Consider the following 437,390-nt stretch of genomic DNA (forward strand, 5'->3'; position numbering starts at 1 on the left):
ATATTACAAAGCAGTCTAAATGAATTAACTGCAACTACACGTGGATGGGTCTTAGCAACATACATACTTTCAAATGTTGCAATATTAAGAGCCATTTTGAAGGGGCTCCCACTGGTTAAATTTGGGCGTCAAAATAAACAATGATAATAATGATTACAGTCCATTGAGTAAAATAGGGATACACAAGTTCACATGAATATAAATAAATGGAGAGAAAGGAAAAGAAAGCTCCTAACAGAATGCCAACCCAATAAGAAAGAGGAAATGATGGAAACAGAGAATTACCATTTGGCACACACTATATAAGTGGATGCTAAAGTTGGTGAGAGGAGGTTTGATGAGAAGAGAATATTGGCATGATTTTGGAATACCAATCAATTACAAAGGGGAAATTGTGAAATGAAACCAACAATACCATGTGGTTGAGGTTAACATCACCAGGATTGGGAGGAGTCTACATTGCATGCCTCCTGATGAGACTCACTGGGAAAAAGAAAGCATCATTTTGTGCTATTCCTGCCATCAGAGAGACTCAGGTTTTAGGCCACCCCCTTGAAAGTAAGTGCTGTACTCTTTAAAACTGTCAAAGACATGAAAGACTGGGAACTGTTCCAAAGGAGTCTGAAGATATATGCCAGCTACATGCAATATGTATTCCTGTATAGTATTTTGGACCAGAAAAGAGACACTGTTGTGACAGTGGGCAAAATTTGAATGGGCTTAATGGATTGGATGGTAGTGTACCAAAACTGATTCCCTGATATGGAAGTTTGTTTGCTTTTATATAGGACACTATTTAGAGGAAAATACACAACAGGGTGTTTAGGAGTGTTGGAACATCAAGTCTGTAGTTTGCTTTGTCCACCCTCAAAATGTCCAGAAAAGGACTCATAGTAAGGAATATATGCATATGCACATATACATGTAAATAAAGTGATCAATGAAGCAATAAGGTGTTAACTATATGAGAATCTGGGTGAAAGAGATGTGGAAATTCTTTGCTCTGTTTTGGCAACTTTTCTGTACATTTAAAATTATTTCAAAAATTATTAAACTATACACACACACACACATACTACTCCCATTGGAAATGTCTTAGGATACAAAACTACCACAGCCAAATTTTAAAAATAAATTTTATTTCTGTTATAAACATATTAAAATTATAAAAATTAAGAAAAAAAATCTTTTAAATGTTGCAGTATTATTAGTAATTAAAACAAATAGACCTATGGAACTACTGAGTAATTTCTCTCTGGATTTTTTCCCAGGTGAGGGCTCTGAGTGAATTAGTACTGAGAGAGCCATCCTACCTTGCCCACGAAATACTTTTTTTACATAATAAGCAAGGGTTACGGCCAAGTCTTTGTTAGGGAACTGTTCTAGATCACTCATGATGCCAAGGCAAGAAAGGATAAGTAACAGGTGTCACTTCCTTAAACATAATTAACCCTTTATCATTAGATTGTGGAATGCCTGAGGGTAAAACCTTGTGTTATATAGTTCTTTTATTCTCCTGGAATGCATAGCAGTGACCACTCTGAATTTCTTATAATCCTTACAAGGAAAGGCATTCAAATGTTTTTTGACAGATTTAAAACATCAACTTTGCAAGAAAACAAGGAAAAGGCCCTTTTTAGTGCCACAGAAAATACAACAGTACCAAAAATCAGAATTAAGTCATCTACATATACAAACCAATTTGGGGGACAAAAAAAGTTCTATCATCTAATAAAATTCAAACTCTTTAGTTTGGGTTTCAGAAACCTCCACTAAATGACTCACTATCCCAACAAACTCCTTTCACATTACTCCAAAAAAATTGTTTCTAATTAGCTAATCTGTTATTTCCAATTTATTTCTGACAACATTCATTAATACAATCAAATGTATTGCTCATCCTCAAATTGATTTAGAAAGTCAAAGTAATCACTATCAACATCCCTGATGGATATTTTGCAGAAATGGACAAGCTGATTGGGTGCCTGGGTGGCTCAGTTGGTTGAGCGTCCGACTTCAGCTCAGGTCATGATCTCACAATTCATGGGTTCGAGCCCTGCGTCGGGCTATTTGCTGACAGCTCAGAGCCTGAAGCCTGCTTCAGATTGTGTCTCCCTCTCTGTCTGCCCCTCCCCTGCTTACACCGTCTCTGTCTCTCAAAAATAAACAAACATTAAAAAAAATTAAAAAATAAAATTCGTATGGAAATGCAAGAGACAGAATAGCAAATGCGATGTTGAAAAAGAACATAGTTGGAAGACTCACACTTCCCAATTTATAACTTATTACAAAACTACATTTATCAAGTATTAAGTGTAGCTTAATCAAGGCATAAGGATAAACATATAGACAAATGGAATACAGTTGAGAGTTCAGAAATAAAGTAAGAGTGCCATGACAATTCAGTGGGAAAAGAATAGTCTTTCCAACAAATGATGGTGGGACAACCATATATCAAAATGCGAAACAAATAAGTTGAACACCTTCACGCCATTTATAAAAATGAACTAAGACCTAAATGTAAAAGCTAAACACATTAGAATATTAGAAGAGAACATAGGGGTAAATCATGTTAACCTTGCATTAGACGATTGTTTCTTAGACATGACACTGAAAGTACAAGCAACCAAAGAATAGAAAAACTGGAATCAGAATTTTAAAGTTTTGTGCTTTAAAATCAAAGAACACCAGCAGAAAAGTAAAAAAGGGGCACCTGGCTGGTTCAGTCCATAGAGCATGCAACTCTTGATGTGGGGTCATGAATTTGAACCCCATGTTGGGTATAGAGATTACTTTAAAAAAAAAAAAAAAACTTAAAAAAAAAGGAAAAAGGCAGTCCACAGGAGAAAATCTTTGTAAATATATATTGTGTGGGTATATAATTTTTTGTGTATTATATTTTCTATCTTAAAAAACTTTTCTGACTGGGGAGTGACTGCCTTCTCCCTGGTTAGCCCATTCAGAGACAGCAAAGGCCCCCAACTAGGAGCATGCCTTTGATATGCAAACTAACCAATCCAGAGCCTTACCTCTTACGTTTGGTCCTGCACCCGAGGAGGCAATATTTCTCTACTTTAATTATCCTAGAGCCAGGTAAGAGGACACTAGAGACCACCCATATAGCTCAAAAATTACCAAAATTATTCAAACTAGCCAATACTGAATTATTTATCCTATTCAACTTTGCTTCTCCCTCAGAAACCCCAATAAAGGTCATGGCCTAAGCATTCCCCCCTGGCCCTCCTCCTGACCACCCTGGTGTCTTTCCCATATGGCCCTGTGTGTGCAGTGCCTCTGTTCTCTAGAAAGTTTGAATATAATAATGTTCTTGAGCCTCTCTTGTGTCTCCTCTTATGGCTGAACCTAAACTGACTTCATAAAAACACACAGAAGCATACAAAATAAAATAATATCTGATAAGGGTCTACTACACAGAATATATAAATAACCCTTACAACAATAAAGAGACAAATAACCCAATTTTAAAATGGAAAAAGTATTAGAAAACATTTTTCCAAAGAAGATATGCAAATGGCCAATAAGCACAAGAAAGGGAAATTTACAAATCAAAGCCACAATGAGAGGTCATTTCACATCCACTTGGCTATAATCAAAGAGACAGATAATGATAGTGTTGGTGAGGATGAAGAGAAATTTAGTAAAAAAAAAATTTTTTTTGGAAACTGGGATCACTGCTGGTAGGATTGTAAAATGGTGCAGCTGTTGGAAAACAGTCTGGCAGATCCTCAGAAAGCTAAATATAAAGATAGTATATCATTCAGCAATTCCACTCCTAGTTCCATGGCCAAGAGAACCGAAAACATGTGTCCACATAAAAACTTGTATATAAATGTTCACAGCAACATTATTCATAATAGTTAAAGGTAAAAACAACCCAAATGTCCATCTGTTGATGAATGGACAAAAAAAAAATGTGTGTCCTTGTTACAGTGGATTATTTAGCCTTAAAACAGAATGAAGACTGATTCATACCACAACACAGATGGACCTGAAAAAACAGTATGCTAATTGAAAGAACCCAGACACAAAGGGCCACATATTTAATGATTCCATTCATATGAAAAGTCCAAAATTGGCAAGTCCATAGAAACACAAAGTAGATTAGTGATTGCCACGGGCTGGACAGGAGGAGGGGGAATGAGGAGTGACTACTGATAGGTATAAAGTTTCTTTTTGGGTGATAAGAATGTTCAAAATTAATTATGGTGATGATGGCACAGATTTGTGAATATGCTAAAAACCACCGAGTTGTACACTTTAAAAAGGTGAATGGTATATGAATTATATCTAATTTTCAAAAGGTTTAAAAAATATATTTTATTGATCATATCTTTTCTTTCCTTAATACTTTACCCCCATTTCTCATCTTTACCAAATCCCATCACTGTTACTTTTGTAAAACCTACATCCAAACTGAACTTTTTCAGTGATACTTTTATTTTTTTTATTTTTATTATTTTTTTTTATTTTGGGACAGAGAGAGACAGAGCATGAACGGGGGAGGGGGAGAGAGAGAGGGAGACACAGAATCGGAAACAGGCTCCAGGCTCCGAGCCATCAGCCCAGAGCCTGACGCGGGGCTCGAACTCACGGACCGCGAGATCATGACCTGGCTGAAGTCGGACGCTTAACCGACTGCGCCACCCAGGCGCCCCTCAGTGATATTTTTTTTTTTTTTTTCAACGTTTATTTTATTTTTGGGACAGAGAGAGACAGAGCATGAACGGGGGAGGGGCAGAGAGAGAGGGAGACACAGAATCGGAAACAGGCTCCAGGCTCCGAGCCATCAGCCCAGAGCCCGACGCGGGGCTCGAACTCACGGACCGTGAGATCATGACCTGGCTGAAGTCGGACGCTTAACCGACTGCGCCACCCAGGCGCCCCTAAGTGATACTTTTAAAATATATGTTTATATATTTTTGAGAGGGAGATAGTGCAAGTAGGGGAGAGATGGTGAGAGAGAATCCCAAGCAGGCTCCTCACTATCAGCGCAGAGCTCCATGTGGGGCTCGATCCCACAAACCATGAGATCATGGCCTGAGTCGAAATCAAGAGTCGGACGTTTAACCAACTGAGCCACCCAGGCAACCCTCAATGATACTTTTTTTTAAAAAAGTAATTAACATCCATCTTAACCCATTATCCTTCTACCCATGTATCTTACCTTATGCCACAATTGTACATAGGTCTATCTAAGAGTAAGGTTGTATCTTATGCCAACTTATATGCCCCTTGGTATTTACACAAAACTGTTCATTGAATTATAATTCATATTTACTATTCTTCTCCTCAGTTCTTAGTACAATCATTCATAAAATCTATTAAATTTCTGCTTTGTGCCAGGGAGCTTCACACAAAGAACTACGGTTCTCATCTCAGCAGAATTTATAATCTAACATTTACCACTTTTTTTTTGGTGTCTTTTTATTTAGAACCCCCAATATATTATAAATTTCCTTCCTTCATATTTCTCCTGGCTACCCACTATAATGATCAATATACTCAATAAGTAATTGCTCAGTACTGGGGGTAAACCAATGGGTGTTGCAGTCATCCTCCTATACCACTAACTGAGCTCCTGAACACTTCTCCAAAGAGCTAGCACTCAATTTTCCCAGTGATGCTTTAAGCTTCGTTCACTCATTAACTGAACACCTCCTACATGTGAAGCTTCACTTTCTTGAATCATGATTAAATTACAACTAATTCTTAAAGTCATAATTTTTTTTTTTACACTTGATCTTAGCCAAAAGGCCGAGAAGCTATTTCATAATTTTTTTTTTAAAGCCAAGGGTCAATAAAGATCTTTAGAGAATTTTAGTAGACAAAAAGTAGGCTATATATTTTATGCACATAAACATATAATCCCTTTTTAAAAAGTTGTTACAGGCAATACTCATCTATTCACTATGTGGAAAGTTTAGTGTTTATAAATATAAAATACCAATTTGTGTAAAATAAGATGCAAATTACTCTTCTATGTCAAAAGAGCTGAATTTTTTAAAAATATAGTTTTGATATACTACCAACTATAACTGTCCAATGGACCTATGGGGCTTTGGAAGGCAGAGTTTCAGCAACTTTTTTTTTATTCATCATTATTACAGAGAATTAGAGATTGCTGTGATTTTTATTCAATTTGGGACCCTGATTAGAGTAAGAACAGTGAGAATTATGCCTTACAAATATCGCGTTAATACTACATCATCGTGATATGGCTTCACGTTGATTGTATATAGAGAAAAAAATAACATTGGAATTAAGGCAATAACCACATGTGCAAACCAAGCACAATACCCTGACACAATCCTTAGTAAAAAGCTCTTTTGGTTTGGTGATGGTTGATATTGCTGCATGCAGGTCAGCCACTGCTTTGAAGGATATGCTGTGAAGAGCTTCATTTATTTAAAAATCCCTCCTACTGGCCCACAATGGCCAGCAGAAGCCTTCGGTAATCTCCACTTGTGTCACTTACAATCATTGTGCTCAGGGTCTTCTGATACATCTGTTTGAACATCTGTTTTATTTGTACAAGATCAATCTGCATGCAAGAGATGATATTTTTGATGTTAGAAAAAAGCTGTTAAGAGAAAACTGGGATTATTAGAATTATTCTTTAATAGTGAAAAGAATATAATTATAATCAAAGCAGAGAGGGAAAAAAAACACACCAAGTGACTGACATTTAATAGCTAGCATTTATACCACTGCTAGCATCATCCAGTGAAAGGCTAACTTACTGTTCTGTAAAAATATTGAATAAGGGTGGTACTAGTCTCATCTATTATTCCAAAAAATACTGGTGATTTAAAAACCATTTAAAAAATAATAAAACCATTTGATAGAATGGTTATTATCAAAAACAGAAAATAACAAGTGTTAGCAGGATGTAGAGAAATTGGAACCCTTGTGCACTGCTGGTAGGAATGTAAAACAGTATAGCTGCTGTAGAAGAAGATATGGTGATTCCTCAAAAAAAATAAAATAGAACTACCATACGATACAGCAGTTCCACTTTCAGGTATGTACACAAAAGTGAAAGCAAAGACTCAAGCAAATATTTGTACACCAGTGTTCATACTAGCCAAAGGTGAAAGCAACCTGTCAATTGACAGATGAAAAAAAAGAAGGTATTGTATACATACAATGGAATACTAGTCAGCCTTAAAAAGGAAAGAAATTCTGACACATGCTACAACATGGATGAACCTTGAAAATGTTATGCTAAGAAAGAAGCCAGTCACAAATGGATAAATACTGTATGATTCCACTTATACAAGGTACCTAGGGTAGTCAAATTCATAGGAAGAGAAAATAGAATGGTGGCTGGGGAGAAAGGAGAATGGTAAATTATTGTTTAATAGGCATATAGATTTTTAGTTTTGCAAGGTGAAAAAGTTGTGGTGGTATGGTTGTACAACGTGAATGTACGTAATGCCACTGGAATGCATACTTTAAAATGATTAAAATGTTAAGTTTTATGTTGTATATATTTTATTACAATTTAAAGGAAAGATCGTGCTTAGAAAATTTAGGTCTAAGTACAAATACACAACTTTTTAAAAAACATCATATGATGGTTGTCTTTTTAAAAATGATTTACCTTCTCTAGTATAATTTAGTGGCATAGGTTTTCTTTCAATTAAGAAAGAACTCTAATAAATATACAAAGTCAAAGAAAGGAAAATATTTGAGGTATATTTAGATAAAGAGATAAAGATAAATTTTTAAAAATTATTTTATAATTAAAAGCTATGCTAAATGTCGAGAATTTTATTATCCAATAGGATTAATCTTTCACAAAATTTTTTACATTAGCAAAATGAAAATGAAAAGATAAATATTTTCCAACTTGATATAACCCAGTATTCTCTGCAGACCTCCTCAAGTAGGAAAAATTCTTGGCACTGGCTACACTGAGACACAGTCGTCTGTTGCACTAACTTAAGCCTCTCTCACAGCATGAGGAGAATGAACACTGTACTTCACACAGCCTCCACCAGTAGTGACAAAGGAACTCTTACTTACTTATTTATTTAGTACATGAAATTTATTGTCAAACTGGTTTCCATACAACACCCAGTGCACATCCCAACAGGTGCCCTCCCCAATGCCCTTTCTTAACATCATTCCGAGGGACTGACAACCTGCTCAGGAACTTTCAGGAAATTAACATTCAAAATCAAGTAAGATCAGACAAAAAAAGAAAGCCTCACCTCACTTCGAGTGACCACAATCCTGACCAGGGTGGAGTCATCTGTGCCGGCACCTTTCATAGAATAGTAGAGCCTCTCAGCAAAGAAGGCAGGGCGGTTCAGGGCACACTGCACTGCAAGTTAGAGATACTTCACACATGATGCCTTGACAAAGGTATCCATGCTCCAGCTTCATTTATCACTTCTAGCCTGCCTTTGATCATTTTCTATAGAATTATCTGAGAAATTTGAGGTGATGTTCTCCCTCTTGATTTTTTTTCTCAGAATCCATCTTTCTAGCCACATTAGATAGGCTACCCTCAATTCTAGAGGATTCCCTCTAGCTAATAAATCCCATTTTCTTTCCATAGATGCAATAGCTTACACTCTACATTTTTTCCCTTCAAGTGAGAAAATCTATAGCAACTGTGGCCAATAATATCTTACTTAAAAAGGAATAATGACTGAAATCTGAATTCTACAAGTCTGAGAGAAGGACAGGAGATATATTCCAGTATGAAAACGAAAACAGATTTGAGCCAAGATTTGAGAATGATAATAAATCTGACACATTTTCTCTTAGGAAAATTAACAGCAAAGTCTTTTCCTGCAAATGGTAGAGGTATACTAACTGTACATTATTACTTTAGTTATAATTACTATAGTAATATTTGTAAGACACTCAATTGCTAATACCACATGTGTTCCTAATACTCTCTTTAGTCATATATTCTCCAGGAGAATTAAATTTCCATTTCATCGGACATCTCAAAGAACACCAGAAACTGGGTTTTTGATTTCAAAAGGGAAAAGGGTCTCTTGGATTGAGTATTTGAAAGATGTTTTTGGGAGCTCAAAATGACACTTTGTGTGATGTCACTTATAGTTCCTTAGGGCTTTCCCATTCACTTTAATGGAACTGCTACATCTACTGTATATTCTTGTTTAATCCTCATGAAGGGCATACAGAATAAAGACCAACTAATTCCAAAACAACACTATTCGATCACACCACCACCATTCATAAGGAATTGTATATAAAACATGGGATTAGCTCAGCCTCTAAGCAGATTCCCAGAAGGCTATATTAAGCATCATCACTTAATGGGAACAACTAGTCAAAGCCTCATTCATTTACAAACAAAACAAAGCAAAACATAAAAGTATCTTACAGATGGTCTTCAAACCACTTTCAACATTTCCGGAAAATTCACGGGCAACACTACTTAGTAAATCTCGATTAGCCACCTTCAAACAAAAAACACAAGGGTTAAAATATTTTCACAACTTAAAACAGAAGCCAGATCTTCAAAAGAAAAGTTCATACCCTGGAATAAGCCTCCATGGTAGCTTTCAGCTGAGGAAAGCTTCTTGTGGCAAGAATCATGTTAAAGCAAGATTCATCTGTCCCTAGTCTCCCCTCACCAGCTTGATAGAGACGTTGAGCATCTTCCTGAGCCAGCTGGTGGTTAACATTCTGATTCTCATCACGATTTCCCTGCAAAAGAGGAAGGCAAGACTTGGAAGATGTGACACAAGTTCTATTAAAATCCTCCCCCACCAAAAAAAAAAAAAAAAGCCAAAAAGAAAAACATCTTTTCTAGGATATATAAACTACCACTCAAATGAAGAAATTATAATTCTCCTTAGCTGGGATTTAAGATCAATATGCATTATACTGAGTTCCACTTTGTATTCATTTATGCAGCTAAAATGTATGGAGCACTTGTTTTGTGTGAGGCTGTATTAGGTTCTCCAGAGAAAGAGTACCTATAGGATGTGCAAGGTGGTAGGGACACAAGAAAGACAAGGTCCCTGCCCTCAAAGAATTTAAGTCAAGGAAGGGAGTCTATAATATGGACTTGTAGGAAGAAGCTACAAATAACTCAAGTTCTGCCAGACTGTGCCAATTTGTATACCAAATTTTCACTGGGATGGGAGGGAAAGAAGGAGAGAGCGAGAGAGAAAGCCGTGGGCCTGAACAAGAGCAAAGCCTAGATGGGCATTTGGTTTCTCTCAAAAACACAAACCCAAATGAAGGAAAAGCTGCCCTCTAAAGTCTTGGTGTCAGTCTGAGGAACACAATAGACAAGTGTTCCTTAAAGGTGAGAAACTGGGGGCGCCTGGGTGGCGCAGTCGGTTGGGCATCCGACTTCAGCCAGGTCACGATCTCGCGGTCCGTGAGTTCGAGCCCCGCGTCAGGCTCTGGGCTGATGGCTCAGAGCCTGGAGCCTGTTTCCGATTCTGTGTCTCCCTCTCTCTCTGCCCCTCCCCCGTTCATGCTGTGTCTCTCTCTGTCCCAAAAATAAAAATTAAAAAAAAAAAAAAAAAAAAAAAAGGTGAGAAACTGTATTCTGAACACAATGGAGAGGTGTTCCTTACAGGTGAGAAACTATTTTGAAGAGCAGTGGGCACAAGAAATAAGCAGAAGCATATTCTAAATGAGAAACTAAAGATAGCACACAGGAAAAGATGCTCAGGAAAAACTTCCCAGATGATTGCCTTTGGATTCAAACACACAAAAACCAGTCTCATTTTCCTGAGAAGCCATTCTTCTGCTCACTCCCTTTAAGAGGTCTCTTTACTTTGTAAAATAGCTGGGCCTTGAACTCTGCATAAAGAGACTTGGCACCTCATGTAGTCTTTTTTTTTTTTTTTTAAAGTAGGCTCCATGCCCAACGTGGGGCTTAAACTCACAACCCTGAGATCAAGAATCACATGCTCTACCAACTAAGCCAGCCAGGCACCCTTCATGTAAAAAATAATCATTTTTTAGCATTAAATCCCTGTTCCTGTTTTGTCTTCTTGCTGTTGTTTTTCTTCTTGTTGTTTTTCAATGCTAATCTATTCCCCTACTCTGTTATTCCATTGTAGGTAAATTCAATTTCTTCTCACCCATTTGCTTTCTCATTTCCACATTCACTCACTTTGGCACACTGTGTTTTCTGCAACTATCTTCCTTTTGCTCTGAAGAGCCTGACCTCTGCTTTCCTATCCCTCAAGACTGCCCAGCTTTGTATACTAGCAGGATAGCCAATAACTCCTGACACTGAATCAGTGTGCTTGCCTTTTCAAGTAGACCCTCATCATCTCATTCTAAGTATGCTTATAATATCATTCCAAATATCCTATCTGGATAATTTTCCATCACTTCTCCAGCACATCTGGGGAATCAGAATAAGGAAGGTGCTAATCACATTACTGTGAACTCTGAGAAAAGTTTCTGCATCTCTGGCTCTCCTCACAGTTTTCACCTCTTACAGCACTTCCATGGAAGTCCTGCATATCGTCAGTTGATGGCCCAATTTAACTGGCAGTACAATGCTAAACTTGCAAGTATGAGATTCAGGGACACCTGGGTGGTTCAGTCAGTTAAGTGTCTGACTTTGGCTCAGGTCATGATCTCACAGCTCATGAGTTCAAGCCCTACATCAGGCTCTCTGCTCTCAGTGCAGAGCCTGCTTCGGATCCTCTGTTCCCACCGCCCCCCCCCCCCCCCCCCCGCCCCGCTGCCATCTCTCTCTGCCTCTCTTTCTCTCAAAAATAAACTTAAAAAAAAAAAAAAAAAGAAGTATGAGATTCATCCTAAGACAAAGAGCCAAGCTGATTTCTGATTCCATATAACGTTAAAGAGGTTAATTTCTAATCTCTTACAAACCTAGATCTGTGGAAATAAACTCAATAGTGACTACAAAGAAATTTGAACATTGGATTCTGTGCTACCCCTCTTAAAGATGTCAAGATTCCAAGGGGCTAAATATTAAAAGGAATAAAGAATGCTCCCTGATAATACAAAGTGAAGAATGTTCCCTCCATCAATATATATTCATACTATACTCACTTGGCACATGGATACAAGTAAACGTTCAAAATGTCCTGATGTATCTGATCTAACGTCCTTTTCAAGGTCTCGTCCAAATTCTGATTGATAACATCTGACAATTTCTCGGATTTCCTGATTTGTTCTTGTGCACAAAATTTCAATCAATACACGTTCCTGAGTTCCTGCTCCCTATGTGAAATGAAGAAAGTGAGACTTATACAAAAGAAAAACAAAATAACAGAAAATAATTAAATCTTACTAGTTCATCAAATACTTCTTTGGCCTCCAGACCTAAAAAGCTCTATTTATTCAGATGATATGATACAACATACTGATTTAGCTGTCACTGTAAACTGCCATAATTGGTGGGGTTTTACATTTAAAATAGGATAAAATATACAAAGTAAATGACACAGTACCTTCATTGCATTCCGTAAACTCCAGGCATCATAATATGTAGGTGGCATGAATAGGGCAAGGATCAGTTCTTCCATATTTCCACTTAACTCTGATTTGAGGTCTTTGATTAAATCCTATTTAATTACAAATACAAACTAATTATGTGTGCTCTCCAAATTTTGCTGCTTAAATTTTTTAAATATGGAAAAGTGGAATTGAACTGCTTTATGAAAACCTAAATTTCAAATTTGAGTAGCATATACTAAGAAACAAGTAAATATATACATTTCAAGCTTGTATTTTAAAGCAGATGTATTTTATTCACTCTACCAATAAACAGTAACAAATTCCTACTATAGTTCCACCACTATACCAGGTACAAAGACAGAGATATGAAATAAAAAAATCATTCAAATGAACAAAATGATAAGCAGGTATTTACTTAGTATAAGAAACTGTTCTTGTTCTGTGTGGAAGCAGGAATCATCATTGTGTTCTTCTGTGGAAAGATAAGGTAAACCCCTAAAAAGAGATAGTATAAGGCAGCCTGTACTTAAGTAGCACATAAATAAACAGCAGAAAAAGCTCAAACAAGAGAAGTTAAAGTGGGCTAGAAAGCCCAAAGAAAGCTTCTAGTCCAGATCTTGAAGAGTATGTAAAATTAGCAAGCAAAGAGGAAGGAGAAAGACATTTCAGGCAAGAAGGAAGAACACAAATGAGAAACACCAACATGGTTCCCAGGCTTGACCATGCACTCAAATCATCCGTGGAATTATTTGAAAAGAAAAGAAAAGAAAAGGGAAAAAAGAAAAAAGAGGAAAAAAAAAGAAAAAGGAAAAGAAAGGAAAAGAAAAGAAAAGAAAAGAAAAGAAAAACACACTGATGTTGACAAATACTCAGAGGTTCTGCAAGTGTTTTTAAGTCTGAAAGGAAATTATGATGCTCAGCTAAGGTTGGGAGTCACTAGTATGAAACAAGAACAAGCAAAGCCTTTTTAATGAACCGGTAAGACAACCAATTTTGTTAGAGGGGAATGTTCTCACAGATTAGTGAGACAGAGTTGTAACGATATGCTTGGGTCATCACCTTGAACACAAGCTAAAGAATGTGCATTGGATTCTTCATGCTGGGAGAAGCCACAGGAAATTTTTATGCAAGAAAATGGCATTGAAATGGCAACCATAGGCAGTATGGACTACGATGACAAAGAGGTTTATAGATAAGAACATTTAGGCTACTAGAACATTTAGGTAAGAATTCATTCAGGCTTGGACTTGAGTAGTGGATTTGAGATAGAAGCACATTTTTAAAAAGACCTTTTACATATTAGATCAACAAGATAGAGTTAATAACCAGATGCTAGGACAAAGCAGTGCCTGGCATATAGTAGGCACTGAATAGGTATCCAAAGACTGATAAAGAAGAATGTGGAATCAAGGACAACTCCACAGCAGGCTCAAAGAATGACTTAAAAATTTTTTTTTAATATTTATTTATTTAAAAAAAAAATTTTTTTTTTTAATCTTCATTTTTGAGAGAGTGAGAGACAGAGTGAGAGCAGGGGACGCACAGAGAGACAGGGAGACACAGAATCCAAAGCAGGCTCCAGGCTCTGAGCCGTCAGCACAGAGCCCGATGTGGGGCTCGAACCCACGAACTGTGAGATCATGACCTGAGCTGAAGTCGGACACTTAACCGACTGAGCCACCCAGGCACCCCTAATATTTATTTTTGAGGGAGAGAGAGAGAGAGAGCGCGCGAGCATGCACGCATGTGCGCATGAGCAAGTGGGGGAGGGGCAGAGAGGGAGGGAGACACAGAATCAGATGCAGGCTCTAAGCTCTTAGCCATCAGCACAGACCCCAACGCAGGGCTCGAACCCACAAACTGCAAGATCACGACCTGAGCCAAAGGTGGATGCTTAACCAACTGAGCCACTCAGGGGCCCCTAGAAGAATGATATTTTTATTAATTAATAGGAAGCCAAAGAAAAGATGGCTGGGAATAAAAAAACATATGTTGTGAGTTTAAATTCTAAACTGATATATAAGAAAATTCAGGACAGCTTGGCACAGGCTATATACAAACTAAAGAAATTCATAATATGGAAAATACTTTTGTTAGAGAAGCAAGTATGAGGTTGAACCCTAAGGAAATGTAGAGTTTGTGTTGCTTAATCAGCTTTAAAATTGAAGAAGTGGAGGGGTTCCTAGATGGTTTAGTCACTTAACTGTCTGACTTCGGCTCAGGTCATGATCTCACACTTTGTGAGTTCAAGCCCCGCATCGGGTTCTGGGCTGACAGCTTGGAGCCTGGAGTGTGCTTTGGATTCTGTATCTCCCTCTCTCTCTGCCCCTTCCCCACTCACACTCTGTCTCTCTCAAAAAATAAATAAACGTTAAAAAAAAAAAAAAAGACTAAAGAAGTGGACCTAGGCCAAGGAGGGAGGGTAAGGCAGAGTAAAATAGGTCAAGTGGGACCAACTGATGAACCTCTGCCCCCATTCTAAGAAAAGTAAACTAGATCCAGAGAATGTTAGAAAGTTTTAGGATTCCTATCTAAATGGCAAACCAATGGTACCCAGTTTTCCCCTTTATATCTAAGAAGCAGTAGCACTTTTTAGCCATAGAATCTTGCTATATTTTGTTACTGATCATCCATTCAGCAAATATTTATCAAGTGGCTATTTATTATCATTCCTGTACTTGGTGCTAAAAATGCACAAATGAGTAGGACATGGTTAGCCTGAGGGGAGCTCACTGTTTTGGGGAGTGGGCAGTGAGATCAGTTAGAGCAGAAGTTTTACAAAATGCTATCAGACCACAGTGAGAGAAGGAGCTAAATTCTGCCTAGAGCAATGAGAGAAATTTCACAGAGAAGCTGATTTAACCCAAATCCTGAAGTTGTTTGCCATGAAGAAAAAGAGGAAAAGGTCTTCTAGGCCAAGAGTACAACATATACCAAGCATAGAGTTATAAAAGATCATGATGTACACAGGGAATGGCAAGAAGTTCCACATGGGCATAATACAGGATACAATTAGAGGGAGAGAATGGAGTGGAAGATGATGCCAAACACCAAGAACAAGCAGGGGCTATGTGATAAGTCATTGAATCCCACTGTAAAGAGAAGACTGAGAACCAAACTATTATACTGTTTATCTATTTTATATATAAAGTTATCTACTATCAGTTACACTATTGTAGCCATAATCTGTTTTCTACTGAGCATCTATCAGACATAGTATGAGGTATGATTATGAGATGAAGGATTACTCCAAAATTAGACTTTTAAGAGAAATACATAGCAAACACACCACTCTGGGGTCTCTGGAGTCTATCTCTACTTTGTACCACCAGTACTAATAAAAACATAGTATCCAACCTCGCATAAAGGCAGAGTCTACAGGCCATTGTTTGTGGCCAGAAAAGAAAAAAATATAAATACCTTGCCATACATGGTCTTAAAAGCTGCTTTAATTTTTTGCCTCTGATCATTGGAACGGTTGGCCACAATATTCACAATTGCCTGCTCGTCTGTCCCTGGAAGAACCATACATGTTTAAGTAAGGATGAAGTCGGTGCTGGCTACTCCTTGAGGACATCTCTTGGTTGCTTTACAAGGTGACTGGTGCCAGATTAAATTGAGGTATGTGCACAGGTGGACACATAAACTTGATTTATTTTTACTTTAGATTTAGTTTATTTTTACTTTAGATTCAATTATAAATAAGATAAAAACCTGTTTTCTTTTTTCTATTTAAAAAAGAATTTTTTTTTTAACGTTTATTTATTTTTGAGACAGAGAGAGAGAGAGAGAGAGCATGAATGGGGGAGGGTCAGAGAGAGAGACACAGAATCTGAAACAGGCTCCAGGCTCTGAGCAGTCAGCACAGAACCCGACGCGGGGCTCGAACTCACGGACCGCGAGATCATGACCTGAGCCAAAGTCAGACGCTTAACCGACTGAGCCACCCAGGCGCCCCAAAAACCTATTTTCTTACCAAAACCCTTCATCGCTTTCCGAAGAACTTCTGCATCTCTCATGGCATCAAAGTTGGCAGCTGGTCGGATTGTTCCTTGAACTCCCTGAGTCATTGCGGCAGGCTGAAATGAGAAGCAAAAATTCCAAGTCAGTTACTGTGGTAATCCTTCCATAACATAAAAACACATCAAATTATCATGTTGTACACATAAAACTAATACAATGTTATATGTCACTTATATCTCAATAAAACTGGGAGGCAGGGGATGTAAAAATGTTCAACTTCTTTAGTGGAAGAAACAAATTTTTTTAAAAGCCCGGATTCTCTGCTGACAAGAAGACAACTTAAGACTTCCCCAGTTATCACTCTTAGGCAAGGAGGCCATGTTTAACTTTTAGGACAAAGCATATGAGCATTTTATTTTCAGGGCTCATTCTGGAACAGGCAAGAAAGACCTATCCCCTTCCTGCCAAAAGACAGCTAACCTCCAAACTTTCAGGAGACAAAAAAGTCAAGCTTGTGAAATCAGTCACAATCTTCCTATGCCTCGATTTCCTTCTTGGTAGAATACAAGGGAAAAAAAGAGACTTATTCCTGGATAGTGTTGAGCAGCAGTGTCTAATTTAAAGACAATAATATAGGGGTGCCTGGGTGGCTCAGTCAGTTGGGCATCTGACTTCGGCTCAGGTCATGATCTCACAGTTTGTGAGTTCAAGCCCCGCATCAGGCTCTATGCTGACAGCTTGGAGCCTGAAGCCTGTTTCAGATTCTGTGTCTCCTTCCCTCTCTCTAACCCTCCCCTGCTTGCACTCTGTCTCTCTCTCTCTCTCTCTCAAATAAGTAATAAGCATTAAAAAAAATTTTTTTAAAGAGCTTCTGCACAATAACTATAGCTAACATCACACTTCACAGAGAAAGACTGGATGGTTTCTCTCTGAGATTGGTAACAAGGGAAAAATTCTGTTCTCACCACTCATTCAAAATAAATAGATAGATAGATAGATAGATAGATAGATAGATAGATAGATAGATAGATAGATACAATAAGATAATGAGGGCTTTAGTTAGGCAGACCTTGAATTGCTCAATGAGGTTTCAAATAAGCAATAAAATTTTGGCAATATCTTTCCATTTCCTCTATAGGCCCTCATTATCAAACATGAAATAGAGGCACCTGGATGGCTCAGTCAATTAAGCATCCAACTTCAGCTCAGGTCATGATCTCACAGTTCATGAGTTCAAGCCCCACATAGGGCTCTCTACAGTCAGCACAGAGCCCTCTTTGGATCCTCTGTCCACCCTCGTCTCTGCCCCTCTCCTGCTCATGGTCTCTCAAAAATAAATATTAAAAAACATGAAATAAAACATTTTGTAGTAAGAAAAGCACAAAATGAAAGCAAGCAATGATTAGAGATTCTGGGAGGTAGAATATTCTTCATAGATTATATAGGAAATAAACCAGAAGGCAAAACAGGGACTATACTTTAAAAATACAAATTGGGGCACCTGGGTGGCCTAGTCAGTTGAGTGTCTGACTCTTGATTTTGGCTCAGGTCACGATCTAATGGTTTCGTGGGTTTGAGCCCTGTGTCAAGCTCTGTACTGATGGCACGGAGACTGCTTAGGATTCTCTCTCTCCCTCTCTCTCTGCCCCTCCCCTGCTCATGTTCTCTCTCTAAATAAATAAATAAACTTAAAAAAAATTAAATAAAACATAAAAATACAAATCTATGGGGAAACTTAAAAATCACTATGACATATCCCACAGTAATAACTGTTTCCAGAGAGAATCATCAATGGATGCTAAAATTAGTGAGTAAAAGTGAGATGAGAACCAAGATATTTACATAGTTTGCACCTGGCAAACACAAGTGATCAAAATTAATCATTGCCAATAACAGAATAAGTCAACAATAAGTGCCTCCTGATACAATAATGCACTGGAGATCCAAGACCATTTCTGTGGTACTCCTGTCAAAATGGCCAACCTGAATTTAATCATGAGGAAGTATCAGACAAACCCAAACTAAGGAATTTTCTCAAAATAACTGGTAGTACTCTTCAAAAGTGTCAAGGTCATAAACAAAAAAGACTGAAGAATTGTGTCAAGTTAAAGGAAACTTAAGAGAGGTGCCTGACTGGCTCAGTCGGTAGAGCATGTGATTCTTGATCTCAGGGTTGTGAGTTCGAGCACCACACTGGGCATAGAGATTACTAAAACAAATGAAATGAAATCAAAATTAATATTAAAAAAACAAGTAAACTTAAGAGACATGACAACAAATGCAATGTTTCATCCTGGATTTGATCCTGAACCAGAAAAGGACATTAATGGGATAATTGGTAACACCTGAATAAGATCTATAGTTTGGGTAATAGTATTACATCAATGTTATTTCTTGATTTTGATCATTTTATTGTGTTTATATAAGAAGTTAACACTGGAGGATCTGGGTAAAGGATATTCAGGAATTCTATAATTTTTATAACTTTTTTGTAAGTCCAAAATTATTTCAAAATTTAAAAAAATTTTTAAATATACAGCTAGGAAACAATAGTTTTCTTTTTTCTTTTAATGTTTATTTGAGAGAGAGAGAGAGAGAAGCAGTGTGTGTGTGAGTGTGAGGGAGACACAGAGAGAGAGAGAGAGAGAGAGAGAGAGAGAGAGAGGGAGAGAGAGAGAATCCCAAGCAGGTTCTGTGCTGTCAACGCAGAGCCTGATGGGAGACTCAGTATCACAAATCATGACATCATGACCTGAGCCGCAATCAAGAGTCAGACACTTAACCGAATGAGCCACCCAGGTACCCCTTCAATAGTTTTCTTAAACTATTCAAATCAGGGCTTAAGAGAGATGGGATGAAGTGAGATGATATCCCACTACATTCTTTTAACTGAATTTTAATATTTATTTAACCCATTATCTCTAAAATATCATTTAAAGATGCATTCAACACCACTCCAAAATGTAAAATGATTCAATTGCTTTTTAGGCAACTGAAACTGCATTTAATGTTATTTATACCCATTGAATATAGCAATATGCCAGCAACTGCAGGGCAAAGTAAATGGGGAGAAGAGAACCAGACCATCTTTTAGGCCTAAACATTTTTAGGGTCAATAATTTCTCCCACTTACCAATACTCTTACACCAATGTTTTCTTCTAACAACCATCCTGCACTATGAAGCTTCCTTCTAAGCCAAGAATGTAAGCAGAGAACTAACAAATGACAAATATTTGTATAGTGGTTTAAAAAAAAAAATTCTACTTGTAGCTTTACATGAGCTTTATGGTACCAAGAAACTAAGGTTTCCTTCATTAAAATCCTAAGTAGGGCAAAAGCCTTTGTTTACAATACACTGGACTAGACAGTAAGAGAAACTAATCCTCAAAATCTATGATTTGATGATCCTCATCTTCTGTCATCCTCTTCTTTTTTGATTTTTTAAATGTTTATTCATTTTTGAGAGACAGAGAGAACAGAGAATGAGTTGGGGAAAGGCAGAGAGAGAGAGAGAGAGAGAGAGAGAGAGAGAGAGAGAGAAAATCCAAAGCAGGCTCCAGGCTCTGAGCTGTCAGCACAGAGCCCGATGCCAGGCTCGAACTCACTGACGGTGAGATCATGACCTGAGCTGAAGTTGGACACTCAACCAACTGAGCCACCCAGGCGTCCCATCTCTTCTTTCTTAAAAAACAAACAAAAACTACTCATTTTTCATCTTTAGGAAAAAATGGATTTGTTTCATTCTTTGTTGAAAGTCTAAGTTTGCAATGAATCTTTATCAAAAATACTATCATCTTCCAGGCACTATATTGAATTAAAAGATATCAGGGTCCATGTTCCAGAGGTCAAAACTCAAACTAGGGAAGATTTCTCAGCACAACAAAGCCCACACTGCAATCAAAAGTTCTACCCTTTGACACCCATTTGATACCAACCTTCCTACTGAAAAACAAAATTGAGTCAATCAGGGAAGTCACTTGTCCCAAATGCCCAACTAAGACAAAAATTTTCATCTTCCTACACACATTATATACTCACACACCACCATCCACCAGAGGACTTTCAGTGATAGGAAGCTTACTCCTCTCAAGGGAGCAAGTTCCATTTCCATCTAAAAGATCTTCCAAAATTTACCACTCTGTTAAGTTCCACTTATTGGTTTTAGTTCTATCTTAAGGTAGTAATTGTTACACATGAGTTGCATGTGTATGTATATTTCATTTTTAGTGTTTTAGGTTTGAAAAATTTTTAATTTTTTTTTTTTTTTTTTTTTTTTTTTTTTTTAACTTTACAGCCAAGTTAGTTAGCATACAGTGCAACCATATCTCAGGAGTAGATTCCTTAATGCCCTCTACCCATTTAGCCCATTCCCCTCCCACAACTCCTCCAGCAATCCTCTGTTTGTTCCCTATATTTAAGTCTCTTGTTTTTGTCCCTCTCCCTATTATATTATTTTTGCTTCCCTTCCTTATGTTCATCTGTTTTGCATCTTAAAGTCCTAATATGAGTGAAGTCATATGATATTTGTCTTTCTCTGACTAATTTCACTTAGCACAATACCCTCTAGTTCCATCCACGTAGTTGCAAATGACATGAAAATCTTTTTTTTATACTTAGTCATAAAATCCATGTCTCTCAAACTATGTGCATGCTTAAGCTAAAATAAAATCAAAAATTCTCATACATGATTAAAATAACTATAGATATATAATATGATTAACAATCAACTTCAACAATAAAAAAAAAAAGATTGAAGGCAATTCCCTATGTGCTTTGGAAGAATATCATTTATAGTACCAGCAAAGCAGCATTATGTAACAGGGAGACCATTGGTCTGGGAGTCAGAAGAACTAGAGCTAGTCTCAGCTTAGTCTTTTACTAGGTGTGTGGTCTTGGACAAATTTCTTAATCTGGAACTCAAATTCCTCAAATCAAGAAAGTAAGCCAGAAAATAGCTAAAGTGTTTCTCTTTCAATACTTTAATCCCTCTCCCAGCTCAGCTTTAAAAAAGCTTGGTAATGCTAGATCTTTATGATTAAAGAGGATGGAAATAAATAAGAAAATCAAGCTAAAGATAAGCATAAAAGCATACTGCTTGTGTTCCTTGTAACTTGCATAAGATATAAAATTAAACTTAATATTAAAATAAGGGGCTATACAGAGATGAGACAAACATTTGATACATAGGAGACCTAGGGCTATTGAGAAATCAATTCAACAAATATTAATTGACTACTATGGTTAAAGCCCTACCAAGCACTACAGAGACATAATGGTAAGACAGATACAGTGGAATCCTTGAGGAAGGTGTGAGAGACCAATACACGAGAAATCAGAAAGTAAAGAAGGTACATACAGGCACATACAGTAATTAGTAAACACTACAAAACCTTACTCACTTCAGTGTTATAATCCAAAGAAACAGGAGAGAAAACAGGATAGGAAGGAAAAGATTCTGTATTGATCTGAAAAAAGAGTGGAAAGTTATAAACGTAAAAATAGAAAACAAAACCACACTTTATCAAAAACTGCCCAAAACAGCCATTACTTAGTCACTCAAGTTCATATTTGTTAACTACAAGTGAGGGAAGAACTAAAACCAATGCCAAGAACCCAAGTGAATCTCTGTGAAAAAGTTAGGAGTATCATCACCTGTGAGAAGAGACCTATGCTTGTCTTATTAAAGTCATCAGGACACCACTTAAAGCAGATGGACCAAAGACAGCATCAAGTCTACCAGACACAAAGAGCAGAATCTTAAGTGACTATAACGGACCATATCCTCTGCTTCAGGGAAATGTCAGCAAAGCAGTGGTGCCCTTCTTTGGTGTTATCCAATTAAATTGGACTAAGTTTAAAAACAGGAGTAGAAATACCTGACTTGGGTAAGGACCTTGTCCTCCAGGATATTGAGAAGGCACCTGTCCTCCAGGAAAGCCACCTACATGTTAAAAAAAAAAAAAAAAAAGTACAGTAAACAGATCTCATAGGATTTAACTTTTCAAAACAGCATTGACTATTATGAATATAGAAACATGAGAACATTCACACCATGTTATTCAGTAGGGTAATTTTTTAAGATTATAATTCACTAAACCTAAAACCAACTTTGGTCACAGGAACCTTTTAAAATATTCCACGTCCTACACAGTTTCCTAACAAATAATACCTTTTTTTTTTTTTTTAAATACTTGAACCAAACTAAATTTTGATTCCATCTAGAAAGGATGCCAGGGCATAGTTCTGAGGGTTTAGGAGTGGTATAGGTGTGAGCTGGGAAGCTCCTGAAGGTTTTGGTTTTTTGCCTTTGGAACAGATTTTTTGTAACTCAAAAAGTGGGTCCTTATTTCCATCTTACTGATTAAACTTTTCCACCAAATTAATGCATTTCATGAAATCATGCATTTAATTTTATTTATTTTTTACCATTTTATTTAATTTAGTTTTTAAATTTACATCCAAGTTAGTTAGCATATAGTGCACAATTTCAGGAGTAAATTCCTTAATTCCCCTTACTCATTTAGCCCAACCCCCCCTCCCACAACCCCTCCAGCAACCCTCTGTTTGTTCTCCATATTTAAGAGTCTCTCATGTTTTGTCTCCCTCCCTGTTTTTATAATATTTTTGCTTCCCTTCCCTTATGTTCATCTGTTTTGTATCTTAAAGTCTTCATATGAGTGAAGTCATATATTTGTCTTTCTCTAATTTGGCTTAGCATAATACCCTCTAGTTTCAGCCACGTAGTTGCAAATGAAACCATGTATTTTAAATTATTTCTCTCTTTCTCTCTCTGCCCCATTCCCCCACTCATGAACGCTAAAATTAAAAAAAAAAAATTATAAAAGTACTTAGTATAAAGTTTACTAAAGACTATCCCAAACATAACTAAGTTCTCTCAGTGGCAACTGAAAATTTTAAGTAACACACTATTGTTTTTCTCTGGTACCTACCAGGTAGTGGGACCTGTGGTAGACCACTACCGTAAGACTGTGAGGGTGGCTGTGGATAGCTGGAAAAGCCTGCTCCACCTGGTGGGGGGGCTCCAAACCCTTGGCCTGGAGGAACTAGAATAAAAGAATAAATACAGTGACAGTTCTCATGATTGAAGAGTAAACTTTAGGAAAATATCTACTAATATCCACTAAGAAAAGTGGAAAAAATATGCAATTAATGTTATAACAGCAGTCTCTTTTGGTCTAAATTCAACTTATCAACTCTTTTCCGTTATGAAACAAATTAAAAAATTTTTACTTCATTCACCTGCCTAACTAACTTATAGTAACAAAAATGCTAAGCTTTTTGGCCTTCACACAAAGCTGTCCTAAAGGTCACAATTATGCTAAGTGAAATATCATAATCAATTCTTAAGATTACAAATAATCAAGTAAACTGCTATATATTGGTCCTTTATTACCATGAGATTTATTCTAATTCTTTTCACAACAGAATTTTTGAGAATGTTTCCAGCTTTCATGCCCCCAAGAACCTTTATCTTGCCAGCTAGGTTTATGGTCTTTGGTAGAGAGTAGGCTAAGAGCATCTCTGACCTCATATAAAACAAGCAAGAATGAAATGGATGAGAGAGAGAGAGAGAGAGAGAGAGATAGAGAGAGGTAGAGAGAGAGAGGTAGAGAGAGAGAGGTAGAGAGAGAGAGGTAGAGAGAGAGAGGTAGAGAGAGAGAGGTAGAGAGAGAGAGGTAGAGAGAGAGAGGTAGAGAGAGAGAGAGAAGGAAAAATGATACAGCAATCCCAAATCATCACTAATGCCACAACCCACTACTCACCTCCAGGATAGGATGGAGCTCCCCCTGGTGGTGGGGCACCAGGATAGCCTCCAGGGGTTGGATAGCCTGCAGTGGCAGGGTAGCCTCCAGCTCCTGGGTAGCCACTACTTGGGGCTGGTGGGTAGGCACCTCCTCCCACTGGAGGAAAGCCAGTAGGATAAGGATACTGACCCGGAGGGGGAAAAGTTGACTCCTGACCTGCAGGCTGACAAACCAGAAAACTTTTCATATGAATGTGACCAAAACAAACAAACAAACAAACAAACAAACAAACAAACTGAAATAACTGTTAAGGTCTAAATTTTCTTTTACATAGTAAAAGTCACATTAAAAGTCTTGGTATCTTGTACTAGTTTACCTGTATGCTAGTTTGTCAAAACATTTGCTTTTCAGAACTCAGTTACATTCAATTCTACCTGTGTCGGGCAAGACGGATCTGTTTCTCTATTTGGGAGTAAGAACGACACTCTTCAGAAACCTCAAGGCTTCAGGAAAAACTATCAAAGCTCATTAGTTCCTTCATTTTCCTAATACCTGGAAATATTAGAAAGACGTATAGCTCTCTGCCCTAAAGAGAATTCCTGGCTCTTTTGCGACACACCTGGACCTGTTACATAGTAGGAACAAAAAAGTGACCTGAGTTACCATGGGGTGTGACATTTGGAGCCCAGTTCAGACTAGAAAATGTCTAAGAGTGGCAGAGATTGTTACACGTTCACTAAACTTTCTCGCCTGGCCACAAAGCTAGACTACCTTTCCCAGACCCCTTTGCAGTTAAAGTAGGACCATATGACTGAACACTGGTGAATGAACAGAGACAGAAGTGATGTACACCACTTCCAATCTGGCCCCTAAAAACCTCCTGCCCAATCCTACACACTCTCTCTTCCTCTTTCCCTTTATCTGCCAGCTGGAAGCAGAGAATCCAGTGGAGGAATCCAAGACACTAGAGGATGATAAAGCCAACATGTGGAAGGAGCCTAGTAACCTGAAAGACTACATGGAATAAAGCCTCCTTGATACCCCACCCCACCACCCACCTGCCACTGACTTCTAGGAGACTAAAGAAAACAAGTTTTTATTGTGTTAAGTCACTTGGATGTTGGGGTTGTCTGTTTCAGAAATTAGTCTATAATAACTGAAATGGTAACCAGAGTCCAGTTGAGTATATAGGGACCTAGGAACATATTCATAATTCTCTTCTCTCCTATGATAAATTCAGGAGAGCTATATATTCATTTTACGTAAGGATACTTACATTAACATTAATCTGCATAGACCTCTCTTTCTATTCTCCCATTGTTAGAAAGAAGCCCTATACACTTATGAATATAAAACTGAAATGCATAATTCTTACTTAAATGCCTCAGCTAGGAGTTTAGTCCTCATAGTATAGACATCAACAAGGCAGAACTTAGTAGCACATTTAAAAAATGTACTCCAAATACTAAAAGTGTCAGAACTGCAAATACAGGGACCTCTAATCCACTGCAATTTGTTATCTCTGAGTCAAGCCCTTAATTATTTTAAACCTTCTAATACAAAGGTTAAAAACCAGTGATTCACGGGATGGATTTAGCTTACATACATATTTTATTGGCCATACAACATTTAACATTAAAAAAAATTAATTTCCCATTTTAAAAAATTGGGACAATTTCACATCAAATCCATATTTCTGGCTTTACTTGAAGAAATGGAATATCTAGCAACATTGAGTCTGCATTGCAGCATGACGACATTGGGCTGAAGCTGAGTAGCTGCTGGCTTTCCATAAATGAGGCAAGTACACTCTCGTTCCCTCCCACCTCCTGCCTTCACACACTTATTCTACTCAGTAGCTCTGGGCAACTGAGTTTATGACCCCTGTTCTAGCATATGTGTAAGATCTGTCATGGGCTAGTCCTATACAACACCTGTTCCAAGTACATGAGCTATTTTACTATTATAAGTGGCAATACTTACAGGATATCCAGGGAAAGGTGGGTAGCCTGTTGGGGGATAGCCTGGGTAGGACATTCTGTAACAATAAAAAATGTCCTCTGTAATTTTTTATAAGGGTTAAGTCCTTAGAAGATACATATCATCAAGGGTTTTATACAAAATCTATCTTCTTTCAAGAGTCTGTCAGGCATTCAACATGTGAATATTAGAGGTATAAGCAAAGTTTATAAAATACTTTTTCATCTCCCCATTCATACCAATGGAGTCAGCATAGCATAGTAAATGTTCCAACTTCATCCTCCCCATACAATTTTTGTCATATCTTAATACTACCAGCACTATTATTTATGGAATATTTATGGAATATCTATAAGCCAATTAATTTTTCACTTAAATCTATTTTATATCACTTCCATATGTGGAAAACTTGCAATAGTTTCTGGCCACAAAGAGAAGGTAACATTAAAATGTAAAGATTAAAATAAATGCTTTCCAAATGCCATAGAAATCCCTTTATTTGGTGATATAACATTATGGGATACAATGGTTAAGAGTTAACATTCATATCCACACACACCTTTTTTATAAACTTTTGATTAAGTTTCAAACTTAAAAGTAAAGAGTATAAGAAACCCCAAAGACTCAACACTCAGCTCTAGTAATTACAAATTCACGGCCAATTTTGTTTTTTCAATACACTCATTCATCCCCCATCACTCCACTGGATTATTTTGAAGCAAATCCCAGACATTCTACCATTTTAGCCTATACATACTTCAGTATATATCTCTAAAAACATTTTTTCTTAACAGGACTATTTTAAAAATGTAACCATAATATCAATGTGTCAGTGTTCAAATTTCCAATTATCTTTTAAATATTTATTGCTTTTTATTTTGTACTTGTTTATTATAGAAAACCTGAAAGATTTTAGAGAGAACAGTGTTAGATTGAACTACGTGGCATTAATGAAATTCAACTGTTTTAACATACAAATTTCTTGTGGCTCAACCTGATATAATGTTCACATAACTTCATGTTCAGCTTCAACAACTGTCAAGTCACAGGTAATCCTAGTTCATTTGTACCCCAACCACTATCCTTCCTAGATCATTTAAAGCAAATCCCCAAACATATTCCTTTACTCACAAGTATGTCAATATACTACCTGTAAAAAGAGAAGGACTCTTTTAAACCATAGTCATTTACCAATATTGTATCTTAAAAATTTAATAATTTTCTAATATCATCAAGTATCCAGTGTTCAAATTTGCCCAAATATCTCAAAATATTTTTTACAATTTGACTGTTCAAATCAGTATACAACTATGGTCCATATATTCTAGTGACTTGGTGTGTCTCTTAAATGTCTCTAGTCTATAAGCCTCCTCTCTCATTTTTTTCAGTGCAGTTTATTTGTTGAAGGAACCAGAGAATTTGTCCTGAAATATCCCTCTATCTGGATTTACCAACTGATTCTCCATAATAATCTTTAAAAGTTATTTCCTAAAAATTTAGTCAGATCTAGAAGCTTGATCAGATTCAGATTCCTTTTTTGGCACAAATACTCAAAAATACTGTTTTGTTTCTGTCAGGAAACACCTAACGATCAGATGTCCCTCTTTTATGTGGCTGATAATCAATGTGTGGATCTAATTCTATCATTTTTTCTTCATTAATTATCTGGAATCCTTAAGAAATTTCCCTTCAGCAACTGTATAGTTTTCCTGAAATAGTTATATAGACTGTACTTTTTCTCTTCATTTACCAGTTTTCAAAATGAATTGGTTCCATAGCATAACAAGATGACTAATAAATTTTGAAGTATCAATATGAATTCAAGAACATAAACATATCTGATATATTTCAATCCACTGCAGTTATTATTCTTATTAATATTCAATTTCTCCCATCTTTGGCCAAGAAGAGCTTTTTTTTTTTTTTCAAGTAGGCACCACACCCAGCACAGATCCCAACATGGGACTTGAACTCACGACCCTGAGATCAAAACCTGAGCTGAGATCAAGAGTCAGATGCTTAACTGACTGAGGCACCCAAGCCCCTAAGGGAAGCCTTTAATATTGCCCGACACATTGTTTTGACACAATCTCCCAGACATTTTGGGTAACTTCCTTGCCATTTTATATCACATGATATTCCAGGCTCATTTTGTATTTTTCTTGCCTCAGACCTAGTCTACTCTCCAAGGAGCCCTGATCAGTTTTCATGGTAAATGACTGATGTTTAAAAATTACAACCGGAGTACTAGCAATGTTTACTGCTAGTAGTTGATCATTGTTTCTCTATGCCTTTTCAGTATGGGACAGGGTAATATTTAAAAAAAACAAAACATTCATATTGATATTTCCAGTTCAATTTTAGAATTATAGGATTTTTAATTTAACATTTTATATTTATATATATTTTCCCTTACACTGAACTTCTTAGTTCCTAATGACATTAACATACTACCTACTTTATCCTACTGTATAAATTCTATATAAACTCATAAGAGTTTCAGAATAATAATAACTATAGTATGCTGAATAACTGCTTTCCAATAGATATTCCTGGATTTTGAGTATCACCTTATCTTGCAAAAATGAGGTGATTAAATTACAGACCTTGGGGGACATTATCTAGAGTATCTAGGTGGGCCCTAAATGTAATAATATGTATCCTTGTAAAAAGGAGGCAGAGGGAATTGAGCAGAAGGGAAGGCAATGTGACTATGGAGGCAGATACTGGAAAACACTGGCAGCCATCAGAAACTGGAAGAGGCAAGGAATAGATTCTTCCCTAGAGCCTCCTGGAGAGTGCAACCTTACTAACACCTCGACTTCAGCCCAGAGACACTGATTTAGGACTTTTGGCTTTCAGCAGCCACAGGAAATTAACACAAATACCCATATTGCTACAACATGATTGCTAAAAACAATTAAAAAGTCTTTTTTGCAGGGCACCTGGGTGGTACAGTCGGTTAAGTGTCTGACTCCTGATCTCAGCTCAGGTCATGATCTCACAGTTCACTGAGTTCGAGCCCTGCATAGGGCTCTGCACTGATGGCATGGAGCCTGCTTGCGATTCTGTTTCTGCTTCTCTCTGCCCCCCACCTCCCCGCTTGTGCACACGTCTTTCTCCCTCTCTCAAAATAAACTTAAAATTTTTTTTTTTTTGCAATTTGGGGTGGGGGTGTCTTAGTCCATATGGGCTGCTATAACAAAACACCTGAAATTTTATTGCTTACGTTCCAGGGGCTGGAAGTCAAAGATCAAACCGCCAACATGGTCAAATTCTCTGGTGAGGGCCCTCTTCCTGGTTCATAGCTGGTGCTTTCTCCCTATGTCCTGACGTGGCAGAAGGGGAAGGGATCCTTCTGGAGCCTCATTTATAAGGCATTAATCCCATTCATAAGGGCTCTGCCTTCATTACATTAACACTTCCCAAAGGCCTCACCTCCAAATACTGTCATCTTTAAGGGAAACACATTCAGAGCATTACACTGGGATACAACCCACTATGAATGCACGGTCAAATTACTGTGTTTTAAAGATAGTTAAAATGATTCCTATAGAGTTAGGCTACCAATGTGATACCTATTTGGTCCACCTGTTTCACTGTGCTTTTAATTTTTAAAGATTACTTTGGGGGCACCTGGCTGGCTCAGTCAGTAGAGCATGCCTCTCTTGACCTCAGGGCCGATCATTCAAGCCCCACAGTGGGTATGGAGCCTATCCAAAAAAAAAAAAAAAATTTTTTTAAGTTTCATTTTATAATTGCATAAAATATTTTCTTGGTCCCAAGTCAAATCAATAAAACAAGATATATTCAGAAAGATATTAGCTTCTATCCCTGCTCATTCCCTCTTCCTATATGTAACCATTATTTTTATGGCTTATACATCTATTGTGTTTTTTTAAATACATAAGCTGATATGTATATATTTATATCCCCACTCCTTTCTTAGATAAAATTTAGCCAATACATACACTGTTTCTTCACTTGGCTTTTTTCTTTTATTAGAGACCACTCATAGCAGTATATAGATAGTCTTCATTCCTCTTTACAACTACATAGTATTCCACTTTGTGGACTTTCCATAGTTTACTTAATAGCAAACATCTGAGTTGTTTCTAGTCTTTTACAAACAGTGCTACAACAAATAGCCTTAAGTATCTCTCTACATATTTTGCCAATATTTGCCAATATATTTATCCAATTTTATTAGACTAATTTTATCTTTTAACGGTTTATTTATTTTTGAGAGAGAGAAAGAGACAAGAGTGGGAGAGGGGCAGAGACAGAGGGGGACAGAGAATCTGAAGCTGGCTCTGAGCTGATAGCGGACAGCCCAATGTGAGGCTCAAACTAATAAACCATGAGATCATGACCTGAGTCAAAGTCGGATGCTTAACCAACTGAGCCACCCGGGCACCCAAGACTTAGACTAATTTTAAAATTAGTATACATTCTCTAATTGGGGGAAAAGAAAATAAGGTGGGGTGGCAGAATGCAGCCAATCTGGGATTAAAGAGGCAATCATACATTATCTATTCTCTGATAATATATGGTGATCAAGATTTGATAGTATTCTGATCAGCAAACATGACAGGGGAAATACCTTTTGCAAACTACAGTCTGCACCAGAGAGGTTGAAAGTTATTTTCTTCAAAAGGAACTCATTTCTATTTGGAAATGCAAACAATAACTTGAACATCTGATGATGTTAAGAAATTATTACATCTTTAGGTCTGATAATGGTGTTATGATTTTTGTAAAGCATCTGCTTTTTTAGAGATATACACTGAATATTTATAGACAAAATATGTCTGGGAATCACTTCAAAATCATATAAAAGGGTTATGCAGGAGTATAGATGAAACTAGATGAGTTGATTATTTATACAAGTATGTGGGTATTCAATACACTCTTCTGTCCAGTTGTGCATTCAAAATTTTTCCATAATAAAGTTTTTGGTTTTTTTTAGAAGACCGTTCATGTAGGGGTACCTGGGTGGCTCAGTCAGTTAAGCCTCCAACTTCGGCTCAGGTCATGATCTCACGGTTCGTGAGTTCAAGCCCCACGTCAGGCTGTGCTGACAGCTCAGAGCCTGGAGCCTGCTTCAGATTCTGTGTCTCCCTCTCTCTCTGTCCCTCCCCCACTAGCGCGCTCTCTCTCTCTCTCTCTCTCTCTCTCTCTCTCTCTCTCTCTCTCAAAAATAAATATTTAAAAAAATTTTTAAAGACCACTCATGTAAAACAAATGCAGCCAACGTGAACCCAAAAACCACAAATATATATGTATATATGTATAGTGTAAGTACCTTTTGCAATTGAAGAAAACACTACCAACCTAAAAGAAATGCAAATAAATAGAGGGGAAAACAAATATTCAAAACAATACCATTTCATAGCCTGATCATATCTAAAAAACTGGGGCACATGGGTGACTTAACCATAAGCATCTGACTCTTGCTTTCAGCTCAGGTCATGATCCCACAGTGTGTGGGATTAAACCCCATGTCGGGCTCTGCACTGACAGTGAGGAAGGTGCTTGGGATTCTCTGTCTCCCTCTCCCTCTGCCACTCCCCCACTCATGTGCATGCACAAGCTTTCTTTCTCTAAATAAATAAATAAATAAGCTTAAAAAAAAAGATTCATTCATGTTGTCACAAATTGCAAGATTTCCTTCTTAAAAAAATATCTAGGGGTGCCTGGATGGCTCAGTCAGTTAAGCATCTGACTCTTGGTTTCGGTTCAGGTCATGATCTCAGAGTTCTTGAGCTCGAGCCCCACACCGGGCTCTGTGGTGACAGCTCAAAGCCTGCTTGGGATTTTGTCTCTCTCTCTCTCTCTCTGCCCCTCCCCCACTTGTGCTCCCCCCAAAAAATAAATAAATATTTATTTATATCTGAAAAACTATTGGTCAAATATAATAATATACCTGGCAAATATATCTATATAAAATCATTTATTTAGCATCTACCATAAAACACTGTACTAAGATTGGAGACTAACAGAATTACCAAAGGTTTAAACTAAGTTTTAAACGGTGATGGATAGGGGCACCTGGGTGGCACAGTCGGTTAAGCATCCAACTCTTGCTTTGGGCTAAGGTCATGATCTTATAGTTTGTGAGTTCGAGCCTTGCATCAGGCTCTGCTCTGACAGCATGGAGCCTGCCTGGGATTCTCTCTCTTCCCCTATCTCTGCCCCTGCTTGTTCTCTAAATAAATAAACTTTAAATAAATAAATAAATAAATAAATAAATAAATAAATAAGTAAAATGGTGATGATACATTGGTAGGGAAGCTGAACAGCAATGTCATATGCAAGGCAAAAGATAGTATATAATTTAAGATAGACAATCATCAAAACACAATGAAACATAGACTAAGAGGCCAGTTAAGAGGCCTTCGGTATTGGTCTGGAATTAAATATTCATCATTCTCCACCAGATCAATCCTAATATCCCATACCTAACCAAGAAAATATCTTAACTATAGAGAACAAACTGATAGTTACTGGAGGCGAGTTGAGTGGATGGATGGGTTAAATAGATGATGGGTATTGCAGAGGGCACTTGTGATGAGCACCAGGTACTGTGATGAATCTCTAAATTCTACACCTGAAACTAATATTGCACTATACGTTGATTAGCTGGAATTTAAATAAAAACTTGGAAAAAGAAAAATAAATAAATAAATAAAAACTTGGGGAAAAAATCCTGTATCTGTCACTAGTACCACTACTTAAATTACCTATTACTAAGTACAGTAAGTAACCCAACACTTTTCTTTTTTTCCTTTGCAATGCTTCTCCTATTCTACCCATCATTTCTATTCTCATGGCCATATCCTTAGACCAGGTTTTCATCATTGATGCCTATTTTAGTAAAATTACTTTTCTATTTATCTTGCATATACTCTCACAATTATAATTTCCTGGGCACCATCACTAGATGAATTTTCCTAAAATGCTCCTCTTTCAGCATATCACTCTTCAGGTCAAACCTCCTCAAAGACTACTGCTAGAGTATCACACGAAAATGTATAGGCCTGAAATTCAGTTCTCCTTAGTACTGGCTCTAATTTATCTATTCATTTTATCTCTTAATACCTAACCTCCAATGAGACATCTCTACCACTTAAACCATTCCCAATGTGCCTTTGGTTAAGCCACTGTTATTAAATGACTTGGCCCTCATGCCTGGGTTCACTCACCTTTCCTAACTTATCCAGCTCAAATCTTCTGTCCCTTTTTTTAATGTGTATTTATTTTTGAGACAGAGTGCAAGTAAGGGAGGGGCAGAGAGGGAGACACAGAATCTGAAGAAGGCTCCAGGCGCTGAGCTGCCAGCACACAGCCTGATGTGGGGCTCAAACTCAAGAGCCATGAGATCATGACCTGAGCCAAAGTCAGACACTCAACCAACTGAGCCACCCAGGTGCCTCTAATCTCTCCCTTCTTTGAACAATGTACAAGATAATGTACAAGATAAAGTAGTACTTCTTAAACTTCATTATGTATGTAAATGACCTGAGGATCTTGTTAAAATGCAGACTCTGTTTCAGTAGTTCTGAGATGGGGCATGAGATTCTGCATTTTTTTTTTTTAATTTTTTTTTTAACGTTTTTATTTATTTTTGAGACAGAGAGAGACAGAGCATGAACGGGGGAGGGTCAGAGAGAGAGAGGGAGACACAGAATCTGAAACAGGCTCCAGGCTCTGAGCTGTCAGCACAGAGCCCGATGCGGGGCTTGAACTCACGAACCGCGAGATCATGACCTGAGCCGAAGTCGGACGCTTAACTGACTGAGCCACCCAGGCGCCCCAAGATTCTGCATTTCTAACTAGGCTTTTCAGGTGATACTGATGCTGCTGGTCTCTGAATCATATTTTGGTACCAGAATATTTTGGTATTTCTGGATCTACCAAATAATTTGCACACTTTTCAATGTGTTTTGGCTCTTCTCCCAATTATGGCTGTAAACGATTATCCATTTCTTTTACATCAAGACCCTAAACAAATCCAATTCAACATAATGAAATCCCATTATGTAATAAGTACTGTCCTAGGTGCTGATAGAAAGACGAGGGAGAAAAGTATCCTGCCTTTTGAGTACACAGTATATTGGGGCACCTGAGTGGCTCAGCTGGCTGAGCAGCCGACTTTGGGTCAGGTTATGATCTCACAGTTCGTGAGTTCAAGCCCCGAATTGGGCTCACTGCTCTCAGCTCAGAGCCTGCTTCAGATCCTCTTCACTTCCCCCCCCCCCCCCCGCCCCTCCCCTGCTCGTGTGCTCTAAAATGAACATTAAAAATAAATAAAGTGAATACACAGTACAGGAAAATGAGATAATAAATTTAAGTTATTGTAGTGTTCTTTATAACATAAGCACAAGAAGCTAAAAACACCAAATTGAGAATGAATAGGCATATATTGAGTCAAAGTTACAATAATAAAGATAATAAGACTGATCCAGTCAGTTCTAAAATAATCATTTGGAATCCAAAGACCCAGTTGTAAAAATAGGAACAGGAGTATGGTTGGTATAAGGAGTAAAAGAGGGACAACAGCATCTTAGAAATAATCAGGTGGACCAAGGGCAAAAGAGGTCAGTGTCAAAAGAAAGGGGGAAAAATCTGATAACAGTTTATGAGAAAATTAATAATTTTAACGGCAACAAGTAGTTACAGTAACAAAGACTACATAAGTAACTTAAATTTCTAAATCTCAAGAACTGTCCCAGTGACAAAATCCCAGTTCTACATTATTTTTCTTTTTTAGAACTTATTTTGCAAGAGCATGCACGAAAGCAGGGGAAGGGCAGAGAGAGAGAATCCCAAGAGAACCTGACTCGGAGCTCGAACTCACAAACCTTCAGATGATGGCCTAAGCCAAAATCAAGAGTCAGACAGGATCACCTGGATGGCTCAGTTGGTTGGGTGTCTGACTTTAGCTCAGGCCATGATCTCATGGTTTATGAGTCTGAGCCCTGTGTCAGGCTCTGTGCTGACAGCTCAGAGCCTGGAGCCTGCTTCAGATTCTGTCTCCTTCTCTCTCTCTCTCTCTCTCTCTCTCTCTCTCTCTCTGCCCCTCCCCCACTCGCACTCTGGGTCTCTCTCTCAAAATAAATACACATTTAAAAAAAAAAAAAAAAAGTCAGGCACTTAACTGACTGAGCCACCTAGGCGCCCCATGGAAACTTAATTTTCAATGTACCTTTACCCCTTTTGGAGTCGTGCATGTATCATCTATTCAAAAGCTAGATTTAAAAAGCTTTTGTAAAAACTTAAACCCTATGGTGACTCAACAAATTACTCATTTTGCCCAAGGAATGGTAAACAAGAGTTCTTACTTCCTTTTTATCATTCTCCATCAGCAACTACTTTTAAAAGACTAGAAATCATTCTTGGTTCTCCAGACCATCTCCACCCAGTGAGTCAGCTACTAAAAGGGGTGGGTCTCACTACAGGAGTCTCAAGATGGCATCAAGCCCAGGAACACAAGAGGCAGCTGTTGCAGATTTGTGAAACAAATACAGAACAGGAAGGGCAAATGAAGATGGCCAACAGGAGATACTACAATTTTCCAAAACCTGCCTTTTGGTCGGGAAGGACTAATTAAATCAGTCAGCAAGGGCCACTGGATATAGAACTAGGGTCATGGCCAACCATGACTTCCTGGACAAGGTAGGCAGCCATCACCAGTGAGGAATAAAAAGCAGCTTAAGTTTGAAGTGGCTAAAATTCTCTCTTCTACCGATCTAGTGCTTGAGACTCCTTACCTGCCTGAAAGGTGACTCATTAAGCTCTAATTAGGACAGATTACTTTATCAGATCAGCTCCCCACCTGATAGAAGATACTAGCGAGTTTAAAGGTTGGACGACTTTTCGTTTGTTACTTTATGGTGGACATCAGCCATCTCCCTATGTATAGGAAGTGTTGGCTCAGGACGGGCTATTAATCAGCATACTTGATGCTGTTCAGGGAACAGAAATCAAATCTGGAAAGCTATTTCCTAGAATAGTTTCCAAGAATTATAAACCCGAGCCAATGTACAATTTTAGGCGTAGGCCCTGTCCTACGGTTCACTAAGCACAGTACAAATTTCCCAAGTTTCCCTAAATTTGCTGTGTCACCGCAAAGTCTAGTCACTAGCCAGACAGCTTTCGGTATTTCTCGCTGGCTTTCCTACTCAGCCTTCCTTGAGGTGGCTTCAGCAGGGTCATCCTCTGGCTTCCCTCCCTCCACCTGTAGTCACCTGCCTGCGTGCAGGGTGTCACTAGTCCCTCTAATCTCGGGACAGCCGAGGACGTCCCCAGAGGACGGTGAAAGGTCCTCCCGTCTTCCCGCCAGGCTGGCTGGCTGGCCGCCTAGCCTATCCCACCCCAAAGCGCCTCCGCCCGAACACCCCACCGGGCAGCCCAGGTCCGGAGACACAGACGCCGAGACGCCCGCCACCCGGGAGGCCCACAGGCACCCCCACCGAGCCCTACCGCGGGGATACACGCGGGACCCCGCCACCTCCCGCACGGCAAGCCCCAGAGCGGGCCTGACCGACGTGACCCGGGGGACAGGGGCAGGAAGGGTAGGGGGCGCCATCGCTCACCTGACCCGGGGGAGCAGCGTTACAGCCCAACACTGGTCGCCAGCAAGATGGAGCCGGGGGCGGGGCCAGGAAGGCGGAGCGCAGCGGCCACCGCCCCAGCCCGTTACGGGAGCTGCGGCGGCCGGGAACGCCCCCGGAGCAGGAGGGGCGGTGCCTCGGCTCAGCCTGGCTCGCGCTATCGCTTAGTCCGCACCTCCCAGCTCCACCTGCGGGAAGAGACGCTCCCTTAAGGTGGACCAGCCGGTTTTATCACTTTACTCGGTCCCAAGGACCATCCCCAATCCCATTGGCGCTTTCTCAAATCACAGCACTTTTGAGGAATCCCGGAGCCTTTTCAGTGACGGGCGGCTGAGAAGGGCCGCGAATGGGAGGCCAGGTGCAGCCTCTCCGCTTCTGATATACCGTCCTCCCTGGGACCTTCTAAGGATAAAGACCGTGTCTTTTATTAGATCCCTATGAAATCAATTAATATTTATTGGGGATTCTGTCTAGATAGAACTCGAGATATATTAATCAAAACAACTCCAGATGGGTTGTTAGGTGATTCTAGACTACCCTCACACTAGAGCCCTAACATCTAACACAAATAACTCGCATTAAACATTTGAGGTGATTTCAAGGGCTCAGACCAATATCTTAAACTCATTAAGAAAGTTTATTCCCGATGCAAAACCAGTCAGTTACCTTTCACAGTGGTTCGCAAAGTATGGTCCCTACACCAGTAGCAGTAAACTTCTTAGAAATGCAGATTTGGGGCTCCACCTTAGATCTACTGAGTCAGACTCTTAAGAGCAGAGCCCAGCAATTTGTTTAACAAGCCCTCCAGGTGGGCACCCTTAAGTTTGAGCACCATCAACTTACTACTCTTCAGGCTTTTCTACCCAAAAGCTTCCTCATAAGGGTGGGATAGGGTGAATTAAATTTTAAGTGGGAACAGCAAAATATACTTAGCCCCAAAACATCAGTGAAGTGAGGTCCTTGAGGAAGGTCACTGCCAAATTTAAACAAAACTGCACAACACTCTGGGTATCCAGCATTCATTCCCCAGTTCCTATCAGTCTCCCTACTTGACAAATAATGGGCCTCTCTGTCCAATCTGCCCACATAGACATCCGGATTTTAAGTGTTCCCTAAGAAGACGGTCCTTGCTTTTTTTTTTCTTAATATTTATTTTGAGAGCGAGAGAGAGCACACAAACAGGGAAGGAGCAGAGAGAGAATCCCAAAGAGACTCTATGTTACCAGTGCAGAGCCTGATACAGGGCTCCAACCCATGAAGTGTGAGATCATGACCTGAGCCAAAACTAAGAGTTGGGCACTTATACTGACTGAGCCACCCAGGTGCCCCAGACTGTCTGTACTCTTCTTTGTCCCACACTATTCCCATGATGATTTCATCCCCACCTCTCCTTCTGCCTTAACTATCACCCTAAGAGGATATTTTTCAAATCTACTTCCAGCCCATTTTCCTGAGCTATAAGCCCAAATATCCAATAGCCTGTTCAGACCCTACCACATTTCCCACTTCATCCTTTCAACTTGTCCTTCCTTCCTGACACACAGTACCTCTAGGATCAAGGAGCTCTTCCTCATACTTCCTCTGCCTAGAAAGTACTACCTGCCTTTTAACAATTATTAATCTATTAAGATTCAATTCAAAGATCGCATGCCTCCTTCCTGCTTCAAAAAACTTCCTGACCTCATCCTTTTCCTTACTTTCCCTTAGGTAAGCAATTACTCCCTTTTTTGTGCCCAAATAGACCTTATCTAGATGTCCGCTGTGGTATATTGAACAGCGGAGTCACAGCATGAGCATGTAATTTACTTGTATTCAACCGCGTAAACTTAACAAAAACAAGTGCCCCTATCTGGCTCAGTTGGAAGAGCAAGTGACTCTTGATCTTGGGGTTTAAGTTCAAAACCTGTTGGGTGTAGAGATTACCTAAAAATATAATCTTAAAAAAAAAAATTAGCAGCAACGAAACAACTCTGAAGGTCATTATAGGGACCAGAGTTCATGTGAAATAGCGGCCAGTATGTTTCCCCTAATGTGAATATTCCACTGTGTAGAGTCTAATATTTAAATAAATTTTTTGTACAGTTAAAGCAGTAATTTTTGTCTCCCAGGAGACATTTGGCAATGTCTGGATACGTTTTTGATTGTCACAACCAGAGGAGGCAAGGTGTTACCAATATCTAATGGGTAGAGATCAGGGATACTACTAAACATTCTACAATGCACTAGGCAGCCCCCTTCAACAAAGGATTATTCCATCCCAAAAGTCAATAGTGCTGAGATTAAGAAACTCTTGAACTAAAATGTTTTTTCTAAAGAATAAATTGGGTCATGTCATTCCCTTGATTATAAAACCCAAACTCTTGGCCATGGTCCGAAACGCCCTATATAGTCTGGCTCCTGCCTACCTCTCTGATCTCATCCGTCTTCAACTTCTTTCTCAATCATTAAACTCTGGTCAAAGTGGCCTTATGTCCAGGAAAACATACCAGGTTTGTGCACAAACACATCAGAGATTCTTACGATCTTCACATTTATTGCTTCTACTAGGAATGTTCTCCACTGCATCATCTCAACTGTCATCCATCTCCTCAGAGAGGTGGGTATTGCCTGAACGTTGTGGCATTAGTAGTCACCATTGCCACCAACACCACCATCAGTTACACACTATTATATTTTCTTTGTATCACTTAAAAGAATCTGAAATTTTGTATGTCTATCGTTTGCCCTCCCTACTACTAGAATGTAAGCTCATTGAGAATAGGAATATCTCTAGAGTCTAGTAATAAATGTTCAATAAATATTTGACTACAACAGGGCTCTCCAAACCCAAGCCAACATTTGATCTGGTGATCAAATAAGCAGAGATTAATGTCCAATACTAGAGGCAAAAATGGCTCTGATAGACCTGCTGAGATGAGGATGTGGCAGAATCCAATGTAGTGCTATTCTAAGGGATTTTCAATACAATTTTAAAAATGCAAATTTGGGAGGCTCCTGGGAGGCTCAGTTGGTTGAACGTCCAACTCTTGATTTCAGCTCAGGTCATGATCTCACCCTTCATGCAATCAAGCACCGTGCCAGGCTCACTCTGACCAGCATGGAGTCTGCTGAATTCTCTCTCTCTCTAGAATTCTCTCTCTCTCTCCCTTGCTCTCTGTCCCTCCCCTGCTAGCATGCACACTTGCTTGCTCACTTTCTCAAAGTAAATAAACTTTTAAAAATGCAATTTTTTTTCATTTCATTTGCTGAGTTAGAAAATACAACTCTATTATATTGCTCTTGTTTATGTCAGTCTTCTATTAAACTGTAAACACTCTAAGGGCAGAAGCCATTTTAGATTTCTCAGCATTTAGCATGAAGCTAGGCATTTAGACTTTTATGCACTATCACCCCAGCTAGTAAGTTGGAAATTTTTGTCTCATTTATTACTATGTGGTTTCTGTCTCCTGAGGTGATTCTGATAGATATAACACACTTCATCCATCACCATCAGTAACCAAACCCTATAGATTTTACTTTCATGCTTTATCTATAAAATGTCACTATTTACTTGTTAGAAATTACCTCTTCCTTTCCATGCCTACTATCACCTCAGTGGCACCTGCATTATCTCCTCTCATGATGTATCCAACTGGTTTTTCCTTGTCAAATCAGTACTCATACAGTATTGCTAACTCAATCTGTTTGTTACTGTGTAAAATTAAAGTGGTATGGATTCAACAATGGCTACCATTTATTAAGTATGAACCATGTGCTAGGGCATTGTGTTAAGCACTTAGCAAATTTTTTATATTCTCTAAGATTAAAAAAATGCTTTTGGTAACAGCTTTATGGAGATATAATTCGCTCATGTAAAGTGTCCAATTCAATGGTTTCTAATATATTCGCAGAGCTGTACCATCACCACAATCAATTTTAGAACATTTATATCACCCGCAAAATAAAATCCATACCTTTTAGCCATTACCCCGATACCCTCATCCTGCTCATCTGTATGCTGCCAGTAATCTACTTTGTCTTCATAGATTTGACTACTCTAGACATTTCTTATAAATGCACTCATATACCATATGGTCTTTGTGACTTTCACTTAACATGAACATCAATGAACATGTTTTCAAGGTTCATCTACATTGTAGCATGAATAAGTACTTCATTCCTTTCTAAGCCCAAACATTTCATTACATGGACACACATTTTATTTACCCATTCATAAATTGATGGACATTTGGATTTTTATCTTTTGGCTATTATGAATAATGCTGCTATGGCAGTTTGTATACATGGTTTCATTTCTCATGGGTACATACCAAGGAGCAGAATTACAGGATCAAATGGTAACTCAAAATTTAACTTCTTGGGAAGTTACTGCCAGACTGTTTTCCAAAATAGCTGCACCATTTTGTATCCCCACCATAAGTGTATAAGGGTTACAATTTCTCTACATCACAATACTTGTTATTTTTCTTTTTTATTACTGCCATTCTAGTGGATAAAGTGCCATTTCATTATGGTTTTGACTTGTATTTCCTGATAACTAAAGATGTTAAGCATATTTTCATGTGTTTACAGATCATTTGTATATATTCTTTGGAGAAATATTTATTTGGATCATTTGTCCATTTTTTTTTTTTTAATTTTTGAGGGAGGGGGAGAGAGAGAGAGAGAAAGAGAGAGAGGCAGGGGAGGGGCAGAAAGAGAGGGAGACTGAGGACCCAAAGCAGGCTCCACGCTGATAGCAGAGAGCCCAAAGCAGGGCTCAAACTCATGAACCGTGAGATCATGACCTGAGCCAAAGTCAGACATTTAACCCACTGAGCCACCTAGGTGCCCCTGCCCATTTTTTAATTGGGTTATTTGTTCTTTTATTGAGTTGTAACCTTTATATATATTCTGGATATTAGTCCATTATCAGATATATGATTTATGAATATTTTCTCCCATTCTTTACACTTTTTTTGATGGTGCCTTTTTCACTAGTTTTTAGTTTTAATAAAGTCCAATTTATCTATTTTTATTTTGGTCGGTTATACGTTTGGTGTCATATTTAAGAAACCATTGCCCAATCCAACTTCATTAAGATTTACCCCTATGTTTTTTTCTAAGAATTGTACAGTTTTAGTGATTTATATCTTTGATACAATTTGAGTTAATTTTTTTATGTTGTGTGTGTGTGGAGGGGGGCGTCCAACTTCATTCTTCTGCATGTGGAATCCAGTTGTTCCAGCACTGTCTGTTAAAAAGTCTGTTCTTTTCCCATTGGATTGTTTTGTCACTCTTGTCAAAAATCAACTGATCATAAATGTTAAGAATTTCTTGCTTCTCAATTCTATTTCATTGATCCATATATCTATCCTAGGCCAGTACTACACTGTCTTGATTACTATTGCTTTGTAGAATTTTGCAATTGGAATGTGTGAGTCTTCCAATTTTGTAAACATTTTCATTTAACTCTTAATGTAACTTAATACTAGGCATCATCCCAATTTTACAGATGAGGAAATTAAGGAAACTTAGAGAAGTTTAGCTTTCCCACAGACACAAACATATTTGGTAGTTGCTCCAGGATTCATACTCAGATCTATGTAAATCTAAAACTGACCAGTAAGCTATGCTCCTTCTATAATCTGGTCTCAATATACCTTCCAGACTAAATTTATACTAATCCCCCAATGTACCCTAAAATATCTCCTATTCTTTTCTGCTTAACTCTTATTCCTGTTGTTCCTTCCATCTGAAATGACCTGCCCTCCATTTGTTTAATAAAATTCTACTTCACAAGAGCTTCACTATTCACTTAGTGATCTCTCTTTTCACTCTATTACCTTAGGAGTACAGGCCTCTCTCATGGTTCTTATTCCATATCACATCTTATAATAGAGATTATCTATGTATATGTATTACTTCCCTTCCTAGGTTAAAAATAAGGTCCATCTCTCATTCACCTTTGTAACTCTCCAAAGCTGTAATGCAGTACCTTTCACACGGTAGGTACTAACTTCATACTGTGAATGAATATGTGAATTCTAATATTACCCCTCGCAGAGTGGGCAATAAGAATGTATATGCATGTGTTAGGGCTGGGGGTGGGAGGCTGAGGTCATGGCAAGGTCGTAGGAATGAATATTTAAGGAAAATCCTCATCTTGAGAATGATAAGAGAAGGATGGCATGAGATGGGAAGTGGCAGAGTAGCAGGCCCAGAGAGCTGGTGTTAACAACTCTTTTGGCAAAAGAGAAACCTCAAGTCTTGAGGTATTGTGAGTAGACAAGTAATACTTGCCAGTGAATAGGAAAAAGGATACAACAAGAAGCCCCAAACTGAGTTTATTATGGTATAGACTAGGTAATAACAAATAACTCCAGTACATTCAACTAAAGCCTGAGATACCCTGGGATATTTAAATATAACACCAAGCAAAAAGCTACTCTAGGGTGAGAAGAGCCCAATAGAAAAGAAGAAAATAAGATATTTATCTAGAAAAAGCCAGGAAATAGAACAACATACCAATCCTCACAACTTCTCCCACGTTCCCAACCGCTTCTCTGACTTGCCCATTCGTGTACCCCTTCAAGTCGTTAACACCTCTCCATTTTTTAGCCAAGATTTCTGGATAACAAGAAAGTCTTTTCCAAAAGAATAAGGTGCCATTCTTCTCCTTTACACCATCTGATTCAAGGTAAAACTTTCTCACAAAGGAAACTATTAGGAATTCTAGGCTGGAAAGACATACCAGGGCCTCTTGCCATGTATTAAATCTAGAATCCTGTCTCTAGAAGCTATTTATGGCTAACCTCTTAGAAATGAGTCACATCACACAGAACTCCCATTCAGCTGAGAATCTTTACCTGGACAAGTGAATGAGGTTTAGGACATAGTGGATTTCAAAGTCAGCAACAACCTGACATCAGCAGAGTAATTTCATTACAACCTCCCCATTTTCTAGAAATCCAGTCAGGATCTGGGTCAGCTATTTAAACTCCACCATCTACTTTTTCTTCCAGTTGCCTCCTATCCAACTGGCAGGAACTTCCAAGAAAGATGATATAATAGGCATTGCAGTATACTGGCTGCTTGTTGGGGTTGGAATAGGCCTGTTCAGGTTTGAGGGATGCAAAAGGGTTAGCTCCATAGGCGGTGATGTTTGTATCCAAGTCCACCAGAATCTGTAATGAGGCTGCCAATTCCTGATGGCTATGGGAGACAGATAAAAAAATAATAATAATAATAAAATGCTGTGCTAATTATGAGAAACATAGGAGAGAAATTTCTCAGAACTTGATGCTTCTGTACTCATTAATCCCCAAAATTACCTAAGGCTGGTTTAGGCGAGGGGATATCCCTTCCTACCAAATGTCTCACTAATCACCTGATTAACTAGCATAGGACTTGGTTCTAAGGGGATTAGAAAGCCAAGTGTGGAAAGGAAGAAAATCCTCACCAGAAGATAGAAGATGAGCAAAGGGGAGAGAAATGAGCTCATCTATATAAAGAGAGGTGTTGAGGGGCGCCTGGGTGGCTCAGTCAGTTAAGCATCTGACTTTCGCTCAGGTCATGATCTCACGGTTCGTGAATTCAAGCCCCACATCGGACTCTGTGCTGACAGCTCAGAGCTCAGAGCCTGGAGCCTGCTTCGGACTCTGTGTCTCCCTCTCTCTCTGCCCCCCCCCCCCCCACGCTCTGTCTCTCTCTCTGTGTCAAAAATGAATAATAAACATTAACAAAAATTTAAAGAGAGGTGTTGTGTGAGTCAGGGATATATCAAAAATAGGAGGAAGTTGAAACCTGTAAACAGTGATCAATGTAGGGATCTCATAATCACGAAGTAGCAAGAGGGTGGGCAGCCAGGCCTCCATTAAGTCTGGGGAAGCATGGAAACCTATGGAAAAAACAACAAAAATAGAAATGGATATAGAGAGGGGAAAGGCTGAAGTAGGGCCTAAGCAAGATACTTTTTTTTTTTTTTTTTTAAATTGTGTTCACCCTTCTCCTCACCTTGCTCACCTCCAATGCTCATTTACCATCATCATCTACCCCAGGTTCTTCAGTGGAAAATTCTGAACCCGGGCATAGCACAAATGGCTAATGATCAACCAAAGTTGTCATCATATTGTGTTTAACCTGACCAAATGAATGGGATTCCAAATATAGAAAATACAAGAGTCAGGATAAAAAATTCCCAGAAAAGCCACCCAGTATTCCCCTAAATGATTCTTACCTGGATGGAATGTCACCACCAAATCTGGATGGGCTATCCGCCCAGTCTCTACCTCCTCCTCCCAGAAGTCATGATAGAGGCCTCTATGGCCACTGAGCTGAACTGTGCCAGGTTCCAGGATGGGAGGTGAGGGGTTCTGTGTAAAGCCAGCAGATACGTCTATACCCACCATGATCACACGGAGGCCAAGGTGTCCAGGAAACATGTAGCCAAGCTCATCATAGTCCTCAGGGCGAGTGAGGAATGTCTCCACGTGGGAAGCACCAACCACATGCACTGTGCTTCCCCCAATCTTCCCAACATTTATCCCCAAGGCCCGAAGCCCAAGGCCCAGTGTCAAGGGTCGTGAGAGGGCATCTGTCAGCAGCCGCTTCAAAGAGCCCTGCAAGACATCTGGGTCTGGCCTTGGCCGTCCTACGCTGGCCCACAGGGTGGTCATGGCATGACTACCTAGCACAGCATCCAGTGTAGCATCTAGCTGTAAATGCCGCATAGAAAACCAGGTATCCCAGCTCTGTACAGTTTCAGCCAGGCATGGCCAAGGCCCTGAAGGTAGGACAAAAGCACCTGTAGGAAAGAAGAAATAAGAATGACATAATCCTTTCCTGGCTTCAATATTCTTTCCAAGTGTACTCTCCCAACTTGTGACCAGGAGTGCCCCACTCAGTTTCTCATTTTTTCCTTCTAACAACATGCTTTCATCTCTCTCTCCAAATACAACCAATTATGACCACTATGTCAGAGTTCTCCAACACTATCACTTCACCTGTGACTAGGAGCCATTCCATGAGACGGTCCACAGCTACAAGACGCAGCTCTTGACAAACCTTCCTGTGTGCTGGCCAGTCTGACCTCTGGCACTCTGGACCACAGTAATAGACATTTCTGCACCTGAAAGAATGAGCCCCAGAAACAGATGTTCCTATACCTCAAAGGTATGTCAGGGGAAGGGAACTGATATTCCTGCACCTAGGAAGAAAGATCACTGGATAAGGAAGGTAAGGAGAGGAGTGACAACTGATGCACTAAATTTGGAGATTATATTTGGGAGGGGAGGCATGAGAGGCTAGGAATGTAATTATTCTCTTGGGTTAGAGTGACACCTCAGTCTATATCTGGTACAACTCACTTTTTACATCACTTACAGAAAAAATAAATAACAGGAGTTTGCAGCTGCCCTATTATCACAGGTATGGCTCAACTCCCCAGAAGAGATAATGATCTTATACCTTGAGTACTGAAGAGGAGGGAGGTAAAGAAGATTATACAGTCGTCCCCCCTTATCCAAAGGGAATATGTTCCAAGATCCCCAATGGATACTGAACTCACGGATGACCTAAACCCTGTATATACTGTTTCCTCCTATACATACATACATACATACATACATATGTATCTGTGATAAAATTTATAAATTAGGCACAGTAAGAGATTAACAATAAGACAATTATAATATACTATAATGTTATATGAAAGTGGTCTCTCTCTCAAAAGATCTTACTGTATTGTACTCACCCTTCTTCTTGTGATAATGTGAGATGATAAAATGCCTACATGATGAGATGAAGTGAGATGAATGACATAAGCACTGCAACACAGCATTACACTACTATAGACTTTTTGACAATAGTCAGAGGAGGATCATCTGCTCCCAGACCATGGTTGACCATGGATAAGTGAAACCACAGAAAGCAAACTGCAGGTGGGGGGGAGGGGACTATTGTACCATAATCTGTCTGACCTCCCCATAATACCCAAAATAAGAAGGAGCCCAATCCTTTTCTAATCTTTCTGTGGCTTGGATCACACAAAATGAGTGGGCCTTAAGTTATTTTGAAAACTCTTAGACCTTTCCTCCTGCAAGGAAGTCTTAGAATAGGATCATTTCTGGATGACTCCCCATTTAGCCCCCAACGAGTCACCTTTTGCACTGCCGCAAGACCTTGGAGTCTGAAAGACCACTAGGGAGAGCTCTACAGTGAGCACAGAATCGGAATGTGTCCTCCATCTTCTGGAACATTTCTTGAGGGCATCGAAATCCAAAGCCTGATACAGAAGCACCCCCATCTAGCACCAACCTGCAGAAATGGCACGGTGAATAAGTGGCAATAGGAAAAAGAGTTATCTCCAAAATCTTTCATGACCTATACCTTGCCTCCAATATATTTCCATCTACTCCCACTATTTCTCACATAAGCAAATTATATTTCTTCTATACTAATAAAACTTACAAAAGTCAGGATGAGAGTCTCCCTCATTGTAAATGCCCCATATTCTCCAAGCTATACTCCCTCTTTGCCTTCTAAAATCACTTCTACTAGAGATATTATTCTTCCATAGAGCGAGTCACTCACTTGTATTCTTCATAGCTTTTCATGCTTAGCTTTTGAAGGATTAGCTGAGATAGGCCAGGAACATTATTTTCCAAGGAGAAGAAGCCAAGCGCATCAATGCTAGGGTCAGGTTTTGAGAGGGTCAGAGGCACAGGGGTCACAACTGTGGATGGGGTCACAACCATGGGAGCCACTGATGAAGGGGGTTTCTTGTGCCTTCGCTGCCGAGATCTTGGAGCCATGGCTGTCCACTGATACCTGGGGACTATACACAGAACAGATATGGAATGAAACTTTGCAAGTTGGTCACATATGATGTGTTTTCATATGTTTGACCTTTCACTTCTCATTCTAGTCTCTCAGACCTAGGTATCTGTAAGACTTATTTGGTATCTACTGATTATTGATCACCATAGGCGATTATAAAAAAACAGCAGGGAAATAATTATATATGAACATAATTATACATATATGTGTTACATATTAAGTTTTACATAAAATTTAAATACATATGTAAGGAAATGCACAGGAAAAGGTCTGGCAGGTCTCATGTGAAACCAATAACAGTGATTAACACTGAGGACAGAAAGAAGTAATGGGACAGGAACTGGGTTAATCAAAAGGAACTTTAGACCTATCTGTGATATTTGACTCTTGAATAGTTAGAATATATTTATATATTATTCATATAATCCTTTTAAAAAATCAAAAATCCTTTTAAAGTGAGCAATTATATGGCATGTCCTACATTCACATGGTTGTGCAACCACCACCTCTATCTAGTTCCAAAACATTTTCATCATCCCAAAAGAAAACCTCATAACCAGAGGTGCCTGGTGGCTCAGTTGGGTAAGTGTCTGACTCTTGATTTCAAAAAGAGAGAAAAAAAAATCAAAAGAGGGAAAAAAGCAAACAAAAGTTTTGGTTGTCCAAAACTACCAGCTAATTGGAGGATTAGTCAATTTCACTTAGTTGGGGAAATAAAACATTCATTTTAGAAAACCTACCATCACAGTTGTAAGCAATAGACCCAGAGGAAGAAATTAAACGCAACACAAAATCAGCATCACAATGCTAAGAGTTATATAGTCAAAGCAAGTTATAAAAAATTATGAAGAAAATTTCCTAAAGAGGCGAGTTTTCAAGTAGAACTGATCCCGCACCCACCCACTACCTAGCAGGAACTCTGTGATATTCTCCTTTCTTGGCTTGTCTTCTCCCATTCCTTCTACAACTGTTGAGTAAACAAAAGGAACTATATTGGGAAAAATAAAAACATGCATTCACTCAACAAATATTTATTGCTAAACATATATAATCACTCATAAAATAATGGAAACAAATATGAAAAATATACTCAACATCTAGATGTCCTGTAGAGGGATCAAATGTAAATCATAACATAAGGCAGTATATAAATACTGTAAGTGAAACTAAAGCACTAGTGGGAAATCAGAAGAGTCTCTTTAGTTGGTTAGCTGTAGGAAGACTTTGTAAAGCAGGTAGCAGTCAAAATAGACCATGAACGATGGTAATTCTTTGAATACATGAGATAAAAAAAGGAATTCTTAGCACAGAGAAGAGCATGAGCATAGAAATGTAGATGGGGGGGGGGGGGCGCCTGGGTGGCTCAGTCGGTTAAGCGTCCGACTTCGGCTCAGGTCACGATCTCGCGGTCCGTGAGTTTGAGCCCCACGTCGGGCTCTGGGCAGATGGCTCAGAGCCTGGAGCCTGTTTCCGATTCTGTGTCTCCCTCTCTCTCTGCCCCTCCCCCGTTCATGCTCTGTCTCTCTCTGTCTCAAAAATAAATAAGCGTTAAAAAAAAAAAAAAAAAAAGAAATGTAGATGGGAACACTCTAGAAATTAATGAAATAGAATGATTTGACTATAACAACATAAACATTAAGAACTAAAACTATAAAGTCTTAGAAGAACACAAAGGGAAAAGGTCATAATATGGATTTGGCAATTTCTTAGATATGACACCATAAAAAGAAATGAAGTACTGATAATATGCTACAATGTGGATGAACCTCAAAAGCATTATGCTAACTGAAAGAAGTCAAAAGGTCACGTTATATGATTTCATTTATATGAAATATCGAGGAAAGTTAAACCCACAGACAGAAATCAACTCCTGGTTGCCAGGGACTGGGTGGAAGAGGAATGGGGAATAACTGCTAAATGGTTATGGGGTTTCCTTTTTTTTTTTTTTTAAGTTTATTTATTTTGAAAAAGAGAGAGAGCATAAGAGAGCATAAGAGAGCATGCACTCAAGTAGGGGAGGGACAGAGAGAGGGAGAGAGAGAATCCCAAGCAGGCTCTGTCAGTGCAGAGCCCAACTTGGGGTTCGAACCCATGGAACTGTAAGGTCATGACCTGAGCCAAAATCAAGAGTCAGACACGTACCCAACTGAGCCACCAGGCACCCCTGGTTATGAGGTTTTCTTTTGGGATGATGAAAATGTTTTGGAACCAGATAGAGGTGGTGGTTGCACAACCATGTGAATGTAGGACATGCCATTTAATTGCTCACTTTAAAAGGATTAATTTATGTTGTGAATTTCATCTCAATTAAAAAATAAAAAAGAAAGGTACCTGTAGAGATTGAGAATCTAAATATTAACTTTCCAATTAACTGCCTCCAGGGACAGGGAAATGGCAGAGGATAAAAAGGCTGACAGTGGTTGGTTTTACTATGAATAAGGTAACTTTTAAAGTTCAAATCAGGGATCATGTTTTGTTACAAAAATAGTCTGACATTTAATCCTTCTGGACCAGATCTGTTAGGAAAAAAACTCTAGAATCATCATTCAGATGAAGTGTAGGTGGCAGAACAAACAAAAACCTCCCAGAATCATCCACTAAAATCTATTATCTGTACACCTGAAACTAACATAACATTGTAACTAACTGGAATTAAAATTGAAACTTAAAAAAAAGAAAAGCTATTACCTTATGACACGGCTTTTTGCAAACTGCTGTCCTCAGTTAATGAGGGAACTAATTTGTATTTTCTTTTGTACTTTCTTTCCCCTCCTTTCATTCCACCTGTGTAATCTCTCCCCTCATACCACAGATAAATGGATGTTTTCAGAGTCCAAAGAACAGATAGCTAAGCTCATCTGCATTCTACATTCTCACTAATACAGAAGAAATTAGACCTGAAGGTGGTAGATTATTTTAAGATTTAAGGGTCCCTTTACTAAAGGATGCCTTCACACCTGAGTACCCCATTTCCAACAAGTGACCTGAATCTTCCCTCCACTTTTAATCACCACACATTCTCATCACATTTCCAGAATCATTGCAACTTTAGAAGCATTCATCTGCTCTACCTACCCAGCCTCCTCAGGCAAGAAAACACCTTCTTGAACCTTGAAAGAACGGATTCATCTTTTCTTTACAGGTATGGAGAAAAATTATCTTTGTTCTGATATAAGTCAAGGGTCTTAAATCCCAGGATTAATAAATATATATTCCTGATGTTCAACTAAAAGTCTTCTGCAATGGAAGCCAATTAAGACAAGAAATGTATTGCCTCACTTATCTGCCTTTCCAAAGAGGTCCTTCTTGAAAGGAAGACTAACTCTTGGCTCTCTAGAAGTTGGCTGAACTCACTGGGAAGTGAAGGAATCACAGTTTGAGGAGGAGTGGGGCGATGAAATCCCTGAGAGTTTCCTCTATGTCTAGAATGGGCTCATGATACAAACTAACTAAATTTCTGGCAGGAAGGTAAGAAGGTGGGAATGAGAAGCCAGGTCCTTGCATTTGCATCTACATGAAGCTCATGTCTGAGTTTGTGTACCCCAGGCCCAGACACAGCTTCCTTGGTTCTAACTTTTCTGCACAGAGTCCCAGGATCCTCCAAGTTTGAGGGGAGGGACGGGACTGAGAGAAACAAAGGCAAAAAAACATAGAGGACAAGGGAGAAGTTGGAAAGAATTACATACAATGAGCTTTCAGAATTTTCTAGAGATCAGAGTCTATGTCACCTAGCAAGGAATCACCTTTTTTCTAGCTGCCCCCAGTGGCTTGGGCTCTAATTTATTCTCCATATATAAAAGAGAAAACACCAACACCAAGGACTAAAAAGGAGACATGAACTGGACGGTCTAGAAAAACTATTATCCTTCATCTCCAAATTCCCTAAATATTAGCCTATTCCCAGACCAGGTCTCCCATCCTTCTCCCTCACCACCAAAAGCCTCAAGTTTCACCTACCACAGTATCTTCTCGCTATCTCCAGACCAGGAAGACCTATGTAATTTTCTGTAATTCACCAGCAAACACAAAACATCTTTGGGGAGGCAGGGAAAGGGGAGAGTGATGCTAGTCATTGGGGATCCTCAAAAGGAGTTAGGAAAGAGAAAGCGAAAAGGAGGAATCCATTAGGAACACAATTATTAAGCACATTCAGATGCTTAATCAGTGCTAACACTCCTTGGGGTGATAAATGTTTTACTCAACTATAAACTAAGCAAGCAGATGATTTGAAGGGAAAGGAACTTACCCTGCTAAGCCCTAGGCTTCCTTCCTTCTCTCTTTCTTCCAAGTGAAGTGAATGCTTGATCTCCTCAGATCTAAGCTGTGGCTGACTTGCAGCTGTCCCTTCGTATCACTTTCCTTTGCAAACTGCTGAAATGCTGCGTCTCTGTGATTAGGTATACCCTGCCAACCAGACAGACAACACTGAATTCTCCCTAACGAGGCAAGGAGGGACCTGGCCCCCTGCCCATGGACTTCTCTCTTTCTGATCTTCCTTGTCTGCCAAGATGGTTCAGTATTTATTCTGTCAACACACCCAAACTCACCAAAGGCCAGTCAGGCTAAGGAAAGATGAAACCTACTGCTTCTTTAACCTCTCTTACTAAGGCAGCATTTATGCTCTTAGTCCACAGTGGCAGAAAAACAAACAAACAATAACAAACAAAAAACACCTAGGATTAGTTCAGAAGTCATTAGTTGGTTGGAAAGGGAGGCACTAGCTCAGAGCAGTGGGAACTCCTAGAGTTCTGGATGTTAATCCAGACCCAGGAAGAGTTACCCCAAGCCCAAAGTCCCTTTTAGCCTAACACTGCTCAAACACAATGATTAATATACTTAATTTGTATATTAAGTACAAATGTAATACCCAAGAAAGAAGAACAGAAATGGTCATTTAATGGTATAGAAGAAAATCAATTGTAGGGGAAACAAAATTAATTTGTAAAATTCACTTTCTCTGAAAGGAAAGCAAGGTACTTTCTGAGTGAATGTCATATCAGGCACACTCCATTTATTTCAAAAGAGTGAATAAGAAGAGGAATAAAATAAGCAAAATCAAAATATTACTAAAAATGCATTCTACTTCTAGGAACAGAAAATATAAAAGAATCAATTCAAACATCTTCTCATTCCTTCCTATAATGAATACTGATCCAAGGGATTTAATTATGCATTCCTAGCTCCTTTTCACTTACCAAGCTCCAGAGTCTATCGTAAGTTATTAGGACAATGGTCCTATATGACTGCAAGACCTAACTTTCTGCTTATATCTGGCCCCAGCTATATGTCACTTACCTGCCTCTGTGATCATCAAACTGGGGAACAGAACAACTTGCAGGAAGGTCCTGGAATGTGGTAAATCAAAAATCTATACATGAACAGATGCAGAGAATGGATTCCTTAAAAAAATTTTTTTTTAACTTTATTTTTGAGAAACAGACAGCACAAGTAGGGGAAGGGCAGAGACAGACCAGGGAGACAGAATCTGAAGCAGGCTCCAGGCTCTGAACTGTTAGCACAGAGCCCGATGTGGGGCTTGAACCCACGAACCATGAGATCATGACCAGAGCCAAGCTGGACGCTCAACCGACTGAGCCACCCAGACACCCTGAAAATGGATTCTTAAGGAACTCCAGACTATAGGAAGCAAACTAAAAGCAGGTAAGGTGGAAGAAAAGTGTTAAGGATGCAATTACATGACATTATTCAGAACAGCCGTGGACAAAAGAAAATCAGTTGCAATAGGCAAAAATCCTGAGTAAAATGGGAGTAATTCATTTTAAGCAAATGTTTCAGGTCTATTTCAAATCAACTGGCAGAACATTTAAAGGTTATGAGTTCTGTTAATATTAGCTGAACAACAGAAGGCACGAGAAGTGAGAGGTGGTCTTTTCTTTTAATTTTTTTAATATTTATTTTTGAGAGAGAGAGAGAGAGAGACAGAGAGAGACAGAGACAGAGTGTGAGCAGAGAGAGAGGGAGATACAGAATCCGAGGCAGGTTCCAGGCTCTGAGCTGTCAGCAACAGAGTCCCACGTGGGGCTCGAACTCACAAAACATGAGATCATGACCTGAGCCAAAGTTGGACGCTTAACCAAGCCACCCAGGCACCCTGAGAGATGGTCTTTTCTAACTCAGGAGTGTCATCTTTGACTATAAAGGAATATAAAATAAAGAAAAAACTGATATTGAATATTAATTTATATTTTACCATCATAGCTACTAGCTCTGGCAGACATTTAAATTTACAATTTAGAAAGATCTGAACTTTTCAGTTTGCTTTCATCATGAATTACATTTATTTTTTTATTTATTTTTATTTTATGATAGAAAGTGGAGGGAAAGGCAGAGACAGAGGAAAGGAGAGAGAATCACAAGCAGGCTCCACACTGTCAGCACAGAGCCCACTGCGTAGCTCAAACTCACAAACCATGACATCGTGATCTGAGCCAAAGTTGGAGGCTTAACTGACTGAGATACCCAGTGCCCCATGAGTTACATTTTTTAAAAAGCCTTAAAAATGCTTTCATGGTTCACTGTGAAACCTTAAAAAATACTTCTATGGTTCATAGTTCTGAAGAAAGACTAGAAAGAGGTTCCTATTCAACAGGTACAAAGTGGTAGGTGAGGCACTGGGTGATTTTTCTACCACTCTTAACATATACCACTTTTTCTGAATTTTGTTCCTTTCTCTTACTTTCTTCCTCTTTTTAATTTTTACTATCAACCCATAATTCTAGTTTGCTAATGATGTTTTACGTTTACCCATGATTCCCCCCAGTGATGAATCTAAGGGCGGAGTTCCTGGTACCTGATATTCTAGTTAAGCTCTTAATTTAGAGATGCACAGTTTTCATAAAAACAGTAACATCAAGAAGAACCTTTAAGGTATGCAGTGCATAGCAACTTTAAGGGTAGCTCATGGACTGGTATGTGTGTTAAGTTGATAATACAGCAACTAGAAGCTGTAATAATCATCAATTTCAGTTCTGTTTGTTACCTGAAATTAGGCAAGTATACACACTTCAATTTAAATTAATGCTTTCTAATGTGTATCATATTTATTGTTGAAAACTGTAATAAGGTTACCATATGATTACATTATAAAATGTTGAGCAATATCCTAATTTCCCTCAATTTGCAAAATTCCATACTATTTTGATTATGGCAAAGAAGGAATATGATGGCAAGAAAATGCAGTATCATGAATATCCTTTTTCTTACTGTTAAAATACCCAATAAGTTCCCAATACAACTGTAACAAAATTCTAGATAATAACATTTTCTTTCAATGAAAAGTCAAGTGAAATAGTGATTTTAAATATTAGATTTAGAAGGCCTATAATAGGCACCCAAAGTCCTCTAGTGCTCAATTACTAATGCTCATGTAAGACAAATGTAACCAAAGTTAAAAAAAAAAAAAAGCAAAATTTATGAAGATAAGAATTTAATTCATCAAATTATCATGAACTATCCACGAGATAATCTTCTCTGAAGGCTATATACCAGTTCTGTTAACAGAATTTTCTGATTTGCACGAGGTCAAATCAGACTACATCTTCCAAATAAAACCCAACACAGAGATAGGAGCAGCGGCCCATGCATGGAATTTATTGTGTGCTACTGTTTATAAAATACTCGAATAGTCCTGCACATGCATAATATTTCCAACTTAGACAGGAGACCATACAGGGTGCACTTTCTGGCAAACAAAACAATAGATGGTTCCGCTGCCTGGAGCTCTGAGTTGTATTCCAGGGCATGAGGGAAGCAGGCCACCAAAGTAAAGGGAAATATCAAACTACAGTGGCAATCAATACAGGTCAATAATTGTGAAAAATTAGCACATGGTTCCATTTAGTTTAACCAAGCAGTTCTGTAACTATCAAAGGAAAATGTTCAACATGCAATCTTGACTTTTATGCTTCCACTAACATCTGAATGATTGAACAGAACCATTGCTTCTATGCTGCATTGCTTAATCAAAAACACTTCCAGAACATTTTTAAAATTTCCTTTGCATCAAAACATAAAAATGATAGAAAGCCAGCAGCAAATCACCCTGGTGGCTATTTAAGCAACTTGAGTACTCACAATAAACTAAAATTTCTCATAACATCTAGGTAACCTATACATGTCGTACCTGTACATCATAGGTCTATATATTAAATATTTGCAAAATGAAAACATGCATACACAAAATACGTCAAGTTTTACAGACATGATTTGAAGTAAAATTTACGTTGACAATGTACAAACTTCTTTTAAAGTACCTTAAATGAGTAATTCTGTAATTCTTCATAATTTTGAAATTTAGAGGTTTTCTTAAATCTCTGGGGTGTAAATTTCAAAAGATCTGGGCAAAAAAGATTCTAAATTAGTTTTTGGATTTGTGTTCAAGTAAGAGAGTCTGCCTAGAAATAGGTTATGCATTCATAATTGAAAAATACCAAGACTATATTACAGAATTAGCCACATTTAAGAACTATAGACCTGAGGTCAGCATTTTGTTTAAATGCCAACTGGGTTTCTCAGCATTTTGCCCATAATTCAAAATACAGCTTAGCAACCTCAGAAATGTATTTTAAGACCATGCTAATTCATCCTTTAAAGACATTTCATGAGAAAAAAAAGTCCACATTAGCTCTTAGGATTGCATTTGAAGTCATGGTTAAAAAACAAAATCTAATTCTACTGAGGGGAAAAGAAATCTCATTTGTAAACTTAAATGTGTGAACCACAAGCATAAATGGAGGTGTAGTTGCCCTCCACTGGAAATTGCCCCAAGCCCCTTGCTCACTGCTCTCCACCTTGGCAGCGATGACCCAATCTTATCAGATAGTACAGCATGTCCCAGGGCCCTCAAGCCTCCATCCAGGAAGGGGGCTGGGGTCTCAAAAGCACAATGGTTTCTCCAGAGGGACTGTGACATTTACAGTCAGCTTGGCCGACCCCTCCAGATCCTGGGGGTGATCTGTCCATTTGGGGCCCGAGATGTGAGAGTCCCTGGGAAGCCGTGGGTCACTGGGCACTATGGTTGCCAGTCCCGTGGTTCTCAGTGGCATGTGCGGTGTTCAGAGAATTGAAACCATCTTGCTGTACAGCATCTTTCCGGGGTGGCATTCTCTCATTGATCCTATCCAAACCCTTTGCCTCTTCAAAACTGCAGATTCTATGTGGTGGAGAGAATCCTCGTATTGCTTAACAAAATGCAAATTTGATAAGTCAGTAATTGAAAAACATTTCTGAGATTTCAAAAACATAATTAATGATTTTTAAGAAGAAAGAAATTAGCTGTATGTAGCAACATTTAAGTCTTACTTTAACTGAATCTTATCCCCATTCCAGACTTCCCCTTAAAATGTGAAATGTTTAAACCTGAATATAAACATGATCGCTTCATAGTGTTAGCATAGCCTTTATAAAAGAACGCACAAAAGTAACTCTCCTCTGACCCCAAAATTAACAAACAGGCAATGGTCTCAGGGTCTCAGTCTGACTTCTATTATACCAATTATCTCCTACCTCAGACCCTAAAATCACCAGTGACTATCACAGTAAGGCAGCAACAAGAGTAGGGGCAAGTGAGGAGGCTAAACAAGGTTATCCTTGACATACAAATCTGTACCAAGAGCTTGGGAGGAGAAAGAGGTAAGTAAAGTTAAGTTAAAATTTAGCAGATCAGAACTATCTTGGAGGTCAAGGTATCATCACCCCATCACCACCAGAATGAAATGAAAAAGGTGGGAAATGCCTCCAGGAGTTAGGTCTGTGTTTGGCTGATAGCAAAAAGTATTCATAGTTTCAGATTTCAGGAAATGTTTTCCTTAATTCAATGCATGTTCAATGCATTATTTCCATAATTCACTGCATGTTCTTTGGAAACCCAAATCAAAGTAAATAGCAATCCTCCTCCAATTGTTGTAATTTCTCATTTACTTCATCTGGAATGATGCATTTTCCACTATTAAAATGTGCATACAAAAGATTTCCATACCACTGGTTATAATCTGGTTGTTTTAACATGTGCAATCTTTGGAATTCTGAGTCTGTGCAAGTGAACCAAATAAATGGTTGGGCAGTAAAGCATTAAATAATGTGTAACATCAAACCAACATATGATGTACATGAGTATAATATTATCAGCAAACACTAGGCCAAACAGCAAAAAAAAAAATAAATAAATAAATAAATAAATAAATAAATAAATATAAATAAAAATCATAGTGACAGCTCCTGCAGTCTCAGGTAAATTACTGAAAATGAGTAAAAACTAACTCAAACCTATACCTAGAGGGGGTTTCACTTAGGAAAAAAATGATCTGAATAGCACAGAATCATGCAAAATGTGGAACAGAGCTTTCTTTGCAACCTCAAATGCTACAATATTATAGCATAACATGCTGCACTCTAAAGAATTCAGGAACAAGTCAATGCTGGTTGCACAATATACTAGAAAAGGGAAAAACCAGATTGTCACTGTGGAAATTGGTCCTTGTGATTTAAAAAAAAAAAAAAAACAAAAAAAACCCACACACACAAAGAAAAGAAAAAAAAAAAAAGAGGAATGTGACTATCAAACTCAATGAGTCAGTGAGTCTGATTCACCTTGGGCTGTGTAAACTAGGAGTAAAACACACCCACAGGACATTCTCTGATGCCCACCCACACACCACAGATCTCTGCCCAGCGCAAGGACTCTGATCGTACCTTTTTCAGCCTCAATAGCCTCAACTGTGGCTGTACAGAAGTGAGCAGAGGCATGCAAAATGAATGAGAGAGATGAGAAGGGTCATATTGTACAGCAGAAAAGGCAATGATCACTTAAAATATCACAGTATCCCATACTACATCATCATTTACAATTTAACATAAATAGTATCCACATTAGAGAGCCCATCCAATCCCCCAATTCCTGACACAGCACAGTTTACACACAGCACTATGACAACATCGCTCAGAGCACAGAACACATAGACCTAATGCAAACACAGACACCTCAGCACCCATGCAGATGCACTCCAGTATTAATTACCTATCATGAATTCAGTATTTTGATAGCCTTAGAATTTTTCAACATGTTTATTATATCACATCCATCACAATCACAAGGAAATTCTCTAAGGTGAAATTATGATGGTTGAATTGTAGCAGAAGAGCAAAGAGAAGATTCCTTTTTTTCATCTAACTGAAATAATACTCATTATCTGTTATTCCATAAGATATAAACTAGAAGGGGTCAGTAATGCTTTTCCTGTTGCTTCTAATTCATAAGGCATTGCAAAAGTCAGTATGGATACAATGAAACTTAAGGAAAGTAAACTTGGTGAATTGCTCTTGGTAGACTAGTTCTGTAGCTCTGTTGTTTGTGGGTAACCTAAAAGGACCCCTCTTATCTACTAGGAACTTCCTTTCTATTCTAACATTGATTAGTGTCCCAAACATCCACAGATACTAACGTCTACAGCCTTTACAAAAAAAAAAAAAAAAAAAAAAAAAAAAAAAAAAGCTTATGTTCAGTTTGTCATGAACTCAAATTTGCCTCTGGTACTAACAGCACGCATTTGCAAATGAAGATGGAAAGGCCAACAAACATCTTTTCAAGCCCATCTACCAACTAGAGATGACTCAAGATAGAACTGAGGTCTTTCAGGCAGTAAGTCCTGTATGATATGGACATACACATAGGTCATATAAATGAGAAATGCATTCTTAGTATAGCTGGTCTCTAGCCCATTTAGAGAATTTCAATATTATTTAGTCACACATTTTGTAGTCAAACATTCTTTTGGCTCATCTCTGGGTTCAAAGTGTATAGAACATTCACATTGAGGACCAGGATCAAAGACTGCAGAGGACAATACTGACTGACAACATTGCAAATTCTCCACTTCACTCAAAGTGCACACACTCAGAATATTTATAACAATAATACCCCATCCTTTCTATTTTGCTTCTTCTACAACAAGGCCAATTTGATTTAGAAATACTAAACGTTGTCCAAAGCAGTTATTAATGTGAAAGAAAACTGATGAATCTAAGGAATTAAAGTAGACTAAATTAGGAAAGTTTGTTGATCTTAACAAGATACTAAAGTGAACTGGGGGGGGGGGGGGACCCAAAAGAAGTAGGTTGCACACTGAATTAAAAAAAAATTTAATTTTCCTTAACTGTTAAACTATATTACAAATCCAAGCAGACAAACTTATTGTATACCAACTATACAAATAACCACTTAAAAAATCTAGCTCTGTACATATGGAGTATACTCTTGGAATTTTCCCAGACAGAAAACTGGGATAAATGACCCACCTCTATTTGATCAGCCCTGCAACTTCTATTCTTCAAAATATGGACTATTTTCTTTATAATTTAGGCATTGAATGAGAAAAAAATAAAATGCCTATCAGAATATGTGTTATATATGGTAACAAATTAAAAATAAAACCTGATATCACTGTAAGAATTAGTATCTAATTGAGCGTATCAGTAGTCCAAAAGTCGATTAATAAATTTTTCAAATTATGAAATGTAACAACATACTTCTGAAATCATTCTATAGGCTTTAATTTTATATATAAAAGCATGTTCTAGGTCAAATTATATTTTCTGCTCTTTCCAGAAGCTCCTAAATGCTCCTAATCCTTTTGAAGATACAAAACATATATCACACTCAAAACTGCTTGAATGTTTACAACTGAAAAAAAGCCACTTGAAGCTTAATAATTAAGCTGGAAAGAAAGAGATCTGATAATTGCAAAATTCTATCTGAATGGCACAATTTTTCCTCTATTTGTTTTCAGTTTTATAAGGCCTCTTGACATGACCTTAGTAGGTTTGAGGATAGTGCTGTCACAAACTGTGTTCCTCAATACTACACAGGATAAATAATTAAGAGGACTTTGGCATTACTAAAATAGAGATGGTTACATATTTTCCCATATAGGTCGTGGTGAAGACAGCATTATAGGGCTAGCTTCCAATCAAATTTCCATGAAGAAAACAGACATAAAATATACCAATTCCTACTCCAAAAGAGTTGTGTAGTTTGTAAAAACACTCAAATATCATAAAGTTACTGAGAAGGCAATAGGACTTATTCCCTGACAACAGGACTGAGGTATTAGAATTTTAAAACTTTTTTTGCAATACTTAACTTTCAGTTATTCATATCAGGGAACATGTCTACTAAAATATCAGGAAAAAATTTTAAAACACACAGATGCAGCTTCTGTATGAGTTTTATTATGTACTTAAAAATGGGTTAATATTATTATAGTAGGGAAATCACCCCACACTATCAAGAGCCATCACTGGTACAGCTGGGGAGCTATCTAGTTTCCCAAATTAGACCCCTTAAACTCAGCATTGTCTTGTAACTCACTCTCCACTGGGAATACAGTCCCTTCGGTAAAGCTGTCTTTCAAACCTTCCCTGAAGTTGGGGTGAGTTCAAAGTTGGAAGACTGAGCTTCAGGCTGCATGCAAATTAAAAATGCATAGAAATGCTGAGCTGCCAACAAAGCAAGTACTAATTGTGAAATCGGAAAGGTTTGCTATAAATACAATGCAAAAGTAATAATATATCCAAGGATAATGGAGAGATGACTGTAGTGTATATTTATTAAAGTATGAAGCCTTTCAGTTTTCCTTTTATGAACAAAAAGGAGAAAAGGTATACCATTTTTCAAGCCATTAAAGTTTATCCTCTTCTATTAACACTTTTCCTAGTTTTATTGAATGTTTAAGATCTTAGTTTTAGTGAAATTCTTTTTAGCTCATGTTGCTAATGTCTACAATATAGTAAGAGTGGAGTAAGGAATATAAAGAAAATCAAAGCAGTTTTTCTTTTAATAAAAAAGGAAACCTCATTCAGAATGTAAATTTGAAACTATAATTTTAAAACCTAGCTGTACTTCTCACATATACCAGTGGTGGTAGCAGACAACACAATAACATATAAAATAGAACATGTAATAGGCTACAAGTAGGAATTATTTGTCTATAGGAAAATTTATTTATTTGGCACTTATTATGAGACTGAGTGAAATGAAACTGTGAAAAGTCAACCTAACTTAAATTTATTCAAAAATTTGAATTATTTTATTTATTTTGTTTGTTTGTTTAAAAAAACTCACTAATTACGACACCAGAAAGAAAGTTATCCGTGACTAAGGAAAACATCAGATCTGTTGCTGCCTGTTTGAATAGAGCAATGTCCCTTGGAGGGCTGTCAAAAGTGGCTACAATAAAACATAAATTAAGACTTTCCATATCACATTTTTTGCCTTCCAACCACAAGGGAAAGAAATCTAGACTTTGAGTTATTGTGTATACGCTAAAACATTCACATCACTCTCTTCTATTTAATATGTAACGGGCTTTCAAAAAGTTAACCCAGTATTTACACAAATATTTACGCCAAAAAAAGTAAGTTTTTTTTAAATATAAAATATTCAATGAGCCAGATTACAGGAATGCTTTACGTATAATTCTTTTTATTTTCATGCAAAATAAAGGCACACTTAATAACACCCTTTCAATTTTGACTTACAGGATTTAAATTCAACCCCTTATAACAATGACTTAATATCTAATGTTACATTCATGTTCAGAATGCACAAAGTACAGCAACAAATGCAGCAAACCTCAAAACAAGGTGCTACAGAGTTGCTTCTACATCAAAAGACAGACAAGCGTCTGATAGAGTAATTTAATTTAACATACTTTTACAGACATACAGCTAACCTAAAGAAAGACAGACAGATTTAGGAAAGCAGCTACATCTGCAGAGGAAGAAAACAGCATGTTACAGACAGTCAATTATACATAGAACATTTGACAAACACCACAGAAAACAAACTTTGGCATTATTCACCAGGGTACAAAACCTTGCACAAATCTTTTGGCAAGTGAAGTGCATAAGTAATGTTCTGGGGCCCAAGCAGACTGTTAATTCTAAAATTAAGTATCTGAAAATATAAGCATAGTCTAATACAATTACATAAATTAAAAAAATAAAAAATAAGAAACTTGGAATTACATTTCCATTTTAGTAATATGGATATCCTTGATTCACATTCAGAAACTGGGGCTCTTAAAAGAAAAGAGTGCATTAGACAAACAAAAATAAAGATTTTAACCATTATGATATGAGCTGCTCCCATATCATTTCATTAAAAGCTGAGAGACTGACCATTATTTTCAATTGAAAGGAATACCCATTCTATCAATGTTCTGCCTTGGTCAGGTTATTAACCAGACACTGCCTATCATATAGTATTCTGCCTGTGTCAGCTGCTGAGACAGGAACTAAAAAGCAGAAGGAATTCCCTGCATGCATTATGTGTATTGTTAGCAAAAGAGTGAGGTGTGCCCCAGTCCATCTGAGGCACAGCAAGTTGCATAACATCATTACCACTTTGCAGGGTCTGTCGTCCTCCAGCCAACACTCCACTAGGCAACATCCCTGTGGGAGTCAGGCCCTTGAGTGTCAGCACGCTTTCACTCTCCTCCCTATTGCAAAGAGATATAACAAACATCAGAGACTTCCAACAAGTACTTAGTTCAGAAGATGAGATGGGGCCCAGAGGTAGGCCATGTATGTAATTTATGACATTCATTGTTGTTACCATATTTTCCTCAATTCCAAGATAAGACATTTTTCTATATTTTAAATGTATGCCTTACAACTAACACATATATTGTTTTTCCTGAAAAGCCTTATTAAATATATAATGAGATTAATCATCAATGAGAATCAAGCAATTGAGAAAATATGGTATTTCATATGCTGTAAAGTCCAAATGTCAGATATAACGAGTTTTGCAAACAAATTTTTAAGGACTGACCCATTATGTGTACCCTTAAACCTGAATTAACCCTAGGAAAACAGCTTGTGGCTCCAGCAAAGGGGACTTCCTGTATGGATAAGCAAGTTCATCAGGAATACTCTAAAAAGTACCCCCTCCTGGGGCACCTGGGTGGCTCAGTTGATTAAGCGTCCAACTTCAGTTCAGGTCATGATCTCACTGCTCGTGGGTTCGAGCCCCGCGTCAAGCTCTGTGCTGACATATCAGAGCCTGGAGCCTGCTTCAGATTCTGTGCCTCTGTCTCTCTCTCTGCCCCTCCTCCGCTTGTGCTGTCTCTCTCTCTCTCTCTCTCAAAATAAATAAACATTAAAAAAAAATTTTTTTTAAATAAAAAGTACCCCCTCCTTCTTATCCTGCTCTAATTTTTAAGGTGTAGAACCAGTACTTTCATCACAGAAGGGCAACACATACCATAAGTGAGCAAAAATAATCACAAGGGTCAAAACCCCTAGTTTCAAAAGGACTTGTGTTCCCTTCTTCACCATGTAAATGTACAACTAACTTCTTTATAGGAAGAATGCTACTATGTTGCTTTTAGGTGTCAAACAGGACACTGCTTACAGCAAAGTACAATAAAAGGAATTTCTGTAAAACAAATAATCAGGAAAATGTATCATTACCTGAGAACAGAGAAGACCCTTGCCATCTTGCCAATTGCTCGAATTTTGTTTCTTATGATTTCTTTCCGGGCTGCAGCTGAACCTACTTTCAATGGAATAAATAGAAAAAAGGACTCAAGTTTAGGGCAACCACACTTGCACCATTCTATCACTACCCTATACCAGGCTCATCTTAACCAACACCAAACCCTCTGCCCACCAGCTCACATGAAGGAGACTTAATGAACTCATGCCAAAAAGCTTCTTACTCCTTCACTGTTTAGCTCAGCACTGGTCTAAGACTGGGGTTTGATACAGATACAAATGAAAAGTAATCCACAAACATTATGACTCTCACGCTACTGCTAATCAGTAAAACAGCAATGGGAAAGAAACTAGAACCCAACCTGTATCACAAACCAGAGAACAAAAATAATGCTAACAATCCTATCGTCTTTAATTCTCATGAGAGCCTATGGCATGCAGACTAACAGACAAGAGTTGGTAATAACTCTGTATAGTCTTCTATTTAACTATTATAAAAGCCTCTGACATGCAGGCAGGAAATATCCCATCTTACTATGATAAAGTAAGTTCCTTGCTCTAAGTGGTTTAAAAACAATGGTATACAATAACTACTGTGCAGATGGCACTGAACTAAGGTTCATACTAATATTTCAACAATAATGCACATCTTAACCTCATGGACTAGACGTCCTCAAAGTCATGCAAATATATACAAGCTCTTATATCCCTAGGTGAGTATGACACAAGGAGAGTGAACAAGAAAAGATTCCCTAAAAAACATGGCTAAAGGATCACTAATGTTACCTCTATAAAGGGTTGGCTGTACTGCCTATCACTGGTACAGAAGAGAATATACCAAAATAACTTGATCTTTGGCTGAAGAAAAACTCAAAATTGTATCTTCCTTCCCTTGGCCTCCAGAAAGAACAACAATCTCAGTCCTGTTATCTCATATATAGCAACTAGAATCACTCTGGACCCAAGAGTGTGGTTCCTTAGAGCTGTGCTTCAACATGATGAAAACACACATATGGAAGCACCATGGTTGAGGAGAAAGTTAAGGAAAGGCTAAAGAGACTAGACTAAAAGGGGCCATAGGTACACAGAGGTCTGAACAACCATAAGTCTTCTGGGCTAGAGCATCTCATTTAAAATTCAAGCAGCCCACAAATACCATATAATTAAAAACTAAGATGATGACTGGACCCTACCACAAGGAAACAGAAAAGAAATCTAATTTCAAAGACGAAAACAAAAGACATATTTTAAAGAAAACAGGCTCCATGACCATGTTTATGATGCTCTAAAGGGTAATATTATGAGCAATGAAGCTACAGTTTTTACAAATACAAAACTGTGTAGGTACCATGGTATTACACAGTGTTTTTAAGATGCCAAAATACTACTAAAAATCTCAGAATCATAGAACATTAGAATTTCAAGAGACATTAGGGATATATTGCAAAGTTTAATCTCATTTTCTAGACAAAGAAACTAAATTTATTAAATGTCTTGTCCAAGGACATAAGGGAAGTCTGATCTCTTTGAATGAATTAACACAAACATTTTGTTTTAAAATGGACAGAATTTTAAAAACAGCTAGACTGGGGGAGAGGAGTATGAGGATGGGAGAGGATGGCTGCAATGAGGCACATTCATATTTTCAGCCTTAATTTATATACATATAAAACTGAATGATATGTAAACTATACTGATTTCAAATTTTAAAAAGTCACTGGAATATAAAAACACTATACAAGTCAGGATTTAAAATCAGTCTACAAACACATCATGCATAATATTAAAGTAAATGTCCACAGTAAAATTACTCTGGGGAATAAGACAGACAATCAAACACCCCTAATCATGCAGGGAAAAGTACAAAACATTACAAATAAGCAAAAGAATGAAATTTTAAAACAAGAGGAATGAAAAAGAGGGAAAAATATTTCCATGCACAGAAAGACAGATATCTTGGAATATGACTTCTAAAAACATCAAATTCTAACTCATATAAAACTTAAACTAAATTTGCAAAAGGCCCAAGAGGACTCTGCATCAATAGTATTCAATGAATGTGCTAACTTACATGGATATGAGGATAACTTATGAAGTCATATTTCAAAACAATGTTACTCTGTCTGGTCTGTACCTTTTTTATTGCCATATATGAGCCGTTCTTCAGATGGAGAGTCCAGAAAAAAGGAAGTGAATGATGGAGAAAAGGTGGTTGAGACAAATAAAAAGATAGAGATTTAACTTGGCAGTGGTACTGAAGAATGAATGTAGAAAGAAAGGGAGAAAAATGAAGGCCCTCATATTCAAAATTTGAAAAATGTAGTATTGTAGGATCTAGTGAATAAAAGAGGGATGCCACTGGCTAGAACTCTAAAGGAAAGATTTCTTAAAAGATATGTGTTCAGAAGAAATTATGGACAGAATGACTATAATATTTGATGAAAGTAGACAAATTAGGGACAGAAAAAAAACACGTGAAAACACATAAGACTGATAAGAGACTGTGCAAACAACAATCGCCCATTTATATTGATACCCCTAAGGAAATGTGTCACCCATGGGAATATGTTAAGTGAAAGGTAATGACACAAATGATATACAAACTCATGTGGTTCTTCAAGGACACCAACATCTGCAAAATCTATAGCATACACAGAGAAATGTGGGTAACTTCATAAACTACCTCAGTGGAAAATCTTACCCACTCCCAATAATGAAAAGGCTAAGCCTCCCACACTCCATAATAACAAGAGCACACAATTTCTTGAATCTGAATTGTAGAACTTTTGCACATACTCAACATCAATAGTATGTGCTTTCTGTTCCCAATCCAATCTGGGAGCTTGCGGGACATCTTTTTGCAGAAATAGCAACAGACTGTTTCAAGCAAGTAATATCTCTAAGAGAAGACAGTAGAGATGTTTCATTTGAGCTTTCCATATCTTCCATTCTAATGCAGAGATATATGATTCCATTACAGGAAATGCAAAGTTTTAGTTTAGTAAAACTACTACAACACATGTGGGTTACGTATTTCCTTTACCAAACTCAAGACAAAAGATAAATATATGAAAGAAATAGTATGCATTCTAAAAATCACAGACATCAGTGTTCAGAAATTCTTTTTAATGATTAAATAACACCTCTAAAAAGAATGTGCATTTATACATGCAATATGTTTATGCAAATTTTTGCCTTTAAAAATAAATCCACATATACATTAAACAATACAGAATACCAAAGATCATCACTTAAGAGGCTTATTCCTTTACCCAATCTCAGGCTTACATATGCAAAAACTATTCTTCCTTTCCTGCCACTGGGAAATCTCCATTCCTGCTCTCTCCCTTTCCCCACAGAAAAGCTAAACCTTCCTCAGCAATCTGCCCCCGCCCGCCCCACCAAGTTTTCTTTCTAAGTCAGATTTCTCCCCATGCCCAGCTCATAGGATGGTTCCACTGCTGAGTAGGAAAAGGGAAAGGAGAGGACAAAAGACATGCTATTATGGTGAAAGGAAAGGAGAACAATGTACAGAATTAAGGGGAAGAAATACAGGAATATGACTAAGAAAAGGAAATAAACCTAGTTCCAGTAGCTCTTTTCGCTATCCCACCCTAGTACCTATCCTAATGTCCTCCCCTTTCCTCCATTCCTCAAGGGTCTCCCCCAAACCATTCTTAGTCCTCCATACAAACTCCTAGATTCATACTCTTAAATTTTTCTTGGAGTTTCTACTCCCAATACTTAGTATGGAAGGGTGAAGAAATGAGTAATTACACCTGCTATGTTGGCAGTGAAGGGAGATCTATTTCTATATTCAAAGCTGGAACTCAACGTATTTTCCCACAGAAACACTGTCATAAATGACAGCTTAGCAATTTAAAATTATTTCCTTTCTATTCCTTCAATCTATGGATGAGAAGATCCTGGGAAGTGAGGTGACTTCTCCAAGATTACACAGCTAGCATAATGGTAGCACCAAGATACCTAAACCATCGATCCTTTTCACTAAACTACACCACCTCTTTAATGATCCAACTTAACTCATCCCTGAAGTGCAAGAATAATATAACAAGTGGATAAATAAGCATAATTTATCTTTGATAGGAAAATGTTGATTAGATACATTAAATCTCATTAGAAGGAATATAATAAAATTTTGTATGTATTCCTGGTTGAATCCCAAAAATGATTCAGTGTCTATCTTCATATAAATCATAAATATCTAAGCCAAGTACTGTAGTAGACTTAACAAAGAATTTTTTTTTCCTTTTTTTTATAGGAAGAGGACTAAAGCATTACCTATCACTACTCCTATTTAAAATATTTTTAAAAACCACTATTAATAATATTGATACAAATTTGTTAAAAATAAAAATAAAGGCAAAATGTAGAACATAAGTGCCTTATGTAAATAACAGATTTTTAAAAGGTAAGGAAAACAAAATAAAAATTACCACACGAAATAATATTGCTGATCCAGGTTCTCAAACATAAGATAAACCCACAAATACATAATGTACACCTTATACACAGAAAATACATTAAGAGATACCAGTTGTAATAGTATGAGAATATAAAATGCTAAAATATTAATTTAACTTGATGATAACAGATTTTTTCAAAGAAAAATTATATAATTTTAAATGGAATAACTGTACGTTAAATACATTAAATGAAATAGTTAAATGAACTATTATATAAAGCAAGAGATCTTGATCTTAGTTTATTTAGAAAACTAAATTATTTTTAAAAAAAACCTTCCTAGATGAAGATACAGATTTAATGATATACTGATTAAAACTACTACTAGAAATTTCACAGAATTTAACAAATAATAGAAAACTTTACCTGAAAAAACTAGTGAGCTATGAACCAAAAATTATTGCAGTCATTATATCAATACCTGTAAGATTATGAAGTAGGTACTATTACTTTCATTTTGAAGATAAAATAACTGAGGCTCAGAAAGGCTAAGTAATTTGCCTGAGGTCATATAGTCATTATGAGAAACGAGAATCTAAACCCAGACCTAGTCTAACAAGAGAAAAGGGTTAAGGTGACAGAACATGGAGAAAAAATATTTAATTAAAACTATTTAGGGGGCGCCTGGGTGGCTCAGTCTGTAAACCATCCGACTTTAGCTCAGGGCATGATCTGACAATTCATGAGTACGAGGCCCATATTAGGCTCTCTGCTGTCAGCGCAAAGCCTACTTCAGATCCTCTGTTCTCCTTCTCTGTCCCTCTCTCAATCATGTGCTCTCTCTCAAAAATAAACATTAAAAAAAAAAAAGGAAGAAAAACTACTTAAAATTTTATGGAAAAGACAGATACAAGAAAGTATGTTAGAGCTAAAAACTACACAAACATCAAAAGGAGAATTAAAATAAGAAAAAATATTACTCATTAAAGTTTATTATCCAAACTAAAAAAATGGATATAAATAATTTATTTCAATTAATGAAACTACAAACCAGAGTAAAAGCACATCTCTGTTTGCCACCAACAGATGGCAATAGCAGACACTTGTATACAGTTACTTTGTACTTTTAACAAATGGGCTTACAACAGTGTGTAAGAATTAAACCTGTTCATAAGCAGAGAAATTTCTAAATAGTTTTTACTCAGGTTGTACTTTAATAAGTGGTCAATTAAAATGTACAGTTTATACAGTTGAAAAAGTAGGCAGTTTTTTTAATTAACAATCATTAGAAAATCAAAGAAATATAAATAAATTAAACCAACTATAATTCACTACTAGGTAGCCACCAAGCAAAATAAATAAAAATGACAAAAACCAATGAGGTGGGCCTGTGGAGAAAACCATGGCAAAAAGCACTTCATATTGCTCCAATTCTTCTGCAAAGTAATCTGGCAGTTTATAGCTAAAATAATGAAGCTAAAACACATATTTAATTCTCTAATTCTCTTCAAGAAATTCACTCCAAGAGAAAAAAAATATTGTATAAGCATATTTATTGCATGCTATTCATAATAAGGATAACTGAAAGCAACCCAAATGCCAAACAATATGAGATTAACTGAAAATTATGGTATATTAATAACCTAGAAATATGTAGCTATTAAGTTTTAACAATACATAGACCATGTTTAATACATGGAAACAATTATATACTGATTGAATTATGAAAAGAATGCTACAACAAAGATGTGAGGGGCATATGGAAGGAAATAAAGAGTTTCAGCTTTAAGTTGTTTACATTTTTGTTTCTCAGTGACTTTAAATTTTAAAAAATATTTATACTTAAAAAGTTTCAAGTAAAAATTTCAAGGGGTGCCTGGGTGGCTCAGTCGGTTGAGCGTCCGACTTTGGCTTAGGTCATGATCTCACGGCTTGTGAGTTTGAGCCCCGCATCGGGCTCTGTGCTGACAGCTCAGAGCCTGGATTCTGCTTCAGATTCTGTGTCTCCCTCTCTCTCTACCCCTCCCCAGCTCATGCTCTGTCTCTGTCTCTGTCTCTGTCTCTCTCTCTCAAGAATAAATCAAACATTTGAAAAAAATTTTAAATAAAAAAATTTTTTTCAAGACATAAAAATAAAAGGAATTTTGTTTCTATAGTATTAATTTACACTATAAATGCACATCAGTACACATCCTGGTGGGCTTGCTTAAGAACAAACAGCCATGTCTAACCTTCAGAAACCATTTCTGAAAATCAAACTAAACCTAACAAATGGTCTCTTAGAACACAACCACTCATCAGTTGGGAATAGTCTACTTTAGTTTCGGGGGAAAAAAAATGACAACAACATTGGGGGTTCAGGTATGTTTCTGATGCACTAAGAATACTGTACCCATGAAACAAAAAGCATTTTTATATCATCCCTGTAAGTGGTGCCCATATTCATGAAGAACCACATTCTTTAGTACCTTTCAATTTTCCTTTCCTTCTGTTCTTCCAAATTTCCCCTTTCCCAAAATTCATCTTTTTCCCCATACCAACATAAAAAAAGTGGTATTACTAAAATGATTTTAACATCTTAATATCTGAAAAATTGTCTTGATACTTATCAAATGACATAGCCATTTGAGAGCAATGACTACATTTTGCAAGACTATGTAGTGAAGCTGGGCAGTTCAAAAATACCATTTCATAATAAAAAATAGTAAAATGAATAATCATACCATCAAATTGGTCTTCACCTTCAGTCATCAGTTCATCATCAGAGCAAATACTCAGAACATTTACCAACATTTCTGTCACTATTCAAAAAAACAAAAAAAAAAACAAAAAAAGTTATATGTTAGCTGACCAAATGCAAATGTCTATATGCACACACAGCAATTATTCACATAATAGTCAAATGATTTTTAACCCAATTGAAGAATGAAGAAACTAAAAGAAAATACCAAGTAGGTTTTCAAAATGAAAGAAGTTCAATGGATAACAAGTCTAAGAGCGATTCTGCACAGAGTAAATTTTCAGGGGTCTCAGAAAAAAAATGAAGCCCCATAGAGATAAATAACATCTAAATGTATACATTTAAATTCTCCATTTATGGATATAGCATGTCCTTACAGAGTAAGAAAAAACTTACAGCACAGTTTCACTGTTTCAAAAAAGTCCCAGGATTAAATTTTTTTAGAAAACGGACTCTAACAAATCCCTTGAAACTTAATTCTTTTTTTTTTTATGTTTATTTATTTATTTAGACAGAGAAGAGCATGAGCAGGGGAAGGGAAGAGAGAAAATCACAAACAAGTTCCATGCCATCAGCACAGAGCCTGCACGACATGGGGCTCAATCCCACAAACCATGAGATCATAACCTGAGCCAAAATCAAGAGTCAGATGCTCAACCAACTGAGCCATCCAGGTGCCCCAAAACTTAATTCTTAAGATTACAAATGACTAACAACCTGAACCTATGGTTCTTTCTTAGTCTTACTCCTCCTTTACCATTCTACATATTTTTCTCTTCTCTTTTCCCTTAGTTTCCAGGATTCTACTCCTTTGGTTTTCCTACATTTCAGACTATTTCCCCCCTAAATCTGGATATTTTCAAGACTCTCTCAGCACAATCTCTTGGTGATTTTATATGCTCAATCTCTTGGCAATTCCATCTATAACTACAGAGTTTCAAGTATCACCTTTCTGAAGATTATTCCACAGTCTGTATCACCAGTCTTGACCTCACCTTCAGTCTCGGGATTTCCTTGCTGGTATTATTGTCAACTATCTTAAACAATTTTATATTGTCTGTTTCTCCTACTAGAATGAAAGCTTCATGAGTGCAGGGTGATGTTTTGTTTACCACTGTACCTCAGAGTCCAGTACAATGCCTGGTAGAAGACAGGCATCCAATATTTGACAAATGAGTAATTTAAAAAAGAAAAGTGTAAGCAAGTTTCAATTAATAAATAAAAATGCCTATTGACTATAACCCTCTCGATGTCCTAATGGCACTTAGAAATGAACACATCCAAAACAAAATTCAATACTGCTCCTATTATTCCTCCTATAAATATATTAATAGCACACCACATGCCAGGGACTGTGCTAAAGCTCTGGGAATCAAATATAAAAAGTCCAGTCTCTACTCACCAGAAGCTTCCTAAATACTAAAGAATACATAGATAGATAGATATAGATGTATAGACATAGATATATAGATACACACACACACCCCCCACAGAAGAGTGATGAGCCCCATGCTTTAAGTATGCAGAGGTATACAAAAGACCTGCAGGGAAAAGGAAGGCTTCTGGTAGAGGAATCATGCAGTAGGAGTTTGTCATGTAGAGAGGGCACATAAGGCATTCTAATCATAAGTTAGAAAAAGTATGAAGTAGTCATATAGATGAATGGAATAGAACAAAGAGTCCAGAAATAAAACCTCACTTTAAAATTAATTAATTTTTTTAAAATTTACATTCAAGTTAGCTAACATATAGTGTAATAATGATTCAGGAGTAGAATTTAGTGATTTATCACTTACATGTAACATCTAGTACTCAACCCGACAAGTGTTCCCCTTAATGCCCCTTGCCCATTTATCCCATCCTCCCACCCCAAGCCCCTCCAGCAACCCTCAGTTTGTTCTCTGTATTTAAGACTCTCTTATGGATTGTCCCCCTCCCTGTTTTTATATTATTTTTGCTTCCCTTCCCTTATGTTTATCTGTTTTGTATCTTAAATTCTCCATATGAGTGAAGTCATATGATATTCGTCTTTCTCTAACGTCGCTTAGCATAATAACGTCTAGTTCCATCTATGTTGTTGCAAATAAAACCTCACATTTAAGGTCAATTGATTTTCAACGAGGGTGTCAAAACAATTCAGTGGGGAAAAGAACAGTCTTTTCAACAAATGGTGCTGGGACAACTGAATGTCCCCATGCAAAAGAATTAAATTGGACCCCCACTACACATCATATATAAAACTTAACTCAAAATGGATCAAAGATTTAAATGTAAGAGCTAAAACTATAACACTTCTAGAAGATATCATAGAGGTAAATCTTCATTAGTTTAGATCAGGTGATAGTTTCTTAAACATGACACCAAAAACAAAAGCAACAAAAGAAAAAATAGAGGACTTCACCAAAATTTAAAACTCTTTGCTTCAAAGGACACCGTCAAGAAAGTGGAAAGACAACCCACAGTACAGGCAAAAATACTTCCAAATGATGTATCTCACAAGGAACTTGCAACTAGAATATATAAGGAACTCTTACAACTCAGTAATAAAAAGAAAACCCATTTAAAAATGAACACAATATTTAAATAAATGTTTCTTCAAAGAAGACAAGCAAATGGCCAATATACTACAAGGCTATAGTAATCAAAACAGTATGGTACTGGCACAAAAAAAGACACACACCAATGAAAGAGAATAGAAAGTCCAGAAATAAACTCATGCTTATACTGCCAACGGATCTATAACAAAGGAAACAAGAATATATAACAAAGAAGACTATCTCTTCAATAAATAATGTCTGAAAAACTGGACAGCTACATGCAAAAAAATGAAACTAGACCTCTTTCTTACACCATACACAAAAATAAATCCAAAATGGATTAAGACCTAAAAGTAAAACCTGAAACCATAAAACTCAAAGAAAACAGGCAGCAAACTCTTAGACATTGGCCTTAGCAATATCTTTCTGGATCTCTCCTCAGGCAAGGGAAACAAAAGCAAAAATAAATAATTGGGATGTATCAAACTAAAAAGCTTTTGCACAGTGAAGGAAACCATCAACAAAATGAAAAGGCACTCTACTGAATGGGAGAAAATATTTACAAATGACATATCCAACAAGGGGTTTTTACCCAAATATATAAAGAACTCATAGAACTCAACACCAAAATAACAACAACAACAACAACAACAACAACAACAACAAAACACCAAACAATTCCATTAAGAAATGGGCTGAGGACTTTAATAAACATTTTTCCAAAGAAGACATACAGGTGGGCCGACACATGAAAAATGTTCAACATCACTTATCATCAGGGAAATGCAAATCAAAACCACAATGAGATACTACCTTACACTAGTCAGAACGGCTTGTATCAAAAAGATAACAAGTATTGGCAAAAATGTGGAGAAAAGGGAACTCTCAGGCACTGTTGGTAGGAATGCAAACTGGTGCAGCCACTACAGAAAACTGTATGGAGGTTCCTCAAAAAATTAACAACAGAAATACTATATGATCCAGTAATTTTACTTCGAAGCACCTACCTGAAGAAAACAAAAACACTAATTCAAAAAGATATGTACTCCTATGTTTATTGCAGCATTACTTAAAATAGCCAAGATATGGAAGCAACTAAGTATCCACTGATAGATGAATGGATAAAGAAGATGTGGTATATATACACAGTGAAATATTACTCAGCCATAAAAAAAAAGTATGAAATCTTGCCCTGTGCAACAACATGGATACACCTAGGGGGTATTATGCTAAGTGAAGTAAGTCAGACAGAAAAAGACAAATACCATGTTATTTCACTTATATGTAGAATCTAAAAAAACAAAAAACAGAAATAGACTCATAAATACAGAGAACAAACTGGTGGTTGTCAGAGAGAGGGCAGGGGGATGGACAAAATAGGCAAAAGGGATTAGGAGGTACAAAGTGCCAGTTATAAAAGAAAATAAGTCACAAGATTGAAAAGTACGGCATAGGGAATATAATCAATAATATTGTAATAACTTTGTATAGTGAAAGATGGTTAACTATACTTAAGGTAAGCATTTAGTAATGTATATAACTGTCATATCACTATGTTGTACACCTGAAACTAGTATAATATTGTATGTCAATTACAATTCAATTAAAAAATTTTTTTCGGCTTCGGGGAAGATGATGGCGTAGGAGGATGCTGGGCTCACCGTGTCCTGCGGCATACTTAAATTCCACCCACACCTGCCTAAATAACCCAGAAAACCGCCAGAAGACTAGCAGAACGGATTCTCCAGAGCCAAGCGTAGACGAGAGGCCCATGAAAGAGGGTAGGAAGGGCGGAGTGGCGGTGCGCGCTACATGGACTGGCGGGAGGGAGCCAGGGCGGAGGGGCAGCCTGCCGGGGCAGCCTGCCGGCAAAGCAGAGCCCCCGAGTCTGGCTTGCAAACGCAGAGGGGCCGGACAGAATGTGTTCGGACAGCAAGCGGGACTTAATATCCGGAAGGTTATAAGTTAACAGATCTGCTCGGAGAGCAGGAGGGCTAGAGGACAACAGGAGGGAGAGTTGTTGAGCCCCGGACAACAGAGCGCAGCTTGGCGGGGAACAAAGGTGCTCACCAGCACCATCTCCCTCGCCCATCCCCTAGCCAAAATCCCAAAGGGAACCAGTTCCTGTGAGGGAACTTGCTTGTACCACGCAAACATCCAACGCTGTGCTTCTGCGGATCCATCCCTCCGGCGGGTCTGACTCCCTCCCCGAGCTGCAGGGCCCCTCCCGAAGCGGATCACCGAAGGATAAGTGAGCTGAGCCTGCCCCTCCCACCCCCGTGCACCTTGCCAAGCCACCCCAGCTAATACCCAAATCCCCAGCACCACAAGCCTGGCAGTGTGCAAGTAGCCCAGACGGGCCATGCCACTAGGAGAGGGGAAGAGAAGGTACACACCAGTCTGACTGTGGCCCCAGAGGTAGGCTGGGGGCAGACATCAGGTTTGACTGCGGCCCCGCCCACCAACGCAAGTTAATTAAGACAGCACAGGGAAGTGCCCTGCAGTTCCCCACCACTCCAGGGACTATCCAAAATGATGAAACGGAAGCATTCCTCTCAAAAAAACCTCCAGGAAATAACGAAATAACAGCTAACGAACTGATCAAAAACGATTTAAACAATATAACAGAAAGTGAATTTAGAATAATAGTCATAGAATTAATCGCTGGGCTTGAAAACAGTATAAAGGACAGCAGAGAATCCATTGCTACAGAGATCAAGGGACTAAGGAACAGCCAGGAGGAGCTAAAAAATGCTATTAATGAGCTGCAAAATAAAATGGAGATGACCACAGCTCGGATTGAAGAGGCAGAGGAGAGAATAGGTGAACTAGAAGATAAAATTATGGAAAAAGAAGAAGCTGAGAAAAAGAGAGATAAAAAAATCCAGGAATATGAGGGGAAAATTAGAGAACTAAGTGATGCACTAAAGAGAAATAATCTACACATAATTGGTATTCCAGAGGAGGAAGAGAGAGGGAAAGGTGCTGAAGGTGTACTTGAAGAAATAATAGCTGAGAACTTCCCTGATCTGGGGAAGGAAAAGGCATTGAAATCCAAGAGGCACAGAGAACTCCCTTCAGACAACGTGAATTGATGTTCTGCACGACATATCATAGTGAAACTGGCAAAATACAAGGATAAAGAGAAAATTCTGAAAGCAGCTAGGGATAAACATGCTCTAACATATAAAGGGAGACTGATAAGACTAGTGACAGATCTCTCTACTGAAACTTGGCAGGCCAGAAAGGAATGGCAGGAGATCTTCAATGTGATGAACAGAAAAAATATGCAGCCCAGAATCCTCTATCCAGCAAATCTGTCATTTAGAATAGAAGGAGAGATAAAGGTCTTTCCAAACAAACAAAAACTGAAGGAATTCATTACCACTAAACCAGCCCTACAAGAGATCCTAAGGGGGATCCTGTGAGACAAAGTACCAGAGACATCGCTACAAGCATGAAACCTACAGACATCACAATGACTCTAAACCCATATCTTTCTATAATAACACTGAATGTAAATGGACTAAATGCGCCAACCAAAAGACACAGGGTATCAGAATGGATAACAAAACAAGACCCATCTATTTGCTGTCTATAGGAGACTCATTTTAGACCTGAGGACACTTTCAGATTGAAAGTGAGGGGATGGAGAACTATTTATCATGCTACTGGAAGTCAAAAGAAAGCTGGAGTAGCCATACTTATATCAGATAAACTAGACTTTAAATTAAAGGCTGTAACAAGAGATAAAAAAGGGCATTATATAATAATTAGGGTCTATCCATCAAGAAGAATTAACAATTATAAATGTCTATGCGCCGAATACGGGAGCCCCCAAATATATAAAACAATTACTCACAAACATAAGCAACCTTATTGACAAGAATGTGGTAATTGCAGGGGACTTTAATACCCCACTTACAACAATGGATAGATCATCTAGACACACGGTCAATAAAGAAACAAGGGCCCTGAATGATACATTGGATCAGATGGACCTGACAGATATATTTAGAACTCTGCATCCCAAAGCAACAGAATATACTTTTTCTCGACTGCACATGGAACATTCTCCAAGATAGATCACATACTGGGTCACAAAACAGCCCTTCATAAGAATACAAGAATTGAGATCATACCATGCATACTTTCAGACCACAATGCTATAAAACTTGAAATCAACCACAGGAAAAAGTTTGGAAAACCTCCAAAAGCATGGAGGTTAAAGAACGCCCTACTAAAGAATGAATTGGTCAACCAGGCAATTGGAGAAGAAATTTAAAAATATATGGAAACAAATGAAAATGAAAATACAACAATCCAAACACTTTGGGATGCAGCAAAGGCAGTCCTGAGAGGAAAATACATTGCAATCCAGGCCTATCTCAAGAAACAAGAAAAATTCCAAATACAAAATCTAACAGCACACCTAAAAGAAATAGAAGCAGAGCAGCAAAGACACCCCAAACCCAGCAGAAGAAGAGAAATAATAAAGATCAGAGCAGAAATAAACAATATAGAATCTAAAAAACCTGTAGAGCACATCAATGAAACCAAGAGTTGGTTTTCTGAAAAAATAAACAAAATTGATAAACCTCTAGCCAGGCTTCTCAAAAAGAAAAGGGAGATGACCCAAATAGATAAAATCATGAATGAAAATGGAATTATTACAACCAATCCCTCAGAAATACAAGCAATTATCAGGGAATACTATGAAAAATTATATGCCAACAAACTGGACAACCTGGGACAAATGGATAAATTCCTAAGCACCCACACTTTTCCAAAACTCAAACAGCAGGAACTGGAAAGCTTGAACAGACCCATAACCAGTGAAGAAATTGAATCAGTTATCAAAAATCTCCCAACAAATAAGAGTCCAGGACCAGATGGCTTCCATGGGAAATTCTACCAGACATTTAAAGCAGAGATAATACCTATCCTTCTCAAGCTATTCCAAGAAATACAAAGGGAAGGAAAACTTCCAGACTCATTCTATGAAGCCAGTATTACTTTGATTCCTAAACCAGTAACAAAAGAGAACTACAGGCCAATATCCCTGATGAATATGGATGCAAAAATTTTCAATAAGATACTAGCAAATTGAATTCAACAGCTTATAAAAAGAATCATTCACCATGATCAAGTGGCATTCATTCCTGGGATGCAGGGCTGGTTCAACATTCGCAAATCAATCAACGTGATACATCACATTAATAAAAGAAAAGATAGGAACCATATGATCCTGTCAATCGATGCAGAAAAAGCATTTGACAAAATTCAGCATCCTTTCTGAATAAAAACCCTCAAGAAAGTCGGGATAGAAGGAACATACTTAAACATCATAAAAGCCATTTATGAAGAGCCCACAGCTAATATCACCCTCAATGGGGAAAAACTGAGAGCTTTCCCCCTGAGATCAGGAACACGACAGGGATGTCCACTCTCACTGCTGTTGTTTACCATAGTGTTGGAAGTGCTAGCATCAGCAATCAGACAACAAAAGGAAATCAAAGGCATCAAAACTGGCAAAGATGAAGTCAAGCTTTCACTTTTTGCAGATGACATGATACTATACATGGAAAATCCGATAGACTCCACCAAAAGTCTGCTAGAACGGATACATGAATTCAGCAAAGTTGCAGGATACAAAATCAATGTACAGAAATCAGTTGCATTCTTATACACTAATAATGAAGCAACAGAAAGACAAATAAAGAAACTGATCCCATTCACAATTGCACCAAGAAGCATAAAATACCTAGGAATAAATCTAACCAAAGATGTACAAGAGCTGTATGCTGAAAACTATAGAAAGCTTATGAAGGAAATGGAGGAAGATATAAAGAAATGGAAAAACATTCCGTGCTCATGGGTTGGAAGAATAAATATTGTTAAAATGTCAATACTACCCAAAGCTATCTACACATTCAATGCAATCCCAATCAAAATTGCACCAGCATTCTTCTCGAAGCTAGAACAAGCAATCCTAAAATTCATATGGAACCACAAAAGGCCTCGAATAGCCAAAGTAATTTTGAAGAAGAAGACCAAAGCAGGAGGCATCACAATCCCAGACTTTAGCCTCTACTACAAAGCTGTCATCATCAAGACAGCATGGTATTGGCACAAAAACAGACACACAGACCAATGGAATAGAATAGGAACCCCAGAACTAGACCCACAAAAGTATGCCCAACTAATCTTTGACAAAGCAGGAAAGAATATCCAATGGAAAAAAGACAGTCTCTTTAACAAATGGTGCTGGGAGAACTGGACAGCAACATGCAGAAGAATGAAACTAGACCACTTTCTTACACCATTCACAAAAATAAACTCAAAATGGATAAAGGACCTGAATGTGAGACAGGAGACCATCAAAACCCTAGAGGAGAAAGCAGGAAAAGACCTCTCTGACCTCAGCCGCAGCAATTTCTTACTTGACACATCTCCAAAGGCAAGGGAATTAAAAGCAAAAATGAACTATTGGGACCTCATGAAGATAAAAAGCTTCTGCACAGCAAAGGAAACAATCAACAAAACTAAAAGGCAACCAACGGAATGGGAAAAGATATTTGCAAATGACATATTGGACAAAGGGCCAGTATCCAAAATCTATAAAGAGCTCACCAAACGCCACACCCAAAAAACAAATAATCCAGTGAAGAAATGGGCAGAAAACATGAATAGACACTTCTCTAAAGAAGACATCCGGATGGCCAACAGGCACATGAAAAGATGTTCAATGTCGCTCCTCATCAGGGAAATACAAATCAAAACCACACTCAGATACCACCTCACGCCAGTCACAGTGGCCAAAATGAACAAATCAGGAGACTATAGATGCTGGAGAGGATGTGGAGAAACAGGAACCCTCTTGCACTGTTGGTGGGAATGCAAACGGGTGCTGCCACTCTGGAAAACAGTGTGGAGGTTCCTCAAAAAATTAAAAACAGACTTACCCTATGACCCAGCAGTAGCACTGCTAGGAATTTACCCAAGGGATACAGGAGTACTGATGCATAGGGGCACTTGTACCCCAATGTTTATAGCAGCACTCTCAACAATTGCCAAATTATGGAAAGAGCCTAAATGTCCATCAACTGATGAATGGATAAAGAAATTGTGGTTTATATACACAATGGAATACTACGTGGCAATGAGAAAGAATGAAATATGGCCCTTTGTAGCAACGTGGATGGAACTGGAGAGTGTGATGCTAAGTGAAATAAGCCATACAGAGAAAGACAGATACCATATGTTTCCACTCTTATGTGGATCCTGAGAAACTGAACAGAAACCCATGGAGGAGGGGAAGGAAAAAAAAAAAGGAGGTTAGAGTGGGAGAGAGCCAAAGCATAAGAGACTGTTAAAAACTGAGAACAAACTGAGGGTTGATGGGGGGTGGGAGAGAGGGGAGGGTGGGTGATGGGCATTGAGGAGGGCATCTTTTGGGATGAGCACTGGGTGTTGTATGAAACCAATTTGACAATAAATTTCATATATTAAAAATAAATAAATAAAAATAAAAGACATGAAAGGAAAAAAAACTAAAAATAAATAAATAAATAAATAAATAAATAAATAGACAAACAAAAATCCAGGAAAACTGTATTGGTTATACTAATGGAAAGTGTACAAACACCTCGTTCTCTGGAAAACTTAGCTTTCCAGGATGATGAGAGATACAACAGAGGAGCACTATATAATCAAGATCCTTATAGTTTTCCCAACCTGATATTAACATTAGCGCAATATTATGATTTTCATGTCTGTATGTCTTATAGATGATCTTTTATGGTTATCTCAGTGGACAATTTGAAGAAAATCCAATTCAGGAAGGATTTTGTCATAGTAATCATGAGAACTATACACTTTTCAGCTGGGGCATGTGTTGTCCTGCCTTTGTGGCAATGAATGTATTGAACCACCATTTGGTAGAGTTTGTACAAACACATAAATATAATTTATGAATTATTGTTAATAAAAGCACATTTTTGTGAGTGATAAAAAAAATTTTTTTTCAGGGTGCCTGGGTGGGTCAGTTGGTTAAGCATCCAACTCTTGGTTTCAGCTCAGGTCATGATCTCATGGTTCATGAGTTCAAGCCACACATCAGGCTCTCTCCTGTCAGTGTAGAGCCGACTTCAGATCCTCTGTTCCCTCTCTCTCTCTGTCCCTCCCCCCACCCACACAGGCTCTCTGTCTCTCTCTCTCTCTCTCAAAAATAAGTAACAACAAAAAAGATCTCTCTCTTTTTCCCTCTGCCCGTCTCCCCCACTTGTGTGTGCTCTCTCTCTAAAAAAAAAAACAAAAAAAAAAAAAAACAAAAAAAAAACAAACAAACAAAAAAAATTCTAATGAACACAGGATTTAAATAAACATTTCTCAGGGCACCTGGGTGGCTCAGTCAGTTAAGCGCCTGACTTTGGCTCAGGTCATGATCTCAGGGTTCATGAGTTCAAGCACTGTGTCAGGTTTTGTGCTTAACAGCTCAGAGCCTGGAGCCTGTTTTGGATTCTGTGTCTCCCTCTCTCTCTGCCCCTCCTCCGCTGCACTTTCTGTGTGTGCGTGTGTGCATGTGTGTGTATGTGTGAGTGTCTCTCTCTCTCTCTCAAAAATAAATAAACATTTAAAAAATTTTTTAAATAAGTATTTCTTCAAGGAAGATAAACAAATGGTCAATAAGTACATGAAAATATACTCAACACCATTATTCACTAGGGAAATGCAAATCAAAACCATAATGAGACACAACTTCATATGATGATGGCTATAATAAGAAATACATAGGGGCACCTGGGTGGCTCAGTCAGTTAAGCCTCTGACTTTGCCTCAGATCATGATCTCACGGTTCATGGGTTCGAGCCCCACGTCAGGCTCTGTGCTGACAGCTCAGAGCCTGGAGCCTGCTGTCTGTCTCCCTCTCTCTCTGCCCCTCTCCCATTCATGTGCGCTCTCTCTCTCTCAAAAATAAACATTAAAAAAAAAAGAAATACATAATATAAAGTGTTGGCAAGCATATGGAAAAAATGGAACCATTCACTGTCGATGGGACTATACAGCTGCTTTGGAAAGAAGTTTGGCAGATTCTCAAAAGGTTAAACATAAGAGTTACGATATGACCCACTAATTCTACTCCCAGTTCTATACCTAATAAATACATATGTCCATACAAAAACCTGTACATGAATGTTCACTGCAGCAGCATTATTAATAGTTAAAAAGTGAAAACAATCAAATGTCTTGCAACTAATGAAGGCATAAACAAAATTTGGTATTCCACATCACTCATCCTCAGGGAAATGTAAATCAAAACTACAATGAGCTATTACCTCACAACTGTCAGAACAGCTAAAACCAAAAATACAAGAAACAGGCGCCTGGGTGGCTCAGTCAGTTGAGAGTTCTATTCTTGATTTCAGCTCAGGTCATGATCTCAGGGTTATGGGATCAAGCCCCGCATTGGGCTCCATACTGTGTGTGGAGCCTGCTTAAGATTCTGTCTCTCCCTCTGTCCCTCTCCCCAGTTTGCGTGTTCTATCTCTCTAAAGTAAATAAAAAATTTAAAAAAACAAAAACAAAAAAACAAGAAACAACATGTGTCTGTGAGGCTGTGGAGAAAAAAGAACCCTCTTGCACTGTTGCATTGTTGGTAGGAATGCCAACTGGTGTAGAAACTATGGAAGACAGTATGGAGGTTTCTCAAAAAGTTAAAAATAGAACTACCCTATGATCCAGTAATCATACTACTGAATATTTACCAAAAAAGACAAAAACAACTAATTCAAAGAGATACATGCACCTCTAGGTTCATAGCAACATTATTTACAACAGCTAAATTATGGAAGCAGCCCAAGTGTCCATCAACAGATGAATGGATAAAGAAAAAGTCATATATATATGTAGAGATATATATACACATGCATACACATACAACGGAATATTATTTAGCCATAAAAAAGAATGACATCTTGCCATTGCAACAACATGGATGAATCTATAAACTATAATGGTAAGCAAAATATGCCAATCATAGAAAAACAAATACTATATGATCTCACCCATACATGGAGTTTAAGCAAATGAACAAAGGAACAAAAAAAGAAAAAAAAAAACCAAAAAACAGATTCTTCAACAAACTAATGATTATCAGATAGGAGATGGCTGGGAGATGGGTAAAACAGATGAAGGGAATTAAGAGTTCACTTATCCTGATGAGCACCGAGTTGGAATTGTTGAATCACTATATTGTACAACTGAAACTAATGTAGCATTACATTATGTTAACTACACTGCAATTAAAATAAACTTCTTTACCCACCCTCCCCAAATAAAATTGTTTTTAATGTTTATTTTTGAGAGAGAGAGAGAGAGAGAGAGAGAGAGCGCGCACAAGCAGAGAGAAAGGAGGACAGAGGATCTGAAGTGGGCTCCTTGCTGACAGCAGAAAGCCTGAGGTGGGGCTTGAACTTGCAAACTACAGGATCATGACCTGAGCCAAAGTCTGACACTTAATTTCCTGAGCCACCCAGGAGACCCCAAAATATTTTTTTTTTTTAAAGTGGTGTATCCATATAATAGAAGATTACTTGGTCACAAAAAGGAATGAAGTACTGATTCATGCCACAACATGGATAAACCTGAAAACATTAGAGAAAGATACTAGTCACAAAAGATCACAAATTGTATGATTCTATTTATGTGAAATATCCAGAACAGGCAAACCTATGGAGTTAGAAAGTAGCTTAATGCTTGCTGAGAGCCAGCAATGAGAGGCAGGAGGAAATAGGGTGTGACTACTAATGGATACAGGGTTTCTTTGGGAAGATGATTAAAACGTTTCAAAAATGTGGTGATTACTGTACAACTCCACAAATATACTAAAAACCACTGGACTGTAGGATTTAAATAGGTTAATTGTATGGGATGTGAATTATATCTCATTAAAACTGTTATGAAAAAATAAACCAAAATATGAAAACATGAAACCTAATGAGCATCATATGCAGGTAATTGGCAATGCTGTGTTATGGCTAGAACATAGAGAATAAGATGAGAAGGAAAGAAATGAGGCTGAAAACGTAAAGAGGTCCAAAGACCTTGTGTGACAGATTAAGATTTACCTTGAAAGCTACGAGATATCATTTATGACTAACAAATAGTAGCTTTTAAGTATATAGTACTTTTCATCCAGAAGCTTAACTGTGAAAGAAAGGCATGGTAGTTGCCAAAGAAAGATACCAAATAGGGGAAATGTTATTTAATCTTTAAAATAAAGATCAGATAGATTTCAGCAATTTATAAAAGAACTTAATACAGAGTCTGAAAATACAGAAGATCTAACAGATCTAAGAGATGAAGCAAGTTTCCTGAAAAAATAGAAACATAATGGAATCCTAGAGTCAGGTTAGAAGGGCTAACCCTAGATGGAAAGGGTCACCTCTTCAACAAGGTAAGACTTCAACAAGGTTAAGACGTCAAGGTTTATAAGAAGGGAAACAATAAGTAGAGAAAGCTCCCACTAGTGATATATGTTTTCTCTGAGAGTGAGGGAAGTGGCTACCAAAAAAAAGTGTTTAAGAGAAAAAAAAAAAAATTAAATTGATAATATTTCCTAACGGAAAAGGGAAAGGAAGCAGATTAGTGACACAAAAAATATTTAGGTACTATCGAGAACCCAACCAATGCCTAGCAATCAAAGAGTGGTACCACTTCATAAGGCTGTGTAAATATCTCCAGCAGTGTTCTATACCCTGGCTATAAGAATGGAGAAAATGGATGGTTGGATTTACTGGGGCTAAGATTTGCAAGATAAATGAATAGCAAAAAGAGAGAGAAAGGAGTATGAAGGTGCATTAAGAAGGAAGAGAGGCAAGGAGTGATCTGACTTATAAGAAAATGACACAGTCAAAGGCCTAGCAATCCCAATGAAGATCAAGAGTAGCTATAACTAGAGTGAGGGGTTGCTAAAATAACAGGTTTTCATCACAGAGTGTTAATGGTAATATCATTACCAGATCAAACATCTAAGTCATCTTCAACCATTCCCTCGCCTGCAACATGCAATCTTGTTAAGTCTTAACTCATCGTACTTCTATAATTCTTGCAGTTCTCCCCTGCTCTCTACTCCTAATGCTACCAGGGCTTTATTATAGTTCCACTTGACTCTTGATGGAGCTTCACAAAACAGGTCTCCCAACTTCTAGTCTTCCAGGCCATGTCACCAATTTTTCTAAATGACTATCATGGTCAATACTCTGTTTCAGCTGCTGCCCACCATTCATCAAAGTTCCAAATTCTCTGTGTGGTGATCAAAATCCTCATCATCTAGCCCTAACTTAACTTCTCATTCTTTTTCTACTACTACTGACCTTCATACATCTTAACTGCAAATCAGCCTGAACCCCTCAACATTTGTCAGTGGCCTTATGCTCTCTTGCTTTCTGACTCAGGGAAATTCTGTTACCTAGAATTCTTCTGCCCATATCTACAATTCCAATTCCACCATTCTACAAGCCCTGGTTCAAATGCTACTTTAACCCCTCTAACAAATATAATCTACCCCCTCCTCTTAATTCCTATAAAACTAGACTTCTCTAGGAACACTTACATTTTGTTATCATTATTCATGTATCTTAAATTCTCTGTTAATCTGCAAAGGCCTATGTCTTACTTGTATTTTTGTATCCTTAGTAACGGGAATAAAACAGACTTTCCAAAAAAATCTAGTAAATGAATAAATATTACATGTATGACCTTCTATGGGAGATTGCACTTTATTGGACCCTCTAGAACAGAGGTTCTTAAATTGGGGGCAGTAAACCTGAAAGGAGTTACCAATTTACTTCAGATATAGAAGCATCCTGAAAATGTTATGTTTATGTACAAACGTACATATATTTTTCTGAGGCAAAGTCCATAAATTTCATCAGATTCTCAAAAGGGTTTAAGAAATTAATAAATGTGTTTGTGTAGTTACTTTAATAATAAGCAAGAGTCCTTATCTTTTACAGATTCATTCTAAAATATTTATAGCTATAAAAAAATGGCTGATATATGATCCAAAATAATTAATGTATTGGGTGGGGAGTAGTGGATGGGTATATAAATGATACAACATTGGCCATGGTTTGATAACTGGATCAAATTATTGAAGCTGAGCAATTGGTACATAGCAACTCATCATATTATTCATTATACCTTTGTATATGTTGGAAACTTTCCAACATAGGATTTTTCTTTTTAAGAAATAAAAAGCCCCAAAAGGTTAAAAACACAGATTTCATCTAACTTTAGGATTCAATCAGCCTCCAAGGAAGCCTCTGGCTTAGGTTAGTTGCTTCTCAGAGATTACATCAGAGTCAAATTGGCTTTTTCAAAGTGGAACAAGTGAGCCACCATTTGCTGTTATTTACAACAAAAGAAAATTTTCATTAGAATCAAATAGGCTATCTAAATAGCTAACATGTATTAAATGGAAAAATAGGGGCGCCTGGGTGGCTCAGTCGGTTAAGCGTCCGACTTCAGCTCAGGTCATGATCTTGCGGTCCGTGAGTTCGAGCCCCACGTTGGGCTCTGGGCTGATGCTCAGAGCCTGGAGCCTGCTTCCGATTCTGTGTCTCCCTCTCTCTCTGCCCCTCCCCCGTTCATGCTCTGTCTCTCTCTGTCTCAAAAATAAATAAACGTTAAAAAAAAAAAATTAAAAAAAAAAAAAGGAAAAATATGCAAAGAGTTTGAAAAAATCTTACTGTGCTCAACATTAGCTAGGATTCTATTTGCATATAATGTTCAAATCTAAGCTTCACATTTTTAGAAAGATATGAATAATTTGGAGAAGATTCACGGGGGCGGGGGGAGGAATGGTCAAAAGGTTTGAATACTTCCTTATCTTTATAAGATGATTTAAAGTGGCAAAAAAAGAACAAAAGATTACTTCGTAGCAAACTTCAAATGTAGTAACACTGATAGAAACCTGATTCTCCATTTTTACTTATGACAGATCCCCAGAAACTAGATTAAATTTTCTCATCTCTCAAAAGGAATTAGACTACATGATTATGAAGTTAACTATTAGTTTTAAAATTCTCTGATGCCCTGGTTTTTGATAGGTGCATTAGTTGAGAAAAGCTATTATCCCTATTTCTTTTCTCAAAACACAAATATTTAGACTAGATATAATGAAGTACCGTATTTCCTTATTGCAGAGGCATTAGAGAATCAAATCAGAATCCATGAAATGTCTATTTTCCTCCTACCTTATCCTTCCCTTTCTTTCCAGCCCCCCAACCCCACTCATATTACATTAAAACAGTTGAGTTGAAGTCTAGCCTAAGGGCAGGAGAATGAGCAATATGAATTCTTAAATTCCCTTCAGCCTGATGATGCTATGATTGAACTATTTCTCATCCACCAAAGATAGAAGGTTATAAGTGTAATGCATCCCTTGCACCTAAGCCTTTTACTGGCCCCCTTCTCAAATGCTAAAGTGGGTAATTCTATCTCCATATTAACTTGTTGACCTACTGAGTAACTGATGAAGACTGAAGGCAATCTTCAAAAAGTCTGTTTAACGTACACAGTTTAAGTATTAACTCTGTATTTTAGAACCCAAAATTGCGTTGGCAGAAATATCATATGTCAAACAGAAAGGAACATTTTGTAACATGGAAGAGGTGAGAAAAAATAGAGAGGGATATAGAACAAAATGTTTTACAATCATATCTGTACTCTCATACTCTTATTTTCCACTTATGGTAACTGAGGCATTGCCTTGTGGAAAAATTAACACTAAATAGAAAAGAATGTGATAAAGTAAGGAAATCCTAAGAATTCTATACAACTAGGAAAAAAAAAACAGAAAAAAAAATCTTAAATAGCATTATGTTCTCTTAAAAAGCCTAATAAGCATAAACTAATATATTATTAATGGAAATTATCAGAAAGCATCACAACTATATTTGTATACATATTTTTATACAGGAAAACAAATATTAGGTTTGAACCTGAATTTCTCTTTATCATTCTTCTCAGGGTATACAGAACTGCTAACATATAACTAACATTGCCCAAAACTAGGGCTCTTAAATTCTCCCATAAAATACTCTGACATCCCCCCAAAGTGGTGTTAAAATATGCAAAAGTGTCCATTCCAAAGCAAAGCTATCCCTCCATTCCTTATAAAAGATTTAAGCTAAAGAAAAGCAGAAAGTAAAACCCAACAGCTGAAGACAACATCAGGCTATTTATAAGTCTTCTCCTAGTCCCCCAGACACCCTCACACGGGGGCTATAAACAGCTAACCAAAATATCTTTGAGGCTCTCATATCCACACCCACTGACACAAGTAGAGCTGAACCCACAGTGAAACTAGACTTCAGTTTCCTTTAGTAAGTATGTGCCTGCAATAGTAAACTGGAGTAAATGTAACAGTAATAAAACATTAAAAAAAAAAAAAAAGAATCATACCTTTTTCTCCAACAAATGGTAAAGACCATGTGAAGACATCCATAAAATTGGGCAACCAGTAAGGATGTGGAGAACAGTTAAATTGTCGAATATTCATCACATTATTTTCATACTTTAATACAGCAGCTGAAAGAGAAGTTTGAATGTGAATGTAACAATTTGTCTTTAGCTCCAAAAGTCTAAAACACATAAAAGCAAAAAAATATTGTTTTAAGGGGGTAGGGAATCAAGGGGTGAGTTGAATAAGGACTAGTAGAGGGAGATAGGAACTAATTTTTTAGTAATAACACACTTTTGTTTTTAACACACTTTTATATAAAGCATAGTCAGATCTACAGTTATTTTTAATGAAATTCCCAGATTTCTAGAATGTTTGTTTCACTTTATAATTTAATGAAGAACATGCACTTTAAATCCAAAATTGTGAAAACTCAATTTTTAGAGGAAACACAGAACGGCAATGAGCAATTTTCTAGGTTTAAAAGTTCGTATAAGTTGAAGGAATTTTAAGAGGATCTTTTTAGTTGCAGGCAACCTGAAAAAGATAGCTAAATGGTAATAAAGCAAAAAACAAAACAAAACAAAAGCCAGAAAAAAAGCAGTTTTTATGATTATATAAATGTATTTATTTCATTTATATGGGAAATCAAGTGAAACTACCACAAAGAAATATTTTACTTCATTTAGAAAAAATTCCATTAAAAATATTATAACCAAATAACCCAAAAGTAACATACTCATCTCAATTTAAGGTATCTAATGTTTCAATATGTTAAAAGAAATAATATCTTAAATTAACTACATAGATTTCAGACACTGGTTATATTATTTTATGGAACACTGGGTTATATGGGCTAGATTCTAATCTAAGCTATAGCACATACTATCTTCGTAATGCTTGGTAAATTATTTAACTACCCTATTTCTCATTCATAAAATAGGACTATTATGTCCACCCTGCCTATCTCAGAAGTTGATTTTACGATCAGAGAATGTATTTCACATGAAAGTATATAAAAGTATAAAATGTGTTGTAGATATAATAATTATGTGATTACTTTTTTTCCATTTTAATGAAAAGCATGAAAATGCAAATGTTAAATTCCAAGATGTGGGATTCTGGCTAATACAAAGTCACAAGTAATGTGTTTGTTTCCCTTAGGAAATAAAAGTATTTAAAATTTAGCCTCAGAAATTAGGGGCCGATACCAAGTTTTCAGCTTTAAAACAAAACAAGAGAGTGAGAGAGAAAGAGAGAGCAAGAATCTAGAAAATTGCCTTATAGATGGAATGAAACATTACAAACATACCCATACCATGTAAGCACTCAAATCATTAACACTATGTACAGACTAATCACTACTAAGAGACATCTGATTTTGACAAGACAGATTCGATGGTTTGAGTTTCTTTTCTGAATACTCAGAAAAGTAATCCCTTTACCCCCTAAGTCAAACTGACAGAGGACAACCAATAAGAGAGTAATCAACTGAGCACTGAACACTAGGTCTTATAATGCTGATAAGGGGAGGTCACAGTTGAGGTAGCAGAGTGCCGGTACAAAGTTAAACGTAGCACTCTATTCTGTTCTTGAGAACTGAGTCAAAACTTAGATACCATTTTCTTCAAAAGTGAAGCCACACATCATTAGATAACTTCTTCAGAAATTCTGAAGTTTGTAAACTAAACTACAATTTAAAAGGCCATTTTAGCACTGGCATACTCCTTAGAGACTACACAGATACCAACTTCTGAAAATTAGCAACTCAGTCCATGGCATGGTTGTTTTGGTAATTAATATAGTATTAAGTTTTTGTAGCATATTCTGTATCAAACTTATAGCATGCTACCATTTGATCTCAGGCAAATGTTTTAATCTTTTAACCATCATCTCCAATAACAACAACAACAACAAAAAAATCCTCTTATTCTAGTCCTCTATGACCCATATTTAGCAATGACCTCATTACGTCTCTAATACTTTCAAAAAAGTCTTTATCCTTCTGTTCTTTCCTCCTGGCACATCTGTTCCAGTGACCCTAGAAACTATGGCATAGTCAACTGAATTCCAGACATATCAAGACAGAATAGAAGCTGGCTTCTTAACTTCCTCTTCTGAAAATGTGAACTACGTAAACATACCCAAGCTCATCTTTAACGTCTTTGGCACACACTTAACTAGATTAAGATCCTAAGTATTATCTGTCAATAAGCTATGTTCAAAGTTAAATGAAACCCAATTATTATAGACAGATCAAATATGGACAGAAGGAGAAGGAATGAAAACTAGTGGAACAGAAGATAAAGAAAAAAGACAAAAAAAAGGAAAAAAGAATAGTTAAAAGAAAGGAAGAATATGTCTCTGAAATGGAGGTCAGAATGAATTAATCAAAGAAGGTTCAACTACAAATCTTCATGGGGCAATGATAAGACTGTAGATAGAGGTAAAAGCAGGGAGGAAGAAAGACAAACAGAACCTAGATCAGTGAAATAAAACAAGAAACATGATAAACTAAATTAACTATATAGTGCAAATACATGAAATGGTCAAAGCAGCAGAAGGAGCTTTATGCAAACAAGAAAACATTCTCTTGATTATAAGGGGAAAGATTTAAGAAAGGGGAGTTTGAGAAAATCATGTTTGATTTTTTGACTTAATTCAGAGCATTCTTTGATAAGATAGCTTTTATGACTGACAAGTTGTGGAATGATTACAGATGGTAAGTTTCACATTTTGGATTTTTATTTCTTATTCTCTCCCCTCCCTTATATCTTATACTTTTTTATGATGAGATTTGGATAGTTACAGTTTCAAACAATGCCTCTTTTCCATTATTTTCAAAAAATAAGTCAATAAAAAAGCTAAGTTGCTTAACAATTTTTTTATCAACAACATCTTACCTTTATTATTGTAGACATCTAAGTAATTAGGTGCCGAAAAAATTGTTATTAATGAAGGGAACCCTGTAGTTTGACTTTTTCTGTACATTCTATAGCTGTAAAACAAATAGCTTAATATGCATCGTAAAGCATCAATTATGAGTTACTAAGTTTGATTTGTACATAAGGTGTTAATTTGGGTCAGGGAAACAGAATTCTTACCCTGCATCTTGAGCTTCATGAGCTCTAATAATCGATAACAAATTATTGTTTTGCAAAAATTCACACACTGCTGGATAGCTGTGGGGGAAAAAAGTAAATTAAGTAAAATAATGGTTTTCTATATGAAATATATGCTATTTTAACAACTCAAATGTGTTTAATCTTGGATATTTTTCCTTACTTATAAAAATAAGAACATCCTCGAACTGTATTGTGACTAAAATGTTCCTGTGATTTTTCATTTCCAAAATCTTCAGAAGGATCGGACCATAGCAAGTCACACATTGGTCCAAATGCAGGTGGCTCTTTGAATCTATCTAACTGTGAAAGAAAGAAAAGAAAGAAACAAAGAAAAGAATAACTTGTCAAAAGTGAGAATAGAATGGACACAGTAAAGTGGTACCAACTTTGAATACTGTCCATACTACATCGTTCTGAAATGGTTAGAGAATATTTCCTTAAAATATCAGTATGATAATTTTTACCATTACCTAATCTTGGCAGTGAAGAGAAGTTTAAAATTTCTACTCTCTACCCAACAAAGTACTATCAATAGGAACCAACCTTGGAACTACAATATGTACTCACTCTCCTAATATCATCCAGTGTGTGTATTTCTGGTGAAAGTCCACCATGAACACAAAGAAATTGTTGATTTAAAAGTGCAGCAAGAGGCAGGCTATCAAAAGCTTCCATACAAGCTTCATAGACTCTTTCTGAATATTTAATTTTACCTAGAAGAAAAAATAATTGAAAATTACAATACTAGTTGATCATTTTGAAGATTAATCTATCGATCAATCGACCGACCTACCTACCTATCTATAATTGACTATTGAAACCAAGGAAAGAAAATTATAGACACAGATAACAGCTAAGTGGCCACCAGTGAGTAAAGAGGTAACTATAAAAAGACAGCAAAAAGGAATTTATGGGATGATGAAATTTTTCTTTATCATGACTATGGTGGTAGGCAGTTCTATGCACTTGTCAAAACTCAGAACTAAACACTACAAAGAGTGAATTTTACTGTATACAATTTTTTTCTAAAAAGGAAAGCATCTTGCTGTATGAGGATCAATAAAATAAGCAGTGGTATTGGTCTTATGAAGACAAAATATTTGCAGTCTCTAAATTTACTTTGGGTATGCAGTAGATCACCATAAAATATTACTTAAAATAAATAAGTCAAATTTCTAAAAACAGCCCAACCTTTTACCTATTTTATAGGCCAGGTAAAGCTAAATTAGACTTATACTTAAAGCTAAAATAGTTTTAATACTTTATTTTATTGTAAGAGTCAGTGACTACTTTGTTGTTACAGGGAAGATGACTACATCATCACAACAAAACTCAAGGTCCATCCAATTCAAAAAAAAAAAAAAAAAGAAAGAAAAGATAACTTATTCATATATTGGAGAAACAGAGGGGCTCCTCTAGTCTACAATGGTTAAAATGGGCAGTGAAGCGTGAAGCCAAAATAACACAAGAGAAAAAAACTCCACCAAATCCAACTGTTAATTTAGTTTTACAGAGATCCCTTTGCTCCTTTATATATTTAAATTCTTGGATATTTTACATTTTTGCTGGAGTTTTGGTGGGTGGTTTGTTGATTATCTAAAGGAAAAAAAGAACTTAATTCTTTTTTCCATTTTTAACACTGTAACATTCAAATATGAGAAAATCTATATCCAGCAACCATCTAAACTGGTAGGTTGCTAACAGATCTGTTTTCCAGCACTGTGGTTCAATAAAATTTTTAAACTGATTGCTTTTGGTCAATGCACTTTCCAGGTCTCATCTTTATTCATTTATTTATTATTATTTCATTATTTATTTGCATTATTTTATTATTTTTATTATGTTATTATTCATAACCTATTCATTTAGGTTACCTACCTGATCTTTGAAGTTATCTGACTTTGCCCCCTCTGCCATTACTTACCACTATATTTTTCTTCTTTTACTGAAAGTCTCTAGTAATATGATCTTTACTGGATCATGAGTCTCCATAATTCTGAAATTACTTCTACTCTTAGAACTTAACTCTAAGACTTACTATAGTCATGAATATTAACTTAATAAGCACCCAGTTAAGAGATGTGAAAAAAGGTCAAATACTGCCCTATATCATATTGTTGCTTCTGGCTATTATAGACTGCCATTGCCACAATAATTTAAGAGAGAAATGGGGTAAACATTGTAGGTTAAGAATTTCAATTCATTAACAGTGTGTTTGAAACAATCTGCAATGATGACAGCATGAATAATTTAAGAAGCTTCATGAGAGAGCTTCAATATTGGGGGACAAAAGTCTCTAATGCAAAAACAATTTTTTTCCTTTTAGTTTTAGTCTTCCTGTTAAAAAAAATCACTTAAACATTAAAACTATGTACAAAACTCAAAACTGTTTCATATATCTATAAAGGCAAACTTAACAGGAAATACTGAAATGAAAATGTCTGAATGAAACACCATTAACCACTAGAGAGCTCCTGACAATCATCCTTAAAGCTTTATGTGTTGGGACACAAAATCTGTTCTTAATGTTGCACTGTAAATTTTCCAAACTCCTACTACCTCACTCCAAAAGATTACTGAGGAAGTGAAAGTATTTCTCATGGCAATACTCACATTCCTGCTTAAAGGTAAAATATTCAGTAAGGTGTCTGCATTCATGATTGCCTCTCAGAAGAAATAATGTGCTTGGGTAAAGAATCTTCAGGACCCATAAATATAAGACACACTGCAAAAGAAAATGTTTTAAGTGAATTTAACTTATCTTTTTGTTTAAGTTGTTTGATCTTTGTTCCTTTTCCTCTAACCCTATTGTCCTTACAATCTCTGTTATTCTTTACTATCTTTTTCTCTTTGTCCTTTACTAAAATATAAGCTCTATGAAATCAGGAACTTTGTCATCTTATTCACACTCATCCTCCACTCCTAGAAAAGTACCTACCAAAGAGCAAAAGAATAATAAATATCTGTTGAATGAATGAGTCAATCTATTTAATTACTTTAGATTTATAGACTATTTGTTGTAAAAACAATCAGCAGATTGGTTTCCTTCTTAGGTATATCAATAAATAAAATAATAACAGTGTCAAAAATAACAGCATCTACCATTTATTGAGTACTTACAATGTATCAAGCACAATATATTTAATACCCCTCATTTGTTCCTCAAACAACTCTATGAAGTAAATAATATTATCTCTATTTTATAAATGAGGAGACTGAAGCAAAGAGCTCAAGTAACTTGTCTGAAATTACAAAAACTTTTAAGAGATAGGAATCTGATCTTCTGATCTTAATCATTATGCCATGCTGTCTTACGAAGGCAATACCCATTTTTTATGTTTATTTTGTTGGTTATACTTGTTGCCTTACATAAGGTAGGGGCTTATTATCTAAACTGATTCAAAGAAAGTATAATTTAAAAAAGAAGAATATTAAAATAAGCAGTAAAGCAGATGCTTTTCTCTAAGTAGATTTATTTATTTATTTAGGTTTTATTTTTAAGCAATATCTATACCCAACGTGAGGTCTCTTATCACAACCCTGTGATCAAGAGTCACATGCTCTACTGACTGAACCAGCCAGGCACCCCTCTAAATATATTTAACACAAGAGACTCACATTTTATTTATTTGGTTAAAAAAAAAAAAAAAAAGGAAAGACATTTCATATGGAAATATAATTATACACAAGAAGAAAAACAAACTTTATTTTTAACAAGTTAAGGTATAAAATCTATAACTATTCACACCTTCATTTTATTCACAAGGAAAAAACAAATTAAGCCAGGGAAATACTTATTAAACTCTGTCTTTTTTGCTTTCTTTATTATTTTCCTTTTGTAACAGTAAAATATGTTAAAAGAGTCAGCTACAAAACATTCTAATACAAGGACATACACACCAATATGCTTAGTTCCCAATAAGCTTCCTAAAATTGTTCATTTTGTTTTTCCAAAGCCCCCAGTCTTTTTGTTAAGAAGGGCCATTTTCTGATTTCCTTGCAACTGTGGGGGAAGTTTAAGGTGACTGATGAAGAAACTATGAATAAAGGAAGAACAACTCAGGGGGGGAGTAACAAAATTCCTTAGGGAATTTGGGTGGCCAGGGCCCTGAACTCCTTCCTCACTATGAATCCTAGCATACCTCAGAAAGGAGGTTAAAAATACTGGAGAAGGGGATATAAACAACAGGAACCAGCATGGAAATGCACCAGGTAAAGCTTTAATTGTCTACTGGGAGAGGTGGTTAAGAAAGAGTACAGGCTTGGAATAAGGCTGGCTGTACTGCTTACTAACAATGTGTCCTTGGGCACGGCCTCAGGTTCCTCATCCATAAAATGGATAAAGTAACACTACTTATTTCATATTGTTGTTGTGAGGATTCAATTAATCAGTGTGTGTTATGTGCTTACAATATGCTTGGAACATAGTAAATGCTCAACATAAGTATATATTAGTAGAGCTTTTATCCAACAATTTTACCTCCAAGAATCTGCCCCACAGAAATAATTTAGCAAGTGTGCAAAGATATATATATATACATATATATAAAACCTGGTTCACTGAGGTATCATTTGTAGTGACAAAAAACTGAGAACACCGTAAGTGTCTAACAATAAGAAATCGATGAAATTAATTGTGGTTTGTTTATTCAACAGAATATAATGCAGCTATTAAAAATATTATAAATTTATATATACTGACCTGGAAAGACATCACAGTATAGAGATATATGAAAAAAGCAAGTTACAGAACAACATTATAATATGGCCACATTTTCAATTAAAAAAGAAGAGAGATGCATATATTAGAAACGGCAGATTGTTCTATATTTACCTTATTTTATTTATATAATTAGAGAAATAAAAGGAGCAAAAAGAACCATGTACTGTTAAGTAATGATCAATAGGTCATTTTAATGCCTCTTAAGTTTTTTAAAAGAAATGAATACTTTCAGAATACACAAAAGACTCGGGTCTTAATAGCTATAGAAGGTGGGATAGAAGCACTACGGTTTAAGCAATAAAAGCATTATAGTATGTTTTATTTAATCAGAGAAAATTCAATTAATCTTTTTTCACATGGGGTAATTAATGCCTTTAGGGGCAAAAGAGATAAATAGCACTAGCTCCTTAGGGCCACTAGATAACAGAACAATAAAGAACCCTCAGTTTGCACATAATTTCCACTGGGAAAAACGGCAATTATAATTTCATAAACATAGTAATACAAAGAAAACAGAATAGTTTGAAAGGTGGAAGAGAATAAATAGTAGTTTCACCTAAAAACTTCAGAATATGCAGAGGTATTAAAAAGAACCCAATATAGGTACTTTAAGGAACTTATTTTACTAGGAATTAATGGAAATCATCTATGGTAACACTTAAAAGCAAATCAAATGACAGTATTATGATTATTACCTCTATACTAAAATAACCTCTGTCCACATAATCACCAAGAAAAAGGTATCGTGTATTAGCAGGTGATCCTCCTACTTCAAAAAGTTTCATCAGATCAAAAAATTGGCCATGGATGTCACCACACACTGAAACAAGAAGATTATTAGATATGAAAAAAAACTCTGAAATAACAAATTTTACTTAAATTCTAATTTCTTTCACATAAGAGATAATGTAAATTCTATCAAGAAATGTCTCAGAAGGAAGTCAGAGTCTATGAAGAGTCCTAATAGGGATGATGTACCCAAGTGTTCATGTGCTCAAGATCTAGAACAAGAGTTAACAAAAATAATGAAATTTGTAGTTAGTGACAAAATTTTCACCTAAATTTATAAAGTTCCTCTTCAGGAAGCCAAGCTTATGTTTTAAGATTACAAAATTATAATGGTGGCAGTTAAAATCTCCATTCTAACGCAACACTTTCTATTGACTGCTATGTTGACACTGAGGTATTTTCCCCTAATAATTGAAAGCAAAGTAAATAAGAATTTGTTGAATCAAATTGGATTATGGCCAACACAACTGATGAAACCTTCACAAAAAACATATTAGACCAACTTCTGCACTCAGGTTACTTAGGATCATGCTTATTCACTAAAAACAGGCAAAAATAAAAAAAAAATTACAAAAAATAATTTGGAAATTCAAGATAATGTCCATGTAATATTAATTTAGTATACCATACGCTGAAGAATAAGCAGCCCTATATCCAAGCAACCAAATAATGGTATAATCAAAAAAACAATATCCAAAACATAAATAAGTATACCTGTAATTGGAGCCTCTACTTCTATCATGGTTTTCTCTCTCCGAAGGATGGCAGCACCCTCATTGATAATTCTAAGTGCAATTTCTTCATCTACCCGACCTTCTTTTACTAAGTGATTCTTCAGAACATCAACCCTGGGTATCCCATCCATATCAAATACTTCTTCAGATGTCAAGCGATGTGTTGGGGGAAAAGGTACAGCTGCAATTTTTTTTAATTAATAAAAAATAAATCACCATTAATATATTAACATAAATACTAATTAATGGATCTAGATAAACAAAAGTAAAACTTGAAAAGCTAGAGTGTTTATTGGATAGAGGTATTAATTTTTTAAAAGGTTTTTTAAAAAAGTAATCAAATTATACTTTTTATTAATCTATATATAATAGCATGTTCTTTGTTGAGACTTATTAGAGAAATGAATTGCCTCAAAATTAAAAGTTCTTTCAGGATAACTAAAGTTTTCTTTAAGCCGTAACAATTTTTGGCAGAATTCTCAAAACATACACTCTTCACCTTAAGGAAGCACAATAAATGTAACTTAAACCTGAATAGAAAGAAATCCCAAATATAAAGTGACATACCATGTTTATAATAAGGAAGTTAAAAACAATGTTTTCTGCCCAACTTGAAAAGAAACTCTCCAGGGACACCTGGGTGCTCAGTTGGTTGAGCATTCAACTCTTAATTCTGGCTCAGGTCATGATCTCACAGTTCACCCACGTCGAGCTCTGTGCTGGCTGCATGGAGCCTGTCTGGGATTCTCTCTCTTCCCCGCTCTCTCTGCCTGTCTCTCTCTCTCAAAAATAAATAAACATTAAAAAAAAAAAAAAGAGCTAGGGTCACCTGGGTAGCTCAGTCAGTTAAACATCCAACTCTTGATTTCAGCTCAGGTCTTGATCTCACAGTCGTAAGATTGAACCCCACGACAGGCTCTGCACTGACAGCGAGGAACGTACTTGGGATTCTCTCTCTCCCTCCCTCTGCCCTTCCTCCACTTGCTCTCTTTCTCTCTCTCTCAAACATTTAAAAAAAACAGCTAGTTCCTCTTAAAAAACAAACAAATAAACAAAAACAAAAAACAAAAAACCTTAGGGGCGCCTGGGTGGCTTTAGTTGGTTGGGCATCCAACTTCAGCTCAGGTCATGTTCATGAGTTAGAGCCCCACGTCAGGTTCTGTGGTGACAGCTCAGAGCCTGGAGCCTGCTTCAGATTCTGTGGTTCCCTCTTTCTCTGCCCCTCCCCCGCCCTTGCACACTCTCTCTCTCTCTCTCTCTCTCTGTCTCTCAAAAATAAATAAACATTAAAAAAAATTTTCTGAAACTTTTAGATATACAGATAAAACAAATATTTATAAAATTTAAATTCATTTAGATGCAAATATAGATTTTTTTTCCCTAGTGTTTATTTATTTTTGAGAGGGGGGAGAGGGGCAGAGGAAGAAGGAGAAAAAGAAATCCAAGCAGGTTCTGTGCTGACAGCACCGATGATGCAGGGCTCAATCTCACGAACCATGAGATCATGACCTGAGCCCAAATCAAGAGTTGGACGTTTAACCGACTCAGCCAACCAGGCACGCTGCACACATAGATTTAAAACAGTATTAATAAATGGTAATTTTGAAATACTGCTTTTTCTCCTACCTATGTTTTACAAAACATCTTCATTCAAAATCTTTATGCGCATCTTTGACATCAAATGTATGTAATGCATTCCTTATCACTGGAGGCATTTTTAAGTCATCTAACACTTTTTTCAAAGGCTAATCTTCACTTTCATTTAAGTTGTTTGATATATCACTTATTGAATACACATAAAATGTTATCACTGCAAATTAATCCTAAGCCACAGTTCCCATATATATTACCAACTGTACTCTAAAACTGCTATTGGGAAACAGAATGGGAAACTAAAAGGTCTATTTTCAACAGTATCTAGCACAATTTTGAGGTTCTATACTTTGGAAAAATTACTACATATCTGCTAAATTTATTTGATTCCTTTTCACTGACTCCAACAAGTGGCCTCATTAAACATTCAAAATCAGCTTGAAGTAGTTTTACACTCTTTACCAAATAGTACTTTGTTTCTCAAAACAAAGCAAGAGAATTTATAGTAAGAGTCTGTATATAGTCTCAAATGTAAGGCAGCTCCCTCTTTTCTGAAATAAAAATTGTTTTAGAAAAAACTCACTTTATATTTGGGCATACACCATATATTTTCTTGATGTTTCAGAGTCATCACTGTAATTATCAATTATTATACAGAAGCCTGGAAATGTATAGGACCAATTGCTTCTTTACATTTCAACTTAAACAAAAAAAACTAAAAACAGGAGCCTGGGTTAGAATTATATCAATTACCTGAGAAAGAATAATTAGTAACCATGTTCTATCTTACTGGGGAAAAACAAAACAAAACAAAACAGGACTAACTCAATACTCTGGAAGTGGGATAAGAACTAGGCAGAGGGATGTCAACCAATTCTAAAAGACTTTGAAATCACCAATCCCTCTTGCTTTCTTTGATACTTAATAAAACAAAATTGGAACTTCTTTACTTGCTCTTCATTAGAACACATTTATTCCCATTACTTTTTACCACATTTAGAACAAAGCATTAAAACACATTTTGTTCCCTCAAATATAGTATGTCCAGAGTCTAATAAAATAAAAATCTCTGTTAAAGTATGTTTTTCTCTAGCCATAGACTAAACAGACCAAACTTGCCCCTAATCAGTAAACTGATTAAAATTACTGATTAAAATCAGTAAAGGTGCTCTGGGACATTACAAAAAGGAAAAGCTTAAATATCTCAAACACAAATTTCTGAGATCAAGATGGGATCACATTTTTCTCATCAGGCCAAGAAAAATTCTTTATCACTCTATTCAGGAAAACAGTCTTTAAGATGTTGCATTCTAGATTATATATGCTTTCTAATAATCAACAACGAAGTTCCACTCCTGGCTGAATTCTATTCAAACTGCAGAACTTCCTAAAAACCCAACTGGGAGACCAGCCCCATCCCCCCAATTCAACCAGTCACCAGTGTTACTACGTATTTTCATGCACACTGTGAACGCTCCACTGCAATTCACACTGAAGTATTACCCCCAAGAGCCAAAGTGCCTTTATTTATCTAAAAAACTGCTCATGGGTAAGTCATCTACAGACCTATGCTCTTCAACTTTTTCAACTCAAGGCATACTTTTACATGTCAAGACGAGCTGGGATACATTCTAAGGAATGTACAGGTTCAAAGATAAAGAAATGCCATCACAGATGAAAGCAGATGAAAACTTTAGATCAGTGTTGTTCTAACAACACAATGCTGAAATTAGAAAATGAAGTTTCAAAAGAATATATTTTAATATATCAGTAAATAAGGAAAGGCATGTAGAAAGGCATAAGAGGAAAAAGGCATGTGCTCTTTGTAGAAGGAGAGAGGAGTTGTAGCAGGTGATCTGACCAGGCAAAAGAAAGCCAACCAAATAGAATTTGGCCTAACAGGGGGTTAATTATTGACCCTACTGGTCAAAGAGTTAAAAAAATTTTTTGTCATCAAAAATTAATATTCTTGGGGCTCCTGGGTGGCTCAGTCCGTTGAATACCTGACTCTTGATTTCGTTGCAGGTCAAGATCCCAGGGTTATGGGATAAAGCCCCACATCAGGTTCTGCCCTGAGCATGGAGCCTGTTTAAGATTTTCTGTCTCTCTGCCCTTCTCCACTTGCACACACCCTCTAATAAAAAATATATATATTTTTTTTTCTCAACTACTTTAATTCCTAAGTCATTTTACAGCATTCCCATCTATTTTCAGGCTTTTAAATTTTTTTCTTTTGGGGAGCCCGGATGGCTCAATTAAGCATCTGACCTGATCTCATCTCAGGTCATGATCTCACCATTCTGTTTGGGAGATTGAGCGCAAGCAAAGTCTGCTCACTTGCTCTCTGCCCCTCCCCCACTCATGCATGTGTACTTCTCTCAAAATAAATAAACAAAAAAAAGTTTTTCTTTTTATTTCTAATTCATCTTTAGCCAATTATTCCTGCTTTTCTAGGATATTCTTCTAATATATTTTTCCTCCTTATTTTCAGACTATTTTTCCTACTCTCCTATATTTATGATAGGAAAAAAGCAGAATATAAATATATGCAAATGTAATGTGAATGGTCAATAACTGAGATGGCTAAAAATGAGGATTAGCTAGAATAAAGAGCTACAAAATAATCTCAAATCACCAAGTTTCCAACACTAGGAAACTTGAATTGGTAATATTCATTTGACCAACTATTCTGTTGAAACATTTCCTTTAACCCAAATTTTGGCATGAAGCACACACATCTATATAGTAATCAATAACATTCACAAGTTATTTTCATTCAGATTTAATGTATGGCAACTAAAAAAATGTATAAAGCAAGTTTTAATTTAGGAAGTTGGAAAAACAAACCAGGAATAGTATTGACCAGGGATAGGGGAAGAACAGATACACTTTTTCTACTACTGGGTAAGGAATCCTAGAAATCAACTAACTCCTATTCCCCAACTCTAAGCAAAGGCTACAAAAGTATTAGCTAGCCCTACAAGGCCGCCAACACCAACTGGGGTACATGCAGCCTATGCCAACTGAACAACTTTACTACAAAGAATCATTCAGAGGCCTGTGCTTCTGATCATTGCCATTATTGGCAACTATCCAAATAAAGTCTCTCCTGTCATCTACATTTCTGACTTTTTCTCAGTATTTCTCTTACACCATGCCATCTCTGGCTGTTCTCCTCCTTCTCAATCCTTTTCATTTAAGCCTCCAGAAATCCCATCATTTTAAAAAAATATTTATTTTTGAGAGAGAGAGAGAGAATGGGGGAGGGGCAAAAGGAGAGGGGGACAGAAGATCCAAAGCAGGCTCTGGACTGACAGCAGAGACCCTGATGTGGGGCTCAAACCCACAAACCACCAGATCATGAACTGGGCCGAAGTTGGTCACTTAAATGACTGAGCCACCCAGGTGCCTCATTATTTTTTTAACTCATCCCTCTTCCCCCAACACACACACACACACACACACACACACACACACACACACACACACACACATACTTTAGATCTTCACAGTAATGCTGTCTTCATCTCTTTATCTTAATTAAATCTTAGTTATCCTGAAGGATAATACTTTTCAAACCCTTTTTTCAAAATAGATGCTGTGCATTTTTCCACACACCACTACTCTTAGCAGAGAAGGCTTTAGTCTTAAGTGTTGCTTTGCATTACCATTTCCAATTTCATCACTCCAATGAAGAAAAAAATACCTTCTCCTTTGAGGCTCATGCCTTCTAGATAGTTTATCCTTGTCCCTGCCATCTTCTAAACTTCTAGTCGTTTCTCACATGCAACTCCAGCTCCTGGCTTGCAGGCCTTCTCCATGCTAAATCTCACCATCAATGTCCATGCAGAATGATCTACCTAAAACATAAGAACTGAGAAGTTTGAGTTCCACTCCACTTCAACTCCTCAGCCTTGACCATAATTACTGCTCCACCTCTGAAATCCTGAACTCCAATCTCTCACTCAATGATTAAAACCTCCTAACCTTTCAGTTCCACTCCCATTACTCCATCTATTCTTCAACTGTATTAAAAACCTAGACAACCCCTCCTTATCAACTCCCTTCCGGATACCTTTGCTTCTTATACTTTTAAAGTATTCCATCATTCACCTACTTTCTAAACAACATTCTAAATTGTTTTGCCCTTTTGTTTTATTCTACCTATAAGGGAAAACTGCAATTCTTGGATGAATTAGCTTCTAAACTTGGGTGCTAAGTATAAAATCATCAAAATGGCTCTGTGCTACTACAAATTCATGGTCCCCAATGTAGTTGGTCATTGGCACTTCTCAGCAATCCTATTAAACATTCTGTCTCCCATGCTTCTCAGTAGAAATTTCAAATGGTCCCCTTTCTTGAACCGTCACTCACTTTATCTCTTACTCAGTAAATCAACTTTGTGTCCAATTACAGAGAAAATGGAGGCCTTCAGACCAAACTTCACTTCCCTGCTCCTCTCCATCCACACGTCTACACCAGTATGCATCTTTAAATTTCTCCCCATCTGAGGAAGATACTCCTATCCTTTACTAAACACTATTTGTATCCTGAATCCCACTCCCCCAACCTCTTAACTGCAGTCATCCCCTCCACCCCTCCTATGATTCTATTGTTTCCTCTGCCTCTGCTTCTCCACTGGGTCTTTCCTTTGAGCAATTAAACATGCTTAAATCTTTATGATCTTAAAAATTCAGGGGGAACCTGGGTGGCTCAGTCAGTTAAGCATCCAACTTTGGCTCAGGTCATGATCTTGCAGTTCGCGGGTTTGACCCCTGCGTCAGGCTCTGTGCTGAGAGCTCAGAGCCTGGAGCCTGCTTCAGATTCTATGTCTCCCTCCCTCTCTGGCTCTCCCCTGCTTGTGCTCTGTCCCTCAACAATAAATGTTAAAAAAATTTTTTTAAATTCAAACAAGTAACTCTCTTTTACTCCTCATCCCTGTTTCTGCCATATATCCTTTATTTTGAGAACTGAGCTTTTTGAAAGGGTATTAAGATCTGCAATGGGTATCTTCCTTTTCTGACTTTTTGTCTATTTTCCTTAATCCATATTTATCTGGTTTCTGCTCTATTCCTCCACCTTATAACTCTCTCCTCTCTTGGTTTCTTGAAAGCATTCACCTGGTTTTTCTTCTACTTCTCTGGTCACAACTGATTGCTCTATTTCATGGACTTCTAGTCTTTCTCCTGATCCTTAAATGTCAGTGTGTGTCCTATGATTCTGTCCTTGGCTCTCCTATCATACCGCTCTGAATTAGTGATCTCATTCATAACTACAGTTTCAACTAAAATCTACATTTTGAGGACCCTCAAATAATAGAGTGCTCAGTCGAAAGCCCTCCCCTAAACTCCAGATTCCCAGTAAACTATCAAATATCTCCACTGGGATTTTCCATACATATCTCAAATTGAGTATGTCCAAAATTCAGTGTGTGATTTTCCCCCCTAAGCCATTATCCATAGTTCCCATCAAGGAATTGTCCTAGAATTCTCTTTATTTCTCACCCTCCATGGCCAATAGGTCCTAAATAATTACCTGAACTGTTTCTGCTCATTTGGTTCTGAAACACTGAATAAGGGCTTCTATTCTAGAATTACTACAATCTTTCCAATTTTGTCTACTCTACAACACTCAGAATATGCTTTCTAAAATTCAAATCTCAACCTTCTCTTGATTCAAGACTGGCTTTATTATACAAAATCCAAGTTCTTTATCTTCACGTGGCATGCGAGATCCCTTGTGATCTGAACCTTGCCTACATTTCCAACCGTCATCTTTTGTCACTACCTCACATTCCAGATACATTCTACACTCCAGATACTTATTTTCATTTTTAAAATTACATCACTTATTTTTAATCTCCATACTTTCAAACACCCTATTGTTTGGGGGTACACTATTCCCATCTTTTACCTAACCTCTCCTTGTCTTTAAATGTCACTTCAGTGTTCCAATTCTTGAAAATTCTTCATGTTCCCAGACTAGGTTAATGGTGTCCCTTCCTTTGTGGTCCTATAGCATAGCATATAATGAAGACCTATATCATGGCACTTAACAATTACACTGTAAATATGTCTCCCCTACATGCTTATAAACTCTTTGGAAGGGAGGGGGCTATGTCTTTCATAACTCCACAGTGATTAGAACACTATTACCATTGAATGTCTACTAAATTAATGATATAGTTTCTAAAATACTTGTATATCTTGACACTATATAGCAATGACAGTATATTTATACTGCTTTGTTTACAAAGTACTTTCACATACATAATCCTACATGATTTTCAGAGGCATCTTGGGGGTTTAGTAGGGCAGGTTTTATCCCTATTTCACAAAAGGGAAAACAGGTTCAGAGAAGTTAAATGGCTCTCTCAAGTGTTTCAACTAGTAAGGGGCAGAATCATGGCTGAAACTGAGGTCAGAATGCTACTCCAGTACAATCTGTCCTATACCAACAAAATGACAATGCTCTTCTGACAAAAAGTCTTCTCATCATGAAAAAGGGCATAACCCACCCAGGTGCTAGAGACAGAAGCATGCACTGGCCACATCCTCTAAGAACAGATTCAATAAAACCTATAGCACAGTCTTCAAAATTTCAAGGTATTCCTTGGATTCCTTTTAGTCTGTGGTGGTGATTTGAATATAGTACCTTTCCCTCAAAATTGGTTATCCTTCCTATCCTACTTTTGTCATGGTTATCATCATTCTCTGTCACTGGGACTTAAAATTTTGGTGTCATTGTTCTCTTTCAGGACTCCAAGTCCTATTGATTCTTCAAATTCTCTTCATTTTCTTGTATCTCCATTGCTGCAATACTAGTTCAATTTTTATCATTTTGTGTACTAAAAAAATCTAATTCAGCTCTACTTTCCCTTCCCCTTGATTAACTTACTGCTAGATTAACTTACTCAAAAATTTTGTGTAGTTTCTTAAGAACTAAAGAATAAAGGGGGGGGGGGAATAAGGAGGAATAAAAAGCCTGAAACTTATTTCTAAGATCCTTCTCTACTTGACCTTCCCAGTCTTTTACATGCCATTCCAATCTTTGCCTCCAACTACAATTGTTCAATTTAATCAATCCCTAAAGCAAAATTAGTCTGATCATTGTCTACTTAAAAAGTTTTGCTCTTTTGTTCCCATACCCAATCACTGATCCAATAGGAACTACCTTCTAATATTATTCAGAATTTGTATCATATCTGGTATCTCATTCCCTTAATTCATGCTTTGGTCATTTTGTCCTTGGACTACTTTGCTCCTGAGATGCTGAAGAAAGAGTTTTTATTCCCCTAGAATTGCTACAATCTTCTTTTTTTAAGTTTTTTTTTTTTTTTTTTTTTTTAATGTTTATTTGTTTTTGAGAGAGAGAGAAAGCAGAGGAGGGGCAGAGAAAGGGGAACAGAGGATTCAAAGCAGCCTCTGCACTGAGAGCAGCAAGCCCAATGCAGGGCTGAAACTCACAAACCATGAGATCATGACCTGAGCCAAAGTTGGATGTTTAACCAACTGAGCCACTCAAGTGCACCCTACAATCTTTTCAATTTTGTCCACTCTACAAACTTGGAATACTCTACCTAAAATTCAATAATTAGGAGCACCCAGGTGGCTCAGTTGATTGGGCATCCGACTTCAGGTCAGGTCATGATCTCATGGTTCGTGAGTTTGAGCTCCACGTTGGGGTCTGAGCTGACAGCTCAGAGCCTGGAGACTGCTTCAGATTCTCTCTCTCCCTCTGCCCCTCCCTTGGTTTCTCTCGCTCTCTCTTGAAAATAAAAACATTAAAATTAAAGAAAATTAAAATTCAATAATTAATCTTCTGATACTCTAAAAAAATTTTTTTAACACTTATTCATTTTTTGAGAGAGAGAGACAGAGCATGAGCAGGGAAGGGACAGAGAAAGAGGGAGACACAGAATCCAAAGCAGGCTCCAGGCTCTGAGCTGTCAGCACAGAGCCTGATGCCAGGCTCGAACTCACAAACTGTGTTATCAGGATTTTAGCCAAAGTCAGATGCTTTATCAACTGGGCCACCCAGATGCCCCAATCTTCTGATACTCCAAGCATCTTCCCTGCTATTATTTTGTTCTACACAATACTATATTACCTTTCAAAAACCAAGATACTGGATCACTCTTCTATTTTAAAACGTTCAATAATAATAATGGCTACCGTTCGTTGAATATTTATCATGTGCCAGCCCATGTACTTTATTTGGCCCATCTCCATTAATCCTTCAAAAACCCCATAATAATACTTTGTTAACTCTGTTTTACAGATGAGAACATTGAAGGTTGGTGACATTAAGTATCTTGTGTACAGTGGAGAGGTTATTAAGGCTGAACTAGGATTCAAACCCAGGCAATTGGATTCCAGAGCCTGTGTTCTTAATCATCCAGAGACTATACTGATTATTAGCTTAAGTTTCAGCTCCTCAACTTAGTGTACAAAAGACTGTTTCCAACTTCATCTCCTGCCACTCCCAGCCAGGTACTTTACATACTACTGTCACAAATTTTCAAGCTTCCCACCCCCCGCCCCTCTCCCAACTCCATGCCTTTCTGCTATTTTCCCTACTCCAGTCCTACCTCCTTTCTGGAAAAATTCTTCTCATCCTTCAAGGCTCACCTCAAAATATAATCCTCTCACTGATGCTTTTTCTCCAAATAAGGGAGTCAACTCCTTCTTTATAGCTCCAATAGCACTTTGTACAAAATTTGTTATATTATTTATTTGCAATGATATCTCCCTCACTAGAGTGCCAGCACTCCAAGAGAATCTATCTTACTTAAATTGTATCTAATCCAAGCCTGTATCCTCAATACCTAATAATTATGCTTTGGTACTCAATAAATGTTGCACAAATAAGTGGTTCCAATCCTCTGCCTATTTATATCCTACCCTTCCTTCAAGGTCTCTTTCTTCCTATACAAACCCTTGTTAGACCATTCCAGTCCAGAGTCATCACTATCTATCTCTGTTGAACCCAAACGAGTCACTGGCTCTGTCACTTATCTAGCAATTAATGACCCATCCTTATGACATATATAAATAACTTCTCATGAATACTTATTTCTTCAAGGACCAAGTTTGTTTTTCATTTTTTATACTTTTGTTGTCTCCCTACAGTTCTTAGCATACAGCAGGCATTTAATAAATATTATGCTATTTGATTATTCTGGTGTTCCAAAATAAATTTTACATAACATACAAGGATGCCCAATTATCTTCAGCTAATTTTATCTGTGTGTAAATAAACACTTTTATGATAAAATGAAATGAAGTCATATGACTGGTATTAAGATAAACCTCATTTAATAAATTAAGATTCTTTTCACCAAACTTTTCCTCAATTCTTGCTAATTCATCGAATAGTTCTGGAACCTGAGCTTTTGCCTTACTACTGAGCAGCTGTATTTCCTCCTTGGCATTTTCCTTCTAAGATGACAATTACCACAATGTTCTCTCCTTTCCTCTCTTTCTCCCTCCCTCTATCTCTGTCTCTCTCTCATACACACACACACACACACACACACACACACACACACACAATTTTCTCTGTTCCCTCACTTTCTTTAGGACACATGGTACTGAAGATTTATTTTAGTATGCTTAACAGTTTAATGGGGGTGGAAGGAAGAAGAAAAATCATTTTCAAGAGTTATCTTTTTAGGGGCGCCTGGGTGGCTCAATCAGTTAAACATCTGACTTCAGCTCAGGTCATGATCTCAAGGTTTGTGAGTTAGAGCTCCGCACTGGGCTCTCTGCTGTCAGCACAGAGCCTACTTTGGATCCTCTGTCCCCCTCCCTTTCTGCCCCTCCCCTGCTGGTTCTCTCTTTCACACAAAATAAATAAACGAACTTAAAAAAAAAAAAGTTATCTTTTTGGATAGGTAAGTCTGCAAAATAAATTTTGTAAACAAAAATTAAAATTCAAGTTGCTTTAAAATATGATGAAATAGAACTAGCAAGAAACACTGAAGTAGCCATGTGACCCAACATATGTGGGTCATCTAAAAATCTGTAATGAAAATAAGCAATCCTAATAAAACTAAGGTACTAGACAATTCTTGAGCCAAGTGACCTAAGATTTATAAGCAGGACAGCTGGCAATAGAACCTAAATGAATGGTAAGTCTGCCCAACAGAAATGTATCAGCTTAAAAAACAACACACACACATACTTCAGCATTTTGGTTCAATCTGAAAGTGTGATCACCTAAGACATAAGATTAATATAACCTAGGAAATAAGGAAAAAATATTGAATGCAAAAGAAAGTGAGTCACATTGTACATACTAAATGAACATATACACAATATAGACAATGCACTCTAAGTGATAACGGTGAATTTTTTATATCAAGACTAACAGATCTAATAATCTCAAGAGACAATCAAGTTTTACAAATCTGGGACCTCATTTATATGGCAAAAAGCACTTAAAAGAAGTATTTAAAAATATCTGGAAATAAAAGGTAGCATCTGGACAATTCAGGTCAAGTAAATTGGCGGGGGAGGGAGAGGGGGGAGAGCAATATACATAAATTCAGGGTTTTATGCTTCAATTACAATACCAATTTTGCTGATGTGGCAGTAAGGCACTTAGGCAGATACAATTAGCCATTTTTGCTAGTTTGTTTCTATTTTATTTCCAACTTCTTATTTTAGCTGAAGAACAGAAAAATGCTTAACAGAAAATAGCTAAGAGGGCATATTATCTCACCTAAACCATTGGGCTACTGCAACTTTCAAACAGAATTTGACCTGAGCCAGCAGCAGCTGGAGTAGGCTCAGAAATGAATTTGCCTGAACCAACCAGGAAACCTAATCATCCATAATCAGCGATATAATAATTTCACTAAAAGGCTAATTACGTTAATACATGAATCACCTACAGTATTTCCAGATCTCAAACTTCACATGAAAGTGAACTTCAGGCACATGATCTTTAACACAGAAAGATCTATATCCCCTTCAAAACCGGCCTCCTAACTAGAAGTGTAAGAGCATAAAATTTAGAGACAAGAAGGAAAAGTTTCAGAAAGTAAAAGACTACCTGTATTCAATGCCAATGATGGTGTCCATAATATTATTACTATGAGATGGTATAGATCCAAAACTAGCACATACTAGACTTATAAGAAATCTGGATTTTAACAAGTTGAACCAGCACCGTGGTCATGTATTTTCTGGCAAGGGTGTTCTCTCTCATCAAGTAAAACATTATGGTACAATTACTGAAAGAAGGCAAGCAAGAAAGAAGCCTGAAGATGAAATCTAAAAATGGTTTCTGTATGAAAGGTGAATTTCCCAGTATTTCTGAGGAAGCCAGAGCTGAGATGAGCAGGGCAAACTAGTCTGTTTCCACCATTTCTAAACATGTGATCCTTATCAGCCTTTCCAATTGCTAATGAATTCCATAAAGAAATCAAAATTGTCCTGGTGAAGAATATACTACCAAGCACATGAGATCTTATATCCATGAGCTCTGTTTATAATTCTATAAATGTATAATTTTCCACACCAACAAGTTCTTTTCCTATTTACCTAAATCAAATGACTTTTATTCCACACCAATAACCTACAAATATGACTGTTGTGGATTCACAACTTACCCCTAAGGAATATACCTTATGTTTGCAATCTTATTTTTACCGTATTAAAGCAGTACAGGGAAAACATTACCATATATATGACAAAAACCAAGAAGACTCACAAGCATAAGGATAGCAAAAACTCATTGTTCGGGAATGTGACTAGTCCTAATAGTAGGGTGAAAAGTGCCCAGAGAAATGAACATACAACTCATATACCTACTCAGAAAAAGAAGAGTCAGCCCATGTCTCTGTTCCCAACCCCCGCAAAACTTAGGATAAATGCCTGAACTACCAATCTTTTTTTCTCTTCTTCTCTTTTTATACAGATTTCTCATGATTCCATAAACTCTTTAATCAGCTCATTCCAATGACTGGCCCAACTGGATATACCACTAACTTTTAAAAATTGTCTACATAAGCCTGGATACAAATCAGTGTCATCATTAAAGGAGGCTCAAATTGAAAAATTAAAATTAAAAAAACACAAAGGAAAAAGGTTTTCTTGTTCTTAAATATTTTAATGGAAACATTTCTGGTCAAATTGCAAAAGGTGGACTAACAGTGTTTAAACATTGTACCAGTATATTTGAGAAGCTGAATGAAAATGAACAAACGAAAGAAGTATCTACCTTTCCAAAATAAATGTAATACGGTAAAGAAAACTTTATTCTAAAATGATGTCAATGTATTGACCAAGCTGCATGGTAAATAAAAATCATTTCAAATTCTGTTTTTCACCTCCACAGCAGTGTATGAAGTTGATGGGCTCTCCTAGAGAGCATGGAAATCTGAAGCAACAGTCAATTTGCCCTCAATTTCTCTATTTAAATTTTTTCTGCTGACCTGTTGTCGGTAAACATACATATATTCTGCCCACCTGGAAATATTTAATTTTTTTCTATGGGTATGTGTTCACAAGGTGAGGGGTAACCTTTTTTGGCCTTTGACCAGTGTCGACGGTTTTCTAAGTAAATGCTTTTTCCTATCGATCAGGTTTTTTGTTTTTTGTTTTTTTCTTTATGCTGCCTTTTCTCCATCTTCTCTGCACTTAAAGCCAGGACCCCAAATCCTGCCTCGTCTCTTCACCCTTGTCCAATCCCACATGGTTCCCCCAGTTTCCGCGTAGAGTGACACCTGAGGGCCAAGCGCGAACCCCTGCGGCTGGCGCTAACTAGGCGCGAATCGGGCGGACGGCTGTCACTGGGGAGCAGGCGTGGGCCAAAGCCGAGGTGATTTCTGACTGCTCATCGCCCGGCCCCGCGTGGCTGAAGGTCTCCGAGCCCCTCGGTCCGCCCAGGCAAGCCAGGCGTGCAGCTGTCGCGGAGCAGGAAGCTAATCGCGGCCTCTGGGCCGCTTTGACAGGCCCAGGAGGAAAAGAAAGGGGCTCACTGCAGATCGGAGACTCACCCCCACAACTAGAAGACCTCGAGAGCGAAACCCCCGCCTCGGGCCTGAAGGCATGCGGGAGACCGCGGAGCCGCCGCTACCGACTCAGCCCAGCCCAGCAGGGGCCCGCCCAGGGGCCACTCCCCAAGGGAGGCAGCCAGTCACTCGCCCGCCCTTCCGGGCCCGCTCCGGAGGGGACGGTCTCCCGCCCGCCCTTACACACAGCTCCTCAGGCCAGGCCCCCAGGGCTTCGTCCACCTCTCACCTTTGACGACGCGGTCAGCCCCGGGAGGGGGCGGCGGGGGCGGGGGTGGGGGCGGTGCAGCCCGGGCCGGCTCCGGGGCGGCCATGCTGGGCCCGGGGCTCGGCTAGGCGCTGGGCCGGGCGGGGTTGGGGGCGGGGGCGGCGGCTACCAGAGCCAAGCGGCGGCGCCGCCGGGGAACATGGCGGACCCTCTTTCCCTACAGAGGGGCTAAGACCGGCATGCACCGCGCTTGCGGGGGCGGGGGCGGGGCAGACTCTAGGGACCTGGGCAAAATTACTGAGGCTGGAAGAGAAACAGGACGAGGCCAAGGGATCAGGTTAAAATTCTGGGCAGGCAGAAACAATAGACCGTGAAGAGGGAGGGCTATCTATTGCTAGTAGCTGCAGTGAATGAGCGCTAGGAAACATGACATTGGCTCTCATGGAGCTCCTAGTAAGATGGCGAGACTTATTCAAACCTCAGAATCTCCTACTAATAGAGAAACAAATGTATAACAATTTGACTACCAAATCCGAGTACTTTGGTTGGTAAGGGACAGGAAAATAGAGGAGGCACTGTAGGTTCTGGAGGGAAGTGACCGTTCAAAATGGAGTTTGAGAATCTATCTGACCCTTATGTTTAGAGCCTGGAATTGTCAAGAGTCTGAAGGCACAGGGTGAGAATATAGATAGAGCAGAATAGGCTCCAAGGGTTAAGAATCAAAATAGGTAAGGGGAAAGGGATGACAACCAAGGGTTGTCAAGTGACAAAGTATACACCTGAAAATGACACAGCCTCCCTCTTGATCCATTCAGAAAATAGAGATTTGGAAGGCAGAGGGATACATAGAGAAATTAGTTCCTCATAAAAAATATTTCATATGGTACTTCTGTGCACATACAGAATCTGAGCCCTGATGACTTACGGAAACTTTATAGGGATGGACCTTCATGGGGAAGGGAGTAGTGGGACAAGAACTGATTGTTCAATCAATAGTTACTAGAAGGTATGTGTATGACAGTAGGAGATGTACTGAATCACAGGGCAGAGATCAGCATAGCCACTAAGATCTATATATGTTGATGGCATACAATCCAAGTGGCATGAGAAATTCCTGCTATCCTCCTGAACATTAAATTCTCATAATCTGTTCATAATGGATGGTGTTAATTAGGTAAGCAGTGGCCCAAAGGTCTCAAAGAACACCTTTCTACCTCTTCTTTCTGTCAATTTCAGTGATCTTGAGACGTGGGATAAAAGAGGCAGGGAAGTGTCCAAAGGGTATTCTTTGCAAAGGGAGCCCACAAAATATCCTTTAGAGGGAGAATTTGGGAGTGAGGCAGAGGAGAAAATGGCTGTTTCTGTGCAATAATTGTTCCTCTTCACCATCAGTAGCTCTACCTGCTTCAATGATTTGAGGACAACCAGAGGAAGTACAGAAATTCCACAGGGAAGGCAAGGGTAGCGGCAGCCACGGGAAGAGAGCAAGGAAGGGATAGGAGGCACAAACTTGTAGAAGGAGGGCACCAAGAATACATAGATGAGCAGTGGGTTTCTAAGAGGTGTCTGAATCCCCAAAAAATCTCCCTAAGGAGGGAAGGATAAAGCATGTAACGTTGTGTTTTTTAGCAGGAAAGGAATAGGAAATACACTAACAACAGTAATAACAAGGAAAGCCATTCTACTTTAGGGGCCCATTAATTCCTACCTTTAGTATATATCCAACTATTTGGCTCCTCACCTTCACTCAGTCAAAAGACATACACACATACACACACACACACACACACACACACACACACACACACACACACGTTTGTGCCATGATCCTCTCTTTGGGAGCCCCAGGCCCCTGGGAATTGATATTTCTTGCTTATTCAGGCCTTCCCCTCCATCCCCGACATAAAAGAGCAAGAGCATACAAAAGGCATTAAATAGACAATTAAATCACAAGGAATTAAATACAACTATCTTAAAGATTTATTAATGAAAAATACTTTACAAAAACAGTATGTTTGGCCCTAAAATAGTTTAGCTGACTCTGAGGGTTTACAATGGTGACTGTGCAAGTGGCAGTAATGGCTCTGCTGCTGAGGACAGGAAGGTGTGTTAGTGTGCCTGACTCCATCTGTTCAGAAGGGCAAATGTTACGTTGGCAGCTCTGCATTCTAGGCCTAAGGTGTCGGGGCACAGGGAAGGCTGACCGTTCATAATTACGGGGCAAACAGGCTGCCCTGAATGATGTGGTCAGGACCATGACCACACAGCTACATGTCCCTCTGAGGATGAGATATGGGGAGACAGAAGGTCAGGTAATAAGGATAGGTAAGTAAAACAAAGAATAGAAGTTGGCAGTATACTAGGGAACACAGGATAAAGGCTCAGGTGCAGGTGGGGGCATAAAGGATCCAGGAATAAAATGGTGACCCTAAGATCCTAAGAAATGACTAGTGTCTGGGGTAATATGGATTCATCTGTAAAGTGGCTCAAATAGAGCCCAAACCGCAGTTGCTTCCTTTTGCCAGGTGAAAGAAAATTGGAATTTCAAATATTCCCTCTCAAAGAGCCAGGTCTTGTTAGGGGTTCCTGGTACCCCTAGGACACTGCCAACTCTTACATCGAGATGAGACTAGCACAACCCTAGCAGGGATGCAGGGTGCCAGCTCCTCCACAGTACAGTTTAACAGAGAAGGCTGTGGTTCCAGGAAAGGGAAGGGGTGACCCTTACCACCTATTGTGCTGCAGGGCCCTTGCCCTTATCTGCTCTCTTCCAGGAGCATCTGCTAGAACAAATAGAAACTCCTCTCCCCCTGTTCTCCTGTGCCGAGATTGTGGGGCATAACTGCTTTGCCTCCAGTCATCATCGGGGGGCATATCTACTCTTCGAGGACCAGGGGCTCGAGACCCAGGAGTAGGACCCAAATTCCAAGCTGACCTCAGGGGTTCATGAAGATTGCTTGATGGTGGAGACACAGGGTGAACAATGGGAGGGTGGGAGGATGAATGGAAAAGATCCCCCCAGGACTGAGCATGAGGAACCTGAAGGCCCTGGCGCCTTTCTGGTAGTGTGGCAGTGTGTGTCAGTTGAGGCGTGCACCCTGGAGTACTCAGGAATCTGGCCCCAATATGCTGGTTGGTCTCTGACCATGGTCCCCAAGAGGCATCTATTCTGGAACGATGGGGGAGACTCTGGTAGTTCAGAGTCCTTCCTGTGTGCTTGACCCCCTGGCAAGTTTCACCCCTGTCACACATAGCCAGAAACTGCTGGACACTCCTCGAAGTTCCTGAAAAGAGAAAAAGAAACCCAAATATTAAGCATCTTCAGTAAACCATTCTCCTTCCCAGAGGATCATTCCTGGCTGTACCTCTCAACTCCCCACACCTCCAAGAGCATACACCTCAGGGGAAGAAGACTAGCTTTGCTTTTAATTTCATTTTTAAGAATTCTTAATATACATCAAAATCAAGTCTCTTCCCTCCTACCTGGGTAAATGTTGCCATACTTCCACTTTACTCCACTATAATTCTTCCTCCACTCCCTCCCCAGGAATGGCTCCCTAATATTGCAAATGTATACTCAGTGTAACAACTCTACTCTTAGAGCCACCACTCCAAAACATCACTCTGCTTTTTTAATTTGGTACCTTCACTCTAGTTAATCTGTTTCTGCTTGCATTCTTGCTTAGTCTCTGAGATCTCTGTTTTTGTTCACACACTCCTACCACATATATAGTGTGGAATGTCTTTTCTACACATTAATTCCCCTTTACTTAAAAAACAAAACAAAACAAAATACATAATTTTTAAAAATCACTTCTAAAAAATACTTTCCATTCTTTATTTTTATAGCCCATCAACATCTGCAATATATTCTTATATGCATGCACATTCTGATTATTTCAGCTTTGAGCTCTTTAAGAACAGAGAGCTACCTTCTTTCTCCCCTATATTCACTATAACATTTAGTGCAGAACAGGCTGCACTAAAATACTGGCTGATGGATCAGATGCCCCTAACAACTGTCAAAGGGGCTGGCTACCTGGCTGTTCCACTGAGTGATAGAAAGTTCATCTACCCAGAAGGTCTGCTTATCCAAACCTCCCTAAAATTTGGACACATATCAGCAATACTACTCTTCTGTTCTAGAACCACAACCACTCCCTGCCCCAAGGCATTTATATCTGTAAGCCAGGGTTTCTCAATCTCAACACTACTGATATTTTGAGCTGATACTATCTGTTGGGGGTTGGGGGTGGGTGTAGGTAAACTGCCCTGTGCTTTGTAGGATGTTTAGCAGCATCCTGGCTTCCACTTAATTGATGCCAGTAGTACCTCCCATTTCCCATTGAGAATCATTGCCTTAAGCTATAGATTCAGCCTCTTCATGTGGAAGAAAAGTAGCAAATCTTACTATAGAGGGTCAAAGAAAGCCAAAAGGATGCTACCCACCTTCCCTAGGATTGTCTGGGTCTGTATATATGGCACAGGTATTCCATACATAGGGTCTGTCCAGGTTTCCCATTCATTCCTTGTCCTCCTGACTATACCTCAGCTGAGATTCAGGGGATAGTAGGAGAGAAACTAGCTATAGATGACACTTTTTGTTTTGGGAGGATCCTAAAGACTGAATATTAACTCCCCTTGGTCACTTATAAGCTTATCATGATAGAGCCAGTTCAGTTTCTAAAGATCTAGACCAGAGCCCCCAAAATCAAAGAACCATGTTGCCCAAGTAATAATTCAATCACAATTCACCTAAACCAATGATTGATCTTAAAGTGGTAATTCATATCCCTTTACCACCCACCTTGGGACTCCCCCACCCCCAGTAGGTATACTGATTTGATCTTTCTAGGTCATCCCTGAAAAGTACCACATTCTGGCACATAATATTAGATTTGGGGAGAGTTACCTGGGGGTCTATGGGGCTCCCCTGTCATGCTGGGCATCAAGACATCTGGGGACAGGAACTGTGGTTGGGGTGGGTAGAGTTGGGGACCAAGGAGAAACACAGGAGGGTCATGGATGACAGGGAGGGAAGAGGAGCTGGAACAACGGTGCCCGGTTTCCAAAGGCTTTTTCCTCGCATTTGATGAATCCTTATAGTGAGACAAGACAAAAAAACATAAAGATGAGGATTAACACACAGCAGGATATGGTTGGGTAAACACAGTGAGGCAAGCAGGGGGAGATGGAGGGGATTAGAGTACCAATATGCCTAGCTCTGGAGAGGGACCCAATTGACTCACTCTTCCCATGAGCTCCTCTAGGGACATCCAGACCACTATGAAATGGAGACACAGAACTGCAGATCCTCTTCCTTTAACCTTTCTCATAGCCCTCACTTTCCCATTCTTTAATGCTAACAGTAGAGTCAGACTGAGATAGAAATTTAAAAAGAAAAAATAGGAAAGAGAAAAAAAATCAGAAAGACTGCGAGACTGAAAAAGAAAATTCTATACTCTAAATATTGGGAACTAAAAATGTATCTCCTTAAATATACAATCAAGAATTCTGCTACTCCACCTTCTCCCCCGTCACTGCTATAGTGCAGTCTCCTCTTTTGCCAGTCAAGTTTGTAACCACTGATGCTTGTGTCAACGACTATACTCCACTAGTCATTCACTTTTGTGGCAAAGTCTCAGAAATAGCCCCTTTAACATTTGAAACACTAATATGTCCAAAATCAAACCAACATCATTCCAAACTCCACCTCCTGGTACCACATTTTCCTAAGTCACCTAGATTCATTCAAATGCTGACATTGCCCTTGATTTCGCACTTCTCATTCACGATTCCTTTAGTTGCCTTTGTCAAGAACACTCATTTCTACCTATAGGTTTTATATTTAAACTCAACTGGACCACTCCAACAGCCTCCAATCTGATCTTCCTATCCCAGCCTGCTACTTCCTCACTGTGGCCTGTTAAGTTCCTATGTGTAGCAATGGTGATGATCTTTCTCACTTTATCTCTACCATTCCTGTGCCTTTTTCACTGTGACTTTCTTAACTTTCCCCAACACACCAACCTCATTCCAACTCAGAGCCTTTTCACTTTCTGTTTCTGTTACCTGGAATAGTCTTCCCATGGCTCACACTATCATATCACTGACGTCACTGATCAAATGTTACTTCCTTAGAGCTGATTTGCCTCACTACTGTATCAAAAGTAGCCCTGAAAATAACCACTATTACCTCTCTATTCCTTATCCCCTTGCTTTGTTCTATTCTTCTTGATCATACATTGTCTGGGGTTTACTTGTTTATTGTCTTTCTCTCCTGGTAGAATACATTTCTTTTTACTCCAGTATTCCCAGCACCCTGAATAGCACCTGGAACAGGCACCTAATAAATAATATATTAAATAAAACAATCTATATACCAGTGTATCTTATTTCCTAACCAAGTTGTAAGCTATTCAAGGGCAAAATTTGTGTTATTTCATCAGTGTACGCTCATAGCAACTACCACAGCATGGAACATAGGAAGCATTTACCATATGGCCTAAGGACCAAGTGCCAGTCCTCTCAGCATGTGACATAGCCAACTATTCCTTTATTCTGCACAGAAGAAGTGATGCCACGCTGGTTTCCCTTTTACCTCTCTGGTCCTCACTCCTTTTAGGGTTCTTCAGATAAACCATTTAAATATGATATTCATCAGAGATATATCCTTCTTATAATATTCTTTCCTTCTCCTCACAATATTCTTTCCCTCTTTTCAAAGGTTATGATTCTTGAATCTTGGTTTCAAGCTTTTATGTGTCACATCCAAAGGCCTACCAGATATCTCCACTCAAATACAGTATATCCAAAATTATACATATCTCTTCCCTCAAGTACATCGTCAACCAATAATTCCAGGTTATCATCCTTGATTCTCCTCTCCCCATATGAATCAGACACCAAGTCCCAATGATTTTTACTTCCTCTTTGGCTCTCCAGCATGTCCACTTCTCTCTATGCTCCCAAACTTCGTACTGTGGTTCATGATATGACTCTTAGTTATATTCTTTCCAGTCTCATTTGTTAATTCTGTCCAACAGAGTCCTCGCCAGACTCTAATCCTGCCATACCAAATAAACTTTTAATTCAATGAATATCTGCTTGAAGTCCCTTTACAGACTATATTCATTTTATTCCTTCAGGAAGCTTTCCCTGATCCCTCAAGTCTGGTTTAGATGTCCCTTCTATTATGCTTCCATAGCATTAAATCCTATCATATTATAATTCTTTTATTTATCTGTCTCCCCAGGTAGACTGTAAGGGCCATGACAGCAGGGACTACATCTAGCTCACTCACCACTATATCCCCAGCACCAGGCACAATACCTGGAACATATGCTCAATAAGCATTTGTTTAAAAGAATGAGTCAGTGAATAAATAAATGGTATAGGAATCAGGAGAAAGAAAGCCAGCTCCCTAGAAGAGTAACAATTTGCTATTAAATTCACTAACAGTACATGAGAACAAATGTGAGGCAGAAAAGACCACCTTCCCCAACAAGAATGACAAGATGTTCACAGTTGTTTAGGAACTTATGAACAATAACTTGGAAAAAATGACTGCTGTTTGGGAGGGAAAGTGGATCTGAAGGACTAGTGGAACAGAGACTTGGTTTTCTCTCTGTACCCTTTTGTACCTTTTTATTTTTATATCATGTATCTAAAAAAAATTTTTTTTAAATCTTTATCAAACTGACCTGGTGAACAAGCTTTAGTGCACTAGAGCTTTGCATCCTAACCTCCATTGTAATGAAAACTCAATTTGCTTGGGCAAGTATGTGAAATTCTCAAAAGCATAATTTATAAACCCAGCCACTGAAACTATCTGACTTTGTTGATCTCTGTTGACTTGGTTGTCCCTTTCACCTACAGATCACTGCATTAATTCCATATGAAAAGCCTCAAGGAGGAAGATTTTAAATCACTTTCCTTTTCTTGCCAAGCACATGCTTTATTTTAGCATGAAAGCATACTAGATCCCATTCAATCATATACTGGAGTGGGGAGGAAAAGGCAAAAAAAAATATCTCATCCCATCTCTTCCCTTCCTTTGATTAGTACAATGGGTTTTGATCCAATCAGCAGCCATTGATTCTCAGACTTCTCTCAAGGCTAGTAGGACTCTTCTCACCCTAGGGAACCCTTTAATATGCCTTCCAGAACTGCTCTAGGGAAGGGACATCCCTCTGGGCTCTAACAAAATGTATGTCAATAAAGTAATGACTATGTGTCATCATTTTTGCTGAGTGCACATGGCCTTCCCCCAAATTACAGCTTTTAATTTCCCCTGCCCCTTCACATATAGTGTATTTTTACCTAGCAAAAGAAATACAGTGCTCTGAATAGAGACCCTGATTCTACTTACAAAACTGTGGGAAGAGACTGGAGCCTCGTCCCTCTCTGAGACAACTGTGCCACTGAGACTGCGTGAGATGCGGTGAAAGTTCTCTGCACCGTACTGATCATCCTCCCCATACTCCCTGCTGGGGCCTCGGCAAGGTGCAGCCTTCAAACACACAGACATACAGAGGCAGACACAAAACACCAGACCTATGGTTTTCCCACAGACCCTGTCCCCAGGGATATGGGAGAAAATAGGGTAAGACTCACTACTAAAGACCTGAATTAATGTATTTGAAAGGTAGTGGCCATATGACAATCTTTTCTCATTCAAAAGAAGCCCCATCATTAACCTTGTTCTCTTCTAACAGCCCCACATTACCATATTCCTGCTTTACCACCAACCCTACCAGTTATATCTTTCCACACTTCCTGTCCCAATGCACCACCCCATGCCAGCACTTTAGGACCTGAGGCTGCTACCTGAGAAGCAGGCACTGTGCTGGCTTCATGGAGACTGTGCTCCATTTCTGCTGTTGGGGTCCTTGAGAGACCAAGGCCAGGGGCTGAGTGCAACCTCCTCCCCACACCATCTGCAGAGCCTGAGGAGGAAAACATAAATACAGGTTGAAGCCATCTCTTCTCCCGAAGCCTAACTTCAGCATGAGAGCAAGAAACTCAGTTCTTTTTTCATGGAATAACAAATAAGCATCCTTAAATCCAGTGAAGGATGTACTCCTGAGATATAGAAACAGGAGTTTCAGAATACGGATAGTTTCCTATAGGCCACAAGAGTCTCAGAACACAGGCTTTAAAGAACATTGTTATAGAAGGGGCTCTGTGGACAGACAACTGAATGTCCCCATCTTGCCTCGTTTCATTTATGTAAGCACAATCAGCTTTACTTCTCTCAGACTTACGCCCAAGACTTAAAATATATACAGAGGAAATTGTCCGACAAAGTTGTTCTCTAGAGCATCTGTGATGACAAAGGGAACATTATCTTCTGTCCAGTTAGAAATTGAAATGAACATAGTAATCATCTATCAAACCTCCTCATATTATATAACAGGAAAATGAGTTCCAGGGTCTGAAAGGTAGTAAGTAGATTAACCAGAATTAAAATTCAAGTCTCTTGATTTTCACTTCCTATTACTATGAGTAGGAGCTCTTCAACAATATTTTATATGTGTAATGCTCTTTTATTTCCCCATTGGCTTCTCTCAATCACTAAATGCTTAAATTCTGAACCATTACTAAATGCTTATCTCTTCCTCAACATCTTGCTAGATTATTAAGAGCTGCTCCAAACTGGATATGTGACTCCCAAGGGGCTCGCCCCAATACAACTAATTAAGTCTTCCATTCTGAAAATGCACATGCCCTTGACCTACATTTGATGTATATGTCTATCACCAATTCATGTCTTGATTTGATATTTTGATTCTAATATACGTATCTGGCTAAAGGAGGATATTCCTGATACTAATCTAAAAGATCAAGCTAAATATTACTTTTAGTATTTCCTGGTACTTAAATGCAGAGGTTCCAATACCACCTGAGATTCATCCAGGAGCTTTTAAAAATACAGATTCCTGTATCTCTCCACAGCCCTGCTGAATCAGAATCTTTGTGGTGTGGAGTCTGGGAATATTTCTTTTTAAAAGGTTCCCCAAGGGGCACCTGGCTGGCTCAGTCAGTGGAGCATATGACTCTGGATCTCAACATTGTGAGTTGGGAGTAGAGATTACTTAAAAGTAAAATCTTTAAAAATCAATAAATAAAATAAAATAAAACAAAACAAAAGGATTTCCTGAAAAGCATAGGAGAATATCCTCAAACATTGTTGAAGAAAATTTGAAATGTTATAGTCTTCTTAAAAAGCTGTTTAGAAATATCCATTAAAAATGAAAATATATTTACCCTTTTATCCAACAATCCTACTCCTGGGAATAAGAAGCAAAAATACCAGTTTACTGAGGCATTATTTAAAGTGGCCAAAAAACTAGAAATAAAGTAACACCCATTTATAGCAGGATGGCTAAATACACTATGGTATCTTCAATAACAAATATTGCCCAGGGGCACCTGGGTGGCTCAGGTGATTAAGCTTCTGACTTCGCCTCAGGCCATGATCTCACAGTTCCAGAGTTTGGCCCCACACATGTTGGGCTCTGTGCTGACAGCTTAGAGCCTGCTTCAGATTCTGTGTCTCCCTCTCTCTCTGCCCCTCCCCCTCTTGCGCTCTGTCTCTGTCTCTCTCTCAAAAATAAATAAACATTAAAAAAAATTAAAAATATTGCCCAGCCACTAAAAATAATGAATTGAGTTAAACTAGATGACTTAGAGGGATTTTCATAAAGTATTGTTAAGTTAAAAGGGAAAAAATTGGGGCGTATGGGTGGCTCAGTTGGCTAAGCACCTGACTCTTGATTTTGGCTCAGGGCATGATCTTCTGCTCATGAGATCGAACCCTCTGTTGGGCTCTGCACTGTGCACAGCCTCCTTGAGATTCTCTCTCTATCCCTCTCCTGCTCATGTGTGTGCTCTCTCTCTCAAAATAAATAAATAAACTTAAAAAAGGGGGGGGGGGAGGAATCTGTAATACTAACCTTAGGCCAAAAAAACAAACAAACAAACAAAAAACCGTATATTTAGGTCTACATAGGATTATATCAACAGAAAAATACAGAAATATGCACATTAGATTACTACCTGGGAAGGTGGAGGATAAAAGGCAGGGACTCATGCAAGGGGATCAGAGATAAACAGGAAAATGTCTGTAATAAAAACAACATGTGTGCTGTCATCCCATTTATATAAAATTATTTCTGTGTTTTTTAAAAAAACACTCCTCAGCTGACTCTGATGGGCAGCCAGATCTAAAAATTGTAGCTGTAATGGTTAGAATTTGGTGCTCTTCAAGTAAAGTCAAGTGTGATTCCTAGACAAGGTGGTAGCCACTGGAACCTTCTGAAGGGAATAGACTTTTTTTTTTTTCATTTTTTAAAGTTTATTTACTTATTTTGAGAGACAGAGACAGCAGAGTTGGGGAGGCGCAGAAAGAGAGGGAGAGAGAATCTCAAGCAGGCTCTGCACTGCCAGCACAGAGCCCAACGTGGGGCTTGAACTCATGAAACCGCGAGATCATGACCTGAGCTGAAACCAAGAGTTGGACATTTAACTGACTGAGGCACCCATGTGCCCCTGGGAATAGACTAATTCTTTTAAAGATATTTCAGCAGAGATGAAGGTGGCCACCTATAAGGAGCTGAGGGGATTTATGGATTTGACAGAAGGTAGGGTTAAGATGTACTGCTCAATAGTAACAAGAAGAAAGCCTACCAGACATCATGCACTTCCTGATATAGAAATACAAAGTACCATCTCTGAAATCTTATTTAAAAATATTGGTGGGGCGCCTGGGTGGCTCAGTCGGTTGAGTGACCGACTTCGGCTTAGGTCGTGATCTCGCAGTCTGTGAGTTCGAGCCCCGCATCAGGCTCTGTGCTGACAGCTCAGAGACTGGAGCCTGCTTCAGATTCTGTGTCTCCCTCTCTCTCTGCCCCTCCCCCACTCATTCTCTCTCTCTCTCTCTCTCTCTCTCTCTCTCTCTGTCAAAAATAAACAAACATTAAAATAAATAAATAAATAAATAAATATTTTGGGGGTGACTGGCTGGCTCAGCCAGTAGAGCACATGACTCTTGATCTTGGGGTCATGAGTTCAAGCCCCACTTTGGGTGTAAAAATTACTTAAAAAAATAAAATCTTTTTTTTTTTAATTTTTTTTTAACATTTATTTATTTTTGAGACAGAGAGAGACAGAGCATGAACGGAGGAGGGTCAGAGAGAGGGAGACACAGAATCTGAAACAGGCTCCAGGCTCTGAGCTGTCAGCACAGATCCCGACGCAGGGCTCGAACTCACGAACTGTGAGATCGTGACCTGAGCCGAAGTCGGACGCTTAACCGAATGAGCCACCCAGGCACCCCCAAAAAAATAAAATCTTAAAAAAAATTGAACCTGATTTTAATTAAGCCTCTATCCCTAATTACCAGATCACAGAAAAACAGGGGCTAGAAGAACATGTTTAAAAAAAAAAAAAAAAACTACCAGAATATAATCAGTAAAATCTAGAATGTGGATTTGACAAATGACCAAATCTTCCATAAATAAATTACCAGACAAAAATTTTATAGGCTAAAAAAAGCCTTGAGACATATCAACCGAATGCAATGTGTAGATCTTGTTTGAATACTAATTTGAAATAAACCAACTGTGAAAAGACATATATGGCACAATTGAGAAAATGTGAATACTGGCTAGTTACTATATTACATTAAGAAATTATTGTTAATTTTTTAGATATAATAAAATTATAGTTTTGCATTTAAAAAGAGTCACTATTTCTTAGAGATACATTCCATATTATGTATGGATGAAATGATATAATGTCTGGAATTTGCTTTAAAATAATCCAGTAGAGGAGTGCCTGGCTGGCTTAGTCAGTACAGCATGCAATTCTTAATCTCAGGGTCATGAATTCAGGCCCCACACTGGGTGTAGAGATTACTCAAGGAAATAAAAATAAAATAAAATAAAATAAAATAAAATGTGTAAATAAGTAAATAGATAGATATTAAAATAATCCAGTAGGTAGAAGCTATAGGTAAACCAGAATTGGCCATATGTTGATAACTGGCCAAGATAATCACTATGGAAGCTAGTCATAAGTAGCTAGTCATAAGTACTAGCTTATTGGACAGCTATTGTAACATTTACTCTTACTCATTACTTTTGAATATATTTGAAATTTTCCCTAACAAAAAGTTATTTTTTATTTTTAAGATAATGTCTGCCTAACTTCAAAATTCTATGAAATTTAGGGGCGCCTGGGTGGCTCAGTCGGTTAAGCATCCGACTTCAGCTCAGGTCACGATCTCACGGTCCGTGAGTTCGAGCCCCGCGTCGGGCTCTGGGCTGATGGCTCAGAGCCTGGAGCCTGCTTCCCATTCTGTGTCTCCCTCTCTCTCTGCCCCTCCCCCGTTCATGCTCTGTCTCTCTCTGTCTCAAAAATAAATAAACGTTAAAAAAAAATTAAAAAAAAAAATTCTATGAAATTTAGAATAGAGGTCAAGGACAATGTTTATACACAACTCTTTAGGAACTATAATCATGTCAAAATTAATCTGGTCACAAAACACCATATACTATACGATTCCATTATATCATATGTCCAAAATAAGCAAATATATAGCCAAAAACTAGATTAGAGGTTGCCTGAGGCTGGAGGAGAGAGGGGTAGGGGGGATAGGGAGTGACTACTAAGGGGTATAGGGCTTCTTTTTGGGGTGATTAAAACACTTTAAAACTGATTGTGGTGGGGCACTTTTGTGGCTCAGTTGGTTAAGCATCTGGCTCTTGATTTTGGTTCAGGTCATGATCTCATGGTTTGTGAAATTGAGCCCTGTGTCGGGCTCTGCATTGACATCGTGGAGCCTGCTTTGGATTCTCTATCTCCCTTTCCCTCTGCCCCTCCCCTGCTCACATTCTCTCTCTCAAAATAAATAAACTTAAAAAAAAAACAAAAAACTGATTGTGGTGATAGATGGACATATATATATGTGAATATACTTAAAAAACACTGAATTATACATATTAAGTAGGTGATTTGTATGATATGTAAATTATATATCAATAAGGCTTTTATATTTTTTTAAGTCATAAGTCAGATAGAGAAAAACAAATACTATATGACCTCACTTTGTGGAGTCTAAAAAAAGCTAAATTCATTGAAATATAGAATGGTAGTTAAGGGGCACCTAGGTGGTTTAGTCAGTTGAGCATCCAACTCTTGATCTCAGCTTGGGTCTTGATCTCAGGGTTGTGAGTTTAAGCCCCGTCTGGGGCTCCATGCTGGACTTGAAGCCTACTTAAAAAAACAAAACAAAACAAAAGAATGGTAGTTGACATGGAGTGTGGGGGAAATGGGGAGATGTTGGTCAAAGGATATAATCTAATTAGAAGATGAATAAATTCTGGAGATCTAATGTACAGGATCATGACTATAGTTAACAATATTGTATTATTTACCTGAAAGGTGCTAACAGAATAGATCTTAAATGTTCTTACAAAGAAATTGCAATTATGCGTGGTGACGGTTGGGTTAACCAACCTTACTGTCGTTATCCATTTCACATTATATATGTCAAACCATCACATTGTACACCTTAACCTTACATGTTATTTGTAAATTATATGAATAAAGTGGGGGCGGGGGGAGAGATGCTTTGTAATTTGCTTTAGTAATTTGATGCTTAAAAAATGCTTTACAATAGGGGAGCCTGGGTCACTCAGTCAGTTGAGCATACGACTCTTGGTTTGGCTCAGATCATGATCTCACCATTTGTGAGATCAAGCCCCAAGTGGGGCTCTATGCTGGCAGCCCAGAGCCTGCTTGGGATTTTCTCCGTACTCTTTCTCTGCCCCTCCCCCGCCCTGAATAAATAAATATATTTTTAAAAATCTAAAAAAGAAAAAAATGCTTCACAGTAAGATAAAGAAGTACTCCCCTAAAGATATAGTCTATCATATACAGATCCTAATTGGCACTTTACTTCATTACCTACTTCCTGATTTATTCCACCTGATCCCTTCTTTATGTTAATAAAGGCTAGTCTGGTTTGACAAGGATTTTAAGAACTGACTCATCAGATGGATATTTTAAATTAGTTTTTGTTCACTATTAAGCAAAAAAGTACTGTTTGGTACGTACTCTTTGAAATTGTTTACAGAAGTATAATCTTCCTGAAGGCTAATTTACCAATCCATATCAAGAGATTTTTAAAAGTATTTAACCTTCAACTAGCTATTATCCTTGTAAAAATTTATTTGGAAGAGCTCATCAGAAATGTGCCCAAATATAAAGATATTCATCATCAGTTTATCTAAAAATTGGAAGAATTCTAAGCAAAGTATATAAAGTATCATAAAATTGTTGAATATATGATACATTCATATGCAGCATATTGTAGTCCTTAAAAGTGTTTCAAAAGAAAAATACTAATGGATATAATGTAAGAATATCATGGGAATAAACTATATACATATATTGTAATAATTTGCTTTTTATAAAAACAAAACAATATAAATATAAATACTAAATATAAATATATAGTATATATGCATAAAAAACAAAGCCAGAAGTAAACTCATGAAATTAATAGTGGGATTATCAATGATTTTTGTTAGTTTATATATTTTCAAAACTATCCACAATGAAAAATGTTCCTATTTTGGGTAACATAAGAATTTTTTTTATTTGCGTTTTTTTGGTAATATAATACTTGACAGTTTAATTTTAATTGCAATATATTCTTTTATATGTGTTTATTATTAAAACACTTGACATTTGTATTTTCTTTCTCCCTTAGACAGGAAGCTAATTGAGGAAGACACCAGCTTTTCCTCATTCTTTAGAATCTTCCCATCCTGCCCTGTCCCGTGTACCTAAGGAGAATATTAATAAACATTATTGCAAAGTCTACACTGTGATGCATATCCTAAAAAACATATCTTAATATCAAATCTTATATTTATGTGACACCCTCCCTCCCCAATAGCTTCTGGGAATAGCTTCTAGGTACTCAGTAAATACCTGTATGGCTGTATTTAAACATCAACTGGCAGTATAACCTGTACTGTTATGGAAACTGAGCTAAAGATAAAGTTCTCTGAGTTCAATTTCACAGAATCATACATATCATTTTAAGAGTTGGAGGGCATCTTGGGACACCTGGGCGGCTCAGTCAGTTGAGTGTTGGACTTCAGCTCAGGTCATAATCTTGAGGTTTGTGGGTTCAAGCCTTGCATCAGGCTCTGTGCTGACAGCTCAGAGCCTGGAGCCTGATTTGGATTCTGTGTCTCTCTCTCTCTCTCTCTCTCTCTCTCTCTCTCTGCCCCTCCCCCACTCATGCTCGCTCTCTCTCTCTCTCTCTCTCAAAAATAAATAAACATTTATTAAAAAAAAAAAAAAAAAAAAGAGGGGTGCCTGGGTGGCTCAGTCAGTTAAGCGGCCGACTTCGGCTCAGGTCATGATCTCACAGTCTGTGAGTTCGAGCCCCGCGTCGGGCTCTGTGCTGACAGCTCAGAGCCTGGAGCCTGTTTCAGATTCTGTGTCTCCCTCTCTCTGACCCTCCCCCGTTCATGCTCTGTCTCTCTCTGTCTCAAAAATAAATAAACGTTAAAAAAAAAAAAAAGAGTTGGAGGGCATCTTTAAAAAGAAAATCATTGAACCAATTCTCTAATTTTGCAGGTAAAAACTCAGTCATGGAATATCAAGTGACTTGTCCAAATTTATACTGACAGTTAATGATGGAACCAGAATAGTTCAGGCTTTGGAGTTCTTAAGTATATCAATCTAAGTTATAAATATTCTTCATGTCTACAATTTCCAGAACAAGTCTGTGAAGTACATTTAAGGTACAGACTTCATTCTTCACACAATATAATCTAATGGATAGCCAATGAATGGGTACCCTACAAGCATACAACCTTGAATATTTTAAAGCTGGTAGTTGCTGAAGGGATCAGGGAAGCTCTTGATATTTCTGATTCAGTATGATCTAGAAATACCACTTTACAGATCTGGCTCAATGTGGACATCCTCATTGCAAGTCGGATCTGGAAGCTAGATCATGGATTAGTTCAGTTCCCTCCTGAGCCATAAAAGGATGACTTTTCTTTTCAGCCTCCCCTACTTCAGGCTGAGTCTCTCTCAAAGACCTATGAACCATTCCTTAGCACAGAATGCCCAGAAAGCACAACAGCCCCGGCATATACTCATTGGTTTCTTCCTTTAGAAGGAGGGAATTGGACCATTAATGATTATTCTCTCCACATTCTCCACTATAGCTAGAAAACGGTCTAGCTCTTGTCCTAAAGTCTTCATAAATAAAGTCAGAAGATCTACCACCTCTTACCTAGGATGTTATTTGGACAGAACACCACCCCTCTTCTGTTCTGCTTTCGGCTTTTATATGTCTCCCACTCCCCCTGCCCATGGTTACATTCTTACCCATTTGGTTAAATGAATGCCAGGCCACATCTTGCTGCCCCCATCCAGAACAGCCAGCTTGAGAAGCCTGAAGACTGGCTTGGTAGAGAGACTCCAATTCTGAGGTCTCCTGCTCTGTGTCTTGGTTCCAATGTGGATGCAAAAGGATGTGGTTTCTTTCTGGATAGGCTACACAGGTATGGGAATCGTGGGGGGGGGACTTCATTCCTGGCCCAGGGACCCCATGTTTAAGCTGAGAATCACAGAGCCTTGTGACATTCACCCAGGAGTCCAAAGGCAAGGAAGTCCCCAAGTCGACACTGCTGCCCAGTTCCTTAGGCCTAGCGTCTCTAACTTGAGATGGCTTTCCTTGATACATGCTTGGATCTGCCAACCTGGGCTGTCTTCCCCTAGAAGTTTCACTATTAAGCAGCCCAGAGTTCATGGCAAGACAAGGATAATCAGCAGGTTCTTCCCAGGAAGGTAGTCTGTCCCTCCCATCCAAAGAAGGCTGTTGTTTTGCCCAAGGCCAATGGCCTTTCCCTCGACCCTGTGGGAAAGGAAGCTTAGAGTCAGAAGGGGAAGAGTTCTTTCTTAGACTGGTTGGCAAACTTCTATCCTGGGAACCTGTGCCATCCCTTGTGGAGGCACCTTGCATCCTCTGGAATTGCTCTGCTAGAGAACGGACAAGCCCCTTTGTGCTTGGAAACTCTGGCCTATAGGGATCCTCGCTGCCAGCATCCACTTTTGAAGTCAACAAAGTTTTGAGGCTTTTGGCTTGGAGGCATTCGTTAGTCTTCTGCACAGTATCAGGAGAGTGAAGCATAGGTGAGGAAGCAGCAGGCATTACAGTGTGGCAGGCCCTGTACAGGGGAAGGCTGGACTGAGCTGATGAACTTGAAGGACTACAGCCTAGTCTGTGTGCATCTCCTCTCTCAGAGGTGTCTGTTCCAGTTGAGTGTGACCAAGGCATCACCTGGGATGAGACAACAGGGTCCCTCTTTTCTTGGAATGGCTGTTCTTGATCAATACCTCTTCCTTCTTGTGGGAGGAACCTGGTACAGCTGCTGTTGTCACCCTTGTAGCCTTGCAGCTTACTCTCTGGTACATCCAATGGTTCCCAACCATAATGAGCATTCTTCTCAGTCCTCCCTGGTGTTTTAGGTAAGGCCTCCCTGTGGAGCGTAGAGGGGTCAATGCTATCCTCAACTGAAGTCAGAAGGTTCGAGGCAGACCTACTGGGGGAATTGTGCTGTGGGGCAGACAGGGCAGATGACTCTGGGAAGAGTGATGAGTGTGACTCATGGCAGGAAGCAGGTGAGTGGATGAAAGAACTGGCCCCAAACTCTGTATTCGTGCAGGGTTCTAGTTGAGCCTCCCGGCTTAACAATACTTGGAGCGGGACAGGCTGTTCACTGAAATAAATGGAGAGAGCCAGTCATAAGCTGCCTTAAATGACAAGATCACTTACAAAAAGACCTGTTCATCTGATTCCCATTTCTAGCCATTCACAGAGGGAATGGTAAAAATAAATAGAAAGACAAGCATAAGTACAGTCAATGGTTCAGAGGTTCAAAAGAGAAGGCAGGCACATGGTCAGCTCACACCCAAGCAATAGGTAATATTAATTCTCTTTATTAAATACCCTCACCAAAGCTGCACACAGTAATATTAAATGAAGTCCTTGTCAATATTCTTCACCTGTAAAATCCCATTCCAATCATATTCTTCTTGCAAATTAAAAAAACAAAAATTGCTAGTCCCACATGCAGATGACATGAAGGTGAGCAAAGCCTAGAAGTTACTCATACCTAGGGTCCTGAGAGGCAGACCAGCCCAAAGAACCAAAAGCCACATTTACAGAGTACAGGGTGATTTTGGTTCTTGGGATTACACAGAATTCAACTACTTTAAGTGTGTTTTCATAATCTGGATTTGGTTGTATTATTCACTGAGATATTTTCCCAAAGTAATACACTGTGACTCTCCAAAGATTTGGGAGTGAGACTAGGAATTAACTGCATTTACTCAGTTTCTTACTAATAGTTTTATATTTCTGACCTAAAAAACTCAGTGTTAGAAGCACTTAAATAAAACCTCAATTACTTACATCAAGTGGCATAAGTTTTCTAGAGAGAGTTTAGTTGCCTAAATTGCTTATATTCAAAACATATCTCTGATCAGATTTGCAGATCATCATTCAACTACTAGAGTACACAGTAGGAGAAAAGAAGAAGGAAGATCTCAGCTTTTAGCATTAAATTTGAAAGAATACACTCTCAACTTCTGTGGGTAGAACCACCCAGTCACCCTTACAACATTATGAAGACTACGTCCTTCTACTTCCATAGGGGACCTAATGGAGTGAAACCGACCTGGATTTGAAGTCCACCCCTCTACCACTTACTAGCTGAGTAACCATGGGTACCTTATGTATTTTATCCTCCCTGAGCTTGAGTTTCCTTATCTATAAAATATCACTAAATAATAGACTAATAGTCCCTATCTCCTAAGGTTATTGTGAGAATTAAAGTGTTTAGCTTAGTACCTGGACATAGGCAAATGTTCAGAAAATGTTAGCTGCTTTTATAATATTTATATTCTGAAAACTACTCAGGCTTATTAAAAGCCAAAATTAATTTTAACTTAAACCTACATATTGTAAGTAAGAGCCAAATTCAAAGCTAAAGTGTGAAAGCTATACCAGTGGCCCTGGGGAAGTGCTGCCCATAGGAAAGCAAAACAAGGGGAATCTTTGTGTCTCTTCTCTATGGTTCAATTAGAGCAAAGAACACTGCTTTCTCTGCTTCCATGAGGGACAGAAAGCACTGAAATCTCAAAACAAATCACATGGTTTTTACTGCAACATGGAACAGTTCAGATTGCCATGTCTGAGAACATAATATGTACATATTTAATAATCACGTTATTACACCAGTCCAAGGACAAAGTCACCCACAGGAAATATGGACAAATGGTCTATTTATTATGCTATACTTTCTGTATCTTTCTAGGAGCTATTAAGAAAACGACTGGCAGTGGGATGAGTTTTCTGTGTGTCTAATCTGAGAAGAAAATATTTTCAGAGGACTCTTCTCTCTCCTCCGTAGTCACCAAGACTAGGAGAGTTCTGACTATGGAGCACCCATGGTCATGTCCTCCCTTGGTGTCCATAAACTACAGTGGATCCCAGGCACTACCTTGTTGGCTGAGGGAGGGCCGCCCCCTGTGAAGGGGGGCAGGCTGAGAGCTGCGACGGCTGCGGCGATGATGATTGCTGCTGCTGCATGCGATCCTGCAGGCTCCGTGCTTTTCGAATACTGATTTGCAACTTCTTATCGACTAGGGCTCTGCTGTGCGTGCTAGAGCTGGCACCATGCAGGGCAAGTCTTAGTTTAGCTAAAATGCAAAAGAAAATATAGCAGAAACAGAACACAAAATACAAACAAAAATAAAAATAAAATTGAACCAAAAATGAGCAAAGATATGCAGTAAAACTCAAAATGTGCAGCAGGAATGCAAGGCATGGACCATGCACATACTGTCCAGGGTACAGAGCTGGCTCTGGCTATAAGGAACATTCATGGAAGCCATGGAGGCTAAACAGATTAATCCAAATTTAAAAAAAACAAACAAATAAAAAGCTAAACTAAAATGAGTTAAGAAGATAAACTGGTGCTTCCATCTTAGAGACTGCCACTCTCATCCTTTGCAACTGACCTGTCCGACTCTGGTCTCCACACTTTGCTCCCAACTTCCCCTTCCCGACAGTCAACAGCAGAAATAAGATCCAAATCTGCATCTGTCTTTACAGAACACAGCTTCTTGTGGGTCACATTTAAGAACCAGATATAAATGCTAAGCCTTAGTCCTTCACTGTAACCTTATGGTGCAGCATACCAGGAAAGCAAGGGAAGAACATGAATCATATATGCAGTGCAAAGTCACAGGCCTGGGAAATCACAGCCAATATATTCATTTCTTCTTGCCATAAGCTCCACCTAACTAGTCAGTGACTAGAGAAAGAACAGACTGACCTCAAATCTGACGTCTAACTTGGGATAAGAAGGTAGGCATGGCTGGATAGTTCATCTACAGACTCCTGATGAGGTCATTCCAGTAAATATTCATAGGCCACATGACAGCACAGGGCACACTTAAAAATCTGAAGGGCAACGATAGCTAAAGGGTCTCAGTTTGGGAGACTGACAGTGAGGAGACATAAAAGCTGTTTTCATCCCAACTGAGCGATGACACTAATAATACCTATCTCAAAGTTAGTCAAAATTGCCATAGCTGTAGCAGTTAGAGTTACTTACAGATAGCTTCGTTACAGAGAGCCAAAGCTGCAGCACAGTCTCCCTTCTGTTCCAGATGCAGCGACTCTTCAAACACTGAATCTGCCTCTCGCAAGGACCTCTCAAAGCCGTCACTCCTCCCTGAAAGGGCCAGTACTTTTCATTTTCATTACAATTTGTTCCACCTTTTTCTATGTAGTATTGTTTCCCTTAAGGGCACATAGATCCTTGCGGCTGAGCCTTTGATCTACCCTTATTCTAACTCTCCATTGCTATGAAGAAGTCTCTGAAACACGTAGGACATCCATTTTTGCCTTAACCAACACATTGCCAAGGCCATGAAAAAGGAGTATGTCATTGTCCACCACATATTCCAACTCCAAGAGCTCTTAAGGGGGTCCCTCCAGAAAAGAACACAGTATTGTCTACAGCAGAAGGGTGGATTCTTATGCCTGGAACTGACCTGTTTCCACAGTGCAACAAGATACATCTTGCCAACCAGTGTCAGAATGCCCCAGATCTCTACAGAGACCTCTACTGCTGTGTTAAGGCAAAAGTGGCTTCACTACTCTGTGGAAAGCCATCTGTAAAATTTCCTTCCTGCATCAATTCACAGTCCTCTCTGTACCACCCTCAACTGGAAAATTAGTACACCTCTTGGGCACAGGTGCTTTACAGTTCCTAACCTCAATATATCCACCAGGGCAGTTGAACAGCCTTTGTTGTTGGTTTGCAACCACATTCCTTTCATCAGCACTCCTAAGTATTTTCTTTTATCATGCTCTTGCTTGCCAAACCTACTGCAAAAGTCACTTTCCCATAGAGGGAGCATGAAATATTCCTTCCTCCCCTGAAAGCAAATGTGTACCAAAGCGGGTGCAAAAGAGTTCAAGTACAGTGCCAGATGAAAAAGCAAGTACTGCAAGGTCAACTTTTGTAAAAGAACGCTCAAGTTTATGTGTCCCCTTGGCTCTTACTCACTCATAAACTGGTAGTAAGCTGTATTGTAAATTCACTCACAATGGTGAATTTTGGTGAGTTTTCACATGCTCACAAGAAAAAAAATATCAAAATGTCAGTCATTTCTCCCATAATCTCCCCATCTTCCACTTACCTCCAGCTTGACATGGTAAGAAAGGCTCTTCCATACCCCTAACATTAATTTCCTAATTCAATGTGGCCTTTGGAGAGCAATGGGAGGGCAGTGAAGTAGTAAGTTGGTTCTGAAGAACTTGGCATTCAGGTTCTATCCCACATCAAGAGATCTGATACCTACCCTCCAGGCCTAAGGTCTTCTCATATTTGACAATTGGATCTATATAATCTTTATAATGAGAGATGGTAGTGAGAGCCATCAAAACAAAAAAGTTTCTCTATAGATATACAGGCACACTACAATTGATCACTGTACTAGATTTTAATTCTAATCCTCTAGAATCTTAGCACTCCATTCCTTGCTCTTCCAGGAGATTCTGAATCAAAGTGTATGAAGAATTAACAATGAAATGTGGCCAGGATTCCCTCTCAACTTTCATGTACTGCCCAACTAACAAAGGAAGGAAAAAAGGTAAGGGAAGGAGATGAGTATAGAAGCATAATAACCCCAAGACCCCAGTGTAATATAGCTTGAGGACAAAAAGGGAGAGAAGACTATCCAAATGTAGGGACAGCTAAGGAACTAGGAATTTAAAACTAATTTGGAAACAGATACAATGCCTTGGGAAATATAAGGCAACAATTACCTCAAATCAAAAGACAATAGGATTAGAGGAGAAGAATGGCCCCAAATAGACCCCCAAATTAGCCCAGTGGGAAGTGGTCAACAAGAAAGCAGCCACCCAAAATAGCACAGACTCCTATTCTTTGCACTATTTTAGCATAATGTTACATCTGGGGATTCTGAATAATAAGAATAATAAATTCATTTTATAGAAAGATACAAGTTCCAGGAGCCTATTTAAGGTATAAGTCCTACTTTTCCTATTTTAAACTCTTATTTTGAAGACTAATCTCTTTTGGTACAAAAGGACATCCTAAAGCAGTGAAAGGAAAAAAAAGTAACTAGTGTGGGGCAGTTGGAGAAGCATCATAAAGTCCACAAAAACTGCATGAGATTGGGAAATGAATCATCAGAGGATCAAAAGGCAATCAAGCTCTGTGTTATTAGAACCTTTTTGGTAGACCCACTTGAAGCTCCAGGTGGGAAATTTCAAGAGTGTATTTCCGCTGAGCAAGTAGAATTTCCCTTATCAGTGTGGCTTACTCACTGCCCTGTTCTGCTATTCCTGAATTGTGATTAGCTTTATTTACACCTTCTACAGTAGAGATGTTCATGGGAAATATTTTTATGAATAATACTATCTCTCATCTATAGACTTTTAATAGATGAGCCCCAAATCAGTGCCTGTCTTCCAATCAACAGGCTTGTCACCTCCTACTTCAGCTAGTTCTCACTAAAATGAGTGAATTATGATAAAATACAACTTAGCTAAACAGAAGACAGGAATTATAAGCCTGAATATTTTTTTCTTTCCTCTCTTCTCTGTCCCCATCACCCATAACCTAAAGTTCAGAACAATTACCCTGATTCTGCAGTTCATCCAAGTCCATGAAGCGACTGGGATGAGGGTTAAATCCTTTAGCTGCCTCTAATTCCTTTTCCCGTTTCCTGCGAAGTTCCTGTTCCTGGGCCCTCCTGGCCACTTCCTCCTGCAATTCATCCAGCTCGCTTTTGGAAGAGAGCTCCCCACCTGGAATACAAGCAAGGGAGAAGAGAAATTGCCACATTTCCATAATTAATATGAAGCACCTGCTGCATTTATGGCCACTGCATTGCCTTTCCTTTAGAAGTCTTTATTCATTTTGGAATTCATGTTTTGGATAGTGATTTCCATATCAGATTCAGGGTGAGACCTGGGCTATGAATTATAATGATAATGATGATAATGATAAAATATTTATTGAGTGGCTTTATAACAACAATAACAATATAACATTTGTTGAGCATTTACTATATGATGAGCACAGTTTTAAGCAGTTTTACATTCATTATTTAATTATCATGACAACCTATGAAGTAGATACTATTATTGCCTACATTTTAGGAAAGAAGAAACAGACACACAAAGAATAAATAATTTGCCATGACAACGATAATAAATGATGGAGCTGAATAAAGTCAAATAGGTTGGGGCACCTGGGTGGCTCAGTCGGTTAAGCGTCCGACTTCAGCTCAGGTCATGATCTCGCAGTTTGTGGGTTCGAGCCCCGCATCAGGCTCTGTGCTGACAGCTCAGAGCCTGGAGCCTGTTTCATATTCTGTGTCTCCCTCTCTCTCTCTGACCCACCCCTGTTCATGCTCTGTCTCTGTCTGTCTCAAAAATCAATTAAAAAAATAAAAAAAATAAATAAATAAATAAAGTCAAATAGGTTAAATTCATAATCCATGCTCTTAACTATTAGAGAGCATTCTCAACCATGTGCTGCCACTGATTCATTGGGAAACTTCAAGCAAGTCAACTTCTCACCCTTAACTTCTACTATCTCTTTTAAAGAGTTTATAAAATATCCAGTATAAATTCAATTTTATAAATGTTCATAGATGGAACCAAATAGATCCCAAAGGACATCCACGATATATTAAGTGAAAATTCAAGTGACAGAATAATATATATGACTTCATTTTATTTTTTTTAACGGTAGTAATAAACTTATCCATATACTTACATAGGCATACAAAAAATGTAGAAAAACATATACCATGATGGAAACACCGGTTCCTTCAATTTGAAGAGGGAGAGGGCAGGTTACTAAATTGTTGGACTTATTTTTACTTCCGTAACTTTTTAAAAGAGTGATCAAAGTTACCAGGCAAAAATTTTTTTTCTGTGCCAAAATAAAATGATAGGATCATTGTGAGCCACAAGTATTCATGCCTTTGTATACTAAGGGTCTCCTATACAAAGAGGACAGTATGGTATGTGAGGAATTTGTTGTAACTCCTTGCAAAATATCTTTTACCAGTGGAGGAATAATATTGGTGGATTCTATCCGAAGTAGTCCAGAATTAGGGCTATTAGAGATGTCATGAGACTCGGTCTTTAGTGACCTGAAAAGGTACTGGCTATCTAAAGAAAAGAGAAGGGGGAATAGGCTCATGCATGACCGCAAGCTTCTCAAAGCAATGTTAGTCAACGTGAAATAAATTAAAATGTAGTAAGTAAAGCAAATGTATAATTTCATTAAGAAGCATGAATTTCTTCCATGGGTTTCAAATTACAACCTACTCCAGCCCAGGATTTCAGAGATACCTGCTTCTATTGGCATTGTTCTGCTCTGCCAGATGTTAGCAACCTACTGGCACTCACACCTAAAAGAATTCATGCCTTGTCATTACTGCTGCATACTTCCCTTCCAGCCACCTCTAAGAACTTTTGGTGGCTATCAAGAGAATTGGCAGTCATACCATTAAGACTGGTCTTACCTCTACAGGCTGGTACACAGTATTCTACCCACTTCTTCCTAGTAAGCTGACCACAGAACTACATCCAGAAGCTCATTAAATCAGACCATAGTTAAGGTTTCTGCCCACATACTCTACTCCCAATTGATCTAACAAACCAAAAAAAGGAGGGGGGGGGAGGGGATGAAGGTTGATCTATAAGTTAGACAAGTAGCTCCCAGAACTCCCTAGTTAGACACTCACCACCTTCCCTTAGCCATTGCAAAAAGTCTCTATCTGGGGAGATTGCCTATGTATCACCTCAAATTTCAGCTTTAAGTAAGTAAAGGATTTATTTTAAACCATTTAGACTGGGTCTCTACTTAAGTGGAATATGTACTGTAAGTATATATGTGTATTGTGAGAGGAATGTAAAAGGGAACTAAAACCTCTAACTACCTCAAATCTCTACCCTCAGTGTCTCACACCTGAAATTCCAGTATTCTTTTACTTTAGGCTTTGACTTTAATTTTAAAATGCTAGTTTCTCTTAGAAAAAGCATGCTTTAAACTATTTCCAGTCATTTACATTTAGTATGAAGGAGTCAGATCATTCCTTGAGAGCTCATTTTAAGAAGGAGTATGAGGACGCAAGACACACTCAAGAAGGGAAAATAGGGATACTGGACAGGATACAGAGGCAGGGATAAGGATAGGTTTAGGTTTACTTATTCCCCAGTTTTGCCTATAGCCTTCACATCCCCCTTTGTCATCTCAATTCATAGAACTAAACACTAAGAAATCCATTCCCATGAGGCTTCCTCTACACCAAAGGCAAAAACTGGCGAACTTATTCCTGTGAGGAATGCAGGTGCTACTGACACAGTTCACCATATTTCTGTTCCTTCTTGTTCCAACAAGGGCTCTTGCCAAGGTCGAAAGAACAATCAGGAAAGCCATGATGGAGAACAAAAAGTAGATAAATCCAAAGATGGGACAGCTCAAATGCCTCCGTATTTACATAGTGATGGAAAACTTAAAGTACAACCATCCTCCAATTTCAAATGTGCTCAGGTAAGGATATTTCCCAAACAGATTTGGCAGTCAAATCCAGTCCTCCAAGTCCAGTGTCTTTCTGCTTACCCGAGAGGTGCTGATTTTTTGCCCAGCTACTCCTGGATGCCGTGGAGTCCGCCTCCAGTATGCTACTGCTGTGAGACTTTGGGATGTGACGCCAGGAAGGTGCCAACCCAGCTGATCTCTTAGCACTTGGATCCCTTCAAAAGACAAACCAGAGTCTAGTGAAAACATCAGAAGGGTGTTAACTTGCAACATTCCTAGGACTAAATTCCCTCAAAAACCAAGAAAACATCAAACTAATATAAAATTGAAGTATCTGCTAAACTACCTCTGAAAGTAGTTCCCCCATCTTATCTCATCTCATTCACATTTTGTGCATCTAGCACAGTGTCTGGCAAAAAAAACCATATTCAATGAATCAATAAATATAAGCTCTCACATGGGTTGCCTTCCTCTTTCTTACACCTTTGTGGCCATCTTCTCATGTGTAAAACTCAACAGGGTCCTATGTCAAGGGATGAGCAATGGGAAAATATGAGGGTGTGATTATCACCTTTGTAGAAGACAAAATCACTCTTTTCAAAGCAGCAACACTGTTAGGAAACTTGCCTCTGTGGCAACTTAGTAGAAACAATGTATGAAGATCTAAAATTTATGGGGCTCCTGGGTGTCTCATTCTGTTGAGCATCCAACTCTTGATTTCTGCTCCGGTCACAATCCCAGGGTCATGGGATTGAGTACGCTATCAGGCTTCGTGCTGAGCGTGGAGCCTGCTTAAGATACTCTCTCTTTATCTCTTTCTCTCTCTCTCTCCCTCCCTCCTTCCTCTCTCCCTTTGCCTCTCTCCCCTCCTCGTACTCTGTCTCAAAACATAAAATAAAATAAAATTTACAAAGCAAACTGGGCCCTATGGACAAGGCACAATGAGCACTATTAAACCATCAATGTTATCTTAGAGAATTATGAATATCATTGGCTTCATAAAACACAGAATCCCTGTGACCCTCAAAAAAAATAACCTACCCTAAATGAAAGGCAAGAATAGATAACAATTGTATTTACTCTCTGATGATAGGACTACATGTTTTGATTCACTAATTCTTCCATTTTAAGTTATTTACTAAACTATTTTACATGTAATAAAGTTCTCTTTCTCAAATGCCTTTGCTCCTTCTCCCAGCAGAGGGTGCTGTTGCTATAGAAAGTTGACAGAGCACCCCTATGTTTATTGCAGCATTATTTACAACAGACAAGACAGGAAAGCAATGAATGAATAAAGAAGATGATATATATACATATATATATATATATATATATATATATATATATATATATATATATATATATATAATGGAATATTACTCAGCCATAAAAAAGAATAAAATTTTGCCATTTGTGACAACATGGATGGATCCAGAGGGTATTATTATGCTAAATGAAATAAGTTAGATAAAAACAAATATAATTTCACTTACATGTGGAATCTAAAATATAAAACAAATGAACAAATAAACAAAAACAGAAACAAAAATCACAAATACAAAGAACAAACTGGTAGTTGCCAGAGGAAAGGGGGCTGGGGGAAGGGTGAAATAACAGAGGGGGGTTAAGAAGTATAAATTCCCAGGGGCGCCTGGGTGGCTCAGTCGGTTAAGCGTCTGACTTCAGCTCAGGTCACGATCTCGCGGTCCGTGAGTTCGAGCCCCGCGTCGGGCTCTGGGCTGATGGCTCAGAGCCTGGAGCCTGCTTCCGATTCTGTGTCTCCCTCTCTCTCTGCCCCTCCCCCGTTCATGCTCTGTCTCTCTCTGTCTCAAAAATAAATAAACGTTAAAAAAAAATTAAAAAAAAAAAAAAGAAGTATAAATTCCCAGTTTAAAATAAATAAGTCACAGAGATAAAAAGTAAAGCATAGAGAATACAGTCAATAATATTGTAATAATATTCTATGGTGACAGATGGTAACTACATTTATTGTGGTGAGCATAGTGTAATATACAGAACTGTCCAATCACTATGTTGTATACCTGAAACTAATATAACATGGTACACCAACTTTATTTCAATTTTGTTTTATTTTTTTTAGGTTTTTAGTGTGGTTTTTTTTTTAAATTGTGTTTAAATCCAAATTAGTTAATATATAGTGTGATTATGGTTTCAGGAGTAGAATTTAGTGATTCATCACTTACATATAACACCCAGTGCTCATCCCAACAAGTGCCCTTCCTTAATTAATGCCCTTCACCCATTTAACCCATCCCCCCCATTTCAATTTAAAAAAAAAGAAAGAAAGAAAGCTGATAAAGCACAATACTTTGCCTGCAAGATGGTAATAAAGTCCTTTTCTCCATTTATCTGACTTGAAAAGCCTCTTGGTGACTCACATTGCTGCAAGGGACAATGAGGCAATTCAAAGGCCAAACAATACCTGCAGACACTGGAGCTTTCAGGCAGGGCTGCATCCAGGCTGATGGGGCTGCTGCTGTTCCTCTCACTGCTCTCATAGCCAGATTCCATTCGCTGTATTAGGCGAGGGTGCTGTTCTAAAAGGTGAGAGCCTGGCCGTGCTGGGCCCCAGGGCTTGTACTGGGGGCTTGGTCCACCAGTTTTAATGTCGTAAGCAGGTGGCTTGCTTAGTTCATCTGGCATAAATTCTTTAGCTATCCCGATCAAAGGACAAGTATGGAAAAGGAGGTAGATTTAGCATCTGCCTCAAATTAAACATAACCAACCCTCCCTCCAGCTACTCATTCACTGAACTCCTATCTCCAAAAGGCTCAACATCAGCATATAAAAATGCACATTACTGACTCTACCAGAAAATCCAGGTTTTTTAAATACATAAGTCAACTTTATTCAAAAGCCCAATTCTTCTCTATCTCCTCACCTGAATCCTCAGAAAAGGGGCTAAGCTGGGTATAGCCACAGTGCTTCCTTTTGTCCTTACTAAAGATACTGTCAATATTCAGAGACTCCCGTTTGGGTCTCCACGTTGGACGATACTTGCTAGAAGAACTGGATTTTGACTCACTGCTGGTACTCTCTACTTCCCAGTCACGAGAATGTAAAGGCAGATTTCTAGGAGGCTTTTTGTCAGTCTGGTCTCCTCCCTTCCCCACGCAGGGAGATCCTAGGTTGGTCTGAGAAGCTAGTGATGGTCTGTTGTGAATCATATTGCTGACTGTCTCTTTAAAATCCCTTAGTCTATTGGTGCTGCTAGATGGTTTAGAGGCATTCCTAGGAGCCTGCTTCTCTTTCAGTGTTTCTCCTAAAAACACAAAGAATGAAACAAATATAAATGTTTAAAGTGATCACAGATACCTAGACCACAAAGTGTAAAAGCAAGGAAAGCCCTTTGAGCAGAATAGAAAAGCCAGTATGGACTATGACAAAGGCTGCCAGAGTGAATGAAAAAAGACAAAGAGTGCAGAGCGGCTTGCCTTCACTGTGGTACCCTGAGGCCTGTGGCTCATCGCCTTTCCTCCTAACCCGGCCAGAGTTCCTCTTGCGTTCTATCAGTGACCCTTTCTTAGATGTGAGTTTCTGATTACATTCACTATCAGTCAGGTGTCCTGAAAGAACAAGGAAATGGGGGTAAGCTGGTATCTGAAACTTACCTCCATCCTCTTGAGAACCTAGCTTCCCTTTGGGATTCACAGCAGTGCCACAAATTTGGTATACCCATGAATCAGAAGCTGTAGGGGCTAAGGCTATCTGATTTAAGTGTAGCAGGAATCTCTCAATAGATAAATGCGGAGAAGCTCAAGTACTTAATGGGAGCTTCCAAATTTATAATGTCTCCTGAACAATTACCAGTCTTGATCCTGCCCGTAGTCTCTCCCAGTGACCCAGAAGGACACATTACTTGCTAATTTTCAAAACGTGACAGTTTTAAAGATTGTATAAAAATGTCATGTACCAATATGTTTTCATTCTCATAAATAGAAGATAGAGCTTTCCTTTTATTTAGCAACACATCAAGTAAAGCCTAATTTTTATTATACCTAGTATTATCCAAGTTGCCCCAGCCTTTGCCCACAAGAGGTCTGATTGTGGGTGGCTCCCTCTCCCCACCTCCCACTCAGTTCTAAACCTTCCTTAAATGTTAATCATTTAAAATTAGGACATTTGAACTCTGCATAATTCTCATTCCCATCCACAATGAGTGCTTTACCAAACTTGGCTTCACCCAACGTGGCTTCACCCAGATATTACACTTCAAAATTCCTCAGTATTGATTTCTGGGAAGCCCAGAAAATACATAACTTGCCCTGCTTCACGCCCATAGGATGTAAATGTAGGAGTCTGATTTGATAACAGCAAAGGTCAGATTCTAAAGGATATAATCACCTGAACTGCTGGAAGCCAAAAGTGAATTAAGCAATTGAATTAAATTGGAAGGCAGGTTTAGAGACAATCCTCTAGGTTTTCAAATGAACCATGAACTGTTTTCATACATTAGTATATGAAAATTCTTGTACATATTCAGGTATCAGCACTGTAGTGACATGCCCATCTCTTTTCAATCAATCACCAATGTAATCTTTTATTGCTTTATATCTGATCCTTTGCTACCTCTGGGCCCAAAAAAAAAAAAGATTTAAGAAAGGAGAAAATCACTTGGAGCAACTAAATCTGCAAATGTTAAACCAATGAGAGTATGCTCCCCTACCCCAGCCATTCACAAACCTTTAACATAAACCTGACTCTGCTGGAAAATATGCCTTGTTTATCGCGTTATTTGGCTTCTCCCTGACTCACAGTTTCAGAAATATGGTCTTAAAAAAATCATACTTTGCAGTAGTCATCTACACAATAGTCATCAAAAGAAACCCAACATGAGTCTGACCAAAGCTCTAGGTCCAACTGCCAATTTATAAGAAATACAGAGAACAGAGAAACATGCTAAAGTTTAACATAGGAATACAATCAGCAAATTTTAGAACGTGGGGAATCTATAGGACAAAGTACCTAGTTGTTCAACAATAAACTGCAAGGAAAAAATGGAGGAGAAACCTATACTTTAAAAGAAACATAGGGGCGCCTGGGTGGCTCAGTCGGTTAAGCGTCCGACTTCAGCTCACGTCACGATCTCGCGGTCCCTGAGTTCGAGCCCCGCGTCGGGCTCTGGGCTGATGGCTCAGAGCCTGGAGCCTGCTTCCGATTCTGTGTCTCCCTCTCTCTCTGCCCCTCCCCCGTTCATGCTCTGTCTCTCTCTGTCTCAAAAATAAATAAACGTTAAAAAAAAAAATTTTTTTTTAATTAAAAAAATTAAAAAAAGAAACATAAAAAACTTATCAATTCATCTCACTGCATAGACCTCACTTGGATCCTGAATTAAGCACACAAACCATTAAAAAATAACAACATTTATATTTGGATATTTGAACACTCAGTGGTTTTTAGGAATTATTGTTAATATTTTTTAAGTGTGATATTGATATGTTTAAAAATGATTTCTCATGTTTCAGATATACTAAATATTTAGACACATTAAAATATTTATGGAAAAAGTGATAATATCTGGAATTTTCTTCAAAATAATCCAGGAGTAGTGAGAGTAGATAGAAATACAGACAAAACTAGACTGGCCATGAGTTACAATTTTTAATTTTTTTTAATTTTACTTTACAGAGACAGTGTGTGTGAGCAGAGAAGAGGGGCAGAGAAGGAGAGAATCTTAAGCAGGCTCCACACTCAGCACTGAGTCCAATGTGGGGCTTGATCCCACAACCCTGGGATCGTACCTGAGCCAAAATCAAGAGTCGGATGCTCAACCGACTGAGCCACCCAGGCACTCCAAGCATGAGTTATAATTACTGATACTAGTCAATGAGTCCATGGAAGGGTAGTATACTATTCTGATACTTTTGAAAATGTTTAAAATTCTCTATTTAAAAAAAAAAAAGGTATTTACCCAAAGAATACAAAAGTACTAATTCAAAGGGATACATGTACTCCTGCTGTTTATAGCAGCATTATCTACAATAGCCAAATTATGGAAATGGCCCAAGTGTCCATCAGCTGATGAATGGATAAAGAAGACACAGTATATATATATAATGGAATATTAGTAAGCCATAAAAAATTGAAATCTGGCCATTTGCAATGACATGGATAGAGTTAGAGAATATTACACTAAGAGAAGTAAGTCAGAGAAAGACAAATACCATATGATTTCACTCATATGTGGAATTTAAGAAACAAAACAAATGAACAAAGGGAAAAAAGAGAGAGAGAGAGAGGCAAACTATGAAACAGACTCTTAACTATAGAGAACAAACTGATGGTTACCAGAGGGGAGGTGGACGGAGGGATGGTTAAACAGGTTAATGGGGATTAAGAAGTGCACTTGTGATGGGCACCAGGTATTGTACAACAAGTGCTGAATCACTATATTGTACACCTGGAACTAATAATACACCGTATGTTAACAACTGGAATTTAAATAAAAACTTAAAAAGGACCACCAATCTGAAGCCATGAACTCACTAATTCCCAAGTCTCTAGAGTATGGGCACTGTTCTGTGTATTAGGTGATAAATTTTTCATCTCATCAATCAGTCACTCACTGTTCTTTGTATGCCCTGTATTGATTTCTTCCACCAACAACAGGTACACTCTTCAATAGAAGAACAGAAAAATTCAAGAATGCTCTCCACATAGAACTCACAATAACAAACAAGCTAGCTTTCTTTCTTTGGCCTTTCTACCCTTCAGGAAGCAAGGTGATGAGCACACATCCATGCCCATAAATATGCCACTGCTCTCAAAGCCCTTCACTTAAGATAAAGCCTGGCATGAGAACATGATGAGGTGCAAAACCATAAGGGTTTATTGGGACACTATGAGAAGCACAGGGATCAAGAATACAGCAAGAAAAAAAAAAAAGGCAGATTTTGGAATAAACAATCACATTAATAATCACATTACAATCATCCTTGTTGATATGCTACTGTTGATAGGAAAATGTGCAATGGCACATCATCATTCGGTCAGAGTTGTATTGCTTCTTTTCATCCCACCCAATTACCCAAGTTCTCCCTTTGCATGACAAACGTTTCTGACTTGCCCCAGTTTCTTTTTCTTGGGAGAATCTCTGTGCAGGAACTGAATCAGGCAAGCAGGGTCCACTGTAAAACTCCCTACCTGTGTCCCGACTGCTCTGAGACGTGGAATCATTCTCCACATTATAGATGACTGTCCCCTGAGATTCAGAAGAGAAGTGACTGACCACAGACTCATGGTGGGAGTGTTTGTAGGGATAGCTCTCCGTTGAAGAATCTGTTCGAGTATCACTTGAGATGGAGGGCTCCCTCCCTGAGGGAAGGAGGAGACACATATGCCAAAGTAAGGAAAGAGAGAAGGACAGTGACAGAGAGAAGGCAAACAGCTGGATGGAAACAAAGGTCCATAAGGCAAGAACTTCCTAGAAGGAAGGGTGAGAAGGATATACCAGAGCCATTCTTCCCAACACCCAACTTCCATATTGCCCAGACACACAAAGAATTCCTCCCACTCCTGTCCCTACCTTGCTGAAGCCCTCACTTTGCCTGCCACTGTGAAAAACTGTGGGGCTTTTAGAAAACCTATGGGAAAAGTGGAAGAAAGGAAAAAGTTGTGAAAAGTAAGATCTATTTAGATGGAGAGTCCCAGGCCGACCTGACAATAACTAGTTGTTCCCCATCCCGTAATTTTTTTCCTATACTGCCAGAAATGTCACTTTGATTTTAATTGATATTGTAAACATTTTAATATATCTGAGAAATTATGTGGCTGTTACTTATACTTTAGAGTAAATGAGTTCAATCAGACTACTTTCCTCTGAACAACTCACTGAGATGAGCACAACAGTGGAAATGGGTGTTTGACTAAAGGGAGAAAAAGTAGAGCAGGCCTGAGTTGGGTACGAGGCTGGGAAGAACACCAGGTACCAAGCAGGAAGGAGGTACAAAAGGGAGGGGAAAAATTCCAAAGACAAATGTGTTCTCTTTCAAAATTATACTCAAGGACAATCCTAGATCTAGAAGACAAAAAGAATATTTCTTTTTTCTCCTTTTCAGAAATCAAGCCAAAACCATTAGGGCTATATTTCTAATATATTATAAGCCTCTATGGGCTAGGCTGAGACTTTAGCCATCAAGCTGCAAATTGTTGCTACAGGGGAACAATTTAGGCTGCAACCAACTGAATTAGAAGCAAACTGATTCACAGGCTGAGGAATACTGCTACTACACTTGACATCTTAAAACAAAAATCTCTTATCCCAAATAAAATGATTAGCTTTGTAGTAACTCATAATTTTTTCTTGGTCTTCACAACTCAGTGAAGTCACTGTTAAGTTGCTAGTGAGAATCAGTCATCTTTACTAATACTGGAAGGTTAAACACTGAGTTTCCCTCACAAACTTATTTCAGTCTAAATCAACCTAATTTCCTTCTCACTTTTGAATCAGGGCCAGGTGACTTAGGCAACACATTCTTGAAGGCTGAAAGAAACAAAACCTGGCACACTTTGGGCTTCAGCACGAGTTGGCACTTCTTTCTATCTCTAATGGATCCCCTTTCTATAAGCTAGTTATGTGCTAGGCTCATGATTAAGTATGAGTTCTAACTGTCCAGTGATCACATTGGAAGGGAGAAGGAAGAGGTAAAGAGCTAGGCTGCTCACCTGAATCTTCACTATCGTAGCAGGTCTTGCTGTATGACTGGAACTCAACTTGGGGAGGCAGGTCCTGAGTAGACACTGGGGTACCCTGCGGGTCTGCATAAAGCAGTAGCAAAGGCTGATAATGCCCCTTGATGCATTTGGTCACCACATCCTTCCATTTCGGCCCAATCTGAACCAGAAACAATCAGAAAAATATGAGTTATACTTCATAACCACAATTCAAAACATATCTTCCTATTCTGTTTTTCTAAAGAAAATAAAAGAAATAAAAAGACAAGAATTGGGTAAAGAGACCACAAAAGAGACCTTAGACCTAAATTTCATGAGTTTTTTGTTAAGTCTGTTTTTGTTAAATCTTTTTAGAAAGCAATCAAACCTTACAAGAGATAGGAATGATGAATAAAATTACTTTCATTCCTGTGAAACAACAATTCAGTTGTGAAATATAAATAAAAGTTCTCCAAGGTGAACATGCTATGTGAGGGGACTTCAGCTGCCTTGGTGACCAATTTCTTTTCACATATTAAAGCCCTGGCTTGAAATTTACAATTCTATAAATTATATAATTTTCTCCTAAATATTAAAATCACTTTTATGAATCTAAAGAGCAGGCAGAAACTCTCTCACAGACTGCTTTAGAATGAATGACATTCCATTTCAGAGTTCACACGTGACAAGACATAAATGTCAAACTGCTTAGAATAGACAGATGAACCTCAGTCTTAGCTTTGAACTGGATTCAGCACTGCCAAAGCAGTGGAAAAGAGTGACAGAAGACCATGGAAACAACAATCCAATCAAATCTCTAAACTCACCCTCTCTTAAACTTGAACCAGTCACATTCTGAGATGGTGTGCTCTGAAGAGTTGAAATAAGCATAGTGCTTATTTCATAATAGATGTTCATTAAATTTTTAACTTAGTTATTATTTTAACTAAAAAAAATATGCTTTTTTAAAAGTTTATTTATTTATTTTAGGAGAGAGAGAGCACAAATAGGGGAGGGCCAGAGAGAGAAGGAGAAAGAGAATCCCAAGCAGACTCCATGCTCAGCACAGAGCCTGACATGAATCTTGATCCCACAAACCATAAGATCATGACCTAGGCCGAAATCAAGAGTTGGATGCTTAACTGACCGAGCCACCCAGGCACCCCAACAAACATGCTTTTTATATACAAATCTTATTTAATTTCTTATAAGGCATGTATTATTTTTCAAATAAAAAGGCTAAAGCTCAAGGAATTCATATAAATCAGCCAAAATTACAACAGCAAAAAGAGATAGAGAATCAGGAAATTTGACAGAGTTTACCATTTGTGAAAGACAGGGCTAAAGGTCCACAGATTGGTGTAAATTATAGTTAGGAGTCTCCTAGCCACCAGCCTTTATCAAGAAGCTTCCTAACTCATGCAGATCCTTTAACGACTTCAGTCACAGATTCTGTGATTTAGATAGTACCAAGTTTCCAGCTTTAAATATCCTCATAGCCCTATTTTTTTCTACATGATCCCCAAAACATGTTAATCTATGATAAGGTACTTCAGGTAAGTACCAATCAGAAAACAATTTATAGCAGCCCTAACACAAAGTATTACAAGGTATTACCTAAGACACAGTATTACCATTGATAATTCAAAGTTTGAAATTCTGAAGTTCATGCTAACCTTCTAACCTAATTTGAAGCATTAAACTGTTCTCACTCAAATCAACCACTTAATACAAAAAAAAAAAAAAAAAAAAAAAAACCTGTCAACTATAAACATAACTGTGCTGACTGCATGGAGAGAGGATTCAGAGAAAATAACAGGAAATATATCGATCTCTGAGGAACTTGTCATCTACTGGAGAAGACTGATACTCTCATAAATTCAATAGATAGGTAAGTAAACAGACATCAAAATTATGAAAATAAACACCAAATACAAGTAATTATCCTTAGTTTTTTGTTGCTGTTATCAAACACTTCAAGAAGGGCTTGAATATTCCTACCTCCTTGACATGAGCATCATCAAAATACATCCATTTGCGGATCTTTGTTTGGAAAAAGAATGTAGAATAATGTTTGCCATAGTAACAGATCATTCCTACTAAGTACAGTTCAGACTGCTTGGCCCGATCATCCGTCACTCTGAAAAACAGCTGTGGGGAAAGAAGAGAATGAAAAAAACAGTCAAATACTCAGCCCTCTCACATCAATCAATCTCTTAGCACACTCCATCATTTCTTATTAACGTACTGACTTGTTTCTCCATGCTTCATTCTAAGATTTTTCCTAGTCCATATTAATCATCAGAAATGAACCTAAAAAGACAAAATGTAGGGAAAAGCAAGACGGATAGTGGCCAGTAAACCGGTAAGGTGGTGATGTTTCTTCATAACTTACAATATTTTATTGCTGGTGCCTATTGTAAGAGGATCCAAGGAAGTAGAAAAACACAAAATAAAACAAAAACAAACACTGACGTTTCAAAAGTTACTTACCAGCTGGCACCACAAATATAAATTTCCTGCTGAGACCCTAACTAAGGGGTAAAGAGTCCCTTAGGAAGAGCAATACCACCATGCTGATTACCAGCATTTCACTGCTGTATGTTCTAACAGATATACAAAAAATTTTTGAAGAAAAGAATGCTGCCTTGAGAAACTTATTTGAATGAGAAAATCATCATAGAAATAAAACAAAACTAGAACAGCACAGAATATGTAGACTACAGGAATTTAGAAAAAAGAGATTTAATTGTGTATAACCTACTCATGTCAGAGATTCCTTGGGCAGGAGACCTAAAATAAGATTCCAGACAGTGCATTCATTCTCAGTTGTAACTTAGTGATATTAAAGAATGACAAGGAATCTCCTTAGTCACAGGACTATAAGAGAAAGAAACCAGTGAAAGGAAACCACAGAGTTTCTGGCTCTTCTCTTGAACTGAAGGAAAACCCTGCCTATACTAGGGCACGGAGCTGATAAGGTAAAAGATCCCAGGTCTGAAGTCGTTTTCCCTATTTTCTTGAATAGATGCACAGAAAACTGCTAACCTATTCTTTTCCAAGCTACTCCATTACCTTTGCAACAGACATTGGTTCCTCACTGTGAATTTTGTATTCTAAAACTCAGGTCACCAACTTTTACCCCTTCACCTCCCATAGCAGCTCTAGTCAAGACTGCTCACTTCTTTGACCTTATTACCACCTGTGGTAGACTACACCTCCCAAATCTACTTTGTATACACAAGCAATGAGTAGAGTACACAATAACTCTATAAATTGCTTGATTTTTATCAGTAGCTAAGCTCTGTCCATCCTGTCTTTCAAGACCAATTTTATCCCATTTTTTCTAAAAAGTCTACACCACCTACACCTATAAGTACATACTTATACTAGGATATAAGTATTCACTGCCCTTAAGCAATACTAAGACACAAGAACTAAGTCAGAGATAAAGGTAATTAATACTCACATCACCCAGCTTCAGGCAGGTACCCAGGCTGTGAATGACATCCTCTGCCAAGTCTGAGTGGTCCGAGTCCCATACCAGCCCAATTGTAATAATCTGTGGAGCATTCATCAACACACGGCGAATCCGAATCCTTTCTCCACAGTTACTCTGAAATACATATATAAGGCTGGTTTGAGATGTTTCCCACTGGCTCTGCCTCAGTTCCCTAATCCAAGGGCTCCCCTCTCCACTCTGAACCCCACCTCTGACTTAACTCACCGGACAGTTCCGCAGATCCCCCATGGTGCTGGCATTTTGCAGCAGCTCACCAAACATGCTTGGTGAGGGTTTTTCACGTCTTTCCAGCATACAAATAGCCTGATTGCTTCAAGATGGGGGAATGGAAGGGTATGATGGTAGGAATTACACAGAGTTATAACTAAATCAAATAGATTACTCATGCAAACTCCTAACTCACATGTTTGATTTTCTTCCTCTGCCCACTATACCAAAGCCCCTTGTCCTGACCAGTCTCAGTGTCCCAAACACAATGAGCACCTTTGCCCATCCCCAGATCCAAAGCTCATAGAATCCCCATTTCTCCTCCCACCTTGCTGACCAGAACTGAACCTAAGAAAGGGGGGTGGGGTGGGAGGACTGGGAAGGAAGGAAGAAGAACAAAAATTATTTTAAAATTATTGTTCTGAGTTCCTACAATATAACACCATCTTAACAATAAGGATATAAGCTATTTGGATGCTGTCAGTTGAAACTTATCACTTGAAGGAATACCTAAGGGTACAAATAGAGAACCTTTAAGACTCACCAAAGGGAAGTGGTGGAGATGTAATGTACCATCTGGATGAAAGGCAGCGGATCAGAAGTGGCACCACAGCTGGTACATACACACTGGGACCGGGGTAAAAAAGCAAAACCAAGTAACCACAGTCATTAATTGTTTTGAGACCCATCTGATAACCCACATCCCTGGATGCAGTGTTCTTGAAGAAGAAAAGAAGTGATGAAGATAGAAATAATGTTCACCTGTTCAAACAACGTCATTGCAAATTTCTGGTGGGAGATGCAGTGTTGGGCAGTACATATATCTTCTTTGGTTTCATCAGCAATGTGGAAGTGAATTCTCATCAAGAGATTTTCCTAATAAGGAAAGAATAAAAGCAGCATATCAATGATATTTAATAGAAAAATGCACAAATTGGTAGGCAGTTTACTCAGAGAAACAGTAATCCTCTTGGAAGGTAGGAATACCTCTGATTTTTTTTAAAAAAAACTGTTTAATTTGAAATAATTATAAATTCATAGGAAGTTTCAAAAAAATTATATAAGAGGTCCATGTACCCTTCACCCAGTTTCCTCCAATGGTAACATCTTGCATAACTATAGTACACTATCTAAACCAAGAAATGGACATCAACACAGTCTACAGAGTTTATTTAGATTTCACCAGTTTTACATATACTTATTTGTGTGTGTAACTCTATGCAATTTTATCAGATGTATAGTCATATAACAACCACCACAATCAAGAAAGAAAATTGTTCCATCACAAGGTTCCCTTATATTATTCCTTCATAGCCTTTTCCACCCAATTCCAACCCGAACACCTAGCAACCACTAATCTGTTTTTCTATCTCTATAATTTTATTATTTTAAGAATGTTATATAAATGGGAGCATATGGTTTATAACCTTTTGATACTGTGTTTTTTTTTCTCAGCATAGTTCCCTTTAGATCCATTGAAGTTGATGTGTAAATCAGTAATTCCTTTTTATTACTGAATAGTATTCCATGGTATGGAAGTACCAAATCTTGTTTCACTATTTACCATCAAAGACATTTGGGTTGTTTCCAGTTTGGGGCTATTATAAATAAAGATTCTATGAACATTCATGTACAGGTTTTTTATAAACATAAGTTTTAGTTTCTCTGGGATACATGTCCAAGAACACAACTACTGAACCTTATGATAATTTGCAAGTACAGTTTTTTAAAAAACTGCCAAACTGTTTTCCAGGGTGGCTATATCATTTTACATTTCCACCAGCAATATATAAGTAATCCAGTTTGTCAGGAGTACCTCTGACTTTGGTGACATTTTGCCCTGTAACAGAATATATATCACTCTCGAACTTTTTTTAACAACAGGCAGAGTCTAAAGACAGAGAGTCTTGGGGCGCCTGGGTGGCGCAGTCGGTTAAGCGTCCGACTTCAGCCAGGTCACAATCTCGCGGTCCGTGAGTTCGAGCCCCGCGTCAGGCTCTGGGCTGATGGCTCGGAGCCTGGAGCCTGTTTCCGATTCTGTGTCTCCCTCTCTCTCTGCCCCTCCCCCATTCATGCTCTGTCTCTCTCTGTCCCAAAAATAAATAAAAAACGTTGAAAAAAAAAATTAAAAAAAAAAAAAAATAAATAAAGACAGAGAGTCTTTTGAAGGTTGACTGAGAGAACCCAGAGTTCAGAAGAGTCCTCTACTAAAAGTCACTGCGAGCAATCTAGCTATCTAAATAGCACATCACGCCTGTGCTAGGGACTCAGTTATTCTGTTTAATTATCTTTAGTAATGTAGGAGTTCACAAAGTGTGATGGTCTCCAGACCAGCAGCATCTGTATTAGCATCACCTGGAAACTTGTTAGAGCTAGATATTCTTGGGCTCTAATCTAGACCTACTGAATCAGAAATTCAATGGAGTGTGACACAGCAATTTGTATTTTAATGAGTCCTGTCTCCTTTGAAGGTGAGACCAATGTTTTATGCCATGGCAAGCACAAAACTACTGTTAAGCCCAAAGGAGAAAGAATAAACCTATTCTACAATTCCTACTGTATTAGCAGAGTCACCCTAGAGCTTTGAGAAACTAGGGAAATTCCTAGCTCTAATTGAGAGACCAGGGACAGAGTAAATACTACAGTAAAGTATCTAGTCCCTGATGGAGACCATCAACAGTCTCACCCCATATCAGAGAGGGCCAGAGGCCAACACTTACAAAGCACTCTGCAGCATCATCCATAATTCCCAGCTGGAAACGCTGTTCATCCTGGAAGGTCTTTGCCAGAGCACTGCGGAGAGTGTCAGATGGAAGCACTTTTTCACTACTACACTGAAACTGGTTAAAGATTCCCTGTAGGAAAGAGGTTAGACAAGGGAAAAAGCACAATGATGTTATTAAGCTTCTATACATCCCAATCTGTCAAGCTAGCATCTCCATGCTTATAACATTGGAACCAAACGTATTTTCCATGAGTTGATCTGCTTGCAGCTAGTACTAAAAAAGTAAAAAATCAAGTGTCAGAATAAAGGATATAATCTGTGCTAGTAAGGATCCTTGCTCTTCCATCTGCCATAGACCACTGTCATGAGTTAATGTAATTGGGTACCTCATTTCCTCTGACACAGATAGAGGTAGATGATTCACAGTAAATAAGGGCAAATTATATATAAATGGTTTGGTAAATTATTCTCTGGGGGCTCATCCTATTAAACTTAGCCCCTTCTTTTAATTTAAAATCACTCAAGGGGTGCCTGGGTGGCTCAGTCGGTTAATCATCCGACTTTGGCTCAGGTCATGATCTCATGATTTGTGAGTTCAAGCCTCACATTGGGTTCTGTGCTGACAGCTCAGAGCCTGGAGCTTGCTTCAGATTCTGTGTCTCCCTCTCCTCTGTCTCTGCCCCTCCCCCGCTAGCACTCTATCTCTCTCTCAAAAATAAACATTAAAAAAAAATTTTAATTACTCAAATAAAAATAAAAAAATAAAATTATTGAAAGTACAAAGAATAATATAACAAATATCTACTTGTCCAATATCCAGAAATAAACATTCCATTATGTTTAATCCCAATCTACATATAAAGCTAATGTCCTGGGCACCTGGGTGGCTCAGTCGTTAAGCATTTGACTTAGTCTCAGGTCATGATCTCACGATTCGTGAGTTTGAGTCCCACATCAGGTAAGCTTGAGCCCTGCTTTGGGTGAGCCCCGCTTCTCTCTTTCTATCTCTCTCTCTCTCTCCTTCTGCCCTCCTGTGATTCTCTCTCTCTCTCTCTCTGCCCCTCCCTTACTTGTGTCCCCCGCCCCAAGCTCTCTCTCTTTCAAAAAAAAAAAAAAAGATGAAGTCCCTTTTAAGACCACCCACTCTCTACCAGCCACTCACTATCATGAGTTTGTTGCACAATTTTCTGTTTTTAATACTTCTGTATACATATGTGTAAGTATATGTGTAAGTGTGTTTATATGTGTGTGTATGTGTCTATATATGTGTGTGTGTATGTACGTATTCTTATATAATACATAGTGCACTTTTAGGTGCATTTTTTGTTTGTATACAAAGTATCACACTGACTTACTTTTTTAAATTCAGCATTATTTTTGAGATCTATCCATAATTTACACACACACACACACGCGGTTCATCCCTTTTTGCTGCTGTATTGTGTTTTACCAGGTCTATACAACGTATATTTATCCATTTCTTTATTGAAATTTTGGCAGTCTCAAATTTTTGCTATTATAAAGAGGCTATGTCAACTTATACTTCCAGTAACAGATGAATACAAATAAATTTCCCCTTATCCTTGTCAGCAATTAATAAATACAGTTGAACTAGTTAATTTTAGTCTTTCAAACTACATCTAGTTTTTCTGGGTCTTTTGCAAATATGATTTGTGGCAAATATCTTCTTCCCAGTCTTCTAGTGTCTTTTATGTGGAGCAGTTTTTAAATTTTAATGTGATCAAATTACCCATCTTCAGCATCTTTACCTGATCTGAACCAATGATGAATGTGATGTTCAGAGAATAGAAACACAGAGTGGCAACAAGTGGCACCTGGTTTGATGAGTACTTCTCAAGTGGTATTGGACCTTCCCAACATAAATTAGAATATGCTCCTTTGACATCACATGGCCCAGATCCTCACTAAACCACCCAGATAAGCAACAAATTCAATGGTGAGTTACATATCAACATACCAAAGAATGTCACTCACTTGAAATTCTTACCAGTAATTTCTTCAAAAAAAAAAAAAAAAAAAAAAGCCATGGTTATTTTTCAGACTTACTAATGAGACCAGAAATGAGACCATTTTATAAACCTACCTATGTGATCTAAGAATAGGAGGCCCCACCAATTTAGAATGGTCAAATCTTGTTCCTCATCTTACTTGAACTATCAGCAGCTCAGTCATTCACTCTCTCCAAATTTTTATTCAATTACCCTCTCAATATAGTATTTCCTGATCACTGTTTTTAAAATTGCAAGCTCCACCCCCACTTCCCCAAACCTCCTACCCTTACCTGTTTTATTTTTCTCTGTAGCACTTATTATCATCTATAACACCACGTATTTTACTTATTTATTGTCTGACTACACTCTCTAAGTCTGAGTACAAAAAAGTTTTGCCCTTTAATTCTCTACTCTACTACTCACTCTCAACACCTTAGAAGGGTACTGGCATATAGAGGGCAACCAATAACTAGTTTTGAATGGATGGATGAATGGATGAATGAATGATGTAATATGGGTAGATCTTACTAAGGAAAAATATTATCAAGTCCCCTCTTTTTTAAAGCAGATAAAGAACCACCTAGAAAAGTTGAAAAATTTTCCTAAGGAAATATAATTTTCCTAAGGTAATATAACTGGTTAAAACAAAATGGGATTGAACTTCATTCTGCTAAGTAAAAGTTGGAACTGTTTTTCCCTCATTCTACTTTCTTTTTTTTTATTTTTAATGTTTATTTATTTTTGAGAGAGGGAGAGAGACAGAGCCTGAACAGGGGAGGGGCAGAGAGAGAGGGAGACACAGAATCTGAAGCAGGCTTCAGGCTCCAAGCTGTCAGCACAGGACCCAGTGCAGGGCTAGAACTCACAAAACCACAAGATCATGACATGAGCCAAAGTCGAATGTTCAACCGACTGAGCCATCCAGGTGCCCCTCCTCATTCTACTTTCTTACTAGCATTGTTCCTCCTCTTACACATTGAGCATCTATCCCAACAGCAGCTCAAGAACAATTTGCTACGTAACCTGCTATTATTTCCCTACAAATGATTCCATATGATATGGAGATGACAGTATTAGTAATACATATTTAGTATTATTTAATAAGCTAGGAGCTGGGGGAAAATCTATTATAATTGCTTCAAATTACTTTGGATTAACCTAGACATTTTTCACAAATCTATTTTAAAATCAAGTAAAGGCAAGACAGGACCTTCCATAATTTGTTACTAGAAATAGAAGAATGTCTATTAGTGACCATTAAACTACACCAAAAGGAAAGGTCTAGGTCCACAGTTAAACATTCTCAGAGGACAACTGATATATCTATACCAAGTGATTTTGAAACCGAGGAAGAGAGAAACAAAGGAAAAGGTAGGAAAAGAAGCAGTGGCCACTATCATATCCCAACCTGCTGCTCTTCTCAATTGTTAATACTAAGATATTACTAAGATATTAGTGCTGACAAAGGCTCTATCTCTAGAGCAAGAGATGGATGAGGTTTGGTCCTTTGTCCAGAGTCCAAAACTGCTTCCAAAACAAACCAGTGGGAAATGACTTCCAGGATAGTTCTGTACAAATGTGATATTTGCAAACTACAGCCCCTTTAGTCTTTCTCAACTGAGTTCCCTCAAGAATTAAGCCCTAATACTCTAAGGCATCAACAATTATTAATGAACTAACTTCTCTCCTATGTATAACAGTTGTTATGTTATCATCCAGAGAGAATTAAAAGAACAGTCACTCAAGGCACTTACTGTGTTCTGTGGTTCAGATGACCCTGCTTGAGAAAGGACAGGGCTCCACTGAGAGATGGCATAGAGTAATAATTAAGAGCATGGACTACGGAACCAAACTATCTGGATCCCAAACCCCAGTCCAAAATTTACCATTTCTATGACCTTAGAAAAGTTACTTAACTTCCCTAGTCTTCAGTTTCCTTTTTTTTTTTTTTTTTTTAAGATTTTATTTTTAAGTAATCTCTATGCCTAACATGGGGCTCAAACTCATGACCCATAGATCAAGAGTCACATACTCTACTGACAGCTAGCCAGGCACCCCCAGTTTCTTTCTTTCTTTTCTTTCTTTCTTTCTTTCTTTCTTTCTTTCTTTCTTTCTTTCTTTCAATTTATTTTGACAGATAGAGAGTGAGAGTGGGAGGGGCAAAGAGAGAGGGAGAGAGAGAATCCCAAGCAGGCTCCACGCTGTCAGTGCAGAGCCATATGTGAGGCTCAATCCCATGAACCATGAGATCATGACCTAAGCCAAGATCAAGAGCTGGACACTTAACTGACTGAGCCACCCAGGTACCTCTAAAAGAGGATTACTGAGTGGGGTTGCCTGGGTGGCTCGGTTAACCATCCTACTTTGGCTTAGGTCATGATCTCGCGGTTCATGAGTTTGAGCCCCGTGTCGGGCTCTGTGTGACAGCTCAGAGCCTGGAGCCTACTTAAGATTCTGTGTCACCCTCTCTCTGCCCTCCTCTGCTTGTGCTCGTTCTCTCTCTCTCTCTCTCTCAAAGAATAAACAAACAAAACAAAACAAAATTTTAAAAGAGGATTAGTGGGTGGGGGTGCCTGGGTGGCTCAGTTGGTTAAGCGTCTGACTCTTGTTTTTGGCTCAGGTCATGATCATGGTTTCATTAGTTCCAGTCACGTGTCGGGCTGTGCACTGACAGTGCAGAGCCTGCTTGGAATTCTCTCTCTCTCTTCCTCTCTCTCTACCCCCTTCCCTGCTCACGCTATCTCTCTCTCAAAATAAATAGAATTTGAACATTTTAAATAAAAAATAAATAAATAAATAAATAACGATCAGTAATAGTAGTTATCTCCTAGGGTTATTTACAGATTAAATAAATTATCTTTTTCTCTATCTACCTGTCTATCTATATCTTAGACTAATGCCTGGCTATATAAGTGCTTATCTAAGTATTAGCTGTCATCATCATTATCATTATCATCAACATCATTATCATTATTATTATATTTTAGGTTACTAAGGAGCCTGTCTGCTACTGACCGTGCGTCAGAAATGCCATCTACCTTGAACGACCTCCCTAGTCTCTGAAATCTGGGTAAGAAAGACAAACCACTTCTCCTTCTGTTGCTCTTACTCAAGAGAGGCAGATTTCCCATGATTAGATAAGAAGGGTTTCAACACAGAAAGGAAAAGACATAGTCAGAGCTCTGCTTATATCCACACTCGATATGCAACAACAGATCTGACTCTTGTGTTCAGTGGCATCAACATCTCCAAACTATATTCTTTTCTCATCTCTTAATTACAGGCAACTTTCTCCATACACACTGAGTATCTGAATGTACTCAGAATGCCTGCATCTTCTTTATTTTATTGTAATTATTGTTATCAGTCTTGCTCTGCTATTGTTAGGAAAAAGCAAGTGTATCAGGAATAAAGCAGCCTGAGCGCTCCCAGCATGCATCTGTGGAGCTGTAGCTCTGGAAGAAGCTGTAGTACAAAGCCCCTCTGTTAGGGCAGCACACTAACCCCTGTGTGTCCCTCTCACATGAGCACAGGGCTGGAACGGGCCTCCTCCTGCTCCCTTTTTCACCCTCCTGCCACCTTTCCCAGAGGGAGATCCTGTTCACACCAAAGAAAGCCAAGAACATTTAGTTCAGAAGTAAGAACAGGTGGTAGGACCAATAAGGAACAAAAACTGGTATTCTTCCAATTGCTGAGTTCTGCGGCAGGGAGTGAGAAAGGGCAGGAAGAACCAAAACCCAGGAATCATTTTTCCCTATGGGGTCCTGATGGTTTCATTTCAATTAACAGAGAAAACCCACCTTTGACGTTTCTCTCTGCTCTTCTTCACAAAGTGAAACCAAAGAGGTCTTCCTTTTCATTCTCGAAAAGGCAAATTACTTTTTGTCTGTTAACTATTTTTTTGGATGCAGTGCAAAAACAACAAGACTTTAATGACTAAAAGCAGGTGCTTCCCCACCCATTTCTCTTGGATCATGTAGCAAACAATTCTACCCACAGGAGCTCATAATTATCTGGACTAGTAAAAACCATGTAAATAAGATAAAAGTGCCATAGAGACAGAAACTCTTTGTGCTTTGGCATCTACAAATGCAGCTGTTGCTTCAGTTTTTTTCCCCCCTAAAACACAGACTTTTGTCTTTAGGCAGGAACAGCTGTTTATTTCTCTCTCAGGATTTCTTAGCCTAGCCTTAGCCTTCTAAAAAAAAGTCATGAGTAGAGAAGATGGGAGTCAAGAAGAAGGGCTACAGCTAAATGTGATGCGTTCTGGGCCCTAGGTCTTTGGAAAGTTAGCAGTCCAACTCATTCCTGGAGGGTGTCCAACAATAACTTCTGCAAAGACACAATACATTTTATGCACTGCTACTAACTCAGTTCTTAGGGTTTCTCTTCTTGACCCGGGCTTTCCAAACCTCTCATCATTTTGGCTCTCATAATCACTCCTTTTCTCCACACCTCCTAGAAATCATAGACTTAAATAAATTGTAAGCCTCAACGTGACCAATCAAGCCTGTTTGTAAAAACAACCCTCTGAAAAAAAGATAAAGGAGGTACTACTCCTTGAGTACTACTAGAAAAGAGAATTTTCACTAGTTTTATGTGTTCAAAAGAATCTCAAACATTCTCTTTCAAGAGGGGAAAAGAACATGTAAATGTTTACCATTTTGGCATCCAAACCAGTAACATTGGATTTTTAATGTTTTATTGCAGAAAATCTCAAACATACAAGGGTAGACAAAATAGCACAACCAACTCCTATGTACCTATTATCTATCTTTAACAACTGTGGCCAATCTCATTTCATATATACAACGCACCCACTCATCCCATTCCCAGATCATTCTCAATCAAATACTAGACATTATTCATCTATAAATATTTTGGATATGCCTCTAAAACATAAGAAATCTTTGTTTAAAATTTAATCATACTATAATTACCACACTAAAAAAAGGTAATAATAATTCCTTAATATCATCAAATATCCAGTCAGTTTAATAGAAATTCTTGCTGCAACATTGGGGAAGACAGAGAACAGCTGGCTAGTTTCTCCCTTGGGATTCTTTAACCTTATGTCTAAAAATACCTACCTTCTGGATTTCCGGATTATAAAATTATCTGCATATCCTGTATCAGTCCCTTTAAGTAAATCCAATTGTCAATACCATATCTCCCCATGAGTTCTGGATTTTTTTACACTCAATTCATAACCCAATACTTTGGACTTGCAGTGGTGAAGTTAAAGATGATCATAAACTACCTATCACACTCATTTGTGCTACCTCTGCAAAAGAGACACACCCACATACACACAAAGACAGACACAGAAAGAAACACCAAGACTTCAAGACACTAGACAGAGAGCCAAAGAGCAGAGACAGGCCAAATTCACCAGAGGATGGTATTGCTTTTAGTAGGAAATCATAAACTAATGTTGAAATTTTACAAAATATAATAGTCAATTTGCTAATTTTTGTCAAGATCAAAAATGCAGGACCTTAGAGATTACCAACAGTATTTACATCAAATTTTGACAATCAATACCATAACCACTTACCCCACAGGGGAAATGAAAAGGGGGACCCTTCTGGACATGCACAAAGATTTTGAGATTGTATAAGTTTCAGGCTCTGCCATAAATTCTGGAAAGGAAAGAATCATGATGATCTACTATGTTTTTCCTTGCAGTCATAACCCTCTATTTGAATATCATGTAAAATTCTAAACTCCAAATTTTAAAAAGGATGAAAGACTCAACTTTATACTTTCCAAGTTATATCAATGGTTAAATTAGTTGAGAATATTTAGGTACAAACTAATAGGCCTTTAAGACTAAGAAAGATTAACCAAAAGACCACACAAATATACTCATACCCCAGAGATAAGCAAAACAAAGAAGTTCAACTCAAGTAAATGATATTTGCATTAGACAGGGATATACCTTCCTCATGAGAGGTCTGTTGATTACTAGCTAAAATCTCCAGATAACCTATTAGAAATCTAATTTTCTGGTTTAAATAGTCTAACATAATGGATTTACTCTTCTCTGATATTGGCCATGACCACAGGACAATGAAGAACCTTCTGTTCCAATAATCTACCAAAAAAAGGACTGGACTGATAATGCACAATGAGTAATTTCTTATACCACTTTACTCCCTGTGCTTATGCTTTCCAGTAGAGGAACAGCTACATGGTACACACAAAATATATTGAGGTATTTATTCTCTGAACTCTCAAATTTCCCTCCAATTAACTGATGGGCTATCAGCAGAACACAGACTTTCCTGCCCCTTTTGAACAGTCTTACTGCTGTACAGATACAAACTTACATTACAGGACACCTTATACACAAAAACCTATTTCCTCCTCACCTACCCCTCACCATCACCACCATTCTCTGGCTTTGATGCCTTGTACTAACATTCTTAAAAGAAAAATCACTAATTGAGGAGATTTGTTGAATTTAATCAATCAATGAAGTATTCTTCTTTGCCTATAACAAAAAACACTCTGTCCTACATCTTGGCACACTGCAAAGCCTCTAGTACAATCCCTGGAAGGAGAACAAAATCATTGTGGCATACTAAGTACAGAGGACGGATTTCCTTCCCTGGACAGAGATAAATAAATAAGCCAACACCAAAGTCATACCCTGGGGGCTGGGGACACAAGGGCAGATTCAATATGAATAATAAATAAGAGTTCTGGGCTATAGGCATGACAACAGTTCAGGTCAGGAAATACCTTTTAGTAACACTAGATGGGAATAAATTTGGAGATTCAGAAGGGACAGAGTAATTAGCCCACAAATCTTTTTGTTAAGTCAGAGTTGAAACGCATTGTGGCTCAAAATAAGAAGAAAGACACACTGACAAATTATTTTTAATGAAAGCGATCATTAATAATTTGCATGCAAAATTTTGAGGCTGAAATTAGGTTAGGAACTTAGTATCAAGTAATGCAGAAAAATAACCCAATATATTTTTACAGGACCAAATGGATTATCCTAAATATTACGTATAAACCTCCAAAAAGCAATTATAAGCTCTAGATACAACATACACTATGGTACCTGGTGAAGGTCACAAGGCACAAGAACATTGACAAACATTCAGAGAGCAGAAGAGAAAGTAAAAACATTAAACAAAAGGTGTTCACATAAGACCAACAGTAAAAGCATTTTAAAGATTGGTGCAAGGTAAAGTAAAAAGTGGAGAAAAAAAAAAAAACAGGGATACACATCTTCCAGCCAGACTTAGAAGGGCAAATCCTTCATCCAAAACATTAGATTAAGGGAAAGTTGGCTAGCTTTTGATTCATCTAGGAACATGTGTGTGTCTCTTTTTTGTTCTTAACATTGAGTTCTAGAGCTAAACAATTATGTTCCAACATAAAAGAATTCTGACTTTATAGAATGAGCAAGTGCTGATAGAGTACCTCAAATGCAGGAATTTTGGAGTTTTGTGTTTTGAAAAATATCTATGAAATAAGAATTTTACATTTGAAACTTAGCATTAAAGAATGCAAACAGGTCACCAAGTACCAGCAAAAAGGAATTCTTACTTGCTTCACCAAACATTCATCTAATTTTTAAACAGGAGGCAGAGAAAAAATGGGATTTAAATATACTGAATTACACCCACGCTGGGACACCACAAAGTTAACATGTAACTTAATTGTAGGATACCAGATAACTGCTCTGCTTGACAGAACTCCAGGCTTTGACTCTTCAGCAGATCTTCCCATCATCAACTCTTCCCGACCCCCACCACACACATACACCTCACCCTTCCTTAACTAAATTTGGCATAAAGCAGCCTATATTAAGTAGACCTACTAAAAAAAGTGTAAACCCAAAAGTCATGATGAAAATCTCAAGTAGAACAAGAGTGAGAGCACAAAAGACAAAAAGAAAAAAGTGAAGAAAAAGGCAAGTACACAAAACTCTATAACTAAAATCCAAGGACTACTAAAAGAATATATGAACCCAGAAAAGTTACGTATTTATATTATGGTGCAAGCACTATAAGGAATACCAACGGGGAAGAAAAGCTGAGCCACCTTTCCAAAAACTCATTCAGCCATGCTAAATACTGTTAAGTAAAACAATCATGGTTCTAGATAGAGGTAACATTTTTAAAACTTCATTAAGAAGATATGTTTCTGAAATGGAATTCTGAAAGGACTAGATGTGGTTTTATTTTAAAGGGATGTGTTGTTTTGTTTATTGTTATGTTATTGTTTTGGGTGCTAAGGGATCCAGGCAAAGTGAATAACATCTGCAATGTAGTCATAGGAAGTACACCATCTGCTGTCATAGCTGAAATGGAGAGTGCCTCAGGAAGGAAAGGAAGGGGAAAAAAAGTATGAAACTAGTTTTTTAAATGCCTATAAGCATACATTTTTAAGTGATTTAAGAAATAATTGGGAGCCACTTCAAGGTTATAAGAAAGGAGTAACTTCAAGATAGCACTCCAGCACATTCTTAGGTTAAAACAAATGAAATAGGATGATACTAGAGATAGAGAGGCAACTTAGGGGTCTGGAAAAAAAATATTCTTTTTACTATATGTGAACAGAAAGACTTATTACTAGAAATATCATTGACCAAAGAGGAGGCATAAAGAGAAATGACAACCTCTGTGATGCAATTTCCAATTTTTCTCTTTACAATTCAATGTGCTTTTCTAAAATGACTGTAGTACTTTCCTATACTTATAATAAAAATCCTCCTTTAGGGGCACCTGGGTGGCTCAGTCGGTTGAGTGCCAACTTCACTCAGGTCATGATCTCACAGTTCGTGGGTTGGAGCCCCACGTTGGGCTCTGGGCTGACGACAGCTCAGAACCTGGAGCCTGCTTCCGATTCTGTGTCTCCCTCTCTCTGCCCCTCCCCCGCTCATGCTCTGTGTGTGTCTCTCTGTCTCAAAACTAAATACACATTAAAAAAAAAAAAAATCATCTTTAAATAAAAAACAAGTCGGGATGTCTGGGTGGCTCAATCGGTTCAGCATTGACTTCGGCTCAGGTCATGATCTCATGATTTGTGGGTTCAAGCCCCACGTCAGGTCTGTGCTGAGAGCTCAGAGCCTGGAGCCTGTTTCAGATTCTGTGTCTCATTCTCTCTCCACCCCTCCTCCACTTGTGTTCTCTCTCTGTCTCTCAAAAATAAATAAATGTAAAAAAAAAATTTTTTTAATAAAAAACAAGCATGATGTATATATTTAGCCAAAGAATAAAAAGAAATGCCCATGTGTCCAACAACCAATTTAAGAAATGAAAAACTTAATGAGTGCGGAACTTCCCAGTTGATTATAATCTCCTTCCCTCCAGGGATAACCACTGTCCTGAATTTTATGAAAATCATTCCCTCTTTCTCACATATATGTATCCCTGAACAACATGTTGTTTAGTGCTGCCCATTTTTACTTTGTATATAAATGGAATCATAGTTTATATAATCTTCTGTGACTTGCTTCACTGTAATGTTTTTGTGATTAATCCAAGCTGATATATGTAGCTACAGGTTATTCATGTTCACTACTACAGTGTTTTACTTTAGGAATAAACCATAATTTTTAAACCTATTCTATTATATTCTATTATAGTTGGAATGGGTTGTTTCCATCTTTCTATAATCAGAAAAATACTACTTTGGACATTCTCAAATATATCTTCTGATATGTATATACAAGGAAGTTTTCTACAATATGTATCTAGGAGTAGAATTACTGAATGGTAGGGTATATGCTACTTCAATTTTACCTGAAAAATGTAATGACAAAATATTTCCCTAAGTAGTGGTATCAATTTATATTCCAACCAGCAAGTGTATATAAGTTATTATTCCACCTTTCGGGTAACAATTTTATCCAATTTTAAATTTTCTTATAATCTAAAGGGTATTGATTTACTTTAATTCCTTTTTTTCTCTTTTTTTAAAAAGTCATCTATTTATTCTGAGAGAAAGAGAGAGAGAGAGAGAGAGAGAGAACGCATGCACACGTGTGCACACAAGTGGGGGAGGAGCACAGAGAGAGAGAGAGAGAGAGAGAGAATCTCAAACAGGCTCACACTGTCAGCACTGAGCCCAACAAGGGGCTTGAACCCACAAGCCGTGAGACCATGGCCTGAGCCGAAAATCAAGAGACAGATGCTTAACCGACTGAGCCACCAGGCATCCCTGGTTGACATTTCTTAGATTACTTGGGAGGATAAGAATCTTTCATATTCTTAAAGATCTTTTGGGTTTCTTGTACTGAGAAATGCCTGTTGATGTGTTTTTCCCATTTTCCCACTGACTCCATTATCTTTTACTTATTCTTTATAGGAGTTCTCTGGGGAGTTCTATGCTGCATACCAATCCTTTGTGGGATATATAATTTATTGCCGATATTTCCTCCTGGCATGTAGCCTTGGGTCTTACCCTCTACTAGAGTCTTCTGATGAACAGAAGTTCTTGAATTTTCTGTAGTAAAATGTTATCAATTATTTTTAGTATTTTTTATGTCTTATTTAATAAATCCTGTCTATCCCTGAGGCCATGATATTCTTTCATATTTTCTTCTAAAACTTAAAGTTTTCCTTCCAGGTGCCTAGGTGGCTTAATTGGTTAAGTGTCCAACTCTTGATTTTGGCTCAGGTCATGATAACGGTTAGTGAGTTCAAGCCCCTCATTGGGCTCTGTGCTGACAGTATGGAGCCTGCTTGGGATTTCTCTCTCTCTCTCTCTCTCTCTCTCTCTCTCTGCACCCCCCCCCCCCACAATCTCTCTCTCTCTCTCTAAAAATAAACAAATAAACTTTTAAAAAAGTTTTCTTTCACATTTTAGTTCTTAGCTCAGTTGAAATTCATACTTTTGGTAATAATATGACATAGGGATCTAATTTACTTTTCTTTTTTCTATTCAGATAACCAATTACCTAATCATCATTTGTTGAAAAGTCCACTTTCTCCTTTGATTCACAGGGCAAGTAGCTAGTTTCCAAATATGTATTTCTGAACTTTTGATTTTGTTCCACTGATTTATTAGTCATACTGTGTTGACAGCACATTGTCTTAATTAATATAGTTTTATAAGCCTTGATATCTGATAAAGTAGGGTAGTCATTAGTACTTTTGCCAAATATTTCTGGTTCTTCCCTCTCCCCAGGATTCTGATAGGATCACACTTCCTGGCCCTTTTAGGATTCACTGGAGCCATATGATTAGTTCGAGTCTGTGATCTCTGAGCAGAAGAGATCTGCTGAACATTCAACTGCCTGTGCAAAAACCTCCAGAGCTCTTTTTCCCTCTGCCTTGGCCAATAGTCAACTTGGTACCTGCATTCCTGAGTGACTATAATCAGTAGGGTTTCCTACTAAACTGCAGTGGACAAGTAATGGGAATGGAAAATAAATCTTTTGTATATTTATCACTGAGATTTTAGTTTGCTACCAAAACATAACTTAGTCTACTCTGATACACAAGGCAAGTCATTCATTTTGTTATTATCCTTCAAGAATGTTCTGTCTTGGGGGCACCTGGATGGCTCAGCTGGTTCAGCATCCGACTCGGTTTCAGCTCAGGTCATGATCTCAGGATCGTGAGATCAAGCCCCATGTGGGGCTCTGCACTGAGCATGGAGACTGCTTAAGATTCTCTCTCTCTCTCTCTCTCTCTCTGTCTCTCAAATTAAAAACAGAATGTCATATCTATTCTTCCCTGTTTGTCATAAGAATTTCAGAATCAAATTTTCTCAACTTCCAGGACAAACTTGCTGGTCAGAATATACATTAGTATCACCACATTGGAAAACATACGGAAATACTGGAAAACAGTTGGTATTATAAAATTTAAAAAAAATTGAAGATATACATATCCTATGATTCTAGTAATTTCATTCCTGGGCAAATATGCAAGAGAAATATGTATGCATATGTAAATATAAATAAGAATGTTCTTGGCAATATTGTTCATTAAAAATTAAAAACTGTAAATAATCCAAATGACTACCAGCTATAGAATAGATAAACAAACTGGCTTATTTACACAATGAAATACCATATGATAATGAAGATGAACAAAGTCAACCTGCACATAACAATATGATGATCTTATTAACATATTGCTGCACTAAAGAAGACATACACGCACACACACCCACACCCACACAGATTCATTTAGAATGATTCCAATTACAATAAATTTCAAAAACAGGTAATTTTTAAATTCAATTGTTTAAGAATAGATACATAGGCAGTAAACTATCAGGTAAAACAAGAAAGTGATTATCACAAACATTAGAAAACTGGCTACCCCTGGGAGAAAGGAGGAGACGTGATTGAGAAAGAAGGGAGGATTCAAATGTCTATAGTACAGGCAGTATTCTATTTTCACCTAAAGAGTTGTTAAAGGATGTTCACTTTGTGATTATTCATTATACTGGGTCTTTGTGAGGATTTTATATAAATGTCATATATTTTTTGTTAGATTTATTCATATCACTTTATATACTGTATTACTATTTAAAAGTTTCTTTTAAATTGCATTTTCTATTAGTTGCTCGTATATTAAAATGCAATTGAAGGTCATACCTTGATCTTACAGGCAACAACCTGCTAAATTCTTATTGGTTCTATTGATATCTCAGTAGATGCTTTGGGATTTTTTTTTAACAGCCAATCATATCATCTGCAAATAATGATAACTTTGTTTCTTCCTTCCTAATCTTTATCTTTCCTTTTGTCTTATTATGCTGACTAGAACTAGTTCAAAGATGAATCAAATTATTTCATATTCTATACAAATATTTTTAAAGTAGCGAACAAAAAAGAGACATTCCAGGTGCTGATGATCCATCCCAGATTTACTCTTCCACTCAGCATCCCTTCTCTTCTCTTGGAAAATAAAGCCCTCTGGCACAAAAACAGACACACAGACCAATGGAATAGAATAGAAACCCCAGAACTAGACCCACAAACGTATGGCCAACTAATCTTTGACAAAGCAGGAAAGAACATCCAATGGAAAAAAGACAGTCTCTTTAACAAATGGTGCTGGGAGAACTGGACAGCAACATGCAGAAGGTTGAAACTAGACCACTTTCTCACACCATTCACAAAAATAAACTCAACATGGATAAAGGACCTGAATCTGAGACAGGAAACCATCCAAACCCTAGAGGAGAAAGCAGGAAAAGACCTCTCTGACCTCAGCCGTAGCAATCTCTTACTCGACACATCCCCAAAGGCAAGGGAATTAAAAGCAAAAGTGAATTACTGGGACCTTATGAAGATAAAAAGCTTCTGCACGGCAAAGGAAACAACCAACAAAACTAAAAGGCAACCAACAGAATGGGAAAAGATATTTGCAAATGACATATCGGACAAAGGGCTAGTATCCAAAATCTATAAAGAGCTCACCAAACTCCACACCCAAAAAACAAATAACCCAGTGAAGAAATGGGCAGAAAACATGAATAGACACTTCTCTAAAGAAGACATCCAGATGGCCAACAGGCACACGAAAAGATGCTCAACGTCGCTCCTTATCAGGGAAACACAAATCAAAACCACACTCAGATATCACCTCACGCCAGTCAGAGTGGCCAAAATGAACAAATCAGGAGACTATAGATGCTGGAGAGGATGTGGAGAAACGGGAACCCTCTTGCACTGTTGGTGGGAATGCAAACTGGTGCAGCCACTCTGGAAAACAGTGTGGAGGTTCTTCAGAAAATTAAAAATAGACCTACCCTATGACCCAGCAATAGCACTGCTAGGAATTTACCCAAGGGATACAGGAGTACTGATGCATAGGGGCACTTGTACCCCAATGTTTATAGCAGCACTCTCAACAATAGCCAAATTATGGAAAGAGCCTAAATGTCCATCAACTGATGAATGGATAAAGAAATTGTGGTTTATATACACAATGGAATACTACGTGGCAATGAGAAAGAATGAAATATGGCCCTTTGTAGCAACGTGGATGGAACTGGAGAGTGTGATGCTAAGTGAAATAAGCCATACAGAGAAAGGCAGATACCATATGTTTTCACTCTTATGTGGATCCTGAGAAACTGAACAGAAACCCATGGGGGAGGGGAAGGAAAAAAAAAAAAAAAAAAGAGGTTAGAGTGGGAGAGAGCCAAAGCATAAGAGGCTGTTAAAAACTGAGAACAAACTGAGGGTTGATGGGGGGTGGGACGGAGGGGAGGGTGGGTGATGGGTATTGAGGAGGGCACCTTTTGGGATGAGCACTGGGTGTTGTATGGAAACCAATTTGACAATAAATTTCATATATTGGAAAAAAAAAAACTGAGAACAAACTGAGGGTTGATGTGGGGTAGGAGGGAGGGGAGGGTGGGTGATGGGTATTGAGAAGGACACCTTTTGGGATGAGCACTGGGTGTTGTATGGAAACCAATTTGACAATAAATTTCATATATTGAAAAAAAAAAAAGAAAAGAAAGCCCTCCAGGCTGGACGAAGAAATATGGTTATTCTAACAATTTAAATTTCTCAGCTATTAGAATGAAGTTCAGCTCATCCATATTGTCAAATTAATCCATCTCACTATAAGTCTATTTATAATAAGTTTCAAATGAAGTGTACAATAATTAAAAGAATGCAAACTAGAGCTTCATTATTTAATACTTATATAGCACTGAGGGAATGAAAAGCACTTTGAGGAAAAACATCAAATTTTTAATATACTCCCAAATATAACAAAAGAAGCAGTGAAGAAAAATAAACCTAATGGATAGATGAGACAATGATGTGACGAGGAAAGTAGTAGAACTCCTTGGAGTTACGAAGATCCAAAATAGAGCCTTTGATTCCCTAAGCCCATTTACCTATCTGCCATAAGCAATTGCTTCTCTGAAAGAGTCCCAAGGTACATTCTCAGCCCTCATAAGTTAAAAAATATCTTCCTTTCTGTACTTGGGTATCCAGAAGGTGTCCCATAAAGTCTCTGGTTTTCTCCATCTTTTTTGGCTTATATAGTGATTCTAATTTATATTATAGTACCAATTTGTGCTTCTGGAAACTGAAACACAAGACTGTGACAATCAGTTCATTAGAGTCCCCTCTGGGTCAATGAAGAAGATGGTACAGTTCTAAACAAAGGCATGTGAGGGGGTCTATCATCCCTTCCTGGTACAGATGAGTGTTTCCAGTTTCAGGAGATTCTTCTACCAGGGATTTCTCCAGGATTCAAATTTCTCTAGCAAGTATCTTACTTTGGCTTTTTAGTTTTTAAATGTTATGAACCAGACTTCTCTTCGATTTGCTAGCCAAAGGGCTATATATTTCTGGTTTATTTAAAAGTAGAGACTGGGGGGGCGCCTGGGTGGCTCAGTCAGTTAAGCGTCCAACTTCGGCCCAGGTCATGATCTTGCAGTCTGTGAGTTCGAGCCCTGCGTCGGGCTCTGTGCTGACAGCTCAGAGCCTGGAGCCTGTTTCAGATTCTGTGTCTCCCTCTCTCTCTGACCCTCCCCCGTTCATGCTCTGTCTCTCTCTGTCTCAAAAATAAATAAACGTTAAAAAAAAAAATTTTTTTTTTAATAAAATAAAATAAAATTAGAGACTGGGGCACCTGGGTGGCTCAGTCGGTTAAGCATCCGACTTTTGATGTCGGCTTAGGTCATGATCTCATGGTTGTGAGATCAAGCCCCACGTCAGGCTCTGCACCAGGTGTGGAACCTACTTAAGATTCTCTCTCTCCCTCTGCCCCTCCTCCACCCCTGCTCACACTCTGTCTCAAAAATAAATAAATAAAAATAATAAAAATTTTAAAAATAAAATTAGATACTTAATGTCAGTGTACCCTTCAGAAAATCAAGCCAAATTCCCTTGTGGATGGACTTCTGTCTGAATGGGCATAGTCAGAAATGTTACAACTTGTAAAAGATTTGCTTTTATTAAAATTCATATTTAAACTCCCCAATTAATCAATAATACATATTTTGCTAAAAGTTCCAATGCTTCCAAGGGGAAGAGAAAAAAGATGTTTGTGACCCAAGTGGTAAAACGTTCAGAAGACTCAGTCATCTCTTTCTAAAGATATGTGCCCATCATGGACTTAAAATTCCAAAGTGATGCTGCTCAAAAAACGTCTTAAATCAGTTGTTGCAAATAACCAATACAACTGGGAAATTCTCCTGGATATTTTGTTACAGTTCTTACTCCAAGATGTAAAAGCAACTAAAACATATGACCACATCCAAGCATCCCTGTGACAAACCAAGAACTCAGACTTCTTGAAACTGAAAAATGACTCTGGATGTTTATCAGAACTCACACAGACTTACCTAGCCATAAATAATCCATTGTACATACAAACCAAGAAAACACAGAGAAGCTACATATTGGAAAAGCAGATAAAGTATAGAAAATGGACCTTTTATACAACCTAGTTCTTCCTCTATAGTAGCATACCTAAAATCTCTGAGTCAGAAATCTCTCACTTTCTGCTATTTTCTTTGTCTCTAAATGAATCCTCAGGTTTCATTTTATTCAGAAATGAAAAACTTGGGAATCAGATCATGGGGTCAAGAACAGGTATAAGGAATCTATTAAATGTGGTAATGGGAAACATTTAGGGAACGGGAAAATTTTAGTACTGGCTTTTCTCAATAGGAAGAGTTTGTTGTTAAATTTAGCTTTAACAAACAATAGCTAATTCCACTAAAAACACTTGGTTGTTTATTCCTTCAAAATAAAAATTTAGAATTAGCTCTTCAGGTAAATACTCCAAGTCTAAGCACATCTCAATAGTATCCTATCACATTAAATAGAGCTGTATGGGCAAGAAAGTTCAGAAAAACAGACTACCTAAGCCAAGTAACAATTCTCTGAAGCAAGCAAAACTGATCACATCATCTTTCGCACTAAGCCACAAGCAAATAATTCAGTAAGAAATTCTTTAGCATCCCCTGATTAAACTACCTCAATATTGATCATCTGGCAGCCTAATGGTAGTGAGAAGAAACAGATTTGAAGAACTTACCTTCAGAGCACAAAAGATGCAGGAATCTCCCATGCACTTGTGAGTTGTAAGCTGCCTAAAGCTACGTCGAAAGATGTCCAAGTGCCATAAAACCTGGCAATAAAAAAGGGGAAATACTTCAGTACTTTATAAGAAGACTCCATTTGATCTTAAATTCAAGAATTCAAGCAAACATAGGTAATGACTTCTGAATATATCTTTATTCCCAAGAGAAAACTCATTCTAGTATATTAAAACAAATGCCAAAAAGGGTGAGTTAGCTAACACAAGGGACAGAAGACTATATTCTGAAAAATACATTACTTTGAAAATGAAGGTCACACAGACAAAATAATGTATAACATACATCAAATGTGATCTTGAAGGGGAAATTTATGGGCTAAAAGCTGCAGAATAAGGGTTTACTTTAATTGTCCACACAAGAAACAATTTTTTTTTTTTTTTTTTTGGAACAAACTTGTTTTTTGAAGTATAGTTGATACATGTACATTAGTTTCAGGGATACAACATAGTAATTCCACAAGTTTATACGTTATGCTGTGCTCACCAACACAAGTGTAGCTGACATCTGTCATTATACAACACTATCACAATACCACTGACTATATTCTCTATGCTGTGCCTTTTATTCCCAAGATCTTTTTTTTTTTTTTTTTTTTTTTTTAAGATTTTTTAAAAAGGAATCTCCACACCCAAGGTGGGGCTGAAACTTACAATCCCAAGATCAAGAGTCACATGATCTACAGCCAGCCAGCCAGGTGTCCCTCCCCATGACTTTTTCATTCCATAACTAGAAGCCTGTATCTCCCACTCCCCTTCACCCATTTGCCCATCCCCCTCATCACCCTCCCCTCTGACAACCACCAGTTTGTTCTCTATATTTATAGGTCTGATTCTGCTTTTTGTTTGTTTATTCATTTGTTTTGTTTTTTAGATCCCACATATAAGTGAAATCATATGGTATTTGAAACCTTATTTAGAAGCTTGAATTATAGTGTGGAATTTTGTCTTTGTTGGATTTCTCAATTTTTGGACCTTTCTGAGAGATGTGTGTTCCTCATGTCAACAGATTAAAAAAATGGTAATATCAACAGTGATAAATCATGTTCATAGTATGTAACCTAAATATGATATGATGAGAATGGCACTTTATTTTTATGGTCTTCTTCTCAAAAACCTATAACCCCAGTCTCACAATGAGAAAAATATCAAACAAATCCCAATAGTGGGACATCCAACAAAATACTTGATTAGTACTACTCCTCAAAACTATCAAGATCATCAAAAACAAGGAAATTTTGTGAAAGAGAGCCAAGAAAAGCCTAAGGAGACATGACAAGCAAATGTAACTGTGGTACCCTGGATGGGATCCTGGAACAGAAGAAGATGCTAAGCAAAAACTAAGGAAAATTTGAATAAACTATGGACTTTAATTAAAAGATAAATGATGTAATATATAGCCTAATGCCTTAGGATGTTCCTCTTGCTTGGGTAACATTTTTTAATTAAGTTTATTTATTTATTTTGAGAGAGGGAGAGAGCATGCACACAAACAGGTGAGGAACAGAGAGGAGAGACAGAATCCCAAGCAGGCTCTGCACCATCAGTGCACAGCCCAATGTGGGGCTCGAATACACGAACCATGAGATAATGGATCAGAGCCGAGATCAAGAGTCTGACACTTAACCGACTGCGCCACCCAGGCACCTCTTGCTTGGGAAACATTTAAATGGCATCATATATGAAAAGGCACTATGCCTCCGGAGCCCCATACAAAGCACAGCTCTGGAGCTTCTTCTTACTTATGTGTCTTCAAGGTACATATTCCAAAAGTTCTTGGAAATGCACTATACTCCCAAATAAGTAACACCTTTTTATAATAAACACAGTGGGTTCAACACATCTGTGGCCAACATAGCATTCATATCAAAAGTCAGAATATTAGTTCATAGAAACAATTATTTTCAACTTGTAACGTGATTATAACAGGCACTCCAAAACCATCAATGACACAATCTTTAAGTACATAGAAGTGTGTGTGAGTGTGTGTGTGTGTGTGTGTGCCAGTATGTGTCCATATGGCGCTGGGAATTAGAACAGAAAGCCATAAATATTATTGTTTTAATACAGATAGAACATACAGAAAGAAACAGAATTATAAAAACAGGACTATGGCCAGAAAGGAGGTAAACACACACACACACCTATATCAATACCTTTTTTTGCCTGCTTCTAAATTTAAAAAGTATTATTAGTTTATGCACTGTCACTCAAAAACCCATATGCATCATCTGGGGGAAAAAAAACCGAACCAACCCTACCCAACTGCATGAAATTTACAGTAGTAATTAGGGAATATAGTTAAACTCTTTCTCTAGGCTTGACAGCATAGAATTTTTTAATGTTTTCAAATAAAAATTTGAAAACAGAGAGAGAGAATATGAAACTTTATTACATAAATAAGCTTAGCAAAATTCTTATATTATAAATGAGTAAACTGAAATACTATTACCTGTACAAGGTCACAGAGCTAGTCTACAGACAAACTAAAACTAGAATCTAAGTTTCCTAATTCATAAGTCTAGTACTTTTTATTTTTGTTTTTTTAAGTATTTACTTTTGAGAGAGAGTGTGTGAGTGGAGGGTTGGGGGGGACAGAGGATCCTAACCAGGCTCTGCACTGACAGCAGCAGGCCCAATGTGTGGCTCGAACTCATGAACTGTGAGATCATGACCTGAGCCAAAGTCAGATGCTCAACTGATTGAGCCACCCAGGCACCCCAGTCCAGTACTTTTCATACCAAATACATTGCCTTGGTTTTTCTTCTATCATAGCAAGATATTTTCTCATTATGTCTGAAGCATAAAACTAATATTTTACCAAGTTAATTACCTTGGATGGCAAATTCAATTTACTTTTACTCTGAGAAGCAGAAAAGAAGGGAAAGTAATTACTTGAAAGTTAGGCCAAAAGGAATGAACTTAACATTCTATGGGCCTGACAAGGCAAAGCAGACAGACAGGAAGCTCTGGGATTCTGAGATCACTAGTATGGTAAGCAACACCAAAAGGGAAACTCTGCAGTAGATAATCACACCTTAGGGGAATTTACTTTCCACTAGTTCTGTTTAAGCATATCTGTCCATACACCAATCATGAGCTACTACAAAAGAGCTCAGAGGAAGGGGATGAAGAAATGGACAAAGACTGGACTCCATTCAGTGTATGCTAAGAGCCTATATATTATAAGACAAAAGTAATGTACCTGAAAGGTCTTTGACTTGTGGAAAGAACTTTGCTTTCTTTTCTAGAGAAAAGCAAGTACGGTGATAAGACATCTTTGTCTCAAAAGAAAAAAAAAAAAAACAAGAACAAATCAATAATCACGTATTAAGATCATTTAGTTCACGTACTTTCTTTCTCCTTCAGGCAGGTAAGTAGTAGTAGTTACACTCATTATTTCTATTATCATTATTAATCTCTTTTTCATATAAATGAGGTAATTGAGGTTCAGAGATAAGTGACTTGCCTAAAATCACACAGATAAACTTAGAAATGATCTCAGGCTGTTGACCTCAAACAAAGACCATCAAGGATTATATTTAGAAGAGCTATTGGAAGCACAGCATTTGCAACTAAAAAGTCAAAGTTCACCAAAAAGAAAGAAATTACCCTTACCTGCAGGGCACTGTTGAGGAAGCAGCTGTTTTGTCCTGGCTCATTGCTGAGACCTTTGCTGGGGGCTATGGAGGTTGAGCTTCGAGGTGTAAACATGCCTTGGACACTACCACGGCCCCCTGAAAAATAATTTCTTTTCCAAGACATTATTGTTCACAATTAGCTTGAAAACTTAGAGAAGATTTTGTATTTTTGGGGAAAGAGTTTCTGTCTGCTGAAGTCCTGATTTGTGAAAGATAATCCAGAATTCAATGAATCTGTGTTGAAATATTTGGAGTTTACAACCTTCCAAACATCATCTATGTAGCTCAAGGAACTCAGGTATCCTCTTAGATCCACATGACAGAGCCGTCCCCCATTTGCTCCAAACAATGCCCAAAATTTAACATGGCACAGTACAAACACAAACAGAGAAATCCTTAGGTATTGCGTCCTTCTATTTCTCTTGAATTGCCTCCATAAAATCGTGGTGAAGTGCCTGCAGTCCTCAACTCCAACAGGATCCAGGATCAGGGTAGGATGTATTCTTAGGCTTGTTGATGATGCTTCTTGTGGACCGAAGATTCTTTCCAACTGGAAGGAGAAGCAGACAGATAAGCAAGAATCCAATGCAACCCTCCTCGCCTTCTATTGCCTTTTCCCATCATCGTCTGAAGTAAAAACTCAAGTTCTAAACAACTGACATAGATTCCACAAAGGTAAGAAATTTTGCTTGAATTATATGGAGTTTTTGTTCTTATTGCTGCTGCTCTTTTTTTAATATGCCCCAAACAGCTTCCATCGTTCCATTCAGAACTTCAGAAAGTCTCTTCTCTTCCTCTGTGACTAGAATAGCCAGCTGTGCCAGAGAGCTTTAACAAAAAGAAAAAAAAAAAAAAAAACTAAAAGCTTGCGTCACTTAATGACTCTCCTGGCTTTGTGCTATTCTGCCAAGATCAACGTTGCCTCACCTCTCACTATAAACTTGAAACCTTGGCAAACAATGACAAAAACAAACCAAAAATGCAAAAAAAAAAAAAAAAAAAACCTTAACAACAATAAAAGGGAGAAACGCTCAAACCAAAGAGGAAAAAAAAAAAAGGTGTGAGTAGTTTTTCTTTCAGAGGAAATTTCTCTGAAATTTTCTAGAAGACAGTTGATCAGGACAAAACGAACACCAAATACAGTTTCCAAAATCAAGCTAACAAAAATATTACCAAGTAAACATACACCAAATTAAGAATTGGAACAGTTTCTGTTAGATATTGTGAGTAAAGAAATTTTTAGAGGTGTTTTACATGTTCATGGCTATGAAAGCCTATTTAAAGATGGGAAGGCCAAGTTATCACTCTGGGCTCTGTTCTGAGGAAATGTCCCATCTCAGAGAAATATTCATGGCAAGTAAACCAAATGCCCTTAATATCATGTCCAGGAGAACTAAATCTTCTCCTGCCCTGTTTGTTTGTATGTTTCATTTTTGCCAGAGGATCAGAGAGATAATTTGGGTTACAAATAACTTAATCCTCAGATTATATCTGAGGCACTCACAATCACAGGCAATCCACTGACCAACATTACTTTTCAACTAATTAAAATTCCAGTGAGGCAACAGGGGAGAAATACCAAAGCAAACACCTTTACTAGAAGGAAATCTTCTAATCTCCAGCTTTAAGCTTTCATATAAGGCTGCCATGTCCACATAAGTAAAAAATTAAGAATGTTGAGTGTTAAATTTGGTTTCTAACAGTTCCCCAAGCTTCTCCCTTCCTTACTTCCTATCATCATATGGATCACCTAAAAAAGCAAAAATGCTAAAACATCTTAATCATTCTCTAAGAAATCATCTACCATTATCCACAGTGTGTCCAGTGGAAAAACTGAGGCACAGGAACATTAAATGGTTGCATAAGACTGTTCTTTCCCTTCTCTAAATTCCCAGACTATTTATAATCTACATGTCACAATTAAAGTATTTGACTATACACTGTAGAGTCATATTATCCTCTATTTGTTTTTATTACTCTCTATTTGTTTTATATGGTATCAGTCATATATCCTGAATGACTGTATGAAATGAAATACTAACTAGTGTCAGACAACTGCTAAACACTATACTTACATTCTTTATTTATTCTTTACCTATTATGTAGGTGTTAATACTTCCCTCTTTACAGAAGAGTAGAGTGAGACTTAAAGACATTAACTTGCTCAAATCAAACTGGTAAGTGGCAGAACTAGAATTTTTTGACTATTAAACTGTGACTTAATTATGTATTTTATCATACTATTCCAAAAGTTCCTATCACAGTGCTGGTCATAAGGAGGAACTCAATAAATACTCCCTGATGACTAGCATGGCACCAAGAAGGATTCCATGTCTCCCACACAGACTAAAAGACCCTCAACTCTCTATACACACCCTCATACACACCCCATTCGAAGCTACTAAGCAACTTCCAACAAGACATGCAGCATTCCTTCAGCTCAACTGCTGCAAAGGAATGACATACCAAGCCTCCACTTTGCTCACAGCCAAAAGGACTTGGCAGACAGGTGGGGTTTCCACTATCCGCATTAGACACTTACTGAAACTCAGCCTGCCCTATGATACACACCCTTGAGTTCAGGCAGCAAAGAGGAAAAAAAAAGCAGTCACAGAAAAAAAGATTCTCAGGCTCTGAATGGCAGCATTATGTAGGGTAAGGCAATAAGCCCTCACACTTGCGTTAGGTGTGTCAGAAACTAGAGGTGAGAGCCAGAAAGAATAAGGTCAAAGGAGGCAGTAACAAATGATCCAAAGAAATACTGATGACAAAATATTTCACTTCAATTGTAGGTCCAGCACCAAACCACACACACTTTCTACTATACCATCTACTATAGATATATAAGAAAGTCAATTAAGAATTATACCCACATCTAACAACCTATTTTTATTTTTTTAATGTTTGTTTATTTATTTTGAGAGACACAGAGACAGCTCACATGCACGAGCGAGGAAAGGACAAAGAAAGAGGGAGAGAGAATCCCAAGCAGGCTCTGCCCTGTCAGTGCAGAGCCCTACGCTGGGCTTGATCTCAGGAACCACAAGGTAATGATCTGAGCCAACCAAAAGCAAGAGCTGGAGGCTTAATGATTGTGACACCCAGGTACCCCAAACAACCTATTTTTAAAAAGAACAGAACTTTAAGGCACCTGGTGGTTCAGTCAGTTAAGCACCCGACTTCAGCTCAGGTCACAATCTTGCAGTTCGTGAGTTTGAGCCCCGCATCAGGCTCTCTGGTATCAGCATGGATCCCACTTCAGATCCTCTGTTCCCCTCTCTCTCTGCCTCTCCTGCACTTACTCTCTCACTCTCTCTCAAAAAATAAAATAAACCTTTAAAAATAAATAAATAAATAAATAAATAAATAAATAAATAAATAAAACATCTTAGGTAATAAATATTCAAGTATTTAGAGGTAAAAGATCATAATATCTGCAACGTACTCTGAAATGGTTCAGAAGGGAAAAATATACGTGTGTGTGTGTGTATTTTATATATATATACGTGTGTGTGTATATGTGTATACAAAGAGAAAGGGAAAATGGTACAATAAATATAGCAATAATGTTAACAACCGGTAAATGTGACTGAAAGGGATATGGGGATTCTTTGTACCATTTCTTATAACTCCTCTATAAGTTTCAAATCATTTTTTTAAAGTTTTTATTTATTTTTGAGACAGAGAGAGACAGAGCATGAATGGGGGAGGGGCAGAGAGAGAGGAAGACACAGAATCAGAAGCAGGCTCCAGGTTCTGAGCCATCAGCCCAGAGCCCGACGTGGGGCTCGAACTCATGGACCGCGAAATCGTGACCTGAGCTGAAGTCGGACGCTTAACCAACTGAGCCACCCAAGCACCCCTCAAATCATTTTTTTTTAAGTTGAAAGAGAATTAATATCAGCAAAAAAAAAAAAAAAAGAATTTAAAATTACGTAGAAATTACCTTGTAATGTATGCAGTATTCATGATTCAATGAAAAAATGACTAAAATCATTAAGCTAGTAGATAATAACCATGCCAGGTGATATTAAGCAATCCCAAACTAAAATTTAAAAAAAGAAAAAGGAGAAGAGAAAGATAAATGCAAAAAAGCCTGATATGATGATAAAATAAAAGTATTAGATATGAGGATAAAATAGAATAAAGTTTCAATACTACATCTATGAAAAGGAAAACTCAACATACAGTACAATGCCTAGTTGTTATAAGAGCAAGCGATGTAATTATGATATACAAACAGGAGCAGAACCAGACTTGGAGTTAGAGGACATGGGTTCGACTTCTATATTTTTACTATTTTGGGTAATCCTGAACTATTTAAGTGTCCTGAACTTTGTTTTCTGGGTCTGTTAAAATGATGGCAGAATACCTATTTTACACAGTGGTTGAGATTTAATGTAATAGGCATGCCAAAGTACTAGCAAGTTTTCAAAACAAAGAATGAATAATGAGTTCCACTAAAATGAGTGAACTGCGATGTCTGAAAGTGTAAGTGTAAATTTTGGTTTGGGGACTTCAGGATACTAGAAAGCTGTAAGCCACCAGGAATAAGTCTTCTAATTGTATAAAAAGAACAATAACCCTCATACAGGACAAATGATATGTTAGCACAATTTAACTATGTGCTTGGAGAAACAGTTGAATTTTACAATTACTTTTAAAATACAAAGTTTAACTTTCTATTTGTAAAAAGCCAAACAGTTGAGCCTATTACAAGGAACAGAGTAACATTTTAGAAGGTCTACAAAGAATGACCATGTCCAACTGATCAATGATTCAAAATGGAAAAACCATGAAGAGTATCTCAGTTTCTAATGAAGGAAGAGTAACCCCATTACAAGTGATTAGTACCAAAAATAACCCAAATATTAGGAAGTCAAACTGCACTACAATGAGATATCCAAAGAGTTAACCAGGAAAGTTGCTCCCATTTCTAGTTTCTATTACTCTATACAGCAGTTTACTTATTTACTTAAGAAAACTATATTTGCACTGATAAATCAACAAGAAATTACCTCAATCCCTCGGTATGCTCCATATGTCTATAATTCTCAACTATATAGTACCTTGCTAGTTATTATAAGAATTAAAACTAGTTAATTCAGGGGCGCCTGCATGACTCAGCCGGTTAAGCATCCAACTTTGGCTCAGGTCATGATCTCATGGTTCATGGGTTTGAGCCCCACACCAGGCTTGCTGCTGTCAGCACTGAGTCTACTTCAGATCCTCTGTCCACCCCCCTCCACCCTTCCTCCCCTGAAAAAATAAATAAACATTTTTAAAAAATTAGTTAATTCATGCAAACTGCTAATTCAATGTCCGGCATATAGTAATTACTGTATAAATGATTGTTATTATTACTATTACCTTTCAAACATTTCCTCCTTGTAAGTTCTTTTCCCTCTAAAGATAACCTCATACAGATATCCTATATTCTTTAAAAAGAAAAATAAAAACAGCAACAACAAAGACCACCTCAAAATTATTAACTCCTATGCCTACTGTCCTAAATTTTTTTGTACCTTCCACTACTAAATGTCTCCACAATTAATAACTTACAACTGCTACCTCTTCATGCTCACTATCAACTTCTTCAGGACACGGTGCTAATCTTGACTCCACCACCACAACTTTCCTTCATGGAACATCGCTATCTAAAGAAGTCTCCTAACTGCAAAACCTACTGGCTTTTTCCACAGGCCTCATTCTTCTTTTTTGCAGCACCTAACACTGGCTGCCTTGAGGCTACATAATCCTGGATTCATTGGGTGAATTAATAAGAAAATGAGAGAATGAATAAAATGGAATAACAAACCAGAACACTGGTTCCTCCTCCTGACAGTTCACTTTTCCTCTCCTTTGTTACATTCTTAAAAGAATACATTCCTTAAAGTTTAAATCAGAAGTTCTTGCTCATCTCTACAATTCCACCCATGGTATTCTCATCCTCCTCTGTCAGAACTTCAACCATCACTTCTGGTCTGACAAATCACAAATCGGATGAACTCTAAAACCAAATCACCAAATACTTGCACATTGTCACACTTTTGTAAGTTCAATATGTCCAAATCAGAAACCACCTCCTGAGGTGCCTGGGTGGTTCAGTTGGCTAAGTGTTCACCTTCGGATCAGGTCATGATATTGTGGTCAGTGGGTTTGAGCCCCGCATCGGGCTCTGTGCTGACAGCTCAGAGTCTGGAGCCTGCTTTGGATTCTGTGTCTTCCTCTCTCTGCTCCTCCCCCACTTGTGCTCTGTCTCTCTTGCTCTCAAAAATAAACATAAAAAAATTTAAAAAAGAAAAAGAAACCACCTCCTTTGCCCCCAAATATAGTGCCTCCTCTCTGATTATCTTTTTTTTTTTTTTTTTAACTAATGGTATTTCCAATTACCCAGGCTGAAAACCTCTGTAGTTTTGGACTCCTTCCTATCCATCCCCTCCTTCCTTATCCATGTCACAAAGTCTTATCAATTCTCCCCTCAAAAATCTCTTTATTGATTCTTCTTTTTCACTTCCACTGTCATCACCCTAGTTTATACCACAATTACTTCCCATTTAGATTATTATAATAGATTACCTCTTGCTGGCCTCCTATCTCTTGCCATTCCAATTCACTTATATAATTACTTTTTTGAAAAATTAATATTTCTCTTTAATATGCCTCATTACTTCTTTTTGTGCATTTTACACAAAAAGGTAAAAAGCTTGAATTATGCCTTAGCAGAAGAGCGAGGTAGGATCACTCTCACCTTTTTCAAGTCCCAAGCAAGGCAAAGATGTCTACTCTTACCACTCCTATTCAACATCATACTGGAGGTCACAGCCTATGCAACAAGGCAAGAAAAAGAAATAAAAAATAGAGAGATTGGGATGGAAGAAATAAAACTGTCCTTATTCACAAACAACATGATGTTCTTTAACATTTAAAAGTCCCAAGGAGGGGCGCCTGGGTGGCGCAGTCGGTTAGGCGTCCGACTTCAACCAGGTCACGATCTCGCGGTCCGTGAGTTCGAGCCCCGCGTCGGGCTCTGGGCTGATGGCTCGGAGCCTGGAGCCTGTTTCCGATTCTGTGTCTCCCTCTCTCTCTGCCCCTCCCCCGTTCATGCTCTGTCTCTCTCTGTCCCAAAAATAAATAAAAAACGTTGAAAAAAAAAAAAAAAAAAAAGTCCCAAGGAATCTAAAAAAAAAACAACAAAATTCTGAGAACTAATATGTGGGGTAAGTCATAGAACACAAAGTCAGTACAAAAAAACCACTGATTAACTATACTTCTATATACTAGCAGTAAACAACTAAAATTGAAAATTTTTACAGTGCCATTTATAATAACACCACAAAATATAAAATAATTAGGCAAAAATATAACAAAACATATGTAAGACCTATGTAGTGAAAACTATGAAACACTGGTGAAAGAAATCAAAGATGATCTAAACGTAGAAAGGTATGCCATGTTCATAAATTGAACAATTTTAAGATGTCAGTTCACTCCAAATTGATCCATAGATTCAATGTAATGTCAAATAAAAATCTTAGCAGGATTTCTTTTTGTAGAAATTGACTAGCTGATTGTAAAAGTTATATGAAAAGGCAAAGGAATTAGAATAGCCAAATTAATTTTGAAACAGAAGAACAAAGTTGTAGAGCTCAATAGTCAACACCATACAATACTGGTGAAAGAATAGACAGATCAATGGAACAGAACAGTGGCCAAAACAGGCCTACATATACGTGGTCAACTAATTTTTAATAAAAGTGGAAAGGCAACTCAATGAAGAAAGGATAGTCTTTTCAACAAATGATACTGGAATAACTGAACAACATGCAAAAAAGTGAACCTTAACCCACACTTTATATCCTACACAAAAATAACTCAAATTGGATCATAGTTCTAAATGGAAAACTTAAAACTATAAAAATTCTAGAAGACAAAATTTTGTGACCTTTGGTTAAGCAAAGATTCCTTAGATATAACAAAAAAGCACAGTCCATTAGAAAAAAAAATTAAAGAATTGAACTTTATCATAATTAAGAACTTTTATTCTTTAAAAGACACTGTTAAGAGAATAAAAAGGCAAGGCAAAGATTGGAAGAAAATATTTTCAAATCACATAATGGATAAGTGACTTGTATCTAAAATATATACAGAATCCTCTAAACTCATTGATAAGAAAAATTACCCAATTTTCTTAAATGGGCAAAAGATTTTAACAGATCCTTCACTAAAGGAGATACACAGATAGCAAACATATAAAAAGATATTAAATATAATTAGTAATTAGGAAATGGAAATTAAAACCACACTATGTGCTTATTAAAATAGCTAAAAACAAAATCATAAATATTTAAACCGTGCTAAAAAATATTTAAAACTGGATGATAACAAGTGCTCATGAGGGAACGCCTGGGTGACCCAGTCGGTTAAGCACTCAACTCTTGGCTTCAGCTCAGGTCATGATCTCACAGTTTCGCGAGTTTGAGCCCTGTGTCGGGTTCTGCACTGGCAGCGTGGAGCCCTCTTGGGATTTTCTCTCTCCCTCTCTCTCTGCCCCTGCCACTTGTGCTGTCTCTGTCTCTCTCAAAATAAATAAATAAACTTAAAAAAAAAAAAAGTACTAATGAGGAAGAATAGAGCAACTGGAACTCTCCAAAATTTCTGATGAAAATGAAACATGACACAGTTAGCAATTATAAGTAAAGTTAAATATACTTTTACCATATGACCTAGCAATCCCATTCCTAGGTATTTTACCCAAAAGAAATGAAAGCTTATGCTCACATAAAAACCTGCATACAAGTATTTATAGTGTCTTTACACATAATCATGAAAAATTGGAAACAACCCAAAACTTCTTCAACTGGTAAATGGTACATCCATACAATAGACTCAAAAATAAAATGTAAAGAACACTGTCATACACAAAAGCACTGATGAATTTCAAATGTACTATGCTAAGTGAAAGAAGTCAGACTCAAAAGCTATATACTACATGATTTCACTTATATGACATTCTAGAAATGTCAAAATTAAAAGTCAGAATAGATCAGTGGTTGCTAGGAGTTGGGAGTAAGGGTAGAGGTTGATTACAAAGAAGCAGTACCAGGGTGATGAAACTGTTCTGTACCTTGATTGTGGTGGCATCTCTATAATGCATTTAGCAAAATTCAGAACTCTATACCAAAAAGATTTTGGTATTTTTATGTAAATTTTGGTAATTTAATGTAAATTACCAAAGATTTTTAAATTGCTTTTAAAAAGCATATTCTGAAGTGTAAATTAAAAAAAGTTTCCCAAAAAAATCCCTCTTGCAAAATAATACGCAAATTTTTTAGCTTGTTTCCTAATAATACAATCTGACTTTAATTTACCTTTTATATTTATCTCCTTTTATTTCCCTATATGAAACCTTCTTCCCAAAGTGTTCTTCCATTTCTGTGACCTTAACTCTGTTTTACCTACTTGGGATATTAAATATCCTTCTTCCCCTCTTTACGTAGTCCAGCCTCTTTGTAAAAACCGTAGAAAACCTTCCTTGGCCACCTCAAGCCTGAAGAGATCACCCCCATTTCTTAATTCCTAAATAAGTTTTCTATAATTTTAAGAACAATTAATGTTTCTATTATACCAATGTTTCTAGGGTCCCCTGTTACCCTCCATCTCTAAAGGATGAGCTTTATCCCACCCCATTTGAGAATGGGGAATGGATGGAGGTCAGAAGCCAACTGTGTTATATCTATATATCTGTTATTGTGGGTTACATTATCACAAAATTTTACCAAAGCTTCTTTTACTTGTCATATAATCCATCTTTCTGTTTATAAATTGTGACTCTACCTATACATACAGAAAAAGTATGAACTACATATATATATAAACTTGCCATATAATTCTTTCATCTTATCAAGCAAGATATTTTTTTAGTGTTTACTTATTTGTTTTGAGAGAGAGAGAGGGAGGGGTGAGAGAGAGAGAGAGAGAGAGAGAGAATCCCAAGCAGATTCCAAAAAGAAAAAAACTTGGTGAGCATGTAATATACATTACAAGTGAGCATGACACTTAAGTGTCAGTCTATTCCAAAGAAGGTGTCCACATACAGTTTCAATAGAGAATCTTGTTTAGTTTTTATGCCATTATATGATGATTAAAAATAGCCACCACCTAGAGTCGATGGGGAGGGCAGGGGCGGGTGGGAAATGGGTGATGGGTATTGAGGAGGGCACTTGTTGGGATGAGCACTGGGTGTTGTATGTAAGTGATGTATCATGGGAATCTACTCCCAAAGCTAAGAGCATACTGTATACTCTGTATGTTAGCTAACTTGACAATAAATTATATTTTAAAAATAAATAAATAAAATAACCACCACCTGGATAATGGCAACTAAGCTGTATGTACAAATTTATTCAAATTTAAATTAAAAATGCTCCCATAGCCTATTACCAAGTACTCCTCTCTGATTTTGCCCCTCACAGTAGCAACCAATGGACTCTCAGCATTCTGCAGAGAACAGTCCTAGACTACAACAAACTGAGAGATAGCAGGCTACCTGGCAGCTATTTATTCCCAAACTCTACAGAAAATATATCATCATCTTTACCCACATTTACTAGTTTCCAGCCAAGTCTTAAAACTATGAAGTAATCAATCAAAGGTGGAAAGAGGAGAAAGAGCATCTAAGAAATTACTGTATTGCTCTCAACTCTGAATAAATTATAGTGACCTGTATTATACTATTGCTGAATAGACTCTGAAGAGCCCTAAATAAGTTCTGTTCATAATATTTTTCCACTTAAGGTATAATTGACAAATAAAATTATAATGTAGTATATAATAGAGTATAAAATGTGATGATGTGATATATGTATACACTGTGAAAGGACTCCCATAATCAAGTTAATTTAACACATACTAGAAAGAGAATAGAAAAGATAAAATGAAGAGCTGGATTTTTGAAAAGATAAATAAAACTGACAAATCTTTAGCTACACTAAGAGCGAAGACTCATAAATATACTCAGAAATGAAAGAGGGGCACTTGGGTGGCTCACTAAGCATATGACTCTTGATTTCAGCTCAGGTCATGATCTCAGGGTTCATGGGATTGAGCTCCACCTAGACCTCTGTGCTGACAGGCTGACAGCATGATCCTTCTTGGAATTTTCTCTCTCCCTTTCTGCCCCTCCCCCACTGGCATACATGCACATACTCTCTCTCTCTCAAATACATAAACTACCAACAAAAAAAAAAGAAGAAGAAGTGAAAGAGGAGCCATTTACAATAACTGAAATCATGAGAATCATAAGAAACTACTGTAAAGACTCTTAACTATAGAGAACTGAGGGTAGGAGGAAAGGTGGGTGGGAATGGGTTAAACAGGTGAGGGGTATTAAGAAGGGCACTTGTGATGAGCACTGGATGTCCCAGGAAACCAATATTACACTGCATGTTAACTAACTGCAATTTAAATAAAACTTCAGAGAAAAAAAACAAAAAAGTTTTTTGTTTTTGTTTTTGTTCTTTTTTGAGAGAGAGAAAAAGGGCAAAAGTGAGTGAGGGGCAGAGGCAGGCAGAGAGAGAGAGAGAGAGAGAGAGAGAGAGAATCCCAGGAGGGACAAGAGCGAGAAAGAGAGCAGGGCTCACCTGAAGTGAAGCTCATGTATTTTAGTATCCAAAAACTATCAAGAACTGATCGAACTCAACACCCAAAACACAAATAATCCAGTGAAGAAATGGGCAAAAGACATGAATAGATAGATACTTCTCCAAAGAAAACATCCAGAGGGCCAACCAACACATGAAAAAATGCTCAACTTCGCTCATCATCAGGGAAACACAAATCAAAACCACAATGAGATACCACCTCACACCTGTCAGAATGGCTAAAATTAAGAACTCAGGCAACAACAGATGTTGGTGAGGATGCAGAGAAAGAAGATCTCTGATGGGGTGCCTGGGTGGCTCAGTTGGTTAAGCATCTGACTTCAGCTCACATCATGATCTCATAGTTCGTGAGTTCCAGCCCGCATCAGGCTCTGTGCTGACAGCTCAGAGCCTGGAGACTACTTTGGATTCGGTGTCTCCCTCTCTCTCTGCCCTTCCCCTGCTCACACTCTGTCTCTCTCTCTCTCTCAAAAATAATAAACAAACATTAAAAAGAAAGATCTCCTTTGCACTGCTGGTGGGAATGCGAACTGGTACAGCCACTCTGGAAAACTGTAGGGAAGTTCCTCAAAAAATTAAAAATAGAACTACCCTATGACACAGCAATTATACTACTAGGTATTTATCCAAGGGATACAGGTGTGCTGTTTTGAAGGGGCATGCACCCCAATGCTTATAGCAGCACTATCAACAACAGTCAAATTATGGAAAGAGCCCAAATGTCCATTGACAGACAAATGGATAAAGAAGATGTGGTATATATATACAATGGAGTATTACTCGGCAATCAAAAAGAATGAAATCTTGCCATTTGCAACTACATGGATGGAACTAGAGGGTATTATGCTAAGCGAAATTAGTTAGAGAAAGACAAATATATGACTTCACTCATATGAGGACTTTAAGATACAAAACAGACGAACATAAGGGAAGGGAAGCAAAAATAACATAAAAACAGGGAAGGGGAGAAAACATAAGAGACTCTTAAATACAGAGAACAAACAAGGGTTGCTGGAGAGTTTGTGGCGGGGTGGGGGGGGGGGTGCTAAATGGGTAAGGGGCATTAAGGAATCTACTCCTGAAATCATTATTCCACTATATGCTAACTTAGATGTAAATTTAAAAATAATTAATTTTTAAAAAGAAAAAAGTAGACCTTACCAAAATTAAAATATTTTGTTAATTGTTGATTTGCTAATAAAACAAAAGTATTTTACTTTAATATTTATTAGAACATTACAACTCAAAAAAATAAAATTAAAAAAAAAAAAGCAGGACCCCTGTATTATATGAGCTTCAGGGTCCATAGAATCTGAATCCTATTACAGAAAATGGGCCCCTATAGTATATGTTACTTGAGAAAAAACATAATTCAAAAGCTACTTTAAATTCAGTAATACTGGGGTACCTGGGTGGCTCAGTCAGTTAAGCATCCAACTCTTGATATTGGCTCAGGTCGTGATCTCCCAGTCATGAGATCAAGCTCCATGCTGGGCTCCTTGCTGGTGTGGAGACTGCTTGGGATTCTCTGTCTCTCTCTCTGCCCCTCCCCAAGTTCATGCACACATGCATGTGCTCTTTCTCAAAATAAACATTTAAAAAATAATAAATTCAGTAATACCAATAAATTTGTATTTTACTAATCAAAGCAACATCTAGTATGTTAGTCATTGTATTTAGTTTATTAGCACTAAATAGGTAAATTATACTGTTGATGTACATTTGGATTTTGGATTCTTGAACCTATTGTGATAATTCCACCGAGGATCGGTGGACAAAATAAAAATGACAGGGCTTGGGGCACCTGGGTGATTCAGTCAGTCAAGCCTCCAATTTCAGCTCAGGTCATGATCTTGCAGTTTGCGAGTTCGAGCCTTGCATCGGGCTCTGTGCTGACAGCTCAGAGCCTGAAGCCTGCTTCAGATTCTGTGTCTCCCTCTTTCTCTCTTCCCCTGCTCGCTCACACACTCTCTCACTCACTCTCTCTCCCTCTCTCTCTCTCTCTCAAAAATAAACAAACATTAAAAAAAATTTTTTTAGTGACAGGGCTTATTACATTTTATTTTATCTTTAACTTTTTAAAATGTTTGTTTATTTTTGAGAGACAGAGTGCACACGAGCGGGGGAGAGACAGATAGAGAGGGAGACACACAATCTGAAGCAGGCTCCAGGCTCTGAGCTGTCAGCACAGAGCCGAACGCCAGGCTTGAACTCACCAACCGTGAGATCATGACCTCAGCTGAAGTTGGATATTAACCAACTAAGCCACCCAGGCACCCCAACAGGGCTAATTTAAAAGATCATAGCTCAGGGCACCTGGGTGGCTTAGTTGGTTGAGTGTCAGACTCTTGATTTCAGCTCAGGTCATGAACTTGCAGTTTGTGGGATCAAGCCCAGTGTTGGGTTCTGCGCTGACAGTGCAGAGACTACTTGGAATTCTCTCTCTCCCTCTCTGCCCCTCCCCTGCTCTCTCTCTCTCTCTCTCAAAAACAAAACAAAAAAAAAAACCAAAAAACTTAAAAGATCATAGCTCAAGACTGCCAGCCTTAAAAGTAATGTTCTAGAAGCTAATTTAGGGAAAAAAATTTTATTTCTCTGTATTAATGAAATACAAAGAATAATTACTTCACAAGTATATCCAGCACCTCAAATGTACTGCCATTTTTCTGAGGCCAAAGTAATAAACCAGACTATAGCAGAAGCTACTCTAATTATCCCCTACTGTATTCCTCATCAACAAAGTCAGCCTCTCTTAGCCAATGTTTCTAAAAAACACAAAAATAGTCATTCAAATGTTTGCTGAAATGAAACTGGCTTGTGCGTAAGAGAGATGAGGCCTAGAGGAGCACTTGGCCAGGAAGAAAGAGCCGGTCACCCTAAGAGATAGTGGGGTAAATGAGGTTCATACATCTACAGGTTATTAGCATTGGAGACTTCATTATAAATGGGACATGAAATTGGCTAAGATCAATGAAGTGTAGAAATTATTTGTTGCTACAAATCCTGGGGACCCTTTGATGAGACCAGGTAAAAGGTGTAGAAAGCTTAGAAGGGATTAGGTCTTTTAAGGAAATTTATTTCATAATAAAAAAAGCTCGTTGAAGTCTCTAAGTAAACATTACTAATCTCATGTGTGGAGAATATGACATTTATATAAATGACAGCATCAAAGTATCTCCATGAAAATATTTATTAACTGCAAGGTAAAAGATACTATTAACTTTACTGTGGAGCAACCTGGCAGAAACCACCTTAATCAACAATCAAGGTCAACCTCACCTGCAATAATACATACTAACATCATGAATCCTATTGTAATAACACACTGAGAAGGACACAACATTTGCAGTATTCTTGCCTAAATCATATGACCTCAGTCCAATCATGAGAAAACATCAGAAAAGTCCAAATCAAAATTTGATAAAATAACTGATCAATATTCTCCAAAAATGTCAAAGTTACAAAAGACAAAGACTGAGGAATTTTTACAGAATGCAGGAGACTAAAGAAGAAAAGCACCTAAAATGCAATGTGAGAACCTAGATAGGCTCCTGGAACAAAAAGAACACTGGCAGACAAACTTGTGAAATTTGAAAAATGTCTTTAGTTATTAGTAGTATTGTACCAATACTAATTTCCTGGTTCTGATCATTGTACTATGGTTATATAAGATGATAACACTAGAGGAAGCCGGCTGAACTATTTTTGCAACTTTTCTGTAAGTCCAAAATTGGTTCAAAATTTAAAAAAAACTTTAAACTGTATAAATAATTCATTGAAGGAGATGGAACCTTGAACCCAACAGGGAACAGAGAGGTATTTGGAAGAATAAGATCTATATGCATAAAGGTAAGTGGACTAAGATTTACAGGAAAAGAGGAGACATTGACATAGTTTGTGATCCTGGTAAACTGGAGTCCAGTGAAGCCTTCATGTGAAATCTCTGGGTTTATTATGTTTAACATCACCGTATAGCAGTTAATGGGTTCTTCTATCAGTTCAGGAACCTGTTTCTCAGAACTTGATTTACCCAGAATGAACTATTAGAAAACGTTTTAAATCCACAAGAATAAGTAAATGTAAAAAAAAAGGGGGGGGGGGGGGTATTATGGTGATGGAATTATGGATTTTTTATACCCTTTTCTCTATTTTCTAAATTATCCATAATTCATGGATATATTATCTATAATTCATTATTTTCTTAAGTAAAACTAAAATTGGGATTTAAACTCATTTTCCCTAAAAATACAATGAAAGGATGCTGGACCAGAGGTAACCAATCACTGAAGACACCTAATATACTAAGAATATGAAAGCTGTTTAATAACTAGTAACTATTTCTTTTTAGAAACAGGGGGCTAGATTTGGATGTCTATTTCCTTTCATTCTATTCTCATTGTAACTGCTGCTAAGGTTCAGACCCTCACCACCTCTGGATCAAAGCACCACCTTACTGACTCATTGCCAAGCTTCCAATCCTACATGTAACTACAAGAGGACTCCTAAAATACCACATTACTCTCTTTCTCAAAAATCTTTAATGGCTCCCAGAAGGGACATTCTTTTGGCTAGAGAAAAATGGTACTTTTCTAATTCATAAAAGGGAAAATTAATGGATGGATTTTTTTACAAGTTTCTGTCCCATAATTTTTTGTCTTCCTATTCTAGTACTAATAGGGCAAAAACATGAACAAATAGCAAACTTAAAGAAAAAAAAAAAGCAGTTAACCAGACCTATTTTGACAGCTTTTTTTTCTTTTTTCTTTTAATATTTTTTTTTAAACGTTTATTTATTTTTGAGACAGAGAGAGACAGAGCATGAACAGGGGAGGTGCAGAGAGAGAGGGAGACACAGAATCCGAAACAGGCTCCAGGCTCTGAGCTGTCAGCACAGAGCCCGACGCGGGGCTCGAACTCACGAACCGTGAGATCATGACCTGAGCTGAAGTTGGATGCTTAACCGACCAAGCCACCCAGGCGCCCCTGACAGCTTTTTTTTCTTATTGACTCATTTTCATGATTGTGATTTTTATACTACATATTTTTATATACACATATTCTTCCAGTAAAATTAACTATTAATTTATAAAATGAATTCAATATGCCTGGCGCCTGCACAAAGTTTGAAAATTATTAGATCTTACCACTATTTCCAGCTACAACTTCTATTCTCTCATTCATTGATCAAAAATTTCACTGAGCACCTATTATGTGCCCCTCACTCATCCTCCACTCTAGGTAAGCTAGACTCTTTCTGTATAATGAATATGCTCTGTACTCTACTCCCTCAGCACCTTGGCTCTAATATTACCTCCACCAGGAGTGCCTTTCCTTTCTATTTCTTCTTGTTAAAAATCGTAAGTATCCTGCAATCAAAAGCTGCATCAAAAGCGTTCCCAGGGGCGCCAGAGTGGCTCAGTGAGTTAGATGATCTTAGATGACTCTTGATTTGGGCTCAGGTCATGACATCACCATTTGGGAAACTGAGCTCTCCCACCCTTCCCAGGACAGCACAGACCCTGGTTGGGATTTTCAATCTCTCTCTCTCTCTCTCTCTCTCTCTGCCCCTCCCCTGCTCATGCTATCTCTCTCTCCCTCCCTCTCTCTCTCTCTCAAAATGAATAAACTTTAAAATTTTTCTGGGGGAGCTGGATGTCTCAGTTGGTTAAGCGTGGGACTTTGGCTCAGGTCGTGATTCTCACGGCTTGTGTTCAAGCCCCGCCTTGGGCACTGTGTGGAAAGCTCGGAGACTGGAGCCTGGTCGGATTCTGAGTCTCAGTCTCTCTCTGTCCCTCCCCCGCTAGCTCGCACTCACTCTCTCTCTCAAAAATAAACATCAAAAAAATTTTAATTTCTTAAAAAATAAATAAATAAAAAGCATTCCCAGATTCCTTCTCTCTTTCACCTTTCCATTTTCACTTATTTCATCCTCTTCTGTGGTCTCAGAACATGTGGAACATTCCCTCATGTTACAGTTATTTGTGTACATGGACTATAGCATATATTCCTTAAGGGCATCTTTTTATTCCACACAAAGGTTGAATATATAGGCAGTGAATCGCTGAAAGTTTAATTGAAAGAGAACACTTTTTGTTTGAAGGGATAAGTACCTAGAACAACCAATTCCAACACCCTGATAAATTCTGACTTTCCTTAAATAAAAGAGCCCCCCAAATGCCCATATCTAGCTTGCGATACCGTAGGTTTTTTCTAATGGAGACTCTAACAATTGAATCAATATTTGCTTCTGATTCAAGCTTGAAAATAAAGAGATAAGCATCTACAACCATAAAAAAAGGCTAACCTATTTGTTGATTTATGGGCTAGTTATCTCAAACTCCCCAGTGAATACAGTTACTCAACTCAAACAATTTCCTGAGGGTTGGACTTTGGCAGCTTCAAATTATTACATCATGTACAACAACAAGAACTGTATGCTGATAAAAAATAGAAAGCCTTATTTTTCCTTTTATAAGAACTTAGAAAACTGTCATGTAAACAAATTTTCCAAAACCAATTAGAAAGAAAATACAAAGCCAAGAAGACATGTTTCACTTTGTTGTAACTGACAAACTCAGAAATGGCAGTTGCAGGCTACTTAGCCCATCCTTATAAGGATCCAGAGTTGTAAAGATGATTTACTGACTTCTGAGGGAAGGAGCATGATAGTACAGAGAACACAGTGGTTAAAAGTGCAGGCTCTGCAGGGCCAACTATATTGCATAACCTCAGGAAACACCATACTCACAGTGGAGATCCAAGGGGTACCATTCCCAGAGAACACAATGTGAATTATACAACTTAGGGTTCAGAGTTAGCAAAGTAGAACAGATCTGGACTCCACCACCTAACAACTAACAATTGTATCATCTTAACCAAGTTACTGAAGTCTCAGGCGCCTCATCAGTAAAATGGGATTAATAAATAACATCTAAATCATGGGATTGTTGTGGAGATTAAATGCAATAATGTATACATGTTTAATTAGCCTAGTACCTGGTATTAGTAAGTGAGGCATAAATGCTTTGATGATGATGATAAAGAATAAGATGAATCTACATTCCAATCCTGCTCTATGACTTTCAGGTCATTTACTACCTATAATATATATGATCTGCTGAGAGTATTCAACAAAATTATATATGCAAAATATTTAGGGCCAGGTACAAAATAGGAGCTCTGATTATGATTCCTAGGGAATTTGGGGGGACACCTGGCTGGCTCAGTTAGTAGAGCATGCAAACTCTCTAAAAAAATTTTTTTTAATGTTCTATTTATTTTTGAGAGAGAGAGAGAGAGAGAGAGAATGAACAGGGGAGGGGCAGAGAGAGAGAGAGAGAGAGAGAGACACAGAATCTGAAGCAGGCTCCAGGCTCTGAGCTGACAGCACAGAGCCTGACACGGGGCTTGAACTCATGAACTGCGAGATCATGACCCAAGCATAAATCAGAAGCTTAACCAACTGAGCCACACAGGCACCCCTAGAGCATTCAACTCTTGATCTCAGGGGTGAGTTTGAGTCCCACATTGGGCATAGAGTTTCCTTTAAAAAAAAAAAAGTGATCATGATGATTGGCCATCCCCTATATGTCTCTTCTTCCCTCTCCCTTTCTCTCTTACATGTACAAATACACATACATAAACTTAATGTAAAGTTGTATGACATTAAACTATAATTGTTAGCATAAACCCAAAGTCATATCAAAATGAAGGCAAATGTATTCTAAAAATAATGCATTCTGAATACAATTCACCTAGACTACTATAGTAACTTCCAAACCATTTTTCCCTTTCTAATCCCATCTATAAAATATTGCCAAAAGCAAACTCTAATCAATCACTATTTATGTAGCTTAGAAAACTTCAGTGACAAAATACAGTCAAAACTCCTTGGCCTTAAATGACCTTCTATAATCTTAACCCATGCATGTTTCCAACCTCATTTACCACTAATCCCCTTAAAACATACACACACACACAAAGTTTTCTGTGTATACTCAATAAGGAATACTACTTCCTTTCCCACTCCCATCTTCTCAGTCCTAATACAAGTAATCCTCTCCACTCAGCAAACCTGTTTGAAGAAGCCATTCTGCTGGCAATTTATAGCAATAGAGATTAATGATAGTCACACCCTATCAGGAAGGAGTAGTCATTTATATTAACTCATTTTCCAAAGGATTGTCTAAATATGGCTCCTTACCAATTGGGACATATTCCCTCCCTCCCTCCCAGGAACTTCATTCATCAGTACTTAACCAATATACCTGTACTTTATTAGAATACAATATAGGAAGTTACACTTCCTTACACCCAACAGATGCTCAATACTTACTAAGTTAAAGAATGAATGAAGAGCTAAGCTTTGTAAAACACATTTTTCAGTTTAGGGATTAATTCACTTGTAAGTATACCAAGTCATCTCTCTGTCTCTTCCCTGAATGTACTGCCTACATCATATCATACCTAAATCACACCTTCTGTTTCCAAAAGGTCTATGGAAGAAAGATACTCTGTGGCCAGAAGGACTAACACAATATTCTTTCTCAAACACACTGCTAATAGCACCAAACTAGTTAACAGCAGGGGTTAAAGGGAAGAGAATCCATAGCAATTGTATTAGGCTCCAACATGGCAAAATGATAACTATGAGTTGCATGAAGTTGCCCTATATTATCCTCTGGCTCGACAACTTAGAACTAGAGATTTTTTTCCCCTAATTTTTTAAACCCCTAAAGCTTCTTAATTTAAATGCTTGATTGCAATGATGCTCTATTTATGAATCATTATAAACACACCACTACCCCAATTCTTTCAGCACAAACAATAATAAAAGCATGATGGCTCTATCAACAAGAGGAAAATAGGGATGCCACTGACTATACTGGCTTGACTCATTTCTGCTGGGAGAACACTGGTACTGAATGGCACAAGCAACTCCAGTGACAGAGGCCAAGCACATGACTGGGAAAGTGACAGAGGATAGCAAGAAAAGAAGGGCATCTATAAAGAACCCCTCCTCAGGGTGCCTGGGTGGCTCAGTTGGTTAAGCATTTGACTCTTGATTTTGACTCGGGTCATGATCTCATAGTTCATGAGTTAGAGCCCCACATCAGGCTCTGTGCTGACAGTGCAGAGCCCACTTGGGATTCTCTGTCACCCTCTCTCTCAAAACCAAATAAATAAACTTAAAAAAAAAAAAAAAGCACCCTCCTCTATGGGAGCAGGAGGTGGAGGAATGGGCAGGGATCCACTGAAATCTACTCCAAAAACCTTCACAATACTCAAAAACATGCTACCAGACTCCAGGTTTTGAGCCAGTTAAAATCCTAGGTCTAACACAACTAAGAGACTTGCAGCAAAATATAGCTATAAAATTAGAATAGCAGTCAACACTTAATGAGCACCAACTCTGAGTTAGGCACCAGACGTCTGATATGCCCTTTAATTCCCGCAACGAATCTGCCAAATAGGGATTATTCTCATTTTGCAGGAAAAAAAAAAACAACAACAAAACCATGTTCCTTCTACCCATGTATGACTGCTGCTGACCAGAGGGATATTACTACTTACATGGCAGAATTATACTGGTAATAAGAAGGAAACGCAAAGTACTTAGCATAGGAACTAGCACCTGCCACATTGTAAAAACTCAGGAAATCATTACTGTACAAGTGCAACTATCACTTGAATAAATGACTCAATTGAACAGCAATAACATCCCATGAACAAGTTTTCCCTCACACTGTCTACCATAAATATTACTTTAATTAGCAATACTTTTGGAGAACTAAAGGTGTGCACATGTACAGCTTCTTAGCTGAGGATCAATACAATCCAAAGAAATAAAAAGCCCTTTATGAAAGTGATATCTGACTCAATGTGAACACTAAATATTAAATATTTTACTTTCAAAAGGATTATAGATCTCACACTTCAAGTGAGCAGCAGCTAATGAACAAATCTAACTTTCCAAAAAAATAATTCCCAGAAGCATCTGTTATCCTGAAGTACTCAGCAAACCATTTCCCAGAATTAACAACATATTACTATAATCTATAGTGAATTTTGCCAAAAACATTCTGCTGAGAGGAAAAAAGAATTACTCTGCTTCTGGAAGCAAATACTACTTTCCAGCTTATCCACAAAACAGATCTTTTCTTTGTTATTACTTTTATCAATATATTAATACTGAAAATATTTTAAAAATCACAAATAACCTTCTATTTGAAGGGAATTTAAAATACTAAACCTGTAACACTTACTTTAATCTTAATGAGCTCAAGAAAATCTATGAGAATTTTTTTTAACCAGTAATAAACATCAAATTTCCAAAGCTTTAATTGAAACAGAGAGAAGAGTAAAAAAACAAAACAAAACAAAACAAACAAACAAACAATCCAGAAGCCCTTCTAAAAGTAAAGAGAGTTCAACACCCTCAATTTCAAAGTTTAAACTTTTGCTATTCAGAGCAACACTTCACAAAGACCGACCAGACACAAAGACTGTATCCCTCCATCCACTCAGTTTTGCCACAAGCACAATACTCACCAGACAGCACGCTCAACCTCCAGCAATTCCAAGGGCGTCTGTGGGGTAAAGGATGGAGAAATGAGGAGGGTCAAGGAAAGAGCTAGAGGTGTGGGGAGGGAAGGGTATGGGAGGGAGGAGACAACTGCAGCTAGCAACAATGGGAAACTGTGAATCTAAACCACAAAGGCTTCCTGCAGAACAGGATAACAGGGGAAGGGCAATTCTTTCTACCACCTACCAGGAGCTCAGAACTGACAATTCATGATAAAGCTAAAAAGATGGAGCCTCCAATTAAATGTAAACAAGGTAAACTTAAGAAAGTAACCACAAATAACTTGAAAGGACATATCTCAAACTTCATAGAGGCTTAAGAAAAACAATTAGGAGACTGTTTTCTCTAGGGGCATTCCTGACGACAAAGGTCAGCAGTGTAACAATAAGGTTTGCAGGATAGCAGCTGCTTCCAAACGGAGGGCCAGCCCTAAAAAACATTCCTTTGCAGTACAGTCAAAAGGAGCACTAGAAGAAGACACATTTGTATTACCAAAACAATGTTACTGTTTAAATCCTTAATTCAGAATTCCAAGACCTGCAAAACTCCTCCTTAAACAAGACACTCTTAAAGAAAGTTATTGTGTGAACTGACCAGTTAGTTGAATTCCAGAATCAATTTTAAAATCCTTGGGATCTCAAAGGTTCCCAAAACCAAAGGCAAAGACAGTGAAAGATCTCCACCCCTCTCAGGGAAGAGGCCAAGTTATGTCACCAAGAACAAACAGCAGGCAGAGTCCTGCCCCTAAGCATGTGATCAGTCAGCCCAGAACTTACATTTGCAGGCAGGGCACAAAGGCCCCAGAGGACCAACACACACCCTTCTATGTATTACTCCCAGTTATAAAACAGCTTTATTGAAAGTTGTTGTTTTATAAGCATACTGATTAAAAAAAAATTCATCAGCAGAATCCCTGCCATATATGAAGGTCTGCTGTATTTCTTCTATAATTTGCAAGAAAATATATGAGTTGACTTATAAAAAGATTTAAGATTTATTAGTAAAATTAAACATATTCAGGCACTGCCCAAAACTAATTAAGCTCTTACATTTTAACAATACACTAAAGCATTCCTTTCACAGCAGGAAGCGTACCCAAATTAAAAAAAAAAAAAAAAGATACTGCTGTTCTTTTGCTAACCATTAGTATTCTAACAGGTCTCCTAGTGGTAGGTGGGGGTGGAGATGTCATTTCAAAGTGTGAAACATAGGCTTTCTACTAATCAGTGCTAACTGCAAAGAAAGAATGTACAAATAACAATGTCAAGCTCTCTAATCAAGTCATTCAGTGATGGTTATACATTTGTTGTGGGACTAATCAAATAAACTAGAGTACTGGGGCAGAGTTAACAAATCTTCAACCCTGGTTACAATTTAACCAGATAAATAACTTTACATATATTAGCCAGGCAAGGGAGGTGATCCACAGGAAAATCTCACCCTAACAGATTACAATCTCTTTTGAAACCACTCAGAAAATAATTCACATAAAACTCTCCTGTATAATTATACTCCACCTTGTCTAAGTTATTTTTTGACATTTCTTAATTCCTTTTCAAGACAGCACAAGAGGTTCTGTCTCACATAACAGAGACAACTCTCCGCCAACCACTGGGCCTCTCCACCTAAAATAAATTGAGTAACTACAGGTTTCTGCTATTTAAGTGCCAGACTGCCTGTAGGAAAGTTTTTGTGAGCATGATTGCTAGGTCAAGAGGGAGAGTGATATATATGGTTTCAGATGTCATGTTTAAATGTCCAGGGATCCTAAAGCTGGATGATTTTTGCTACAATAGTACTTTGTAAAACTGTACCTCAACAAAACTTGTCATATTGTTCAAGTACTATGTAAGGAGTGTTACACATAATACCCTACCTTTGACCATAATAAGCAAACACCTCAGGAAAAAAACATAAATATCATGAGCAGGGAGGAACTACCTCTAAGATGTGGACAAAGCAATCAAGAGAAATGGGGGGCAGGAGTCAATGGAAGAACACAGGCTAAAAAGTCCCTCTTGGTCTGATCTCACAACTTTTCATAATCGGTCTCCACTAGCAGGCAGGATAGGGTACAGCAGAATGTTCAATTTAATGAAAGAACATTTTGCTTCTCTTAAAGTCATAAAAGAAACAATTGCTCTAAGAAAAACCAAGGTGACTGCTCCTGAAGTAACCCCAAAGCAAAACCATTTTTGTTGGTTTTTATTCCTGAGATGCTAATGATAATGCTGATGTTGGCAGTAAAGGCAAGAGCTGAGTGGCTTCAGAGAAGCCAAACTGGAAAATAAAAGCCTCTTGATTCTAGCACTCCAGAGGGTAGTGAGGAAGTCTGTGAACTTTTAAATAAACTATGGAGGATTGACATGGGAAGCAGCAGGGTAGAGACTGCTTTATATCAAGTGGAAGCCCATAAAAACAGTAGCATTTGATCCCTGGGCTATATGCTGACAGGAAAAGAAAAAAAAAAACAGCTTAATACAAAGCTGTTAAACTGGAGTTATGGAAAATGAAACTAAGAAATGGACTTGATCTTAGTTAACAAGGAACACAAGAAAAAATATTCTAGCTTTTTGACTCTATGTTGTATGGAAGAATATACTGGAAAATCAATGGAAAACAAGAGAATCTATACATTTGATTTGTATCTAGTGGTTTTTTTTTTTTAGTTTATTTACTTATTTTTTTATTTATTTTGAGAGAGAGAGCGCGTGCATGGGTGCACGAGTGGGGGAGAGGCAGAGACAGAGAGAGAGAGAGAGAGAGAGAGAGAGTGAGAGAGAGAGAGAGAGAGAGAGAGAGAGAATTCCAAGCAGGCTTGGCACTGTCAGCCCAGTGCCCAACAAAGGGCTCAAACCCATAAACAGTGAAATCATGCCCTGAGCCAAAGTGAAGAGTCGGACACACAACTGACTGAGCCACCCATGTGTCCCTCTAGTTTTATTCTGAGATTTATTCACATCGTTGGTAAGTAGTGTGTATACCTTCAATATCTGGTTATTTCACTCAGGTACACATTATTGAGAAGAGGTATTACTGCAGACAAGAAAGAGATAAAAAAAAAAAAACTAATCCTAAGGACACATTTGAGAGAAACTTTGGCTGTTAAGCATAGTCCTAAGCAGTAAAACCATCCAAGAAAACTTCTGTGTATTTTTAACACAAATGGACTCTAAAAAAAGAGGAAAGTCAGTCAGGGACCCATTATTTGGGTCTCTGTTGTTATAATATCATCATTATTTAAATTCATATATTAGGGCAGGGCGGAAAAAAAATAAATAAATTCATATATTAAATTATATCTTGCATCTTTCTAAAAATTACCTCAAATAGCATTGTCATTATGAATATTAGCCAATATATCTCTAGAACAAGGACTTAAATTTTCTCAAAATAGACTGAAAGCTCCTAGAGAGCAGGAAGAATGTGAAATATCTTTCAAGTGCACTATAGGCATCACCTAATTCTAGTCTCACAGCAAACAGTAAAAAATATGAATCTGTCATTCTCTTTTAAACCTTAAACCTGCAAGTTTAAGGTATAATCAAAAAAGAAGAAAATGATGATGGGGAAGAAAGTTGACTAAATATTGAATGCCAGTAAAAGTTATGTTGGTAGCCTATTCCTGTTCCAGAGAAGATAAATTCAGATGATCTTATCAGACCACACAGATTTTGAACTTACTACTTCTGCAAATAGAGGAAGCCACTCAGGTCTAGTTATGATGCTTTTATACTAAGACTCTCCCTCCAATTTTCTCAAACCATATCTGATCCCTAATCCTGTATTTTTCTCATGTTCACCTGCTGTATTCTTATTCTAAACCTCTTCAAATCCTTAGACAACACAATCACTTCTAGAGCTCTTTCTTCTAGTGTTCTTACTCCAAATCTGTGAAGATTTGGGGCAGACACACAAGAGGAGTAAGGGACAAGTGGTGACAGTGTCAAAAGTCCAGGATGTCACAAACTAAAATGGGGAACTGGGGTGCCTGGGTGGCTCAGTCGGTTGAGTGTCCAATTTTGCCTCAGGTCATGATCTCGTGGTTTGTGGGTTCAAGCCCCGCATTGGGCTCTGTGCTGACAGCTCAGAGCCTGGAGTCTGCTTCAGGCTCTGTGTGTGTATGTGTCTCTCTCTGTCCCTCCTTTGCTCACACTGTCTTCTCTCAAAATAGATAAACAATTAAAAAAAACTAAAATGGGGAATAAACTGAAGAGCAATTTGCTCCTGGTTCTGATAACACCTCCCTTTGTCTCTGAAATGACTGTGTGCTGAAATAGAAGGTATCTCCTTAAAAGCCTTTAAGAAACAAATTGAACCATTATTTTCCAATAATTTCACTATTGGGCATTTACCCAAAGAAAACAAAAAGACTAACTTGAAAAGATACATGCAACCCCATGTTTACTGCAGCATTATTTACAATAGCCAAGATATAGAAGCAACCTGTGTCCATCAACAGGTGAATGGATAAAGAAAATGTGGTGTATACACACACACACACACACACACACACACACACACACACACGCTGGAATATTACATGACCATAAAAAAGATGAGGTTGTGCCATCTGAGACAAAATGGATGGACCTAGAGGGTATTATGCTAAATGAAATACAACTGAGAAAGACAAATACCATATGATTCCACTAATAAGTGGAATCTTTAAAAAAATGAATTAACAAAAAGCAGAACCAGACCTATAAATACAGAGAACAAACTAATGGTTGCTGGGAAGGGAAGCAAAATGTGTGAAGGGAAGAGGGAGACTTTCAGTAATGGAATGAATAAGTCATGGCAATAAAAGGCACAGCATAAGGAATATAGTCAATGATACTGTAATAGCAATGTAATGGGACAAACGGTAGCTACACTTGTGGTGAAAACTTGTTAAATCACTAAGTTATACACCTGAAACTAATGTAACATTATATATCAACTATACTCAAATAAAAGGAAAAGAGAGGCACCTGAGTGGCTCAGTTGGTTGAGCCTCCGACTTGGGCCCAGGTCATGATCTCACAGTTCACTAGTTTGAGCAGCCTGGAACCTGCTTCAGATTCTGTGTCTCCCACTCCCTCTCTCTGCCCCTCCCTGCCCACACTCTGGCTGTGTTTAATAAACGTTAAAAATATTGTTTAAAGGAAACAACAACAAAAGAACCAAATTGAGTTTACAGTTATGGTAAAATGTCAGCAGCATAATTTCTATTTTTTGCAATATTGTTTCCTGAATGGTTTTTTGTCTTCCCTAACAGTAGTGAAAGCCTCTGAGATTTCCACCATACTTCAGCAAACTTAAACTGATTTGGGGTGGAGTTACAAAAAATGTGTTAGGATGTACATGGTAAAATTTTCCCTATGTCCAACTGAACCTTAAATATCACAAAATTGTGCCAGGACAATTCAATGAGGAAAGAATAGTCTCATTAAAAAATGGCATTGAGGGATGCTTGAGTGGCTGAGTCAGTTGAGCATCCAACTCTCAATTTTGTCTCAAGTCATGATCCCAGGGTCGTGGGATGGAGCCCCACATTAGGCTCCATGTTGAGCACAGAGCCTACTTAAGATTCTTTCTTTCTCTCCCTCTGACCGCCTCTGCTGCTCACTCTCTCTATATATATAAATTTTTAAATTTTTTTTAAATTTTAAATGTTTATTTATTTTTGAGAGAGAGAACACAGCGGGAGAGGGGCAGAGAGAGGGAAACACAGAATCTGAAGCAGGCTCCAAGCTCTGAGCTGTAAGCATAACACAGCCCAAAGTGAGGCTCAAACCCATGAACCATGAGATCATGACCTAAGCCAAAGTCAGATGCTTAACCAACTGAGCCACCCAGGCACCCCAATAAAAAAAATATTTGATGGCCCTGAGGGGCACCTGGGTGGCTTAGTCGGTTAAGCATCTGACTCAATGTCAGCTCAGGTCTTGATCTCAGTCAGGGTCATGAGTTCAAGCCTTGTATTGGGCTCTAAGCTGGCTGTGAAGCCTACTTAAAAAAAAAAAAAGGCATTGGGGCACCTGGGTGGCTCAGTCGATTAAGCGTCCGACTTAGGCTCAGGTCATGATCTTACAGTTCGTGGGTTCGAGCCCTGCATCAGGCTCTGTGCTGACAGCTCAGAGCCTGGAGCCTTCTTTGGATTCTATGTCTCCCTCTCTCTGCCCCTTCCCCATTCACACTCTCTCTCTCAAAAATAAATAAACATTAAAAAAAAAAAAAAAGGCATTGAGGCAACTGGATATCCATATGCAAGAGAATGAACTTGGACTCCTATCACACACCACATGTAAAAATTAACTTAAAATGGGATCAGAGCACCTGGGTGGCTCAGTCAGTTGAGCATTTGACTCCTGATTTTGGCTCAGGTCATGATCCCAGGGTGGTGGGATCAAGTCCAGCACCAGGCTCTGTGCTGACAGAGCAGAGCCTGCTTGGGATTCTCTTTCTCCGATTCTCTCTCTGCCCTTTCCCTGCTTGCGTGTGTGTTCTCTCGCTCTCTTTAAAATATTAAAAAAGCAGGGGCACCTGGGTGGCTCAGTCAGTTAAGCGTCTGACTCTTGATCTCAGCTTGGGTCATGATCTCATGTTTCATGAGATTGGGCCCCATGTCAGGCTTTGTGCTGACAGCACAGAGCCTACCTGGGATTCTCTTTCTTTCTCTTTCTCTCTCTCTCTCTCTCTCAAGATAAAATAAAGTTAAAAAAATAAAATACTAAAAAAACAAACATGGCACATTCAAAATGGGGTCAAGTATCTGGGGCACCTGGGTGGTTCAGTCCATTGAGCGTCTGACTCTTGATTTCATTCAGTTCAGGTCATGATCTCACAGTTCATGAGACTGAGCCCACAATGGACTCTGTGCTGACAGCATGGAGCCTGCTTAGGATTCTCTCTCCCTCTCTTTCTCTCTGCCCCTCCCTCTCTCAAAATAAATAAACTTTTTATAAAATGGGGTCGGGGTACCTGGGTGGTTCAGTCAGTTGAGCATCCAACTCTTGATTTCAGTTCAGGTTATGGCCTCACAGTTGGTGAGTTCAAACCCCACATCAGCCCTACTGACAGTGCAGAACCTGCTTGGGATTCTTCCTCTGTCCCTCTCTCTCTGCCCCTCACATGCTCTCTCTCAAAATATATAAAAAAAAGGAAATTCAAAATTCAAAAATGTGGTCAAATATCTAAATGAATGAGCTAAAACTGTAAAACTTTTAGAAGGGGAGCCTGGGTGGCTCAGTCAGTTACATGTCAACTCTTGATTTTGGCTCAGGTCTCACAGTGGTAGGATTAAGCCCAAGTCAGGCTCCGCACTGGGCATGGTGTCTGCTTGAGATTCTCTCTCTCCCCCTCCCTCTGCCCCTACCCTGCTCATGCAGGCATGCACTCGCATACACACATGCACATGTTCTCTCTCTCTCTCAAAAAATAAAAAACCCGTACACGAATGTTCATAGTAGCGTTATTCATAATAGCCAAAAAGTAGAAACAATCCAAATATACACCATCTAATGAATGGATAAATTGTGGTATATTCATACAATGGTACAGTATTCAACCAACCATTATTAGAATGAAGTACTGGACACCTGGGTGGCTCAGTTGGTTAAGCGTCCGATTTCGGCTCAGGTCATGGTCTCACAGTTCTTGAGTTCAAGCCCCACGTCAGGCTCTGTGCTGACAGCTCAGAGCCTGGAGCCTGCTTCAGATTCTGTGTCTTCCTCTTTCTCTGCCCCTCCCCTGCTTGTGCTCTGTCTCTCTCTCTCTCAAGAATAAATAAAACACTAGAAAAAAAATTTTTTAAAGAATGAAGTACTAATATATGCTACAATCATATATGAACATTGAAAGCATGCTAAGTGAAAGAAGCCAATCACAAAAGACCACTTATCTCATGATTCTAATTATATGAAATGTTCAGAATAGGCAAATTATAGAGACAGAAAGCAGCTGCATAGGGCTGAGAGGAGGTGTGAAGGAAATGGAAAGTGACTATAATAAGTATAGCATTTCTTCTAGGGGTGATAAAAATGTTCTAAAATTGATGTGGTGATGGTTGTTCCATGCTGCAAATATATTAAAAACCATTGGGGGTGCCTGGGTGGCTCCATGAGTTAAGTGTCCAACTCGGTTTCAGCTCAAGTCATGATCTCGCAGTTCCTGGGATTGAGCTCTACCTCAGGCTCTGCGCTGAGAGTGCAGAATTTGCTTGGGATCCTCTGTCTCTCCTCTCTCTCTGCCCTACTTCCCCCCAAAATAAATAAATAGACTTAAAAAAAAACCACTGAATTGTACACTTTAAATGGGTGACTTGTCTCGTATGTGAATTGTATCTCCGTAAAGATGTTTTTCAAGAAATCATGCTTTCTCTTTTTAAAAACAAGGACACTATTTCATGTCTGTGGTTTAAATTAGGTCCCAACAAACAGCAGCAGCTGCCACCTGGTAAAACAAGATGGCTTCAAATGCTTGGCAAACAATTTCTATGTGTATGAGATTTTGAACAGCTGTTTTTAAAGAATACATAAGCAAAGAAAATCAGTCTGTCGTACATTCTTACATTCTGACATTGTCATTTAATTCAGGACAGAATGCAATCACTATTTTCCCTACATCAAGAAACCAACAGTAATACTATTGATTACACATATGTCCAAAATGGATGGAGACAGATAATTCACTTTGACAAAAATAAGGCTGAAAATGCCATCAAAATGGCAAGCAGCAAAAGTCAGAGTACATATCTTCTGTTCATGTGGAAAGACTGAACAGATGAACAAAGCAGACTGAAGTGATACTTGGTGGGCATACTTATTGCTAAACAATTACAAACATTCCCCCATCTGTCTATAGAAATCCTTCCTGATGCTTCTTGGGCATATTTCCCTAGAGTACTCCCTCAGAAGCTGATTTAAAACCATCTGTTTGATAAACAATTTGACTATTTCTAGGATGCACAGAAAACAGAGAGCTACCTTTGGTGGGTGAAAAAAGGGCAGAAGGAAAAAAAAGAAGGGCAGATATTTACCTTCATTAAAGAGACATAAGTACTACTGGGAATGCCACTCTGGAAAACAGCATGGAGGTTCCTCAAAAAACTAAAAATAGAACTACCCTATGACCCAGCAATTGCACTACTAGGCATTTATCCACGGGATACAGATGTGCTGTTTCAAAGGGACACATGCACCCCCATGTTTATAGCAGCACTATCAACAATAGCCAAAGTATGGAAAGAGCCCAAATGTCCATTGATAGATGACTAGATAAAGAAGATGTGGTATATATACACAATGGAGTATTACTCAGCAATCAAAAAAAAAAAATGAAATCTTGCCATTTGCAACTACGTAGATGGAACTGGAGGGTATTATGCTAATTGAAATTAGTCAGAGAAAGACAAAAATCGTATGACTTCACTCATAGGAGGACTTTAAGAGACAAAATAGATGAACATAAGGAAAGGGAGACAAAAATAATATAAAAACAGGGAAGGAGACAAAACAGAAGAGACCCATAAATATGGAGAATAAACTGAGGGTTACTGGAGGGGTTGTGGGAGGAGGGGATGGGATAAATGGATAAGAGGCACTAAGGAATCTACTCCTGAAATCATTGTTGCACTATATGCTAACTAATTTGGATGTAAATTTAAAAAAATAATAAAATAATAAAATTTAAAAAAATAAAAGAGAGACATAAGTACTACTCCTGAGTTGGTGATACAAACTGGAAACAGGGAAAAAGGGAGACATGGCAGCACATGATGGTTTGGGAAAGGAAATCACACCTTTGTGACAATTTATTTCCTTTCCTTTTTTTTTTTTTTTTTAAGTAGGCTCTATGCCCAACGTGGGGCTCATACTCATGAACCCAAGACCAAGAGCCAGATGCTCCACTGACTGAGCCAGCCAGGCTTCCCAATTTATTTCCTTTTCTTAAACAAGCAAAGACTTTAAATGTGCAGTTCACAGAAGGAAAAAAAAAGATGACAATAAAGACAGGAAAAATGTCCTATCCAATTTTTAAAATGCAAAACAAAAATGGGCACCTTGGTGGCTCGGTCAGTTAAGCAACTGACTCTTGATTTCAGCTTAGGTCATGATCTCACAGCTCATGGGATTGAGCCCCGTGTCAGGCTCTGCGCTAACAATATGAGGCCTACTCAGGATTCTCTTTCTCTCTTTCTCTGCCCCTCCCCTGCTCATACTGTCTCTGTCTCTTTCTCTCTCTCACTCTCAAAATAAATTTTAAGAAAACATTTTTTAAAAAAGAAAGATACATATCATTTTTCAGATCTCATATTGCCAAATGTTTAAAAGTTGGATAAAATCAGTGTAGGTGAGGATGCAGAGAAGGATACATTTTCATTTAGTCTTGACAGGAATAAAAAAATTTTGGCAGTATTTCTCAATTTTAAATGCTTATATATTTGTTTCAGCAATTCAACTTCTAGAAATTTACCCTGCAGTCAATGGATAACGTAAATGGATAAATGTAAGTGGATATTTATAGTTCTACTGTTTGTAATAAAAACTAAGTATCTTTCAATAGGGACTGGTTAAATTATGGTAAGTCTTATTTGGGAATATTTACAGAGGAAATAATATGTATAGGATTTACTTCAAAATAATCACATGTTGACTAGTAAAGAGGGAGTATAGATAAAATACAATTGACCATGAAGTCAGTAATTTTCACTTCAGAAATTCAATAATTTTCATGAAGTTGGTGATGGGTACATGGAGGCTCACTATACTCTCCTTATTTTTGTATATGTTCAAAATTTTCCATAATAAATCTTATTTTATTTATTTGAGAGAGAGCATGTGCACGAATGAGCATGGGAGGGGCAGAGAGAGAAGGTGAGAGAGAATCCCAAGCAGGTGCTGTGCTGTCAGTGGAGAGCCCCATGTGGGGCCTGATCCTACAAACCATGAGATCATGACCTAGCCAAGATCAAGAGTCAGTCGCTTAGCCAACTGAGCCACCCAGGTACCCCAAAATTTTCCATAATAAAAATATACAAACCAGGGCACCTGGGTGGCTCAGTTGGCTAGGCATATGGTTCTTGGTTTCAGCTTGGGTCATGATCTCATGGTTGGTGGGTTCAAACCCTGCATTGGGCTCTGTGCTGGCACCTCGGAGCCTGCTTGGGATCTTCTCTCTCTCCCTCTTTCTGCCCCTCCCCTGCTCACTTGCACATGCTCTCTTTTTCTTTCTCAAAATAAATAAATAAACTTTAAAAAATATATACATAAACCTATGAAACAACCTCACCGAAGATACTGAATAAAGGTACTGACGTAAAAAACTTTGGAAATTACTGGAGTCCGTAAAACTAAAAGCCCATGGAACTGCACATTAGCATCGTACCCTTGCTAATGAAGCTGTTTCCCTCAGGTGTACAGGTTAACAATTCTGAAACCATTACACATGTTTACTGGACCTGAACAATTAGGTAAATGAATGACGGATAGTAGAAGGTTTCTCACTTTTGGAATGGGAAATTACAGATAAGCAGGAAGAAAAGGATAAAATGTTCCATTCGGTAATGAATTAGAGTTAGAATATTAACTTGTGTTTAACTTAATAAAAATACAGATGGTTACACCTACAAATATTTTTATGTATGCATATACACATACATTTACTTACTTTGTCAGCTGAGAGTGCTTAGAATCAGTGACACCCCAGTTGTAAAAACCACACCTGAAGCCAAGAATCTTAGTTTTTAATACCACTCTCCAATAAAACAAACCAAGGTTCTGTGAAGAAATGGCTAATTCCAGGACTGGGACAGGAAATATACAAGATGAGCCTGAGCATCTTATAATGTCAGAAGGTAAGGAAATGTTAAAAACAAAACAAGAATCCTAAAGTGACAGAAGTATATTAAAGGGACACAGGAGACAAACCAAATGAACTACCAAAAGCCAAATCTGATTTTAGCCTAAAGTACAAAATAAATATCTATGAGTCCACACTGATATAAGGAAATGATTAAATAAACAAATGGAGAACAAATCTCCCTTGCATAAGAATTCCAAATAATTTATATAAATATTCCAACTGCAAGCATGGGGACCATAAATCCCACTCCTTAAGTGTATGGAGATCTCCCTCCAAAAAGTACAGCATGAAAGAAGGGAAGACAGTACCTTTAGTGGAGAAACCTGACAACCTCAGCCAGGTGATTAAGGTCATTATCAACAATGATACATCATGTCAATAATGTATACCCTTGAAATGATGTGATGAGAATATCTCTGTATCTCTGGGATCCTCCACCCATGAAAATTAATAAAGGGACACCTCAATAAGTGCACTCTGGATGCTAGAAGAGTAGGCTGTAAGGGAGAGTTGCACCACTCAATGTCAATTACAGTAAGAATTGTCCATTACAGACCCAACAAGAGAATCATCATAAGGAAAAAATCCTTAATTATAGTTCCCAACAGAGAAAGATGTACATTGTATCTCCTACAAAAAATCTACTAACTCTGCAATTCAGCCAATGGAAAATCCTCCTAAACTCTAGTTTTCCAATGGACTTTCATTCCAAACAACCTCTCACAACTTCCTCTTTTTCCATAAAATAATGTTCCTCTCCTTTGTTTGTGGGATTTGCCTATGGCTTTACCATAGCTTGCATGGCCTGAATTGCAATTCTCTGTTATTCCAAAATAAATCCATTTTTGCTGGTAAAATAAACTCTTTCATTTTTAAGGTTAACACACTTAAAAACCCATAACCTCAATCTAATTATAAGAACAGCATCAGCCAAATTCCAACAGAGAAGCACCCTAATACTCCTCAAAACTGTCAAGGTCAAGGGGGACCTTGGTGACTCAGTCAGTTAAGTGTCCACTTCTTGCTTTTGGCTCAGGTCATGATCTCACAGTTTCTGGGATGAGCCCCACATCGGGCTCAATGCTGACAGTGCAGAGCCTGCTTGGGATTCTTTCTCCCTCTCTTTCTGTCCCTCCCTGACGTGTATGCAATCACACTCTCAAAATAAACATTAAAAAAAAAATGTTATGGTCATCAAAAATAAGGAAAGTGTGAGAAGCTGTGACAGCCAAAAAGAGCCTAAGGAGACATGACTGGTAAATGTAATGTGGTATCCTGGATGGGCCCCTGGGACAAAGAAAAGACATTAGATAAAAGGTGAGGAAATTTTAAATGGTTAGTAATAATGTATCAATATTGTTTCGTTAACTGTAATAAATCTACTCTAAGCTGTTAATAATAATGAATACTGGATGAAGAAGTATATGGAACCCTCTACCATCATTTCAATTTTCTGTAAATCTAAAACTGTTCTAAAAACAGAACCTGTTTTAAAGTTTATGAAAAAGGATAGGAAGTTATTAAAAATCAGTAGTATATTTTTTAAAAATCTCATGCAAATGAAAAATTACATAACAGAAAAAAAATAAATCTCACGCAAATAATTTCTACTGTATACACTACTCCAAAAAGGATATATCCCAGTGAAATACTATCTCATGGGAACTAGCCCAGATAAAGATTATAAAGATATTAAGAGTATGTTTTTGGGGGGTGCCTGGGTGGCATCTGACTTCAGTTCAGGTCATGATCTTGCAGTTCATGAGTTCAAGCCCCATGTCAGGCTCTGTGCTGTCAGCTCAGAGCCTGGAGCCTGCTTCAGATTCTGTGTCTCCCTCTCTCTCTGCCCCTCCTCTGCTTGCGCTCTGTCTCTGTCTCTCAAAAATAAATAAATTTTAAAAAAAGGGAATATGTTTTTTGGCTTTCTGGAGGTAATGACCTTCCCATGAGAACATGCCCTTCATGAAGTACATCTTCCACCAGTCCCCAGAAGAGGAGAAGAGGAAACACAAGAAGTGCCTACTGCAGAGCCTCAACTCCCGCTTCATGGATGTGAGGTGCCCACAGTGCTACAACATTACCACCATCTTTAGCCATGCACCAACAGTAGTTTGTGTGTTGGCTGCTCCACTGTCTTCTGCCAGCCTACAGGAGGAAAAGCAAGGCTTACAGAAGGATGGTCCTTCAGACAGAAGCAGCACAAAAAGCACCCTGAATCAAGATGAGTGGGAAACTATCTCAAATAACACATTTTAGATTTTTTAAAAAGAATATTTTGGGGGCGCCTGGGTGGCTCAGTCAGTTAAGCAGCCGACTTCGGCTCAGGTCATGATCTCGCGGTCCGTGAGTTCGAGCCCCGCGTCGGGCTCTGTGCTGACAGCTCAGAGCCTGGAGCCTGTTTCAGATTCTGTGTCTCCCTCTCTCTGACCCTCCCCGGTTCATGCTCTGTCTCTCTCTGTCTCAAAAATAAATAAACGTTAAAAAAAATTTTTTTTAAAAGAATATTTTTTAATTATAAAACAGAGTCTGGTTTAGGGAATATTATTACATTTTTACTAAGTGCTCTATGCACAGACAGGACAAATTAGAGGACATTAGAATTTATTCCCCCTTATGATTAGAAGGAAACAAAGATTCTCTGATGTTCAGCATGATTATACTTACATTATATGATAATGTAGTCCCCACAAATAATGTAAATGAAAATTTGGTATATTTTAAATGCAATAAAAAAGGTTGCTCTTTAAAGACCGTTGATGAATTATTTTAATGTTTATTTATTTTTGAGAGAGAAACAGAGAGAGAGAAAGCATGCACCTGAGAAAGCAGGGAGGGGCAGAGACAGAGCTGGGAAAGAGGATCTGAAAGCGGGCTCTGTGCTGACAGCAGACAATCCAATGCAGGGCTTGAACTCACAAACCACGAGATCATGACCTCAGCCGAAGTCTGATGCTTAACCAACTGAGCCACCCAGGTGCCCTGATGAATTATTTTAAAAAGCAAAATCTCCTTTTTATTTCTTTTGTAAATTTGATATCCACATAAAAAAGGTATATAAATATTTAAAGAAGAGCAAATGATGATGAATAGAATAAGAAGAATGAAGTAAGGCTATTCATTTCATTTGATCTTTAACAATTCTATACTGAACTTCTCATCTCCTCATAAGCTATATCTTAAATACTTCAGCTCATTACTTACTGAGCCTACTTACTACTGTAAGCCAGATATAGTGCTAATATTAGAGAGGCAAAGATGACGAAAATCAGGGGAACTTCAAAGTGTTCACTGTCTAAATAAGGGAAAAAGAAAAACTATAACAGTGAACATGTCCCTTGGAAAGTCTGTAAAGGCTTTCTAGAGGAAGTTATTAATAGTAGAATTGGGTTTTAACATTATTGTATAATAAAGAATTTGGCTGGTCTTTGTGCCTGGTTCCTGGGAGGTAAGCCTCTAAACCTTTGGGGCCGCCTGGGTGGCTCAGTCCATTAAGCATCTGACTCTTAGTTTCGGCTCAGGTCATGATCTGGTGATTTGGTGAGTTCAAGCCACAGAGCCCCACATTGGGCTTCTGCACTGGCAGCGCAGAGCCTGCTTGGGATTCTCTACCTCTCTCTGCCCCTTCCCCATTCGCACACTCTCTGTCTCTCTCAACTAAAATAAAACTTAAAAAATAACATCTATTTATTTTTGAGAGACAGAGCGTGAGCAGGGAAGAGAGAGAGACACACACAGAATCTGAAGCAGGCTCCAGGCTCTGAACTGTCAGCACAGAGCCCAAGATGGGGCTCGAAACCATGGACCACGAGATCATGACCTGAGCCAAAACCAAGAGTCAGATGCTTAACCAACTGAGCCACCCAGATGCCCCCCTAATTCTTATTTTAAAATGTTAGAAGTGACTCAATTTTTTCTTCTAACAAAAAATATTTTTATTGTAAAAAAAAATGGAATATACAAATAAGGAAAAATGAAGAAGTAAATACCCTAGAATATTCCTTCCCAAAGATTATGTTAACTAGATTCACATCATGGTATAATGCCATATAATCTCTCTGACCTTTTAAATCTTTTTAAGTTTTGGGGCACCTGGGTGGCTCAGTTGGTTAAGCATCTGACTTCACCTCAGGTCATGATCTCATGGTTCATGAGTTCAATCCGCACATCAGGCTCTGTGCTGACAGCTCAGAGCCTGGAGCGCACTTCAGATTCTGTATCTCCCTCTCTCTCTGCCCGCCCCCCCCCCCCATAAACATTAAAGAAAAATTTCTTTAATTTTTTAAAGGTTATTTATTTTTGAGACAGATTTTACTTTTTTATTTTTTAATTTTCAAGTTAGTTAACATACAGTGTAGTCTTGGCTTCAGACTAGAACCCAGTGATTCATCATTTACATATAACACCCAGTGAGATTTTACTGTTTTTAAGTAATGTCTACGCCCAACGTGGGGCTTGAATTCACAACCCTGAGAGCAAGAGTCACATGTTCTACCAACTGAGCCAGCCAGGCACCCCCATATAGGTAAATTTTTTTTTATTCATGCATTCATTCATTTACTCATTCACTTATTTTTTTTTTTTTTTATTTATTTACTTTTGAGAGACAGAGAGAGAACAAATAGGGGAGGGGCAGGGAGAGAGAATCCCAAGCAGGCTACGCACTGCCAGGGCAGAGTCTGATTCACAGCTGAAACCTAGGAACCATGAGATCATGACCTAAGCTGAAATCAAGAGTTGATGTTTGGGGTGCCTGGGTGGCTTAGTCGGTTGAGCGTCCCACTTCAGCTCTTGGTCATGATTTCACGGTTCCCGAGTTTGAGCCCTGCGTTAGGCTCTGTGCTGACAGATTAGAGCCTGGAGCCTGTTTCGAATTCTGTGGCTCCCTCTCTGTCTCTGCCCCTCCCCCACTCATGTTCTGTCTATCTCCTTCTCTCTCTCTCAAAAATAAACATTAAAAAAAAAAAGAGCTGACGTTTAACCAATTGAGCCACCCAGGCACCCTTTTAATTATTTATTTAAGATTTTATTTCTACTTTTTATTATATTTATTACTTAAAAATAAATCATCTCTATACCCAACATGGGGCTTGACCCAAGATCAAGAGTTACATGCTGCATGCTCTCCTGACTGAGCCAGCCAGGTGCCCCTATATGTAAAATTTTCAAACACACAGAGCACTACTATATATTAGTTGTGGATACATTTTATATGTATACAAAATTATAAAAAATGGAAATATGTGAATTAAACCCATTTACCTCTACTCCCTCCTAAATTAAGTCTTCACTATAAATAAGAGTAAAGTAATACAAAAGGTAAAAATCCACAAGGACAAAGAAACTGGGAACGTAAATGACTGAAGGAGTAGAATTTAAACAAAATATTAGAAGCTGGAAAGCAGATAAATGTGTGGTAATTGATTAACATACCAGTGTAAGAACCAGAGGGTAAATGTTGGCAAACAGAAGTATACATACTCCTACTACATAACCCAGGAAATGCTCAGGAATTGGATCTTTGCAGAAGGGAATGTGGGGTGGAACTTAAAAATGGAAAAGCAATTTAAAAATGTGTTTAAGAAGCAGTTAGATGCTTCAAATTCTGTCTTTCAACCCAATACAGCCAGGCAAATGCTCTGAAGACTTTAGGTTTACTTTCTGAAGTATAAACCAGAGAGGGTGTGATTGTGGGACATTAGACACAGCTAACCTGCGTGAGATGCCTTATTAAAACTAGGGAAATTTTTAATTTAATAAAAAGCTAAATCTTTAAAAACACTGAGAAGATTAAGTGAAGTCTATATACTAAATGGAGAGATCCCCAGCCCCCTTCTGCCTCTCAGCACCAAAGCACTGGTAGTCAGACTTCAAACTCCTCAGGCAGGAAACTGGAGGACTTCCATCTGGGAAAACTGACCAGCCCCGAAGAATGCCTATAAATACAAACATCTGATGGTACCTCAAAGCGGGAGGGGGGGGGAGGGGCATGGGGTAGCTTAAAGGAAGTAGATAATCTAGGGAATACAAGAAAATTTAAAAACCTAAAATGTATTTCTCAGAGAGTTATGATTTTGCATCTCTAAAACAAGAAATATAAAGTTCAATGAAAGATTTGAAAGACAAATTTAAGGAAATCTCCCAAAAAATAAAATACAAATACAGAGAAATAGAAAAGATAATAGAATAAAAATCAGAGAATCAATTCAGGCTTTCTAGAAAAAGAGAAAAATATCCAAGAAAAAGTACAAAAAATAGCCAGATTTTAAGATAAGTTAAAGCCCCTAGCACAATGAAGTTAAAAATCCACACTAAAGGCACTAAATTGTAAAACACTAAGAATAAAGAGAAAATTCTGTAAGTTTCTCGAGAGTAAGAAAAAAAAAGGTAACATACAAAGGAATGAAATCAGAATGGCATCAGGTTGCACAGCAATGTAAATGTACTTAATGCCACAGAACTATACACTTAAAAATTATTAAAATGAGGGGTGCCTGGGTGGCTCAGTCAGTTAAGTATCTGACTTCTGCTCAGGTCATGATCTCACGGCTTGTGGGTTCCAGCCCTGAGTCTCAGAACCTGGAGCCTGTTCAGATTCTGTGTCTCCCTCTTGCTCTGCCCCTCCCCCTCTCACACTCTGTCTCTCTTTCAAAAAAAAAAAATTTTTTTTTAAACATGGTTAAAATGATAAGCTTTATGCTATGTATATTTAGCAACAACAACAACAAAAAGGTGTGTTTTTTTTTAGGTTTATTTATTTTTGAGAGAGAAAGCATGAGGGGGAGAGGGGCAGACAGAGAGGGAGACAGAGAATCCCAATCAGGCTCTGCACTGTCAGCACAGAGCTGGACGTGGGGTCTGAACACATGAACCGTGAGATCATGACCTGAGCCAAAGCCAAACCTTTAACCAACTGAGCCATACAGGCACCCCCCAAAAAGGTTTTCTTTAAAAAGAATGATAGAACACTTCAGTGGTCAGATCCCAATTCCTTGATAAGAATTAGGGCATATAAAAACACTACATTTTGGGGGGCACCTGGGTGGCTCAGTCGGTTGGTTAAGCATCTGACTTCAGCTCAGGTCATGATCTCACTGCTCACGGGTTTGAGTGTCGTGTCAGGCTCTGTGCTGACAGCTCAGAGCTTTGGATTCTGTGTCTCCCTCTCTGTCTCTCCCCTCCCCTACTCACTCTTTCTCTCTCAAAAATAGATATCAAAAAAATTTTTTTAACACATTTTCTATTCTGAAGTAAATGTATTATGTGTTGCAAATGCCCAATCTGTTTTACTAGAAATCATACACTTTTATTTATTTGCTAATAAACTACCATTTATATAAAAATAAAATAAAAAGAATATTAGACTGTTCACAGGCAACAAAGGAATAGCAATACCTTTAAAATAATGAGAAAATGGGGGAGCCTGGATGGCTCAGTCAGTTAAGCGTCCAACTTCGGCTCAGGTCATGATCTCGCATTTCGTGATTTTTAGCCCCCTGTCGGGCTCTGGACTGACAGCTCAGAAGCTAGAGCCTGCTTTGGATTCTGTGTCTCCTTCTGTCTGCCCCTCTCCTGCTCACACTCTCTCTCTCTCTCAAAAATAAATAAACATTAAAAAAAATTTTAATAATACAATAAAATAATGAGAAAATAATTTCCAACAGAAAATTCTATTCCCAAATAGAGTATTATTTAATACTGAGGGTAAAATAAAAATATTCTCATATATGCAAGTTTTCAAACAATTTAATTCCTGTGAATGTTAACTCTCAGAAAGCTTCTAGAGGATGTGTTACACCAAAATGAGGGAGTAAACCAAGAAAGAAAATGACATGTAATTCAGGAAACAGAATTCCCAGGATGACTGTGAAAGGAAATCTCAGGGTGAGAATTGTAAAGCAGGCCTACCTAACAACTAACCCATGCTGGAGTGGAATATAGAATATACAGAATATACAAAGTAGGCCTCTAAGAGTTAAAAAAAAAATTGATAAATTATCTATTGGATTTTAATCAATGGGGCAGAGTTTTATGGTCCTGGCTGACAATCTGGGAATGATATAGTAATCTGAATTTTAAAAACTGAGCAATTAAAACAAGACAATTATTATGCCTATGGAAAGTCAAAAGTTGTATAAGATGATTATAATCATTGTACATTATATAGCTCAAGTTCAATATTTGTGTAAGATAAAAAATAATTACTTAACCCCCCCCAAATTACATAGCCATATTGAGAATATAAGGGAAAAGACATATATGCATTTAAAACAATCAAAAGCTCATCTTCTATAGCACTTCACTTCATATATATTAAATATTTTAAAAAATTTTTTTAATGTTTTTATTGATTTTTGAGACAGAGAAAGACAGAGCATGAGCAGGGGAGGAGCAGAGAGAGAGGGAGACACAGAATCTGAAGTAGGATCCAGGCTCTGCACTGTCAGCACAGAGCCTGATGTGGGGCTCGAACTCACAGACTGTGAGATCATGACCTAAGCTGAAGTCGGACACTTAACCAACTGAGCCACCCAGGCGCCCTATTAAATATTTTTTAAAAGCAAGTGATATAACTTTACTATTAGAAATATTTAAGACAGGGGTGCCTGAGTGGCTCATTTGGTTAAGCTCAGGTCTTGATCTCAGGGTCATGAGTTGAAGCACCGCATTGGGCTCCATGCTGTGTGTGGAGCCTACTTAAAAATATATAGATATATGTTAAGACATAAAAGTATAGTTTCCTCTAGGGGTGGGATAACTGCTTTATTTCCTTCTAAGCATATAATACTATCTGAACTTTTGAAACTATGCACATGTATTACCTTGATAAAAATAAGATAGAGTTCCTTGTAGGGAGGAGAAGGAAAGGAGCTTTGGCTTTATCTGAAATGTTTTATTTCTTTTTTTTTTTTTTAATTTTTTTTTTTTAACATTTATTTATTTGTGAGACAGAGAGAGACAGAGCATGAACAGGGGAGGGTCAGAGAGGGAGACACAGAATCGGAAATAGGCTCCAGGCTCTGAGCTGTCAGCACAGAGCCCGACGTAGGGCTCGAACTCACGGACTGTGAGATCATGACCTGAGTCGAAGTCAGACGCTTAACCAACTGAGCCACCCAGGCGCCCCTGAAATGTTTTATTTCTAAGAGAGAGGGTTAATAGTGGTTAATTCTGAGTGGTAAGATTATGGGTGTTTTATTATTTTTTGCAGTTTTAAAACTTATCAACACTTCCATCCCCAAGTCCCAACAGTTTCCTATACCATTTATGGTTCTGTCTGCCTTCCTTGGAATACTTTTTGTCAGTGTCTACTTAAATAAATATACAAATAGCAGAAAAATATATTAGAACCAATACTTTTGTGTCCTGGATAAGCTTCTGGTAAAACAGTTGGAGGTGTTTTTAGCAGTGACATTGCATAGTCAGTTCCTGTTATATTATTGATTAACCAAAATTCCCAGATATCTTCCATATTAACTACTACAATCAGCTCTTCCTTATCCTGTTCTTGTGCATTTGAGGTTTTGAATTTAAACATAGGGATTATCTCTGTTAAATTTAACTTCAGTTTGGGCCCATGATTTCATCCTATAGATATAATTTTTAAGGTTTTATTCATCATCTGTCATATTAACCGTAGCTTTGCAATACTTACATATCTGATTAACATGTTTGTTTTTTGTTTGTTTTAATTTTTACTCTATCCAAGGCCCAAAGATAATCCACCAGAGACTTTCCTGGTGAAGCCAAGAATCTAAATGGGTACAGTTATTCAATCTTCTACACATTTAATTAATCAACCAAACCATATTTTACCACATATCAGTATCAAATATATCATGAAAAACTGTGAAACTGTGTGTCAAATGCTTAAGTGACTGAGGTACCCAGGCACTCCCCTTTTTTTTTAATAATTTTATTTGAGGGGCACCTGAGTGGCTTAGTCAGTTAAGCGTCCGACTTCAGCTCAGGTCATGATTTCATAGTTCATGAGTTCAAGCCCTGCATCAGGCTCAGAGCCTGGAGCTTGCCTTGGATTCTATGTCTCCTTCTCTCTCTCTGCCCCTCCCCAGCTCGTGCTCTGTCTCTCTCTCTCAAAAATAAATAAACATTGAAAAAAAATTTTAATAAAAATAAAGTTTATTTTATTTTTGAGAGATCTTTTTGTTTAATACCCCATATCATCTGTTTAATCATTTATAATTGAATTTTTCCAGGATTTCACATCCATTTTACAGCTTTCCAACTACCTTCCTCTTTTTGGATATCAGAACATAGGTCTCTCTTTGGTTTTTATGATTTCTTAAAATTAACAACAGTGGCTCTGACATCATCAGTCAATTTCAGCACTCTGAAATTCGATTGAGCCAGAAGATTTAAATTCATTTTAAAATGTTCACTCTTGGGGCACCTGGGTGGCCCAGTCTGTTAAGTGCAGTACTTCTTGATTTCAGCTCAGGTCATGATCTCACAGTTCGTGAGTTTGAGCCCACATGGGGCTCCGTACTAGCCTGTTTGGGATTTTCTCTCTCCCTCCCTCTCTCTGCCCCTCCCCCTGCTCTCTCTCTTTCTCTCTCAAAATAATTTTTTTAATTAAAAAAATAAATAAAATGTTCACTCTCAATATCCTGGGCTTCAGTTTCTAGTTGACAACTTGCTTCATACTTTCTAGTTTGAAAACTATCATCCTCATTACCTATATTAATCTATATAGAACTTATTTTTTGAAAGAACTTTACAATATCTCAAAATCCTATAAATAGGTTAGATAGAAATTAATATGCTATTCTCCTGTTTTATGCATAAGGAAACTGAAGCACAGAGAAATTATTTGCCCAAGGTCAAAGAGCTACTACAATGAACCAAAACCTCCTATCACAGTACAGGGCTCTTTTCATTAAGGCTATGTGGATTTCTAATAAACTACTTAAGATTCACATAAAATTTCTTGCTTAAAAATTGATTTTTTGATTAGGGTTTGACAGGGGTTAAAGAAGGGGTGGTGCAAAAGAAGTGGATGCAGCTATGAAAAGGGCAACATGCTGGATACTGTGCTGATTGTATCAATGTCAATATCCTGGTTGTGATTATTGCACTATAATTTTGCGAGATGTTGCCATTCCAGGAAACTGGCTAAAGAGTATATCAGATCTCTCAATTCCACATGACCTAGAATTATCTCAAAATTAAAATTTTAATAAAAAGTAATAAAAAATGGATCTTTCTTTTTAAAACCAATTTCATTTTAAAGAGACTTGAAGTGAATAGTTTTGATAAATTAAAACAGAATAGAATCATGCATAGGTCTCTGAAAGCCAGCACAATAGATTTCAAAAGTAGGATAAATTCCATCAACTAACGCTTAAAAAAATCTGTAAAGATTCCTGGAAATTAAAAAGGGAGCCCCCAGAAGTCTTAAGTCCCAGAGCAACAAAATCAAACAAGACAGATAAAAAACAAATTATTAAGTCACTTCAAAAAGAATCCTTAAAGTTAGCACCACCAAATCTTTCAGCAACCCACCACACACTTTACTGCAATCCTCAACTTAGAGAAAGACTGAGTGTCCATGTGTGTCACCTTCAACCTGATATTCACAGCCACATGTTTCAGAAGACTCCCAAATCACTTCTATTTTTTTGCTACTCACAAAGTGCCTGAAGCTTCAACCATTTCCTGCTTCTGGCAGCTGCAGGACTTGCAATTAGGAAAACATTCACTCAGCGTCTAGAGCAGGTCTGGTTAGAAGGATGAGCTCATCCCTTGATGCGCACCTGATCCTCAGGAAGCCGCTCCTCCTCCAGCAAACAGGTCTTTGTATGTTTAAAGTGACACCCACAACCTGTGCAACCACTGGGCCAGAGTCAGAACAAGTCCTTCCTTATACACGCCTGGTGCCATGGAAGCATTTCCTGCTCTAGCCACTTCACACAGCCACAAAGTTCAGGCAGCAGTGGCAGCAGCAGCAGCTACTACTTGCTGTTCCTATTATGGCCTCACCAGAGAAGTATTTCATTTTCAGCTACAGTGGAGGTCAGGTCCTTCACTGTTACCCTGTGAGTATTGAGCTGTTTGTTTCAACAGGTCCTTGCCCAGAATCAGACCTTAACAGAATTACCTGGGGGTTGGTTGGTTGGTTGGTTGGTTTTTCAGAATTTACAACTCATTTTCCAGAACCAGGAATTGTAATGCTTCTACACCTCTCTTATTGTTTGTCCTGTCTACAAGTCTCAATTAACCAAAGCAGCTAAATGCACTATATGCAATTAGAGTTAAATGCTGGAAGTCTGCTAGTTTCACTACTTTTAAGAAAACATTTACTCTGCCATAGCTGTCTATTTATTGGTAAAGTGCATAACAATCCTAACCCAAAAGATATGTAGACATCATTTCAAAATAATATGTTGGTACTAAATGTCTTTAGTCAGAAGTGCCTGGGTACCATACAGTCACTCAACAAATTATTTCTGTGCACTTTTATGTACAACTATCTCTAATGGGCGCTGAACTGGGCTTTCAACTTAAAAAAAAAAAAATCTAAAACATATCCTTTCCCACCTTAGCCTTCCACAGGACTTCTACAGTATTTTTACTTCTTCCATGATAAGCTTCTAATACTAATAGGCTGACCAAGGGGTTTAAACTACTTAGAGAAATATCAAATTAATTAGTGGTTACCTTTGAGAGATGGCAAGGGACTTGCAATCAAGAAGGGGAAAGCCAACGGGCTTAAAATAATTTAGCAATGTTTAATTTGCTGGATGGTGGATACAACGATACTTATTGTATTATTCTTCTAAAATATCTTTTTTTTTTTTTTTTTTTTTTATTTATTTTTGGGACAGAGACAGAGCATGAACGGGGGAGGGGCAGAGAGAGAGGGAGACACAGAATCGGAAACAGGCTCCAGGCTCCGAGCCATCAGCCCAGAGCCTGACGCGGGGCTCGAACTCACAGACCGCGAGATCGTGACCTGGCTGAAGTCGGACGCTTAACCGACTGCGCCACCCAGGCGCCCCTAAAATATCTTAAATAGGGGCAGCTGGGTGACTCAGTCAGTTAAGTGTCAGACTCTTGATTTCAGCTCAGGTCATGATCTCACAGGTCATGGGTTCAAGCCCCACGTCAGGCTCTGGAGCCTGCTTGGGATTCTTTCTCCCTCTCTCTCTCTGAACCTCCCCACTGCTATAAATGAATGAATGAATGAATGAATGAATGAATGAATGAATATTTTAAAATAATAAAGAAATAAAAATAAATATATTAAATAAAATTTTAAAACAAAAAGAGGACTTCTATTCATCAAATGACACAATGAACAAAGTGAAAAGGCAAACCACAAATGGGAGAAAGTATTTGCAAATAATTCATCTGATAAGGCATTAATATCCAGAATTAACAAAGAACTCCTACAACTTTACAAAAACGGATTTAAAAGTGAACAAAGGACAGGAACAGAATTTCTCCAAGAAGATATACAAAAGGTCAATAAGCCCTTGAAAAGATGCTCAATGTCAGGGGTCATTAAGGAAATGCAAATCAAAACCACAATGAGATTCTATCTCTCACCCATTAGGATGGCAACTATCAAAATACAGAAAGAAAAACAATGATGGTGTGGAGAAATTGGAACTCTTGTGCCCTGCTGGTGGGAATATAAAATGGTGCAATCACTATAGAAAATGGTATGGCAATTCCTCAAAAAAATTAAAAACAGAATTATATGATCCAGCAATTCCATTTCTGGATATATATCCAAAAGAACTGAAAACGGAGTCTCAAAGAGATCATTATACACCCATGTTCATAGCAGCATTATTCATAATAGCCAAAAGATGGAAACAACCCAAGAGAATGGATAAGCAAAATGTAGTATATGCACATACAATGTAATTTATTTACCTTTAAAAAGGAAGGAAACTCTGACACATAGATGAACCTTGAGGACATTATGCTAAGTGAAATAAGGCATGCACAAAAGGACAAATACTTCATGATTCCATTTCTAGGAGGTAGCTAGAATAGTAAAATTCAGAGACAGAAAGTAGAATGGTGATTGCCAAGGACTGAAGGGAGGGAGAAGTGGGGGGATGGGGAGTTGTTTAATAGGTACAGAGTTTTAATTTTGCAAGATGAAGAGTTCTAGAAATTGGTTGCACAAAAATGAATGTATTTAAAAATAACAAATTGTATAATTAAAAATGGTTAAGGTGGTAGGGGCGCCTGGGTGGTTCAAGTGGATTAAGCATTCAACTCTTGATTGCAGCTCAGGTCATGATTCCAGGGTCGGAGGATCAAGCAAGCCTTTATAGGGATTGGGATTCTGCTTGGGATTCTCTCTCCTGATCACTCTGCCCCTCCCCCACTTGTGCTTGCTCTTTCTCAAAATAAATAAACATTGAAAAAAAAAAAGATCTTATCCTGAACAATATAAAGTACTGAGTGAGAAAAAATCTAAATACAAATTCAAACAGTCTGCTGCTTTTCTCCTCTTTGAAAAATTGATTCAAGCTTTTTTAGTGATATTTGTTGAAAAAACTAATGTGCCATAGGCAATAGACAAATTAATTACTCTGGTTTTATATAACTGAAAAACCTAATATATTTGGGGCACTAATATATTCCTAGAGATGGAAGTAGAAAGTAAATATCACTAAGTTTGCTGAAAAAAAGAACACATGGCCTAAAGAACAGTCTCCAAACACTAAGGATGGTAGCTTAGAAATAAAATAGTTATTATTTGTCATATTCTAGATGTAGTTTGAAATCTGCATTAAATTGTATTAGCTCCATTCCTGGGGCTTATTTACAATGGATGGAGAGAAGAAAACTATAGTTAAAAAACTAAGATGTAATTCTTCATAGGAAGAAATGTGCCTTATGGGGTTGTTATCAGGATTAAATGGGTTATAGCATGTAAAGTGTTGAGCATAGTGGTTGGCACATGGTATTGCTCAACCAAAGTTATTCAAACTTTCTCTATTTTCTCATGTCCCTATTTTTTCCCCTTAAACCAACATAATCAAAATTAGTTTGACTGTCTTTAACGCAAACATGAACAATATCTGTAATAACTTTTTACAGTTCACAAAGTATTTTTATAATCAGTATCATTAAATACGTAAAACAGTTCAAGGAAGAAAGAAATGAAAATCTGAGTGCCTACAACATGATAGGTACTGTGCTAAGAATGGACATCTATTATCTCAATTTGTTCAGGTAGGTTATTGTTATCCTAATTTCACAGATAAGGAAACTGAAATTTAGAAAAATTTAGCAATTTGCCTCAAATTCCTAGAGTAGTATTAAATAGAAGGGCTGAGATTTGAAATCTTTCTGGCTCCAAAGCTCATACTCCTACCAACTAAAAAGATCTTAAGCCCCCCCAAAAAAATAAATAAATAAATAAAATAAAAATAAATAAATAAATAAATAAAAAGATCTTAAGCCCAATGAGAGGTAATTTATTCTTCTCTCGTTCAATTATTCATTCATTTATTCATTATTCACTCATTATTCCTTTCTTCAATAAAAACAATTCAGTGGTGCCACGCACACTGTACTAAGCTCGGGATATAAAAATGAATAAAACAGCCTATGCCCTCATAGCCTAGAGGGTGTATGTGTCTGAGGACAGGGAAGGATAAATGAAAACAAATCAACCACAATACAAATGACTAAAGATCAATTACAGTAGTATAAGCTGAATGCAATTGAAACATGGAGGGTAAATGCCAGCTTTGGGAATGTGGAAAAGCAATGCAAAAGAAATACCATTTCAATTGAAATTTTTAAAATATGTAGCTACAACCTGATACAACATCTACACAAAAACCTTACAGCTAAGTGGGGCACCTGGGTGGCTCAGTCAGTTGAGTGTCCAACTCTTGATTTCAGCTCAGGTCATGATCGTAGTGTCCTTGGATCAAGCCCCATTGTTGGGTTCTGCACTGAGCATGAAGCCTGTTTGGGATTATCCCTCTCTCTCCTTCTGCCCCTCTCCCCTGCCTGTGCTCTCTCTCTCTCTAAAATAAAACAAAATTAAAAAAAAAAACAAACCCACCTTATAGCTAACATCACACTTAAAAGTGAAATACTAAATACTTTACCCCTAAGATTGGGAACTAATAAGTAAGGGTGTTTGCTCTCATTACACTTATTTAACACCATATTGGAAATTCTAGGCACTACAATAAGGCAAGAGAAATAAAATACATACAGATTGGAAAGGGAGAAATAAAACTATCTCTATTTGCAAATGACATGACTGTCTATGTGAAAAATCCCAAGGAATCTACAAAAAAATTCCTAAAAGTAATAACAAGGTTGCAGGATATAAGATCAACACACAAAACTCAATCACATTTCTATATATTAACAATAAACACCCAGAAACCAAAATTAAAAACACACTACCAGGGTGCCTGGGTGGCTAAGTCGGTTAAGCATCCAACTTCAGCTCAGGTCATGATCTCATGGTTTGTTAATTCAAGCCCGGCATCCAGCTCTGTGCTGACAGCTCAGAGCCTGGAGCCTGCTTAGGATTCTGTGTCTCCTTCTGTCTCTGCCCCTCCCCCACTTGTGCTCTGTCTCTGTCTCTCAGAAATAAATAAATGTAAAAAAAACAAAAACAAAAACAAAAAAAACCTCACTACCATTTATAATCATGCCAAAGAAAACTAAATACCTAAGTGTACATTTATCAAAACATGTACAGAGTCTATATGCCGAAAATTATAAAATGCTGATGAAAACTATCAAAGAAGACCTAAAACAGAGAGGATTGTTTATGGATTGGAAAACTCAATATCATAAAAATGTCAATTCTCCCCCAATTAATCTGTAAGGTTTTTTTTTTTTTTCCAACGTTTTTTATTTATTTTTGGGACAGAGAGAGACAGAGCATGAACGGGGGAGGGGCAGAGAGAGAGGGAGACACAGAATCGGAAACAGGCTCCAGGCTCCGAGCCATCAGCCCAGAGCCTGACGCAGGGCCCGAACTCACAGACCGCGAGATCGTGACCTGGCTGAAGTCGGACGCTTAACCGACTGCGCCACCCAGGCGCCCCTTAAATTTTTTTTTTTTCAACGTTTTTTATTTATTTTTGGGACAGTATAAGTTTAATGCAGTTCCTATCAAACTCCCAGCAAAGCTTTTTGTAGACATAGACAAGCTTATTCTAAACTTTACATGAAAAGGTGCAGACTCTAGAACTGCTAAAATAATCTTGACAAAGAGTAAGTAGAAGGAATTACTCTACCCAAATATTAAGGCTTACTACATAGCTACAATAATAAAAGCAGTATGATATTGGCATAAGGATAAACACATACATTAATGGAACATATAGAAAACCCAAATCAGATCTACATAAATATTCTTAACTGATTTTTGACAAAACTGCACAAAGCAATGTAATGGAGAAAGGAAACCCTTTTCAACAGTGCTAGAGCAACTGGGTATCCACAGGCAAAGAAATGGGCTCAACCTAAACTTCACACATTATATTAAAAAAAAATTTTTTTACTGTTTTTTAAAGTAGGCTCCATGCCCAGTGTGGGGCTTGAACCCATGACTCTGAGATCAAGAGTCACATCAAGAGTCTACCAACTGTGCCAGCCAGGCGCCCCTTTTCTTTTCTTTTTTTTTCTTTTTTTTACCTTGTATAAAAATTAAGCCAAATGATCATGGACTTAAATATAAAATACAAAACTGTAAAACTTTTAAGAAAAAAGTACAAAAAAATCTTTGTTATCTAGAGTTAGGCCAAGTTCTTAGGCTTGACACCAAAAGCACGAGTCACAAGGAAAAAAACTGATAAATTAGATCTCACCAAAATTAAAAACTTTTGTTCTATAAAAGCCTAGGTGAAAGGATGAAAAAACAAGCTACAAACTAGAAGAAAACATTTGCAAACCACGTATTCAACAAACGACTAGTATCTAAGCTATACAAAGGTCTTTCAGAACTCAACAGTAAAATATCAAACAAGCCAGTTAGAAAATGGGCACAAGATACGAAGAGACATTTCGACAAAAAGGATATACAAATAGCAAATAAGCACATGAGAAGATGTTCAATATTATAAGCCATTAGGGAAATGCAAATCAAAACCACAATGCAGTATTATGGCACATTTCTCAGAATGGCTAATATAAAAAGTAGTGACAACACCAAATGCTGGTGAGGGTGCATAGAAAATGGATTACTGATACATCGCTGATGGGAATGTAAAATTTACTTTAGTGCTAGTCTGGAAAACAGTTTGACGGGTTCTTTAAAAACTACATATGCAACTACCATACAATCCAGCAATTATATTCCTGAACATTCCTGAGAAATGAAAATGTATATTCATATAAAATTTGTACACAAACGTTCATAGCAGCTTTATTTGTTTTTGTTGTTGATGATGTTGTTTTCATAGCAGTTTTATTTGTAATAGCCCAAAACTAGAATCAGCCCAGATGTCCTTCAACAGGTGAAAGTTTAAACAAATGATGGTATAAATATCCATATCATGGAATAGTACTCAGCAATAAAAAGGAACAAACTACTGATACATGCAACAACTTGAGTGAATCTCCAGGAAATCATGCTTAGTGAAAAAAAGGAAAAAAAGAAAAAGAAAATCCCAAAAGGTTACATATCGTATGATTCCATTTACATAACATTTTTGAAGTAAGAGAATTTTAGAAAGGAAGAACAGATTAGTGGTTGCCAGGGATGGGGTGGGGTTGCCTATAGAGCAACACTAGAGATCCTTGTGGTTTTGAAACTGTTGAGTATGTTGACTACAGTAATGGATACATGAAACTGCACATCTAAAAAAATTACACAGAATACACACACAAACACACACACACACACACACACAATGAGTAAAACTGTAAAACTACAGAAATCTGAATTAGATCAGTGGTGCTTATCAATACCAATACCCTGGTTGCAACTTTATACTGTACTTCTGCTAAATTTATGTTCCTATTTGGGGAAACTGAGAAAAATATACAGAGATCTCTCTGTATTATTTCTTGCAACTGCAAGTGAATCTACAATTATCTCAATAAAAAATCAATTAAACAATATGTGGGTGGGGCACTTGGTTGGTTCAGTCAGTAGAGCATGTGGCTCTTGATCTCGGGGTTACGAATTCGAGCCCTAGTTGGGTGTAAAGATTATAAATAAAATAAAGTAAAATAAAAAAAATAAAAAATAAAATAAAATAAAATAAAATAAAATAAAATAAAATAAAATAAAATAAAATAAAATAAAATGTGAGTATAAGTAACTTACCTAGGATCATACAGAAAGTGAGCTGACATTCAAACCTAGTCTTGGGGTGCCTGGGTGGCTCAGTTGGTTAAGCATATGACATGTGATTTGGGCTCAGGTCATGATCTCAGGGTGGTGAAATCAGCTCAGAGCTGCACATGGAGGCTGTTTACGATTCTTTCTCCCTCTTCCTCTGCCCTTCCCCTGCTTGCACGAGCTCACTTAGGTGAGCTCGCGCTCTCTCTCTCTCTCTCTCTCTCTCTCAAAAAACAACAAACAATAAAAACCTAGTTTTGACACTTAGCTTTATATCTTCACTCAGGAAAATAGTAACAAATAACTTTAGGTAAATTACTCCCCCCCCCAAAAAAAAATAAACAAAAAAGCAATTACTGGGGCACCTTGATGGCTCAGCTGAGTGTCCAACTCTTGATTTTGGCTCAGGTCATGAACTCATGGTTGTGAGATCAAGCCTCAGGTCAGTACAACCTGCTTGGGATTCTCTCTCCTCCTCCCCCACTCATGCATGCTCGCTCACTCTCAAAATAAATAAACTTAAAAAAAAAAGAGCAATTACTATTGCTTAAAATATTCTTACTTTATGTAACAAAGGAACTGTATTATTATATGGCTTAGCTGTGAACAATATTTATAAAGCCATAATGTAAACAATGAATATTGACGTATTAGTTTTCTATTCTGTGGTAAAAACAACACAAACATTTTATCTTAGACTTCTGTAGATTAAGTCTCATATACTTTCACTGGACTAAAATCACAGTGGTGCTAAGGCTGGGCTCCCTTCTAGAGGTTCTAGGGGAGAATCTTTTTCCTTGTCTTTTCTAGCTTCTAAAGGATGCCTGCATGCCTCTGCTCAAGGTTTTCTTTCCTCCATCTGCAAACCAGCAAGAGAGACTGAGTCCTTCTCATATAGCACCTATTCTGTCTTTCTCATCCACTTTTAACAATCCTATTAATTACACTGACCCCAACTCGATAATCCAGGGTAACCTCCCTACTTTAAAACCAGCTGATTAGCAACCTTAATTCCAAATGCAACCTTAACTCTCTTTTGCCATGTAAGGGAACATACTTACAGGTCCTGATGATTAGGATGAGACATTTGTGGTGGGTGTGGGGGTATTAGTTTGCTTACCACAACTGATTTAACCAAAAACTATATTATACCTGCATTGTGAGAAAAAGTGTATGTGTATACATGCAGAGCAGGAGAAGGTGTAATAGAAAATAGCAGTTTAGCAATTTAAGCATATCATTCAGAAATATATATGAAGGTAAAAAATGAAAAAAAAAAAAAAAGGCCAACATTTAAAGCACTAAAAAACAAGAATCAGGGGTAGGTAAGGAACAAGAATCAGGGGGTAGGCTGGGGTGGCTGGGTTGGTTAAGTGTCTGACCCTTGATTTTGGCTCAGGTCATGATCTCACAGTTCTTGAGTTTGAGCCCCATGTTGGGCTCTATGCTAACAGTGTGGAGCCTGCTTGAGATTCTCTCCCCCCATCTCTCTCTCTCTGCCCCTCCCCCACCTCCATTCCCTCTCAAAATAAATAAATAAATAAGCAAACAAACAAAATGACAACAAAAAAAAAGAATCAGGGTTAGGTAAGGAACACTAGGGCAGAAGAAAGATATTTTTCCTTATAAGCCTTAAAGTAGTATTTCACTCTAAAATGTACATGGATTACTATGACTTGATTTTATTTTTTAATGGCTTCCAATTTGCATGGCTTTATCTCAGCCAAATCAGTCGCATAATATTAGTAATGTCCTTGGGCACTGCTCAGCAATAGCTGAGCAAAGCACTTTGAGCAAACTGTAGGAAAAAGAACAACTTGAACCAAAAACTATGGAATTTATCCTGACTTATGTCTTTCAGCACTCTGAGCAAAAAAACCTAGAAAATTCCTAATTTCCTGGAAAGTACCTGTGACCTAGAGAGGAAGGAGACTGCTTCTAATACTTAGGAACTAGAGTCTGAACAAGGTAAGTGTCACAGGTTCAAATAGTTGGTCTACCTTGATCAATGCTACCACAAATAAATTTTGTTCAGTGTATTAGTTCCGGGTGAAAAGTGACATGGGCAAAGTCAGGATGACAAGAAAGATTTTGACTTGTTTAGGGAATAGAAAGTAGCTTAGATTGGCTGAAAGGATAAGATAGAGGGAATCTAACTGGAAATAAAGTAAGAATCACAGGTCAGTATTTGATAATTAATGGAAGACCACTGAACACTGTTGAACAGCAAAGTGACAAAGAGCAAAGTATACTTTTTCACTGAGTTTTCAAAAGTGGTTGGTATTCAGTGAAGTTCAAGGAAAGTATTATCAGAACAGTGAAGCTCAAGGAAAGTATTATCAGAACCAATCCATATCTAGGACTGTGGTAGGACACTTGAGGCTCTCAGGTAGAAAATGCAAGGAGGCACTCATTCTCAGGGTCAATCAAGTGACCATACACTTGCAAAAATTTGAATGCGTCCTTAAATTTTCCACTTGCACAACCCTTAGTATCCTTATTTTGTGGGCAAAGTACCACATTCGCCTCAACTATAATAGCCAAAAAGTGGAAACAACCCCAAATGTCTATCAGCTGGTGAACAGATAAATAAAATGTGTTATACTCATACAGTAGAATAAGGAATATTTTTCAGCCACAAAAAGGAATGAAATACTGATACATGCCACAACATGGATAAACCTTGAAAATATGCTGAGTGAAAAAAGCTAGTCACAGAAGATCACATAATGATAACTTATGATTCCATTTGTATGTAATGTTCAGAATGGGTAAATCTATAGGGACAGAAGTAAATTAGTAAGAGTTGCCAAGGGCTGGGGTTGTAGGTAGAAATGAGGAGTGATTGCTAATGGATATAGTTTCTTTTGGGGATGATAAAAATGTAATAAAACTGATTACACTGACAGTTGTACAACTATAAATATACTAAAAACTTTTAAATTACACGTTAAATGGGTGAATTATATACTTTGTGAATTATATCTCAATAAAACTGTTATTTTATTTTATTTTTTAAAGTTAATTTATTTATTTTGAGAGAGAGAGAGCAAGCGCAAGCAGGGGAGGGGCAAAGAGAGAGGGAGGGAGAGCAAATCCCAAGCAGGCTCTACACTGTCAGCACAGAGCTCAATTCGGGGCTCGAACTCACAAATGATGAGATCATGACCTGAGCCGAAATCAAGAGTCAGACACAACCAACTGAGCCACCCAGGTGCCCCTAAAACTGTTATTTTAAAAACAGGCATTTAGGTAACTATTGAAAGAAGAAATAAAAAAGATGAGAGTCACCATGAAGTAAGAACTTCAAATTGAATTTTAAAAACAAGTTATGTCTTTTCATGAATTTGTAGAATAGGCATAGGAAAGGCAACTGTAAATCAGACTTCTATAGATTGCCCAGTTAAAATAATGGCCAGAATTTCATTGAGATTTCCTACTCAAAATAACTTGTGATGTGGCAATTTGTGGTTTAAACATTGGTTAAAACATGAATAATATAAATGTGTATTTTCAATATCAGTAAATACTCTAAAAGTCAGAGGTGTCTAGAACTTACTTTTGTAATTACAAAGTTTCTTATTTCAATTCTGTGAAATAACTAGAGGTTTCCTTAGACCTGGTAGGCCCCAACTAAAATAACACTTCTTTGGGGTGCCTGAGTGGCTTAGTCGGTTGAGCATCCAACTTCGGCTCCGGTCATGATCTCACAGTCCGTGGGTTCAAGCCCCGCGTCAGGCTCTGTGCTGTCAGTTAGGAGCCTGGAGCCTGCTTCGAATTCTGTGTGTCTCTCTCTCTGCCCCTCCCCCACTCATGCTCTGTTTCTATCAAAAAATTAATAAACGTTGAAAAATGTTTAAATAAATAAACAAACAGACAGACAGACAGACAGACAGACAGACAGACACTGCTTTGGGGCACCTGGGTGGCTCAGTTGGTTAAGTATCCCACTCTTAATTTTGGCTCAGGTCACAATCTCATGGTAGTGAGATCGAACCCCATGTAGGTTCCACACTGAACATGGGACCTGCTTGGAATTCTCTCTCTCCCTCTGTTCTGTCCCTCCTCAGCTTGTTCTCTTTCTCTCTCTCTCTCTCTCTCTCTCTCTCTCTCTCTCTCTCTCAAAATAATGAAAGAAGGAAAGAAAGAAAGAAAGATAGATTCTGCCTCTCTCTGGGGTTTCCCAACACTGAAAGAACACATGGGAATTTCCAATTGTCTACAAACTCTTTTCTTGTCTTCACTGACCACGAGTAAAGATAAATAAAAGCTGAAAGAAACAGCAAAAAAAGATCAAGAAACTTATTTTCTTCTGGCACCATACAGCTTTGACTAGGGTCAACATTCAGGACAGGATGCACCACCAAAGGAAGTGGATCTGCACAGAAACAACAGCTGAGCCCAGGTCAGAAATGAGACAATGGCACACAAACAAAGAGAAAGTTCTGTTTCTATAGATAATGGATTTTTCTACAAGCCTGACTATGAAACTACTGTACTGTCTAAAAGATATCTATTTAGAAATTTCTTCTCACGAGAAAAAACTTTTTCTTCTGGGAATTTCAAATAAGTCATTGAATTCCTGCTGGCTTTATATTAAAAACCTACCTTTCATGTCACAAGAAAAAATGAACCTACATACCAGGTCAAAATACGACCAACAAAAATATTCCACAAGAGTCCAATATAGTCTTATCCTCAGGTTCTGTTTTCATTTCAAAACCCAAATGCTATTTGAAAAATATGCTTTGTAGAAAATGCTTCTTGCTTTCAACATGGTACAGGAAGGTACTTTGCTAAGAGAAAGTGCTTAAATACTGAAATATGGATTTCAGAAAAGTTCATTCATTGCACACCAACAACAGGGTTATATTTCCTATTTGCAAAAAGCTAAGTAATGAATATAATACCTTTTTTCTCAAAAGCCACTTGCCTATAGAGCACATTTTTATAGCCAAACAGAAAGAAATAAGAAAAACTCTAAAACAGTAACAGAAGATTAAAAACATTGTTGTATATCCTACAATCATATAAATATTGATGTTTGTGTCTGATATACATGAGAGAGAGAGAGAGAAAAAGTTCACAAATTTAGTATATGGCACTGTCCCCAAAACAAAAATAAAGAATTTGGATAGCCTTTTCTACAGATGTACTCCGTAGAAGAAAAAGGACTAAAAAGTGAACCTCAGAGGTGCTAGGTGCCTCAGTCAGTTAAACATCTGACTCTTGATTTCCACTCAGGTCACGATCTCACAGTTCGTGAGATTGAGCTCTACATGGTGCTCTGTGAGGACAGTGTGGGGCTTGCTTGGGATTCTCTCCCCCTTGCCCCGCCCCTCCCCTGCTCACTCTGTCTCTCTCAAAAAAAAAAAACATTTTAAAAAAAGTAAACCTCAAGGTGAATTCTACTTTCCCACTAATTCTCATTAAACATAAAAAATGTGTCCATATTTTTAATATCAATAGACAAACCTATAATTTTAGTGAAGATGTGATCAAGCTGGTGATTGGCTCAACATTAACCTGAACATTAGAATTTATCTTCAATATTATTTCTTCTGGGAACAATATTGTTTTTCTACAAGCTAAATGTTCCTTTTAGCACTTCACGTTATTTTCCCAGCTCCATACCCATACCATTCCTACTCATCCCAATGCTCAGCAATCTCTTCTATGTCTGGAAAATCCCTTAATACTCACAGCTCCCAGAATGTTATCCTTGTCAGCCTCTGCCTTCCCTTGCCTTTTCAATGATGCCTTTCACTTATAGGCACATCCAAACCTCAATAGGACAGTGAATTTATCAGCAGCTATCAACAATGGAAAGGGTCTGGAATGGGGTGGGGAGTTTCATGCGTGACCAGCAGTTCATGGATTCCCTACCTGCTATACTTAGCCATTTTGACATAACCTTTAAGGCAGACACCCTATCTTGGTATTCTTTTCAGTGCTATCCATTGGCATTTTATACACCGATGGAAATGTTCCATATCTGCACTGTCCAATATAATAGCCACATGTGACTATATGGCTCGTACAACTGAAGAGACGAATTTTTACCCTTATTTAATTTTTTAAATATTTTTTAGTGGCACCTGGGTGGCTCAGTCAGTTGAACGTCTGACTTCGGCTCAGGTCATGATTTCACAGCTCATGAGTTGGAGCCCTGCATCGGGCTCTGTGCTGACAGCTCAGAGCCTGGAGCCTGCTTCAGATTCTGTGTCTCCCTCTCTCTCTCTACCCCTCCCCCACTCATGCTCTGTCTCTCTCTCTCTCTCTCTCTCTCTCTCTCTCTTAAAAATAAATAAACATTCCAAAAAAAATTTTTTTAATATTTTTTAAATGTTTATTTAAAAACACTCAATAATCACTCTGAAAGTAAACGGACAAAATGCTCCAAACAAAAGACATAGGGTAAGGCACCTGGGTGGCTCAGTCATTAAGCATCTGACTATGGCTCAGGTCATGATCTCACAGTTCATGAGTTCAAGTCCCACATCAGGTGAGCTCGAGCTCCACTTCGGGTGAGCACAAGCCCCACTTTGGCTGAGCTCGAGACTTGCTTCTGGTGAGCTGAAGCCCTGCTTCAGGTGAACAAAAACCCTGTTTCAGGTGAACAGGAGCCCCACTTTGGGTGAGCCCCCCTTTCTCTTTCTCTCTCTCTACACCTCCTGGGATTCTCCTTTCTCTCTGCCCCTTGCTCACTTGTGCCCTTTCTCTCTCAAAAAAAAAAACAAAAAAAAACAAACAAAAAAAAAAAACCACACACACACATAGGGTATGTCAGAATGGATGGAAAAACAAGATCCATCTATACGCTGCCTACCAGAGACTAATTTTAGACCTAAAGACACCTATAGATTAAAAGTGAAAGGATGGAGAACCATCTATCACACTATGCTAACAGAGGTCAAAAGAAAGCCAAAGTAGCCATACTTGTATCAGACAAACTAGATTTTAAAACAAAGACTGTAAATGAGATGAAGAAGGGCATTATATCATAATTAAGGGATCTACCCATCAAGAAGATCTAACAATTATAGGGGTGCCTGGGTGGCTCAGTTGGCTAAGCATCCAACTTCGCCTCAGGTCATGATCTCACAGTGAAAGACTCACCCTCAATGGGGAAAAACTGAGAGCTTTCCCTCTAAGGTCAGGAACATGACAGGGATGTCCACTCTCACCATTGCTGTTCAACATAGTACTGGAAGTCCCAGCCTCAGCAATCAGACAACAAAACAAAATAAAAGGCATCCAAATTGCCAAAGGAGAAGACAAACTTAAACTCTTTGCAGATGACATAATACTCTACGTCAATAACCTGAAAGACTCCACCAAAAAACTGAACTATCAGCTAGAACTGATACGAGAATTCAGCAGTCACAAAATATAAAACTTAAACTCTTTGCAGATGACATAATACTCTACGTCAATAACCTGAAAGACTCCACCAAAAAACTGAACTATCAGCTAGAACTGATACGAGAATTCAGCAGTCACAAAATATAAAATCAATGTACAGAAATCAGTTGCATTTTTAAACACCAATATTGAGGGGCGCCTGGGTGGCGCAGTCGGTTAAGCGTCCGACTTCAGCCAGGTCACGATCTCGCGGTCCGTGAGTTCGAGCCCCGCGTCAGGCTCTGGGCTGATGGCTCGGAGCCTGGAGCCTGTTTCCGATTCTGTGTCTCCCTCTCTCTCTGCCCCTCCCCCGTTCATGCTCTGTCTCTCTCTGTCCCAAAAATAAATAAAAAACGTTGAAAAAAAAAAAATTTAAACAGCAATATTGAAGCAGCAGAAAGAGAAATCAAGGAATTTATCCCATTTACAATTGCACCAAAAACCATAAGATACCTAGGAATAAACCTAACTAAAGAGGCAAAAGATCTGTACACTGAAAATTATAGAAAGCTTATGAAAGAAATTGAAGAAGACAGAAAGATATGGAAAAACATTCCATGCTCTTGGATTGGAAGAACAAATACTGTTAAAATTTTGATACTACCCAAAAGCAATCTCTACATTCAATGCAATCCCTATCAAAATACCAGCATCCTTCACAGAGCTAGAACAAACAATCCTAAAATTTGTATGGAACCAGAAAAAGACCCCAGATAGCCAAAGTCATGTTCAAAAAGAAAATCAAAGCTGGAGGCATCACAAATCAGGACTTCAAGCTGTATTACAAAGCTGTAATCACCAAGACAGTATGGCACTAGGCACTAAAACAGAAACATAGATCAATGGAACAGAATAGAGAAGCCAGAAACGGACCCACAAATGTATGGCCAACTAATCTTTGAAAAAGCAAGAAAGAGTATCTAAGGGAAAAAAGACAATCTCTTCAGCAAATGGTGCTGGGAAAACTGGACCGCAACATGCAGAAGAATGACCCTAGACCACTTTCTTACACCATACACAAAAATAAATTCAAAATGGATGAAAGACCTAAATGTAAGACAGGAACCATCAAAATCCTACAGGAGAAAACAGGCAGCAACCTTTTGACCTTGGCTACAGCAACTTCTTCCTAGTTATGTCTCCAGAGGCAAGGGAAATAAAAACAAAAATAAACAATTGGGACCTCATGAAGATAAAAAGCTTCTGCACAAAAAGGAAATAATCAACAAAACTAAAGGCAACCAATGGAGTAGGAGAAGATATTTGCAAATGACATATTGGATAAAGGTTAGTATCCAAAATCTATAAAGAACTTCTCAAATTCAACATCCAAAAAACAAATAATCCAGTGAAGAAATGGGCAGAAGACATAAATAGACACTTTTCCAAAGAAGACATCCACATGGCTGACAGACACATGAAAAGATGCTCCCTATCACTCATCATCAGAAAAACACAAATCAAAACTATGATGAAATACCACCTCACACTGTCAGAATGGCTAAAATTAACAACTCAGCGAACAACAGATGTTGGTGAGGATGTAGAGAAACAGGAACCCTTTTGCACTGTTGGTGGGAATGCAAACTGGTGCAGCCACTCTGGAAAATAGTATGGAGGTTGCTCAAAAAATGAAAAATAGAATTACCCTACAACCCACCAATAGCACTACTAGGTATTTATCCAAAGAATACAAAAATGCTGATTCAAAGGGGCACATGTACCCCAATGTTTACAGCAGCACTATCAACAATAGCCAAATTATGGAAATAGCACAAAGGTCCATTGACTAATAAGTGGATACAGAAGATATGTAGTATGGGGCGCCTGAGTGGCTCAGTCAGGGGCGCCTGGGTGGCTCGGTCATCTGAGCATCTGATTCTCGATTTTGGCTCAGGTCACCATCTCACAATTCAAGTCCCGCGTCAGCCTCTACACTGGCAGCACAGAGCCTGGTTGGAATTCTTTCTCTCTCTCCCTCTCTCTCTCTGTCTCTCTCTCTCTCTCTGTCTGCCTCTCCCCTGCTTGCACTCTCTATAAACAAACACACATTTAAAAAAAAGATGAGATACACACACACACACACACACACACACACACACACACACATACAATGGAATACTACTTGACTTGGCAATCAAAAAGAATGAAATCTTGCCATTTGCAACAATGTGGATGGAACCAGAGTATATTACGCTAAGAGAAATAAGTCAAAGAAAGACAAATATCGTATGATTTCATTCATATGTAGAATTTAAGAAAACACAAAAGATGAACATAAGGGAAGAGAAGGAAAAATAAGATAAAAAGAGGGAGGGAGGCAAACCATAAGAGACTTTTAAAGACAGAACAAATTGAGGATTGCTGGAAGGGAGGTGAGTGAGAGGATGAGCTAATGATTGATGGGCATTAAGGAGGGCACTTGTTGGGATGAGCACTGGGTAAGTGATGAATCACTGGGTTTTACTCCTGAAACCAATAGTACACAGTATGTTAACTAACTTGAATTTAAATAAAGAAATATTTTTAAAATTTAAAAAAAAAATCTTTTTTAAAAAAGAAAAAGACAGATAGCCACCCAAACACCCTGTGAGCATAAAGATTTTAGTATATCAGGGAGCCTGGGTGGCTCAGTCAGTTAAGTATCCAACTCTTGATCTCTGTTGGGGTAATGATCTCACAGTTCATGAGATCAAGTCCTGTGTCAGGCTCTGCGCTGACAGCATGAAGCCTGCTTGGGATTTTCTCTCTATCTCTACCCTTACCCGCCTTTGCACACATGCACACTGTCTCCCTCTCAAAAATAAATAAATAGGGGCACCTGGGTGGCTCAGTCAGTTAAGCCTCCAACTTTAGCTCAGGTTGTGATCTTGCAGTTTGTGAGTTCGAGCCCTGCACTGGGTTCTGTGCTGACAGCTCAGAGCCTGGAGCCTGCTTCAGATTCTGTGTCTCCCTCTCTCTCTGCCCCTCTCCTGCTCACAATTTGTGTGTGTGTGTCTTTCTCTCTCAAAAATAAATAAATGGTAAATAAATAAACAAACATTAAAAAACATTTTATTATATCAATAGATACCATAGACAACGCAACACATTAGAGAAAATATGTGCTCTCTCTATATATAAATGTAAATATAAATGACTTTTTTAAAAAAGTGTATGCTTCCACATACATATAAAGAGTTCTTGTTAATCAAAAGGTAAAAGAAAAAGTTTTAAAAAAAAGTCAGGGGTGCCTGTGTGGTTCCAGTGGGTTAAGCCTCAGTCAATTTTGGCTCTGTTCATGATCTCACAGTTCATGGGATCATGGCCTGCATCAGGCTCTGCACGGACAGCATGGAGCCTGCTTAGGATTCTCTCTCTCCCTCTCTCTATGCCCCCACCCCACTCACACTCTCTCAAAATAAATAAATAAACTTAAAAAAAAAATAACAAAATTTAAAAAGTCACAGGATAGAATAAACAGTTTCACAGAAAGAAATAGTCAATAAAGAAATTAAAATATGCTCAAACTCACAAGTAACCTGAAAACTGCAAATTTTCTACCCATCATATTAGTAAAAATGTACAAGATTGATAATACCAAGTGTTGGCAAGTATGTAAGGATATAGGCACTTTCATAGAATCTGCTAGTGGAATGCATAATAGTACACAGACTCTATGAAAAGCAGATTGGCAGTATCTTTGAAAATATACATACCTTTCAAGCAATAATTATAGCCACTACTCTACAGGTATTCTAGAACATCAATCCAAGAGAAAGAATAAGGGATGTCATTTTGGTTGGTAAATGCAAAAATCTTGGACAACTTAAATGTCCATCAATAAAAAAAAAAAAAAAAGGTTAATTACAAAAAATCAAAAGGAAATACAATCAGCTGTTAAAAAGTGTATATTGACAGAATGAGATCTTATAGGCACATAGCTAAGTTTTAAAAAAGAGAAAGAGCTGCAAGGGTACCTGGGTGGCTCAGTCAGTTAACCATCTGACTTTTGGTTTCAGCTCAAGTCATAATCTCAGAGTTCAGGAAAGTGAGCCTTGTGTCAGGCTCTGTACTGACAGCAAGGACCCTGCTTGGGATTCTCCTCACCCTCTCTGCCCCTCCCTTACTCCCACTCACTCTCTCTCATAATAAATAAACTTTTAAAAAAGTGTTTTTAATTTAAAAATAAATAGGGGCACCTGGGTGGTTCAATCGCTTAAGCGTCCAACTTCGGCTCAGGTCATGCTCTCATAGTTTGTGAGTTGGACAAAGTCAGCTATGTGCTGATAGCTCACAGTCTGAAGCCTGCTTCAGATTCTGTGTCTCTGTCTCTTTCTGCCCCCCCCCCACTCTGTCTTTCTCTCTCAAAAATAAACATTTAAAAAAAATTGGGGGTGGGGGAATGCAAGCTGGTGCAGCCACTCTAGAAAACAGTATGGAGGTTCCTCAAAAAACTAAAAATAGAACTACCCTATGACCCAGCAATTACACTACTAGGTATTTATCCAAGGGATACAGGTGTGCTGTTTCGAAGGGACATTTGCATCCCAATGTTTATAGCAGCACTATCAACAATAGCCAAAGTATGGAAAGAGCCCAAATGTCCATCGATGGATGAATGGATAAAGAAGATGTGGTGTGTATATATATATATATATATATATATATATATATATATATATATATATATATATACAATCAAAAAGAATGAAATCTTGCCATTTGCAACTATGTGGATGGAACTGGAGGCTATTATGCTAAGTGAAATTAGTCAAAGAAAGACGAATATCATATGACTTCACTCATATGAGAACTTTAAGAGACAAAAAAGATGAACATAAGGGAAGGGAAACAAAAATCATATAAAAACAGGGAGAGGGACAAAACATAAGAGACTCTTAAATATGGAAAACAAACAGAGGGTTACTGGAGGGATTGTGGGAGGGGGGATGGGCTAAATGGGTAAAGGGCATTAAGGAATCTACTCCTGAAATCATTGTTGCACTATATGCTAATTTGGATGTAAATTAAAAAAATAAAATAAATAAAATTAAAATTACAAAAATTTTAATAAACAAATAAATAAAATCTTGGAGCATCTGGCTAGCTCAGTCATAAGAGCATGCTATTCTTGATCTTGGGGTTGTGAGTTTGAGCCCCACGCTGGGTGTAGTGATTACTTAAAAAATAAAATCTTTAAAAATTTTTTTTCAAGTCTTTTGAAGAAGAATAAACACTGAAGAGAAGAAAGAAAAATAAATATGGAAAAATGTTCAATTTCACAGGCAAAGAAATGGAAATTTAAAGTGAGATAGCACTTTTCACCTATCATGTAAACTGTTTTTAGTTTGTTCAATGTCTATTTACTATTGCTGATATAAGTGCTGGGAAATTAATACTTTTTCCCACACATCCCTGGAGGAGTATAAATGGACAGAACCTTTCCAAGAGGTATGTGTATAAAAGTAGAAGAAAAGATCTTCAGGCTCTCCTGTGGAGATTCAGAGTTAAAGAACACTTTTCGACCATTATCCTCTATACACATCGGTGGTTACTCTTTCAGTTTTCAACCCTCTGGGGCAGAAGTTCCATGCTCTGCCCTCAAGGCTCTTCCTCTCATTACACTCTTACTCTAAACCTTTCTTAGAAAAATGTCTCAATGCCTAAAAATAATTCACATAAAAAACATGGGCACCCAGCCCACTTAGTTAAAAGGTGTTAGAAAACAGAATCTTATTCACACCCACATGTTTGTGGAGCCTACAGATGAGGGACTGCTGCAGAAAGTCAACTCAATGAAAAATCTGACCTGACTCACCTTCAAATGTGTATGTATTTCTTAATAATATTAGGTATTACAACATAGTTGTATCCCTCCACATTTTTCTTAATGTTTATTTATTTTTGAGAGAGAGGGAACATGCAAGCACTAGTTGGGGAGGGGCAGAGAGAGGGAGCCAGAGGATCCAAAGCAGGCTCACTGACAGAGAGCCCAATGCGGTGCTCATCCTCACAAGCCCTGAGATCATGATGTGAGCCAAACTCAGATGCTTAACCAGCTGAGCCACCGAGGCTCCCCCCTCCACTTTTTTTTAAGGCATATAAACATTTATTAAAATGGGTCAATAATGCAGCTAGACACAGAAAAATGAAACAGTAATATAATAAACCAAATGTAAGAAGCCTCTGAATGAACTATGCATTTATCCTAAGTATCAGTAAGAAGTATAAGTACAGTAGAAGGGAAACAAGTCATCAGTTTGTACTCTCATCTATCAATAGCCTCCTGACAACTCTGGTTTCCTGAAATTAGCTGAGAGCATCTATAACTCAATGCATAGTGATTATTAAATATAATTTGGCAATGTGGTACAGTAGAAGAAACACTTAATTAGAAATCAGGACACCTGGGACATTGCAGCCGTGTGACTTTGGCAAGTCACTTAAAAGTTCCTGTTGCCTTGGGGCATCTGGGTGGCTCCATGGGTTGAGCATTTGACTCTTGATTTCAGACTTCAGCTCAGGTCATAATATCACAATTTGTAAGATCGAGCCCTATGTCAGGCTTTGCACTGACAGTGTGGATCCTGCTTGGAAATCTCTCTCTCTCCCCCTCTCTCTCTGCCCCTTCCCCACTCTGTCATGTGTGCATGCATGCACTCTCTCAAAATAAATATACTTAAAAAAAAGTCTGAATGCAAATATATAAATACATGTGACATGTATATATTTTTCTTAATACAAAAAAAAAGCAGCATAAAATGTTTAAATCTCTTAAAGTCTGTTGTAATAACATTTGCTCTATACTGCATATGAATATAATCATTTCCATTATTAAAATGATCACTTTCTAGAAGATTGCAAATGTTAACAATTGCTTGTTATGACTATTTTCCCAAGCATAGCTCCCTATACAATTATATACAACATGAATATGGCAATTTACTCAATTCTCTGTTCAACAACATAAACTCATACTTAGCATCATGTTAATATTCAAATTAGTTCCCATATGTAGTGTAAACATTTGAGGGAGAAAAAATATATGAACAAAGACACAGAGGTTGAATTCTGATCTTCTGGCCAATTCTACCTTCAATCTCTGCCCCACCCCAATCTCAAGGTACTCTCTCTGCAAAAGAAAGGAATCTTGCTTAGGTTTTTCCAATCACATATATTTCCAATTCCAATCCCTAATCTGACATTTACTAGCTCTATGATCTTTAGCAACTTCCTTAATTTTTTGTTTAAAATTGAAGCACTAGGACCAGCTGAAGAGCAGAATGTTATGAAGATAAAATGAGATAATGTGCCTGGCACATTAATAATCAGTCAAAAATTTTAGTTATTATGCTTATTATTGACTTAAGAACATACAGTGATATTTAAGAGTACCAAAAAAAGACTTAAATCACAAGCTGACTTGTGAATTTTGTCATTATAACTTTTATCTCTTCTGAGAAACATAATATGTATTCTATTAATGCAGCATAGTTTAGAATTTGTTTAGTATTTTGTAATTTTTAAAATTATTTCTTCCTTTATAATCTTGTCAACCAGGAAAACTCCTGAGGGCCAGAATCTTGTTTCATGAGCTTGTGTGCACATACTGTGCTTTTTTTTTTTTTTTTTTTTTTTTTTTGAGAGAGAGAGAGAGCGCACATATAATTGGGGGGGGGGGGGGCGCGCAGGGCAGAGAAAGAGAATGAATCTCATGAATCTCAAGCAGGCTCCAAGCTCAGAGCCTGCCATGGGGTCCATCCCATGATCCTGGGATCATGACTTGAGCCAAATCAAGAGTCAGACACTCAACGACTAAACCACCCACCTGCCCCTATATTGTGCTTATTACATTGTAATTATTTGTTTCTCTGTCACTCTACCTAGGTTCTGAGCATTGCAAGGCAGAGAGCAAAGCTTACTCCTATTTGTATCCTAAAAACTTAGTAATGATACAAAATAGGTCTCAGTAAATGTTTGTTGAATGGATAAATGAATGAATTACTCTCACCCCTCCCCTCAATGCCTTACACAGTACTCCACACATAATAGGAACTCAGTAAAGCTCTTTAATGGATCCATGCAGAAATCATTTGGACCCAACCACATAAAGCTGTATCTTGCCTCAGAAAGGCTTTAAAGTGTAGCTACTAATATTACAAATTAAAACTTTTAGTCTAACACATATCAAATAAATAGGTTCAATGACTAACCACATCAAGGGTAGTGCCAGAAGGATTTAAAAGCCATTATTCTAATTAATGAATTTGTGAACCTCAAATGGAAAAATCCAGTTACATAATCAAAAGAGGTTATCCCCTAAAAATTTATACCTACAAAAGACAGTAAGAAAAATTATCAGATAGTTTGTAATTGTTTTTATGCCTGAATTGAAGCCATTGTTTTCAGTAGAAATAAGAGTTCAGGAGCAAAGTGGTCCAACCTCATCTCCACAAAACAGTTCTGAAACTGAGAAACTAAATATTTTGCCCTCTCCTTGATTTTAACTCCTGGGAGACTCACTTTATTCCCAGATTAGCAGATATTCAAAACTTGTTCTATCTCCTAAAATAAAACTTCATCCATTTCTTAAAAGGCAAATAACCTGAATATGCGCACTTTGGGAACACTAGGTTTTATATTCAAGTTAACTAAAACTATCCCTAGTGTTCAGCCTTCTGCTGCAGCAGTAGAAACACTTTCCTTACTTTTTAAATTACATTCGTGGAAGGCTTAAGTGTCGTGCTGCACATTCTTTCACTGTATCAGCTAAACTGGTTTTACACTGCATATATAATTTCAAAAGTACACCGTAAAGGAATTCTATACTTGAATGAATCTGGGAAGAAACGTGATCTCAGCACACACACACCCCTTCTTTCAACTCAATACGCTCCAGAGGAAGTACATCTTAGGGGTTTTTTTCCTAAAGAATTTCTCTCCCGTCCCCACCCCACACTTTATTTTACAGCAGCAATCATTCATTATCCCACTCAACAGTCTCTCCGCAAAGAACCTTTCCAACTAATCCTAGTTCACCAGGACCCTACTTCTACATCTTACAGTCCGTGGGGGATTTCTTTGGAAGGGACAAGTGGTGGTGGAGGTCCGGGACGCCACCATTCCCGCCACGCCATTTAGGACCCAGGTCCTGGCGCGCAGTCCTATTCCAGCTTTCGGCGGACCCCGTGAGCCGCGAAGGGTCCGACACAGTCCCCCAGTCCTCACCAGCGCAAAGCAAACCGGGCCCAACCTCTGTGCTCCCATTCAATATACCCTCCACCTCGCGGTACCCCATTTCTTCCCACTTACTCCTCGATGTGGTCCGGTCCCTTTATCCAGTTCTGAGTCCGCGTAACCCTCTTCCTCCGAACGCACACCCTTCCACACTCCGGCCCCTGCCCCTTGAACCCTACTACACCGCCGTCCCTCCCACTGGACCTCACGGCAGCTCTAGCCCTCCGAGTGCCCTAGTGCAGACCTGCGCCAGGTCCCTTTTACCCACCGGACCTGGGTCCTCTCCAACACGTCACACTTGGGCCCGTTATTCCCGACCTACCCCCACCACCAGGGCTACCCCCTGCACCCCCGTTACCTCCGACCCCGCCCCCCTGAGGGTGTCGCACTCACAGTTCCTGCCGCCGCATCCTTAACCGCCGCGGCTGCTATAGCTACGGGGAGCCAAGGCAACCAGCTCTCGCGACACTTTCCTCAGCTAACGGCGAGAACAGCCGAGAAGAACCTCTAGCAAGAAAGTAAACGAGTCGGGCTTGAGAAGGCTAAGTATATCTCGCGATAGTAGTGTGTAAAATGGCGGCCGCCAGGCGTTAGGGGCGGCCTGGAAAAGTCTGGTAGTGGGTGAGGGCAAAGAAGAACGTGTATCGAAGGAGTCGGAAAACTATTGCAGGGGGGAACGGGTTGACCTGGGGGAAGTTAGTATGGCGAACCCTACACTGGAATAGCTTTAGGGATGTGGCCTTGTTTGCTCCAAGTGCCTCAAAGTTAGAGCAGTGACGCCTTTAGTTCCGTTTTCCTGGCATTTTCCTTATGCATGAGGAGTTAGAGATGGAGCAAGACAGATGTTGATCTTACCGTCTCCTCGTAACCTTCCTTCAGGAAATTTTCATCCGTTCTTCTCACACTGCTTTGCACACGGTATTTGGTTTCACAGAAATAATTTGTTTATTCACGAGTTCCCCACCCCTATCAGTTCGCCAGACCAAAATAGGAAATGAAAGGTTTTTTTGTGTGTTTTGTTTTGTATTTTTAATTGAACATAAGCACAGGTGTTTGGCCTTGGATGCGGAAGGGGACCGCATTGGTGTATGACTTGAACTTTGCACTTGTTGCTTGCAGCTCTGTGGACACATCCTTAATTCCTGATTCACAAAACTTAGTTGTAGGGCTTTCTCAAGCTCTCAGACAACTGTAAATGCAGACTGAGAAGCATCTGGAACAGAAGATGGATTTAAAGAACGTAGTGGAGGTTGGTTGGAAAGTAGTGAGTTATTTTAATTGGTTATTCACAGTCAGTTACAGATCGAACTTACTCTCTTTTTCTCCTTCTCACTACTGCACTGGACTTAAAAACAGAACAACAACAACAAAAGTTGGTGAACAAGGAAGAGTAAAACAGGAAGTAATTTTTTGGAATTGTTTCCCCCAACTTTAAGGGTAGGCGCTTAATAATTATTTTATGGTTAACTGAAATCTCTATGTCTCATGAAGGTTGTTATGTGTCTTTGTACAGCTGATGTCTCACACAATACCTGGTATACAGTAGGCACTCAATAAACATTTGTTAAAGGAATATAGTCCTTAACTTTGGTGAAGGACTCACAGAGTTTTAAGCATGAAAATCTGATGGAAATTGTGAACCCATATCCAGATCCTGTCTGTGCTCTACCCATATTCCTTCAGCCCACCCCAGAGCTTACTACAGCCTTGATAGATAGTGCAGGTCCATACCTTCCTACCTCAAACACCTGTGTATTTCTTTGCCTGGAAGTGCCAGCAGAGTTAAAATTCCCAGTAGCAATCTGCAACCAAAGAAAGATGGCATTTGGTGGCTAAATACTACAGTTCCTCATCCCCTCAGTGGGGCAATTCTGAGTTCACTGTAGTGTTTCCCAAAACTTCCTAACGTACAAATCACCTGAAGAGATGAGTAAGACACAGATTCTTGAGTTTGCATTTTTAACCAATCTCCCAGGAAACAGTGATGCTGCCAGTCCAAGGACCACACTTTGAATAGCATTTTTCTCAGTAACAAATGGGACTCAACTCCAGTTGCCCAAAACACCTTTATTGGCTTTCTTCTCACTCCCTTACACTGTTTGGATTTCTGGAATCACCTTCCAACCTTCTGGGTCCACATCTTTGTCTCAGGATGTACCTGCATCCACATCTTTGTCTGAGGATCTATTTGGGGGGGGGGGGGGGGCGGGAATCCAACTTATGGCAACACTGTCCTTAGAAGAATACACACAGGGGATGCCTTAGTGGCTCAGTCGGTTAAGCGTCTGACTCTTAATTTTGGCTCAGGTCGTGGTCTCACGATTTGTGAAATCGAGCCCGCATCAGGCTGCACACTGACAGCATGGAGCCTACTTGGGATTCTCTCCCTCTCTCTCTCTCTCTGCCCCTCCCCTGCTCACTTTCTCTCTCTCTCTCAAAAATAAATAAAAACATTAATAATAATGATAATAAGTATTTGAAAAAAAATACAAACAGAAAAATCTTTGGAAAATAAAAGGGGGTACCTGGCAGGCTCAGTTGGTGGAGCATACGACTCTTGATCTCAGGGTTGCAAGTTCGAGCCCCACATTGGGTGTAAATATGACTTAAAAATAAAATCTTTGGGGCGCCTGGTGGCTCAGTCGGTTAAGCGGCCGACTTCGGCTCAGGTCATGATCTCGCGGTCCGTGAGTTCAAGCCCCGCGTCGGGCTCTGTGCTGACAGCTCAGAGCCTGGAGCCTGTTTCGGATTCTGTGTCTCCCTCTCTCTGACCCTTCCCCATTCATGCTCTGTCTCTCTCTGTCTCAAAAATAAATAAACATTAAAAAAAAAAATTAAAAAAAAATAAATAAATAAAAATAAAATCTTTAAAAAAAGAAAAAGTAGAATACAGAAATAGAGTTTTGTGTACGAGTTTAAAGGAAGTATGAGTCCTCTGAAATTTGTTTAGGTTGTAAAGGGAAATGATCAAGGTAAATGTTATGTGACCCAAGGTCCATGAAAATTAGATTAGTCTATGCAAAGTTTAGCAACTTAATAAAATCATTAATGGCTCATGGAGTTGGCTGAATTCAGCCAGCTCTCCTCAGAAGTTATTTTCCCAGATCCTATTAAGCCATCTTCTTATTCTTCCTGGTCCTCATCTCTTATTTTGTGGAACACAGAGGTAACTAAGTCTGGGAATCTAAAGAAACCACATGCTTGAAATAAAAATTAAAAATTTTTAAAAATAGGGGCACCTGGGTGGCTCAGTCGGTTAAGCACCAACTTCAGCTCAGGTCATGATCTCACAGCTCATGAGTTCAAGCCCCGCATTGGGCTCTCACAGCTGAGAGCCTGGAGCCTGCTTTGGATTCTGTGTCTCCCTCTTCCTCTCTGCACCTCCCCCACTCACACTCTGTCTTAAGAGAGTCTCTCAAAAATAAACATTTAAAAAATTTAGGGGGGTGGGGGAGAGGGAAAATGGGCGATGGGCACTGAGGAGGGCACTTGTTGGGATGAACACTGGGTGTTCTATGTAAGGCAATTTGACAATAAATTATATTCATAAAAAATGAAAATTTAAAAAAATGTTTTAAATAAAATATTGTTGTTCATTCCTATTGGGCTGTCACAGTTTTTTCCCCTAGTTACAGTGCTTTCTGAATACCACTGAAGTGCCCTCGTGAACCTTAGATCTTTTCTGACTATGTTCACACAGAACCAGCCATACTATAACTGCACCTTGTTTCTCCCACTTTCTTCTGGATTCTAACTTGGTATGCCATCCTTTCAGGAATCTGTAACCTTTGATTTATATATTCCTCAGCCCATTCTGGTGTCATCTGGAAACCTTTTGGCATGTTCTACTTTTGTGATAATTGGATAATCCTGATCATCCCAATCTCTAATCAGCTACACAAAGAGAACTAAGGACACCAACACCTACTTCCTAACCACTGCACACAATAGCTTCTTAGTTTTGCCCACATATGGACCAACACATGTGTTTGTGCATGATTGTCTTATGTACCATTGAATAAGTATGTCTTTGTATACACCTATGAATATGGTATTGTGGGTGTGGACATGGGTGTGGTATGTAAGCAACCAGAGCTCAGGTCTGGTCTTGAAGTCTGAATAATGAACGTTTAGTACTTGACTTTAATTAGTCTCTGTGCATTGTTAGCCTTAGTTTTTATCTGCCCTCAAGTATCAGAGGAAGAATGAGTTCATTTCTTCAAAGTTTATTGACTGTTACCAGTGGCAGAGCAAATTCCATAAAAGAGAAGGTTCCATACAGAGCAAGTTGGAGAGAAAGGATGCTTGGAGTGGGGACTTGGAGTGAAGACTGGAAAGGCAGATCTCTCCCTCCTTTTCCCCCTCCATTCTCACAAGGATACTGGATTTACAGTGAGGGCATCCTGCTTAACATTCTCTCTCCAAATTAGAACCTGAGAAGAGAAATTTAATTCAAAGTAGAGGAGGAAACACCTCACAGCTCCTCTGTTTCTCCATCCAAGGGGATGCCAATATCCACATTGTAGTCTACTGGCTCCCCAGAGCTCAGCCAGGGAATAGGGGTTCGATTAAAAGAAGGCCTGTTGGAGAGATTCTGGTTGTAAAGGACCAGGGGTTCACTCAGTAGGGGCCCCAGGTCAAACTTGGGCATCTGGAAGGTCATGCGTTTGGAGGCCTTCTCATATCCACCATAAGGCATTGCCGTCCTGAAAAGAGAAGATATTATTTGATTAAAAACCAGAACAAAAGGAACAGCTTTATCAGTGAGATGTTACCCTTTTTTGAGGATGGGGAAGTCTGTGAATTTTAATTTAGGTTGCTTCTGCACTCCTTTTTCTCCCTTAGTGCTCCATTCCCCATTCCTGGTTTGCTTTTTCTCCAGAGCTAATGAAGAGAAAAGGAGTCTAGTGGGGTACTAGATAAAGAGGTTCATGGATGTTGTGACTTAGACACTATAGACCCAAGGGTCTGAGACTACCTTAAAATACAATGTAGACCCCCCCCACACACACACACACAACTCCTACCCCACCTCCAGTGGATAGCACATGGCTTGGTGAGAGGAATTAACATTGCCTGGAGAATTCAGGCTTCTTAGGACCAAATGCAAAAGAATGGTGCTTCCCCATTCTGCTTTCACACAGATCTCCTGTTCACAGTCTAGAGAAGCCCAATTCCAAAAGAATAGATACTTAAGCCTTACTAGAGAATAAGGAAATAGAATCCTCCTACAGGGACAGTAATGAAATCCTAACCTTGAATGAAGGGAACTTCAAGAGTCCTTTAAACATGTAATATATTATTCCCATTTTAGAGCAAGGCAACCAAGGCTCAGAAGTAGGGTGACTGTCCCATGCCCACTCTGCTAATAAGTGGTGAAGTGAACTAAAATTCAAATCTTGCCTCACAGCAAATGTTTCCTCCATCATACTCCACTATTTCTCTGAGTTAGAGTGAAAAAAGCAAAGGCTTTCAATTTGGGTCCCCATATTCCTTCCTTCCCTCCTCAGCCTCCTTCTGAAACATTTGAACCAAAGTCTCCATTCCAACTAAGCACATTGTGCCACACACTGGAATGCATCTGGTTGCTTCCTCATACCCCTTACCTGTTGAAGGACTTATATTTGGGAAGCTCAGCTTTGGCCCCATAGGCCAGCAGGTCGATGCCAAGTTCCACTTTTTGCTGAGGGTCAACCCCCATAGCTCGCTCCCATGGGGAAATATAGGTCTTGAACACAGTGATATGTTTTCCTTCTCCACCTGTCTGGTCTCCTGGCAGCCATGGGAGAGAAAATTGAGTCAATAATAGCAGTTAGCAGCCAGTGGAAGTTAGTCTTACACCTCTGTACTAGGGAAGTTTCTGGGGCCAATCTTGGTAATTGTGCTAGTTTTGTGGAATCCTGACAGCCCAAGGGCAGATCTGTGACTGAAACTGAAAAGCCAGAAAGGTGACAGAAAGATCAAGCTCCTGGGTGAAATAGACACATTTTGGCATTCTCCTGGGGTAAGAGAGTCCATCTAGGTACCTCAGCAGGCCTCCCTTGCTCCCTAAACCCAGTCTAGGCCTCATTCCTGGGGATATCTCTACTCTAAGAACCAGATAACATTACTCTTGCATAAGGATACTTGCCTGTTCCTGTCTCGCCAACCCCTGCTGTTCCAGCAGTTCTTCCTTTGCCATTCTGGCCCCCAGGACCACTTGTACCCCCAGATCCAGACCCAGAGCCCTGATGGTGCTGCTGGTCAGAGCCATACTGTCTGGCAGAGCCACTTCCCCCTGCCTGGCCTCCACTGCTGCCTTTGCTGTAGGAGAATCCCTGACCAGCTGTGCCCAGCTGTCCCCCAACTGTGGGAAGGAACTTTTGGAAGTGATCCTGGAAAGAAAGAACAAAGTAAGGGGAAGGTTATGCAATGGGTATGGGAAATATACAAAGACAAAGGTGGTGTGCATAGCAAGGAGGAGATGATCAGAGAAAATGGCCAACCAGAAGACACTGAACCCTCTGAGATCTCCCCTCCAATAGGTGGATAGTGATAGTGGATAGCCTGACAGAGAAGAACCGAACTCTCCTAATGGATAGGACCCCCCCCCCCCCTTGGCTCAGTTCCTCCAGTTACACCTTAAGGTAGGGACAATTCATTCTCCACACTTTCCTTTCCCATCCTTACCAAGGCAAAGAGGACCAAGACTTGCACCCCACTATAATTTGAAAGGATGGGGTTGGGACAGAGAACCCAGGCTTAATTTGAAAAGCTAGAGAGATGTCTGCCTCTTCTTTTTCTTTATCTTGTCTAACAGACAGAACTCTCTTCTTTGTCTTTCTCTTCCTCTCCCTCTCTGCTCTTGGTGCCTGTTGAACCAGGACTTCCTGACTGTGAAACTGTAGCAGGTAGGGGGAAGGGTGACCAAAAGGGCAACCCTGGATTCAGCCCCAAAGCCTAAAAATAACCCCACCAACTCCTTCAGGAGGCTCTCCTAGCCACCCCACCATACACACCCCTATGCTCCAACCAGTGTAACCAGACCCAGCCAGGGAGGAGGGCTTTTGGCCTCCTAAAGTTAGATATGACCGGCTCAGCATTTTTGCTCTGCTCCTACATAAGGGCCAATGACAGAAAGTCCTGCCTCTGGCCCCATGTAGGCATCTATTTCCACTTTCCCCTGGCTGCCCAGTGAAGGTAGAGGGGGAGGAAAGGTAATGGAGAAGATCCCCTCCTTCTCGGCTATAACATCTTGTGCCTGGCACCCTTCCAATCCCTCCTTCTCTTTGGAGAATGATTCTCACTAGAGAATTCTCACTATCTTAGAAGACAGTTTCAATTCCCACATCCAGAGTCCTTAGATCCTATAGATAAAAGAATGGCTCAAGAAGGAGATGTTTATAAAAATTCACTTAACTCATTGTAGGGTTACCAGATTCATCAAATAAAATAGGGCATCAGTTAAATTTGAATCTTAGAGACACAACGAATACTTTTCTACTATAAATACACTTCAAATATTGCATAGGACATATTTACATACAAGAGAGTATTCGTCACATATCTGAAATTAAAATTTAACTGTTATCTTGTATTTTTTAAATTGAACTAAATTAAATTTTTATGTCCCAAATACTTCATGGGACATACTTTACTAAAAAATTATTCATGCATATCTCAACTTTAAAATACAGGACTGGGTGTCCTGTCTTATCTGGCAGCCCTATCTTTAACACTTAGCCATACTGGGAAGGAATTTTCCCCCTGAGGGTGTGTACTCTTCACCCCCACCTCCCCTTCACTGGCTCTAAGATAGAGACTGAGTTTCAGAAGTGGGCTGTAACTCACCCTGGACGTTTAATATATCTGGGGACTTAATAAGCTTATAAATTTGCAGAGAGGGGAGGTTGGTGGTATTTTGGAGATTCAGGGCCCACCAAAAAACTGTCAGAAGAGGCACTAGGCTGTGAGAGTTATAAAGTTCCGAACTCACCATTGAGCTGTCAGAGAAGACATCAGGGTGGTTCTCATAAATAAATTTCTCTACCCTCATCTGCCGCAGTTTGAACATCTTGGAGCCCCTATTAGTGAGCAGCGACAGCTCTTCCAACATCACATCCCTTGGGACACTGATCTTCTTGCCCAGGTTCAGGCCTGAGCTCTCCTGTCGACCTTCCAGGGAGGTGGGGAGGAAGAGACAAGGAGAAAAGTAAGGTTTTCTAGGTTCAGAATACAGATGCCAACCACAACTAAGTGTGTGTGTCTCCTGCAGAGATCCCAGAGGTAAGCAGATACTGTCTGATGAAGTTCTATGTAGTTTGTGAGAAATTTTTATTTCCTGGGTTTGGAGTTGGAGACAATGCACAGGAACTGGGGTGCAAAGTGGAATCAGTATACCAGAGTGGAGAGAGTAAATAAGGCAGAAGGGGCAGAGGCATGAGGTGCAGGGCAAAAAGACTAAAGGAACATCATAGATGGAGACCATTGGGGAGACTGTAGCCTGGGGGAAAGCCCAAAGGCCAACACTGTGTGGAGTTGACCACATCTAAATACAGATTTCTGTCTTAACTACTTTCCTTTCTCTTCCCCTCAGTGAACCCTGGCTGCAGACAGACTTTGGGCATTGGGAGAGCTCTTCATATGCATATACTCCTACCACCCCCCAGGAAAAAAAAAAAGTCTAAGTATTTTTCCATTTTATGTGTTTCCACAGGTTCCCTAGCACTGGAGGGGTGGAGGGAGGGGAAGTAAGGAAATTAACCATTTACTGAGACTTTACTCTGTGCCAGTCTCCATCATATATATTTTTTTCCTCAAACATACCTCACTGACCTGTGAGTCCTGTTGTCCTGGACCTGCATTGGGTGATATGGCAAGGATATTATTGTCTCAGATTACAAGGTGAAAAGGGTGGAAGGGTGTGTGATCAGTGTTGAATCCTTTCTCCACCTTTCTCCCTGCCCCCCCCCCCCCCGAATTTCTCTTGTCTCTTCATATCTCTTCACGTTATTTAACTTTATGATTTTTCTGGGACTTCTGAGGCTGAGATGCTCTTAACAAGAAGTCCCTACACTAGGTAGGTGCAAATATGCCATACCTCCAGTTAGTTCCATGATCAGCTTACTGGATTTCCTCTTCTTGTTTGGGGCTGGGGTTCCTGAGAGTGGCATTGTGGAGGCAGATTCAGCCTGAATAGGGTGAGAAGGGGGAGTTGGAGCATGGACAGGGACTGGAAGGTATCTGCAGTAAGGTAGTACTTCTTAACTTGGGGTTAAGGGCTTCAGGTTAAGGGTGTGTGTGTGTATATATATATATATATATATATATATATATATATATATATTTATATATGTGTGTGTGTGTATATATATATATATATAATATATACATATATAATAAACGTATATTTTTCCCTAAAAAGGGGGAAAAAACAATGGGTGAAAACCCATTGTTCTAGGGCTTCTCCTTTCTTGGAGGTGAGGAAGAAAGTATAGATGCACCCTCTGCCCCTACCTTCTATAAACCTCCTTTCTACTGTTAAAATAGAGCTGGTGCAGGGATTAGGAACACGGTATGTGTTGGGGGCAGTGAGTAAAACAAACAAATAACACACAGGCTGGGCACTGCACCCAGGTTTCATTGGCTTGGCATGACTTCAAGTTTTTATTTTCATGGAGATCTCAGATTGGGGCTGTCATTCCCAACTCTGGGTCTTTCCTCAGTCTTCCTCAAGCCCTGGCAGGGGCGCAGAGGGCAGTGGCACAGAAAAATATTCTGCCAGGTTCAAGGAGATTCGGCCCAAAACATTCTCCATAGGAAGGAGAGGTTGTTGCTCCTCTATTGGGCCAGCTGGAGTGTGGCCTGGGAGGTCACAGCAGTGATCCTTGCTCCCTTTCAGTAGCTCCCGCCCCAGACCCCAGAGCTGGGGTGGAGAGGAAGGCCGGGGGCATTTGAACCTTGATGCACATCAATTCAGCAATATCATAGCGGTAGGGAATTGAGGGGGGATAGGAACATAATAATAGAATCTGGCAGTGGAGGGGGACAAGCTGGGAAAAGATGCAGACTCCAGCCCTTCCTTAACAGAAGTTGGCACTCAGCAAAACACTGTCTTTCTGCTGAGTCCTATTTCACAACACATCTGCATTTCTACTAACTTAATGGGGTATGCTGAGACAAGACCCCCGGAACTGATAAATGGGCATTTACTATACTTTTTTCAGCCCTAACTAGGTTCTTTTTCCCACCCAGCCTCTCAGATCCCCTTCTTATTACTCCAGTGCCTCCTTCAACATCTCCATTTCCCCCACCCTCCTAAGCCCCTCTTCTTCCAACTCTGTGGCTCCCCTGAACTGGACAGCTGAGAGCAGAGCATAGACAGGGGAGGGAGACAAGTCTCCCAGGATCAAGGGTCACTCTTGCAGACACAGACACAGCAGTCAACAGAGTGGGCTCCAGCCCCTCTGGCGATAGAGCTGGAACTTACCGGCTGCAGAGGTGGTGGTCAGCTCTCCTGGGGGTCCAGCAGCTTTGGAGGACTGAGCTGCTGTGACTGGAGAACCCGAGCTGGGCAGGCGTGGGGGCAGCACTGGCAGTGGGGGAGGGAGGGTAGTTATTAATAGAGATGATGAGTACAAGCAGCTCAAATGGCACTGGGGGTACTGAGACCCTGGAACCAAGATCCCGCCCTCCTTGCCCAGAGGCTCAGGAAGGAGAGGAAAAGCCTTTGGGATTCTCCCACTAAGCTGTCTGAGCCAGGGATCAGTCTGCCCAGAGACTCCCCTTTCTTGGCATCTAGAGTCTGAGATCCAAAGAAGCATTCAGGGAAAAATTGAAAACTGTGAGGGAAAGAGGAAGCAAACAGAAAACCGTGGACAAGAATTTGGAGAGCAAGAATTTGGAGAACATGTCTGGAGAGTCACTCAGAACCAATCCAGGCTGGAGCTGGAGGGACTATATGGGTACATTTTGGGAGTGGGAGGGCTTAAGGGGCTATGTTTGGGGAAAGGAAATCTGTTCAGAATGTTTTAAAAGTTCCTCGATGAGTTGATCTTTTCTCTGGGAAAGCTAGATCTTGGCAGGACAAGGGACCAAATTAACCAAATCCAGTGCTTCCTATGCTGTCAGAGATGAGGTGGGGAAGACTTGACCAATTTCTCCCTTTTCGTCCCCATTTGCTGTTGGGGTGCTCAGTTCAGCCTGTTTTGCAGGATAAATGTTGGTGTCTGAGATGTACAGGTAGGCTTCTAACCTGCCAGGTCCTTACTCTCTAGGGTTTCCACTTGGGATTTTCCTCAAAAGGAGCACACACCCAATAGGATCTAGATTGTCCCATTCATACTATTCCAGAGGAGCCCTTGGGCAAGGGTATAAGTTTGAGAGCTTCCTTAAAAGAATCCTGTCGGGGCGCCTGGGTGGCTCAGTCGGTTGAGCGTCCGACTTTGGCTCAGGTCACGATCTTGCGGTCCGTGAGTTCGAGCCCCGCGTCAGGCTCTGGGCTGATGGCTCAGAGCCTGGAGCCTGCTTCCGATTCTGTGTCTCCCTCTCTCTCTGCCCCTCCCCCGTTCATGCTCTGTCTCTCTCTGTCTCAAAAATAAATAAATGTTAAAAAAAAAATTTTTTTTTAAATAAATAAAATAAAAAAAAAGAATCCTGTCATTTGCCCAGTCCCTTCCTCAGTAGCTGCATGAACATCCTACATCCTCTTCCACCTCCTGCTCAGATTCTGGAACCAGCTGCTGCTGCACGCTGCACCTCTGTTGCAGCCACCACCATCCTATTGTGGCTGCTTTAGTAAGTGACTTTCCAGCTTCTGGAATGCCCTTCTGTCACTCTGTGAGTTCTCCACTCTTCCTGATCTTGTCTTTTCCCATCCTGAACTTTTCAGGCTCAGCCTAGGGGCTGAAAGATCATCCTACTCCCCTCTAGTTGGCCTCTGCCCAGACCAGTTTAACATCCAGATCTCTCTCATCTTTTGTCCTCCTTCTCCATGCCCTCCCAACCCAAAGAAGCAATTAGAAGAAAAAACATGAACGGCAAACTTGTGATTTTGTCATCACCACCATCCTACTCTCAAAAACAAACAACAACAACAACAACAAAAAAAACCCAAAATTTTTGTCTGCTATGATTGAGTACCTAGAACTACCAGGTGGATGAAGACAAAATTCAACCTATGCTCACTGGGCCCTTCCTTTGGAATTCTAAGACTGTACTTGGGAGCATCAGGGTCCTGGGCCTGGTTATTTGCACAAATATGCCCCCTGCTGGAGTAATGGCACTTACCTTCTCAGAAGTCCTTAATTTCTAGCCTACCTCTAGTGCCTTCTGCTATATATGAAACTCAATCCACACTGATCCACCCTCTCTTCTTCCTTTTCCCATCCCATCTTCACCTCCAGGCATTGCTTTCCCATGGAAATATCATCGTTTCCTCCAGAGAGGTAGGACATGATGGCAAAAGCTCGGAGGGACTTTCCACTCCTCTTGGTTCTGAAATTGTGGCCTTGATTGGGAAGTATGGAGCAGGAGATGGAAAAGGGGAGTATCTGGATGGAGAATGCAGGCAGTGAGAACCAAGGGGAATGGTGGAGGTGGCTAAATTGGAGTGGGACAGAACTGGTTAAAGAAGAGCAAAAGACTAGGGGGTGAAGGGTAAAGGATGAAAAATAGGGCAGGAATGGAGAAAGAGATCAGGAATCAGGAGATCAGGGTTAGAAAAGATGGAAGAGAATTAGGATTTAGGAATAAAACCAGAAGAGATGACAGCAACAGAAGATTTGGAGCTTAAGTTTATTCTTGTGCACAAACCAAAGTACTGTGACTCACACCCAATATGCAAAGGAAGCGATCAATCCAGATCAAGCAGCAAACGTGATTGACTGGTGGTGGTCATGGTGAAAAGGGAGTCCATACCCATCTAGGATCAGAGATCAGGACCAGAAGCTGGAAAGGAACAAAAGCTAGGGTTCGGGGGATGGGGTAGGACTGAAAAGAGGTTTTGGCTCTGGGTATTTCCTTGTCCTTTCCCAGGTCATCATGACAAGTTGCAGAAGGCAGAAGGCCAGACTCAAAGGAAGTAGCACAGACACCACGTATTCCTCCAACACTCAGTACACACTCTCACATCCCCCTACCATCATCCATCTTCACTCTGACAAATGCATTCTTCTCTCTCAAATTTTTCCCCAATCCCCCTCTTGTACACAGTGAGTTTCTTGAAACCCACCTCTACTGTCTCTCTTTCCCTCCCCATGCTCCTCTCTGTGGCTCAATTAATTTCATTCATTCTGCTCTGCTCCTGGTTTCTGCGTCACTTCTCACACCATGGCACTTTTCTCCCTCCTTTCTGTCTTAGGTGCATGAGGCAATGAAGCCAATGATTTTTTTTCATTCTCAGAAGAAATTCTTTGTCTTTCTTTTCCACTTCCTGGATCCTTATAGCTTAGTATGGGTCTCTTAAGTTGCTCTTAAATCCTGATGAATAGAATTCGGTTTTTTTTTCAAGTTTTTTATTTATTTAAGTAATCTCTACACCCAATGTGGGGCTCAAACTCATGACTCTGAGATCAAGAGTTGCTTGCTACTCCAACTGAGCCAGCCAGGCACCCCCTGATGAATAGAATTCTTAATTCTATTCCTGGTCTAGCTGGTATAACTCAGCCCTTACAAACTGCTCTGGCCCTTCAAGTCTTCTCATAATCTGTGAGTTTCACAAGATGCTGTACCCCTGCTACAGACACTGATCTTTGAGTCCAGTCCATCTTTCTCCCCACTATCTGGCTATCTGACCATTCTTTCATCAATACAGGGGGAAGACCCAGATTTGGTCTTTATTTAGACCTCTCCTCTTACTCTTGCCTCAGACATAAGAACACATCTGTGCTCACACACATTTGCACATACACAAATGTACACATACATGCCTAGATATATGCCAGCCAAGCTTAGAAAATGAGAGGGAGGAGTAGAGAGCGATTTAGTGCAGGGATCAATTTAGTCCTTTTGAAGCCTGCCTGATGGTAAGCTTGCTTGAGGTCTCACTGGTAACTTCTCTGTGTGCTTCTCATTGAATGTTAAAATGAGGCTCACAGAGAAAAGCACAAATGTAGAGAAAGAGACCAGTGGAGGAGTGTGGGTTGAGAGACTGAGATAAAGACAAAGACCCACAAAAGGAGCTACAGAGACAAAGGGAAGCACAGATAACAAAGCAGAGATAGTAGGTTGGAAAGCAGCAGGGAGGTTGGGAGCCAGGAGGATGGGATACCAACTCCAAAACTATCTCTGGCAGGAGGGAATTTAGCCTCCGGATGCCTGAGAGAGGCCATGGGATAGGTTGGAGAAGCAACTTTATGAACAGGATGTTCCACCTCTCCTTGGTCCTGGGAGCTGTACCCCACTCAGTGGTGGCCTGCCCCTGGCCTCCACACATGAGCCTGCAATCCAGTTCTGGTGGCTGAGAACCGAGGCCTGGCTACCTGGAAGCCACAGGAGCTAGGGGAAGTTCCAAGACCCCTGGGAGACTCTGGAGGAGGGCCTGGGCTAAGAACAGGGGCTGAGGCCAGCTCTGACCTCCAGATGGGCTCATCCAATGTAGTGGCTGCTCGTGGGGCAAGAACAGTGGGGGCCAGGGGTTCTGCAGTGGGCTGGGGTGCTGGAGTGGAAAATCGGCGGATCTCCTGGACTCGGGCAGTTTTGGGGGGCCCTGAAGAGGCGGGGCCAGGAGTCTGGGGAACCTCATCAAAACAGAACATGGCAGTTTTAAGTTGGTAGGGCTGGTGCCGCATGAAATCCAGAGCCTTGATACCCTGCTTAGGGGTTGCCCGAGGACCCTGGGATTGGGCCTTATTAGGGAGAGTTCGAGCACCCTGGGGGAAAAAGGGTGATAGCAGTGGGTTGTAAGCAATAGGAGGTGGGGCACGGATGTTGGGTGAATATTTCCAGGAAGAGGGCAGTGATGGTGTAGGGGAAGGGCTTCTGGGCCTAGGGCCAGGGCTAAAGCCAGGACTAGGTGTAGCTTCTACCACATACCTGTCTGCTCGGCTCTGCCGCTTGGCAAACAGCTCCCCACCCCTGCCCTGAAGCCTTGCGGGTTCAGGGATTCCAGCCGAATGGGCTGACCCATTCACTAGCCCATCAAGGAACCCACGAGAAGGGGGCTTAGGAGCCACTGGAGGTGGAGTCTTAGGAGTCATTGGGGGCGGCGTCTTGGCAGCCATTGGAGGAGCGGTTTTAGGCGTCACGTGAGACAGAGCCTTGTAACTCCTGCCCCCTGGTGGCTGCATGAAATTGCAGGCTTCAGCTCCAAGGCTCAGAGCATCTTCCTCTGGACCAGATTCCGCTCCCCCGGCTCGGGGTTTTTCATCCAGGTTCTGCACCAACGACAAGAGCTCGGGGTTGGGCGAGTTCTTCGTCTCCTCGTTTCCCGACCGGAACATCTGCTTCCGGGTCCCCCGTCGCCGGGCCTCCTGGAGGATGCCAGTGCGGGCAGCTGGCACGGAAATGCGCTGCTCCCGAGCGCTGGGTGGCTCAGGCGCCCCGGGGCCTGGGGCGGGAGCCTCTGGACGCGCAGCTGGTCTCAGAGGTCCCGATAGGAAGATAGAAGCGGTGGAGGTCATGGCAGCGGCACTAGGGGGAGCGGGGGGCTCCGAGGCTCCGCTTGGCGTTACGGGACGGTTGGGGGCTGGGATGTACAGGGAACTTGTAGCTGTCACGGGGCCTGAGGTGCGTGGAGTGCTGGGGGAACCGGAGGCCGGCACGTGGCTGGGCAGAGGGGTGGGCCCCTGAGAGGACAGGAAGGGCGGTGCGACGGGGCTGAGACCTCCCAGGCTTTCATTCACCCTCTTGGGGGCTAGGGGTCGAAAAATAACCGAGGTGGTACCTGGCCGCTGCCCTTGTAAGCCTGGAGTAAAGGGCCTAGCTGACCGGTTAAAGATGTTTGGAGCCGGGGTTGGAGCTCCACTGCCTGGGAAGAAGGGGGTGGGGCTGGCTACAGGGGCTGGGGAAGGACTGGATGCGAGTATAGCTGCTTCCGGAGGAGCACTCTGGGCCCGAGGTGGTGATTGCAGGCCCTGCCCATTGAGCACGGCTGCTGGACCATCCCGTGCCAGCTCCTGGGTGCTGGAGGCTGTGCGCTGGCGCTGCTGTTCAAAGAGCTGGACCCCTCTGCCGGAGGCCTCACTCAGCTGCCCTCCCAGCCCCCGGCCCTGGCCCTCTCCTGCAGCTGAGCCTGGCCTGGCCAGCTCCATGTCCAGATAGGGGCTGTCCCAGTCGCACTGGTTGGTGAGGCTGCGGGCGTCGGAGAAGGCCTCTTCGTCCAGCTCCGACTCGCTGGTTGGAGGAACCCCGTCTTCTTCCTCAGCACCTGTCCCAGCCGCAGCCCCAAAGCTCACTAGGGTGTACTTCTTGGCTCTCTGCCGTCGTTTCTTAAACATAAGCACCCCCTTGGAGTGGGGGTTGGGGGCTGCAGTTAGAAGGGATGCGATCGTGCGGCATTTGGTCTTAGCCTCCTTCACACTCTTCTCTTGGAGGCTCTCTGCCCGTTGGAGTTCTGAGGAAGCCAGGAGGGAAAATGGTCAGTGAAAGTCTTCTAGTCCTATTCCCCACACCCCAGCCAGTTTCCTCAGCCCTCCCACCTACTCTCTTTTCACTGGCCTGATCTACAATGTCTTTTGTCTGTGGCAAAGTCCTCTGACTTGGGGGCAGAGTGGTAGGTGAAAGGTGAAACCAAGGACAGTTGAAGGGAAGGCAGATTCTGGTTGGCTGTCCTCACACCGCTCTGACCACATCTCTCCTATCCTCTCTCCCCTCTACTCTGCTTCTATTTTCCTGGAGATGAGCTCTTACCCACCCCCCACCCCCACATTCTTCCCCTGCCTCCCACCATTCCTGGCTGGCAATGGAGGTGAGGGACAGTCACTTCCCATGGCAGCCAGGGAGATGAGGCAGGTCCCAGGAAGAGACAAAATGAGAAGGGACACTTCCTTCTACTACAGAGACCATGTTAGGGGGCTTCTCAGAAACTTAGGGACTTATCTCCTCTTCTTACCCCTACCCCTATGGTAGGGACACAAAGGACCCTTAGGAACAAGGATCTTCATTCACATTTCCACCTCCATTATGTAGTCCACATCATACACATTCATAGAAATAACCACCACACATTTCAGCAAGAATGTGGGTCTAGTGAAGGCCAGCTATGGGCATATTTTCTCATATGTACTCTTCTCTCTCATTCGTATATACCCCAGCTTATGTATACCCTAGTTCACATAAACATATGTAAATACACATGAACCCACACAAAAGCACAGTCACTCAAATACATTCACACACATGCATATTCCTTCTTCACAGAGCTCCCCCTGCAGAGACCCTGTTACTAGTAGTTTGGACAAAATTTTAGAGCTGATATTGGCCTTCCAACCACCAGGGCACTATTCTGTGCCTCACACCCCTGATACTCACAGCCAGGGATAGCCTCACATCTGAGATGCAGGAAAAGCCAGAGTGCTGCTCACCAAGGCAACCCTCCAAATCTTTAGGATACCTCGAGGTCATCCGCTAAATATATCCTCCCCCCACCACCACCACCCAACTGTGGTGGGAGTGGGGTGGGCTTCTTTGGGGGTCAGCCTTGTAGGTAGAGAGCTCAGGCAGTCACTAAGAGGCAGGCACACAAGGACTATGTACTAAGGGCAACCTGGGCAGGGCTTCCTATGCCATGTGGGGCCCAGGAGGTGGGGCCAGGAAATGGGAGAGGATGCCCTGCTGCTACGACCCTGCCTTGGACACAGATACACTCTGATCCATGATCCCCAGTTCCTCCTGAAAAATTCTTGAAATTCCATCCGCTTTCCACTCAAGATACCAAGCTTCTTTCTAATTAGGGCTTTCATTCCACCCATCCCAACGTTTATACCACAGAATAGCACTGTGCATGAGAGATAGGCACTGGAACCAGAGTTCAGTTCAGGTTTTTGGTTCTTGGGAGAGTTACTTCATTTCACTGAAGTTCAGTTTCCTCATCTGTAAATGAGCATGATAATGGCTATCTCATAGGATTGCTATGAGGATTAAGTGAGATAGTGTAGGTAAATTTAGCATTTAATGGCAGCCCTAAGGCCCACTGTGAGTAACCATTACTATTAAAGCCTTCTTGACACCAGCTACACATGTATACAGACACTTTTGTGTTCACACATATATCCTCCCATGGACTCCCATATACATGCCTTCATGTATTTATAGATTACTCATACTTCTTTCTTTCACACACATTCCCTCCCCATGAGTTTTCTAAAACTCATGTGGTCACAAACCCCTTTGACATGTAGCCATAGCATCAGCCCATTCTGAGAAAGGGGCAGTGAAACTCTCCTGAGAAGAGAAGAAAGAAGTCAAAAAGGAGGAAGGAATAAGGAATAAGACCTTTCCCAAAGACACCCCTTCCTAAGCTGTTGATGTATTCCCTTCCAGTCTAGATCCCAGAACTCTCTTGGCTATGGGAGGGTAGTACCTGCGTAGAATGGGTCCTGGAGCTCAGGAGTTGGGTCTGGGGCTTTGTTGTAGCTGGCTTGGCTGAAGGGCTCTTGGCTGATGGGCTCAAAGTTCTCCATGCTGAGAAATGCAGTGTTGGCTGGAGCAGGACCAGCTTGAGCCACCCCCCACGCCTTTTAAAGCCCCTTTGTCTTGTCCCTAGAGCTGGCAGCTGAATGAGCTCACTGTGCTATTTTTTGAGCCTGGCCCCCTCCCTCCCTTCTCTCTGCTGCCCCACAAGCCCCGGTGTGATGGACATGGACACCTGCCTACCCTTCCCCCAACCCCACCCCACTGGACAATGAGGTCTGCTTGGCTAAAAATATCTTGAGCCACTAACTGCAGTCTAACCCAGCATGATAGGAAGGGAGGGGTGCTAAAATGAGAATTGGGGATAAGCATGGGATCCTGGGCATGCATCTGGAATTTCTTTGTGGGATATTGGACATTCTCAGGGATGTCAGTCTCTATTTTATCAATGTCCTTAGCCTCTGTCCCAGACTGAGGCACACAAAGTTCTATGGACCAGGAATCAGAACGGTAGAGGGAAGAAATGAGAGATGAGAACTAGAGGGGTAATCCTAGATTTTCAAGGTGACAACAAAGGTCTCTGGGGTAGAGGCACGGGACAGGGAAAAAGCTCACCCTTAGACCTTGTTCTGTAGCTCACATCAAAAATAGCAAAGAGCTTGAGATAAGTGGAACAGGCTTTTTCTGCCCAGGCCCACATTCTTGCCTGAGATAAGGAGTCGAAGATCCCTCCCTCTGCCACTTCCTAGGGATCTCATGACTATCCCATAGTCTCCCAGTCCCAGGAATCCTAACTGAATTTACAAATGTCAAAGGTGGCTCTGATGTTATGCCTGGAGTTAACACTGAAAAGCTCCTGCCCTGCTTCCAGATACTCCCCTGCATCATGTCTTCACTCTGCCCTCACCCTGTCTGCCTGACACTTAGCAAAATCATAGCAACAACAACAACAACAACAACAACAACAACAACAAGCAAACCCTTTGTTGATTTCATGTCCCTTTCCAGCTTCCCTACTTTGTTCCTGGGTTGGGTTGAACCACCTGCACATTTTGCCACACTGGTTCGAACAGTAAAAATAATGGGGACTATGAGAATAATTATTTTTCCCTCCTACTCATCACTCTTCTCCACTTGTCCCCAAGCCTATATCCAAAAGAAGCATAAAGCATGGTTACGGAGGGGTAGATTTAGGGTTCAGATTGAAGGATTCTGGCTAGGGAAAAAGGGTTCAGGCACTCACTGGCTTGCTTGGCCTTCTGGGTGTAGGTGGTAGTGAGGTCTTCTGCCACTGGGTGGGGAACAGGCCCCACCATAGGGATAAGATGAGGGCCAGGCCTGAGGGGGCCGTGGGGCAACAGCAGGGCCTCAGCTGGGGGTGGCTGAAGGGCTGCCCCATCCTCCCAAGATGGGGAGCTCACACGGCTGTCACCATGACTGGGAGGGCCAGCTACGGCAGGCGCTGGCTCTGCAGGGCTGTCAGATAGGTAGACCTCATCAGGTAGGGCTCCTGGAGGGGAGGGCCTTGTGGGGCCTCTGCGGCGGGGTCGGCGGGGTTTCTCCTGGGTGGCAGGTCCATCAGCATCACTGTCTGTCTCTCCGTAGTAAGCCTCACTGTCAGGGGGTGAGAGGAGGCTCCCAGGTTGAAGAGGCTGGGGAACTGGAGCGCCAGGAGGCTCAGGACTCAGTGGAGATAAGGGTGACAACACTTGAAGCTCACCTGGGGATGGAGACCGCACAGGCCCCTCATCCTCTACCCTGGATGGAAAGAGGACAGTACTTAAGAACTGGGCTGGATAACTGACAGCTAGAGAGATCTAGAGGGGATGGGAGAAGGAAGGAAAGGAGGAGAGAGGTGACTGGCCTATAGGTTGAACGAGTGGGCTGGGAAGAGTGGGGATATGAAGACAAACTGGGAGGCATATGTGCTTGAAGGGCTGTAAGTGGACAGGGGCTTAGAGGGAGATGTGATGACGAGGAGACAGGCAAGGGGTTGAAGTAGGCCTACACACTCAAATACCTGCTCGACACCCCCATCCCTTAATTGCAGATACACTGGAGCCCTCTGGGAGGCATATACAAACATTTATACTCCAGCCCAGACTTACAAGAAGTGGGTACTTAATAGTAGCTGAAGCCAGGGCAGTGAGACACAAAGCTGGGATAGACATTGGAAACCCTGGACTAGGGGGATGAGGGTGGGCTGAGGTGAGAGGGTTCCATACCGCCGCACAGTGAGAACAAGCTGATTCCCTGAGGCATCAATGAGGCTCATGGCACTGGCATGAGAGAGGCTGGTACAGGAGACCCCATTGATGGCCAAAAGCTGGTCCCTCTCTCGGAGTCCTGCTCTGCCAGCCTGGCTCCGTCTTCGGATCTGAGAAGGTGTTGGGAGGAGAGATAGCAGATGAGGGAGGGCTCCAAGTGGGAATAGAATGAAAGGAATCAGGATAGGAAGGACCTATGTGTGGAGGGGATGTATTTTGCAGGGTAAGAAATGGGAGGGGTATGGAGCTATAGTTGAGGAAGCCTATCAAGAGGGAAGAAGGTGCAGACTGGAGGGAGTAATACATCATATTACTCCATCAAAGAGGCTGGGGGCAAACTACAGAGGGGAGGTACTGGGAATGGCAGTTGTATCACCTAAAGATTTCCCTCCAAGGGCAATATCTTTACTAGCCAGTAGTTCTCTTCTAGGCCTTGGAATCTCAGGGGCCATTACCTACACGGTCAAGATTTTAGAACAGTGTTCCAGATTGGAGGGAGTCCAGCAGATTCTGGGAGAATGTGGTTGTGTATATGTGTGCCATGCGTGCACACACATGTACATATGTGAAAATAATAATACTAGTAATAATGGCTATCATTTATTGAGTGCTTGCTAAATGTTAGGTATGGTGCCAAGCACTCCACATGTGTTATTGCATTTAATCCTTAGAATGAAGTAGGTACGTTATTACCCACATTTTATGGTTGAGAAAACTAAGCCTGTGAGGTGAAACCAAACAGATAACAGCTTCATCTGACAGGCCAGATCATGCCATAATCCTCCTAGCACCTAAAAAGTCTTGCATAGGAAGAGAAAGGGTCTGGTGAAGGGAAAGAGGGGCAGTGAGGGCCTGGGCAGGGCAGGGTAGGGCAGGGCAGGGCAGGGCAGGGTAGGGTAGGGCTGGGTAAGACAGCCTCAGCTCGTCACATATCAATTTAAAGAAAAATTAGAACCTTCCCTATATTCCTGGAATTTGGAGTAGAGGCACAGACTCAGGAGAGCAAAGACTGGATGGTCAGAACAGGACCTCTGCTACTATGGTGCCTCAGGAACTTTCTTTTTTTCTGCTCCCAGAAACCAGGAATTCTTTTCTAGTAGCCCCCTACAAGAAACTTGTGCTCAGACACTACTCCTCCCACCAGATGAGCATGCTTCCCTGCCCACCTGCCCACCTGCCCACCCCCACTCCTCTTCTTCACAGCCTCCCACTTCTCCCCTAAAGGCCACCACACGACTCTTCCCACATTCCCCTGGGTTCCCCTTTCCCTGAAACCTCAATAATAGGGGCTCTCCCTTACCTTGGACACCTGTAAAGGTTTCCTCTGCTCGGCCCCCCCCTGAAGTCGGAAGCCCCAGGGGGCTCCCCCTGACAATGTGACCAGCACCTCCTCCTCAGCACCCATCGCTCAGCTTGGCCTATGGCCCTCGGAGTTTGGACAGTGTCCCAGGGAGAGAAGTCGAGGCGCTGGTACCCCGTCCGGCCTGTCTGTATGGCTGTCCTGCTCCTGCTGCCCCAGGCCTTCCCCCCCACACCACACACCACAGGCAGGCAACTTGGCCCTGGGATCAGTACAGTCCAGCACACGTGTCCTGTCAATCGGAGCTGTGCTCAAAATAGTTGCCGGCTGTACTCCCATCCCTCCCCCAGCTGTATTACTCCCAAAGCTAATTATAGTCAAAACTTATGCCTTCACCTTTCCCCAGTTCTCCTGCATGAGCCTTTTACTCAGGACTCAGAGTACTAGCTCTAACTAATATATACACTTTCGGGGACTGTGCCTTCCCTAATAGGATCACGGACTAATCCCAACTGCTTTCCTCCAAAGCTCATTTTCAAGTGGCAGCAGCAGCGTGGGCTTCAGTTCCATGGCGAGAAATGGCTGGGCTTGTTCCACAATTTCACAAGATCCCCAGAAGAGCGCCTCCTTCATCTTGCTGTATGAATTTACCTGTTAATCAAAATGGAGATCCATATCCCGTTGCAGTGCTGAGGGCAATGTAGCTTTTTAAAAGTAAAACTACTGGTTTCCTAAAATAACAGGCAGCATATAGGATTAGATGATTGTATAATGAAATAATCTATTAACGTATATATATATAATGATTCCCAGGCCTCAGCTTTAGGAATTCAGATTTTATTGGTCTGGTACCTAGTATTGTCATTTTATTTTTTTCCCCACTTTCAGCAACGGTTGCAATTGTCCATTTTGTGATTCCCTGTTCATTTAGCCCCTGAATTTTTGGGACTTGCCAAAACTTGGAAATAACTGTCTTGTCTAGTGTAAGCCAAAATATACTTAAAAAAATTTTTTTAATGTTTATTTTTGACAGAGAGAGAGAGAAAGAGAGACAGAGCATGAGTGGGGGAGGGGCAGAGAGAGGGAGACACAGAATCCGAAGCAGGCTCCAGGATCTGAGCTGTCAGCAGAGTCTGATGCGGCGCTCGAACCTACCGACCATGAGATCATGACCTGAGCCGAAGTCAGACGCTCAACCGACGGAGCCACCCAGGCGCCCCTAAATATACTGTTTAAATAAACAATCAGGCAAGAATGTTTAGACAGCAAGAGTTTTACAGAACAAAATACAATGCTTATGCCATACCTTTATTTTATGTAAACCAGTACTACAAAACACTAAGATGGTCTAATAATGGGTTCTGAATGCTCTATGTCTATGCTTTTCCATTTCTTTTCTTTTCTTTTCTTTTTTTCTTTTCTTTTCTTTTCTTTTCTTTTCTTTTCTTTTCTTTTCTTTTCTTTTCTTCCCTCTCTCCTTCCCTCTCTTTCTTCTTTTTTTCCTTTGGTGTAGCCAAGCAGATCCAGACTCTGACTAATGTCTGGGAGGCAGACACAGAGGCTTTGCCAACCTTCCTACTCCAGGCTCATGCTTCCGGGGTATCTGGTTCTTTTTATAATCCCTCTTGGGGAGGAACGATTGGTAGTGTAATACTGAGTCATAACTCCAATGCCTCACTCAGGGCAGGCTCTCTATTCTTTAATAGCAATGTTAAACAGGTATACTTTGGGAACACAATTAAAAAAATTTTTTTAATGTTTATTTATTTTTGAGAGAGAGAGACAGAGTGTGAGCGGGGGAGGGTCAGAGAGAGACGGAGATACAGAATCCAAAGCAGGCTCCAGGCTCCGAGCTGTCAGCACAGAACCTGACACGGGACGTAAGTCACAAAGCACAATATCACGACCTAACCCGAAGTCGGCTGCCCAACTGACTGAGCCACTCAGGTACCCCTGGGGACACATTTTTTTTTTTTTTTACAGCATCTTTGCAAGGATAAATGTTCCATTTTTGCAATATTATTAAATATATCTTGGGCCTGAAAGAATCTTACTGGCATTTTTATTGGTATTGTGAACTTTACAGATTAACATAGGGAGAATTGACATATTTTTGATGCTAGGTTTTGCTACCCACTGGAATATTAGTTCCTAACTGGCAAGGATTTCTCTGTTGTGTTCAATTTTGTATCTCCAAAACCTGGAACAATGCCTGGCATATAGTAAGTGCTTGGTTTTTATTGAATGAATGAATGGAATGCCTTTAGACTTGTTTTGATCTTATATTCCTCAGAAGTGTTTTAAAGTTTCTTTGTATAAATTCTATACATTTTACTCTTTTTTAAAAAATGTTTAATTTATTTTTTTGGTTTATTTTTATTCTAGTATAGTTAACATACAGTTTTATAATAATTTCAGGTGTACAATATAGTGATTCAGCAATTCTATACATTACTCAGTGCTCATCATTTCATCTATTTCACCTATTCCTCCACCCACCTCCCTTCTGACAACAATTATTTTGTTCTCTATATTTATTTTTGAGAGAGGGAGAGACAGAGCACGAGCAGGGGAGGGGGCAGAGAGCGAGGGGGAGACACAGAATCCGAAGCAGGCTCCAGGCTCTGAGCTGTCAGCACAGAGCCCAACGCGGGGCTGAACTCACGAACCATGAGATCATGACCTGAGCCAAAGTCCGACGACGCTCAACCGACTGAGCCATCCAGGTGCCCCCAGTTTGTTCTCTATATTTAAGAGTCTGTGTTCTTGTTTGACTTTTTGTTCTGTTCATTTATTTTGCTTCTTTTTTTAAAAAAGTTTTTATTTATTTATTTTGAAAAGAGCAGGGGAAGAGCAGAGAGAGTGAGGAAGACAATCCCAAGCAGGCTCTGTGCTATTAGTGCTGAGCCCATTGTGTGGCTCAGTCTCACAAACTGTGAGAGCATGACCTGAGCTGAAATCAAGAGTCAGACTCTGAACCCACTGAGCCACCCAGACGCCCCTGTTTCGCTTCTTAAATTCCACATATGAGTAAGATCATATGGTATTTGTCCTTCCCTGATTGACTTACTTCATTTAGCATTATACCCTCTAGATCCATCCATGTTGTTGCATCTAGTATTGCCATTTTATTTTTTATTTTACTTTTAATGTTTATTTATTTTTGAGAGAGAGAGCGTGCGAGTAGAGGGGCAGAGAGAGAGGTGGACAGAGGATCCGAAATGGGCTCTGCACTGAGATTAGAGAGCCCAGTGTGGGACCCCAACTCACAAACTGTTGAGATCATGACCTGAGCTGAAGTTGGATGCTCAACCAACTGAGCCACCCGAGTGCCCCTAGTATTGCCATTTTAAAAAGCACCACAGATGATTCTTAATGTGCAGTGCTGGGCAACATAGAGGAATTCTAATTTCTGCCCATCTCTCCACTTCCTTCATATAGAATTAATCCTTCCTTCCTTTGGCAACATATGTACCTTGTTCATATATTTTTTTAACTGCATTCCTCAGCCAATATTGTAGTTTGTTTATATGCCTGTCTTCCTCATAGACTGTGAGAAATTTGAAAGGACTGTGTGCAACAGTCCGTCAACAGTCCAGAGAGCAATGCCTGATGTGAAGGGTGCTCAATGAATGTTGGCTAAATTAAATAACGTCTTACAGTGCACAGGTGGTCATGGAAAGATGGACAGATAGTGTGCATAAACATGCCAACACATGTTAATAATAAAATCTCTACTTATTTTTAGGTTTCCATCGTATGAATGTACTCTAAGAGATCTTTTTGTTATAAATCATAACATTACGGTGGTGTAAGAATAGTTATCAAAGGCTACAGAGTTTCCTGGAATAGCTGTTCTACTCACGTGCTAAATGCGGTTTGCCCTGGTGTATGATGTAGTCATAGAAAACACTGGGATTTAGTGTCTAAAATGGACTTGGAATCTTGTTTCACCATTTATTAGTTGTGTGATCTCAGGCAGATACTTGACCTCATCAGTAAAAAGAGTATCTAAAATATCCTTTCACTCACTATTCAAATACACTTATTGAGTGCTAGCTACAAATCAGCCATTGTGCTATACCAGTGGCTTTCAATTAACCTTGAGTGCACATTAGAATCATCTGGAAAAAAATTTTTTTAAAGATTTTATGTTTAAGTAATCTCTACACCCAATGTGGGGCTTGAATTTACAATCCCAAGATGAAGACTTGCATGCTTTACCGACTGAGCTAGCCAGGTGCCCCTCACCTGGAAAAAATTTAAAGCTACTGGTTCCCTAAAATAAGACAGTAGGATTAATGATTGTATATGAAATGACCTACATTTATTTACTTATTTATTTATGATCTATATATAGTAATTCCCAGGCCTCAGCCTTAGGGATTATGATTTTATTGCTTTGACACCTAGTATTGACATTTTATTTATTTAAAAAAAATTTTTTTTAACGTTTATTTATTTTTGAGACAGAGAGAGACAGAGCACGAACGGGGGAGGGTCAGAGAGAGAGAGGGAGACACAGAATCTGAAACAGGCTCCAGGCTCTGAGCAGTCAGCACAGAGCCCGACGCGGGGCTTGAACTCACATACCGCGAGATCATGACCTGAGCCGAAGTCGGACGCTTAACCGACTGAGCCACCCAGGCGCCCCAGTATTGACATTTTAAAAAGCACCAGATGATTCTAATGTGCAGCCAATTGAGAAACAAGAGTGGGGACACAGAAACCAGTATAATGCAACACATCAGCCTCTATCCTCAAGAAACTATGGATTTAGACTTTACCACATACTAGGAGTGCAACCTTTTTTTTTTAAGTTTAATTATTTTGAGAGAAAGAGAGAGAGAGAGCGTGAACAGGGGAGGTGCAGAGAGAAAGAGAATGCCAAGTAGGCTCTGCACTGTCAGCACAGAGCCCCATGTGGGGCTTAAACTCACGAATCATGAGATCATGACCTGAGCCAAAATCAAGAGTCAGATGCTTAGCCAACTGAGACACCCTGGTGCCCCTGGGAGTGCAACTTTAAGCAAGACAGAAGATACCTCCTTTCCTATGTTGGTATGAGAGTTGGTGTCAGAGGATAAATTTTGTGAAAACACTTAGTAGAGGGCACAGCCTAAGACAAGGTGCTCAACACATGTTAACAGAATTTGGCAAATGACTAATCTAGATTAGTAAGTCTCAATCTTCAGTGTGCTATGGAGTCATTTGGAGGGCCTATTAAGCCATGGCTCACTGGGTCTCACCTCCAAAATTTGATTCTGTATGTCTAAGGCAAGTCTGATATTTGTGTTTCTAACAGGTTTCCAAGTGATACTGATACTGTTGATCTCAGGATCACACTTGGAGAACCACTGACCTCAACTTCTGAGGACAAAAACAACCTTCCTGTTTATTAAAGCATGCTCAATGCCTAATATAGCTTCCAGCACAGACTATAAGTGCATTTTTTTTCAATGAATGAACCACTCCCTGCTTCAGAATAGCTGTTATTTACTGTCAACAAGAGAGCAAGAACTTTTGTTCACTATGTAGTCCCAGAACCAAGAACATGGCTTAGTACACAGCAGTGCTAAAAAAAAAAAAAAAAAAAAAAAAAAAAAAAAAAAATTAAACGAACTATTATTGAAAGGATTAAGTGAGGCCACATATATTTTTTAAAACCCTACAAGTAGGGATGCCTGGGTGACTCTTGATATAGGCTCAGGTCATGATCTCGCCTTCATGAGTTTGAGCCCCGCTTCCGGCTCTGTGCTGACAGTGTGGAGTCTGCTTGTGATTCTCTCTCCCTCTGCCCCTCTCCCACTCTCTCTCAAAATAAATAAACGTAAAAAAAAAAAAAAAAAAAAAAAAAAAAAAGTTAACTGGGGCACCCGGGTAGCTCAGTCAATTGGGTGTGGGACTCAAAAAAATTTTTTTTAATTTTATTTATTTTTGAGAGAGAGAGCGCGAGCAGGGGAGGAACAGAAAGAGAAGGAGACACAGCATCCAAACCAGCCTCCAGGCTCTGAGCTGTCAGCACAGAGCCCGACGCAGGGACGCAAGGCTTGAAGCCACGAACTGCGAGATCATGACCTGAGCCAAAGTCGGACGCTTAACCCACTAAGCCACCCAGGCGCCCCAGATGTGGGACTCTTGATTTCAGCTCAGGTCATGGTCTCACCATTGGTTAAGTTTGAGCCCTACACGGGGCTTTCTGCTGTCAGCACGGAGCCTGCTTCAGATCTCTGTTCTCCCACCCTGCCACTCCCCCCTCATGCTCTCTCAAAATAAATAAACATAAAAAAAGTTAACTAGTAATATCTGACATTTACTGAGTGATTGCTATGGTGCCAAGCAACCTGTGTGACGTGTCTAATTACATTCTCTCAAGAAGCTATTAATATAAGGGCATTCAGTATTCTCTCATTTAAAAAATGAAAGAAACTAAGGCAGAAATAGTTGCCTAAGCTGGTCAGCAGCTAAGCCAGAACACGAACACATGAAGCCTGAAAGCCGAGTTAGAACTCTTTACCATAATAGTTCCGCACATCTTATGACCAGCGAAAGTCATACGAGCAACTTCATAGACGGAAATCAATAGGGCCAGGGGTCAGCAGGAAGTGACTGCAGGATCTAGATTAGAGGTCACTAATGCGTCACTCTCAATCGCATCTCAGCTAGTGGGACCATAACGTGATCAGAACGGGGAGCGGGGTAAAAAGGCAGAAATGCACTAGAACCTGCGGAGGCTCTCAGGCTGCAGCCACGACGGGAGAGGCCGTGGCGCATGCGCGGCATCCGGGTTCTTGCGCGCGCATCTACTGCAGACGTGGCAGAAGGAGTGTCCGGCCCTGGAGCGTGGGGGAGGAGCTTCCGGGGGCGACGCTCAGGCCCCCTCGGAACCGGAAGTTGGGCCTGGGATCCTTGACGTTAGGAACGAAGTCGAACCTGGATCTGGAGCCGGGTGAGGAGTGGCATCGGGAGGTTGGTGGGTAGGACAGCAGGGGAGAAGCCGGGGTATCACTGGCCTCATCGGGGTCCCGTCCGAGAAGGAAGGGAGGAGCCTGGGGGCGGGGCACGGAGAGAGACCCTCACCTCACGCATCCACAATCCTGAATCAGTCCTAGACCCTCCCTTCTCTCCTCCTGGCCCAGATTCCGGCTCCCGCTTCCTGCCCCAAGCCTGTTGAAGGGCGCGAGACGCTCGATCTCCATGCTTAATGGACCAGCCCTCTCGTCGTGGCCCGAGAAGCTAGCTTGACTTCTTGGTCTTGATTCCCGGCGCTCCCAGCCTCCACAGCTCGACTACCTTCAGAGTTCTAGGAAGCTTGCCCCGCCCCCTGGGTTGTCACCCTCGGCTGTCTACCCAGAATGAAGTCCAGACTTGAGCCTTACTCCAAACTCTTGGGTGTGAGATTATTTCCTGGCGAAGAAGCTCCTTTCCTCCGCTCCCCGCCCCCACACTGATTTAGGAAGATACAGGGGCAGGGGACATCTGTCAAGCTTAGTGTTTGTGACCTGTGCAAGGTTTAGGATTTGGAAGAACAGCTCCTGAGATGGGTTTAAGATTAAAGAATTCTAGCCCAGGAGCAGCTCAGCTTTTCTATTATCAAGATGACCCTCTTTAGCAAATGGGAGAGGCCCATTGTTCCACTACAGCATCTGTGAACTCTCCTGCTTCCTGTGCCCCATCTGTGTATAGGGTAGTTGAATGATAAGGCGTTCAGATGTGATCAGATAGTCTTGTTCTTGGAAGGACCCCGGAAAGGCTCTCACATTCATTCCTCTGTTGCTGGGTGAGATTGTCATAATTTTAGTGGTGGCCTATATTCATGACAAACACAAGGAGAGCAGAAACGGGATAGTTGGGAGAAGTGATGGGATTTGGAATACTCCAAATCTGCTTGAACTCCCTCTGCTTGAAGGATAGGTGAATGATCTTTTTACATGAAATCTTTGTCATTGATCCTTGAACTGTTTTCCTAGGTTATTGTGAGAAGTTTTTGTTCCTGGCCTGCACTTACTGGTGTCTGTTACCTTGCTAGAGTTTTGGGTGTCCTTTGCATTTAATGATTTTAATGCTTTAGTTTTCAAATCCATACATTCTTTTGGTGGAAAGACGGGATGGAGTAGCATTTGAATTATTGCAGTTCAGCCAAAGAATTTATTTCTCTGATCAGTTACTCTAGAATTTGTCTTTTGAGAAGGAGGGAATTTAACTGATCTGTTTTGTATGTGTAGCCTGAGTGATGGAAAATGACTAGCACTTTAGAGGGTATTCAGTGTTTGTTGAATGAATGGATGCTAGGGTGAATGAATGGAAAGTGGGAACACTGTTTCATTTACTTATAATATCACAGTAGTTCATCAGTGGCAGGACTCCTTGTGTGACTAGACACTAGAAATCATACCACTGGGGAATGGAGGCTATTCCCCATTCCAATGGGGCCTATCTGAAGTTGAAATTTATACCCTCCTGGCAGTGACAAAGCATGGGGTTCACAGTAACAAATCCTTACTTTGAGGAGGTAATGTGGCTACTGGCTGGGGCAGAAAATTACAAAGATCTTGTAGTAGTATGGGAACAATTAGGCTGATAACTGCCTGATAAGGTCAGTCCTTTTTTTATCTATACTTTCTACCCTGAATAGTTGTTCTCTCTTTAGGAAGTTGATTTTGACTAATATCTCTCTTCTCTCTCATCTATTAGGTGAGACCAAGTTGGGGATGCACTCATAATGAACGTCAACCAGTCAGCTCCACCTGTGCCGCCATTTGGGCAGCCCCAGCCTGTCTACCCAGGGTATCATCAGTCTAGCTATGGTGGGCAACCAGGGTCCACAGCACCCCCAACTTCCTATGGAGCCTACAATGGCCCAGTACCAGGCTATCAGCAAACACCTCCCCCAGGTATGTTTCCAAGTTTCCTTTGAGCTTAGGAGGGGAATCAGTAGTGTTCAAGCTGGGTGGTATTGCCTTATGGAAGCTGCCTAGAGAGTTGGGATGACTGGGATTGAGGAACATGCCTCTGGCTCTCAGTTACAAGAACTCTGTGGGCAGTCTTCCCTTCCCTGTTTTTACATAAGTTCTGCCTTAAGACATCTAATGGAAGCACATCTTCCAGATTCAGTGGCAGTTCATTTCATGTGAGTGTCATCCTGTATGTATAGCCTCAACTGGCTGCTTTGTTCACAGCTGGATGGAAAGGTTGTGGTCACAGCTCTTTCAGAGCCTGTGACCAGGATTGAATATTTCCTGTTGACCTAAAGTCTCCCTGAAATCACTTGTTCTTCATGTATATTGGTAATACCTGTCATTGGATTAATGGTTCTATTTATAAATGACTCTGGGACATGGGAAACTAATTCGTGGATAAAAAGTGTGGTGTTTGTGTGTCTAAATTTTGGTGCTTCTCATATCTTTCTGTTGATACCATTTTTTGCCTTTGCTTGAGTTTCCTCTGCTTCTTAGATGCTCTGTAATATCAGGACAATAAGAGAAGACTAATCTGCTGCCTTAGGATCAGTGTTTGCCTTTTACATTGCTTTTTCAAGAAGAGCAGCTGGTACTCTACAGACTGTCCATAAGGCTTTTTGGAAAATGGTTAACAGCAGATCTTTGGTTAGGCTAGCTGAAGAGTTAATGCCAAATGCTTTATGCATAACTTTTTAAGATAGTAAATTCCATACAAGGATATGGGAAAAAGAAGGCACCGAGAAAGCATAGGTAAGATTTGGGAAATGAATGAAGTATTACCGTTTTAATTATGATTTTGAGAAAAAAAAATTGTCAAGTGGTGAGATTAGGTCTCAGGTCTTTGGAAGAGCCTTATTCTGGGTTGAGACTTTGGCTGGACAGAGTCCACCTCTGATCTGTCATTTCCTGGCTTATCAGGATGGAGTTTGGCATTGCCTCAATGGGAAGTTTTATTATTGAAAGGAAAACCTATCTGGTTCTGGGATGGCTAGTGAACGGGTTCAGATTAATTAACCTGTAGGCAGGTTCTAAATTGTCTAATTGTCTAATCTCTATTGAGTAACAAAGCAAAAGAAAAACAATTGTTTGAACAGGGGTCAGCAACATTTCCAAAGTGATGTGCCGAGTAACTAATTCCCTGCATTTCATGTGGGAAGGATGGTTGGGGATAGTATTCAGAAAGGATGGTCGGGAGTAGTAGAAATAGCTTTGATAGGAGCTCTGAGGAGCAAAAGGGCTGGGGTACAGCTTTTGTGAAGACAAAGGTGGCAGCACTAGTGAGATGGCAAGTCAGCTGTCCTGACTGAACCACTGGGCAGAATCTCCAACCTGAGATTGCTTTCCTGAGCCATGTAATATTGGGAATGTCAACACTTAGAAGTGGATGGTTAGGATAAGTAGAATATATGAAAAAGAGGTTGGCAGAATAGTCTCTCCAACAGGAGCCTGTCTTTACAAATTAGTTCAGTTTATTACTTGATCACCTTCTGTACTACCTTTCTCATATGTTCAAAGTTTCTGAGTTCTGGAGTAGGATCTTTTCCTTAAAAGAGTTGACTTTTTGGGGCACCTGGCTGACTCAGTCAGTGGAGCATGCGACTCTTGATCTTGAGGTTGTGACTTTGAGCCCCATGTTGGGTATAGAGATTACTTAAAAATAAAATCTTTTTTTTTTTTTTTTTAAAGAGTTGACTTTTTGTCTAGGGTAAGAACATTAGACTGTCCTGGATTGTATGAAAGTGTATGGTGATTGCAGGAAGCCCTTATGTTCTTGTGGCTCTAGTTACAGCTTCACGTATAGTATATCTGTCTAGAAGAATGGAGACTCTCTGACTGGGCGTCCATGTTCAGAATCTGCTGTAGCTGGAGTTGCATGTTCATGGTATCCTTTTGATATCAAAGCTGTGGCACTGGGCCAGTGAAGCTCTGAGCTTATTAATTCTTGCTTTATATTCCTTGCTCAGGGTGGAGAAGAAAGTTATTTCCCAATTGCTTAGTTTCTGTCCTTTACCCTCAGGTGTGTCAAGAGCCCCACCTTCTTCAGAGGCACCTCCAGCCTCAACAGCACAGGCCCCTTGTGGCCAGGCTGCTTATGGCCAGTTTGGCCAAGGAGATGTACAGAATGGGCCGAGCTCCACTGTTCAGATGCAGAGGTATGTATTTGGGTCAACCTAAAATCGGTCTGATGAAATTAGAAGGATTAGGAATGGATGAGGGCCTGTTTCTTTTTTCTTGACTTTCTCTTAGATCCTTTTTTCTCTTCCCTCTACTTTTTTGTATTTTGTTTTCATTTTTCCAGATTATGGGTGCTGCTGTTGTCTCCTCCATAGATCATTAACCCATCTTCGTACCTGAGTTCTTTTGTATATTCTTTCTGTGAACTTGAGTTTTTTTCTTGACTAGACATATATCTTCAATAATTGTTGCAATCATACTGAGCCTGCCCTCAGGGAGAAACAGGAAGAAAGGATCTCAGAATTATTTATGTCTCTTCTGACTTCTCCCTTTCCTCTAGATCAGGCAATTAGTAGGACTTACTGGATAAGTTTGGGTGTGACCAGTTTTGAAAAGAAAGATACTCAAAGAAAAACCACATAAATGATAAAAACTTTGGTGGTACATGATCCAATAAACACCTGTCTTTGTATGGAAGTCCATTAAGGGAAGGCAAGTCATCTCTGTTGGACTATTGTTTGTTTCTTGGTAAACAAAGGATAAAGTATAACTGCAAGTAGGGTGTGTGGTAATGGAAGTCACTTTCTGACATTTTTATTGGGTGTCCAGAATATACATTTTTAGCATCAGATGTTAGCATCAGAAAGACCCTGGGAAGTGCTCCCTAATCTTGTGTGTTAGAAAACACTGAGAAGCAGTATAAGAAATTCATTCATTCATTCAGCCACTCAAAAATATTTATTTTGTATTATTATGTGTTGGGTGTTGTTCTACAGGTTGGAGATAAAGCAGCAAACAAAACAGACCGAATCTCTGCCCTGGTGGAATTTATAGTCTAGTGGAGTACACAGAAGATAACAAGTAGACAAATATAAATAAATAAAACAGAGTAAGGATATACAGAATGTCTGGTGAGGAGGTAGGGAGCTGTTTTAAATACATTGGTCAAGGAAAGCCTCTCTGAAGTGATGTTTGAAACTTCTGTGAAATGACTCAGGGAGCTATCCAAAGATCTGGGAGAAGAATGTCTTGGATAGAGGAAACAAATGTAAAGGCTCTGATGGAGAAATTAATTTAGTGGGTGTGAGAAAGAGCAAGAATGCCACCGTGACTAGAGCAGAATGGAGTGTGGAGGAGATAAGGTAGAAATATAGTCAAGAGCCGTATCATGTAGTGCTTTGTAAGTCATAGTAGGAAGTATAAATTCGATTTTAGTTGGAGTGAGAAGCCATTGGAGAGTTTTAAGCTGGGGAGTAATACATTTACATTTATTTGTTTGTTTATGCAATAGGTCTTTTCATTATAATATAAAACACATACAGAAAAATCCATACAAACAAATGTATGGCTTAGGAAATTACTGTAAAGTGAATACCCTTGTAACTACAACCCAGATGAAGAAATAGAAAGAACTCTGCCACACGCCCCAAAAGCCCCTTCCACGTGCCTCAATTCAGTCATAACTCTCTCCTTATCCTCATGAGTAGTGATTATCCTCTTATAGTAACCACTTTGTTGTGTTTTTAAAAATAGTTTACACCCAAATGTACATCCCTAGATACCACAGTTTAGTTTTGCCTGTTTAAAAAACCAAAAAAACAATTTGATGTGTCTTTAAGTTGATAGGTTCCCTTTCTTTCTTTCTTTCTTTCTTTCTTTCTTTCTTTCTTTCTTTCTTTCTTTCTTTCTTATTTAGAGAAAGAGCAAGCGAGGGAGGGGCAGAGAGAGAGGGAGATAGAGAATCCCAAGACTTGGGGCTCAATCTCACAAACCATGAGATCATGATCAAAGCCGAGATCAAGAGTCAGATGCTTAACTGACTGAGCCACCCAGGCACCCGCCATCCTCCATCTCTTTCTTTTCTTTCTATTTATCTGTTGAAGAACTGAAGCCAGTTGACCTGAAGAGTTTCCCACAGTCTTGATTCTTCTGGTTCCAAATTCATATTACAGTTCAACATGTTCCTCTTTTCTCTGTATTCTCTGCAAATTGGCAGCTGGATCCAGAGACTTGCTTTCTTAATATCTTGTCTTTTTTTTGTAATGTTAGCAATTGTTGGAGCTTAATACATATGTATATTAATTCATTGGGTTTTCAAAATGGTGATACTTTTGAATTCTTTTGTTTTTCATTTAATTGTTTGAATACTGTTACAGTTTTCCTCTTGTGTTGTTTGGTTACTTGTGCAGCTCATATAGGTTAAATGCTTGCTTCTTTACCTTTATTTCCAAGTTTATAAGGGAATGAATTGGTCCTTTGTTACCTACTGAAGGTGACCTCTTCTTTTTTAATGTTATTTCGAATTTACAAATTTAAACATACATATTTTTATTTATTTAAAATGTTTATTCATTTTTGAGAGAGAGAGAGAGTAGGGGAGGGGCAGAGAGAGGGGGGGACCAAGGATCTGAAGCAGGCTCTGTGCTTACAGCAGCCCTGTGCGAGCTCTATGCTGGGCTCGAACTCGTGAACCATGAGATCGTGACCTGAGCCGAAGTTGGACGCTTAACCAACTGAGCCACCTAGATGCTCCTAAACATATATATTTTTTAAAGTTTTTATTTATTTATTTTGAGGGAGAGAGTGAGGAAGAGAAAGAATCCCAAGCAGGCTCCATGCTGTCAGCCAGAGCTGAACACGGGGCTCTATCACACAAAACATGATATCATACCTGAGCCGAAATCAAGAGTGAGGTGTTTAACCAACCGAGCCACCCAGGCACCCTGAATTTAAACAAATTTGATGGGTTTTGGGGCACTTGGGTGGTTGAGTCGGTTAAGCATCCCGACTTCAGCTCAGGTCATGATCTTGCATTCATGAGTTCTGCACTGGTGGCACAGAGCCTGCTTGGGATTCTCTCTCTCTCTCTCTCTCTCTCTGCCACTCCCCACTCAGGTTCTTTCTCTCTCTGTTTTTCTCAAAATAAACTTTAAAAAAAACATATTTGATGGGTTTCAACCCACTGCAATTATCATCATTATTGAAGTTTAGAGTGTTCCATCTTTGACCAATGGGAGCTTCTTCAAGTTGACTCCTGAGTACTTCTGACATGGCCCTAGTAGTCTTTGGGAATGATAAGATGTCTTAGGATTGTCTTACACATTTTAAGCCCCAGACCAGGAATTAGGCATTTTTCCAAGAAATCCTTTATTTTGGTGGTGATAAATGACATTTTGTGCCCGTAATCTGGGCACTAGGCATGTTCACTGATTGGTCACTCCTGGGCCTTTACAGTAAGCATAGCTAGGAAACACATATCTACATATCTATAGATATCTACATATACATGTTTAAATTTGTACTTCCAATTCAAGACTACAGAGCCTTTACTTAACCTATTATACCTGTATCTCTTCTTTTTCTTAAGGCTATGGGGATGATGGAATTAGAATACTGAAATATGCCATAATTTCTCATTTACTTTATCCCTTATTGTACACAGCAGTCTCAGTACAACAATACTAACACTATCACAAATGTGATTACTAAAAACAGTATCTTTTTAAAATTTTGCATATACTCTCCTCATTCTGTAATAATTTAAAAACATATACTATATATATTTATACTAGATATATATATATGTCTTTCTTTCAAAAATAAAAATAAACATCAAAAAAAATTTTTTTAATTGGATTCTGGTGATGGTTGCACAGCTCTAAATTTACTAAAAATCGTTGAATTGTACACTTAAAAGGAATGAATTTAATGGTATACAAATTGTGTTTCAAAGCTTTTTTATTTTTATTATCGTTATTTTTTTAATGTTTATTTATTTTTGAGAGAGAGAGAGAGAGAGAGCATGAGAGGGGGAGGGGCAGAGAGAGAGGGAGACACAGAATCTGAAGCGGGCTCCAGGCTCTGAGCTGTCAGCACAGAGCCCGATGTGGGGCTCACACTCACGAATCATGAGATCATGACCTGAGGTGAAGTTGGATGCTCAACCTACTGAGCCACCCAGGTGCCCCAGGTCAAAGTTTTTTTATTTTATTTTATTAAAAAAATTTTTTTTTAATGTTGATTTATTTTTGAGAGAGACAGAGACAGAATGCAAGTGGGTTGGGGCAGAGAGAGAGGGGGGCACAGAATCTGAAGCAGGCTCCAGGCTCCGTGCTGTCAGCACAGAGCCTGACGCAGGGCTCTAACTCACAAGCTGTGAGATCATGACCTGAGCTGAAGTCGGACGCTCAACCGACTGAGCCACCCAGGTACCCCTTTCAAAGCTTTTTTTTTTTAATTTTTTTTTTAATGTTTATTTATTTTTGAGACAGAGACAGAGCATGAACGAGGGAGGGTCAGAGAGAGAGGGAGTCACAGAATCTGAAGCAGGCTCCAGGCTCTGAGCCGTCAGCACAGAGCCTGACGCGGGGCTCGAACTCACGGACTGTGAGATCATGACCTGAGCCGGAGTTGGTCGCTTAACCGACTGAGCCACTCAGGTGCCCCTCAAAGCTTTTTTAAAAAATGTCATCTTGGGTGGTGATATCATTGGAGTATCTTCCAGAAGCAAATGTGAAACAACCACACTCCCTCAACCCAGGCTGTAAAGGATTCTCAGAGAGAAAAAAAAAAAAAAATTGATTAGACTAAATAGAGAATATTAAAAGAGAGCAGATAGTAGACTAGTGCCTTGAAAGGACTAAGGGAATGTAATTGTCAATGTAGAATTATGTACCTGGCTAAGAGAGAGTACAAATACAGACATTTACAAACTGAGAGTTTACCATGTATCGACCTTGGATGAGAAAATTATCAAGGGATAGACTAAGAAAAGAAAGGAAAATTAACCCAGAAAGAAGAATCTTTAAAGAGAAAGGGAATAGGAACTAAAGACATGGAGATAGAATATAGACCAATTCTTTTGTAATGCTTGGCTAAAGAAGGAGCAAAAGCTTGAGGGAGGTCTGAGGTTTTAGTGCAATTTTATTTGATTGCATTTTTGAAAACAATTGAGATATAATTCACATATCATGTAGTTCATCCATTTAAAGTGTACAATTCAGAGGCATCTGGGTGGCTCAGTTGAGTGTCTGACTCTTGATTTCAGCTGAGGTCATGATCTCACAGTTTGTGAGTTTGAATCCCCACATCAGGCTATGCTCACAGCGTGGAGCCTGCTTGGGATTCTTTGACTCCCTCTCTCTCTGCCCCTCCCCGCTTGTGCTCTCTCTCTCTCAAAAATAAATAAACTTAAAAAAAAAATAAAGCGTACAGTTGAATGGCTTTTAATATATTCGCAGATAATGTGCAACCATTACAATTTAGAATATTTTCATCACCTCAAGAAAAAACACCATATCCTTTAGCTCAGTAGCTACCATTATTTAGCTATTTCTTCAGTCCCCCACTGTCTCAACCTTAAGCAACCATTACAGTAGTCTCCCTTTCTGCAGTCCAGAAGCAGATGATCCTCTTTCTGACATACTGTCAGAGGGTCAATAGTAGATCATTCACTTCACTTCATCTCATCGCGTAGGGACTTTATCATCTCACATCATCACAAGTAGCGTGACTACAATATAAGATATTTTGAAAAAGAGAGGAAACATATTAAAAAGCTATCCAACCTCATAAATAATGAGAAAAGTACAAATCAAAAGCCGTAACAAGATTCTATTCTATTATGTATCCATCAAAGTGGCAAAATTAAAAAGTCTGAGAGTCCCAAATATTGCTGGACTATCAGAATAACAGGAACTCTTTTTTTTTTTTTTTAATTTTTTTTTTTAACATTTATTTATTTTTGAGACAGAGAGAGACAGAGCATGAACAGGGGAGGGGCAGAGAGAGAGGGAGACACAGAATCTGAAACAGGCTCCAGGCTCTGAGCTGTCAGCACAGAGCCCGACGCCGGGCTCGAACTCACGGACCGCGAGATCGTGACCTGAGCCGAAGTCGGACGCTCAACCGACTGAGCCACCCAGGCGCCCCAGAATAACAGGAACTCTTTATCCACCGGTGATCAGATGCAAATTAGAACAACTACTTTGGGAAAATAGCTTGGAATTATTTGTTAAAATTAAAGATAACAGGGGTACCTGGGTGGCTAAGTTGGTTGAGTGACTTCAGCCCAGGTCATGATCTCACAGTGTGTGAGTTTGAGCCCTGCACTGGGCTTTCTGCTGTCAGAATGGAGCCCACTTGGGATCCTCTGTCCCCCTTTCTGTACCTCCCCCACTTGTGCTCGCTTGCTCTCTCTCTGTCTCTCAAAAATAAACATTAAAAAAAAAATAAAGATATACATACCTTATGACCCAGCAACTCATTCATAGATACATGCCTTAGAAAAATTCATGAATATATATATATATATATATATATATATATATGAAAAATTCATGTATATAAACAGGTATATGAGTGTTCATAGCAACATTGTTTGTAATATTAAAAAATTAGAAAAACCTAGATATCTACATTAAAATACTTAAGTAAATCATGGCATATTTATTTAGTGGACTAACATTTAGTGATGAAAGGAAATGCTACATGCAACAGCATAGATGAATTTCATAATCATGGTTGAACAAAAGGAGCAAAACTCAAGGAGTATATGTGAAGTGATTCCGTTTACAAAAGTGTAAAAAAGTGACAGAACTGGTACCTGGGTGGCTCAGTTGGTTGAGCGTCCAACTCTTGATTTTGGCTCAGGTCATGATCTTGCTGTTTGTGAGATTGAGCCCCATATTGGGCTCTGTGCTGACAGTGTGGAGCCTACTTGGGATTCTCTCTCTCTCCCTCTCTCCCCACCACCCCCACCCCCCACTTGTGCTCCATCTCAAAATAAATAAAATAAATATTTTTTTAAAAAGTGACAGAACTGAACTATGTTGTTTTAAAGACAAGGGAATGATTATTAGGAAGTTAGGAAAGTGGTTACCTCTAGGAGAAGAGAGAGGGAGGGCTGTGATGGAGGGGAGGAGCACTGGGCCTTTGGGTGCTAATGTATTCTATTTCTTGACCTGGTTTTTAGTTACATTGGTATTTGTATTATAATTATTTAACAGTAAATACTTGTTTTATGTTTTTTTTTTTTTTCCTATTTATGTTACACTTCATAATTAAACAGTAAAGTACATTGAACTAAGATCAGGTCTGGGCTCTAGTTCTAGCCTAGTTTGCCACTTATACTCTTCATGTCTTACTTTTCTATCTGCTGTGTCCTCATTTTGCTGTGAGGATTACATTAAATAAAGCACTTAGAGATGCTTTATAAGTTGTAACGCTACTTAGAGATAAGGTGGTATTTTATTATTACTCAGGCATGTGATGGAATAACATTGGGTAGTTGATAGTATTATCCATATTAATGGAGTAGTAACCATGAAATATAATTATTCTGACAAGGATTTATGGGCTTAGGCTATGGAGCTAACAGTATGTTTGGTGCTATAGAAGACAAAAAGTGCAGAGCCCAACAAAGGACAACAAATGCAGAGCTCCTCTCTCAGGGAGATAAGGTTCACTAGCATAACACTCAGAAAATAGTAGTTGAATGAATGAATGAATGAAAGAAAAGTGTTAAACTACAAGACTAATATAATAAATATGTTATATTTATTATACAAAATATAATAAAGTACAAGTTGTTTAGTAGAGACAAAATAAGCAGGAAGAATAAATCAGAATTTAAGTGTAACTGATTATTGTTGTGAAGAGTTTGATTCACTCTTGAAATCTCATATGGGGCTTTTATGTATAATCTGTGTTGTAGATTTCTGCAGTAATATCAACATAAAACACCACTTTAGTTACTAGTTGATATGCAATGCTACGGGAATGATTTTGTATTTATATTTTAATGTGCCATCTGATACCATGGGAATGTCCAGTGTCGCTATCCAAGTAATGAGGCTTTGCTAGATAAACCTGGCTAGAAGGCTCTCTGGTTTGTGTCCTGTTTTCCTAGTCCCTTTCTGGTAGAGCAGGCATCATCTTTCTGATTAGTACAGAATGTCAAACTCAGATGACTTACTCTGCTCTTAACACCTTTAGCCAGGATAAAGTAATAAGTACTTTGATTGTTTAACTCTGTTGAGTCAGAGGAGGTGATAATCTAACTAGTAGAATAAATAATACCTGATCTGAGGGTGCTTGGCATATGTTTGTGGAGTGAACCTAATGGAAAACAAGATTTTCCATGAATAATCATAGTGTGGATCATCAGGAATGTAATACATCTACAAATATACAAAACCATGAAGCCATAAAAGAGCCCAGGATGACAGGAAGATGCTGTAGAACAGTATAGTTTCCTGTATGATGTGGAGCTCCTGCCAACTTTGAAGGGTCTCCCGGCCTACTTGTTACCTCTGCCTTCCTTGTATTTACAGGTTCCCTGGGTCTCAGCCATTTGGGTCAGTCCCATTGGCCCCTGTGGTCAGCCAGCCAGCTGTGCTTCAGCCCTTTGGCCCTCCCCCGACAAGTGCACAGGTGACTGGTCAGCTGGCAGGAATGCAGATCAGTGGTGCTGTGGCTCCAGCCCTTCCCCCTGTGGGGCTGGGCTATGGTGAGTACTGATGACCCCAGGATTGTTATTTTCCCCTTCTTTTTAAATATATATATATTTTTAATGTTTATTTATTTTTGAGAGAGAGAGACAGACAGAGTGTGAGTGGGGAGGGGCAGACAGAGAGGGAGACACAGAGTCCAAAGCAGGCTCCAGGCCCCGAGCTGTCAGCACAGCCTGATTTGGGGCTTGAACTCACAAACCGTGAGATCATGACCTGAGCCGAAGTTGGACACTTAACCGACAGCCACTCAGGTACCCCTACCTTCCCCTTCTTTTTAAAAGCATCAGACTCTGGTGTATACCCGAATCCCTTTTATTTCTTGTGCTTCTGAGGGCCAGCTGATAGGAGTGGTCATTCCTGCCCCTCTCACGTGGAAAGGGGAAGGCAAAATGACTAGGGTTCTGACTGTATCTCTTCTACTTCTCAGGCCCACCAACATCGCTGGCCTCAGCCTCAGGAAGTTTCCCCAACTCTGGTCTGTATGGCTCCTATCCTCAGGGCCAGGCTCCTCCCCTTAGCCAGGGCCAGGGTCATCTTGGGGCCCAGCCTCCCCAGCGATCTGCCCCACCACAGGCCTCCAGCTTCACATCCCCAGCTTCAGGGGGTCCTCGGATGCCTTCGATGACTGGTCCACTCCTGCCTGGACAGGGTTTTGGGGGGCCCTCTGTGAGCCAGCCCAACCATGTGTCCTCACCTCCTCCTCAAGCTCTGCCTCCTGGCAGCCAGATGACTGGGCCCCCAGGACCACCACCACCTATGCACTCCTCCCAGCAGCCAGGCTATCAGCTGCAACAAAATGGTAAGTTTTTCCCAAGGTCTGTCTAGAAGCCAAAGGCTTCAACTATTCAGGTGTTTTTGTTTGTTTAATATTGCTTGCTAAGCGGTGAACTAGATGGGTAGCTTCAGGGTATTATTACTAGGATGCAGGATTTATAAGACATTCTTTTTTCTTTTAGTTCAGATAGTGTGGTCTTTCTCTGAATGGTCATTACCTCTATACTTATAGGAGTCTAGTCATTTCCCTGAGGCCTTAAGAAGAGATCGGGGATTTTGAATTTATCAACCTGTGCCCTTGTCTTTCAGGTTCCTTTGGACCAGCCAGGGGCCCTCAGCCCAATTATGGAAGTCCCTACCCAGGAGCATCCACTTTTGGCAGTCAGCCTGGGCCTCCTCAACCACTGCCTCCTAAGCGCCTGGATCCTGATGCCATCCCAAGCCCTGTAAGTAGATACTTATGTGGTCCTAGGCAAGGAGTTTGTGGCTGCCAGATAAGTGAGTCAACCTAGATGAGATGTTTGCCTAGCGTTTTCTGATTATTTTCCCTTTTCATTTATCTTCTGTTAGGTATAGAACCTAGATGTAATTTTTGATTCTTTGAACTGGAACTTGAGGCCCCAGAAATCTTTTGGGGGCACTTTTACTCTATAGCTGGGCAGGGAAGAAAGCAAAGCTAAGAGTGATCAGTAGTGTCAGACAGCTGGGTTGAGTACTGCCTTCTGTCACTATTGGACATAGCATGGTAACCTCTACCCTTCTGTGGAGTAGTAGCTGGGTCCAGGTCTTGTCCTTTTAGATTTAGTAGGATAGCAGTCTTCTTAATGGGTAGATCTGGTAGGAATTCTCTGATGGTAGGTGTTAAGAGAAGGAAAGCCTCATTGGTTTCTCTGTGCCCCTAGTTGGACAGTGTTTTAGGAAGAAACCTCCAGTACTTTTGTTGGCTAGAATCCTGCTGTGTGGATGGGGGAAAAGGGATCTACAGTTTATAAGGGCAGTGTGGGGAAGCTGCTTCTCCCAGGAGGGGGGTGAATTTCACTCTTAGAGCCATCATCAGAATCCTTAGGGCTTCCTTATCCTACTTGGAATAGAGGCTGGGACTGTACTCCCAAGTGGGGGCTATTTTATAGTTCTGTCTGCAACATTTGCTATGTCAGTTACCTCACCATGCTTAGCCATTGTCATATTCCATTCTGTTCTCTTTCCTCTTCCTTTGGGGAATTACCATGGTGAAGGACCCTTTTGGCTAAGAGCGACCCTAGAGGATTAAGCAGCCCCTCCTTTTCGTCTCCTTCAGGGAGAAGTAGAATCTGGGTTGGATGTGAGGAAAGGCTTCTTTAAGCATAAGCACGGTCCTTAGATGGGAGTTTGGCCTTTTGGGGGGAACATCCCTCTTCTTCCTTCTTAAGATTTCTCCCATTCAGCCCCTCTCTCTAAAACTTGCTTCCTATTTGCCACTTTATCTTTCTACATCATAGTCTGAGCCATTAAAGCCTCTGTGTTGGGCCAGAGAGCCCTGGAATTTCTGACCTAGAGGGGGCCTGATTTCAGCAGTATGAGCTGGGCTCCAGCTATTCATGTCTAATTCATCTGGGTCAAGAGAAGTAACATCTGCTTCTTGTTCTTTTGTCTCCCTCCCTGTATTCCCCTGCTGCCTTTATTATTAAAACACTAAAAGCAACTCAATGAGCTGCCTCCTCAGCAGAAAACCAGGCACAGAATAGACCCTGATGCCATTCCTAGTCCAGTAAGTGCAGGGGGTGGTGTGTGTGTGCGTGTCATCCCTGTGTTAATGCCACCCATGCATGCCTGTGACCTCATCTTCACCTCATCCACCATGTCCATCCCTCTCCACCCTCTTCCCTTAGTCCTTCTAGACCCTCGCTTTTACAAACCAGAAGGATGTGCATGTCTCAAGTCACCATGTAATGAAATAACAAGCTGTTTGGCAGTGCCTTGAGTATGGGGTGGTAGAAGACCAGGCTGTAAGGTGGCATGTTAAGCTTTGATTTTAGTTCTGCTGGGTCCTCCAGGAGCCTGCATGTGACATTTGAAGGAACAGGACAAAGTTGAGTAGTAGGTCCTTCCCCTTTGGGACTGATATGTCTACAGCTTGTGGAAAAACTTTGGGTAGGTGACTACTAATGTACAAGTTTGGGATACTGGTATTTCTCACAGGGGAAGAGACTACTGGTTTGGGAAAGTGTGGGCCACTTTCTCATCTGGAGAATCTATTTGATTCTGATATATTTCTAAGCTTCAACTCTTTCTCCTATGTAATATGGAGTCTTATTCTCCCTTTACTTTTTCTGGTTTTACAAACCATCTTGAAGTACTGACCAAAGGTCATCAGCCTACACAAAGATCTGATTACCAGCTTTGCAAAATCTTTTTTTTTTTCCTTTCCTTTGCTGGATCTGTCAAAATGTGGGGGACTGAGGATTGGGCTTGTAAGGATTGGGTACTTAATCCTCTTCTCCCATATTTACACACGGATGCTTACCTGAAAATAAGGCAGCATCTGCTTCCTCACCTTACCTGTTCATTTCTGTTTAATCCTCTCCTCACCCTGTCCCTTCTACTTTCATTGAGTGTAGAGTCATTCCAGGTAGATTTCATTTTTACATGGTTATTGTTGTCTGTTTTCCTGCTCTGACTCAGAATGTGTCTTGGTGAGAGGAGTGGGGGGGGGGGGGCATGTAATGTGGGAGGGAAGTGAAATCTGATATATTTGAAGGTTTGTGATGAGAGCTGGAACTTTCCTGGAGTGGGGGGAATAATGGGGTGGTCACCACTGATTGGGGGTCAGGGCAATTTATATAGAAGCCCTTTCTCAGTGTTGACTGTACAGCATCTTGCTACTGATTATAGAGCGGAAGATTGGCATTGTAGCATTTTATGTGATCTCCAGAACGAGAGCAGGCCTGGTGCATGAGGTGTTCTTAGCAAATTACTAGTTTCTGTGCAGTAGCTCTAGCCTTTCTTTCTCCTGGTTTTCTAGGACCTGGTACTTCCCTTTCTTGTGTCACCCTCACTCATTTCATTTCTTCCCTACAGATTCAGGTTATTGAGGATGACAGGAACAACCGGGGTTCAGAGCCATTTGTTACTGGAGTACGGGGCCAGGTGCCACCCTTAGTCACCACCAACTTCCTGGTGAAAGACCAAGGTAAGAAGGGTATTAATTCCTTCCTGTGAGGGCCTTTTCTCCAAGATTATCAGCTTATGGATAGGGCTTCTGTTAGTCTTTAATCAGAGACCAGTCCCTCTAGGGGAAAAGCCGCCATCAGCTCTAGCATATGTCGGGGTGATGAGGTGGATCAGCAATGGAGAGCTGGTGTCTAGAGGGATTCTGTGATCTGACTTAGGTTTTCTACCTCCTACTTCAGGGAATGCAAGTCCCCGATACATCCGATGCACATCCTATAATATCCCTTGCACATCTGACATGGCTAAACAGGCCCAGGTGCCTCTAGCAGCTGTCATCAAGCCACTGGCAAGGCTGCCACCAGAGGAGGTGAGTCAGGGAAGGGACTGGAGTATAATGAAAGGGAGGAAGAGAGGGGGGAGGAAAAGAGGGGGCATAAGACTTCTTCCTGAAGGTGATTCTAGCAGTCACAATGAAAGAAGTCCTGGTTGGGCAGGAAGGGAGAGTATCTCAATAGCTTTCTACCCAAGGGCCCATGCCTGATGGGTGTGGTTGTGATGAGAGTAAAAGCCCAAGAAGTTGTTGGGTGGGAGCATGGTCCATATGGGAAACAAACTGAAAAGAGGCAGGGCCAACTTGTAGGGGAGGAGACAGCTGAATGCAGAAGCCTTACGGTCATCTCCAGATGATTACAGGTACATTATTCTATTTTTATTCTATACTGTCCTAACATCCCTGGTGAGTTAGGGAATGTTAGGAAATCATATAAGGGAAAAAGGTAGATCAGGGTCCAATAGTCCTTCTCTTATCTGGCTTGGGCCCTGATTTTTCACCTCAATACCTGAAATCAGCAAGAAAAGAGAGAGAGAGAACTTGTCAGCTGCTCTGCCAGGCTTTGGCAGGAAAGTCTGTTTATGCCTGGCTTAATGAATTTAGAGTGGATTTCTCTATAACTGGCTCACTTTACATCTTGCTTCTCTGTCTTGCTCTGTGTTCTCTCTCTCTGGATCTCAGTGGGGATGGTTAGACATTTAGCTGCTGGTCTCTTATCTGTAGCATGGCATCTAGTTGAGACACTGGTAGATGTCACAGATATCCAGGGATGGGGAGGATCAGTGTCATAAATACCTGGTTGGGGAAGGAAGCAGAGTTAAGATCCCTAGGGCAAGAGTGAAGAGAATTGAAGATAGGGCCTGAAACGAGAATCCTAGGGAATCTTTGGCTTTCTCCTTATATGCTTATAGCAGCCCCTGATTTGTTAGGGCCACTTTCACAGTTCTCTTTCAAGAAGGGGAGTTGTGGAGATGAGGAGTAAGAAGAGGGGACTATAGAATTTGAACTCTTAGGGACATTCCTCTGCCTGGTACCCTCATCGTTTGTCTTCATTCCCTTTCACTGTATTCCCTCCTCAGGCAAGGTATCTCAACCATGCCCTTCTCCCCTCCAGTTGTTCTTCTTCATCTACTGCCACATGTCTCAACCCGCTGTAGCTTTCCTTTGTCTGAGCCCCTTCCCTTTGCTCCTTAGGCTTCACCGTATGTCGTGGACCATGGGGAATCTGGCCCTTTGCGCTGCAATCGCTGCAAAGCATATATGTGCCCCTTCATGCAATTCATTGAGGGAGGGAGGCGCTTCCAGTGCTGCTTTTGCAGTTGTATCAATGATGGTATGTTCATAGAGGCTGGGATTGGGGGGGGGGGGGGTGTTATGAATTGCATCTTCATTATTCTCTTTCTAGTTAGATAGGTAAGGTTCCCTTATTCAGGAACTGTGGAAGTAGGGCACATATGGGGATGTGGGGTGGTAGAGTGAGCTTAGCCAGTGCAAGACTACTAAGATTGAGAGTGGATATTTGAGTAATATTCTGACGTACTCCCCACAGTTCCCCCCCAGTATTTTCAACATTTGGATCATACCGGCAAACGTGTGGATGCTTATGACCGTCCTGAGCTATCGTTGGGCTCTTATGAATTCTTGGCCACTGTAGATTACTGCAAGGTAAGAGAAAGTAGCATGGGGAGGAGAAGTGGGTGGAAGACAGTGAGACAGCTGAGAATTGCTGTGTTCATTTTCCTCACCCTTTCATTGTCCCCTCTGATATTGACTTCTCTGTAGTCAACTAGCCTGCTTACCAATGCCCTTCCCTCCCCAACATTTCCTTCCTTTGCAGAACAATAAGTTTCCCAGCCCTCCTGCCTTTATCTTCATGATTGATGTCTCCTACAATGCCATCAGAAGTGGTCTTGTTAGGCTCCTCTGTGAGGAGCTCAAGTCACTGTTAGATTTTCTACCTAGGTGAGACTTATGGAGCCAGGGTTCTTTTTTTGGATAATCACTGGGGTGGGGGTGGGTTCTGGTTGACTCAGTAGGTGGAGAAGGTGGCCAAGTGTGTGTGGGTAACAATGTTACCTTCTACAGGGAGGGTGGAGCAGAAGAGTCAGCAATCCGTGTTGGCTTTGTCACCTATAATAAGGTGCTCCACTTCTACAATGTGAAAAGCTCACTGGCCCAGCCACAGATGATGGTTGTATCGGATGTGGCTGACATGTTTGTGCCACTGCTGGATGGCTTCCTGGTCAATGTCAGTGAGTCTCGGGCAGTCATCACCAGGTAAGAGCCAGATTGTGGGGATAAAGTGGGAATGGGGTAGAGACAATCAGAGAAAGTCAGTCGAGCAGAGGGCTCCGCAGATGGACAGGGACTGTGCCTCAGGAGTTTTCAGTCTGGGGTAGGGGGAACATGATTCTTCAGTGAATTGAGGGCTAAGGCATTGAATCTGGATAGCAATTTTGATTGCCTCCCATCATCTATCTTTTCAGCTTATTGGACCAGATTCCTGAAATGTTTGCAGACACAAGAGAGACAGAGACAGTATTTGCTCCAGTTATCCAGGCTGGGATGGAGGCTCTAAAGGTAAGGCTAGAACCCTGGCAACTTCTCTGCCTCACTTTCTTCTGACCATCTTACTCCCTGGGATATAACTTTCTTTAGTGATTGATGACTGCCCAATGAGTCAGCGTATCTGACATAATTGGCACCAAATAAATGATGAGGGAAGGGATGAATGAATAGCTGAATAAAGGAAAGAATGAACAAGTAGTCCTCTCTTTCCTAGGCTGCTGAGTGTGCAGGGAAGCTGTTTCTGTTCCACACCTCCCTGCCCATTGCAGAGGCCCCAGGGAAACTGAAGAACAGAGACGACAGGAAGTTGATCAACACAGACAAGGAGAAGGTGTGGGATTGGGAGATGGGGGGAGAACTTTCTATTACAGAGGAAGGTGGTGACTCTTCATAATGTAGTACTTTTTTTTTTTTTTTTATGTGTATTTATTTATTTATTTATTTATTTTTTTTTTTTTTTTATTTATTTTTGGGACAGAGAGAGACAGAGCATGAACGGGGGAGGGGCAGAGAGAGAGGGAGACACAGAACCGGAAACAGGCTCCAGGCTCCGAGCCATCAGCCCAGAGCCTGACGCGGGGCTCGAACTCACGGACCGCGAGATCGTGACCTGGCTGAAGTCGGACGCTTAACCGACTGCGCCACCCAGGCGCCCCTATGTGTATTTATTTTTGAGAGAGAGAGTGTGAGCATGAGAGGGGGAGGGGCAGAGAGAGGGAGACAGAGGATCCGAAGATGGCTCTGCGATGACAGCAGAGAGCTCTACATGGGGCTGATGCTCACAAACCATGAGACCATGACCTGAGCTGAAGTCGGACACTCAGGGGCCCCCACAATGCAATACTCTCAACTTTCTTGAGGGGGACTGGGATGAGACACTCTCCCCTTTCACATGTCAGGTCCATGACTGCCAACCTTCTCCAGTGCTCCACACCTCTCTACCCCATCTCATCCCAAAGCGCTCGATAGATTCTTCTTCTTTTTTTAATGTTTATTTATTTTTGAGAGAAAGAGGGAGACAGAGTGTGAGTGGGGGAGGGGCAGAGAGAGAGACACAGAATTTGAAGCAGGCTCCAGCTCTGAGCTGTAAGCACAGAGCCTGATGTGGGGTGCAAACTCATGAACCATGAGATCATGACCTGAGCCAAAGTCGGATGCTCAACTGATTGAGCCACCCAGGTGCCCCTTGATAGATTGTTCTTTTTAAGAGAATGTTCTACTACTACTGCAAATGCTTATGAGGTAGATCTGAAGTCTTACATATATTTGAATATCCCATATTAAATATACAGTTTTCAAATAGGGTAGAGCTGAGATATTCGAATGTTTTCTCCTGTTCCTCCCCAGACTCTGTTCCAGCCTCAGACAGGTGCCTATCAGACCCTGGCCAAAGAGTGTGTGGCCCAAGGCTGCTGTGTAGACCTCTTCCTCTTCCCTAACCAGTATGTGGATGTGGCCACGCTCTCTGTTGTACCCCAGCTCACTGGTGGCTCTGTCTACAAATATGCTTGCTTTCAGGTAGGGCATGGGACTCTGGGTGGCAGGTGGAAGCCGGACAGATAATGTCTGCCTACGTGTGGAGCAGCTCTTTAGCTGCTGACTCATTAATAGGAATACTGTTGGAGGAGAAGACCCCATAATGTAAAGAAAAGAGTAACAAGGGTAGTGGTTAGGAGCATGGGGTTGGAATCAGTCTTCAGTTGTTATTCTGGCCCTCCCAGAATACTCACTATATAACCTAGGAGAAATTACTTATTTTTTGTTTGTTTCTTCATCTGTGAAATGGGATTTCTATCCAACCTCCCATTTTTCTGAGCGATAGAGAGGCAAATGGAGAGGGAGAGAGAGAATCCCAAGCAGGTTCCATGTCCAGCATGGAGCCTGATGCAGGGCTCAATCCCATGACCGTGAGGTCACACCCAAGCCAAAATCAAGAGTCGAGCCCTCAACTGACTGAGCCACCCAGGTGCCCCTATAAAATGGGATTTTAATACTTAAGATTTATTATCAGGAATAAGTAGTTATATGTAAAATACTTAATGTAGTACTGGGCTTGTAGCAAATGCTTAAAAGCTATCATTATCATCGTCACTGTTACTATGATTCAGCAGCTTGTAGAGTGGAGGGGATGCAGGGAGATAATCTGCAGGGTGTTATGTAGTCAGTGATGTGACTCTGGGCCTGGGGGGGCTGCAGGTGGAGAATGACCAGGAACGGTTCCTGAGTGACCTGCGTCGGGACGTACAGAAGGTTGTTGGCTTTGATGCTGTGATGCGTGTTCGGACAAGCACTGGTCAGTCCTGGTTGGAGAAGAGCAGATTGGGGGCTAAATCTGGAAGGGAGGCAAGTGGCACCTGTCGTATTTGTAGCCCTGACTCTATCCATGTGGCTTCAGGTATCCGTGCTGTAGATTTCTTTGGGGCTTTCTACATGAGCAACACAACAGATGTGGAGCTGGCTGGGCTGGACGGGGACAAGACGGTGACTGTGGAGTTCAAGCATGATGATCGGCTCAATGAAGAGAGTGGAGCCCTCCTGCAGGTAGCAGGCAGGCAGGGGTTGGGGAGGAACTGTCAAGTTCATTGTACTGGATATAAATAGGCTGCAGGGAAGAGGATAAGAGGTGGGTGGAGAGGACTAGAAGAGGCTGGGGAAGGGATGGCTCATGTCTTTCCTCTATCTTACTAATATAGCAAAGGAGCAGTTTTTCAGAGGGCTTTGGTGAGGGAGGGGTATGAATTCTCCTTTTCTCCCTTCTCCTAGTGTGCTCTGCTCTACACCAGCTGTGCAGGGCAGCGACGGCTCCGCATCCACAACCTGGCCCTGAACTGCTGCACCCAGCTGGCTGATCTGTATCGAAACTGTGAGACTGACACACTCATCAACTACATGGCCAAGTTTGGTGAGGGTAGAGGCAGGGCGAGGGGGGATTGGGGCTGAGAGAAAGGTGGTTGTCGGTGATTCAGCATTCCCGGGTAGGTGTGATGGTGGGAAAGCACATGTGATGGGGTGGCTAGCCAGTGACTGTGCTGTCTCCCTTTCACATCCAGCATACCGGGGGGTCCTAAATAGCCCTGTGAAGACTGTTCGTGACACTCTCATCACTCAGTGTGCCCAGATCCTGGCCTGTTACAGAAAGAATTGTGCCAGCCCCTCCTCTGCAGGACAGGTGGGACAAGCATGTTGCAGGAATTGTTAGGACAAATTTTTGCATTTGGGAGAGATTTCTCATGATTAACTTTACTTTGATAACCCCTGCAGTTGATCCTTCCTGAGTGCATGAAGCTACTCCCAGTTTACCTGAACTGTGTGTTGAAGAGTGATGTCCTGCAGCCTGGAGCTGAAGTCACTACTGATGACCGTGCCTACGTCCGACAGCTGGTTACCTCCATGGATGTGGCTGAGACCAATGTCTTCTTTTATCCTCGGCTCCTACCATTGGTGCGACTAAGGGCTGGGGTGTGAGACGTTGCACTGAGAAAGGGGCATCATAGAAGGAGGAAGGGAAAGGTTAATATTATCTGTGGTTGACTCTAGTGAATTTGTTTCTAACCTACATTATCTGATGTAATTTTCACACTGAAAGAGTTACTGATTTAGCTTTCTGAAATTTCATGTGTGTGTGGTGAGGGGCAAACTTGTCTTATGGCCCTTGGTAAATAACCTCTTGCCCCTTCCTTTTGTCTAGACAAAGTCTCCCATTGAGAGTGCCACTGAACCACCAGCAGTTCGAGCATCTGAAGAGCGTCTGAGCAATGGGGATATATACTTGTTGGAGAATGGGCTCAACCTCTTCCTGTGGGTGGGAGCAAGTGTCCAACAGGGTGTTGTCCAGAGCCTCTTCAGTGTCTCCTCCTTCAGTCAGATCACCAGTGGCTTGGTGAGGGCAGGAAGTCAAGGGGAATATGGGTGTGGAAAAGCATTTTGTGATATAAGTGGGAGTCAGTAAAGTTTGTATGCTAGTCCCCTTTAATAGCAGGGAATCCTTGGAGGGGATGGGGGATGCTGTCATTATTCCGAGGCTTGTTTCAGATAATGCATAAATCTTTGCTGCCCCATTTTGCCTTGACTCAGAGAATTTTACCATAAGGATAAATGAATTTTGTATTGCAGAGTGTTCTGCCAGTTCTGGATAATCCACTGTCCAAGAAGGTGCGAGGCCTCATTGATAGCTTAAGGGCACAGAGGTCACGGTACATGAAGGTAACACTGATCTAAACTCTGCATTTCTTACCTTGTTCAGTCCTCCCCTGGAATGGGGGGTGGGAGTAAGTGATGGGATAATGGGATTTTAGGGCATGTTTAATTCCTTTTGGCCCTGCCTCATGACCCTGTCTTCTGGCTATAGCTTATCGTGGTGAAACAGGAGGACAAGCTGGAGATGCTGTTCAAGCACTTCCTGGTGGAAGACAAGAGCTTGAGCGGGGGAGCATCCTATGTGGACTTTCTCTGTCATATGCACAAGGAAATTCGGCAGCTACTGAGCTAGAGCAAGTGGGTAAATGGCATAGGGTCCCAGGCCAGCTTCCAGAAAGTACACCAGGATGGCAGAGAAATTGGAACAGTTCCATTATCTTATAAGTCATGTAAGCTGACCTCAATCTCTCTGGGGGGAGGGGGAGGTATAAGGAGACACCTTTCTGGAATCAAGTATCCTACCACTCTGTCATGTCCTGCTGATGGAAGGTGCCCCTATCCCCTCACTTTACCCTCCTTTTCCTGCTAATCCTGTCGTAATGAATGTAGTTTCTCAGTTCACTGTATATGATTCGGTATTGGGGGATTTGGAGGCACCCAGACTCTGGCAATATTATGTGTCCCCTTAGACCAGCCTCCAAGAAGAGAGGGGCAGGCAGGAAGGAGTGGGAATCCCAGGGGTACTATGCGGGGGTGGGTAGGGGCTAATTCAGCTCAGTGTCATCAAAAACTTCCTATATTAGGGACGAAACATTCAGGTGCACAAGAGCTGGGGTATAGACCATAGATGGTGGAGAGAAAAGTGGTTGGTCAGTCCTTTTTGGGCCTGGAAGTCAGCAGCCAAGTCAAAGTTGGAGAGTGGTTGATTAGCTCTTCTGTCTCCTGCAATGATTGGTGATCAGTAAGTGGATAGAGGCACATTGTCAGGGATGAATGAGCCTGGGAAGTGAGTTGCAAAGAATATTAAGACCTGGGAGAGGTAACAGCCTCTTTCCCAGCTGGAAAGGCTCCAACACTGGATGGTTCTGTTGGGAGCCTGGTCATCAATTTGCAATACCTCACAGAGCCAGCCCCATCCCACTCTGAGCTCCCACTGGAAACACTGCTTCTCCAAGCTGGGAGTTGTTGAGAGGGGAGAGGCAGAGGTGGCTGGAGCTCTGTTCTCTCCTGCCGGGACACCACTCAAGCTCTGGTATTGACAGAGTGGCCGACCGTTATCTTCCAACCTGAACTGGCTGGGGCAGGACAAGGGCTAGGCTTGATGGCCAGGCTTGCCTGCTCCCAGCCTGGGATGCCCCTGCTCCGGACCTCTCATTTCTCTTCATTGGTTTATTTTTCAATGCATCTTTAATTTGTAAAGAAATAAAATAAATTAAGATGTAACAATTAGCCTCATTTTTACTTGTGACTTACCATTTTCCGTCCCATTTGTTGCTGCTAGGCCTAGCACTTCCCAGGAAGTGGTGGGCTGAGCAGAACTACGCATGCGCCACACGCACCATGGGCGTAGGACTTCGTCAGGTCGCTACTCCCTGCGGGGCGGAGGCCTGATGCTGCCGGGAGGGGAGCGGGGCAACTGCCAGTGGACATGGCGGCGTGCAGCAGCGGGGCTGTGCTCGCTGCCCTGGGAGTGCTTAGCATTTGTGCGGTCAGCGGCTCTGGGCCCATGGCTGAGGGGGAGACCGGCGGAGAGGCGGGCTGGGCAGAGCCGTGGGATGGTGCAGTTTTCCGGCCGCCCTCGGCGCTGGGCGCGGTGGGGGTGGCGCGCAGTCCCGGGCCCTCGCAGCCAGGGAGGGAGGAGGCCGTGGACTTGCCGGTGCTGCTGTGGTGGAGCCCAGGGCTATTTCCCCACTTCCCGGGCGACTCAGAGCGCATCGAGTGCGCGCGCGGCGCGTGCGTGGCGTCCCGGGACCGACGGGTGCGAGGGCACTCGCGGACGCGCGCGCTGCTCTTCTACGGCACTGACTTTCGAGCCTCCGAGGCGCCGCTGCCGCGCCTGGCGCATCAGAATTGGGCGCTCCTGCACGAGGAGTCGCCCCTCAACAACTTCCTGCTGAGCCACGGGCCGGGCATCCGCCTCTTCAATCTTACTGCCACGTTCAGCCGCCATTCGGACTACCCGTTGCCGCTTCAGTGGCTGCCCGGGACCGCTTATCTGCGCCGCGCGGCGCCTCCGCTACAGGAGCGCGCTGAGTGGCGCCGACGCGGCTACGCGCCGCTGCTCTATCTGCAGTCCCACTGCGACGTGCCTGCGGACCGGGACCGCTACGTGCGCGAGCTGATGCGTTACATCCCGGTGGGTGGGGCCGGGGCGGGCCTGGGGGTTGAGGGGGGCGCGCGGGGCGGAGGCCAGGACCCCGGGTGTCCAGGTCGGCTCGCCGCACCCACTTCACGGCGGTATTCTACCCCGAACAGGTGGACTCCTACGGGAAATGCCTACAAAATCGGGAGCTGCCCACTCCGCGGTTACAGGACACAGCCACAGCCACCACCGAGGATCCAGAGCTCTTGGCCTTCTTGTCTCGCTATAAGTTCCACTTGGCCCTTGAAAATGCCATCTGTGACGACTACATGACAGAGAAGCTGTGGCGCCCCATGCATCTTGGTGCTGTGCCTGTGTATCGCGGCTCTCCCTCTGTGAGGGACTGGATGCCCAACAATCACTCCATCATCCTCATTGATGACTTTGAGTCACCTCAAAAGCTGGCAGAATTTATTGATTTTCTGGACAGGAACGATGAGGAATATATGAAATATCTGGCGTACAAACAACCTGGGGGCATCACCAACCAGTTCCTTCTGGATAGTCTGAAGTATCGGGAGTGGGGAGTGAATGATCCTTTGCTGCCTAACTACCTCAATGGCTTTGAGTGTTTTGTCTGTGACCATGAACTGGCTCGGCTGGAGGCCGAGAAAGCACACGCAGCCTCTCCTGGGGACATCCCTGTCCCTGAGCCTCACATTGCCCAGCCCTCACACATGGACTGCCCAGTGCCCACACCTGGATTTGGCAGTGTGGAAGAGATTCCTGAGAATGACAGGTAAGGATAGCTGGGTCCCTGTGGCCATCAAATCAAGCGATTTACTTACTTGCTCACTGTGGGCAGTGAAGTAGCAGTAGGTGCTGAGGGGATTGTTGTATAGGGAAATTATGACATGGGCTTACTCTGCCTTTAAAGTGTCAAGAGTCTAATTGGGAGAGTCTAATTCCTGAAAAAGCTCAGGAAAAGATGCAAAGTGGAATTCAGGGCAACAACCTATGAAAATCAGCTTATGTGAGCAATGTTTGCAATAGTGATTCAAAAAAGGCTTCAACCAGAGCAGAGGGGGCCTGTTTAGGGAAGTGATGAGGGAGAGACAAAGTTGGGCAGATAAACTCGGGCCAGGCTATACATAGCCTGAATATCAGGCTTAGGAGTTGGACTGTCTCGAAAACCAACTCAGCTGTTTATTTAGCACCTTTGAAATGTTGGGGTTGGGGATGAGCAATACATGGATGGGTATTTTGAGAGAGGTTTGTCTGCAGTAGGGTTTGTATCTATTAACCTGGCACAATTATTAATAGTACCTCCTTTCACTCTTTAATTTTTTTTTAATGTTTATTTATTCTTGAGGGAGAGAGACACAGAGTGTGAGTGAGGGAGGTCCAGAGAAAGGATCCAAAGCAGGCTCCAGGCTCTGAGCTGTCAGCACAAGAGTCCGACGCAGGGCTTGAACTCATGAGCCATGAGCCATGAGATCATGACCTGAGCTGAAGTCAGACACTTAACTGACTGAGTCATCCAGGCGCCCCATATAGTACCTCCTTTCACTCCTAGAAGTACCCTGATTTGGGTGATAAATTATATGTTCACCCCAAACAGAATGGAAGGAATGTTTTCAATAGATAGAATAAACACTGCTGGGCAGTGTGGATTGGAAGAGAAGTGAGGAAGCTACTGCAGTAGGTGGCAGAAAGTGGTGCATTGGGAAACAAGGTCAGCACGGGAGGTGGGGTGGGAAAATGCTGAAGCCACTTGCAGCAAACCACACCTGTTTGGGGAGAGGTGATAAAAGATTATTAAGCTTCATAAAGCAAGACTGCTAGAATGGCCTGCAGAGACTAACTTGCACAGTGGATGGCAGCAGAGGGCTGTTTATATGTACTGCTGGCACAGTTTGATTCTGGGAATGGAGTCTTCCATCAAATAATTTGTTTCTAGTTTATGCTGAACATATTATGATTTACTAGGAAAAAAAGTGTAAAACGTTAAAAAAAAGAAAATGTGTTTTATCTAGACTTTGGATAGCACTGCACCTTCATTTTGATTATTGAAATTGCAGCTTATAAGGTAACCATCTAAATATTAGACTACTTGGTTCCATAGTCTGCCCCACTGCCCTGCCTTCTTCTAAACTCCCACCACATTTGGGAACCAGGAGCGGGCAAGTCAGGAAGTTTAACTCATTGGGGGTGGGATGTGTGATAGATTTGTGTTTGCAGCTGTCACCTGTACTATTACTAGACTACTAGATTTACTTCACATTCCCTTTCCTTCAAAGCAGAGCCCTGTCTTAGCCAGAGACTGCTATATCTGCTTAAAATTTCAGAAGGCAGGACTTGTAGCTGTGCAGAGGTTCCATAATCCAACTCCCATTTTGATGTTTCAGCTGGAAGGAGATGTGGCTGCAAGATTATTGGCAAGGTCTGGACCAGGGGGAAGCTCTCACTGCCATGATCCACAACAATGAGACAAAGCAGAGGAAATTTTGGGACTACCTACATGAGATCTTCATGAAAAGGAACCAAAATCTCTAATTATCCTTGCAAGAGCCTTTAAATTGGTAGAGTTAAGGAGATGGAAGTCCTTATTCTACCATGGGACATGAGGGGCATCTACTGCATATCCCTTAACGAACACTGTCTTATTATGAGTTCAAGGAATTCCAGTTATATCCACTGATATTTTACCCTAATGATGTGTATCCAGTGTCTCAGTTTGTGGTATTAGGGCCTCTCCTCAATGAGAGATGGAGGCCTCTAGTTCTTGGATTAATGGAAAACAGAAGCCTGAAACACCCACTTGTTTTAAAGTGCTGATCCAACAGAATCTTTAAAGAATTGCATCTTTCTCTAGCCATTTCATCCTCTTAACTGTGATTGGAACAACACCTTGGTACTTGGCTTAAGAATGAGGTAAAATGGACCACGTTTAGTAGGGTCTTAAAATTTCCGTGCTCTTCTTTAAACTCTTTATTATTCAGTACCTTTCCTTTATTTATTTTTTTTACATTAAAAAAAAATTTACTTTGAGAGAGAAAGCACAAGTCAGGGAGGGGCAGAGAGAGAGGAGAGAGAGAGAGAGAGAGAGAGAGAGAGAGAGAGAGAGAGAGAGAGAATCCTAAGCAGGCTCTGCATCGTCAGTGCAGAGCCCAAAGTAGAGCTCAAAGCCATGAACTGCAAGATCACCACCAGAGCCGAAGTCAGACACTCAACTGACTGAGCCACCCAGGCGCACCTATTCAATACCTTTCCTAATCTCTTTTCATCTCCTGCTTTATAAATGGTTACATTGGTGGTGAAGCAAAACTCCTGGTGGGTTGTGTTATGGTTCTTTGGAATTGCATTTTTTATATCATTTACTTGCTCTTGATGTCAAACTTTTTAACTTTTTTTGGTTCAGGTCATGATCTTGTAGTTCATGAGTTTGAGCCCCATGTCAGGCTTTGTGCTGACAGCTTGGAGCCTGAAGCCTGTATCCGTTTCTGTGTCTTCCTTTCTCTCTGCCCCTCCCTGCTAACGCTCTGTCTCTCTCTTTCTCAAAAGTAAACATTAAAAAAAATTGTTTTAATGGTTTTTTCTTTCCTGGTTTTCCGTAATCTGACGAAGATGCCACCATCCCCACATTCATTCTCCTCTACATTAAACTGGCTGTAGATTTTTGACAGCTTTGCTTACTGCTGGTTTGCTTCTTTTTTAGGGAATAACTGTAATTCTTTCTCATCTCATGAACAGAAAGATCCGATGGTTAATATATACCATGTCAATTTAATGAATTGTCCTGCTCTATTTTAGGTTAGAGATAGAGACTATGGCTGGAAATGATGGCAGAAAAACAAATTTAATATTTAAATGATTTTTTAAATGTTTTTATTTATTTTTGAGACAGAGCATGAGCAGGGGAGGGGCAGAGAGAGAGAGGGAGACACAGAATCTGAACCGGGCTCTAGGCTCTGAGCTGTCAGCACAGAGCCTGATGTAGGGCTTGAACTCATCAACTATGAGATCGTGACTTGAGCTGAAGTCCGTCGCTTAACCAACTGAGCCACCCAGGCGCCCCTAAATGATTTTTAAATGTTAAAATAGACCAGGGTGAATCAAACTGCAGGTTTTTATAGGTCTTTGGTCTTTTCTGTCTGCCTAATGAACTCTTCTCTATATTTTATTATTTAAAAAAAAATTTTTTTAACGTTTATTCATTTTTGAGAGACAGAGACAGAGTGCAAGTGGGGGAGGGGCAGAGAGAGGGAGACACAGAATCCGAAGCGGGCTCCAGGATCTGAGCTGTCAGCACAGAGCCCGATATGGGGCTTGAACCCACAGACCAAGAGATCATGACCTGAGCTGGAGTCGGCTGCTTAACCGACTGAGCCACCCAGGTGCCCCTATATTTTATTATTTTTAAATGCTACAAAAGTCCTATTTCCTCCATAGAGTCATGAAAATTACGTTGGAAAAAACAGCCCAGCAATAGTTGTAATAATTACTTCATACTGTGGAACACTTTTCAGTTCCTGTGGGATGAATATTCCAACTTGACTCATTCTATTACTGATATCCTTCTGTTCAACTTTATAGTACTTAGTGAGACTACATTTTGATGGAACATACCTAAACTCAAGGGGCTGAGAGGTGAGGCAAGACTTATGTTGGTGGTGAAGCAAAACTCCTGGTGGGTTGTATTATGGTTCTTTGGAATTGTATTTTTTATAACATTTACTTGCCCTTGATGTCAAGGGGCTGAGAGGTGAGGCAAGAGTTAGCCACCACAAGTGGCTGGTTCAGTAAAAAGCTGTTAGGCAGATTTGGGGATATAGCCAAACCTTTATATTGCTGTGGCTTGAAAATAAAGCTTAAAGGGCAGGGAGACCATTAGGTTTTTCAGGGCCAGTGGAACAAGAAATACCTTGGACCTTAGAGCTACTCTGGTTGTAATGTGTAGTATTAATGAATTATCACTAAAGAAGTTCTATAGCTTATCAGTGTATCTATAAATTAATATGTATATGTACTTATATATATACACATACATACACTAATTTACAACCAGATGTGTGTGTGTGTGTTTATGTATGTAAGGTGCTTCAACAACTAGGGTCCCACACTTAATATTGTGACATCTAAGGATGTGGCCAAGGAGAGCTCTAATTTAGACTGGATTTCACGGTCATAATGGTTCTATTTTCATTTTATTTTTTAGTAAAAAATACCCTCACAACAGCATGGAAAGTTTGCTTAACCTGTTTGGGCTTTTGCAGAAAAGCACAAGAAGGGAAGATAGACCTTCAAATATACTATTAAAATTGGGTATAATGTAGACCAACAAAAAGAAGTCAAATTCAGGACTCTGATTTCTAAACTTGAAATCTATTTTTTTTTGGAGTAGTTTTTGTTTTTGTTTTTAACGTTTATTCATTTTTAAGAGACAGACAGAGTGGGAGTTGGGGAAGGGCAGAGAGAGAGAGGAAGACAGTCTATGAAGCAGGCTCCAGGCTCTGAGGTATCAGCACAGAGTCTGATGTGGGGCTCAAACCAATGAGTCGTGAGATCATGACCTGCACTGAAGTCGGGCACTCAACCGACTGAGCCACCCAGGTGCCCCTAAACTTCCAATCTACTTAAATGCAGGTGCTGATTTATAGTGCAAAATACACATTACTCAAATGCAAACTAAGGTTAGGACTCAAGTTTATGTGCAATAAAAAGGGTAAGTGATGGTTATGCAAAATGTAGAATCATCCTTACTTCTCCTAATTACACCAGTTCAGGTTGGCATTCCTTTAGCACTTTTATGTACAAAATGGGCCAATTGTTTGTGAATGGTTGTGGCTGGAGACTCAGGCCTGCTTTGTGGACAGGGCTTTTTAGACGTTCTCCTTTAATCCTATTACCATAAAAGTATTCGTAAAAGAGCAAGATAAGCCAGGTGCTACATTTCCACAAGAGCAAGCAGAACCAATATGAAGAGAAAGCAAACAATGTGAATTTTCTCTGGTTTGGGGCTCAGTTTGCTCTGTCAACCGCAGCAGGCTTGGGGTTATTGGTGGTAGAAGTGCTTGATTAGGAATCTGTTTTATTGGACTGGGGGTGGAGCATGGGGCTGATGCCTTTATTACTCCATGTGTTGCAATATCCTATAATCTCAGGTTTCATTTTGTATAATAAATGGCTTCTTTTTAAACAGTGTCTGCTGCTTGATTATATTTCTGGGCTGAGTATGATACACTTGGAGACTTGGAAAAATATGTGAAACACTTGTTCACTTAACAAGTATTTATTATCACTATTCTAGGTACTAGGAATTCAGTAAGACAAGGTCCTGTCTCTCATGGCACTTACATTTTAAATGGGTGTCGGTGGTAAGTGAGGCCATAAACACACATTAAATGAACAAGTTAATTCAGACTGTGATATGTGCTATGAGGAAAATAAAACAGCTTGATAATGGAGAGATATGGGAAGTCAGGGAAGGCCTCTCTGACAGGAACTGAGAACAGAAGAAGAACCAGTCATGCAGAGATCAATGGGAAGATTAAACGTCTGTGATAAATGATTTTAGCACACTAAATTTTACACAACCAAATACATATTGCTCCTCCAAAGTAGTCATCTTATGAACTAAAAGCTTGCTCAAGTTATGCTTCCGTTACCAGAAACATTTCTTGAAGTTGTTATAAATGCCTTGAGAATCCTTGGCACATCTTTGAACTGAGTTGTTTGTTTCTTTTTGAATGTTTCATTTATTTTTGAGAGAGGGAGACAGAATTTGAAGCAGGCTCCAGCCCAATACGGGGCTGGAACCCACCAGCCATGAGATCATGACCTGAGATCATGAAGTCAGAGGGTTAACCAACTGGGCCACCCAGGTGCCCCTAAAGTGCCTTTTGTAAACACCTAAAAGTCACTTAGAGCCAAGTCTGATGAACCTAGGCATCACAACTGAAGAGCCAAGTCTAATAATAGGAATGATACCACCAAGTATCTTCACAGGATTGGAAAGAGTCTTAAATTAGACAATGAACGCCAAAGCGCTTAAACTTCACCCTACCCAGTGAGATCATTACAAAGAAGAAACGATATGTAAGTGGTCGCTACTGTTTATATGAGCATAATTTTTCTTTATGGCTTCGGGGTGGTTTTAAAGGTAGTAAAATCCAACAGTTCTTGAAGACTTATTAAAAACATAATAATAGTCTGTCCCAGCCTAACATCTTAAGGTCTCATATTTTGATTCGGTCCCATCCTCTGCCCTTGCTTTTGTCAATCACCCTCGAGTTCGGCCAGCTACCACGATAATTGAGTGTCCATTTATCGGGCCCTTTCTTGGATGTTTCCGGCCTAAGACCGCCCTCAGACTTCAGGGCCTGGAGCGGCCTAGGTCAGCACACGAGCCCCAAAGACTCTCCTCCCAACCTGCACACAGGTCTTGAACGACCGGTGCCCGAACCCAGCAGCCGGGTTACGAGGCGAAGAAAAGCAAGCACGCAGGCAGCCGAGCTTTCGGCAGGCTGCGCGCCAAGCCTCGTCGAGCTCTTAGGGGTCACGCAGGGTCACGCACGGTGACGCAGAGCCTGCCGGGAGCTCGGTGCGTAATGGCGACGCCCAGCCTGCGGGGTCGGCTAGCGCGGCTGGGAAACCCACGGAAACCTATACTGAAGCCCAACAAGCCGCTCATCCTAGCTAATCGTGTCGGAGAACGACGCCGGGAGAGAGGCGGTGAGCAGTTGGAGCCAAGGAGGCTCCCAGAGCAGAAGTCCGAGGGATGAACGGGGCGGCTGGGTGGGAGGGCTACAAGATAAGGTAAGGGTGACTGAGGGTCTTCCCGTTCTGCTCCTCCAGAGGCGACTTGTATCACAGAAATGTCGGTGATGATGGCATGTTGGAAGCAGAATGAATTCCGCGACGAAGCGTGCAGAAAAGAGATCAAGGAATTCTTCGATTGTGCTTCGAGGGCCGAGGTGACAGAAGGCTCTTAGGGTGTCATCTTGGGAGAGAATGGGGGTGAGGGGATACAAGCAATTATACAAGGCAAGGAAAGTTGTGGGAGCGATTTCACTAACGCCCAAGTGGGAAAGGTTATGGTTTTGAAGGCATTGTGATCTTGAGCGATTTGTTTCACTGCTCTAAGCTTTAGCTATACCAGTTGTAAAATAAGGTTAATATTAATACCTTACAGAATTTTGTATTACATAAAGGGAAATTACATGGGAAAAAATCACTTGGTAAAATTTAACGTGCTGCTCAAATAGGTATTATTGTCTGAAATAGAACTAAAGATAGATAGTGAAAGGCAGGTTGTTTGGATTTTAACCTAGAATTAATTGCTAGCTGGCATGGTAGCTTCAGGTCATACAGTCATCTGTAGATCTCAAGTCCCTTTGTTGAAAGGGGACTGGGAAGATGACACAGCTATTTCCAGGCTGGTTAATGTATTAGTGTGCTTTGTGGTATTGTGAGAACTGTTGGCCTAGGTCAGGACAAACTTAAGAGCTGTCATTTTTGTTTTTGTTCTGTCTTTTCAGGCAGCGCGAAAGATGAGATCAATCCATGACACGTTGGGAGAATCTGGGGGTTTATCCCCCAAGAAACTGAATAAATTGTTACAGAGGTTTCCTAACAAATCTCATGTCAGTTGAAAATGAAGAAGCATTTTCTATGACTGGACTGTTAGCTACTGAGAACTATGTGTAGATGTTTTGGAAACGTTTGCACTGCCATGCACTATTTGCAGGGTGAAAGGAGGCAAGACACTTTTTCATCCTTTGGAATCATTGTCATGGTGGAAGTTATGCTTTATTTTGAAATAAAATCCTCTGAAGATAAATTGGCCTTTGTTGTAGATTAGGTTCTCCCTCCATACTTGAACTCTGTATCCTTCCCTAGATTCTGGAAGTTCTTTGCTTCTTGATTTGCCCGAGGAGCAGGATAAAAACTTTCATCTTGTTCTGCCTTTGAAGTCCTTACACCATTTAGTGCCCTTGCCTTTGGATGCAATAAGGATGTTCAAGTCTGCCTATATGCAGAGTTTTTCGGTATCATCTGTATTTAGTGACTACCCATTTTGTGCAAAATAGTCCCTGCAAAATGCTCACAGAATAATCAGAAGTTCACAAACTGATGAACTGCAGATGTATTTTATTTAGCCAACACAATTGGAAATTCGTTTTTAAATTAAATGATCACCTTCAAAAATATGAAAAATGTCATTTAAAAAAATCCACTTTTTAGCTTTCAATTACAAAAATAAAAGGATCTGTAAACCCCAGTTTCTTATCCCTGCATGGCAATAACCAAGTAGAGCTGATTATCTTTTGTCTCCATTCTCTAGGGACCTGGCCATTGGCCTCTTCCACATGGTGAAACTGAAACTTATTTGGCAGTTATCTTCTTTGTGTATCACCTGTTCACTTCTCTCATTAAGTTATCCACCTAGTTGCTGAAGGCATTAACTTTTGTGACCCTTTGATATTAGAAACAGTTGTATGGCATTTTATATATACTCTGCCCTTCCAGGTTTAACTCACTTAACCTTTTCTATATACCTTGCAGCATTAGATAGACAAAGATCAGTGGGGTTTCTAAGGCTCCAGTGGGATAATTATTAAGATAAAGAAGTGGTCTTGCCTCCCTGACCCACACAGCTACTTCTTCCAATAGTCCTCAGACCTCATGGGTAGAGCACTGGGCAGTTGCCTTGTTCTGAAAGCTGAGGCTTTTAGTCACAGGAAGAAGCTCAATACCTAGGCACTTTGGACTGGACTTAGGAGTTCTTAACCTAGGGTCAATAGATTCTCAGTAGGAGGTCTGTGGACGTGGATGGGAAAAATTTTTTATCTTTAACCACAACTGAAATTTAGCATTTCAGTTAGGACCATGGAAAACAAACCACAGTATCAATTAGCAATACCTATATGAGATTATAATATTATCATATAGTAGGTTGCAGGTACCTCAATATCCTTTATACCCATCACTAGCTTCAAAATTATGGTAGTTACCCTTGCTGCTGGACTTTACTTAATGTGTAAATAAAGCAGTATTACTACGTTACAAATTTGTTAATATTTTGATAATCGTATTTCAATATAATTCATTTCCTTTGTAAGTTATATATTTTGTGCATTTATAAACAATCTGAGAAGGAGGTCCAGGGACTTCACCAGGCTGCCAAGGTGCCCGTACCACAAAAAAAGGCTAAGAACTCCTGGATTCAAAGGACCCACTGACAAAACAGTACAACCATTTCCCGAAATCAAATGCATTCTTTTCAGGGTGCTTTCCTGATCAGATCTTAGAAAAAAATCTAATGGAATGCAGGCTTCTGGACTACAACTCCCAGAAGGTGATGCGGCCCCAGGGCCTATCCGGAGTTGAGACAATGACTCCACCCAGTTGTCCTGTGTACCGCTTGACAGCCTACGATTCCCGGCATTCATGGCGGCTGTTTATTCCTTGGGGACATTATGGACGCCGAGTTATTGCTGGGATTTGTAGTCATTTCATGTATCGCTGGTAGTCGGTTCCCTCTTACAGTATCTGGGGTGGCTTCGAGAAAAAAGAGGCAGGAAATGTAGCAATTAAACAAACGGGTCCTCTACATCTGCCGGTACCGGGTCTGGTTCCCAAGCGCGTGAGGCGGAAGTGGTGGTGGCCGGCGCGGCCGGAAGTTCAGATCAGCTGATGGGGGAGGCGGCGCCGCAGCCGCGGAGAGGCCCCGGCTGCCGAGCGCTTCGTCCGGGCCCAGAGTCTCGGATACTGGCCACGACCCCCGTTCGCACCTCGCAGTTGGGCGAGGCCCGGTCCCATATCCCTTCCAGGCTTGAGATCCTCGTCCGGCACGGCCGCCCTGAGCGCCCCGGCCACCCCCAGCCCCGGCTCGCCCCTCAGGCCCCGGGCCTCCCCTCAGCCCCCGGCCGGCGGCCCAGGCCCCGGATCCGCGGGGGGGGACCCGGCCCCGGGGGGTGCAGGCCCCATGGAGCTGATGTTCGCGGAGTGGGAGGACGGAGAGCGCTTTTCATTCGAAGATTCGGACCGCTTTGAGGAGGATTCGCTCTGTTCCTTCATCTCCGAGGCCGAGAGTCTCTGCCAGAACTGGCGGGGATGGCGCAAACAGTCAGCGGGGCCCAATTCCCCCACTGGCGGCGGTGGCGGAGGTGGCAGTGGCGGTACCAGAATGCGAGGTAAGGGTGAGCTGGGGGGAAGGGAACGGGCTGGCTCTGCTCAGGCCTTGCTGGGGAGCTGTCCCCGCTCGGGAGCTGTCCCGGACCGCGAGCTGTCCCGAGCAGCTTGGAACGGACTTCTGGACTCGCTTTTCCAGTCTTCCTGGGGTTGGCTTCTCCACATCAGCGTGTGTGTGTGTGTGTGTGTGTGTGTGTGTGTTGGAGTGATGGCTGGGAAATTCTGGGTTGGATACGATTAGCGACAGAAAGTAGATTTTTTTTGTGGTTCATTTGCCTTAGTAATGGAATAGAAGAAAAAACTCCTCTGACTTGGGAATACTTACCTAGTTAAGCCCGCGGCAAGCCAGAAAATAGAAGAGAAGGAGGGTAGGGAGTGGATTGTGAAGAAGGGACCACTTGAGGCGTGTCACCCCCATTGCAAAGTGCATTGGGAGCTTCTTGTTAGGGGTGATGATGATCTCTGATTCTGGCTACACCAAGAAGGGATTCCACTCATAGGAAAGTGGAGGTGAACTGGAGATTCCATAGTCACATAGGTTCAAATCAGAGGCTTGTTTCTTGTCCATATTGAACAGCTGTCAGAAGCTGGGACCACTGGATTAGAGCCTTAGATTTCTATCATCTGGGGCCTGGGGAAGAGTGTAGGAAACTGTCTCTAGAGTCTCCTTATGAAATGCTCTTCCTGCTTTGTGCTGTGAGTTTCTTTCATCCTGGGGTCTTTCAGTGAATTAACTGATTAGTGCTGTGAATAATTTTGCTTTTATTAAAGGGGATTGAGGGAAGAGTGATGATAAGTGAAGCTCCACAGGCTCAAGACTTACCACATCCTTTCCCTGCCTTCCTCATGGCACAGTTTTTGTTCTGGGCCTCAATGCAAGCTGACCTTTTTCAGCAGTTGGGATTGTGATTGTACTCCGGCCATTCCAAACTCCCGTTTTCCAAACTTCCCTGCAGAGATTTCTAGCACCCTTTTGGGACAAAGAAAAGTGTACATATGTCACTTGTTAGGAGTGGTAGTGTTCAACTTCAGTTGGAGAGGTAGCATATGTTCTGTGCACATACACCCACACATGCACAAAGATCATAGGCAGTTTCACTGTGGGTCTTCTGTGGTCTCTTTGCTTTTTCACATTTGCATGTGTGGGTAGCCTTGGGGCTTAGAGCTCCTTCACTTTGAGGGAAGTAACTGAAGTAATGTCGGTGAAAATTTTCAACATACTGGTATCTTCCTGAATAGGTTAAAATCTAGAAAAGCATGTCATTCCCCAAACCCGCTGCCATCCCGGGGTACTCTCAGTCTCTCACTTGTGAAATAAGGAGATTAACTTTTTTTTTAAAAAAAGAGGTTTCTTTCAGCTCCATGATTTTCTGATCTGTCTTCTAATTTGACTAGCAATTTGGTGAGATATGTATGCAGTCTGTCGCGTTTCACCTTTTAAAAAATTTATTTATTTTTGAGAGAGAGAGAGAGAGCAAGCAGGGAAGGGGTGGAGAGAGGAGAGAAAGAATCCCAAGCAGGCATCATGCTGTCAGTGCAGAGCCTATGTGGGGCTCGAACTCACGAACCACGAAAATCTTGACCTGAGCTGAAACTAAGAGACGTGTAACCGACTAAGCCACCTGGGCGCCCCTCACCATTTATTGATTAAAACAGTGTGGGAAACCTTGAGTGGTAACTCCATCCTACTCCAGGTGTTTTCAGGAGCAGCAGCTAGGTTCCCTTGGGATAACCCATCTTCCTCCCCATCCCCCTTCCCAGGCTTCCAATTGTAGGAAGCCAAGGATCAGGTGTGCCAAGGGACATGCAGCCTCTCTTGCTACTGGAGGTCCCTCTCTTAACTCCTTTGGGCTCTGGCCTGTCTCCTCTCCTTAGTTAGAGGCCTAGAATAATCTAGAGAAAAAGGGATAGTAAAAAGCAGTTGGAGAAGAGAATGTCAGGGGAGAGACATTAACAATGTAATATAAATCTAAAGTGCTAGGTGTAAGGGAAATTAGATGCCAAGCCATGTGAGAGGGTTGCTTGCTAGGATCCTGGAACACACCTGTTTGGCCAGGAGTTTCTGGGATATCTGTGGTATCTTCTGTTCTAGACCTTAGGTAGCAAGTTATGGGCTGCAGTTGGTTAGCTCCCCTCCCCCAGATGAAATCTTAAGAGTTAATGTATCCTAACAGGAGGGTCCCTTGGTTTTTCATCCAGATCTCCCTTTTCTTTCATAGTGAAGGTGGGGCCCAAGATGTTAGGCGCTGGCATTGGTGCCAGGTAATCATGACCCTTTTCATTTCCCCTTCTCTTTACCCTCACCTAAACCTTTGTTTCCAAAGATGGACTTGTGATCCCATTGGTGGAGCTCTCAGCAAAGCAGGTGGCATTTCATATCCCATTTGAAGTGGTGGAGAAAGTTTATCCCCCAGTGCCTGAGCAGCTACAGCTCCGAATTGCTTTTTGGAGCTTCCCTGAGAATGAAGAGGATATCCGGTGAGGCTAAAGGACTGATGGTGGGGAGTGGGTCCTGATATTCCACACTGTGTGCTGGGTTTCCTCCAGAACAAAGGAGCTACTGTGTTTGGGGTTGTGGTAAGAAGAAGACAAGGGGAGGAGTGCCTGGGATTTTCCCCAAGAGGGAGCGACACTGGGGAGAGCGTGTCCAGGGCATTATGGTCTCTGACAGGTTATTTGCTGAGTTGTGGCTGTGTCCTCTTCTTCACTCCCAGGCTGTATTCGTGCCTGGCCAATGGCAGTGCCGATGAATTCCAGCGAGGGGACCAGCTGTTCCGCATGAGGGCTGTGAAAGACCCACTGCAGATAGGTAAGGGTCCCATCATGCCCTGTGGCACCCCCTGCTCTGCCCATCCCCTGTGTTATGAATTAAGGACCTACTGCAAGAAGCTGGAGCAGGTTGTCGGAATAACTGCAGGGCCAGGGTTGAGGGCAGAGAATTATGTCTTGATGGCTCTCCCTGACCATACCCATGTTTCTCCCCAGGGTTCCACCTGAGTGCTACAGTGGTGCCACCTCAGATGGTCCCCCCCAAAGGGGCCTACAACGTGGCTGTGATGTTTGACCGCTGCCGGGTCACTTCCTGCAGCTGCACCTGTGGGGCTGGGGCCAAATGGTGCACTCACGTCGTGGCACTCTGTCTCTTCCGCATCCACAACGTGAGGCCCTCCCAATTTATCCTGGCCCTATCCTACGCTCCATCCCCCCCTTCTCTGCTGCATGCCTGGCCACAATGTGAGCCTCCTCGCCTCCCTTAATCTGCCTGTCTTTCCCTTGCTCCAGTGTCAGCAAACCTTTTCCAGCTTGTTCTGTTTCTCTCTGTTTCTCCTTCAGGCTTCTGCAGTCTGCTTGCGTGCCCCAGTCTCAGAGTCCCTGTCTCGGCTGCAGAGGGACCAGCTGCAGAAGTTTGCTCAGTACCTCATCAGTGAGCTCCCTCAGCAGGTGAGTGAGGTTGGGACACCCTTCTCCAACTCTAAGCTCCAGGACTGCATATTAGTCTTCATGTTAGTCCAAGGCCAACTTGGGTCACTTATGCCTTTGTCCCTTTCCCCCTCAGATCCTCCCCACGGCCCAGCGTCTTCTGGATGAACTCCTCTCTTCCCAGTCAACAGCCATCAATACAGTGTGTGGAGCCCCGGGTGAGTGTGGAGAGAAGGAAGGGCAGTCGGAAGGAAGAAAGCTGGTGGTACAGAGCACCACTTACTAAAAGCTTGCTGTTGTCAGGTGAATCCAGGCCCCTATCTCTATGTAACTGACTACCTATCATCCCCAGACCCCACAGCAGGGCCCTCTGCCTCTGACCAGAGTACATGGTATTTGGATGAGTCAACACTCACTGATAACATCAAGAAGACACTACACAAGTTCTGTGGACCCTCGCCTGTGGTCTTCAGGTAAATTGGATCTCTCTATGTCTGTGTCTGTGGTGGAAGGGAACAACCCTCAGGCTGTTAATCGATCCTTTGCTCTGTTAATACCTGTGCCTCAAAAATTTTTGTCTCAGACATCTTTTGTCTCCTACACTCTGTATTTTGGGTCAGGGTCTCTTTTGTGTCAAAGCCCTGGTGCACTTTCACCTGTCGTATGCAGCCCCATCTCAGAGTAATCATTTTCCACTCCATTACCTTCACAGTGATGTGAACTCCATGTATCTGTCTTCCACGGAGCCTCCAGCTGCTGCTGAATGGGCATGTCTGCTGCGCCCTCTGAGGGGCCGCGAGCCAGAGGGTGTCTGGAACCTACTTAGCATTGTGCGGGAGATGTTCAAACGGAGAGACAGCAATGCTGCCCCTTTGTTGGAAATCCTCACTGACCAGTGCCTCACCTATGAACAGGTAACCCTCCAGAGTTGGGTAGCCCCACTGTGGTTCATTTTCTCCTTCCCTTAACTTCATTTACCTCTTGCTGACAGGGACACTGGGGAGGGCTGCTCTTCCTTTCTCCAAACTATTAGGTGCATCTCAGAGCTCTCTGTTTCCAGATAACAGGTTGGTGGTACAGCGTGCGCACCTCAGCCTCACACAGCAGCGCCAGCGGACACACGGGCCGTAGCAATGGGCAGTCAGAGGTAGCGGCCCATGCATGTGCCAGCATGTGTGATGAGATGGTCACACTGTGGAGGCTAGCTGTTTTGGACCCTGCACTCAGCCCCCAGCGGTGAGTCTGCCCCTAGGCTCATCACAGCACGGATATTGGGCCAGCCCAGGACAGTCCAAGGCCTCATATCATGTGCACATAGAAACGTACTATTCTTCTAGTCCTAGGGAAATGGGAGGTACTGAGCGTTAAGGTTACCAGTGATTTAGGCGTCCTTTTTCTGAGAAGCTCTCTTCCTTTCCTCCCTTAAATAGCTCCCACTTTCCCAAATACCTGAGTATTGGAGTGATGTGTATGAGCTGGCTCAAGAAGTTCTTCCCTGGGTCCCTTCCTGTACCCTCCTTCTGGGGGTTATGCCTGCTCTATCTCCTTCCATCCCTTCTCAGAGAGCAGAATGTAGCCCCCCAGCAACCTCCCCCAACTTTGTTCCCACAGCCGCCGGGAATTGTGTGCCCAGCTACGCCAGTGGCAACTGAAGGTGATTGAGAATGTGAAGCGGGGACAGCACAAAAAGACCCTGGAGCGGCTCTTCCCTGGCTTCCGGCCAGCGGTGGAGGCCTGCTACTTCAACTGGGAAGAGGCCTATCCACTCCCTGGTGTCACCTACAGTGGCACCGACCGGAAGTTGGCACTGTGCTGGGCCCGAGCCCTGCCCCCTCGGCCAGGTGCCTCCCGATCTGGGGGCCTGGAGGAATCCTGGGAGCGGCCCCGATCTCTTCCTTCTGAGCCAGCTGTGCGGCCCAAGGAGCCTGGGGCCAAGCGCAAGGGATTGGGTGAGGGGGTCCCCTCATCGCAGCGGGGTCCCCGCCGCCTCTCTGCTGAGGGGGGAGATAAGTCTCTGCATAAGATGGGTCCAGGTGGGGGCAAAGCCAAGGCACTGGGTGGGGCTGGCATTGGGGGCAAGGGATCAGCAGGCGGTGGGAGCAAGCGACGGCTGAGCAGCGAAGACAGCTCCCTGGAGCCGGATCTGGCTGAGATGAGCCTGGATGACAGCAGCCTGGCCCTCGGTGCAGAGGCCAGCACCTTTGGTGGATTCCCTGAGAGCCCGCCACCCTGCCCTCCTCCTGGTGGCTCCCGTGGTCCTTCCACCTTCCTTCCTGAACCCCCAGATACTTATGAAGAAGATGGTGGTGTGTACTTCTCAGAAGGGCCTGAGCCTCCCACAGCCTCTGCTGGCCCCCATGGCCTACTGCCTGGGGAGGTCTGTACCCGGGATGACCTCCCTTCCACAGATGAGAGTGGCAATGGGCTCCCCAAAACCAAAGAGGCAGCCGCTGCAGTTGGAGAGGAGGATGATGACTACCAGGCATATTATCTGAATGCCCAGGATGGGGCTGGAGGCGAGGAAGAGAAGGCTGAGGGCGGGGCTGGGGAGGAGCACGACCTGTTTGCTGGGCTGAAGCCACTGGAACAGGAGAGCCGCATGGAGGTGAGGGGACACTGAGGGTGCTCTTTCGCTGCAGCTGGGAGAGGGGCCATCTAGCTCTAATTGGGAATGTCAGGACTGTAGTGAGGCTGTTAGAAGCCTTTAGCGGCTCCTGTCTGGACTCCCTGCCTACAGTCCATTCTTTTCACTGCTTCCATATTGATATTCCTGAAATGTCTGATTGTGTCCCTCTGCTGCTTAAAAGTCTTCAGTGGTTTCCCACTGCTCTTGGCATGACCTGTGAGGCCTCACTTGGTCTGATCTTTGTATGCTTTTTCAGCCTCATCTAGGCATTCTGCCCTTTCTACTACAGTCAGTCGAACCATTCCTCTAGCTTGCCATGCTCTCTCTCGCATCCTTACATTTGCACAGATTGGCCTGTCTGCCTAGAATCTTCTTCCCTCACCTTTCCTGGCTAGCTTCTGTTCTTTCTGCAGGTCTCAGGTATCTTAGAGATCACTTCCTCTAGGAAGTCTTCCCTGAGCTTGCCCCTTTGCCCTAGGTCCCAGTGAAGTATCTTACTCACTTATGCCCCTCTTGGTCTTTCCCAGTGGTAGCTGGCTTCATGCTGGTTTGTGTGTTTGTGTGTCTGTTTCTCTAATCAGACTATGAGTTCCTGTGGTATACCCAGGACCAGCATAGGGCCTAGCATATAGCAGGTACTCATGGGATGTTTGCTGCTTGAGTATGAATATGGTGTCCTGCCCCTGGAAGTTGGGGCTTCAACCTGTGTGGTGCCCGTCCTCTCCAGATATTGTTTGCCTGTGCTGAGGCCCTGCATGCGCACGGCTACAGCAGTGAGGCCTCCCGCCTCACTGTGGAGCTTGCCCAGGACCTGCTAGCCAACCCACCTGACCTCAAGGTAGAGCCGCCCCCTGCCAAGGTGAGAGACCCCCCATTCCCCTCTCCCCCCATTTATTGCTAACCCTCTTCTATGCCCCACCCCAAGTGAGAGCCTCCTCACTCCACCAAGATGAGTCAGACTCATATGTCTGCTTCCTTGTACTTCCCCTCTTTAGGGCAAGAAGAACAAGGTATCTACGAGCCGTCAGACCTGGGTGGCTACCAACACCCTGACGAAGGCAGCTTTCCTGTTGACAGTGCTAAGTGAACGCCCAGAGCACCACAACCTGGCCTTCCGAGTTGGCATGTTTGCCTTGGAGCTACAGCGGCCCCCAGCTTCTACCAAGGCCTTGGAGGTCGGAGGTTCCATCAGCCTTGTACTGCAGTCTCCTCAGAGACTCCTCAGAGACTTACAGCTTGATCTCTACTGAAGTGTTAGGGGTCTGAGCTTCTTCCTGTATTCTTAGGTGAAGCTGGCATACCAGGAGTCTGAGGTGGCTGCCCTGCTCAAGAAGATTCCTCTGGGTCCAAGTGAGATGAGTACCATGCGGTGCCGGGCAGAGGAGCTTCGGGAGGGGACACTCTGTGACTATCGGCCCGTTTTGCCTCTCATGCTGGCCAGTTTCATCTTTGACGTTCTCTGTGCTCCAGGTATGGTGCATGACTCTACTCGAGTGGGGATCTTGGGTAGGAGTAGTTTTCTCTAAGGAGAAACCAAGAGGCCCAAGGCTCTGAATTATCCTTAGGACCCATCAGGCAACTTCATGAGTGGTCTGGAATGATGAGGGTCTTGGGTTGCCTACATTTCATTCTTTCCAGTGACACTTCTTTCTGCCTGACTTATTCCACCTTTCATCCAGTGGTTTCTCCCACGGGTTCCCGGCCACCAAGTCGTAACTGGAACAACGAGATGCCTGGGGATGAGGAGCTGGGATTTGAAGCAGCAGTTGCTGCCTTAGGTGAGTCTGGAGTATCTTGAGCACTTCTGTGAGCTAGTTGGCCCAGGCCTTGAAGGGCATGAGACATGGTCCCTGTTTGAAGGGGTGGTATGGTAGTGGGACAGCCAGAATGTGACATGTTTGAACCAGGTAGTACAGTCAAGAATTTAGGGACAAAAGGTGTGCTATGGCACACAAAATGTAAGAAAAGGATTCAGGAAGGGTATAGAATACGGAATGTAGGTCAAAAGATCAGTTAAGTTTTTGGTAAGGGGACAAAACACCATGAATAAAGACAGGGACCATCAAGTCTTAATGAGGGCAAGGAGTCAAACTTCCTTGAAGTGATGGGTATGCCATGAAGGTAGAGTGGGCCAATTATGAAGGTCTTAAAAAGCAGATCAGAGCTAAGGCTGGATGTAATAGGCAATTGGGACCTTCCACGGGGGATGTGGGTTGGACCAGGAGAACTCCTTATCTCACATATGCTGGTGGCTGGGCAGCCCTGGCCTGTTCACTTTTGCTGTCTTGGGAGTTATGGCCATTCTCAGTCCCTATGAGACCCTTCTTCTCACAGGTATGAAGACAACAGTGAGCGAGGCAGAGCATCCCCTCCTGTGTGAAGGCACACGTCGGGAGAAGGGTGACCTGGCACTGGCACTAATGATCACTTACAAGGATGATCAAGCCAAGCTCAAAAAGGTAGGGACTGAAGTACTAGGATTTTGACAGGCAGAGAGCAAAATTTTACCCTTTCTCAGAGGATTGCAGTCCAATGAGGAAAGGGCTATACTGCCCATAGGGGATAAGTGGAAAATCTTGGGGACACCTGATAAAGAATAAGACCAATGGTTCTCGTAGGAGTGCTTGGGCAGGGGATGAAAGAAAAGAAGCAGTTACTCATTTATTTCAATATTTACTGAATATCAATTTAGTCAGTCCTGTGTTAAGTGTTAGGATATCAAGATATGTAAGCCGGTGCCTATCATCCAGGAGGTTCTCCTATGGTTGTCACTGGGGAAGGCTTCCCGAAGAGGTAGTATTAAGCTGTTTCAAAGAGAAAGTAAGGTAATAGAAATAGAAGTGAGGATATAAAGGGCATCCTGTCCCTGCTTCTCTCTTCTTCAGATCTTAGACAAACTCTTGGACCGAGAGAGCCAGACGCATAAGCCCCAGACACTGAGTTCATTCTACTCATCCAGCCGCCCAGCCACAGCCAGCCAGAGGTCTCCTTCAAAGCATGGGGGCCCATCTGCCCCAGGGGCCCTGCAACCCCTGACCTCGGGCTCTGCAGGGCCTCCTCAGCCAGGGAATGTGGCAGGGGCTGGGCCAGGCCCCACTGAGGGCTTCACAGAGAAGAATGTGCCTGGTGAGGTGGGGGCACTGGGCAGGGGGGGATGAATGGTATGGATTCATGTTGGGGTCCCCTTTCCTTGGCTTATCCCAATGTCCTATTTTCCCCACCTAGAAAGTTCCCCACATTCTCCCTGTGAGGGCCTCCCATCTGAGGCAGCTTTGACCCCAAGGGCGGAAGGGAAGGTTCCCAGCCGCCTGGCACTTGGCAGTCGTGGAGGCTACAATGGACGGGGTTGGGGCTCCCCAGGGCGGCCTAAGAAGAAACACACAGGTATGACAGCCTGTGGGATGACATGGAGGGAGGGATTTCCTGAAGTGTGAATTCTGTAACTTCTAGCTTCTGAGACTGATTTGTCTTGGGGAGTTAGGCATGGCCAGCATTGACAGCAGTGCCCCTGAAACAACATCGGATAGTTCTCCCACCTTAAGCCGGAGGCCACTTCGAGGGGGCTGGGCCCCCACCTCCTGGGGCCGAGGACAGGACAGTGACAGCATTAGCAGCTCTTCCTCGGACTCTCTGGGCTCCTCATCCTCCAGTGGAAGTCGCCGGGCCAGTGCCAGTGGAGGGGCCCGGGCAAAGACCGTTGAAGTTGGCAGGTCAGTGGAAGAAATACTCCTCTCATCTGGCCCACCCTCAGAGTCACATCCCTGGTGTAATCCAACTATTGTCCCCCCAGCGACACCACTTATCCTGCTCTTTTCTGCCTACCTGGACACCCATTTCAGAGAAACCCCAATCCCCGTCCCTACCCCATTGCCCCCTCAGGTACAAGGGCCGCCGTCCCGAGAGTCATGCCCCTCATGTACCCAATCAGCCATCAGAGGCAGCTGCACACTTCTACTTCGAACTGGCGAAGACGGTGCTGATCAAGGCAGGGGGCAACAGCAGCACTTCCATTTTCACACATCCATCTTCCTCAGGGGGCCATCAGGGTCCTCACCGCAACCTGCACCTTTGCGCCTTCGAGATTGGGCTTTATGCCCTTGGCCTGCACAACTTTGTTTCTCCCAACTGGCTCTCACGTACTTATTCTTCGCACGTTTCCTGGATTACAGGTAAACCCAGTATCTTGATTTGGGAATGGGTTGGGATTAATTGATAGAAATGAGAGTCTTATCCTTGTGGAGTTACTGATCTGACAGAAGACACCATACTAACCACCACCCCCCCCCCCTTTTTTTTTTTTTGCTCCTTTCCTTGAAGGTCAGGCAATGGAGATTGGTAGTGCAGCCCTGACTATACTGGTAGAATGCTGGGATGGACACCTGACGCCCCCTGAGGTTGCATCCCTGGCTGACAGGGCATCACGGGCACGAGACTCCAATATGGTGAGGGCAGCAGCGGAGTTAGCCCTAAGCTGCCTGCCTCATGCCCATGCATTGAACCCCAATGAGATCCAGCGGGCCCTGGTGCAGTGCAAGGAGCAGGTATTTCTAGGGGCAATCTGGGGACTTGCTTTCAGGTATCTAGGAAGGGACATGGGGAAAACTAACAGCCCAGCTCGATTTCCAAATCTTAAAGTTCACAAATTTTCTAGTTTGTGCTATTATGGTGACACTTGACATATTAATGCACTTTCACATCCATTACTTCTTTTGCCTTACGACTCTGAGGTTAGGATTATTCCTGTTTTATAGATAAGGAAATGGAGATCTATAGGTTAGGGACCAAGGTGGTCACCAGGTTGGAATACTTGGGGAAGGCCTTGTGGAGATAGTGGGAACTGGATGGGAGGGAGTGGCTAGGTTAGTTTGGAACTGGGACTGTAAGTAGTTTGGAACTGGTCACCAAGTGTTTGTTCAGTGTGTGAGGCATTCATTGCTCTGACTCTGACCTCTGATGCCTCCCTGGGAACCAGCCAACTCAGAGGGAGATGTTGGAATGTCATTTACAACCATGCTTGAGTAAAGCCCCTCCCCTTAACTTCTGTGCCCCTTCCTTCCAGGATAACCTGATGTTGGAGAAGGCCTGCATGGCAGTGGAAGAAGCGGCTAAGGGTGGGGGTGTATACCCTGAAGTGTTGTTTGAGGTTGCTCACCAGTGGTTCTGGCTATATGAGCAAACAGCAGGTGGCTCATCCACAGCCCGTGAAGGGGCTACAAGCTGTAGTGCCAGTGGGATCAGGGCAGCTGGGGAGGCTGGGCGGGGGCTGCCTGAGGGCAGGGGGGGCCCAGGCACTGAGCCGGTTACAGTGGCAGCAGCAGCAGTGACAGCAGCAGCCACAGTGGTGCCAGTCATCTCAGTGGGGTCCAGTTTATATCCAGGTCCAGGACTGGGGCATGGTCATTCCCCTGGCCTGCACCCCTACACTGCTCTACAGCCCCACCTGCCCTGCAGCCCTCAATACCTCACCCACCCAGCTCACCCTGCCCACCCAATGCCTCATATGCCCCGGCCTGCCGTCTTCCCTGTGCCCAGCTCTGCATACCCACAGGTGAGACCAGTGTTTTGTTGGGGAGTTGGGCACGTGGGAGAACATTAGGAGTTCATGTGGGGTTGGAGTGTGGGGTACTCTGGGAGAATAATAGGACTGTCTTGGTGAGGTGGTGGGGGTCTGGGGGGACTCAGGCCAACCAAGATAAGAAATGTAGGGATACCCACTTGTGGGATGAAGGGGGAGAACCACATCTTAATATAATTTCCTACTCTTTTCCCTGTCTCTAGGGTGTGCATCCTGCCTTCTTGGGGGCTCAGTACCCTTACTCAGTGACTCCCCCCTCACTTGCTGCCACTGCTGTGTCTTTCCCCGTCCCTTCCATGGCACCCATCACAGTACATCCCTACCACACAGAGCCAGGGCTCCCACTGCCCACCAGTGTGGCCTGTGAGTTGTGGGGACAGGGAACAGGTGAATGGAGGGGAGGTACACTGGGCAGGGGAGATGGGGGGAGGAACCCTCTCCATCCCTCTTTGGGCTGTGAATTCCTCATATAGCTTTCATCCCACCCTCAGTGAGCAGTGTCCATCCAGCATCCACGTTTCCAGCCATCCAGGGTGCCTCGTTGCCTGCTCTGACTACACAGCCCAGTCCTCTGGTGAGCGGAGGGTTTCCACCACCCGAGGAGGAGACCCACAGTCAGCCTGTCAACCCACACAGCCTACACCACCTGCACGCTGCCTACCGTGTTGGTGAGAAGTCTTTTTTTTGTGCCCCCACCTGCAGTTGTGCCAGAGGCTCTTTAGTGATGCCTCCCTCCCCACGGCTCTTACTTTGTTTGTTGTGGGGTCTGATGTACCAGATTGAGGTGCAGGGTGAAAAGGATGTACCTTCACTATGTGCCCACCCTTTTCTCCCAGGAATGCTGGCACTGGAGATGCTGGGTCGCCGGGCACACAATGATCACCCCAACAACTTCTCCCGCTCCCCCCCCTACACTGATGATGTCAAATGGTTGCTGGGGCTGGCAGCAAAGCTGGGTAACACCTCCCCTCCCCAGGACCATTGTCCGCCCCCACCCACTTTCCCCACCTTCCTGTCCCAGACCTCCTTCCTAGCTCTTGCTCAGAGTTGAGGCCTTGGTCGGGTATGTGTGCGTGCGCGGGGGGTGGGGGGTTACCTCAGCTCCTGGGGTGGAGGGAGGCTCTCTGCCAGGCCAGAGCTGAGAGATAAAAGTTGGGTCCCTAGGGCAGAGGTGGCCACCCCCGTCTCATGCCCCTCCCCCTGCCCCCCAGGAGTGAACTACGTGCACCAGTTCTGTGTGGGGGCAGCCAAGGGGGTGCTGAGCCCGTTTGTGCTGCAGGAGATCGTCATGGAGACGCTGCAGCGGCTGAGCCCTGCTCATGCCCACAACCACCTGCGTGCCCCGGCCTTCCACCAACTGGTGCAGCGCTGCCAGCAGGCATACATGCAGGTGACAACCCTGGAAGTATGGAGTAGGGTGGAGCACCTCCTGGGCAGGCATGGAACCGATTACCCCGCATGCTAGGGAGGACGGGCCTGGTTCTGTGCTTAGTGGCTCATCCTCTTCCAGTACATTCACCACCGTTTGATTCACCTGACCCCTGCCGACTACGACGACTTTGTGAATGCGATCCGCAGTGCCCGCAGCGCCTTCTGTCTGACACCCATGGGCATGATGCAGTTCAACGACATCCTGCAGAACCTCAAGCGCAGCAAACAGACCAAGGAGCTGTGGCAGCGGGTCTCACTCGAGATGACCACCTTCTCCCCATGAGTCTGGCCCCTCTAGGGTCCTATACAGGGATACAGGCCTGTGGCTATGGGGGCCCCTCACACAGAGGGAGTGAATCTTGGCTGGACAGATCATCCCCACTCAGTTCTCTGGTAGCCCAGACTGGCAGCTGCTCTTGGGCTGTAGCTTGGGGCCAAGATGTCTCAAACCCTAGAAGCCTAGGGTTGGGGGAGACAGCCCTATCTGGGAGGGGGCATTGGGTGGCCTCTGGTATTTATTTGGCATTTATAAATATATAAACTCCTTTTTTACTCTAGTCTGCCTGGGCCTTTGCCTTCTTTCCCTCCATGTGCAGATGAACTTTGAACCGGGGTGGGGGAAAAGACTGATACTTCCTTTATTCTAAGTTTCTCCCACTCCAGTGAGGCAGACAAAACAGAAAAATAAGGATGTTTATTAAGGACATTTCTAGCCCACAGCTAGGGCTCATACTCAGCTCTATGAGCCACTGTCCGGCCTCATCCCCATTCAATGTGAATGACATTAGGGAGGCCGGGCCACAGGTAGATCCCATTGATCCCACAGTAGGGGGGGGTCCCTCCCATAGCCAGGTATAGATAGATATACTGCTGAGAATGAAGAGGGAAATCACTGGATTAATAAGTTCCTCTACACCTTGCCTGGACCCTTTCATTCTCACCCACCTTCAAAGACCATGGGTTGAAGGTGCCTAGTACCATGATGTGGGGTATCAAGGGAAGCCCCTTTATAAGACCCTAGAGGTATGGGAAAGGACTGCCCTTTCCTTCTCAGCCATCCCAGGCCTGGGGGCCACTGAGGTAGAAGGGGCTGGGCCACTCTAATACCCCTTGTGGGCCCTGCTCTGGGCTTGCCCTTTAGGGTAGTGGGGCGCTTTTGCTGGTACAGGAGGCCTGGACATCAGCCCAGACTGGAATGTTGCAGTTCTTCCCGAAGCCATGAGGGCACTGGCTGTCCAAGCCGGTTTAGCAGCTTCGACAGATCCAAATTGTGGTTCCGGAAAAAATCCATAAGAAAAAGGCGGGACTGAGAGGAGAAAAATGGAGGCAGAAATGGTAAGGAGTGGGACATAGGATGAGACCTCAGAGGTAGAGAGGGATACCTTGTCTGAGGCTTTACTCACCTCAGTGTCCATATCCGGATACCTCCGGCCTTTGCTTTTGCCCAGACAACGAGTCTTCCCACCTTCAAGTCCCTGGCACCAGAATCCCTTATCTTCATCAAACCTGCTCAATAGCAAAAGGGCATTAATTGGTAGGGAGAAAAGAAAATTCAAGCCCCATAAATGTATATTACCTCTCCCAGCTCACAGGGACACATGTCTCTTCCAAACAGACATGGTCAACCTGTTTCCCCATTTCCCCGATTCCTCCTCCCCTGGGTCATGCTCTCCCACCTGAGGGTCCGTGTGTAGTTCAGAAAGGGTGTGATACCCAGGAACTTCTGGATGCTCTCCATTGAGGCAGCTGGGTTGGTACGCAGCTCTTGCCCATCCACAATCAGCAACTAAAGGGACAGAGATGTAGTTCCCTCTGTATTCCTTAGAAGCCTCTAGGCTGAAGGGACAAAGAAGGGAAGGGGGACCCCAACAAAGGCTACTGGGGGGCATGTACCTGTCCAGAGGGGTAGTAAGTCAGCCAGCGCTGCAGATGGGTGGAATAGTAGCCAGGGACAAGACAGCGGTTCTGCAGGGAGCGAAGTGCCAGAGGGGCCTGAGAGGAGGCTGAAATCACCTGGTAGAAAGTATAATTCAGAGCAGCTGGGTCTCCATGTGCTCGCTGGTGCTGAAGGACAAGGAATAGGAAAGGATGGGTGATTTGATAGAATTATTCTGCCCTACTCTTGATCTGATGAATACACAGCATAGGAATCCCACACCAAAGCAATCTAGTTTCCCTACCCTCTTCCTTTCTGTCTCTAGCAGTCACCACCTCCCTCACTTAAGCCCTAATGTATCCCTAGCTTCAGGCTCACCTGATACCAGGAGTAGGCCCTGTCAGCAGGGTTGGTGAGCACAGTGATGATCTTGGCTCGTGGCAGAAGGGCAGCCCCCCGACGTGGTACAACCTCTGAGTCAAAGTAGGTGGCACTTTTTTCAAAGAGAAAGTCAGTGCTGGCATTGGAAGGGACAGGGAAGAAGTCCATGTACCTAGGAAGTAGCACAGAGGAGAGGCAGAGAATTTGCAGCATGAAGGGGCCAGATACCTGCACTGGTGGAAGCTGGAATGAGGATTTGGAGGGAAGGGAATGTTCCTCTGAGAAGCATTACAAAGGGTCCCAGTCTCACCAATCAATACCCTTGTGGTAATTAGGGCCGTTGAAGAACTGAATCTCCTCAAAGGTGCTGGGGCTAGGGAAGCTGCTAGTCACAGCTGGGTGCAGGCTCAGGAAGAAGTGAATAGCTGTGGTCCCTAAATGGGAGAGAAGGTCGAGGCTATTTTGGGAAAGAAGCCAGATCAACAATATGAATTTTAAGGAGGTGAGAAAATAACCACTCTGAGTAGTAATATCCCCTTTGGACAAACTAGAGTGAGAGAAGGAAAAGATAGTGAGACCCAGGGAAGTTAAAATAGTTCTCAGCCTTGACTGCATCAGAATCACTTGTGGATCTTTAAAAAAAACAAACCACAGATGATTCTGATTCAGGATTAAGAATCACTGTCTCAAGAGACTGGATTAAGGAGAGGTGGGTATGAGAAGGGAATTCCTTGGCCAAAGAATCCTTTGGGCTTAAGGCAGGGCAAGAGAAGTTGGCTAAGGACGATTCACCTGTTTTCTGGGGTCCCACAATCAAGAACTTGGGTAGCCGATCACAGGTTTTCTCCTTGGACCAGATATCTTTGTGCCTCTTGTCATCACAGGGATTCTGAAGGTGAGGCCAAGAATCAGATGTTTCATCTTTTCTTCAACTCTCTCCACCCCCATCACGTCTCTGGTCAGCCTGAGCTCCAACCATACCTGCCAAAGGGGGCTTCGCTCTTGAGGGAACAGTTCAAAGTACTTTCGTGCAAGAGGGACAGGAGGAAGGGTCTGTAGGCGCAGCCGTGTCCAGCATTGAAGGAAACGCACCAGGCTCTCAAAGGTATACAGGCCCAGCCGATCATTTCCATAATTTGACAGATGGGTCATAAAAATGCTGATCTGCAAGAGGGAGCCTGCGTGTCAGAATTAGAGAGCCTACCCCACCTCAGAATCAGGCTTGGTGAGCAAAGTTCCCAGCCTACATACACTTCAGCTCTCCAATCTTCTAGCCCTTCCTCTCAGCACCTTACCGGATTAAGCAGCACTGTCAGAAAGAGCTCTCCGCCTCGGATGCTCCGGTCTAGTTCACGAGAGCCTCCAGGATATTCATTATAGAAGATTGTGTGAGTGAAGAGTCCACACGTCTGCCGTGGTAATACCTAGAAGAAGGAAAAAACAAACCAACATGAGATTTGAAAGGCAGAATGAAAAATAAATAAGGGACAAAAGACCTAAGGCATTAGGATTCCCTGGGTTTGTAAAGTACTGAGTTACACCAATAAAACTCTTACTATGTGCATTATGACTTTTCACCCCTTTACCCCCTATTATGTGAACTTGGACTGGCAGTTGAGAGGACACAGGTCAGTGCAGGTTGGTGGCTGTCTAAATGTAGGAGTTTGATTCAGGTTTGTATCAGGGGTCCCTCACCATAATGCCATTGTGAATGAAGCCACGGCGGTAGCGGGCAGGGCGGAGATGGGGATATTCCTCAGTGCTGGTCACCTGGATGCCCCACACAGATTTCCAGGCCTCATAGAGTTGCGTGTGGATGGGGTATACACCCGAGTGGTGGGGGGCCACAGCATACCCCAGATCCGTGGGAATCCCATGTTCCTGGGAATGGCATAGATTCTCACCAGGACCTGGTGAGGTTCAGGGAGTAGAGGGTAAAGAGGGTGGGGATACCTCCACAGAAAGAAAAATGGAAAGGGTAGGGAAAGGGCAGCCCATTAGGGGAAGGTTGAAAAGGAATCATTATCTCTGGGAAAAAGTATGGGGAACAGATCCAAGGGTCTCACCAGAGCAAACTGTTTGTTGAGCCTCATCTGGTCAGCCAGCACGGAGCGATTGTGGAACAGGTGTGGCTGCATGTGGCTCCACATGTGGGGGAACCACCAGAACTCTTTGCGGTGCTTCAGCAGCATGTCGTCCCCTGCATCCTCCTCCTCTGTCCCTATGACCACACACTGACCACTGACCACAGCCAGTCAGGCCCTGTGCCCTCCTCTGTTCTGTAACAACACTGACCATCTTCCATTCTTGGGATAAGATTGCTGACCTCTGCCCACCTGAGACTATTTTGCCCCACTGCTGACTTGCTCTTCAGCCACCCATGCTAACCTAAGTTCATATCCACCGCTAGCTCCTCACCATATTTTGACCCCAAACCCTGCCCCTTTTCTCCAACTTGCCTGCCCAGGAAGATGAACAGTGAAGGAACAGTCCAAACTAAGACAGATATGCTGAAGGAACAGGGGAATACACTCACCAGTATGATAGAACTTGCCCGAGAAGCCCAAGTTGAAAGTGAAGTTGGGGACTAAGGTCCTGAGTTTGTTCTGGGTGGTCAACAGAGCCTGGGAAGAGTAGCAGGAACACAAGAAATCATGAGAGCAGACTGATCAGGAGAAAAATGAAAAGTAATGTTCTTCCTGCCTGAAAAGGGCAGGGAGTATATCTATGACAAGCTCAGAATCAAGGGAGTCTGATAGGACAGAGCTTGAAACAGCTTCTAAGGAAAGAAATTTGAGTCAGGAAAAAGACTGACCTCAACATCAGCCACCTTCATGCGGGTACCTTCCTTGCCCACAAAGATGTCATCAATGTCTACCAAGATGTAGCGGTCAAGGTCTAGGCAGAGGCGCTTGCCAGTGAGGTATGCAACAGCATCAACAAAAACAAGTTTGTGGAGCCAGAAGGAAAGGCCATGGCCAAAGAGCACCCGCTGGATGCCATCATGAAGCCCCAGGTCTTGTACGACAGTGGGAAGCCGGGTCCGGCGAGGCACTGGTCCTGGCACAGGGGATTCAGCTGGCCGAAGGCTGGCAAGAAGCACTGGTTCATATGTGCTATGATTGGATTGGAAGATGGTCCAGTCATCACCAGGCAGCGGCCCAGGTTCCAGGCGGCTGGGGCGTGTGAGATGCAGTAAGGGGGCAGAAGGATTCACTTGGTAGTCCCGGAGCCCCAAGTTTGAGTGTAGGAAAAGGGGAAAACCCTTGAGCTGGGCACTCAGTAGGCTATGTTCATGGGCTCGGAAAAAGCCAATGATGCCCACACCGTACTCCACACAGTACCGGTCTAACAGTTCCCGACTCCAGGCATCCAGGTTGACATACTTGAGCAGGTTTTCATAAATGACCAAGACATAGCGGCCACGGGTATGATCAGTCAGTGTGGGCATGTCCCCTCGGCCGGGTGCTAGCTCAGTGCTATAACGAAAACGACTAGACTCCAAGATGGCCACAATCTCCTGCCCCAGCTGTGAGTATGCACTCTCCACAAACACAAGGACCACAGGTTCAGTTCGAGCTGTCTCTGGTGGCCTGGGGGGCCGTGGTGGGACTGGTGGACGTACAGGGCCAGGGCCAGCTGCTCCACCACTGCTGCAGTCTCCCAAGGGCAGGGGCAAGGGTTCCTTGGCCTTGGGGCTGGTGGATACGTAGTAAGCCAGGAAGCCCATGGAGCCCAGACTGAAAGCGATCAGCAGCAGTATGAGGCGGTGCAGTTCCAGCTGCCGAGCTGGGCGTACCACCTTCCACAGCTTGAGCATGGCGGGGAAGGGGAGGCAGGGATGGGGTCTACCTCAGGGGATGGGAGGTAGGAGTTCTATAGGCTGGGCTCTCTTAAGAGGGTAGGATAGGAAAGTAAGGGAAAATGATTTCCTCAGGGTCAGTTCCCTGAAAAGTTGGAGCCAACTCCCCTTACTTTAGGGTAGGGGAGTTAGAAGGGGCAACGAGGGGCAACTGGACACAGTCCACTGGTCTCAAGTCACCATGGCCCCCTGGCCCATGGCTTCAGGATGCAAATCTAGCCAGGCTCCACTCTTGGTCCTGCTGAGCTCCTCACATTAGAGGTCAACAAAGTTCATAATCCCTGCCCTCACTATCTGTAACACAGAAAAATCAATGGGTTACTTCTCCACCTGAAAGTGTATCATTAACCCATTCCCCTCTTCACCCATCTCTCTTACCTCCTGCTCACAGGATGATTTGTTCTCCAAAAAAAAAAAACTCCTGTAGAAGAACAACACAATCTGAGTCTCATATCTTCACTTCATAGCTTGTTGCCTTTCTTAGAATATAAATTCTCCTTCCTGAGCTAAGCTCAGAGCTAGAACAGTATATTCAAGGGCTGGAAGGGAACAAATCTCCCATCAAAAGGAGACCAAACAGCTTAGGAGGGTGAAAATGAACCTGCTCTGGAAGAAGTTCCCAGCCCACGACTAAGCAGTTGGCCAGCCAGCAGGAGCTCTGGTCGTTCTGTGAGGAAGGGACAGAAAGCCCCACAAGTCCCGTGCTCCAATGAAATATCAGATAAGAGGAAAGTCATGAGTCTGTTAATCTTCCTCATCAATCAAACCCAACATCACAAGCTAGAAGCACTAATGAACTTGTAGTGAGGAGAACACTATGGTGGGGGGTGGGGAGATTCGAAAGGTAAAAGAAATGGTGCTACCTAATCATTCGATTCACTTCCAAACCCAGAAACTCTCTTTTCTATTACTTGTGAAAAATTACTCATCCCCTGTCCTTCATCTCACCTGCACGAGTGTCAGAGAGTGATAAAAATGTAGCCCCAGGGCAGACCACATCACTGGGGCCTGAGAGAAGCCAGAGGGCTGAGTCCAGTCTGTCTTCCTATCACTTCAGTTCACCTTCCTAACTTAGCCTAGGTGATACTATATCCTCATCACTGAACAGCTCAGAAGGGTCCTGAGCTAGCCTATGGAGACATGAGGGATTGAATCCTGTTACAAAAAGATAGCAAACTTAGTGGGGCTGGATGAGAGCTACAACAGCTTAAGTCATACCCAACCAGTAAGAAAGGGGTAAGGACAGTGTGATCAGAAAACAGTTTCAGGGAGACCTAATTTTGGAGACTGTTTTCTTAAATATATAGACTGCTTCTAGAAGCTTTATTGTTGTTCTCTCCAGCTTAGCCATTCCTAGTAAGGCCAGGGACTGGCAATCCTTCTCTGCTACCCACTCCCAGGCATATACATCTCAGGGGTGAGATCAGGCAGAGACAGGGTTCCTCAGAATTGAGAGAGATGATTTAAGAACAGTTCAGCTTTGGCCTGGGTAAAATTGACATGAAAAGAAAGCTGGGGAGAGGACTGAAATAGTGATGGGAAGGGGTGAATCCTAAGAATTAAAGGAAACTCTTTAGGGAAAACACAGTAGTGAGAAGTCCTCACTGACACGAAGTGGACACTCAGGGTGTCTCCCCCATTACTGTTAAGAATAATTGTAAATAGTGAGAGCTTACTCTTTGTCAGACATTCTTCCAAGAGCTTTCCATATATTTAATGCTCACATCAGCCCTGGAAGGTAGGTAAGAGGCAGACACTATTATTATCCCCATTTTACATGTGAGTAATTTGAGGTCCAGAGAAGCTTAGTCACTTGCCCAGGATCACACAGCTCAGTCAGTCAGTGGAGGAACTGGGATTCAAAGTCAGGCCTGTCGAGCTCCACAGCCCGGGTTCTTAACCACTGCATGTTGGCTTCACACCTAGAAGAAGCAGCAATATTTAGGGAAGGGGTGCTGAGGGAGCTATTGGGGTCGAGTGTGGGATGGGATGACAGATGCCGAAGTAGGAACGCGGGGAAAGGGTTGCTGTACGTGTGAGCAGCAGCGGGAGGTTTCTGAGGCAGAAACCAAAGGGGTCCCCCAGGCCTGGGCTGGGCGACAGCACTAGTGAGAGGAACCAGGGAAGGCGGGGAGACAAGTGGTGCAGATGCCGCGGGAGGGGGGGGGGGTGGTGGCTACCGAGGAGCGAGCGACGTGGGAATGCGGGGCTGCCATACCAGGAGTCACGGGTAGAGGGTCCCTGCTGAGGGGGACATGGGGTCACAGGTGGATATGAAGGGAGCGCCAGATGGGGACCGGGCAAGGGACACGCCGAGGAGAGCTTGGGGTGACATCGAGGCAGGCATTGGGCTGGGAGAGCCCCGAGGGGAGGAGGAGCCCCCTACTGAGGGAAATGAAGCAACTAGGAGGGAGACTAGTGGAGGGGACGCAGGAGAGGGGAGCGCTGGGCCGCGCTGAGGGCCGCCCGGGACAACCCCGCGGGTGGTTATGGTGGCAACACTGAGGGGAAGTCTGTGAGGGGAGGGACTGCGGGCGACCGTGGGTGGGGGCCACCCTCTGAGTGGGGGGTGGTTACCCTCAAGGGCGGCTCACCCGGCGGACTAGGCGGCGTCCCCGCTGTCCCCGGGCTCCGCCGCGTCCCGGGGCTGCCCGGCTTCCCAGCTCTCGGGGCCTTGGGCCGCGTCGCGGCGGCTCCGCCATCTCCGAGAGAACGCTCTGCCGCAGCCGGGCCCAACCACCGCTCCCACCCGGGGTGGGGGGAGGCGGCTCGCTGCCGCTCGTGACCCCCCTCAGGTCCCCGCAGAGTCCGGGCCTGGCAGCTGCACTGCCGAGGTGCTGGGCGGCCGAACAGTCCTCCGTAGCGCTCGGTCGAGCCTCGGCCTCCGAGACGGCGGGCTGCGCGCCCCGCCCGCAGAGGCGCACCCCCTCCTCCCCGCCCGGTGGCACAGTCTGGCGAGCGTCGGGCGCCGCGGCTCCCGGGGTAGGGGCGGGCCCAGGATTCGGGCTCGTCCACTCAGCCCTGCGAAGGGGGAGCCGAGTCGGGCCACTGAGGGGCGAAGGGGGCGGGGCAGCCCGTGACGCGGGCGGGGCCCGGGGGCGGGGCGAGACCCCTAGCCCGCCAGCTAAGGGTCCACATCTTTTCTCTCCACCCCAAACTCGCCTCAGCAGCCCAGTGGACCAGTTGGAGGTTGATGAGTTTGAGGAAGTTTTATTTTAAAGTGGGCCCAAAGGGAGTGGGAGAAGCTACTTCTCCTCATCTGAAGGCTTGTAACCCAGGCTGCTCAAATCAGCCTTTGGCCATAAGCTTCCAACAGCAGTAACACAATGGACTGTTTAAAGGTTATTTTATTAAATATCTTCAGTTCAAGGTTTCATTGTAACAAAGCTATGAAGGGTCTACCAACATTCAGAACAAACACTAACTATTTTTAAATTATTTCTATGTCATCATGCAAAAATTCTGCATCAAATGCCTTCCATTTCCTGTTTAAAAGGTGATTTTTTTTTTTTTTTTATAGTCTATTGTCTATAGATGCTGACATTAGCCCCAGAAGAGGAATAAGAATGCTAAGAAGTGGGGCTGGAGCAGCCATATGAAGCTATGGGTCTTAATGAACTCTAAGACCATTTGTCTTCAAGCCAGCAAAACCAAACCCTGTGGTGAAGGCGTCTGCGTGCTGGTACTGCAGGCTGCAGGGCAAGAAAGGGCTGGGGCCCAGGGGCTGAGGCATGCATGAGGTGCTCAGAGGAGCCTGGCTAAACCCAAGCACCAGCACCTGTGAGTCTGCTCTCTTCTCAGCTGGCTCCAAGGTAAACCTGTAGCTCTGCCTCTTCTCCCAGCTCCTGTGCCTCCTGAAGATAGTTCAGGAAGCTGGGATTTACCCACCTTTCCCCCAATAGTGCAGATATTTGTGCAGATAAGTCTGCATAGTTGTTCTGGGGGAAACCAAGGCCATGACCAGTTGCTCCTCCATTATCTTCTCTGCTATCTGCTTAGGGTATAGATCTTTCCTTCCTGGAATGGAACTCCTTGAGCACAGAGAGGGACAATGAATGTAGGAGCCTTGGCTCTGGACACCTCTTTTGGGTACATGCAGGTGAGGGGGGGTGATGCCCATGCAGATTGTCCAGCAGTAAGTCATATACTTCAGTTGGTCAGTAGAGAGGCCTCTTTAAAGAGAACATCTCTTCTTGCCAGAGCAGTCAGGTCAATCTCAAAGACAGGTAAAGAGATGGGCGTGCAGCAAGGGAAGAGTAAGAAGGGAGGCAGTCCTGAGGGCAGCCTGAATGCATAGAAACAACCATCAACTCAATCCCGCTGCCTCACTCCTCCCATCCCACAGGGGCACTTGGCAGAGGGCCCAGGCCCAGATGAGGGTCAGCACGGGGACCACCACAATGAAAAGTCAAGACAAAGATGGTCCAAATCAGCACAGAAACAGAACTGCCAAAGGCAGCAAGGGGAGCCCTGACCAGGGCCTGGCTCTCTCCTTGCTAAGTTATAAGAAAACAAACACAAAGCAAAGCAGCAACCCCTCCCCTTTCCCAGCTGCAGGTATTGGGCCTCAGTATCAGGGCCCACGTGCATTGTGCATCCTATAGAAATGGATGAGTAAGTGAGTACATGTCAGACTAACACGAGGTTTCTCAACAGCTTTGTGGCGGACACACTTCTGCAGCACCAATTCTCTTCCTTTCTACACTAAATGGAACAGTACAGCAATGTCCAGGCCCTCAGTCCCGAGGCCACTGCTTCTCAGCTGCCTCCACAGCAGGCTGGGAGCTCTGTGTTCTCTCACAAGTAGGTCTGATGGCCACGATGTTCTCATCAGCCTCATTCTAGGCGCTATGCAAGTTCAGAAGAAGTCCATTCCTAGACCTGGGGCAGGCAGGCCACCTCAGGGGCTGCAATCACATCATAGCCCCTAAAGCTCTGTCAGAGTTCTTGCCTGGTCCCCTGAGTCCACGGAGGCCAGAGGCCGAGCTCACCTCTTCAGGGCTGGTGGGTGAGCCGGCTGCTCATGCCAGGATGGGTGTCACACAAACTCCTGCCTTCTTGCCAGCCCAAGGGCTATCGGTGGTTTTAAAACGCATCATGGTATGGATTCCATTTTTTTTTTAAACAATCTTTTTTTCTTTTTTTTTCTTAAATGTAAAAAACACCTCGGTACAGCAGAGACAGACACGAAGGGCGGGCGGGAGGGCTGCATGCAGGGGCGTGCATTGGCTGCTGCCGCTTTGTAATTTAATTGTTTTAAACCTCAAACGAACAGGACTGCCGCTGTCACTCAGGCCCTCCAGAGCCACTGGCTGCGAAGGTTTGACCTCCGGCTGGGATCTCCTAATGCCCCTGTCAAAGAGGACAGACGTGGTAACAGAACAAAGGACAATAAGCACACAGATGAGTTCCAGGGACTTAAACACACTAGACACGTGGCCAAGTCTGCCTGAGAAGGTGGAGGATGGGGGAGAAGCTAGCATTTAAATATAACATTGCTTCACATTTGCTAAGCAAATGCTTTACTTCTGAGTATCTTATTTAATCCTTACAACTCAATGAAGTAGGTACCACTCTTTCTCTCTTTTTTGACAGCTAAGGAAACAGGCTTAGGGTAGGGAAGTAACCTGTCCAAAGTCACCCAACTTAGAGTCCTAGGGCCAGACACAAGTCTGTCTGACAGCCTTTGCCACTCCCCTGGGATGATCCATATCTCTTCCCCTAGTGCCACTTCTCAACCTCCTCTTCCTCCTCTGATCCCATCTGTCCCCCTCCTCACCCCCCCCACCAGGTGCACCTGTGGCTGAGCTCACTGCAGCGGTGCAGCAGGGGCTCCTGAGCAGTGATAGTGGACATTGAGCCACTTGCCATCCCGGCGGTGCCAGACCCGGGTCTCCTCCGACTGGCTGGTGCGAGGCCGACCCTGCCCATCGATGTACTGGGTGAGGCGGATGTAGGCGATGCAAGCTGCGTCCTCCCCAATCACGTGGACGTGCGGGTTCAGGATGGTGGTGTGGATGGGCTTGCTGTTCTTGGATAGAACTGCAGGGGGCAAGGCAGAGTGCAGTAGGTAGGAGGGCATCAGGCCTGGGCACTGACATTTTCCTCCCAGCCTGCTCTTCCAGGTCTCACCCTCTTTTCCAGCAACCGTTCTGGGAGTCCCTAAGTCCCCCATACACCAAAGGCCAGGAAACCCCATAACAGTAGTCTCAGTTATCCAAATGGAAGAAAGAGGTGGAGAACAATGATAATAGCAACTACTACTTTAATCAGACATTGCACTAGGGGTTTTACATACATAAACTATTATTTCTTGGTCAATATTATTTTCTTTATTATGAAATAATGAAGCAGGCTCAAGGAGGTTAAGTAATTTTCCCAAATCACACAACATTTGAACTCAGGACCATCTGACTCCTAACTAAAGCCTATGATCTTTCCATTCTTCCAGGCCGATGTTTAGATTTCGTAAGGGTTGGCTTGTCCCTAACTGGCTGCAGAGCAAAATCAAGAGCTTAAGATTTCAAAATTGATTTGTGATTTGGAAAAAAAAAAATGTCCAAAGTTAAAATAGAATCACCAAAGCACCAAGCTCAGGATATTCCTAGGGTTCCCAGATTCTGCTGCGGGAAGGCCAAAAGAAGTTGGATTGCCATTATCAGCGAACACTGTGAACTGTGTTGCTTTTAATGAGATTCACATTTTAATTCATTTCAAATGTTAGACAGGGTCTACCTGAGACCCTCCCTAGGGCTTCTATAATCTCTGAAACTGCTTCTGGCTAACAGAATTACTTAGATAGCCAAGGGTTTACATTTGCAGCCGACATGGAAAGGATAGTAGTTAGTAGAAAAAAACTGTGACAAAAAAAAAAAGCCACAAAAAAACAAAAAAAACAAAAAAACAAAAAAACAAAACCTCAGGGCAGGATGGGGGAAGGCCCAGGATAAAATGGGAAAGAAAAGAAAAAAAAAAAAAAAAAAATAGGGAGGAGGAGGGTGCTAGAAAGTGGAGAGAAAGACAGGAGGAGGTGGTGATTCATCTTCTTATTCCCTGGAACTTCCACGAACTGTCCAGAGTCCAGAGTGTACAGCCCCTCAGCCAGAACTACTTCCCTCCATATTCAGGAGGCCCCTAGCCACAACTTCTGATCTCACAAATCACCCACAGTGCCCTGCTACTTGCTTGTACATTCTTATCCTGGTTTTAATTTCCTCTACTGTGAAATCTATACATACAGAGCTTCATTACTACTTGGTGACGTCATCTCAACCTAATTTCAGTGGTTTCCAGTCATTGTGGAAAGAGGTGAGGCTTAAAGAAATCGTGACCCTGATTGTGCCACAAAGCAGCTGCAGAATGACGGGGCACGTGGGGCTCTGAAGCAAGTCCTTCAAAGGTGTCAGTTTAAGACCATCCTCAGGGCACAAGGAAGCAAACACATAGAACAAGGTGCAGCCAAGCAGGTCAAATAAGGGAAAAGCAGGCAACTGGGAAGAGGAGATGGTGAGCAGGGACAGAGGCAAAGGGGGTAAAGGGTCAGGCAGGAGTATATCAGCAGCACGAACCCACTCACGATTCTCAAAGTAAAACTTATGGAAATCCATCCCCTCCACGAGGTTACCAAGGGCCTCGGGTTCAAAGGAAGTGAGGCCTGGATCGCAAATCTTCCTGCAGAAAAAAAAAAAATAGCCTGTCAGTCTCCTATAGGATTACTTGTCTTTCTTCCTTGTCAGTGATGTCTGTCCTGCAGCATGTTAGCTGCGGGCTAGGTCTGACAAGATGGCTAAGATCTTAGGGTCTTACCCTCTCAGCCCACCACCAAGACACCATGGCAGGGGTGGGGAATGGGGGTGGGTGGGGGTGGGGTATTATCATAGGGTATCTATCTGGGAGGGATTCCAGCCCAAGGGCCTGGTATTTAATTCAAGCATTGTGCCCAAGGCCCAGCCTTCCCTTTTCCCAGGGTCCAAGCTGATTTTGGGGAAGAGGGAAGGCTTCTAGAGTTGACTTGGGTCTCAAGGAAATGGGTCTCTACTCACGTGTAGGCTTCAAAGTCCCCATTGTTGATGGCCTCAATCAGTTGTTCTGTGATCTTAATGATCTCCTGTTTCCGCACTGCGGGGGGGAAAAATCCAGCAATTTACCTGCACGGGATTGAGGAGCTCCCAAGTGACAGAGAACCCTCCCCAATCCTTCAGAGAATCCCCTGTGATCTCTGTGACAAAGACATCCCTCTTCTCTGTCTTTAACATTAAGGCCCTCTGCAGAAGAGTGAGCCCACTTTTCTCTTCATTCCTTCTCTGTTGTCTGTAGAGCTAATGGCCCCCTCCTCCTGAAGCCCACCCACTGGTTATGGCTCCCTGGCCTTTGTCTCCCTCTCCATCAACAACCAGGATGCAAAAAACACTCTTGTCTTTTACAGTTGAGGAGCCTAGCCATCATGAATACTCTGACCAGACTCTCTACCCCATCCCCAGGACATGCAGCCTAAGAAGCATCTCCTGATATGGCTGTTTCCACCACCCACTTACTTCTCTCACCTGAAGGGGCTCAGTCAGGTCTCAATTACCACCACCACTACACCACCCCAGCCCTCATTCAGTGGTCCAGAACCTAGTCGTGGGCAACAGCCAGCCTGAGAGCAGAACCTAGCCAAGGATGAGGGCTCCACAAGGATGAACAGAGCCCTGGGACAGATGCTTAATTCTCTTTACCCTGCTCATCTCCTCCACAGGGCTTTTCTGGGATAAAGGATCTTGGAACTATAAACACTCTTTTTAAACAGAGCCTCTCACCAGAGAGATGGCTCCATTTACCCTGGACGAGCCTTAGAATAGCTCTAAATCTCGTACCAGCTCTCATGCCAGGATGCGTCCCCCAAGAAAACTGAGACGAGGTTCAGAATGACAGCAGGCAGAACTGGTGCCCAAAGAGCCCCCCACCTCCACCCTATCCAAAGTCAAGGGACTTTTGGTGGCATCCTACACTCACAGGCAGCTCACTGACAGGGAGCACCACTATCAGCAGAGGCCACCAGGGTAAGAGAGGGCTCAGGCTGAGCTCAGGCCAACCCTGACCAGAGCCCCGGGCTGGCCCAGGCCACAAGCCTTTCCTCACAGGAGCGAGAGGCTGCAAGACAAATGCGAGCATTAGAACAGCACAGCCAAGAGGCACAGCTGGGAGAGGGCAGTGCAGCCAAAGATACAGCCAGGTGGTGGCCCCATAGCCACCAGTACTGTCACGGAGGCAGCTCCAGGTGAGTAAGCAGCATCTTAGGGGAACAAACGAGCTGTATCCACTTTCTAGAGGCAAGCAGGTATGTGAACACACACACACACACACACACACACACTCATACACACCCCCTCTCCAACCCACCAAACTCATTTGCAGGACCTGACTGGGGCCCTAAGGGTGAAGAGGATTGTGTTTAGAAACTTTAAAAGGACAGATAATAGAAGGAAAAGAAGCAGACAAAGGCATCCTCTACACAGACACAACTTAAAATAAAAATATGAGCTACCATTAATCCAGCAAGGCATCATATCAAGACATTCTACTATCTCATTTATTTTCATAACAGTGCTATCAGGTAGGTGCTATTTTATTCCCATTATACAGATAAAGAAGCTGAGGCTCTGGGAGGTTTAAGCTACTTCACACATTTTGAAGCTGGGATTTAAACTCAGTCTGTCTCACTCCAAGCCTCATGCTCTTAATATGATGTGCTGAGCCTCAGGAAACACCAAATCCCAACACGGTTCTTGGCTTATGGCAATTTCACCATCATCCCCGCTCCCACCACCTTTGACCTGATTTCTGACTCAGCCTTTCTTCCTGGCTCGTTGCTGAGGCAAGGCCCACTGAATATCCCAGTGGCTTTCTATTCCTTCCCACAATGCCATGTTCTTCCACCCACTCTTCTTTATGTTTTTGGGCCCTGGTCCCAGGGGCCCCTGCCTGGTATTAACAGCACCTCCAATCAGCTCCCCCACCCAGCAGAGGCCGAGCTCCCCAAGCTTACTAAGACAGATAACTGGGCTGGGCTGACAGCTCTGGGGGGTATCCCTGAGGGGCTTCAGGACGAGCCAGGGAGACAGAAGCCAGATTGTGCCTCCCTCACACTTACTGGCTGAGGAGCAGAGAGAAGGCTGGGGCTGCATGCCTGCAGAGGGGGCTGTTCTGTCCCGGGAGCTCCGTCCTTCAGGCACCGAGCTGCCATTCCCAGTGCGGAGCGGGGCAGCTAGCCAGCCAGGGCAGGGCAGGGCAAGGCAGAGCAGCCAAAACAAACAGAACAAGGCAGGTGAGCGAGCAAGCCAGACAGGACCCAAGCCCGTGGCACTGCAGAGCCGGGGCAAGGCAACGCCTCGGGCTGCTGTGGACACTGGACCACATCCCACGCTGCCGCCTCTGCCAGAGAGGCCTCCCAGCTGAGAGCCCCGGGAAGGTGCACAGACTTGGGCTTGTGGCTTACAGAGGAGCCTTCAAACAGACTGTACAAGGACCCCTGCTCCCAGAGAAGATGTTCTAGGGCGCTAGGCTACAAGGTCAAGAGCCCAGCAGTGAAGGAGCCACTGACTCCACCAGCATCACCAGAACTGAATTGCTCTGGCCTTAATCCCAGCAGCCCTAGAGGTACTGTTGTTTATTGCTTTATACATTTATGCTCTCTATTTTTTTTTTCGTTCCCAAAGGTTTATTGCCCCCTTACTGCTCCTGTGTGTGTTCTCTTAGCTCTGTCCTGCAGCATTTCTCCATCTTTTCTGAGAGCCTGGCCTCAGGCCACTTACTGTGGCAAAGGGAACAATTCCAGGAGGCCAAACCAAAGAGCAGGGCAGAGATTCCCAGGGGTCTGGCCTGCCACGCCCTCCCACACCCCCTGGCCCTCCTGGCCAGGCCCAAGCTTAGGGTGGTGGTCCTCACAGGACCACCTGGATATGGCCAAATGTGGTTCTGGCTCCATCATTCATGTCAAGACTTTGTGATGAGAGTGACTGATCCCAACGTGCCCAGGACCGTTCTAGTTTTAAAACTGAAAGTTCCACATTCTGGGAATCACCTCAGTCCTAGGGAAATTGGGACCATTGGCCACCCTACTAATGACTCACTATATTTAAGGGCTACTTCTGCAGGGGCTCAGGATGTCCCTGTACAGCGATGTCACATCATTATCAGCAACAGGAACAGTTCTCTGAGCCCTGGCCCTGGAAAGGCTTAGGAAAACCTCTAGGTTAGCTATTCCAGACCTGGGGTCAAAAAAGAGAAGCCTCTTGCCTAGCCCAGCCAGGCCAGACAGGGACCTCACAACCCACAGAGAGTAGCTTTTATTCCAAGCCCTCTCCTAGAGTCTAAGGAGTCACCATTCTCAGTTCTGGGGACAGACAAGACAGGTGCCCCACTGGAGCCAAGGTACCAGGGACACTGCTAGGGTCCCTTCCCAACCCTGCCAGCACCTACCTTTGAGGTCTTCATCTTCTGTGGTGGTGTTGCAGCTCTCTGTGGAGCCCTGTAGGCCAAAAAGAACATGTTTCTATAACACTCAGGCCCTTGGAAACCAGAGAAACTGAGCAAAACAGAAGCAGAGTATGTGCTCCGACAGGAGGTACAAGGAAGAATCATAGGAAGTTCTATTTTCACCCTTGCCATCTGACTTTTATAACACCCTGGGTTCCCAGATCCCCTCCCAAGTCTTCCCCAACTCAGTAAATGACAATATCTATCTTGTTGTTAAAACCTACAGTCACCTTCTAGGTTTGATTCTAGGTTGAATCTTTGCTTTCTATTTTTTTAAAATGTTTATTCATTTATTTTGAGAGAGAGAGAGAGAGAGAACGCACAAGTAGAGAGGGGTGGTGAGAGAGGAGAGAGAGAATCCCAAGCAGGCTCTGAGCTGTCAGCACAGGGCCCGATGCGGGGCTCGAACTCACAACCCCTGAGATTGTGACCTGAGCTGAAATCAAGTAGAAAGCTTAACCAACTGAGCCACCCAGGCACCCCTCTTTCTCTTATATCTTAATTATCCAATCTAAATTCAAATCTCTTAGTTCTACCTCCAAAGTAAGTCCTGTCTCTTAACTCTTCATTTTTTTTTAAAAAAGATTTTATGTTTAAGTAACTCTACACCCAATATGGGACTCGAACTCACTACCCCAAGATCAAGAGTCACATGCTCCACCAACTGAGCCAGCCAGCCTGGCACCTCTACCCCTTCTCTTTAAATGCACAGCTACTATTTGATTCCAAGTTACCAACATCTGGGACCTGAACTACAATAGCTTCCTGGGCCCCCTGCATCCATACTTGCCTACCTCCCTAAAGCTCTTGCCCATAACACAGCCAGAGGGGCTTTTCAAAGTGTAAATTACACTATATGACTCTCCTGCTAAGAACCTCCAATAGCTTCTCCTGACTGCTGGAATAAAATGCAAACTACTATGAAGTCCTACGAAGCAGGCCTGCCTGCTTCTCCAACATCATCACCCTGCCCCCCTTCCCCCTGCCCCTGCCACTCCCTTCCCTCTTCCCTGTGCCACCCGCATCCTCCCCCCCCCCCACCCCTTCCCCCCCTCCCCCCCATGCCACTCTCCCCTGGCTCCATGCTCTAGGCTCTGCTTCATTTCCTCTGTTCTGTATACATGCTAAGCTCCTACACTTGCAGCCTGCCTGTCTAGGGCATTCTGCTCCAGTCAGCCCAGCTGTCTCCTTCCTATTGTTTAGTTTTTAGCTCAAAAATCACCTCTTGAGGGAAGTTCTTCCCTGACCACTTAATTAAAGGCCTTGTTCACCCCCCCTTTTTTTACTTTGTATCATTTTCTTCATAGCATTTACCACTACTGGATTTTATCTTACTTATTTGGTTTTTGGTTTATTATCTGCCTCCCCCACACCTGTGGAGAGAGATTTTTATTTTGTCATGAGTAGTGAAAATAAGACAAAGTTACTGAGGGCATAGAGGGGGAGGCAATGGAGGATGTTCTAAGGGTCTGGTTATACTCTAGTCTGTTTTTCTAGCTAATTGCTGCCATTTAAGCCTCACAAGTCATGGAGTAAGATTTAATTATTATTATCCTCAATTTACAGAGAAGCAAATTGAAGTGCAGAGCACCAGAGTGACAGTGGCCCCAGATTCAAACGCAGGCCTGCCTGACTATAGAGCCTGAAGTATACTGCTGTCCAGGAAACAAACAGATGCACGGTATTCCCAGCCTGGACTCCACACATACTGTGGCCTCGAGGTGTGGTCTGTCATCTGCCATCTGCAGGACCCATAGACCCTGTGATCCAGCCCACCTGTTTCCTGCTGATCCATAAAGCAGGAGACCAGCTCAGGAGCCACTCACCTTGATCCCATCTGTAGCATTGTGCACCACGGTGGTTTGTGGCTCCTGTGAGAGAAGATGAAAATTACCCTCTTGACCTCAGGACAGACCTACAGCTTTTCCCTGAGGGACCCTATCCTTATCCCATCACAGACCCTATGATGACCACTGAGGCCTGCCCACCAGCCATTCCCACAAGACAAAATATCCTGGCTCAACTGGGTCCCAGACAGCTGGGAAACCCCAGATTTAGGGGACAGCACTGGCTGAGAAAGAAGGAGAGGCCTGGCACTTAACAAAAGCAGGTACCAGGGAAGCTGAGAGGTCAAGGGCCTCTGTCCCTGATTCCTTGATTCCTGCTAGATCTGAGTGTTCTTTCCCACGGGACAGGTACACTGGAGGAGCTGTGGGGCTGAGGGTCCAGGCCAGGCGCTGCCAACAGCATTCATCAAGGAGTATGTAGGAGGAAGGGACACAGGGAGAGTAGACTAGTCTCCCAGAAAGACCCAGGATGGCCCCTCAGCAAGCTGAGCCCAGAGAGCTGCTTGCTTTACCACCTTTCCCCAGAGTTCCTGTCCCTGTTGTGCCATAAGGCAGCACGAGGGTCCGGGTCTGCAGGCACAATTATCCCTCCTTCTCTCCCAGTCACCCCCCATGCTAACTCTCTAGTTAGCCACCACTAGCAGAAGGTGCTCTGGGAGCACACAGTGCCCCCAGCATGGGGCTCTCCAGGAACTCAGAGACCTCAGCACCATCCAGAGGTAAGGGACCCCAGCCCTCCTTCTTGTTCAAGGCTTTGCAAAGGAGAAGCCGAGGCAGATTTTACAAGGAGCCTCTAAGAATCGAAGTGCAGGTCCGAAGAAAGCTCCTACCCTCTTCTTTTATAAGCCACTCACCTTCCCGGCTCCCACAGCAGACCCATGGGGGCCCAGCCTGGGGCTGAGAGGTTTAGCTGAGAGCCCTGACCACTCTTCCCCCCCAAAAGCGAAAGGAGCAGGAGCAGCAGTTGTGCAGTGCAGGAAGGAGCATGGCCACATGGGACAATGAGGGGAAGGGGCCCACAGGGCAGTACACAAAGCAGCCTGCTCTATAGGGACTAGAAGGAAAGGGCCAAGGAGGCCTGGGAGGGAGGGCAAGAAGAGGAAGGGAGAAGGAGCGGGAGGCAGCCGGGGCAGGGGCGGAGAAGCCGTAGTCAGGAGGTACCATGGCCGTCTGCAAGGGCGCGGGCTCTTGGGCTGGGCTTACGAGACTGTTTTTGTTGTTGCTCTGTGGCTGAGACAAGAAAACAGATGGTTTAGTTCCTCTAGAGTTACCAAAGCTGCTCAGGTTCGACTCCCAGACCTCCCTTGCCCCCCGGCCTGGCCCGGAGGAGCTAGGCCTGAGGTGGCCTCCATAATACTATGTGGATGGGAGCAATGGTCGGAGAGATGATCAATCCGAGGAGGGGAGTATTGGGAGAGGCCCAGAGACCTAGCTCTGGAAGCATCCTTAAGGTGGGATTAGCCCAGAGGCTTGTTTTAAAGCATCTCTCCAGAAATCTCTGCTTATGTCAGATGCCACGTCACTGCACAATCATACTTCGCTCAAAGAAATTCAGGATCTTCTTATTTTACAGGGAAAAAGAAGGGTGGTTTATAAGAGAGCAGAACAAAATTCAGAAACTCTGGGTCCCCTATCTGTGGGCAGTCTCCTGCTGCCCTTTCAACCTGCCACCTGCATTTCCTTTCCCTTAAAACATCAGCTCGGAGCCTGATCTGAAAAGAGGAGGAACATGAAGAGAAAAAAAAAAAACCTCGCCTAGAAGATGGTGGCGAGATTTCCTCGCCTAGAGGAAAGGGGGGGAATGTGACTTTGGATACAGAATGCACCCACTGCCCCCAGGGAGCAGAGACAAGGCTATGCAGTTGGCACAGATATATTTTCTGCCTGATAAATCTTGGATTTGCTCAACTGGGAGTGAGAGCAGAACTCCAAGGCAGGGCAGGTGAATCCAGGGTGGGTGGCTGTGGCTATGGTCCCAGAACCCAGCCCCCGGGAGAGTAGGCTGCCTAGCGGGCCAACATTCCTAACAGCAGCAGACCACTGGGATATCTCCTTGCCTTTTGAAATGTTATACTGAATGGCACAGCAAGGAAGGTGGGGGAGGATGGTGAGGAAGGAAGGAGGCTGATCTCCGGGGTGGGGGAGCCATATCTATAAGAGGCTCTTTTGCCTCTTACAATCCCCTCTGCTTCTTATGATACCCTCACCAATGTACTCAGTATCACTGGGAGTCCCAGTGGAGCCAGTGGCCACCAAAGAGCAGCCTGATGCCTGCATGTTCTTCAAAAGACAGAGAGACAAACATGTAGCTACCATCTCTGTGCAGGGCACAAATGAGGACACATTGGCAGTTAGGATGTGCTTCTTCCTTCCTAGGACACACACAGAAAGCTGGCAAGACTGTCCTACTTCTTCTTGACTGGAGGCTTCTTTTATGGCTCCTTAGACCAGACCTGAAGGCATCCAACCCTAGCTTGCTGTCAATGGCTGACATGTCCCCAAACCCAGTGCTAGGCATGGAACCTTAAGCCAGGTACCAAGTACTACCAGACTCCACTGAACTCTGCAGGCTGGAAGAGAGGGGTCCCAGGAATAGTCAGGACGTGGGTCTAAACTCACATAAACTCTGCTCTCTTCTATTCCCCACCCCCCTAGCTCAGCTACTAAGTCTGACCTGTTTGGGACTCATTGGATAAGGCTGCCCTCCCTGCAAAGCCTAGCTGAGACAGAGATCTTGGCAGGGAGCAAGAACTCCAGGGTGCCCTTAAGCCTGCCATATCTGCAGAAGGCTGAGATGTCACCCAGGTGGACCGACCTCTGGCTTTAATGGATGGTTTCATAACAATTCAGGCTGCTGTGCTCCCTCCCCTTGGTGGTCTGTGTCCCATGAGAAAGAAAGGTACGCTCTCTGGATTCTTTCAGCTGCTCCTCCTGAGGGGTGGGTGGGGAAGGATGAAATGTTGGGCACAGCCTGTTAATGGGCACTTGCATAGGGGAAAAGGCCGAGAGTAAGGCTCAGGGCTGTGAGCCTACAACCAGGTCCTCTGCCCACCACACAGATGCCCACCAGCTGCCAGTCTGTAGCAGGAGGCCCCAGTGAGCAGGGCCTCTCCTCCTGAGCAATAGCGAGTGAGGGTCTCTCCCTGTGACTGCCACCTGGCTCCGAGTCCCTCCTAGCTTCACTTCCTGCCCTGGGCTGCTGGAGGCAGTCCAAGCTCTGCAGCAGGGGGTGCCATACCATACATTCCGATGCCCGTTTTTTAGGTCACCGGGAAACCTTGGGCAATGGCCCCTGCTTGGCAGGACAGGCCACACTTGCCCACACAGCACAGACATGCAGTGAGGATGAGTGAAGCACACGCACATGGCAGAATGGGTTTGCGTGGCTGGCAGGCGGGCACGCAGGCAGCATGGAGGAGGCAGATGGGTGGGCAGGCAAGGCTCACCATTAGGTGCACGCTGGAACTCGACTTCCTTTTCTGGACACACCACAGCGAAAGGGAAAGAGAAGGGGAAAGAGGAGGTAAGAAGAGAAGCACAGAGACGCCGCAGGTTAGTGCAGCAGCGCGGGCTCTGCCTCAGGAGGAAAGAGTGGAAGAAGGAGACCTGGAGCCCAGCACCAGAAGGATTAAAACAGCACCTAGACCACCAGGCACACAAATCCCTCCAGACCCTGGGAGAAGACCTCCTTTGCTGTCAGGTTCACAAACACAGATTTAGTATATTCTAAAATGTCTCAGCATTGCTCAAAGCTTTGTGAAGAGATTAACTCACAAGTTTATGAAGGTAACATTTTGCTGCAAATTGATAGGTTTGGGCTTACAAGGCTGGCTCTCCTATAAGGTTATTTATTTTCTCTCATTACTAGGTCTGCCCAAAATTTGGGCAAGCAGCTACCAGGTAAATAGCAAAAGCCACTCGGGGCCATCCTCAGCTTTAGAGACATTATACTTCTGAACCTAGTTTTTTTGTTTGTTTGTTTTTTGCCGCACCCCTATACTGCTTTTCAGATAAAAATGTTGAGCTTCTGAAAACCATCTGGTAAACAGTGAATTGGTAGCATCCCTTTCTTTGTCAGTGTGGCCATGCTCATTTATAAGACTACAGTATCTCACTGCATTTTGGAATTAGTGGGAAATGGGAAAATAGGAGTGCTGGTGATTAAAAGTGTGGTGATGACAAAGACATCAAGATGTGAACCAGGGGGAATGTTGAAAGCAATGATTCTTTAGCCCTCAGCCAGATGCTCATGGACTTTATGCTCAGATGTGAAACAAGAGCATAAACATAAAGACCACATGGAACACTGAAAGTACATCTCAGAAGGCTGTGTCTAAAAGGTGAAAGCACTTTATAATTAGCTTGCTGGGAGACAGAAGTACCCTTGGAACATGTCCTATCTGTTGTCTGACTACTATTCTAGGCACAGTGAACATGTCAGATAAATGCTCCTTTCCTCAAAAGCCTGCATTCTACTTTAGAAGACATCTTCAGGACGGTATTAAATTGAAAAGAAAGGGACTACAAGTATTGAAAAGAATTGAAAATTACATCTAAAGGAAAAGAAAGCCTAAATATAATTGGGCTGCTTCTGTTTCTTTTTTAAATTTATTTTAAATTAAAAAAATTTTTTTAAGTTTTATTTATTTATTTTTGAGAGAGAGACAGAGTGAGTGAGTGGGGGAGGGGCAGAGGGAAAGGGAGAGAGAGAATCCCAAGCAGGCTCTGTGCTGTCAGCACGGAGCCTGACGCAGGCCTCGAACTCACACACCGTGAGATCATGACCTGAGCCGAAACCAAGAGTTGGACTGTTAACTGACTGAGCCACCCAGGGGCCCCTCTTCTTCTTTTTTTAAAAAAATCATCTCTGTGCCCAATGTGGGGCTAAACTCACGATCCTGAGATCAAGAGTTGCATGCTCTACTGACTGAGCCAGTCAGAAACCCCTAATTGGACTTCTTTTGCATTAGTCTTTCATTTATGCCCAAAAATGAGATTTTACTTCCAAAATTATTCCTCAAAAAGAGGAAGGTGCGCTACATCCATACTTATCCTTTTATCCAACTAGAGTGTTTACAATGTGAGGGAAGGTCCATCTTTTTAATCTCCTCTGCGCCTAGCAAAATGCCTTAAAGTTAGCATATGATCAACAAACTTTTGCTGAGTTGAACTGGGTTTGTGGACACTGGTTTCTCCCCAGGCTAAAGCAGAGCACAGGTTTCTAACTTGCCCAGAATCACTGGAGTGAAAACTGCAGGAACACTGACCAGGCCTAATCTTGGTTCTTGTGATTTTCAGGAACATGCTGTCAAGCTTTCACCTGGACTTCACCTTAGGTAGAGCACTTTCTATTGTCTGCTTCACCTAATGGGGAGTAAGTTCTCAATTCCAGCTGCCTCTCTTTTTCCTAAACTGTCCTGCAGGAAAACCTAAGATAATCCTCTTCTACCCAAGGGCTAGTTTCTACTGGGTTAGTAGACTTCTTTCAGTTCCTCTCTCCATCCTTTCAGGGCTTTGCCCTCAACCATGTATAGGTGAGCTCCTCTCAACCAGCACACTGCAGCACTGTTTCAATACCAGATCATTTTTAAAGAATCACATCTCACTTTTATTTAAAAATTAAATATTTATTTAAAATTTGAAATCAGAAAAGGGTTCAAACCTACTTTCCATACTTAAACAAATATTCAAATAGTACTTAAGGAAATGGCTATATCCCTTGTTTTTTTCTTTTCTTCCTTTATTTTTTTAAAAACTGGATGGCCATTCTGGCCTTGGGGCTAGTCCTCAACTAGAGGCCTCTCAGGATCTGAGAGTTTGTGCCCTCCCCCACCCCAGAGTCTTGTCCTCACAAGTGGCTGTCATTCTTCTACAGACCCTGGGTCCCTATACCACTATTAAATAAGTCTAACCAGAACCTGGGGTCCCTAAATTCAAGAAGAGTCGATGCTCAAACCAATGCTAATAGCTCAGCATCTTGTGAAAACTTCTGGACAGTGAGAAACAAACCTCTCTACAGATCTTAAACACCAGGAATTGGGAAGGGGAAGCTGGGAAAGAAAGGTGGGTCTATAAGAGCCCAGGATGCTCACAGGTCAGCATCTTTTGAGCAACTTCATAGGCCTCCCTCATATACACATGTGGTGACCTTGACCTTCAATAGAGTCCAGAAAAGTTGAACCCCGCATATCTTGTGTTGCCCTCCCCTCTGCCTTTGCCAGTACTTCCATCCAGCCACGCCATTCATTGTTATATACACGTTCCTGATTCTAAAAGGTCTGTAGCCACATTATAAGCAACTTGGAAAACAAAGAAGGAAAAAAACCCACCTAATCCTATTTGTCTTGCTAGTCTTTTTTCTTACACAATTAAAAAAAACATCATTATAAGCTACATACAAGTTGATGCCTTACTTTTTGAAACAAACAGTATTTTGATTTTTACTCTGATTATCAAAGTAATGCACGGTCTAGGTAAAACAGGTAGAAAACACAGAAAAATATATAAAATAAAAGTTTCCCAAATTCCCATCATCCAGTAAAGTTACTATTAATACTTCATGGGGTTTCTTCCAGTTCTTTTTCTATCCACATGATATATACCAAATATAATAAAAAACATATCATTTTTTCAAACAAAATTTAGATGATAGTGTATGAATTGCTTTATATCCCACTTTTTTTCACTTAATATAAAACATTATATAGTCATGAAAATTAATAACTTTGTAAAGTCTAGTAAATGGATTTCTTGTAATTATTTGGTCATTATCTTATTGACTTTTGAAATTGTCTCCAATTTTTTCAATTACAAATGTCATGTTGAACACCCTTCCACTTTCAGTTTTTTTATTTTGAATTATTTTTTTTTCTAAAGTTTATTTATTTTTTTTAGTCATCTCTCCACCCAGCATGGGGCTCAAACTCACAACCCTGAGATCAAGAGTCATACGCTCTACTGCTCAACCAACTGAGCCAGCCAGGTGCTCCTTGAATTCTTTCTTTAGGACAAATTCCCAGAAGTAAAATTAAAGGGTAAAAACAGCAGGAACATTTTTATGGCTTTTGAAATGCAGACTGTTTCAGAAAGGGCCACTGTTATTTATGCTACTATCACAAACTTAAGAGTCAAAAAATGGCACCTCATTTCAACCTGCATTTCTATGTTACTAGCAAGGCTAAACATCCACATTTATTAACCAGTTCTACCTCCTCTTTATGGGGTTGTCAGTGCATCTTCTCTGACCACTTATTTACTGAATTTTAGGGGGGATTCTTATTTGTTAGAGAAAGCTTTTTTGTATAAAAATAATATTAACCCTTCCCATCATACCTGCTGTGAATATTTTCCTCAACTTGTTGCTGGCCATTTAATTTTGGATGATTATTCCCTTCTTAAACATTTGCATCTTTGCCTCTGATCCAGCTACTATATTCAAAGTCTTCTCTCAAGCACAAAACTCATGTACTGAGCACATAGCAGGATCAGGCACTGGGTTCCCCACATACGTTCTCATTTAAAGCAATTTATTTAACGATTTTTTTTTTGCCTAGCCCTCCTCCTTCTCAGTGCTCTGTAAGGTCAGACATTGTTGTACACATCTGTTCTTCTCCCACCTCTTCTGTGTTTTCTGTTTCCTTTGATGATTCCTCTTCTTCCAGCCTCTCAATGACAGATAGCCCTGAAAATATGCATTTACTGAACTTTTAAACCTTCATGCGCTTTAGATTCATATGGGAGAAGGGGAGTATTATTAAATTCAGATTCCACCTCCCACCCAAAGCTTCCTGAATCTGAATTCCAGGGTGGATCCTGGAATCTATATCTTTTTAATTAGCTCCTTAAGCTAATATTACAAGGCTATGCCTAACACTCATCCTTGGAGGCAGCCATCTAGAAAGTTCCATCAGAAACCTGTCCTTCAATGTCTCCTTTATCCATCTTTTCACTATCACCTTGGCTGTTACTGCTTTATTTCAGGTCCTACATCATGCAATCACTTTTTCCTTCAGGCTTTCAGAGCTACTGAAGTTCCCAGAATCACCATACTGTTTCAAACCTATACATCTTGTGCTATTTCCTCTGCCTGGAATATTCCCCCCATCTCCTGCCCACTTCAACCTAGCAAGATCAAAGGAGTTCTTCAAACTCAGGTCATGGGCCATCTCCTTCAGGAAGATTTCCTGTTTTGGCTCAGATGCTGGCCTCTGCTCCCCCAGAACCTGCCCTATATACGCCTCCCTCATAGACCTTACCAGACTATGGGCACTGCTGGTTTCTCTGTCTCTCTCCAACTCTGAACACCTTACAGGGTGGACTATGGTGTTATCTTCCCAGTTCCTGAAGCACGGAATTTGGCTGAATGAGTGAACTCCTGTGATTCACTCATATGAGCCCTATCTGCAGGTCCAGTACTGACCTCTTCCCTGGGCTACCCCAGGTACTTCCCAGCACCTTAAAAGTCCTCTCCACCCAGATCTTCACCTGTCTCTCAATCTCAGTGTGGTCAAAATAAAACTCTGGCCATCAAAATGGGCATTCCTTCACAATTACTCCCATTTTTAGCAGAGTTACTACCAATTCTTCCAATCTTCAAGGAACTGTGACATTATCTTTGATGGGTCCTTTTTAACATATTCAGTGTCAACTTCCTTTGAAGTTGGGGCAGCCAACCTCTAATCACAGCCTCCCATTCTTGGATACAGCTGGACCAATTATCTACAGGCACTGCCTATTCTTAATATTTGTTTATTTTTGAGAGAGAAACAGAGTGTGAGTGGGGGAGGGGCAGAGAGAGAGGGAGACACAGAGTCCGAAGCAAGCTCCAGGCTCTGAGCTGTCAGCACAGAGCCCGATTCAGGTGTCGAACTTGTGAACGGCAAGATCATGACCTGAGCCAAAGTCAGATGCTTTACCAACTAAGCCACCCAGGTGCCCCTAGGCAGTGCCTATTCTGATTAGTTGGTGCCTGTGCTCTTCTGGTAGTTAAGTATTTTCAATATTAGCTCTTTCTATTTCTAATCACCTTTTCTTCACTCTATGCCCAGATCATTCTAATTGATACCTCTGTGTCTAGTTCCCACCCTCTTCTATTCATCCTTATACCCTTAGCCAAATCTTTTGAAAGCATAGCTCTTGCTGTAGCTTCCCTGCTCAGTGGCCTATATTTCCTGTGGTCTGACACACAAACCTCTAATCCCTCTGCCCAACCAGACCAGTCCAGCTGTATTTTAGATATCCTTCTACCACAAACCCCATGTTCCAGTTGAGCAGAGAACATCAATATGCATGACAGAACCCATACAATTACTTTGTTGTTTTTAAGTTATAGAAGGAATGCCTTTTCATTTTAAGGAAAAATACATGTGTACAAACTAAAAAATGAAAGATATGTCTTTCCACTCTGTCCTCACCACCAATCCCATTCACTAGAGGCAATCAGTGACTGGGTTCCAGTCTTCCTACATCCTTTAAGCTTTCTCCAATAAGCTTTTGCCCAGAAGCTTCTTGGACTGAACCATGCAATGCAGGGTCCAGAATCAATACCATTCAGTGCCTAGCTGATTTCAGGTATGTCCATTTTCCTATTCTATTAACTTTGCAACTTCTCAAAGCTAGATGAAAACTATATCACCCCTTCTATCTCTTGTGTGCCCCTAGAATTGAGTACAGCACTGGGCCTCTGATAGGTCCTTATTAAATACTTTGCAAAGAACAATTGATTCTAGCTTCTTTCCCAGATAGAAATATGCAAACTTTCTCTCCAACTAAACCTTCCACCTTTTCCTAACTTGGCTCCACCCATCCAGTTCATGTCCCTATAACTGGGGGACTGCTGGTCACCCCCAACTCTATGTCAGCAGGTGTGTGTGGAGCCCAAGATCCCCTCCTCGGGGCAGAAGTACACAGAAGCAGGCATGCAGAGAATGAAAAAGAAGAAGGGGAGGGAGAGGGAAACGGGGCACACATATATATCTCAGCGGGGACATAAGATCCAGGGGAAAGGCCCAATTTAAACTTTTGTTGGAATTTAAGTTTGGATAATTTCATAGTTTGAAATACCCTATGGTGTAAATTGGTAGGCTTCAGGATAGTATGAACTCCTGCCCCAGCCCCAGGACCTGTTCTGCCCCCAAACATTTACAGAACACTCTGGGACCTGTGAAGACCTCTAGCCACCTCTCTTCCACCTTTCCCAAGCAGCCACTCCCACTAGGGCTTTCTGCTGGTCCCTGTGGCCCCCTGTTCTTTTGCCACAATCCCGTAGGGAAAGCTCCCTAAATGGGAACAAGCTGTGATACACCATGTCCTTCATCTGTTTTCTGAGGAGGCTATGCCTCAAGAGAGTACAAGACACTTTCACTTAGCGGTATTTGAGCTGGGTTCTGGAAGTGCTTTGGAGATAAGGACAAAAAACTAAAAGGATAGTGGCTTCCAGTTCCAAGCCCTGGTACCCTGAGTTAACCAGGCAAACTTTGCTTTCATTTGTTAAAAAGGATCTGCACTCTAAAAAGAAAAAGAAAATGAGAAGACTGACCCAAATGACCTAAAAAAAAACCCTGAGAGTCAAGCCATGGAGATGAGGCATGTGTCTGTAGTCAGGTTCAGGATTCAGCTTTAGTAAACTATAATTTAGATCACTTCCTCTGAGTCTTCATGATCAAACTAGGGTCAAAAGAAACACATCTTCCTCCTGCCCTCTCAGGCCAATGGAACCTGCTGTTCTGAGCACAAAGGTTTCCGGTTTTAAAGCAGAAAAGCAAGGATAGGAGGGTTTCTGGGAAAGGAGGAACAAAGTGCCAAGAACCCCCCATAGAGACATTGGGAGAGAGACCAGTCTCAGGCCAGAGGGGTGGAGACACCTACCTTGACACCACCGTCCGACTTCTTGTTCAGTAGGCTTTTGGCAGCTGTGAAAACAAAAAGGAAAATCAAGTCTCCTGCATTGTACTCTCTCCCTAACCTGAAGTCTGGCAGCCGGATCCGCAAGAGTCCGCTGTGTCTGACAAGGCGGCCAGGAGTCTCCTGAAGCCCCTGGAAAAGGGCCCTCCTGGTAGCCTCAAAGCAAGAAGGGCATCTCAAGCTGCGTCAGACCCTCAGGGTGGCACCCTGGGATCTCTTCTGCCACGGAAGTGGGCTCAGCAGAAACAGGGACACACTGCACTTAGGAGGAGAAACCACATTCAATACTGGAGCTGCCTGGGGTACTAGGAACTCTGCCTTCAACAACTTCACCCAGGTCTGGAAGCAGAGTGCCAGGGTGAAAGGTGAGGGCTCCGTCCCTAGATGCCATGAAATTCCTCAGAACGGCCAAGCTGGAAGGATGCAAGACATCTCCTGAGAGCTCTTAAGAAACAAGAGTGTCACAGTTCACAAAGGAGACCAGACGTGAGGACAGACAGACACAGACACAGAGACCAGGACCACCTACAGGAGGGTTTTGCCAGGGGGTTGAAGCCTTGACTGGGCAGGTCCTTACCAGGCTTACTGGGTCCTATCTGCCCCTCTTTCCTCAGTCTACTCTCTGGACCCATTGAGCAGGAAGGAGTGGGCAGAATAATGAGGTATTAAACAGATTCTAGCCAGGCACAGGATGAGGCTCAAGGCTGATGAGCTTCATGTAGGAAGGCTGGTGATGCCTGCTGGTCACCAAGGCCACAGGAAGGTAGCAGACAGTGGATGGCAGAGTCTGGGAGGCACAGGGGGATGGAATCAGCTGTCTGATCCACCATGACAACTGGCTCTCCCGGTTGCTACCTGTATGACCTTGAGTGAGTTAACCTCCCTGAACTTCAGTTTCTTCATCTATAAAATGGGATAAAATAGGGCCTAGGTCACAGGACAGTGGTGAGGATCTAATGGGACCATGCATGAAAAGCACTAAGCAGAGTCCTTGACACATAGCAAGTACTCACTAAGTGTAAACCATTGTCACTGTTACTGCTGCCATTCTTCCCTTCAGGTGGCCATTCCTACCCTAGTTGGGTCCCATCTAAGACTAGGGATCTCTCCATAACAAGAATTCTGACGTCCCAGAAGTGGCCTATGGTCCTATCTCCATGCTGGGGCGACTTAAAATTTATTTATTTTTCATGTGTTTACTACTATGCCCGACCACCTACTGTGTTAAGTGCTTTATATACACCAGAGTTTTCAACCCTGGCTGCCCATTAGAATCACTTGGGGAGCTTAAAAAAATCATTATGCCTATCCCCTGCCTAGGATTCTGATTTTATTTGTCTGGGGTGGGGGGTGTAGGCATCAGGGTGTTTTACAAGCTGTCCTATATAGGCAGGGTTGAAAGCCTTCGACATACATGATCGGAATCATCGCCACGTGATTTATTATCCCCACCGGAGAAATGAGGAAACTAAGGCTGGGAGGGCTGACATGACTTGTTCAGGATGTGGCAGGGCTATCATCCAAAACCAGGGATGGCTCTCTCTATGGCTTCTGCACTCTACAGCCTTTCAGACCTGGAGGCCTGCAAATGCCAGACTTCACAATTTTGAGAGGCATGGCTTCCTCTGTGGGGTCTGCCAACAGTGCTGACAAAGCCTAGTTCTAGCATTGGGCAGCTCCAGCCATGCCCGGGACTATCTCTGGGGGCTCCCGCTGGCCTTCGCCCTCAGGCAGGCCAGGCTCTCAGCCGTCTGGAGGAAAGCCTCCTGCTGCCCAGCTCCACGTCCCCAGGCTATTGCCTCCTGAGAGTTGGCAAGCGCCCAGCATGCACGGCTGGTTAGGGGGCTCTGTGACACCAATGCGCTCGCAGATGCCAAGTTAGGTGGTCCGTCCGGCATGCCCATCTCAGCCCGCAAGCATGGGACTCGCCTCCCTGGTGAGTGGGCCTGGCATGCTGGCCCTCCTGGTGGGGTGGCAGGGAGCCGAGGCAGGCGGTCGGGGGACTCATGCCACGTACCTTGCCCGGCCAGGCCGGCGGCGCTCGCGGCAGGCGAGGCGGGGGCGGAGCTCTGCCTGCCAACTGAGGGGATACAATCTCTCAGTGCACAGAGCTGCCGCAAAGCCACAGGGGCCAGTCAGCAGCGAGCATGCCCCAGCACGAGGCGCGGGAACCGCTGGCCGCCCACGCACAGCAAGGCCCAGGCGGCGTGGCCAAGCCAGCCGAGCTGGGGGAGCGAAGGCGCCAGGGGCAGGCTGATGAGCAGGTGCAGCCAGCCCTGCAGCAGTCTGGGGATCTGAGAGGACTGGGTTCGGTCAGGGTGTGGGGATTACCACAGCTCCAGCACCTGTCCCATAAGCACCTCAGGCGAGGGTCTAAAGCCTGAATCGGTGAGAGATGGTGTCCTTTCTGAGGCAGCCGGGCCCTCGCTTGAGGCTGTTGAGGAAACTGAGCCTCACCTTCAGACCTTCCCTCCTTAGGGGACTTACATGAGGATATTATCAGAGAGCCCTTTTCCTCTGGCCATATTCCAAACAGGAGGGACACTGGCACTCGGGGCCAGGGGTGGGTGCATGGCCCTTGTGCAGCTCGGTTCACTGATGGGCCCTAGCTGCCTATCCCTCTCTTATTCCTCTAGCTCCTTAGAGACACAGGTTGCTTGCCCTCTTCAAGGGAGGTAGCCAGCTTTTCTCAGCCTGTATTTCAGTATTCTGAGGGTGAAGATGCCCAAGAAATGAGCCTCAAGAAAGAAAACAAAGGCTGCTGAAGCAGTACATTCTAGAAGCCCTGATTCCACTATTAGCTAACCTGCTAGAGTCTAGGGCTAAGCTGCACCCTCTATTTGGGGTAAATTCAGAAAATGGCCTAGTTCATGCCCAAAAAAACACACAGGTGCCCTTCCTTCTTGATTATACCCGGTGACACCATTTTCTGCAGCAGCTTTTAGAGACAGGCTCTATCCCCAGATGTCCCAGAGTCATACTAGAGTGCTTGCAGCACTTTTTTGGGTCTCCTCTGACCCAGGGCAAAGTGAGCTCAAAGGCTGACAAGGTCTGGGCAGCAAGGACAGGAGGCTCTTTAGGGATGCGTGAAAGTGCTCTGTCCTAACAGAGAGACCAATTTCCTGAAACCAGGATACCAATTTTCTGAAATGGGACGGGGGAGGGAGGTTGATGTGGAGGCCTTGGGACAGGGCACATGCTACTGATTTCCTGGTCTAGAAGAAACGCAGTGGCCTGTCTTCACATTTCTTCTACTCGGAGAGACAACAGATCACCATTCTAGGTCAGCACAGAAATGCCCTTGACCATCCTCCAGAAAGCTCTCACACTGAGAAAGTAGAAGCTTCAAGTAATTGGAAGACAAGAAGCCTGATGTGGAACTACAGGTCCATCTCTGTTGGAGGCAGCCAAGCTGTGCTGTCCTGCTCTCATTTGTGAGAGTTGAATCCAGAACCAAAGTCTTCCCTTTATGGATATCTACATAAGAATGAGTCCCAAACCAGCAACACAGGGGATGGGCCTGAGGTGGGACACTTCCCTGGTTCACTTTCCAGTCCTGACCCCCCCAGGGCCCTATGGCTCTCACTTGGATAGAGCTCATGAAGACCTAGGACTTCCCACCTGCAGTATCCTCAGACTCAGGGCCCTTAGGTTATCCTGAATCAGCACAGACAAGCCCCTCCTGATCAAGGGGGCAACCCTGGCCCAGAGTGGCTGTCTACAGGAGTGCTGCCACACAACTCTGTCTCCACGTCAGCACAGGAAAGCAAGGGAAGGAATCTTGCTATGAGAACAAGAGAAAGGGTCTTCAGCCAAAACAGTGGGGCTGGGAGTTGCGAGGCTGTGGAGGCCGGAGGGGAAAAGGCAAGCTGGGAAGAGACCTTCTTTCTTCAGTTAAGTTCTGACATTAACCTTTTCCTCACAGAAAGCCACTGGGCTTCCCCACTGAGGGCAAACAATGATGGGGTTGGGTTGGGGTGGGGTGGAGTGTCTTGCATCTTAAAAAGACATGCCAAGTGTGATTTACAAATTACTGGTCCCAACTATCCCAATTTCTCAGGCAAATTTAAGCAAGTTGCTTTCCCTTCATCCTGCTGGTCTCTATTTCTTTACTTTTACACAACTAGTATCACAGAACATATTTTAAGCACAGTCTCTACAAAATGTTTAAGCATCTGGAAAAATTTCTATTAGTCATCCCTACTTAGACACAATAAAGTAGAGATGGTCCCAGTAGGCAAATTAATGGTGGTGATTGAGAAGATTCACTACATCTCATCTCTTTCTTTTCCCCAGCACATTGTCCAATACCCTAGTGACTGGCTAAAAGCTTAAAGTGCTAAGAGTCTTTAGAGAACTAAATAAGAATCCCCAGGGACAAGGTAAATGGGAGGCTGGGCAGTTTACTCTTTGGGAGGGTTTAGGGAATAGAATTCGTAAATGTGAACCCAAGAGAAGTCCCCCAGAATCTCATGTAATAGGACCCAGCAGCAGCAGCCCCTCAAAACAGGGTCATCTTCATATTGGTCAAGGTATTGCCTCAGACACCCACCACTGGGATGACAACACCCTGTTCTGACCCACTCACCTCAGTGGAATTAAAGTGCACGGCTGGGAAAACATACCTGAGAAGTTTCTGGAGACAAGCATGGTCGTGAGGATGGCACCCTGGGGAAAGAAGAAGGGCCTGTCAATTCAGCTGGAACTCTCGAAAAGCATAGCCTGGTCTCAGGCAGAGGGCAGCTGCTGTCCAGAGCCTCAAGGCCTCAGGTCTTTGGGGCTTCCCAACATGTACAACTTTCACAGCTCAGCTCCAGCCAGAAGGGGAGCTTCCTTTTTGATGGGGTAGGACAGGTTTTTGTCCTGTCAAAAGCCATGATTCCAGGATGCTGGCAGCCTGGAAAGGCAAGACTCACCTTCAGTTTTCTCCGTGCGTTGAACTTGCGCAAGCACTCCACAGTCTCTTGACGATGCATCATGGACGCCACCGTGGATCGTTGCTGGAACCCAAACAGACAGGCCTGTGAGCCCTCCTGCCAGGTCCTCTGCCCCTCACCCTAGTCCTAGCACTGTTGGCTCTGTGCTCAGCCACCCCTGAGTTGATCTGAAGATAAAATGAGGTCATAGATGTGAAATGCTTTTACAACAAAAGCACTATCCCGAACTCAAGGTTATATAAGGACAAAAATCCGAACATGAAAACATCACTGATAACTGATGCTAGATTAGGAGGGTGCATGAGACAGCACTCTCCCCTTCCTTGGGAAATGGGAGGCTACGGAATGGAAGAGAGTATCCTGTGTGTTGTGATCCTCATGCAGTAACTCCTTCAGCAACTGCTGGCTGAGCACGTACTGCACTCCTGAGCAGTGAGAGAACAGGCAGTGTTCCTGCTCTCTACAGAGAATGTTCATCCCTTCCAAGAGCCCCTCTCATCACACCCCCACAAGGACCTGAAAGCTGATCTGAGAAGCTAAGGGTCTTCACCTTGAAGTATCAATTGTTTTCATCATTTTGGATGGTAATTTCTCTTCAGTGTATCACTGCTAACTTCCTTCCTCCTTAAAGAGTCCACTGAAAATGATTTACAATTATGATGATTTACAATGATTTCCTTGATGACTCAGGGTCATCAATACAAGCATCAATTATTATGTAATATTTTAATAGAGTGATGTCCTCAGGAGCTACGGAGTTATATAGGATGGTGGAGGGTGGGGCCTATGAGAATGACTCCCAGGACATAGTATAATCCCCAGTTCTTGAGTATCTGTTTTAAGTTGCTCACTGCCCCCCTCCTCCCTTTGCTGTTGCTGTCTTGGCTACTCTGCTAGAAAAATAAATCCCACAACATGCAGCCTGGTGCCCCTCCATGGGGCTGCCCCATAATCCTTCCCCTCATCCCTGGCCCACTCCTTTTCCTGGTTCCCAAAGCAAGTCTGCCAACCTCCTCTTCCCTTTCCTGAGTCTTATAACTTCACTTCCTCCTCCACAGCATAAATTGTTCCACAAAGAGAAATGAGAGATCATCACACAAGAACTCCTTCAACTTCAGACCCCCATCCACAAAGTGATTTTCATCTGATATCAACCTCTTTTTACTAGCCCAACATTTGCTTCTTCAATTAGTCAATATTTTTAATCCTTTATTCTAGACTATATTCTTCTCTATACATTATACTCAAGCCTCTCCTTAAACAAAAATATAAAACTCCCCTGACTCATCATCTTCTGTATACAGTACCATTTCTTTCTCTCCTCACCCTCATTCCCTCTTCCCTCACTGAAGAAAGGGTTCAGTTTCTCACTCCACTGCCTCTGTCAGTGAAATAATGAAACAATGGCTTCTGATTGGTCAGAGTATATGGATTCTTCTCCATCTTTATCATGGACTCTCTGTGGCAGACCATCCCTTATTGAGACCTCGTTTCTTAGGATCTCCTGCTCCTGAACCTCCTTCGGCCACAGAAGTTCTCATTCCCAGCCCTCTTTGCTGGCTCCTCTAACTGTGTCTTTACTTGCTGGTGTTCAGTGGCCATCTCTTTTCTTATCGAAGCAAATACAAGCCATAATGGGAATTCGATCAGCATTGAAACAATCCCATTTATTTCAACACCACCCACACAGAAATGACTGCAACCCACATTTCCAATTTTTAACTTCTTTTCTAATCTTTGGAACCACATTTCTAACTACCCATCTGATGTCTCCAGCTAGAGGTCCCCAGACACCACACTCGATATGTATAAAACTAACATCATCATCTTTTCTCACAAACTGGCTCTTCCTCTGGGTTTCCTCTGAATCAGTGAATGGTACAACCCTCTGCTTATTACCAACTCAAAATCTGGCAGTCCCCATAGATACCTCTCTCCTTCACTCCCTAAATCCAACTGCTCACTTAATCCTTTTGATTCTGTCTACCAAATATCTCCCAAATCTGTGCACTCTTTGCCACACCACTCAGTCTCCTATCATTACCCTTAGCTAAGACCTCATCTGGTCTTGCTTAGACAATTACGACAGCTTCCTGAGCTCTCTGCCCCAGCCTCCTTTCTTCTTCAATTTCATTTTCTACAAAGCTTCCAAAGTGACCTTTATTAACTGTGTACTTCATTGCCTCTTTATTTTTTTGTAATTTATTGTCTTCAGATTTTATTTTTTTCTAAGCAATCTCTACACCCAACATAGATCTTGAACTTACAGCCCTGAGATCAAGAGTCACATGCTCCACTGACCAAGCCAGCCAGACGCCCCTTCGTTCCCTCTTTAAATCCCTTAAATGGTTCCCTGTGCTCTCAGAATAAAATCCAAACTCATTAGGCAGAGACTTGTATGTCATGGAATCTTTTTGGCCTTGTTCTCTTGCATTTTTGTAGGCATATCTTCATCTACAACAAAACTACTTAACATTCCTTAAACTTGCCACAATTTCCCATGGCCTTTCACCCTGGCCCATGCTAACCTCTGTCTTCAGGTTGTTATCCTGAGGAACTCCCAGCCAGCTGTCAAGAACCAGGACAGAGGTCACCTCCTCCATGCAGCCTTCAGTAACCTCACTACTCACCAGACAACAAGAGTTCCTGTGCACTCATTAGATTTTTTTATGTACTTGTCACATTGCAGAATGGCTGCTGTTTGAGTGCCTACGTCCCCAGATAATTTTTAAGATCTCTGGGGGGAAGGGACCATGCTTTACTCATCTTTTTATCTTCAGTACCCACACAGTGACTGGCACTGAAGAGGCACTCAGTAAACACAGGAAAAGCAAATACATAAATGCACCATGGTTGTCAGGAGGCCTAACTGTACCAGATCCTCTTCTTTGTTTGAAAACAGATTTCAGGGGTGCCTGAGTGGCTCAATCAGTTGAGCATCCAACTTGGGCTCAGGTCATGATCTCACGGCTTGTGGGTTCAAGCCCCGCATCGGGCTCTGTACTGACAGCTCAGAGCCTGGAGCCTTCTTTGGATTCTGTGTATCCCTCTCTCTCCTCCCCTCCCCCGCTTTCACTTGCACTCTCTCTCTCTCAAAAGTAAATAAAAATTAAAAAATATTAAAAAAAAGAAAACAGATTTCAGCTTTATAGAAGTGTTCATGGAAAAAGAATATGTTGATCCACATTGACAGCCAGGAGGCTCTCCTAGCTTTATGACTGAACTTCAAGATGCTCTTTTTAACTGCCCAGAGGCCCCTTTTGTTTATTTGTTGGGTCTTGGTCACATTTCCATTAGAGTTGTGTGACAGCTGAGAGCTGAATATGCACCCTAAGCTTGGTAATTCACTTTGGGTTGTGCCAGCTGCTTTCTACCATCAACTCTCTAGAGTCTGCAAGGGTCAACCTAAGCGTTCATTCAAGATCAGAAATCACACCTGACAAGTAAGTAGGGGAGAGACAGGTTGAAGCCAATTAGGCCACTGCCTCCTTGAATCCCTCCTGGGCCCCACCCAGTCCCCCTCCCTCTCTGCTGGGTCTTTGCTCAGGGCCCAGAATTATTCTTTGTTCATAAAAAGGAGGGTGAGGAGAGTACTAAGGGCACATTGAGGGCTGACATCTCTGAGATCCTCCACCCCAGGCGAAGACACTTACGCAGACCCATGGATGTTTGAGAGCCTGGTCAGCTGTGATGCGCTTCGCAGGGTTTATGGTCAGCATCTGGTTGATTAAGTTCTTGGCTTCAGGAGTCACCGTGTCCCACTCTGGTGATGGGAACTAAGCAGGAAGAGGGAAAGGAGACATATGAAATCTGTGAGCCCCACACTCTGAAAGGGAGGCTCTGTGTTCGTTCCAACGCCTATAAATGGGATATTCTGTGCTATCTAAACCTCCCTGGCAGAGAGATGGAGAAGCCCTGGGGCATCCCAGCACCTGTGTCAAAACTTAAACACTAGGAGAGGAAGATAGAATCATGGTTAGAATGCCAGGATATCAGATCAGAGTGGGAAGGGGATTCCAGCAATCCCATCTCCTGGTTCAACCCCATCTCCTTACTAGAAAGAAACAGTGGCTCAACAATGTGCCCAAGGCTGCACTGCAGTGGACACTTCTTTGTGTCCCTATGTTATGTACCACATCACACCTCTCAGGCCATTCTCTGCAAATAACGGATCAAAGAGCTTCCATGCGCTCCTCAATTTTATAACTACCAAGAAAGGCTGTGCAAAAAAGTTGTTCCTGGGATAGGGGGTGGCAGGAATTGAGACCTGTATGCCCATCCTTGGGTCCTCAAAGTCCCCAGACACTCCCCATATCCCATGACATACTAAACATGTCCCCTCCTGTGGACAGAGCCCGAGGGTCATGAACAAACCAGTCCTTACATCATAGGCCCCAGCCTTGATCTGCTGATACAACTTGTGCTGATCCTCATCCCAGAAGGGAGGGTATCCCACCAGGAGGATATACAGGATGACCCCTACGAGACAGAACACAGGTCATCGGGGTCACTCACCTACTTCACTGAGGAACCAAGAAAAGCCACACAGGGCTCAGCCACACAGAAAGTCAAGGTTATATCAGAGATGGAAGTGGATGGCAGACGATAATGCTGTGCCACTAGCCCCCTCCTGCTATCCTTCGCTCCCAGTGTCACCGCCCACATCAGGGATTTCTTTAGGCATAAGCCATCCTCTAAGGCGTGGGTAAATCCCTCTTCAGGAAGGATGCAGTATAATCCAGGAAGTACTTGGGGAGGAGCGAGTGATGAGAACAGCCATCCCAGGGGCACTAGAGCAAACACCGTGATTTCACACACACCAGACACTTGTGGGGCCCACGAGGAATAGCGATGCCTCTTTCTCACCATCACTGGAAGTTGAGGGCCCTTAACATCAAAAAGCTGAGGGTGTGGAATGGGCTTACCGCAGGCCCAGATATCCACAGGTTTTCCGTAGGGATCTTTCCTCAAGACCTCAGGGGACAAGTAACCCGGGGTGCCAGCAAAACCTGTAGCAGAAGAGAGGGCAGAGGCACACTGAACCCACTTTCTCTCTCATTAAAACCACATCAGCAATTTCCCCCAAGTCCCTTCTCATTCCTGCTGCTTTTGCTACATAAGCTCTCAGCACGTGGGCAGCAAGAGATGGCAGGCTGGGTTTCTTGTAGTGCCCAGAATAAAAATCAGAGGGCAACTCCGTGTGCCTACCAGGAGCTCCCATTCCTCCCCAGAGGCAGCAAGAATGCTGTGCTGACAACAGCTAGACTCACTGTACTGAGTCACGTAGGGCCAGGGGGACGCTCTCTACCCTCCCCCTTCTCCGGTCTCTAAGGAGACCAGGACCATTAAGGGTCTGGCTTCTAGTTCTGAAAGAGGAAAGCAGATCAGGAAGAGGAGGAAGGGCGGGGGCCACATTCCAGGAAGACAGGGTCACTCTTACCAAACCAAGCCTGCTGCTCTCCCTGTACTTCAATGGCTAGGCCAAAATCAGCCAGCTTGACGGCGGCACCCTTGCATTTACTCGCCAGCAGCAGGTTTTCAGGCTGTATAAGGGAAAAAAACCTTATGAGGCACCCACCCTCTGGCCCTGAGGAAGCCTTGTTTGGGTCCTCGCAGTACCACACCCTGGCACCAGGTGGCGCCTATGCTTCACAAGCAGAAGGCAAAGGGGGAGCCTGGGTAGTAGTACCTTCAGGTCCCGGTGGACGATGTCATGCTGGTGGATGTGGTTAACACTCTCCAGGATCTGATGTATACAGTGGCTGTAAAAGCACAAGGAAAAGAAATGTCAGTGCAGGGTTAAACTACTCATCCACGACCACACACTACAGATTAAAGCATGTAAGTCTGGGTTACAGATTCACAGGGAATCACTGAACAATAGCTAAAACCTTGGACTCTGGACATCATCTAGTTCAACCTATTTTACAGAAGAAACTGAGAGGTCCAGGCATATTAACAGGTTTGTCCAGGGATTCCCACTAGATAATGGCAGAGGACAGACCAGAACAGAGTCCACCAGGCCTCCCTAGACTGCAAAGGCCCAATACAACCAGTCCATTTCCAGGAAATTGGGGACACTCCTGAGAAAGAGAGACCATCCAATCCCTTCCTTCTTTTTTCCCCCTATAGAAACTCTGTTCTTGGAGAAGAGACTTGTGGTGGCATCTTAGGAAAGCTAGTACAACTATACCTAAGTTGTTTTGTTGGAGGTACACTCACTCATTTAAACATTTATTGACAACCTATAGGCACTGTGCTTGGTAGCACACAGACTATAAAGATAAAACCCAGGACGCAGACACCTTTAAGAAATGATGTGCTTAACTACTGGGCATTTATCCAAGGGATACATGTATGCTGTTTCAAAGGGACACTTGCACCCCAATGTTTATAGCAGCACTATCAACAATACCTAAAGTATGAAAAGAGCTCAAATGTCCATTGATGGATGAATGGATAAAGAAGATGTGGTATACATATACAATGGAGTATTATTCAGCAATCAAAAAGAATGAAATCTTGCCATTTGCAACTACGTGGATGGAACTAGCGGGCATTATGCTAAGTGAAATTAGTCAGAGAAAGACAAATATCATATGACTTCACTCATATGAGGACTTTAAGACACAAAACAGATGAACATAAGGGAAGGGAAGCAAAAATAATATAAAAACAGGGAGGGGGACAAAACAGAAGAGACTCTTAAATATGGAGAACAAATAGAGGGTTACTGGAGGGGTTGTGGGAGGGGGGATGGGCTAAATGGGTAAGGGGCATTAAGGAATCTACTTATGAAATCATCGTTGCACTATATGCTAACAAATTTGGATGTAAATGAAAAAAGTAAAATAAAAAAAAAAAAAGAAACGATGTGCTTAAGAAGGTTCCAAACAGGGCAACTGAGGAACATTTCTGGTGATGATTTTCCACAGAAAAAAAACAAACTAACCCAGAGTCACCTTCACCTACTATTTCTTTTCTTTCTTTTCTTTTTTTTTTAAATAAGGTCCACGCCCAACATGGCGTACTCAACGTGGGGCTTGAATACATGACCCTGAGACCTCAAGAGTCTCATGCTTTATCACTGGAGCCAGCCAGGCACTGCAACTGCTATTTCTTGAATCAGGCTGTCCACCTTCCAAAATATCCTGCCACACTTGCAGTCAAACTCCTGACAGAGAGCATTGGTGATCTAGAGCAATGGTGAAAAGTGGGGGATGATTTTGCCCACAGGGGACATCTGGTAACGTCTGGAGACATTGCTGGTTTTCACAAGCCATCCTCTAAGGTGTGGGTAAATCCCTTTTCAGCGGGGGGAGATGCTACTGGCATCTAGTGGGTAGAGCCCAGGGATACTTCTAACATGCTACAATGCACAGGAGAGGCCCTCACAACAAAAAATTATCTGGTCCCAAACATCAGTAGTGTTGAAGTTGAGGATCACTGGCCTAGAGAATGAGACCCCAGCCAGCCGGGAGGTACCACCAGGTATGCAGAGCAGGCTTGCAGAGTGTCGGGGGGTGCTGGTCTGATGTCCTGGACTTCTTATTCCTTCCTCTAAAATCTGATTCTGGGGCTTCCACAAGAGCCAAGGGGTCTTACCAGGCTCCTGGAGGCTGAGGCTCAGGCCTCCCTTCAGGACACAGCCCATGAGTAGGCCAAAGAGACTTCAAGACTGAGCTGAAGAGGCGAGTCTCCACAGAAATGTATAATTAGAACAGAGCCAGGCTAGCAGGGAGAGCCTTCTGGCCAAAAATGGCAAAAGTGCGAAGTGTCCCAGCAGAGCCAGGCCAAGCCCACTGGTACAGTCACACACAACCCCTCCCCTCCCCCTAGCCAGCTCTCCCTCCTCCCCGCCAGGCTCCCAGAGCTATCACCGCCTCCTCCTGCCCCAGAGTCTGGTCCTCCCCTGCTGGCACTGGAATTCATCTCCCCACTTGAGAATTTTTCCCCGAGGCCGAAGCATCTGAAATTGATCAGCAAACGCTGGCCTCTCAGGGTTGAGAAATTTGTGAGGAAGCTGCACTCCCCCACTCTCCAGAGGCAGCCAGAGCTGCCACAAATGCCAGATAAACTGTAGGCAGGAAGATCAAAACCAGGTTGTATGGACATCACCCTCAGAGAAATCTCAGGGCTGGGGGAGGAGCCAAGGCAGGAAATACAGGTCACACAAGCACCTAAGAGCTTTGTGGGCTTCCGTGGGGGGGCGGGTGAAGGCTGAGGGATATGACCAAGGAACAGTCCTCCAGCCTGAGGAGCCCCACATCAGGGCTGGTCATGGTGGTCAAGAGACTAAGTGATCCAGGATGGAATCTCTGCCAAGAAGGTTCCTGGTTGGATTATTAGCCCAGATGTTTACACTCCTTCAGAACACAAGCCATGTTTCCGCCATCTCTGGATCATTCCCAGGATGCCTTGCACACAGTAAAATTCGTCAAAGGAAAGAAGCAGGGTTGGGAGGGCCCTTGGGCAGACTTGCAAGTACACAGTAGTGCAAAGAAAAGGTATTTCCAGAGTGAAAGGATAAAGGAGACTTGCAAATGCTTCGCAAAAACACAGATCTGGGAGTATTGAACTTTTAACTTCTAACATCACCTATCAAATGCAACCCAGGTCCAGCTTACAGAATCTCTGTCCAGATAAGAGCTCTTCTGATCTTCCCCAAAGACTATTCAAATAGGCAAAATGCCTGCTCCCCCTAACGTGGCCAAGGCTCACACTGAACTCTAGGGCGCCCATCTCACCTGGCATCAGCTTCACTGTAGTACTCTCTGGCCACGATGTCTTCAAACAGCTCCCCGCCGGTAACACTGCAACCAACAGACAGAGAGAGTCAAAGGGGGTAGGTCAGTTGGCCAATACCAGCATCCAACAGGTAACAGGTCACACCAAGGAACAGCTTTTAAAGAAATCCAAACTCTACATGCATTTCATCTGAGAGCCCAGAACATGCTCGATCCTTCAATGACATGGGGCTTCACCTTGGGGTAATGTGGGCCCTCCTTTTCTCCAGCACATTTGTTTCTATAACCTACAGATTAGTTAACACTCAGGCAAAGAAGAATATACAGAGATCTAAGAGAAAATAATCAATCTACTCAGAAAGTCATAGCTTTGAGACCAATATGAATACTAAGATACACAGCTACCCAAGAAGGACAGACCTATTCTTAAAGTTGAAGAATAATGAGACCAAGGACACAGAGACCCAATCCTGAAAATACCAGAGAGGCATTTCCAGGAGGTAAAGAGCCACTTTTAAGATATTAAACCACAACCAAAGTGGAGGAGAGACCAATTGGAGTCCAGTTTATGACTAATAAAAGCCACCTTCAATTTCCGAGAATTTTTAAGGTCATGTGAAGAGCTGTATTCTATTTCTCCACTAAGGACAACACACCAAGAAACAAGAAAAAAGCATTTGCACAAGGTGTGCTGCTGAACAGAAATGCAAGAGTAATGCCATCCGGGGGTTCAGAGCCCTGGGGAGATACTGAGTGAGCAATGAGGTCCCCTGAGCAACCTGCCCATTACTAGAGGAAGTTCAAACTCAAACCCTTTCTTTTGGCTAAAGGAGAGGGACTCTCAGCAGAGGCTGAAGACCCAGTTTAGGTCTTTTTCCAAGCCTTCATCTTGAGCCAGCTGGAGGGAAAGGCCCCCACACCCTCAGAAAGTGGAACTTACAGGTCAAACACGAGGTAGTGAAACCCTTCTTCAGAAATACTGTCATGGAGGCGCACTGCAAGAGAGGAGATGGGGACAGAGATTAACAGAGAGAAACCTTGGAAACCTACTCCTCTCCTCTTCAGCAATCCCACCCCTGTCCCAGCCTGTCAGCCTCACTGGACGGTCTTCTGAAGGAGTGGCAGTAAGAAGTGGCGACATGCCCATCACCCCCCAAGACCAGGTGACACAGCCACAGAACAGAGAAACAACCAGACCTCAGGTCCAGTGCTCTGGCTGCCATCTCATACTGCCTCAAACATAGGCAAGAGATAGAAGCTTTGTGGCTAAGAAATAAGACAGAAAAGCAGGAACCTTCCCAGAGGTGCTAGTCCCAGAGGAGGTGGTCCTGGGATATGATGCGTGACAGTGTAACATAGAGCAAGAGCAAGGACCACCTGGGGATGCTGACCGCAGAGGAACAAAGAATGACAAGATGGACGAGCCCGAGAGCTCTTTTACGGGAGTAGATGGGAAAAGGGGAATTAAAGGCAAGGGGAAAAGCTGGAAAGGTAGAGCCCAGCAGGAAGGCACGTGGAGGAGGCTAATGGATGGTAAGCATGGGAGGCAACATGCAAACTCAGGCAATGACAATAATAATTGTTTATTAAAGTGCTTATTACATGCCAGGCCTTGGGTTAGGCTCTTTGCATACATTATGTATTTCTACAAGCATTTATTGAGTGCCTACTATGTGTCAGATTCTGTGCTGGATGGTGGGATTTAGGGACATAGCAGCTGCCTCCGAGGAGTTTATTCTTCTGGACAACCACTCCCATTCTACAGATGAGGACGCTGGAGGCTCAGAGATGTTGTATCTTACCAAAGGCCAAAGATATAATAGGTCAAGATGTAAATCCAGCTCTTTCTGAGTCCAAAGACTGGTCTACACCACTGCTTCCCATAAGAGATGCAGTGTAGCCCACACAGCCAGGCAATAGAGCAATGGAGACTGTGAGAGAGACTACTCGCGAACGCACTTATGACAGCAGCATAGACGGGTCCAGGAGGCCACTGCAATGAGCAGACTAGGGCAACTCACCCGCTGCAGGAAAAGGCTGGCAAGCAGAATCCCTTCCCACTTCCCGCCTCCAGAGCTCCTGGGCAAAAAACCAATCTAATGTCTTCTGAGGTCTCCTTTTCAAGCTTCTGCCCACAAAGCCACCTGTGGCCTAAATGCCAACCCCTGAGCACCATTCTAATGCAAACACAAGGAGATGCTTTGGCTGAATGTCCCAGCTGCTCCTGTCCCTTCCCTCACCTGATCTCTCCTGATGGGGAACCTCTGTCTGACCCTTGCCAATCCTCGGGGGTTTCAGGAGCAACTCACAGAGCACGTTAGGAATGGCCTGACACCAAACCAGCCAGTGAAGATCTTGGATACACAGAAGTCATTGTGTCTCTTCCTTGGTGGCTCCATGTTGCCAACCACCCCAAATGACAGATTCCACTTCCAGTATCAGACTGTTTCCTCAGGGCCAAGGGGCTTCCCTACATCCTCTCCCACCACAGCAAGATCAGCCAGAACATAAAATATAGGCACTTAGCCGTTACTACAGCTCTGTGGTTCTTCTCAGTTGACAAATGAGGACACAGACCTGCCAGAGCCAGATCCAGGGCCCAACAACTGTCATATCGCCTACTTTATTTGATCTGATCCGGTTACCCAAAGTTCTACCCCAAACTCAGTATCTCTGTGATTTACCAATGGGATCAAAGGCAGGTGGTACTACCAGGATCCCTCCTCCTCCAACTGTTCCCTCCTGTACTTGGGCAAACAAGCTCATACTTCTCTAGGCCCCCAGATGACAGAAGGAAGGAGCTACAGCCAGACCCGTTCTTCCCTCCCACGCTATTCAACCCAGGCGTGCTCAAGTGAGCTCCCCCAAAGCCCAGCCAGCCCCCTCCTCACTTGTGCTTCTCTGGTCTAAGTTGGGGCTGCACACAAAGTCCTGCTGCAGCTGCTGCTCCCTTGCTTCCAAAAGGACTTTCCATTTAATTAAAAATTCACTATTAAAAAGCATTAAAGTGTGTAATACAAATAATCCCCTGGAAATCAGCTGTCCCAGAAGCTAAAGACCAGCTTCATTAGGGAGGTGACTGACAGTAGCAGGACAGTAAGCTAATAGTACAGCAGGTACGATGTTAACAACCACTCCCAGGGGAATCCTGCCACCCGGCCCTGCCTCTCCCAGCCCCTGGCCCCTGTGCCTGCCTCTTAGACTAGCACAGCAGGGCTGAGAATGGGGCAGAAAGTACAGGCACCCATGCCCATGCTGAGATATGGAGGCACTGGCGCTTGCTCTTCTCCAGGAAGGCCACACACAGAGCCCAGGTGGGAGGAAGCAGGGGAGGGGAATCAGAAGAGAAGAGCAGTAATGGAAAATTAATCCAGCCCAGAGAATGGCTTTGATGTGTGCCCCAGAGCAAGGTACCACTGAGACAAGAAGGGACAGGTGCACAAGTCCCCATACCTGAACGAGATACTTTTTTTTCTCTTGCAAAGAAAATTAGGAGAACTGAGAACGAGGGAAAAACTTGACTGCACAACTCTAAGTGCCTCCCTAGCAGAATCTTGATAATAACGATCCAAGTTATAACAGCTAATATTTAGTTGGGCTGTTTCTATGTGTTAGACATTGTGCAAGTGCTTCACATATGTTATGTTATTGAACTCTAAGAAAGGTACTTTTACTACCCCCATTTGACAGGCGAGAAGACTGAGGTTCCGAAAGGAACTCATCCAAGCTCATACTAAGTGGCAGAACTGAGACTGGAAGCCAAAACAAACTGACATCAAGATTCTTGACATTGTAGAATTGCCTGCAAGAGAGTCACTTTTTCTGTCCTCTTAGGCTAAGGAGCTCCAACCTGTCCCCACTAACTCCAGCCATTCCGACCTGCTCCCCTGAAACGGGCATGGCTGAACAGGCCATGGATATGGCTGTGAGGAAGAGAAACCCAGCCATGCTGCTGCAGAGCTTCCAAGCCAGTGGGGAAGACGGGTGTTAAACCAGCACTTACACAAATATGTAACTAAGCACTACTGTGTTAAGGGCTATGAAGTAGAAGTAAAGGACGCTACAGAATAAAATAATCACCCAGCCCGTTCCACAGTAATTAGATGGTCGAAGGCCAAGGAGGGCTAGACTAAGTCCACAGACGGGAAGACCTGGAAAAGGACTATAAAGCATTTACTGCATTTCAGTGATATAAACCTAATTACTGCTTTTTAAAAACTGCGGAAAGAAAAAACAGCCCAAACACCTAAATACCTTTACTTGATGTTTCGTACCTCCAAGCACTCACAAAGCCATAACCCAAGTGCTGTGGCTATTTCCAATTCCTTAAAAACCACCCCAAAACATGCCATATTTTAACTAGCAAATCTTGGCTTGGATAAAGCGTCACTGTTAAAAGTGTCTGCAGCAACAGCAGAGTGGGAAGGAGGTCCTGCTTCCCGGGGGACTGATGGGAGACTCTGGCTGCCCTCCCCATCTAGGAGCAGGTGGGCAAGAACCCCCTTGGAGCAGAGATTTAGGAGCTGCTTGGTCATGATGCAATGTTTTCTTCTTTTTCTTTGCCCCTGTTTTTGCCACACTTCCTGTTAGCTAAATGGCCCTGGGTCCAAGGTAAATGGCAGCCTGGCTTAAATAATCTGCAAACTGAACTGGGGCTGAGGATTTAGGGAAGATCACTCCTGGGGGCTAGAATCCCCATTTTCATCACTTCCATTTATTTCCTAGGCCTCCTTTGCTCACGGAGCCCTCTCACAACTCCACGAAGAGGCACAGATAACAAAATGGAGGTGCAGGCAGGCTAAATAATTCGCTGCAGGTCACAGCTACAGACCAACACATCCCAGATTCAAACCTGGAAGACATGATACCAAAGCCACACACTCTGCTTCTCCATATATGGTTCACAGACCAGCAGTGTGGGCATACCCTGGAGACTACACACACGAGGAAGCTCAGGTCCACCCCAGACCTCCTGAATCAGAATCTGAATTTAACACGATCCCTCGATGATTCATGAGCACATGAAAGTTTGAGTAGTGCTGCTTTAAACCATAATCCTAGACTGTGATTGAACCTCCCAGGGCAGCTCAGCACGAAGGAAGACAGAGTCTATTCATTAGAGGAATTTAGAGCAGGGAGCAAGCAGATCACAGGTAGCACACATTCCACTCAGACTAGACAGTACTGCTGCCGGCTCCTCCTCTCAACTCCACACCTCTGGCCACTCTTCCAAAGATGTTTTAGGTTCTGCAGTTAATGCCTCATAACCAACAGGCTTTTTTTTTCATCAATAAACTTTATTGTTTTGAGCAGTTTAGGGTTCACAGCACAACTGGGTAGGAAGTACAGAGAGCATCCACATACCAACTGCCCTACACACTCATGGCCTCCCCTACTGTCAATATCTCCCACCAGCACGGCACATTTGTTATCATCGATGAGCCTATACTGACACATCATCGTCTCCCAGACTCCACAGTTTACAGTAGGGTTCATTCTTCCAGCAGGCTTTTAACCTCTGGGATAGAATATCTATTAGGGAGGAAAACTGGGGATGCCTGGCTCCTTGCACCAAATATCCTTCTGAATTCAAGGGTCTCCGAGTCTGACAGCAACCAGAGGGTGATCATGTGCTCTCTGTTCTCAGCATCCTCAACTCTGCACCACTCTCGGGCTGGTCCACTTGTATCCCTGCGGGATGGAGTTAAAGAGGCTGGAGCCAAAAGGGCCAAAGCTCTGAAGGAGGGGGCAGCGAAGAGAGGAGAAGAATAGTGAATTAGGGCACAAAACTGCCTCCTCTCCCGCCACAAGCCAGATCAGGATCCATGGCAACCCCCGCCTCCTGGATCCACAGTTCCACCACATCTCTAGCAGCCCTGGTTCCCACCGGAAGCCAGAGAGCCTGGCCAGCCAGCTCTCCCAGGACACCGTCCTGACTCACCCTTCCCTCTCCCTGCTCTTGACCCCAGAATAAGGCCTCAGACCAACATCCCTCAGGATCTGGGAACATTAATGACACGAAGCACAATTCTAGGCAATCAGATGCTGATGAAGTGAGGATGCCTTTCCTGGGTTGGGTCTCGCTGGCCCCCTAACAGAGCAGATGGCTGAGGCAGACGGTCTCCAGGTAGAGCTGGGGGCAGGTAGATAAAAAGGAAAGAGCTACCAAACCAAAGTAAGGTCTAAAAGGTCAAAAGTATATATTTCATTTCTAGAAATGCATAAAAAGAAGGGTATGACTGTTTTCAGCTAGAATCCCATTTTTGTCCTTGGTCATTTCTCAATTGTCTTCATCTTACCTCAACCCTTCTAGGGTCAACCAGGTCAACCAGGAGGTGGTTCCGCCTCCTGCCTCCTTTATCCCACCCTATATTCTCCTCCCTACATGAGAACAGTTCATCATTACTCTATGAGTTGGTCACAAGTAGCATAAGGAAAGGAAGTGGCTGTCCTCAGACCCTGAGACCTGGGACTGGAACATCAAAATGCTTCTGTGTTTGTGGATGGCTTTAGCTACCAACACACTTTTTCTTCCTGTTCTGGAACTTCTAGGTTAGAGGTCACAAGCTCAAAAGCCTATGGCAATCAGTGCAAACATGAGGTACCAGAGAGTGGCAAACGACGGTGACCAGCAGGCTCAAGGGACAGCCGCTGCCCAGCCCGAGCAGATGGAGGCTCAGGAGAGCCACAATGTCTGATTCGAAAGACTGGGAAACAGAATTTTTTTTTTCTTCAAAATGTAAAATCTCGTTTTTAAATATTGGCAAATAATGAAATATTTTTAGACCACTGAGCTGGCCAAACAAAACACGCCTGAATTTGCGACTGCTGTTCTAGTTATTCCTCTCATTGTCGCTTCTCTCCTACCCAAGGTGATACATTGGTCCCAACTGTGCTGTTTTCAGGTGAGGGTCTAACATGAGAGCTCACCCAGGGAGCTCCAGTAGTTCCAAGCCCAGGACCCATCAGCTGAGAGGTGTTGGCTCAATGGAGCACACTGCACCAGCAGAGTCGAGCACCGGCTCTGCCAATCTGCTTCAGGTGTAATCCAAGCTGCCGATTGCGATCTGTAAAGCCCTGCATGGTTGGAGTTCTGGTTACCTCAGAGCTGCTCCTCTCCCCCTTGGGCCGGAGTACGACCTCGGCTCTCCCATGTAAGGGCTCACGTTAAGCATTCCAGCCTGAGGTCTGGGAAACCAGAGGCTGGGTAGCTCCGGAGGAAGCATCCAGCTTCGGCATGTCACCTCACAGCCCCGGCCGCCAACAGAGCAGAGGGGGAGGCCTCCGGGGCACTGTGGGAGCCCCGATATTTAGGCCATGCCTGAGGAGCAGGGAACACGTGTTGTTCTTTGTGATGACTCAGGGCTTTCAGGGAAAACCTAGGAGATGCTCCCTGCTCTGCCTCAAGTCAAGACTGGGGTTTCTGCTCAGATGCTGCAGCCAGCCCAATTTCTGTCCCCTCTGCAAGAAGCACCAAATCAGGGCCAACGCTTTTGGCAAAGGCTATTTCAGCTGAACAATATAAAACTGAGCCGGAGTGGGTTGTGGCAGGCAAACCTCCTCAGGCTTTAGAACAACCAACAATGTGCTCTTGTCCCCCAAGTTGGGGTGGGAGCAGGGAGAAATCCTCTTAATTTTTTCTCCTTCCCCATGAGAGTGGCCCCTGCCATCCCTTCTCCAGAGAAGCCAGGCGGGTGGGCAGCTTGCTTTCCTGGCTCTGGGGAATACAAACGGGAGCACCATGGAAACCCCCAGAGTGTGCATGACACCGTTAACAGGAACAAAACTCTTTCAAGTCCAGGAACAAAATCCGGACCCTTTTATGATGGCTGTGGAAGGCCCCTGGTGAGGGATGCTGGCAGGCTACTAGCCCAGTGCCTCACACGCTGAGGATCCTGGACCTCAGCCCAAAGACGGAAGGAGAAAGGGAAGAAAGGGAGTCCAAAACCTGTTCCAATCCTCACATCCTAGCCCTGAAATAACACTGCAGGGATGGAGACCCTCAGGTCTCTAAACTAGAACGCCCCAGAATTCTTAGCAAGACACAGTTGCTATCCCACTTGGACAAAAAAATTACACCAGGCAAAGGCCCAGGGGCAGAAGTGGTTTCATACACAGAAGCAGTGCACCTCTGTTCTCCCTGCCTTCTACAACATGCCCGATAAATACCCTAAGCACTTACCAATGTTTGGATGTTTCAAAAGTCGGCATATCCGGGCCTCACGTTCTAGTTTTTGGTGATCTAAAAGCAGAAGGGAGGAAACAAAAACCATCAACCATCCATTCTCTTTGTGGCCACCTTGCTATTCACACTCTTCCAACTATGCACTTTTTACAATTTGCTGAATTAATGCAGCAAGTCACAGCAATCCCAGGGATAGGTATTATGACCACTTTTTCCAAATGAAGTAATGCTCTAGGAAAGCACCTTAAGTTAGTGAGAGGTGGAGTTGGGATTTGAATCCAGGTCTTCAACTAAAACTCTGGTACCCTTTTCACTATAGCAGGGATTTCACTGGGCCAGGGTGTCCAGAATTTCTTTCTTGATAGAAATACTAATAATAGCTAAGTTTTATTGAACACCTACTATATGACCAGGCACTGTGCTAGGAGTTTTACATATATTCTCTAATTGAATCTTCATAGCATCCCTGAAACATAATGCTGCTGACAACCAAGATGATGATGAAGATGATAATGATTTGATAAAATAATCATAGCTAACATTTCTTGAGAGTTTACTTCTACACCAGGCAGAAACAGCTTTTAATTGATTCTCGTAACAACTCCATGAGGCTGGCACTATTATGAGGCCCATATTACGGTAATCCTGCTTCTCCCCAGGATCTGCTTGGCCATACACTGCTATGAGCTCTCACCTCTTCACACTCAGGCACTGGGGTTACTCTGCTTTGGTGAAATGACCAGAGTCTAGGAGATCTCAGATGCAAGCAAGCAACATTGGTCAATTCCTTCCATAGGAAGGCAGAGCTCCAAGAAGTAGAAAGAGAGGATGTTACTATGCAAAGCAAGGTGGCCTAGAAGCCCTCTCCACCCCACCTGCTGGAATTCTGCCAGACAGTCCCCTCCTACACAAAGTCTCCCCTGTTCCTCTCAGTAGATGGGACTTCTCCTCCCCCTGACCATCCCCCCACCTTCCACTGCACTTCTTATAATGTTCACATCATACATTATGTCCACCATCTTTTGGTCACAAGCTCTTTAAAGGGTGGGATCTTTTTGAGTGATGCTTCCTAGAGTTCCTTCCATAACAGAGGCTTCATAAGGGTTTATCAATAGCATCAATAGTAGTAACAACCATTATTTACTAAGGATTTACTATTTGCCAGGCAGAGGCATAGATTATCTTATGTCATCCCCACCAAACCCCTATGAAGTAAAGGATCTGATTAACTCTATTACATTACAAGTGAAGAAATGAGGAAACTGAGGCTTAAAAAGTTGAGGGAACCTGCTCAAGGTCGCAGGCAGTGGATGCAGGTGGTCTGAGCCTAGAGCCCTTTCTCCAGCATGAAGCTATGATGACAGGATAAAGAAAAGTAAGAGCAACCCGTAAAAACTCCAGGCTTTGTGGGGGCATAGCTCAGTTCACCTCGACTTCTCCAGGCCCAGGCAGGTGACTTCACATCTCCATCTGCCAAACAATTCCTGCCTCCCTTGGTAAGGGCTTCTCCCCACCCTACCTCTACCTTAATAGCAAAGAGCCTCTGTAGAGCTTGCCATGACTCCCACAACCATCCTACCAGGTAGGTGCTATGACGGTCACCATTTCACAGAAAATGACACTGAAGCCCAGAGAAGTTAAATAACTTGCCCGAGATCACACATCTGGAAAGGGAGGAACTAGGATTCAGACCCAGGCCTGCCAAGATAATGTAGTCTGTGATAATGCAGGGATTATAGACTAAAAGGAATTCCTAATTGTTGTTTCACCAATCACCCCTAGTTTTGTCCTAAACTTTCCCTCTAGCAACAGCTCTGCTTTGTGGAAAAAGGAGGTGGGGACAGGCAGAGATTAGTTCCTGCTGCCCAGGCTAATCCATCCCAGCTGCCCAAAGATCTGGGTCAGGCCCTCCTTCCTATCCTCAGGTTTGGCATTACCTCTAACCGGGATGCAGCCAGAAAACCACAGGTAACCCCACACTCCCACATCACCTGGGACCCATCAGTCCCAGGGACTTTCAGACCCTAGAGTTAGTTGAGAAAGTAGTGCTAGCCCAGCCCAGTTGGCAGGGGGCTTGCTTTTTCCAGATATGGCTGGAAGGATGTCAGGGCTACCCCACCTTCCTCTCAGCCCCTGAAATTGGGATGGGAGTACCCAGCTAGCCAGCCCCAAAGCTTCCCTCTCTCTGACCACTTACCTCACCACCCTCCAACCCACAACCCTTGGGCATGGCTGCCCAGGCAGGTGCAGAGGAACAGCATCTTGCAATGCGGAGGTGGCTGCTAAGGGGAAGGCCTGTAAGATTAATGTTTATCTCCTCCCATAAGTCTCTTACTGGCTAATGGTTCCAGTCCCACAAGAGCAACAGCACTAAAAATAAGGGTGCTCTGGCTTTACCAGTGACTCAGAAGGAGGAGAGACACAGATTCATCCTTCCAGCTCCTTGAAGGAGCTTCCCAGCGTCCAGAGGGTCCTTGTTAGCCACTTAATTCAGCCCTGTCTCCAAGAAGCTGAGTCCCCATGTCTTCTCTGAACCCCAGGCTGCTCCTTCGTCTTTGCTCTGATCCTTAGCCATGCAGTCCATCCATGAACACAACAGTTCTGGAGCCAGACAGCCCCGGGTTGAGTCCAAGCCCTGCTATATCAGGTAAGCTATTAAACTCATCTGAGCCTCATTCATGCATTCAAAAAAATATTTACTGAGGCCTTCTATGTGACATGCACTGTTCTAAATGCTGTAGATACAGCAGTGAACAAAACAGGACAAAAATCCCTGCCTTGATAGAGGTGATATTCTAGTGGGGCTGGGTTGGGGGAGGGACAGACAATAAGAACTAGATGGCACATTAAATGTCTTGGCAAGTGCAATGTAGAAAAATAAAGCAGGGAAGGGGAATAGTACATATCTAAATAGGATGATCACAGAAAGCCTCAGCAAGGAAATGACATTTGATTAGGACCTAATGGAGGTGATAAAAGGAGCCAGATAGATACCTTGGGAAAGAGTGTCCTCACTTCTAAAACAGAGGCAGTCAGGGGCGCCTGGGTGGCTCAGACAGTTAAGTGTCGGAGTCTAGATGTCGGCTCAGGTCATGATCTCGCGGTTTGTGAATTCCAGCTCTGCATCCACACACTGCCAGTGTGGAGCCTGCTTGGGATTCTTTCTCTCCCTCTCTCTCTGCCCCTTCCCAGCTCACACTCTCCCTCTCAAAACAGTAGATGAATAAACTTAAAACAAAGAAAGAAAGAAAACAGAGGCAGTGATATCTGCAGATTAAATGAGGTAATCAGGTAAATGCTCGGCACGGTGCCTGGCACATGGAGAACCTCAGCCGTGGCTATCACCAGAGACACTGAGAGAGTTGGACCCATTCTCTCTCAGCTCGGGCACCCAGAGAGTCCACAACACACCAGCGGAGCCCTCTGACTCAGCTCTGTTGCAGCCCCCCTGGGCATCGAGGTATTCCCTCCTGTTTTGGTGGGGCCCGCCTGTGTCTACAGCCTGCAGGTGAAAGGTTAGCAACAGGGGCTTCTCAGAGAGAGGAAAGCCTAAGGAAGTGCCACTGCCTGCAGGATCCCTCCTCTTCCTCAGCCTCACCTTTGTTGGCTGTGGCGTCCTGCCATGCAGAAGCTCTGCTCAATGAACCATGTGGTTTTTCCCAACCATTCTCTCTCTGCCTCCTCACACCATACACAGCCAGCCGGTACCCCGGCCTCTCTGCTATTGTCTCCTGTCTCTTTCCTCCACACACCTCCTGGCCTGTAGTCCCCTCCAGGACTGGTCTACGTCTGGGGAAAAAGCAGAGGGCTCCACCCTAGCAGAGGCTGTGGTATTTCAGGAACAAATATGGTTTGTAGAGCATCTTTCCCAATTGCAAGGGCTGTCCTGGCTGACGCACAGTATCACAACCCCAAAGGAGGTGAGGCCACTGAACTGACTTGGTCCACAGTGGCAGGTCAAGGGCCTGGCTGGGCATCCTAAGGTGACAACACACCAGCTGGTGCTCTTGTCACAAAGGTGGCCTTCTCCCTTGATACACCCCTCCTCCCACTGACCATGGAGCTCACTGTTCCTAGGCCTTCCAAGGCTGACCCTCTTCCCACCCACCTTTCAAGCGGGCTATTCCCCGCCCCCTCACGTGGCCCAGCCCCCCCTTCCTGTTTGACAACAGCCACTTCCCGCTTTTGCACAGGGCCACTTCCTGCCTGCCTGTGTGCTGCTGCCATGGAGAGACCCACCCCTGCCGACCTTCAGCCCAGCTCCAACCACATCTCTCTGCAAAGTTCTCCCCCTCAATAGCAGAGGTAGCAACAGGAGCAGAAAGCAGAAGTGGCTGTTATCAGGGATCTGCTTGGGCCTTCCCCAACAGCCCCTCCAGACAGAGCCAGGCCCGAGAAACAGGCATCCCTGGAGGCTCTGCCTCTCCTGCCTTTTGCCCAAGTATGTCCAGACCTGGTCCCGGCCAAGTACCCATCACAGGAAGAGCAGCAAGGAGTGACCAGAGGGTCAGTGCCAAGCGAGACAGAAAAGAGGAAGCAGTGAGGAGACAGCATACGGCAAAGGGGAGGCAGAGTTCTAGAACCACCTCTCCCCTAAACCCAAAAGAGAAGCCTACTCCAAATGCACTTTCCTTCCATCACAGGATCAGGGGCCAGGGAAGGCTGGCCATTGATCCTCCATGGCCCTGTAGGGATATGACTGATTTAGCGACTTTTCTCTATAACCACAAGTGTCAGCACTAATTTAAAAAAAGATTTTTTTTAACGTTTATTTATTTTTGAGAGAGGCAAAGACAGAGTGTGAGCTGGGGAGGGGCAGAGAGAGAGGGAGACACAGAATCCAAAGTAGACTCCAGGCTCTGAGCTGTCAGCACAGGGCCTGATGTGGGGCTCGAACTCATGAACCGTGTGAGATCATGACCTGAGCCAAAGTGGGAAGTTTAACCGACTGAGCCAACCAGGCACCCCGCCAGCACTAGTTTCACATAAGATCCTATTGCCACCTAAATACACAACCCTCTATCATGGAAAGGACACAGAGCCCTACTCTGGCTATGAGAACACTCTCCAAGTTCCAATCCCAATGACATCCTTGACTTTTCAAAGGGTATTTCAAGGGTCTGTGCCTATGATCCCAACATGAACGATGAGAAGATTCCTACAGTTTCCTAAAGCCCAATTTCAGATGCTTCAAGTGGAATGTCTCCTCTTGCTGCCCTCCTGAGTGCCCTCCTCTTCCTTACTAAGCAGCAGAGACCTCCGTCTGGCCTCTGGGGCATCACCTGGAGGAGAAGAAACAAGGGCACCAGAGGGATCTGGTGTCATTATCCGCATTTCCAGCTGCTTATTAACAGTCCCTGGCCTTGGGCACTGACCAGTGGGAATCCCAAGTCACAATCCCATTGACCTCATCCTGACACTGTGATGCCACATCCCTTCCTGTTTGAATCTCACTCTAAAGGTGCAAAGAGTCTCCAATTAAGAGCAAAGTCCATCCACCATGTAAGAGCAGGGGTCATGGCTTCCAATTCCTTCACACTCACACACCCGGGACCAGCTGAGGGCTATGAGTACAGTGGGATAGGCCCTGAAATGTGCTCATGTGAACCTCCAAGGTTCTGTCCCTTAATCTGGTATTCTCCCTTTCTCTTCAGTCCTAACTCAAGCAGGTTTAACCAGGTGACACAAAAAGCCAAGCCCTACTTTGCCCTTTGTGTCGTAAGATAAGAGAAGCTTTAAGGAGGGAAAGGAGAGAGGAACCAAGAAGTTGTTCCATAGCAAAGGTCTCCCAAACCATCTTGGGTGGAGAAAATCCCCATGGGGTCACTAGCAAGGTCCAAGAAGGCAGGGCTCTGCCTCTGGACACTCTGGATGCTCTCAGGGCCAGAACAGGGTCAGCCGCTGAGTTCTCCATGCCCCCGGCACGGCTCTGGGTGCCTGCAGCCTTTGCCCACTGTTTTGGTGACATTTCCTTCATGGTAACCAGCCCCAAGTAAAACATCCCAGGAAGCAGCCCCTAAAAATAGCTCCTCCCAGGGCAGCAGCAAGCGGGGGGGGGGGGGGGGAGGGGAAGAGAGAGAGGAGAAAAGAGGGGAGCAGATGGGAAGCTGTTGCTGCTGCTGATAGGACCCAGGAAGCAGAGACGGTGTTGGTGGGGAGTGGCTGGAAATGTCCCCACCACAAAGGGTCTGTACCCAGAGAGGGGGGGTACAGATGAGAGCGAGGCCTCAGCCAGCAGAACGGAGGGATTTGCTCCACTGGGCTTAGAGCTCTGGGCCTAGATGGAGGTGTGGGGATGATATATCAACATTCATCACAGGAACAAAATGCCCAGAATCTGATTTAAAGGGAGGAGCCAAGTGAAGACCACACTGCTTGAGGATGCTGGGGTCTGAGCACTAGCAAAATCACGGCATACCTACAGCTCAAAAGAAACAAACCAACCTTCTGTGCCTTGGTTTCCCCACTGGCCCTGGGGCAGATCTTTTTGGCCCTGGGAAGATGACAAAGGCCTCTGCTGAGAGGCACTCAAGAGGTGCAAAGTGCCCATCTCTTCCTGTCATCACCCTTTTGGCACCCATGGGATCAGGCCCTTGTTGGCCTGCCAAGGCTGTCCAGAGAGCGAGCACAGAGATGGGGACGGGAGCCCGTCATACCCACGCCTCCCCTTCCCTGCCTGTAGCCTCACCAGAGAATGGGGTCAGCCACTCACCTCTAGGGTTTCAGCATAGCCTCGAAGCTTGGAACACAGCTTCTGACAAGAGACCAGCGCAAGCAGCAGGAAGAGATCAAGGATGGGGCCACCTTCCAACCTCCATCCCCACCCCATGAGGCCAGCACCCGAAGTCACTCTGGGAAGGTGGACAGGATGGCAGGGTGACAGGCCAGTGTTGTATGAACTAAGCCACATAGCTCACAGCGTGACTGTATGACAAAACCAGCCCAGCATAAGCCTTGGCACAGAGAAGGGACCTCCAGGCTGTTTTCTCATCCACTTAGGGGGACGAGTCAGTGGAGCTCAGTCACTTATATACAGGATGCCCACCTCTCTGTCAACAGAAACTGACTGGCCTATTATCCTCAGGAGGAAAACACAGTTCTGCATACAACCTCCTTAAATGCTTCCTCAAGTCGCAGAGTCCTGGCATTCCAGTGCTGCATAGATCTCTCTTCCTTCTACCCCTCCCGCACTGCTGCTTCACCCTCCTCTCTCTGCCTCCCCTCACTTCACCCAGATCCTTAACAGGAAAGTCTCATTTGGAGATACCACAGGGGACACAAATGTCATGGGGGCTACTCAGGCCAACACTAAGGGGGTGGGGACTTACAGCTGGCACCACCCAGGGGGATCCTATTTCAGTCCCCAGGGCCAGCTGGACCCAGAAAGGGACAGCCTTTGCCCTTCTGGTGGCCAACATGCCACAATCTCAGCCACTCAGCTTGCCACAGGCTTGGACACAGACTGACACCTCAATCTGGGGGCTCAGAAGGAGGCCCCTAATCACAGAAAAGCCCATGTGCACAGATGGCCACATACGGGCAGAGATGCCACCTAGAAAAGGCTGGGCCAAGGTTTGTCTGGTAATCTCGGAGAATGTGGCAAGAGTGATTATTGATGCTGTTACTGATTTTAGATGGCATTTCTTAAAGCATGGCTGAGGGACCACCTGCATGAAATTCACTAGGGCACCTGTGTAAAATTTAGATTCTGGGACCCAACCCCAGACCTTCTGTGGATGGAGACTAGGAATCTGTATTTTTTAACCAGTACTCAGGTGATCCTTACACATACTAAAATTGAAAATTGTGGCTGAGAGGAAGTCCCAACATTGCCCTATAAGGTCATTTCTGAAGGGAAGAAAGAATCATAAGCTACACTATCTTCCTACATCGCCCACCTACCATACATGCCCCAAGCACGGTCTATAACTTCATGTGTCCTCTCCAACAGTCATGTCAGGCTTACAGCCTGGCTCCATGGATTCACAAAGGGGGAACCCAAGCCAGCCACAAGGTACGAGGGTTCCTACAACTTGGCTCCGAGTTTCCTGACAGCCAAAGCCAAGAAGCAACCATGACCGGTTATGTGGTCCTTTGAATCCATTCATTCAACATGTATAGGCTAGGTATGTGTCAGGCACTTTGTTGGGCCCTGCCTGCACAGAAGTGAAGAAATAGATATGGTTCCTACCCTCACTTCACAGGTCCTCAGGAAGAGGAAAGCTTGCTTACATTTAGCCTCAATAGAAATTTCTTCACGGGGGTAGGGGGTATACAGACTAAATAAATAGACATAGCAAGTGCTATAACAGATTTCAAAATACTGTTTCTGGTAGCATCTCTTAGTAAGGCCAAGTATCCACTGTAGTAAAAGCAACTGGAATCCAGATAAATGGTCCAAATACAGAGATTTCTTATAATGCTAACTGTTCCAAGGATAAATCCTAAACTACGGAAGAAGAAAGGACCATTTGCCCTTCAACTATAGCAATATGGGGAAATGCTTTGGATGTAAGCAAGAGAGCAGGATATAAAATGTTAGGCTCCACGAGGTGAAAATCTATATGCATATGAATAAAGATAAGAAGGGAATATGAAGATTTAAAAATAAAAAAAGACATAAGGGCTCAGGCTCCTTGGGGGGTGCTCTTAAATCTTAAAATAACGACTTATCATTGCCATCACCTGGCCCACTAGCTCCTGCATCCAAGCCTATTTTAAATGCCTCCTTCAGCCTAGTGGAGAGCTAAGCTTGGAACCACAGGCTCCCTTCAGAGCCCCAACTCCACACCTATCACTGTTCCAAGCAAAGGGAGTGACGTTATGTGACTTCCAGTGACTTTATGCAGACAGGCCAGCAGACAAAGACGGTGCTCATTGCACAGGCACACGCACGCCCTACCTTGTAACACAGCTATGAACATGGGCCTCTGAAGCCGCAATGACAAGAAACAACAGAGCAAAAGAAGGATTCCCATCCAGATCAGATCCCCCATACGACCAGGTGATCTCTCCCCATGCCTCCTGAACACTTCACCATGGATGCCAAGGAGAAGCAGCTTGATACCCTTTTCTTTCCTTTCGACTTACAGCACAGAAAATCACAAACAAGAAAGGAAAAGGCAGAGAGACTCAGCAAACAGAGCAAGCCCCTTCGGACCCTCATGGATGACTCCAGTGGGCCCACCACATTCCCAGACACAGAAATCCAACACCTGCGGAGCCCTAGACAGACAGACAGTGACGAGTGAAACCCAGCCCCAGCTGCTGCACCTTTATAAAATATACAGCGTAAACTGAGAGGCTGCAGGGAAGCCATGGCCTTCACTCCCTAACCCCATGGGCACCAGCCTAGTGGGCACCCTGGCCCAACTCTCCACAAGCTCACATCCCCTGTGCCCACACCTATAGCACAGCCCCCAGCTTGGTCCCTCCATCTCCAAGACAACACCCTCCCACTCTCCCACCTCCAAACGGTACTGGCACCGACAGATTCCTGACCCGTCTTTTTGGCACCTGTGCCTATCAGCCAGGACCAGGCCTCTGTCCCTAAGTTAACCTGGCACGCATGCCATACAACAGAGCCCCAGTCTTGGCATAACCATCTCGAGAGAGGGGGAGTTGATGTCTGAAGCATATGATCTTACACAAGAATCCTTTTCTTGAGGAAAAAAAAAAAATCAAAGAGAAACCAAACCTCATCCAGTTTGGGCAGGGAAAGAAAGATGTCAGTCAGAAAACCAAGACAAGGTTGAAAGGAGGTGAGGAAGGGAATAGAACATGATGACACAGGTCAGGAAAGTTCAGGTGGGTAGGAAAGGAGAAGGAAATGACAACCAAAGGCAGGCAGCTCCACAAAGTCACCACAACAGCTATCTTCACATCCTAGAGTTTGGTTCCTAGAGTCCCTCCCTCTCTTACGCCTGGGTCAGAGGACACTGGTGAGATGAGGAACGCTAAGCATTGCATCACTAACTGGAGACACCAGACACCAGCCCCATTTCTGATGCACCAGGGCTATGCTGCGTGGGCACAGGGAGGTATCCACTCTAGAACTGTCGTCTCTGCCTGCACCCTGCACCCTTGGCCAGAGGATGTCTGCCAAAGAGCCCAGCTCACTGTGTCATCCCCTACCCCAGGGGAGGAGGGCATCTGACTGCCCACATATCTCTATGGCAACCATCGCCTCCGACTCAAGGTACCCAGAGAGAAAGAAAACAAACAAATAAGTCAACTTCATAGCCAATTAGAGGAATGGCAAGAAGTGGAAGCTGGGAAGGAGACAGCAAGACAAGCTCTGTTTTGGGGGATAAAGAGAAGCCCTCCCAGCCAGGAGGCAGACACAGCCTTGGTAAACAGGTCCCAGAACAACTGTACACATAACAGAAGCCCACTGTCATCTCTGTGGAATTTAACAGCTTCTCTGATGCTGAGGGACATTTACTGTATCTCTTACCCAGAGACGCCTGGGTCACTATTAACCACAGTCCTCACCTTCCCCAGGGTGTTTGTCCTGGCTCCTAATATATTTGTGGCATCCCATTGCCCCATACTAATTCCTTTCTCTGAGTCTAATAACCTTTGTCGCCCTCGATGACAATCCATCGACATTACCTCTGTACTCACTAGACCTGTTCACATAGCACTTCACACATTGCTGGGTCTATACCTATCAGATGAGGTGAGTTTGGCAAGCACCCAATACAAGGTTCAGGGAGTGTAGGTTCGAGGTGTGAAAGACAGGGCCTCACCCTCCTGGCCTCAGGTACTTGGGAGGATCTCACAAAGCAGGCTCCAAGGCCTGGGCCTTCACAATCCTCAGATCTGGATGCAATGCTGCTCCCACCCGGGCCAGGCAATTGAGATTTCCAGACCATGAGGCATCACCCTCTCCCCAGGACAGGCTGCATCTGCTGCTGCACCACCAACTTTGTAATTTGATCAAAAAAGCAATCAAGTTCATCTGGCAGGATTTGTTCCCGAGAAGCCCTCGCCAGTAGCAGCCTCCCCTGATGTTTACAGATTCCCTTCCCTTGGGAGTCTGTTCTGCCGCCTGGTGGGCAGGGGGAGGCTGGATTTGTCAGAGCTGTTCACTTACTGCATTTCCATCCTAAGTCACCACTGGGGCACAGGGAATAGGACAGGCCTGGGGTGGCTACCACTACCCCCAACACAGAGACTCCAAATTTAGAGCTCCCCATTCCATGCTACCACCACTCCCCACATCTCCTCCTCCCTTAAAAACCAAACTCCCTTGAGCCTTCAGGTTCCGTTCCTTCTCATAGCTATCTCCATGTCTTACATCTTTCTCATTCTTTTCTACCTGAGCACTTCTGGTTCCCCATGCAACTCCTTGCCTGGCTTCCAAGTCAACCAACCCTGAAATCTCAATTCTTCTGCAGGGGCTAAAATGCACAACTCCTAATTCCTGGAACATCTTCAGAAGCTATAGCCCTTCAAAGCAGTCTAATGAGAGGCCAAGATGGGGGAACACTCACCCCGGGCAGATAACTTCTTGGTATTGATGATTTTTGCTGCATACTCTTGCGTGGAGGTTTTCTTCACACACCTGCGGACCACAGAGAAAGCACCCCTGGAGGGAGAAGGGGGAAAGAACTGGGACACGGAGCAGAGCAGAGTGACACAGACACGCTTCGGGTCTGAGAACAGCGATGATCGCATTACCACCCCTTTAGTCAAAATCACACACACCAGCATAGTGACCATCGCCATCCAACGTGGGGCAGAAGGATGAGGCCACTGCATGACACTGAACAGACGTGACGGAGGACCACCACATCCCACTCCCACATCAGTCACTGGACAAAGCAACACCCCAACCTCAGGCTGTACATCAGGAGCTGGTGGGCAATGCTTAAAACACACACCTGCTGCATCTCACAGACAGCTCTGCAGTCCCAACCAGGAGAACCAGGAGAAGGGACAGAGACCCTGCCCTTCTCTCAGCGGGAATAGTTGAGGGTAGGGGAAGGGAAGATTAGACAGAAGGTATAATCCGGAGAGGGAAATCTCCCTCAATCATAGGGGAAGATGAGGAAAGTGAGCCCCCACAACTGGCTTCATCCCACTGCATCCCGGCTCAACTGACAGCACGGAAAGAGAGGATCTCAGACATCAATAGCTCCCCAACCCTATGATATTTTCCACTACTTTCCCCCCAAATGGGAACTCGCACTCTATAGCTCTGGAAACGTCTAGGGGGGCGGGCAGGGCGGGGGCTGCAGTGGCCGGGCTCGGCGCCGCGGGTGGGGGTGGGGGGGCCGGGGCTGCTGCAGCGGCCAGCTCAGTGCAGAGGGGAGGGGGATGCTGCGGGCTGCGGCGCGCGGCTCCCGGGACCACTGCAGGGATAGGGGGAGGGGATAAGGGGGTGCTGCAGCACTGCCCAGAAGCGGGGCTGGGATCCTGGAAGCATCACTAGCGGGGGGCGGGGCCGGGCACCAAACATCCCCCCCACACTCGGGCACCGCAGCGGGGTTGGAGCCGCAGGGCCAGGGAGGGTCCTGAGTGCCAGGCGCGTGGGACCTGAGACAGGGTGCTGAGTGAGCTCTTGAGTAGGGTGAGGAGGGGGCGCGGCGAGCAGGCGGGGTCAGAATGGGGGGCGCCTGATGGATGAGGGAGGGGCGGGGCTGGAGGGCTCCGAGGAGCGGTCCGGGGGCTGCAGTCCCCGCGACAGCGCGGTGTGCAGCAGCCTGGGCAGCTGCTGCAGGGCGCGGAGGGGGCTGCGGGGCAGAGAGCTGGGGACGAGGGGGCCCTGGAGGCGGCAGGCGGGAAAGGCTGGGGGTGGGGCGGGCCGAGGGGGCGCTGCAGCGGCCGGTGCAGGGCCGGGGGGCGGGGCGAGGAGCCGCATAGCGCCCGGGCGGCGGGGACAGGGTGGGGGGCCGCGGCGGGCGGCGTGAGGGCCGTACTTGCCGAGCTCCTCGAAGAGCTGGTAGTCGTCGGTGAAGCGGGTGCAGGTGGCTGTGGTGGCCATGCTGGCGGGCGGGCGGACGCGGCCGTGCAGCCCGCGCCGACGTCGGTGCACAGTCACCGCCGCCCGGCTGAGGGAGCAAGAGGAGGAGACGGGGCTGAGCCCGGCAGCACCGCGAGACTTTACCGGGGAGAGCGAGGGAGGGAGGGACACCCCCGCGCCCGCCCGCCTGCCCCGCCCCCAGTCCCGCCGGCCCCCCGCCCGGCCCCTGGACCGCCTCCGGGGAGGGGCCTCCTGCCGCCGGCTCCGCCCCGCCCCGGGAGCCGCCCGGGTCTGGCCGCGCGCTCAGGGGAGCAGAGGGGAGCGGAGAGGAGCGGGGGTCCCAGCCCCAGGCCACCTCGAGGGAGCCGAAAGCCTCGCGACCTGTGGGTTTGGCCCAGGGCAGACCCTGCAAGGGCTCGGAATGTGCGTGCTATGTGTGTGTTTTGGGAATATGTACCGGTCTGGACCACCGAGTTTTCTAGCAGTCTTTAGCCCCCAGACCGGCTCATACGACGTGGAGAAGAGGCCAAGGTCAAAAAGTCGGCGTCAGACTGCACACGCGGGCGGCGCCCCCAGCCTGTGCAGAGCCAGTGCTCTCAGCAGCCTTCCCTCTGGAAGCTGATAGTCTAGACTTGTGTAAGCATCAGGGCCATTATTAGATAAAACCCTTCAGGCACGGTTTGTTCAGGGAGACCAGGCCAGAGCCAAGGATGCAGGTGGAACTTTGCCTTCCTGCACTCCAACCCTGGAGATAAGACAATGTTCTCTCTCAGGCTAGTAACGGCAGGGATGAAGTGGGAATGATTAGAAACGTTTTGTGCGGTTGTGGGCTGGAAGAGCAAGTGGAAGGAAGGAGAAAATATCCCCATTTTCTTTCAGCACACCCTGTATTTTTATTTTATGGCATCCATCACAATTTGTAATGATATATTTACTGCTATGAGAGGCAGTAGAGCTAGAATGTGGTTGTCTAAAGAGTGAATTCTGATGTCAGACCGCCTGCTTGGATTTATGGGCAATTCATTGACCAGCTGTGTGATGTTGGGCAAGTCACTTAATCTTTCTGTGCTTCAGTACCTTATCTGAAAACTGAGAAGAATAATATTATCTACCTCGCAGGGTTGTGAGTATTAAATGGGCTAAATCACATAAAGTACTTTGAAGAGCTCCTGGCACCTAATTAGAACAGAGGTAGCTATTATTATTTAATATTTGTCTTCCCACTAAATTGTAGGCTCCAATAGGGCAGGGCCCCTGCCTCCTCTGTTCATCATTGTGTACTTAGCCCCAGACCCTCAGGAAATATTTGTGGAATGAAGGAACTACTTAGGGCTGTGGTAGGGGGAGGGAGCTACCATTCCTTCCTCTGTCCCCACTGTCAGAGGAATGGTAGGACTGAGGCACATAACTGTCTCAGTGGAGGAGAAACACACTGGGCAGGTTCCCGACCTGCCCTCCCCGGGCAAGTGTACCCCAAGTCCTGGGCCAGCCCCAACTGGGCAGGATGGAGTTGGGCCAACTGCTGCAGCTCAGTCTTGATTACAGCAGGACGCCCACTGGGAGTCAGGCCTCCATTGTCAGCAGGCTGGCTCACAGAGAAGGCAGCTGAGAGGCTGAGAGGCTTTCCAGTCTCCCTGGCTGCCTCCCTGAGGGGTGGGTGGAGCAAATCTCCCAGGGAGGGCTCCCCTCCTCTCCTTAAGCAACAGCCCTGGGAGCTGAGGAGAGCCAGACTGCCCAGTGGGGGCTATTTAAGGAATAGGAGAGGAAAAGCATTAACAGATTGTCTAGGAAGTGGTCAGAGAGGGCCAGAGGAATGGGCTGAGGTGACAGTACACCATGCTCCACCCCTCCCCAGGGCAACAGGAAGTAAGGCGCTGGGGAGTAAGGCCACTTCCTATCTCAAAGCACTGGGGTGAAAGCCAGGTTCCAAGTCCCGGCGTGGGACTTGGGCAGGGCAATGCAATGAGATTATATATGGGGATGACAATCAGTCCTGAGTTTCTGTCATCTACCTTAAATGCAGAAGTGACAGCTAGTCTGCACTCCAGAAATAGGGGCTGCATATTAATCATCAATATGCCCTTCCCGAGCCCTCAGGACAACTTGGTTCCTGACCTCCTCATGTTGAAACTTAATATTCATTAATATAAGGTGGAGTGAGAAGATGGAGGGAGATCTGAACAAGCACAGACTAGGGCTACTGGAAAGTCCCCTAGGGTATCCCAGGAAAAAATGTTAAAACAGCACTACAACTGCCAGGTACCTACTGTGAGAGTGGGGGCTATCTTCTCCACTGAGCATGAGGGTTCTACCCTGGATATTTGAGGGTAACCATATAAAGCACTTTGCAATGAGCCTCTGGGTAAAAGGAAGAGTGATGAAAAAAATAGTGGGGGGAAGCCTTGGGGATGACTCACAGTACTGTGTAAGGGGAACTAGCTATCTTTCAACAAATGTTTATCAACTGCCTACTATGTGCTTGGCACTGCTTCTCATTTTGAGAAACATCCAAATAAAGTGGAAAATTAGACTTCACAATCAAAACAAAACTCAAATCATTCTCTCCTTTTTCCTTTCTATGTTTCTCTCTCTCTCCTCCTTCTCTCACTACTTCTGTCAACAAGTCAGACTCTGACATGGCCAGAGTGGCAATTCGGAGCCTATAGACACCTTTGTGTGCACACACAAATACACACCCTCATACACACCCTCCTGATTCCCATTGCTGTAGTACCTACGCAACCTCCAGCTACCCCACAGAAATTAGGAGGAAGATACATATAAATAATAACGAGTTCACCAGCTCCCTGCGCATCAGTATCTATGGCAACCTCATGGGGTCCTCGAGCTGTGCTGTTCTGGTTGCAGCAAGTCCCCTGGGCAGCACCAGCACTCAGGCTGTGCCCACAGCACGGGGAACAGGGAATTACACAGGAAATTGATGCCCTGATAATCACCAGAGGGGTTCCACTGGGTGGGACCCTCTGTCATTCCTCTGCTCTTTCTCTTTCGAGGCTCCAAAAATTGCACCATGGGACTTGCTCCCTGAATGAGAGAAGCCTCCCTTCCTAATTTTGGAATGCAATTTTAGAGTAGAAAGGTACTTATTCTTCAGACCTGAGGAAAATGGGGCAGTTGAAAGTGAGGTGTTTAAATGCAAGGGGGATGACACTTTTGGAAACAAACAATAGTTACCTACTTGTTGGGGGATGTTGTAAAATAAATTTGGAGAGAATTTAGCCTTGTGCCCATGAGGAGTTTTCAATCCATATTCCACAGAAATGTACAGGTTACATGGTCATGCCACAGCAGCTACTCAACATATATATTGAGGTTCAATGTAAGGTTTTGTTGAAGAAGAGTCCCTGGCTTAAAGACGTCCCTGAAAGAAGTTTGAAACTCACTGGACCAGTGGCTTCCGAAGTCCCCTCTAACTCTAAGATTCTATGGCTAGTTTTGGAGAATTAGGGGTGATGAGGTAATGGTCTCTCTCCAAGGACTCTGAGAAAATTATTAGTGGTGAGGTATTTGAACCAGTGACAACATATGAAAATGGGGATAAGAAAGAGGGAGAAAGACAAATGAAAACATTTAAATAAACAGTTCCTAAGCTAGGGGGCCTGGTGAGGGTTGCCCCTCTCTCCTCTGGAAGACACATCAAATCACAACAATGCACAGAGTAGTTGCAACCAACCTCAGTAACTACTCCTGATAGCAATCGTCCTTAGTAGGAGTGTTTTCCCATCCCTGCTGTGTCTAAGAACTGAAAAAAGGGTTAGGAACCACAGATTTAACCAATGACTACAGTATTTCTTAACAGAGGATCTGAGGAATGTAAGGTGAGGGGCTGAGCTCTGAAGGATTGGCCACAGGGGATGAGATTTTGGAGGGGATGTGATATATATAATGTGAGGAGCTGTAGTATTTGGAGTGAGGGGCTGAGGGACTGGCAGGAAGGAACTCCCTTCCATTTCCCAGCTAGAGGGCTGATTCCAAAGGACAATCTGATTTCCTTCTGTCTTCCCACCCCCAGTCCAGGTCAGGGCTCTCTCTCACCCCTCCACCATCCTCCTAGAGACTATGCATTCCTTGAAGATAGAGGGTACCTGATCTTTCTCCTCGTATCCTTAACACAGAGCACAAAGCCTGGCATATAGTAGGTACTCAGTAACTATTTGTAGAATGAATGGAGTATTGGGGGCAGGAAACTGAGACATTTAGGATGAAGAGGGAGCACAAGAGGAGAGGTGACAAAGCTGTTATCAGAGATGGAAGGGAGATACTGAGGTAAGGGGCTGGCTGCCTGCACCATTGGGGATGGATGGTCAGGGCTGGAAGAGTGGCATGTGGGGCCCCCTGGTGGGCAGACCTGAGGCACACAGGATGCTAGAGGGAGGGGATGGAGAGCCAGAGGCCTATGAATGAGAAAGAGAGGTGTGGTGACAATAATAAAACCATAATTGTAGTTAACCTTTAGGGAGAGCTTGCTACCAGAAAGTCATAGGCACTAGGTACTCTAACCTATGCTATTCCATGTAACCCTCACCACCACACTGTGAGTGTAGGGGCCGGGCCATCAGCCCCATTTTATAGAAAAGGAAACTGGAGTTTAGAAAAGCAAAGTAGGGGCACCTGGCTGGCTCAGTTGGTAGAGCATCTGACTCTTGATCTTGGGGTCTTGAGTTCAAGCCCCATGTTGGGTGTAGACATTACTTAGAAAGAAAACAAGGAAGGAAGGAGAGAGGGAGGGAAGAAGGAAGGGAGGAAGAGAGGGAGAAAGAAAAGGAAAGTTGCTTGCCTAGGAGCAAACAACTAATATGTTGTAGGGGATGATGTGACTGAAGAGAAGTGAAAAAAAGTGGGTATTGAGGTGGAAGAGAAGTAAATGGCATGCAGGGTTCAATATAGATATGATCATACTAGCAATGGGATCCAGATTGGAATCTTAAACCCAAGGTGGATTTATCCCAATCTAATCCTAGTCCTGAATCCAGATACTTACTCAGAGGAGATACTCATTCATTCATTCATTCATTCATTCATTCATTTCTTTAATCTTGTTGCTCACTATTCTGTTCCAGTCACTTGGGAACCTAAGAGAACAATCTGACAAAATTCTTGCCCTCATGGTACTTACATTGGACTGTAATGTAGTCCTGTATGGACTGTAATGCAGTCTGTACTGTTGGCAAGCAATTAGCCTAGAAAGTGGTCCCTTTAGACTGGAGTAAGTTCCACAGAGAAAATAAAATAAAGCAATGGGATAGAGTGAGGGAGGAATGGAGAATTTCTTTAACTGAGGTACTCAAACATGGATACTCTTGGAAAGGGACTTTTAAGGGAGACCTAAAGGATAAAGAGGCAGTCATTTGAAGACGTGGGGCAAGAGCATACCTGGTGGAAGGAACTGCAGCAAAAGGCTGAAACAAAATTGGTCACGGTATATTGGAGGAGTGGAAAGAAGGACTGTGTGGCAGGAACAAAAGGGCAAGTGGGAAGCAGTAGGTTAACAGGACCTGGAGACCCCAGTAAACCCCACTGTCCTGGTACAACTACCCTGGTGCTCCTTCCAAGCTGTGGGTCACAGGTAGTCCTCAGGGGCAGGCTGCCTTCATGCTCACAAAGGCATGAGACCTGAAACCCCAGCTCAATGCCAGAAGATACCTTCATCAAGAGTGGACATGAAAATGGGCCTGAAGCTGGAGATGATGCTGTTCCTTATTTACCACAATAGAGGGCAGTGAAGGGGGGCTCAGGGTGACCTCTTAGTGCCCCTGAGGTTTTGAGGATGTTGTGCTGAGGGGTTCTGCACACAGCCAATGTCCTCAGTTCTGCTGAGGGGTTCTGGGACAGCCAATATCCCCTCAGTCCATTTAGACAATATCTTACAGCCCTAGGTAGGCGTCAGTCCTAACTCTTATAGGGGACAAAAAGATGGGCCAGAAATAGGCCCTGCCTCGAAGGAGCTTTACTCACTGGAGGCAAGAAGATAAGCACGATAATAAAACAATGATACAACAAAAGATAAGTACCATAGTACAAATGGCTACCTGCATCACATTTCCCTTCCCTTGCCTAACCTCCAGTTCTCTGTTCAGGTGCCACTTTCTCCGAGTAGCTTTCCCTGGCCTTTTGACTACATCAGATCCCTGAATGGCAGCCGCAAAGTTCCATCCACCACTTCTTCAAAGCGCTTGTCCCAAGTGTAATCTTACGTGTGTTTGTGTGACTACAGACTTCATGAGGGTAGGGTCTGTGTCTGTTTATGTTTATCCTGTATCCTCTAAAGTGCCTGGGGCATCGTAGTTACTCAATAATAAATGCATGGGGGATAAAAAGCAAAGTACTATGGGATTTTAATGGGGGAGCAATCAGATCAGTTGGAACAATTGGAAAAGCTGGATGAGCTAAAAGGAAAGGAAGGATGTTGGCAGATGGAGTTGTAGGTGAGGGGTCATTGCTAGTAAAAAAGAGTGTGAATCAGACCCTGAGATATTGAGTGCTTGGCAGGTGTTTGGGAAACTGGGTGATCAGGTGAGCTGGAGGGGAGGGTGGAGTGGAGGAAAAGAACATAAATCTGGGGACCAGCAAGATGTAAATAGTATCTGGCTCTGGGCCAGGCAGGCTAGGCCTCAGGAAGGACCAATGTCCAACTGTCTGACCAGACCAACTCCAGAGGGTCTTAGATCCCAGATCTGGGCTAGAGATGATTACTTACCAGATAATTCCACTTGAATGTCTTGCTGTCCCCTCAAATTTAACATGATCCATAGCCAAATTAATCAGATTGAGAGAGAGTATAACATAGTGGTTAAGAACAATAAAGTCAAATAAATCCTGGCTCCTCCTCTTACTAACTATGGGAGTCTGTGCATTTTGTGACTTCTCTCTGCCTCAGTTTTCTCATCTGCAAAATAGGGATGATGATAGAACTCACCTCACAGGGTTTTATGAGGAGTACATTATTTGTACATGAGAAAAGTAAAACAGTGCCTTTCATATTAAGGGCTCAGTAAATATTAATTATTATAATTACTTCTCTTGCCTTGACCAGTTTTTCTCTCCAGTTCCTTTGGCTGTGACAGTGACATGACTATCCTGCCAATGACCTATGTTCAGAATCTTGGAGTCAACTTTGACTCATCCCTTATCTCACTTAGAGGCAGATGTGGGTGTGGATTCTGCCACTTACTAGTTGTGTGACCTTGGGCAAGTTTCTCAAAGTCCCTGAGCTTCATGATCCTTCCTGGTAAAATAAAGACGTCATAATTTTCACTATAGGGTCCTTATAACAATTTAATGATAATATTTGTAGGTTAATGGCTCAATTCCTGATGCTAAATAAATGGTAGTTATTATTATTTTCATCATGTGTGTCATCAGGAACCAGCACCAGTATATTTCACCCTTTAAATGTCTTTGTGTCTATTCCTTCTTCTGCATTTCCCTCCCACCACCCTAGACTTGGCTTACCTCACCCTCCAGAGTTACTTCAGTAGCTCTCCTACCTTTGTCAACTTCATTTTATATTTCACTTTTCTTTCCTTCTCTTTCTTTCTTTTCTCTTCCTTTCTTTTCCCAGTGCTGGGGGTAGAGCAGTGAACACAATAGAGGCTATCCTTGCCCTCAGGAAGCCTACCTTCTTGTGAGAGGGACAACCTATAAACAAATAAATATTTAATGTGTCAGGTGGCGATAAATACTACAAAGGAAATCAAAGTAGGGGAAGGGGATGGAGGTGCTGTTTAATGTAGGGTAATGAAGTAATGTCCCTCTGATAAGATGAACATATGTGCAGAAATCTGCAGGAATGATATCGCTTTCAGTAGGTCACATCTTGGCTGAAATGCTGTTTCCTTCAGAATTATGTATGAATGCTTATGTATAACTTCTTAGCCAATTCTAGCCAATCTTGTGATTTCATACCACTCACAGAATGCCCCTGCTTCTGTAGACATGCTTAACACATTAAGAATGTATATCATTGGATTAATAGTACTCTGATCATGATATCAGTGTGAACATCTTACTCTTCCTTAAATGTGCTAAGTTTTTTATGATGAACGTAGATTACTTGAATAAGAGCAAGAACCATAACACCATATTTTCTCCTCATCATCTTATTATAAACTTCATGTAACTCTGCAAGGTAAATTTTATATCCCTGTTTTACAGATGGGAAAACTGAGGCACAGAGAGGTTAAGCTAAATCTCTGAATTCAGCTCTTGAAATGTTTGGCACCTGATTACAGGCTCGCTGTTTGCTTACTTTAAATTTTAGTTTTGCCTTCTTAGAGCATAGGTTTCTTAAGGGCAGAGTCCTTGCTTATTCCTGTATCTCCTTCTTCCCCCTCCTCATGCTTTTATGTACTGTACATAATGGGTGCTTTTTTTTTTTTTAATGTTTCTATTTATTTTTGAGACAGAGAGAGACAGAGCATGAACGGGGGAGGGGCAGAGAGAGAGGGAGACACAGAATCGGAAGCAGGCTCCAGGCTCCGAGCCATCAGCCCAGAGCCTGACGCGGGGCTCGAACTCACGGACTGCGAGATCGTGACCTGAGCTGAAGTCGGACGCCCAACAGACTGAGCCACCCAGGCGCCCCAAATGGGTGCTTTTTAATGGATTGGCGTGTTTGATGTCTCTTGTCTATTGCTGTGATATGGTTCATTATCTTGCTGATTGTGCCATGGTGTATACTCTTGACCCTGGGTCCAAGGATGGAGAACCTGAAGCTCCTGGTTTCAAAGATGTGAGGGAGCTGGACCTCCACCCCAAAAGGGTAGTGATTCTGCTTGTCCACTAGGGGCCGCAGTAGGCCTGGGTTTAGAGAGACATCAGGGCTGTGGATTACTCAGCAGACCCCACCCCAGGAGTCATTTCCAACACCAAGTCTGTCCTAGAGCCCAAAGCCCCAGAGACAGCCTATCAGTGTACCTGGCTTCAGTTTCTTCCAATAGACCATCAGATTCCAGGACCTGGAATGAGTTAGCTCCAGAATAAAAGCTGCTGATGGCAGCTAGATAGCAGGAGTATGCTGGCAGTTTCCAGATGCCCCTCAATTAGCCAAATCAAGAAACATGCATGGAGCACACTACTGAGCGCCTGCTGTGTACCACGTAGCATGCTAGACCCTGGGACTAGCTTGGTCAACAAAACAGACTCTTATGATCCCAGCTCTTATGATCTAAGGAGGTATGCAGACAAGCCTAAAAATATTGTATTGTGTGATAAGCTGCTAACATGATTTCTGTTCCAGGGTTAGTTAGCTCTCCTTGGGTCTCATTTCAAAGTAGGTTATCCCATGGGATATCTACCTGCTTTAGAGAAATGAAATAAATAAAGATGAGAGACAGAGACAAGAACCTTTGTCCACATTTGGAGAATCACTGTGGAGTCCCCTCCTCTCTCAAGGTGGAATGGTTCCCAGTGGCTCCTGGGAGATCTGAGGGTGTCTGGGGTTGGGGTGGGTGCTGGGGGAAAGGAAGTGCCAAGCCACCTCTCCACAGCTTTTTTGCTCTCCTTTCTCCAAGTGGCCTGGGAGCTTTGCTTAGGAAGGAAAGATTCCCCAGATTTTGAGGTGTGACCCAGACTGCTGGTTTTCTCACTGATTTCTCTTTGCCTCTTTCTTTCCTTTGCTCCTTTTTCTCAGATGATTTGTCAATCAATGTATTTATCAAATGAATGTTCTGTTTAGGGTACTCCTTTTTATCCAGAAACATTAGGTCAAGGAAATTACAACAGTTAGAGAAAGAATATAACTAGAGAGGTAAAGACAGACACCCATGCAATGCAGCATTTTGACAAGTGCAAATTGGTAGCCACAGACACTCATCCCTGGGGGCTATCCCTGGGGCTGATGTGGTCTTGAGGAGACTTCCTTCCTGGACAAGGTGACCAAGACCTTCCAGGATGAGCCTTCAATCTATTCCAGTGGGGTTTCTCTGGGAGAGATATCCTCAGAGAACAGAGGGGAGGGTAAAACATCCCCCACACCCCAGCTGTTCCTTGTTCATTCCCTTGTGCCTGGACAAGGGGCTCAGAGGCCCATGTGCTCAACATTCCTGAGAAGCAGCTTCTGAGTCAGAGCCCCAGAAACAGCTGAGGCAGCTTCAGGCTGGAGTCTTGGCTCTCTTTTCCCCTTTTCTGTCCAAAAGCAACTCCCTCCCTAGCTATTTGGATGTGACCAGAAACCCAAGCAGGGCTGTGGGGTAGCAGCCTGGCTCAGCCAGTCTATAAAATTTATTTGGTCCCTGAATCCCCTTTGAGACTGTGGCCCTTAGGTAAAGGTGTATGCCCAATGCCACCTATGCCAGGAAGTCCAAGGGGTGAGGAAGACTCACCCATGCCTACAAGTCAAAGCTCCCCATGTGGCCATTGTTGGGCTCCCTCTGGGAAGGGGTCGTAACTAGGACTTGGCTTGAGTTAAGACAGCAGCATTCCCCAGGCAGTGTGCCAGCACCTCCTTACTGCCTGGGCGTGGGGCCCAGGACATGCCAGGGCAATGCCAGAGAGCTGACTCAGGGGGCGGCATAAGGGGAACAGAAAAACCCTTCGCACCCACCAGCTAGGAGAGGAGAGGAAGCTGCCCTGAGGCCTGCTGTGATTGCCCTATAGTGTAGACCACCAACAGGTTCTGTGGATGGGTCTGTTTCTCAGCCACTGATCCATGAAGTGCCACATTTCCTGGGGCCACCAGCAGAAGGCCAAGGCTCTCCCACTTTCCCTGAGTTCCTCTCTTCCTACGAAGACCTCTAGATGTGCAAATCTAGGTTCCCAAACCCCTTTATGCGATTGATTCAGGCCCCACCATTGTCACTTTCTTAAGACTGTGATCTTGGGCAGGTCACTTACTTTGACTTTTGTGAGTCTCAGATTCCTTCTATTTAAGGTGGGATGGGTAAGACCTGCTTGTCCATAGGACTGCAGTAAGGATCAAATAAGATCACATCTATGAAGGTAATGTATATACTCTAAAGTACATTTATAAGCAGGTATTATTAATTGTCATGGTTATTCCCAAGATGGGAATGATAGCTGCTAGCCCTTGAAACTCAAGGTCCTCCTCTTTGCCTATTTCGTCAGACAAGTAGCTCTGAAGCCAGTGCTGGAATCCTAACCCAGTCCTGGGCCTCAGAAGAAGCTTTTCTGCCTGGTGCTATGGTGCCAACTCAGGGAAGCAACCTCCACCAGCCCAGCTCTGTTAAACCGGTTCTTTCTCTTCTAATCAGACTCCTCCAGTCCAGTTTGCCTGCAGTGATGACAAAGGAACCTAAAATAGCACAGGCTCTGCAAACACCGCTGGAGATGGCTTGGGGCATAAGGTGTTGCCTGTCACCCGTGGGCCTGTCTGGGCATCCCAGCCAGCTGCAGCCCTCTACCCTCCAGGGCCTGGTGTGTCTTCCTCTATGCAGCAGAGGATGACAGTGCCTCCTGTCAGCACTTTAGGTGGCTGAATTGGATGACTACTAGAAAGTTGGCTTGGCTAGAGGTGCCAGTGTGGGGAGGGGGACTCACAGCTCTCCCCACCCCCCACTGACTCCTCGAACACATACTCTGGGGGCCCCTCCTTGCACCAAGAGGCCAGGTGAACTGGGCTCAGATCATGCAGAATAGCAGCTGTCTTGCAGTTTTCGGAAGGGTTGCTGACTGGGAACCAAGAGAGTCTCACTCTGAGGACCCTGCAGCTGCAGGCCCTGGCTTGCCACTCTTGCTGCAGAACCAGTTTGGTACAGGCAGCTGCTGGGTCTGCCTCTGCTCTGAGACTTCGCATAGGACGTTTGTGTAACTCAGGTGGGAGCCATAACTGCTAGCTGCGAGGGGGCTTGCAGCAGGGAACCATGGGCAGGAGCTGCCAACCTCGCAGTAGCATTCATTATTGCTGAGGCCTCTCTAATTCCCCATATTTTAAGCAGTCATTTTCCCACAGCACTAGTCTCACTCTTAGAATTTTCTCATCAGACTCTTCCTTAAGCACTTTTTCTTGACATGTGTATTCCTTTCCTGGGTGATTGCTATAAGAAAGATGAAGTCTTAGTTAATGTCAGGAATCCTAAACTTATGGTCTGTTGGCCAAATCCAGCCCTTAAACCTGTTTTTTTGTTGACTTGCATAATTTCAATTGGGAAGTTTTAACATTAAAAAAATCCAGATTTCAGACATTTCTTAACATTTTGTGTCCTACGTAGGTTTCTCCCAGAACAAGTCTTCAGTTGCAAGTAGTTTATTTGGAAGGTGATCCTAGGAAACTCTAGTTAGGGAGTGAGGGAGTCAGACAGGGAAGGGATGATAGAAGGGCAAGGTTACCCAGGAAGTTACCATATGGGCATCTGGAGCTTACTTATGCTGAGGCATTCGGGGAACCAGTGTAGAACACGCGTCTCACAGTTGTCTCACCTGAGAGGCAAAAGCATTAGCATATTTATCCACCAAAACCAGCAGTTATTGGCTGGGAGCTGCTACAGTGTGGGGGAGAAGGGACAATGGTGGTGTTAATGCATAAGGAACATCCAGCCTGTTGTACAGCAGAGAAGAGTGGGCTCCAAAAGCCAGAAGACGCTGGAACTGACAGCATCTGCCACAATATGGAAGATTTAGCAAAACTGCTCCTCAGTTCTCACTTGGCAACAATTGGCAGGAGCTCGATGGCAGGTGCCCCTTTAAACAAGATAAGAGCTCTCCTTTCTGCCATAGTCGTTCCACTCCCTTCCCCACGTTGTCCTACACTCAGCCTGCTTTACTCTTTATGTTACCTACTTAGCCTCTGGGGTGTTGGCGTTTGTGACCCCTGGTGTATGTCTAGTTATAGCTGTGAGTCCCACTGACTCTGTTTCCAATAACTTCTTAGTCTTCTTTGAATCTCACAGGGCAGCTAGCCCAGTGATTCCAAAAGATGTTGACTGATTACTTCTGTTTCTCTAGCCCTGTACTCTGAATTATTTAATTCTCTGAATTTCAGACCATCTTCCCTCTCTGCTTCCGAGCGTGTAGAGTAGGTCTTCACTTTGTGGACTGGCTTGGGGAGGCCCTTTCTTATCTTTTTAACATCAACCTAATTGGCTTTCAGTTTCTAAGACGCATGAAGCTCCTTCCTGCCTCATGTCAATATCCCTGCCTGAAAAGTTCTTTTTTTTCCTTTATGACAGGCTAACTCATATTCATCCTCTAGGACTAAGTGTCACCTCCTCAGTGGAACCTTCCATATCATTCAGTCCCTTATGAGGGTTATGTCCCTCTACTATACATTGTCACAGTGCACTGTATTCCTCCTTAACATATTTATAATAATAATTACATATATATTGGTATAATTTGTATTTACACTGGAGTTCCCTCATTAATGCAGTTATCTTATGCAAACCCGACTATACACACTCAACTGAAAGAGAAAGAAACAAAGAAATTCCTTTATTTAAAGCATGCTCTTCCCTCAAAGCCAGATCTGGACATCTACTGTCTCAGGTGATACCTGAAATGCTAAGAGAAATAGCTGTTATTTCTTGGTTTTTGTGCTTCTAAATGCCAAAGTCCTGGTGACTTAACATATTTTCAGGAGTAATTTTGCAATCTTTGGGGCGTCTAGGTGGCTCAGTCAGTTAAGTGTCCAACTCTTGATTTCGAGTCAGGTCATGAACTCACGGTTTGTGAGTTCGAGCCCCCTGTCCGGCTTTGAGCTAACAGTGAAGAGCCTGCTTGGGATTCTCTCTCTCCCTCTCTTTCTCTGCCCCTCTCCTGCTCGTGCTTGCTCACTCTCTTGCTCTCTCTCTCAAAATAAATAAATAAACTCAAAAAAAGAATAATTTTGCAATCTTTGCCTTTGAACTGATTTTAGAAACTGCCTCCACTCACTAACACACACAAATATAGAAGATTGAAATTTCAACTGCATTATCTGCCTCTCCGTCTAGACTGAAGCTCCATGAGGACAGACAACATTCTTGCCTCCATCATTATTGCATCCTCAGGATCTGGCAAAGTGCTGGACACATAGTGAGTATCCAATAAATCTTTGTTGACTGGATGATGATGGGTAGGTAGGTGGTGGATGATGGAAGATGTGGAGGGATGATGAGAGCCGTGAGGACCAGCGCTGTGCAGGACACGCCTGGAGATGGGATGGTACTTAATATGACAGCTCATTAGGGGGAGAAGGATGAAGGAGATGAGGTCACTGAACTACTGCAGTTGACTATCTGCCTAAAGGCCTACTCTTCTATAAGTCTCTCGGGATTTGTTAAGTCCTGCATTCTACTTTCCCCCAAACCAAATTCTCTGGATTAGTGCCTTATCCCAGGTAGTGCAGCCGCCTCTGAGTCACTGCACAGAACTGCTGTATCCCTCAGGGCTCAGACAGAGTGCACCATCCGGCCTGAATTCCTAGCCCAAAGTAAAAACTCCACCCAACTCCCTACTGTGATCCTGCTCATGACTCCCTCCCTATTTTAGCCCAAAAGTTTATTTTGACCCCTAAGGCCAACACTCATCTTGATCAGTTTGTTTTTATTTTAAGTTTCTTTATCTATTTTGAGGATGGGGGAGAAGGGGCAGAGAGAAAGGGAGAGAGAGAGTCTCAAGCAGACTCTGTGCTGCTGATGCAGAGCCTACTTGGGGCTCTGGCTCACAAACCGTGAAATCATGACCTGAGCTAAAATCAAGAGTCAGCCGCCACCCAGGTGCCCTTATCATAATTGTTTTTTATAGCCCTCATGCCAATCCCACCCTTGATTCCCATCTTGACCCTAACCTTGGCCCTGAAATAGGCTTGCTTCTGATTCTGAGTACATTACATACATCCATGCTTTTTGGTTGTTGTTGTTATTTTAAAGCCTTTACAGATAGTATTTGATTTGAAATTTACAACTCTATGTAATCATCCCCATCTTATAAATGAGGAAACCAAGAGTATGGAAAATGCCCAAGGTCACACAGTTAATAAATTGAGGATCCCAGATCAGATTCAGGTCTTCCTGCTCTAAATCCAGGGTTACAGGCGTCTGGATTACTGAAGTTCCAGAATAAGGTTCCATTGCCCTTGGGGCAAAGCAATCCTAGATAATCAAAGACCTCAGGGTACTAATAGTAGTGATGATAATAATAACCTTAACTCACTGAGCAATTTCTTTGTGACAAGCAAAGTGCTGAGAAGCTCTTTATACATGAGCTCATCTAATCCCCCCACCAAGGCTACAGAGCTCCATAGTTGCATTTGACAAGTGAAGAAACCATGGCTTTCAGAGGTTTAAGTAATTTGCCCAAGGACACATAGCTAGTAAGGGGCAAGACAGAATTCAGACTCAAGTCTCTCTGATTTTAAATGTAGCTCACTTCAATCTTTACAAAGAAATGGAATAGCAACAGGAAGCAGCTTGGAGCCTGGATCTTGCAACCATATACCCACCATACCTTTTGAGCCATGGTGCCAAATTCTAGAGTATTGTGTTTGATTACTAAAATTGGGTCAAAAATGAGTCAGGTCTTGGTAGGACTGATTCACTGTGGTGTCTGTCAGCTCTAAAAGGAGACAGGAAGCCTCAGAGGGCAACAGCCAGCAGACCACTGCAGAGTGGATGAAGGTCCCAGAAGCATCTACCACAAGCCCTGCAGTGGTTAAACATGGAAATCCACGTGCCTGCCAAAGAAAAGACCCAGACTTAAGACTCATTTTGAAAATTAAACCTGCCAAACCCCATTTCTTTCTCCATACTCAGCCCTACTCCCTAATAGGGCTCCATTTTGGTCAACTTCTCTGTCTTTCATCTCTGACTCTCACACTTTATCCTTCTCCTTCATGGGCAGGGCTCTTTGTCTCCCTCCAAGTCCCCATCCCCATCTCAGCTCATGACTCTGAATATCATTGCTGCCACCTTCCCATGTCCCATTTCTCTGAATCTTACTCTCAGTGCCTGGTAGATCCCCGTGTTATGGGATCCCCCCTCTTTTTTAGTAGAATATACATAACATAAAATGTACCATTTTAATTTCATTTATTCTTATTATGGTAAAATATGCATAATATTTACTTTTTTAACCATTTTAAGTGTACAGTTCAGTGGCATCAAGTACATTTACTTTGCTGTATGACCATCATCACTATTCATTTTCAGAACTTTTTCAACATTACAAACAGAAACTCTGTTCCCATTAACCAATAACTCTCCATCCCCTCTCTCCTCAACCCTGGTAACCTCTATTCTTAACTTCCTGTCTGTATGAATTTGCCTATTTTAAATACCTCACAGAGGTGGAATCATACAATCTGTGTCTGGCTTATTTCACTAAACATAAAATTTTCAGAGTTCCTTCATGTTGTAGTGTGTATCAGAATCTGATTCCTTTTTAAGGCCGAATAATATTCCGTTGTATGTATATGCCACATTTTGTTTTCCCATTTATCTGTTGGTGGACGGTTGGGTTGCTTCACCTTTTGACTTCACCTATTGTGAATAATGCTCCTGTGAACATGGTGTACAAGTCTCTTTTTGAGTCCCTGATTTCAATTCTTTTGGGTATATACCTAGGAATGGAATTGCTCCATCATATGGTAATTCTATGTTTAACTTTTTGAGGACCTGCCAAACTACTTTTCATAGTGGCTGCACCATTTTATATTCCAACCAGCAATGCACAAGGGTTTTAATCTCTCCACATCTTTGCCAACACTTATTATTTTCCACTTTTTTGATAACAGCCAAACAAATGGATATGAAGGGGTGTGTGAAATCTCTTTTGAATACAGTGTTCCAAGCATTCCTGATTCCCAGGGTCTGCTCCTCCCTCTGGACTCCCCATGCACCTCTCCTGACTGTGAGGGTTGGCATTTCCCTGTGGCAGAGAAACCATCATCACTGATGAGCAGTCACCACCCTTTTTTCTCCCTGTACTTTCTGGTCTTTCTTCCAAGTTCTGGCAAGCTGCTGCCCATCTCTCTGCCTTTTGCTTACGGAGAGTTGGACTGAGAAATAATACAGGCTTTGGGAAGAATACAAATTCAATATCATCAGGCCCACAATTTTCTGAGCTCTTTTATTCATATCGTCTTCCAGACCAGAGACCATAGGACTCCACGGGGACCAATTTTATGGCTTTGACCTGCCACTGACCTCAGAACTAGAACAGCATCCAGATCCTTAGGCAAAATTGTTTCTTGGTCTCATCGGAACCCAAGGGAACAGCTTATATTCTAGTTACAGCGCTCTATTTGCATCAAGTCCTTTCCTTTGCTGAGGCTCATATTTGGTGGTTTAGGTCTCCAAGACAGATCCTGGGTGTGGTGATTCACCTCCTGCATGAGCCTCATGACTCCTTCAGGGGAACTTGGAGACCTGGAATTTTGGTTGGGATTCCCAGTTCATGTTCCCAGAATCTAGACCCTCTGGGGCAACATTTGTTTGTACTGTTTAGTACTTACGTCCTCTCCATGGACTTCTGATGTCAAGAGTAAAGTGTGTCAAAACCGGCCCCCATGTTGTCATACGTTCTGGGCTTTGCTTCAGCCCAGTCCTTACCTGTTTGCTTAAATTAGGTGCCTGATGTAAATTTCTTTTTCTTCTTGTCTTTTCTGTCTTCCGTGAAAGCAGGTGGAAAAAAAACGTCCTGCATTTCACAAAAGAGGAGAGAACTATGGAGGGAAGTGATTCACCCTGGTGCACAGATGGACTCAGCAATGAAGCTGGGAATGGAACTCCATTCTCTGACTCTGAAACCACAGCCCTCACCATGGGCAGTCACCCTCTTCTTCAAGAAAAAGCTCTTGGCTTATGCTCCAAGATATGGCCTTTGTACTTGACAGGTGCCACTGGGATTGGGTAGTGGGGCTCTCTACCCTCATTATTCCCACTCCAACCCATGAGACTATTGTATTGACCTTCAAATATGGATTTCATGGTATAACCCTTGAAAGGAAATTTCTAAGTCTCTTTTTTTTTAAGTGTATTTTTGAGAGAGAGAGAGAGAGAGAGTGAGAGCAGAGGTGGGGCAGATAGAGAGGGAGAATCTTTTTTTTTCAATATATGAAATTTATCGTCAAATTGGTTTCCATACAATACCCAGTGCTCATCCCAAAAGGTGCCCTCCTCAATACCCATCACCCGCCCTCCCCTCCCTCCCACCCCCCATCAACCCTCAGTTTGTTCTCAGTTTTTAAGAGTCTCTTATGCTTTGGCAAGACAGGGAGAATCTTGAGCAGGCCCCGTGCTGTCAGTGCAGAGCCCTATGTGGGACTCGAACTCACAAACTGTGAGATCATGACCTTTGCCGAAATCAGGAGTTGGACGCTTACCCAACTGAGCTACCCAGGCGCCCCCTTTCTAAGGCTCCTTCTAAAGCAAAACATATGACCTCGCAAGTTTGGAAAAACAAAAGCTCCTGAAGAATAAGAATGGAGGCAGCTGTAGGGGCTCTCCTCTATTCCCTTGAATTGTCACTTCCCCTCTGGTGTCCTCTCATTTCATTTCTCCCTTCCGCTACTGCACCCAGCTCTGGGGGGTATCCTTCCCTCATTCCCTCCAGCCCAGGCCCATACACAATCTAGGTCACTCTCTTTTGCTTCTCTTGTTTCAATTGAGATTAGTAGGAACTTTCAGCTTTACTAAAAACCTTATACACATCCTTGTTTAAGAACTTATAGTGCCTTTCTGGAGTCTATGGTATCATGTGGTTTTTAAGAACTTTTACAACCAGAACTCATCCTACTTAGCTCTACTTTGTTCTCACTACTCGTCAGTGTAAACTCTTCTTAACTGCACCAGATTTCTCACTCTTGTATACACGTGTACACATGTATACACACAACCACACACATGCATACACACACCACAGTTAAGGACATATAAAATTTACTCTAAGATATACAATGTTTATTCCAGCTTCTGTCTTTTTCCAGGACTCTTGTTTGGAACTTCTTTTTTTCTCTGCTCTTACCAATCCATCATGACCCATCCCTTAAGATTTGTTCAGGCCTAGGAAATCTCTAACTTCAGTGTGCCTGTTCTCTACTTTTACTGTAGTTTTGGTCAGTGGTCAGACTGATGTTAACTTTTTTTTTAAGCATTTTGACTTTAAATTTTTTAAGCTTGTTTATTCATTTTGAGAGAGAGAGAGAGAGAGAAAGAGAGCATGAGCAGAGGAAGGGGAGAGAGAGAGGGAGGGAAAGAGAAACCAAGGAGGCTCCCCACTGTCAGCACGGAGCCCAACGTGGGGCTTGAACTTACAAACTACAAGACCATGACCTGAGCTGAAACCAAGAGTCGGATGCTTAATCAACTGAGCCATCTATGCGTCCCGACCATTTTTTTTTAATGATAGTAAAAACACATATAAAACTTACCATTTAACAATTTTTAAATGTACATTTCAGTACTATTAAGTATATTCCCTTTGTTGTGCAATAGATCTCCAGAACTTCATCTTGCAAAACTGAAGCTCTATACCTATTAAACAATAACTCCCCCATTCCCCCTTCCTCCTAACCCCTGGTAATTCCCATTCTCCATTTCTATGAATTTGACTACTTTGGATACCTCTGTATCTAAAGATATATGTAGAATCACGCAGTATTTGCCTTTTTTGTTCGTTTGTTTTTGGACTGGCTTATTTCATTTAGCATAATGTTCCCAAGATTCATCCATGTTGTAGCATGTGATAAGATTTCCTTCCTTTTTAAGACTGACTAATTTCCATTATATGTATATACCACATTTTGCTTATCCATTCATGTCAGTGGACATTTAGGTTGCTTCTACCTCTTGGCTATTGTGAATAGTACTGCTATGACATGAATGTACAAATATCCCTTTGAGACCCTGCTTTCAATTCTTTTGTATGTATACCCCGAACTGGTATTGCTGGATCATATGGTTGTTCTATGTTTAATTTTTTGAGGAACTGCCATACTGTTTTCCATGGTGGCTGCACCATTTTACAATCTCACTAGCAGTGGAAAAGGGTTCCCATTTTTCCACATCTTGCCAATGCTTGTTCTTTTCTTTTTTCTTTTCCTTTTTTTTTTTTTTTAAATTTTTTTTTTTAACGTTTATTTATTTTTGAGACAGAGAGAGACAGAGCATGAACGGGAGAGGGGCAGAGAGAGAGGGAGACACAGAATCGGAAGCAGGCTCCAGGCTCTGAGCCATCAGCCCAGAGCCCGATGCGGGGCTCGAACTCACAGACCGCAAGATCGTGACCTGAGCTGAAGTCGGACGCTTAACCGACTGAGCCACCCAGGCACCCCTCTTTTCCTTTTTTTATAGTAACCATCTTGTTTAATAGCATTTTAATTGTTTCATATAGATGCATTTTGTCTTCCTTAGCAGATTTAAACTTCTTCAGGACACAGATCACGTATGTTCTGTGTGCTCTTAGGGTCTAGCCCAGCACTAGGTACACATTAGGTATTTGAAAGTAATTTTTGGTTGATTGTATGAAATTAACAGCTTGAGTTGAACTTAATTCTTTTATTTTTGAACTTGGGCTGGAATTTGCTTTCCAAATAGAATAAGCTGACTGCCATGACATAGACTGAATAAATCCTAGGACACTATGCCATGGAGCAGAGAGTCTGTTCAGGGAGAATGTCACTGTTATTTCCTTGTTGACCAAAAATGCAAACTTTGTGGTTATCCCACAAGCTGCTGGGCCCACTGTTTCTGAGGGTGGTTCCTACCCTCCCTGCAGAGGGAGAATGCTCTGGAAACCCAGTTTTACTTAGAAGATCCTAGGGGGAAAAATTAAAAAGCTCAGAAGGGTGCCAGCACAAGAACTGTGAGGAACTATCACAGATGGAAAGTAAGTACAGATATTCTCAATTCTGCTATCTTCTCACCTCTACCCAGCTTCTCCCAATTTTCCTGAACCTTAGGGAACCAAATTCTCATCCACTGCTGTGACTTTCAGGGTTACTCTCATTCCCCAAATTCTTTCAATTTCTGTACAGAAAAGTCCCTCCATTAGCCAAACATCTGACATTTTTAAAATGGAATTATCGCTAGGATCTAAAAAAAGAACAAGTACAAAAGTGCCGAAGCAATTAGCTTTTTTGAGAACAGATTCTTCAGGAAAGTCGCCTCAGGGTAGCTCGGTTTGCACAAGACTCTCAGGTGTACATTCCCTTCTTGATTCATCCCTGTCTGAGAAATTCTACGCAAAAGTTGGCCTTCCAGCCCTGGATCTTTCCCACTTCTATACTGGTCCTTATTTCAAAGGAAAGGGTTGGAGTAGAAGACATAGGAAATAGAAAGTTTGTGACTTAACTGGGTATTCCCACATAAAAAAGTAAACCAACAGTCCCAATTATGCATTAACTGACATTTTCCCCAAATTGTTTAATGGTAAGAATCTTCTAAGATGCATATTAGGATTCAGATTCCTAGGCCCCATCCTGGACCCAATGAATTAGAATTTCCCCAGAAGTAACCTGACATTCTGTATTGTTTAAACCTTTAAGTCAGGTGATTCTTATCATCAGACAAGGTTAGATAACATAACAGGGAATATTTTTTTTTAGTTTTTTATTTTAGAGGAAGAGAGAGAGAGCACAAGTGGGGAAAACAGACAGAAAGAGAAAGAGAATCCCATGGGGCTTGAGCCCATGACTCTGGAATCATGACCTGAGCCAAAATCAAAAGTCAGACACTCAGCCAACTGAGCCACCTAGACGTCCCAGTGAATGTTTATTATTACAATCTCCTGGGCACCTATTCAACAGGGTGCATTGTTTCCCTTGGGAAGGGTAAAGCAACAACACTATCGTAGTGATAATCAGCACAAGTTTTGGAGTGAGAAACTGAGGTTTGACTTGCCAGGTATCAGCTTAGCTTTGAAACTTTAACTTCTCAGAGCCTTGGTTTCCTTATCCATAAAGTAGGGATGATATTGCATCTCCCTCATTGAGGATTAAATAGGATAGTGCACATGAAGCTGTTACCCAATGCTTGCTAAATAAAATGCACACTCAGTAAATAGAAGCTATTGTTATTTCCCTACAGAAGAACTCTTGGGCATCCCCATTACTTAATATGGTTGAATAATGGTTGCAAAAAGGGAAGACTGGCCATAGATGGTTCCAGAGATCCACTTAGATATAATAAACATAGCCAGAAGACCCAGTGATCACTTCTTTGACTAGACCCAGTTGTGGCTGGTTATATTAAATAAGAGGAAGAACATTTTTATTAAAGTCTGGCTGAAGCTAGGTAGTCAGGAACCAATGCAGACAAGACTTGGACAGCTGGGGCTACCCCAGGATAGCATCCGTGGTTAGAAGTGGGAAGATTCCCAGAAAAAAGGACAAGCACCCCCAAAACCCTCACCTTCTTGACAGAATGCATTACTGCCTCAGAGATAGTTCTCCACATTCTGGAATCAACCAGGTGTGAGTATAAATCCCGAGTCTACCATTTACCTACCTATAGCGTGACCTTGGGTAAGCTGCTTAAACTCCATGAGCTTCAGTTTTCTCCTTCATAATGGTGAAAATAATAGTACCTTCTTTCTCATCAAAATAAAAAGCTTCAGGGGCGCCTAGGTGGCTCAGTCGGTTGAGCGTCCGACTTCAGCTCAGGTCATGATCTTACAGTCTGTGGGTTCGAGCCCCGCGTTGGGCTCTGTACTGACAGCTCAGAGCCTGGAGCTTGCTTCGGATTCTGTGACTCCTTCTCTCTCTGCCCCTCCGCCTCTCACGCTCTGTTTCTCTTTGTCTCTCTCTCAAAAATAAATGAACATTAAAAAAACATTAAAAAATAAAAATAAACAGCTTCTGCACAGCGAAGGAAACAATCAACAAAATTAAAAGGCAACCAACCGGATGGGAGAAGATATTTGCAAATGACATATCAGATAAAGGGTTAATATCTAAAATCTATAAATAAATTATCAAACTCAATACCCCAAAAACAAATAATCCAGTGAAGAAATGGGCAAAAGACATGAATAGACACTTCTCCAAAGAAGACATTCAGATGGCCAATCGACACATGAAAAAAATGCTTAACATCACTCATCATCAGAGAAATACAAATCAAAACCACAATGAGATACCACCTCACACCTATCAGAATGGCTAACATTAACAACTAAGGCAACAACAGATGTTGGCGAGGATGCAGAGAAAGAGATCGCTTTTGCACTGCGGGTGGGAATGCAAACTGGTACAGCCACTCTGAAAACAGTATGGAGGTTCCTCAAAAAATTAAAAGTAGAACTACCCTATGACCCAGCAATTGCACTACTAGGTATTTATTCAAGGGATATAGGTGTGCTGTTTCAAAGGGACACTTGCACCCCAATGTTTATAGCAGCACTATCAACAATAGCCAAAGTATGGAAAGAGCCCAAATGTCCATCGATGGATGAATGGATAAAGAAGATGTGGTGTGTATATATACAAAGGAGTATTACTCAGCAATCAAAAAGAATAAAATCTTGCCATTTACGACTATGTGGATAGAACTAGAGGGTATTATGCTAAAGGAAACTAGTCAGTCAGAGAAAGACAAATATCATATGACTTCACTACAGATGAACATAAGGGAAGGGAAGCAAAAATCATATAAAAACAGGAAGGGGGACAAAACATAAGAGACTCTTAAATATGGAGAACAAACAGAGGGTTACTGGAGGGATTATGGGAGGGGGGATAGGCTAAATGGGTAAGGGGCATTAAGGAATCTACTCATGAAATCATTGTTGCACTATATGCTAACTAACTTGGATGTAAATTAAAAAAAAAAAAGTACCTTCCTTAAAAGTTGTTGCCAAGATTGAAAAAGAATTTTAAGCAAATAAAAATTGGTTCCTATCATCTATTTTTAACAAAGGATAGATTATAACATCTCCTTGGGGGGAACAGCCTTCCTCTTCCTTTTTTTTTTTTTAATGACTTTTTTTTTTTAAGTGTCTTTCTTTCTTTCTTTCTTTCTTTCTTTCTTTCTTTCTTTCTTTCTTTCTTTCTTTCTTTTAATAATCTCTACACCCCATATAGGGCTTCAACTCATGACCTCAAGATCAAGAGTTGAATGCTCTTCCAACTTAGCCAGCTAGGTACCTCCAGCTCCACTTCCCACCATCCACTGCTTTAATTCTAGCTGCTGTCTTTAACTGCTGTCTTCTTTAACTGCTGTCACACTTCCCACCATCCACTGCTTTCAGAGTAAAGAGAAGCCTCCTGGTTAGACTACCTGCATGCTGTTTTTCCACTCACTCTGCAAACACACATATCTCAGGGGCTCCCTGCTGGGTCCCTGCTCCCTCCTCTCACAGACTTCCATACATTTCTTCCTGTGTGCCCTCTGAAAGGAAACTGACCTCCCCCCAGGGCTTGGCTGCCTCATCACACTAGTATCAATCACTGTTTGGAGAAAAGAAGCACCTTCAGAAGACAAAGAGACTGAGGGTGGGGATTGAGGGTGGTCAGGAAGGGAAGCGGTGAGGATTCAGAATAGGAGGGGAGAGGGTGGAAATGTGTCATGAGTTTCCTCAAAATCGGTGAATTCTGAATCTCATCATTTTCAGTGAATGAACTCAGATGATTCACTTCCCTTCATTAGCCCTCTATTTTCCTCTCTGTGTAATGGAAAGGGAAGTGCTTGCACTTGCTTTACAGAGAAGCATATAGAAATCATCTCGGGAGAGCCATGAGCACATGATATTATACATTGTATGGGCTATGGATGCTATGTTGGTTTTCTTCTGAGCAATGTTTTTTTAATATACTAGCTCCTGGCTTAATGTATTTCCTTAAACATCATCGACTTCTTGGTAGTACCCACCAGTTTCCAGTTTCCCTTTCCAGTTCTTTCTTCCCAGGTATCCCCTTACCTTCCAGTTAAGGAGCCATTGCCATCCAGCACAGTAACTTAAGCAGAATTTCTAGGACCTAGCTTTAGTTCTTGGAGGGGACTCAGAATCTACGTCTAGAAAGCCGTGACCAACACTCCTTTAAGGTCACAAGTTCCTGATTTAGGAAGTTAAAGACAGATTTGGGTTAAAGATGAAGAAAAATTTGGCCAAGGCTCAAAATATTCACGCAGAGATCTGAGCTAATTGACTTCAGCGGGGTAGGAATTGGAACAGAAATTGTGAGGCGTAAAGGGTGAGAAAGAGTAGGGGTCAGAGTCTGAACTGGAGGGACCAACGTGGCCTCTCTGTTCAGGGCATTACTGACGACAGACTATAACCTCAGGATGCAGCCCCTGGGCTCTTTGCTTTCCATGAGTAAGGAAGCAAGTATGTGGCTTCCTCTGCCCCACTCTTTCCACAGGCTGCTGGGGGCCTAGCGGTTCCAGAAGCTCCCCTATCATGTTTCAGTGCATACTGCGACAACAGCGTCTTTTCCCTTAGCTCTAAACACACGTGGGAGTCCTCAGACCCAGGGAAGCTATGTGACTGGCATTCAGTGCCTCCTTCCCAGAACTGCAGAGGAATCTGTCTGCCCTGGGTGTAGGGGAAAAAGAGAGGAGCTTCAGGCCACAGACAGCAGAGAAGTGGGGGAGGGAATGGGAGTCAGGGCTATAGAGGGTGAATAGCACATGCAGCTGGCCAGCTGCTGGGAACTATTGGCTAAGGACACGGTATCCCCACTTAACTGGAATCCTGGGACAGACTCCAGAGAATTGCTGGTCTTCTGGCCCAGTACAGCCATAGTCAGGAAGGCAAGGCAAGCACTCAGGGTAGGAATTGTAGTTTACAAAGTTCATCCCTCTATCTCTAGTATCCAGAACTGTCCTTGGCATTGGGTCCATAAATAAAGGAATGAACAAACACTTCCACACACACAAGCATGATCTCATTCAATCTGCAAAGTGAGGAACAGGCAGAGCAGGCATTGCCTCATTTTGCAGCTAGGAACTGAGATGAAGAGAGTTAAGTGTCTTGTCTGAGGTTATTCAGCCTGGATGTGGCAGACCTGAGGCTAGACGCTACTCTCTATGTAGTACCATGCTGAACATTCTTTTTTTATTATTATTATTTTCATTTTATTTATTTGAGAGAGAAGTGCAGAGGGAGAGAGAGGGGGAACCCCAAGCAGGCTCCACGCCCAGCTCAGAGCCCAACGCAGGCCGTGACCTGAGCCAAAACCAAGAGTCGGATGCTCAACTGACTGAGCCACCCAGTCACCGCCATGTTGAACATTTTTGGTACAGCAGACCAGGAATACATCCTGTGCCTTGATGTGAGCTTCCCTTTGGTTCCTGCTGGTCAGAAAATAGCCTTTTCAGGGGCCCAGTTTCCTGGACATAGTCTCAAGGCCAAGTTTGGACATCCTGGTTCTTCTTGCGCACCTGGCATCTGCCTGCTCTTTTATAAGAAGCTTTGGGAAAGGGGACCCCTTCATTAGTCTTTGTTGCCACATCTGACTTTGAAGTTTGGTCTTCTGAAACACAGAGGCGGGGGCAGGTGGTGTGACTCTGGGAGTCAGGAACAGAATGAAACCATATACATTATGCTCCTTATTCTCTTACCCTCGATAGAAACTTCAGATAGCCTAGACCACCAAGTTAGTTCTTAGAACTCAGGCAAGCAACTAACCCATACTACAGTGCAGACTTTCCAAGAACTAGGGCCCCATAGCCCAAGGAGAATTCTGGAAGGTGGTCCCAAAACCAGCAAGAGGGCTCCCCTGAGCTGGAACATTGTACATCATCTGACGCTCATCTTTGCAGCATTCTGTCTTATTCCCTTCTCCATGGAGGCAGTGAGGTATAGAACATGGGAATAAGGATCAGAAAACCTGGGTCCTAGTGCTGGCTTTGCCACTCATCAAGTGTGTATCTTTTCTCCACCTCATTTTCCTCATCTGCAAAATGGACACGATTTCCAGCTATGTCATAAGGCTGTTAAGAGTTTAGAGAGGAATAGTTTGGGGGCAACTAGGTGGTCAGTTGGTTAAATGTCTGACTCTTGATTTTGGCTCAGGTCATGATCTCATGGTTGTGAGGTCAAGCCCCATGCACCAGGCTCCGCACTAGGGGTGGAGCCTGCTTAAGATTCTTCCCCTCCCTCTATCCATCCTCTGCTCGCAGGCACAGGCGTGCGCTCGCCCGCTCTCTCTCTCTCTCTCTCTCTCTCTCTCTCAAAAAAAAAATTGTTTAAAACAAAAGAGGAATAGTTTGTGTCAAATTGCTTTTTAGCACAAGACAGAAACAATACCAGTACTATTTTTCACTGCAAGAAAGAGAGTAGGAAAACTTTCAGGGTGCCCCAAAGCTTTCTATTGCCACTTGTTTACTGATCCATTCCTCATAAAACACCTACATGAACAGGGCATGTACCCAGGGTTGAGGGAGAGACAAAGATGTTTAAGATGTGGTCTCTGCCCTTGAAGAATTGAAAAGACTAGCACAGGCTGTGCACCAAAAGACGGACACAGAGATTTCAGGGAGCATCAAAGATCATACAGTGGAAAGATAGTAAAGAGTTGGAGGCTCCAGGATTGTTCAACCAGGTGAAGGCACTGCAGGGGGAAGAAAAGGGAAGAAGTGTCACGCTGCATAACGGTCTCCAAGTCTCTTTGTCCAGGAGGAAATGAGGTCATCCTGCTCTCAAGAATCAGCATGACAGCCTCCAGCCAAGTAATCTGGAGTCATGAGAGCTGCTGGGGGTGCTCTGTGAATCATGACAGTGTGCTGGGAATTTCCTGATACCTAACCTAGTAGTTTCGGGGTAAGTCCTCAGGCTGCAACATCTCTGTTTACATTTTGATCACGTTTATTTGCAATTAATGGGTTCTAAATCCAAACAAAACATATTTCAGTTTTCTAGAGGAAGTAGCCAGGCCAGCTCTGAAGCCTCTAGCACCTGTGACTCAGTCCATTCCCTGAGAGCTGGCAGCTCAGCCGGACACAGAAAAACTCTCTCCAGAGGATGATGGGTCACCTTCCTCACGAAAGCTGAATGGTTAACTTGAACTTCCCCCAAGCAGAGGTTGGCATCTTGAGACCTCTGGCTGGAGCAGAGCAAAGAAGCTTTCCTCCTTCCTACTGGCATTCTCCCTGCCTTCCTCCTTCCCTTCTCAAGTGGATCCAGACCCAAAGTTCAGGTTTGCCAGGCAACAAAATGTTGTAGGCCTAGGCAGAAAGAGGGACCAAGCCTGGGGCTTGGCTTTAGGATGCTAATGAGTTACAGGGACACAGCCCTCTTTCTTCCCATTAAGGGGACAGTCCCTCTGGATAGAAGGAAGTCACCCCAAGCCATTCCTTCACGAAGGTGTTGGTTCCCAACACCAGGGGAAAGGGAAAGGGTTGACTGAACCTCAGAGTCCCTGCTGTGCTCCTTCAGCTATGCCTGAGAGATATGTGAATGTGCATGGCTATACAACTATGTATGCTTGCCTTCGGGCAGGTAAAGCGGGTGGAGTCCTTTACACATGGCCTGTCTTTCTGGAGGCCAACCTTGTTTGATAAGCAATTATTTTATCTCATTAGAAACAAGGCTTTATGGTGAAGTCTAGAATACTAAATACATGTGCATTTTTTTAAAAGTTTATTTATTTTGAGAGAAAGAGAGTATGAGAGCAAGTGGGTGAGGGGCAGAGAGACAGGGAGAAAGAGAATCCCAAGCAGGCTCCACAATGTCAGGGTACAGCCTGATATGGGGCTCACCAACCGTCACCTCATGACCTGAGCCAAGTGAGCATATGCATTTTTTAAAGTTTATTTATTTATTTTGAGAGACATAGGGGTGGGGGGAGGAGGAGGGGGAAGAGAGAATTTCAAGCAAGCTCCAAGCCCAGTGCAGAGCCCTATGAGGGGCTGGGACCCACCAACCGTGAGATCATGACCTGAGCCGAAGTGGGATGCTTAACCGACTGAGCCACCCAGGCACCCCAATACATATGTTTGTTTGTTTGTTTTAAATCTATGATTATGGGGCACCTGGGTGGCTCAGTCGGTTAAGTGTCCCACTCTTAGTTTCTTCGGCTCAGGTCACGATCTCACAGTTTTGTGATTCAAGCCCTATGTTGGGCTCTGTGCTGGAAGCAAGGAGCTTGCTTGGAATTCTCTGTCTCCTCTCTTTGGCCCTCCCCCCCCACTCATGCTGTCTCTCTCAAAATAAATTTTAAAAACTTAAAAAAAACCTGTAATTATATTTTTGGAATGGGTGATATAAAGGTATGTTTTCAAAAGTTGAAACAGTGCAAAAAGGCATAGAGTGAAAAACAAATCTCATTCTTGTCCTCCAGTTCCCCAGTTTCTCTCCTCAGATGTGAAAACAGAACTTCCTGCCCCTCCACAGCTTAGTGTCTACCTTAATAAGGCTTTACATTCTATTGTCTTTATTAACTGACTATACTCTGGCCCAGGCAAATAAAGGGATTGTTTGTTACAGGAAATTTTTGAAAGATCCATCAATACTTTAATAGAAAGCATCAACAGTTTGTGCCCTTAGACTTTGTTCTCACAATCCTATAATAATATATCGTGTGTGATCCTTATGCAATCCTTACCAAGCCCTCACTTTGAAAGGCTACCCTTAAGTTAAACCAAACTCTAAATTCTCAGTAAAATCCGATCTTGCCTACCCGCTGCTCCTGCCCTTAGGACGGTAAGCAATAAACTCAACTTTGTCTTATCCACTGGTTGTGTTGATGAATTTCGGGGAGCAGGAGTAAGCAAGCATGTGTCACGTGCATTTTCACGTTGAGAAACAGACTTAGCTCTCTGAGCTGCGGACTATGACCCCACACCCAGTGGTCCGAATCATTCTCCCAGGCGTTTGGGGCCCAAAGGTGTAAAGGCTGGAGAAGAGCTGTTTAGGGGATCTGGGGAGAGACATCAGAGCTGGACGGAGAGTCTCCCAAGAGCAATTCGGAGGCCCCATGCACTGGGATGGGGCCCAGGACAGGTGAATGGGAGGAGAGGGCGAGGAATTTAGATGCCTCTGTGTCTCTGTTTTCAGACCTCGCACGTCCCCTCCCCTGGGGACCGCGCAGCCCCTCACTCTCAGACAAGGTTGAGGAAACACACTTCCCCAGGGAAGCGGAGAGAAGGGAGGGGTTGGGGAGATCCCAGGCTGGGGCGGGGCCAGGGCTGGGGCGGGTCCTGATATAGAGCCCGGCGGCGGGCTAGCAGCACAGCGCAACTGCTGGAGCCCCAGAGCCCCTCGGATTTCAGTGTCAACCTGTCCCTGCCGTCCCGGCGCCGAGTCCCTCCTGCCGCAGCCGCCGGTGAGTGCAGGCCACCCTAATTGCGCGGGGCTGCTCCTGCGGGTTTCCCTTCCCCCTACCCCGGCTGCCCCAGCGGCCCGGCTCCGCAGCAGCAGAGTCCGAGTCACCGCTCCCGGTGCCTGTGCATCCCCTTCGGGTGCCGGAACCCCTGAGCCTCCAGCGAGGAGAGGCGGCGGGGCCTGGGAAGCCTGGTCACCGCAGGCGCGCCTCTGGGGAGACCTTGGGATTTCTGTTCTGAACTGCGGTAACCCACCCGGCACGCCTTCTCTCTCCTCTGCTCCTTCCTCAAGTTGACTTCTCCCTCCTTTGTAGAGTGCTGTCTAGAGCCCCAGCCTGGCCACCATGAGAGTCCTGATGACATGCCTGCTCCTCTGTGTCCTGGTGGTGAGCGACTCCGAAGTAAGTGGCTTCCCCGCTTTGACTTATGGCGGCGGGAGGGGGCTTGGCAGGACTCCTGAACAGCGTCAGGGGAAGGAAGGAGAGCTGTACATAGGGAGCTGGGGTCCTCTGGATTCCATCCATCTACGGGGGGCTAGCCTCTCAGGAAAATAGGACAGGTGTGGCTGTGGGGGCCCTGAGAACCAAGGGAGTTCACACCTTCAGCCAAGGGAAGAAGAAACTGCAGAGACTGGCCTAGCTCTCTTGCACCCTAGCTTGCTTGGATCAATCCATTTCTCCCTGCTTGAAACCTATGATCTTCCATTTGAGGGCTAGTTAGATATGAACAAGGTGAGGAGAGAGGGAGCTGGAGGAAAAGGTGAGATTTGGCAGGAGGCCAGTTTGTCTTTCCCCTTGGGTCCCAGGAGCATGGGAACTTGGTTGAACTTTCCCATCCCTCTCATCGTTTCCAGGGCAGCCATGAACTTCATCCAGTGTCTGATGCATGTGAGTATCCACCCCTTGCATAATATCTGGCCGTACAGACATCTTGGAAAAGCCTCAGGGGGCAGCCCCTCCCTGACCCTGTTGCAGGGCTGGCTCCCCCCTTGCCTCCTCCCCACACTCCTTGCTTACCCCTCCACCTCTGTGCTCTCCAGCAAACTGCGGCTGCCTGAATGGAGGAACATGTGTGTCCTACAAGTACTTCTCCAACATTCAGCGATGCAGCTGTCCAAAGGAATTCCAAGGAGAACACTGTGAGATAGGTATGGATATCCTGACTCTAACTGGGGAGTAGGGGATACCAGAGATTTGGGGACAGGGTGAGATGGGTGGGATGTCAGAGCAGGCAGGAGTTAAGGACTGGAGGTAGAGTGGAGGACATCTTGATCCCCATGTGATGTACACAGACACACTGTCTCATGAATCTGTGGCTGCACAAATGTGGGGTGGGGACGGAAGGAGATCCTTTCTAGTGTTTTCTGCCAGGTCTGAAATCATGCAAGGCCTGACCGGATCTCTAAAACGCCTGTCTGAATTTCCTCCTCTTTCTAATATCTCTCATCCTCACATTCTTCCTTAGATACATTGAAAACCTGCTATCAGGGGAATGGTCACTCTTACCGAGGGAAGGCCAACACCGACATCATGGGCCGGCCCTGCCTGGCCTGGAACTCTGCTGCCGTTCTTCTGAAACAGTACCATGCCCTCCGATCTGATGCCCTTCAGCTGGGCCTGGGGAAACACAATTATTGCAGGTGAGGTGGGGCAACAAAGACCCTCCCGTAGCCACACAGGAACCTTTGGTACCATCCTGTGTTTCAAGAGTACTGATCATAGCATGAGAAAAGCAAGGCCTCTGGCTGAGTTTTCCCTGGAGGGGGAGGAAACGTATTCTGGGTTGGAATGACACCCCCCCCCCCATCTTCCCCTCTGTGTTACCAGGAACCCGGACAACCAGAGAAAGCCGTGGTGCTATGTGCAGGTTGGCTTAAACCAGCTTGTCCAACAGTGCATGGTGCACGACTGCTCTTTTGGTGAGTGTCACTGACCTATTTATGACAGTAGGGTGGAAGGGGACAGCCTCATACATCGCCTTATTCCATCAGGAGAGTTGAGGACTTTGAAAAACTGGGAGGTCAAAGGACAAGAGAGGGACACTATCCTACTTGCCTCCCCAAGATATCCCTCTCTTTCTCCTCCAGGAAAACGTCCCCTGTCTCCTCCAGGAAAACGTCCCCTGTCTCCTCCAGGAAAAAGTCCCATGTCTCCTCCAAAAACAGCAGAGTTTCAGTGTGGCCAGAAGGCTCTGAGGCCTCGCTTTAAGATTATTGGGGGAGAATTCACCACCATCGAGAACCAGCCTTGGTTTGCAGCCATCTATAGGAGGCACCGTGGAGGCTCTGTCACCTACTTGTGTGGAGGCAGCCTCATCAGTCCTTGCTGGGTGGTCAGCGCCACACATTGCTTCATGTACGTCCCTCTGTCTCTTCTCCCTGACCCTCCTACCTTACCCCAGACACATCCCATTCTCCTTCCCAGCAAAGGATTCCGCTTAAATTCTACCCCCTTAGCCCCTCTCCATGTGGCCCATGGCCTTGGGGACAAGTCATGCTCTGAGCTTGCTGTGGAGGGGAAGTGACAAGATCTCATGAGATCAGACTATCTAACAGGTCTCCACTCCCACAGTAATAACCCGAAGAAGGAGGACTACATTGTCTACCTGGGTCGGTCAAAGCTTAACTCCGATACACTTGGGCAGATGAAGTTTGAAGTGGAAAATCTCATCCTGCATGAGGACTATAGTGCTGACACTCTTGCTCACCACAATGATATCGGTGAGTAGAAAACCCTTATCTGCCATAATGATGATGGTTGGAGGAAGAGGGGTCCAAAAAGAGAACCAAGTGGGAGGTTGAGGTTGTAGGGGAACTGAAAAGCCTACTTTATATAACAAAAGGACATATGTGAAGGGCCTGCTGCTCCTCTGCAGAGTCTTTAAATTTTCAAACATTTAGCCTCCTATGGATGGCAGTGACCCTGTGGGCATATGGCTTGGGCTGGGAGGCCCCTTCTTTTGTTGGATACAACCTCTGCCTGTCCCGGGATCTGCAACTTAGAGCATTGGGCTGAATTCAGCTCGTCTACATCAACCAGAGCTGTTCACAGAAAACAACCATATGGCTGTATACAGCGGCTCTGTCTGGCCAAGCTCTTGTCGGCAGCTGTAACAAAGCCCTTGAGACATGGGACAGGGGAGACTTGTTTCAGGTAATAAGCTACAGGCAGACTTTCCAGGATGATCTCTGACCCTAACCGATTTAGGGATAGACAGCCAGTCCTTCAGCATTTGGAGGCGAAACATGGTGACCAACTAACCAGGTGGAGATCTTTCCCCCTGACCTCTCCTGCTTCCCTCCTCCCCCAGCCTTGCTGAAGATCAGATCCAACACAGGCCAGTGTGCACAGCCATCCAGGTCCATACAAACCATCTGTTTGCCCCCATCGTATGGTGATGCTCATTTTGGCACAAGCTGTGAGATCACTGGCTTTGGAAAAGAGAATACCAGTAAGTGACATTTGGGGCTGGCTGAGAGGGTTCTGAGGGAGTGTTGTAACCTGGAAGTGAACTCAACTTGATCAAGAGAGGACCGTAGAGATAGAGATGGGAGCATTGTGGAGGTAGCAGATGGGTCCAGGGATGGAGTAGGGAGCACTGTTTAGGGAGTAATCGGCCATAAAGGTAAATAGATGGGGGGTGAGGGGCTATACATGGAGTAAAGGCTCAGATTTGGGTGGAAATGAATAAAGGTTTTCCCTGGTGAGGACACTTTTTGGTCCTCACTCCAGCAGAGAGTCCCAGTGGAAAGAGTAGACATATACAGCTTAATGTAAACTTCTTGTTTCCTCCCTCCAGCTGACTATCTCTATCCAGAGCAGCTGAAAATGACTTCTGTGAAGCTGATTTCCTACCAGGAGTGTCAGCAGCCCCACTACTATGGCTCTGAAATCACCACCAAAATGCTGTGTGCTGCTGACCCACAATGGGAAACAGATTCCTGCCAGGTGAGAGTTCTAGCTTCTCTCCCTGTCACCCCCAAACCTCCCCAGGGCTCCTGGGCCTGTACCTGCCAGCTTTGGGGAGCCTCTGTGCAACCAAAGCCCCAAGAAGCCAGTATTAGGAGCTTAGGTCTTAGACAGTTTAAACTAACCCTTATATGTTTCCCAAACATTTGCTGTGAGCCTGGCTCTGTGCTAGACACTTTGCACTGGGGAGGGAAAGAAATAAGACCACAAGAAAGAGGAAAACAATAGAAAACAATACAACTCAGTGCTCAGGGTGTAGTATGAATTGTAAATGATTAGATGTTTGGGAGCAGAAGGTGAGTGCCAACTGGAGGGAAGGCTTTAAAGAGAATGTGACTCTGCAGGGATTTGAGGAGGTCTAGGGAAGAAAGGAAAATGTTCCAGTTGAAAGATACAAAAATGGGTGAACATGGCATAGTCCAGGATGGGGAGGAAAAGGATCTGAGAATGTAGATGGAATTGTGGCAGATAGCAGGGCTTTGAAAAACAAGCAGAGCATTTTAAACTTTATGTGGTAGAAAGTGGGGAGTCACTAAGGATTTTGACTCTAAGAAACTCCCTTCTCTCTCTCTTGCGTATGATTGGGTGATTGGATCAGATGGCCTCCTCCTCACTTCTCCCTGGGCTCACCTTTTGTGTCTTTGGCTTAACAGGGAGACTCTGGGGGCCCTCTGGTGTGCTCTATCCACGGCCGCCTGACTCTGACTGGGATTGTGAGCTGGGGCAGCGGATGTGCCATGAAGGACAAGCCGGGAGTCTACACAAGAGTCTCAGGCTTCCTGCCTTGGATCCAAAGGCACACTGGGGAGCAGAATGGCCTAGACCTCTGAGGCTCCCCAGGGAGCCAAGGGAAGAGAAGGGTACCACCCACTCCCATGCTGTCGTTTTTGCAGTAGAACCATCTGCATCAGCTATATATAAGGAAGAAACTGAGGAAGATAGGCTCTGCAGAGATGGTTTTGCATGTGCCGCCCGCCAGGGTGAGCAACAATAGCTTTATCCTTAGATACAGGCCTGGGTGCTGAGTGCCCAGATCCCCTGTGGCCAGGATGGAGGGCTGGTTCTGACCCAGGATGGTATTGACCAGTAGTTTGTCTTTTTCGGAACTAAAGCCTCCTGGAGTTAAAAATGCCATTTCCTGTGCACAGCTAGAAGGAGAGCCAGCTCCCCCAACAGTGGGCATTCATGAGGCCCACTGTTGGGGAAAGGAACAATTTCTCAATTAGGAAGTAGAACAGAACTGAGGTCTTTTGAGTGAGCTCGGCCACTGTGGAACAGTGGTTTGGGGAGTGGAGACACTAATGACTTAGGGAAGGGCTCTGACATTCCATGAATGTATCAGGAAATATTATATATGTGTATGTATGTTTGCACACCCGTGCACAGGCTGTGTCAGTGTGAATGAGTAACAGCTGATATTCCTGTGTCTGACTGCAAGTCTAGATATTTCCCTAAACTGAATGGACTATGATGCCACATAGAATGGTCTGTCTGGAGAGGTCATGGACTCCTATGTCCTTTTGGGTCTCTCATGTGATGCCTATGAATGTATCATTCTGGGGCATGGCCCGTGACCAGCACTAAATTTTCACTTTCACTTTTACATAGATGTTCTTTCTTGGCCAGTTATTCCTTCTGACCTTTCAGCTGAGTCTATCCAATCCTCACTGGGTGAAGTGAGGACCACTCCTATACACTGAATATTTAATAATTATATTCTGCTATTTTTATTTATATCTATTTTTGTAATTTTGAATAAATATGATCAAAAAATGTGATTTTTCTGAAGACTTTGGTTCTTTCTTGGTACTTGTTTGGGAGGAAGTTGGGGAGCATAAAAAGTGGAAAATGATGATGGCGGCATATACCCCAGAGTTCCTTGGGGGCTGAATCTCCGGACTTAATGGCACTTTGAGAAGTAGAGGCTAGAAGAGTTGTAGAATAGGTCCTGCATAGCATGTAAGGTACAGCCTAGTGTGCAGATTGGATGTCTGCCCTCAATTCCCTCCTTAGCCTGATGCCTTTGTACAACGCACATCTTGTACGGGTGTACACAGTGATCCTCTAGGATAAGTCCCACCACATTCTCTTTACTCTGCCCATAACAATCCTGGGGTTGACCTCAACCTAGGAGAACACTGGCATGAGTGAAAACTGCTGATTCAAAACCCAGTCTGGCTTGGGTCTGTGTCATTCAGGGAATAGAAAACAATTTCCCATCATCTGTGTGAGGGGCTGGTGCTGAGTTTTCTCAGTGTGTTAATGAAGCTCATGACCAGTCACTGCTATCCCTAGTATCAGAGGACTCAGAATCTAAACCTAGGTGGTATCCTAATAGAGGTGACCACATATTTTGAACCAAACATCAGTTTCTGAAGAAGTGGGGAGATATAGTTGGATGCTAAAGTGTTGGGATTTCCAACCTATGTAAATGGTTTTTAGCAGTGTTTCTTAACCAAGTCACATGAAAACCTTTTGAAAAATACATACATGACCATGCCCCCCCCCCCCCCCCACCAGAGATTGTGATTCAAGTCAGGACTGGTGCCAGGGGTTGTGATGTTAGAAAAGTTTCCCAGGTGTTTCTTATAAGAACTCCTGATGGAAATCCTTTGGGGACAACTGGCCAGATTATGTGAAGGGCTCAGTAAATTCAAGATTTTTCAGCATGCATTCTCTGCATGAGCAATCAGTTTTCTGAGTGGGGTTTGGGGGTGCAAGGTCTCCTGGGCTTCCTGTTCAGAGGTTCCCTAGATCATGGGCCTCTGGAGGTCAGGGACCCAGAGTATTTCATTTTTAGTCCCTCTAATCTGGCATGTTGTTTTATTATTATGATCCAGTGGTTCAGAGCATGGATTACAGAGTCAAGTGGTCTGGACTAGAACCCTGGCTCTGACACTAGCTGTGTGATAAGGGAAAGACTCTTAACCTCTCTGTGCCCCAGTTTCCCCATCTGAAAAAAAGAGATCGTAATATCTACCTCCCAGGAATGTTATAAGGATTCGTGAGTTCACAAATTTCTTAGTATAATCCTGGCACCTAATAAAGGCACAAAAATGATGGCTTATACCATAAAACTATAGATTGAGTGGGAGCCCCCTCTCTTCCACCCCAGGATTGCATTTGTGGGTTTTGTGGGAGCTGAAACTTGCCAGGAAAGAAAAGGCATAATGTGAAGCTAAGGGACCCAGCCCAGGCTGAGTTGCTTCTCAGCCTCTGCATTTCCCCTGAGGGGCCAAGAAAGATCTTGTTCCAACATGAGCAGCTACAGCATCTGGGCTCACAGACACTGAAAACAGGAAGTGTGAGCCCCACTGGTGGGATTGAGCAATGACACTGCTCTTTTCAGACCATTTCCCAGCCACCACCCTGACCTGACTCCCCCCTTCCCCTGCCAGCTACTATCTCTTCCCTAATCTCTCTCTCAAGACTATCAGGAACAGCCACTTCTCCAGCAACCAGTTTCAGGGTTCACAGGTTCCTAACCTGTCACTCACCTTAGGGACTGCCTTCTTCTAGTCCTCACTATGTATTAGACACTGTTTTGTTTTTTAATTTTTTAATGTTTACTTTTGAGAGAGAGACACACACAGAGTGTGAGCAGGGGAGGGGCAGAGAGAGAGGGAGACACAGAATCTGAAGCAGGCTCCAGACTCTGAGCTGTCAGCACAGACCCTGATGCTGGGCTTGAGCTCACAGACTGCGAGATCATGACCTGAGCCCAAGTCGGACGCTTAACCGACTGAGTCACCCAGGTGCCCCTTGTTTTGTTTTTTAAAGTAAGTTCTATAGCCAACATGGGGCTTGAACTCATGCCCCGAGATCAAGAGTCACATGCTCTTGATGACTGAGCCACCCAAGCACCCCTGTATTGGACACTGTGTCTGGTTTAATCCTTACAACAGTCCTATGAGGAAGGTGCTATCATTGGCCCTATTTTACAGTAGAGAAAGTGGAAACACAGAGGGAGACTTGCCGGAGGCATCACAGCTGGTAAGTGGCAAAGACAGGGTTCAGCTGGCTTCCTATGACCTCCTGGCAGGGCCCAACCTGGGAAAAGGAGAGCAGCCCCCTTTCAAGCTCCCTACTTCGGAGATGCTGGGGTTTCCAGGCTAAGTGTATTAGTATTTCCACCCCTGCCTATATTATAACTCTTTTCTCTTAAAAGATTCCCAGGTCAAATGAGGAGACCACACTCAGCCACTAGTTTCAAAGTAAAATTTCACTCTTCTCAGCTAACCTCATCCTTCTTTTTTCTGAAACCTGATTTCATTGAAGTGGTTTCCGTTTACACCAGAAGCCCTCCTTCTGAAATATTCTGTGGCCCGTTCTATTAGGAGGACTCAACTTGATTTCCACTTATGCTCTGCCCTTCCCAAGCCAACCCCCTACACCACACCCCTCATCTGCCCCTCCACACTCACCCCCAGTGTGTCCATCTTCCTCCCCAGCAGCAAACATTTGAACCTTCCCTTTCAATCAGATACAGTGGGAGAAGTTGCTGAGGTGCTTTTTAAATAACAATACTATAGAGGCACCTGTTAAGCGTCTGACTCTTGATTAGGCTCAGGTCATGATCTCATGGTCATGATCTCACAGTTGTGAGATCAAGCTGAGCCCCCTGTGGGGCTCCCCATCCCCCACCCCAGAACTGGATGTGGAGCCTGCATAACATTCTCTTTCTTTCTCCCTATCCCTCTGCCCCTCCCTAGCTTGCACAGCTCAGGTGCTCATGCATGCTCTCTCTTAAAACAAAAAACAAAAAACAAAAAAACCTCAAACAAGCAAAACCAAACAAAAGCCACAAATAAAATAATGAAAAATAAATAATAGTACTATTTCATTTTTTTTTTAACATTTACTAATTTTTCAGAGACAGAGCATGAGCAGAGAAGGGGAGAGAGAGGGAGACACAGCATCTGAAGCAGGCTACAGGCTCTGGGTTGTCAGCACAGAGCCCAATGCGGGCTCAAACTCACAAACTGGTGAGATCATGACCTGAGCCAAAATGGGATGCTTAACTGATTGAGCCACTCAGGCACCCCAAAATGTGTTTTTAAATTTATTTGAGAGAGAGAGAGAGAGAGAGAGAGAGAGAGAGAGAGAGAGAGAGAGCTGGGGAGGTGCAGAGAGAGAGGAAGACACAGAATCTGAAGCAGGCTCCAGACTCTGAGCTGTCAGCACAGAGTCCGGTGCAGGGCTTGAACTCACTAGCCGAGAGATCGTGACTTGAGCTGAAGTCAGATGCTTAACTGGCTGAGCCACCCAGGTGCCCCATAACAGTAGTATTAAGATATAATTCACATACTGTACAATTCACCCCCTTAAAATGTACAACTTAATGATTTTTATATTCAGAGCTGTGCAACCATCACCATAATCAATTCTAGAACATTTTTATCACCTCAAAAAGAAGCCCCATGCTCGTTAGCAGTCACTCCCTTTTTCTCTCCATCTCCTCAATCCCCTAATCTACCTCTGTCTCTGTGGGTTTGCCTATGCTGGGCATTTCATATATATAGAATCATATAATATGTGGTCTTTTGTGAGAGACTTTTTTCCCCCAGATTTTTGTTTTTAAGTAATCTCTACACCCAAAGTGGGGCTTGAACTCACAACCCCGAGATCAAGAGTCACATGCTCTACTGACTGAGCCAGCCAGGCACCCCTTTTGTGACTGATTTCTTTTGCTTGCCATAATGTTTTCCACTTCCATCAATGTTGTAGCATGTATCAGGACTGTTGCTGAGCTTTAATTTTTTTAATGTTTGTTTATTTTTTTTGAGAGAGAGAGTGAGCACGAGCGGGGGAGGGTTAGAGAGAGGGAGACAAAGAATCCAAAGCAGGCTCTAGGCTCTGAGCTGTCAGCACAGAGCCTGACGTAGGGCTTGAACTCATGAACTGGGAGATCATGACTTGAGCCGAAGTCGGACACTTAACCCACTGAGCCATCCAGGTGCCCTGTTGCTGAGTTTTAAATAGAAAATTGGGAGAAAAGATAGTCTAGGGCCCCCTGACCTTGCAGTCCCATTGGCAGTCATTCAACAACCTTTAAAAAAAAATTAGTACCTAGACACCAGACATTGTTTTAGATGCTGGGGATACAAGAATGAGTGGGACATAGTCTTAGTCCTCAAGGAGCTCACAGCTTTGTGAAAGAGACAGAACCAAGACTGCAGTTCAGCATGATAAATGCTATAATAAAAGTATGTAGAAAAGTATATGGAACAATGATAAGGAAACAATTCTGCCTCGGGAAGTCAAGGAAGACTTTATAGAGGAGGTGATATTTTACCTGGGCCTATAAAAATGCAAAGAAGTTTGCCAAACAAGGAGGAGAAAGGCATTCTATGTATAGGGAAAATCGTGAAGACATGAAAAGGCAAGGCATTCTCAAGAAATGATGAATAGGGGCACCTGGTTGGCTTAGTTGGTGGAGCATGTGACTCTTGATCTTGGGGTCATGAGTTCAAGCCCCATGTTTGGTATAGAGATTACTTTAAAAAAGGGAAGAAATGATAAATAAATCACTGCAGTAGACAGAAGAGTTTGAGGGTTGGCAATGAGCAGGCAGAGGGCTGGTGGGGGCATGGGGGGAAGGAGCTAGTTGGATCCAGTTGGTGAGGACTCTTAAGCAGGGTTGATAATCAGAAATAGCTGTTTGAAGACCGCTTCCATGTGGCCTCCTGCTACCCAGCCTCTTTCCACTTCATGATCCAGCAACCATAGGGCATAGGGCCTCTGACACCCCTCCCTCCTTTAGCTACCATCCATGTGTTGGGGCTCTGAAGTCCTACTAGTTAAATAGTTTGAACATCACCTCTTGCCCTCAAATACTATTTTTCAAAAATCTAAAAAGTTAATTAAGGTCAAGGAGCCATAAGAAGTTTTTTTTCCCCTTAACTAAAATTTTCTACCCAATTATAAAAGTAACTATAAAAGTAAAATGCTTCCATAGCATTCCATAGTTGCTGTTAACGTCTCTGGTTTCTTGGGTTTCCTTTGCAATCAACCTCCTCTACTTGGCCCTGAATATTGGGTTCCCTAAGTTCTCATTCTAGACTTTCTCCTGTTCCCAACTTTCTCTCACACAGTTTCATTCACACACAGGCTTAAATTACCACCAATAAACAGTTGACTTATAAATGCTTATACCCAGCCAGACCTACCCTCATTTTCTGCTACTTTACACCCCCTTTTGGTTGTCACACATAGGGCACCTCAAACAACCTGCCCCAAATGGGTCCTGTCTTCAGGCCCCAACCTGATGAACTTCTTCCATCACCCTCTGTCTCAAGGGATGGCACCACCTCGATTCACATCCAGAAACCTAGGAACCATCTCAATGCTTTTCTCCTCTTGCTCCCCTCATCCCATCCTGGCAATTTGCTTCATAGCCCTTGAAGTCACCCATTTCTCTCCATTTGCAGCACCACCATTTCTTGAGCCTAAGTCACCATCAGCTCCTGCAAGGACTGCCACAATAGCTTCCCAACTGGCCTCCCCCATTGACTCTATTTCCCCCTCCACTCTCTCCCACACCCCACCCATTCATTCTGGAGAAATCTTTTGAAAATGCAAGTGTGCCTAATGACTCCCATTGTTCCTGGCTGGCTGGTTTGGGCAGTGTCTGGCCCCTACTTCCTCTCTAGCTCCACCTGGCACCACCCTCTCCCGGTCTTGCTCTACTCAACCATTCTCTTACTCATCAGTCTCTCTCTTACCACAGGGCCCTTGTTCATGATGTTTCTTCTGCCTCGGACTTTCTTTGACTAGTCAAATTCTTCCTTGTGCTTCAGAGATCATTTCTTCAAGGAAGTCTTTCCTGGACTGCCTATAACTGTATAAGATCCCTCTATTTTGTCTATAATCTCATGGTAACAAGTACCACCTCTTTGACGCACTTGTAACTGCTGCAATTTTACCTTTACTGCATCATTCGTTATTTGATTAATGTTTGCTTTTCCCCACCAAATTGTAACTTCCATGAGAGGCGATATGTTTTTGATCACTACTATATCCCCAGCACTTAGCACAATGTCTAGAATATAGCAGATATTTAATAAGTATTTATCGAATGAATGCATTCTGATGTATTTATTTCCTTTTTAAAATATTTGCTTCTTCTTTACATAGTTGTGTTCACATTCTATGCATAATTTTGTATCTTGCTCTTTTCTTTTGACTACTTTGTCATAAGCCTTTTCTTGGGATGTTACAAATTTCTCTAAGTGTTGTATGTACCATGTAGTTAATAACACTCATCCAACCTACCTTTCTGGTTTCAGGCATCATAGATAAAGTATGTGAAAGTTCTTTGTAAACGGCACGTACATATGAGGCAGTATTATTTGCATTTAAAAGGAAATGTGGGTAAAGTTTGTTTTGTCTCTGGTGCCCTCTCTACCCTTGCCTTTATACCTCCTTTCCTTGGGCACCCGTGTGTGTGTGTGTGTGTGTGTGTGTGTGTGTGTGCCCTTGTTCTGCCTGATCACCTAGTTAATCTAAAATAACTCATTAACTTTAATATGCTACCAGCCCAAGGATGTTTGCATTTTTTAAAAGGACTTTTAAAGAAGGACACTCAGGGCAAGTTGATGAAGTTTGGGGCCTGGGCAAGGACTCAAGATATTCATTGATTCGTTGATTTATTTTTCATTCATTTATTTAACAAACATTTACTGAGAGTTGGTTGTAGGCCTGGCACTGTACTGTGTACTGGGTATGGAGGTAAAAGCCCCAGTCTCAGCTTCAGTGGAATAAAAGTCAGGTGGAAAAACAGATACGCAGATGAATGGAGTACAGTGAGAGTGAAACTATGAGTCAGATGTGCAAATGGGCATGGATGGCTAAGAGTGGAGTCTTGGAGGGCAAATACAGAAGGGAGAAATGACAATCTGAGCAGAGGAAACAGCATGTGCAAAGGTAAAGAGGAAGGAGAAAGCAAGGAGCACTCAAAGAACTGCAGGTGGTTCAAGTGGATGGGGTATAAAGCCAATTCTGTAGAGGTGATTTGTCTGCTGGGATTGGTGAGAGCTGGCACCTAAGGTCCTAGGCGACCATGCCTGCTACAGAAAGGACTTTGGACTTCATAATGATGGAGAATCATTAAAAAGTTTGGGGCGTGTGGCAACAGTGTTAAAGATTAATTAAAAGAAGATTCTTGGGCCTAGATGATATTACGAGCAGGGAAAACCAGTTCAGAGACCACTAAACTGAGCTTGGTGGGAACTGAAAAAGGTCTGAACCAGGGCAGTGGCAGTGTGGTGTGAGGAGAGGGTGCAGATATGGGAGATTTTGTGAAGATAGGATTGACTTGGTGCCTGGGTCGGGGGTGAAAGAAGGTATCATTTGGCTTAGCCTCCTGCCTTTATACAGATAAGATACTGTATACTTTTACAGCTGACGTTCTACCATAAGTGATTTCCCTAAAGCCATATCTACCAGGCACATGAACAAACTAGAGTTATTTCTGGTGGAATTTGGGGGATCAGTATCTACAGGGCAAGCTAGACCTGCTGATGGCCTCTGTGACTCTGTCCAAACCTGCAGGGGTAAATACCCCAAATCTGTTTAGCCTTGTGACTGTGGTTCTGACTCTAGAAACTTCTCCCAAACCTTCCAGTCCTGTGATTTACTGTCAGTGAGTTAGTAGATGGGCCTATACTATGTATAAAGGGATCAGCAGACTGGATCTAGCTATTTGCCTTCTGGCTTCCTAAAACTGAGACGTGACTTCTGGTGTTTGAGCAGGGCATGTGAACTTAGCACATAACCAAATTCTGCATGCAGAGTGTGAAAATAAAGTGGATTTTGTAAGAACTTTGGCTGGTTGGGTTCTCAGCCCTTACATCCCCTTGCCAGTTATGGCCTGTCAGTTGCCCTTAATTTTTCACTCTCTCTTAATAAAAGGACAGGGAATGACTTTCCTCTCTCACCTGGCTCTTCTCATCTTTGCTCTTTTGGTTTCTTTAGCTCTCCTCTCCAGAGCATGTGTATAAGCTGAGGTCAATACCACTGATGAACAAGACTCTATAGCTTCAGCTTGGCTTTCCCCCTAATTACTTTGGTGACAAGGGTGACCTCAGATTTTCTCTTATTACTCACTATACCTGCATAGCTTTTACTATCACAGGCTGTGAGGCTCTGCCAGGGAAGCTCTAAGCCCTTGAGTCCCAGTGGGGCTGGATGTATATGTGGAGTTAACAGCTAT

At 42.1% G+C, this 437,390-nt stretch overlaps 13 protein-coding genes and 2 long non-coding RNA genes across 80 annotated transcripts; 6 read left to right on the forward strand and 9 right to left on the reverse strand.

Annotated features, from left to right (window-relative positions):
• Positions 1-3,238: 3,238 nt before the first annotated feature.
• On the forward strand, positions 3,239-185,619 carry LOC128779008 (uncharacterized). The gene is made up of 2 exons (XR_008424837.1): positions 3,239-3,496; positions 185,469-185,619. It is a non-coding gene; the product is annotated as an uncharacterized LOC128779008 (long non-coding RNA).
• ANXA7 (annexin A7) lies at positions 6,133-36,880 on the reverse strand. 3 transcript variants are annotated; one of them, XM_019444556.2, is made up of 15 exons: positions 36,774-36,831; positions 31,481-31,509; positions 26,179-26,233; positions 24,214-24,418; positions 23,380-23,493; positions 22,306-22,370; positions 21,829-21,894; positions 16,442-16,544; positions 15,886-15,980; positions 12,459-12,572; positions 12,058-12,228; positions 9,544-9,714; positions 9,389-9,464; positions 8,238-8,350; positions 6,133-6,562 (listed from the first exon to the last, which is right to left on the reverse strand). In XM_019444556.2, the coding sequence occupies exons 3-15, from the start codon at positions 26,230-26,232 to the stop codon at positions 6,440-6,442; spliced, it is 1,470 nt and encodes a 489-aa protein (XP_019300101.1). In that variant the 5' UTR covers position 26,233; positions 31,481-31,509; positions 36,774-36,831; the 3' UTR covers positions 6,133-6,439. The 3 variants fall into 3 exon arrangements, with proteins under 3 accessions (XP_019300101.1, XP_019300104.1, XP_019300103.1); XM_019444559.2 differs by lacking the exon at positions 31,481-31,509 and having other exon boundaries at positions 36,774-36,880; XM_019444558.2 differs by lacking the exons at positions 21,829-21,894; positions 31,481-31,509 and having other exon boundaries at positions 36,774-36,871.
• MSS51 (MSS51 mitochondrial translational activator) lies at positions 43,102-53,004 on the reverse strand. Of its 2 annotated transcripts, XM_019444551.2 has the most exons (7): positions 51,856-52,995; positions 47,364-47,607; positions 46,932-47,087; positions 45,776-45,900; positions 45,010-45,576; positions 44,577-44,670; positions 43,102-43,985 (listed from the first exon to the last, which is right to left on the reverse strand). In XM_019444551.2, the coding sequence occupies exons 2-7, from the start codon at positions 47,582-47,584 to the stop codon at positions 43,766-43,768; spliced, it is 1,383 nt and encodes a 460-aa protein (XP_019300096.1). In that variant the 5' UTR covers positions 47,585-47,607; positions 51,856-52,995; the 3' UTR covers positions 43,102-43,765. The 2 variants fall into 2 exon arrangements, 1 of the variants encoding a protein (XP_019300096.1); XR_008424836.1 differs by lacking the exon at positions 43,102-43,985 and having other exon boundaries at positions 44,787-45,576; positions 51,856-53,004.
• Positions 55,194-113,697, reverse strand: PPP3CB (protein phosphatase 3 catalytic subunit beta). 7 transcript variants are annotated; one of them, XM_053909569.1, is made up of 15 exons: positions 113,510-113,694; positions 98,647-98,847; positions 97,839-97,963; positions 95,034-95,145; positions 92,988-93,133; positions 92,581-92,720; positions 92,400-92,477; positions 92,199-92,293; positions 89,298-89,423; positions 71,273-71,350; positions 66,259-66,285; positions 64,101-64,182; positions 63,027-63,124; positions 58,320-58,349; positions 55,194-56,809 (listed from the first exon to the last, which is right to left on the reverse strand). In XM_053909569.1, exons 1-15 carry the CDS (start codon positions 113,592-113,594, stop codon positions 56,631-56,633), a joined length of 1,602 nt encoding a protein of 533 aa, XP_053765544.1. In that variant the 5' UTR covers positions 113,595-113,694; the 3' UTR covers positions 55,194-56,630. The 7 variants fall into 7 exon arrangements, with proteins under 7 accessions (XP_053765544.1, XP_053765543.1, XP_053765547.1 ...); XM_053909568.1 differs by having other exon boundaries at positions 64,101-64,185; XM_053909572.1 differs by lacking the exon at positions 58,320-58,349 and having other exon boundaries at positions 64,101-64,185; positions 113,510-113,697.
• USP54 (ubiquitin specific peptidase 54) lies at positions 115,446-249,309 on the reverse strand. Of its 24 annotated transcripts, XM_053909552.1 has the most exons (25): positions 201,372-201,455; positions 200,744-200,781; positions 185,281-185,355; positions 178,507-179,079; positions 174,829-174,921; positions 155,815-155,949; positions 153,857-153,970; positions 153,639-153,721; positions 153,092-153,197; positions 152,834-152,980; positions 151,366-151,515; positions 149,377-149,545; positions 147,856-148,026; positions 144,147-144,278; positions 143,594-143,974; positions 143,135-143,366; positions 140,773-140,906; positions 137,772-137,939; positions 135,211-135,345; positions 134,092-134,290; positions 130,913-132,306; positions 122,318-122,436; positions 121,860-122,000; positions 118,401-118,587; positions 115,446-116,772 (listed from the first exon to the last, which is right to left on the reverse strand). In XM_053909552.1, the coding sequence occupies exons 4-25, from the start codon at positions 178,651-178,653 to the stop codon at positions 116,213-116,215; spliced, it is 5,097 nt and encodes a 1,698-aa protein (XP_053765527.1). In that variant the 5' UTR covers positions 178,654-179,079; positions 185,281-185,355; positions 200,744-200,781; positions 201,372-201,455; the 3' UTR covers positions 115,446-116,212. The 24 variants fall into 24 exon arrangements, with proteins under 24 accessions (XP_053765527.1, XP_053765525.1, XP_053765526.1 ...); XM_053909550.1 differs by lacking the exons at positions 185,281-185,355; positions 201,372-201,455 and adding an exon at positions 248,950-249,028; XM_053909551.1 differs by lacking the exons at positions 185,281-185,355; positions 201,372-201,455 and adding an exon at positions 248,632-248,767.
• Positions 249,310-252,766: 3,457 nt separating this feature from the next.
• On the reverse strand, positions 252,767-259,126 carry MYOZ1 (myozenin 1). Its single transcript, XM_019444561.1, has 6 exons — positions 259,025-259,126; positions 257,636-257,726; positions 256,532-256,710; positions 254,687-254,930; positions 254,163-254,328; positions 252,767-253,262 (listed from the first exon to the last, which is right to left on the reverse strand). The coding sequence occupies exons 2-6, from the start codon at positions 257,706-257,708 to the stop codon at positions 253,031-253,033; spliced, it is 894 nt and encodes a 297-aa protein (XP_019300106.1). The 5' UTR covers positions 257,709-257,726; positions 259,025-259,126; the 3' UTR covers positions 252,767-253,030.
• A 2,185-nt stretch (positions 259,127-261,311) lies between these two features.
• On the reverse strand, positions 261,312-270,920 carry SYNPO2L (synaptopodin 2 like). Of its 2 annotated transcripts, XM_019444560.2 has the most exons (4): positions 270,673-270,920; positions 269,331-269,482; positions 268,349-268,863; positions 261,312-265,087 (listed from the first exon to the last, which is right to left on the reverse strand). In XM_019444560.2, exons 1-4 carry the CDS (start codon positions 270,775-270,777, stop codon positions 262,938-262,940), a joined length of 2,922 nt encoding a protein of 973 aa, XP_019300105.1. In that variant the 5' UTR covers positions 270,778-270,920; the 3' UTR covers positions 261,312-262,937. The 2 variants fall into 2 exon arrangements, with proteins under 2 accessions (XP_019300105.1, XP_053765548.1); XM_053909573.1 differs by lacking the exons at positions 268,349-268,863; positions 269,331-269,482; positions 270,673-270,920 and adding an exon at positions 267,056-267,251.
• A 6,572-nt stretch (positions 270,921-277,492) lies between these two features.
• On the forward strand, positions 277,493-302,729 carry SEC24C (SEC24 homolog C, COPII coat complex component). 6 transcript variants are annotated; one of them, XM_019444563.2, is made up of 24 exons: positions 277,493-277,621; positions 279,367-279,566; positions 281,650-281,785; positions 290,141-290,316; positions 290,748-291,119; positions 291,404-291,540; positions 292,773-292,841; positions 294,152-294,263; positions 294,484-294,611; positions 295,770-295,908; positions 296,125-296,240; positions 296,413-296,537; positions 296,661-296,852; positions 297,062-297,155; positions 297,358-297,474; positions 298,491-298,661; positions 299,340-299,436; positions 299,539-299,684; positions 299,907-300,045; positions 300,194-300,312; positions 300,405-300,584; positions 300,832-301,023; positions 301,257-301,346; positions 301,492-302,729. In XM_019444563.2, the coding sequence occupies exons 2-24, from the start codon at positions 279,395-279,397 to the stop codon at positions 301,630-301,632; spliced, it is 3,360 nt and encodes a 1,119-aa protein (XP_019300108.2). In that variant the 5' UTR covers positions 277,493-277,621; positions 279,367-279,394; the 3' UTR covers positions 301,633-302,729. The 6 variants fall into 6 exon arrangements, with proteins under 6 accessions (XP_019300108.2, XP_019300113.1, XP_019300112.2 ...); XM_019444568.2 differs by having other exon boundaries at positions 291,027-291,119; XM_053909574.1 differs by lacking the exon at positions 277,493-277,621 and adding an exon at positions 277,800-278,064.
• Positions 302,730-302,800: 71 nt separating this feature from the next.
• Positions 302,801-306,586, forward strand: FUT11 (fucosyltransferase 11). Its single transcript, XM_019444569.2, has 3 exons — positions 302,801-303,636; positions 303,756-304,381; positions 305,991-306,586. Exons 1-3 carry the CDS (start codon positions 302,929-302,931, stop codon positions 306,136-306,138), a joined length of 1,482 nt encoding a protein of 493 aa, XP_019300114.1. The 5' UTR covers positions 302,801-302,928; the 3' UTR covers positions 306,139-306,586.
• Positions 306,587-311,150: 4,564 nt separating this feature from the next.
• CHCHD1 (coiled-coil-helix-coiled-coil-helix domain containing 1) lies at positions 311,151-312,424 on the forward strand. The gene is made up of 3 exons (XM_019444584.2): positions 311,151-311,316; positions 311,440-311,558; positions 312,123-312,424. The coding sequence occupies exons 1-3, from the start codon at positions 311,193-311,195 to the stop codon at positions 312,234-312,236; spliced, it is 357 nt and encodes a 118-aa protein (XP_019300129.1). The 5' UTR covers positions 311,151-311,192; the 3' UTR covers positions 312,237-312,424.
• Positions 312,425-314,104: 1,680 nt separating this feature from the next.
• ZSWIM8 (zinc finger SWIM-type containing 8) lies at positions 314,105-328,387 on the forward strand. Of its 4 annotated transcripts, none has more exons than XM_019444571.2 (26): positions 314,105-314,780; positions 317,103-317,256; positions 317,493-317,587; positions 317,764-317,936; positions 318,112-318,219; positions 318,335-318,416; positions 318,551-318,671; positions 318,911-319,112; positions 319,259-319,434; positions 319,810-320,803; positions 321,552-321,683; positions 321,820-321,999; positions 322,111-322,294; positions 322,504-322,602; positions 323,159-323,283; positions 323,710-323,950; positions 324,050-324,208; positions 324,306-324,534; positions 324,704-324,993; positions 325,142-325,365; positions 325,884-326,372; positions 326,603-326,786; positions 326,891-327,067; positions 327,236-327,355; positions 327,679-327,789; positions 327,910-328,387. In XM_019444571.2, the coding sequence occupies exons 1-26, from the start codon at positions 314,573-314,575 to the stop codon at positions 328,368-328,370; spliced, it is 5,718 nt and encodes a 1,905-aa protein (XP_019300116.2). In that variant the 5' UTR covers positions 314,105-314,572; the 3' UTR covers positions 328,371-328,387. The 4 variants fall into 4 exon arrangements, with proteins under 4 accessions (XP_019300116.2, XP_019300119.2, XP_019300121.2 ...); XM_019444574.2 differs by having other exon boundaries at positions 314,114-314,780; positions 326,603-326,762; XM_019444576.2 differs by having other exon boundaries at positions 314,114-314,780; positions 327,611-327,789; positions 327,910-328,114.
• Positions 328,388-328,509: 122 nt separating this feature from the next.
• On the reverse strand, positions 328,510-336,885 carry NDST2 (N-deacetylase and N-sulfotransferase 2). 3 transcript variants are annotated; one of them, XM_019444581.2, is made up of 15 exons: positions 336,544-336,884; positions 335,626-335,871; positions 332,903-334,243; positions 332,624-332,711; positions 332,154-332,308; positions 331,783-331,968; positions 331,383-331,511; positions 331,069-331,251; positions 330,880-330,976; positions 330,398-330,521; positions 330,085-330,259; positions 329,724-329,894; positions 329,507-329,616; positions 329,234-329,336; positions 328,510-329,136 (listed from the first exon to the last, which is right to left on the reverse strand). In XM_019444581.2, the coding sequence occupies exons 3-15, from the start codon at positions 333,905-333,907 to the stop codon at positions 329,011-329,013; spliced, it is 2,652 nt and encodes an 883-aa protein (XP_019300126.1). In that variant the 5' UTR covers positions 333,908-334,243; positions 335,626-335,871; positions 336,544-336,884; the 3' UTR covers positions 328,510-329,010. The 3 variants fall into 3 exon arrangements, with proteins under 3 accessions (XP_019300126.1, XP_053765550.1, XP_019300128.1); XM_053909575.1 differs by having other exon boundaries at positions 334,328-335,871; XM_019444583.2 differs by having other exon boundaries at positions 329,544-329,616; positions 332,903-335,871; positions 336,544-336,885.
• A 393-nt stretch (positions 336,886-337,278) lies between these two features.
• Positions 337,279-393,209, reverse strand: CAMK2G (calcium/calmodulin dependent protein kinase II gamma). 22 transcript variants are annotated; one of them, XM_019444586.2, is made up of 23 exons: positions 393,011-393,209; positions 391,583-391,677; positions 380,082-380,141; positions 372,840-372,894; positions 371,900-371,965; positions 368,842-368,914; positions 368,593-368,695; positions 368,078-368,161; positions 367,537-367,631; positions 366,806-366,928; positions 363,132-363,215; positions 362,841-362,883; positions 360,233-360,295; positions 358,180-358,223; positions 350,760-350,792; positions 348,475-348,543; positions 347,293-347,337; positions 345,410-345,458; positions 344,082-344,195; positions 341,992-342,067; positions 341,526-341,620; positions 339,747-339,991; positions 337,279-339,301 (listed from the first exon to the last, which is right to left on the reverse strand). In XM_019444586.2, the coding sequence occupies exons 1-22, from the start codon at positions 393,073-393,075 to the stop codon at positions 339,759-339,761; spliced, it is 1,767 nt and encodes a 588-aa protein (XP_019300131.1). In that variant the 5' UTR covers positions 393,076-393,209; the 3' UTR covers positions 337,279-339,301; positions 339,747-339,758. The 22 variants fall into 22 exon arrangements, with proteins under 22 accessions (XP_019300131.1, XP_019300132.1, XP_019300133.1 ...); XM_019444587.2 differs by lacking the exon at positions 350,760-350,792; XM_019444588.2 differs by lacking the exon at positions 360,233-360,295 and having other exon boundaries at positions 393,011-393,208.
• Positions 393,210-406,438: 13,229 nt separating this feature from the next.
• LOC128779009 (uncharacterized) lies at positions 406,439-424,319 on the reverse strand. Its single transcript, XR_008424838.1, has 2 exons — positions 424,226-424,319; positions 406,439-408,682 (listed from the first exon to the last, which is right to left on the reverse strand). It is a non-coding gene; the product is annotated as an uncharacterized LOC128779009 (long non-coding RNA).
• PLAU (plasminogen activator, urokinase) lies at positions 423,081-428,099 on the forward strand. Of its 2 annotated transcripts, none has more exons than XM_019444607.2 (11): positions 423,081-423,211; positions 423,524-423,610; positions 424,063-424,096; positions 424,249-424,356; positions 424,674-424,848; positions 425,036-425,127; positions 425,296-425,563; positions 425,780-425,928; positions 426,519-426,659; positions 427,008-427,156; positions 427,831-428,099. In XM_019444607.2, the coding sequence occupies exons 2-11, from the start codon at positions 423,554-423,556 to the stop codon at positions 428,005-428,007; spliced, it is 1,350 nt and encodes a 449-aa protein (XP_019300152.2). In that variant the 5' UTR covers positions 423,081-423,211; positions 423,524-423,553; the 3' UTR covers positions 428,008-428,099. The 2 variants fall into 2 exon arrangements, with proteins under 2 accessions (XP_019300152.2, XP_019300153.2); XM_019444608.2 differs by having other exon boundaries at positions 425,320-425,563.
• The last annotated feature ends 9,291 nt before the right edge of the window (positions 428,100-437,390 follow it).

This window comes from Panthera pardus, unplaced genomic scaffold, assembly GCF_024362965.1.
Source record: "Panthera pardus isolate Hobbes unplaced genomic scaffold, ASM2436296v1 HiC_scaffold_22, whole genome shotgun sequence".
NCBI lineage: Eukaryota > Metazoa > Chordata > Mammalia > Carnivora > Felidae > Panthera > Panthera pardus.

Bases quoted from the DNA above. Each gene is read 5' to 3' on its own strand.
- ANXA7 (XM_019444559.2), bottom strand. From the start codon at position 26,232: ATGTCCTACCCAGGCTATCCCCCAACAGGCTACCCACCTTTCCCTGGA. The intron at 24,419-26,178 runs GTAAGTATTGCC...CTGGTTTGTCAG, and splicing joins CACCTTTCCCTGGATATCCT to CCTGCAGGTCAGGAGTCAAC. The intron at 12,573-15,885 runs GTATTTATATTT...GTAATTAAATAG, and splicing joins TTAAGACCATGTATGGCAAG to GATTTAATCAAAGACCTCAA.
- MSS51 (XM_019444551.2), bottom strand. From the start codon at position 47,584: ATGGCTCCAAGATCTCGGCAGCGAAGGCACAAGAAACCCCCTTCATCA. The intron at 45,901-46,931 runs GTGACTCGTTGG...TCATTCTTTCAG, and splicing joins GTCTTGCGGCAGTGCAAAAG to GTGCAGAAATGTCTATTACT. The intron at 44,671-45,009 runs GTAAGAATCATT...TTTTTTCCATAG, and splicing joins GGTGGTGACATTCCATCCAG to GTTTCCATGCTTCCCCAGAC.
- PPP3CB (XM_053909568.1), bottom strand. From the start codon at position 113,594: ATGGCCGCCCCGGAGCCGGCCCGGGCTGCACCGCCCCCACCCCCGCCC. The intron at 58,350-63,026 runs GTAATGATGTTA...ACTTCTGTACAG, and splicing joins ACGACAGACCCTGCAAAGTG to CCACAGTTGAGGCTATTGAG. The intron at 56,810-58,319 runs GTACGATCAGAG...CATTTTGTTAAG, and splicing joins GGCTATTGAGGCTGAAAAAG to CAATACGAGGATTCTCTCCA.
- USP54 (XM_053909547.1), bottom strand. From the start codon at position 178,653: ATGTCTTGGAAAAGAAATTATTTTTCAGGGGGCCGTGGTAGTGTCCAA. The intron at 155,950-174,828 runs GTAAGTTCTTCA...TCTTTCCTACAG, and splicing joins GCATCTTTTGTGCTCTGAAG to GGAATCTTTAACCAGTTTCA. The intron at 153,198-153,638 runs GTGAGTCTTAAA...CCCATCTTGAAG, and splicing joins ATCTCCACCACTTCCCTTTG to CAATCAGGCTATTTGTATGC.
- MYOZ1 (XM_019444561.1), bottom strand. From the start codon at position 257,708: ATGCCACTCTCAGGAACCCCAGCCCCAAACAAGAAGAGGAAATCCAGT. The intron at 254,931-256,531 runs GTGAGTTCGGAA...CTTTCTTTCCAG, and splicing joins TCTTCTCTGACAGCTCAATG to GATCACTTCCAAAAGTTCCT. The intron at 254,329-254,686 runs GCAAGTATCCTT...CATGGCTGCCAG, and splicing joins GGTTGGCGAGACAGGAACAG to GAGACCAGACAGGTGGAGAA.
- SYNPO2L (XM_019444560.2), bottom strand. From the start codon at position 270,777: ATGGGTGCTGAGGAGGAGGTGCTGGTCACATTGTCAGGGGGAGCCCCC. The intron at 269,483-270,672 runs GTAAGGGAGAGC...ACACCTTCTCAG, and splicing joins AACCTTTACAGGTGTCCAAG to ATCCGAAGACGGAGCCAGGC. The intron at 265,088-268,348 runs GTGAGTGCCTGA...TGGCTTCCTCAG, and splicing joins CCAGAAGGCCAAGCAAGCCA to AACTCCAACGGGCAGAGAGC.
- SEC24C (XM_019444563.2), top strand. From the start codon at position 279,395: ATGAACGTCAACCAGTCAGCTCCACCTGTGCCGCCATTTGGGCAGCCC. The intron at 292,842-294,151 runs GTAAGTGCAGGG...TCTTCCCTACAG, and splicing joins CTGATGCCATTCCTAGTCCA to ATTCAGGTTATTGAGGATGA. The intron at 300,585-300,831 runs GTGCGACTAAGG...CCTTTTGTCTAG, and splicing joins ATCCTCGGCTCCTACCATTG to ACAAAGTCTCCCATTGAGAG.
- FUT11 (XM_019444569.2), top strand. From the start codon at position 302,929: ATGGCGGCGTGCAGCAGCGGGGCTGTGCTCGCTGCCCTGGGAGTGCTT. The intron at 303,637-303,755 runs GTGGGTGGGGCC...TACCCCGAACAG, and splicing joins AGCTGATGCGTTACATCCCG to GTGGACTCCTACGGGAAATG. The intron at 304,382-305,990 runs GTAAGGATAGCT...TTGATGTTTCAG, and splicing joins GAGATTCCTGAGAATGACAG to CTGGAAGGAGATGTGGCTGC.
- CHCHD1 (XM_019444584.2), top strand. From the start codon at position 311,193: ATGGCGACGCCCAGCCTGCGGGGTCGGCTAGCGCGGCTGGGAAACCCA. The intron at 311,317-311,439 runs GTGAGCAGTTGG...CTGCTCCTCCAG, and splicing joins ACGACGCCGGGAGAGAGGCG to AGGCGACTTGTATCACAGAA. The intron at 311,559-312,122 runs GTGACAGAAGGC...CTGTCTTTTCAG, and splicing joins ATTGTGCTTCGAGGGCCGAG to GCAGCGCGAAAGATGAGATC.
- ZSWIM8 (XM_019444571.2), top strand. From the start codon at position 314,573: ATGGAGCTGATGTTCGCGGAGTGGGAGGACGGAGAGCGCTTTTCATTC. The intron at 318,220-318,334 runs GTGAGTGAGGTT...TTTCCCCCTCAG, and splicing joins TCAGTGAGCTCCCTCAGCAG to ATCCTCCCCACGGCCCAGCG. The intron at 320,804-321,551 runs GTGAGGGGACAC...CGTCCTCTCCAG, and splicing joins AACAGGAGAGCCGCATGGAG to ATATTGTTTGCCTGTGCTGA.
- NDST2 (XM_019444581.2), bottom strand. From the start codon at position 333,907: ATGCTCAAGCTGTGGAAGGTGGTACGCCCAGCTCGGCAGCTGGAACTG. The intron at 331,252-331,382 runs GTAAGGTGCTGA...TCCCTCTTGCAG, and splicing joins TGACAGTGCTGCTTAATCCG to ATCAGCATTTTTATGACCCA. The intron at 329,617-329,723 runs GTACATGCCCCC...CTGTCCCTTTAG, and splicing joins CTTACTACCCCTCTGGACAG to TTGCTGATTGTGGATGGGCA.
- CAMK2G (XM_019444586.2), bottom strand. From the start codon at position 393,075: ATGGCCACCACAGCCACCTGCACCCGCTTCACCGACGACTACCAGCTC. The intron at 391,678-393,010 runs GTACGGCCCTCA...TTCTCCCTCCAG, and splicing joins CTCTTCGAGGAGCTCGGCAA to GGGTGCTTTCTCTGTGGTCC. The intron at 368,696-368,841 runs GTACTACTACCC...TCCCTTATACAG, and splicing joins TCGTCCACCGGGACCTGAAG to CCTGAAAACCTGCTGCTGGC.
- PLAU (XM_019444607.2), top strand. From the start codon at position 423,554: ATGAGAGTCCTGATGACATGCCTGCTCCTCTGTGTCCTGGTGGTGAGC. The intron at 425,564-425,779 runs GTACGTCCCTCT...CCACTCCCACAG, and splicing joins AGCGCCACACATTGCTTCAT to TAATAACCCGAAGAAGGAGG. The intron at 427,157-427,830 runs GTGAGAGTTCTA...TTGGCTTAACAG, and splicing joins GGGAAACAGATTCCTGCCAG to GGAGACTCTGGGGGCCCTCT.